Raw genomic sequence first — 576,716 nt, 5'->3', positions numbered from 1 at the left:
GCAGTCGCATGTGAGAGGAGCTCTGATACTTAGAAAAGACTTTCTGAAGGCGTCATTTGGTATCGTATTCCCCTTTGGGCTTGGTTGGGTCTCAGCAAAGCAGATACCAGGGACTGTAAAGGGGTTAAAGCTTATAACGGCTCCGGTTCCGTTATTTTAAGGGTTAAAGCTTCCAAATTTGGTGTGCAATATTTTTAAGGCTTTAAGACACTGTGGTGAAAATTTGGTGATTTTTGAACAATTCCTTCATGTTTTTTCGCAATTGCAGTAACAAAGTGTGTTCAGTTTAAAATTTAAAGTGACAGTAACGGTTTTATTTTAAAACGTTTTTTGTACTTTCTTATCAAGTTTATGCCTGTTTATCATGTCTGAACTACCAGATAGACTGTGTTCTGAATGTGGGGAAGCCAGAATTCCTATTCATTTAAATAAATGTGATTTATGTGATAATGACAATGATGCCCAAGATGATTCCTCAAGTGAGGGGAGTAAGCATGGTACTGCATCATTCCCTCCTTCGTCTACACGAGTCTTGCCCACTCAGGAGGCCCCTAGTACATCTAGCGCGCCAATACTCCTTACTATGCAACAATTAACGGCTGTAATGGATAATTCTGTCAAAAACATTTTAGCCAAAATGAACCCTTGTCAGCGTAAGCGTGGCCGCTCTGTTTTAGTTACTGAAGAGCATGACGACGCTGATATTAATATCTCTGAAGGGCCCCTAATCCAATTTGAGGGGGCCAGGGAGGTTTTGTCTGAGGGAGAAATTACTGATTCAGGGAACATTTCTCATCAGGCTGAATCTGATGTGATTACATTTAAATTTAAGTTGGAACATCTCCGCATTTTGCTTAAGGAGGTATTATCCACTCTGGATGATTGTGAAAAGTTGGTCATTCCAGAGAAACTATGTAAAATGGACAAGTTCCTAGAGGTGCCGGGGCTCCCAGAAGCTTTTCCTATACCCAAGCGGGTGGCGGACATTGTTAATAAAGAATGGGAAAGGCCCGGTATTCCTTTCGTCCCTCCCCCCATATTTAAAAAATTGTTTCCTATGGTCGACCCCAGAAAGGACTTATGGCAGTCAGTCCCCAAGGTCGAGGGAGCGGTTTCTACTTTAAACAAACGCACCACTATACCCATAGAGGATAGTTGTGCTTTCAAAGACCCTATGGATAAAAAATTAGAAGGTTTGCTTAAAAAGATGTTTGTTCAGCAGGGTTACCTTCTACAACCCATTTCATGCATTGTCCCTGTCACTACAGCTGCATATTTCTGGTTTGATGAACTGATTAAGGTGCTCGATAGTGATTCTCCTCCTTATGAGGAGATTATGGACAGAATCAATGCTCTCAAATTGGCTAATTCTTTCACTCTAGACGCCACTTTGCAAGTGGCTAGGTTAGCGGCTAAGAATTCTGGGTTTGCTATTGTGGCGCGCAGAGCGCTTTGGTTGAAATCTTGGTCGGCTGATGCGTCTTCCAAGAACAAGTTACTAAACATTCCTTTCAAGGGGAAAACGCTGTTTGGCCCTGACTTGAAAGAGATTATCTCTGATATCACTGGGGGTAAGGGCCACGCCCTTCCTCAGGATAGGCCTTTCAAGGCAAAAAATAGACCTAATTTTCGTCCCTTTCGTAAAAACGGACCAGCCCAAAGTGCTACGTCCTCTAAGCAAGAGGGTAATACTTCTCAAGCCAAGCCAGCTTGGAGACCAATGCAAGGCTGGAACAAGGGAAAGCAGGCCAAGAAACCTGTCACTGCTACCAAGACAGCATGAAATATTGGCCCCCGATCCGGGACCGGATCTGGTGGGGGGCAGACTCTCTCTCTTCGCTCAGGCTTGGGCAAGAGATGTTCTGGATCCTTGGGCGCTAGAAATAGTCTCCCAGGGTTATCTTCTGGAATTCAAGGGACTTCCCCCAAGGGGGAGGTTCCACAGGTCTCAGTTGTCTTCAGACCACATAAAAAGACAGGCGTTCTTACATTGTGTAGAAGACCTGTTAAAAATGGGAGTGATTCATCCTGTTCCATTAAGAGAACAAGGGATGGGGTTCTACTCCAATCTGTTCATAGTTCCCAAAAAAGAGGGAACGTTCAGACCAATCTTAGATCTCAAGATCTTAAACAAATTTCTCAAGGTCCCATCGTTCAAGATGGAAACCATTCGAACTATCCTTCCTTCCATCCAGGAAGGTCAATTCATGACCACGGTGGATTTAAAGGATGCGTATCTACATATTCCTATCCACAAGGAACATCATCGGTTCCTAAGGTTTGCATTCCTGGACAAACATTACCAGTTTGTGGCGCTTCCTTTCGGATTAGCCACTGCTCCAAGGATTTTCACAAAGGTACTAGGGTCCCTTCTAGCGGTACTAAGACCAAGGGGCATTGCAGTAGTACCTTACCTGGACGACATTCTGATTCAAGAGTCGTCCCTCCCTCGAGCAAAGGCTCACACGGACATCGTCCTGGCCTTTCTCAGATCTCACGGCTGGAAAGTGAACGTGGAAAAGAGTTCTCTATCCCCGTCAACAAGGGTTCCCTTCTTGGGAACAATTATAGACTCCTCAGAAATGAGGATTTTTCTAACAGAGGCCAGAAAGACAAAGCTTCTGGACTCTTGTCGGATACTTCATTCCGTTCCTCTTCCTTCCGTAGCTCAGTGCATGGAAGTGATCGGGTTGATGGTAGCGGCAATGGACATAGTTCCTTTTGCGCGCATTCATCTAAGACCATTACAACTGTGCATGCTCAGTCAGTGGAATGGGGACTATACAGACTTGTCTCCAAAGATACAAGTAAATCAGAGGACCAGAGACTCACTCCGTTGGTGGCTGTCCCTGGACAACCTGTCACGAGGGATGACATTCCGCAGACCAGAGTGGGTCATTGTCACGACTGACGCCAGTCTGATGGGCTGGGGCGCGGTCTGGGGATCCCTGAAAGCTCAGGGTCTTTGGTCTCGGGAAGAATCTCTTCTACCGATAAATATTCTGGAACTGAGAGCGATATTCAATGCTCTCAAGGCTTGGCCTCAGCTAGCGAGGACCAAGTTCATACGGTTTCAATCAGACAACATGACGACTGTTGCGTACATCAACCATCAGGGGGGAACAAGGAGTTCCCTAGCGATGGAAGAAGTGACCAAGATTATTCTATGGGCGGAGTCTCACTCCTGCCACCTGTCTGCTATCCACATCCCGGGAGTGGAAAATTGGGAAGCGGATTTTCTGAGTCGTCAGACATTGCATCCGGGGGAGTGGGAACTCCATCCGGAAATCTTTGCCCAAGTCACTCAACTATGGGGCATTCCAGACATGGATCTGATGGCCTCTCGTCAGAACTTCAAAGTTCCTTGCTACGGGTCCAGATCCAGGGATCCCAAGGCGGCTCTAGTGGATGCACTAGTAGCACCTTGGACCTTCAAACTAGCTTATGTGTTCCCGCCGTTTCCTCTCATCCCCAGGCTGGTAGCCAGGATCAATCAGGAGAGGGCGTCGGTGATCTTGATAGCTCCTGCGTGGCCACGCAGGACTTGGTATGCAGATCTGGTGAATATGTCATCGGCTCCACCTTGGAAGCTACCTTTGAGACGAGACCTTCTTGTTCAGGGTCCGTTCGAACATCCGAATCTGGTTTCACTCCAGCTGACTGCTTGGAGATTGAACGCTTGATTTTATCGAAGCGAGGTTTCTCAGATTCTGTTATCGATACTCTTGTTCAGGCCAGAAAGCCTGTAACTAGAAAGATTTACCACAAAATTTGGAAAAAATATATCTGTTGGTGTGAATCTAAAGGATTCCCTTGGGACAAGGTTAAGATTCCTAGGATTCTATCCTTCCTTCAAGAAGGATTGGAAAAAGGATTATCGGCAAGTTCCCTGAAGGGACAGATTTCTGCCTTGTCGGTGTTACTTCACAAAAAACTGGCAGCTGTGCCAGATGTTCAAGCCTTTGTTCAGGCTCTGGTTAGAATCAAGCCTGTTTACAAACCTTTGACTCCTCCTTGGAGTCTCAATTTAGTTCTTTCAGTTCTTCAGGGGGTTCCGTTTGAACCCTTACATTCCGTTGATATTAAGTTATTATCTTGGAAAGTTTTGTTTTTAGTTGCAATTTCTTCTGCTAGAAGAGTTTCAGAATTATCTGCTCTGCAGTGTTCTCCTCCTTATCTGGTGTTCCATGCAGATAAGGTGGTTTTACGTACTAAACCTGGTTTTCTTCCAAAAGTTGTTTCTAACAAAAACATTAACCAGGAGATTATCGTACCTTCTCTGTGTCCGAAACCAGTTTCAAAGAAGGAACGCTTGTTGCACAATTTGGATGTTGTTCGCGCTCTAAAATTCTATTTAGATGCTACAAAGGATTTTAGACAAACATCTTCCTTGTTTGTTGTTTATTCAGGTAAAAGGAGAGGTCAAAAAGCAACTTCTACCTCTCTCTCTTTTTGGATTAAAAGCATCATCAGATTGGCTTACGAGACTGCCGGACGGCAGCCTCCCGAAAGAATCACAGCTCATTCCACTAGGGCTGTGGCTTCCACATGGGCCTTCAAGAACGAGGCTTCTGTTGATCAGATATGTAGGGCAGCGACTTGGTCTTCACTGCACACTTTTACCAAATTTTACAAGTTTGATACTTTTGCTTCTTCTGAGGCTATTTTTGGGAGAAAGGTTTTGCAAGCCGTGGTGCCTTCCATTTAGGTGACCTGATTTGCTCCCTCCCTTCATCCGTGTCCTAAAGCTTTGGTATTGGTTCCCACAAGTAAGGATGACGCCGTGGACCGGACACACCAATGTTGGAGAAAACAGAATTTATGTTTACCTGATAAATTTCTTTCTCCAACGGTGTGTCCGGTCCACGGCCCGCCCTGGTTTTTTAATCAGGTCTGATAATTTATTTTCTTTAACTACAGTCACCACGGTACCATATGGTTTCTCCTATGCTATTATTCCTCCTTAACGTCGGTCGAATGACTGGGGTAGGCGGAGCCTAGGAGGGATCATGTGACCAGCTTTGCTGGGCTCTTTGCCATTTCCTGTTGGGGAAGAGAATATCCCACAAGTAAGGATGACGCCGTGGACCGGACACACCGTTGGAGAAAGAAATTTATCAGGTAAACATAAATTCTGTTTTTGTGAACAGTTCTTGTAGTGTATATTTATACATAATGTGTATATAAAAATATATATGAAAATGTAATACCTTATAGTGGACAAGAAATTTTATAGACTTTTCATATCAAAAGGTGCTCCAATTTTATGCTAAGAAATATATATTTACAATCAACAATTAAAAACAATTATATGAAGAAATTACAACTTTATGTATCACTCAATACTAAAATGGATACTTAGAAAAGAATACATAATTACATGATACAAAATTATCTGATACAAAATTACTATTTCATAATTGATTGTGAATGAAATATAAATATAAATATAGATCAAACTCTTGTTAATTTCATTATTTACTAAAAAGTAAATTCATTATATTCCCACTAAATCACCAAAAAGCAGACCAATTACATTCCCTGTTAAGACCTTTTGGCCACAGTGTATTCAATTCATTAATCCAAAAGGTTTCTCTTTTAGTTAACAGGGAATCCCTGTCACCACCTCTTCTAGGCATATGTACTTGCTCAATTAGTTGAAAACGGAGTTGACTTATACTGTGCCCTACCTTTAAAAAATGGGAAGACGCAGGAGCCTCTTTATCTCCACATCTAATATTTGACTTATGTTGCGTGATCCTTTCACGTGCCTCCCTGGTCGATTGTCCTATGTGAATCAAAGAACATGGGCACTTGATGGCATAAATAATGTATCTTGATCTACAAGTCAAAAAATCTTTGATGTTATATTTCCTGCCTGTATAAGGGTGACAAAATGTTTCACCTTTAATCATAGAATTGCAATGAATACACGAAACAAGACATGGGAAGCACCCTTTGCGTACCTAACCAGAAATAGTTCTCTGGACATTGATGTTCTGAGCATCTCTATTATTCCCTATGTCAGCTCTAACTAATCTGTCCTTTATATTGGGACACCTCTTGTAAGCAGGCATTGGAAATTCACAAAAAGTTTTTATATTGGAATGACATTTTTGTAAAATATGCCAGTATTTACGGATAATTTTGTTTATCTGACTACTTCTAGTACTATACTGGGATTCAAAAACAAGTCTGTCAGCCTTAGAGGATTTTCTGACAACAGTAGATTTAATAGGGTATATTATATATATTTAATAGGTATATTTTGCTTTTCTTTCTGTATAATATCAGTAGGATAACCTCTTACTAAGATTTTTTGGGACATCTCTTCAAAACGATGTCCCAAAAATTCTTAGTAAGAGGTTATCCTACTGATATTATACAGAAAGAAAAGCAAAATATAATTTCTGACCCTATTAAATCTACTGTTGTCAGAAAATCCTCTAAGGCTGACAGACTTGGAAATATAACATCAAAGATTTTTTGACTTGTAGATCAAGATACATTATTTATGCCATCAAGTGCCCATGTTCTTTGATTCACATAGGACAATCGACCAGGGAGGCACGTTAATGGATCACGCAACATAAGTCAAATATTAGATGTGGAGATAAAGAGGCTCCTGTGTCTTCCCATTTTATAAAGGTAGGGCACAGTATAAGTCAACTCCGTTTTCAACTAATTGAGCAAGTACATATGCCTAGAAGAGGTGGTGACAGGGATTCCCTGTTAACTAAAAGAGAAACCTTTTGGATTAATGAATTGGTCTGCTTTTTGGGGATTTAGTGGGAATATAATGATTTTACTTTTTAGTAAATAATGAAATTAACTAGAGTTTGATCTATATTTATATTTCATTCACAATCAATTATGAAATAGTAATTTCTCTTGTAAGGTGTATCCAGTCCACAGGTTCATCCATTACTTGTGGGATATTCTCCTTCCCAACAGGAAGTTGCAAGAGGACACCCACAGCAGAGCTGTCTATTTAGCTCCTCCCCTAACCCCCACCTCGAGTCATTCTCTTGCAACTCTCGACAAGATAGGAAGTCTCAAGAGATATGTGGTGACTTAGTGTAGTTTTACCTTCAATCAAGAGTTTGTTATTTTTAAATGGTACCGGCGTTGTACTTTTTTACTCTCAGGCAGAAATTAGAAGAAGAATTCTGCCTGGAGGTTGATGATCTTAGCGGTTTGTAACTAAGGTCCATTGCTGTTCTCACACATAACTGAAGAGTATGGGAAAACTTCAGTTGGGGGAACGGTCTGCAGATTACCTGCTTTGAGGTATGTTCGTTATTTTTATTTCTAGAGAGATGAATAAGTTCTAGAAAATGCTGAAAGAGCCTTGTGTATTTGAGGTAAGCTAGATGCAGTGATTTAACGACTGGGATCATGCTTACAAAACAGGGTAATACTCATGTTAATACTCATATTACTTAGTGACAAAACGTTTACAGGTTTTCATAAATAAAAGTTTTTTCTCTGAGGGAGATAGGTCTTTATTTGGGGCCTAGTTTCCACATGGCTAGTCAGATACTCCTAGGAGTACTTTCTTAAGGCCCCTCTGACATCCAGTACATGGTGGGAGGGGCCTATTTTCACGCTCTAGATGCGCAGTTTCCTGCAGATTGAGACATCCAGCTTCCCTAGAGGAGTCCTCTGGCATCTGAGGACCATCATAAAGGGTTTATTTCTTCACTAAATCGTATTTGAAGGCAGGTAGGAGCCTCAGCAGAGCTGTGGAAAGGGGCTCAACTGTCTTTTACCGGTGGTTGACGTCTTTTAAATCCGGTTTGGGGGCTAAGGGGTTAATCATCCATTTGCAAGTGGGTGCAATGTTGCTTTAGTCCCTTACACATGCTGTAAAAATTTTGAAGACTTTACAGTATTTTTACACTGTTTTGCAGTTTAAGTGCTAGTTTTTTTCTCTTAAAGGCACAGTAACGTTTTTGTTTAATTGCTGTTTCACCTTTATTAAAGTATTTTCCAAGCTTGCTTGTCTCATTACTAGTCTGTAAAACATGTCTGACATAGAGGAAACTCCTTGTTCAATATGTTTGGAAGCCATTGTGGAACCCCCTCTTAGAATGTGTACCAAATGTACTGAAATTTCTATAAACTATAAAGACCATATTATGGCGCTTAAAGATTTATCTCCAGAGGATTCTCTGACTGAAAAAGGGAGATTATGCCATCTAGCTCTCCCCATGTGTCAGAACCTATAACTCCTGCTCAAGTGACGCCAAGTACATCTAGCGCGTCTAATTCTTTTACCTTACAGGACATGGCGGCAGTTATGAATGCTACCCACTCAGAGGTATTGTCCAAACTGCCAGGGTTACAAGGAAAGCAAGACAGCTCTGGGGCTAGAACAAATACAGAGCTTTCTGACGTTTTAATACCTGTGTCCGATATACCCTCACAATACTCAGAAGCCGAGGCAGGAGAGCTTCTATCTGTGGGTGACATTTCAGATTCAGGGAAGGCTTTCCTTCAGTCTGATTCTGAAATGACAGCGTTTAAATTTAAGCTTGAACACCTCCGCTTATTGCTTAGGGAGGTTTTAGCGACTCTGGATGACTGTGAACCCATTGCAGTTCCAGAGAAATTGTGTAAGATGGACAAATACTTTGCAGTGCCTGTTTACACTGATGTTTTTCCAGTCCCTAAGAGATTTTCGGAAATTATTACTAAGGAATGGGATAGACCAGGTGTGCCGTTCTCTCCCCCTCCTGCTTTTAAAAAGATGTTTCCCATAGATGCCGCCATACGGGACTCGTGGCAGACGGTCCCTAAGGTGGAGGGAGCAGTCTCTACCCTAGCTAAGTGTACAACTATCCCCGTCGAGGACAGTTGTGCTTTCCTAGATCCTATGGATAAAAAATTAGAGGGTCTCCTTAAGAAAATTTTTATACATCAAGGTTTTATTCTCCAGCATCTTGCATGCATTGCCCCAGTTACTGCTGCAGCGGCTTTCTGGTTCGAGTCTCTTGAGGAGGCTCTACAGGTGGAGACCCCGTTAGATGATATTTTAGACCGGATTAAATGTTTTAAATTAGCTAATTCCTTTATCTCTGATGCCGTTTTTCATTTAGCCAAGCTAATGGCTAAGAATTCAGATTTTGCCATTCTGGTGCGTAGGGCGCTATGGCTTAAGTCAGCAGACATTACTTCAAAGTCTAAGCTTCTTAACATCCCCTTCAAGGGACAGACCCTTTTCGGGCCTGGTCTGAAGGAGATCATTTCTGATATTACCGGAGGAAAAGGTCACGCCCTTCCTCAGGATAGGTCCAATAAGTTAAGGACCAAACAGAATAATTTTCGTTCCTTTCGAAACTTCAAGAGTGGCGCAGCTTCAACTTCCTCTAATGCAAAACAAGAGGGAAATTTCGCCCAGTCCAAACCAGTCTGGAGACCTAACCAGGCTTGGAACAAGGGAAAGCAGGCCAAAAATCCTGCTGCTGCCTCTAAGACAGCATGAAGGAGTAGCCCCCGATCCGGGACCGGATCTAGTAGGGGGCAGACTTTCTCTCTTCGCTCAGGCTTGGGCAAGAGACGTCCAGGATCCCTGGGCACTAGAGATTGTTTCCCAGGGATATCTTCTGGAATTCAAAGGTTCATCTCCAAAGGAGAGATTTCACCTCTCACAACTATCTGCAAACCAGATAAAGAGAGAGGCATTCTTACGTTGCGTTCAAGACCTTCTGGTTATGGGAGTGATCCACCCAGTTCCAAGGGAGGAACAGGGGCAGGGTTTCTATTCAAACCTGTTTATAGTTCCCAAAAAAAGAGGGAACGTTCAGACCAATCTTGGATCTCAAGATCCTAAACAAATTTCTCAGGGTCCCATCTTTCAAAATGGAGACAATCTGAACCATCCTCCCTATGATCCAGGAGGGTCAATCTGACTACCGTGGACTTAAAGGATGCTTCTCTCCACATTCCGATTCACAGAGATCATCATCAGTTCCTCAGGTTTGCCTTCCTAGACAGGCATTACCAGTTTGTGGCTCTTCCCTTCGGGTTAGCCACGGTGCCAAGAATCTTTACGAAGGTTCTAGGGTCTCTACTGGCGGTTCTAAGGCCGTGGGGCATAGCGGTGGCCCCTTACCTAGACGACATCCTGATCCAGGCGTCGACTTTTCAAATCGCCAAGTCCCATACGGACATTGTTCTGGCCTTTCTGAGGTCTCACGGGTGGAAGGTGAACAGAGAAATGAGTTCACTCTCCCCTCTCACAAGAGTTTCCTTCCTAGGAACTCTGATAGATTCAGTAGAAATGAAATTTTTTCTGACAGAGGTCAGGATATCAAAGCTTCTAACTTCTTGCCGTGCTCTTCATTCCACTTCTCGGCCGTCAGTGGCTCAGTGTATGGAAATGATCGGCCTGATGGTAGCGGCAATGGACATAGTTCCGTTTGCCCGCCTACATCTCAGACCACTGCAACTTTGCATGCTCAATCAGTGGGATGGGGACTACACAGATTTGTCTCCTCTGTTAAATCTGGATCAAGAGACCAGGGATTCTCTTCTCTGGTGGTTATCTCGGGTCCATCTGTCCAGGGGAATGAGTTTCCGCAGGCCAGAGTGGACTATAGTGACGACAGATGCCAGCCTTCTGGGCTGGGGTGCAGTCTGGAATTCCCTGAAGGCTCAGGGTTCGTGGACTCAGGAGGAGGCCATCCTTCCGATAAACGTTCTGGAGCTAAGAGCGATATTCAATGCTCTTCAGGCTTGGCCTCAACTGGCTGCGGTCAGATTTATCTGATTTCAGTCGGACAATATCACGACAGTAGCCTATATAAACCATCAGGGGGGAACAAGAAGTCCCCTGGCAATGATGGAGGTTTCCAAGATAATTCTTTGGACAGAGGTTCACTTTTGCCATCTCTCAGCTATCCATATCCCAGGAGTAGAGAACTGGGAGGCAGACTTTCTAAGTCGGCAGACTTTTTTCATCCGGGGGAGTGGGAGCTCCATCCGGAGGTATTTGCCCAGCTGATTCAACTATGGGGCAAACCAGAACTGGATCTGATGGCGTCTCGTCAGAACGCCAAGCTTCCTCGTTACGGGTCCAGGTCAAGGGATCCCCAGGCAACGCTGATAGATGCTCTAGCAGTGCCCTTGTCCTTCAGCCAGGCTTATGTGTTGCCACCATTTCCTCTCCTCTCTCGTCTGATTGCCAAGATCAAGCAGGAGAGAGCTTCGGTGATTTTGATAGCACATGCGTGGCCACGCAGGACTTGGTATGCAGATCTGGTGGACATGTCATCCTTTCCACCATGCACTCGGCCGCTGAGGCAGGACCTTCTACTCCAAGGTCCATTCAAACATCCAAATCTAATTTCTCTGCGTCTGACTGCTTGGAGATTGAACGCTTGATTTTATCAAAACTTGTTTTCTTCGAGTCGGTCATTGATACCTTGATTCAGGCTCGAAAGCCTGTCACCAGGAAAATCTATCATAAGATATGGTGTAAATATCTTCATTGGTGTGAATCCAAGGGTTACTCGTGGAGTAAGGTCAGGATTGCTAGGATATTATCCTTTCTCCAAGAAGGATTGGAAAAGGGATTATCGGCTAGTTCCTTAAAGGGACAGATTTCTGCTGTCTATTCTTTTGCATAAGCGTCTGGCTGATGTTCCAGACGTTCAGGCGTTTTGTCAGGCTTTAGTTAGAATCAAGCCTGTGTTTAAACCTGTTGCTCCGCCATGGAGTTTAAATTAGTTCTTAAAGTTCTTCAAGGGGTTCCGTTTGAACCTTTGCATTCCATAGATATCAAGCTTTTATCTTGGAAAGTTCTGTTCCTTGTAGCTATCTCTTCGGCTTGAAGAGTTTCAGCGTTATCTGCCTTACAGTGTGATTCCTATGAAAAGTGTATATAGGAGCGCCTACAGGCTAAGGTATATCACAGGGCTAGAAATAGGTCAAAGAATGATAGAAAAATAGAAAAAACAACTAGAATAGTAAACAAATTCTGGCCAAATATTCTGTTTGAAATCGTTTTAATCAATAGGGTAATACACAATTATCTAATGTATACCGATGATACTTAAAAATGTAGACAAATTAAAAATTAAAATAAAATAAATTACAAAATAAAATACAATAAAATTACAATATAGTGAAATACTCGATACAGTATAAATATGGAATCTATAAATATCTGAGCTTGTGGGCTACAGATTAGGATACAATATTTCCACAATAGAATATTAAACAATTATTAAATCCTATTGACAATTATTAAATCCGCAGATAATTTAGTTAAGATTGGTACAATGTTAAAAGTAATATCTATTAATAAACCATAAAAAGAAAGAAATAATGTCTATTTAGTGAACCAGTGAGTAAAACACTCAAAATTGTGTCCAATGTATCAAAAAACAAATGAAGCAAAAATCATACAAAAAATCACAATATGCAAAAAAACGGTGCTTAATCAAATCTTGTGAATCCTAACAAAAAATAAATCCTAACAAAATATACTCTTGCGTGTCCTACCCTAAATTCGAACAATACCGGTATGTTCTAGTGTGACTTATCCGCTTATCTGAAGAACCTTTTTCAAGACATCAACCTTGAAAAAGGTTCTTCAGAGGACCGAAACGCTTAGACGAATATCGACACACGATTTGTGAGGCTTACCATATTTCCAGGATATTACCTAATGGGGTAAGTTTATTTACCGATAATCTGAAACCCCATAGGCTTTTTTGTTTAGTGCACTTTGTTTTCTTTTTCAGGATTATTTTATACAGCATTTGTTTGGATTGCTACATTCCCAGGATATTGGCCAATTCGGACCCTATCGAGGGACATCAAAGAGACTTTGGACATAAACTTGACTATTTCAGTTTACCCAATACGTATATTTGTCTGCTTTGCTTTGTTTATTAAGCTTTTTGTTTTTTTCCCCCCCTTTATACTTCACTCTTTTGGAATGTTACCCCCACAATAACATTTAGGATATTTTAGAGGCTATTTCATCGCACTAGGCGCATAAATCAGTGATTTGTTTTACTTTGGTTATTTGTATTACCGCTAGGGAAGCGGATAAGTCACACTAGAACATACCGGTATTGTTCGAATTTAGGGTAGGACACCCAAGAGTATATTTTGTTAGGATTTATTTTTTGTTAGGATTCACAAGATTTGATTAAGCACCGTTTTTTTGCATATTGTGATTTTTTGTATGATTTTTTCTTCATTTGTTTTTTGATACATTGGACACAATTTTGAGTGTTTTACTCACTGGTTCACTAAATAGACATTATTTCTTTCTTTTTATGGTTTATTAATAGATATTACTTTTAACATTGTACCAATCTTAACTAAATTATCTGCGGATTTAATAATTGTCAATAGGATTTAATAATTGTTTAATATTCTATTGTGGAAATATTGTATCCTAATCTGTAGCCCACAAGCTCAGATATTTATAGATTCCATATTTATACTGTATCGAGTATTTCACTATATTGTAATTTTATTGTATTTTATTTTGTAATTTATTTTATTTTAATTTTTAATTTGTCTACATTTTTAAGTATCATCGGTATACATTAGATAATTGTGTATTACCCTATTGATTAAAACGATTTCAAACAGAATATTTGGTCAGAATTTGTTTACTATTCTAGTTGTTTTTTCTATTTTTCTATCATTCTTTGACCTATTTCTAGCCCTGTGATATACCTTAGCCTGTAGGCGCTCCTATATACACTTTTCATAGTAACTACCCACCAGATCTGATAGGGGATCTTCCTTATAGTGAAGCAGGTATTAGTTTTTTAGGCGCTGGAAACTTAATTTTTGTTGTTTATAATTTACAGTGCGATTCCCCTTATCTGATCTTCCATGCAGAGAAGGTAGTTTTGCGTCCCAAACCTGGGTTTCTTCCTAAGGTGGTATCTAATAAGAATATCAATCAGGAAATTGTTGTTCCGTCTCTGTGTCCTAATCCTTCTTCAAAGAAGGAACGTCTGTTACACAATCTTGACGTGATTCGTGCTTTAAAGTTTTATTTGCAAGCTACTAAGGATTTTCGTCAAACATCTGCATTGTTTGTTGTCTATTCTGGAAAGAGGAGAGGCCAAAAGGCTTCGGCAACTTCTCTTTCTTTTTGGCTGAGAAGCATAATCCGTTTCGCTTATGAGACTGCTGGCTAGCAGCCTCCTGAAAGAATTACAGCTCATTCTACTAGAGCGGTAGCTTCCACATGGGCTTTTAAACATGAGGCCTCTGTTGAACAGATTTGTAAGGCGGCGACTTGGTCTTCGCTTCATACTTTTTCAAAATTCTATAAATTTGATACTTTTGCTTCCTCGGAGGCTATTTTTGGGAGAAAGGTCTTACAGGCAGTGGTGCCTTCCGTTTAAGTTCCTGCCTTGTCCCTCCCTTCATCCGTGTCCTAAAGCTTTGGTATTGGTATCCCACAAGTAATGGATGAACCCGTGGACTGGATACACCTTACAAGAGAAAACAAAATTTATGTTTACCTGATAAATTTCTTTCTATTGTTGTGTATCCAGTCCACGGCCCGCCCTGTCACTTTAAGGCAGGTGTTTTTATTTTTAAAACTACAGTCACCACTGCACCCTATAGTTTCTCCTTTTTCTTACTTGTCTTCGGTCGAATGACTGGAGGTGGGGGTTAGGGGAGGAGCTATATAGACAGCTCTGCTGTGGGTGTCCTCTTGCAACTTCCTGTTGGGAAGGAGAATATCCCACAAGTAATGGATGAACCCGTGGACTGGATACACCACAAGAGAAAGAAATTTATCAGGTAAGCATAAATTTTGTTTTTGTATCAGATAAGTTTGTATAATGTAATTATGTATTCTTTTCTAAGTATCCATTTTAGTATTGAGTGATATATGAAGTTGTAATTTATATAATTGTTTTTAATTGTTGATTGTAAATATATATTTCTTAGCATAAAATTGGAGCACCTTTTGATATGAAATGTCTGTAAAATTTCTTGTCCACTATAAGGTATTACATTTTCATATATATTGTTATATACACTACAAGAACTGTTCACAAAATAAAAGCCTTTTTTTAACACTAGGTGGCGCATTAGAAATGTCAATGTACATTGTTTGGTGCTTGTATGGCTATTTAAACACTTAGGTAAATATACACTACAATTATTGTTCACAAAATAAAAAAAAAATTGACCACTAGGTGGCGCACTAGAGATGTTAATATGCATTGTTTGGCGCCAGTATGGCTATTTAAACACCTATATAATCACTTGATATTTAGCTTGACAAAGGGCATATTGTTTGCCTGAAACGTTGCTGTTATTGTTGGAACCCTGTATGCACAAATAAAGGTAAATTTTCACTACTAGCTGGAGAACTTCTTGCATTGTGATTTGGTTGGGTCTGGTTAACCCTCTCCGTGCTCAGTATTACCTGGTGGGTGCTGTAATTCATTTACTTGTTGAAATCTGCATCAACATTCTGGAATTTAGAGCCATCTTCAATGCTCTGATGGCGTGGTCTCAACTTTGTTCAGTCCGGTGTATCAGATTTCAGTCAGACAATATAACTTTGGTGGTTTATATCGATCATCATGGAGGAACAAGGAGTTCCCTAGCCATTAAAGAGGTCTCTTGCATCCTTCAGTGGGCAGAATTTAACAATTGCCACATTTCGGTCATTCATATTCCAGGAGTGGAAAATTGGGAAGTGGATTATCTGAGCAGACAGACATTCCACCCAGGGGAGTGGGCCCTCCATCTGGAGATGTTCTCCGACATAATCCTCAGGTAAGGGTTCCGGAGATGGTGTTGGTGGACTTGTTAGTGGTTCCTTGGAAGTTCAAACTTATTTATCTGTTTCCTCAGTTTGCTCTCCTCCCCCAAGTAATTGCCAGCATCAAACAGGAATGGGCATCAGTGATTCAAATTGCTCCTGCGTGGCCTTGCAAGACATGGTTCGCAGACCTAGTGGAGATTTTATCCTCTCCTCCGTGGAGGTTACCTCAGAGTGGACCTTCTACATGAAGTTGCATTTCTCAACCAAAATCTAGATTCTCTGAGGCTGACTGCATGGAGATTGAACGCCTAGTTCTGTCGAAGAGAGGTTTTTCTGACAGTCATTGATACTCTGATTCAGGCTCGTAAGCCAGTGACTCGCCGGATGTACTACAAGGTGCGGCGTACCTACCTCACCTGCTGTGTGGATCGAGGTTTCCCTTGGCATAAGGTGAGAGTGCCTCAGATTCTTTTGTTTCTCCAAGAAGGTTTGGAGAAGGGTTTGTCTTCTAGTTCTCTCAAGGTACAGATTTCTACCCTTTCTGAGTTGTTACTCAAGTAGTTAGCTAATCTTCCAGACGTTCAGTCCATTGTTCAAGCCCTGGTAAGAATCAGGCCTGTATTTAAACCTGTTGCTATTCCTTGGAGGCTTAATCTTGATGTTCATGTTCAACAGGCTCCGTTTGAGTTTATGCTTTTAGTTTATATTAAACTTTTATCTTGGAAAGTTTTGTTTTTGTTGGCGATTTCTTCTGCTTGTAGAGTTTCAGAATTATCTGTCCTACAGTGTTATTCCCCCTTATCTTATTTTTCATGCAGATAAGGCTGTTCTAAGTACCAGGTAGTTCCTTCCTTTTGTCCTAATCCTTCTTCTCAGAAGGAACGCTTATTGCACAATCTGGATGTGGTACGTGCTTTGAAATTCTATCTTCATGCTAGCAAGGAATTTTAGCTATCCTCTTCCTTGTTTGTGGTAAACGCAAGTGTCAAAAAGCTACTGCAACTACTTTCCCTTTGGCTAAGGAGTGTTATTAGTCAACAGCCTACTGAGAGGATAACGGCTCACTCTACTCATGCTGTTTCCTCTTCTTGTGCTTTTAAAAATAAAGCCTCTATGGAACAAATCTGTAAGGTGGCTACCTGGTCCTCCTTGCATACCTTTTCTAAATTTTACAAGTTTGATGGTTTTTGCCTCAGCTGAGGCCTTTTTTGGGAGAAAAGTGTTTAAAGTGGTGGTGCTTTCTGATTAGGTTCAGCTGCCTTATTTTCCCTCCCATTTCATTCTGTGTCCTCTCTAGCTTGGGTATTGGATTCCTAACAGTAATGAATGAATTTGGTGGACTCTCCATGCCATTGGAAAGAAAACAAAATTTATGCTTAACTGATGATAAATTATTTTCTTTCTTGTTAGAGTCCACAAACTCACCCTGTTCTCTTCTTTTTTTCGTGGGTATTTTTTCCTAAATTTTCAGGCATCTCTTTATCCCCTGTGTTTCTCCTATTTTTCCGTTTCCTTGGCTGAATTACTCGGGGAGTATGGAAAGTAGGAGGGATCTTAAGGCTTTGACTGGGGTGTTTATGCCTCCTCCTGGTGACCAGAAGTGAATTCCCAACAGTAATGAATTAATTTGTGGACTTTCCATGCCAGGAAAGAAAATAATTTATCAGGGAAGCATACATTGTGTTATCTAGGTAGGCTCAGGAGCTGCTGATTGGTTGATGCACATATATGCTTCATGTTATAGGCTCATCCAGTGCCTTAAACTCCCAGTAGGGTATTTCTCCTTCAGCAAAGTATACTAACAGAATTAAATTGGAAAGTTGTTTAAGACTGTATTCTCTGTCTGAATCATGAAATCAACTTTTTGGGTTTCATGTCCCTTTGAGAAACTTCCAAAAGCATGTCTGCTCCTTCTCCATAACCAAGAAAATACAAACAGAAAAGAAGGCGCCCAGTAGTGTAGTAGAAATCTATACATAGATAATTGGAAATCAAAGGAGTTTCACTCACAATTACAAAGCACCTGATGTGTGTGTGTACTAGATGTTCTGGGTAAATTGACTATTTTGCAGTTAGCTGATTTTCCTGGCAGATGCTCCTCAGTGCTCCAATATGAATCCTCAGCTGTTAGTGCAAACATCTAAACCTTAGAAGCACTATAAATTTGTACATAGTCTTCTTCACTTGTAATAAATGATTGAAACATACATTGTTGTAGTAAAGATATATATATAAAAAGCAATGCAACATGTTTCTCATGCATGTTTTCTTATTTAAATAACACTAGTAAAACTTGTACTTGTGTGTTCAAAACCTTTTGGAAATAAGAGCAGTCACCTTGGCACTTAGACATATCTGGTGCAGCAGAGAAGTATAATCTGTAAAAGTACTTTATCTTAAATGCACAGCAAAGTAACAAAAGTGTAAAGAGGCTGCTTGTTTCCTCTGGACAGGAGTTGTATCATTGAAGTCCTGTGCTTGATTAATTAATTATGAATAAATGTGTTGCACCATTTTGTCTCTTAAACCCAAAATATCAAGATTATGGCTTTCTGTCCTTCTATCTTGATAGCAGTGATCTCATTTGGTAAGTACAGGCATGGATTTTGACTACGAAAATGGATGCCACAAGGATTTCAGTTCACGAACAGCCTTTCCAGTTTCTACACCCTCTTCAGCCTCCCCAATGTCTCACATTTCTGTGTTGTTGGGTTTTTTTTTGTTTTTTTTTGTAGAGCCTGCACCTCTCTTTTTCTTTTACAAGATACGATGAGTCCACGGATTTCATCCTTACTTGTGGGATATCGCCTCCTGGTCAGCAGGAGGAGGCAAAGAGCACCACAGCAGAGCTGTGTATATATATATATATATATATATATATATATATATATATATATATATATATATATATATATATATATATATATATATATATATATATAGCTCCTCCCCTCCCACTCCAGTCATTCTCTTTGCCTGTGTTAGTGATAGGAAGAGGTAACGGGAGGTGTTAGTTTAGATTCTTCAATCAAGAGTTTATTATTTTTAAAATGGTACCAAATTGTGCTATTTTACTATAGGGTGTAGCCGTATTCCTTGTCAGCCTCTAGAGTAGAGCTACAGGTGGCTTTAAAGCAATGGGAACTGGTGGGGTTTTAGCCTCACTGCGCCTCCCATACTTGTGCTGCCCTTATGTTGATGGTCTTCGAGAATATTAACTAAGGCCCTTCTGTGTTCACAGAGCTGAAGAAGGGAGCAAAGGACCTCTTGACACTGTGAGACTCGTCATGCTGTCACTCAGCATTGAGGTAAGTGCAGTCTTTCATTTCTGGGGCTTTTAGGCATATCTCAGAATTGGCTGTACACCTTTCATCTCTTGAAAACTAAGGGCTCCTAGTAAGGGCTTCCCTATTTACAGAGTGTGTGGGTTTTCATGGGGTCTATGTTAACCAACATGGCTATATATGTGTTCAGAGGGTGCTAGCCGTTATCAATGCAATTGAGACACTGTTAGCATTTAACTATACTCTTTATTGGCATTAGACAGAGACTCCTTTGGAGCGGTTGTTAGATGCAGTGTTTTGGGCTGACGCTGGGAATATGTTGCCAGACTCTGATTAATGGACTCCGGTTTTGCGACTTGTTTCACTTTTTCTTCTGTTATGTGTGATCAGTCCACGGGTCATCATTACTTCTGGGATATAACTCCTCCCCAACAGGAAATGCAAGAGGATTCACCCAGCAGAGCTGCATATAGCTCCTCCCCTCTACGTCACTCCCAGTCATTCTCTTGCACCCAACGACTAGATAGGATGTGTGAGAGGACTATGGTGATTATACTTAGTTTTTATAACTTCAATCAAAAGTTTGTTATTTTACAATAGCACCGGAGCGTGTTATTGCCTCTCTGGCAGAGTTTGAAGAAGAATCTACCAGAGTTTTTACTATGATTTTAACCGGAGTAGTTAAGATCATATTGCTGTTTCTCGGCCATCTGAGGGAGGTAAAAGCTTCAGATCAGGGGACAGCGGGAAGATGAATCTGCATTGAGGTATGTAGCAGTTTTTATTTTCTGAATGGAATTGATGAGAAAATCCTGCCATACCGTTATAATGACATGTATGTATACTCTACACTTCAGTATTCTGGGGATGGTACTTCACTGGAATTACTCTGTAAAAAGTACATTAAACCTTTTAATAGGTATTTATTATGTTAAACGTTTTTGCTGGAATGTAGAATCGTTTGCATTTTCTGAGGTACTGAGTGAATAAATGTTTGGGCATTATTTTTCCACTTGGCAGTTGCTTGTTTTAATTGTGACAGTTTCGTTTCTCTCTCACTGCTGTGTGTGAGGGGGAGGGGCCGTTTTTGGCGCTCTTTGCTACGCATCAAAAATTTCCAGTCAGTTACTCTTGTATTTCCTGCATGATCCGGTTCATCTCTAACAGAACTCAGGGGTCTTCAAACTTCTTTGAAGGGAGGTAGATTCTCTCAGCAGAGCTGTGAGACTTATATATTGACTGTGATTAAAAACGTTGCTCTGTAATTTTTACGTTTCAAATTTAATTATTGTTACTTTACTAATGGGAACAAACCTTTGCTAAAGTTGTGTTGTTTTCAAGGATTGATGCTATAACAGTTTTTCAGTTCATTATTTCAACTGTCATTTGTAACCAAGTTGCAAGTTTATTTGCTAGTGTGTTAAACATGTCTGATTCAGAGGAAGATACCTGTGTCATTTGTTCCAATGCCAAGGTGGAGCCCAATAGAAATTTATGTACTAACTGTATTGATGCTACTTTAAATAAAAGCCAATCTGTACAAATTGAACAAATTTCACCAAACAGCGAGGGGAGAGTTATGCCGACTAACTCGCCTCACGTGTCAGTACCTGCATCTCCCGCCCGGGAGGTGCGTGATATTGTGACGCCTAGTACATCTGGGCGGCCATTACAGATAACATTACAAGATATGGCTACTGTTATGACTGAAGTTTTGGCTAAATTACCAGAACTAAGGGGCAAGCGTGATCACTCTGGGGTGAGAACAGAGTGCGCTGATAATACTAGAGCCATGTCTGATACTGCGTCACAGCTTGCAGAGCATGAGGACGGAGAGCTTCATTCTGTGGGTGACGGTTCTGATCCAAACAGATTGGATTCAGATATTTCAAATTTTAAATTTAAATTGGAGAACCTCCGTGTATTACTAGGGGAGGTTTTAGCGGCTCTTAATGATTGTAACACTGTTGCAATACCAGAGAAATTGTGTAGGTTGGATAAATACTTTGCGGTACCGGCGAGTACTGACGTTTTTCCTATACCTAAGAGACTAACTGAAATTGTTACTAAGGAGTGGGATAGACCCGGTGTGCCGTTCTCACCCCCTCCAATATTTAGAAAGATGTTTCCAATAGACGCCACCACACGGGACTTATGGCAAACGGTCCCTAAGGTGGAGGGAGCAGTTTCTACTTTAGCTAAGCGTACCACTATCCCGGTGGAGGATAGCTGTGCTTTTTCAGATCCAATGGATAAAAAATTAGAGGGTTACCTTAAGAAAATGTTTGTTCAACAAGGTTTTATATTGCAACCCCTTGCATGCATCGCGCCGATTACGGCTGCGGCAGCATTTTGGATGGAGTCTCTGGAAGAGAACCTTAGTTCAGCTACGCTGGACGACATTACGGACAGGCTTAGAGTCCTTAAACTAGCTAATTCATTCATTTCGGAGGCCGTAGTACATTTAACCAAACTTACGGCTAAGAACTCAGGATTCGCCATTCAGGCACGTAGGGCGCTGTGGCTAAAATCCTGGTCAGCTGATGTAACTTCTAAGTCCAAATTACTTAATATACCTTTCAAAGGGCAAACTTTATTTGGGCCCGGTTTGAAAGAAATTATCGCTGACATTACAGGAGGTAAGGGCCACGCCCTGCCTCAAGACAAAGCCAAAGCTAAGGCTAGACAGTCTAATTTTCGTCCCTTTCGGAATTTCAAAGCAGGAGCAGCACCAACTTCCACTGCACCAAAACAGGAAGGAGCCGTTGCTCGTTACAGACAAGGTTGGAAACCTAACCAGTCCTGGAACAAGGGCAAGCAGGCCAGGAAACCTGCTGCTGCCCCTAAGACAGCATGAATCGAGGGCCCCCGATCCGGGACCGGATCTAGTGGGGGGCAGACTCTCTCTCTTCGCCCAGGCTTGGGCAAGAGATGTTCAGGATCCCTGGGCGCTAGAGATCATATCTCAGGGATACCTTCTAGACTTCAAATTCTCTCCCCCAAGAGGGAGATTTCATCTGTCAAGGTTGTCAACAAACCAGATAAAGAAAGAAGCGTTTCTACGCTGTGTACAAGATCTGTTATTAATGGGAGTGATCCATCCGGTTCCGCGGTCGGAACAAGGACAAGGGTTTTACTCAAACCTGTTTGTGGTTCCCAAAAAAGAGGGAACTTTCAGGCCAATCTTGGATTTAAAGATCCTAAACAAATTCCTAAGAGTTCCATCGTTCAAAATGGAAACTATTCGGACAATCTTACCCATGATCCAAAAGGGTCAGTACATGACCACAGTGGATTTAAAGGATGCTTACCTTCACATACCGATTCACAAAGATCATTACCGGTATCTAAGGTTTGCCTTCTTAGACAGGCATTACCAGTTTGTAGCTCTTCCATTCGGATTGGCTACGGCTCCAAGAATCTTCACAAAGGTTCTGGGTGCCCTTCTGGCGGTACTAAGACCGCGAGGAATTTCGGTAGCTCCGTACCTAGACGACATTCTGATACAAGCTTCAAGCTTTCAAACTGCCAAGTCTCATACAGAGTTAGTTCTGGCATTTCTAAGGTCACATGGATGGAAAGTGAACGAAAAGAAGAGTTCTCTCTTTCCTCTCACAAGAGTTCCATTCTTGGGGACTCTTATAGATTCTGTAGAAATGAAGATTTATCTGACAGAAGACAGATTAACAAAGCTTCTAAATGCATGCCGTGTCCTTCATTCCATTCAACTCCCGTCAGTAGCTCAATGCATGGAGGTGATCGGCTTAATGGTAGCAGCAATGGACATAGTACCCTTTGCGCGTCTACATCTCAGACCGCTGCAATTGTGCATGCTGAGTCAGTGGAATGGGGATTACTCAGACTTGTCCCCTACTCTGAATCTGGATCAAGAGACCAGAAACTCTCTTCTATGGTGGCTTTCTCGGCCACATCTGTCCAGGGGGATGCCATTCAGCAGGCCGGACTGGACAATTGTAACAACAGACGCCAGCCTACTAGGTTGGGGCGCTGTCTGGAATTCCCTGAAGGCTCAGGGACAATGGAATCAGGAGGAAAGTCTCCTACCAATAAACATTCTGGAATTGAGAGCAGTTCTCAATGCCCTTCTGGCTTGGCCCCAGTTAAAAACTCGGGGGTTCATCAGGTTTCAGTCGGACAACATCACGACTGTAGCTTACATCAACCATCAAGGAGGGACAAGAAGCTCCCTAGCAATGATGGAAGTATCAAAGATAATTCGCTGGGCAGAGTCTCACTCTTGCCACCTGTCAGCAATCCACATCCCGGGAGTGGAGAACTGGGAGGCGGATTTCTTGAGTCGCCAGACTTTTCATCCGGGGGAGTGGGAACTTCATCCGGAAGTCTTTGCCCAAATACTTCGACGTTGGGGCAAACCAGAGATAGATCTCATGGCGTCTCGCCAGAACGCCAAACTTCCTCGCTACGGGTCCAGATCCAGGGATCCGGGAGCGGTTCTGATAGATGCTTTGACAGCACCTTGGAACTTCGGGATGGCTTATGTGTTTCCACCCTTCCCGCTGCTTCCTCGATTGATTGCCAAAATCAAACAGGAGAGAGCATCAGTGGTTCTAATAGCGCCTGCATGGCCACGCAGGACTTGGTATGCAGATCTAGTGGACATGTCATCCTGTCCGCCTTGGTCTCTACCTCTAAGACAGGACCTTCTGATACAGGGTCCATTCAAACATCAAAATCTAACTTCTCTGAAGCTGACTGCTTGGAAATTGAACGCTTGATTTTATCAAAACGTGGTTTTTCTGAGTCGGTTATTGATACCCTGATACAGGCTAGGAAGCCTGTTACCAGAAGGATTTACCATAAGATATGGCGTAAATACCTATACTGGTGCGAATCCAAAGGTTACTCCTGGAGTAAGGTTAGGATTCCTAGGATATTGTCCTTTCTACAAGAAGGTTTAGAAAAGGGTTTATCGGCTAGTTCATTAAAGGGACAGATCTCAGCTCTGTCCATCTTGTTGCACAGGCGTCTGTCAGAAAATCCAGACGTCCAGGCCTTTTGTCAGGCTTTAGCTAGAATCAAGCCTGTGTTTAAAACTGTTGCTCCGCCATGGAGTTTAAACCTTGTTCTTAACGTTCTACAAGGAGTTCCGTTTGAACCCCTTCATTCCATTGATATAAAGTTGTTATCTTGGAAAGTGTTATTTTTTATGGCTATTTCTTCGGCTCGGAGAGTCTCTGAGTTATCAGCTTTACATTGTGATTCTCCTTATTTGATTTTTCATTCAGATAAGGTAGTTCTGCGTACTAAACCTGGGTTCTTACCTAAGGTAGTCACTAACAGGAACATCAATCAAGAGATCGTGGTTCCTTCCCTGTGCCTGAATCCCTCTTCAAAGAAGGAACGTCTTCTACACAATCTGGATGTAGTTCGTGCCCTCAAGTTCTACTTGCAGGCAACTAAGGATTTTCGACAAACGTCTTCCCTGTTTGTCGTGTACTCTGGTCAGAGGAGAGGTCATAAGGCTTCGGCTACCTCTCTCTCCTTCTGGCTTCGTAGCATAATTCGTTTAGCCTATGAGACTGCTGGACAGCAGCCTCCTGAAAGAATTACAGCTCATTCTACTAGAGCTGTGGCTTCCACTTGGGCCTTTAAGAATGAGGCCTCTGTTGAACAGATTTGCAAGGCTGCAACTTGGTCTTCGCTTCATACTTTTTCCAAATTTTACAAATTTTACACTTTTGCTTCTTCGGAGGCTATTTTTGGGAGAAAGGTTCTTCAGGCAGTGGTTCCTTCTGTATAGTGAGCCTGCCTATCCCTCCCGTCATCCGTGTACTTTTGCTTTGGTATTGGTATCCCAGAAGTAATGATGACCCGTGGACTGATCACACATAACAGAAGAAAACATAATTTATGCTTACCTGATAAATTCCTTTCTTCTGTTGTGTGATCAGTCCACGGCCCGCCCTGTTTTTTAAGGCAGGTAAATATTTTTTAAATTATACTCCAGTCACCACTTCACCCTTGGTTTCTCCTTTCTCGTTGATTCTTGGTCGAATGACTGGGAGTGACGTAGAGGGGAGGAGCTATATGCAGCTCTGCTGGGTGAATCCTCTTGCATTTCCTGTTGGGGAGGAGTTATATCCCAGAAGTAATGATGACCCGTGGACTGATCACACAACAGAAGAAAGGAATTTATCAGGTAAGCATAAATTATGTTTTTTTTGCGATGGCTCGTGCTGGAGTGTGACGATGCCCACGATGAGCAGAGTTGTGCTTGGCGCGCTTTACTAGTAATTGCAGCGCAGTACTCTCTTCTTCCGGAAGTCACCGGCTGTTAGTGAAGCATCGCAAGTGACGCCTCGACCGCATGGTTTGTAGTTAAAGCAAACGGTTTTAGGCTCAGCTCCGGATTGTTCCTAGGAGTGGTCGGAGGACCGTGGGGGCAGGTTCCCTCTTCCGCTAAACAGGAAGGGGATTATTCACAAACCAAGTCCACTTGGAGACCCAACCAGTCTTGGAACAAGGGTAAGCAATCCAAGAAGCCGGCTGCCACTACCAAGTCGGCATGAAGGGTCGGCCCCCGATCCGGGACCGGATCTAGTAGGGGCAGACTTTCTCTCTTTGTCCAGGCTTGGATAAGAGACGTTCAGGATCCCTGGACACTAGAAATTGTGTCTCAGGGGTATCAGTTGGAGTTCAAAAATTCCTTCCCCAGAGGAAGGTTTCTTCTTTCATGATTATCTGTAGACCAGATAAAGAGAGGCGTTCTTACGCTGTGTAAGAGATCTCTCCTCCATGGGAGTAATATGTCCCGTTCCAATACAGGGACAGGGGTTTTATTCAAATCTCTTTGTAGTTCCCAAAAAAAGAGGGAACGTTCCAACCTATTTTAGACCTCAAAAGTCTAAACAAGTTTCTCAGAGTTCCATCCTTCTAGATGGAAACTATTCGTACCATTCTTCCATTGATCCAGGAGGGTCAATTTATGACTGCCGTGGATCTAAAGAATGCATATCTTCATGTTCCTATCCACAGAGATCATCACAAGTTCCTGAGGTTTGCCTTTCTGGACAAACATTTTCAGTTTGTGGCTCTTCCTTTCGGTCTGGCCACGGCACCCAGGATTTTCACAAAGGTTCTGGGGTCTCTGCTGGCGGTTCTAAGACCGCGGGGCATTGCAGTGGCGCCTTATCTGGATGATATTCTGATCCAAGCATCTTATCAGCTAGCAAAGTCTCATACCGACATTGTTCTATTCTTCCTGAGGACTCATGGGTGGAAGGTAAATCTGGAAAAGAGTTCACTAGTTCCACAGACAAGGGTTCCTTTCTTGGGAACTCTAATCGACTCTATCCATGAAAATCTTTTTGACGGAGGTCAGAAAATTAAAGATTCAGCGCACATGCCGAGCCCTTCGGACCAATCCTCAGCCGTCAGTGGCTCAGTGCATGGAGGTAATTGGATTGATGGTAGCGGCAATGGACATCATTCAGTTTGCTCGTTTTCATCTCAGACCTCTGCAACTGAGCATGCTCAGTCAGTGGAATGGAGATTATACAAATTTGTCTCCTCAAATAACTCTAGATCAGGAGACGAGGGACTCTCTTCTATGGTGGTTGTCGCTGGATAATCTATTCCAGGGGACATGCTTCCGTAGGCCCTCATGGGTGATAGTGACAACGGATGCCAGCCTGTTAGGATGGGGAGCAGTCTGGAACTCCCTAAGGGCTCAGGGTGTATGGACTCAGGCGGAGTCTCTCCTTCCCATCAATATCCTAGAGTTGAGAGCAATATTCAATGCGCTTCGGGCTTGGCCTCAGTTGGCTTCGTCCCAATTCATCAGATTCTAATCGGACAACATAACAACGGTGGTTACATCAATCATCAAGGAGGAACAAGAAGTTCTTTAGCGATGACAGAAGTAGCCAGGATAATACAGTGGGCGGAGTCTCACTCTTGCCATCTGTCTGCGATCCACATCCCAGGGGTGGAAAACTGGGAGGCGGATTTTCTGAGCAGACAGACATTTCATCCGGGAGAGTGGGAACTCCATCCAGAGGTATTTTCCAGCTTGATTCTCAGATGGGGCAGGCCGGAGTTAGATCTCATGGCATCTCGTCAGAATGCCAAGCTTCCGAAGTACGGGTCCAGGTCCAGGGATCCCCAGGCCAAGCTGATAGATGCCTTGGCAGTGCCTTGGTCTTTCAGCCTAGCTTATGTGTTCCCCCCATTTGCTCTCCTTCCCTGGGTGATTGCTCGAGTCAAACAGGAGAGGACATCGGTGATCCTCATCGCTCCTGCGTGGCCTCGCAGGACTTGGTATGCCGATCTGGTGGACATGTCATGTCTGCCACCGTGGAAGCTTCCATTGAGGAAAGACCTTCTCATTCAGGGACCCTTCCATCATCCGAATCTAGTTTCTCTGCAGCTGCTTGGAGATTGAACGCCTAATTTTATCTAAGCGAGGGTTTTCTGATTCGGTCATAGATACCTTGATTCAGGCACGTAAGCCTGTTAATAGAAAAATTTACCATAAGATATGGAGTAAATATCTTTTATTGGTACAAATCCAAGGGCTACTCATGGAGTAGGGTTAGGATTCCTAGGATTTTGTCTTTTCTCCAAGACGGATTAGAGAGAGGGTTGTCGGCAAGTTCCTTAAAGGGACAGATTTCTGCCTTATCTATTTTATTACACAAGCGTCTGGCAGATGTTCAATCTTTTTGTCAGGCCCTGACTAGAATCAGGCCTGTGTTTCGGCCTATTGCTCCTCCTTGGAGTCTGAATTTAGTTCTTAAAGTTCTTCAAGGGGTTCCGTTTGAACCTATGCATTCCATAGATATTAAGTTGTTATCTTGGAAAGTTTTATTTTTGGTTGCTATTTCTTCTGCTCGCAGAGTTTCTGAGCTTTCAGCATTACAATGTGATTCTCCTTATCTTATTTTTCATTCTGATAAGGTTGGTGTTACGTACCAAACCTGGTTTTCTTCCTAAGGTTGTTTCAAATAAAAATATTAATCAGGAAATTGTTGTTCCTTCCTTGTGTCCTAATCCTTCTTCTAAGAAGGAGCGTCTGTTACATAATTTGGACGTGGTCCGTGCCTTGAAGTTCTACTTACAGGCGACTAAGGATTTTCGTCAATCGTCTTCCTTGTTTGTCGTTTTTTCAGGGGAACTTAGGGGTCAGAAAGCTACGGCTACCTCTCTTTCTTTTTGGCTGAACAGTATCATCCGTTTTGCATATGAGACTGCTGGACAGCAGCCTCCTGAACGAATTACGGTTCATTCCACTAGGGCTGTGGCTTCCTCATGGGCATTCAAAAATTATGCTTCTGTTGAACAGATTTGCAAAGCTGCAACTTGGTCGTCTCTTCACACTTTTTGCAAATTCTACAAATTTGATACTTTTGTCTCGTCTGAGGCTGTTTTTGGGAGGAAAGTTCTTCAAGCAGTGGTGCCTTCTGTTTAGGTTCCCTGTCTTGTCCCTCCCGTTTCATCCGTGTACTATAGCTTTGGTATTGTATCCCACAAGTAAGGATGAAATCCGTGGACTCATCGTATCTTGTAAAAGAAAAGGAAATTTATTCTTACCTGATTTGTTTCTTTTACGATACGATGAGTCCACGGCCAACCCTAATTTTTCTGAGACAGTCTATCATTTTGTTAAACTTCAGTCACCTCTGCACCTTGGCTTTTCCTTTCTCTTCCTAACTTCGGTCGAATGACTGAAGTGGGAGGGAAGGGAGGAGCTATATATACAGCTCTGCTGTGGTGCTCTTTGCCTCCTCTTGCTGACCAGGAGGCGATATCCCACAAGTAAGGATGAAATCCGTGGACTCATCGTATCGTAAAAGAAACAAATTTATCAGGAAATATTACATTTCCTTTTTCTTTAGCATATGGGTTCTGTAGATTAACACAGAAATGTCTCAGGCTGGAGTTGTTTCTATGGGGTACATTTATCAAAGGCCGATCAGACAAGGGCAGACTTCTCCACCCCTGTCCGCCTGGACAGACAAGTCCTGAGGGATTGGGAAATGCCAGTTAAGTGTTTGTGTACAGGTTAACAAGCAGGGGTCTGATGAAGGAACTAACAAACAGTAATGCAGTATAATAAGCAGGTGTGGAAACATTTCACTATAGTTGACTAGTAAAGGGTTAAAAGTTCACTCTATAATAAAGATATAGGGAAAAGTCACATTTGTTTACTCCTCTGCTGCAATTTCTTACTCGTCCTGTACTTATGAACTTGTGAAAGTTTTAACCCTGATAATCAGATATATTATGTAATCCCCTTAGGGCAAGAATTCTGTCATACTGGTTTATTGACTTGTTTTTGTTTTTTTCTCATATTTCCTATAGATTCAGATCTTCTTAAAGAGAAATGCAGCAGCTGCAGGAGGTTTTGCTGGTGGTTTTCTGATTGGAATGGCATCATAAACCTTTTAATTCAAATACTTTTTTTGTGTATTTGCCTCTTAAATATATCTTGCACTATTTACATTTTTCTGGTATATAACAATTTATTGCAGGAAAACTACTGCTCAGTACACACAGTACAGGGATATACCTTGGAAAATACACAATTCTGTGCACTTATTACAGGGATGTATACTTGTATATACACTGACTGCAGAAATATACCCTCTGAAGAGATCCTTGAATCCTGTAGTCACTCTTCTTTATCTACAGTACATTAGTAGATTATATGATATCAATGAAGGAATTGATCTAGGAACAAACACATTGACTGAAAGAATATACTGTATGTTGTATATATGCACAGTGGCTGCAGTAATATATGCTGCTGTGTGCACATAGTACTTGAATACATCCTGGTATATAAATACAGTAGCCACTAGAATATATTAGTAACTTTCTCTAATATAGAAATAAGTTGATTGTATGGCAGTTGTAGGCCTTACAACTATTAGGAACATCAAAAACCTAGTAATGTCTATTATCTGATTTCAAAAGTAGATATTTTTGCTGCCACTTGTGTTTCAACTGATCTATAATTATGACTAGAGGAATATAGCCCGGTTACGGTAGGTTTGTTTAGTACAGAATTGACCCTGGCTCAAATACAATGACTTCAAGACTGCCCTAAGAATATACTCTTGTAAACACAATGACTGTGATCCTATCCCATTTTTAAACTTTTCTACCTGGTGGTTAAAAGTTGGCTTTAAGGCTAGATTAAAATTGGGGCATCTAAAGGACTGATAAATATACAAAAATAAATGTTTTGATAGAGGTTTTCCAGTGTTATTAAATTTTATTTTGTGTTTATTTTTTTAACTAGCTTTTGCTATTTTTGCAGTGATTCAAAGGGACAGTTTGCAACCAAAATTTTTATTGTTTAAAAAGATAGATAATTTATTACACATTCCTCAGTTTTGCATTACCAACACAGTTATAATACACTTTTTATTTCTGTAATTACCTTGTATCTAAGCATCTACAGACTGCCCCCTTATTTCAGTTCTTTTGACAGTCCTGCATTTTAGCCAATCAGTGCTGACCACTAGGTAACTCCATGGGTGTGAGCACAATGCTATCTATATGGCACACATTAACTAATGCCCTCTAGTTTTGAAAAAAATGTCAAAATGCATTCAGATAACTGGTGGTCTTCAAGGGCTAAGAAATTAGCATATGAGCCTACCTAGGTTTAGCTTTCAACTACAAACAGGGGTGAAACTACAGGGGATGCAGTGGTCGCAATTGCGAGGGTGGGGGCCCAGCTTAAAAAAAAATAAAAAAAATGTAACAATAAAAAACGTTGACCTGCCAATGCCTGCACTGATATCGAGTGTGACATGATGCTTCACTAGTGTCTCTGACTACAGGGGTTAGTGTTTCTGTTTTACCCATTGATGTTTATGTGTGTGTGTATGTTTGTGGAACCAGCAATTTACAGACCTTGTTACTACAGCATGGGGGGGGGGTAAACAGTGTCAGTCTATACAGTACCGCTATATACATTATGGGGGGGTTGGACCATGTCACAGACTACTGTGGTCACTTTATAAAGTACTGGGGCGGGTAGGGTCAGGCCAGCCATCTCACCGGCAGATTACAGACTGTGTCTTTGACTCACTATATACAGTACTGGTGGGTTAAACAGTGTCACTATATACAGTAATGGGGGTCAGACCATCTCACAGACTGTGGGCACCGGGTACCTCCTTTTGTAGACATGTAATCGGGGGCGCGATCCGATATAGATCGTAGTTTGCGGCGCAAGTGAGGGAACCCTCGCCGCCCGTAGTTTCAGCTCGCAACTCGAGCTATCCAATATACCCCGCCGGCAATTGCTAAAGTGCCGTAAGTCGGATAAACCAGCGATGTCCAGAAATCTGCGTAAGTATAAATTACTGGAGTCGCCAGGCACTTACGGCACTTTAGAAACTGCCGGCTCCTACAAAACCTGACTAAGTTATTAAATCTCCCGTACTGTCTAACACGCCTCCCAAGCATAGCCAGACACGTATACCCCTCTAACTGCAACCCCCCCTCACTCTCCTAATAATAAAAATGTATTAACCCCTAAACCGCCGCTCCCGGACCCCGCTATTTGTAGGGTTAGACCTAAGTCTAACCCTACAAATAGCCCTGAAAAGGGCTTTTTGCGTGGCATTACCCCAAAGTAAACAGCTCTATTGCCAGCCCTTAAAAGGGCTATTTGCGGGGTTTTGCCCCAAAGTAATCAGCTCTTTTACCAGCCCTTAAAAGGGCTTTTTGCGGGGCATTGTCACAAAGTAATCAGCTCTTTTGCCTATAATCTAAATCCCCTTTTCTCCAACATAGGTGTGTCCGGTCCACGGCGTCATCCTTACTTGTGGGATATTCTCTTCCCCAACAGGAAATGGCAAAGAGCCCAGCAAAGCTGGTCACATGATCCCTCCTAGGCTCCGCCTACCCCAGTCATTCTCTTTGCCGTTGTACAGGCAACATCTCCACGGAGATGGCTTAGAGTTTTTTAGTGTTTAACTGTAGTTTTTATTATTCAATCAAGAGTTTGTTATTTTAAAATAGTGCTGGTATGTACTATTTACTCAGAAACAGAAAAGAGATGAAGATTTCTGTTTGTATGAGGAAAATGATTTTAGCACCGTAACTAAAATCCATGGCTGTTCCACACAGGACTGTTGAGAGCAATTAACTTCAGTTGGGGGAACAGGGTGCAGTCTCTTACTGCTTGAGGTATGACACATTCTAACAAGACGATGTAATGCTGGAAGCTGTCATTTTCCCTATGGGATCCGGTAAGCCATGTTTATTAAGATAGTAAATAAGGGCTTCACAAGGGCTTATTAAGACTGTAGACTTTTTCTGGGCTAAATCGATTCATTATTAACACATATTTAGCCTTGAGGAATCATTTAATCTGGGTATTTTGATAAGATTATATCGGCAGGCACTGTTTTAGACACCTTATTCTTTAGGGACTTTCCCTAATCATTGTCAGAGCCTCATTTTCGCGCCGGTATGGCGCACTTGTTTTTGAGAACAATGGCATGCAGCTGCATGTGTGTGGAGCTCTGATACATAGAAAAGTCTTTCTGAAGGCATCATTTGGTATCGTATTCCCCTTTGGGCTTGGTTGGGTCTCAGCAAAGCAGATTCCAGGGACTGTAAAGGGGTTAAATATAAAAACGGCTCCGGTTCCGTTATTTTAAGGGTTAAAGCTTCCAAATTTGGTGTGCAATACTTTTCAGGCTTTAAGACACTGTGGTGAAATTTTGGTGAATTTTGAACAATTCCTTCATACTTTTTCGCAATTGCAGTAATAAAGTGTGTTTAGTTTAAAATTTAAAGTGACAGTAACGGTTTTATTTTAAAACGTTTTTTTGTGCTTTGTTATCAAGTTTATGCCTGTTTAACATGTCTGAACTACCAGATAGATTGTGTTCTGACTGTGGGGAAACCAAGGTTCCTTCTCATTTAACTATATGTATTTTATGTCATAAAAAAATTTAGTAAAAATGATGCCCAAGATGATTCCTCAAGTGAGGGGAGTAAGCATGGTACTGCATCATCCCCTCCTTCGTCTACACCAGTCTTGCCCATACAGGAGGCCCCTAGTACATCTAGTGCGCCAATACTCCTTACTATGCAACATTTAACGGCTGTAATGGATAATTCTATCAAAAACATTTTAGCCAATATGCCCACTTATCAGCGAAAGCGCGACTGCTCTGTTTTAGAAAATTCTGTAGAGCATGAGAACGCTGATGATATGGTTTCTGAAGGGCCCCTACACCAGTCTGAGGGGGCCAGGGAGGTTTTGTCTGAGGGAGAAATTTCAGATTCAGGAAACATTTCTCAACAAGCTGAACCTGATGTGATTACTTTTAAATTTAAGTTGGAACATCTCCGCGCTCTGCTTAAGGAGGTGTTATCCAATTTGGATGATTGTGATTATCTGGTCATTCCAGAACCACTATGTAAAATGGAAAAGTTCTTAGAGGCCCCGGGGCCCCCCGAAGCTTTTCCTATATCCAAGCGGGTGGCGTACATTGTTAGTAAAGAATGGGACAGGCCCGGTATACCTTTAGTACCTCCCCCCATATTTATAAAATTGTTTTCCTATAGTCGACCCCAGAAAGGACTGATGGCAGACAGTCCCCAAGGTCGAGGGGGCGGTTTCTACTCTACACAAGCGCGCCACTATACCCATAGAAGATAGTTGTGCTTTCCAAGATCCTATGGATAAAAAATTAGAAGGTCTGCTAAAGATGTTTGTTCAGCAAGGTTCCCTTCTACAACCAATTGCATGCATTGTCCCTGTCACTGCAGCCGCGTGTTTCTAGTTTGATGAGCTAGGAAAGGCGATTATTAGTAATTCTTCTTCTTATGAGGAGATTATGGACAGAATTCGTGCTCTTAAATTGGCTAATTCTTTCACCCTAGACGCCACCTTGCAATTGGCTAGGTTAGCGGCGAAAAAATTCTGGGTTTGCTATTGTGGCGCAGAGCGCTTTGGTTAAAATCTTGGGCAGCGGATGCGTCTTCCAAGAACAAATTGCTTGACATTCCTTTCAAGGGGAAAACACTCTTTGGCCCTGACTTGAAAGAGATTATCTCTGATATCACTGGGGGCAAGGGCCACGCCCTTCCTCAGGATAGGTCTTTTCAAGACCAAAAATAAACCTAAGTTTCGTCCCTTTCGCAGAAACGGATCAGCCCCAAGGGCTACGTCCTCTAAGCAGGAAGGTAATACTTCTCAAGCCAATCCAGCCTGGAGACCTATGCAAGGCTGGAACAAAGGAAAGCAGGCCAGGAAACCTGCCACTGCTACCAAGACAGCATGAAATGCGGGCCCCCGATCCGGGACCGGATCTGGTGGGGGGCAGACTCTCTCTCTTCGCTCAGGCTGGGGCAAGAGATGTTCTGGATCCTTGGGCGCTAGAAATAGTCTCCCAAGGTTATTCTCTGGAGTTCAAGGGGCTTCCTCCAAGGGGGAGGTTCCACAGGTCTCAGTTGTCTTCAGACCACATAAGAAGACAGGCATTCTTACATTGGGTAGAAGACCTGCTAAAAATGGGAGTGATTCATCCTGTTCCATTAGGAGAACAAGGGATGGGGTTCTACTCCAATCTGTTCATAGTTCCCAAAAAAGAGGGAACGTTCAGACCAATCTTAGATCTCAAGATCTTGAACAAGTTTCTCAAGGTTCCATCGTTCAAGATGGAAACCATTCGAACACTTCTTCCTTCCATCCAGGAAGGTCAATTCATGACCAAGGTGGATTTCAAGGATGCGTATCTACATATTCCTATCCACAAGGAACATCATCGGTTCCTAAGGTTTGCATTCCTGGACAAGCATTTCCAGTTCGTGGCGTTTTCTTTCGGATTAGCCACTGCTCCTAGGATTTTCTCATAGGTACTAGGGTCCCTTCTGGCGGTGCTAAGACCAAGGGGCATTGCTGTAGTACCTTACTTGGACGACATTCTGATTCGAGCGTCGTCCCTTCCTCAAGTAAAGGCTCACACGGACATTGTCCTGGCCTTTCTCAGATCTCACGGATGGAAAGTGAACGTGGAAAAGAGTTCTCTATCTCCGTCAACGAGGGTTCCCTTCTTGGGAACTATAATAGACTCCTTAGAAATGAGGATTTTTCTGACAGAAGCCAGAAAAACAAAACTTCTAGACTCTTGTCGGATACTTCATTCCGTTCCTCTTCCTTCCATAGCGCAGTGCATGGAAGTGATAGGTTTGATGGTAGCGGCAATGGACATAGTTCCTTTTGTGCGCATTCATCTAAGACCATTACAACTGTTCATGCTCAGTCAGTGGAATGGGGACTATTCAGACTTGTCTCCGAAGATACAAGTAAATCAGAGGACCAGAGACTCATTCCGTTGGTGGCTGTCCCTGGACAACCTGTCACAAGGGATGACCTTCCGCAGACCAGAGTGGGTCATTGTCACGACCGACGCCAGTCTGATGGGCTGGGGCGCGGTCTGGGGATCCCTGAAAGCTCAGGGTCTTTGGTCTCGGGTAGAATCTCTTCTACCGATAAATATTCTGGAACTGAGAGCGATATTCAATGCTCTCAAAGCTTGGCCTCAGCTAGCGAGGGCCAAGTTCATACATCAACCATCAGGGGGGAACAAGGAGTTCCCTAGCGATGGAAGAAGTGACCAAAATCATTCTATGGGCGGAGTCTCACTCCTGCCACCTGTCTGCTATCCACATCCCAGGAGTGGAAAATTGGGAAGCGGATTTTCTGAGTCGTCAGACATTGCATCCGGGGGAGTGGGAACTCCATCCGGAAATCTTTGCCCAAGTCACTCAACCGTGGGGCATTCCAGACATGGATCTGATGGCCTCTCGTCAGAACTTCAGAGTTCCTTACTACGGGTACAGATCCAGGGATCCCAAGGCGGCTCTAGTGGATGCACTAGTAGCACCTTGGACCTTCAAACTAGCTTATGTGTTCCCGCCGTTTCCTCTCATCCCCAGGCTGGTAGCCAGGATCAATCAGGAGAGGGCGTCTGTGATTTTGATAGCTCCTGCGTGGCCACGCAGGACTTGGTATGCAGATCTGGTGAATATGTCATCGGCTCCACCATGGAAGCTACCTTTGAGACGAGACCTTCTTGTTCTAGGTCCGTTCGACCCACTCCAGCTGACTGCTTGGAGATTGAACGCTTGATCTTATCAAAGCGAGGGTTCTCAGATTCTGTTATTAATACTCTTGTTCAGGCCTGAAAGCCTGTAACCAGAAAAATTACCACATAATTTGGTATATCTGTTGGTGTGAATCTGCAGGATTCCCTTGGGACAAGGTTAAGATTCCTAAGAGTCTATCCTTCCTTCGAGAAGGATTGGAAAAAGGATTATCTGCAAGTTCCTTGATGGGACAGATTTCTGCCTTGTCTGTGTTACTTCACAAAAAGCTGGCAGCTGTGCCAGATGTTCTAGCCTTTGTTCAGGCTCTGGTTAGAATCAAGCCTGTTTACAAAATTTTGACTCCTCCTTGGAGTCTCAACCTAGTTCTTTCAGTTCTTCAGGGGGTTCCGTTTGAACCCTTACATTCCGTTGATATTAAGTTATTATCTTGGAAAGTTTTGTTTTTGGTTGCAATTTCTTCTGCTAGAAGAGTTTCAGAATTATCTGCTCTGCAGTGTTCTTCTCCTTATCTGGTGTTCCATGCAGATAAGGTGGTTTTGCGTACTAAACCTGGTTTTCTTCCAAAAGTTGTTTCTAACAAAAACATTAACCAGGAGATAGTTGTGCCTTCTTTGTGTCCTAATCCAGTTTCAAAGAAGGAACGTTTGTTGCACAACTTGGATGTAGTTCGTGCTCTCAAATTTTACTTAGCAGCTACTAAGGATTTCAGACAAACTTTGTCTTTGTTTGTTGTTTATTCTGGTAAACGGAGAGGTCAAAAAGCAACTTCTACCTCTCTCTCCTTCTGGATTAAAAGCATTATCCGATTGGCTTATGAGACTGCCGGACGGCAGCCTCCTGAAAGAATCACAGCTCACTCCACTAGGGCTGTGGCTTCCACATGGGCCTTCAAGAACGAGGCTTCTGTTGATCAGATATGTAAGGCAGCGACTTGGTCTTCACTGCACACTTTTTCTAAATTTTACAAATTTGATACTTTTGCTTCTTCTGAGGCTATTTTTGGGAGAAAGGTTTTGCAAGCCGTGGTGCCTTCCATTTAGGTGACCTGATTTGCTCCCTCCCTTCATCCGTGTCCTAAAGCTTTGGTATTGGTTCCCACAAGTAAGGATGACGCCGTGGACCGGACACACCTATGTTGGAGAAAACAGAATTTATGTTTAACAGATAAATTACTTTCTCCAACGGTGTGTCCGGTCCACGGCCCGCCCTGGTTTTTTTAATCAGGTCTGATAATTTATTTTCTTTAACTACAGTCACCACGGTAACATATGGTTTCTCCTATGCAAATATTCCTCCTTAACGTCGGTCGAATGACTGGGGTAGGCGGAGCCTAGGAGGGATCATGTGACCAGCTTTGCTGGGCTCTTTGCCATTTCCTGTTGGGGAAGAGAATATCCCACAAGTAAGGATGACGCCGTGGACCGGACACACCGTTGGAGAAAGTAATTTATCAGGTAAACATAAATTCTGTTTTTTCAGACACAGCAGACATATATCTAAACTATTGAAAGGGTAGACTGAGGTCACAGGTGTGTGAGCACAGTCCAAAAAAGGTATGCTTCTATGCACTGTTAGGACATTTTGAATAATCTTATTGGATCATCACAGTAGACAAAAAGAAAAATAAGAGAAAGCTATTAAAATTTAACTTTTATTGTGTCAATCTAAAAATGACAGCTAGATTTCACTGACATCTGCTGCCTACACATAAGGTTAAAAACACATCTCCTTAATGTTGATTGTCCCTTATGTTTACAGGGTGGTATGGGGAGAAAACAATTTTGTAAAATTAAGGTTTATCACAATGGCGTTAAAAAATTCTCATAGCCTTCATAATGGCTTGCTTAGAATAACAACTTTTTTGCTGGGGGCACGTTTTTAATAACTTCACATCTTTCACATTATTTTATTCAGAAGTACATATATTCCCTTATAACACTTTAATTTATTCTTTAAATTACCCTAACAATCAGGGTAACTAATAATATCTTTTATATAGGCTATCACATCCCCCTAATTTCCACAACCTTTAACACAATTCATCACTCTCAAATAGCACATTCAATCCCAGCACGTAGGTTCCTTGGGTAGAGTGTTATTATTGTTTCTTTTTCTTTTTGCTCAATTTTTATGGAACACCAACATCATGATATGCGATACATAGAGTCAATTCAGTTAAACGTACTCAACTTCTCTAAGCAATACAATATCATTTTTTTATTATGGATATGCAATGCATGCATTAATGACACATTTGACACAATATAGTCAATATCTGTGGTTCTCTTATTCGTTTCTTTCCCCTCCCCTGTGTTTTTGTATACAAACAAAAAAGGTTTTTTTTTTCTAATTCTGCTATAGCATAGCAGTGAAAACAAAAGCGCTTCAGATGGCAGACAGTACTTGCTAAACTATAAGATAATATCAACACAATGCAGTATATAAAAATTTCAAAATTTACTTTATTCTGCTACTGAACACTATGCGCAAGACAAAAGGTTATTTATTAACAAAACCAAGATGTAATCTGGGGATAACGTCATTTACAAGTCCATATAATCAATCAGATACATATTATACTCTTTTGTATCTTGTAACATACCTAAGGGCTAATGCATACTATCGAGAGCACTGCATTACAAATCATGATTGACATGTAGCTGATCCAATAATCCCGCAAACACTCTTACCCAATAAAAAAGGTGGGTGTGTTCAGACAGGCAATTTAAACTTATTCGTTGGCCGCCTCGCGTAACCCCCTCTGAGGAAGCGTATGGGAAACGCGGCGTCAGGGGTTCCTTATTTTTAAACTGCTCTCCTATAATGTTAAAATAGAAAACTTAGGATGTTATAGCTTAAGGTGGTTAATAGTTCATTAATTGGAAACGGATGATAATCCAAGCTACCGAAGGTGCAAATTCAGACCTATACAAGTATCTATAGTCACCGTTAAGACAAATATCAGTAAGACAGTAGTGGTAATTTTAAGGCAACTAGTACTACGTTTGTAATAGTTTGCCAAGATAAGTAGCATACTTACAGCTATCATAGCAGTAGTAATATGGGCATGTCTGCAAAACAGCAGTAATTTAAAGTTAACGAGTACTTCGTAACTAACATCTTACCAAGACAAGTAGCTCATTTAAATACAGCAGTATCGATAGAGTTCATCTCTGCCAATATTAAGAAATCCGTACCCAGAAAAGCACAAACTAAAGATCTAACTTAGTATGATAACTTATTTTCAAAACCCTACGGTATTAATAGGTAATCTACCCTCTGTGTATATAACAGATGATACCTCAATACACTTATACCTAACAGGTATCAATTGGTACTATTTGTAACAGTAACACTGTAAGTAATGTTGACACAACAGTAGCTATAGCGGATATTTCTGCAAAATTTTAAGACACCTGTATCCAGCCTAGCTCAAACAATAGATTTGACTCAGGGTGGTATCATTTTTTAAAACCCTACGGTATTAAAAGGTAATCCACTCTCGGTGGACAAAATAGAGGTTACCACTATATAGTTATACACAACGGGTAATAATTGGTATTATTTACACAGTAATACTGTAAGTAATTTCTTGTAGATTAGTGGAAACAAGGGACAACAAGGACACCGCTATATATTCAGTCACCTGGTTCTCATATAAGTACTGACAAACAACTTAACTCAGTGTGGTAACGCCTTATACAATCTTAAGGTATTAACAGGAAATGTACCCTCTGGTTATTAACAGAGGACACGAGAGTATACTTAGATTCATACGGATACCAAGGGGTACTTCCTGTAAATGAACTATACAGTTATTTTATAGTAGATTTTCGTAGTAACCAGAGGTAAAAGGGATACTACTACATAAATAAATATAATTAGCCAATAAAATCTTAAGAAGTACTGATAATACCAGATAACTAAATAGCCCATTTATACTGCTAATCCATAAATATATTGCCAATAATAGGTAACATCACGAGGCAAAAATTCTGAAGTAGTACTGTTAAGAATAAACACATACATACTGTCTAAACGGACAATTGATAGATACTGACGAAAAAAGATACTAAAAAGGCAGCTTTGATAATAAAAGGTAAACACCATCTAACCATTACAATTGGGTAACACTTATGGAATTACCAGTGTTTACTCAATACAAAGGTACATAATACACATATCCAAGCACCTATACTCTGAGTTGAAGGTATAATCCCCTTCAGGTTGCACGGAATAGTCCTTAGCAGGATGTCATCCTGAGTATACAGATATACCTAAATCTGGGTAAAGCAAACCTAATGGTTAAAATAAATACATAAAGGTCAAACAAAGTTGTTATTCTAAGCAAGCCATTATGAAGGCTATGATAATTTTTTAACGACATTGTGATAAACCTTAATTTTACAAAATTGTTTGCTCCCCATACCACCCTGTAAACATAAGGGACAATCAACATTAAGGAGCTGTGTTTTTAACCTTATGTGTAGGCAGCAGATGTCAGTGAAATCTAGCTGTCATTTTTAGATTGACACAATAAAAGTTAAATTTTAATAGCTTTCTCTTATTTTTCTTTTTGTCTACTGTGATGATTCAATAAGATTATTCAAAATTTCCTAACCGTGCATAGAAGCTTACTTTTTTGGACTGTGCTCACACACTTGTGACCTCAGTCTATCCTTTGAATTGTTACATTTGATGCTTACGCACTGCTCCTAAATGAAGACCCATTGATCTGAGAAATATTAAAAATCAAGGTCTGTTAGGAGAATCCTTTGTTATACACTAAACCACAGTAAAAAATTAACGTGATTTTGGATATATAGTTTCTATACCTTTTCTAATATATCTAAACTAAAATACAATTAAATACACTAAACTAAATTACAAAAACAAACACTAAATTAGAAAAAATAAAAAAAAGATTACAAGAATTTTAAGCTAATTACACCTATTCTAAGCCCCCTAATAAAATAATAAAGCCCCCCAAAATAAAAAAATGTCCTACCCAATTCTAAATTAAAAATTAACCAGCTCTTTTACCAGCCCTTAAAAGGGCTTTTTGCGGGGCATGCCCCAAAGTAATCAGCTCTTTTGCCTGTAAAACCCCCCCAATACCACCCCCAACATTAAAACCCACATACCCCTACTCTAAACCCACCCAAACCCCCCTTAAAAAAACCTAACACTAAGCCCCAGAAAATCTCCCTACCTTGAGTCGTCTTCACCCAGCCTGGCCGAACTCTTCATCCAATCCGGGCGATGTCTTCATCCAAGCGGCAAAGAAGTCTTCCATCCGGCGATGTCTTCATCCAAGCGGCAAAGAAGAAGTCTTCCATCCCGGCGATGTCTTCATCCAAGCGTCAAAGAAGAGGTCCTCCATCAGGGCGAAGTTTTCCTCCAAGCGGCATCTTCAATCTTCTTTCTTTGGACCTCCGACGCGGAACATCCAGCTGGCCCAACGACTGAAAGACGAATGAAGTTTCCTTTAAATGACGTCATCCAAGATGGCGTCCGTCGAATTCCGATTGGCTGATAAGGTAAGAAAATCTGATTGGCTGATTCAATCAGCCAATCAGATTCAAGTTCAATCAGATTGGCTGATCCAATCAGATTGAGCTTGCATTCTATTGGCTGATCGGAACAGGTAAGTATTTAGCTTTAAATAGGATTAATTTATTTAATAAGATTTATTTTATTTCGTTAGATTTAAATTATATTTAAAGGGACAGTCAACCATAGAATTGTTATTGTTTTAAAAGATAGATAATCCCTTTATTACTCATTCCCCAGTTTTGCATAACCAACACAGTTATATTAATATATGTTTTACCTATGTGATTACCTTGTATCTAGGAACCTTCTTCCAGCCCCCTGATCACAGGACTGTGACTGTTTATTATCTATTGTCTTAAATTTAGCATTGTATTGTGCTAGATCTTAAATAACTTTCTGTGCCTGAACACAGGGCTATCTATATGGCCCACGTGTACTTTCTGTCTCTTTGTGTTGAGAAGAGATTTAAAAAGCATGTGATAAGAGGCAGCCCTCAAAGGCTTAGAAATTAGCATATGAGCCTACCTATGTTTAGTTTAAACTAAGAATACCAAGAGAAAAAAGCAAATTTGATGATAAAAGTAAATTGGAAAGTCAATTAAAATTAAAAGTCCTATCTGAATAATGAAAGTTTAATTTATACTTGACTGTCCCTTTAACTTAGGGGGGTGTTAGGGTTAGACTTAGCTTTAGGGGTTAATACATTTATTATAGTAGCAGTGAGGTCTGGTCGGCAGATTAGGGGTTAATACTTGAAGTTAGGTGTCGGCGATGTTAGGGAGGGCAGATTAGGGGTTAATACTATTTATTATAGGGTTTTTGAGGCGGGAGTGAGGCAGTTTAGGGGTTAATACATTTATTATAGTGGCGGCGAGGTCCGGACGGCAGATTAGGGGTTAATAAGTGTAGGTAAGGTAGCAGCGACGTGGGGGGGGGGGCAGATTAGGGGTTAATAAATATTATGTAGGTGTCGGCGATGTTAGGGGCAGCAGATTAGGGGTACATAGGGATAATGTAGGTTGCGGCGGTGTGCGGTCGGCAGATTAGGGGTTAAAATTTTTTAATTATAGTGGCGGCGATGTGGGGGGACCTCGGTTTAGGGGTACATAGGTAGTTTATGGGTGTTAGTGTACTTTAGAGCACAGTAGTTAAGAGATTTATGAACTGGCGTTAGCCCATAAAGCTCTTAACTCCTGGCTTTTTTCTGCGGCTGGAGTCTTGTCGTTAGAGTTCTAACGCTCACTTCAGCCAAGACTCTAAATACCGGCGTTAGAAAGATCCCATTGAAAAGATAGGATACGCAATTGACGTAAGGGGATCTGCAGTATGGAAAAGTCGCGGCTGGAAAGAGCGTTAGACCCTTTCCTGACTGACTCTAAATACAAGCGGGCGGCCAAAACCAGCGTTAGGACCCCCTAACGCTGGTTTGGACGGCTAACGCAAAACTCTAAATCTAGGCGATAATCTCCTCATGGAAATCTAAAAAAAAAAAAGTTTTTACACAATTGTTAAATACTATCAAAGCAAAAACATAATTTATGCTTACCTGATAAATTCCTTTCTCCTGTAGTGTAGTCAGTCCACGGGTCATCATTACTTATGGGATATTAACTCCTCCCCAACAGGAAGTGCAAGAGGATCACCCAAGCAGAGCTGCTATATAGCTCCTCCCCTCTACGTCACACCCAGTCATTCGACCAAGAACCGAACGAGAAAGGAGAAACTATAGGGTGCAGTGGTGACTGGAGCATAATTTAAAAATTTAGACCTGCCTTAAAAAACAGGGCGGGCCGTGGACTGACTACACTACAGGAGAAAGGAATTTATCAGGTAAGCATAAATTATGTTTTCTCCTGTTAAGTGTAGTCAGTCCACGTGTCATCATTACTTATGGGATACCAATACCAAAGCTAAGTACACGGATGACGGGAGGGACAGGCAGGATCTCTATACGGAAGGAACCACTGCCTGAAGAACCTTTCTCCCAAAAACAGCCTCCGAAGAAGCAAAAGTGTCAAATTTGGAAAATTTGGAAAAAGTATGAAGAGAAGACCAAGTTGCAGCCTTGCAAATCTGTTCAACAGAGGCCTCGTTCTTAAATGCCCAAGTGGAAGCCACAGCTCTAATAGAATGAGCTGTAGTCCTTTCAGGAGGTTGCTGTCCAGCAGTCTCATAAGCTAAACGTATTATGCTACGAAGCCAAAAGGATAGAGAGGTAGCAGATGCTTTTTGACCTCTCCTCTGTCCAGAATAAACGACAAACAGGGAAGAAGTTTGTCGAAAATCTTTAGTTGCCTGTAAATAAAATTTCAGGGCACGGACTACATCTAGATTGTGCAGAAGTCGTTCCTTCTTTGAAGAAGGGTTAGGACACAATGATGGAACAACAATCTCTTGATTGATATTCTTGTTAGTGACTACCTTAGGTAAGAACCCAGGTTTAGTATGCAGAACTACCTTATCTGAATGAAAAATCAGATACGGAGAATCACAATGTAAGGCTGATAATTCAGAGACTCTACGAGCCGAGGAAATAGCCATTAAAAACAGAACTTTCCAAGATAACAGCTTGATATCAATGGAATGAAGGGGTTCAAACGGAACACCCTGTAAAACGTTAAGAACTAAGTTTAAGCTCCACGGCGGAGCAACAGATTTAAACACAGGCTTAATCCTGGCCAAAGCCTGACAAAAAGCCTGAACATCTGGAACTTCTGACAGACGCTTGTGTAAAAGGATGGACAGAGCTGAGATCTGTCCCTTTAACGAACTAGCAGATAAACCCTTTTCTAAACCTTCTTGTAGAAAAGACAATATCCTAGGAATCCTAACCTTACTCCATGAGTAACCCTTGGATTCGCACCAGTGTAAGTATTTACGCCATATCTTATGGTAAATTTTCCTGGTAACAGGTTTCCTAGCCTGTATTAAGGTATCAATTACTGGCTCTGAAAATCCACACTTTGATAAAATTAAGCGTTCAATTTCCATGCAGTCAGCTTCAGAGAAATTAGATTTTGATGTTTGAAAGGACCCTGAATTAGAAGGTCCTGTCTCAGAGGCAGAGACCAAGGTGGACAGGATGACATGTCCACTAGATCTGCATACCAGGTCCTGCGTGGCCACGCAGGCGCTATTAGAATCACTGATGCTTTCTCCTGTTTGATCCTTGCAATCAAACGAGGAAGCATCGGGAAGGGTGGAAACACATAAGCCATCCTGAAGGTCCAAGGTGCTGTCAAGGCATCTATCAGGACCGCTCCCGGGTCCCTGGACCTGGACCCGTAACGAGGAAGCTTGGCGTTCCGGCGAGACGCCATGAGATCTATCTCTGGTTTGCCCCAACGTCGAAGTATTTGGGCAAAGACCTCCGGATGAAGTTCCCACTCCCCCGGATGAAAAGTCTGGCGACTTAGGAAATCCGCCTCCCAGTTGTCCACTCCTGGGATGTGGATCGCTGACAGGTGGCAAGAGTGAGACTCTGCCCAGCGAATTATCTTTGATACTTCCATCATCGCTAGGGAACTTCTTGTCCCTCCCTGATGGTTGATGTAAGCCACAGTCGTGATGTTGTCCGACTGAAACCTGATAAACCTCAGAGTTGCTAACTGAGGCCAAGCCAGTAGGGCATTGAGAACTGCTCTCAATTCCAGAATGTTTATTGGAAGGAGACTCTCCTCTTGAGTCCATGATCCCTGAGCCTTCAGGGAATTCCAGACAGCGCCCCAACCTAGAAGGCTGGCGTCTGTAGTTACAATTGTCCAGTCTGGCCTGCTGAAGGGCATCCCCCTGGACAGATGTGGCCGAGAAAGCCACCATAGAAGAGAATCTCTGGTCTCCTGATCCAGATTCAGCGTAGGGGACAAATCTGAGTAATCCCCATTCCACTGACTTAGCATGCACAATTGCAGCGGTCTGAGGTGCAGGCGTGCAAAAGGAACTATGTCCATTGCCGTTACCATTAAGCCGATTACCTCCATGCATTGAGCCACTGACGGGTGTTGAATGGAATGGAGGGCACGGCAAGCATTTAGAAGCTTTGTTAACCTGTCCTCTGTCAGGTAAATTTTCATTTCTACAGAATCTATAAAAAGGGAACTCTTGTGAGTGGTAAGAGAGAACTCTTCTCCTCGTTTACTTTCCACCCATGTGATCTCAGAAATGCCAGTACTAACTCTGTATGAGACTTGGCAGTTTGAAAGCTTGACGCTTGTATCAGAATGTCGTCTAGGTACGGAGCTACCGAAATTCCTCGCGGTCTTAGTACCGCCAGAAGAGAGCCCAGAACCTTTGTAAAGATTCTTGGAGCTGTAGCCAACCCGAAGGGAAGAGCTACAAACTGGTAATGTTTGTCTAGGAAGGCAAACCTTAGATACCGGTAATGTTCTCTGAGAATCGGTATGTGAAGGTAAGCATCCTTTAAATCCACTGTGGTCATGTACTGACCTCTTTGGATCATGGGTAAGATTGTCCGAATAGTTTCCATCTTGAATGATGGAACTCTTAGGAATTTGTTTAGGATCTTTAAATCCAATATTGGTCTGAAGGTTCCCTCTTTTTTGGGAACCACAAACAGGTTTGAGTAAAACCCTTGTCCGTGTTCCGACCGCGGAACTGGATGGATCACTCCCATTAGTAAAAGGTACACAGCGTAGAAACGCCTCTTTCTTTATCTGGTTTGTTGACAACCTTGAAAGGTGAAATCTCCCTTGTGGAGGAGAAGCTTTGAAGTCCAGAAGATATCCCTGAGATATGATCTCCAACGCCCAGGGATCCTGGACATCTCTTGCCCAAGCCTGGGCGAAGAGAGAGAGTCTGCCCCCCACTAGATCAGTTACCGGATCGGGGGCCCTCACTTCATGCTGTCTTAGGGGCAGCAGCAGGCTTTCTGGCCTGCTTGCCCTTGTTCCAGGCCTGGTTAGGTTTCCAGCCTTGTCTGTAGCGAGCAACAGCTCCTTCCTGTTTTGGAGCAGAGGAAGTTGAAGCTGCTCCTGCCTTGAAATTACGAAAATTAGACTGTCTAGCCCTGGGTGTGGCTCTGTCTTGAGGCAGGGCATGGCCTTTACCTCCCGTAATATCAGCGATAATTTCTTTCAAACCGGGCCCGAATAAAGTCTGCCCCTTGAAAGGTATGTTAAGTAGTTTCGATTTAGAAGTTACATCAGCTGACCAGGATTTTAGCCACAGCGCTCTGCGTGCCTGAATGGCGAATCCAGAATTCTTAGCCGTAAGTTTAGTTAAATGTACTACGGCATCAGAAATAAATGAATTAGCTAGCTTAAGGGTTTTAAGCTTAAGTGAAATCTCATCTAATGTCGCTGAGTCAAGGGTGTCTTCCAGAGACTCAAACCAAAATGCTGCCACAGCCGTGACAGGCGCAATGCATGCAAGGGGTTGTAATATAAAACCTTGTTGAACAAACATTTTCTTAAGGTAACCCTCTAACTTTTTATCCATTGGATCTGAAAAAGCACAGCTATCCTCCACCGGGATAGTGGTACGCTTAGCTAAAGTAGAAACTGCTCCCTCCACCTTAGGGACCGTTTGCCATAAGTCCCGTGTGGTGGCGTCTATTGGAAACATTTTTCTAAATATAGGAGGGGGTGAGAAAGGCACACCGGGTCTGTCCCACTCCTTAGTAATAATTTCAGTAAGTCTCTTAGGTATAGGAAAAACGTCAGTACTCGTCGGTACCGCAAAATATTTATCCAACCTACACATTTTCTCTGGGATTGTTACAATCATTCAGAGCCGCTAACACCTCCCCTAGCAATACACGGAGGTTTTCCAGCTTAAACTTAAAATTTGAAATATCTGAATCCAATTTATTTGGATCAGATCCGTCACCCGCAGAATGAAGCTCTCCGTCCTCATGCTCTGCATATTGTGACGCAGTATCAGACATGGCCCTAGCATTATCAGTATACTCTGTTCTCATCCCAGAGTGATCCTGTTTACCTCTAAGTTCTGGCAATTTAGACAAAACCTCAGTCATAACATTAGCCATGTCTTGTAAAGTGATTTGTAATGGCCGCCCTGATGTACTTGGCGTTACAATATCACGCACCTCCTGAGCGGGAGATGCAGGTACTGACACATGAGGCAAGTTAGTCGGCATAACTTCCCCCTCGTTGTCTGGTGAATGTTGCTTAACATGTACGGATTGACTTTTATTTAAAGTAGCATCAATGCAATTAGTACATAAATTTCTATTGGGCTCCACCTTGGCTTTTGAACATATTGCACAAAGAGTTTCCTCTGTGTCAGACATGTTTAAACAAACTAGCAATTAGACTAGCAAGCTTGGAAATACTTTTCAACTAAATTTACAAGCAATATGTAAAAACGTTACTGTGCCTTTAAGAAGCACACAAAAACTGTCACAGTTGAATAACAATGAACCGGATTAGTTATATAAACCAAATTTAGCAAAGGATTGCACACATTAGCAATGGATGATTAACCCTTAATGTCAGAAAAAAAAAAAAAAAAAAACGTATAACAATTGACAATATAAGCGTTTTTATCACAGTCAAGCACAGTCTCACAGGTCTGCTGTGAGTGATTACCTCCCTCAAAACTATTTTTGAAGACCCCTGAGCTCTGTGGAGACGTCCTGGATCATGCAGGGAGAAAAAGACAGACTGTGACTGAATTTCTGATGCGTAGTAAAAGTGCCAAAATAGGCCCCTCCCACTCACACTACAACAGTGAGGGAAGCTCAGTAAACTGTTTTAATTTAAAACAACGACAGCCATGTGGAAAATAAAGCCCAAAACAATTTTCACCAAGTACCTCAGATAATTAAACGATTTAACATGCCAGTAAACGTTTAAAGTCTAATATATGAAATGTCATTAAAAAGCCTGCTGCTAGTCGCTCACACTGCAAGTTAGGCTAAAAGTTATATGCATACAGTATTTTCCCAGTGAAGTGCCATTCCCCAGAAATACTTAAGTGTTAACATATATACATGTCAGCCTGATACCAGTTGCTACTACTGCATTTAAGGCTGTACTTACATTATATCGGTATTAGCAGTATTTTCAAAGTCAATTCCATTCCTTAGAAAATAATATACTGCAACATACCTCTTTGCAGGTGAACCTGCCCGCTGTCCCCTGATCTGAAGTTACCTTACTCCTCAGAATGGCCGAGAACAGCAAACGGATCTTAGCTACGTCCGCTAAGATCATATACAAAAAACTCAGGTAGATTCTTCTTCAAATTCTGCCTGAGAAGGAAACAACACACTCCGGTGTCGTTTAAAATAAACTTTTGATTGAAGATATAAAAAACTAAGTTTAATCACCACAGTCCTCTCACACATCCTATCTATTAGTTGGGTGCAAGAGAATGACTGGGTGTGAAGTAGAGGGGAGGAGCTATATAGCAGCTCTGCTTGGGTGATCCTCTTGCACTTCCTGTTGGGGAGGAGTTAATATCCCATAAGTAATCATGACCCGTGGACTGACTACACTTAACAGGAGAAATGTATTTAGAACATTTGGATTATATGTTAAATGCAGAACTAGATATTAAGAATTTTTTTTAGAAGTGGGGTTGCTATATAAATACTATGCCTGTAAATGTACAAAAACAATATATATATCCATTTGTTAATACTTTATATGTACAAAATGCTATGTTAAGGGGGGATTTTATACAGATGTAAGTAGTTTTTTTCTTTCCAATATACCCCCTTCACCCCCTTTTATATAGTTCAATAGTTGGGAGGAGCATGGATAATAGATCTGATCTAATATGCACAACTTTTTAAGGTATACAGCTTTTCAGGGATGCAAAGTATCCTCTTTCTGTTTATCAGTTACCAAATGGTATCTTTTATAGGATATTTGATATTCTTAGGAGAGCTTGTGGGAATAATATCTTTAAAGTAAGATTAAGGTAACTTTCAACAATGTAAATTAAATTTTCACTGTAGGATATACCTCTGCTGGTTTATAAGGAGGAAAAATTAAAAAAGGGAAGGAAGGGACAAATAGTTAAAGAAAAACAAAGAAGAAGAATAAAATCTCTTTTCATATTAATTGGAGCCTAAGGAGAAGTGTTGTTTTGTTCCTAGCTGAGAGCAATTAGTTAGGGGGTAAGTTATATCTGAGCTGTGTCTCGGAAATTAAAATGGGCTGCGTTCCCAAAACTTGTGTTTTTTCTTTGTTTCTGTTTGTTTCTTTAATGTTTGTGATTGTGTTTTTGTCCGCTTCTTTCTAACAATAAAAAGATTTGTTAAAAAAAAAACTAACATATTGCAAGCTACTGCTAGCTTTATGTAACATAATATTGCTGAACGGGTCTGGTTTTCCCTCTGAGCGCATCTGAGCAACTGTCTAGTCACAGCCCGGTCGATCACACCATTATACTCAATGCAGCGCTCCTTCTCTGTCTGATAGCGGGAGCGAGCTGCATTGAGTGTAATGGCGCGATCGGGCCAGGCTGTGACTAGACAGCTGCTCAGATGCGCTCAGAGGGAAAACCAGACCCGGTCAGTAGAGCACAGAGGGTGGGTCTGAAAAACCCTATTTTTTAATAAAAATTTCCCCCTCAATATTATGTTGCATAAAGCTAGCACTAATATAATGTTATATAATTCTGCACTATGTGCAGAATTATATAACATTATTTTCTAGGTTTACTGGCCCTTTGAGGCAAATATACACACTAACAAATGTAACCACTTGGTGTCACTGTTGTCAAAAACCTACTACAAAAGGATACACTACACAGTAGCAATATTTAATGTTTTACTCAACAAAAAAAAAAGAATAATAAATACAATAAAGGAAATGCATACATATGGATGTGATATAGACTAGGGGGTAAATTATTAAGATGCATTTGCAGCTTTATAGGCAACACCGACTAGGCTCTCCTAAGCGAGCAAGCAGCCACAAATTTAAAGGGACATAAAACTCAAAATGTATCTTTCACGATTCAGATTGAGCATAAAAATTTTAACAACTTTCCAATTTACGTCTATTATAAAATGTTCTTTTTGTGTCTGCAGCACTATATGGCAGCAGTTTGTAACAATATTATACATTAGCAAAAGCTAGATGGCAGCACTATTTCCTGTCATGTAGTGCTCTAGACATGTGCACACTGCCTATCTAGATATCTCTTCAACAAAGAATAACAAGAGAACGAAGCAAATTTGCCCATAGAAGTTAAATGAACACTAATTTTAAATTGTATTCTCTATCTAAATCATTAAAGAAAAATGTTGTGTTTCATGTCCCTTTAAGAAGCAGAAACTGTTTCTTTTGCCTGTCTACCACCTCAGGTGTGTGAAATCAATCACCCAGACACCCTCAATCATTCAGGATGATTGACACGACCTGCTCTCCTGGAATTGGTTGTGGGTGGACAGTAAATTTAAGTTTAAAGCGATAGTTTAGTCAAAATTTATCTTTCATGATTCAGATAGAGCATGCAATTTTAAACAACTTTCTAATTTACTCCTATTATCAATTTATTTGTTCTCTTTGTATCCTTATATGAAAAAGCAAGAATGTAAGCTTAGGAGCCAGCCCATTTTTGGTTCAGCACCTGGGTAGAATTTGCTGATTGGTGGCTACATTTAGACACCAATCAGCAAGCACTACCCAGGTGCTGTACCAAAAATCGGCTGGCTCCAAAGCTTATTTTTTTTCCAATGGCATGGAGAGTCCACAAAACCATTCAAATTACTAGTGGGAATTCAACTCCTGGCCAGCAGGAGGAGGCAAAGAGCACCCCAGCAGAGCTGTTAAAGGGACACTGTACCCAAAAAAATTCTTTCGTGATTCAGATTGAGCATGAAATTTTAAGCAACTTTCTAATTTACTCCTATTATCAAATTTTCTTCATTCTCTTGGTATATTTATTTGAAATGCAAGAATGTAAGCTTAGATGCCGGCCCATTTTTGGTGAACAACCTGGGTTGTCCTTGCTGATTGGTGGATAAATTCATCCACCAATAAAAAAGTGCTGTCCAGAGTACTGAAACCAAAAAAAAGCTTAGATGCCTTCTTTTTCAAATAATGATAGCAAGAGAACGAAGAAAAATTGATAATAGGAGTAAATTAGAAAGTTGCTTAAAATTGCATGCTCTATCTGAATTACAAAAGAAAAAATTTGGGTACAGTGTCCCTTTAAGTATCACTCCCCTTCCAATAAGCCCCCAGTCATTCTTTGCTTTTATCATCGGGGCTAAATCTCACACAGACACTCTGTTATCTATTCTTCGTACTCACGGGTGGAAAGTAAATCTGGAAAAGAGTTCCCTGGTGTCAGACACCAGGGTATGCTTTTTGGGAACGATCATAGACTGTCTATGAAGATTTTTCTGACAGAGGTCAGAAAAAAAATCCAATATTCTTGATTCCTGTCTTTCACTTCAGTCCTCTATCCGTCCATCAGTGACTCAGTGTATGGAAGTAATTAGTCTAATGGTTGCTTCCATGGACATTATTCCTTTTGCTCGTTTCCCTCTGAGACCTCTACAGTTATGCATGCTCAGACAATGGAATGTAGACCACTCGGATCTCTCTCAGAAGATAGTCTTAGACTCAATAATGAGAGACTCTCTATCTTGGTGGATTTCTCAGGATCATCTGTCTCAGGGAACATGCTTTCTGAGATCATCTAGAGATATTGTGACCACAGATGCCACCCTGTCGGGCTGGGGAGCAATTGGGGGTTCTTTAAAGACTCAGGGTCTTTGGACCTGAGAGGTGTCTTCTCTCCCAATAAACATTTTAGAACTGAGAGCAATCTTCAATGCTCCAACAGCTTGGCCTCAACTAGGTTCGGTCTGATTTATCAGATTCCAGTCGGACAACATCACCTCAGTGGTGTATATCAACCACCAGGGAGGAACTCGTAGTTTCTTAGCTATGAAGAAGGTGACTCACATTCTCCAGTGGGCAGAGTCTCACGATTGTCTCCTCTCTTTCATCCACATCCCAGCGGTGGACAACTGGGAAGTGGATTTTCTGAGCAGGCAGACCTTTCATCCAGGGGAGTGGGCTCTCCATCTGGAAGTATTCACAAGGATAACCCTCGGGGGGGGTTCCGGAGTTGGATCTGATGGCTTCTCCAAGGTACGAGTTAAGATCAAGAGATCATCAAGCAACTAAAGATTTTAAGCAATCTACTGCCTTGTTTGTTGTTTTCGCTGGTAAGCCTAAGGGTCAGAAGGCCACTTCTACTCTCTCTATGGTTGAGAAGTGCTATCCGATTGGCTTACGAGACAGCTGGACAACAACCTCATGAGAGAATTTTGGCTCATTCCACTACGGCTGTCTCTTCTTCCTGGGCTTTCAAAAATAAAGCTTCTGTGCAGCAAATCTGCAAGGCGGCTACTTAGTCTTCATTGCATACCTTTTCCAAATTCTACAAATTTGATACTTTTGCCTCGGCTGAGGCTTCCTTTGGGAGGAAAGTTCTTCAAGCAGTGTTTCCTTCTGTTTAGGTCTGCCTGTCTTGCTCTCCCGCCCTCCATTCTGTGTCCCCTAGCTTGGGTATTGGTTCCCACTAGTAATAGGAATGTATTTGTGGACTCTCCATGCCATTGGAAAGAAAACAAAATTTATGCTTACCTGATAAATTTCTTTCCTGGCATAGAGAGTCCAGACTCGCCCTTAATTTGATTTAATACAGCTTTTTTTTTTAAAAACCTCAGGCACCTTTATACCCTTGTGTCATCTTCTCTTTCCATATTCATTTGGCTGAATGACTGGGGGCTTATGGGAACGGGAGTGATACTTCACAGCTCTGCTGGGGTGCTCTTTGCATCCTCCTGCTGGTCAGGAGTTTAATTCCCACTAGTAATTGGAATAGATTCGTGGACTCTCCATGCCAGGAAAGGAATACATTTATCAGGTAAGCATACATTTTGTTATTCTTGCTATTTCAAATAAAGATTCCAAGAGAACAAGGAAAAATTTGTTGAGGAGTAAATTAGAAAGTTGCTTAAAATTGCATGCTCTATCTGAATCATGAAAAATTAATTTTGACTACTATCCCTTTAAATGTATCTGATAGATCATGAAGTTTTAAACAACTTTTCACTTTACTTCTATTATCAATTTTGCTTAGTTCTGGTAATCCTAGGGGAGCTTAGGAGCATGCACATTTCTTTATTCATTTGCCAGCAGTATTTGCAATAATGTTTATAGCAATGTTATACATAGTTGCAAGCACTGATGACACAGACTGCTAAAGACGCATGCATGCTCCTGAGCTCCTATCAGCCTACCTAGATGTACTCTTTAACAATGGATACCAAGAGAATAAAGCAAATTTGATAATAGAAGTAAATTGGAAAGTTGTTTGAAATTGAATTTTGGAAGTATAATGTTGACTTTACTATCCCTTTAAATGTAATCTCGTGATGCAGCATTGCATCATATATAAAGTAGAATTTTATTCTATCCAGCTGGTTACATCTTGTTTTCAAAATTTGCTGGATTATTGATTCTTTGTCTTGTTTTCATTGTTTTTCAATGAAGCAAAGACCTGTCTGTTGTTAATATTTCTAACCAGCAGCATCAACATAGTCATTAAAGGAACACTAAAGTCTAAATTGAACTTTCATTATTGCAGAGCATGCAATATTAAGAGACTTCCTAATTTATGTCTATTATCAAATTTTGCACATTATTTTTATATACACACTTTTTGAGGCATCGGCTCCTACTGAGCATGTGCACAAGTTCGTAAGGTATACGTATACTAGTCTATGGCCTATGATTGGCTGATGGCTGTCATACGGTACAGAAGGCCAACAAATAGGGACAATAATACATTTGTCAGAAACAAATTCTAAGTGCTATTGTATTGTTTTTATTATTATGCACTTGTTAATGATCAAATTCCACTGTATTTATTGGTCCTTTAAAGCTTATGTAGAAATGTTGTTATTGCTGGGAAGAAAACTGTACAGCTGCAGCAGAATATAAACCATCCATACTGATAGAAAAAAAGACTTAATAGTAAAGTCTACCTCTTATTATATTTCAATAAAAGATGAACAATCATTATTCCCCAAGCTATGTAACATTTTGATGCTTTATTTGCCCATATCTCTTCCATTAGAAGATATCCTATAAATCTGCCACCTATCTTATTTTTTAAGTGTCCATGAATCTTCCTGTTCGCATGTGTGAAGTAGTCTTACAGTCTCTTTGTTGAATTCTCATTTGTTTCAGTGATGAATTTGGCAGTTGTAAATCTTCATTGGATTTATATTTTCAAGATGACACTGGTTCATTTATTTCTTTATTAAAATATTTGAATTCTTATTTTACTTAAATATTTCTATAATTTCTAAATTGTATTTCCTTCTTACCTGATGGGAGTCCATAGCTTCATAACATGTTGGATATATTCCAGCCTATAAAGAGGAGTTCAAGAACCCTCACAGAGCTTTAGTCCCTCCCACTTCCTCTCCCTCTCAAAATTTGTTCTTGGCCTCTAAGGAGAAAGGTTGAAGATTTCAGAGGGAGATCAAGAGTTTATTTTATTTTTTTCATATAATTTGTGAGCTCAGACCTGGCTTAGGACCCAGTACCCCTAGGCAACGTCACTCCAAAAAGATTTAAGAAGACTCTGAGTCAAACAGGAATAAGTATTACCTGTGTTATGGGCTTTCTATTACCCTAGTGGTTAATCTTACAGCCATAACTGCCCTAAGGCGTCACGGTTACTCCGTCCCCTAGCCTCCACCTGAGGGTGTACTGGTATATCTGCAGTATCCTCTATAGTATAGTTACTTGTACTGATTGGGCTCTCTGCCTGTGAGGGAGAAAGGTCTCGGCATGCTGGTAAGACAGAGAGGAGAGGTGCTTCAGTCCATGTAAGTCATTCAGGCACTACACAACTCAGGAGCTATCCAATAGTACTCTTCTTACAGTTACTACATAGCTGGAGGTCACAGCCTTACAACTTAGGAGCTTTACCTATGTGTTTATTATAGGAATTTGGAGGAATGAAGCACAGGATAATTATTATCTAGCATCCTTATGACTTCTTAACAGCTCAATTTACATTTTATAACTCAAAAACCTTATTTTGGCATTTTTCTAAGAATTGGGTACTTTCTCTTTAAGAGAGTCAGTAACTTGTGCGAGTCTCAAAAATCCCAGTGCAGTTGGGCAGGAGTACACAGAGGCCTTAGGAGAGGTGTTTTTTTTTCCATAATTTTAAATTTTGACTTTCAGAGCTACTGTAGTTCTCAGTTAAACCTGTATAGGTTGTATAAAAAAAAAATATTCTACTGGGCAGTCAATCAGTGATCACTGTGAAGACCTCACTGCGCAGTCCATAAGGTGAAGGATGCCATGACATCCAACTGAGACCTGGCAGCTGTGTGAAGCCTGGGTGCTAGCTCCCATCAGATAGCCCATAGGCAATAGTATGAGCGTACTGGACTTCAGAAGACGCTGTGTATACTGTGCGCCGATCCGCATCCATCCAGGCACACAAAATCAAACACGCGGTCTATTGCGGCACTCGGACAGGACTTGGGCCTCATAGCAACAGACATACATCAATGCCACTGAAGAGGTGTCTTAGAGCTACCTGCTAAGGCGGGCCCACAAACACGCCATACAACTCCACACAAAATGGTGCGGCATGAGTAACAATACCCATAATAGAATTCTACAAGATGCAGACTCTTTATAAAGCAATAGCACAAACATGGTGATGCACTAGAGACATCATTGTTGGGGCTTATTACAGTACACTGGGGTACCTTTTGAGCTCTCTGTGACACCCAAACAAGAATATAAAATATATGTCAACAGCAGCACTACTCTATAGGGGATCATAATATTTATCAGCCAGCTCTGAAATTCTGTGATTCATAGTTGAAAAAAGTAATTGTAAAATTCATGGAGAGTGAAACATATGTATACAATATATTCTGGCTTCAATGGAAACATAAATTAATACTGTGACATAGTTAATAGGAGTAGCTGCAGGATTCATGAGCGGAAAAATATAGCAATGTAAGATGTTCAGGCTTCAGCGTAAACTGGTAGAAGATTGACTCATAGATGCAAACTAAGGCTTGTTTCAGGTTCACAGTACATAATATTATATAGAGCTGTATGTCAGAAATAAGCAGAGCAGCACAGGTGATAGACAAGTTGCAAGTTTAAGGCATTTAACACTGTTTGTGCATATATTGGAGAATCACAGGAAAGCTGTTTAACTGAACACATAGATGCAGAGTTCTGAATATATTAAAGGGACAGTCAAGTAAAAAAAAATAACTTTCTCCTGTTAAGTGTGGTCAGTCCACGGGTCATCATTACTTCTGGGATATTATCTCCTCCCCTACAGGAAGTGCAAGAGGATTCACCCAGCAGAGCTGCTATATAGCTCCTCCCCTCTACGTCACCTCCAGTCATTCTCTTGCACCCAACGAATAGATAGGATGTGTGAGAGGACTGTGGTGATTTTAATTAGTTTATTACCTTCAATCAAAAGTTTGTTATTTTATAATAGCACCGGAGTGTGTTATTCATTCTCTGGTAGAATTTGAAGAAGAATCTACCTGAGTTTTTTCTATGATTTTAGCCGGAGTAGTTAAGATCATATTGCTGTTTCTCGGCCATCTGAGGAGAGGTAAACTTCAGATCAGGGGACAGCGGGCAGATTAATCTGCAAAGAGGTATGTAGCAGTTTATTATTTTCTGACATGGAATTGATGAGAAAATCCTGCCATACCGTTATAATGTAAACTCAGCCTTAAATGCAGTAGATGTAGCTGGTATCAGGCTGTCATGTATGTATATTTTACACTTCAGTATTCTGGGGAATGGTACTTCACTGGATTTATACTGTATGCATAAACTTAACCTAATTTGCAGGGACTTGCAATAGGTTTTAAATAACAATTAATTTATTGAGGTTAAACGTTTTTTTGCTGGCATGTAAAATCGTTTATTTCTCTGAGGTACTGGGTGAAAAAAAATGTTTTGGGCACTGTTTTTTCCACTTGGCAATAGTTTTGTTTAAATTAAAGCAGTTTACTGATCTCTCTCACTGTTATGTGTGAGGGGGAGGGGCCATTTTTGGCGCTTTTACTACGCATCAAAAAACTCAGAAGTTCATTTTCTTCCTGCATGATCCGGTTCATCTCTACAGAACTCAGGGATCTCCAAAGCTTGTTTTGAGGGAGGTAATCATTCACAGCAGAGCTGTGAAGATTGTAGTTGACTGTGATAAAAAACGTTTATTTGTGTATTTTTTCTGCTGTCAGGGTTAGTTATCCTTTGCTAATGGGAACAATCCTTGATGCTATAACTTATTTATTTTCAACTGTCATAATTTTTTCTGTGCTTCTTATAGGCACAGTTCGTTTTCATATTATTGTAAATTACTTGAAAAGCATTTCCAAGTTGCTAGTTTATTGCTAGTGTGTTAAACATGTCTGATTCAGAGGAAGATACATGTGCTATATGTGCTAATGCCAAAGTGGAGCCCAATAGAAATTTATGTACTAATTGTATTGATGTTACTTTAAATAAAAGTCAATCTGTACAAAATGAACATATTTCACCTAACAACGAGGGGAGAGTTATGCCGACTAACTCGCCTCACGTGTCAGTACCTGCATCTCCCGCTCGGGAGGTGCGTGATATTGTAGCGCCGAGTACATCTGGGCGGCCATTTCAAATCACATTACAGGATATGGCTACTGTTATGACTGAAGTTTTGGCTAAATTACCAGAACTTAGAGGCAAGCGTGATCACTCTGGGGTGAGAACAGAGTGCGCTGATAATATTAGGGCCATGTCAGACACTGCGTCACAGGTGGCAGAACATGAGGACGGAGAACTTCATTCTGTGGGTGACGGTTCCGATCCAAACAGACTGGATTCAGATATTTCAAATTTTAAATTTAAGCTGGAAAACCTCCGTGTATTACTAGGGGAGGTGTTAGCGGCTCTGAATGATTGTAACACAGTTGCAATACCAGAGAAAATGTGTAACTTGGATAAATATTTTGCGGTACCGGCGAGTACTGATGTTTTTCCTATACCTAAGAGACTTACTGAAATTGTTACTAAGGAGTGGGATAGGCCCGGTGTGCCGTTCTCACCTCCTCCGATATTTAGAAAAATGTTTCCAATAGACGCCACCACACAGGACTTATGGCAAACGGTCCCTAAGGTGGAGGGAGCAGTTTCTACTTTAGCTAAGCGTACCACTATCCCGGTGGAGGATAGCTGTGCTTTTTCAGATCCAATGGATAAAAAATTAGAGGGTTACCTTAAGAAAATGTTTGTTCAACAAGGTTTTATATTGCAACCTCTTGCATGTATTGCGCCTGTCACGGCTGCAGCTGCATTTTGGTTTGAGTCTCTGGAAGAGACACTTCAATCATCTACACTAGATGAGATTACACACAAACTTAAAGCCCTTAAGTTATTTATTTCAGATGCCGTAGTACATTTAACTAAACTTACGGCTAAGAATTCCGGATTTGCCATTCAGACACGCAGAGCACTGTGGCTAAAATCCTGGTCAGCTGATGTTACTTCTAAATCTAAATTGCTTAATATACCTTTCAAAGGGCAGACCTTATTTGGGCCCGGGTTGAAAGAGATTATCGCTGACATTACAGGAGGTAAAGGCCATGCCCTGCCTCAGGACAAAGCCAAACCTAGGGCTAGACAGTCTAATTTTCGTTCCTTTCGTAATTTCAAAGCAGGAACAGCATCAACTTCCTCTGCACCAAAACAGGAAGGAGCTGTTGCTCGCTACAGACAAGGCTGGAAACCTAACCAGTCCTGGAACAAGGGCAAGCAGGCCAGGAAACCTGCTGCTGCCCCTAAGACAGCATGAATTGAGGGCCCCCGATCCGGGACCGGATCTAGTAGGGGGCAGACTTTCTCTCTTCGTCCAGGCTTGGGCAAGAGATGTTCAGGATCCCTGGGCGTTAGAGATCATATCTCAGGGATACCTTCTGGACTTCAAATCCTCTCCCCCAAGAGGGAGATTTCATCTGTCAAGGTTGTCAACAAACCAAATAAAGAAAGAAGCGTTCCTACGCTGCGTACAAGATCTTTTATTAATGGGAGTGATCCATCCAGTTCCGCGGTCGGAACAAGGACAAGGGTTTTACTCAAATCTGTTTGTAGTTCCCAAAAAAGAGGGAACTTTCAGGCCAATCTTGGATTTAAAGATCCTAAACAAATTCCTAAGAGTTCCATCGTTCAAAATGGAAACTATTCGAACAATTTTGCCCATGATCCAAGAGGGTCAGTACATGACCACAGTGGATTTAAAGGATGCTTACCTTCACATACCGATTCACAGAAATCATTACCGGTATCTAAGGTTTGCCTTTCTAGACAGGCATTACCAGTTTGTAGCTCTTCCATTCGGATTGGCTACGGCTCCAAGAATCTTCACAAAGGTTCTGGGTACTCTTCTGGCGGTACTAAGACCGCGAGGAATTTCGGTAGCTCCGTACCTAGACGACATTCTGATACAAGCTTCAAGCTTTCAAACTGCCAAGTCTCATACAGAGTTAGTACTGGCATTTCTAAGGTCGCATGGATGGAAGGTGAACGAAAAGAAGAGTTCTCTCTTTCCACTCACAAGAGTTCCCTTCTTGGGGACTCTGATAGATTCTGTAGAAATGAAGATTTACCTGACAGAAGACAGGTTAACAAAGCTTCAAAATGCATGCCGTGTCCTTCATTCCATTCAACACCCGTCAGTAGCTCAATGCATGGAGGTGATCGGCTTAATGGTAGCGGCAATGGACATAGTACCTTTTGCACGCCTACATCTCAGACCGCTGCAATTGTGCATGCTAAGTCAGTGGAATGGGGATTACTCAGATTTGTCCCCCACTCTGAATCTGAATCAAGAGACCAGAAATTCTCTTCTATGGTGGCTTTATCGGCCACACCTGTCCAGGGGGATGCCATTCAGCAGACCAGACTGGACAATTGTAACAGACGCCAGCCTACTAGGTTGGGACGCTGTCTGGAATTCTCTGAAGGCTCAGGGACTATGGAATCAGGAGGAGAGTCTCCTTCCAATAAACATTCTGGAATTGAGAGCAGTTCTCAATGCCCTTCTGACTTGGCCCCAGTTAACAACTCGGGGGTTCATCAGGTTTCAGTCGGACAACATCACGACTGTAGCTTACATCAACCATCAGGGAGGGACAAGAAGCTCCCTAGCAATGATGGAAGTATCAAAGATAATTCGCTGGGCAGAGTCTCACTCTTGCCACCTGTCTGCAATCCACATCCCGGGAGTGGAGAACTGGGAGGCGGATTTCTTAAGTCGTCAGACTTTTCATCCGGGGGAGTGGGAACTTCATCCGGAGGTCTTTGCCCAGATACTTCGACGTTGGGGCAAACCAGAGATAGATCTCATGGCGTCTCGTCAGAACGCCAAGCTTCCTCGCTACGGGTCCAGATCCAGGGATCCGGGAGCGGTTCTGATAGATGCTTTGACAGCACCTTGGACCTTCGGGATGGCTTATGTGTTTCCACCCTTCCCGATGCTTCCTCGACTGATTGCCAGAATCAAACAGGAGAGAGCATCAGTGATTCTAATAGCACCTGCATGGCCACGCAGGACTTGGTATGCAGATCTAGTGGACATGTCATCCTGTCCGCCTTGGTCTCTACCTCTGAAACAGGACCTTCTGATCCAGGGTCCATTCAAACATCAAAATCTAACTTCTCTGAAGCTGACTGCTTGGAAATTGAACGCTTGATTTTATCAAAACGTGGGTTTTCTGAGCCAGTTATTGATACCTTAATACAGGCTAGGAAGCCTGTTACCAGAAGGATTTACCATAAAATATGGCGTAAATACTTATATTGGTGCGAATCCAAGAGTTACTCATGGAGTAAGGTTAGGATTCCAAGGATATTGTCTTTTCTACAAGAAGGTTTAGAAAAGGGGTTATCCGCTAGTTCTTTAAAGGGACAGATTTCAGCTCTGTCCATTCTTTTACACAAACGTCTGTCAGAAGTTCCGGACGTTCAAGCTTTTTGTCAGGCTTTAGCTAGGATCAAGCCTGTGTTTAAAACTGTTGCTCCGCCATGGAGTTTGAACTTAGTTCTTAATGTTTTACAGGGTGTTCCGTTTGAACCCCTTCATTCCATTGATATCAAGTTGTTATCTTGGAAAGTTCTGTTTTTAATGGCTATTTCCTCGGCTCGAAGAGTCTCTGAGTTATCTGCCTTACATTGTGATTCTCCTTATCTGATTTTTCATTCAGACAAGGTAGTTCTGCGTACTAAACCTGGGTTCCTACCTAAGGTGGTCACTAACAGGAATATCAATCAAGAGATTGTTGTTCCATCTTTGTGTCCTAATCCTTCCTCGAAGAAGGAACGTCTGCTACACAATCTAGATGTAGTCCGTGCCCTGAAATTTTATCTACAGGCAACTAAGGATTTTCGTCAAACGTCTTCCCTGTTTGTCGTTTATTCTGGTCAGAGGAGAGGTCAAAAAGCCTCGGCTACCTCTCTCTCTTTTTGGCTTCGTAGCATAATATGATTAGCCTATGAGACTGCTGGACAGCAGCCTCCTGAAAGAATTACAGCTCATTCTACTAGAGCTGTGGCTTCCACTTGGGCCTTTAAGAATGAGGCTTCTGTTGAACAGATTTGCAAGGCTGCAACTTGGTCTTCTCTTCATACTCTTTCCAAATTTTACAAATTTGACACTTTTGCTTCTTCGGAGGCTGTTTTTGGGAGAAAGGTTCTTCAGGCAGTGGTTCCTTCCGTATAAAGAGCCTGCCTGTCCCTCCCGTCATCCGTGTACTTTTGCTTTGGTATTGGTATCCCAGAAGTAATGATGACCCGTGGACTGACCACACTTAACAGGAGAAAACAAAATTTATGCTTACCTGATAAATTCATTTCTCCTGTAGTGTGGTCAGTCCACGGCCCGCCCTGTTTTTTATGGCAGGCTAAAAAAATTTTTGGATTATACTCCAGTCACCACTACACCCTTGGGCTTCTCCTTTCTCGTTGGTCCTTTGGTCGAATGACTGGAGGTGACGTAGAGGGGAGGAGCTATATAGCAGCTCTGCTGGGTGAATCCTCTTGCACTTCCTGTAGGGGAGGAGATAATATCCCAGAAGTAATGATGACCCGTGGACTGACCACACTACAGGAGAAATGAATTTATCAGGTAAGCATAAATTTTGTTTTTATTATTTAAATAGGGCATGTAATTTTAAACAACTTTCCAATTTACTTTTATTACCAATTTTGCTTTGTTCTCTTGGTATTCTTAGTTGAAGGCTAAACCTAGGAGGTTCATATGCTTATTTCTTAGACCTTGAAGGCCGCCTCTAATCCGAAAGCATTTTGACAGTTTTTCACCACTAGAGGGCGTTAGTTCATGTGTTTCATAAAGATAACATTTAGTTCAGGCATGTGACGCTCCTAGGAGTCAGCACTGATTGGCTAAAAATGTGATTCTGTCAAAAGAACTGAAATAAGGGGGCAGTTTGCAGAGGCATAGATACAAGGCAATAACAGAGGTAAAAAGTATATTATTATAACTGTGTTGGCTATGCAAAACTTGGGAATAGGAAATAAAGGGATTATCTACCTTTTTAAACAACAACAATTCTGGTTTTACTGTCCCTTTAACATAGTTGAAGGAGGATATTTCAGCTATGACAACTTGTAGCAGAGAATAGTTATAAAGTTCTGAGTAAGATGCTGTTGTAGTAATTAGAGAGTGATTATAACCAAATGGCTACTTGTAATTTAGAATAAGTTCAGAGTTTGTTAAGTAGCAGTGTCCAGGAAACAAAATGGAATTATATGGAATACTTGCGATTAGATGATTTTAAGCATAGCTAAAAGGAAAGGCTGTAGTTTGAATATGCTGGTAAAATCCATGCAGGAACAGTCACAGACCTCTGTTGTTCTGCAACAAAACTTTAAAGCTAATGCAATGCACATTAGGGCTGAGATGGTTTAAAAAGAGGCTGAGGGAATCGGGTGCATGAATGATTAATTCATTAGACAGGTAAATTGAATGCAGATATTCCCTAAACAGTATGATTGTCAGTAGCAGGGAAGGCAGTCTTAAAGGGACAGTGATATCAGGCAGGCATATGTTACACAAGTCCTCCATGAATATATTTTTCAAACCCTCTAAACATAACAAACAAATGGAGCAGACCGAAATGGAGAATGAAGATGATCTAGATTCAGATTCAGGAACTACCAGCTTAGAAACAGATCAGACACCTGTTACTAAAGATGATAATCCCTGAATCCATCACCAACGAAGAATTATCTTCCTACCTGCAACAACTGTTGAAAACTATAACTGGAGACCATGGACACTCTGACTTCAACATGGAAAGAGCTCATAGGGCTCTGAAGGTGAAACCTAAAGGAGAGGCTCCACCAAGGGATGTGATAGTGAGAATGTCCCTATACCAGAGAAAATAACTAATACTCGCAGTAGCTAGGACCAATCCCACTTTTAAATTTCAAGGCACAATGATACAGTTCTTCCAAGACCTGAGCCTAAGGACCCTCCAAAGACGGAGTTCGCTTAAGCCCATAATACAACTCCTAAGAAAGCATCAAATCTAATATAAATGAGGATTCCCCTTCGCACTCCACATCCTTAAAAACAACAAATCTGTCACCATCAGAGGAGTGGAAGACTTTAAGGACGCGTGCCATTTCCTAGATATAGAAACCCCACAGATGCCTATATCCACAACTACCTCCTCAACTCAAGAATGACAAACAATACCAAAATCAGCAACACTCCTTAGATGGAAACTAGTGAATAGGAAGAGACAAAAAAACAAATGAGATCTGGGGACTTAAACAAAGGAGAATCCGGCTATCCCCATAGTGACTGATAGGAGTTTGATGTGACGATGGACATTCCATACTCTTTTCCTATATAAGATCATATCACTGTTAGATCACTGTTTGGGTTTTATCTGAATGATACAGATCAAGACCTAAATTATGTCGGGGAAATACCCCATGCTTTTATCACCTTTGTTGTTCATGGGGTTTTTTTCATTACAGACCTTACCCTCTCAAGGGGTCACTATCTTTATAGTAATGATATTGTTAGAAATCATAGTAATAGCATCACACACCATACAGTGATTCAGAGGTATATTCCGACCATGCTCCCTTTCATGGGGGAATGTTTCTCTGAGTTTTTGTTTATTATTTAAAAAATGATTATCTGGTTTTTGATTTATTGTTTAACTTACACTGTCGAGTCATACACATTTCCTTTAATATTAGATGGGAATATCTAATTTAAGTACAAACATGATCCACACCAAGATCTACGTGATACCATCCTTTTTAAAACTACAATTTATACTCCTTTACTTCATACCATACTCCCATGATGTTTTCAAAAGTTAATCTAATCTCTCAAAACATGAGGGGACTAAAGTCAGACGTTAAACGCTATGTGGCCATATCCAAATATAGAAACTTACACGTGAATATTCTCTTTCTACAAGAGACTCATTTTCTCAAAAACCAAATCCCCAAATATTGGTTAAAACACTTCTCGCAACACTATCATGCTAGAGCCCCATCTAAAAATAGAGGAGTGTCTATACTTATCCATTCCTCATTACGATTCACTCATGACACCACTATCACAGATGATGAAGGTAGATATCTGATAGTTAGAGGACGGATTAATAATACAGAAGTTACTCTCTGTATACCTCTATGCCCCAAATGAGAAACAAGATACATTTTTTAGAAACATATCTTACCTCCTAACACAATGGTTCTAGAGTAAAATTATATTTGCAGGAGATTTTAATATAACCATGTCTCCAACCACACCATTCCAACAAGGATCTTTATCTAACAAAGGTAAACGCTACAACCGCATTGTTAAACTAATATGGGAATACCTAACACCTCACTCACTTATCGACATCTGGCAAACTATCGTCCAGATAACGAGTTTTGCATTAGAGGCTATGCGGTGCTAACGAGCAGTTTTCTCTCACCGCTCACTTACCTGCAGCGCTGGTGTTACGGGTTTTTACAAACCCAGCATTAAAAGGCAAGAAGTGTGGTTGAGCAAAATTGTGCTCCTTACCGCACTCCAATACCAGCGCTGCTTAAGTCAGCGGTGAGCTAGTCGTACGTGCTTGTGAACAATTTCCCCATAGGAATCAACGGGGAGAGCCGACTGAGAAAAAGTCTAACACCTGCAAAAAAGCAACGTAAAACTCAGTAACGCAGCCCCATTGATTCCTATGGGGAAATAAAATTTAAATTTACACCTAACACCCTAACATGAACCCCGAGTCTAAACACCCCTAATCTTACACTTATTAACCCTTAATCTGCCGCCCCCGACATCGCCGACACCTACATCATTCTTATTAACCCCTAATCTGCCGCTCCGGACACCACCGCCACCTACATTATACTTATTAACCCCTAATCTGCCGCCCCCGACATCGCCGAGACCTACATTATACTTCTTAACCCCTAATCTGCTGCTCTGGACACCCCCTGCCACCTACATTATACTTTTGAACCTCTAATCTGCTGCCGCCACCTACATTATATTTATTAACCCCTAATCTGCTGCCCCCAATGTCACCGCAACCTACCTATTCTTATTAACCCCTAATCAGCCGCCCCCAATGTCGCCACCACTATAATAAACATATTAACCCCTAAACCGCCGCACTCCCGCCTCACAAACATTAGTTAAATATTATTAACCCCTAATCTGCCGTCCCTAACATCGCCGCCACCTACCTACATTTATTAACCCCTAATCTGCCACCCCAACGTCGCAGCCACTATACTAAATGTATTAACCCCTAAACCTAAGTCTAAACCTAACCCTAACACCCCCTAACTTAAATATAATTACAATAAATCTAAATAAAAATTAATATTATTACCTAAATAATTCCTATTTTAAACTAAATACTTACCTATAAAATAAACCCTAAGCTGGAGGCGGAGCTTGGCCGCACTGGGTAATGGCCGCAAACTAGATAAGCTCCCGGGCCCTCTTTCCCTAGAAAGGCAATAAAAAATAAAATTGTGGGGGACCAAAATATTCTAAAAGCGGCTGATGGAAAGCAGACTACTTTCAAGTAATCAACCGGCAACAACCTGATAAGATAGCGGCGGTAAGCACTGACAAAGAGCAAGGGAACCCTGTGGCCTGCTACAGCGGCGTGGCGGCGGTCCCCGGACACACAGTAAAACATCCAGAGTGCCTGTGAGACCGGACCGCAAGTGAAGAAAGAGGTACGCATCGACTAATAAGAGCGGCGGGTCCCGCTTGTGTACCGCTGAAGGAACAGCCCTGCTGGGATGTAAGGTGAACAAGGGAAAATTACCAGGTCACCACGCGGGCCACGTAGCTCCATCTTAGAAACACAGTGCACGAACGGGGCCCATAGCACACAAGAGGAAAGTAAGATTGGACACCAACCTGAGAAGGGGGAACTCATTTGGAGCCTCACAGAAGGTAACGGATAGAGGGGAAAAAGAGATCCTGCCAAAAAGGGGACTTTAGCAAACTAATATCTGATTACACGCAAGCAGGGACTGAAGGGAAAACTTTTAATGTACAGCCCACGTGGAGAAGCATAACTCAAAATAAACATTTATTCCACACTCAAACATAAATCCTATAACTCAGAGAAAAGTGGGTTTAATTGGATATACCCCCAACACTGAAAGACACTAATCACTACAAAAGAGTTGATAAATCAGCCAAGTCAGTAAAGCCCATTACACTGGGTGAAACACAGGCAGCACTCTTTTTGCATTAGACACTCTGCTGTCTCAAGGGACACACGTAATAGATACAATCCCCAAACACCACAACTGACTAATAATCACTGGTTATGCCAGCAAAAAAACAACCTAAGCTTGACACACCTGCCAAAGCTAAAAAGATAAATCAATATCTAAAACCTATTGAAAATACCACAATCCAGACACCAGACACACCTGAGATGACCCATAAAATGGCACAAGAAATGGACATACAAACAGAAAGTGCCGCATCTGAAATCACTAAAGCTGACTTACAACATCTAGCAACAAAGGATGATATTAAGTCTGCTATGTCAGATATGAAGGAAATGTTCCATGAAATGAAAAAAGACATAAAGAAAGTGGAGCGTAAACTTTCGACGTTAGAAGAGGGTCACAATATAGCGACACAGGACATTCAACACTTGTCCCAGCTTTCATATGATCAAAATGAAATTATACACAACCTCATGGAGAAAGTAGAGGACCTGGATAACAGGGGTCGTCGTAATAATCTAAGGATAAGAGGGGTCCCAGAAAGTATCCACCCCCCAGCTGTACCGGGCTACTTGCAGGACCTCTTTAGGACAGTAAAAGGCACAAACACAGCACCAGATATCACTCTAGAACAAGCTCACAGGGCGTTGAGAGCCAAACCCCCAGCTAAAGCCCCACCGAGGGATATAATTGTAAAATTTCTTAATTATGCTGAAAAAGAGGAGATACTCAGACACTCACGACAGAAGAACCAAATAACGCATGCTGGCATTTCCATACAAATTTTCACAGACCTAAGCCCGGTCACACTACAGAAGCGCAGGGAATTGCAGTATGTGACAACGGTGCTGAGAGCTCAGAAGATCCCCTACAGATGGGGTTTCCCAGTGAGTATCACGGCTACAAGAGGAGATAAATCGGCTACACTCCGAACAATGGAAGATGTCCCATCTTTTTGTGAAGAACTGCAAATAAAGATCCCGACACCTACAGATCCTCCTCAATCACAAAGGGGCAGGAGACCTATCACACAAAACTTTAGAGACACTTTGAAACCAATCGCCCCCATCTCTATGGAACCCCAGAACAAGGAAACATAGACATTGTATGTTTGGCCTTCTGTTTTATCTACCTCTTTCCTTATCTCTCTTTGCAGAGCGAACATTATTGTTACTATCCCTGAAACGGACGGTAAATGCCACTACAACTACAGGACAGATGAGTATATAGCTCTTAAATATGTTTATGCTATGGTTCATGTTGATACTGTTTATTGTTATTAGTGTTTATTAAGAGTTTATAAGTTTATTGGTTATGTTAAACACTAGACATGAAGGCAATTATACCACTCTAGTCAGAAAGGGCAAAATAATACACCCAGCGTATACACGACCCACAGCAAAGGACAGTTTCCAGGGTTAGCATGAGCTCCTTTTGCAAAAGGTAAAAACACACCCTTAATATCACGAGTGAGCACGAAGGAGTGAGCTGAAACATGAACACTAGACATCTCAACTTAGGAATACAGACCAGATTCCCTTAACACTCAAAACCTACTATATGTATACCCCCCCCCCCCACATGACAAGAACATACGCTAACTTAATGGAATCAAAAACTATGAAAGATGTAGGGGAAGAGGGCCCCTACCCTCAACGACCGAATCAGGGTACTAGAGTATTGACAAATTGAACGGATTGGAGCATAGTGGCCCTGGTGTTGTTAGGCTATCCTCTATTGAAATTTACATCTCTAGCAGACATACTTGAACTTTCCTCCCCTTTGACCCTTACTCCTCCCTTACCCACAGAACAACTCCACAGATTCACAAGACTAGTAGCAACAACTACCCAGCAGTCACTGAGGTTAGCGGAGTTGGTCTGATTGCTGAACCTGGTAGCTGTGACACAAACAAGAAGTAGCACATAAACTAAAGATGAACACACCCTCCAAAAAACACGACATAAATATTATCTCGGTTAATGTCAAGGGATTTAACATCCCTCAGAAAAGATCCATAATATCACATGACTTAAACAGACTGAAAGGGGATATTGTCTTGATACAAGAGACGCACTTCAAGAAAGGAACAGAACCGAAGTGGCACAATCACACATACCCCACTGCATATTTCTCCTCAGGGCCGACGAAGAAAAATGGTGTGGGAATACTAGTTAGACAAAATATCCCCCTAAAAGTCATAAACGTAGAAAAAGACACAGAGGGTAGAGTGCTTATCCTGACTGGCCTACTATATGGGCGCCCAATTACAATAATTAATGTATATTTCCCAAATAGGGCACAAGCAACATTCATGCGCACACTTTCAGGGAAAATTTTAGACAACTCAAAGGGGGTAGTGTTTATGGGTGGTGATCTCAATGTCCCACTCAACCCAGAGCTGGATACATCGGGTGGTAAAACATGCATATCAAAAAAAGACATTAAGCATATAAATAATCAAATAGATACGCTAGCTCTGCACGACGTGTGGCGCACATTCCACCCTTCAGTCAGGGATTATACTTTTTTTTCCAGCCCACATAGGAGCTACTCGAGACTTGATTATATCCTTACTGACACCATAGGTCTCACACTTGTCAGACATTCCTCAATTCACCCCATCACTTGGTCAGATCACGCACCGGTGAGGTGTCAGATAGAGTGGCCAGAGTCCCCGGTCACACCATATATATGGAGGCAGGATGACAACCTGTTAGACCACCCCTTAATGTGTCCAGAGGTAGAAAAATCCCTGTTAGAATACTTCCAGCTCAACGATACCCCCGACATGACATGGTCCACAATATGGGAGGCACACAAGTGTGTCCTGAGGGGTGTGTTTCTGAAACTAAAGGCAAACCTAATCAAACAACAAAGAAATAAACATGACACAACACTACACAACCTCAGACAACTAGAGCAAGATCACAAAAAAGACCCTAAAAATGTAGAACTCAAAGATCGTTTAGGAAAGACTAGAGCAGAGTTCAATATATACTTACAACAAGAGCAACAAAAAAAAAAACTCAGACTGCGTCAAAGATATTATGACCAAGGTGATAAGGCAGGGAAATTATTGGCTAGGACTCTAAAACGTAGACAGTTAAAAATGCATATACATCATATGAAAAATAAAGCCAACCAGACTAAATATGATAGCGCATCGATCGCTGAGGCCTTCCGCTCCTATTTCTCAACACTCTATAACTTAAACGCAACAGCAAATACAACAGCCCCCACACCCACCAAAAAATTAATTATAGATGAATACATAAAGGAAGTTAATTTACCCAAACTAGACAAAAATCAAGCAGAAAAGCTAGACCTTCCATTTAACATTAAAGAAATACAGGATGCAATTAAGGCCCTCCCAAACGGGAAAAGCCCGGGCCCAGACGGATTCGGCATAAAGTATTACAAAAAATTTACCCATATACTCGCCCCTAAACTATTGCAACTTTTCAACTCCATTAGACACTCAGGTGGTTTCCCGGCATCAATGCTAGAAGCCCACATCATTATGATACCAAAGCCAGGCAAAACTCCTGATACTCCTGAAAATTTTAGACCAATATCCCTTCTAAACTCGGATATAAAGATTTACGCTAAGGTTTTGGCAAATAGATTGAGCCCCCTCCTTGTACACTTAATATCAACCGATCAAGTGGGTTTCATACCGGAAAGGGAAGCGAGAGACAACACTATTAAAGTGTTACAATTGATGGATCTGGCACGAGACACTGGGCAAGATCTGGTTCTGATATCCACGGATGCCGAAAAAGCCTTCGACAGGGTGGACTGGGATTTTCTCGAGGCCACTCTGCGAGGTATGAATGTAGGTAATGACTTTGTGGACAATATACTCTCCCTCTACACTAAACCAATAGCAAGAGTTAGGACCAACTCGGTCCTTTCAGAACCCTTTAGCATTAGTAATGGGACCAGACAGGGGTGCCCTCTGTCGCCACTGCTGTTCGCCGTGTCCGTTGAGGTTTTGGCGTGCAAGATTAGAGCACAAAAGGAGATAAGTGGTATCCAAATTAAAAACAAGGAATATAAGTTGGCAATGTATGCCGACGATATCTTACTGACGTTGACAAAAATAGACAGCTCCCTACCCCCCCTTCTTAAAACTTTTGAGGAGTATGGCAAGGTGTCAAATTTCCATTTAAATTTATCTAAATCCGAGCTGATTAACATTAACACCCCTAAATCAGTTATAGAAAACATCAGGCTCCGTTGCCCTATTAAAATACAGCACACTCAAATTAAATATCTGGGCATACATATTACACAGCAGTTTAATGATCTGTTTACAAAAAATTACATTCCCCTACTAAAGGAAATCACAAATGACCTCTCTAGATGGAAAAGCAAACCATTATCATGGCTGGGTAGGATCCACACGGTAAAAATGAATGTACTCCCCCGCATCCTATATGTCCCACAGGCCCTGCCCATCCCCCTGCCAAAAGATTACCTAAATCAATTACAGGGCAACATTGAAAAATTTATCTGGGGAGGTATCAAACCTAGAGTACCTAAGAAAACTTTATACCTGCCTAGAGAGAAGGGAGGATTGGGCTTGCCAAATCTTAGTGCCTACAGGAAGGCAGTGCTATTGCAGAGGGTGGTGAAGTGGAGCCATAACTCAGAGTCTAAACAATGGATCGAACTAGATAGGAGTATATTACAGGTTGAGAATGTGGGAGGGCTGGCATGGTTACAAATTAAACAGAGACTCACTACTATAAAGAAATACCCTCTGCTGGAAGAAGTGTTCCAGAGTTGGGATGCACTGATAAATACCAGCACACACATTACAACAAGACCGGGGCCGTTGACCCCGATAGTGGGGAACCCAGAACTCACTTTCACAATCAAACTCAAATCAACCCCGGGTAGCCCAACACGTTTGAGAGACCATATACTCCATACAGTCGTGAAAGAGGGAAGAGTGCTGTCACTGACAGAATATGTGAGGGCATTGGGGGAACACTCACTTGCCTGGTATACACATGCACAAATATCTCACTATGTAAATTCTCATAAATTACAAATACATCTGAGAAGGCAACTTACACATTTCGAAACCATATGCACATCAGCGCTCCCTCCCCGCCACCTCATATCTGCACTATACAAGATGCTCATGAACCCTGTGGGAGAGCAACTACCTTCATATTGTCACAAATGGGCCAGAGAACTAAATTTAGACATTCCATTTGGGGAGTGGATGCAAATCTTTCGCAACCATAAGAAAGCTTCGGTCTCGGCCAAAATACAAGAAACCAACTTTAAATTCATGTCTAGGTGGTACCTTACACCGGTAAGACTACAAAAAATATACAAACAGACTAACGGTAGATGTTGGAGAGGATGTGGGGAGGTAGCAGACATGCTCCATGTATGGTGGGGTTGTGAGAAACTAGAAACTTATTGGGGTGAGGTCATAGACCATATAAATAAAACATTGAACTCACACATAAACAGAAACCCAGGGGTCCTGTTGTTTCATGGTTTGCCGAACCTCAAAGATGACATAAAACAAAGTCTCCTATATATCATGCTTAATAGCGCCAAGTCACTGATACCACAAAGGTGGAAATCCACAGACATCCCAACCCTCACTTGGAAACTTCAAGTAGATAACCTGCTTCTCATGGAAAGATATCACTATCTGGGAATAGGCAAGCTGGACCAACATGAATACATGGTGATGCGATGGAACGCACACAAAGATGACTAACCGTTAGAAAGACACAATAGGGCTAGACAAGACTCTTACAACAACACCTGTGTATCGGGTGAACTCTGGATTAACTGACTGTACAAATAACACCTTGAGAATACAGCACACATATTTACACTGTGGAGTTGACACAGCTATCCCCCACCCTTTCTCTCCCCCTCCCTCCCCCTTGTCTACTCTTCATTTATCTTATACACTAACGACAATATTTAATGTGAAATTATAACTGTTACAACCAAGGAGGGCATGGAAAAAATGGGTTAGACCCTTGCCGATCAAATCTTTATATGTAAAGCTGAGTTACCAGCCCAAAAGTGGCTGATTGACTTAACTTCGAGGTTGACAGGGGTCATGCATCGAAGATATATTAGAGCTTTTAGAAATCACAAAACTTGATACCTTGCAATTGCAAAAGCCGTAGAAGATGTTGTATGATATTTATAATGTTTGTTATACCGGCTCACATTGTAACTAGAGCCAAGTTTGTAACTTTGATTAAGTGTTCAATAAAGCTCTTTGGAAAAAAAAATAATAATAAAAAAAAAAAAATGGTCCAACTCAGATAGAGACACAATAAGGAAAAAAAAAAAAATAATAAATAAACCCTAAGCTAGCTACAATATAACTAATAGTTACATTGTAGCTATCTTAGGGTTTATTTTTATTTTACAGGCAAGTTTGTATTTATTTTAACTAGGTACAATAGTTATTAAATAGTTATTAACTATTTAATAACTACCTAGCTAAAATAAATACAAAAGTACCTGTAAAATAAAACCTAACCTAAGTTACAATAACACCTAATACTACACTATAATTAAATAAATTTACTAAATTATAAACAATGAAATAAATTAAATTAGCTAAAGTACAAAAAAACAACAACACTAAATTACAGAAAATAATAAACAAACAAGATATTTAAACTAATTACACCTAATCTAATAGCCCTATCAAAATAAAAAAGCCCCCCCAAAATAAAAAAACCCTAGCCTAAACTAAACTATCAAAAAGGGCCTTTTGCGGGGCATGATCCCAAAGTAATCAGCTCTTTTACCTGTAAAATAAAATTACAAACACCCCCAACAGTAAAACCCACCACCTACACAACAAACCCCCCAAATAAAATACTATCTAAAAAACCTAAGCTCCCCATTGCCCTGAAAAGGGCATTGCCCTTGAAAGGGCAGTTAGCTCTTTTGCGGCCCAAACCCCTAATCTAAAAAGAAAATCCCACCCAATACACCCTTAAAAAAACCTAACACTAACCCCCTGAAGATCAACTTACAGTTCTGAAGACTGGACATCCAGCCTCAAGGAAGCGGCAGAAGTCTTCATCCAACCGGGCCGAAGTCCTCAACGAAGCCGAGAGAAGTGGTCCTCCAGACGGGCAGAAGTCTTCATCCAGAAGGCATCTTCTATCTTCATCCATCCGACACGGAGCGGCTCCATATTCAAGACATCTGACGCGGAGCATCCTCTTCTTCCGACGACTACCCGATGAATGAAGGTTTCTTTAAGTGACGTCATCCAAGATTGCATTCCTTAGATTCCGATTGGCTGATAGAATTCTATCAGCCAATTGGAATTAAGGTAGAAAAAATCCTATTGGCTGCTGCAATCAGCCAATAGGATTGAAGCTCAATCCTATTGGCTGCTGCAATCAGCCAATAGGATTGAGCTCACATTCTATTGGCTGTTCCAATCAGCCAATAGAATGCAAGCTCAATCCTATTGGCTGTTTGTATCAGCCAATATGATTTTTTCTACTTTAATTCCGATTGGCTGATAGAATTCTATCAGCCAATCGGAATCTAAGGGATGCCATCTTGGATTGTTTTTTTTAAGGGTGTATTGGGTGGGTTTTATTTTTAGATTAGGGGTTTGGGCCGCAAAAGAGCTAACTGCCCTTTCAGGGCAATGGGGAGCTTAGGTTATTTTAGTTATCTTTTTATTTGGGGGGGGGGTTGTTGTGTGGGTGGTGGGTTTTACTGTTGGGGGGTGTTTGGAATTTTATTTTACAGGTAAAAGAGCTGATTACTTTGGGGAAATGCCCCGCAAAAGGGCTATTGATAGTTTAGTTTAGGCTAGGGTTTTTTTATTTTTTGGGGGGGGCTTTTTTTTATTTTGATAGGGCTATTAGATTAGGTGTAATTAGTTTAAATATCTTGTAATTTGTTTATTATTTTCTGTAATTTAGTGTTTGTTTGTTTTTGTAAATTAGCTAATTTAATTTAATTTATTTTATTGTTTTTAATTTAGTTAATTTATTTAATTGTAGTGTAGTGTTAGGTGTTAGTGTAACTTAGGTTAGGTTTTATTTTACAGGTATTTTTGTATTTATTTTAGCTAGGTAGTTATTAAATAGTTAATAACTATTTAGTAACTATTCTACCTAGTTAAAATAAATACAAACTTGCCTCTAAAATAAAAATAAACCCTAAGCTTGCTACAATGTAACTATTAGCGTAGGGTTTATTTTACAGGTAAATATTTAGTTTCAAATAGGAATTAGTTAGGTAATGATAGTAATTTTATTTAGATTTATTTAAATTCTATTTAAGTTAGGGGGTGTTAGGGTTAGGGTTAGACTTAGGTTTAGGGGTTAATAAATTTAGAATAGTTTAATAAGTGTAGGTAGGTTGCGGCGACATTGGGGCCGGCAGATTAGGGGTTAATAAAAAATAATGTAGATGTTGGGGGCAGCAGATTAGGGGTTTATAAGTATAATGTAGGTGGCAGCGATGTCCGGAGCGGCAGATTAGGGGTTAATAAGTATAATGTAGTTGACGGCGATGTTAGGGATGGCAGATTAGGGGTTAATAATATTTAACTAGTGTTTGCGAGGCGGGAGTGCGGCGGTTTAGGGGTTAATATGTTTATTATAGTGGCGGCGATGTCCGGAGCGGCAGATTAGGGGTGAAAAATTTAATTTTAGTGTTTGCGATGCGGGAGGGCCTCGGTTTAGGGGTTAAACTAGTGACTTTAATATGCGTTAGGGATCTTGGAGGGTGTACCGCTCACGTTTTGGCCTCCCAGGACAGACTCGTAATATTAGCGCTATGGAAGTCCCATAGAAAAAAGACTTTACGAAGTTTACGTAAGTCATTTTGTGGTAAGGCCAAAGAAGTGTGCGGTGCCCCTAAACCTGCAAGACTCATAATAGCAGAGGTAGGAAAAAAGCAGCGTTAGGACGTGTTAACTCTGCTTTTTCAGCCTAACGCGCAACTCGTAATCTAGCCGTTTATATGGGAAAGTTCAGTTCCATGGGATATCAGCAACACTGTAGATATCAGTGCATGAGTGACAAGGGTTAACTGCGAATACCCCAAGTGTCAATAGAGAAATGACTAAGGGGTTAAGCCCTGAAACGTCGCTTTTTATGTATCTCCAATAAATGTTTTATAAGCTACTCATCAGTGCTTGTGACTATTTGTTTTCTCTATTGAAACTTTACAAAGGATAACCACTGACTTCCCTTTTTACTCTGCGCAGACAAGACATATACTATGTTAGACTACATATATATTAGGTTTTACAACCTTTACTGGTATCCTCAACAATACATACATGTGTCTGGTCGGACCATTCCATTATCTCTATCCTACTAGATGGGATCCAAGATAACAGGAGAGGCAGAACGTGGACTTATGACTCTAGTTATATCAAACATCCTTTAGCCAATAATCAAATACTGCATCATTTAATAGAATATTGGAACATAAACTTAGATACAACCTCCAACACAATAACCCCGTGGACAGCCTATAAAGCATAGTTGAGAGGTATGCTAATACAGGAGAAAAATACCCATATCAAAAAGAAAAAAATACAATTAGCTCAACTCCACCAAGAAATAGCTGACTTAGAGAAACAAAACAAACTGACACAAAAACACTCGATTTCAAAGGCTTTACAACACAAACGAACTATGCTAGCGAACCTAGTAAACGACACAGTGACCAAATCCATACAAAAACTGAAAGTTCAATACTAGATCCTGGCCAATAAACCAGATAAATACCTAACCCATAAAATACGGGAAAACAAAAAGCACTAGCTATCCCTGACATTCAACAATCAGATGGAAATATAACCTCTCCCACAGGTAATAGTGGACAAATTTGCTAAATACTATGGGACATTATATGATGGAAGAAAGGTACTTCCCTCCCCTGAGATAGAATCTATAACCTCTAAACTTCTTTCAGAAGCCCAACTACCCACAAAATCTAAAACTCTTAATACTCCTATTTCAACCTCAGAAGTTGTACAGGTCATTAAAGAACTAAAACTGGGCAAAGCAGCTGGTCTAGATGGTTTCCCTGGAAATATTTTAAAGTATTCAAGACAACCCTTATAACACATCTCACTAAATTCTGTAATTATATTCTGGAAGGTCATGAACTACCATCTGAATTTATGCTCCAACTACCGCCTGATATCACTTATTAATCAGGACCTTCTACTATCATTGGGATCATTATCAGGGAAGCCTCTGACCCTTTACAGCCCTCTGGTAACTATGGGGGTGTTTCTGGGGGCACTTTTATTATTTAGGTGTATGGCCCTTTAAGAAGACCGTCATTTGCTTATTGCAGTATGCGGTGTATATATATATATATATATATATATATATATATATATATATATATACATACAATATAGAGATCTGTGTAAGCGTTATAAAACCCCAATTCTAAAATACAAATAATCAACAAAACATAAAAACAATAAGCAAGAAGTAGGCGAAACAAATCCCCGAATGCTGCTATCAGTAAAATAGACTGAACCTTTAAGTTCACTGGGATAAAGGAAGTCTATGTGAAAGTCAATGTAAAGTGTAAATGTCAGACAGCACTCACAAGTATGTACGCTGGTAGCCAGAGGGTTAAAGAAAAGAGAGAGGAACAACAAAAAAGAAAAATAAACATCATAGTGTAATCTGATAATCAATCAGTATCAGAGTAATGTGAGTGGTTATGCTCACCTGGTCAACCCTCAAAAGTATGAGGTATATTATTTTCCATGCATGGGAAATATATCCCCACTTTGTTAAAGATGACAGCGGTCAATACATCAGGTGAATCCTAATTAACAGGAGGTCTGTTGTAGTATATTATATATACTGTGTCCCAGTGTGTAACCACAATGTTCAGCAGTTGGATGCTGGCAGTGTGTTTTCAAGAAGAACCAAACACCTGTTAGGTGAGGTACTGAGAGCGAAGGTTAAAAAGCTGATTTTAATATTTTAAATATTTTAAAAAACACACAAGCACAAACAGTGTTAACTGCCACATAAAACAAAAATCAAGATCACAGCAATGAGTCTTGTACTGATCAATCCCAAATCCACAATGCTCCTATATTCATTAGTAAAAGTTAGTATGCATTCAAATAATCCGAAAACGTAAAGTTCCATTCCAAAGTATACTATGCAATCTTGTATATTTATCAGTTTCTGAAGGGTATGGCGGTCTGGTATAGGCACACTCTTGAGAAAGGAGTTTAAGGCGATTCCGTTAAGATAACAAAAACAGCACCGGTATGGGTCTCTGTACTCCTGGACCGATAAACTGTATGTGATATCACTCGCTACGTAGCTTTGCCCTTACGGGTTTCGTGAAACTCACTTCACTTCATCAGAGGGCAATCTGGAACAATATTTTGACATTTTCAAGGGGTGATTATGCTTGGTGTATGTTTATTTATTAAAAATGAACCAAAAGTGTTTTTACTATGATATGTGAACACTTGCTTTTCTACTGGTGGTAGCCCCACTCCCTCAGTGTTCCCAGATGTTTTCAATCTGGGGCCTCAGCAACTGAATGTTTACTACTACAGTTTGGGACAGATTTTAAACTTAGAGGTGAGTACCCATACAGGAGCTGCCAGGGGGTACTTAAGGGCTATATAATATATATATATACAGGGAGTGCAGAATTATTAGGCAAGTTGTATTTTTGAGGATTAATCTTATTATTGAACAACAACCATGTTCTCAATGAACCCAAAAAACTAATTAATATCTAAGCTGAATAGTTTTGGAAGTAGTTTTTAGTTTGTTTTAGTTATAACTATTTTAGGGGGATATCTGTGTGTGCAGGTGACTATTACTGTGCATAATTATAAGGCAACTTAACAAAAAACAAATATATACCCATTTCAATTATTTATTTTTACCAGTGAAACCAATATAACATCTCAACATTCACAAATATACATTTCTGACATTCAAAAACAAAACAAAAACAAATCAGTGACCAATATAGCCACCTTTCTTTGCAAGGACACTCAAAAGCCTGCCATCCATGGATTCTGTCAGTGTTTTGATCTGTTCACCATCAACATTGCGTGCAGCAGCAACCACAGCCTCCCAGACACTGTTCAGAGAGGTGTACTGTTTACCCTCCTTGTAAATCTCACATTTGATGATGGACCACAGGTTCTCAATGGGGTTCAGATCAGGTGAACAAGGAGGCCATGTCATTAGATTTTCTTCTTTTATACCCTTTCTTGCCAGCCACGTTGTGGAGTACTTGAACGCGTGTGATGGAGCATTGTCCTGCATGAAAATCATGTTTTTCTTGAAGGATGCAGACTTCTTCCTGTACCACTGCTTGAAGAAGGTGTCTTCCAGAAACTGGCAGTAGGACTGGGAGTTGAGCTTGACTCCATCCTCAACCCGAAAAGGCCCCACAAGCTCATCTTTGATGATACCAGCCCAAACCAGTGCTCCACCTCCACCTTGCTGGCATCTGAGTCGGACTGGAGCTCTCTGCCCTTTACCAATCCAGCCACGGGCCCATCCATCTGGCCCATCAAGACTCACTCTCATTTCATCAGTCCATAAAACCTTAGAAAAATCAGTCTTGAGATATTTCTTGGCCCAGTCTTGACGTTTCAGCTTGTGTGTCTTGTTCAGTGGTGGTCGTCTTTCAGCCTTTCTTACCTTGGCCATGTCTCTGAGTATTGCACACCTTGTGCTTTTTGGCACTCCAGTGATGTTGCAGCTCTGAAATATGGCCAAACTGGTGGCAAGTGGCATCTTGGCAGCTGCACACTTGACTTTTCTCAGTTCATGGGCAGTTATTTTGCGCCTTGGTTTTTCCACACGCTTCTTGCGACCCTGTTGACTATTTTGAATGAAACGCTTGATTGTTCGATGATCACGCTTCAGAAGCTTTGCAATTTTAAGAGTGCTGCATCCCTCTGCAAGATATCTCACTATTTTTTACTTTTCTGAGCCTGTCAAGTCCTTCTTTTGACCCATTTTGCCAAAGGAAAGGAAGTTGCCTAATAATTATTCACACCTGATATAGGGTGTTGATGTCATTAGACCACACCCCTTCTCATTACAGAGATGCACATCACCTAATATGCTTAATTGGTAGTAGGCTTTCGAGCCTATACAGCTTGGAGTAAGACAACATGCATAAAGAGGATGATGTGGTCAAAATACTAATTTGCCTAATAATTCTGCACTCCCTGTATATGGGATGTAGTGGTTTCTATACTAAGAGATAATTGAAGTGTCTGAGGGAGTGTAAACAGTGTAGAGGATTAACTGTCCAAAGGGATTTACAGTCCTGGATTTAACATCTCTAACATGTTGGTCAGGGTTCCCACTTGTAATGGGAAAATTCCTCACTGTTTTTACTCTTCATCCAAAGTGTCAGTTTATGGTCAGTATAGACCTCTAGGATTCTTATCTGCACATCCCTATACACAGGGATTACTTTCAGTTCCTGAGCATTGTATATCTGCAAAACTCTGCCAGTTTGCCACTCTGTGTAGGACACAAAATTTATCAGAATCAGGATATTTCAGTTGCTCCTTATATGGCTGATATCTAGTGCAAGTTTATTTACTGTCAATAGCTATTGCTAATTCTCTCAAGCTCCTGTCTTCTTTCAAGACAAAAGTTGGAGTATCAATGTACCTAAAGCTCCTTATATCCTGCTATAAGGGTAGCAGTTACAAGAGTCATAATAGACTCAATCCTTATGCACCTAGTTCCTGACAGAACTTCGCAAACTGAAGATCAGAGGGTGTGTCTCTCCCTAGTAAGAGCTACATTCCATTAGTAGCTCAGTGCATGGAGGCAGTGGGTCTTATGTTAGCTGCTTCAGTCACAGTTTCTTTTGCCCCCTCTTCACTCAAGATGGCTTTGCTACCTCAGTGGTCAAAGATTTATCTACATTTGGCAAACTGATTTGGATTTTTATGTCATTCAATGCTTTCTTGAGGACACAAAGTCTGTTTTTGTCCCTTGGAACATCCTTCTTTCATCAGTCTTGTTCTATTGTGAAGATGAATGCCAGTCTCTCAGGCTGGGGGGTGATATGGGTTTCTCAAAGAGTGTAAGGAGTTTGGTATCCTCTAAAGGCAAGATTACCATTCAACATTCTGGAACTTTAAGCGATCTCAATTAGGACATTTTAGATCGCTCAGTGATCTAAATGTGCTTACAGGGCATAGATGTGATGGCCTCTCACTTAAAGGGTCAAAATACTAATATGCTAAATCACTTGAAACTGATGCAGTATAACTGTAAAAAGCTGCCAGAAAAATATCACCTGAGCATCTCTATGTACAAAAGGGAAGATATTTTACCTCACAATTTCCACAGCTCTCCAGATTAAGTCCTGTGTAAAAAGTTATACTTAAGCTGCAGCCAATCAGCATTAACAGTGCGGAAGTCATGAACTCTTTCACTGTGATCTCATGAGATTTGACTTAACTCTCATGAGATTTCATAGTAGACTTCCTTAAACTGAATAGGGAAATAACATGAGTGTGCATAAGGCTCACTCCCTTGCCTGTCCCGGGACTGACATACTGATTTGCTGCTTAAAGTCCTTTGCAATGGAGTTTGAATACTTAGGACATTTTGAGGTAAAATATCTTTCTTTTTTACATAAAGATGTTAAGGTGATATTTTCTACTCAGCTTTTTACAGCTATGCTGCATCACTTTCAAGTGTTTCAACATTTGGGTATCATGGTCCTTTAAATCTCACGCTTCTAAGCTATTGTGCAAGATCAAAAGAACTAAAGGCTCACATAATATTCACCTTGGTATGTTCATGGGACTTTCATCTAGCATACCTGTTTCCTTTGTTTGTTTTTATTCCAAGAGTCATTTCTTGGTGTAAACAGGAGTCAACGTCAGTAATATTAATTGCTCTAGCCTGGCGTCGCAGGACTTGGTATGCGGACATAGTGAAGATGTCCTCTTGTTTTCCATGGTTTCTTCCTCAGACAAGACCAGTTGTCTCAAGGTTCTCTTTCTATCAAGATCTTAAATCTCTAATTTAATGGGTAGACTTTGAACACCTAGTTTGGGAATATAGCAATTCATTTGATTCAGTCATTGAATCTTTAATGCAGGCCAGAAAGCCTGTAACACAGGAGATTTATCACAAGATTGGAAGACATATTTTAAGTGGTGTTCTTCCAGTGATTTTCTTGGTATTCAAGATGGCCTTTACAAGGGTTTGTCTGCTAATTTCTAAATGGTTGAATTTCTGCTTTATCTCTTTTCATAGGAAATTGGCTAAACTTCCTGAGGTTCAGACTTTTGTTCAGGCGTTAGTTAGATTTAGGTTATTAATAGAACCTATTTCTCAACCCTGGAATCTTAACTTTTCTCTGTATTACAACAAGGTTCTTCTCTTGAATCATTGCATTCCTTTGATATTGACTATTATTTTGGAAATACTCTTACTATTAGCAATCTCTTCAGCAAAAAGAGTTTCTGAATTGTCAACCTTGTCTTGTGATTCTACATTTCTCACTATTCACAAGGTGAAGACTATACTTTGTACTAAATATGATTTTCTTTCTAAGGAAAATACCACCACGAGATCTTTGTTCCTTCATTGTGTTCATCATGCTACTCTAGGTAGCAGATATTGCATATTTTAAATGTAGTAAACACTTTGCTGATTTCAGATAAACTTCTAGTTTGTTTTTTTACTACTGAGTCTAGTAAGGGGCAGAAAGTTACTAAGATAGTGTTGGCCTCTGACTCATAAAAAGGGATTCAAAATGGGAAGGCCACCCTCTAAGAGTACTACAGCTCTTTCTACAAGAGCAATTGCAACATTGTGGGTTTAAAACATGTTTTTTTAACTATGCATCTTTGGAACAGATTTACAAAGTTGCAACATGGTCTTCTCTGCATACTTTTTTTTCCAGATTTTATCGCTTTGAGGTTTTGCTTTTTTTGCAAGCAGCTTTTGGCAGGAAAGTCCTTCAGGCTGCAGTGTCGGCTAAATAGGAACTGACAGAAAGATTGTCCTAACCTTTCTGTAACATAGACCATCTGCTTGGGTATTAATCCTATATGTTATGGAGGACTATGGACCATCATCATTTTACGAAAGAAAACCAAATTTATGCTTGCCTGTTAAATTATTTTCTTTCAGAATGATGATGGTCCATAGACCCCATCCGTTAAATTTTTAGGCAACATTTCTAATGACACCTCTACAGACCCTGTTTTGTCTTTCCTACCTATATGTTTTCTAATCTCTACTCCTACTAGCTATACGTTAAACTAAGAGAGAGGTTGGAGGTGGGAGGGATTTGCTGTTATATGGGTTCTTGACCTCCTCCTAGTGGCAGGAAATATATCCCATATGTTATGGAGGACTGTAGACCATCATCATTTTAAAAGAAAATAATTTATCAGGTAAGCATAAATTTTGTTTTAGACCACAGACAGGTGTGGGCTAAATGATCAGTAGCATTTGGTGCAGTAGTCCATTTTTGCTGATATCTTTACTATCTGTTAATTGTAACTAGCCAGGGCCGGGCTGAAAGTTGCTGCACGGTAGTTTAGCCCCACCCACCTCGAGTCCGCGACCACATTATTTTTATTAATTTTTTGGTCCAAAAATGTTTTTGGTAAATAATTAATTATAATGATTATGTTACATAATCATAATCATTACTAAATAATTCCCCTCAAAAAGGTATTTATGTTTATTAACATTATTATTATAGGGGCGCCGGGGTTATGACCCATATAGTACCGTCCGTGACTGCAGATGAACAGGAATGTCCTGAGATATAATGAATTAGTTGTGAACATAGAGATAGTTCATAAGGGTTAAACTGCCATTACTTACATTCCCACCTTAGCTAAAATGAACACACAGACAACTATTTGGAAGAATAAGACTGTGAAACAAGATCAAATTTATTGAAATCAGGCAATACAATTTTGCTAAACTTTTAAGTGTAAACACTAGGTGGCGGCATCAGAGATCCTAAATATAATTAATTAAATAAATTGCAACAAACATCTAGAGATCAACTGCCCAGTTTGGATGGCTGCAAAGACCCTGCCGAGCTCTGCCTTTCAAATTGGCTGGCATCATCCGCTAGGGGTTTTCCCCCTCCTATTAGTTTGACCACCCCCATTTGGAATCCACAAAAATTATTTGGCTGTGACCCAGTGACTTTAGTAAGTAAACTACAACTAACCCCTTCAGCTGCAAACTTTAAGGGCCCTATCGGTGAAAGACGCTACAACAAGTACCGCCAAGGGAGAGCCAAAAATGACCACTTTGGGCTTACAAAAGCAAACCTTACTAGAAATGCTCAGGCAAAGCAACTAAACCCACATTAAAGGTTGCAGTTAACTCAGTGCTACCCCTTTCAGAACCTGTAAAACAAAAGACATTAACAACAAGGGAATGAAATGGAAAATGTTCTCTTCAGATGCTAGGAACAAAGGAAGTGGGGCTATCAGCACAAGCCTTTTATAAGGTAAGAAATCCCCACCCAACATTGGCAACAATGTTGCACACACACTCACATTCACATTGCAGTAAGGCAGGATAACCCTTAAGTCGTCCCATGCATAATCATCCTTTAAACTAGCATTCATGCATGGCCTTAGGACAAGTCGAGTGAGGCGGCAATCTAGCGCCCCGTGCTGACTAGGGCCCCGAGCTTGTGCCAATTTCATTTATTTTTAAAGCTTTTAAAAAAAAAATAATTTTGCTGCCATATTTTTTTAATTTTATTTTTGGTGCCATTTTTTTGCCCTGGAACTCAGGAGAGGGTGGTGAGGAGTGAGTCACATGACATGATGGTCCTTCTCCAGTCAGGGGGCCCCTGTTTGCCATGTGTAAAGCCAGCTGCTTACTGCCGCTTGCTGACCGCCACATCAGAAATTTAGTGCGGTGTGTGCCTGGGGCCTTTTTGGCTGCATCATGGCTGGGTGGGAACTACATGTTCCAGAATGCCATGCAGCAAGGGCCTGCCTGCAAATTGGAGGAGGAAGGAGGGGCTCCCGTCAAGAGTGGAGGGGGAAGGAAAAGCTACTGCTGTGCTGCACTGAATATACAGGAAAGGGTTCAGTGAAACATTGATTGGAAAGTAGCAATGGTACTAGCATTTTTACAGATATTATTTACTGTCCTTTGATTACTTTATGTATTTAGTAGAGTGCTGAAGGCTAATTTACAGATGTTGATTTTAAAATCACCTAAAGCTTCTCAACTTGTAAAAATGCAGCATTGAAGCTTTTGACCTACATTAGAGAGAGCTTACTATGTTCCTGGAGTAATCTTGTACCTTTCAGTTGTTAGTTATGCCTCTAACTCAGGGGTATCAAGCTCATTGTATCTGGGGGCCACTGGCCAGGCGTTCTTCTACTATGGGGGCGTGACATTTACTCAAATAGTAGTGCATGGTAGAAGCTCTAGTCCACAATAGATATATACGGTTGTGTATATTTATCTTGCGAGTGGAAAGTGAAGTGATCATTCTGGAACTGGACAAAAGGTGACATTTATCCAAGCAGTGCATAATGGGAGTCTATATTGGACAATGCATGCTGGTCTTTTATATTTATCTTGTGTGTGCCCATATAGAACATCAACTTGTTACACCTTTTAGAACTGTAAAAAACTGATGGGGCCAAATTAATAATTAACATAATAAACAAGGGAGGGCCAGATTAAAATATCTTGAGGGCCGCATATGGCCCCAGGGCCGGTACTTTGAGGCCACTTCTCTAAATCTATCCTGTATCCAAGATTTCCCATTTTAAAAACTACATATGCATCAATATAATATTGTATCCTGTGGAAAAAAAACACTATAAAACAGTATGAGTGTTTGCTTGTAAGGAAGGAATTACTGCAGTTCCCCTAAGTCCCATTACTCCTTTGTCTGAGGGAGACTTTTTTCCACCGGAGGTTTCAGCGTGTTTTTAACATGGCCATCTCTATGGCTTTAGTGAGTTTGCCTCTTCCTGCTACGTGCAAGCAAAGGGTTAATCCGTGCTCTCCTATACATGGGCCGCTGTGTAAAATGTCTATTGTGCCCGATCGGTCATCTGGGGGTGCAGTTCCCTCTGAGGCTTCAGAGGTAGAACCTCCGGGATCGGAGTCACCTGATTTGATTCCTCCGACTGAGGAGGATTTGGCATTTAGACTTAGAGCGGCACGACTGCGTTTACTTCTGAGAGAGATTTTGGCGATGTTAGAGGTTCCCAGTCCTGATCCGTCAGGTGGATCTCAGTCCTCTATATCAGATTACGATCTGAATTAGATGAGTGGAGAGGGTTGACTCTTCTTCTTTATCGTTTATATGTATATAGTTATAGAATCCCAGTCCTGTTATAAACAGTCAGGACCTGTTTGTTTTGCACACCCTTTTGAAGTCCCTTTTGTGCGTTTAACTATTTTCATTTCTAATCCGTTTCGGATAGTTTTTGTTTTAAGAGCTAGGGGTTCTTGTGGAAACTCTCTTTTGGAGTTTCGTCATTTGGGTTGTTCCTGGTTATATCGACTTTGATGGTCGTGAGGGATGGTGTCTTCCGATTGAAGCTTCTAGGTTTCTGTTCGGGGTGATGATTCCCTCAATTTTATAGAGATGAGAATTTAAGCCTCAGAGCTTATTTTCTTTATTTGTTAATTCTCAGTTCCTAGCACTGCTGGAACTTAAGATTTTGTTTATGTTTTTTATGACAGACGTGTCGTACCCTTGATGAGGGGCAGGACCTGTTTTGGGTAATAGTTAAGTCTGTTCTTCCCTTCTACTCTAGAGAAGGAGCTCTTTCTAGTTATTATGGTCCAGGCAGATCAGGTCCATTTATCTGGTGGTCAGACAGGACCTGTCATCTTAGGTTCTTCTGGATGGGCTCTTGATGATGGATCATATGGGTTTGGGGCTCCTAGAGGCCGAAGTTGAGTTTTTCATTCCGTCTTGCTGGACTAGGTGACTTTTAGAAGTCTTGTCCTGGTACTCTTTGCAATGTCATTACACTGTTGGTGACTGATCCAATAAGGGGAGGGGTTTCCCGTGCTTTTTAGGTCTGATGCCTTTAATCAGATCTTTGTTCAGAGAGAATACATGGTTCTCTCTACCTGGATTTAGGAAGAAGGATATCTTTCCTGTCTAAAACAGTCCAATGTACCCTGGTGGTTATCTCTGGGGCTTTGCAACTTGAGGGTTGATGGTTCGAATCCAGCTGCTGTCGCTGGATGTCCATTTACAACATCCTTGCAGGTCCGGTTCTTAGGGACCGTTTTCTTCTGGATCCACGCTTTGATTTTAAGTTTTGGGATCTAGGGTTTAATGTGGCAGTAACCTATTTCTAGGTGTTGCGATAGCTCCCAAGTTGTGGCAGTTCTGTTTTTTCCAGCATCTACTAGTAGACCATTTTGTAATTTGCTTCCTGCCGGTTCCATCATCAGAGCTGGACCTAGACCGAGTTCTGGTGTTGACATCAGGTTGGATCCTTTGGATACAGCTTGGTTTTTCAGACAGGAAGACTCTTTGCTTTACAGCTTACAAAGTTAGAATTACTTCATCGGGTTCTACCCTCCAATTCACCTTCAGGCCTTCGTGGGGATGTGGTGGGGTGATGGATTCAGCCCAGGCAGAGTCTTTGACATTGCTTTGGTTTTTTTACTCTTTCTTAGCAATCTTTTGGATTACCGGTTGGGGAATCGTTCTCCAGTGTTCGGTCCAGATCTCCCGGTGTTGGGGATTTTTCTTCTAGTTCCCCCAGGGAAGTTTTGGCTGGGTCTCTTCCCTGTCAGAGGGGAGAGAGCATTTTTCTGGGGTATGTGGATCAGGATTCCTCCCAATCTCCCTTGGGGTTCAATCAAGCATTTTTCTCTGAGGTCTGGTCTTCTGGGTCCATGCCAGTCGGGACCTCTTGCTGAGTGGATTATTTCTGAGTTAGTGATTTCCTCCTGCGTAGACGTGAGGGTCTTGAATTTGGTGGTGGGTGGAGGCCCACTACGGTTCTTGGCAGCAATCCATTCTCTGAGCGGGCTCTTCTGAAACGGATGGTCATTACGATCATCCGTTGATCTGACTATCCAGAGTTTTTTCGAATGTGTATCTGAAGGAAGCAGATCGAGTTTCTCAGCTGAAGTCCACAGGACTAATTGGCCGGGATTAGTTTCCCGGCCTAGCAAGCTGTAGGCTTGGAGTTTGAATCCTGTTGTGGCAATTTTCTTAAAATTCTGAGGAGTTCTGTTTTGACCTTCTTTTTTTTGGCCATGTCTCTCTCTTTTTCGAGGATAGCTCGACCCTATCTGGAGTGGGTGTCAGTGAGACTGTTGCTTCATTTTTGCCCACGAGTTCGTAGTCACAGTTTAGAGGCTTCACTACCGTGAGAGTTCCCTTGTTGCAGGGATCTACCGGGTCAGGGTCTCTTTGCATCTTGGGATCTTTTCTTCTGGGGCGATTTGCGAGGGGTCGCTTGGTCCTAGCCGAGAGGTTTTTTTCTGAAGGATTTCGTTACTTCCTTCAGCTCATACCTGGATTCCCTTCACCTACTTAGGTGTGGAGGGTTCCCTCTCTTTTTGTCGATAGCTTGTCCTGATTCTCTTCTGGATCCTGGAGTATTCTTCTTCCCCTCTAGAATGTGCTGGAGAAGGGCTTGTCTAGCTAGTTCTTGTTCGAAGGGGCAGCCAGCATAGATAGCCTGTTGGTTAGCTTAGCTGCCTAGCAAGCAGAAGGTTGCAGATGGATACCAGCTGTAGTTCCCTTCTCTGGTATGTGATTTTGCAAGCAGTTTTTGCTTTCTGTTTGTGTTTTGGTTCCAGAGGCTTATTGATCTTCCAGGTGTTTAGTTGTGTTTGCTAGGGCACTGCCTGGGGCAGGGCCGGCAAATCAATTCCTTGCTCCTTTTTGGGGTTAGATTTATCCTTCAGGAGTTGCATCTGGTTTCCTTTGTACCTGTACAGGAGGTGGTCTTTGAATTCTTATTCAAGGACCTATTTCATCTGTAGATTGTTTTTTCTACATGTCATAATTTCTGGGTTGCAGTTTGCAATACGTTCTTCCTTATTGTGGTCTTCCTTCTAATAAGGTTATTTCTGAGTTTTTTCTCCTTGTCCTTATGGGAAGAGGTTCTTCCTTTTTTGGGGGTATCTTTCCCTGAGGTTTCTGTCAGATTTCAACAGAATAGACAATTTTTTCCTCATGTTATTCATATCGGGGGAGTGCAAGGTTTTTGAAGCTGAGGACTTCCTCCTTGTTGGTGGAGGAGTGTTTTCGCTGGTTCTAGGAGTCTGCAGGACTTGAGCGTCCTCAGAGGTTTATGACTCAGTTTGAGTGCAGTGACATCTTTTTGGGTCTATGACATGAGATCCTATGGTTCTGATTGTTGGGTGGCTGCTTGGTCCTCCTAACGTTCTTGTTCTTTTTATTTTTTGCTTCTATCAGGGAGCCTTCGGGAGTTTGGTGCCCTCAGGTTGGGCCGTCTCTTCTTTGTACCCTCCCATTAGTATTCAGTGTCCTCTGTAGCTTGGGTATTAATTACTACAACAGTAAAGCAATCCAAGAGCACACCACTAAAATAGTCAGGCAGGCAGGGTTTGGCAACAGTAAAGCAATCCAAGGGCACACCACTAGAATGGTCATGCAGGCAGGGTTTGGCAACAGTAGAACAGTCCAGCAGAGTAAGGGTTAAGGCAGGTAGAGTAGTCAGTCAAGCAGGTTCAGCAACAGCAATTAATCCAGCAGTTTAAGGGTTAAGGCAGGTAGAGTAGTCAGGCAGAAAGAACGATCTGTCACACCCAGGAGCACACAAAGTAACACCTATACTTGGGCAGTGACAGATTGTTCTTCAAAGATTTAAATAGGCGCAGATTTGCACCACTGAAGTCCACCCCGCACACATTCGGAGCCAACACTGCCCCTGACATCGAGCAGGGAAGAAGACGCTGCTCCCCTAGGAACGGCTAGAGCGGCGCGGCATGACAATTTGATTTTAGGCAGTTTGACCTTACTGCTAAATAGAAAGATAATCAGAACTCCATATATATATATATTTTATAATTCTCCCTTTTTTGACAAAAAATGTAGTCTTACTCATTACTTGTCAGGTCAACGTAAACGAGAGCTGAAAGTCTGTGAGTGTGTGTGTTTTCTCTGGATGTCTGTTTGTGTATGTGTGTGTGTGTGGGCTGGCTGTGTGTGTATGGGTGTGTGTGTGTAGGCTGTGTGTGTGTGGGCTTTGTGTGTGGGCTGTGTGTGTGTGTGGGCTGTGTGTGTGGGGGCTGTGGATGTGTGTGGACTGTGTGTGTGTGGGGGGGGGCTGAGGGTGTGTCTGGGCAGTGTGTGTGTGCTGTGTGTTTGTGTGTGGACTGTGTGTTTGTGTGTGGGCTGTGTGTGTTCGTGTGGGCTGTCTTGGTGTGTGTATGTGTGTGTGTGTGGGCTGTCTGTGTGTGTGTGGGGGCTGTCTGTGTGTGTGTGTGTGTGGGCTGTCTCTGTGTGTGTGGGCTGTCTGTGTGTACACCTGTGTATGCATATATCTGTGTACCTGTGTATGTGTCTGAGTGTGGATGTATGTGTATATATGTATCTCTGTGTGTGTATTATATCTCTGTGGTACAGTGCATTGCCCCATTTCTTTAAGTATTTTTTGTTCTGTGTAGAGGCCACCGCGCTGTCATTCTGCCTAAGGACCTGCACTTGCTAGGGCCGGCCCTGGCATCTCAGTAATGTTCTTGTTATCATAAGAAAACACATAAAAATAAGGCCCAGTTCAACTCAACTGTCTCTAATTGTCTGCATAATTCTTCATTATATACATAAACAGTTGTTCCAATAGTACAAATGGTATATTGCAATATATACAATGTTATAGTGATCCACATTAGTGGATTTGTATGTTTGTTTGTTTTTTAATATATATATATATATATATATATATATATATATATATATATATATATATATATATATATATATATATATATATATACACAGTATATATATAAAATGTTCTGCATTACCTTAAATTATTTTTCTCCCATTGTTTCATTTTAAAAACTGTGGGGGCGGGGTTGGAGGCGGAGATGGGGCAGGATTGGAGTCATCCTGCCTTGGGCCCCGCAATGACTAGGGCCGGCCCTGTTAGCATTACCAGTATCACAGTTTAGTAGAGTTTGCAGATGTGGACCAAAGTTACTCAAGTCCTTCTATGCCTGAATCATGTATAGTGTTTTGGAACTGTCCATCTGCTATAGCTGTGTAAATGTCTTAGGAATCCTGAAACGGAGGGTATAAACAAATGAGAGAGCAGTAGTCTAGAACTGATGCAGATACCAGCTTTAAAAGTCAGCGAAAGGTTCCATTGTATTGAGGTCTCATTAAAGAATAGAAGTGATTTGCATTGCATTGCCTCATTATAAAATAGTAAGCAATAAGGCGAGTAAATATACTACCATGGGTAAACCAATCGTTCCTATTATCAATATATTATGATCTGATAAGAAAACAAATGGGCAGTACAAGAACCAACTGAATTTTTGATAGCAGAAACATCTATATAGTATTTTCATACTGATCAGTAGTAGTACAAGGAGTGAGTCAAGCTGTCTGGTGGTGAGAAATTAAAAATAAAGCATTGGGTTCTGCTGACCGCTCCAGTATGGCACAATGCCTTAAATGCATTACACATTCAGGGATAGGCAAGGTGTCCGTACATTGACACTGGTGTCCGTGACTAGCCCTTGCAGTGTCCGCCACAACCTTAGTATATGTTTGATTGAATAATAGGAATAAAAAAAATATGTAGTGTGAATAAAGTTAGTTGTTTGTCAAGAGACTGCTAGCGATATTGGGTTATAAGTTATGGAATAACTAAAGCCGGAGTGAAATACTGGATGTGTATCTGCATCTGTAAAATAACACCCAGCTCTATACAAAGACACAGTAGTGACACTGGCACATGCGTATAGCCAGACAAGGGTTGGTTATAGGGTCAGTGGTATCTGCATCAGTATAATAACACCCAGCGCTATATAATGACACAGTAGTGAAACTGGCACATGGGTATAGCCAGAGGAGGGCTGGTTATAGGATCAGTGGTATCTGCATCAGTATAATAACACCCAGCGCTATATAATGACACAGTAGTGACACTGGCACATGCGTATAGCCAGACAAGGGCTGGTTATAGGGTCAGTGGTATCTGCATCAGTATAATAACACCCAGCGCTATATAATGACACAGTAGTGACACTGGCACATGGGTATAGCCAGAGGAGGGCTGGTTATAGGATCAGTGGTATCTGCATCAGTATAATAACACCCAGCGCTATATAATGACACAGTAGTGACACTGGCACATGCGTATAGCCAGACAAGGGCTGGTTATAGGGTCAGTGGTATCTGCATCAGTATAATAACACCCAGCGCTATATAATGACACAGTAGTGACACTGGCACATGGGTACAGCCAGAGGAGGGCTGGTTATAGAATCAGTTGTATCTGCATCAGTATAATAACACCAAGCACTATAAAATAATGTTTTTAATTTCAAATGTACCTTGGTGTCCTTCATTAAGGTCTGTACTTTGGAAAATGTCCGCCACAGCCTTTGTCTGTGGCTATCCCTGTAGAACACATCTTGTATACGTTTTTTTTTTTTAATAAAGTTTTTTATTGAGGGTATAACAAAATTACAACAAAATACAGTTTGCCCAATTAAACACAAGAGGCATATTAGATGGTAACACAGATACCGTACATATACAGATACATAAAATCCTATTGACGAGTATATTTCTCATTATATCATTTTCATAGCGTTAATAAGTGAAACAAAAGTCATATAAAAGGCGATTGAGGAGAAAATCAAATAACACCCTCTTTTTCCTCATCAATAGCTGAGGCCACTTTAGAACCCCAACAAATATAAATTACTAATCAGAGGATTTTTGGGTAGTACAGGCCCCTTTAGGCCTACACTCAGCTTTCTCCTTCCATACCTTCCAAGGCTATGGGTAGGCCCGAAAAACTAAAAGTAAGAGTGCAAGGGTTACTTCCCAGATAAATCTGAGTGCCAATATATTTATAGGAATATAACTGTTCACCTTTTTAAGAGTAACACAAGGTCAGAGAAACTAAAAATAAAGATCACAGGACCACAGGATTAGTAGACTAGCTTGATATAGAAGGCAACCAGGATTATATGACTCTGAGATCGCCTGAGGGCAATTAAGTAAATATATCGTCCTAGATGGTAGTCACTATAAGAGTTGCTACAGCTAGCAGTTATTAATTTAATCTGAGATTATAAACCCTGGTAAGCCTGGTAAAAGCTTGTAGTTAAAGGGACAGTCTAGGCCAAAATAAACTTTCATGATTCAGATAGAGCATGTAATTTTAAACAATTTTCCAATTTACTTTTATCACCAATTTTGCTTTGTTCTCTTGGTATTCTTAGTTGAAAGCTTAACCTAGGAGGTTCATATGCTAATTTCTTAGACCTTGAAGCCCACCTCTTTCAGATTGCATTTTAACAGTTTTTCACCACTAGAGGGTGTTAGTTCACGTATTTCATATAGATAACACTGTGCTCGTGCACGAGAAGTTATCTGGGAGCAGGCACTGATTGGCTAGACTGCAAGTCTGTCAAAAGAACTGAAAAAAGGGGCAGTTTGCAGAGGCTTAGATACAAGATAATCACAGAGGTTAAAAGTATATTATTATAAATGTGTTAGTTATGCAAAACTGGGAAATGGGTAATTAAGGGATTATCTATCTTTTAAAACAATAAAAATTCTGGTGTAGACTGTCCCTTTAAGGAGCGAGTATGTCACCCAGGGCATTCATTTCTAATAAGATACCACATTGTCACCTATACCAACCAGGCCCATCAACAGGATTCAACTCCCAGAAGTACATATGAAACAAATATATTGACCACACCTATAACCCTTGAACCCCAAACATCATACCACAAAGTCAAACACATACCTCAGATATATATTGAGCTGACAGTTATATCTAGCCTATAGGGATGAACAAGCTGCAGACAGTGGGACACACAAGAATAGTCATGCTGAACCTTTCAGTATTAAGATCCGGAGAGCCTATTTCACTCTAAGACAGATACAAACGAAAACAAAGGTTCCACGAATAGGGCAGAGACTGCATAACTCTGCCAAAAAGAGAGTATGGGGGATAAGCTAACTATCCCTTACCTCACGGGGGGGGGGGGCGGATCAAAAAGCCAAAAGTACTCAAAATTCACTCAATAAAAACTCCAAGGATGCTGGGCTTAGTATCTATCTATTAATATGATATAATTAACTGAATTAACTCACTAATAGTATACAGATAGATCGCCTTACATTTATAAATTGTCAGAGCCAAGCATGAAAAGGGTCAGACACTCAAGTTAAGACTACTCAACACAGATTCACACATTAGCCAGTAAAAACAAATGTGAGAGAGATATTCCACACATGCAAAAACAGATAGTTTCCTATAATAGAAGGGATAATAAAGGGCAGAAACAAGTAATGATGCAATATAAAATACTAGGGCATATAATACACACAGAAACTCCTTTAGTTCTACACAAAAGGGAAACACAGAGGGGACCCAGTCATCAAAATCCACACATTATTAGATATTAATCTTCATTAATATAGATTTCTCAGCTTCAACTATTATACGGATACTCAATGGGTCCAGAAGCTATAGTAAATTTGGAGCATATACGACATTGCTTGGGTCCTAAAAAAAATATTACATTTTCACTGCAAGTAATCCTGGACCTCAAAATATAATGGTAAAGCGAAATAGACCTTGTAACATGTTAGGGAAATTGCATGAATGGTCCTACTCACCCCTCCAGAAGATCACTCAAAGACTCTCATTTCTGCGTGAGTGCTTAAACAACCTATACACACACTGTAAGTAAGAATAAACTAAAACAAACATTCTATCTTAAATATGCTTATAATTAAGTACTATATAAGACTGTGTTAGGGACTTCAAAGCCACGTATATATGGGGCAGTACAGATTAATCCCCTTGAGTCTCAGTAGTAAAGGTAGTCCCTCATACATTTGTCCCACATTAAGCCTCCTATGCCCAGTGCCGCTTAGATCAAGAAGTCCCACCGTGACCACACTTGCAGGCACTCTGGGACCAAGGGCTATGTGCACCAGTAGGAAAATTAAAAGGTCTCCCTAATAAAGTCTCAGGCCGCATTGCCGTCATGAAGCAGGAGAGATGGACAGTCAGCACAAGGGTTCCACAGTTCACTAGGGTGGCAATCTATAGCCATGTGGTGGGCAAGAGATATCCACCTACTCCAACTTTATTGCGATGGGTGATCTAATTGTGGATGCAAAGTCTACACAGCTTCAGGCATTAGTTTTCATGCGTGCAGAATCCTCAGATATAACAGTGGAGGTTCTCAGGTAAGTATCACTGTTCTGGACTCATTAAGGAGCGCATGCTAGGGTCAAAAGGAGATACTGGGCCTGAGCATTTGGCATCCCCTGTCGCGCCTGAAACATCACCCAACTCCAATTTTAACATGGGTGCCAGAAAGCCACGTGCCCTCGCCTTGCAAGATCATTGTGGCTATGTCCAGGAGTAGTAGCCCTGTGCAGCGCGACTCCGGGCCCCCAACCATGAAGAACTCCAAATCATACATAAGTAAAGCCCTTCAGGGGCAGGCATTGTCAGTTCCCACCATCACACATCTTTCAGTGGGAGCCTCACTGCTCACGTGAACGGTTCTTTCGGGTTCCTGTGAGTTGTAATCCAGCACAGCAGGGGAGTCGGATCTATCTCTCCCGGGCTTGGTCCGCCCGCACTCTCTCTTAGATAGGACAGGCATGAAGGGAGCATCTCCCGCCGCCAACTGCATGGCATCAAGCTCCACACGGCAAGCTGCCTCTCCCGTCTCACCAAGTTCATTGAGCTTATTTTTTGAGCTTACCGCTTCTATAACTGCAATTAGGCAGTCAAATCTGTTGAGTATTAGTTGCTCATATTCCAGAAGCAGAGCCTGTATCTCGATGTAGGTGCAGTCCTCCATAACAGAAGCGGTTTAATCCAAGCGGAAAGTTGTTCCAAACTTTTTTAATTACGCTCCCAATTGAAGTTCACAGTAGTATCTCACTTCAGACTACCATTATTTTTAGTGCTCAAGCATTATTCCTCAGAAAACCTAAATAAATGCAATGTAAAATCAGGAGCCTCTCCAAAACACGTCTTTAAAAACAAGTTTTTAATGCTAACAACCCTGGGTGTCCAGAAATGGACATACATTTTTGAAAAGCTTATAAGTATGATCTACTTGTGCACATGCTGAAAGGAAATTAGAACATGCATACATGGTGAACCCAATACTTTTTTACTTCAAGCCATAGATTTGATGCAGAAAATACTGGGGCAAATACTTATACATTTCTGTTAATTTTAGGTCTTATTATCACTGTTGGCAAATAGTTTTAGGATCTACTGGTTAGCACTCATTCTAATTGAAATAGATTTTTGTAGTGTAAGGATTAGTCACCATTGGTTACTGGTCAAGTAGAGTATGGTGATTGTAAGATCTCAGTCATATTATAGCTAAGTTATATTTTCCATTTACACACTTTTTTTGGTGTTCTTTATACCATGTAATATGTCCTCACCAAAGCCCAGGGGGAGCATGGAATTTAATCACAATACATATGAATTTCCTGGCTTTTGTGTTTCTACAAGAGCACATCAACTGCTGCATATCCTGGCTTTGTGTGTTTGAGTGAGAGCATAAATATTGTCTTTAAGAAGTTTTTTGTCATCAATTTCCCATTTTTTCAGATATAGCATGTATTAAAGGAACAGTAAAGTAAAAATGTAACTTTCATGATTGAGCATGCAATTTTAAACAGCTGTCCAATTTACTTATAGGGGGGTAGTTATCAAGCCGTCAACCTCAAATACGCTGCGTATTCCGCAGCGTATTTGTGGCGAGGCTGATACGCCTTAGTTATCAAAGGCTCGAGACCGGCAAAAGTAGAATTTTGTGACGTAAGCTTCGATCCGCCGGACTCAGTCCGACACAGATCGATTCTTACGTCACTCCAGATGTTCCGCACACAAGTGCGGCACATTCTCACTACTTTTGCTAGCTATCAAAAAACTAGCAGGTACGCTCGGCACTTTTACGGCCCAGCGTACCTGGTTTTCAAAGCGCCAGCCTGGAGGCGGCGGATCCCATAGGAATCAATGGGAGTCTGACCATAGCGAAAGTACAAGTTCGCTGCTGACAGACATCCCATTGATTTGTATGGGAGCTGTCTGCACCTAACACCCTAACATGTACCCCGAGTCTAAACACCACTAATCTGACCCCCCCTACACCGCCGCAAATAAATAAAGTTATTACCCCCTAAACCGCCGCTCCCGGAGCCCACCGCAAGCTACTCTATGCATATTAACCCCTAAACCGCCGCTCCCGGAGCCCACCGCAACTATAATAAATGTATTAACCCCTAAACCGCCGCTCCCGGAGCCCACCGCAACTATAATAAATGTATTAACCCCTAAACCGCCGCTCCCTCAACCCGCCGCAACCTATATTAAATGTATTAACCCCTATCCTGCCCCCCTACACCGTCGCCACCTATAATAAATTTATTAACCCCTATCCTGCCCCCCACTACGCCGCCGCCACTGTAATAAAATTATTAACCCCTAAACCTAACCCTAACCCTAACGCCCCCTAACTTAAATATTAATTAAATAAATCTAAATAAATTACCTCTTATTAACTAAATGAATCCTATTTAAAACTAAATACTTACCTTTAAAATAAACCCTAATATAGCTACAATATAAATAATAATTATATTCTAGCTATCTTAGGATTTATTTTTATTTTACAGGTACCTTTCAATTTATTTTAACCATGTACAATAACTATTAAATAGTTATTAACTATTTAATAGCTTACCTAGCTAAAATAAAGAGAAATGTACCTGTGAAATAAATCCTAACCTAAGTTACAATTACACCTAACACTACACTATACTTTAATAAATTATTACTATTTAAAAATAAATACTTACCTGTAAAATAAACCCTAAGATAGCTACAATGTAATTAATAATTACATTGTAGCTATTTTAGGATTTATATTTATTTTACAGGTAACTTTGTATTTATTTTAGCTAGTTAGAATAGTTATTAAATAGTTATTAACTATTTAATAACTACCTAGCTAAAAGAAATACAAAATTACCTGTAAAATAAATCCTAACTTAAGTTACAATTAAACCTAATACTACACTATCATTAAATTAACTAAATAAACTACCTACAAATAACTACAATGAAATACAATTACATAAACTAACTAAAGTACAAAAAATAAAAAAAGCTAAGTTACAAAAAATAAAAAATTAAGTTACAAACATGTTAAAAATATTACAACAATTTTAAGCTACTTACACCTAATCTAAGCCCCCTAATAAAATAACAAACCCCCCCAAAATAAAAAAAAACCCTACCCTATTCTAAATTACATAAATTTCAAAGCTCTTTTACCTTACCAGCCCTTAAAAGGGCCATTTGTGGGGGCATGCCCCAAAAAGTTCAGCTCTTTTGCCTGTAAAAGAAAAATACAACCCCCCCCCCAACATTAAAACCCACCACCCACATACCCCTAATCTAACCCAAACCCCCCTTACAAAAACCTAACACTAATCCCCTGAAGATCATCCTACCTAGAGTCGTCTTCACTCAGCCGAGCCACTGATGGAACTGAAGAGGACATCCGGAGCGGAAGAAGTTAATCCTCCAAGCGGCGCTGAAGAAATCTTCCATCCGATGAAGTCATCATCCAGGCGGCGCTGAAGAAGTCTTCGATCCGGCCGATGTCATCTTCAAAGAGGCGCTGAAGAGGTCTTCTATCTAGTCATCTTCCAAGCCGGGTCTTGAATCTTCCTTCCGCCGACGCGGAACCACCTTCTTCACCGACGGACTACGACGAATGACGGCTCCTTTAAGGGACGTCATCCAAGATGGCGTCCCCTCAATTCCGATTGGCTGATAGGATTCTATCAGCCAATCGGAATTAAGGTAGGAAAAATCTGATTGGCTGATGGAATCAGCCAATCAGATTGAGCTCGCATTCTATTGGCTGTTCCGATCAGCCAATAGAATGCGAGCTCAATCTGATTGGCTGATTGGATCAGCCAATCGGATTGAACTTGAATCTGATTGGCTGATTCCATCAGCCAATCAGATTTTCCTACCTTAATTCCGATTGGCTGATAGAATCCTATCAGCCAATCGGAATTGAGGGGACGCCATCTTGGATGACATCCCTTAAAGGAGCCGTCATTCGTCGTAGTCCGTCGGTGAAGAAGGTGGTTCCTCGTCGGCGGAAGGAAGATTCAAGACCCGGCTTGGAAGATGACTTCGCCCGGATAGAAGACCTCTTCAGCGCCTCTTTGAAGATGACATCGGCCGGATCGAAGACTTCTTCAGCGCCGCCTGGATGATGACTTCATCGGATGGAAGATTTCTTCAGCGCCGCTTGGAGGATTAACTTCTTCCGCTCCGGATGTCCTCTTCAGTTCCATCGGTGGCTCGGCTGAGTGAAGACAACTAAAGGTAGGATGATCTTCAGGGGATTAGTGTTAGGTTTTTGTAAGGGGGGTTTGGGTTAGATTAGGGGTATGTGGGTGGTGGGTTTTAATGTTGGGGGGGGGGTTGTATTTTTCTTTTACAGGCAAAAGAGCTGAACTTTTTGGGGCATGCCCCCACAAATGGCCCTTTTAAGGGCTGGTAAGGTAAAAGAGCTTTGAAATTTATGTAATTTAGAATAGGGTAGGGTTTTTTTTTATTTTGGGGGGGTTTGTTATTTTATTAGGGGGCTTAGATTAGGTGTAAGTAGCTTAAAATTGTTGTAATATTTTTAACATGTTTGTAACTTAATTTTTTATTTTTTGTAACTTAGCTTTTTTTATTTTTTGTACTTTAGTTAGTTTATGTAATTGTATTTCATTGTAGTTATTTGTAGGTAGTTTATTTAGTTAATTTAATGATAGTGTAGTATTAGGTTTAATTGTAACTTAAGTTAGGATTTATTTTACAGGTAATTTTGTATTTCTTTTAGCTAGGTAGTTATTAAATAGTTAATAACTATTTAATAACTATTCTAACTAGCTAAAATAAATACAAAGTTACCTGTAAAATAAATATAAATCCTAAAATAGCTACAATGTAATTATTAATTACATTGTAGCTATCTTAGGGTTTATTTTACAGGTAAGTATTTATTTTTAAATAGGAATAATTTATTAAAGTATAGTGTAGTGTTAGGTGTAATTGTAACTTAGGTTAGGATTTATTTCACAGGTAAATTTCTCTTTATTTTAGCTATGTAAGCTATTAAATAGTTAATAACTATTTAATAGTTATTGTACATGGTTAAAATAAATTGAAAGGTACCTGTAAAATAAATATAAATCCTAAGATAGCTAGAATATAATTATTATTTATACTGTAGCTATATTAGGGTTTATTTTATAGGTAAGTATTTAGTTTTAAATAGGATTCATTTAGTTAATAAGAGTTAATTTATTTAGATGTATTTAATTATTATTTAAGTTAGGGGGGCGTTATGGTTAGGGTTAGACTTAGGTTTAGGGGTTAATCATTTTATTACAGTGGCGGCGGCGTAGTGGGGGGCAGGATAGGGGTTAATAAATTTATTATAGGTTGCGGCGGGTTCATGGAGCGGCGATTTAGGGGTTAAACTATTTATTTAGTTGCGGAGAGGTGCGGGATCAGCAGGATAGGGGTTAATAATTTTACAATAGAGGGCGACGGTATAGGGGGGGCAGGATAGGGGTTACTAGGTATAATGTAGGTGGCAGCGGTGTCCGGGAGCGGCGGTTTAGGGGTTAATACATTTATAAGAGTTGCGGCGGGGTCTAGGAGCGGCGGTTTAGGGGTTAGTAACTTTATTTAGTTGCGGGGGCCTCCGGGGGCGCCGGTATAGGGGGTAGAACAGTGTAGTTTAGTGTGAGTGCTTAGTGACAGGCTAGCAATAAAGCTGGGAAAAAGCCGAAGGGCAGCGAGATCGGATGAGTGATAACTGTCACAGTCCGCTGCTCATCGCCCCGCGGCTTTTTGACAGCTTTATTTGATAACTTAGGCGAACGTATTCAAGGTCCGCGGCGGCGAAGGTAGGCGAGCTTAGGCGGACGTATTGGGCCGGCGAAGCCAGAAAAGTAGACGGCTTGATAACTAGCCCCCATAGTATCTACTTTGTTTTGTTCTCTTGGTATCCTTTGTTGTAACGCATACCTAGATAGGCTCAGGAGCAACAATGCACTACTGGGAACTAGCTGCTGAATGGTGGCTGCACATATACGCCTCTTGTATTGGCTCACCCAATGTGTTCACTTATTTATTTATTTATAAAATATTTTACCAGCAAGGATACATTGAGATTTCTCTCGTTTTCAAGTATGTCCTTAGCTCCGAGTAGTGCATTCCTGCTCCTTCAACAAAGGATACCAAGAGAATGAACCAATTTTAATAATAGAATTAAGTTTTTAAATGATATGTGTCTGAATAGAATCATGACAGAAAAACATTTGGTTTCATGTCCCTGTAAGTTAAAATCTAAATGTCCTATTCAAAAATAGATCAAATCAAGCATAGTGATCTACTTTAGTCATGTCAAAATTGTCTTACCCAGAATTTACATATTAGTCTGAAACTAGTTCTTAAAGGGACATGAAACCCAAATTTTTTCTTTCATGATATAGAAAGAGCATACAATTATAAACAGCTTTCTAATTTACTTCTATTATCTAATTTGCTTCATTCTCTTGATATTCTTTGCTGAAAAGCATATCTAGATATGCTTAGTAGCTGCTGATTGGTAGCTGCACATAGATGCTTCCTGTGATTGGTTCACTGTGTGCATTGCTATTTCTTCATTAAAGTATATCTAAAGAATGAAGCAAATTAGGTAATAGAAGTAAATTGGAATGTTGTTTAAAATTGTATTCTCTACCTTAATCATGAAAGAAAATGTTTGGGTATAGTGTCCCTTTAACAAGCATATATATATAAAACACACACGCACATATATATATACTGTGTAGCCACTTTATTAGGTACATGTAGCATGCCACCTTTAGCCTTCAAAACAGCCTGAATTATTCTAGGCATGGATTCAACAAGATGGTGAAAATGTGGAGATATTGTGTACCACGCAGACATGAGTGTGTCATGCAACTCCTGGAGATTCGACGGAGGTGTAGGCCTGCAGCAAGTAGCCCTTTCCAGTTCATCCCAAAGTTGTTTAACAGGATTGAGATCCGGGGACTGAGCGGGCAACTGCACAATGAAAAGTCATTGTCATGTTCCAGGAACCATCCCATAGTGATGCGGGCTTTGTGCACCGGTGCATTATCCTGCTGAAAGTAACCATCTGTCTGAGGATAAACTGTCAACATGAACGGATGCACTTGGTCAGCAACAATATTTACATAAGTTGTGGCATTCAGACATGAATCTAGAGGTATCAATGGGCCCAACGTGTGCCAGGAAAACATTCCCCACACCATAACACCGCCCGCACCACCTTGCACAGTTTTCATCAGACATGACGGGTCCATGGATTCATGGTGTTTTCACCATATTTGGAACCTGTCATCAACATCACGCACTAGGAACTTCGACTCTTCAGACCAAGCAACCTTTCTCTAGTCTTCGATGGTCCAGTGCTGTTGTTGTTGTGCCCACAGAAGGCGTACTCGCTTGCTTTTCTCTAATACAAACAGCAAGCGACGTGGCTGCCTGCTGTTGTAGCCCATCTGTGACAAGGTATGCTTAGTGGTGCGTTGTGATATTTTTTTTCTCCACACCAAGGTTAAATTCTGATGTGATTTGAAAAATTGCGGTCTGTCTGTTTGCTTGCACAAGTCTAGCCATCCTCCTCTTACCTCTCTCATCAACTGCCGCTGACTGGATGTTTTTTGTTCATTAGGCTATTCTCGATACACCCTTGAAACAGTGATACATGAAAAGTTCAGGAGTACTGCAGTTTCAGATACGCTTTGTCCAGCATGTCTTGCACCTACTATCATGTCACATATAAAATCCATTACATCACTGCTCTTCCCCACTCTCGCTGCAGTTTGTACACTTAACTGATAGTAGTAAGATTGTTCTGCTGTATTTATACCAAAACTGTGGCCACATGAAGTGCAACATAGTGGAACGAACCATTTGTGTGCACAGTGTGTATGTATATGTTTATATATATATATATGTATATATATATATATATATATATATATATATATATATATATATATACTTCGCAATAATAGCAAACAAACAAGTGAGTCAAATTTATTGAGTAAACCTCCCCTTCCTCAGAACATAAAGTGTACAATAACACACAAACTAAAGTAAGAAAACTAATACTCAGTAACCTCCTACTTCCTGTTCAAAATAGGCACCAAAATTACATTGTAATGTGCGATTCGATTCGGTCCGAATCAAAATTCGGATGAATTTGTCGAATTTGGAGATTCGGATTGATTCAAATTTCCGAATTGCGGTAGTACCGAATCTACCGAATAAATCCGAATCGATTCAACTTTATTCGGTAGATTCGGATGGATTCGGATGGCCGTGTATTACACTAGTATTGTACAGTATACTAGTGTAATACACAGCACATCCACTTAACACTCTAACCGAATCGAACCGAATTTTCCCCGAATCCGAATTAATCTGAAACGAATTCATTTGAATCGATCCGAATCGATCCGAACTGAACCAAATTTTTCGAAGCTGCACATGTGTATCTATAATCTACATGGTTATGTGTCAATATCCTTATTACATCTACATCACAGTATGAAAGATCAACTCGTGTAATCGTTACCACCTCCGTGACCGCTCCATGTTAGCATCATCGAACCGGAAATGGAAGTTGCATCAATTAAAACCCTTCCGGTGTAAAGATTAACCAATGTACATACAAACGGCTAGATTACAAGTTGTGCGTTAGAGGCTATGCGGTGCTAACAAGCAGTTTTCTCACACCGCTCACTTACCTGCAGCTCTGGTATTACGGGTTTTTTCAAACCCGGCGTTGAAAGACAAGAAGTGAGCGTTGAGCAAAATTTTGCTCCTTACCACACTCCAATACCAGCGCTGCTTAAGTCAGCAGTGAGCTGGTCGTACGTGCTCATGCACAATTTCCTCATACAAATCAACGGGGAGAGCCGGCTGAGAAAAAGTCTAATACCTGCCAAAAAGCAGCGTAAAACTCAGTAACGCAGCCCCATTGATTCCTATGGGGAAATAAAATTTATGTCTACACCTAACACCCTAACATGAACCCCGAGTCTAAACACCCATAATCTTACACTTATTAACCCCTAATCTGCCGCCCCCGACATCACCGCCACCTACATTATTCTTATTAACCCCTAATCTGCCGCTCCGGACACCGCCTCCACCTACATTATACTTATGAACCCCTAATCTGCTGCCCCCAACATCGCCGACACCTACATTATATTTATTAACCCCTAATCTGCCGTCACCAATGTCGCCGCAACCTACCTACACTTATTAACCCCTAATCTGCTGCCCCCAATGTCGCCGCCACTATAATATACATATTAACCCCTAAACCGCCGCACTCCCACCTTGCAAACATTAGTTAAATATTATTAACCCCTAATCTGCTGTCCCTAACATCGCCGCCACCTACCTACATTTATTAACCCCTAATCTGCCCCCCCCAACGTCGCCTCCACTATACTAAATGTATTAACCCCTAAACCTAAGTCTAACCCTAACACCCCCTAACTTAAATATAATTAAAATAAATCTAACTAAAAATTCATATCATTAACTAAATAATTCCTATTTAAAACTAAATACCTATAAAATAAACCCTAAGATAGCTACAATATAACTAATAGTTACATTGTAGCTAGCTTAGGGTTTATTTTTATTTTACAGGCAAGTTTGTATTTATTTTAACTAGGTAGAATAGTTATTAAATAGTTATTAACTATTTAATAACTACCTAGCTAATAAAAAATACAAAAGTACCTGTAAAATAAAATCTAACCTAAGTTACAATAACACCTACACTACACTATAATTAAATAAATTAACTAAATTAACAATTAAATAATTTAAATTAAATTAAATTAGCTAAAGTACAAAAAAACCCTCTAAATTACAGAAAATAATAAAAAAATTACAAGATATTTAAACTAATTACACCTAATCTAATAGCCCCCCAAAATAAAAAAAAAACCTAGCCTAAACTAAACTAAACTATCAATAGCCCTTAAAAGGGCCTTTTGCTGGGCATTGCCCCAAAGTAATCAGCTCTTTTACCTGTAAAAAAAATTCAAACAACCCCCCCAACAGTAAAACCCACCACCCACACAACCAACCCCCCAAATAAAAAGCTAACTATAAAAACCTAAGCTCCCCATTGCCCTGAACAGTTTGCTCTTTTGCGGCCCAAACCCCTAATCTAAAAATAAAACCCACCCAATACACCCTTAAAAAAACCTAACACTAACCCCCTGAAGATCGACTTACAGTTCTGAAGACCGGACATCAATCCTCAAGGAAGTGGCAGAAGTCTTCATCCAACTGGGCCGAAGTCCTCAACGAAGCCGTTAGAAGTCTTCATCCAAGCCGGGTGAACTGGTCCTCCAGACGGGCAGAAGTCTTCATCCAGATGGCATCTTCTATCTTCATCCATCCGACACGGAGCGGCTCCATCTTCAAGACATCCGACGCGGAGCATCCTCTTCAAACAAAGTCTTCTTACTGAATGACTGTTTCTTTAAAGGGACATGAAACCCAACTTTTTTCTTTCATGATTCAGATAGAACAAGCAATTATAAACAACTTTCTAATTTACTTCTATTATCTAATTTGTGTCGTTCTCTTGATATCCTTCGCTGAAAAGCATATCTAGATAGGCTTAGTAGCTGCTGATTCGTCGCTGCACATAGATCTGTCGTGTGATTGGCTCACCTTTGTGCATTGCTATTTCTTCAACAAAGGATATCTAAAGAATAAAGCAAATTTTATAATAGAAGTAAATTGGAATGTTGTTTCAATTTGCATTCCCTATCTGAATCATGAACGAAAAATTTGGGGTTTAATGTCCCTTTAAGTGACGTCATCCAAGATGGCGTCCCTTAGATTCCGACTGGCTGAATGATAGAATCAGCCAATCGGAATTAAGGTAGAAAAAATCCTATTGGCTGAAGCAATCAGCCAATAGGATTGAGCTTGCATTCTATTGGCTGTTCCGATCAGCCAATAGAATGCGAGCTCAATCTGATTGGCTGATTCAATCAGCCAATCAGATTTTTCCTACCTTAATTCCGATTGGCTGATAGAATCCTATCAGCCAATCGGAATTCGAGGGACGCCATCTTGGATGACGTCATTTAAAGGAACCTTCATTCGGACTTAGGATGTCGTTAGAAGAGGATGGATCCGCGTTGGCTGCTTCAAGATGGTCCCGCTCCGCACCGGATGGAAGAAGATAGAAGATGCCGCCTGGATGAAGATGTCTACCGGTTCGGATGCCCTCTTCTTGCCGAATAGGATGAAGACTTCGGACCCTCTTCTGGACCTCTTCTTGCCGGATAGGATGAAGACTTCGGACCCTCTTCTGGACGGATCGGTGATACCCGGAGTGGTGAAGATAAGGTAGGAAGATCTTCAGGGGCTTAGTGTTAGGTTTTTTAAGGGGGGTTTGGGTTAGATTAGGGGTATGTGGGTGGTGGGTTGTAATGTTGGTGGGGGGTATTGTATTTTTTTTTATAGGCAAAAGAGCTGTTTCCTTTAAGGGCTGGTAAGGTAAAAGAGCTGTACAATTTTTATTTTAGAATAGGGTAGGGCATTTTTTTATTTTGTGGGGCTTTGTTATTTTTTTAGAGTAGGTGTAATTAGTTTAAAATTCTTATAATCTTTTTTTATTTTTTGTAATTTAGTGTTTGTTTTTTTGTAATTTAGTATTTTTTTTTGTAATTTAGTTTAGTTGATTTAATTGTAGATAATTGTAGATAGTTTATTTAATTAATTTATTGATAGTGTAGTGTTAGGTTTAATTGTAACTTAGGTTAGGATTTATTTTACAGGTAATTTTGTAATTATTTTAACTAGGTAACTATTAAATATTAATTGTAGATAGTTTATTTAATTAATTTATTGATAGTGTAGTGTTAGGTTTAATTGTAACTTAGGTTAGGATTTATTTTACAGGTAATTTTGTAATTATTTTAACTAGGTAACTATTAAATAGTTATTAACTATTTAATAGCTATTGTATCTAGTTAAAATAAATACAAAGTTACCTGTAAAATAAATATTAATCCTAAAATAGCTACAATATAATTATTATTTATATTGTGGCTATATTAGGGTTTATTTTACAGGTAAGTATTTAGCTTTAAATAGGATTAATTTATTTAATAAGAGTTAATTTATTTCATTAGAATAAAATTATATTTAATTTAGGGGGGTGTTAGTGTTAGGGTTAGACTTAGCTTTAGGGGTTAATATATTTATTATAGTAGCGGCGAGGTCCGGTTAGCAGATTAGGGGTTAATACTTGAAGTTAGGTGTCGGCGATGTTAGGGAGGGCAGATTAGGGGTTAATACTTTTTATTATAGGGTTTTTGAGGCGGGAGTGAGGCGGATTAAGGGTTAATACATTTATTATAGTAGCGGTGAGGTCCGGTTGGCAGATTAGGGGTTAATAAATATAATATAGGGGTTGGCGGTGTTAGGGGCAGCAGATTAGGGGTACATAGGGATAACGTAGGTTGCGGCGGTGTACGAAGTGGCAGATTAGGGGTTAAAAATAATATGCAGGGGTCAGCAATAGCGGGGGTGGCAGATTAAGGGTTAATAAGTGTAAGGTTAGGGGTGTTTAGACTCGGGGTACATGTTAGGGTGTTAGGTGCAGACATAGGAAGTGTTTCCCCATAGGAAACAATGGGGCTGCGCTAGGAGCTGAACGCTGCTTTTTTGTAAGTGTTAGGTTTTTTTCCAGCTCAAACTGCCCCATTGTTTCCTATGGGGGAATCGTGCACGAGCACGTTTTTGAAGCTATGATGATGCTAACATGGAGTGGTCATGGAGGTGGTAACGATTACACAAGTTGATCTTTCATACTGTGATGTGGATGTAATAAGGATATTGACACATAACCATGTAGATTATAGAGATGAAAACATGTTATTGAAAGTAAATGAAGTAGAACACTGAGTATTTACATTGATTATTCTGTACACCGGAAGGGTTTGATGTGTGTACTTCCGGGTGACACTTTCGGAACTGGAAGTGATGTAATTTTGGCGCCTTTTTTGAACAGGAAGTAGGAGGTTACTGTGTATTAGTTTTCTTACTTAAGTTTGTGTGTTATTGTACACTTTATGTTCTGAGGAAGGGGAGGTTTACTCCCCGAAACGTCAATAAATTTGACTCACTTGAAGAAATCCTGTTTGCTTGCTGTTATTGCGAAGTCTTTATATTTACACAGAACATTCAGGTGGTTGACCTTTGGAGGGCGGATTCACATCAAGCATAACTATATATATGTATATATATATATATATATATATATATATATATATATATATATATATACATATGTATGTGTATATATATATTAATATATATAAACACTGAAATGGACCGCACTCTCAGACTGGACACGGTACCGATTCACCCCACAGCCCTGAATACTTACAGCTGTACAGTTCCTAGCATCTCAGGCATTTAATCCCTAAGCAGCCTGGGTTACATGCCCAAAGGACAATTTACAAAAATGATCAACACAACAAACAGAAAACCTGGCACTCACTAGCAGGCACACAGTAATATTTAAAGACACATGATATCCGAATGTTGGAGCACTAGCTGTAAAAAGCTGACTAGAAAATATCACCTAACATCTTTATGTATGAAAGGAAGATATTTTACCTCAACATTTCCTCAGTAGCCACATCCCATTGTAAAATTACTTTAAGCAGTCAATCAGGATGCTAGTCCCAGGACTTGCTAAAGAGTGTGCATCTGGCATGCACAGGCACAGTCATGTTATTTCTAGGGATGGGTGAATGTTTCTAAAAATTTGAAATTTAAAACAAATATGTATAACATTCTAACATTCTATTTTGTAATTTTCGTCTTTTTCTAGAAAATTCAAAAATATTCATTCGAATAATAGAATGTTTAGCTATGTATTCATTCAATTTCTAAATGTAATATTCAAATTTGAATGTGACATTCGAATTCAAATGTAAGATTCAAATTCAAAATAGTTTTTCTAGTCTACAACTGTGTTTAATAAATGTAATATTCGAATTCGAATGCTATATTCGAATGTCATATTTGAATTTAAAATAGTATTTCTAGTTTACAACTGGGTTTAATAAATGTCATATTCGAATTTGAATGCTATATTCGAATTTGAATGTCACATTTAAATTCGAAATAGTATTTCTAGTCTAATACTGTATTTTATAAATGTAATATTCGAATGCGACATTCAAATTCAAAATTGTATTTCTAGTCTAATACTGTGTTTTATAAATATGACATTCGAATTCGAATGTGACATTCAAATTCGAAATAGTATTTCTAGTCTACAATTGTGTTTTATAAATGTAATATTCAAATTTGAATGTGACATTTGAATTCGAATGTGACATTCGAATGTGACATTTGAAAACTGTAAATGACATTCGATAATAGAATTTTTAAGAATATCCGTTCTTATCAACATTCTATTATGTAAATTGAATTTCTACAATAACACTCCAGAGTCCATAACCAAGCAGCCACACAATGCATGCTTTCAAACAAACAAACTGGGAACAACCCACATATACATAATTTTTAAGGTGTTTACAAGATTCATAGCTACACAAGTGATTAATAGTATTTAACATGAACTTGCTTTGTTTTAATTTAAACTCCAGGAGTATTTACATCGTTAATGGTGGTTGATCTTTGTTACGATTATCAATTAAACTGGAGTGAAAATGTGGATAAAGTAACAGTGGGGTAACAAATGGGTTTACTTGGGAGTTAGAGGAGTGAGTTTATAAATTCTATGCAGTTACTGTTTGTTTTAATATATTACTGTAGTGTTTAAAGGGACTGCCTAGGCAAATCAAACATTCATGATTCAGATAGGGCATGCAATTTTAAAAAAACTTTCCAATTTACTTTTATAATCAAATTTGCTTTGTTCCCTTGGTGGTATTTTGAAAAGACAAACCTAGTTAGGCTCAAACTGATTTCTAAACCGTTGAAAGTTTTGCATAACCAACACTGGTATAGAAATTTACTTTTTTTTTTTTTAGCTTTATTGTGAATTCAAACATACATTTCAAAAATAGAGCCACTTTTAGAACTTACAATTTCAAGGAAATGAGTACCCATGTGGGGTAAAAATAAAGTCTTTCTTTTGATTAAGTGATAGGCTTGACATGAGGGGGTTCCCCTCTAGTGGTCCGTGGGGCTTTAAGCTGCCCTTATGAACATGAAGGGTGAGTCGCTTGGGTGCTAATGCAGTAGTCTCTATTAAGCGAAGCTTGACTTTTCAACATATTTTTTTAACAAACAAGCATATAAAACAAAATGTTCAAGTTTAAACATCATACACCGGAAGAAGGAGAGAAAAATAGTGTGATTATGGGCAAAGAAGGAAGTAGTCTGTGGAGAGTGGAAGGTGAGGGAGAAAAGGGAAAGGGGGAGGGATAGTTGGGAAGAAGAGAGGGGGGGGGGGAGAATTTTTTTTTTTAATAATAATTGACCGCTATTATATGGGTATTAGATCTATTTTGTAAGAATCACTGGCTATGTGACTTGCGTAGGAGTGGGATTCCAAACAGTCAGCATCATGTCGTGCTGATCTAATTGGTTGCTTTTGTAGTAATGTAGCCTTTCCAGAGCAAGAAGTTCGTCCACTGCTGAGCGCCATTCAGCAAGAGTGGGCACCTCCCCCGATTTCCAGTGTCTTGGTATGAGCCTTTTTGCTCCTGTGAGCATGATCAGGAGAAGGGCCCGCTCATGCCTGTTCAGATTGTCGGGGAAGCATAGAAATAGTATTATCTCTGGTATGACTGGAATGTGTGTGTTGATCCTATTAGCCATTTCCCTAATGACAGTCGCCCAGTAATTTGTCAGTTTGGGGCATGCCCACCATATGTGGATGAGCGTACCCATCTCTCCGCATCCCCTCCAGCAAAAGGCGGAGGCCGCCGGGAAGAACCGGTGGAGTCTGGCGGGTGTATAGTACCATCTGGTTAATAACTTAAGTTGTATTTCCTGGACAGTGGCCGATACCGAAGATCGCCTAATCAGTCTAAATGACTTAAGCCAGTCTTCTTCCTGAATTGTGTTGTTGAGGTCTCTGTTCCAAATTCTAGTGTATGTCGGTAATTGTGTGTCTGGGGGGATAAGTAACAATTTGTATATCTTTGAGATCAATCTTTTTGATGGAGTGATCCCGGTACACAGAGTTTCAAAAGGGGTGAGGTCTCTAAGGAATTCAATTTTGTTTTTATGGTGCATTAAAAAATTTGATAATTGATGATACCTTAGCCAAGACGAAAATATGTTTCCGTGTATTTCTAACATCTCTTGTTGTGTGCGTAGTCTGCCCTCCACTAGTGCAAAGTGTAGTGTGCCCTGTCTCAAGCTATGAGGAGAACACATGCGCTTACTTAAATCACAGTAGGGTAGCTCAGGATTCTCGAGGATTGGCGTCAGTGGTGAGGGGGTAGTGGAAATATGTGTGCTGGTGGATATTAGTCTGCCCCATTCAAGGAGTGTTGCTGTCATTAAATAATATTTATGAAGCAATTTGGGACGCTTTGTTGCTGGGATCCAGGCTAGTGTGGCGACATTGTTTAGATGGAGAATTTGGACATCTATTTTGACCCATTGTTTCTGAGCGGTGTTATGCGCCCACTCTGTAAGCTTCTGCAACAATATGGCCCTTCTGTATAATGTCAAGTCGGGAAACCCCAATCCTCCCCTATCTCTAGGGAGGTATAGTGTCTTTTTAGGTATTCTTGGTTTGACACCTGTCCAGATGAACCGTTCTAGTGATTTTTGTAAGTGGGGGAGATAGTTTGCTGGTAGGAGGATTGGCACGGTTTCCATTATATATAGGATTCGAGGCAAGATATTCATTTTGATTAAGCCAATCTTTCCCAGCCAAGATAACTGTTTATTCCTCCAGGAGGATAGGTAATTAATTATTTCTCTCCGAAGGGTAAGATAATTGTTTCTAAACAGGTGGGAAGATTTTGCAGATAGATAGATACCTAAATATTTCAGTTTGTTAACTGCTATGGGGACCTCATAATTTGTTGCTAAGAGTTGGATGTGTTCAGTCGGAGAATTAATATTGAGGAGTTCGGATTTTGAAAGATTTAAATGGAAGTTGGAGAGTTTTCCATATGTAGCGAGTTCCGTGAGGAGCTCTGGTATCGACGAGTCGATATTGGAGAGAGTGTAAAGAACATCGTCCGCGTATAACGCTTGTTTATGTTCCACATCTCCAATCCGGACTCCTTTGATTTTAGGGTTAAGTCGTACCTTCTGGGCTAATGTCTCAATCGAGAGAGCAAAAAGCAAAGGTGATAACGGACACCCCTGCCTGGTCCCATTTGATATGGTGAAAGTATTTGATAATGTACCATTCTAATCCGAGCATTAGGAGCCGAATAAAGGGCAAAGGTCATATTGAGGAATGAGTCACCAAAGTTCATGGCCTTCATGACCCGACGCAGAAAAAGCCAGTCAACCCGGTCGAAGGCCTTCTCCGCGTCCGTCGAAAAAAGTGCCATAGGCACTCCTTCGACTTGGGCATAATTCAGGATCTGGATTATCTTATTGGTATTATCCCGTGCCTCCCTCCCTGGAATAAAACCCACTTGATCAGTGGAGACAAGTCCTGCCAGGTATTTGTTGAGACGATTCGCTAGTATCCCCTTAATGACCGGACCATTTTTCAGTTTTCTTACCCTTAATGACAATGGCTATTTTTACATTTCTGCAGTGTTAGTATTTAGCTGTAATTTCCTCTTACTCATTTACTGTACCCACACATATTATATACCATTTTTCTCGCCATTAAATGGACTTTCTAAAGATACCATTTTTTTCATCATATCTTATAATTTAATATAAAAAAATATATAAAATATGAGGAAAAAATGGAAAAAAACACACTTTTTCTAACTTTGACCTCCAAAATCTGTTACACATCTACAATCACCAAAAAACACCCATGCTAAATAGTTTCTAAATTTTGTCCTGGGTTTAGAAATACCCAATGGTTACATGTTGTTTGCTTTTTTTGCAAGTTATAGGGCAATAAGTACAAGTAGAACTTTGCTATTTCCAAACCACTTTTTTTCAAAATTAGCGCTAGTTACATTGGAACACTGATATCTGTCCGGAATCTCTGAATATCCCTTGACATGTATATATTTTTTTTTAGAAGACAACCCAAAGTATTGATTTATGCCCATTTTGGTATATTTCATGCCACCATTTCACTGCCAAATGCGAGCAAATAAAAAAAATCGTTCACTTTTTCACAAATTTTGTCACAAACTTTAGGTTTCTCACTGAAATTATTTACAAACAGTTTGTGCAATTATGGCACAAATGGTTGTAAATGCTTCTCTGGGATCCCCTTTGTTCAGAAATAGCAGACATATATGGCTTTGGCATTGTTTTTTGGTAATTAGAAGGCCACTAAATGCCGCTGTGCACCACACATGTATTATGCCCAGCAGTGAAGGGGTTAATTAGGGATCTTGTAGGGACCTTGAAGGGTTAATTTTAGCTTTAGTGTAGTGTAGTAGACAACCCAAAGTATTGATCTAGGCCCATTTTGGTATATTTCATGCCACCATTTCACCGCCAAATGCGAGCAAATAAAACAAAAAGTGACATTTTTCACAATTTTAGGTTTCTCACTTAAATTATTTACAAACAGCTTGTGCAATTATGGCACAAATGGTTGTAAATGCTTCTCTGGGATCTCCTTTGTTCAGAAATAGCAGACATATATGGCTTTGGCGTTGCTTTTTGGCAATTAGGAGGCCGCTAAATGCTGCTGCGCACCACACTTGTATTATGCCCAGCAGTGAAGGGGTTAATTAGGTAGCTTGTAGAGAGCTTGCAGGGTTAATTTTAGCTTTAGTGTAGAGATTAGCCTCCCACCTGACACATCCCACCCCCTGATCCCTCCCAGACAGCTCTCTTCCCTCCCCCACCCCACAATTGTCCCCACCATCTTAAGTACTGGCAGAAAGTCTGCCAGTGCTAAAATAAAAGGTGTTTTTTTTTTTTTTTTTTTTAATTATTCAGCTGTGATGGACCCCTGCCTTAACCCCCAACCTCCCTGATCCCCCCCAAACACCTCTCTAACCCTCTCCACCTACCTATTTGCCACCATCTTGGGTACTGGCAGCTGTCTGCCAGTACCCAGTTTTCCCAAAAAAATAAAGTGTTTTTTTTTTATTTTAGTAGTTTTTTCGTTTTTTCTGTAGTGTAGCTGCCCCCCCCAGTACCCCCACCCCCCTAACCCTACCAGATCCTATTATTTTTTTTTTTTTTAAAAAGTTTGCTGCCCCCCCTCCCTCTTAACAGAACTCATTGGTGGCAGTGTTTGCTGCGCGTGCGCACACACACGCACGCGCGCGCACACGCAGGCCCCACCCTCCGCACGCTCCCAGCATCCGGCGTGCACAATGCACTTGTAGGAACCGGATGCCGGGTAGCGATGGGCCGCCCACCCTCCTCCCTTGTAAGCTCCCACCCACCAACGAACGGCCCCATCGCTACCGGTGCAGAGAGGGCCACAGAGTGGCTCTCTCTGCATCGGATGCTTTTTAAAGGGTATTGCAGGATGCCTCAATATCGAGGCATCACTGCAATACCCTGAGAGCTGCTGGAAGCGATTGCAATCGCTTCCAGCACTCTCTTAGACAACTGACATACCAGGTACGTCCATTGTCACTAACTGAAAGTTTTTGCAGGACGTACCTGGTACGTCAGTTGTCATTAAGGGGGTATTTTAGCTAAAATTTTGATATCTAAATTTAGCAAGGAGATGGGTCTAAAATTTGCTGGGGTGTTGGGTGGTTTGTCTGGTTTGGGTATGACAGCTATATGTGCTTCAAGCATTGTGTTAGGGAGTGATGGTGCTTCTGTAAGATTATTAAACAGTTGAGTCATCGTAGGCCCTAATGTGTCGCCAAAAAGTTTGTAGTATTTTAAGGATAGACCGCCTGGTCCTGGACTTTTTCCGCTGGGGAAATCTTTGATGGCTTGCTTAAGCTCAACTATAGTAATGTTGGAGTCCAAGGTGTCTCTTTGTTTTGTTTCCAGTTGAGGAAGTTTTAGAGTGGCTATATATTGGTCTATCATTAGTTCCCTGCTAGGCAGGTCTCCTAAGGAATCTGATGCAGTCGGGGACTGGTTTAAGTTATAGAGTGCTTGGTAGTAGGAATGAAAGGAGCTATCTATCTGTTTACTGCCTTTTATCACTGTTCCGTTTGGGGTTAATATATGATGTACGTGGGTTTTTAAGTGTTTCCTACGAATCGCCCTAGCCAACAGTTTTCCAGGTTTATTACCTCCTTCGTAGTATTGTTGTTTCATATATAGGTACCTGCGTTGGTAAGCTTCCATGAGGTGTGTGTTAAGTTCTTTTTTAGTAGTGTCTAATTTGATCTTAGTGAGTGTGTCTAGTGGGTTTTTTTTGTGAGACTCTTCTAATTGTGTTATAGTTTGTAATAATTGTGAGTGTTTTAGTCTATATTGTTTGGTGAGGCGTGCCTTATGTTTAAGGAATTCGGCCCTTATGACACATTTGTGCGCTTCCCAAACGTTTGTAATTGATGTGTGCTGAGGATCATTATGAGTAAAATATTCCTCTAGCGCTTTTTGAATGTCCAATTTAATGATAGGGTCATTCTCCAGATGTAGGACGTAGGTGGAAGATCAGGCCATTGTACTGTGCATGTGACTGGTGCATGATCTGACCAAGTTATAGGGCCAATAGAACATCCGGTGACCATGTCAAGGCCGTTTGAATCAGTGTAAAAGTAGTCTATGCGAGAGTACTTAGTGTGTGGTGGCGAGAAATATGTGAAGTATTTTTCCAATGGGTGTAGTGTGCGCCAGATGTCGTGAAGTTGGACATTCAAAATCGAGTTTTTTACAGATTTAAGTACCTTGGGAGGAGTGCTAGTAGTACCGTTTGATGTGTCTAGCTGGGCATCCATGGTGAGATTAAAATCCCCAGAGAGGAAGACTGTACCCTTTGCTAAGTCTAGGAGAAGTTTTGAGACCCTAGTCACCAAGATGTGTTGTTCGGTGTTTGGACAGTACATGGTAGCTAAAGTGATTGGGTGTTCGTATAGTGTTCCTACCACTATCAAGTATCTGTCTTCTGGGTCTTTCTCAATATTTGTGATTTTTAAGGGCAGGGAGTAATGAATCAAAATACCAACACCTCCTCTTTTTGTTTGCCCCGAGGCAAAATAAGCTGTGGGGTATTGTGAGTTGAACCATTTCGGCTCCTTCCCTTTCCGGAAATGTGTTTCTTGGAAAAACAGCACATGGCTATATAAATTTTTTAGTGCACTAAAGACAATGGACCACTTACCAGGGTTGTTCAGTCCTTTGACGTTGACAGTAGTCAAAGTTAGATTGTGCGATCCGAATCTACTGGATCGTTGATTCATCCTGAAAAAGAAAAAAAAAAAAAGAAGGAGGGAAGGGGAGGAAAGGGTTAAGGGAGGGAGATAATATGGGTAAAACTTAGAGAAGAGGCAGCTAGATATGCCTAAGAAGAGAAAGCAAGAAAGTTGGAGGTGAACAGATATGGAATAAGGTCCGGTGTATGTATTTGGACCGAGAAGTACACAATGTATGGCAAACTAACTCCTCGATTCCAAAAAGATGTATCAACAAATTTATAACAACAAAGTAGAAAAAAAAACAGTTTAAACGGGGTAGTAACCCCCAAGCTAGTACAAATACATAATAGAATAATTATATAATAATTCTCGAACCCCCAAAGGTATTGGTATCCTTTTTTTTTTTTTTTCTCTTTTTTTTTTTTTTTTCTTTCCCCTTTCCCTTCTCTTAATTTTTTCCTGGGAGTGTTGAGGATTGGTTATTAGTATTTAACCGGTGGGAAGGGTAAGATTGGGGGGTTGGAAGGGGAGGTTAGTGTAGAGGGGTTTGAGAAGGGGTAGGGGGGAAAGGACTAAGCAAGGGGTGTGTGCTGGGCGGGGCTGATATTTAATGCAGAGACCTGTCAAATGTGGGATTAGGGGAGACTCTAGTTAGGTAATAAGGTTAATTATGTATAGAATTTATGTTCCGCAAATAGGTGGTCTGCATTGGGAACACTGTTGTGACAACCATAAAACCATACAAGGCTAGGGGAGGCGTATGGGAGGGAGAATACAACTACATCAGTAATGGAGACGTCACCGCAAACTGGGCTAATTTGGTTACCTCTACGGATCACTGAGTCAATGTGGGAGCTCCACTGCTCATTAAGTAATATGTGTAGTGTTGGGAGTGGTTGTGAATCTCAATGGGTACCTCATTTCGGATTGTAGGCGATGTGTAATATATCGAGCCTGAGGTAGGTCTTTGAGTGGTCAGTTTCCCATCTCTCAGTGAGCCCTGCTATAGGACTGTGGATCGTGGGCTCCCACAATGTTATAAGCAACTTTACCTCCCCTGTGACCCAACAACACAAAGTTAACTAAATCTGTGAGTCCATATCTGACTCCTTGAAGAACATTATAATGGTCAAAACTGCAAAGGATACTGTAGCATTTGTTTGAGGCTAATGCCTCAGAGTCTTTAGATCTGCAGCAGTCTGAGTCTATGACTGAATTTTCAGGTGCTTGACCGAGCTGTCTCGAGGGAAGAGTCCTGATGCGACTGAGTAGAACCAATGGAGAGTCCCGCAAGGAACATCTTTTCATCTGATCCTGGAAGGAACACTGTTGTCTTGTTCTGGTGGGTGGCTATTATGGATACCGGGAAACCCCATCGATACTGGACTTTGTGAGCCCTCAGTTTGGCTGTGATGTGACCTAGATCCCTTCTTTTCTGAAGAGTGGTGGGGGACAGATCAGAAAAAATTTGTAATTCCTCTCCCGCGTGATGGACTGGGTGCTTGAGTCGGGCACATCTAAGAATCTCCTCTTTATCTTTGTAGTTTAGGAAGCGGACGATAATGTCTCTGGGGGGGGCCTTTGGTGGAGGTTTGGCCCTAAGTGCACTGTGAGCTCGCTCTAATAATATGTCCGGTGAGGAAGGAGAGTCTTTTAGGGTTTGGAACAGGCTCTGGAGGTACCCGTCAATGGCAGGGGGGTGTATGGTTTCTGATATTCCTCTGAAACGTAAATTGTTCCGTCGACCCCTGTTATCCAGATCTTCAATTTTGTCTGACAATTGTTGTATTATTTCCGAATTGCCCCTGATATCAGAGCTCATTAATTCAACAGAAGTGGAGTGTTCTTGCTGCTTGGTTTCTACCTGAGAAACCCTAGTGTCCAAAACAGAAATGTCCCTTCTCAAGTCATTAAATAGATTACGCATCTCCTGAACAGCATTTCTGATATCTTCTTTAGAAGAAAGATGCTGAAGATCCTCTTTTGTAATTATAAGTTGCCCTTGCGCTTCAAGGGTCATGGTCTGTGTGTTGTGATCTCGCCGGGGTGTTTCCATGTTGTCCGTAGGGGGTAGGGGTAGCTGTTCGACTTGCTTTAGGTATTTATTGAGCGTGCGTACTGGGGTATTCTTGTCGGCCTTGTTTGGTTTTTTGCAAGGCATCACTCAGCCCTCTTACTGACGTGTCAATGAGTCCACAGTAATTTCAGACCAACAGGGGAATCATTACTTTCTTAGTGTCACAACGTGCAAAGAGTTGCTGGAGAGGGGGATGCGAAGTGTCAAAGCGTGGAGTGCCAGAGGACCAGCAGCTGTCTCCCTTTATTATTATTTTTTTTATTATTATTATTATTTTTTTTTTATTTTTATATATATTTTGTTTTTTATTTATTTATTTTTTTTTTTTTTTTTTGTCTGTAGAATAGAGTGTAGGGGACTGACAGCCCAGTCAGCTCCTTCCAAAGTGTGACAGTCTCTGTTACTTGACAGTGATTCTGCTGGAGCTGAGAGAGAGATTTTTAAATCCTGTAGTCTTTCAGGTTCAAGATCAATAAGGTCTGTTCACATTCAATCTGCTGTAGTTGTAAATGTTGATGTAAAATGTAAGATTACTCGAGAGGGCCTGATTATGCCAGGGCTCTCAATGTTCTCTTTTCCTGTCTCTTCCTCCCCCTCTTGTCTCCTTCTTCCTCTCCCTCCTGTTTTTTCCTATCTCTCCCCTCTTTCCTTTTTCCTTTCTCTTTTTTATTTTTTGTTTTCCTTTTTATTTTGTGTATTCCCTGTTAAAATTTTTAAGTGTTTTTAAATTTGCAGCAGCTCTTTGGGCCAGTTGTCTGCGGCTGTTAACTCCCCCCTTGTGTGTTCCACTACCAAGATGGCCGGGGGGTTTTCATTACCCTCATAAGGCCATTCAGTTAAGGTGCGTGCAGGCTGCTGTTATGTGAGTCACGTTAGGCGGCAATAAGCGTTGCTGCCTTGGCCTTTTTTGTGCGGGAGCCGAGTTATGACCGGTGAGTTGTCCGGCTGGTATCCGGTGCTTCTGTGCGGGCAAAAATAGACTAGTGCGCACTAAGGCCCTGCAGTTGCGGCCATCGTGCGGCAAGGTAAAGAGTTTGCTGGTTTGCCCTGAGCGGCTTGATGTGTGCCTGAGCTTACCGCCGTTAGTGTTAGTAGTCGGGTGGCGATCTCTCCCTCTTGGTCCGTTTAGTGTATACAGTGGGGGAATATTAGGTTTCTGTACCGCCACACTGAGTCCTCTGCCGTAATGTGGAAGAGAGCCAGGTCTCCTGCACTGCTGATGTCTGTTCTTGCGGGCGACTGTTAGCTTCTGAAATTCAGCCCTAGGCTATGTCAGGGATTAGAGGTGGGTTTAGCATTCCCAGGTATAGAGAAATATTGGTTTGGGAGTTCAAATTAAGTTAGTTATACATATTGTACTGCTTGAGGGTTGAGGAGCTTTCCTAAAACACAGCCATCAGCCTGCGTGGCTTGGCTCCACCCCCAGAAATTTACTTTTTACCTCTGTAATCACATATGCCTAGATTTAGAGTTTTGCGTTAGAAGGGGTGAGTTAGCTACGCATGGTTTTTGACCCCCGCACCTTTTAAACAACGCTGGTATTGAGAGTTCTCAGAAGGGCTGCGTTAGGCTCCAAAAAGGGAGCATACAGGCATATTTACCGCCACTGCAACTCTCAATACCAGCGTTGCTTACGGACGCGGCCAGCTTAAAAAATGTGCTCATACACGATTCCCCCATAGGAAACAATGGGGCCGTTTGAATTTGAAAAAAACCTAACACCTGCAAAAAAGCAGCGTTCAGCTCCTAACGCAGCCCCATTGTTTCCTATGGGGAAACACTTCCTAAGTCTGCACCTAACACCCTAACATGAACCCCGAGTCTAAACACCCCTAACCTTACACTTATTAACCCCTAATCTTCCGCCCCCGCTATCGCTGACCCCTGCATATTATTTTTAACCCCTAATCTGCCGCTTCGTACACGGCCGCAACCTACGTTATCCCTATGTACCCCTAATCTGCTGCCCCTAACACCGCCAACCCCTATATTATATTTATTAACCCCTAATCTGCCCCCCCCCAACGTCGCCGCTACCTACCTACACTTATTAACCCCTAATCTGCCGACCGGACCTCGCCGCCACTATAATAAATGTATTAACCCCTAATCCGCCTCACTCCCGTCTCAAAAACCCTATAATAAATAGTATTAACCCCTAATCTGCCCTCCCTGACATCGCCGACACCTAACTTCAAGTATTAACCCCTAATCTGCCGACTGGACCTCACCGCTACTCTAATAAATTTATTAACCCCTAAAGCTAAGTCTAACCCTAACACTAACACCCCCCTAAGTTAAATATAATTTTATTCTAACGAAATAAAATAATTCTTATTAAATAAATTAATCCTATTTAAAGCTAAATACTTACCTGTAAAATAAACCCTAATATAGCTACAATATAAATACTAATTATATTGTAGCTATTTTAGGATGGCTTTAGTTAGCCCTATAGTAACTACTAATTTAAAATTTTGGGATAAGATTCATAACCTACCCACAATTGCGCCTCATCCGTCCCCGTCTCATAAGATAAAGAGCCTCCTTCTTGCCTTACCAGACACCCATCCACTCCTTTGGGAGGATCTGGGTATCACAAATGTCTCTGACCTATATGAAGGGACCCAACTACTCTCTTACCAGGCTTTTCTCTGAAAATATAATCCACCGCCCCCCTCCATTTTGAGTTTTGGAGACTAAGGAGTTTCCTCAAATCTTGGGGCTTTGATAAAGACCCGCTACGTCCTAAAACTAAATGGGAGACGAAATGGGACCTCAAACTCTCGTTTAAGAAACTGCTCTCGTCGTCTTACCAGGACATACTGCGCCCTCCAATTTTTCTAAAATCCTTACCGATAAAGTGTTGGGAATCTTCCCTAAACATAACCCATGATCCACAGGTATGGCACTTAGCGACTCAACTAACCAGAAAAACGGTGCACTGTGTCACTCTATATGAATTGTTTCTCAAAGTACTCTTGCAATGGCATCTGACGCCGGTCCGCTTATTTAAAATCTCGCACACCAACTCCCCAAAATGTTGGAGAGGCTGTGATGCCTTAGGCACACCAGCTCACATCTGGTGGTCATGTCCAGTTATTGCTTCATTATGGCAAAAGGCAATTCAATATTGCAACACGAAAGGTATTCTAATACCATCTACACCAAGTGTGGCCTTGTTCCACATTATGCCTTCTAAACTACCGGTCACACAGAAAATGTTCTGTGTTTACTTATTCCTTGCACTCAAACTATCTATCGCTAGGATGTGGCTACAATTGGCCTCCCCAGGTTGGGACCAAATTGTGGAAACCTTAAAATATCTCAAATCAATGGAATCCTATGTGTCTCATGTTCATAGTACCGAAGATCAACACACCTTGATTTGGGAGTACAGCCCTGCTTAGCGCTTCTTAGGCTTACTAGCCTCCACAACCTCTGTTCAAGCCAATAAGCCTTGGGGCCTCAAGACCCCGTGGCTCAACCCTCCTGGTCCCTAGGATTATGAGTCATTTCCCACCACTTACCTGCCATTTTAATGGTAACCCCTTGCCCCTTTTTTCCCCTTTCCCCTGCCCACCACCCATTTCCCCCCCCCCCCTTTTTTTTTTTTTTGTTTGTTTCGTCTCTTCTATTTCCCTCTCTCTTCGTCTCTCTTTCTACTGCACTCCTCTTCTTTCTTTCCTCTCTTCTTCTTAGTTCCATTTGGAGATATTGCCTATGGTTGAGACCTAAATATAGATTAACTCACAGAGCGGTCTATCTTGTTGAAATATATATACTACCTGTGAGTTAACTCTGAAATGTCTGTTACTTATTTGTTGTTCTATGAATATCACACTGTCATAATTATACGTTAATGTTGAATACTGATGTTATTTCCCTATTATGTTGAAGGACACTATATTTCGCTGGGAACTTTGAGAGCACAGTTCTCTTACTGTATACTGTGGTATATGTTTGGTGTGTCTTACCATCATACACAACTTATTGATTATGATTATTGCTCACGTAACTTTAACAACTGATGTTCTTCATTATGACTGTATCGTAAATGTTTCAATAAAGAATTTAAAAAAAAAAATAAACTAAACTAAATTACAAAAAAACAAAACACTAAATTACAACCCCCCCCCCCCACTAAATTACAAAAAAAAAAGATTTTCAAGAATTTTAAACTAATTACACCTACTCTAAGCCCCCTAAAAAAATAACAAAGCCCCCCAAAATAAAAAAATGCCCTACCCTATTCTAAAATAAAAATTTTACAGCTCTTTTACCTTACCAGCCCTTAAAAGGGCCTTTTGCGGGGCATGCCCCAAAGAAAACAGCTCTTTGCCTATAAAAAAACATACAATAACCCCCCCAACATTACAACCCACCACCCACATACCCATAATCTAACCCAAACCCCCCTTAAAAAACCTAACACTAAGCCCCTGAAGATCTTCCTACCTTATCTTCACCACGCCGGGTATCACCGATCCGTCCAGAAGAGGGTCCGAAGTCTTCATCCTATCCGGCAAGAAGAGGTCCAGAAGAGGGTCCGAAGTCTTCATCCTATCTGGCAAGAAGAGGGCATCCAGACCGGTAGACATCTTCATCCAGGCGGCATCTTCTATCTTATTCCATCCGGCGCGGGACCATCTTGAAGCAGCCGAGATCCATCCTCTTCTAACGACGTCCTAAGTCCGAATGAAGGTTCCTTTAAATGACGTCATCCAAGATGGCGTCCCTCGAATTCCGATTGGCTGATAGGATTCTATCAGCCAATCGGAATTAAGGTAGGAAAAATCTGATTGGCTGATTGAATCAGCCAATCAGATTCAAGTTCAATCGGATTGGCTGATCAGCATTCTATTGGCTGATCGGAAAAGTCGCGGCTGGAAAGTGAGCATTAGACCCTTACCTACAAGACTCTAAATACCAGCGGTAGGACCCCCTAACGCTGGTTTTGACAGCTAACGCAGAACTCTAAATCTAGGCGTGTGTATCTAATCCTCTGCAGACTTCTTCCTTAGCTCAGATCTTTTGACAGACTTGCATTACAGGCAATTAGTGCTAACTAACGCCCTCTAGCTGCAAAAAACTGTCAAATGCTTTCAGATAAGAGGCGGCCTTCAAGGGTTTGGAAATTAGCAAATTAGCCTACTTAGGTTTAGCTTTCAACTAAGAATACTAAGAGATCAAAGCAAATTTGTTGATAATGTAAATTAGAAAGTTGTTTAAATTTACATGCCCTATCTGAATCATGAACGTTTCATTTGGACTTTACTATCTCTTTAACTATATATAACTATATATAAAAAATATATAAAGATTAATTTCATATTTGTCTGTTTTTAAAAGGGTTTTGAACCTTCCTGCCATACTATTTAATACAAATATACAGTAATTTTATATTTCTCTCTTAATTATTCATATGTTTCAAATGTATATATAGAAATGACAATAAATACAAAACACCGGATTGGGAGAGAAAAGGCTGCAGCTTATTTATTAAAACAAACCAAATAATAAATCAACATTGTTTAACTTAACTTTTTACAACATAATTTTAACACACCTCAGTGCTTGCTCTTACTTTACTATAAGCCCCCACCCTTTTCAGGGTGGGATCGTACCCTCACTTTTCTTTGCTTACACCTCCATAAATACCAGCCATACTCCATTAGGCGTAAGCCTGAATAGAACAAGCAAGCACCTCCGCCATTGCTGCGACAACCACCAACTTAAATTATTATTAAGTTAAATATAGGGAGGGAGGGAGGGCGGGACACACCTCCTACCGTGCTGCTCCTGTAGAGTCACCTGTGACCTCACTTCCTATCAGGGCCCTATCAACCCCTTGTCAACCACTCCCCTTTTGGAGCCATCCACTCCTGGGGGAAGTGGGGTCACATGTGCTCTACTTCCACTTCGCTCATTCGTGCCTTTTCTTGACCCCACATTTCCAATTACTCGTTCCTTTACCCCAATAAATACAAAACACCGGATTGGGAGAGAAAAGGTTGCAGCTTATTTATTAAAACAAACCAAATAATAAATTAACATTGTTTAACTTAAACTTTTTACAACATCATTTTAACACACCTCAGTGCTTGCTCTTACTTTACTATAAGCCCCCAACCTTTTCAGGGTGGGGCGTACCCTCACTTTCCTTTGCTTACACCTCCATAAATACCAGCCATACTCCATTAGGTGTAAGCCTCAATAGAACAAGCAAGCACCTCCGCCACAACTCGCTCCCTAGCGAGTACCGCTACCTGAAGCTAAGGCCTTTTCAATCCCCTCCCAAAGCATAAAATTAAACAAGTGCAACCCCACTTCATTGAGGTGCACACCATCTTTCAGGTAAAAACATTTTCCTGACTCTCCTTCGAATTCTACATGGCATAAGCCAATCCCCCCTAACCTCCTCACATACCCAGTTATTGTTCTATTGACCTTCCATCTAGAAGCCTCCAACTTCTTAATATCCCACGCAGATCTCTATATTACCCTGCTCTCAATCTCAGACCAAACCAACACCTCCCCGGAAACAACTAGACTAGCCTATCCAAACCTCTCTTAATTTCATCAATTAGCTCCTTCTGCGGCATACGCCCTAAGTCATTTCCCCCTGCGTGCAAAACTAACACATTCGGAGGGGAGAAAAGCCTTGCGTATTTAACCACCGTACTCACTACCTGTCCCCATTTCATTCCCCGGATCCCAAACCATTTCAGGATTAAATGGTCCCTCCCAAAACCCAGCTGAATCCCATCTTGTTTCACCGCCGCCGCATTCCTCGCCCAGAACATGTAGGAGTGTCCAACAATCCAACACCTCCCTGGATCTGCCAAATAAATTAAAACATGTCAGCTATCTCACCTCACAACACCAAACCCGGCCTCACGTACCCCCTGAATCTCTCAGATCTCCACCTTCCGAGCCTCCTAATCACCGCCGCACCTAACCCCAAGTTTGCTGCTTCGGTCGCCGCCCCGATCCTAAATGAATGTGACCTGAACTCAGGGCCTCCCATCCCCATGATCCCCAATACCTTCCGCATGATTGCTACAAACTGAAACCTCGACAACGACGACCCATCCTCATGAACCAGGAACGGGCCTGCCCCATGTCGGGCTACCCCAAGGTACTCCCTCACCGTCCCCACTGGGCAACATTCACCCCCAATCTCCCTCAATACAACAGCAGTTCCCTTACCCTCCTGGTCCATCTTCAAACTCCTCACCCACAACTCTACCACTCCATCACCCAACACCACGTCCTGTCTCCCCATTCCACTCACATCCCACCAATTCAGACACTCTAAATGCCCCAAAGAAGGCCAATACAGAAGCCATTTTAAACAACAGTCCCTCATACCTTGAGGAACACACCCTGTCTATCCTTTTAACCAGACCTTGCAGAATTGTGAATGTAACCGGTCTACGCCCGTCCATCCGTAGTCTACCCTGCACAAACCCCAGACAGCCATCTGGACCACAAAAACTTTTGTCAGATCCTTTTTACCCATCAGCTGAAAAAGAAATGCCATTGCTGCCATCCTCTTTCGAACCTCAGAGGGCGATAGCCCCTCCCTCTCCCATGAGCCTACCCATTCAACCAAAACCTTCAAGCAACGATTCCTCTTCTCATGCAGCTGCTCATCCTCCAACCTCTGCCACCACATCTTCCACACTCGGGCGTAAGCCCTCCATGTGCTGGGTACCAGCGTCCCTCTTACCAAACTCAACACTCCTGGCAACCCAGTTGCCACAACTCCTCGGGACATGCGATTCCTTACTGCTCCACCTCTGGGGCCACCACTCGGAACCGGTCCCACTGAAATTGTGACAAAGCATCAGCGATAACATTCAAATGCCCAGGGACATGCACTGCCCTGAAAGAGATGTTGCACCTCAAACACTCCAATACAAACACTCTCAGGAGCCTTATCACTGCCAGTGAATTTGCCGTCACGTGGTTGATTGCCCATACCACGCCCTGGTTATCTGAATGAAAGCACACCCTTTTATTGCTCAACCGTTCGGGCCAAATTCGTAAGGCCACCACCAAAGGAAACATGTCACGAATATCTCAGGATTCAGCTGCTAAGGAGTTAACTTTGTGTAGCTTGGACTCAAAACAGTTATTTGTTTTTCAAGAAGAATTGTGTTTGTGTCTTCTTTGAAGTGCCAGGAGCATCATAAATGCTTGGCAGTGTAAACAGGACAGACTTTTATGGCCTAAGCTGTCAGCAGCAGGGCATGATGTAGAACAGGGCCCCCCCAGCACATCTCCTGAGGAGGTCAATAAAGGGACATGGGTTATGTATATATGTGTGTTAAAACTGCTATACCCTTAAAGGAAGGTAAATATGACAACCTATGGCATATTTGATATCAAACCGATTCTCCCAATAAAACTAAAAGGTTCTAGATATGTAAATATTGAAATTTCTTACCTAGCAGAAATTATACTGGATTGTATAATTTCAGGCAAGAAATTAGTCTATTGGAGGTCATAAAAACAGGGGGGTTTCTTAGCCCGCCCAGGAGGGTGTGGTTAAGCAACCTGATCTCTGAAAAGTAGGGTTTAAGAATCTTATTTTTTAACAATAAGATTGTCATTCTTACAAGGGGAGATGCTGTACAGAAGTAAGGAGCCATCATTTTCATGACTGATGGGGGAGAAAGGCAGATAGACTGTGTGGGTCTGTCTGTGCCTCAACCAAGTTTAGCTGTACGGGAAGAACTTGTCTGTGAGAGAAGGCAGATGAGGGGTGCGTGTCTGTCTGTGATTGAATCAGTGGATTCTATAGAAGGAGGTGAGATTGACGGGGGAGAGAATGACTGGGTGACTGGGCCGCTGGATGATGTGTGCCAGTCTCTGCCAGGGACAATTCCGTACCCTGTGAAAAGACACAATAGTTGGGGTGAATGGCAGAAGGAAGATGTGTGCTTGTCTGCACCAGTGTCAAAAGGATCCCAGATTCTGGGTGATTATGCAAAGTGGCAGACTGACTGTGAGAGAGAGCAGGGGGGAAAACTTGCCCACTCTATGACAGAAGCAGCAAAGCCACAGATGTCAGAGTGAGTGGGGGAGAAGGGTACAGAATACTCTTTGAGGGACCCCCAGAGTGAGTGTGAAAGATTGTGGGTGACAGAGACCCCAGTAAACTCAGCTCTGACCTATAAACAGACTGCACAGGCTAGGGGACAGAGACTGACACAGACTGCAGGCACAGGGGGGAGGGAGTACAGAGAAGTGTATTTACACAGCCCCACAGTGCCATTCAGCAAATACACTGATAGATGTGCAGCATCAGTGTCCCCAGCAGGCTCAGCAGTTAGAACGTACAGTGAGGAGGAGGGGGGCAGTTAGTCAACCCTCTACCAACCATAAAAGAGTGCAAGAGTACAGGAATTCTACTCCAGTTGGAGGGCAAGAGCCTATGGTAGTTAAGCAGCAACTGACAGCACACAATATGTTTAGAGAGCACACCATAGGTAGCAAGACACTAGGTTTCACAGGCACCTCTGTAACAGGGGATGATGTGTTATTCATGGATAAGATGCAAACCTTATTGGGGGAGGTACCTGCAAAACCCAGAGATGCCATATTCGCACAAAAACAGTTGCAAGAGTTTACTGCCAGAGAGGGAGTGTGTGAGATGGTCCATAATGTTCTTGTACTCACGCCCATGAGACAGAACAAACTAGAGACTGCATGGGAGGGGCCCTGCAATATATTAAATCGGTTGGGTAGAGCAACTAGTGTGTCACTTTTAAAAGGAGGGCATCCTGCTGCCAAAACTGCTAGGTGCAATCTGTCTGGCAATGGTGTTCTCACCGCAAGGGGAAGCTCCTTTTGATATGCATCGGGAGTGGCTCGTAGCCACCCCCTTTTGCGTCTCTTATTGGGGGAGGTGTCACGAATATCTCAGGATTCAGCTGCTAAGGAGTTAACTTTGTGTAGCTTGGACTCAAAACAGTTATTTGTTTTTCAAGAAGAATTGTGTTTGTGTCTTCTTTGAAGTGCCAGGAGCATCATAAATACTTGGCAGTGTAAACAGGACAGACTTTTATGGCCTAAGCTGTCAGCAGCAGGGCATGATGTAGAAAAGGGCCCCCCAGCACATCTCCTGAGGAAGTCAATAAAGGGACATGGGTTATGTATATATGTGTGTTAAAACTGCTATACCCTTAAAGGAAGGTAAATATGACAACCTATGGCATATTTTATATCAAACCGATTCTCCCAATAAAACTAAAAGGTTCTAGATATGTAAATATAGAAATTTCTTACCTAGCAGAAATTATACTGGATTGTATAATTTCAGGCAAGAAATTAGTCTATTGGAGGTCATAAAAACAGGGGGGTTTCTTAGCCCGCCCAGGAGGGTGTGGTTAAGCAACCTGATCTCTGAAAAGTAGGGTTTAAGAATCTTATTTTTTAACAATAAGATTGTCATTCTTACAAGGGGAGCTGCTGTACAGAAGTAAGGAGCCATCATTTTCATGCCAGCCCCTGGCGCAGATCTTGAAGCTAGTAAAGTATTCAATTCTGTTTTTCTCCTTTTTATTTAAAAACACTGTTTGCGTGTGTAATTTTATTTGTAACAACTTTTTATTAATAATGCATTGTGCATAATATTTTTGGCATAATAAATAATTCCTTTATTATGTTTGGCCTTTGTCTAATAATTGAACCACATTACTGAAAGAGACTGGAATATTAGAACTGTATAATTTAGGTTATTTTCTGCTAAATTGTATTTCTAGAGTTAATGTGTAAAGTCTGGGTTTTCCTTAGGATTTTCCCTTTAATAAATTTTAAGTGGTGGCAGTATTTGAGCTATAGGATTTATAGTTTATTGTGGGGGGCATTAAAAGGGAGTGTTGGGCATTTCTCTTACGTCTAGTACAGATTAAGGGAGTGCGGTTAACTCTTGCACCCACTAAACTGAATCACAAGCTTGCCTGGTATGGCTAGATTGTGACCTTTTGGTGACAGAAAAGGGGGCTGATAACCCTTTCTGTGCCAAATAAGTGACTGGCGCAGGGTTGGAAAACCTTGGTTCGTCACAAATTGGTGGGCAGCGGTGTAGATAATTTTTTTTATTTTTAGATTTTAGTGCTTGTGGATTTGCTAGTGTGAAAATCCCGGTACTAAAAGAAATTGTTTCTTACAATTTCCAAAGGCTAAAACTCAGTGCATTATATAGTCACACATTGCAAACAGTCCCCTTCCCTATTCTCTGTTTTTCTTTTCTATTTTATTTTTGCTATACTCCTATGCCAGGAGCGGGATATTCCAATACGTTCAAAGAACAAAGATTTACTAATACAAGCTCTTGTTGAATATGATAACAGCCATATCACACCAGTTGAAGTCTCAGGAGAGATGTCTGCGGCTGTGGGCGGTGATTCATCAGGATCTGGGGATCCATTGGACTGTTATTTGCAAACTGTTCTTAAACATATGGGCTCAGTGGATGCAAGTTTGCGCATGGAACTGGTTACAAAGTTTTATGAAAGACAGGCTGCTGTGGCAGCTGAGAGAGAGGCTCTGGCAGCTGAAAGACAGGCTGCTGAACAACAGGCGGAGAGAGAGTATCAACTACAGTTTACACAGTTGGAGAGAGGGATCGTCTCACCTGTTGTTAGTGAACCTAGAGACCCCCCTGCTCCCAGAGTGTGTGCAGATAATTTTCCCACCCTGGAGAAAGATTGAGATGTGGATGTATTCCTGCGTAGCTTTGAGAAAGTTTGCAGACAGTTCCAGTTGCCAAGGGAGCAGTGGGCCAAGTACCTTACCCCTGGCCTGAAAGGTCCTGCACTGGAGGTGTTTGCTGAACTACCCCCAGAGTTTGATCAGGACTATGATTCCATTAAAGCTGCACTGCAGAGGAGATACAATCTTACTCATGAAGTTTACCGAAAGAAATTCCGTTCTCTGCAGAAAGGTTTGTCAGAGAGCTATATTACAGCTGTTGGGAACTTAATGACAGCCTTTAAACAGTGGGTCAGAGGATTAAAAGTTGCCAATATGGAGGAGCTGGAAGATTTGATGGTGACGGAGCAATTTATGCAGCTGTGCCCAGCCGGAGTTCAAGAATGGGTTTTAGGTCGGAAGCCCATAACAGCATTGGAAGCTGGCGAGCTGGCTGATTTTTACACAGCTATCAGGTCTCCAGAGAATGGGAGGAAATCCTTTTCTAAGGGGGGATCCACCTGTAAAGGAGCTGCTGCACGACCCCCCTTCACAAAACCTGCTGTGCCTTTATCCAGTGTGTCTGCTCCCTCTGGGAAAGGAGGGGCGAGTGCTGCATCTGGGCAGGGGGATACCCGCAGATGTTTTGTTTGCATCAAAGTGGGCCACATCAGCTCTACTTGCCCAGAGAGGATAAACTTGGGGCAATCAGCTGGAGGGAGTAATCCCTCAGAAGTACCAGCATCTGTTTTGTTTGTTACCTGTCCAGAGGAAAACAACCATGAGAACTTGCAACCTGTGACTGTTGGAGATAAGGTAACCTTAGGGCTAAGGGATACGGGTGCAGAAGTGACTATGGTGCGTCCAAAGCTAGTGAACTCTGAGAACATTATCCCTGGAAAGACTCTAGCAGTTAAAGGGATTGGGGGAATGAAACTTGCAGTGCCTATGGCACGTGTATATCTTGATTGGGGAGTGGGGAGAGGTTTAAGAAATGTGGGGGTATCTGAAAATATTCCTAATGATGTTTTACTGGGTACTGATTTGGGTAGATTGTTATCTCTTTATGTGCCTGACAATGCTACATGTGACCTAGTGACATTAGTTGCAGACCCTTATGTGGAAAGGGCTGTGTGTAAAAATGCTCAGAGACATTATGACCAGGAGGGACGACAGAGTGCATGTGCGCAGGGCTGTGCCTGAACTGGGGGTGTCTGTGCTGAGAGGTGAATCTGTAAGACGAGAGACTGACTGGGGAGAACAACAGACAGATGGTGTGTGTCTTCCTGTACTTAAACCAGCAGTATCGGCGGAATTACCGTTAGCTGTACAGGGTGAGACTGATGGGAGAGAAAGGCAGATAGACTGTGTGGGTCTGTCTGTGCCTCAACCAAGTTTAGCTGTACGGGAAGAACTTGTCTGTGAGAGAAGGCAGATGAGGGGTGCGTGTCTGTCTGTGATTGAATCAGTGGATTCTATAGAAGGAGGTGAGATTGACGGGGGAGAGAATGACTGGGTGACTGGGCCGCTGGATGATGTGTGCCAGTCTCTGCCAGGGACAATTCCGTACCCTGTGAAAAGACACAATAGTTGGGATGAATGGCAGAAGGAAGATGTGTGCTTGTCTGCACCAGTGTCAAAAGGATCCCAGATTCTGGGTGATTATGCAAAGTGGCAGACTGACTGTGAGAGAGAGCAGGGGGGCAAACTTGCCCACTCTATGACAGAAGCAGCAAAGCCACAGATGTCAGAGTGTGTGGGGGAGAAGGGTACAGAATACTCTTTGAGGGACCCCCAGAGTGAGTGTGAAAGATTGTGGGTGACAGAGACCCCAGTAAACTCAGCTCTGACCTATAAACAGACTGCACAGGCTAGGGGACAGAGACTGACACAGACTGCAGGCACAGGGGGGGGGACTACAGAGAAGTGTATTTACACAGCCCCACAGTGCCATTCAGCAAATACACTGATAGATGTGCAGCATCAGTGTCCCCAGCAGGCTCAGCAGTTAGAACATACAGTGAGGAGGAGGGGGGCAGTTAGTCAACCCTCTACCAACCATAACAGAGTGCAGGAGTACAGGAATTCTACTCCAGTTGGAGGGCAAGAGCCTATGGTAGTTAAGCAGCAACTGACAGCACACAATATGTTTAGAGAGCACACCATAGGTAGCAAGACACTAGGTTTCACAGGCACCTCTGTAACAGGGGATGATGTGTTATTCATGGATAAGATGCAAACCTTATTGGGGGAGGTACCTGCAAAACCCAGAGATGCCATATTCGCACAAAAACAGTTGCAAGAGTTTACTGCCAGAGAGGGAGTGTGTGAGATGGTCCATAATGTTCTTGTACTCACGCCCATGAGACAGAACAAACTAGAGGCTGCATGGGAGGGGCCCTGCAATATATTAAATCGTTTGGGTAGAGCAACTAGTGTGTCACTTTTAAAAGGAGGGCATCCTGCTGCCAAAACTGCTAGGTGCAATCTGTCTGGCAATGGTGTTCTCACCGCAAGGGGAAGCTCCTTTTGATATGCATCGGGAGTGGCTCGTAGCCACCCCCTTTTGCGTCTCTTATTGGGGGAGGTGTCACGAATATCTCAGGATTCAGCTGCTAAGGAGTTAACTTTGTGTAGCTTGGACTCAAAACAGTTATTTGTTTTTCAAGAAGAATTGTGTTTGTGTCTTCTTTGAAGTGCCAGGAGCATCATAAATACTTGGCAGTGTAAACAGGACAGACTTTTATGGCCTAAGCTGTCAGCAGCAGGGCATGATGTAGAAAAGGGCTGGCATGAAAAAGAGCCATCATTTTCATGCCAGCCCCTGGCGCAGATCTTGAAGCTAGTAAAGTATTCAATTCTGTTTTTCTCCTTTTTATTTAAAAACACTGTTTGCGTGTGTAATTTTATTTGTAACAACTTTTTATTAATAATGCATTGTGCATAATATTTTTGGCATAATAAATAATTCCTTTATTAAGTTTGGCCTTTGTATAATAATTGAACCACGTTACTGAAAGAGACTGGAATATTAGAACTGTATAATTTAGGTTATTTTCTGCTAAATTGTATTTCTAGAGTTAATGTGTAAAGTCTGGGTTTTTCCTTAGGATTTTCCCTTTAATAAATTTTAAGTGGTGGCAGTATTTGAGCTATAGGATTTATAGTTTATTGTGGGTGGTATTAAAAGGGAGTGTTGGGAATTTCTCTTATGTCTAGTACAGATTAAGGGAGTGCGGTTAACTCTTGCACCCACTAAACTGAATCACAAGCTTGCCTGGTGTGGCTAGATTGTGACCTTTTGGTGACAGAAAAGGGGGCTGATAACCCTTTCTGTGCCAAATAAGTGACTGGCGCAGGGTTGGATAACCTTGGTTCGTCACAAAACAATTCCTGATCAAAGCCCACTCAGCCCATACTTCCGGCCACCTCCCCATGCACCACTGACCGTTCAAATATGCTCTGAACCCATGAGCCCCTGCAGCGTCCGTGTACAAACACAGTTGGTCATCTGACCAACTTTTTTCCTACATTATCACCTTCCCATTGAAGTCCTCCAGAAATATTTGCCACACCTTCAAATCTTCCTTAACCTCCTTCGACAACCTAATATGGTGTCTCGGGTTCAAGGTCCCTACTGTCAATAGTGACAACTGCCTGCAAAAAATCCGGCCAATGGGAATAATCCTGCAGGCAAAGTTCAACTTGCCCAGCAGTGATTGGATATCCCTGAGGGTAGCCTTCTTGCTCCCTACCATCTTGCCAATAACCATCCTGAGATCCAGAACCTTCTCTTCTGGCAACCTACATTCCATCCTGATTGAATCCATCTGGATTCCCAGGAAACTTAACAATGTCCCCGGGCCCTCCGATTTTTCTGCCGCCATCGGGATTTCAAAATCGTCCGCCACCTGACCAAATACCCTGACCAGCTGCTCACACACCATCGAGCCGGCTGGACCGACGAACAAAAAATCATCCAAGTAGTGCACTACCAATGAAATGCCCGCTGTATGTTTTACCTCCCACTCCACGAAGGAACTGAACCTCTCGAAGTATGCACATGAGATGGAACATCCCATTAGTCATGTCGCGAACCTAAAATTTTCGGTTTGCGAACCGCGGACTCGAACTTCCGGTATTGTTCGCGAACCGCCATTGAATTCAATAGGCAGGCGAACTTTAAAACCTACAAGGACTCTTTCTGGCCACAATAGTGATGGAAAAGTTGTTTCAAGGGTACTAACACCTGGACTGTCGCATGCTGGAGGGGGATCCCTGGCAAAACTCCCATGGAAAATTACATAGTTTATGCAGAGTCTGCTTTTAAGCAATAATGGGCCTAAATCAACTAACATTCCCAAATTGTTTGCAATAACGTGCTTTAAAACATCAGTTATGATGTTGTATCTATCAGGTAGTGTAAGGGTTACGGCCGCATCACAGTGACAGAGCAAACTCCAAGTGTTACGCACCGCAATCAACCGCAAACAGTCCACTTGCACAACCACGAGATAGATAGATTTGATAGATAGATACATAGATAACATAGCTCAATCGATGCAATATACATATGATCGATACACTGTACATAGCTCAATAGATGCAATATACATTCGATCGATACGAATTACATCGATCAATAGATGCAATATATATTTGATAGATAAGAATGTTATTGAATCAAAGATGCAATATACATTTTATAGATACGAATGACATCAACCAAAATATGTAAATTCATCAACCAAAATTTTAATTTTTAATTATTAAGAATACTGTGACAACAAATATGATTGGTGTAAATATTTTTCAAGTAGGCCTGGCACACAGGCTTGGAAGGCAGTAGAAAAGTGCAATTCTACGGCACGAGCAAACTGAGGATTAAGATCAACAATCAAGAATTTTTTAATTTTAATTAGTAACTATACTGTGACAAAAAATTATGATTGGTGTAAATAGTTGGCAAGACGGCCTGGCACAAAAGGCTGGCAGGCAGGAGGTAAATGCAATTCAAGGACACTAGGAGACTGAATACTGACAGTCAAAACAGTGATGATTGACAATTTTTGCAATACTGTTAAAAGAAATATGATTGCTGGCAATAATTGGCTAGGTGGGCCTGGCACACAGCAGGCTGCAAGGCAGGAGGAAAGTGCAATTCACTGGCACCAGCAAACTGAGGATTCACAACAACTATTACCAAAAATTTTAATTTTTAATTACTAAGAATACTGTGACAACAAATATGATTGGTGTAAATATTTTTCAAGTAGGCCTGGCACACAGGCTTGGAAGGCAGTAGAAAAGTGCAATTCTAGGGCACGAGCAAACTGAGGATTAAGATCAACAATCAATAATTTTTTTAATTTTAATTAGTAACTATACTGTGACAACAATTATGATTGGTGTAAATAGTTGGCTAGACGGCCTGGCACAAAAGGCTGGCAGGCAAGAGGTAGATGCAATTCAAGGACACTAGGAGACTGATTACTGACAGTCAAAACAGTGATGATTGACAATTTTTGCAATACTGTTAAAAGAAATATGATTGCTGGCAATAATTGGCTAGGTGGGCCTGGCACACAGCAGGCTGCAAGGCAGGAGGAAAGTGCAATTCAATGGCACCAGCAAACTGAGGATTCACAACAACTATTACCAAAAAAATTAATTTTTAATTATTAAGAATACTGTGACAACAAATATGATTGGTGTAAATATTTTTCAAGTAGGCCTGGCACACAGGCTTGGAAGGCAGTAGAAAAGTGCAATTCTAGGGCACGAGCAAATTGAGGATTAAGATCAACAATCAAGAATTTTTTAATTTTAATTAGTAACTATACTGTGACAACAATTATGATTGGTGTAAATAGTTGGCAAGACGGCCTGGCACAAAAGGCTGGCAGGCAGGAGGTAAATGCAATTCAAGGACACTAGGAGACTGAATACTGACAGTCAAAACAGTGATGCTTGACAATTTTTGCAATACTGTTAAAAGAAATATGATTGCTGGCAATAATTGGCTAGGTGGGCCTGGCACACAGCAGGCTGCAAGGCAGGAGGAAAGTGCAATTCAATGGCACCAGCAAACTGAGGATTCACAAGAACTATTACCAAAAATTAAAATTTTTAATTATTAAGAATACTGTGACAACAAATATGATTCGTGTAAATATTTTTCAAGTAGGCCTGGCACACAGGCTTGGAAGGCTGTAGAAAAGTGCAATTCTAGGGCACGAGCAAACTGAGGATTAAGATCATCAACAATCAAGAATTTTTTAATTTTAATTAGTAACTATACTGTGACAAAAAATTATGATTGGTGTAAATAGTTGGCAAGAGGGCCTGGCACAAAAGGCTGGCAGGCAGGAGGTAGATGCAATTCAAGGACACTAGGAGACTGATTACTGACAGTCAAAACAGTGATGATTGACAATTTTTGCAATACTGTTAAAAGAAATATGATTGCTGGCAATAATTGGCTAGGTGGGCCTAGCACACAGCAGGCTGCAAGGCAGGAGGAAAGTGAAATTCAATGGCACCAGCAAACTGAGGATTCACAACAACTATGACCAAAAATTTAAATTTTTAATTATTAAGAATACTGTGACAACAAATATGATTGGTGTAAATATTTTTCAAGTAGGCCTGGCACACAGGCTTGGAAGGCAGTAGAAAAGTGCAATTCTAGGGCACGAGCAAACTGAGGATTAAGATCAACAATCAAGAATTTTTTAATTTTAATTAGTAACTATACTGTGACAACAATTATGATTGGTGTAAATAGTTGGCAAGACGGCCTGGCACAAAAGGCTGGCAGGCAGGAGGTAAATGCAATTCAAGGACACTAGGAGACTGAATACTGACAGTCAAAACAGTGATGCTTGACAATTTTTGCAATACTGTTTAAAGAAATATGATTGCTGGCAATAATTGGCTAGGTGGGCCTGGCACACAGCAGGCTGCAAGGCAGGAGGAAAGTGCAATTCAATGGCACCAGCAAACTGAGGATTCACTACAACTATTACCAAAAATTAAAATTTTTAATTATTAAGAATACTGTGACAACAAATATGATTGGTGTAAATATTTTTCAAGTAGGCCTGGCACACAGGCTTGGAAGGCAGTAGAAAAGTGCAATTCTAGGGCACGAGCAAACTGAGGATTAAGATCAACAATCACATTTTTTTTTAATTTTAATTAGTAACTATACTGTCTGTGACAACAATTATGATTGGTGTAAATAGTTGGCTAGACGGCCTGGCACAAAAGGCTGGCAGTGGCAGGCAGGAGGTAAATGCAATTCAATGGCACTAGGAAACTGAATATTTGCAGTCCAAAAAATTATGATTTTTATTTTTTTATATACTGTTACAAGAATTATGATTGGTGCCACTAATTGGCTAGTTGGGCCTGGCACACAGGCTGGCAGATATGAGTCGTGTATGGCTGCTACGTAGGGCAGCAATTAACAACAGTATGCTGTGTAAGTCAGATAGACAGTTAGACACAGGCCTGATAGAAAATAAAATTAGATTACACTAGCATAATGATTTAAAAACTTTTTTGGGGGAATTTAAAGAAAAAGGTTAAGCACATACATATGAGTCGTGGCTGATAGCCTTGGAAGGGCAGTTATTAAAAACAGTAGGCTCTGTAAGTCAGATAAACACACGCCTGATAGAAAATACTATTAGATTACACTAGAAAAATGATTTAAATTATTTTTTTGGGGGGGAAATTAAAAAAAGGTTAAACACATATGAGTCGTGGCTCATAGACTAGGGAGGGCAGCAAGTAAACACAGTAGGCTCTGTATGTCAGCAAAACACACAGGCCTGATAGAAAATTATATTAGATTACACTATCAAACAAATTTAAAAAAAAAAAAAAATTATATTTAAATTTAGGTGAAGAAGATATGAGTGCTGGGTGGCTGCCTGGCACAGACCAATTAACCAAAAGACTGAAAAAAAATGAGGTATATTAATGCTGAGTGAGCCTGACAGACACAGGCCTGATAGTAAATGTAATTAGATTAAACTAGCAAAATATATTTATTTTTTTAAAATTTAAAATAATGTTATAAACGAATATTAACACTGGTGGCTGGCACAGAGCAATGAACCAGAGTATATGCTGTGTGACACAGGCCTAATAGAAAATGAAAAAAAATTACACTAGCAAAATAACTAAATTTCTTGGTTAGTTAAATTTAAACTAATGTTGTTAGGGAGATATCAGTGGTGGCAGTAATCACAGCATATGCTGTGAGCCTTAAACACACAGCCTGAAAGCCAGGCAAATGCTAATAAAAAAAAAAACGAAAAAAAAAAAACGGCACGAAATATAGCCCTAAAAAGGGCTTTTTGGGGTGCTGTGCTTGCAGCAGAGATGAGTGGAGTCCTTCTGGACTGTAGTGGACACTAAATACACTAGCCTAGCTATGTTTTTCCTATTAATGTCAGGAGCAAAAACACAACACAGCCTCTCATTAAGAAAGCAAGGTCGTTATGAGTCTAAAATGGCAGATTCCGAGTAGCTGGGAGGGTCTGTGAGGGAGTGTCTGATGTTGATTGGCTCTAATGTGTCAGACGGCTGTGACATAAAGGGTCAAAGTTTCCTCAATGATGACACATAGGGGCGGATCGAACATCGCCATGTGTTCGCCCACAAACGCGAACGCGAACAGTTCGGGACATCACTACATCCCATCGGGAGACATAGGTCCACGAAAAAGGATCCCTCCATCATGCATCCTAACAGGTGATGACACTGGTGAACTGGGAGAAGGCGAAAGGCCGATTCAACGTCAGCTTTCACCATCAATGCTCCCCGCCCTGCTGCCCTTACCAACTCCACTGCCATGTCAAAAGACGCATACTTCACTGAAACTAATTCCGGATCAATGCCATCGTTGACTGACAGACCTTTCAGGAATGACAGATGGTGGATCATCTAGAATTGCCCGGGACCTTTTTTGGCACCACCCCAATGGTGATACCCTCAAATTGGGTAAGGGAGGGTCCTTGAATGGACCCACCATTCTACCCAACATCACTTATTTCCAAATTTTGTCCCTTAACACCTCCGGGTGCTCCATGGCCGACTTCAAATTACCCACGACACCCCCCACACACTGTTCTCTATACGGGATCATGAAGCCCGAACTGAAACCCGTCAGGATCAGCTCAGCAGTTTATGAGCGTAAACCTCTAGCCACGGCACCATCCTTTCGACCCTCACCGGCGTCTGTGCTCGCTGCACCCATGTCCCCTGGCGGATCCCTTGCTTACCCTTTTTGAAGCATTTTGCAAAGGAGTGGATTCCCCCGCAACCTGAACACTCGTGCTTGTATTTGCACGATGCCCCAAACCTGCACTGCCCTTCATTAAACTGAAAACACAAGCCTTTTCGGATTGCTGTTCCAGATCCCCCTGAGCTTCCGCTCCCAGCCACTTGCCCGTAGCCCCGAAAGGAATAATTCCCCCGCAAGGGGGTCGACATCTCAAGCCATATACCCATGTCCCTGTGATCCCACCTCATTTCTGGGCGCACTGCCAACCGCTGTCGGAAACCCTTATCGTATCTCCACCACGCCATTCCCCCATATGTTCTGTAAGCACTTGCTATTTCATCATAGTAACAAAACAACGAGGATCCCTGATCCGGTGTCTTCTCGCATATGACACTGGCCAAAATGCAAAAAGCCCGTGACCAGTTACCAAAAGTCTTTGGCATCTTGCGCCACCGCTTTTTACGCTCCTCCTCCTTCTTACCCTTCTCTTTCTCGTCCTCTTTGACCTCCAAGACATGCTCGAGAGGCAACAAGGAGAAAATCTCCACAAATTCCCATTTTCCTATCTTCTCCCTCAATTCACTGGTCAAGTGAATTCCTAAGGGACCTACCGAACAAAGACATGGTCGCTCCCACTCACTACTGGGGCCCCTGCTCCACTCCCTGCGCTCACCTGCAGCCCGCCCACAGCCGGACTTGGCCCGGGGGGCACCCATGCCACTGCTACCGTGGTTCCCCCCCCCCGGCCTCTCTAAGGCTGCCAATAAACCCTTCAGACCCGCAACCATCGCCTCCCTCTCTACAGTCACTGCCTCATTCATGCCGGGTCTCACCTGCTGGCTGTTGCACCATCTCCGGTCCATCCACCCACACTGGCCTCGCCTCCTCCCTGCGGCTTCTGTCCCTATCTCCGTCCTCTCGTCCTCTGCTGGTCTCCAGCCTCCTCCGGACAGCATCCCTCCTGGCAGGAGATCTTTCCCTGCCGTACCTGCTCCGGTCATGGCTCCTCTCTAACCACACCCAGGTGGGGGATGCAGGTGGGCCTCCTCCCCATGTCCTAATCAGCGGTGACCTAGACCTCCGGCATCCTCCCGAGATCACAGGCCTGTCCCCCAGATGTGTATCCCTCCTCCCTGTCCTGCTTCCTGCACCTGTGGACTGCAATGGGGACATAGCCATAACATCTCTCCCCTCAGAGTTCCCCCTAACCACTGACCCCCCCTTTGGGTCCCTGCTGCCTGCCCCCTCCACTCCGTTGAGGAGACAATAACTGTAGGATCTGCACCAAGGCGGACAGATCCCCTACCTGGCCAGCCGTCCCTGGTCCTGCTGATGTTCCTTCGAGTGGATCCTCCTCTTCCTCTCCAAAGTCGCCGCTGGCGTTCAGCTCAAGCGGCGGCTCCGTATGCCTCTCCTGTTGCGCTGGGATCTCCCTTCCACTGGCGCTTTGAGCCTCCTTGCCCCTCCGTTCTTCCCTAGCCAACCCTGCCTCTGCAACGTTCCTCCCGGTTCTCCCCGCTCTCCCGCGTCCTCTCACTGTGCCCGGCTCCATCCGCTGATGTACCTCCATGACGTCAGACGCCGGCGCTGTCCTAGGCCGCGCTTCAGCCACCGCTCCCGTCCGCCGACCTCTGCTGCCTTCCGATCTCACCATCTGCTCCTGCGGACCTCCTGGATGGCTCCTCTCCCTTCCGGACCTTCTTGTGCCGACCTCTGGGCTCAACCTCTCCGGTGGCCTCGACCTCCTGGCTGGCCATCCTCTGCTCCTGACTGCTGCTCCATCCGTCACCGGAACCACCGTGGCTTCCTCACCAGCTGTATGCAACTGCTGCCGGACCCACCCCTCACCATTCCGTCTCGCCGCCGACAGCAACTCCTCCAGCAACGCGTCCATCTTCAGGTAAGCCGATGCACCTACACACCTCCTACCATGCTGCTCCTGTAGAGACACCTGTGACCTCACTTCCTATCAGGGCCTTATCAACCCCTTGTCAACCACTCCCCTTTTGGAACCATCCACTCCTGGGGGAAGTGGGGTCACAGGTGCCCTACTTCCACTTCGCTCATTTGGGCCTTTTCTTCAATGAAGCAAAACTGTATATTTAACAAGCAACTACAAGCAGGAATTTCCTTTCATCACAAAACCTGTGTCTCAGACTCTAATGTGAGTGAAACATGTGCATCTAGTTTTTCCATCAGCCATGGTGGATGAAGTGATATTAAACTCATTTAAGCATTGATAAACACAATAGAGCAAGTTCTGCAGCAGTATATACCTCATCAGAAACAACTTTTTTTTTTAGACTGGAAAAATGTGGTTAAAAAGTTCCAAGATGCCTATTAAACAATAAGAAGGTGCAGGATTATGCAATCCAAAAATAAGACAATATATAAAGGAAAGTTTGAAAACATACTCACAAAGTTTAAAGCTTACTCCACTTTGCCCAGGCACTGCGGCAGCTCCCTCTGGCCCCACATGCAGCACACACTGCCCCATCTGGGGTACGCCTAATCCCCGCCCACAACACGGTCAACCCTGTCCATGATGTGTTCGGTCTGCCTGCAACATGCCCAGTCTTGTGATCCCGCCAAAGCCCTGTCAACAAATCACCGGTGGGCCTCCTGGAATTGCGTCCCCCAACCCTCCGAGAAGAAATTTCTAGGGACACCACTGCCATGGATTCTACATCAAAGCTACTCAGGGTAACAGATTAGAGCACTAATTTGCATGTGCATGTACCAAAACAGAAGCTATAATTTTGAACGTGCTTGCACTTCATGCTTTAGATCTATTGTACTGTGATTTAGAAAAGGCTACATTTATTTCTATCTTAACTGACATATCCAGTAATAAACAGATCAAGACTTTTTCCTTGTTAGGAATTTTGATTACAAAACTGAAGTGAAAGTTAAAATATTAGAAAAAAATAGTTGCCTGGTGAAACATCTGCTTTTGTGTGTGATTATTTGATTTACTGGCTAACCAAAAATAGTAGAACAATGTTGCTGTATTTTGTGTGCAGATAATACAAATTCTAATTTTGAAGTGCAGTAAGACCAAAACACTGTTTTCACCAAACTTCACATTAACCTTTGTCATGGTCTGAGAGAAGTTGGATATGTAGGCCACATCATCCACAATACTGTTCAAGCAGCTAATGATATTTTTCCTGTTGATGTGGAGATGATCATCTCCAAAATATTCCATACTTCAAGTCTAACAAAGATTTGTAATTATGTAGATGCTGGGCTATGCTCAAACATGATGGCTAGCACTGCTGCCTGCCATGTCATTCCTTTAGCTGTTAGAACAATCCATGGAAAACTGGAAAGAGAGGAAGGACTACCACAAGAAGACATAAAAAAAAAGTTTTGTTCCACTGCGCTCTTATTTTATGAAACTGGGCTGAGGAAACAGAAAAAATTGATTTTGAATCCTACAGCTGGGTAACCTTAAACAAAACACCTTTATGAGAAGACATTGAGATACCTTCATGTCTTGTCAAAACTGTACCATCTGCTCAGTTGGCTACGTGATGCAGTTTGTAACTGGGGAAAAACTCTGGATGGGCTGCTAACAAAACATTTGCCAGCTCAAAGATGGGTTGAAATTGTCTCTCACTTCAATAACAACCAACCATTTTCCTTGCTCAAATATTCTTAAATGAGTAGATTTCCTTTTCTGCGTTCCTGTAACCAATGCTGCCACTGAACAAGTATTTTCCCAAAAGAATAGCATATGGACCAGTGAGAAAACTCAGCTTGGTGAGGACACTCTGAAGGCAATGTTAGTGATAACTTATGTTGAGTTGTTTAAGATGCTTCAGATGAAGAAAACCCTCCTTAGGAATATACACAGCTCTGAAAAATAAAGCAACTCCTCTTCTTCGTAAATAATAGGTCAGTGGAGCAGCAGAGGTGTCTGAGGATAATACAGAAGGGGAACCATATTTCATAAGCCAAAGTTCATAAATCAGGGAATCAGTCATATAAACAACCAGTCCAAAATCAAGCCAAGCAAAACAGAGGGAAAGAAGTTAGTAGGATAAGCAAATGTTTTTACTATTGATTTTCTCTGTAGTTAAACTATTTTCTTATCCAAAATACCCTTGTTTTTTAACTCTAGTCTGTGGCAATATTTATTAGGTGTCCCAAATTTGAATCAGATATTTCCTGAATTGGGGTCTGGGAAATCTGGTCACCTTATTTTAACCCCTGCAAAATAATATCTAAAGGATAAACTTTATTATTTGTACTACTCCTGAAGGGTGGATTATTTTTTTGTGACCTTTTAAAGGCGTAACTTTTATTTTTTTGCCAGTTTTATGTAAGTTTGGAGACTTGGGTTTTGTTACTAGTTTACTGTTGACTTAAAAGTAGCTTCTATTATTATTGCTATTATTATTATTGTAATTTTAATAAAGTTTTAATTAATGTTTGTAGCACTATACTTAGGAGCATTACAAATAGTGATCAAGGGGGATATTTATCAAGCCATCAACTTTGTTGCATTCAATGGCACCAATACGCTCGCCTAACATCGCCTAACATTGCGGCCACAGACCTGAACACAATCTCCATATTTTAAAAAAAAAACGTCAAAAAGCCTACAATAAACTACCAATGGCTCTTGAAAGGAATAATAAACTACAATAAACTACCAATGGCCCCAAAGAAATCAGCTCTTTTACCTGTAAAAAAAAATACAAACACCCCCCAACAGTAAAACCCACCACCCAACCAACCAACCCCCCAAATAAAAACCCTATATAAAAAACCTAAGTTCCCTATTGCCCTGAAAAGGGCATTTGTATGGGCATTGCCCTTAAAAGGGCATTTAGCTCTTTTACCTGCCCAGACCCTACTCTAAAAATAAAACCCACCCAAAAAAACCTTAAATAAACTTAACACTAACCCCCAACGATCCACTTACAGATTTTGAAGTTCCGCTTGAAGGATCCATCCAGTAGGCAAGAAGTCTTCATCCGGGCGGCAAGAAGTCTTCATCCGGACGGCCTCTTCTATCTTCATCCAGCTGGCGAATTCTTCATCCATGCAGCCTCTTCTATCTTCATCCATTCGGCGTGGAGCGGATCCATCCTGAAGACATCCGGCGAGAAGCTCCTCTTCAATACAGTCTCCGCCATAAACTGGATCTTGAATGCAAGTGACGTCATCCATGATGCATTCCTATTGGCTGAAAGGTTCTAATCAGCCAATAGGATTAGAGCCGCTAAATCCTATTAGATCATCCAATAGGATTTGAGCAGCTCTCATCCTATTGGCTGTTTCAATCAGATTGGAACCTTTCAGCCAATAGGAATGCAAGGGAGCCCATCTTGGATGAGGTCACTTGCATTCAAGATCCATCTTACAGCGGAGACCATATTGAAGAGGAGTTCCTCGCCGGATGTCTTCAGGATGGACCCGCTCCGCGCCGGATGGATGAAGATAGAAGAGGCTGCATGGATGAAGACTTCGCTGGCTGGATGAAGATAGAAAAGGCGGCCCAGATGAAGACTTCTTGCCATCCGGATGAAGACTTCTTGCCGGCTGGATGGATCCTTCAAGCGGAACTTCAAAAACTGCAAGTGGATCGTCGGGGGTTAGTCTTAGGTTTATTTAAGGTTTTTTTGGGTGGGTTTTATTTTTAGAGTAGGGTCTGGGCAGGTAAAATAGCTAAATGCCCTTTTAAGGGCAATGCCCATACAAATGCCCTTTTCAGGGCAATGGGGAGCTTAGGTTTTTTAGATAGGGTTTTTTATTTGGGGGGTTGGTTGGTTGGTTGGGTGGTGGGTTTTACTGTTGGGGGGTGTTTGTATTTTTTTTACAGGTAAAAGAGCTGATTTCTTTGGGACCATTGGTAGTTTATTGTAGGCTAGGGTTTTTTTTTATTTTGGGGGGGGGGGGGCTTTTTTATTTTGATAGGGCTATTAGATTAGGTGTAATTCTTTTTTATTTTTTATACTGTGGGGTTTTTTTTGTAACTTAGTGTTTGTTTTTTTTGTAACTTACCGCTAGATTTGGAGTTTTGTCGGTAACGACCCGAAAAACTAACGCCGGCTTTTTTCTGGCCGCACCATAAAAATAACTCTGGTATTGAGAGTCCACATAAAGGCTGCGTTAGGCTCCAAAAAAGGAGCATAGAGCATTTTTAACGCAGCTTCAACTCTCAATACCAGAGTTGCTTACGCAAACGGCCAGCATCAAAAACGTGCTCGTGCACGATTCCCCCATAGGAAACAATGGGGCTGTTTAAGCTGAAAAAAAACCTAACACCTGCAAAAAAGCCGCGTTCAGCTCCTAACGCAGCCCCATTGTTTGCTATGGGGAAACACTTCCTATGTCTTGTCTGCACCTAACACCCTAACATGTACCCCGAGTCTAAACACCCCTAACCTTACACTTATTAACCCCTAATCTGCCGCCCCCGCTATCGCTGACACCTGCATTTTATTTTTAACCCCTAATCTGCCGCTCCGTAAGCCGCCGCTACTTACATTATCCCTATGTACCCCTAATCTGCTGCCCCTAACACCGCCGACCCCTATATTATATTTATTAACCCCTAATCTGCCCCCCTCAACGTCGCCTCCACCTGCCTACACTTATTAACCCCTAATCTGCCGAGCGGACCTGAGCGCTACTATAATAAAGTTATTAACCCCTAATCCGCCTCACTAACCCTATAATAAATAGTATTAACCCCTAATCTGCCCTCCCTAACATCGCCAACACCTAACTTCAATTATTAACCCCTAATCTGCCGACTGGAGCTCACCGCTACTCTAATAAATGTATTAACCCCTAAAGCTAAGTCTAACCCTAACACTAACACCCCCCTAAGTTAAATATAATTTAAATCTAACTAAATTAATTAACTCTTATTAAATAAATTATTCCTATTTAAAGCTAAATACTTACCTGTAAAATAAATCCTAATATAGCTACAATATTAATTATAATTATATTATAGCTATTTTAGGATTAATATTTATTTTTCAGGTAACTTTGTATTTATTTTAACCAGGTACAATAGCTATTAAATAGTTAAGAACTATTTAATAGCTAAAATAGTTAAAATAATTACAAATTTACCTGTAAAAGAAATCTTAACATAAGTTACAATTAAACCTAACACTAGACTATCAATAAATTAATTAAATAAACTACCTACAATTACCTACAATTAACCTAACACTACACTATCAATAAATTAATTAAATACAATTGCTACAAATAAATACAATTAAATAAACTAACTAAAGTACAAAAAATAAAAAAGAACTAAGTTACAAAAAATAAAAAAATATTTACAAACATAAGAAAAATATTACAACAATTTTAAACTAATTACACCTACTCTAAGCCCCCTAATAAAATAACAAAGCCCCCCAAAATAAAAAAATGCCCTACCCTATTCTAAATTACTAAAGTTCAAAGCTCTTTTACCTTACCAGCCCTGAACAGGGCCCTTTGCGAGGCATGCCCCAAGAAATACAGCTCTTTTGCCTGTAAAAAAAAACATACAATACCCAAGCCCCCCAACATTACAACCCACCACCCACATACCCCTAATCTAACCCAAACCCCCCTTAAATAAACCTAACACTAAGCCCCTGAAGATCATCCTACCTTGTCTTCACCTCACCGGGTATCACACCGATCCGTCCAGAAGAGCTCCTCCGATGTCCTGATCCAAGCCCAAGCGGGGGGCTGAAGAGGTCCATGATCCGGCTGAAGTCTTCATCCAAGCGGGGCAGAAGAGGTCTTCCATCCGATTGAAGTCTTCATCCAAGCGGCATCCATCCGGAGCAAAGCGGCAGCATCCTGGAGACCTCCACCGCGGAACATCCATCCTGGCCGACGACTGAACGACGAATGACGGTTCCTTTAAATGACGTCATCCAAGATGGCGTCCCTTGAATTCCGATTGGCTGATAGGATTCTATCAGCCAATCGGAATTAAGGTAGGAATATTCTGATTGGCTGATGGAATCAGCCAATCAGAATCAAGTTCAATCCGATTCGCTGATCCAATCAGCCAATCAGATTGAGCTCGCATTCTATTGGCTGTTCCGATCAGCCAATAGAATGCGAGCTCAATCTGATTGGCTGATAGGATCAGCCAATCGGATTGAACTTGATTCTGATTGGCTGATTCCAGAATCCTATCAGCCAATCGGAATTCGAGGGACGCCATCTTGGATGACGTCATTTAAAGGAACCGTCATTCGTCGTTCAGTCGTCGGCCAGGATGGATGTTCCGCGGTGGAGGTCTTCAGGATGCTGCCCCTTCGCTCCGGATGGATGCCGCTTGGATGAAGACTTCAATCGGATGGAAGACCTCTTCTGCCCCGCTTGGATGAAGACTTCAGCCGGATCATGGACCTCTTCAGCCCCCCGCTTGGGCTTGGAACAGGACATCGGAGGAGCTCTTCTGGATGGATCGGTGTGATACCCGGTGAGGTGAAGACAAGGTAGGATGATCTTCAGGGGCTTAGTGTTAGGTTTATTTAAGGGGGGTTTGGGTTAGATTAGGGGTATGTGGGTGGTGGGTTGTAATGTTGGGGGGCTTGGGTATTGTATGTTTTTTTTTACAGGCAAAAGAGCTGTATTTCTTGGGGCATGCCCCGCAAAGGGCCCTGTTCAGGGCTGGTAAGGTAAAAGAGCTTTGAACTTTAGTAATTTAGAATAGGGTAGGGCATTTTTTTATTTTGGGGGGCTTTGTTATTTTATTAGGGGGCTTAGAGTAGGTGTAATTAGTTTAAAATTGTTGTAATATTTTTCTTATGTTTGTAAATATTTTTTTTATTTTTTGTAACTTAGTTCTTTTTTATTTTTTGTACTTTAGCTAGTTTATTTAATTGTATTTATTTGTAGCAATTGTATTTAATTAATTTATTGATAGTGTAGTGTTAGGTTAATTGTAGGTAATTGTAGGTGGTTTATTTAATTAATTTATTGATAGTGTAGTGTTAGGTTTAATTGTAACTTAGGTTAGGATTTCTTTTACAGGTAAATTTGTAATTATTTTAACTATTTTAGCTAACTCTTATTAAATAAATTATTCCTATTTAAAGCTAAATACTTACCTGTAAAATAAATCCTAATATAGCTACAATATAAATTATAATTACATTGTAGCTATTTTAGGATTAATATTTATTTTACAGGCAACTTTGTAATTATTTTAACCAGGTACAATAGCTATTAAATAGTTAAGAACTATTTAATAGTTACCTAGTTAAAATAATTACAAAATTACCTGTAAAATAAATCCTAACCTAAGTTACAATTAAACCTAACACTACACTATCAATACATTAATTAAATACAATATCTACAAATAACTACAATGAAATAAACTAACTAAAGTACAAAAAATAAAAAAGAGCTAAGTTACAAAAAATAAAAAAATATCTACAAACATAAGAAAAATATTACAACAATTTTAAAATAATTACACCTACTCTAAGCCCCCTAATAAAACAACAAAGCCCCCCAAAATAAAAAATGCCCTACCCTATTCTAAATTACTAAAGTTAAAAGCTCTTTTACCTTACCAACCCTGAACAGGGCCCTTTGCGGGGCATGCCCCAAGAAGTTCAGCTCTTTTGTCTGTAAAAAAAACCATACAATACCCCCCCCAACATTACAACCCACCACCCACATACCCCTAATCTAACCCAAACCCCCCTTAAATAAACCTAACACTAAGCCCCTGAAGATCTTCCTACCTTATCTTCACCATACCAGGTTCACCGATCCGTCCTGAAGAGCTCCTCCGATGTCCTGATCCAAGCCCAAGCGGGGGGCTGAAGATGTCCATGATCCGGTAGAAGTCTTCATCCAAGCGGGGCAGAAGAGGTCTTCCATCCGATTGAAGTCTTCATCCAAGCGGGGCAGAAGAGGTCTTCCATCTGATTGAAGTCTTCATCCAGGCGGCATCTTCTATCGACATCCATCTGGAGCGGAGCGGCAGCATCCTGAAGACCTCCGACGCGGAACATCCATCCTGGCCGACGACTGAACGACGAATGACGGTTCCTTTAAATGACGTCATCCAAGATGGCGTCCCTCGAATTCCGATTGGCTGATAGGATTCTATCAGCCAATCGGAATTAAGGTAGGAATATTCTGATTAATTAATTTCGTTAGATTAAAATTATATTTAATTTAGGGGGGTGTTAGTGTTAGGGTTAGACTTAGCTTTAGGGGTTAATACATTTATTAGAATAGTGGTGAGCTCTGGTCGGCAGATTAGGGGTTAATAATTGAAGTTAGGTGTCGGCGATGTTAGGGAGGGCAGATTAGGGGTTAATACTATTTATTATAGGGTTAGTGAGGCGGATTAGGGGTTAATAACTTTATTATAGTAGCGCTCAGGTCCGCTCGGCAGATTAGGGTTTAATAAGTGTAGGCAGGTGGAGGCGACGTTGTGGGGGGCAGATTAGGGGTTAATAAATATAATATAGGGGTCGGCGATGTTAGGGCAGCAGATTAGGGGTACATAAGGATAATGTAAGTAGCGACGGTTTACGGAGCGGCAGATTAGGGGTTAATAATAATATGCAGGGGTCAGCGATAGCGGGGGCGGCAGAATAGGGGTTAATAAGTGTAAGGTTAGGGGTGTTTAGACTCGGGGTACATGTTAGAGTGTTAGGTGCAGACGTAGGAAGTGTTTACGCATAGCAAACAATGGGGCTGCGTTAGGAGCTGAACGCGGCTTTTTTGCAGGTGTTAAGTTTTTTTTCAGCTCAAACAGCCCCATTGTTTCTTATGGGGGAATCGTGCACAAGCACGTTTTTGAGACTGGCCGCTTGCGTAAGCAACTCTGGTATCGAGAGTTGAAGCTGCGTTAAAAATGCTCTACGCTCCTTTTTTGGAGCCTAACGCAGTTTATGTGGACTCTCAATACCAGAGTTATTTTTATGGTGCGGCCAGAAAAAAGCCGGCGTTAGCTACGCGGGTCCTAACCGACAAAACTCTAAATCTAGGCCTAAGCAATTATACATTTTTTTTTACAGTTTTTATCGCAGCTATCTCATATGCCATAAATTAAATGTTATAATGGTATACTGTGAATCTGCTAAGCCTACTGAAAACAAACAATACATAATTTGTGTGGGTCATTCACTGAAGTTTGACTTACAATAGGGTTTAAATGTAGGTAGCAAAAAAAGCTACAAACTGTCTCAGCACTTGGGTGAAAAAAAGGCTCAGCAGCAAAAGGGTTAATACACATTTAAATAAAACATTAACAAAGAAAAGGATGATCTTGCCTTTGAGAAACAAGAAATAGAGGAGGGAGAGATGCAGAAATCCATTACAGCTTTTTTTTTTCTTTTCTTTAAAAGGGAGTTTTATTCTTTTTTTTGGGGGGTGGGGGCTCCTGAATTATGTATTATACTGCCAGTTGTGTGCAGCCTCTTAAAGGTTAAACGTATTGTTATTGTTTTGAGTTCTTTTGCAATGAGCTAGCACTCAGAGGATCAGACATAAGTATTTATAAGCATAATACACCTATTCAGGTAGAAGCTAGCCACTTGCAAGCTAATTATCAGGATAGAGTGACAGGATGTCTTCTTTAACATTTTACATCTAAATGCCACTTTATCTATTTGTAGGTCTTTGTATTGATCAGTTCATGTTGTCATAAGGTATTGACTTTACAAATTCTAATCACCTTGTTTCAGACACGCATGTCCTGACATGAATATGATCTCATCTTTGGAACGTGTGCTGTCTACATGTGGGCCTCTCCCCCTGGGCATTTTCCAGATACAGAAAGTTTAAACCTCTACAGTTAACTTTGATATTTAGGTCACAAAACACCTGGAATACCTGTCCTCAAGCCATATTGTTAATAAAGGGGAAGTACAAACATTAACCACACCTAGGATAATAATCTATTTCCAAAAATGTTATTATTCGTGCAACCACAATTAAAGTTCAAGTGATCATTCTACTTATACACCAATTTCAATATGCTAATACATTTTAAATGGATGCACAAATTTGGATGCACTGTAGTTGAGGCTGGCAGTTTCTACAAGCCCTAAAAAGTGAAGTAAATCAGTTCAGTAGTGTTTCAGTTTTTAAGATATGAAACATAAATGTTTTTCAATACAGCTATATGAGGATTTTTAGACAAAGCTTTAGTGAAAACCACCCAGCCCATATTTAGCAGGGAGATAGATTGTATAAGCTAGTGAAATGCAGAGGTGTAAAGCTACATAGTGGCATTTTTAATGACTATTCAGAGCAAACCTGACAAATTGAATTGTGTGAGCATGCACAGAAGCCATGCTCAAGTCATTTTATAACAATTTTGCACGTTATGTTTTATCTTGATTTACACAGATCATTTGCTTGTAAATACACATAAACTGTGCCTGCGTTCTACAAAGTGTACTTGAAAGTGAGCTTGTTATGAAATGTAAAACTACCAAAGGACTTGAAACCATATTCCTCATCTTCACCCCCCAACAAAAAAACAAACAACTATCTTGGTAGATGCCCTACAGTATTCCTCTTCAGCGTCTTTCAGCCAGTAATCTTGACTGACATTGTCTGATAGCTTGGGAAAATATACTGATTTTTAAACAATGCTGGATTTGGTAATTAAACATTTAGGAGTGAGGTGAGGGCTGAATATCAGAAATGAGCCTACCTCATATTTGTATTAATTGAGAGAATATTCCCTTGTGATGGGTGAGAGTGAATAGGGTAACATGCCATGTGTGCATGGTTTGAGCTCTTTATGAGTATTTATGACTAAGCTCATAAACCTCTTTGGTGCAAAACATGTTAGAACAGCTTCTCTGTCTCCTAAGTTTAGTTTTGTGTAGATTGTAGTATCAATTCCATTGTCAAATCTTATTTAGTTATACTGTACGTCCCAATGACCATGTGTTAAGTTCTGCAAAAAAGACTAGTGCTTTATAAATAAATCATAATAATTGTAAATAAATTAATAAACTTAGGGCCAGATTACAAGTGGAGTGATAATTTATTATTGCTCATGAGCGTTATCTCTCTCTGGTTAGCGCTGGTTTTACAAGTTGAAAGTAAAAAGTTAGCGCTCAAGCGAAAGACTCAGGTGAGCTAACCTCAGGACTTTAGATATTGCGACTTCTCTAACTCCCTCTCCCCATAGACCTCTATGGGGCGCACTAAAGAAAGGCTATTCATTTAACCGCTTGTGCACTAACCCGAAACTGAGCTAGATCAACTGCACTAAAGCCGAAAGTGCATCACAAATACTTAACATTCCTATGTTCTTCACTTAAAAGAAATTATTATTTTTATTTTTAAATATATATTTATATATATATATATATATATATATAGATATATATATATATCATTTTTTTTGTAAAATATATATTTATACCTACATATCTATATGAATTTATACAGATTTAGATATATACAGATATATTGTATATACAGATATATATATATATATATATATATATATATATATATATATATATATATATATATATATATATATATATATATATATATATATATATATATATATATATACAGGGAGTGCAGAATTATTAGGCAAGTTGTATTTTTGAGGATTAATTTTATTATTGAACAACAACCATGTTCTCAATGAACCCAAAAAACTCATTAATATCAAAGCTGAATAGTTTTGGAAGTAGTTTTTAGTTTGTTTTTAGTTATAGCTATTTTAGGGGGATATCTGTGTGTGCAGGTGACTATTACTGTGCATAATTATTAGGCAACTTAACAAAAAACAAATATATACCCATTTCAATTATTTATTTTTACCAGTGAAACCAATATAACATCTCAACATTCACAAATATACATTTCTGACATTCAAAAACAAAACAAAAACAAATCAGTGACCAATATAGCCACCTTTCTTTGCAAGGACACTCAAAAGCCTGCCATCCATGGATTCTGTCAGTGTTTTGATCTGTTCACCATCAACATTGCGTGCAGCAGCAACCACAGCCTCCCAGACACTGTTCAGAGAGGTGTACTGTTTTCCCTCCTTGTAAATCTCACATTTGATGATGGACCACAGGTTCTCAATGGGGTTCAGATCAGGTGAACAAGGAGGCCATGTCATTAGATTTTCTTCTTTTATACCCTTTCTTGCCAGCCACGCTGTGGAGTACTTGGACGCGTGTGATGGAGCATTGTCCTGCATGAAAATCATGTTTTTCTTGAAGGATGCAGACTTCTTCCTGTACCACTGCTTGAAGAAGGTGTCTTCCAGAAACTGGCAGTAGGACTGGGAGTTGAGCTTGACTCCATCCTCAACCCGAAAAGGCCCCACAAGCTCATCTTTGATGATACCAGCCCAAACCAGTACTCCACCTCCACCTTGCTGGCGTCTGAGTCGGACTGGAGCTCTCTGCCCTTTACCAATCCAGCCATGGGCCCATCCATCTGGCCCATCAAGACTCACTCTCATTTCATCAGTCCATAAAACCTTAGAAAAATCAGTCTTGAGATATTTCTTGGCCCAGTCTTGACGTTTCAGCTTGTGTGTCTTGCTCAGTGGTGGTCATCTTTCAGCCTTTCTTACCTTGGCCATGTCTCTGAGTATTGCACACCTTGTGCTTTTGGGCACTCCAGTGATGTTGCAGCTCTGAAATATGGCCAAACTGGTGGCAAGTGGCATCTTGGCAGCTGCACGCTTGACTTTTCTCAGTTCATGGGCAGTTATTTTGCGCCTTGGTTTTTCCACACGCTTCTTGCGACCCTGTTGACTATTTTGAATGAAACGCTTGATTGTTCGATGATCACGCTTCAGAAGCTTTGCAATTTTAAGAGTGCTGCATCCCTCTGCAAGATATCTCACTATTTTTGACTTTTCTGAGCCTGTCAAGTCCTTCTTTTGACCCATTTTGCCAAAGGAAAGGAAGTTGCCTAATAATTATGCACACCTGATATAGGGTGTTGATGTCATTAGACCACACCCCTTCTCATTACAGAGATGCACATCACCTAATATGCTTAATTGGTAGTAGGCTTTCGAGCCTATACAGCTTGGAGTAAGACAACATGCATAAAGAGGATGATGTGGTCAAAATACTCATTTGCCTAATAATTCTGCACTCCCTGTATATATATAATTTATATATTTAAAAACACGGGGACACGCAGGATCAACACGGGTCCTGTAGTGGAAGCTGGAAATTCACTTTGGGCGATGTCAGGGAAAGGAGGAATCAGGGAGCCATTTCAAAATGGATGGAGGAGAGCTAGTAATTGTTTTTACTTGCAAAGTATATTTAGATGAAAATTGGGCTACAGTTGGCTGTAAAAATCGTTATTTATATAATCTAAATAAGTATTAATTATTTTTCGGTTGACTTGCCCTTTAATGAAAAAGGTCCAATCTAAGGGCCTGATGATCAAAAACTCAACGGCATGGTAAAAAATCACAAACATTTTTGAAGCATTATATTGTAATTTATGTCTCTCCTTCACACCCAAAACCATGCATAGTGAGATAAGCAGCTCTCAAACGAAAAGGTGCCTTTATAAAATCATTTGAGGGACCTTGAGTACTGAAACTACTTAGATAAGATCACCAGTGCCGAAAGCTTTAGATCATCGGAAGCTGAGGGATTTCCCTAACTACACATTTTTTTTCTTATTTTTTTTAATGTTTATTTGTTTTTATTAAAAAAAGTTTACATAACAGATATATTTTGACTCCTAACTACACATTTTAATGTATTTGTAGAAAATATGTGATGTAATTAAACTTGAAAACGAGAGAAATCTCAATGTATCCTTCCTGGTAAAATATTTTATAAATAAATAAAAAGCTTAATCACCTTATTACTAATTTAGACATGCTCAATAGATATTACAATTACACAAGGGAATCATGATGTTGTGTTTGTAACTGGTTTAATAATAAGAATAACCTGTGTACAAGGCATTGTTCAAAGCGAGAAGAGCAATCCAAAACAAGGTATCAAAGGTGAGCGATAAATCTGGTACAGCGGTCCGGGCACAGTTCAATTACCACTAAATCAGTCTTCAAATAGCAGATCTTAATAGAAGGGTCAGACAGATGGTGGAATCAAGAAAGTTTGCAAGGGTCAAGATTAGTGTAATTGACCAGGAACAAGAATGCTTTAGTCTCCATATGAATAACCAAGCACTGAATGGCAGTCTGACATGACCTTTTAACACCTCCCATTCAGGCTTGTCACCTGGGAAAAGGCCAAAGTCACTTCCAGGTAGCAAGAATATACAAAATATACAAAAGGCAAATGAAGACAGCAATTTTGTGTAAAGCAGGACATAATGAGATCTGCTGCTGTCAGAGCAAGAGGTTGCGCTAATTAATATCTGCATAGAGCGACCCCTGGCTCTGACAGCAGCGGATCCTCCAGTGACAGCTTGCCTCTCTGGCTTCCCCAGCAGTGCTGTACCAGCCCACAGGAAGTGAAGCACAGCTTTGGTCGTGCCTGGGGTCCTGTCAATGTTCTGCTACAACAAACCAAAGATACCTGAAATAAAAGTTACACTTTATCCATTGCATGCTAGATGGTATATCTATGTGATCTTTAAAAAAAAAGCAACTAGGAGGTGTCATGATCTTTGCCTTTCTAAAATGTTTGAGGGACCTCACAGTACTTCTTAGATAATCTCGTCAGACCAGAGAGCTTTATAGACAATAAAGTCCAGTAAAGGTAAAGCACAATAACAGATAGCAGTGGTGCAAATCTAATAAGGGCTCCACACAAGTCCCTTAAAGGGACATAATACTCATATGCTAATTCACTTGAAAGTAATGCAGTATAACTGTAAAAAGCTGACAGGAAAATATCACCTGGGCATCTCTATGTAAAAAAGGAAGATATTTTACCTCACAGCCTCCTCAGCTCAGCAGAGTAAGTGCTGTGTAAAAAGTTATACTCAGCTGCTGCCCAGCTGCAGGTAAAAAAATAAATAAATGAAGAAATGAACTGCAGCCAATCAGCATCAACAGTGCTGAGGTCATGAACTCTTTTTTTTTTTTTTATCAATTTTATTTTATTGAGGTAATAATCATGGCATACAAGAGACACGTCAGAAAAACATACAAGTATTTGTCTCAAAACATACCACATTTTCAACTGACAATTTAGAATAGAATAAGTATACAAATCATTTGCCAAATACCCTATTTACCCTCTAGATGGTATCTGAGGTCGCTCTTGGACCCTCATTTAATATGGAAACACAACGCTACAGAGGGTAGTCTCGTACAGAAGGAGACCGCTCATGGGTCTCAGATGATAGACCTCATTTTAATTATATTATGGCGTAGACTTTAAGGGCCACCTATGGACCCATGTTCTAGAATGAACATATATAATGTAGAAGGAACCATCTATAGCAGAGTATCAAAGTATCCAAAGGTAGTTGAGGTTGGGTTATAGCACCTCTAAAGGGGGTGAAAGAGAAATAAACCCTATGGGTATAGATAAGCATCTAGGTCTAGAAAACGAATACACTATTAATGCTGATATAGCAGTACAAGGTTCAATCAGGGCTGCATTAACTTGTCAGGGGTTTGTACCTAAATGGGGATAAACATTAACTAGACTGTGCCTATTATGGGTTGACAGCATAACATCAGAGTGATTCTGCACTTATTCATACAAAAGAGATATTTCAGCTAAGGGAGATATTAAATAGCTTGTATTGCTATTTTAGACTAGCACAGATACCTACGAGACTTTTAGATATAGTTTTCCAGGCCGCTATTAAAATTGCTGTAAACATAGCAGAGAGGGTATTAGTAGCGTAGGATGTACGTCACTTATAACAATTTTAAATTGAACTAAGAGGAGTTAAAGCATTACCTATGCTATGAATAATATCCCTGGCTACACAAGAACTTATTCCTACAAAAGAGGCAATTGAACTGTGACTATTATGGATTGATAGTACAGCCTCTGACTATGTCTCTGCCTATTTATATAAAGGAGGTATTTCGGTTAAGGGAAATAGTAAGCGGCCCGCTTTATGATTTTAAAGAGGCACAGAAACCAACAAAACCCTTAGATATATATTCTGAGCTATTCAAGCAGCCAGTAGTGTTGCTGAAAAGCTAGCAAAAAGGAGAGTTAGTAGCGTATAATGCCTGCCACCTATAGCAAGTGCAGCTTGACTACCGTGTATACATGATATATCACCTGGCCAAGTCAGAACCCACTCTCACATAGGAGATATGCCAATTAGAGGGATACAGTAAGCAGCATAGATTGTGGGAGTAGGGTAACACATTGAACTATCAGCTATGGGTTTTAAGTCAATCAGGCAGTCCTTCAAAATTAGTGTACACGAATATATCATAGTAGGTTATCATAGCATAAGGTGTCTACTACACTTATCAAATGTAGCTAAGGCTAAGTAACTAAAAAAAATTAAGGCATTAACTAAGCTATGCTTATTGTGGATTAGCAGTACTACATCCGCCTGTGCATTAGCTTACTCCAACCAAATATCAGTTAGAGGGGTGAAGTAAACAGCTTGCAACGTAGTGATATGGTAGCATATTTAACTACTGAACTACTGACAGTATAAGGAGATATTCTAGTTGTTCCCACCAGTCATTAGGGTTACTATATACATACATACACAACACAGTAAAACATTATGGCATAAAATATCTATCATCTATAACAAGTTTTAACTGAAATTAAACAGAAAATAGGGCTATTATGTGATTCAGATAACAATGTACCTCTCCCACCACCAGTGTATAGGAGTCCCCCCTGGGACATAACGTAATAGCATGTAGGCAGGCAATAGTACACAATAGCAAAGTCTCAGACAAGAAGTCCTCATAAATGCTACCGCTGGTAGATCCAGTACAAGCGATATCGCTGTGAAGTAATAACAATTCACTGTAAATCCTCCACCAGTCTAATATCAAGCGCAAGAGTTTGAATCTTCACCTATTAATTAACCTATGCCGCTTGGCTCCATATGAGGGTCTCTCAGTAGATCTTAGGGGCTTGGGAGAAGTGAGTGACATCCCCGACACCCAGATCCTAGTAGGCCTCTTACTGTCATACATCTCCGTTGTTCAGATGCAGAGCAAATTTTCCTTCCCTCCGTGTCACCGTTAGTCGTTATAGCCAGGGCTAGATGAACAAGATTGAGTCCTCTTTTACCCCGCAGCTTCAGCATTGTGCCTCTAGTATGGCTCAGTTTCTCTGTGATAATACGGGAGGCCATAGATCTCCTCTCTAGTGACTCCACACCAGGCTGAGACTCCACTGGTGCGGGAGGTTGGGAACCCGTCTCGATAGGAGAATAAATGGTCTCTCTGCCATCTAAACCCGGCAAGCAAGGTGAAGATCTGTAACTTTGCTCACTTGTCGGTTGATCCCTGGATCCCGGTTGTATTACTTTCGTGTTCTGCCAGGCTGTAACGAGATTACGCAGCTCCTCTTCCAAGCTCTGGAAAGAATCACGTATGATTTGGGTCATTTGGTCTTCCCATCTGGCGAACCCCTCCATTTTTAATGGCAGATGTAGATGTGCCCCTGTCTGATCAAGCTTACAGTTACTTTAGGAGAGTAGATGGTTCCCTTTTTCTTTTCTTCATATAATTGCAGACAGCTTTATTAGCCGTTTACCCTGGATCACCAGGGGGGGTTAGGTGAAGGTCAGGCCAATTCTCAGGCCGCTGCTGCGCACCACACCTTTCCGGTACTTTAGGAGTGAAGTTGGTCTTGCAAACAAGATCAAAGTAACAGGCAAATCATGTATATGCAGAATATCACACATAAAAGCTGAAATGACACCACAGTCGAGCTATAAACAGCAGATTTAAACACCCGACTCTTCAGCAGCTAAAATATGCAGCCAATATGGCCGCCGCCCGGAAGCATCCCCCCGTCATGAACTCTTTTACTGTGATCTCATGAGATTTTACTTAACTCTCATGAGATTTCATAGTAAACTTCCTTAAACTGAATAGGGAAATTACAGGAGTGTGCACGAGGCTCACTCCCTTGCCTGTCTCAGGACAGACATACTGATTTGCTGATGAAAGTCCTTTGCAATGGGGTTTGAATACTTAGGACATTTTGAGGTAAAATATATTTCTTTTTTACCTAGAGATATGGTGATATTTTCTAGTCAGCTTTTTACAGCTATGCTGCAGCACTCTCAAGTGTTTCAACATTTGGGTATTATGGCCCTTTAAGAATGTAATGCAATCCAAAAGAGCAACACTCACCAGTATTCAAAAAGTAGCAAATTAATTGTTGTAACACCAAGGTAAGGAAAGGCAACGTTTTGGACCTCTAGTCCTTAGACATGACTAAGGACTAGAGCTCCGAAACGTTGTCTTTCCTTACCTTGGTGTCCCAATAAATGTTCTACTTTTTGACTACTGGTGAGTGCTGCTATTTTGGATTGTATACAGAGAGCTTTATAGAATCAGGCCCTTATTCTACATGTTACAGCAGGAGGTACGGCAAAAGAACTACAGCCAGCCAACCGCTGATGTCATCTCTTTATATTCTAGCATACCTCATATGAAAGGAGAGTAGGAATTAGGAACAGTAAGCACCTTTAATACCGTTAATTTAATTATTTTTTTTTCCAAAAAGTTTTTTATTGAGGTTATAATAAAAGTTTTACAACATATTCATCCAATAACAATGATAGCATAATTCTGAAAGATACATCCTTATAGCATAAACAAAATTATAAACCAAAGAAAAATGGAGAAGAGACGAATGATATCGCTAGGGTTAACCATGTAAAACAGGGATGTCAGCAACGGAATCTAAGGCCTAGATTTGGAGTTCGGCGGTAAAAGGGCTGTTAACGCTCCGCAGGCTTTTTTCTGGCCGCACCATAAAATTAACTCTGGTATCGAGAGTTCAAACAAATGCTGCGTTAGGCTCCAAAAAAGGAGCGTAGAGAATTTTTACCGCAAATGCAACTCTCGATACCAGAGTTGCTTACGGACGCGGCCGGCCTCAAAAACGTGCTCGTGCACGATTCTCCCATAGGAAACAATGGGACTGTTTGAGCTGAAAAAAAACCAAACACCTGCAAAAAAGCAGCGTTCAGCTCCTAACGCAGCCCCATTGTTTCCTATGGGGAAACACTTCCTACGTCTGCACCTAACACCCTAACATGTACCCCGAGTCTAAACACCCCTACCCTTACACTTATTAACCCCTAATCTGCCGCCCCCGCTATCGCTGACCCCTGCATATTTTTTTAACCCCTAATCTGCCGCTCCGTAAACCGCCGCAACCTACGTTCTCCCTATGTACCCCTAATCTGCTACCCCTAACACCGCCGACCCCTATATTATATTTATTAACCCCTAACCTGCCCCCCTCAACGTCGCCGACACCTGCCTACACTTATTAACCCCTAATCTGCCGAGCGGACCTGAGCGCTACTATAATAAAGTTATTAACCCCTAATCCGCCTCACTAACCCTATCATAAATAGTATTAACCCCTAATCTGCCCTCCCTAACATCGCCGACACCTAACTTCAATTATTAACCCCTAATCTGCCGACCGGAGCTCACCGCTATTCTAATAAATGTATTAACCCCTAAAGCTAAGTCTAACCCTAACACTAACACCCCCCTAACTTAAATATAATTTTTATCTAACGAAATAAATTAACTCTTATTAAATAACTTATTCCTATTTAAAGCTAAATACTTACCTGTAAAATAAATCCTAATATAGCTACAATATAAATTATAATTATATTATAGCTATTTTAGGATTAATATTTATTTTACAGGCAACTTTGTAATTATTTTAACCAGGTACAATAGCTATTAAATAGTTAAGAACTATTTAATAGTTACCTAGTTAAAATAATAACAAATTTACCTGTAAAATAAATCCTAACCTAAGTTATAATTAAACCTAACACTACCCTATCAATAAAATAATTAAAAAAACTACCTACAATTACCTACAATTAACCTAACACTACACTATCAATAAATTAATTAAACACAATTCCTACAATTAAATAAACTAGCTAAAGTACAAAAAATAAAAAAGAACTAAGTTACAGAAAATAAAAAAATATTTACAAACATAAGAAAAATATTACAACAATTTTAAACTAATTACACCTACTCTAAGCCCCCTAATAAAATAACAAAGCCCCCCAAAATAAAAAATTCCCTACCCTATTCTAAATTAAAAAAGTTACAAGCTCTTTTACCTTACCAGCCCTGAACAGGGCCCTTTGCGGGGCATGCCCCAAGAATTTCAGCTCTTTTGCCTGTAAAAAAAAACATACAATACCCCCCCCCAACATTACAACCCACCACCCACATACCCCTAATCTAACCCAAACCCCCCTTAAATAAACCTAACACTAATCCCCTGAAGATCTTCCTACCTTGTCTTCACCATCCAGGTATCACCGATCCGTCCTGGCTCCAAGATCTTCATCCAACCCAAGCGGGGGTTGGCGATCCATAATCCGGTGCTGAAGAGGTCCAGAAGAGGCTCCAAAGTCTTCCTCCTATCCGGCAAGAAGAGGACATCCGGACCGGCAAACATCTTCTCCAAGCGGCATCTTCGATCTTCTTCCATCCGGAGCGAAGTGGCAGGATCCTGAAGACCTCCAGCGCGGAACATCCATCCGGACCGACGACTGAACGACGAATGACTGTTCCTTTAAGGGACGTCATCCAAGATGGCGTCCCTCGAATTCCGATTGGCTGATAGGATTCTATCAGCCAATCGGAATTAAGGTAGGAATTTTCTGATTGGCTGATGGAATCAGCCAATCAGAATCAAGTTCAATCCGATTGGCTGATCCAATCAGCCAATCAGATTGAGCTCGCATTCTATTGGCTGTTCCGATCAGCCAATAGAATGCGAGCTCAATCTGATTGGCTGATTGGATCGGCCAATCGGATTGAACTAGATTCTGATTGGCTGATTCCATCAGCCAATCAGAAAATTCCTACCTTAATTCCGATTGGCTGATAGAATCCTATCAGCCAATCGGAATTCGAGGGACGCCATCTTGGATGACGTCCCTTAAAGGAACAGTCATTCGTCGTTCAGTCGTCGGTCCGGATGGATGTTCCGCGCTGGAGGTCTTCAGGATCCTGCCACTTCGCTCCGGATGGAAGAAGATCGAAGATGCCGCTTGGAGAAGATGTTTGCCGGTCCGGATGTCCTCTTCTTGCCGGATAGGAGGAAGACTTTGGAGCCTCTTCTGGACCTCTTCAGCACCGGATTATGGATCGCCAACCCCCGCTTGGGTTGGATGAAGATCTTGGAGCCAGGACGGATCGGTGATACCTGGATGGTGAAGACAAGGTAGGAAGATCTTCAGGGGATTAGTGTTAGGTTTATTTAAGGGGGGTTTGGGTTAGATTAGGGGTATGTGGGTGGTGGGTTGTAATGTTGGGGGGGGGGTATTGTATGTTTTTTTTTACAGGCAAAAGAGCTGAAATTCTTGGGGCATGCCCCGCAAAGGGCCCTGTTCAGGGCTGGTAAGGTAAAAGAGCTTGTAACTTTTTTAATTTAGAATAGGGTAGGGAATTTTTTATTTTGGGGGGCTTTGTTATTTTATTAGGGGGCTTAGAGTAGGTGTAATTAGTTTAAAATTGTTGTAACATTTTTCTTATGTTTGTAAATATTTTTTTATTTTCTGTAACTTAGTTCTTTTTTATTTTTTGTACTTTAGCTAGTTTATTTAATTGTAGGAATTGTGTTTAATTAATTTATTGATAGTGTAGTGTTAGGTTAATTGTAGGTAATTGTAGATAGTTTATTTAATTATTTTATTGATAGGGTAGTGTTAGGTTTAATTATAACTTAGGTTAGGATTTATTTTACAGGTAAATTTGTTATTATTTTAACTAGGTAACTATTAAATAGTTCTTAACTATTTAATAGCTATTTTACCTGGTTAAAATAATTACAAAGTTGCCTGTAAAATAAATATTAATCCTAAAATAGCTATAATATAATTATAATTTATATTGTAGCTATATTAGGATTTATTTTACAGGTAAGTATTTAGCTTTAAATAGGAATAAGTTATTTAATAAGAGTTAATTTATTTCGTTAGATAAAAATTATATTTAAGTTAGGGGGGTGTTAGTGTTAGGGTTAGACTTAGCTTTAGGGGTTAATACATTTATTAGAATAGCGGTGAGCTCCGGTCGGCAGATTAGGGGTTAATAATTGAAGTTAGGTGTCGGCGATGTTAGGGAGGGCAGATTAGGGGTTAATAAATATAATATAGGGGTCGGCGATGTTAGGGGCAGCAGATTAGGGGTACATAAGTATAACGTAGGTGGCGGTCGGCAGATTAGGGGTTAAAAATTTAAATAGAGTGGCGGCGATGTGGGGGGAGCTCGGTTTAGGGGTACATAGGTAGTTTATGGGTGTTAGTGTACTTTAGGGTACAGTAGTTAAGAGCTTTATAAACTGGCGTTAGCCAGAAAGCTCTTAACTCCTGCTATTTTCAGGCGGCTGGAATCTTGTCGTTAGAGCTCTAACGCTCACTTCAGAAACGACTCTAAATACCAGCGTTAGAAAGATCCCTTTGAAAAGATAGGCTACGCAAATGGCGTAGGGGGATCTGCGGTATGGAAAAGTCGCGGCTGAAAAGTGAGCGTTAGACCCTTTAATCACTGACTCCAAATACCAGCGGGCGGCCAAAACCAGCGTTAGGAGCCTCTAACGCTGGTTTTGACGGCTACCGCCGAACTCCAAATCTAGGCCTATGTTTGTACATAAAATAATGGAACCTCAGTTTTATATTTTATATATAATAGGTGCAGGGCCGTCTTTAATATTGATTGGACCCTGGGCAAAAATGTTCTTGCCCCCCCCCACCCCATGCAATTTTGCTCTCCACCCCAACATCCCAAAAAACAACTAAATCAATTTTTTTTTTATTATTAGCCCAGCGGTGGATCATCCACTGCTGGGCTAATCATTTAAAAAAAAAAAAAAAATGCAATATGTGAAACTGGACCTAAGCAGTACTAATAAGTAAATAAATATATAAATTCCTCCACTGTGGATTCATTTAATATTCTTTTGAATGTGATTCTGGTGTGAGGTTAGCTGGTTAAAGAGATTTAGGGCAGCCAACAGGAGCAAAGCAAGGTAAAGGAGGAAGCATGGAGGTGCAGACAAATATAAGTTTACTGACTGGAACAGCAGAACTACTATGGGAAGCTGTAAAATCTGAGACAGAGAGAAAATAAAAACTATAAAAATAAACCTTACATTAATGTGTGAAGTATCAGCATGACACTATACATCAGCCACAGCAGCACATGTCGCTTCTTTGCTAGGAACAAGTTCCCTCTCACCCTGAACTAGACAATGCTGCATGGGGAGGGGCGTGTGTGCACTCACTTATTCTTCCCACTGACACCTTTCTACAAAGCACTATTCCCCTAACAAAACTCAGTTAGTTGATCTTAGGGCCACCGCAGAAAGAGCAGGGCTAAGGGGACCAGTAGACTGGATGCTGTCTGTCCAAGGCTGCATGGATACAGTGTGAGATGAGTCACACAGCCTCAAGACTGAAGAGAGCAGTGTATGCAGCTGCACAGATGCTCAAATCCTCATGTGCCTGCCGCTCCAGCTTTCTGCTGCATGCGCCCACAGTCAGCCCTACCCAGAAACAATCCCCACCACCAGAGCAGTTACCTGGTAACAGTGGTAACCCCAGTAGGACCTTTTCTGATGCAGTGGGAAATGGCTGGATGCCGAGTTAGGGCTTTGCATTCAGTGCTGCACAGTGCACATCTAAAACAGCACATGGCACTAGCTTGGCATGTCACATGACACTGGCACGGTCTGGCACAGTTATATATAAGCAGAGTACTTTTGACTGTGACAGTATTAGGACTGAATGTGTGTGTTCCCCATGTCACATCAGCAGTCTGGTATGAACAATAAAAAAATAAAAAAATAAAAAAAATTTTTTTAGGACTCTTGGGCCCCTCAACAGAGACTGGGCCCAGGGCAGCTGCCCCTTTTGCCCTGTGTTAAAGACGGTCCTGAATAGGTGTGGCCCATGCCTACCGTGAGGAGAATTTTTAGGTTTGTTTATTCTAATTGGGTTGAGGCAGGTGTGGGGCAGTATTTGTTTGGATGCTCTAAGACCAGGGTGGCCTAAAGAAGGGAAAAGAGAATTCAGCGGACAAGAGCCGCTCGTATTAGAAAAGGAGGGGGGGAAAAGGGAATGAGGAGCGGAGCCATCTAGGATGCTTAGTCAATAATGTGAGTGGGGCTCTTAGAAGGCCTATTATACAGTTACAAATTTACAGGTGACATATATAGAAGAGACTATTAGTATATACAGAGTATAGGGGACTACTGCATGAGCTCCTCTCCTGGGGAAGTGCCAGCTCTAGGCGGTGTAGGCAAATGGGAAATGGGTATGACCCGCAGGCAACCAGTACCGGCGGGAAAGGGAGAAGAGGAGCTCAGCACAGACCAGTATTTCGACCAAATATAAACTTCCACGTGGGGAGTGTGATTAATTAGAGGTCTAATTATCGCTAGAGGGCACTTTATTAGATTTATCATCATACCTAAGCTGTGCCTACAAAACATGTGGTAAAGAGAGATAATTACATGAGTCCCTGCCACTGCGGAAAAATACTAATTAACTTAGATATGATGTAGAGGCATGCAACACAAGAGAGATAGTCTCTGAGGGAGATATACTTGACAGTATCAAGGCGGTACTTACACTAGACCTACAGACTTCTCATATTATATATGTGACTAGCAAAAGCTGGATTTTTCCCCCTAGAAGGGCACATTTGTTTAAACCCATTGTGAAGTCTGGACACATAAAAGGCTGTTAGAGATATCTATGTTATGAGTAAAGGTAGGCCTATAAATGACCCGGTCTACAAACATTATAAAAAAAATTTTAAAAAAAGGACCATGAGTCCCTATAAAATAGTAGTGTAGCATCAAGAAAATCTTTACTTTAGTCTGAAATAGAATATGGAATTATAGCGCAGAGCAAACCACCCTCTACCCAAACACCCTGCCTAGATCCCTAAGGAGCTATATAAAGTAAGATAGAAGGCTAACTGGATTCAAAGGGCTATTAATCTCGGCCAAAGAGTATATAGTATTCCAGAGTGATTAGTTAGATAGTTAAGGCGGTACACAACAGTAGCTCTGACTCTAACTCTGGGTTCTTTGAACTGCAGTGTTACTATTTATCAGACTATGTAGGGGATAACTTAAAGGATTATGAAAATATAAAGATATATCGTAGTAATGTAAGCGCTATTAAATACTAATAGTACAGCAGTATGATATCAGTCAATAAATTAGTATATATTAGGACTCAAGGGAAATAAATAGTTACTTAAAGAATCGGGAAGATAGGATTATAAGCTTCATAAGCTGCTCTAGTACTCAGCTTAGTTGTTTAGTAGAAAGATAATTGGCTTTCTCATTAGGGTACCCCTTATACATTAAACGGAATCAATGGTAGTATAGCATAAGAGAGCTTAATACACACAAACAATAAAAAACAAAAACAAGAAACAGCGTTAAACTAGTTCAGCCATAAGGCAGTATAGTATAATGGGGGGTAATAAACACCTCTCCAAGGATAACGGGTATTAACGATAAAACCAATACAAGTTTATATCTAAAATAATATAGGGCTTATACTCTGTCCCTGTTGCCATTGTTCTCTATATTAGCAGGTTTAACCTTGCAACGTCCTTGAATCTGGGCTCTTAGGAACTCCAACTTATAGAGAGTAGCCACAGGTTTGTAACTGCATAAGATGAGATCATAGGACATTAAGGGCCAACTTAATAACTAAACGCAGCCCACTGTTAAAATCTCATGAAAATGTCCAGAAGGTACACTTGTAAGGAAGCCTTATGTGAGAGCGGGAGGCCATGGTTTCTATAACGTAGCGGTTACATTACCCTACTCCAGTTCTTGTGCTTTGACTTAGGGGCAGAATATAGGCAGGCTGTAGTGCTGGACCGCATTGAGTCCCTTACTCCACAGACCAGGACTGGAACATAAGGTACTCTATGTTTCTATTAAAAACTTGCAAGGTGTAGCCAGCAATGAGACTTTAGTATTATCAGAGCCAGCTGGTCAGACGGTCCGCAGCAGTGAAACAAGAAGCTTCCCTGGATCCCATGTCGGTCTCACTGGCATATACAGACAGGGAGAAGTCCAGACCATTATCTTTATGATAAGGTAAACATAGACAATGGAGGAGTGACCGCTGTGTAGCCAAAAGAGTTCAGAGTGTCGAGTGGCATCTGTAGTGAGCTTGGGGTATGGGTCGCGGTGACTCTTAGAATGCAGAATAGCTGTTTGCGCTGCAGCCCCCTTGTCAGGGTTGTCTTTCACTGCCTTCTGTAAGGTGGCGGTTGCTCTTGGGGAATATATGCTATTGGGTCCGGTCTGTGGGGGCACTAACTGAACTACGGCATGTTGCGCTGGCTCAGTGCGGCTGGAGGAGGGCTGTGGGAGGTTGTTTTGGCTATCCATGGCTGTCTGTGCTTCGAGCTCTAGAGTGGGATCATCTTTTGCTGCGGTTCTTGTCTCCTCTATATCTCGAGGCAGATCTGCTCTCCAGTGCGGCGAGTCATGTGTACAGCCACCCGCAACTTCAGTAACGAACACTGTCTGTGTCTTTGCTTGTAGAGGGTTCATGACGGCTTTAAGGTCTGCGATAATATCCTGCTGATGGAGATCCATGGAGAGCATGAGTTCATGTAGCGCAGAGATAATTTGTCTCTCCATAGGTAAGCCTTAGAGGTGAGATTAATAGAAGAGAATTTGCGGCTGTAGCAGAAAGTAGAATAGGAGTTTCCAAATATGGCGGAATACTTGGCCTCGCCGTCTCAGCTAGCTAGTAGGCCCTAGTTCAACTGCAGCAAAGATTGCTTGTGATTATTGTCCCAGGCCGGCACATCCTCCAATATAAGTTATGCTCCAAGTATTGGTATAGAATAAGAGATTGAGACAGAGACTTATTATGTCAGAAATGAAGCTTTTTTAGAGCAAATGCCAGGAGCTCTGAAATGGCATGTCTTGCTAGCTCTGCTGTTGGCTCCGCCCCCCGCCGTTAATTTAATTTTGACTAGATTATCCCTTTAATTACAAGCTTTTCTGCAGTCTTGCAATAAACTAACATACTGGGTAAGTTTGGAAATCTTAGGAATGCAATATTACATTGTTTGCTAGTAATCATGTTCCCAGAATTGTTCTCTTGGTATATATCCTTAGTTAAATAGTAAATTTATGTAGTCTCATAGGAGCTCAGGAGCGTACACATGTCTTTAGTTCTCTATGGCAGCCAATGATTGGATTGGAACAGCCAATAGAATGCAAGCTCAATCCTATTGGCTGATTAGATCAGCCAATAGGATTTTTTTGACCTTAATTCCGATTGGCTGATAGAATTCTATCAGCCAATCGAATTAAAGGGATGCCATCTTGGATGATGTCATTTAAAGGACCTGTCATTGTTCCAGTCGCCGTCGAAAGAAGAGGATGCTCCGCGTCGGATGTTTTCAAGATGGACCAGCTCCGCTCCGGATGGATGAAGATAGAAGATGCTGCCTGGATGAAGACTTCTGCCCGCCTGGAGAACCTCTTCTGCCCGAATAGGATGAAGACTTTCGGACCGTCTGGAGGACCACTTCTGCCCGGTTGGGTGAAGACGTCTCAAGGTAGGGTGATCTTCAAAGGGGTAGTGTTAGGTTTTATTAAGGGGGGATTGGGTGGGTTTTAGAGTAGGGTTGGGTGTGTGGGTGGTGGGTTGTAATGTTGGGGGGGTATTGTCTTTTTTTTTTACAGGTAAAAGGGCTGATTACTTTGGGGCAATGCCCCGCAAAAAGCCCTTTTAAGGGCTATTTGTAATTTAGTATAGGGTAGGAATTTTTATTATTTTGGGGGGCTTTTTTATTTTATTAGGGGGATTAGATTAGGTGTAATTAATTTAAAAAACTTGTAATTATTTTATTATTTTCTGTAATTTAGTGTTTGTTTTTTCGTAATTTAGTTTATTTAATTTAATTGTAATTAATTGTAGTTAATTTAGTTAATTTATTTAAATATAGTGTAGTGTTAGGTGTAATTGTAACCTAGGTTAGGTTTTATTTTACAGGTATATTTGTCTTTATTTTAACTAGGTAGCTATTAAATAGTTAATAACTATTTAATAACTATTCTACCTAGTTAAAATAAATACAAACTTGTCTGTAAAATAAAAAATAAACCCTAAGCTAGATACAAATGTAACTATTAGTTATATTGTAGCTATTTTAGGGTTTATTTTATAGGTAAGTATTTAGTTTTAAATAGGAATAATTTATTTAATTGTAGTAATTTTATTTCTATTTATTTAAATAATATTTAAGTTAGGGGGGTGTTAGGGTTAGACTTAGATTTTGGGGTTAATAAATTTAATATAGTGCAGGCGACGTTGGGGTCGGCAGATTAGGGGTTAATAAATGTAGGTAAGTGTCGGTGATGTTAGGGATGGCAGATTAGGGGTTAATAATATTTTAACTAGTGTTTGCGAGGCGGGAGTGTGGCGGTTTAGGGGTTAAAACATTTATTGAAGTGGCGGCAATGTCCGGTTAGGCAGATTAGGGGTTAAAAATTTTAATATAGTGTTTGCGATGTGGGGGGGCCTCGGTTTAGGGGTTAATAGGTAGTTTATAGATGTTAGTGTACTTTTTAGCACTTTAGTTAAGAGTATTATGTTACGGCGTTAGCCCATAAAACTCTTAACTACTGACTTTTAAATGCGGTATCAGTCTTGACAGGAGAGGCTGTACCGCTCACTTTTTCCAAGACTCGTAATACCGGCGTTAGGAAAATCCCATTGAAAAGATAGGATACGCAATTTACGTAAGTGGATTTGCAGTATGCTCGAGTCATGGAAAAAAAAGTGAGCGGTACACCTGTACCTGCCAGACTCGTAATACCAGCGGGCGTTAAAAAGCAGCGTTGGGACCTCTCAACGCTGCTTTTTAAGGCTAACGCAAGACTCGTAATCTAGGCGAAACATTTCTAAAAAGGAGGTTTATAAAGGTACAAAAAACACCTTAGAGATTGTAATATGAAATGTTTATGCATACTTGTATTAACTACTTCCTGTCCCTTTTGCTCTATTTTAACTCTTTAAAATGGTGGGTTTTCAGATTTTGAAGCGCACACTGCATACTTTGCCAGCCTAGCTCCTTTAGTGGGGGGATTAGATAAGATAGTGGAAAAGAAAGCAAGTTTTGTTACCACAGAGACAAACCTTGTCTACACCATTAACAAGGCCAGATCAACTCCTTCAAATAATTGGTGGGTGAATTAAGGCTATTGAAAAAAAAATGCAGCAAACAAGTTGTTAGCCTATATGAAAAGCTTTCAAACTGGGCCTGTATGTTAATTTATTGCAATACTGTACAGAAGGTGCTTTATGACCCTTTTAATTATGTAATTATTTATGGAAGAAAGATGTTTAATTATTTTGTTGGGAACTCATAAATAAAAAAGAATGCTAATTAAGACATCACTTATTTTCTAATTACATTGTATATTAAGTAACGTACATGCTGCTTGAAGCAGTGTGTAGGAAGAACTACTCGCCCTCCTGAAAGGGAACATATTTTATCACATGTGAAAGACTTGCCTTACGCATTTAAAACACGTAAGATACCAACATCAAATAAAAGGTGTTTTATTTATGTAAGTAGATCATGTACCCAAAATATAGAAGGGAAAATGAGTTAAAATGATCAAAAAGAGGCTTTTTACATGATTATGATAAATAACTAGAAAACCCTACTGGTATAAGTATTTAGTATGTGAGGTCAGGCAATTGACTTATATTATATATAAAAATACAATTAGAAAACAACAATGTGAGAGAATTTACACATGTACAAAGCAAATACACTTAAAAGTTACACATACATTTAATTCACTAATACAATAAGATTAGAAGCTTCTATTTTTGCGCTCATATTACAAGCCCATAGTCATTTTTTAGAGCTTAATAACATCTGCATGTTGGGAGTGCTGAATCCCACATGCATAGACCTCTGTGGGGTTGGGCAGTAAAATTAATGTTGGCTATCTTTTGAGGGTACACTAAGCTGATGTTGTGAAAGTAGTGCAGTTCTTTGTGTAGTTCTGTGCTACATTTATAATAATAATAATAATGGATTACTTCAGGGCTTAAAAAGTGCAAAATTTTACTGTGATTTTCATGATTTTGAGAGAACATATAATTTTAAACAACTTTCCAATTAACTTCTATTATCAAATTTGTTTCATTCTCTTGTTATCCTTTGCTGAAGAAAAAGCATTGTGCTACTGGCTGCTAGGTGAACACATCTAGTTAGCCAATCACAAGAGACAAATGTGTGCAGGCACCAATCAGCAGCTAGCGGCCAATACTGTAGGATATGTGCATATTCTTTTTCAATAAAGGATACCAAGAGAATGTAGCACATTTGAAAATAGAAATTAATTTAAAAGTGTCTTAAAATGACCTGCTCTATCTGAATCATGCAAGTTTAATTTTGATTTCCTATCCCTTTAACTATTAATTGTATACTGAGTAAATCCTACCATAATGTATTATTATATCATTGTCCTGTATTACTTACCATGTATAATCTAGAAGTTCAGGATGAGGTTTTTTTTTTTATGTTTCCCCTTGATAAGAGTTTCTCTTAAAGGGACATTACAGGCATAATAAAGTCAAAATTTAGCTTGCATGATTCAGAAAGAGTATGTAATTTTAAGACACTTTTAAATTCACTTTTATTTTCAAATGTGCTCCGTTCTCTTGTTGAAAAAGAAAATGCATATATCCTACACTAGTGGGAGCTGCTGCTGATTGGTGCCTGCACACATTTGTCTCTTGTGTTTGGCTAACTAGATGTGTTCAGCTTCCTGTCAGTAGTGCAATGTTGTTCCTTCAGCAAAGGATAGCAAGAGAATGAAGCAAATTTGATAATCAAAGCAAAACGTAAAGTTGTTTAAAATTGTATGTTCTATCCAAATCATGAATGAAAATGTTGGGGCTTCCTGTCCCTTTAAACACAAAGGGCTAGATTACAAGTGGAACGCTAAATTATTGTGAATAATAGGAGCCTATAAAAGCACGCTCTTGTGAGTGCAATGCTTCCCAGCAATGCGAATGCAAAGTTGCATTCGCATTCAGCGCACATTAGCGTGCACTGATATTACACAGTGGAGCACTAATATCGCTTTCATGAAATAGATATTTAGCGCTCTACTTGTAATCTGGCCCCTCATAAATAATTGATAGAATCATTTATGTAGAGCAAATATTAGCAGAGAATAACATATACATGTATTTTTTAAAATGGCATTAGTTTTTTAAATATTGAAAAAATAACAGTAATATTCTAATGTCTATATTGCAGTAGGTGCCGCCATATTGTAACTTAGGTTTCTTTTTCTGCTAAGCTAACTTTTTGCTATATTATCCAATACATTTACCCATATACGTAACCCTTTTGTGACATTATGAGGATTATTTTGATACCAAACATGACATGTCTATCATAAGAAATGTATGAAATGCATGATATGTAGAAAAAAATCTTATTCTAAATTGAGCCAACTCTAACCCTTAATTGACCTAAGAGATGTGCCTTGATAGTGACACTGTTCTACGTCACTGTCTGTGTTGACACCTTTACTAAGTTAAGGCACCAGGCCTCTGGTGATGGGCAATAAAATTTGGCCAAGTGAAACTGAGAAGTTATTTATGACAGAACGTCTGTTTTTTAAGGAAAATACAGATAGACATACATCCTCTGAAAAACAAAATAATTGGCACACAGAGAAAAGTTAACCCCTTAAACCTAAAATCATCAGGTCTTCATGAAAACTTCTATTATCAAATTTACTTTGTTCAAAAAAGCATACCTAGGTAGATTTAGGCTGAACAACGCAATTCTGGGAGCTAGCTTGTGATTGGTGTCTACACAAATATACCTCTTACTCACCAGATGTGTTCAGCTGTGTATTAGTGGTTGTGGAAGCATATTTACTGTGGTTTGAGTGACTGACAGAAACAGGTTATTCATTGTTCTGTGTGTCAGAATACAGATTAACCTCTTAAAGGGACAATAAACCCAACATTTTTCTTTCATTATTTAGATAGAGGATACAATTTTTTAAAAGTTTCCAATTTACTTCTATTATCATATTTGTTTAATTCTCATGTTATTCTTTGTTGAAGGGATACCTAGGTAGGCAGCGTGCACATGCCTGAAGCACTACATGACAGGAAATACTGCTGCCATCTAGTGCTCCTGCTAATGTATAACATTGATGCAAAACTGCTGCCATATAGGGCTAGATTTATTAAAGCTGAGGCATACAGCGGCACGTATACGCGCCCCTGTACGCCTCAGCTCGCCTGTGGCGGGGCGAAAATACCTGCAGGTATTCGGCATTGCCCCCTGCCCGCCCACAGCCAATCACGCGCGGGCAGGAGCTGTCAATCTCCTCGGTCTGACTAGACTGAGGAGATTGAATTTCGGCACATTAGAGATGGCGAAGAGGCTAGGGAAGCAGCGGTCTGGTGACCGCTGCTTGATAAATGACGGCGAGCAGGTTCTTGTGAGAACTTGCAGCCGTAGGGCGTTAATAAATCTAGCCTATAGTTTTGTGGACACGTGCACACTCATGAGCTTACATTCCAGCTTTTCAACAAAGGATAACAAGAAAACGAAGAAAATTTGAGAACAGAAGTAAATTGGAAAGTTGTTTAAAATTATATGCTCTATCTGAATCATGAAAGAAAAAAATTAGGTTTTATGTCCCTTTAACCACTTCCATAATTTCACACCCTTATGCTGAGCTGTTTTGGAACTTTTAGGTGCTGCTCATATTTAAGCACTACTCGGAGTAATGTTTCAGTGAGTAACCAACACAAATTATATATTGTTGTTTTCAGCAGTCCCAGCAGATTCAAACAAAACCATTATTTTATGTATATATCAAGACATGGGAGAAGTAGGCAACAAAAGTATGAAAAAATACATACTTTTATTAAAATTCTAATAAATAGTGTTTTTGTTTCTAAACTCTATAGTCATAAGAAGAAGGGTTTGTCCTCATATAAATAAGGGTCACTGGGTAAACTTATATAACTTTGATCTGCACATAGGGGCTCCCACAAGCCTCTGCACAAATCAATGCACATTCATTTCCACCTGGCGATCAATGTTACAGTGATTTATATAAAGGTTTTATTTTAAAGGGAGATTCTGGGCTTTAAAACAAGGAGCCTTGGGGTTTGTTTCTAAAACAGTTATTTTCCTGCCAAGATACACTGTTTGAAAGAGCCGGCAATTACCTTTCACATAGGGATTTGTATGAGTAAGGGAACTGAGATTGAGGGATTGAGGATTTTTTATATGAAACCCCCATCCAGCATCACTTCCCCGTTTACAGAAGCACTTCCCTGTTTCCGGGTATAAATGACACCACCATGCCGAAAACGTGCCAACATCACCAACATACCTGGATTATCCCAAGTGAATCTAACACAACGCAACTTCATAAGCAGCTAAAAAGGCAGGGGGCCCTCAACCACCCCAAAAGCACCCACTACAGGATGACGATACCTGGTCATCATCTGCATTGTGCTAAACAGGGGTTAAAGGTTAAACAAGCAAATTTAAAATGAACAACAATTAAAGGGACACTGAACCCAAATTTTTCTTTCGTGATTCAGATAGAGAATGCAATTTTAAGCAACTTTCTCATTTACTCCTATTATCAATTTTTCTTTGTTCTCTTGCTATCTTTATTTGAAAAAGAAGGCATCTAAGCTTTTTTGGGAGTTCAGAACTCTGGGCAGCACTTTTTTAATGGTGGATGAATTTATCCACCAATCAGCAAGGACAACCCAGGTTGTTCACTAAAAATGGGCCGGCATCTAAACTTACATTTGTGCATTTCAAATAAAGATACCAAGAGAATGAATAAAATTTGATAATAGGAGTAAATTAGAAAGTTGCTTAAAATTTCATGCTCTATCTGAATCACGAATCAAAAAATTTGGGTTCAGTGTCCCTTTAATTTAAAACTTACATCAAACTATTTTTGCAATTTACTTTTGCTTCTAGTAAGATATTTTGTCATTACTTTTACACTATTCTCAAGCCTCCCAGCATTCAATCTTAGGGGTTGAATTATCAAGCTCCGAATGGAGCTCGATGCCCCTGTTTCCGCGCTAGCCTTCAGGCTCGCCGGAAACAGCAGTTATGAAGCAGCGGTCTAAAGACCGCTGCTCCATAACTTGTCCACCTGTTTTGAGGCCACGGACATCAATCCGCCCGATCCTATACGATCAGGCTGATTGACACCCTCTGCTAGCGGCCGATTGTCTGCGAATCTGCAGGGGGCAGCATTGCACAAGCACTTCACAAGAACTGCTTGTGTAATGATAAATGCCGACAGAGTATGCTGTCGGCATTTATCGATGTGCGGCGGACATGATACGCTACATCGTATCATGTCTGCTCGCACATTAATTGATAGGCCCCTTAGTTTGCACATTAGCTCATGTCTTGTGCATTTAACATGCTTTTTTAAATTGTGTTGTAGATATGAGACATGGGAAGAGGCACACTTGCCACCCAATACTGGTCTGGATTACAACTGCACTTTCATATTCCCTATAAAAGTCAATCGAGAAAAAAAATTGTTTAAAAAAACAAACAAATACACTTCACGCAAACAACATAGCATATTCGCATTAGCAAATGTAAAATATTTACAGTAAATGCATCGTTAAAATCTTTATTAAATTTTGAATATTGCATACATATGTTTTATCATGTTTTTATCTGTTTAATGTCAAAGGGATATAATGCACTTATATATATGTTTATATATGTGTACATATATATTAATGTTTTTATATGTGAATATATGAGTGTAAATACATATATACACATATAAATACATAAATATATATGTACACATAGAAATACATCTTTAGCACTGTATATGTATGTGTCTCAATGTTAAAGTCCTTTGGCTGCCTTTTTTTTTCTAACACCTGAGATCTCCAATCTTTGAGCTCTTATAACTTTTGTGTGCAATATTTTGCACACATTAATAGTTAACACAATAACTGCATTAATTATTATTTTTGCAAATCAGTATTTATTGACATTTAAATATATATTTAATTATATATATATATATATATATATATATATATATATATATATATATATATATATATATATATATATATACAGGTGGCCCTCGGTTTACTCAGGCTCAATTTGCGCCGTTTCGGAATAACAACCCTTTTTTTCAGTCATGTGACTGCTATTGAAAAGCTTTGGAAAGCAGTTTACTATTTAAAATAGCCAGTAGGTGGAGCTGTCCGCTTGTTTTGCAGCAAAGTTATGCAACTTACCAGCCTGAAATTGATCTGTGTACACAGAGCAGACATTAGCTATTGAGCAACAAGATTTAGCAGCCCCTTCCCTATTATCTTCCTGTCCAGCTACTTGAGATGAGGGTGCCTAACTGCTTATTAATCATTACAGATTGAAATGCATAGAATAGGTGCAGACCCAATATTATCTAACATGCTAAAAATGCAGAGAACTGATTGTAGAAAAATGCAATTAAAAAAAACGTTTTTGTTCATTAAACTTAGTTTGATGATGATGCAGTCTGTTGTGTGATTATTTAATTAGGTGCTGTTAGCAAATGTTTTTGTACATTAAACTTAGTTTGATGATGATACAATCTATATTATTAGGTTTATAATGCTGTTTAGCATTTAAAGTCTTCATTTCAAAGCTTTAAAAATAATGTATTAGGTGTTACTTATGACAATTTTGAGAGGGGCCTGGAACCTAACTCCCTCACTTCCCCTTGACTTACATTATAAATTGGGTTTCAATTTACAACGGTTTTGATTTCCAACCATTCCTCCTGGAACCTAACCCCGGCGTAAACTGAGGGCTACCTGTATATATATATATATATATATATATATATATATATATATATATATATATATATTCATTAATTCATTAATATATATTGTGAGTGCCCAGGATATTGTCCCACATTGTAAAAATCTGCTCTGCGATGTGTAGGCTTATGGATGTCCACAGACTGTGTAAATCAACACAAAGTCTTATGTATATATTTTTTGCATATTATGGCATCCTGAACTTAAAACTAAATACAGTAGAATTGCATAATAAACAAGTGCCTAATGAAAAAACAATGCAATAACACTCTGAATTTAAAATAAGCAGTAGATTTTTTTTCTGACAAATGTATTTTTTACCTATTTGTCGGCCCCCTGTATCATGTGACAGCCATCAGCCAATCACAGACTAGTGCACATATACCCTGTGAACTTGTGCACATGCTCAGTAGGGGCTGGTGCCTCAGAAATTGTGTATATAAAAAGTATGTGCAAAATTTGATAATAGAAGTAAATTTTAAAGTCTATTTAAACTGTATGCTCTATATGACTCATGAAAGTTTAATTTTGACTTTAGTGTCCAATTAAAGCAATATGAAACCCAAATTAAATTTTTTATAATTCAGATAAAGGGGTAAATTTACCAAGCAGCGGATGCTGCTATCTACCCCCATACTTTCTGGCTCGCCAGAAATGTAAGTTAAGAAGCAGCGGATCATCATGCCCACCCGCTCATTGATAAATCTACCCCAGAGTGTTTAATTTTAAATAACTTTCCAATTCTATTATCAAATTTTTTTTGTTCTCTTGGTATCCTTTGTTGGAAAAGGATACCTAGGTAGGCTCAGGAGCTGCTAATTGGTGGCACATATATTCCTCATGTTATTGGCTCACCCAGTTTGTTCAGCTCCCAGTAGTGCATTGTTGCTTTTTCAACAAAGTATACCAAGAGACTGAAGCAAATTAGATAATAGAAATAAACAGAAAAGTTGTTTAAAATTGTATTCTCTATCTGAATCATGAAAGAAAAATCTGGGTTTTGTATTCCTTTTACATTAAAATAGCAAAATATTAAATGAATACATCTAATTTTGTGAACTTTCACCTGTGAATCTTTGGCAGTTTGCAACTTTTATTGAATAACATTAAATTTAATATTCCCCCTGACATTTTATGAAAATCATTTTTTTTTTTTTTTTTGTGGGAGGTCAATACTGCCTTAATCTGCTTGCATGATTGCTATACTGCAAATACTCCCTAGATTTGTTTTCCCTTTAAATTAGAAATGAGTGTATAGCTATGTTTGTGAGTGTGCTTATTTGTGTGTTTGTGTCTGTGTGTGTGTTAATAATATGGCTTTTATATATGTTACTTTTTCAGAAAACTGTATCATAAAAGTGGTAATGAGCAATGACAAAGGAAATCAGATAAGGGAAGGTATAGTGGGCCCCATCTTGACACTTTGCCTAGAGTCCTCTAAAGTCTCAATCCTGCTCTGACTTCATATGAAAAATTAATTTAGCAGAGTTGGTGAGTGGGCTGAACAAAGTGATCCCTATGCATATTAAAGTGATGGTGACCTTGCCTTTTCGATATATATCTAAGGGTATTAAAAAATTGTTTTTCGAAAAGATGGGTTGATGGACTTTCGGCTGGGGGCGGAGCCAACAGGTAGCAGGCAGGTAGCGTGCAGGTGGCTACCAATATCTCTGTTTTCCTAAGTAAAAAAGGATCAAGTCTATCTACCAGCCTACCGCAGACAGCCTTGTCCTAGAAAATGTGCTAGGACCGGCTGAGGATCTTCGGATCACGGAGTGGAAGTCCTGAATGGCATATTAAGCTCTGTTGCTAAGAGCACCCTTTTGGACGGTGTCAACTAAGTTTGCCCCAAGACCGAGCCGTAAAACTGCAGAGGGAGGTGTGTCAGCCTAGCGGAGCTTCTCACAGGCTGAAGCAACTTGAAACCACCTGTGAGGCTGCTGAGGTACCAATAGACCGGCTCAAGTAACTTCGCTGTGCACACAAGCAGTGACGATTTAACATACTGGTGAGAGTCGAGACCGCCTGGGGGAGCGGCAACGCTTCTGGTCCGGTGAATATCTCCCGCAAAAAAGCTCAAACCTATACCGCTCCAAGGACGTGCTCTGAGGCGCAGCAGGGGCAAGGGGGCTTTCTAAGCCAGGTGTGTTCTCCGCTATTGTCGCTAGCGGACTCACTGAGCACCAGGAGAGTGGACTTGGCAAATCACCCCGGATCTTCGAGCTGAGGGACAGAACAGCGATAACTCAAAGCTATATCTTAAGAGGGCGGAGAGCCTGGCAAGTAGTGTGACCGGAGCTGGGCCGACAAGTAAAGCACATAAACCAGTGAGTGCACCGACAGTTTCCCTGAGTTAATAAAGCTACCACAGTCAATAGAGCAACCGCACCTGGAGGCGGATTGCTCTTTATCTACTTGAAAATAAGGTACCAGCCCTTTACAAAAATCTGTTTGGATGGGTTGTAGTTGGAGCCGGGTTTGTACACAAAGTGGTGAAGGTCCCGCAGGATAGCGGGGGAGCATTCCTTTCAGCACAGTATTAGGAGAGAAGGACGTGCATATCATTGCAGAGGCACGGGTAAGCTAGACCGACCAGCTTGTGCAGGATATCAAACAAAAAACAGTTGGTGCTGCTTGGCGCTGTGGATGTAATACCAGGTACTGTCTTTTTTTTTGTCTGGTTGATATATGGTTACCCTGGATACGTAGGCTACACGTAAAATTACATAGACTTATGGGACCTTATATTATACTGTAAGAAGTGGTTTGCGAACTGTACCTGAGCACTGGGACTGTGAGATTGTTACAGTGATATCTGACATGAGAAGCTGACAAGACAGGTTTTAATGTATTTTTTGCTTGAATCTTATGCTGCTTTCTCTTTTTTCCTTTTTGCTGGGTCCTTCTGTTTGTGTTGCCCATTTTGGCACTGCATGAAGATGTACATAAAAGTTAAGGCTAATTGGGCTGCATAGAGATATGTACAACAGATAAATTAATGGGGTAGGAGTAATATAAAGAAGGAGGTAACCCAATTTCTGAAGTTATAACTGGTTGTTGAAATTATTGTCTAGGAAGATAATTTTTGGAGCCAAATACGTATGTACCTCAAACTTAAGATTAGTTCACTAGGTATATGCTAGATCTAAAAATATATATGTAGAAAAAAGCGTTTTCATCTAATTTAGGCAGAGTACTCCCGTGGTGGTGGGCTCTACCCACCACAGACACGGAATAGTATAACTGCAAACAATAATCTGAGTCCTAAAAAAAAAAAAAAAAACTAGATAGATTTAAAGGCAAAGCTTTAGAAGGTACCGGGTCAAGCTCTAATAAACAAGTCCCTGGGTTAAAGGGACAGACTGTATTGGGGAAAAAGGCTTACTAGAGAGAAGTCTAAACCAGTTTTTGGGTAAGCACATTATTTTTTATTTTTTTTTTTATTTTTTTTATTGTATTCACTAATCACAGATGATCTAACAACTGATCTGATTGTGTAAAGCTTTTTTCACTTTTTTTTTTTTTCACACTTGCACTCTTAATTGAGTGAATACACAGACCAACAGGTTTATAGTTGGATTTTTTTTTGTTGTTGTTGTTTTTCTCACCTTGTGAGTTGGTATTTGAAACTCTCGTATTTCACAATTTGTGGCACAGCTGCCACCTAAATACACGGACAATTTTTTTGTAATTTTTTTTTATTCTTTTTTTTCCACACATAGTATACACACTTCACCACGGTGAATGGATAGGTTTATCACGCAGCCTAAAAACTCTTCACCTAAAATGCCACCCAAACAAAAAGATAAGCGTAGCACTAATAAAAACACAGAACAGTCACTTGACACCTCACAAGAGCGAGGAGCTTTTAATCTGGGTGCTTACGATATGTCAGAATTCGCGAATGAAGTAGCAAAATTGATGACCCCACAGTTTGAACTAATTAAATCTGAAATTAAGACTGAGATTCACAGCTTAAAAGAGGAAATTAGACAGTTAACGGTGAGGCTGACGGAGGTTGAGACTAGGGTCTCAGAGGTGGAGGATAGAGTAAATGTACAGGACTCAGATATCACGGATCAAAGAAAAATGATTTTACAATTACAAGCACGCTTAGAAGATCTTGAAGACAGGTCAAGGCGTAATAATCTACGGATTATTGGCCTTCCCGAATCAGTGGAATATCAAGACTTGTTACATTTTGTCTCTGTCACCCTCCCTCAGGCCCTCCTGATCCCCCCGCCGCCCTCACCTTTTTTGATTGAGAGAGCACACAGATTGGGGGCACTGAAAGATAGTAATAACTCATCTAAAGTTAGACCTATTATTTTCAAATTTGTGAACTATCAGGACAAGCTTCTATTCTTAAAGTATTATAGAAAAAAGAGTTCTGTACATATTGATAACAATAAAATCTTGATTTTTCAAGACTTTTCGGCGGAGACTAGTGCTAAAAGAAAAGTAATGTCTCCTTTTTTTGCAAAATTTCTAGAAGCGGACTGTAGTGTTAGACTGGTCTAACCGGCCAAACTCCTAATTACTAAGGCAGGAATTCACTATACAGCAAATAACAGTAAGGAAGCAAATGCCCTATGTATAGAATTAGGGATTCAGTGAACAGGAGATCGAGGGATATGTGCAAATTAAGGGCTAAAACGTTTGAATTTTTCTTTTTTATACATTTGGTGTTTTATTTGTGCCTTTTTTCCATGAGGTTTTGGGACAATGTATGTGGGATATGTCATGAATTGCTGTTTAAAATTCTATTTGTGCAGTTTCTTAGAGAGATGCAACACTGCTTTAAAGGATATTATTTTTATGTTGCAGGATATGTATTTTCAGTTTTAAATTTTGAGAGGCCCCTGTCCCCCCCCCCCCCCTTTTTTTTTTTTTTTTTTTTTTCCTCCCCGTCACTCCCGCCCCAGGATTCGCCTTTATATATATGGTTCACTTAGCCGCATGGGATCTCTGGGTACCCCAGATAGATCTTCATCTATGCATAAGGCTTTACCAGTAGTACGGGATATACAGTTGTTGGGTTTTTTGTTTTTTTTTCCTTTTTTTGATCTACAATGTCAGTTCCCTTTAAATTGACCTCCTGGAATGTAGGAGGTGTCACCTCTCCAATTAAAAGGAAAGCAATAATCAAACATTTGGCCAAAACCAATTCTGATATTGCATTCCTACAGGAGATACATTTAAAGACATCTGAAATTGTGAAACTGCAAACTAATTGGGTAGGAGAAGTCATCGCGGCCCCCTATAACGCTCGAAAGAGAGGGGTGGCAATTTTATTTAGGAAAAACCTTGACTATAAGATAGACTCCTCGGTTACAGATTCGGAGGGTCGCTTTGTTATTTTAGAAATAACATCTAATAAGGTGCGATATGTGTTATGCAATATTTATGGACCCAATAATATAGACAGGAAATTTTGGGACGGTATGGTTGTACAGTTGCAAAAATTTACGGGTCAGAATCTTATTTTGGCAGGGGACTTCAATTTAATAGCAGATCCCTTATTAGATAGAGCTAGAAAAATAGGCAGCCCTACGCGAGATCGGAAGACCCGAATTCTCCAGAAGCTATGCTCACAATTGGGATTGATTGACATCTGGCAGCTACAGAATCCTGATTCAAGAGCCTATACGTGTATGTCAAAAGGCCAGCAGGCATTATCTAGGATAGATTTTTTCCTGGTAGCGGAGTCTTGGGCTGGTTTAGATTGGAAAGCTGAGATAAATGATATAGTGATCTCCGATCATGCGGTAATAGAGCTAACATGTAATGCACCACGAGCAGATAGGGCGGGGAATCAATCCATTTTTTTTCCAAAATATTTGATGAACAATGTCCAATTTAATAATTGGCTGACGAATCAATGGCGAGAATATGTGGGTTATAATCGAGGGTATGAAAATAGACCCGAAGTGTATTGGGAAGCAGCGAAAGCTGTACTGCGTGGTAAGGTTAAAGCATATTTGTGTAATATGAAAAGGAAATCTCGGCAACGGGAAATCCAACTATCGCATCAAGTAAAGAACGCATATAAAGCATACTTAGATCTGCGTTCAAGTGAACGCTGGAGGAAATATATAGTCGCCAAATCTATGCGAGATATCTTTATTAAACAGAAGACCAGAGTAGAAATACAAAGACAAAAAGCCCTTTATAGTGGCTATGCTGGTAGATCTGCTAAATTTGTGGCAAGATTGATTAAGGTCAATGGCAGAAATAAGATAACTTCTATAAGAAAGGGCTCTGAGAGATTTAAATGTAATACAGAGATTTCTAGAGTATTTTATGAATTTCTTACAGAATTATATAGATCTGAAGATCAAGACATATCAATATAGGGTTTTTGGGATAAAATCAAGACTCCTAAAATATCTAATGAGAATTTAGCAGAGATTAACGCTCCAATCACAGTAGAGGAAATCATAGAGTCTATAACAGCAGCTAAGACCAACAAGGCTGCAGGTCCGGACTGCCTGCCTTTGGAATTTTATAAGATTCTACAACTACAAATAGCTCCAACATTGTTAAAACTATTTAACTATTATTTCATTGATCATAATAAATGTTCTCCTTATTTTGCAGCGGCTGTAATATCTTTAATCCCGAAAAAAAATAAAGATCCTGAGTTACCCGGTTCGTATAGGCCGATATCAGTCCTTAATACGGACTACAAATTGCTTACAGCGATTTTGGCGAAAAGATTAAAATCCCATCTTGGGTCATTAATTCATGAGAACCAAGCCGGGTTTATGGAAGGGAGGAATCCCGCCAAAAACACTCGTAAGATTTTGACCTTAATTGATTATTTTTGGGATAAGTTTAGAACATCTAGGCATGGAATGAAGGCAGACCTAGCCCTTCTATCTATTGACGCGGAGAAAGCGTTTGATCGCGTCTCCTGGAAACATTTATTTTATTCTTTGGAACAGTTTGGTCTGAAGGGACATGTGCAAGAAGTAATCCGTATTATATATTCGGCCCCGAAGTCAACTTTGCTTATCAACGGTGAACTCTCTCAGTCAGTGGTATTACAGAGGGGTACCCGTCAAGGTTGCCCACTATCCCCATTATTGTTCAATATTTCATTAGAACCACTGGCAATCTTATTGCGTCAACAGTTAGACGGGATTCGGATCGGGGCACAAAAACTAGTTCTGCTGATGTACGCAGATGATATTTTGTTATGTTTGTATAATATTAATAAGAATCTTCCATTTTTTTTGGATACGATAAATAGCTTTGGGAAGATCTCTGGTTTTAAAATCAATTTGTCCAAATCTGAACTTTTATGGTTAAATAAAAAAGATCACACTATTAAGCACCCTTTCAAAGAAGCAACACAGATAACTTATTTGGGGATTATTCTGAATCCAAACCCACAAGAATGGTATAATTTAAATTATAACAGATGTTTTTCAGATTGTAAGAAAAAAATGGAGGAGTGGATAAAACTCCCTATCTCGTTATCAGCAAGGGTCACCCTTTTAAAAACTATTCTATTCCCAAAAATTTTCTATCTTATACAGAATATTCCATTAGCCATTCATAAAAAAGATATATTGAACTATAATAAGGCTTGCTCTAAATTTCTATGGCAAGGTTCCAAAGCACGGATTTCGGTAGCACGCTTAATGAATAATGTAGAAGCTGCTGGTTTAGCATTGCCCAACATATTGCTGTATAGCCAGGCGGCTCGGGTGAAAGTGGCAGTAGACTGGTTGACGGGTCTAGAACAAGTATCTCCAGTAGGTTGGGAAGCAGCATTAATAACTCTGTATCGTTTAGATGCTATTTTGCACTGTCCAATTACCGATCTGCCGACACATATCTTTAGTATGGAAACTTTTAAAAATATAATTACAGCTTGGCAAAAGTTCTGTGCGGATCTAGGTTTTTCACCTCATGTGTCCAAATATTTACCTATTTCAGGGAATCCTATCTTCATCCCAGGTATCTCAGACCAGGTTTTTAGATCGTGGGCAGAGAAAGGGTTAATCTATGTGGTACAATTCTTAAATATGGACCTAGAGCTATTAACTTATAGGGACATTAGTAACCAATTTAGATTATCAAATAAAGAGTTCTACGCCTATTTACAGGTTAGACATCTTATATATGAGCTGAAAAAAAAGTATCGTGGGACAGAGTGGTCATTCGGTGATCTTCAAACTTACATTAATAATTTTCAAAGGGGGGCGTTTGCCATTGCACCGTTCTATTCTCTTCTTCTGCAAAAGTCCTCAGTAGATCAAATAGAACATATAGTTTCCTTATGGGGCAGATTTTTCCCACAAATAGATAGTGAGGTAATAAAAAACGCGTTTAAGGTTATCCAGATGAGCTGGGTTCTGACCACTTGGAGGGAAACACAGATTAAAGTGGCTTTTATGGTATATTTAACCCCCAATAAACTGTCCAAATGGTATAATATACCGATCGGTTGTTCTAGATGTAGCTCAACCGGGGCGGATATGCTGCATTGTTTTTGGGCTTGTCCCAAAATAGCCCAATTTTGGGCCAAGGTCACATATTGGATGAAGGGTACGCTCAAAATCCAATATGACATAGTACCGTTAGAAATATTTTTTCTAGTTAAGTCTCAATTTCCGCCTAGAAACTATAAAATGATTAATTTGATTATAATGATTGGGCGTAATTTAATTTTAAAAACATGGAAAGCCAGATCAGCTCCGAATATAAAAGCATTGAAAAGCGAGCTGATAACACATTATATATTTGAACAATATAACTTGCAGAATACTTCAGATGCTCAATTAGCTACTTTTTTTCAACAATGGCACGGGTTAATCATCTCGCTCCCTTTGGAGACTCAAAGGATGCTGGTTAGGCCCCTGAAAAACTCTATTTATGTACAATCACAAGTCTTAGCAGGACATTTTCCAAGTAGTTGGTTAGTGGAAAATGCCGATAGTGGATAAGGTAAAAACTGATGTGGAATTAGGGCAGGCAAGTTATTGCTGCACTGAGGTGGTTGGGACGGGCGGAGGAGAAAAATACCTTTTTAATTCTGTTAGTTGGGGGATTTCCCCTTTTTGGTTTTTTTTTTTTTTATTTTGTTTTCCCCTCTCTCTTGTGTGATTTGGTGTTTATTAAAAGCAAAAATCCAGCATTTTGGGTGAATTAATCCAATTTAGGGCTAGTTTGGTTATATTTAAGTTTATTGAATGTCATGGGGCCCTGCGAGGCGCAAAAGGTATTATATCTGTATAAATGTACATTTTGCTGGAAATAAAGAAAATTAGACTATCGTAAAAAAAAAAAGGAAAAAAAAGAGAAGGAAAAGAAAGAAAAAAAAAAGATGGGTTGATAATGAAAGGAGAATGAAAAAAATAAAGTTATTGGAAAAAAAAAAAAAAAATTGTTTTTCACATACCATATAGTTGTCACTTCCGTACTCCCCTGTCGCCCCCCTTCCTAATCTCTTTTTTTCTCACAGTTGTCTGCTGCAACCAATGAAATTAGATGCCGCATGGCTCACTATTTCCAGTGCAGTCTGCTATATTGACAAAACACGCAGGCACGCTAGCTACACTAATTTCTTAACTGCACTTTGGGTATTACGTGTAGAGTGGGTGGGACTGCTCTACACGTCATTGCATTGAAGTAAGCTGCGGATCAGGGGGTGGACGGACAGATAATGATTGACAGTTCAGAAAAAATACATTTTAAAAAATCTAGGTCTTTTTGATGGAAAATAATATTGTGGTTTTGTGTGTTATATTCCAATGAATCGAGTCATATTTATCAAGCCGTCAACCTCAAATACGCTGGAATTCCGCAGTGAAATTGTGGCGAGCCTGATTCGACCTAGTTATCAAAGCCTACAGACCGGCAAAAGTTGAAATTTGTGATGTAACATACAATCCGCCGCTCTTAATCCGACACAGATCGATGCTTACGTTATTACAGATGTTCCGAATACAAATTAGGCACTATCTAACACCTTTTGCAAGTTATCAAATTTCTAACAGGTACGCTCGCCACTATTCCGGCCCAGCGTACCTGGTTTTCAATCCACCACCCTGGAGGCCCCGGATGCCATAGGAATCAATGGGAGTCTGAAAGCAGCGAAAGCTTATGTTCGATGCTGCCAGATATCCCATTGATTTCTATGGTAGAAAACATATTACGTTTACCATTAACACCCTAACATAAGCCCAGAGTCTAAACACCCCTAATCTGCCACCCCTGACATCGCTGCCACCTACATAATGTTATTAACCCCTATTCAGCCGCTCCCAGACCCCGCCACTAAATAAATATATTAACCCCTATCCTGCCACTCCTGGAGCCCACCGCAACTAAATAAATATATTAACCCCTATCCTGCCACTCCCGGAGCCCACCGCAACTAACTTAAAGTATTACCCCCTATCCCGCCGCTCCCGAACCCCGCCGCAACTAAATAAATATATTAACCCCTATCCCGCCCCTCCTGGACCCCGCCGCAACTGTAATAAAATTATTAACCCCTAAACCCCTGGCTTCCCACATCACTACCACTAACTAAACCTATTAAACCCTAAACCGCCAGCCCCCCACATCGCCATAAACTAAATTAACCTATTAACCCCTAAACCTAACAACCCGCTAACTTTACATTAAATATTAACTCATCCCTATCTTATAATAAATTAAAACTTACCTTTAGAATTAAAATAAACTATATTAAACTAATTATTAACCTACCCTAACTATTATCCTACAATTACATTAAACTATATTAAACTATTAATTAACCTACTCTAACTATTATACTACAGTTAAATTAAACTACATTAAACTATTAATTAACCTACCCTATTATACTAAAATTACATTAAACTAACAATTAATTTAACTATATTACATATTTAAAAACCTAAACCTACTCAAGTTATTTAACCCCTTAATGACCACAGCACTTTTCCATTTTCTGTCCATTTGGGACCAAGGCTTTTTTTACATTTTTGCGGTGTTTGTGTTTAGCTGTAATTTTCCTCTTACTCATTTACTGTACCCACACATATTATATAACGTTTTTCTCGCCATTAAATGGACTTTCTAAAGATACCATTATTTTCATCATATCTTATAATTTACTATAAAAAAATTATAAAATATGAGGAAAAAATGGAAAAAAACACACTTTTTCTAACTTTGACCCCCAAAATCTGTTACACATCTACAACCACCAAAAAACACCCATGCTAAATAGTTTCTAAATTTTGTCCTGAGTTTAGAAATACCCAATGTTTACATCTTCTTTGCTTTTTTTGTAAGTTATAGGGCCATAAATACAAGTAGCACTTTGCTATTTCCAAGCCATTATTTTTCAAAATTAGCGCTAGTTACATTAGAACACTAATATCTTTCAGGAATCTCTGAATATCCATTGACATGTATATATTTTTTTTTAGTAGACATCCCAAAGTATTCATCTAGGCCCATTTTGGTATATTTCATGCCACCATTTCACCGCCAAATGTGATTAAATACAAAAAATCGTTCACTTTTTCACAAATTTTTTCACAAACTTTAGGTTTCTCACTGAAATTATTTACAAACAGCTTGTGCAATTATGGCTTAAATGGTTGTAAATTCTTCTCTGGGATTCCCTTTGTTTAGAAATAGCAGACATATATGGCTTTGGCGTTGCTTTTTAGTAATTAGAAGGCTGCTAAATGCCACTGCGCACTACACGTGTATTATGCCCAGCAGTGAAGGGGTTAATTAAGGGGTAATTTTAGCTTTAGTGTAGTGTAGTAGACAACCCAAAGTATTGATCTAGGCCCATTTTGGTATATTTCATGCCACCATTTCACCGCCAAATGCGATCAAATAAAAAAAAAAACGTTCCCTATTTCACAAACATTTTCACAAACTTTAGGTTTCTCACTGAAATTATTTACAAACAGCTTGTGCAATTATGGCACAAATGGTTGTAAATGCTTCTCTGGGATCCCCTTTGTTCAGAAATAGCAGAAATATATGGCTTTGGCGTTGCTTTTTGATAATTAGAAGGCCGCCAATGCCGCTGTGCATCACACGTGTATTATGGCTAGCAGTGAAGGGGTTAATTATGTAGCTTGTAGGGAGCTTGCAGGGTTAATTTTAGCAATAGTATAGAGCTCAGCCTCCCACCTGAAACATCAGACCCCCTGATCAGCTCTCTTCCCTCCCCCACCCCACAATTGTCCCCAACATCTTAAGTACTGGCAGAAACTCTTCCAGTACTAAAATAAAAGCTATAATTGGGCTTTTTTTTATAGCATATTTACATATGCTGCTGTGTAGGATCTCCCCTTAGCCCCCAACCTCACTGATCCCCCACCAAACAGCTCTCTAACCCTCCCCCTCTGCCTTAATGGGCGCCATCTTGGGTACTGGCAGCTGTTTGCCAGTACCCAGTTTAGTAAAAAAAAGTATGTTGTTTTTTTTTTTAATTGCCCTTTTCTGTAGTGTAGCTTCCCCCCCCCCAAGACCAACCCCCCTCCCCTTCCAGATCCCTTAGATGCTTAGATGCAATTTATAAATACATTTTTTTTTTACTTTTATCAACTTTGTTTTTCTGCAGTGTAGCGGTTCCCTCCCGCTCCCGCCCCGTGCACGCGCCCGCCCGCCGCCCCCGTGCACGCCCTGTCTGTCCCGCCCCCGATCCCGCCCCCCTCCACTCCACTCGGCCCATCGATGGCCACCCACCCGCCTCCCAGACTGGCTCCCACCCACCAACGATACCGGCCACCGATGTCCGGTGCAGAGAGGGCCACAGAGTGGCTCTCTCTGCATCGGATGGCCAAGGGGGGGGGGTTATTGCAGGATGCCTTGATATCGAGGCATCACTGCAATAACCGGAAAGCAGCTGGAAGCGATCAGGATCACTTCCAGCTGCTTTCCAGACCAAGGACGTACGCCACACGTCCTCGGTCATTAACTGTATTTTTTTTGAGGATGTATGGCGTACGTCCTTGGTCGTTAAGAGGTTAAATCTACTATAAAAAATTACTATATTACAAAAAAATAACAACTAAGTAAAAAAAAAAAAAAACACTAAGTTACAAAAAACACTAAGTTACAAAAAACAAAAAACACTAAGGCCTAGATTTGGAGTTTGGCGTTAGCCGTGAAAACCAGCGTTAGAGGCTCCTAACGCTGGTTTTAGGCTAACTCCGGTATTTGGAGTCACTCAAAATAGGGTCTAACGCTCACTTTTCAGCCGCGACTTTTCCATACCACAGATCCCCTTACGTCAATTGCGTATCCTATCTTTTCAATGGGATCTTTCTAACTCCGGTATTTAGAGTCGTGGCTGAAGTGAGCGTTAGAATTCTAACGACAAAACTCCAGCCGCAGGAAAAAAGTCAGTAGTTAAGAGCTTTCTGGGCTAGCGCCGGTTCATAAAGCTCTTAACTACTGTACTCTAAAGTACACTAACACCCATAAACTACCTATGTACCCCTAAACTGAGGCCCCCCCCACATCGCAGCCACTCGATTAAATTTTTTTAACCCCTAATCTGCCCACCGCCACCTACGTTATACTTATGAACCCCTAATCTGCTGCCCCTAACACCGCCGACCCCTGTATTATATTTATTAACCCTTAACCTGCCCCCCACAATGTTGCCGCCAGCTACCTACAATAATTAACCCCTAATCTGCCGACCGCAAAGCGCCGCCACCTACATTATAGCTATGTACCCCTAATCTGCTGCCCCTAACACCGCCGACCCCTATATTATATTTATTAACCCCTAATCTGCCCCCCACAACGTCGCCGCCACCTGCCTACACTTATTAACCCCTAATCTGCCTAGCGGACCGCACCGCTACTATAATAAAGTTATTAACCCCTAATCCGCCTCACTAACCCTATAATAAATAGTATTAACCCCTAATCTGCCCTCCCTAACATCGCCAACACCTAACTTCAATTATTAACCCCTAATCTGCCGACCGGAGCTCACCGCTATTCTAATAAATGTATTAACCCCTAAAGCTAAGTCTAACACTAACACCCCCCTAAGTTAAATACAATTTTAATCTAACGAAATTAATTAACTCTTATTAAATAAATTATTCCTATTTAAAGCTAAATACTTACCTGTAAAATAAATCCTAATATAGCTACAATATAAATTATAATTACATTGTAGCTATTTTAGGATTAATATTTATTTTACAGGCAACTTTGTAATTATTTTAACCAGGTACAATAGTTATTAAATAGTTAAAAACTATTTAATAGCTAAAATAGTTAAAATAATTACAAATTTACCTGTAAAATAAATCCTAACCTAAGTTACAATTAAACCTAACACTACACTATCAATAAATAAATTAATTAAATAAAATACCTATAATTATCTACAATTAAACCTACCACTACACTATCAATAAATAAATTAAATACAATACCTACAAATAACTACAATGAAATAAACTAACTAAAGTACAAAAAATAAAAAAGAACTAAGTTACAAAAAATAAAAAAATATTTACAAACATAAGAAAAATATTACAACAATTTTAAACTAATTACACCTACTCTAAGCCCCCTAATAAAATAACAAAGACCCCCAAAATAACAAAATGCCCCACCCTATTCTAAATTACTACATTTCAAAGCTCTTTTACCTTACCAGCCCTGAACAGGGCCCTTTGCGGGGCATGCCCCAAGAAGTTCAGCTCTTTGGCCTGTAAAAAAAAACATACAATACCCCCCCCAACATTACAACCCACCACCCACATACCCCTAATCTAACCGAAACCCCCCTTAAATAAACCTAACACTAAGCCCCTGAAGATCATCCTACCTTGTCTTCACCCTACCAGGTTCACCGATCCGTCCTGAAGAGCTCCTCCGATGTCCTGATCCAAGCCCAAGCGGGGGGCTGAAGAGGTTCATGATCCGGCTGAAGTCTTCATCCAAGCGGGAGCTGAAGAGGTCCATGATCCGGATGAAGTCTTCATCCAAGCGGGAGCTGAAGAGGTCCATGATCCGGATGAAGTCTTCTATCAACGGCATCTTCAATCTTCTTTCTTCCGGATCCATCTTGCAGACCTCCGACGCGGAACATCCTCTTCTCCCGACGCCTACTAGCCGAATGACGGTTCCTTTAAGGGACGTCATCCAAGATGGCGTCCCTCGAATTCCGATTGGCTGATAGGATTCTATCAGCCAATCGGAATTAAGGTAGGAATATTCTGATTGGCTGATGGAATCAGCCAATCAGAATCAAGATCAATCCGATTGGCTGATCCAATCAGCCAATCAGATTGAGCTCGCATTCTATTGGCTGATCGGAACAGCCAATAGAATGCAAGCTCAATCTGATTGGCTGACCGAATCAGCCAATCGAATTGAACTTGATTCTGATTGGCTGATTCCATCAGCCAATCAGAATATTCCTACCTTAATTCCGATTGGCTGATAGAATCCTATCAGCCAATCGGAATTCGAGGGACGCCATCTTGGATGACGTCCCTTAAAGGAACCGTCATTCAGCTAGTAGGCGTCGGGAGAAGAGGATGTTCCGCGTCGGAGGTCTGCAAGATGGATCCGGAAGAAAGAAGATTGAAGATGCCGTTGATAGAAGACTTCATCCGGATCATGGACCTCTTCAGCTCCCGCTTGGATGAAGACTTCATCCGGATCATGGACCTCTTCAGCTCCCACTTGGATGAAGACTTCAGCCGGATCATGGACCTCTTCAGCCCCCCGCTTGGGCTTGGATCAGGACATCGGAGGAGCTCTTCAGGACGGATCGGTGAACCTGGTAGGGTGAAGACAAGGTAGGAAGATCTTCATGGGCTTAGTGTTAGGTTTTTTTAAGGGGGGTTTGGGTTAGATTAGGGGTATGTGGGTGGTGGGTTGTAATGTTGGGGGGGGGTATTGTATGTTTTTTTTACAGGCAAAAGAGCTGAACTTCTTGGGGCATGCCCCGCAAAGGGCCCTGTTCAGGGCTGGTAAGGTAAAAGAGCTTTGAAATGTAGTAATTTAGAATAGGGTAGGGCATTTTGTTATTTTGGGGGTCTTTGTTATTTGATTAGGGGGCTTAGAGTAGGTGTAATTAGTTTAAAATTGTTGTAATATTTTTCTTATGTTTGTAAATATTTTTTTATTTTTTGTAACTTAGTTCTTTTTTATTTTTTGTACTTTAGATAGTTTATTTCATTGTAGTTATTTGTAGGTATTGTATTTAATTAATGTATTGATAGTGTAGTGTTAGGTTTAATTGTAGGTAATTGTAGGTAGTTTATTTAATTAATTTAATGATAGTATAGTGTTAGGTTTAATTGTAACTTAGGTTAGGATTTATTTTACAGGTAATTTTGTTATTATTTTAACTAGGTAACTATTAAATAGTTCTTAACTATTTAATAGCTATTGTACCTGGTTAAAATAATTACAAAGTTGCCTGTAAAATAAATATTAATTCTAAAATAGCTACAATGTAATTATAATTTATATTGTAGCTATATTAGGGTTTATTTTATAGGTATTTATCTTTAAATAGGAATAATTTATTTAATAAGAGTTAATTAATTTCGTTAGATTAAAATTATATTTAACTTAGGGGGGTGTTAGTGTTAGGGTTAGACTTAGCTTTAGGGGTTAATACATTTATTAGAATAGCGGTGAGCTCCGGTTGGCAGATTAGTGGTTAATAATTGAAGTTAGGTGTTGGCGATGTTAGGGAGGGCAGATTAGGGGTTAATACTATTTATTATAGGGTTAGTGAGGTGGATTAGGGGTTAATAACTTTATTATAATAGCGGTGCGGTCCGCTCGGCAGATTAGGGGTTAATAAGTGTAGGTAGGTGGAGGCGACGTTGTGGGGAGCAGATTAGGGGTTAATATATATAAAGTAGGGGTCGGCGGTGTTAGGGGCAGCAGATTAGGGGTACATAGGGATAATGTAGGTAGCGGCGGTTTACGGAGCGGCAGATTAGGGGTTAAAAATAATATGCAGGGGTCAGCGATAGCGGGGGCAGCAGATTAGGGGTTAATAAGTGTAAGGTTAGGGGTGTTTAGACTCGGGGTTCATGTTAGGGTGTTAGGTGCAGACGTAGGAAGTGTTTCCCCATAGCAAACAATGGGGCTGCGTTAGGAGCTGAACGCGGCTTTTTTGCAGGTGTTAGGTTTTTTTTCAGCTCAAACAGCCCCATTGTTTCCTATGGGGGAATCGTGCACGAGCACGTTTTTGAGGCTGGCCGCTTGCGTAAGCAACTCTGGTATCGAGAGTTGAAGCTGCGTTAAATATGCTCTACGCTCCTTTTTTGGAGCCTAACGCAGCCTTTCTGTGGACTCTCAATACCAGAGTTATTTTTATGGTGCGGACAGAAAAAAGCCGGCGTTAGCTACGCGGGTCGACAAAACTCTAAATCTAGGCCTTAGTTACAAAAAATAAAAAACCACAGTATCAAAAATAAAAACGAATTACACCTAATCTAGAGCCCTAGGATTGAGCTTGCATTCTATTGGCTATTCCAATCAGCCAATAGAATGCGAGCTCAATCCTATTGGCTGATTGGATCAGCCAATAGGATGAAAGCTCAATCCTATTGGCTGATTGCAACAGCCAATAAGATTTTTTCTCCTTTAATTCCTGTTGGCTGATAGAATTCTATCAGCCAATCGGAATGTAAAGGACGCCATCTTGGAAGACGTACCATAAAGGGTGTAATAACTGTGTAACTGGAAAATATATGTAATAACTGTATAACTGGAAAATCACATTTTGCTATAGTAAGGAAAGCTTAACCCTATTGAATAAACTAGTTTCCAAGAGATAATATCAAGCAACTCTACCCCAAGGCATGTACAGAAGGATCAAAGGCTACCATCAAATGTAAATAAGACAGGTGAGACCTGCTCTCCTTCCTGAGGACAGAAAATCAAATGTCATAAAGCTTCAAAAAGGACACAGGACAGGACAATGGCATCATAAATCTTCAAAGGGACTCAGATAAGGTCAGTCCTGAGATGGGTCACAAAGGTCAGATGGCATTAGGAAAACTCATTTCTTGGACCACAGCGACATCTACAGGCAGTTAACTCAACAGATGAATTATTATAAAACAGAAGATGAATGGATTTGATTGGCTGGGACTGTCTTCATGGTGTGGCTGTTTGGCTATAAATATGTTTTGAGAAGCAGCTTGAATGAGAGGAAAAAGGAAGGACAAATACACCCAGGTAACAGAGAGACTTCATCTTCTTTTGCATGCACACATTATAGTGTAGATAGGTTAGAAGAATAAAGCCTTGTATGTTAGACGCTTCTCTCACCACTCATGTATAGATCTGTAATGTAATAAATTCATCCTTTTATAAGACTGGTGTAAGTATCAATCTTTAAATAAGGTAAATGGATTATAAGGAAAAGCCTGACACTGATTTTAGTCACTAACCCAATTTTAGAAAAGGGGCTTTTTCACAAAGGGAAACTTCAATCGTCGTTGACCATGGAAAGAAGAGGATGCTCCGCGCAGGATGTCTTGAAAATGGAGCCACTCCGCGCCGGATAGATGAAGATAGAAGATGCTGTCTGGATGAAGACTTCTGCCCGCTTGGATGAAGACTTCGGCCCACTTGGTCTTTGAAAAACTGTAAGTGGATCGTCAGTGGTTAGTGTTTTTTAAGGGTTTATTGGGTGGGTTTTAATTTTAGGTTAGGGACTTTGGGCAGTAAAAGAGCTAAATGCCCTTTTAAGGACAATGACCATACAGGGTAATGGGGAGCTTAGGTTTTTTAGATAGGGTTTTATTTGGGAGGGTTGGTTGTGTGGGTGGTGGGTTTTACTGTTGGGGGGTTGTTTGTATTTTATTTTTATAGGTAAAAGAGCTGATTTATTTGGGCAATGCCCTGCAAAAGGTCATTTTAAGGGCCATTGGTAGTTTAATGTAGGCTAGGGTTTTATTTTATTTTGGGGGGTCTTTTTTATTTTGATAGGGATCTTAGATTAGGTGTAATTCTTTTTTATTTTTGATACTGTGTTTTTTTATTTTTTGTAACTTAGGCCTAGATTTGGAGTTTGGCGGTAAATGGGCTGTTAACGCCAATCAGAATCAAGTTCAATCCTATTGGCTGATCCAATCAGCCAATCAGATTGAGCTCGCATTCTATTGGCTGATCGGAACAGCCAATAGAATGCGAGCTCAATCTGATTGGCTGATTGGATCAGCCAATCGGATTGAACTTGATTCTGATTGGCTGATTCCATCAGCCAATCAGAATATTCCTACCTTAATTCCGATTGGCTGATAGAATACTATCAGCCAATCGGAATTCGAGGGACGCCATCTTGGATGACGTCCCTTAAAGGAACCGTCATTCGTCGGGAGACGCCGGAAGAAGAGGATGGATCCGCGTTGGCTGCTTCAAGATGGACCCGCTCCGCACCGGATGGAAGAAGATCGAAGATGCCGCTTGGAGAAGATGTTTGCCGGTCCGGATGTCCTCTTCTTGCCGGATAGGAGGAAGACTTTGGAGCCTCTTCTGGACCTCTTCAGCACCGGATGCCAGGACGGATCGGTGATACCTGGATGGTGAAGACAAGGTAGGAAGATCTTCAGGGGCTTAGTGTTAGGTTTATTTAAGGGGGGTTTGGGTTAGATTAGGGGTATGTGGGTGGTGGGTTGTAATGTTGGGGGGGGGTATTGTATGGTTTTTTTTACAGGCAAAAGAGCTGATTTTCTTGGGGCATGCCCCGCAAAGGGCCCTGTTCAGGGCTGGTAAGGTAAAAGTGCTTTTAACTCTATTAATTTAGAATAGGGTAGGGAATTTTTTTATTTTGGGGGTCTTTGTTATTTTATTAGGGGGCTTAGAGTAGGTGTAATTAGTTTAAAATTGTTGTAATATTTTTCTTATGTTTGTAAATATTTTTTTATTTTTTGTAACTTAGTTCTTTTTTATTTTTGGTACTTTAGTTAGTTTATGTAATTGTAGTTATTTGTAGCAATTGTATTTAATTTATTTATTGATAGTGTAGTGTTAGGTTAATTGTAGGTAATTGTAGATAGTTTATTTAATTAATTTATTGATAGGGTAGTGTTAGGTTTAATTATAACTTAGGTTAGGACTTATTTTACAGGTAATTTTGTTATTATTTTAACTAGGTAACTATTAAATAGTTCTTAACTATTTAATAGCTATTGTACCTGGTTAAAATAATTACAAAGTTACCTGTAATATAAATATTAATCCTAAAATAGCTACAATGTAATTATAATTTATATTGTAGCTATATTAGGGTTTATTTTACAGGTAAGTATTTAGCTTTAAATAGGAATAATTTATTTAATAAGAGTTAATTAATTTCGTTAGATTAAAATTATATTTAACTTAGGGGGGTGTTAGTGTTAGGGTTAGACTTAGCTTTAGGGGTTAATCCATTTATTATAGTAGCGGTGAGCTCCGGTCGTCAGATTAGGGGTTAATAATTGAAGTTAGGTGTCGGCGATGTTAGGGAGGGCAGATTAGGGGTTAATACTATTTATGATAGGGTTAGTGAGGCGGATTAGGGGTTAATAACTTTATTATAGTAGCGCTCAGGTCCGCTCGGCAGATTAGGGGTTAATAAGTGTAGGCAGGTGTCGGCGACGTTGAGGGGGGCAGATTAGGGGTTAATAAATATAATATAGGGGTCGGCGGTGTTAGGGGCAGCAGATTAGGGGTACATAAGGATAACGTAGGTGGCGGCGCTTTGCGGTCGGCAGATTAGGGGTTAATTATTGTAAGTAGCTGGCGGCGACGTTGTGGGGGGCAGGTTAGGGGTTAATAAATATAATACAGGGGTCGGCGGTGTTAGGGGCAGCAGATTAGGGGTACATAAGTATAAGGTAGGTGGCGGTCGGCAGATTAGGGGTTAAAAAAATGTAATCGAGTTGCGGCGATGTGGGGGGACCTCGGTTTAGGGGTGCATAGGTAGTTTATGGGTGTTAGTGTACTTTAGGGTACAGTAGTTAAGAGCTTTATGAACCGGCGTTAGCCCAGAAAGCTCTTAACTCCTGCTATTTTCCTGCGGCTGGAGTTTTGTCGTTAGAGCTCTAACGCTCACTTCAGAAACGACTCTAAATACTGGCGTTAGGAAGATCCCATTGAAAAGATAGGATACGCAATTGACGTAAGGGGATCTGCGGTATGGAAAAGTCGCGGCTGAAAAGTGAGCGTTAGACCCTTTAATCACTGACTCCAAATACCGGCGGTAGCCTAAAACCAGCGTTAGGAGCCTCTAACGCTGGTTTTCACGGCTACCGCCGAACTCTAAATCTAGGCCTTAGTGTTTTTTATTTTTTGTAACTTAGTGTTTTTTATATTTTTGTAACTTAGTTGTTATTTTTTTGTAATTTAGTAATTTTTTTATAGTGGATTTAAATAACTTGAGTAGGGTTAGGTTTTCAAATATGTAATATAGTTAATTTAATTGTTAGTTTAATTTAATTTTAGTATAATAGTTAGTGTAGGTTAATTAATAGTTCAATATAGTTTATTTTAATTCTAAAGGTAAGTTTAAATTTATTATAAGATAGGGATGAGGTAATTATAATGTAAAGTTAGCGGCTTGTTAGGTTTAGGGGTTAATATCTTAATTTAGTTTTTGGCGATGTGGGGGGATGGCGGTTTAGGGGTTAATAGGTTTAGGGAGTGGTATTGATGTGGGAGGCCAGGGGTTTAGCGGTTAATACATTTAATTAGTGGTGGTGGGGTCCGGGAGCGGCGGGATAGGGGTTAATAAATTTATTTAGGTGGCGGTGTGGTCCGGGAGCAGCGGAATAGGGGTTAATAACTTTATTAAAGTTGCGGCAGGATCCGGGAGTTGCAGAATAGGGGTTAATACTTTTATTTAGTTGCGGCGGGGTCAGGGAGCAGCGGGATAGGGGTTAATACATTTATTTAGTTGCGGTGGAGTCAGGGAGTGGCGGGATAGGGGTTAAACATTTTAGTATAGTGGCGGTGTTTAGTGACAGGGTATAAATAAAGTTGGGAAAAAGTCGAATAGCAGCGAGATCGATGACTGTTAGTTAACAACAGTCTGCTGCTCATCGCCCCGTACTTGGTGCGTGGCTTTTTGCTGGCTTTTTTTTATAAATATGGAGATCGTATTGAGGTCTGCAGCCGTGATGTTAGGCAAGAGTATTGGTGCAGGCGAATGCAGCACAGTTGACGGCTTGATAATTTCGGCCTCATATAGTTTATGATTAGTATAATTTACCATCACTTTTCTTGAAGAATTCAAGACTTGTAAACTGCCGTCTTATTGAACATGCAGACTTTATTGCATTTGACTTTATGTAGTTTGTACATAGATATGCTATATGAATGCATTTTAAACCTGAAAACCTGAAATTTTTAACATTGAATTATGTATCTGAGAGAAATGCTCATGTTAGGAAATAAATCACAGGGCGCCTATAGAGTTAGCGCGCAGTGAATATTTTTATAAACAGTTTTTATTTATTGTCATGAGATGCAGGACACAGTATTGAAGGTACAACTCAATTTTATTACAGAGCAAAAAAGTAACAGACTGCATAACACATCCAGCTTGATAACTGTGACACAGATTATAACAGCCCCTAGGCCACGCCCCCACTGTCATCACAACTCCCCATTTTGAAAGAACAAAGCATGCACTTTTTTTTTTAATACAACAGGTAATAAGGTATAAAAGAACACGTAAATAAATAACAAAATATACAATCCTGTCTTGGATATCGGGTAGACTACCCTAGTCCACTGTGACCATGGGATTGTTCTGCCAATTCTTCTGGTCACTGCTCTAACTACAGTGCTACTCTCGGTAGTGAGCTGGAAGTTTTACAACTCTTCCACTTGACGTCATTTTACAAGAACTATCTTCTGATGCAGTAGTAGGTAATTGAGAGTCCGATGAAAGCACTGAAGCATCCACGCTGTGGTCTTGCTGCGGGAAAGTTACCCATCTTATAATAGAGGATCCCACCGGCTGTGGCTCCCGAAGCATCCGCTCCCAAACTCTCAGGTACTGGCTGAAAATGTCTTCTATCTCGACGTGTGACAGTACCTCCCTCAGTAAGACCACATATGACCTTGGTGTGGTCTCCAAATACCTGGAATAATAGTCGATCACGACCAAATATTTCTTCCCATAGAGTTTGCACAAATCTGCTGCAATCTTCTGCCACAGGCCTGCAGGCAGTGGGGTGGAAATTAAGGGCTCTCTTCTCTAAATGGGCCAGCATTCCCGGCAAAAGGCACATTTTGACAGAAATCCTGCAATGTCAGTACTGATCCCAGGCCACCACACTGCAGTAGCTGCCCTTTCCCTGCACTTTGTAATGCTCAAGTGGGCATTGCGAATTCTGCTTAGCATTTCCTGCCACATGCTGACAGGTATAACAATGCGGTCTTGGAACAGCACCAAACCATCCAGCTCTGTGAGCTGTGCCCTTTCTGACTGGTAAGAGCTAAACGACATCCAGGCTGCCTGGCTCTCAGGCCAACCTCCCCTTATATACTTGATAACTTTTTGAAGATCTGTGTCAAGGCCTGTCTCCCTTCTTATCTGCTCTAACTTCCTCGAAGATATGGATTTAGATACCAGAACTGAATCCACATACACTTTTACATCTGACTCAGTCGAAGATCCTTCAGCAACAGCCAGCGGGAGCCTGGAAAGTGTATCTGCCACTACCAATTTTTTCCCCGGCACATGCACTGCCTAAACGTTGTACCTAAGAAACCTCATCAGAAGTCTCTGACATCTTAGGGGTGTCTTGTCAATATCATAGGAATTAATTAGATGAACTAATGGTTTATGTTCAGTTTCCAGACTGAACTTCTCCAAACCCACTAGGTAACATTGGAAGCACTCAAAGGCTCAAACTGCAGCCACGCATTCTTTCTCAATTTGGGCGTATTTTGATTCTGCGGCCGTCAGTGTACGGGAGCAGTAAGCAATGAGCCGTAGTTTATTCTCATTTAACTGCAGGAGAGCGGCCCCTAACCCATAACTGCTTGCATCAGCACTAACCACAGTCCTTTTGGAAGGATCATAGAACCCCAGCACCGGGGCAGACCCCAGCAGGGACTTAACCCGTGTAAATTCTTCTTCTTGTGGTGGTCCCCAGAACCAGGCAACATCTTTTTTTCAACAATTCGGTGATAGGGTGTAACACTGTAGACAAGTCTGGTAGAAACTTGCCCACATAATTTACAACGCCCAATACTTGTCTCAGCTCATGTACATCTGAAGGACTTTTCATCTGTTCAATAACAGATTTTCTAAAATAGCATTTTTCTTTATTCAATTTCAGCCCGGACTCTCTGATGGTCTGCAGCACACAGCTCGTGTTCTTCCAGGGTGGACCCATACACTACCGTGCCCTCATGATCCCTCAGGAGGGAACTAATTTCTCTTTGAAAAATGTCAGTGGCAGAGAATATCCCAAAAGGGAGTCTGCAGAAGCAAAACCTAATGAGGACACCTCTTGAGCTTCTTGGTCCCTGTCCACCTGCATCTCTTTACTAGACTCCGTTTTACACACCACTTAAAAATGGCCCATCAGGTTGCACTTCCAACATCTTTTGTCTTTAGCGGGGCATATAACATTTGCTTCATGGGTACGGTTACACCGTGTGCATTGAGTCTGCTGCACCCACCCACTTCTGAGCCTATATGCTGCCCTCGGTCTACAGCTCACATTCTGCCTGTCGCCTGCAGCTCTCCTGAACTGTTGCACTTCATCTACAATAGTCTCAGACCTCATGTCAGCACTTTGCTTCTTCAGCAGTTCACTCTGGCGGACCATCCTAATAGCCCCATCTAACGTCAATTCAGCCTCCAACTGTAGCTTCAGTGAGAACTCAGCATCTGCAATTCCTATAACTATTCTGTCTCTGATTTGCTCTTCCTTAGCAACACCAAACTCACAGAATTCAGCTAGTTCATACAGGCTGCGCACAAATGACTCCACAGATTCCCCCACACACTGGGCGCGTTTGCGAAAACAAGCTCTCTCATGAATCACATTTCTTTTGGGCACAAAATGTGCACTGAGTTTATCCATAACTATCTCAAAGTCAAATTCTTCTCCTTGGAACGTAAAGGCATTAAACACTGGCTCCACATCTTTCCCCATAGAGTATAGAAGAGAATTAACTTGTACTTCACCACTCTTCTTGTCCAGCTTGAAAGCAATCCAGAAGCGTTGAAACCGCTGACACCATGTGGGCCAAGCTGCAGGCTGAGAGAAATCAAAAGGCTCAGGTGGAGTAAATTTCAACATTGTCATTAATCAGGAAACAGAAGCTCAGGTACGTACTTCTGACACCATGTCATGAGATGCAGGACACATTACTAAAGGTACACCTCGATTTTATTGCACAGCATAGAAGTAACAGACTGCATAACACATCCAGCTTGATAACTGCGACACAGATTATAACGGCCCCTAGACCACGCCCCCCACTGTCATCACACTTATCTTCTATTTATAATTATATTGTACAATTATTTGCAGTTATCATTTATTTTAACACTTAGTATTAGTCCAGGGTTCATGTTTAAGTGATATGCTTTAAAGGGACATTAAACACAATGAGGCCTATTTAACAAATGTCTCGCAGACCTGATCCGACAGTGCGTATCAGGTCCGCAAGACATCGCTGAATGCAGGGAGCAATACGCTCTCTGTATTCAGCTCTCTTGTGAGCTGCTGGTGCAATGCCACCCCCTGCAGACTCGTGGCCAATGGGCCGCCAGCAGGGGGTGTCAATCAACCCGATCGTACTCGATCGGGTTGAATTCCAGCGATTCCTGTCCGCCTGCTCAGAGTAGGCGGACAGGGTTATGGAGCATCGGTCTTTGTGATGGCTGCTCCATAACTTGTGTTTCTGGCGAGTCTTCAGAAACATGGGCCGTCAAGCTCCGTTCGGAGCTTGATAGATAGGCCCCATAGGGTCAGGTTACAAGTTGAGCACTATTTAATGCTCCTGTTCGATCGTTAACTGCACTAGAAGTAAACTTTTTGAGCACATTGGGTAGCGCTCATATTATAAGTTGAAAGTAAAAATGTATTGCTTGCACGCTAACCCGATGCACCTAAAAATCTGAACGTACAATATCGCATGCGATAATCTATTCCCCCATAGTCAACGGAGAAAAAAGTGGGATGAAAACAACAATCTTCTAATTTTCGTTCCTTCCGTTCTAAAAAATCCCAACGACAGCAATCCTCTTTCAAACCCGAGCAACCCAAGAGTACTTGGAAGCCGACTCAGTCCTGGAATAATTCTAAACAGACTAAGAAGCCCGTGGAGAACAAATCTTCATGAAGGGGCGACCCCCGATCCACATCAGAGTTTCTCATGAGACAGGTAGTAAAAGACTGGGGTTGCTCAGAAGTTGCCAGGAAACCAGTGACTGTGCAGAGCTTGCCAGCTTTAATAGTTGTTCTAGGTGAGGTATGCACATCTGGCTATGAAGTTTCAGGTTCCAAGTCCAGTCAGGGTTCTGGAATTCAACTGCAGCTGGTTAATTTTGCTCAATTTTTGATTCACAGTGATGGCTCTAATCTGTCCAGATATCAGTTTGCTGCTGTTTTGCACAAGGTGGCAGGTAGAGTAGGGTTGTCAGCACTCAAAATTACTCCTCATTCTTTCAGAATAGGGGCGGCAACTAGCACAGCTGCACTGGGTTGACTAATTAAGTTATTTGGTTCTGCGTTGGTTTTCCAGTTATTATCAATCTAGAAGAAATAACAGAAGCTTATTGTTATCCATTTGTTTTTATGTATTACCAGAAGTCCCTCTAGAATATGGATAGCTGGACATTATTATATTCATTGGAAGGGCAGCAGCTGGGATTTCCTGCATCTCAGGTGTCATTGAGGTGGCTTGGTCATATAGGCTTATGCTGGAGCCCCTTCTCAAGGAAGGGCAGCATAGAAGTGAACTAGATTATTTACCTGCGATGGACCTCATAAACATCATGAGGTCCGATATCAGGTGGATCTGTACTACCTTCCCAGGGGTTATATTGGGTCATTCCAAGATTGTAGCCAGGCTGCAATTTTCCCTCTCCCAGGGTTGCATACAGAGTGAGATGTAAGACAAAAGAAAACACAGAGCGCACCCCACTCTAAGTGTAACACCATTTTATTAGGACAAGCTCGGTCCTCACGTAACGTTTGCGAAACACTGCTTAGTTTAGACAATTATCTGTTTACTTTTAATTCCACCCACCCACCCCCCCCCCGAAATAATTTCTACGGACACCAATGCCTAACACCTTGCACTACATATCTTAACACGCTGCCGGCTTGTGAAACCCATTCAGCTATTTTACCGCACCTGATGTAAAAGACTGAACTGATGTACACATGAATGCTAGCCTTGTTTTCATGTCATTGATGAATTTACAACCAATGACAACCTTATCTTTGGAGGCGCGCCTGACCCGGGCGTTTTAAAAGGGACCGCATCGATTTAGTTTCTATCTCCTCTTGAAAAAGTCAGGTCCTAATCTGAAGAAATGCGTTGAGGCTGCACAAGCACCGATTCCGGATCACTGAAAAGAGAGTATCCCTCGTTACGGCGAAGTCCCCTTGCGGCTTTCCAGAAGCTCACTAGAGGATGCGGCTGATGAGGTGACGGGAAACATGTCCTCAGTATCCGACAGGAGGGACTCGGATTTGGTGATTGTGCTTTTAACTTTTTATCACATTGTACGTTTGATTTACACGTTTTGTGTGCTTGTCCTAATAAAACGGTGTTACAATTAGAGTGGGGTGCGCTCTGTGTTTTCTTTTGTCTTACAGTCACTTTCCAGATCAGGAACACAGCCCTGTGTCTCACACTGGAGCAGCACCCACTCGACCCACCACAGCTGGGAAGTATTGTTACCCCTATATTCAATGTTTTCTTACTTTGCATGGTCTTTTTAACATTCATATAGGCATTTTGAACTGTCACTGAATAAGTGCATTGAATGTAATAGCAATATAGAGTTATTACATAGTCCCATGTACAATTGAACTTTTATCTGTTATTTGGCAATATACATACTATAAGTATATTCTGTCAAGGTTACTCAGCACACTGGCTAATTGATGGTTTGAAGGGATGACACATATATAAACAACACAGTGTGTCTAAACAAGCGAGTCGCTGTCAGTCACAAACATTTAATATACTTGTACAAAAACATCGTTATACTCTAGAGGTATATAATTGCAGAACTGTAGTATGTCACACTGACCAGAAATTGATAAAGGTATCCCTTGCTCACCTATTCGAATGTGCGGCGGATATAATACTTTTTGACTATCACTAGCGTCACTATACTAAGCACTATACTAGGTCCTTATATGTCAGATCAAGTGTAATATTTTGTCCCTCCTGTTGTACTGCATTAGATGGACCAATAGAAACTATAGTCAGATTGAGTGCTATCTATTGTCCCTCTAGTTATACTGCATGGGATGGCATAATGGGAACTGTGGGGGAGGGAGGGGGGGACCAATAAGATATATGTGAAAGAATCACTTAAATACAGATCATTATATGTGTGATATGTGTATTTAAATATCTACACTGTAAGGCTTATGAAATATTTCAACTAGTCCATATCTAAGAAAATATGTACAAATGGACCAATACCATCCCTGTTGGTGTCTCTAATTCATTCCCAGTAATTTATTAGGTCAAACCTGGAATTAAGTCCCTTTGGGACTCTGGTGTCTAATTTGAAAATCCTAAATATTTCTCTCTTTGCTAAGAGCTGTTCAAGGTCACCGCCACGTTTGGGTTATACCACTTTCTCTATGGCACACCACTTGAAGGTGTTTAATGTGCTTTTGTGTTTTTCGGCAAAATGTTGCACAAGTGGAGTGGTAGCCTTACCTTGGCTTATCGTGGAAAGGTGTAACCTAATTCGGGTATTTACGTCTCTTGACGTGTGACCTACGTATTGTTTCTTGCACGCTATACATGATATCAAATATATCACATAAGTGGTTCTACAATTTAGACATGAGCGTATGTCATATTTTGTACCCAGTGCCAAAGACTCAAATTCCTTGGTAATTTGTACAAATTCGCATGGACGACAATGGTGGCTCCCACTTCTGTACATACCAACATGTGTGAGCCATGAACTATTGGTATTGGATACTTTTTTCAATTGGGTTGGTGCTAATATAGAGCCTAGGGTTTTGTTCTTTTTGTTGGAACATCTGATTCCTGTCTCGATTACCCTCTGTAACTGGTCATCTGCCGCAAGCAGTGAGAAATTCTTTCTCACTATCTTACAGATCTCTTGGTACTGAGAGCTGTATTCTGTTACAAAGTTAACTCTATCTCTTCCAGAGATCTCCCTCTCTGATCTTTTTTTGTATTTGAGTAATTCTGATCTAGGAATGCTCTCAACTATTGCCTCTGCTCTATCTAAATCTCTCTGTGGATATTTTCTCTTTCTCAGATTTTGTTTGAGATCAATAGCCTTATCTTTAAATTCAGAGGGATCTGAGCAGTTACGCTTGAGCCTGATTAGTTGGCCCTTGGCTATTGCAAACCTTATCTGCTTCGGGTGGCAGCTCTGGCCATGTAGTATGGTATTTCCCGTTATGGATTTGTGATACACACAAGTGGCAACTTTCTTGCCTGTGATGCCTCTCAAAGATAAATCCAAGAAATGTATTTCCACTGGATTTGTTTCATGAGTGAATCTCAAACCCATCATATCAAGGTATGTCAAGAACTGTTCAATACTTTCATCTACTCCCTTCCAGACCACTAACAAGTCGCCTATGTACCTGTAATACAATTTTATATTACTTCTGTGAGGATTGCCCTCTCCATAGATGCGGCACAGCTCCCACCAGCCTAGATATAAATTGGCATAGGATGGGGCAAATTTAGCTCCCATGGCTGTGCCGCATCTCGGGAGATAGCAATCCCCCTCAAATTGAAAAAATTGTGGGTTAAAAGGAACCTCACTACTCTCAAAATAAAGGTCTGAAAGTCAACACTGTAATTGGAATAATTGTGCAGAAAAAATTGTATAGCATCTAATCCCTTGTTGTGAGGGATGGAAGAATACAATGCGGCAACATCCACAGTGAGCCATATATAGCCACATTCCCACTTGAACTGCTCCACGATATTGATGACATGCTTGGTGTCCTTTAAATGGGATGCCAGTTGTGTTACTAGGGGCTGTAATATGGAATCAGTCCACTGTGACAAAAAAAGTGAACCCGATGCCGCACGATTGGCCTTCCTTGTACATTGGTGACAGATTTATGTACTTTGGGAAGATGGTGGAAACAGGGGGTCTGAGGATGAGCTACATATAAATATGCCACTGTCTGGTCATCAAGGAACCCCTGTTCCCTACCATCATCCAAAATGTTTTTAAGTTCCAACTGATAGCCTGTGTGGGATCTCTGTCTAGTTTGAGGTAATCATGCGGATTATGCAGTTGGCGGTTGGCCTCAGCCACATAATCCATCCTATTCATAACAACCGCACCGCCTTTGTCCGCGGTGCGTATGACCAAATTGCTGTTTTTCTCAAGTTCCCTCAAAGCTTTCCTTTGTTTATAGGATAAATTATGTGTAGTCTTCGTGCAAGAACCAGCCAAATTAATCAAATCAGTTTCCACTCTTTGTTGGAAAGTTTTCAAAATAATCCCTCTGTTGTGAATGGGATAAAAGGTTGAATTATTTTTGAAATTAGATGCCCTATTAGTAATGTTGGAGAGATTTCTGGACTCACTTTCCAAGGATTGTAAGGACACAACATCACAGAGTTCATGAAAATCATGCAAACTATGATCCCCCTGATTCTGCGATGCTGCTCCCCCCCCCCCCACTGCCTAGAGTCATGTCTCCTGCACCAAAATGTTTTTTTAAAGTTAAATTTCTAATAAGGCGATTCACATCCAACAAAGTTTGGAACAGATTGAAATTACGAGAAACCTAGTCCCAGGGACAGCACCTGTATTTGTTCTTTGGAAAGTGTGTATGAGGAAAGATTCAAAGCATTCTGTATCATTTGTACTTGGTTTGTGGGTGGTTGCTCCTCAATTGGTACCTCCCTGTCCCCTCCCCTTGTGTCTGCTGAACTCCCCCTGTTTGATCTCGGGTCTCTAGAAAAACCTGAGGGAAAACCTGTTCAAGATCAGAGTTCATAGTCCCTTGTGCACTTGTAATATGTGTGGAACTATGTGCATGCATAGGTTCATAGTGGGTTACTTGTTGGAATTGATTACTATTTTTATGTCTAACTACTGGACCACCTGATGACCCTATTCTAGAGCCTGCATGTGCAGCAGGGGCAACTGACATATCAATAGAGGTGGGAGGGACAATGGTACCAGGGGTTACCGCAGCTACAGGGCACTCAGTTGACCCTTCATCAGAGGAATATTCTGAATCACTCCCAGAGAATGTAACATTCTTCTGTTGTTTATTGCCTCTGCGTCTGCGGTTACCTTTTTTCATGTTCGGAAACTGTGTGCGTCTGAATTCCCCCATTTTCTTTCTATTCCATATATACACAGTGCCTGTTTGGTAGTCTGATCTGTCCCGCAAAAATTTTGAATGTTTGTTCTCCATTACAACACTCTTACCCCTGGCCAGTATAGTGTCAAATTTGCCAAAATGTAGATCGCCAATGCGTTTATCCATTTCAGTTTGTAAATCTGAAATTTCATTTTTTATCCCAATTAGTTGTCTAGATTTAAATTCTTTTAACATTTTCATCAATTTCATAGAACAATCAGTTAAAATTAAATTCCAATCCTTAATAAAATCTTTTTCATTCAGATCTACATCAAATGTCGGGAATTTAAAGAGTCTCAGTCCCCTGGGGATCATCCCCAGCTAAAGGTATTTGTCAAATGTCCAGATATCCCACTGAACTTTGCACTCTTTCAAAAGTAGTGATTCCCTGATTTCAAATAGGGAACTGAGAGATAATACTCCTTTATCTTCAGAAAAAATGTGTTCATAATCTTGTGTCTTGTGTTCTCTTTCTACTGCTGGCATCAAAACTGGGGAATGGGTAATAAAGGGAGTATCTATCTTTTTAAATAATAACAATTCTGGAGTAGACTTTCCCTTTAAGTCCAGTGTGCCTCTCCCCCCTTCCCCCCCCCACCCTACAGTTTACGGTTTATTTGAAGACAAGTGGCTGTTTGGCGGACTTTTTTTATTTTAATTTGAATTCAACTTTAGTTTATTTGATGTTACATTGTTGTTTCAATTGGGTGCCTCCTATTTACTATAGTTTTGGTTTGTATTGGATGAAATTAAAATACTATTATTTATCTATCTATCTATCTATCTATCTATCTATCTATCTATCTATTGTATATATATATATAAAGTCTGTAGTCCACAAATGATAGAAACCATGATCATCTCTTCACATGAAAAATGAAAGGTAACTGCAAAACACCATAAGTAAATGGCATTCCAGTATCACAATATCCCACATTTCTCATACAAATCAAATAATGTTTCACAACTGGAAATATACTCACAAATATTGTGCACTATAACAATCTGGATTTCACTATATAGATTGCACAATATGCAATCGGGGATAATCTGCAGCTTCCAAGCTGGAAATATCTCCAGTATTGCCAGAAGTGTCCCCTTTTTAAATGGAACTCAGGGTAACCTCTTAAAAGTGTTCATAATAAAAGCAAGGGTTATTATCTGATCAAATAACACATATAAAATAATCTGTACGGGTTTGTTAAAATCCCCCAACATATACTGGTATAAATTTATTAAAACAAACAATTCAAAAACAATTCCTTGTGAGGCATTTCTCAGCTCTTCAATGCTGTATCATCATGCAGTATTAAATAAAATGACCTACCCTGTATAAATAGTCTGGGAGCTTTCAAATTTCACATCAAATAATTACATTGTTTTGTATGAAAACAAAGATCATTTCTACAGTGACAACCCCACAGGCAATGGATCATAGTGAAGCTGGAAACTAGATGATATTTTAAATGAAAAATGGGTAATGTTTGATGTGAAATGACTTTGGCTATTTCTAATATTTGAACTTTATAGAAATGAGTGGCTTTTTTGGGAATTGTACAACAATATATGCACTTTTGTTTTTTTTTACATGTAAAAGTGTTGTTTAACTTAGGGCAATGCCCTACAAAAGACCCTTTTAAGGGCTATTGGTTGTTTATTGTAGGCTAGGGGGTGTTTTATTTTGGGGGAGCTTTTTATTTTTATAGGGCTATTAGATTAGGTGTAATTGTTTTTATTTTTGTAAGCTTAGTGTTTTTTATTTTTCGTAATTTAGTGTTTATTATTTTTTGTAATTTTAGATTTTTGAATTTTTTTTGTAGTGTTAGGTTTTTTAAATTTGTAATTTAGATTTTTTAATTGGTAGTATTTTTTATTTTATTAGAATAGTAATGTTAGATTAATTTATAGTTTAAACTTAGTTTTTTTTATTTCACAGGTAAGTTTTTATTTATTTTAAGATAGTTATATGGTAATTTTAATTTAAAGTTAGGGGGGTGTTAGGTTTAGGGATTAATAGTTTAATTTAGTGTTTTGTGATGTGGGGGGCTGGCAGTTTAGGGGTTAATAGATGTATTTAGTAGCGGCGATGTGGGGGGGCTGTAGATTTAGTGGTTAATAGGTTTTATTTAGTGGCGGCGATGTGGGAGGCCGGGGGTCTAGGGTTAATAGGTTTATTTAGTGGCAGCGATGTGGGAGGCCGGAGGTGTAGGGGTTAATAACTTTATTATAGTGTTGATGATGTCAGGGAGTGGCGGATTGGGGGTTAATAGCTTTATTATAGTGTCGGTGATGTCGGGGAGCGGCGGAATAGGGGTTAATACTTTCATTAGTGTCGGCGATATCGGGGGTGGCAGATTAGTGGTGTTTAGACTTGGGGTTTATGTTAGGGTGTTAAGTTTAAAGTAACTTTTTTCCCATATAGACATCAATAGGGTTGCATTACGAAGATTCTTTATTCCGCACTTCAGGTGTTAGGTTTTTTTCCAACACTCTCAGTCTCCCCCCATTGATGTCTATGGGGGACAGTGTGCACGAGCACGTCAAAGCAGCCCTTGGATTTTGTGCGGTATGGAGCTTAACACTACCATATCGCATGCATTTACCATATCGCATGCACAAGGAGGCTTTTCAGTAACTCGTATTGGCAGCGCTATGGAGATTGAAATAACGTAACTTTTTTGGCGCTAGTTTTGCACCCTGTGTAGCTTAAAACTCGTAATCTAGGTGTTTGTGATTTGATTGTGAAGAAAGTGGTTTATCTTACGTAGATCTTTAGCTTTGATAGATTTTAGTTACTTTAGCTAGCATTAAATTAATTAAATTAAATGAAATGCCTCCTACCCTGTAAATAAATTAACAAAATCCTGCTGCTTGAAAATCTAACTAATCCTCTAGCCACTGCCCAATTACAGCTTCTAGGTTATTTTTGTAAGTCACCAATCTTCCTCCAACTAATATTAACAGATAAATATCCTGCATACTGGAGACAGCACCTATATTAAGGGGGGGGGGAGGAGAGGAGGAAGGGGGAGGAAACCTCCTTTTTCTTTTTTTTTTTCTTCTTTTTTTTCTCTTTTCTTTTTTGTTTGTCTACAAAGATTACTCAAGGGCCAGGCTAGAGGCTCTTACAGAATTATGAAAACGTATTTAGGTTGATTTAATTAGCATATCAAAATAACTTGGTCCTCTAGCATTAACACTCCTCTTTTTAGAACTACTAATTCTACTAACAGATATGAAAAGACTTAGCTGTGTTGACAATCAAAACGTATTTCTAAATACTATAAACAGACCCTCTCTACCTGAGAATAGATGACATGAAAAGAAAGTTCTTCTTTCAAATGTGGGTCGGTAATAACATATATGATTGATGGGTAGAGGCTTTAGAAAAAGTTGGAAAATGAACTGCCTATGTCTGACTTGATAAGTAAAATACTTGATTTGTTTTGGTTTTTTTGTGATGAACATCTGAAATAAGTTTTCTTCTTTGCTGATATTTGCTTTTGTTAAAGTTAGTTATCACATTGTTTATATAAATGTGAGAAGAACAACTGTATAGGTATTGTGAAGGCACACCTACAAGTCATAAATAGGTAATAGCTGATATTATTATTATTATCAGGTATTTGTAGAGCGCCAACAGATTCCGCAGCGCTGTGAACATAGTCGTATACAGTATAGCTTTTGCAGGGATCAAGTGGGTAGAGGGCCCTGCCGAGAGTTTCACTGTTGAAGTTGGCTCTTATGAAGGCAATCTGCAAACAGCTGGGCTCATAGGCTTACATTCTAAGGGTTTCAAGGGGAAAGCAATGGAATTAGGAAAGGTTAGTGCTGGTTGTAAGCATCCTTGAATAGTAGAGTTTTTAGGGAGCGCTTGAAGCTGTTAAAACTAGGGGAGAGTCTTGTGGAGCGAGGCAGGGAGTTCCACAAGATGGTGGCCAGTCTGGAGAAGTCCTGTAAAAGGGAATGTGAGGAAGTAACAAGAGAGGAGGAGAGGAGGAGAGGAGGAGATCCTGAGCTGATCGAAGGGGACGGGAGGGAGAGTATCTGGAGACAAGTTCTGAAATGTAGGGGGGAGCAGTGCAGTTGAGAGCTTTGTATGTCAGAGTGAGGATTTTGTGTTTAATCAAGAGGCAAGAGGAAGCCAGTGGAGGTATTGACAGAGAGGCGCAGCAGATGAAGATCGACGAGTAAGGAAGATGAGCCTGGCAGAGGCATTCATAATGGATTGTAAATGAGCTATGCGGCAACTAGGTAGACCAGAGAAGACGGAGTTGCAGTAGTCGAGGCGGGAAAGGATGAGAGAGTGGATTAAAATCTTAGTTGTATCTTGTGTAAGGAAATGTCTAATTTTAGAGATGTTTTTAAGGTGGAAGCGGCAGGCTTTAGCCAAGGACTGAATGTGAGGAGTGAAGGAAAGATCTGAGTCAAGTGGGACCCCAAGACATTGGGCATGCGGGGTAGGAGTAATGATGGAATTATCAACAGTTATAGAAAATTTGGGGGTGGAGACATTGGAAGAAGGGGGAAAAATAAGGAGTTCAGTTTTGGAGAGATTTAGCTTAAGGTAGTGAGAAGACATCCAAGATGAGATATGAGAAAAACAGTTAGTGACACGGGTTAGTAAGGAAGGAGGTAGGTCTAGTGCATAGAGGTAGATTTGGGTGTCATCGGCATACAAATGATATTGAAACCCATGGGACTTTATTAAGGAACCTAATGATGACGTGTAGCTTGAAAAGAGAAGGGGACCGAGGACAGAGTGAAGGAAAGATCTGAGTCAAGTGGGACCCCAAGACATTGGGCATGCGGGGTAGGAGTAATGATGGAATTATCAACAGTTATAGAAAATTTGGGGGTGGAGACATTGGAAGAAGGGGGAAAAATAAGGAGTTCAGTTTTGGAGAGATTTAGAGAGATTTAGCTTAAGGTAGTGAGAAGACATCCAAGATGAGATATGAGAAAGACAGTTAGTGACACGGGTTAGTAAGGAAGGAGGTAGGTCTAGTGCAGAGAGGTAGATTTGGGTGTCATCGGCATACAAATGATATTGAAACCCATGGGACTTTATTAAGGAACCTAATGATGACGTGTAGCTTGAAAAGAGAAGGGGACCGAGGACAGAGCCTTGAGGTACCCCAACAGAAAGTGGTAAGTAGGTGATAGCACATATGTGTAATGTATTATTTGAAATGTCTTTTCTTTTTATTATTTATATGAAAATTTATAATAAAAAATTATAAACTTAAATAAAAAAATCTAGCCCCCTACCAATAAGAAACTGCATATCTAATTACATAAACTGTACCAGCATTAAAATCCTGTTGCAGTTTCTTGCTAATTTTAATATACCCTTTTCCTTTATACCTGCCTTAAAGTGATTACACCAGCTTCAAGGCAGTGGTAAGCTCTAAGTGGTAAGATCACACATAAATGAATCACTACATTGAGTTGATGCTGGTATCTGTAAAATTCTTTGATCTCCACCAGTAATACATCTTAGTCATGAGCCTCTCCCCACTACAGCAAACCTTATGGATCCTCACTAGAACTAGCCTACTAGCTTTCTAACTCCTATTGTTAACCAGAAACACCTCAATTAACCCGTACCTGATAGAACACAACCCCAACAGCAACCTTCTTTCACCAAAACTCTCTACATTCTGGTTCCACACTTTGATATAAACCAGAAACAGTTTTAAGGTAGTATCTTAAGTTACTAGGGAGGCCCCTTTAGTGATAGACTGTGGCTGAACTTTGAGGTTTTGTAGAGGTTACTTTGTATGACAGAGTTTTATGTTCATGATGTTGTGCATGGAGGTCCTGGGCATTAACAGGTTAAGGTTAATAATGGTATGGAAGCTAATAGTGGGGTTAATAGTGGCAATGAGAGGCAGCCAAACATTCTTCTCCGTCTAAAAGATCCGTCCTTTGTAAATAGGATAATCGCCAACGCTCACCTGGTCTACATATCCTCACTAATCTGGCCCACACACCGGCCTAGATTTAGAGTTCGGCGGTAGCCGTCAAAACCAGCGTTAGAGGCTCCTAACGCTGGTTTTGGCCGCCCGCTGGTATTTGGAGTCAGTGATTAAAGGGTCTAACGCTCACTTTGCAGCCGCGACTTTTCCATACCGCAGATCCCCCTACGCCATTTGCGTAGCCTATCTTTTCAATGGGATCTTTCTAACGCCGGTATTTAGAGTCGTTTCTGCAGTGAGCGTTAGAGCTCTAACGACAAGATTCCAGCCGCCTGAAAATAGCAGGAGTTAAGAGCTTTCTGGCTAACGCCGGTTTATAAAGCTCTTAACTACTGTACCCTAAAGTACACTAACACCCATAAACTACCTATGTACCCCTAAACCGAGCTCCCCCCACATCGCCGCCACTCGATTAAAAATTTTAACCCCTAATCTGCCGACCGCCACCTACGTTATACTTATGTACCCCTAATCTGCTGCCCCTAACACCGCCGACCCCTGTATTACATTTATTAACCCCTAATCTGCCGCCCCCGCTATCGCTGACCCCTGCATTACACTTTTAACCCCTAATCTTCCGCTCCGTAAACCGCCGCAACCTACGTTATCCCTATGTACCCCTAATCTGCTGCCCTAACATCGCCGACCCCTATGTTATATTTATTAACCCCTAATCTGCCCCCCACAACGTCGCCGACACCTACCTACACTTATTAACCCCTAATCTGCCGAGCGGACCTGAGCGCTACTATAATAAAGTTATTAACCCCTAATCCGCCTCACTAACCCTATCATAAATGGTATTAACCCCTAATCTGCCCTCCCTAACATCGCCGACACCTACCTTCAATTATTAACCCCTAATCTTCCGATCGGAGCTCACCGCTATTCTAATAAATGTATTAACCCCTAAAGCTAAGTCTAACCCTAACACTAACACCCCCCTAACTTAAATATAATTTACATATAACGAAATAAATTAACTCTTATTAAATAAATTAATCCTATTTAAAGCTAAATACTTACCTGTAAAATAAATCCTAATATAGCTACAATATAAATTATAATTATATTATAGCTATTTTAGGATTAATATTTATTTTACAGGCAACTTGGTATTTATTTTAACTAGGTACAATAGCTATTAAATAGTTAAGAACTATTTAATAGTTACCTAGTTAAAATAATTACAAATTTACCTGTAAAATAAATCCTAACCTAAGATATAATTAAACCTAACACTACCCTATCAATAAAATAATTAAATAAACTACCTACAATTACCTACAATTAACCTAACACTACACTATCAATAAATTCAATAAACACAATTGCTACAAATAAATACAATTAAATAAACTAGCTAAAGTACAAAAAATAAAAAAGAACTAAGTTACAGAAAATAAAAAAATATTTACAAACATAAGAAAAATATTACAACAATTTTAAACTAATTACACCTACTCTAAGCCCCCTAATAAAATAACAAAGCCCCCCAAAATAAAAAATTCCCTACCCTATTCTAAATTAAAAAAGTTACAAGCTCTTTTACCTTACCAGCCCTGAACAGGGCCCTTTGCGGGGCATGCCCCAAGAAGTTCAGCTCTTTTGCCTGTAAAAAAAAACATACAATACCCCCCCCCCCAACATTACAACCCACCACCCACATACCCCTAATCTAACCCAAACCCCCCTTAAATAAACCTAACACTAATCCCCTGAAGATCTTCCTACCTTGTCTTCACCATCCAGGTATCACCGATCGGTCCTGGCTCCGATATCTTCATCCAACCCAAGCGGGGGCTAGACATCCACTGAAGAAGTCCAGAAGAGGGTCCAAAGTCTTCCTCCTATCCGGCAAGAAGAGGACATCCGGACCGGCAAACATCTTCTCCAAGCGGCATCTTCGATCTTCTTCCATCCGGTGCGGAGCGGGTCCATCTTGAAGCAGGCGACGCGGATCCATCCTCTTCTTCCGATGTCTCCCGACGAATGACGGTTCCTTTAAGGGACGTCATCCAAGATGGCGTCCCTCGAATTCCGATTGGCTGATAGGATTCTATCAGCCAATCGGAATTAAGGTAGGAATTTTCTGATTGGCTGATGGAATCAGCCAATCAGAATCTAGTTCAATCCGATTGGCCGATCCAATCAGCCAATCAGATTGAGCTCGCATTCTATTGGCTGATCGGAACAGCCAATAGAATGCGAGCTCAATCTGATTGGCTGATTGGATCAGCCAATCGGATTGAACTTGATTCTGATTGGCTGATTCCATCAGCCAATCAGAAAATTCCTACCTTAATTCCGATTGGCTGATAGAATCCTATCAGCCAATCGGAATTCGAGGGACGCCATCTTGGATGACGTCCCTTAAAGGAACCGTCATTCGTCGGGAGACATCGGAAGAAGAGGATGGATCCGCGTCGCCTGCTTCAAGATGGACCCGCTCCGCACCGGATGGAAGAAGATCGAAGATGCCGCTTGGAGAAGATGTTTGCCGGTCCGGATGTCCTCTTCTTGCCGGATAGGAGGAAGACTTTGGACCCTCTTCTGGACTTCTTCAGTGGATGTCTAGCCCCCGCTTGGGTTGGATGAAGATATCGGAGCCAGGACCGATCGGTGATACCTGGATGGTGAAGACAAGGTAGGAAGATCTTCAGGGGATTAGTGTTAGGTTTATTTAAGGGGGGTTTGGGTTAGATTAGGGGTATGTGGGTGGTGGGTTGTAATGTTGGGGGGGGGGTATTGTATGTTTTTTTTTACAGGCAAAAGAGCTGAACTTCTTGGGGCATGCCCCGCAAAGGGCCCTGTTCAGGGCTGGTAAGGTAAAAGAGCTTGTAACTTTTTTAATTTAGAATAGGGTAGGGAATTTTTTATTTTGGGGGGCTTTGTTATTTTATTAGGGGGCTTAGAGTAGGTGTAATTAGTTTAAAATTGTTGTAATATTTTTCTTATGTTTGTAAATATTTTTTTATTTTCTGTAACTTAGTTCTTTTTTATTTTTTGTACTTTAGCAAGTTTATTTAATTGTATTTATTTGTAGCAATTGTGTTTATTGAATTTATTGATAGTGTAGTGTTAGGTTAATTGTAGGTAATTGTAGGTAGTTTATTTAATTATTTTATTGATAGGGTAGTGTTAGGTTTAATTATATCTTAGGTTAGGATTTATTTTACAGGTAAATTTGTAATTATTTTAACTAGGTAACTATTAAATAGTTCTTAACTATTTAATAGCTATTGTACCTAGTTAAAATAAATACCAAGTTGCCTGTAAAATAAATATTAATCCTAAAATAGCTATAATATAATTATAATTTATATTGTAGCTATATTAGGATTTATTTTACAGGTAAGTATTTAGCTTTAAATAGGATTAATTTATTTAATAAGAGTTAATTTATTTCGTTATATGTAAATTATATTTAAGTTAGGGGGGTGTTAGTGTTAGGGTTAGACTTAGCTTTAGGGGTTAATACATTTATTAGAATAGCGGTGAGCTCCGATCGGAAGATTAGGGGTTAATAATTGAAGGTAGGTGTCGGCGATGTTAGGGAGGGCAGATTAGGGGTTAATACCATTTATGATAGGGTTAGTGAGGCGGATTAGGGGTTAATAACTTTATTATAGTAGCGCTCAGGTCCGCTCGGCAGATTAGGGGTTAATAAGTGTAGGTAGGTGTCGGCGACGTTGTGGGGGGCAGATTAGGGGTTAATAAATATAACATAGGGGTCGGCGATGTTAGGGCAGCAGATTAGGGGTACATAGGGATAACGTAGGTTGCGGCGGTTTACGGAGCGGCAGATTAGGGGTTAAAAGTGTAATGCAGGGATCAGCGATAGCGGGGGCGGCAGATTAGGGGTTAATAAGTGTAAGGTTAGGGGTGTTTAGACTCGGGGTACATGTTAGAGTGTTAGGTGCAGACGTAGGAAGTGTTTTCCCATAGGAAACAATGGGGCTGCGTTAGGAGCTGAACGCTGCTTTTTTGCAGGTGTTAGGTTTTTTTTCAGCTCAAACAGTCCCATTGTTTCCTATGGGGGAATCGTGCACGAGCACGTTTTTGATGCCGGCCGCGTCCGTAAGCAACTCTGGTATCGAGAGTTGCATTTGCGGTAAAAATGCCCTACGCTCCTTTTTTGGAGCCTAACGCAGCATTTGTTTTAACTCTCGATACCAGAGTTAAATTTATGGTGCGGCCAGAAAAAAGCCCGCGGAGCGTTAACAGCCCTTTTACCGCCGAACTCTAAATCTAGGCCACCATTTGCAAAAAGACTCTCAATTGTGCTCTGGCAAAAACCCGGAATAGAGGCCCTATCTACACCTCACTTAGGTTTGAATAGCTTGTCATGTTCTAAATTAGAACTTTAACTGTTTTTTCACTATGTTTTGCATACGATCTCTCACTTTTATAAGCATGCGTTTATTGTGTTTTGTTTTATGTTAACACCAGTCATATGTCTATAAATGTAGGGAGAGACAGTACTGTCGCTAACAGCTAGGTAGTGATTAAACAAATAAAAATGAGTAATTCTCAAAGTGATTATACCCAAATATGAAAGGTAACAGTAATCTATTAAATAGCAAAAGAGACAAAAGGTCAAATATTAAAAAACTTCAATGTTTATTGCAAAAAATAAATAAGCCTAAATAGGATTGCACAAGAAGTGTCTAGTGTATAGTGGATGAATTAAAATAACCTAGCTCTAAAGATGAGCTCGAACAAGCAAATTACAATAGGTAAGTATATCAAAATTATCCTACACACTAGTGCCTGGTTAATCCTAAATAAGAACAATAATGGCAAAGATATCAATGGTAGTAACAGAGCTACACTTAAGCTAAGAATAATAATAGCAAGGATAGCAATAGTAGTAACAGAGCTACACTTAAGCTAAGATTAATAATAGCAAGGATAGCAATAGTAGTAACAGAGCTACACTTAAGCTATGAAAGATAAAAATACATATAAAAATAAAAATATATGCAGACTGGACGTCCAGTTATAGTGATAAAATAGGCACAATAAGCACAATAGTAAAATAAGCAGAGATTAAAACTAATTAAACAAGTACTAGCTGCCCAATGATAACAGAGTCTCTCTTTACAGACAGTGAGTAAAGTACAATTGACCGGTCATAGGTACAGGTTGTATTGGACGATCAAGTATGGGTTACTGCAAAATGTGAACAGTTCACTCTCATATGCTGTTGATCTTGCTCAGGCGAGTATTGGATCACACTAGCATATGAGAGGGGTACCTGAGGTGGCCGGCGTTATATCCGTTGGTGGGGGTGGCTGCCAGGAGCCGTGCACTCTTAGCAATACTCGAGTGCTGTGGGAAATCCCCTTTGTTGGATCTTTAGTTTTCTGGATCTTTTTCTCCTATCGCAAGCCGCTTGCTTTACCGCTGTCCTCTATGAAGGCGAGTGCGGTGCAGGCTGCTGGGGCTGTTCCGGTTCCCTTGGCCGCAACAAAGTGACGTCTCCGCTTACGTGTTTGGGGTTTGCGTGCGGTCGTCAACAGCTGGGCTCAGGTTTGGACTATATCCAAAAAAGTTCCAATTCAGGTGCAGGGCTAACCAAACGTATTTATATTTACGCTTGGGGTAATAAAGATCTTTTCCTTTGGTAGTAAAACAGTGGGCCAACTTCAACGCGTTTCCCCCCTTCCTTGGGGCTTTTTCAAGAAGTATTGAATGTTTGTCTTGGGTGCTATTAAATACCCCTCCTCTTATTTGTGATTGGAGGATCTTAGTACAGGGGTGTGGGTTTCTCTAGAGTGCCTTCTTAAGGTGGTGCAGGTAAAATTACCATTTTTCAAAATGCACAATAATAGTCCTTTATTTCAGAATAAAACACAGATGAGTAATCTGCACATATAACAGTGTAAATAAGCCTCAAACTAACTATGATCACACCTATAGGTAATACGTGAACAGCGGACTAATTTACAATATAGACAGGGGATTCCTATTGCCAAAAAATGATTTTTTCCTTTTTATTTATATATATAGCTTGCAGAATGTGAACCTCTAAAGACATATGGCGATATATGAATTATATAAAAAATATATAATTAAGAATTAAAATACTTGTTAGAAAGTGTGAAGGGAAAAATTTCCAAACTTATAGCATATGTTGGTATGCTCAAGCATTCACCCTATCAATCGAACATGAATGGTGTTAAATCTAATTCTGAGTTTAGCCCTAAGGGTTCTGCCTCTTTTTTAAGTAGCTTTGTCTCATAATTACCTCCTCTCCAATCAGGTTTCACTTTCATTATACCCCAAAAAGAGAGGTCTTTAATTCTGTTATTGTGTACATCTCTAAAATGCTTATATAAATGTGTATCCATTTTTCCTTTTTCTATTATGCAAAGATGTTCTCTTATTCGTTCCCTTAGTGATCTTGAGGTCTCCCCCAAGTATTGTTTTTTACAGCTACATTGTAATAAATAGATTATACCCTTATCGGTACAGCGTATGGTGTCTCTAATAGGGAATCTCTCACCAGTTTGTGTTGACTCATATTCTTTAATTTTGCTGCTATAATTGCAAGATCTACAGCAATGGCATGGGAAAAAAACATATAGTGGGTTACCTGATAGGTCCTGTTCTTTTAAATTGTGTTTTGTTTTGAATTCACTTGGTGCTAGCATAGTTTTTAAATTTCTAGCTCTTTTGTAGATGAATTTAGGATTTTTTGAAATTTTATCTCCTATAATGGGATCCTCTCTGACATGATGCCAATGTTTTCTAATAATTTTCTCTATTCTTTTGTGTTCTCCATTATATTGTGTTATAAAGGGGACTATTATCTCATCAGTATCTCTAGTTTCTGTTATAGTCTTGTTTTTATATTTTAATAGCTGCTGTCTATCCGTAAGCCTAATTTCCTCAAGATTGTCTTCTATTAATTTATCTTCATATCCTTTTTCACCAAATTTTAGACTCAAGATTTTTGCTTGTTCCTCGTAGTCTATTACACTGGAACAGTTCTTTCTTATTCGTAGGAACTGCGCTCTGGGGATATTATTTTTCCATTTTGGCAAATGGCAACTATCTGCGTGTGTAAAGTTGTTTGAGTCAACTTTCTTAAAAAAGGTTTTTGTAATAAATTTATCTGTTTCCAGTATAATGTCAAGATCAAGAAAGGAGATTTTTTCTTTGCTTAGTTCATAAGTGAAAGACAGTCCTTTATCATTAGTATTCATAGCGGTGAAAAATTCAATTAGTGAGGTATTATTTCCCTTCCAAATTATTAAAATATCATCTATGTACCTTTTGTAAGACACCAGGTTTTGCGCCAAGCCACTAGAACTCAGAAATTCGGTTTCCCAATCTCTCCGTTTGGTTAGCCCTGCACCTGAATTGGAACTTTTTTGGATATAGTCCAAACCTGAGCCCAGCTGTTGACGACCGCACGCAAACCCCAAACACGTAAGCGGAGACGTCACTTTGTTGCGGCCAAGGGAACCGGAACAGCCCCAGCAGCCTGCACCGCACTCGCCTTCATAGAGGACAGCGGTAAAGCAAGCGGCTTGCGATAGGAGAAAAAGATCCAGAAAACTAAAGATCCAACAAGGGGATTTCCCACAGCACTCGAGTATTGCTAAGAGTGCACGGCTCCTGGCAGCCACCCCCACCAACGGATATAACGCCGGCCACCTCAGGTACCCCTCTCATATGCTAGTGTGATCCAATACTCGCCTGAGCAAGATCAACAGCATATGAGAGTGAACTGTTCACATTTTGCAGTAACCCATACTTGATCGTCCAATACAACCTGTACCTATGACCGGTCAATTGTACTTTACTCACTGTCTGTAAAGAGAGACTCTGTTATCATTGGGCAGCTAGTACTTGTTTAATTAGTTTTAATCTCTGCTTATTTTACTATTGTGCTTATTGTGCCTATTTTATCACTATAACTGGACGTCCAGTCTGCATATATTTTTATTTTTATATGTATTTTTATCTTTCATAGCTTAAGTGTAGCTCTGTTACTACTATTGCTATCCTTGCTATTATTAATCTTAGCTTAAGTGTAGCTCTGTTACTACCATTGATATCTTTGCCATTATTGTTCTTATTTAGGATTAACCAGGCACTAGTGTGTAGGATAATTTTGATATACTTACCTATTGTAATTTGCTTGTTCGAGCTCATCTTTAGAGCTAGGTTATTTTAATTCATCCACTATACACTAGACACTTCTTGTGCAATCCTATTTAGGCTTATTTATTTTTTGCAATAAACATTGAAGTTTTTTAATATTTGACCTTGGCATCATGTCAGAGAGGATCCCATTATAGGAGATAAAATTTCAAAAAATCCTAAATTCATCTACAAAAGAGCTAGAAATTTAAAAACTATGCTAGCACCAAGTGAATTCAAAACAAAACACAATTTAAAAGAACAGGACCTATCAGGTAACCCACTATATGTTTTTTTCCCATGCCATTGCTGTAGATCTTGCAATTATAGCAGCAAAATTAAAGAATATGAGTCAACACAAACTGGTGAGAGATTCCCTATTAGAGACACCATACGCTGTACCGATAAGGGTATAATCTATTTATTACAATGTAGCTGTAAAAAACAATACTTGGGGGAGACCTCAAGATCACTAAGGGAACGAATAAGAGAACATCTTTGCATAATAGAAAAAGGAAAAATGGATACACATTTATATAAGCATTTTAGAGATGTACACAATAACAGAATTAAAGACCTCTCTTTTTGGGGTATAATGAAAGTGAAACCTGATTGGAGAGGAGGTAATTATGAGACAAAGCTACTTAAAAAAGAGGCAGAACCCTTAGGGCTAAACTCAGAATTAGATTTAACACCATTCATGTTCGATTGATAGGGTGAATGCTTGAGCATACCAACATATGCTATAAGTTTGGAAATTTTTCCCTTCACACTTTCTAACAAGTATTTTAATTCTTAATTATATATTTTTTATATAATTCATATATCGCCATATGTCTTTAGAGGTTCACATTCTGCAAGCTATATATATAAATAAAAAGGAAAAAAGCATTTTTTGGCAATAGGAATCCCCTGTCTATATTGTAAATTAGTCCGCTGTTCACGTATTACCTATAGGTGTGATCATAGTTAGTTTGAGGCTTATTTTCACTGTTATATGTGCAGATTACTCATCTGTGTTTTATTCTGAAATAAAGGACTATTATTGTGCATTTTGAAAAATGGTAATTTTACCTGCACCACCTTAAGAAGGCACTCTAGAGAAACCCACACCCCTGTACTAAGATCCTCCAATCACAAATAAGAGGAGGGGTATTTAATAGCACCCAAGACAAACATTCAATACTTCTTGAAAAAGCCCCAAGGAAGGGGGGAAACGCGTTGAAGTTGGCCCACTGTTTTACTACCAAAGGAAAAGATCTTTATTACCCCAAGCGTGAATATAAATACGTTTGGTTAGCCCTGCACCTGAATTGGAACTTTTTTGGATATAGTCCAAACCTGAGCCCAGCTGTTGACGACCGCACGCAAACCCCAAACACGTAAGCGGAGACGTCACTTTGTTGCGGCCAAGGGAACCGGAACAGCCCCAGCAGCCTGCACCGCACTCGCCTTCATAGAGGACAGCGGTAAAGCAAGCGGCTTGCGATAGGAGAAAAAGATCCAGAAAACTAAAGATCCAACAAAGGGGATTTCCCACAGCACTCGAGTATTGCTAAGAGTGCACGGCTCCTGGCAGCCACCCCCACCAACGGATATAACGCCGGCCACCTCAGGTACCCCTCTCATATGCTAGTGTGATCCAATACTCGCCTGAGCAAGATCAACAGCATATGAGAGTGAACTGTTCACATTTTGCAGTAACCCATACTTGATCGTCCAATACAACCTGTACCTATGACCGGTCAATTGTACTTTACTCACTGTCTGTAAAGAGAGACTCTGTTATCATTGGGCAGCTAGTACTTGTTTAATTAGTTTTAATCTCTGCTTATTTTACTATTGTGCTTATTGTGCCTATTTTATCACTATAACTGGACGTCCAGTCTGCATATATTTTTATTTTTATATGTATTTTTATCTTTCATAGCTTAAGTGTAGCTCTGTTACTACTATTGCTATCCTTGCTATTATTAATCTTAGCTTAAGTGTAGCTCTGTTACTACCATTGATATCTTTGCCATTATTGTTCTTATTTAGGATTAACCAGGCACTAGTGTGTAGGATAATTTTGATATACTTACCTATTGTAATTTGCTTGTTCGAGCTCATCTTTAGAGCTAGGTTATTTTAATTCATCCACTATACACTAGACACTTCTTGTGCAATCCTATTTAGGCTTATTTATTTTTTGCAATAAACATTGAAGTTTTTTAATATTTGACCTTGGCATCATGTCAGAGAGGATCCCATTATAGGAGATAAAATTTCAAAAAATCCTAAATTCATCTACAAAAGAGCTAGAAATTTAAAAACTATGCTAGCACCAAGTGAATTCAAAACAAAACACAATTTAAAAGAACAGGACCTATCAGGTAACCCACTATATGTTTTTTTCCCATGCCATTGCTGTAGATCTTGCAATTATAGCAGCAAAATTAAAGAATATGAGTCAACACAAACTGGTGAGAGATTCCCTATTAGAGACACCATACGCTGTACCGATAAGGGTATAATCTATTTATTACAATGTAGCTGTAAAAAACAATACTTGGGGGAGACCTCAAGATCACTAAGGGAACGAATAAGAGAACATCTTTGCATAATAGAAAAAGGAAAAATGGATACACATTTATATAAGCATTTTAGAGATGTACACAATAACAGAATTAAAGACCTCTCTTTTTGGGGTATAATGAAAGTGAAACCTGATTGGAGAGGAGGTAATTATGAGACAAAGCTACTTAAAAAAGAGGCAGAACCCTTAGGGCTAAACTCAGAATTAGATTTAACACCATTCATGTTCGATTGATAGGGTGAATGCTTGAGCATACCAACATATGCTATAAGTTTGGAAATTTTTCCCTTCACACTTTCTAACAAGTATTTTAATTCTTAATTATATATTTTTTATATAATTCATATATCGCCATATGTCTTTAGAGGTTCACATTCTGCAAGCTATATATATAAATAAAAAGGAAAAAAGCATTTTTTGGCAATAGGAATCCCCTGTCTATATTGTAAATTAGTCCGCTGTTCACGTATTACCTATAGGTGTGATCATAGTTAGTTTGAGGCTTATTTTCACTGTTATATGTGCAGATTACTCATCTGTGTTTTATTCTGAAATAAAGGACTATTATTGTGCATTTTGAAAAATGGTAATTTTACCTGCACCACCTTAAGAAGGCACTCTAGAGAAACCCACACCCCTGTACTAAGATCCTCCAATCACAAATAAGAGGAGGGGTATTTAATAGCACCCAAGACAAACATTCAATACTTCTTGAAAAAGCCCCAAGGAAGGGGGGAAACGCGTTGAAGTTGGCCCACTGTTTTACTACCAAAGGAAAAGATCTTTATTACCCCAAGCGTGAATATAAATACGTTTGGTTAGCCCTGCACCTGAATTGGAACTTTTTTGGATATAGTCCAAACCTGAGCCCAGCTGTTGACGACCGCACGCAAACCCCAAACACGTAAGCGGAGACGTCACTTTGTTGCGGCCAAGGGAACCGGAACAGCCCCAGCAGCCTGCACCGCACTCGCCTTCATAGAGGACAGCGGTAAAGCAAGCGGCTTGCGATAGGAGAAAAAGATCCAGAAAACTAAAGATCCAACAAAGGGGATTTCCCACAGCACTCGAGTATTGCTAAGAGTGCACGGCTCCTGGCAGCCACCCCCACCAACGGATATAACGCCGGCCACCTCAGGTACCCCTCTCATATGCTAGTGTGATCCAATACTCGCCTGAGCAAGATCAACAGCATATGAGAGTGAACTGTTCACATTTTGCAGTAACCCATACTTGATCGTCCAATACAACCTGTACCTATGACCGGTCAATTGTACTTTACTCACTGTCTGTAAAGAGAGACTCTGTTATCATTGGGCAGCTAGTACTTGTTTAATTAGTTTTAATCTCTGCTTATTTTACTATTGTGCTTATTGTGCCTATTTTATCACTATAACTGGACGTCCAGTCTGCATATATTTTTATTTTTTATATGTATTTTTATCTTTCATAGCTTAAGTGTAGCTCTGTTACTACTATTGCTATCCTTGCTATTATTAATCTTAGCTTAAGTGTAGCTCTGTTACTACCATTGATATCTTTGCCATTATTGTTCTTATTTAGGATTAACCAGGCACTAGTGTGTAGGATAATTTTGATATACTTACCTATTGTAATTTGCTTGTTCGAGCTCATCTTTAGAGCTAGGTTATTTTAATTCATCCACTATACACTAGACACTTCTTGTGCAATCCTATTTAGGCTTATTTATTTTTTGCAATAAACATTGAAGTTTTTTAATATTTGACCTTGGCATCATGTCAGAGAGGATCCCATTATAGGAGATAAAATTTCAAAAAATCCTAAATTCATCTACAAAAGAGCTAGAAATTTAAAAACTATGCTAGCACCAAGTGAATTCAAAACAAAACACAATTTAAAAGAACAGGACCTATCAGGTAACCCACTATATGGTTTTTTCCCATGCCATTGCTGTAGATCTTGCAATTATAGCAGCAAAATTAAAGAATATGAGTCAACACAAACTGGTGAGAGATTCCCTATTAGAGACACCATACGCTGTACCGATAAGGGTATAATCTATTTATTACAATGTAGCTGTAAAAAACAATACTTGGGGGAGACCTCAAGATCACTAAGGGAACGAATAAGAGAACATCTTTGCATAATAGAAAAAGGAAAAATGGATACACATTTATATAAGCATTTTAGAGATGTACACAATAACAGAATTAAAGACCTCTCTTTTTGGGGTATAATGAAAGTGAAACCTGATTGGAGAGGAGGTAATTATGAGACAAAGCTACTTAAAAAAGAGGCAGAACCCTTAGGGCTAAACTCAGAATTAGATTTAACACCATTCATGTTCGATTGATAGGGTGAATGCTTGAGCATACCAACATATGCTATAAGTTTGGAAATTTTTCCCTTCACACTTTCTAACAAGTATTTTAATTCTTAATTATATATTTTTTATATAATTCATATATCGCCATATGTCTTTAGAGGTTCACATTCTGCAAGCTATATATATAAATAAAAAGGAAAAAAGCATTTTTTGGCAATAGGAATCCCCTGTCTATATTGTAAATTAGTCCGCTGTTCACGTATTACCTATAGGTGTGATCATAGTTAGTTTGAGGCTTATTTTCACTGTTATATGTGCAGATTACTCATCTGTGTTTTATTCTGAAATAAAGGACTATTATTGTGCATTTTGAAAAATGGTAATTTTACCTGCACCACCTTAAGAAGGCACTCTAGAGAAACCCACACCCCTGTACTAAGATCCTCCAATCACAAATAAGAGGAGGGGTATTTAATAGCACCCAAGACAAACATTCAATACTTCTTGAAAAAGCCCCAAGGAAGGGGGGAAACGCGTTGAAGTTGGCCCACTGTTTTACTACCAAAGGAAAAGATCTTTATTACCCCAAGCGTGAATATAAATACGTTTGGTTAGCCCTGCACCTGAATTGGAACTTTTTTGGATATAGTCCAAACCTGAGCCCAGCTGTTGACGACCGCACGCAAACCCCAAACACGTAAGCGGAGACGTCACTTTGTTGCGGCCAAGGGAACCGGAACAGCCCCAGCAGCCTGCACCGCACTCGCCTTCATAGAGGACAGCGGTAAAGCAAGCGGCTTGCGATAGGAGAAAAAGATCCAGAAAACTAAAGATCCAACAAAGGGGATTTCCCACAGCACTCGAGTATTGCTAAGAGTGCACGGCTCCTGGCAGCCACCCCCACCAACGGATATAACGCCGGCCACCTCAGGTACCCCTCTCATATGCTAGTGTGATCCAATACTCGCCTGAGCAAGATCAACAGCATATGAGAGTGAACTGTTCACATTTTGCAGTAACCCATACTTGATCGTCCAATACAACCTGTACCTATGACCGGTCAATTGTACTTTACTCACTGTCTGTAAAGAGAGACTCTGTTATCATTGGGCAGCTAGTACTTGTTTAATTAGTTTTAATCTCTGCTTATTTTACTATTGTGCTTATTGTGCCTATTTTATCACTATAACTGGACGTCCAGTCTGCATATATTTTTATTTCTATATGTATTTTTATCTTTCATAGCTTAAGTGTAGCTCTGTTACTACTATTGCTATCCTTGCTATTATTAATCTTAGCTTAAGTGTAGCTCTGTTACTACTATTGCTATCCTTGCTATTATTAATCTTAGCTTAAGTGTAGCTCTGTTACTACTATTGCTATCCTTGCTATTATTATTCTTAGCTTAAGTGTAGCTCTGTTACTACCATTGATATCTTTGCCATTATTGTTCTTATTTAGGATTAACCAGGCACTAGTGTGTAGGATAATTTTGATATACTTACCTATTGTAATTTGCTTGTTCGAGCTCATCTTTAGAGCTAGGTTATTTTAATTCATCCACTATACACTAGACACTTCTTGTGCAATCCTATTTAGGCTTATTTATTTTTTGCAATAAACATTGAAGTTTTTTAATATTTGACCTTTTGTCTCTTTTGCTATTTAATAGATTACTGTTACCTTTCATATTTGGGTATAATCACTTTGAGAATTACTCATTTTTATTTGTTTAATCACTACCTAGCTGTTAGCGCCAGTACTGTCTCTCCCTATATTCTAATTTCCCTTGGTCTCTGTGAGAGGGACCATTTTTGTACGTGGCTGGTAGAAATAAGCGCTGATTCATACCTCTATCCTAAATATGTCTATAAATGAACAGGCAAAAACAACTATCTCAGGATTATATGGTTTGCCAGGTTACCAATAAGAAATCTAACTGTTTCTCACTAGGTTTAGCTTTGATTATTGTTTCACACTGTTATGTCAGCAACCGTTATGTGATACTAATCAAGTGCCCTTAGACCCAGTGGTTATAACGCAGAAAGGATCTGTATATAGCAAAGATAGCTCCCACAATAGCATTGTGTTATATATTTTTCTGATAATTTACCCTACTAGATATTTGACATATATATAAAGTCAGAGACTATGTGCTTTTCTTTGATGCCTCAACTATTGCTCTGTGGCTTACGGCCGGAGCAACGGAGAGGGCAAGAGGTATTCTGTACTCAAATGAGAAATCGTATAATGCTTAAAAGATGTAAAATACATTGTTCTCATACATAGGGGTCTATTTATGCAGGTGCAGACAGACATGATCCGCTATAGCGAATCATGTCCGCCGCACATCGATAAATGCTCACAGTATACGCTGTCGGCATTTATCATTGCACCAGCAGTTCTGGTGAACTGCTGGTGCAATACCACCCCCTGCAGATTCACGGCCAATCGGCCGCTAGCAGGGGGTGTCAATCAACCCGATTGTATTCGATCAGGCTGATTGCTATCAGCCACCTCAGAGGTGGTAGACGAGTTAAGGAGCTGCGGTCTTAGGACCGCTGCTTCTTAACTTCCGCTTCAGTCATAACTGAAGCGGAGAGGGTCGGAAGCAGCATCCGCTGCTTCATAAATAGACCCCATAGGCTTAATATGTACACACATAAATGTTTTAGCAACCGTAACACTATATCAGATTTCCCAAACATAACCTTGTATTTACAACATTATGCGACAGTTGAGTTAACAACTCTAGCACACATTAACATTTACTCTCTGCTAGATACACGTATGTTACTTTTTACTCTCCTGACTAACGCTACGATTAGCCTGACTCCAGACCACTGGACAACCTTTCATGCTAATTTAGGATAACTGACTTGCTGTTATATTTCAGAATTAGAATGTACATAACCAGTCAGGTTTATAGAAGGTATATCCCCACAGAGTTCCATAAATAATAGACAGTTATCAGACCTCTTCTGACTATTGTGAGATATCATACCAATTGTTTTCCTCTCCATATGCCATTGTTATATTGATCTTACCTTCTTTATGTTTTGCTATGTGTGTGTTCTCAGTTTTGGCCTTTGCATACTCCCTTTACAAACGGTAATACTAGAGCAGTATTAATCTCTTTACATATATTAATCTTTAAGGAGGTGCATTATTTTATTTGTTTTTCTTCTTTTTGGTTAATGCTAACCCCTGATCACAGATTTGCCATACAGGTCCAAAAGTGGCCTTTATTATGCTAAAATGGGGGGAGGGGGGGGGAAATGTATTAAGGTTAGGTACACTTCTATCTACCAGATATGATGTGAATAATTGAAGTATTGTCTGTACCTTAAACTATGGACATGTATATTTTTTGTCTTTGTTATCTTCAATAAAAAATTTAAAAAATACTGCGCCATGATCCTGGGCGGAAGTTGGGTTGGTGCCATTATTTAACGGACCCTGCACAGAAATTGCAAACACAGCGGTCACAACTTCACCCACAATACCGGATAATCTGACACCGGGGGCCCTAGTATCTCGCAGGCGGTGAGCAGCAACCCTGAGAGATATTGACGAATCGGTAAAGCTTGACACGCTATCTAAACTACCGACTGCAACTCAGTTACAAAACCTACACCTCAGCACACCGGCGACAGCTATCCTGGGCAGCTTAAAAATTTAGAGAGCCATAAATCCCTCAAACAGCTACCGAGCTGCACATCTCTTAAAGCTAGCCCACAGTACCTCCATTAGCAGCAAAAAGCTTAATCTTAAAAGGCACCCCATTTAGCTTGCATAGAGACAGGTACCTCCTAATATTTATTCATAGTAAATGTACAGGACATACTGGTCATCCAGACTATATAGAATTGAATACAATCCACTGTCCTCTACGACTACACTGATAATTGCGGTATTACCACCTGGTGACAGGCCCATTTACACTCTCCAGAAACCAAAATAAACCATAACAAATAATAGCAGGAGACCATGCCAATAGATCAACAGACAAGTCTACTCATTGTTATTAACCTAGACTGTGCATATAACATCTATAATGGCTAAGAGGTGCACAGTGAAGAATAACAAACTATCCAAACCCTCCACAGGGAAAATGCTCACTATGTTATCATTCTTACATACCCCAGACACTCTGGAAAATTCAAGCCACAGGGACAAAACCATAACTTCTGACCCCCAACCATGCACTGATTCTAATACAAGAATAGAAGATATGCAACTTTCTACATCAATCCTATATAACTTACCTTCCAAGCAGGACATAGCGGACATAGTCTGAACTTGTATTAGAGAGGAGCTTGCAGACATGAAACAAGACATTCACACACTGGGGTTTCAAGTCGAATCCTTAGAAACTAATCAAGAAGAAATCAAAGAAGTAGTCCAAAACCTTACTGAGCAAGTTGCCTCACAGCAAGAAGTTATTTCAACTCTGCAGGAAAAATCATATCAGAAGCAAACATTTGCAAATCAGAGGGGTCCCTGAAGAGATCCTGCCCTGAGACTTCACAGTTTATCTCCAAACTCTATTTCAACAACTGAAGGAATCATCACACACGACAGATATTCAATGGGTCTGTGCCCACAGGTCACTGAGACCTAAGTCTCCCGACACTGCTCCACCCAGAGACATTATCATTCGCTTTAACAACTTTTTGGAGAAAGAGATGCTATTAAACCAATCACGAAAAATGCAGCCGATCCATTTCAGAGGCTATGTCTTGCAATTGTATTAAGACCTAGCAATCCAAACATTGCAAAGACGGAAAAAATTCTCACCACTTACAATATTACTGCAAAACAAAATAATTCCTTACCGCAGGGGCTTTCCAACTCAAAGCTGGGTTCTTAGAAACAATACTCGCCTTATTTGTAGAACCCCTGTGGACATCTCAACCTTCTGCTCGGCCTTGGGCATTGACCCTCCATCTGAAAATATATCACAAGATAATCCCTTACCCACTACTCCTAAGAAAACTGGAGAGGCATCAACCTCCTGGCGAACAGCTACCACCAAGAAAGACAAGATACCTGCTTCTTCATCTCCTAGACGCAGTCTACCCAGCCCTCATCCCCCTACTCACCCCCCTTGAGACATTGAGGTTGGTAAACCACCTGCAACTCAATTACCTTAAATGGACTGCCTCATACACTTGCCAACCATGAAAGAACTCTCTAAAGATGACTTTTCATGTCCAGTTGTAGTTTACGTCATAAGTTCTAGAAAATAAAGGTAACAATTGGCTAGATTACGAGTTTTGCAGTGTGAGTGAAAAAGCAGCATTATGGCTCTTTTTCACTACTGCTGGTATTACAATTCTTGCAGGTACAGCTGTACCGCACACTTTTTTGGCCGTAACGCAACGTAACTACCGCAGCTTTCCAAAAGTCCTTTTTCAATGGGACTTCCTTTGCACCAGTATTACGAGTCTGCCTGGGAGGCCAAAAAGTGAGCGGTAGAGCCTATAACTACAAGATTCGTCAGTAGTTATGAGTTTTGCGCTACAAATCTGTAGCATAAAACTCATAACTAAAGTGCTAAAAAGTACACTAACACCCATAAAATAAATTTATTAACCCCTAATCTGCTGCTCCCAACATCGCCGCCACTATAATAAACATATTAACCCCTAAACCACAGTACTCCCACATCGCAAACACTAGTTAAATATTATTAACCCCTAATCTGCTGTCCCTAACATCGCCACAACCTACATTACTGTTATTAACCCCTAATCTGCTGCCCCCAAAATTACTGCCACTATACTAAAGTTATTAACCCCTAAACCTAACCCTAAGTCTACCCCTAACACCCCTAACTTCAATGTAACTAAAATAAATCTAAATAAAACCTACTATTAATAACTAAATAATTCCTATTTAAAACTAAATACTTAACTATAAAATAAACCCTAAGCTAGCTACAATATAGCTAATAGTTACATTGTAGCTATCTTAGGTTTTATTTTTATTTCCCAGCTAAGTTTGTATTTATTTTAACTAGGTAGACTAGTTAGTAAATAGTTATTAACTATTTACTAACTACCTAGTTAAAATAAATACAAATGTACCTGTAAAATAAAACCTAACCTGATTTACACTAACACCTAACATTACACTACAATTAAATCAATTACATTAATTAAATACAATTAACTAAATTACACAAAATAAAAAACACTAAGTTACAAAAAATAATAAACACTAAATTACACAAAATAAAAAATAAATTATCAAATATTTAAACTAATTACATCTAATCTAATAGCCCAATCAAAATAAAAAATTCCCCCCAAAATAAAAAAAACCCCTAACCTACAATAAACTGCCAATGATCCTTAAAATGGCCTTTTGCGGGGCATTGCCACAAAGAAATCAGCTCTTTTACCTGTAAATAAAAATACAAATACCCCCAACAGTAAAATCCACAACCAACACTCCCAAATAAAAAACAATCTAAAAAACCTTAGCTCCCCATTGCCCTGAAAAGGGCATTTGGATGTGCATTGCCCTTAAAAGGGCATTTAGCTCTTTTTCGGTGCCCAAACCCTAATCTAAAAATAAAACCCACCCAATAAACCCTAAAAAAAAAAACTAACGCTAACCCCCGAAGATGCATTTACAGTTTTTGAAGACCCGACATGCATCCTCAACGAAGCGGCAGAAGTCCTCAAAGAAGCCGGCTGAAGTCTTCATCCAAGCGGAGTGGCTCCATCTTCGAGACATCTGGCGTGGAGCATTCTCTTCTTCCGACGGCTCTTCTCTAATGAAGGTTCCTTTAATTGACGTCATCCAAGATGGCATCCCTTGAATTTCGATTGATTGATAGAATTCTATCAGCCAATATGATTGAGGGGTTCAGATTAGGGGTTAATAAGTGTACTGTAGGTGGTGGCGATGTCGGGGGTGGCAGATTAGGGGTGTTTAGACTCAGGGTTTATGTTAGGGTGTTAGGTGTAAACATAAATTTTTCTTTCCCCATAGGAATCAATGGGGCTGCGTTACGGAGCTTTACGCTCCTTTATTGCAGCGCTGGTATTGGAGTGCGGTATGGAGCTCAATTTTTCTCAACGCTCACTTATTGCCTGCTAATGCCAGGATTTTGTAAACCTGTAATAGCAGCGCTATAGGGCGGTGAGCGGTGGAAATAACTTGCAAGTTAGCACCGAGCGGCTCATAACGCAAAACTCTTAATCTAGCCAAATGTTCTTAAATGTGTTTAACTTGAAATTTTACAAGTTTATTGTAACACACTGAATTATATCGATCAGTACAGATACATCATCATTACTTGATAACCAGAATATGTAACACTCATGCTTATGTGACATAGTTTATAGAACCCGTTGAAACCATTTCCCCACAATTACTCTCAATATGACCTATATTAGGTAGAGAGACTTTCCACTAAAGTTCTTGTTTTTGCACTTGTTCTTTGTTGTTTTTCACCACTTGTATTGTAATGATTATGAATGTATTTACTGACATATTATTATTATTATTATTATCAGGTATTTGTAGAGTGCCAACAGGTTCCGCAGCGCTATGAACATAGGTGGTATATAAAAACCATTACAGGGATCAAATGGGGAGAGAGGGTCCTGCCGAGAGTTGCACTGTTGTAGTCGGCTCTTATGAAGGTGAACTACAAACAGCTGGGCTCATAGGCTTACATGCTATGGGGTTTTAGGTGATAGCAGTGGAGATAGGAAGGTTAATGTAGTTTGTAAGCGTCCCTGAATAGTAGAGTCTTGAGGGAGGACTTGAAGCTTTTAAAACTAGGGGAAATTCTTGCGGAGCGAGGCAGAGAGTTAAATAAGATGGGAGCCAATCTGGAGAAATCTTGAAGACGGGAATGTGAGGAGGTAACAAAAGAGGAGGAGAGTAGGAGATCATGAGCGGAGCGAAGGGGACGGGAGGGAGAGTATCTGTAGACAAGGTCTGAGATGTAGGGGGGAGCAATGCAATTGAGGGCTTTGTGTGTCAGAGTGAGAATTTTGTGTTTAATCCTGGAGCCAAGAGGAAGCCAGTGAAGGGATTGGCAGAGAGGTGTGGCAGATGAAGAGCAACATGCAAGGAAGATGAGCCTGGCAGAGGCATTCATTATGGATTGTAAAGGAGCTAGGTGGCAGCTAGGGAGACCAGAGAGGATAGAGTTGCAGTAGTCGAGGCAGGAAAGGATGAGACAGTGGATTAAAATCTTTGTTGTGTCTTGTGTAACGAAATATCTAATTTTAGCAATGTTTTTAAGGTGGAAGCGGCAGGCTTTAGTCAAGGACTGAATGTGAGGAGTGAAAGAAAGATCTGAGTCCGATGTGACCCCAAGACTTTGGGCATGTGAGGTTGGGGTAATGATGGAGTTATCAACAGTTATAGAGACATTGGGGGTGGAGATTTTGGAGGAAGGGGGAAAATAAGGAGCTCAGTTTTAGAGAGATTTAGCTTGAGCTAGTGAGAAGACATCCAAGATGAGATATGAGAGAGACAGTTAGTGACACGGGTTAGCAAGAGAGGAGGTAGTTCCGGGGGAAAAAAGGTTGATTTGTGTATCGTCGGCATACAAATGATAATGAAACCTGTGGGACTTTATTGAGGAACCTAGTGAGGATGTGTAGATTGAGAAGAGAAGGGGACCAAGGACAGAACCTTGCAGTACCCCAACAGAAAGAGGTAACGGGGCAGAGGATGCCCCAGAGAAGGCTACACTGAAGGTACGGTTTGACAGATAGGAAGAGAACCAAGAGAGAGCTGTGTCACAGATGCCGAAGGATTGGAGGGTAAGGAGAAAAAGAGTGTGGTCGACAGTATCAAAGGCTGCAGACAGATCAAGGAGTATAAGTAGAGTGAAGTGGCCTTTTGATTTTGCTGTAAGTAGGTCGTTGGTAACCTTAACAATTGCTGTCTCTGTTGAGTGAAGGGGGTGAAATCCAGATTGCAGTGGGTCAAGGAGGGAGTTTAGTGTAAGGAAATGGGATAGACGTGTAAATACTAGCTTTTCAAGAAGCTTTGAGGCAAGAGGTAGTAGGGAAATAGGGCGGTAGTTGGATGGGGAGGTTGGATCGAGAGAAGGTTTTTTGAGGATAGGTGCGACTAATGCATGCTTAAGAGATGTGGGAACTATACCAGTGCTAAGGGAGAGGTTGAAGATGTGTGTGAGTATAGGGGTAAGGGTAGAAGAGAGGGAGGGGAGTAGTTGTGAGGGGATGGGGTCGAGGGGACAGGTAGTGAGGTGAGAGGATAGTATAAGGGCAGAAACTTCATCCTCTGTAACAGGGGCAAAAGAGCTAAATGTATGGCTATGTGGGTTTTGGATGGATACTTTTGATGTTCAGATACCACCTCAGACTAGTACCAAGATGTTCCTAACATATCTGGCACTCACTTTGCAACCCCTTAATATAAATAACCCATTCTAAGCGCACGACTCCATGACAGTTAACCCTCATATCTCAAAATGTAAAAGGCCTAAATTCACCCCAAAAACGATCTAAAGCCTTATCAGACTTTGACTAAAAGACACGCTGATATAGTCTTCTTGCAGGAAACTGTCAGGATTTCCCACAACTTATCTGATAACCACTCAGTTTCACACCAAACTGCGGGTTCAGTACATTAGTAATGTGAACCCTGTTATGCTCATAGAACTGAGGGTTAACACAGATGGATACTAGTCCACACAGAGCTAGAACCACAGGTTAAGTACTTGCATATATATATATATATATATATATATATATATATATATATATATATATATTATTTTCAAAATAGGACTGCACTCACTGGATTTAAGCATAAAAACGTATTTTATTGTGGTAACGTTTCGGAATCCACAGACTCCTTCCTCAGACCAGTACAAACATGCAAGTGAACATAGTGCCTTATAAATACAATAAGCCCCACCCATCTAACAATATGTGTGTGAATTGCGCCAAAACCGTGGTTGTCATGGTGATGACCCCCTCTACCAAACAATATTGCCATACTACTAAGATAATAAAATATATTGAGCACTATCAATATGTGATATGGTGACTGTGCAATAACCACAACTATGGACGTAAACAGACTCATATAAGAAACCAGCTAGCTGTAAATTAGGGATAGATTATTGTGACTTATTTTTCCCATGCTAAATGTGACCTTGTAACATGAATCTCGTGCTGGATTACTGTTAACACACTGTAACCTGATGTTGCAAACGTTGTTCTACAGGGATATACATTGCTATAATGATATGTTTGTATTTCTGCTCAATATATTTTATTATCTTAGTAGTATGGCAATATTGTTTGGTAGAGAGGGTCATCACCATGACAACCACGGTTTTGGCGCAATTCACACACATATTGTTAGATGGGTGGGGCTTATTGTATATATAAGGCACTATGTTCACTTGCATGTTTGTACTGGTCTGAGGAAGGAGTCTGTGGATTCCGAAACGTTACCACAATAAAATAGGTTTTTATGCTTAAATCCAGTGAGTGCAGTCCTATTTTGAAAATACTGTGAATATTACTGACCTGGCACCCTGGTTGATGACTTGAGGAGATTGTGAGTGCAGATACACATGGAGGATATATATATATATATATATATATATATATATATATATATATATATATTTATATATATTTAACAGGCAGAATACAATAGTATTTGAGCATAGCTGCAAAAATATAGTTGATGGCAGTCAGGATTCACAACTATAATATTTACAGGATACTTTAGAATAGTTCATAAGCTGTAGAAGATAACTCACTTGGTAAGTGACATATAAGAGGAGGAGCCTCTTATATCATGGAGAAAAAAATGAAAATATGCCTATTTAAAGTGACAGACACATTGATACAAATCACTCTATGACATAACTCCCCCTTCAAAGAGCCGCACAGCGATTCACGCTCTGGGGCAATCAGAATGTCTATGATGGAACAAGGAGATGAGGCGAGGAGCAGAGAGATTGGTAGAGGGTTCTCAATAATCTTCCTTGGGGCCATAGCCCTTCCAGTGAACCAAGTATTGAAGAGTTAAGTATAGTCTCTACCTCATATTCCACATCATCCAGCAAAGGAGTAAGAATACAATAATATTTGCGAATAGATGGCAGTCAGGATTCACAACTATAATATTTACAGGATACTTTAGAATAGTTCATAAGCTGTAGAAGATGATAACTCACTTGGTAAGTGACTACAACAGAGAAATATCACTGTCTTCAAGTAATGTGATACAGGCAGCATTTAGAAATAAGTTCAATCTTAACTAGTAACTCAGATATATTAATGTATTGGTACCTGAGTCTCCAAGGATCGATGTGAAAGTCACTTGCACAAATCCAGCCTCAGTATTCACTCAGGAATGGTTTTCCGATTGAGGTTGGTAAATTGGTAAATATTACCTTGTGAGGAGCTGTAAGACTTGTCCTGTTTCATCTACTGGTGAGCCAAGTCCAGGAGCGAACGGCATGTGATGTCACAATTCAAAGACAGGGAGTCCCAAGGGATATGATGCGGCAGGGAGATACACACAGCGTGTGAGAGCTACACTGGAGCAGAGCGATGTTCCAAACAGATAGCAGGAGAGTTTCTCTGCAGTGAATACCGGAGCTGCAAGCAAACTTCAGCAGAGGAAGGCAAAAATCTGTAAGGTACTATAATACGCAACTTGAGAATTGGCTAGTAACCTGAGCATGAAAAGAGCGCACTTTCTGAGACATTTATAACAAATTACCAAGCAAAGACATATAAGAGGAGGAGCCTTTTATATTAAGGAGAACAAAATGAAAACTTGTCTATTTAAAGTGACAGACACATTGATGCCAATCACTCCATGAGATAACTCCCCCCTCAAAGAGCCGCACAGCGGATCAGGCTCTGGGGTGAACAGGATGTCTATGATGGAACAAGGAGATGAGGTGAGGAGCAGAGAGATTGGTAGAGGGTTCCAAAGAATCTTCCTTGGGGCCGTAGCCCTTCCAGCGAACCAAGTATTGGGAAGCCCTTCGGTGAAACCTTGAGTCAAGTATAGTCTCCACCTCATATTCCACATCATCCAGCAAAGGAGTAGGGGTTACATCAGGCTGAGAGACAGTTCTCAAGGAGTGACTGGGCTTAAGGAGCGAGACGTGGAAAGTCGGGTGGATCTTATATGTATCAGGCAGCTTGAGTGTGACTGCATTAGGATTCAGTAGCTTGACGATCTCAAATGGGCCTATGTAAAGACCAGCAAGTTTTTGCTAGGAACTTGGAGTCTCAAATTTTTTTGTCGATAGCCAAACTTTGTCACCTAGTTTGTAGTCAGGATATTTGGTTCTGTGAAGACCATAATAGGATTTTGTCTGGCCTGACCCTGTTTTAAGTTCTTCTGTAGTAGGGAGAATCCTTGTGCTATTGTGTTAATAGTGTCATTAACAAGATGCAAAGAAGTTTCATTCTGTGGGTAGAGGTGGAATGAGGGATGAAATCCATAATTGGCATAGAATGTTGTTACCTTGGTTGAAGCATTCACAGAGTTATTATAAGTGAATTTGGCAGTCGGAAGGAGAGAGGTCCAGTTATCCTGTTGTTGTGTACAATGACATTGTAGATATTATTCCAATGACTGATTGGTCCTTTCGGTGTGGCCATTCGTCTGCGGTTGATATGCTGTAAATAGTCTCTTAATAATTTGTAACATCTAACAAAGAGGGACATTGCATTAAAGAAGTAATCCAAAGAATTTAGTATTGGGTCGTTGTTCTCATAATAAGCATTTGCCCAAGCTCAGGCTTCACCTCTGAGGTATGACATAACTGTCAAAAATTTTACTTTTTCTGTGGAATAGTATTTAGGTTTTAGTGAGAAATATAGAGTGCAGGAATTTTTTAAATCCCTGAAAAGGGTTCTATCATCCGAGAATTTTTCTGGTCGGGCATACTTGGGGTTCATGTGCAGTTTTACTATGCTGAGTTTTTACAGGAAGATTTTCTCTAATGAATTTTCTTAACTGCTCAATTTCGAGTTGAATCTCTCTAAGACCTTGTATTAACATATCCATACTCTGAGCGAGAGTACCCACATGGTTTGTAAGCTCTGTGATATCCATAGTTGGGGTATTGGGGCTTGGCAATATGTCAGGATTTCCCACAAAGATTGGTAAATTGGTAAATATTACCTTGTAAGGGGCAACTTACTTTTTTATGAACTCTCCTACATTTTAGTATAGCAAAAGAGCCTACCCATACCCTGTTTAGCCTGCATATCATATCCCACATTATTGGAGTTCCTAACTGTGACGTGATCAACGGTCGCAAGCAGAGCAAGCTGTGATGCTAATCGTTTGCAGAGTATCGAGGGAGAACAAGGTTCCAGGAGTGCAGGAGAACACCAAGACACGGTAAGATACACTCCTCATAGAGTTGTAGTGTGGTGTCGCCTCCTCACAAAGAGATCCGGACTTGGGTTTCACCACTTACCTGTGAAAGCGATTGATGCTCCAGACCGGGTAAGAAGATGCCGCATATTAATCTGGGATATGTTTTAATCACCTTGTTGTTGTTCTAATCTACTTGTCCTGACACGCAAATGTAATGGGACCAATATATTTATCACAGAGGGGTACTATCTACACCACCCAACAATTAAAACAATTTTAACTAATATCCTGTTGTATAAGATAAGTTTAAAGAAAAAAGATATCAATATTAAGTAGAACAATTTTCAAGATTATATATAAATATATATATATATATATATATATATATATATATATATATATATATATATATATATATATATATATATATACTGTGTGTGTGTATGTATGTGTATGCATGTATATATATATATGTATAACTATATATATATATATATATATATATATATATATATATATATATATATATATACACATACACACACTCATTGACATTAGTCCAGTGTACAGCGGAGATCTTCTATATGCAGTAGTATTACATTAAAATACAATAATATTATATTGGAAATGTAAAATTATTAAACTAAAACATTATTAAATTTAAAAAAAAAACATTTAGACCAGTGGTGTTTGATGGCCACTAGCTTAGTTGTAATCAGGATAACGTTAATGCAAGTACTAGTACGCTGGCATATAAGTTAAAGCTGGTTTATTTTAACATCTATGAGGTTACACACAGCGTGTGAGAGCTACACTGGAGCGGAGCGATGTTCCAAAGAGGTAGCAGGAGAGTCTCTCTGCAGTGAATACCGGAGCTGCAAGCAAACTTCAGCAGAGGAAGGCAGAAATCTGTAAGGTACTATAATACACAACTTGAGAATTGGCTAGTAACCTGAGCATGAAGAAAGCGCACTCTCTGAGACATGTATAACAAATTACCAAGCAAAGACATATAAGAGGAGGAGCCTTTTATATCAAGGAGAACAAAATGAAAACATGCCTATTTAAAGTGACAGACACATTGATACCAATCACTCCATGACAGAAACACACACTGTAAAGAGCCAAAATATTTTAGGACAGCCTTTACTATCCACTTTCATTGCTCTGGGCCAAGGAAAAAAGGTGGGGTAAGCATTTTTTATTTTTTTTTTAAATATTTTTTTTATTGAGGTTTTTAAAAAATGACATCATACAAAACATGTCCATTCACAACAGCAGTTTGCGTACATAGTATTCTCTGGTCAAAGGAATACAGTTAAAAAAAAAACAAGGCTTAATAACAAAATGCGAGCTACAGTAAGGAAACAATTACATATATGAAGTATTCAGTTTTAACCTTCTTCCAGATTGATAGAAAATGTTTACTAGTTTTGAGGAGCGCAAAAGTTAAATATTTATGTACACTCTAACTATTTGACCTATGACATCCTAGACAGTATTATAACTCCGAAATACCAGTGACCAGTTTGGACAAATAAAAATAAAACCTCATTTTTCATATAGATTCTAAAGTTAAGGCAACTACTGAGTCGGTCGCTCTTGGACCTAAGGAAGCTTTAAAGGAGTGTTGAATGATAGTCACCACAGGGCCGCTCATGGGCCCTTGAAACATTTTAAAGTTTTCTATGCTAACACACTGTAAAACATATCAAATATCTGATCCAACATAAATATATAAGAAACTCAACTGAACTAAACATCGGACGCAGGCAATCACTAAACAGACTACTCATCAGTTGACTTAAACTTAGAAACCCATTAAGCATCTCCGATATCCAAAGAATAGCAACTTCACCTTTTTCTTTTTTATAGTATGAGAACATTTAACATAATATGCATATATTAAGCTGGGCATAAATCTAACAGCTCTCCCTTATGGGAATGTAGCTATTGGTATTGCTTCCCCAGGAATTTGTCTACCTTTATGCTTCAGTTTACTAGCAGATAATTAGTAGAAGCACATAATGATCCCCAATGTCAAGTATGCCAAGAGTAATTATAAGATTAATTTATGGAGAGGGTCAACATGAAAATTAAGCAACACAGAACAGTGCCCGACCCGCTGTCTTGGCCATTGACAGCCGGCCCAGAGTAACGCTGTGCAAAATAGCGCCCAGTAAATCATGTTGGGTGGCCCCTCAATGAGTAGGGTATAGTAAAGAGTTTATTTTGTGTAGATATCAGTAGTCTTTAGACGTGATCAAGGAGGATCAAGAAAAATGCCCATGGATATTTAGTAATACTACAGGGAGTGCAGAATTATTAGGCAAATGAGTATTTTGACCACATCATCCTCTTTATGCATGTTGTCTTACTCCAAGCTGTATAGGCTCGAAAGCCTACTACCAATTAAGCATATTAGGTGATGTGCATCTCTGTAATGAGAAGGGGTGTGGTCTAATGACATCAACACCCTATATCAGGTGTGCATAATTATTAGGCAACTTCCTTTCCTTTGGCAAAATGGGTCAAAAGAAGGACTTGACAGGCTCAGAAAAGTAATAGTGAGATATCTGGCAGAGGGATGCAGCACTCTTAAAATTGCAAAGCTTCTGAAGCGTGAACATCGAACAATCAAGCGTTTCATTCAAAATAGTCAACAGGGTCACAAGAAGCGTGTGGAAAAACCAAGGTGCAAAATAACTGCCCATGAACTGAGAAAAGTCAAGCGTGCAGCTGCCAAGATTCCACTTGCCACCAGTTTGGCCATATTTCAGAGCTGCAACATCACTGGAGTGCCCAAAAGCACAAGGTGTGCAATACTCAGAGACATGGCCAAGGTAAGAAAGGCTGAAAGACGACCACCACTGAACAAGACACACAAGCTGAAACATCAAGACTGGGCCAAGAAATATCTCAAGACTGATTTTTCTAAGGTTTTATGGACTGATGAAATGAGAGTGAGTCTTGATGGGCCAGATGGATGGGCCGTGGCTGGATTGGTAAAGGGCAGAGAGCTCCAGTCCGACTCAGACGCCAGCAAGGTGGAGGTGGAGTACTGGTTTGGGCTGGTATCATCAAAGATGAGCTTGTGGGGCCTTTTCGGGTTGAGGATGGAGTCAAGCTCAACTCCCAGTCCTACTGCCAGTTTCTGGAAGACACCTTCTTCAAGCAGTGGTACAGGAAGAAGTCTGCATCCTTCAAGAAAAACATGATTTTCATGCAGGACAATGCTCCATCACACGCGTCCAAGTACTGGCGTGGCTGGCAAGAAAGGGTATAAAAGAAGAAAATCTAATAACATGGCCTCCTTGTTCACCTGATCTGAACCCCATTGAGAACCTGTGGTCCATCATCAAATGTGAGATTTACAAGGAGGGAAAACAGTACACCTCTCTGAACAGTGTCTGGGAGGCTGTGGTTGCTGCTGCACGCAATGTTGATGGTGAACAGATCAAAACACTGACAGAATCCATGGATGGCAGGCTTTTGAGTGTCCTTGCAAAGAAAGGTGGCTATATTGGTCACTGATTTGTTTTTGTTTTGTTTTTGAATGTCAGAAATGTATATTTGTGAATGTTGAGATGTTATATTGGTTTCACTGGTAAAAATAAATAATTGAAATGGGTATATATTTGTTTTTTGTTAAGTTGCCTAATAATTATGCACAGTAATAGTCACCTGCACACACAGATATCCCCCTAAAATAGCTATAACTAAAAACAAACTAAAAACTACTTCCAAAACTATTCAGCTTTGATATTAATGAGTTTTTTGGGTTCATTGAGAACATGGTTGTTGTTTAATAATAAAATTAATCCTCAAAAATACAACTTGCCTAATAATTCTGCACTCCCTGTATAGCAGTTACATAAATTTCCTCAAAGTTATGTATATTAACACTTGCGGCAGAGTAACTCATGGCTTAATACTCAAGAAAAATGTACATGGTCCCCATTTAATACTATTATAGCTATATACATTTTCCTAAGGTTATACATAATAAAACATGGAATGAAAAATATTGAAGATCTAAGGAAAATGATGAAACATAAAAAGGAGAAGTATTATGTAAGCTTGCAGTTCGATTATATGAATATGTCCAGATCCTAGCCATGTCTTCATCCAGGGCTGAGCATGAGTGCTGCAGTTTAACCAACTCCTGCTCTCTGGGAGTCCAATGCATTTAGGTTGTAGATTATCCATATGGGTAGTGCTGGCACAAGCTAGATGTGGTATAAGCATCCCTCTCAAGACTGTGAAGGAAGAAGTCCCACTAATCCAATAAAGCTGAAGGGGCAATTCTATACCTCCCATTACATCATGAGGAAATAATGCTTATCTCTGAGATAATTTGTAGGGGCCACCGGTAGGTAGAGTGGCATGTGAGTCACAATGCCAATCCATGCTGTCGTTGTAGATTGCAAAGTCAGTTTGTAAATCTTGCTGGGCCTCCTCTTTCTGAAATGCTGCCAATACATCGTCCTCCGCAGTAGTAGAGCATTTAGCGTGATTATTTATAGTGCCCGTATGCTCCACTGCATCGAGACCTGCAACGCTGTTGATGCTAACCAAAAGCTTCACTGCGTCTGTTGTACCTCTCTCATATATGGCTTGCTGCTTCTCAGATGGAGCTCTAGGCAATTTCTTAGCAGATAAAGTTTCCACGGTTGCCACAAGCATTCGTTTCAGCTCGAGGAAATGTGCATCATAGAACTCTAGAATTTTTTCTTCCCATGCAGTAGTCGCCATATTGGTTGCCTGCCTCCGGTCGCAAAATAACAATTATCCTGAGTTCCTGTTTGTTTACAGGTGTTTATGGCCAAAATTGTGAGTTCACAGCTACAGGTAGCATGTCTGGGTTGACCAAGAGATCAGGAGGGGGGGTATCCGCAGACCAGCTTTCAATGTTAGAGGTAACTACCACCCTGGCTCTGTATCTGGCCTGCTTCATTCAGGAGACGTAGCTGCAATATTCTCCCTGAGGGTTTCTCAATAAGTTCCAAACAGGATTCTCTGTTGGAGAAATCTCAAGGATCAAGTTTTTGTATTTTAACTTATAGGCTGAGTTTGGGATAAATCTATTATTTTCTAGTTAGCCTCGGGTGCTCTTCAGAAACATGTCTTTTTGCTCTAGCAGATAGCTCCGCCCCATGGGGTAAGCATTTTAATACATACTTACACATAGTATCACTGACAAGGAGGGATGATTTTTAGGCCTAGTAGGTCTGTTGTATGGCAGACCCATAACATTGATATATATATATGCTCCAAACACCAACCAAGCATCTTTCTTTAAAAATATATTTACTAAGACCCTAAATCTTGCAACAGGCCCAGTATTCTTGGCTGGAGACTTTAATACTCCACTGCAACCTAGGCAAGAAAGCTCGAACCCTTATATTAAAGTCCCCAAAAAGGGTACCACTACTCTATGGAACAGATTAAAAGACCTTGATCCATATGATACCTGGAGATTCATACACCAAAACACTAGAGATTTTACATTCTTTTCGCACCCTAATAAGACCTATAGTAGACAGGGCCGGCATTTATGTAAGGCAGTATAGGCAGCCGTTTTAGTTGCTTACTTATTTGCTGCTACTACATAAATAATGCTTATTGGTTATTTGGCTGCCGCTACGCTTAGATGATGATCATCTAGTCTAGATGGGCCGGCCCAGGCGGCTATTGCTATGGGATTGGAACGAATGTGTGGGCATGTCTGTGGTGTGGAGCTTACTTGCGCATCTGCGCTGCCTAAACCGGGTAAACCACCGACAACACCCGCAAATTTTCGACCAATCTTCCTATTAAATACTAATGTTAAGTTATACGCAAAAATCCTAGCTTCACGTAAAAATTCAGTCCTCACTTTGATTATACATATCAACCAAGCAGGCTTCACCCCTACCAGAGAAGCTAGAGAAAATACGACCAAAATACTAACCCTCATGGAATATGCAGACAGACAATTCCATTCCAATTCCATCAGTATTTCTCTCAATGGACGCAGAAAAGCCTTTGATCGGCTAGATTGGCTCTTTCTTAAACAGGCAATGATTAAATTAGGATTTGCCTAAGACTTTGTCAGAAAGATTTTCACCCTATACAATGCTCCCTCTGCAAAAATCAGACTGAATGACTCTTTATCTAACCCATTCCAGATTCCAAACGAAACGTGACAGGGTTGCCCCCTTTCTCCTCTGCTATTTATAATTGCTATGGAAATCCTAGCCTCAACCATAAGACATCACCCTGAAATATCAGGACTCACTATAGGCCCTACAGAATAAAAACTCACTCTTTACGCCAACGATATATTTCTGACCATGACCAAGTCCGAAAAATCCATACCTTCCCTCATCCAAACATTACGCCTATACAGAATTTACTCAAATTTTAGCATCAATATAACGAAATCAGAGCTACTAAGCATTGACTTATCACACTTGGCCTTGGACACTACCCAACAACAATTTAATTTTCGTACCCAACATAAAGCCATCAAATATCTAGGTGTCCATATCTCATCGCATAAAGAGGTCATGATATCTTTAAACTATACCACACTGAAACACACAATACAAAATACATTATGGTCGTGGGGAACCATACCCTCTTGTGGCTATGGAGGATTGACGCAATTAAAATGATATTATTACCCAAATTCCTATACCTCTTCCAAACTCTCCCAATACCCCTCCCGGACAGGTTGATATTTGAACTACAAAAACCCCAAAATTCTTACATATGGATGCACAAAAGGCCCTGCATAGCCACAAGCACCTTGTACCGCCCCAAAGATATGGGAGGTATAGGAGCCCCTAATCTAACATATTACAGATATGCAGCCTATCTCACCATAGTTGTAGACTGGTGCAAGCATGCAGCTAACAAAGAATGGGTTCTATTAGAACTTTCCCTTGCCAGTAATGACCATTTATTAGGAAACAGCTGGCTCCCTACGAATCAAAGACAACTACATGCTACAACATCCACAATCACCAGAGAGACATGTAATCAAAAAACAAACGCAAATCTAACATATACCCCCATAAACTCATTTATCAAACAACTCTTCCTTCCCACTGCAAGCTCTCCTTCCTAAAAACATTACTGCCAAATATTCATGACTCAGTACCACACCACATCTTTTTCCAAGATAACAAATTTAAACCACTCACTGAAATTTTTGTATTACTAGGACCTCATATCCAAAGCTGGTTTACACATCTGCAACTAGCACACTATTTATTGTCCTGTCCTCACAAATCCCAAATCAGATGTTCCCTAACAAGTTTCGAGAGCATATGCTTCTACCCCCAGCCCGACAAGGGAATATTGTCCTTAATACACAAACAAATCTTATTATCTCACTCCACATATGTGAGTAAATGGAAACATGAAAGTGGACACTCTCTACCCCCAAATAATTTGGGGGAAAGTTTTTAGAAACATGACAAAATCAACCTCATCAGTTTCAATATTAGAGATGAATGTAAAACTCCTATGTAGATGGTACTATACACCAGCTCGCTTACATCTACTATTCCTTAACACATCAGCTACATGCTGGAGAGGTTGTCAAGATACAGGGAGTGCAGAATTATTAGGCAAGTTGTATTTTTGAGGATTAATTTTATTATTGAACAACAACCATGTTCTCAATGAACCCAAAAAAACTCATTAATATCAAAGCTGAATATTTTTGGAAGTAGTTTTTAGTTTGTTTTTCGTTTTAGCTATTTTAGGGGGATATCTTTGTGTGCAGGTGACTATTACTGTGCATAATTATTAGGCAACTTAACAAAAAACAAATATATACCCATTTCAATTATTTATTTTTACCAGTGAAACCAATATAACATCTCAACATTCACAAATATACATTTCTGACATTCAAAAACAAAACAAAAACAAATCAGTGACCAATATAGCCACCTTTCTTTGCAAGGACACTCAAAAGCCTGCCATCCATGGATTCTGTCAGTGTTTTGATCTGTTCACCATCAACATTGCGTGCAGCAGCAACCACAGCCTCCCAGACACTGTTCAGAGAGGTGTACTGTTTTCCCTCCTTGTAAATCTCACATTTGATGATGGACCACAGGTTCTCAATGGGGTTCAGATCAGGTGAACAAGGAGGCCATGTCATTAGATTTTCTTCTATTATACCCTTTCTTGCCAGCCACGCTGTGGAGTACTTGGACGCGTGTGATGAAGCATTGTCCTGCATGAAAATCATGTTTTTCTTGAAGGATGCAGACTTCTTCCTGTACCACTGCTTGAAGAAGGTGTCTTCCAGAAACTGGCAGTAGGACTGGGAGTTGAGCTTGACTCCATCCTCAACCCAAAAAGGCCCCACAAGCTCATCTTTGATGATACCAGCCCAAACCAGTACTTCACCTCCACCTTGCTGGCGCCTGAGTCGGACTGGAGCTCTCTGCCCTTTACCAATCCAGCCACGGGCCCATCCATCTGGCCCATCAAGACTCACTCTCATTTCATCAGTCCATAAAACCTTAGAAAAATCAGTCTTGAGATATTTCTTGGCCTAGTCTTGACGTTTCAGCTTGTGTGTCTTGTTCAGTGGTGGTCGTCTTTCAGCCTTTCTTACCTTGGCCATGTCTCTGAGTATTGCACACCTTGTGCTTTTGGGCACTCCAGTGATGTTGCAGCTCTGAAATATGGCCAAACTGGTGGCAAGTGGCATCTTGGCAGCTGCACGCTTGACTTTTCTCAGTTCATGGGCAGTTATTTTGCACCTTGGTTTTTCCACACGCTTCTTGCGACCCTGTTGACTATTTTGAATGAAACGCTTGATTGTTCGATGATCACGCTTCAGAAGCTTTGCAATTTTAAGAGTGCTGCATCCCTCTGCAAGATATCTCACTATTTTTGACTTTTCTGAGCCTGTCAAGTCCTTCTTTTGACCCATTTTGCCAAAGGAAAGGAAGTTGCCTAATAATTATGCACACCTGATATAGGGTGTTGATGTCATTAGACCACACCCCTTCTCATTACAGAGATGCACATCACCTAATATGCTTAATTGGTAGTAGGCTTTCGAGCCTATACAGCTTGGAGTAAGATAACATGCATAAAGAGGATGATGTGGTCCAAATACTCATTTGCCTAATAATTCTGCACTCCCTGTATAGGTACTTTTACACATATTTGGTGGACTTGCCCACTCGCTAAGGAATTCTGGCTCTCCATTAAGATAAAGATCGAGAAATTTCTGGCTATAGCTCTTCCCTTAGATATGTGGCTATACCTATTTAATAACTTCCCAAAAATTACGTGTAAGTTAAGATTAACATTACTCACCATTATGATAAACTCAGCAAAGAAACTGATTCCCCTGAATTGGAAAAAAGTAAACCTACCATCCATTAATACTTGGAGGACTACCATGACTCATTCACTCCAACTAGAGAAATAGCATTACACCCAAACAAAAGCGAATAGATGACTACCATTATATCAATTTCCTCTGGGAGGAATATCTAAATAAATAAAACACAGACCACCCTATCTGCCACACTTCTAGTAACATGGTTAATGATATCTCATAACTGTCATACACCTGTATCTCACTGACAAACTTATATCAATCAAAATTTTACTAATGCTTTTTTTATTAAAGAACGCCATGCTCTATATAATTTAATACACTTTACGCACATACGTGCTAAAAAAGACAACACTTATCTATAAATGTTTTTTTTTTATTGGAATGATGCCATTTACAGTCTATGCAAAATCTATTTTGATTTGTACAATGATTGTTATTGTTGTATTACAAGTATTTCTGCTATGTATATATGTTACAGATCAATAAAAAAATTAAAATTTAAAAAAAGAAAGAAATTAATAAACTCTTAATCAAAGTGGAAGTGAGTATCAAGAAAAAAGGAAAAACAATGCTCCTTGTTGTTTACAATTCCCACTTTTAGATGCAGCAACTAAAGAATATGATCTTAATGTACAGTTAACCATCATATCATACAAACAAGTGTTTGTTTCTTTTACAATTGCAGTTGCAGAGATTATGTGCTTTGAAGATCTTACGATAGTAACTTAAAGGGATAGAAAGTTCAAAATTGAAATGTGCTTTAGCCAAAATGCTTCAAGTAAAAGTTATTACAATATGGTGTGATAGCCCACACACCAGTGTTCAAGCTCAGAAAGATGGCGGCAGTGTGTATTGTGTTAGTGAAGACTTAAAGGGACATGAAACCCCAAATTTTTATTTCATGATTCAGATAGAGCATACATTTTAGTTTTTTTAAAAAAACTTTCTAATTTACTTCTGTTATCAATTTTGCTTAATTCTATTGGTATCATTTTATTGAAGGAGCAGCAATGCACTACTGGGAGCTAGCTGAACATATTGTTAAGTCAATTGAAAGAGGTGTACATGTGCAGTCACCAATCAGCAGCTAGCTCCTACTACCTCAGCCTACCTAGGTATTCTTTTAAATAAAGGAAACCAAAATAACTAAGCAAATTACATTATGTAAATCTACTGTATTTACTGGTCCTTTAATGAAACATTATAACAATGGAAAACATATGAAGGGGTTGTGATTGGCGGGAATATTGTGTTCATGGTGCCTCTGCATGGTTATAGCACCTTATTGGTGGCCAATAGAAGGCTCAGTGTGGCGGCTGGCATTGTGTGCAAGGAGGTCAGTATGTCACCTTCTGAAATGGACTTTGACAATGATTGTATTTCTCCATTATGTCTTATATACACTTCTCCTGAAGGTCATGTGTCCTTCCCCATACAATTAATTGTTAACTTGTACTTATTATGACTGTTTGGACTAGCTTTACTTTTTGAATCAGCCTTTTGTTCTACCTTTGTGGTATTTTTCATTAGCTGTAACTAATCACTGTAGTCTGTAATGTTGTGAATATATGATATTTAGTTAAGTAGGTCAAAGGTAGTCTTGGTGATTTTGTCATTGATAATTTGACCAATGTTTGATAACAAAACCACAACTGCTCATGGGTGATTTACCTTTAGCAGACATTATCTTCATATATCTTTTGGCAGTGGTTGATTTTTACAATCATGCTCTCAAAAGCAAGTTTGCATATATAATGCTTTAAACCCCATGATCAGTACGGTCATCCATCTAAGGGCCAGATTACGAGTGGCGCACTTACAGTTGTGCACGTAATATCAGGTTTATCGCGTCTGTGCGTGTCAAAAGTAGCGTGCATATTATAAGTTGAAAGTAAATGCGAATGCTTGAGCGCAGTTGAAGTTACCGCACATCGGGATAGTGCAACCATAGAGAGCTCTGGTCAACTGTTACGCTCAAATCAAAAGTGTCACAAAACCATAGTTGCCAAAAAGCCTTGAATTCCAGGAACAGTCCCTAGATTGTGTTGTATGTCCCTTGTTCTTTTTCTATCCCTGAAAATGTCCCCTCCAGGAGAATTGTAGGGCTGCAGCTGAGCTGGGGCCTGTTTGATATAAGTTAATGGGGATGAGCTGCCGGTGAGGCTGAGCGTGCAGCAAGTACTCTGCTTGATCACACAGAGCAGGTCTAGGCAGGGACTCCTTGCTGCACCTTCTATGAGTAATCAGTGTTTAAACTGCCACAAATCAGAAGAGAACACATTTACAAACAGATTCTCCAGATAGATAGATAGATAGATAGATAGATAGATAGATAGATAGATAGATAGATAGATAGATAGATAGATAGATAGATAGATAAATAGATAAATAGATAGATATATATATAGGCTGATAGATAGGTAGATAGATAGATAGATAGATAGATAGATAGATAGATAGATAGATAGATTGCTAGAAGCTCAGGAATGTGCACATCTTTAGGAGTCTATCACCTAGATTATGAGTTTTGCGTTCGTGTTTTAACACTGAAAAAAATGACCATTTAGCGTTAACAGCACCGCAGCCATTACAAGTCTTGTCGGTATAGCTGTACCGCAAGCCTGTTAGCCTGTAACGCAACGTCAGTCCCACACTCATAAAAATGGCGTTTTTTCATGGGCCTTCCATAGCGCTGCTATTACGAGTTTTGCAGTCAGGCTAAAAAGCTTGCGTTGCATCCTATACCGACACGATCTGTTTTGCAATCTAAAAGCAGTAGTTATGAGTTTTACGCTACAAAACTGTAACATAAAACTCATAACTAAACTGCTACAAAGTACACTAAACACCCATAAACTACCTATTAACCCCTAAACCGCCGCCCTCCTGCATCGCAAATACTATATTAAACTTATTAACCCCTAATCTGCTGCTCCCGACAATGCCGCCACTAAAAATAATTATTAACCCCTATTCCGCCACTCCCCAACATCGTCACCACTATAATAAAGTTATTAACCCCTAAACCGCAACCCTTCTGCATCACAAACACTATTTAAATATTATTAACCCCTAATCTGCCGTCCACCCACATCGCCCCCACTGTACAAAAGTTATTAAGCCCTACACCACTATAATAAACCTATTAACCCCTAAACCGCAAGCCCTCCACAACAAAATATACTAAAGTAAACTATTAACCCCTAAACCAAAAGCCCACCACATCACAATAAACTAAATTAAACTAGTAACCCCTAAACCTAACCCTAATGTAACCCTAACCCTAACACCAACACTAAACCTAACCCTAACACCCCCTAACTTTAACATAATTAAAATAGAGCTAAACAACTAAAGTTACAAACTTACCTGTCAAATAAAACCTAAGCTGCCTTACACTAAAACCTAACATTACAAAAAATAAAAAAACACTAACGCCTAGATTACGAGTTTGGCGTTAGCCTTAAAAAGCAGCATTGAGAGGTTCCAACGCTGCTTTTTAACGGCCGCTGGTATTACGAGTCTGGCAGGTACAGGTGTACCGCTCACTTTTCTTCCGCGACTCGAGGCTACCGCAAATCCCCTTACGTCAATTGCGTATCCTATCTTTTTAATGGGAATTGCCTAACGCCGGTATTACGAGTCTTGGAAGAAGTGAGCGGTAGACCCTCTCCTGTCAAGACTCCTACCGCATTTTAAAGTCAGTAGTTAAGAGTTTTATGGGCTAACGCCGTAACATAAAACTCTTAACTAAAGTGCTACAAAGTACACTAACACCCATAAACTACCTATTAACCCCTAAACCGATCCCCCCCCCCACATCGGAAACACTTTAATAAATATATTAACCCCTAATCTGCCGATCGAACATCGCCGCCACTTTAATAAATATATTAACCCCTAAACCGCCGCACTCCCGCCTCGCAAACATTAGTTAAATTTTATTAACCCCTAATCTGCCGTCCCTAACATCGCCGACACCTACTTACATTTATTAACCCCTAATCTGCAACCCCCAACGTCGCCGCTACTATATTAAAGGTATTAACCCCTAAACCTAGGTCTAACCCTAACCCCCCCTAACTTAAATATAATTTAAATTAAACGAAATAAATTTAACATAATTAAATAAATTAATCCTATTTAAAACTAAATACTTACCTATAAAATAAACCCTAAGCTAGCTACAATATAACTAATAGTTACATTGTAGCTATCTTAGGATTTCTATTTATTTTACAGGCAACTTTGTATTTATTTTAACTAGGTACAATAGTTATTAAATAGTTATTAACTATTTAATAACTACCTAGCTAAAATAAGTACAAAATTACCTGTAAAATAAATCCTAACCTAAGTTACAATTACACCTAACACTACACTATCATTAAATAAATTACCTAAACTACCTACAATTAATTACAATTACCCTACCCAATACTAAATTACAAATAGCCCTTAAAAGGGCCTTTTGCGGGGCATTGCCCCAAAGTAATCAGCTCTTTCACCTGTAAAAAAAAAATACAATACCCCCCCAACATTAAAACCCACCACCCACACCCAACCCTACTCTAAAACCCACCCAATCCCCCCTTAAAAAAACCTAACACTACCCCCCTGAAGATCTCCCTACCTTGAGCCGTTGGGTGGGTTTTAGAGTAGGGTTGGGTGTGTGGGTGGTGGGTTTTAATGTTGGGGGGGTATTGTATTTTTTTTACAGGTGAAAGAGTTGATTACTTTGGGGCAATGCCCCGCAAAAGGCCCTTTTAAGGGCTATTTGTAATTTAGTATAGGGTAGGGAATTTTATTATTTTGGGGGGCTTTTTTATTTTATTAGTGGGATTAGATTAGGTGTAATTAGTTTAAAATTCTTGTAATTCTTTTTTTTTCTTTCTGTAATTTAGTGGGGGGGGGGGGGGTTTCCGTAATTTAGTTTATTTAATTTAATTGTAATTAATTGTAGGTAGTTTAGGTAATTTATTTAATGATAGTGTAGTGTTAGGTGTAATTGTAATTTAGGTTAGGATTTATTTTACAGGTAATTTTGCACTTATTTTAGCTAGGTAGTTATTAAATAGTTAATAACTATTTAATAACTATTGTACCTAGTTAAAATAAATACAAAGTTGCCTGTAAAATAAATATAAATCCTAAGCTAGCTACAATGTAACTATTAGTTATATTGTAGCTAGCTTAGGGTTTATTTTATCGGTAAGTATTTAGTTTTAAATAGGATTAATTTATTTAATGATGTTAAATTTATTTCGTTTAATTTAAATTATATTTAAGTTAGGGGGGGTTAGACTTAGGGTTAGACTTAGGTTTAGGGGTTAATAAATTTAATATAGTAGCGGCAACGTTGGGGTCGGAAGATTAGGGGTTAATACATTTAATATAGTTGTGGCGATGTTTGGGGGGGCAGATTAGGGGTTAATAAATATAATGTAGGTGTCGGCGATGTTGGAGGCAGTAGATTAGGGGTTTATAGGGATAATGTAGGTGGGGGCGGTGTCCGGAGCAGCAGATTAGGGGTTAATAATATAATGTAGGTGTGAGCGATAGCGGGGTGGCAGCAGATTAGGGGTTAATAAGTGTAAGATTAGGGGTGTTTAGACTCGGGGTTCATGTTAGGGTGTTAGGTGTAGACATAAAATGAATTTCCCCATAGGAAACAATGGGGCTGCGTTAGGAGCTGGATGCTGCTTTTTTGCAGGTGTTAGTTTTTTTTTTCAGCCAGCTCAGCCCCATTGTTTCCTATGGGGAAATCGTGCACGAGCACGTTCAGCCCGCTCACCACTGACTTAAGCAACGCTGGTATTGAGGTGAGATGTGGAGCTAAATTCTGCACTAGGCTCACCTTTTTGCGGCTAACGCCAGGTTTAAAAAAACCTTTCATACCAGCGTTGTCTTAAGAGAGCGGTGGGAAAAAAAGGCTTGTTAGCCCCGCAAGCCTTTTTTTTAAAAATCTACCATTACAAAATGGTACAAACGAAATTATAGAATATAATAAAAAATATTCCTATTCTAATACCCTTTAAAAAAAAAAAAACACCCGAAAATAAAAAAAACCCTTATCTATAATAAACTGCCATGAGCCCCTAAAACAGCCTTTTGGGGGCCCTTAAATGGGCCTTTTGTAGGGCATTTCCCTAAAGTTAACAGCTCTTTTGCTACAAAACAAAACAAACACTCCCTAACAGTATACAAACCCCCACCCCCCAAACCCACAAAATAAAACTAAAGTAAAACCTAATCTACCCATTGCCTTGAAAAGGGCATTTGTATGGGCATTGCCCTTAAAAGGGCATTTAGCTCTTTTGCTGACCAAACCCTAATCTAAAAATAAAAATCCACCCCAAAACAAAAAAATACATTACACAAAATAACAAACAATATATCAAAAATAATAAAAATTATTCCTATTCTAATACACATTTAAAAAAAACCACCCCAAAATAAAAGAAACTAATCTAGAAAAAACTACCAATAGCCATTGAAAGGGCCTTTTGAAGGGCATTGCCCTAAGTTAAACAGCTTTTTTACCTGAATTTTTTTTACAAAGTCCCACTAACATTAGAAAACCCCCACCCCCCCAAACCCACAAAATAAAAAAAACTATCTAAAAAACCTAATCTACCCATTGCCATGAAAAGGGCATTTGTATGGGCATTGCCCTTAAAATTTTAGCTCTTTTGCTGCCCAAACAGTAATCTAAAATAAAAACCCACCCAAAAAAACCTTAAAAGAAAACTAACACTAACCCCCCGACGATCCACTTAAAGTTTTTTAAGTCACGCTTGAACGATCTTCATCCAGGCGGCGAGAAGTCTTCATGCAGGCGGCGAGAAGTCTTCATCCAGGCGGACTCTTCTATCTTCATCCCGGCAGCGAGAAGTCTTCATCCAGACTGCCTCTTCTATCTTCATCCAGGTGGCGAAGTCCTCATCCAGACGGCGAGAAGTCTTTATCCAGGAGGCCTCTTCTATCTTCATCCAGACGTCATCTTCTATCTTCATCCCGGCGGCGCAGAGCGGGTCCATCCTAAAGACATCTGGCGAGAACCATCCTCTTCATATGGTCGCCGCCGTACACTGAATCTTTAATGCAAGGGAGCTGTTTCAAAATGGCGTCCCTTGCATTCCTATTGACTGAAAAAATTGAATCAGCCAAAAGGAATTAGAGCTGCTAAAATCCTATTGGCTGTTTAAATCAGCCAATAGGATTTAAGCAGCTCTCATTCTATTGGATGATGCATTCAATAGAGGGATAAACTGTCCCTTTAACTGTCCATTTAATATAACAGTGTTGGTTATGCAAAACTGGGGAATGGGTAATAAAGGAAATATTTATATCTTTTTAAACAGAAACAAATTCAAGTAGACTGTCCCTTTAAGTATAAAAACTTAAGCATAGGTAGGGATACCACAGGCTATATCAGCCATTTCAAATGCTGAAATAAGGGTAAAGGAGCTACGTGTAAACAATTTAATACACTCCAGTAGGTAAAATTGATAATTGGAAACAAATTAAAGGGGAAAACATTTTGGGTAAATTGTCCCTTTAAGTATATAAACCCTCTGTGGGGACCAGATGGCTCACAGCCTAACTCAATGTGAAGGCTAATATGTAATATCAGTGATAGGATTTCTGCATATCCTAGCTACTATGGCTCTATATAAGTTACCAATTTACAGATTATATTTAAAGGGACAGTCAACACCAACATTTTTATTGTTTAAAAAGTTAGATAATGCCTTTACTACCCATTCCCCAGCTTTGCACAACTAACATTGTTATATTAATATACTTTATATCCTTTAAACCTCTAAATTTCTGCCTTTTTCTAAGCTACTACTGACAGCGTCTTATCACATGCTTTTTTATTTGCTTTTCACAAAAGGAGACTGCTAGTTCATGTAGGCCATATAGATAACATTGTGCTCACGCCTGTGAAGTTGTGCACAACACAGCACTAATTGGCTAAGATGCAAGTCAATAGATAATAAATAAAAAAAGTAATGTGATCAGGGGGCTGTCCGAAGATGCTTAGATACAAGGTAATCACAGAGGTAAAAAGTATATTAATATAACTATGTTGTTTATGCAAAACTGGGGAATTGGTAATAAAGGGATTATCTATCTTTTTATCTATCTTTTAAAGCAATACCATTTTTGGAGTTGACTGTCCCTTTAAGGCATTTAACACTGCCATCTAAGGAGGCCACTGTTCAAGGTACTCACAGTGCCTGACTCTATGGTTAGACCTTTAAATAAGTATAGTAACAGGCTATGTAGCACTAACTTGTTGATACAGGAGGTAGCTACACATACATAAGTTAAGTACATACTCTTTGGTTGTAGAAGATTAAATGATGGGTAAAATGTAATGCTCCTGCTGACGTAACAACACAGACCATTGCATTATCATTGTAGGTTACTTTTCTATTACCCTACACACATACTACAAAATATTCTAGTAATAGGACTTTCAACTGTGAGAAACCTCAGTTATTCTATAGTTTAAGTTCACTAAGCCATTGTTTCTCAACCGTGATCCTCAAGTACCCCCAACAGGCCAGGTTTTCATTATAGCTGTGCACAGGTGAAATAATCAGCTGATGGGTGAGATCTGGTTAGTAACCATGGCTACTGATCAGCTGATTACTTCACTTGTGCACTGGTTGAGTTATAATAAAACCCTGGCCTGTTGGGGGTACTTGAGGATTGCGGTTAAGAAATACTGCACTAAGCCTAGCTACATTTACTAGGTTCTAGCAACAGCTTATCAATTGGAAATGTTCCTTTTGATTCAGGATGTTGATGATCTTTTAGGCATTCGTAAGGGTAATTTTGTTGAGAGCCTGGTACAGTAATTAGTTCTGGGCTTGGAGATTGTGATGTGTGTATATGTATATGTGTATTTTTCTGTGTATGTATCTGTGTATGTATCTCTGTGTGTGTATGTATCTGTCTGTGTGTGTATAGGTGAAACTCGAAAAATTAGAATATCGTGCAAAAGTTAATTTATTTCACTAATGCAACTTAAAAGGTGAAACTAATATATGAGATAGACTCATTACATGCAAAGCAAGATAGTTCAAGCCGTGATTTGTCATAATTGTGATGATTATGGCTTACAGCTCATGAAAACCCCAAATCCACAATCTCAGAAAATTAGAATATTGTGAAAAGGTGCAATATTCTAGGCTCAAAGTGTCCTACTCTAATCAGCTAATTAAGCCATAACACCTGCAAAGGGTTCCTGAGCCTTTAAATGGTCTCTCAGTCTGGTTCAGTAGGAATCACAATCATGGGAAAGACTGCTGACCTGACAGTTGTGCAGAAAACCATCATTGACACCCTCCATAAGGAGAGAAAGCCTCAAAAGGTAATTGCAAAAGAAGTTGGATGTTCCCAAAGTGTTGTATCAAAGCACATTAATAGAAAGTTATGTGGAAGGGAAAAGTGTGGAAGAAAAAGGTGCACAAGCAGCAGGGATGACCGCAGCCTGTAGAGGATTGTCAGGAAAAGGCCATTCAAAAGTGTTGGGGACTTTCACAAGGAGTGGACTGAGGCTGGAGTCAGTGCATCAAGAGCCACCACACACAGACGGATCCTGGACATGGGCTTCAAATGTCGTATTCCTCTTGTCAAGCCACTCCTGAACAACAAACAACGTCAGTAGCGTCTTACCTGGGCTAAAGAAAAACAGACCAGTGGTCCACAGTGGTCCAAAGTCCTCTTTTCTGATGAGAAACCAAGGACCCAGAGTATGGAGGAAGAATGGAGAGGCACACACTGCAAGATGCTTGAAGTCCAGTGTGAAGTTTCCACAGTGTGGATTTAGGGAGCCATGTCATCTGCTGGTGTTGGTCCACTGTGCTTCATTAAGTCCAGGGTCAACGCAGCCGTCTACCAGGAGATTTTGGAGCACTTCATGCTTCCTTACGCAGACGAGCTCTATGGGGATGCTGACTTCATTTTCCAGCAGGACTTGGCACCTGCCCACACTGCCAAAAGCACCAAAACCTGGTTCAAGGACCGTGGGATTACGTGGGATTGATTGGCCATCAAACTCGCCTGACCTGAACCCCATAGAGAATCTATGGGGCATTGCCAAGAGAAAGATGAGAGACATGAGACCGAACAATGCAGAAGAGCTGAAGGCTGTGTGTGTGTGTATGTATGTATCTGTGTATGTGTGTATGTATCTGTTTATGTATCTGTGTGTGTGTCTGTGTGTGTATCTGTGTATGTATCTGTGTATATATCTGTGTGTGTGTGTGTATGTATCTGTGTATGCATCTCTGTGTGTGTGTGTATGTATCTGTGTGTGTGTATATGTATCTGTATATGTATCTGTGTGTGTTTGTATCTGTGTATGTGTCTGTGTGTGTATGTATCTCTGTGTGTGTGTGTGTGTCTGTGTGTGTGTATCTGTGTATGTATCTGTGTGTGTGTGTATATATCTGTGTGTGTGTGTTTGTATCTGTGTATGTATCTCTGTGTGTGTATGTGTGGCATAGTTCATTCTCCTTTTTCTTTGACAATTTGTTTCTGGAAGGGGGCCCCACACTGCTATGGCCGGCCCTGAATACACACAATAAAAAGGGAGCAATTTCATAGAAGCCCTTCAAAATGTGCTTGATAAATTTGAAAAAAAAAAAAAAAATTGGTGTTTTGTCGTCCTTAAAGGGCCATTATACACCAAATTTTTCTTTGCATACATGTTTTATAGATGATCCATTTATATAGCCCACCTGGGAGTGTTTTTGTAACAATGTTTAGTTTTGCTTATTTTTTAATAACATTGTGCAGATTTTCAGACTCCTAACCAAGCCCCTCAGTGTCAGAAGTAGACACGCTTTTCAGTGTGTGTACGTATCTGTGTATTTTTCTGTATGTATCTGTTTGTGTGTGTGTGTGTGTGTGTGTATGTGTGGTATAGTTCATTCCTCTTTTTCTTTGACAATTTGTTTCTGGAAGGGGGACCCCACACTGCTATGGCCGGCCCTGAATACACACAATAAAAAAAAGGGAGCAATTTCATAGAAGTCCTTCAAAATGTGCTTGATAAATTTGAAAAAAATAATAATAATTGGTGTTTTGTTAAAAAAATTTATTGTCTAAACAGATAGATAATCCCTTTATAACCCATCCTCCAGTTTTGCACAACCAACACAGTAATATTAATATACTTCTTACCTCTGTGATTATCTTATATCTAAGCCTCTACATACTGCCTCCTTACCTGAGTGCTATTTACAAACTTGCATTTTAGCTTATTAGTGCTGACTCATAAATAACTCCACGGGAGTGAACACATTGTTATCTATATGGCACACATGAACAAGCAGTGTCTTGCTGTTAAAAGCTATAAGAATGCTCTGAGATAAAGGTAGCCTGCAGGGGCTTAGAAACAGTCAGAAATTTTGAGGTTTAAAGGTTATAAAGTATATTAATATAACCATGTTACAAACTTATAACATTGGTTGTGTAAGGGCTGTGGAATGGGTAGTGAAGGCATTATCTTTTTAAACAATAACATGTTTGAAGTTGACTGTCCCTTTAATTTAGTACATTTCATTTTATACTTACGAGAACACAGATAACTATTTCCTGTTGTTTTCATGAAGTCAAAATTTTGAGTTTCAGTGGTATTTGGGGATTGTGATTACTAGAAAAGCACATTGAGAATTCCATTCAAAGTTCAAAAAGTGTTATCTGCCAAAAACAAGTTCAAAATATGCTTTAATAATCTTATTTTTAAAGTGGACAGTTAAAGGGACATGAAACCCACATTTTTTTTTTTTCTTTCATGATTCCGATGGAGCACACAATTTTTAACAACTTTCCAATTCACTTATATTATCTAATTTGCTTAATTCTCCTGGTATCCTTTGTTGAAAACCATACCTAGGTAGACTCCAGAGCTAGTTTCTGATTGGTGGCTGCACATGTATGCCACATGTCATTGGCTTACTGATGTGTTAAGCTAGCTCATAGTAATGCATTGCTGCAACTTCAACAAACGATACCAAGAGAAGCATCAATTATAATATAAGTAAATTGGAAAGTTGTTAAAAATGTATGCTCTATCTAAACCATAAAAGAAAAAAATTGTGTTTCATGTCCCTTTAAGGCAACAAAATGATAATGGATAATTTAGATGGATCTTTTCAAAATTCTTTTAAAGATTCTTAACTAGATTACGAGTTTTGTGTTAGTGTTTTAATGCTGAAAAAATGGCCATTTCAGCGTTAAAACAGCAATGCAGCCATTACGAGTCTTGTAGGTATAGCTGCACCGCAAGCCTTTTAGCCTGTGACCCAACGTCAGTCCCGCACTAAAAAAAATTATGTTTTTTCATGGGATTCCCATAGCGCTGCCATTACGAGTTTTGCGGTGAGGCTAAAAAGCTTGCGTTACAGCCTATTCTGACACAATCCGTTTTGCATTCTGAGAGCAGTAGTTATGAGTTTTACGCAACAAAATTGTTACATAAAACTCCAAACTAAACTGTTACAAAGTACACTAACACCCATAAACTACCTATTAACCCCTAAACCGAGGCCCTCCTGCATCGCAAAAACTATAATAAAGTTAATAATCCCTAATCAGCCGCTACAGATATCGCCGCCAGTATACTAAAGTTATTAACCACTATTCCCCCGCACCCCAACATTGCCCACAGTATAATAAATATATTAACCCCCTATTCCGCTGCTCACCGACATTGCCGCCACTAAATAAGTTATTAACCCCTAAACCTCTGGCCTCCCACATCACTACCACTAAATAAACTGATTAACCCCTAAACCACCAGCTCCCCACATCGCCAAAAACTAAATTAAACTATTAACCCCTAAACCTAACAACCCCCTAGCTTTAAATTAAAATTACAAGATCCCTATCTTCAAATAAATAAAAACTTACCTGGGAAATAAATAAAAACTAAGTTTAACTATAAATTAAACTAACATTACTATTATACTAAAATTAAAATAACTATCAATTAAATAAATTAAATTACTCATTAAAAAAACTAACAATACTGGGGCGGAGCCAACAGCCGAGGAGAGCAGTCGCATCTGCCTGGTGCTCTAACAATGGATGGCATATAAACAACCAAAATAAAGCCAATATACCACTTTTAATGCATGCTCTTTTTGGTCAATGACAGAGAAGAGGGTGATACAGCATTTGATCTATTTTTTTAGTGGTCAAGCCTCCCATATGATCTCCATAACAAGACGCCGATATTTGGGGCCTAGGCGACCTCCACGAGGGAAGTGGCTGGTGGTTACCTGAGTCCCTCCGGGGGCTGTGTTTTGCAGACATGTTGTGGATCTGCGGAACTTCTCCTGCTTAAGACGACTCAGCAGCCTAACCCCAATACTTTACAGGACACTTCTGTGCCTCTACCAGACTACATCAGCCGGACGCAATAACATGGAGATCTCCCACGATGCAGTATGCCCGACAGGCACCCTGAGGCTAATCATGTCTCTCTTGAAAAATATGTCCGCTCGTCTAGACCAGCATCATGTGGGTTGTGTAGCCGCTCTACAGACTGCAGCCAGTCCACCATCTCTCCCACCAGCTGAACCTTACCTTACTAACGGCCCATCGGATACCCCGCTGAATAAGCAAATACAGAAGGAAGAACAGGAGCCACTTGAGGTCTCAGGGGAATATTTGTGGTTAGAGGATTCAGCTCAACCTACCGCACACGCTGTACACATCCTGGCAGCTAGCAAAGCTTCAGAGACCTGCAGCGACACGAGCCTCAACGAAAACGCCTAAAATACGTTGGAAGTCATTACTGAAAAGCGACTCACATTCTATCCTGGATATGAGGCTGAGCGGACGCGGTGTACGTTCCCTTGGGACTGAGTGGCGAAGTACCGGAAAGCTAATCTTTGTGGTCCCTACTGATTGGAGGGGGGATCCTTTTGACCCGGGTGGTTGGTTGCCCTTCGGGCCTTCCTGTGTGCACAAATGGCGCACCTGAGAGGCGCTAGTACTGTGACTCGTTAAAATATATGCTGAATGGAGCCTTTTGGACTACACTGCTCTTCCTCTCTGCTTAGGAACCTAAGGATGGTTAAAACATTCACACTTCGCTAGTTTTATATGAGCTAGCTGTCCGGAGGTAATGTAGCCTTAGAGCTTGATAGCCCTTCAGTCCCTATAACTGCCCTCCTGATAGCAACACAAGGTGAAACCTACCCATGAGGGACCTAGGGCACGACCCATCACACCGCTTGTCATACGGGAGATTCCTGATAATCTACATGTGATCAGTTCGAGATCACTGAAATCAGGCATCGGTTAACAACTGCGAGGCCCACATATATTAAAGGACAAAGCTCCCTTGTTCGTACTCTCATTGTGACAATATAGTTTACTATGATTGTTTTTGTGACTAAATGTTTAACACTTGGTATTTTGCATGAAACATGTTTCTGGGTAGGGGGGTTGAGCCCTATCGTTTTCTTGTTTATTCCGATAGGACAGCTGTGAGGATTAACATAACCTCTAAGTGAAGACGTATTACCTGAGTAACATCTGCTCCTACACTGTCATCGAAAACCTTATGGGATCAGCCTATACCGGGTCTACGGTTTGTTTAGTATCTTTGTTGAAGTCTATTAGTTTATATTTGTCCCCTCTTACGCACACCTGATCTAGAATGTAAGATATATATTACTTATACTCATTTACTTATACTGGAGGTTAAGAATTAAACATTTGTTAATCTCAGTTAATACTGTTATTTCTGATGTATACCCTTATTTGCTGTTACCGTTGTATATTAGTCTTTTTTTGTCTCTGCTTTATCTACATCCCCCTAAGACTATGGGATATATTACTATTATGACTCTTTTATTCACTTGTGCAGATTAGGGGACTAGAACGCAGTAAATTTACTTTAAAGTCCCTAGGACCTGGTAAGCACTCAAATAGGGGATTTCAGCTTTCGGCTGGATTATTGGGCTCCCTCTTATAATGCAAAAGCAGGTTTTATGAAGCATTCTCTTGACAGATAGATCCCACTCAATGGGCTTGGCTACATTTACTTATCCATTCCAATCCCCTCGCCCTCCAACCACAACAACCCAAATTTATAAACGTTTTATATAATAGATTTTTCACCGTGCTTGGAAGTGGCACATTATAGTAATATGGGGCTCCTAACTTTATTGACACTATTGTATAACTAAGCTACTGTAGGACATATCAGACAAGTTGATACCATGGAAATGATGATTTGTCCCACTTTAAATTAAATTATGTTCATATGTTTTATATGAAGACATTTAGCTTATAGCTTTATGTCATAAGAATGGATAGGTAATGGGTTTATCCACAGAACAAGTGTAGCAATTAACCTTGGAAACACTATAGTGTATGTCACACAATACCCCATATACTCAACACAAGACCCTGTTATTGTGGGGAATTCAGATAGTTTTAGCCCGGTGGAGGAAGGGTTTCCCATGCTTACAATATATATTATACCATTGTGTCCTACTTCAGTTATTCCCTAAGTGTAATGATCAGCAATTCGATTGCTGTTTCTTTAGTCTGATTACGAGTATTCTCTGGTAAATAGTTTGTATGTATCATGTGATTAAGTCTGTCTGCTAGTGAGGAGACAGAGTCTTAATCACCTGGTATAATGTAGCCCGGAATATTCACCTCAAAAGTATAAGTAGTAAGATCAGGTGAATAATGTCTGGGTCTAGAGATAAGTTTCTACTATGCAAACTCTTAGATAATAACTAGTAGTTTATATAGGTACATGCAAGACAAGTGAGGTCCCCTTTAAGGTAATACTGTGCCTTTAAATAATACACCTTGCGGTAAAGATAAGTTCACAGTGTGAAGTATACTCTATCAGCATGCTGGCCCTTTAAATAATACACCTTGCGGTAAAGATAAGTTCACAGTGTTAAGTATACTGTATCAGCTTGCTGGCCCTTTAAATAATACACCTTGCGGTAAAGATAAGTTCACAGTGTTAAGTATACTGTATCAGCTTGCTGGCCGTTTGAATAATACACCTTGCGGTAAAGATAGGTACACAGTGTTAAGTATACTGTATCAGCTTGCTGGCCCTTTAAATAATACACCTTGCGGTAAAGATAAGTTCACAGTGTTAAGTATACTGTATCAGCTTGCTGGCCGTTTGAATAATACACCTTGCGGTAAAGATAGGTACGCAGTGTTAAGTATACTGTATCAGCTTGCTGGCCCTTTAAATAATACACCTTGCGGTAAAGATAGGTACACAGTGTTAAGTATACTGTATCAGCTTGCTGGCCGTTTGAATAATACACCTTGCGGTAAAGATAGGTACGCAGTGTTAAGTATACTGTATCAGCTTGCTGGCCCTTTAAATAATACACCTTGCGGTAAAGATAGGTACACAGTGTTAAGTATACTGTATCAGCTTGCTGGCCGTTTGAATAATACACCTTGCGGTAAAGATAGGTACACAGTGTTAAGAATACTGTATCAGCTTGCTGGCCGTTTAAACAATACACCATAGGGTAAAGATAAGTTCACAGTCTTAACGGCAATGTTAATACTTGTATACTGAACCTGGCTCTAGCAGCTGTGAGCGTGCAGCCTCTCTGATCCTCTCCGCAGATTGCGGGCTGTGTCCGATAGACTGGAAGTAGTTAGAGCTGCGTGTGTGCTGCAGCTATTCCGGATCAGGCAGACAGGTGCAGCGTAACACGCTGTTAGTGAAAGACTTCCGAAATCCTTAAGGGGAATTTGAGTTCCGCTTGCTTGACAACAGGTGACTTCTGCCTTAGATGTGAAGTAGCTTCAGTAGAGGGAGACAGAGCTAATCACAGAACAAGTGATACTCTGTTTTAGACAAGTAACGAGAAGGGCTGGAGAGTGAGTGGGTATCAACCTTCAATAAACCAGCAAAGGTGTATGGGAAATGGAAAGCTTTTAAAGGAAAAGAGAGCCAAATAATTGATTCTTAAGGTGGTAGGTGAGATGTAACAACATAAGTTAAGGTGGAACTGAGGAGTTCATGACACTAAGTGATGCCCAGATATATATCATATAGTCCACTACTCACCACTTCACACACTGTGTCCAGCCTAGCCAACGTCTATAGCTATTCTTAAACTTAAATCCTGTAGCGGTGGGTTGGGCTTAATTTAGCTCAGGGTAAAATTACTCCTACTCCTATATCTACATCTCAAGCCCCCCCTTCACTATCATTATCTCTATGCTTGGGTTATTTTGGACAGCTCCGTCTCCATCCTCCCCCCATCTGTCTCCCTCTTTCTAAAAAAGAGCGGCTCTTGTCCACTGTATTTTCTTTCTCCTCTACACTTTGAAGCCCAAAAGTGGCCAGGTCATAAGCTTTCTCCCCACGTAATGTTCCTCTTAGATTATAGGGGCAAATAGTGGCCCCCTTGCATGGTGGGGAGTACTTAGTATTTAGTATGTTATATAATATAACAAGAAAAAAGAAGTCTCATTCTACATAGTCCAGACTGGTTTGACATTAGGTAATTAAACTCTATAGTAATCCTTTCACTTCTTATACCCACCTCATACTGTAGACCTTAAAGATTCTTTCACTGCTCTACACTAAATGCAATATAGCCCTACATGATATAAAATCAGCTAAATCATTTGGATTAATTTTTAGGAATACAGCTTATACATATGTTTGTAATGTTCATGGGATACTGACGTATATCCTGAGTATGCATCGGTTTATGGACGAACTTTCTTTGTAACATTGTTTTATGACTTCAATAAATAAATTATTTAAAAAAAAAAAACTAACAATACTAAAAAAAAAATCTACAGTTACAAAACATTAAAAATACTAAATTACAAAAAATAAAAAAATACTAAATTACAAAAAATAACAAACAAAATTATCAAAAATAAAACAATTACACCTAATCTAATAGCACTATCAAAATAAAAAAGCCCCCCCCCAAAAAAAAAAAAAAAACCTAGCCTGCCATAAACTACCAATAGACCTTAAAAGGGCCTTTTGTAGGACATTGCCCTAAAGAAATCAGCTCTTTTCCCTGTAAAAAAATACAAAGACCTCCCAACAGTAAAACCCACCAATCCCCCAAAATAAAAAAACCCAACTCTAAAAAAAACGAATCTACCCATTGCCCTGAAAAAGGGCATTTGTATGGGCATTGCCCTTAAAAGGGCATTAAGCTCTTTTAAGATAAGCCCAAACCCTAATCTAAAAATAAAACCCACCCCAAAAAACCTTAAATAAACCTAATACTAACCCCTCTTTAGGTACTCACAGTTGCTGAAGTCCGGCTTGAACGATCTTCATCCCAGCTGCTCCATCTTCATCCACGCGGCTCCATCTTCATCCAGGCTGCTCCATCTTCATCCATCGAGGGACCGGCATCTTCTTCATCCCTGCGGAGATGGAGCGGTTGATGCGCTGAGGCAGAGGTCCAGGCGAAGGTCCAAGGTGAAGGTCCAGGCGGAGGTCCAAGGCGGAGGTCCAGGCGGAGGTTCATCAATACCACATGGAGGTCCTCTTCATGCGATCGTCCGCCACACACTGAGGATTCAAATGCAAGGTACCCCTTTTATACTGGGGGTACCATTGCATTCCTATTGGCTGAAAATTTTAAATCAGCCAATAGGAATTAAAGCTGCTAAAATCCTATTGGCTGTTCAAATGAGCCAATAGGATTTAAGCAGCTCTCATTCCTATTGGCTGATTTGAATCCCTGCTTTTAAAATAAAGATACAGAGAGAACGAAGAAAAATTGATAATAGGAGTAAATGAGAAAGTTGTTTAAATTTACATGTTCTATCCGAATTATGAAAGAAAAAAAATTGGGTTTAGTATCCCCTTAACGCACGCCAGGTTAGCGCGACTTCAGAGCTCTATTTACAAAACACGTCAAAAATACATGTAAAAGTACAGTTACACTCATAATAACACAACAATCTAATAAAAAATAATATTGCACACAAAATTTATAAGGACTTAAAGATATGAGGTGTTAGAAGAAAAAAAAAGTCCGCAAAGGGCTTTAATATTGAGATACATACTGTCACTGTGTATCTGTAAGGGTAGTGGAGGAAAGGTATTTAGGACCCAGAATCCTTCATAGGGGCCGATTTACTAATGCGCGGGCGGACATGATCCGCTGTAGCAGATCATGTCCACCGCACATTGATAAATGCTGTCGGCATTTATCATTGCACAAGCATTCCTAGGGAAATGCTTGTGCAATGCCGCCCCCTGCACATTCATGGCCAATCGGCCACTAGCAGGGGTGTCAATTAACCCGATCGTATCCAATCGGGCTGATTGCTGTCTGCCGCCTCAGAGGTTGCGGACGAGTTAAGGAGCAGCGGTCTTACGACCACTGCTTCTTAACTTCCGCTTCAGGCGGACCTGAAGCGGAGTGTGTCGGAAGCTGCTTCATAAATCGACCCCTAACTCTCTATCCACTCATCTCTCCCTAATTAATTCATTATCTAAAGTCTGAGACTGTTGATTCCTAGAAAGAGAATGTTTGTTTTACCTGAAAGGTTGGTCAAAACTATTATATCGATGGTTACATTGTTCTAACTGGGTAAGTTAGGATTGGTATATGTTTAGTTAGCGCTCTAAAAGAGTTTGGCTTTAGTTTGTGTTGTACCTTCCACGCGGTTTTCTCCTTTCAAGTTATTATATGGTAGATATCCCAGAGGTATATTGGATATTGCTAAATAAACATGGGAGCAGACACACACTCCTCCCCACAGTGTTATAGAACACATTGCACAAATGCAAGAGCAAATGGAAGTAAGGAATATTATGGGAAAGTGCAGAAGGCTCAGGAAGTCAGTTACAATAGGAATGCAAGGCTAAGGGTCTTCCAGCCTGGGGATAGAGTTCTTGTACTGATTCCTACAGTTGAATGTAAGTTCCTTACAAGCTGGCAAGGACTGTATGAAATTACTGAACAGGTCAATGAGGTAAATTATTAAGAAAGACAGCCAGGCAGGAGGAAGCCAGAACAAATTTACCAATAAATGTACTAAAACCCTGGGTAGAGAGAGAGAGGGAGGTTTTAATGATCAGGCAGTAGTAGATTCTATCCGGGCTGCAAACCCTGCTAAGTGTTATTTAGGATTGCAGAGACTGAATATTTGTGTTACACTATTGGAAGGGGACTAATTAAACTACAAAATGGCAAAGTAGAGGCAATGAGGCCTATTTATCAAGCCGTCAACTGTGCTGCATTCGACGGCACCAATATGCTCGCCTAACATCGCCTAAAATCGTGGCCGCGGACCTGAATATGCTCTCCTTATTTATCAAAAAAGCTGTCAAAAAGACACGCACCAAGTACGGGGCGATGAGCAGCGTACTGTTGTTAACTAACAGTCATCTATCTTGCTGCTATTCGGCTTTATATTCTGTCACTAAACGCCGCCACTATACTAAAATGTTTACCCCTATGCCGCCGCTCCCGGAGCCCTCCGCAACTTAATAAAGTTATTAACCCCCATCCCGCTGCTCCTGGAGCCCACCGCAACTAAATAAAGTTATTAAGCCCTATCCCGCCGCTCCTGGAGCCCTCCGCAACTAAATAAAGTTATTAACCCCCATCCCGCTGCTCCCGGAGCCCACCGCAACTAAATAAAGTTATTAACCCATATCCCGCTGCTCCCGGAGCCCACCGCAACTAAATAAAGTTATTAACCCCTATCCCGCTGCTCCCGGAGCCCACCGCAACTAAATAAAGTTATTAACCCCTATCCCGCCGCTCCCGGAGCCCTCCGCAACTAAATAAATGTATTAACCCCTAAACCCCTGGCCTCCCACATCACTACCACTTACTAAACCTATTAACCCCTAAACTGCCAACCCCCCACATCGCCATAAACTAAATTAACCTATAAACCCCTAAACCTAACAACCCGCTAACTTTACATTAATTAAAATAAACTATATTAAACTATTAATTAACCTACCCTAACTATTATACTAAAATTATATTAAATTACATTAAACTATATTAAACTATTCATTAACCTACCCTATTATACTAAACTTACATTAAACTAACAATTAAATTAACTATATTACATATTTAAAAACCTAACCCTACTCAAATTATTTAAATCTACTATTAAAAATTACTAAGCTACAAAAAAATAACAACTAAGTTACACGAAATAAAAAACACTAAGTTACACAAAATAAAATATAAATTATCACATATTTAAACTAATTACACCTGATCTAATAGCCCTATGAAAATAAAAAAGCCCCCCCAAAATAAAAAAAAACCTAGCCTTCAATAAACTACCAATGGCCCTTAAAAGGGCCTTTTGCTGGGCATTGCCCCAAAAGAAAGCTCTTTTACCTGTAAAAAAAAATACCCCCCAACAGTAAAACCCACCACCCACACAACCAACCCCCCCAAATAAAAACCTAATCTAAAAAACCTAAGCTCCCCATTGTCCTGAAAAGGGCATTTGGATGGGCATTGCCCTTAAAAGGGCATTTAGCTCTTTTTCAGCCCAAACCCCTAATCTAAAATTAAAACCCACCCAATAAACCCTTAAAAAAAACCCAACACTAACCCCCGAAAATCCACTTACAGTTTTCGAAGACCCGACATCCATCCTCAACGAAGCGGCATTATATTTGAAAAAAGGTTTATAATAATGAAACCTTAAGGTTTTCTTTCAGACTCATCTGAACACTGGCATTTCCTGGCCACATTTAGCAACTTTTAGGGACATAACCAGTCACACCACAGAAAAGGCACAGACATAAGTGTATTTGTCAGCATTTTTCAACTTCAGAAACATGATCTCCTGAAAGATACATAAATGATTAGTGTATAATAGGATGGTTCATCATTGGGTGGCATGTTCAGTCAAACTGCTAGCCAATAATAACATTTATTGCAAAGTGAAATATATTCTTTAAGTAAATCTGTAATATATTTCAAAATGTATTACTCCTCAGTTTTACACGAAAGACCCTTTCTGAATATTATCATTCATACTTTTCATATAAAATGATATTAACTCTTTGGCATTGTGTGCCTTGTCTTAAAAGGACAGTCTAGTCAAATTTAAACTTTCATTAGGACATGCAATTTTAATGAACTTTTCAATTTACTTTTATCATCAAATTAGCTTTTTTCTCTTGGTATTCTTAGTTGAAACTAAACCTAGGTAGGCTCATATGCTAATTTCTAAGCCCCTGAGGGCTGCCTCTTATCACATACTTTTTAAATTGCTTTTAACAACAAGAGACTTGATAGTTCGTGTGGGCCATATAGATAACACTGTGGCACATATACACCGAGATTACGAGTTTTGCGGTAACAGGGGTGCGTTGCTAACGGGCATTTTTTTTTCAACGCTCCCTTAAGACAACTCTGGTATTACAGGTTTTTTTTTAAACCTGGCGTTAGCCGCAAAAAGGTGAGCGTAGAGCAAAATTTAGCTCCACATCTCACCTCAATACCAGCGTTGCTTACGGTAGCGGTGAGCTGGCAAAACGTGCTCATGCACGATTTCCCCATAGGAATCAATGGGGCAGATTCAGCTGAAAAAAAAACTAACACCTGCAAAAAAGCAGCGTTCAGCTTCTAACGCAGCCCCATTGATTCCTATGGGGAAATAAAATTAATGTCTACACCTAACACCCTAACATGAACCCCGAGTCTAAACACCCCTAATCTTACACTTATTAACCCCTAATCTGCCGCCCCCGACATCGCTGCAACCTACATTTTATTATTAACCCCTAATCTGCTCTCCGGACACCGCCGCCACCTACATTATTCCTATGAACCCCTAATCTGCTGCCCTTAACATCGCAACACCTACTTTATAGTTATTAACCCCTAATCTGCCGCCCCCATCGTCGCCGCTACTATATTAAATGTATTAACCCCTAAACCTAAGTCTAAACCTAAGTCTAACACCCCCTAACTTAAATATAATTTAAATACAACGAAATTAAATTACTACAATTAAATAAACTAATCCTATTTAAAACTAAATACTTACCTATAAAATAAACCATAAGATAGCTACAATATAACTAATAGTTACATTTTTATCTATTTTAGGGTTTATTTTTATTTTACAGGCAACTTTGTATTTATTTTAACTAGGTACAATAGTTATTAAATAGTTATTAACTATTTAATAACTACCTAGTTAAAATAAGTACAAATTTACCTGTAAAATAAATCCTAACCTAAGTTACAATTACACCTAACACTACACTATTATTAAATTAATTACCTTAACTAACTACAATTAAATACAATTAAATAAACTAAAGTACAAAAAAACAAACACTAAATTACAGAAAACTAATTACACCTACTCTAATCCCCCTAACAAAATAAAATAAAAAAGCCCCCCAAAATAATAAAATTCCCTACCCTATACTAAATTACAAATAGCCCTTAAAAGGGCTTTTTGCCGGGCATGGCCCCAAAGTAATCAGCTATTTTACCTGTTAAAAAGAAATACAATACCCCCCAACATTAAAACCCACCACCCACACACCCAACCCTACTCTAAAACCCACCCAATCCCCCCTTAATAAAACCTAACACTACCCCCTTGAAGATCACCCTACCTTGAGCCGTCTTCACCCAGCCATGCACAAGTGGTCCTCCAGAGGGGCAGAAGTCTTCATTAGATCCGGGCAGAAGAGGACCTCCAGACGGGCAGAAGGCTTCATCCAGGCGGCATCTTCTATCTTCATCCATCCAGAGCGGAGAGGGTCCATCTTGAAGCCAGCCAACATGGAGCATCCTCTTCTTCCGGCGACTCCCGGCGAATTAAGGTTTCTTTAAATGACATCATCCAAGATGGCGTCCCTTGAATTCTGATTGGCTGATAGGATTCTATCAGCCAATTGGAATTAAGGTAGGAAAAATCCTATTGGTTGATGCAATCAGCCAATAGAATTGAGATCACATTCTATTGGCTGATTGGAATAGCCAATAGAATGCGAGCTCAATCCTATTGGCTGATTGGATCAGCCAATAGGATTGAACTGCAATCCTATTGGCTGATCCAATCAGCCAATAGGATTTTTCCTAGACAAGGACACTCTCATTTTGTTATGAACATTGGTATTTTTTTTGCAATATGTTATCTTGCTGGGCCAATTGGAGACAGTGGTTAGGTTTGTGAAATCTGCAGTGTGCCCTTCTACTTCTCTGAATTGGAAAGCCAGCAATTTTTTTGGATTTACTTACAGGATAGGGGGGTGGAGCAAAATGAAAAAATTAGTATACTGCAATATGTTTTTTACTACACATAAAATATTTTATATAACAAAAGTCTTCTGCATCCCTTTAATGTCAATTTTAAGGCACAGTAAAGTCATAATTAGACATTCATGATTCAGTCAGAGCATACGATTTTAAACAACTTTCCAATTTACTTCTACTATCTAATTTGCTTCATTCTCTTGTTATCCTTTGAAGGGTTTATCTAGATAAGCTCAGGAGCAGAGCACCTGGGTGCTAGCTGCTGATTGGTGGCTGCATATATATGCTTGTTGTCACCGGCTCAGCCCATGTGTTCAGTTAGCAACCAATATTGTGTTGCTGCTCCTTCAACAAATTATACCAAGAGAATAAAGCAAATTTGATAATTGAAGTAAAAATTGTGGGTTTCATGTCCCTTTAAGACGGTTTAAAACATTGTTTATATAACATGGGCTACCCATATTTGCCTTACTTTTTAATCATACTTGTAAGACCGTATGCAGGATCTCTGCAACCTTTATGTAATACGTTAGGTATTGAAAGATTAATTGCTCATACACCAGAATTATCTTAACGAAAATCTTCAGGACCACCATGAGTCTCTTATCATATTGTGGAATTACTTTCGGCTAGATTGCGAGTCTTTTGTTATGAGTAAAAAAGCAGCGTTAAGCCTCATAATGCTGCTTTTTTACTACCACTGGTATTACGAGTCTTGCAGATTTAGGGGCACCGCACACTTTTTTGGCCTTACCGCAAATCAACTTACGCAAATTGCGTATAGTCTTTTTTCTATGGGACTTCCATAGCGCCGGTATTACGAGCTTGTCCTGGGAGGTCAAAAAGTGAGCAGTACAGCCTACCCCGTCAAGATTCGTAACGCATTTTAAAGTCAGTAGTTATGAGTTTTACACTACAACGCTGTAGCATAAAACTCATAACTAAAGTGCTAAAAAGTACACTAACACCCATAAACTACCTGTTAACCCCTAAACCAAGGCCCTCCCACATCACAAACACTAAAATTAAATTATTAACCCCTAACTGCCGCCCCCGACATCTCCGCCACTATAATAAACATATTAACCCCTAAACCGCTGCACTCCCGCCTCACAAACATTAGTTAAATATTATTAACCCCTAATCTGCTGTCCCTAACATCGCCGCCACTATATTAAATTTATTAACCCCTAAATCTAAGTCTAACCCTAACACCCCCTAACTTAAATATAATTAAAATAAATCTAAATAAAACTTACTATTAATAACTAAATAATTCCTATTTAAAACTAAATACTTACCTGTAAAATAAACCCTAAGCTAGCTACAATATAACTAATAGTTACATTGTATCTAGCGTAGGGTTTATTTTTATTTTACAGGTAAGTTTGTATTTATTTTAACTAGGTAGAATAGTTACTAAATAGTTATTAACTATTTAATAACTACCTAGCTAAAATAAATGCAAATTGACCTGTAAAATAAAACCTAACCTGTCTTACACTAACACCTAACCTAACCCTACAATTAAATAAATTCCCTAAATTAAATACAATTAACTAAATTCAAAACAATTAGCTAAATTCCCCCCCCCAAAAAAATACTAAATTACAGAAAATAAAAAACAAATTACAAGATCTTTAAACTAATTACACCTAATCTAATAGCCCTATCAAAATAAAAAAGCCCCCCAAAATTAAAAAAAAAAACCCTAGCCTAAACTAAACTACCAATAACCCTTAAAAGGGCCTTTTGCAGGGCATTGCCCCAAAGAAATCAGCTCTTTTACCTGTAAAAAAAAAAATACAAACAACCCCCCCAACAGCAAAACCGCACCACCCACACAACCAATCCCCCAAATAAAACCCTAACTAAAAAAACCTAAGCTTCCCATTGCCCTGAAAAGGGCATTTGGATGGACATTGCCCTTAAAATGGCATTTAGATCTATTGCGGCCCAAAGCCCTAACCTAATAATAAAACCCACTCAATACACACTTAAAAATTCCTAACACTAACCCCCGAAGATCCACTTACCGGGAGAAGTCTTCATCCAAGCGGCAAGATGTCCTCAACGAAGCCAGCAGACGTGGTCCTCCAGACGGGCAGAAGTGTTCCTCCAGATGGGCAGAAGTCTTTATCCAGACGGCATCTTCTATCTTCATCCATCCGGCACGGAGCGGGTCCATCTTCAAGACATCTGGCGCGGAGCATCCTCTTCCAACGACGACTACCCGACGAATGAAGGTATATTTAAGTGATGTCATCCAAGATTGTGTCCCTTAGATTCCGATTGGCTGATAGAATTCTATCAGCCAATCGGAATTAAGGTTGAAAAAATCCTATTGGCTGATGCAATCAGCCAATAGGATTGAACTTCAATCCTATTGGCTGATCCAATCAGCCAATAGGATTGAGCTCGCATTCTATTGGCTAATTGGAACCGCCAATAGAATGCAAGCTCAATTCTGTTGGCTGATTGCATCAGCCAATAGGATTTTTTCAACTTTAATTTCGATTGGCTGATAGAATTCTATCAGCCAATCGGAATCTAAGGGACGCCATCTTGGATTACGTCACTTAAAGGTACCTTCATTCGTCGTGTTTTCGTTGTTGGAAGAAGCTAATTGTTTTGAATTTAGTTAATTGTATTTAATTTAGGGAATTTATCTAATTGTAGGGTTAGGTTTGGTGTTAGTGTAAGACAGGTTAGGTTTTATTTTACAGGTCAATTTGTATTTATTTTAGCTAGGTAGTTATTAAATAGTTAATAACTATTTAGTAACTATTCTACCTAGTTAAAATAAATACAAACTTGCCTGTAAAATAAAAATAAACCCTAAGTTAGCTACAATGTAACTATTAGTTATATTGTAGTTAGCTTAGGGTTTATTTTACAGGTAAGTATTTAGTTTTAAATAGGAATAATTTAGGTAATAATTGTAGGTTTTATTTATATTTTTTTTAAATTATATTTAAGTTAGGGGGTGTTAGGGTTAGACTTAGGTTTAGGGGTTAATAAATATAGTGACAGCGACGTTGGGGGCGGCAGATTAGGGGTTAATAAGTGTAGGTAGGTGGCGGCAATGTTAGGGGCGGCAGATTAGGGGTTAATAATATTTAACTACTGTTTGCGATGTGGGAGTACGGCAGTTTAGGGTTAATATGTTTATTATAGTGGTGGTGACGTTGGGGGCGGCAGATTAGGGGTTAATAACATTATGTAGGTGTCGGCGATGTTGTGGGCAGCAGATTAGGGGTTAATAAGTATAATGTAGGTGGCGGCTATGTCCGGAGTGGCAGATTAGGGGTTAATGAATATAATGTAGGTGTCGGCGATGTCTGGGCAGCAGATTAGGGGTTAATAAGTATAATGTAGGTGTTGGCGATGTCAGGGGTGGCAGATTAGGTGTTAATAAGTGTAAGATTAGGGGTGTTTAGACTTGGGGTTCATGTTAGGGTGTTAGGTGTAAACATAAATGTAGTTTCCCCATAGGAATCAATGGGGCTGCGTTACTGAGCTTTACGCTGCTTTTTTGCAGGTTTTAGGCTTTTTTTCAGCCGGCTCTCCCCATTGATGTCTATGGGGAAATCGTGCACGTACAACCAGCTCACTGCTGATTTAAGCAGCGCTGGTATTAGAGTGCGGTATGGAGCACAATTTTGCTCTACGCTCACTACTTGCCTTTTAATGCCGGGTTTCTGAAAACTTGTAATACCAGCGCTGTAGGTAAGTGAGCGGTGACAATAACGTGCAAGTTAGTACCGCACCCCTCATAATGCAAAACTTGTAATCTGGCCGTAAATTTCCCTGCTGAAACATCTTATCCTATTATATATTGCTCAGAATGTTTTCCTACTATGTTTTCCTCATATTATTATTGTGCTATTTCTAAATGCTAATTAATAAATAAAAAAATCACCCTCAAATTTGATTGCATGACATAAAGAACATTTATCACCATGCCTTTAAAAATGTTATATTATCGAGGCAGCGGGTTAGATATTCCTAATGAGCTCACTGAACACCTGCTATGCAGCCACTGAGGGGTCAGTATAGCCTCTATATATCTAGCTGGAACAAATATACATTAAAGGAAGAACAGTATCTACCTTTCTCTTTTAATAAACCCATCTGGTACAAGTTATCTTAATCACCTAGTACCCTCATTAGCCTTAACATACATTTTAAGATGGATTTAGGTATAAAGTCACAGCAATGATATATGTAAACTTCTTTTTGGGGAGGCTCTTTTCATTGACACTGATTTTGTGAAACTCAATAAATGTTTTACATTTGCAAGCTGTATAAAAAAACTTCTAATAATACTTTAGTGGGTGATATATTTTCAGAGAGACACCTGGCACATACCATTCCAGACATATGACTTAATGCATTATTCATATAGAAGTCCATACTAAATTATAACTGAACAGATTACTATTTAGCCATCTACCCATTAACATTCCACATACGGCATATATTACAAAAATCTTTTTTATTTTCTATGTATATTTATAGAACTCTTTATCCTAAATATCTATTTTTAATAATAATTTAATTATAGAAAAGCAATGGTGAGTATAATGCTGCAAATAGTTACAAATAAAGAAATGTTTGTAAAATCAGTCAAAAGTTCTGGAATTTGCAACACAATAAAAATGCCTGTGAGATGGATGGTCAGAGGTACACTCCCTCCTTCTGTGTCACAAAGGGGACTGAACTTTGATATCTGAGATGGAGGAAAAGTGTATAAACAGACTGACATACATGTTTATATGAAACCTATTTTGATTATAATAAACTTTGCTTTACTTGTAATGCTGAAGTTTTATGAAGAGAAAATGTTTTGTGATATATATATATATATATATATATATATATATATATATATATATATATATATATATATATATATATATATATATATATATATATTTATATATATATATATATATATATATATATATATATATATATATATATATATATATATATAAATTGTTTGTGTTATCTAGGTGCTTCAGGCATTTTTTTGTTCCATATAAATCTCTTTTACATGAGACTTATTTCATAAGTGTATGAGTAATAACGTTAGTGATTAACTATCCCTAGTTACCAGACATGCTTTAGAACACTCGTGGTTTACAGACATTCATTACATTCCCCAGGGCCTGTCAGTAGATTTAGGGTGCTAAATGATAGCTATTGAGGAGGTGCTATGTGACCCATACAATTAGTAACATTTGGGAATGAGTTAACATTTTTTATTTAACTTTTTCACCAATAAATTTATCTTTAATTCACTTTTATTTGTCCCACACTATAACTGATAAACACATTTAATATGAATAAAAAAAAAACATATTTTTTATGTCAATTACATGTTTCATTTTAATGACAAGTAGTTTGGAACAAAACATTTTTAAAGTAAGAAAAACTTTTAAGAGCAACAGTTATACAGATGTTTTAATATTCAGTAATAGGGAAGATCGGCTTTAGGACCCAGCAGCCTCCTCCAATGCCCACACCCTCCACTTTTATCACAAAGCAGCCGGTGCGAGTGTGTGTTAGTTTGTGCCAGAGGGTGCAGGGTGTGCAGTGCTCACACTGTGTGTGTCACTGTCAATGAGTGTGCAGCAATAAGTGTGCTAAGTTGTGTGAGTGTGTGTGCAGGAGCTCAGCTCTCCCCCTCCAGACATGATACTCAGGTAAGAGTGTGCAACAACTTTACAGAACAAGAAGTGAATTTAACCCAGATTAGTGTTTGCAGTTTAATTGTCAAAATATGTATTTCTGAGTTCGGTACTGTTGATTATTTTTTTTGCTCGTGTTGTTGGCACCATTCCACTGGTCAGTCTCACAATGTGTAACTTTATTGAGCTAATGATATATCTGTATGTTTAGATTATACATTTTTGTTTTTTTGTATGAACCCTGGTTACTTTATGTTCTTGTTCTAAGTTTTCTCTTTTGTACGGTCGCAGGTGTAGTGAGATCCTGCTGCTTTATGCTTCATATCTGACCATTCTGGTCTCCTCCCAAGACAAAGGTAAGAGTATCAAATGACGTTTGCCTGGGCTCATTCTTCTCGTGGGATGGGGTGTCTGGGTTAACTTTTGCTGTGGGATAGGGTTGGGGGCTTTCTTATTCAAAGGGACATACTGACTCATTCATCTTATGGCTAATATGTCGTCTTTTATTATAATCCTATATGAAATAGGTTTGTGATAATGATAAAGGGGTGTTGTCTCAGTTATAACATGGGGTAAATTACTGTGTCTTTCACTTTACTGAATGGAGTTTGAACTTACTCACTTGTTGGGATGAGAGTGTCTGGGTTCCCTAATTGCATAGAATGAGAGTCTGAGCTCACCCATTCCATAGGATTGATTCTCTTGTTGCACTGTGCCACTGAGTGAGCTATTTAGGGATTACAGGAGGTGATTGGGGGTGGGGTGAGTCTCATGTGACACCCCATGCTGAGCAGATCTGCTATTCTTCCATCTCCCCCTGTTCTCTTCACAAGATTTGTGCATACTTACAAAGTACAAATTGATGAATACATATAGAGTGACCTGATAAGGCGTATATAAGGATTACTTGTTATACATCTATTGCAGACAAACATTAGTAAGGGGAACCAAAAACTCTAATATAATATTAGTTCCAGTTTCTGGGTGGAATATTCTTGTAAAACATTACTATGCCTACAAATGTCCAACTTGCTGAAGTCTCTAGACTCTGTAGTTGGGGTCAGTGTGCTAAATTACATATTATTCCCTGGTGTGGAGGAAGTTAATTGCATATTGTTCTCTTCAGCGTGACATATTTTATGAAGTCAATGTCTATATCATTTTTCTAATATAACCAATGCAATATCACAAAGGTTCATGCCTTTCTTACTTTTGTTCATTATGTTGATTGCAGTTCAGGCTGTACTTTGTTCTCATATATATCCTCACTATTTATTCAGCACCTTGTTTATGCTTAAACCATATTTGAATGCTTATATTTTTTGTATGTTTTTATTTTGTGTCTTGGATTGCCTTTCTAAATAGTTTTCATAATCTGGTGTCCATTTGTCTCACTGACATAGTGTTTTTGCATAGGGAAAATCCTGACACTCTATATACTCAAGAACAAGTTAGTTACAGTATTCCTATCATTGATGTAAGACTTGAATGTTTATGATTAGCTGGTTGATATTTAGATCTATTTGATTGTATGCGTATTTTTCTCCATTATCTCTCCATATCATCACTTACTTACGCATCCTCCAAGATGCAATTGGTTCATAAAAACATTTGATACAATCACAACTTGTTTTTTTATAACTCCCCTTCACCTGTAGTGCTGTCACTGAATGCTTGTTTAGCATACATATAGCTTTTTCTTGATTTTTTTTTTATATTGAAAAGCCCTTTTTTGTATAAAAGGTTGCACAATGAGCCAATGCAATGTATGGAAATACACATGCAGAGACAAAGGCAAATTATTGGAGATATATGATTTCAAAATAAAACAAATGACCAAAACAATAAGTGATTTTTTTTCCATTCATTATATTGGATCTGTGGAAAATATCAATGATGACTCAGAGTGCATTATGAGTCAACTAAATAGCTGTGCTTGTGTGTGTGGGCTGTAGCACTAAAGGTGGGACTTGAGCTTATATTTTTTTATTTTATTTATTTCTTGTTACACAGATGTGATTTAAAGACCAAATACAGTTTGATAAGTAGCCAGTAAACTCATATATTTTCTAGGCTTTGGCTTCCAAGAAATTATCATGATTATAGATTTATTTATTGCTGCTGCAAACATCACATGTGCTGAAACAATAAGAGCTCAAATATTGGAACTCTGAGTAGTATTTGCAGAACATACAATTGAAAGAGACTTTGTGATGCATTATAGTAATAAAATGCTTAAAGAATGAAGAGATTTTTGAGGATTAATATTTTAGTATATTTTTGTAACTTTTCAAAAGTAGGACGTGTCAATAAAAAACTTCAATTAATGGAAAACCTATCTTGCAGCACCTCACCAGCAAGTGGTAATAAGAAAGTTTCAGAGAAGTTGAAATGAGAGAGGTAAGACGTGAGCTGGAAGAGGGGGTTGCCATGGACACCAGTGGAGTGCAGAAACAATGGGGTGGGCTGTCATGTCCAAGTCAGCAGAGTTCCAGAAGAATTAGTAGGGGACTTGCCATTTCACTTGACTATAAAGGAGCCCTTATAGGGAGTACTGTATAAGTAGACTGTTAAGATCAAAAGCCAGAATACAAATGGCCAAGTTAACTCCAATGCACAAACTGCTGGTGCTCTACAAATAAAAGATTACAACAACAAAAAAAAGAGGGAGGAAATGTGTTGTAAATCAGGTGTTCAATGAATTGAGAAAAGAGACATATGGATATAGGTGTTGATTGTTTTAGGGGTTCTTTTGGATGAGTATTTAGTGTTTGCTTGAAGGAAGAAGGGATTATGTCAGATAGTTTAAAAGTGTGTTAGTTGTTTTTTTTATTGGTGCTGCAAAGAGAAATGGGGTCACAGGGGCGAGTTGAAAGGTCTGAGGATGAGAGTGGTGCAGAAACTTTGTCCTCTTTTACAGGATTAAAAGAACAGAGCGGGAGTTTAGGAGTTTGAGACAAAGGGAAGGAACAGGCAAACAGAGAAGTGTAGAAATCCGTCTGTGGAGGAGGGCTGGGATTAGAATGAGTAAATACTGCAACAGTGCCTGAGGTTTAAATTCACACGGCCCATGTAATGTTATAGATATGGTAGCTAGAATGTATACCCTGCAGCAGTGCATATTTGTCTAGCAGCAATCAGGGGAGATTTAGGCAGCATTTACATTTTTCATGTAATTAGAACAAATGCAAACCTGGCTGGCACTTGAAGACATAATTATGGCATGCTGAGCAAATTGTTTGGAACATGGTGGAAGAATGAATTCAGTAAAGTCTGAGAGTTTGTAGAGAATTTGTAAGGTTGAGGAATGTAAGGAATTACCGCAGGAAGGTCATATCATGCCAATGACAGATAATGGTAGCGCTGCAGATGGCGTACATCTAGATATTAGTCAGGGCTTTCACACTTGCACTCTGATTAAGAGGTTACAACAGTTTAGATTTATATTAATATGCCAAGCCCACAGCTGAGCAGCTCAGGCATCTTGCACTGCTGGATCACCTCAGGGGTGTGTGCTTGGTCTAGTTTGAGACCAGCAAGAGCTAGGGCCAGTAAAGTACTTTGTTTATGTCTAAAAGGGCAATTCATGTGCAGCTGGGATATGTGCTATAATGTGAGTGAATGATTGTGAGCTGTTTAAGCTATTATGTGTCATATTGTGCAATATACATTAGGAATGGGGCCATTATATTATAGAATACTTTGTATTTCTATACTGGGAAGGTTAAGGAAGTACCACAATTTTCTATAATATAGTTAAAGGGACATGGAACCCCAAAAAATCTTAAATAATTTAGATAGAGCATACAATTTTAAACAACTTTTCAATTTACTTCTAGTATTTAATTTGCTTCATTCTCTGGGTTTTCTTTGTTGAAAAGCATACATAGGTAAACTCAGGAGCTGGAAACAAGCTGCTGATTGGTGGCTGCACAAATATACCTATTAACATTGGCTTGCCAATGTATTCAGCTTGCTCCCAGTAGTGCATTGCTGCTCCTTCAATAAAGGATACCAAGAGAATGAAGCATGATTCATAAAAGAAGTAAACTGGAAAGTTGTTTAAAATTGTATTCTCTAGTAGAATGAAGAAATAAAAAATACAATTTTAGGTTTCACACCCCTTTAATTCAGTTACCAGTAGTGGGGATAGTTGTGTGCCTCAGGGATATTTGCTAGAATCAAGTACTTTTGATATTTGCTCCAGGACAGCTGTGCATGTGAGAAATATGTGCTGCCATGTACCTCAGTTACTTTTACTGGAGAGAGCATAACTTGGTAGTACCTATGCACTAGTACCAGTGGAGAGCTTTCTTGCAGTGTCAAGTCAGACAATGAGGGAGTATGAAACACTATTTTGAGGTTTGTTCTACAGATCAAGATTTGGAGTAAAATCCCACTATAAAATGAAAAAAAAAAAACCTAATAGGTTTCCTTCCCTTGACTATGATCATAAAACTATACCCCCCTCCTATATTCGCCTAAACATACCTGTGTAATCACAAATGAAGGAGATTACCCTACAGAGCTAAGTACATTTCATACCACAATTAGCTAGTTCAGTTTTGGCATTTTAAACAAATGTTATATGACATCTAGTCTAAGAAAATATACCATTTTATTGTTGTAGTTTATACCATGAACTAACAACCTTTGCTGTATAGAAGTGGTTCTGCAAATTACTCCTCCGACATGAGATTGTGACCCCTTGTTCTAATGTTGCTATTTTTGTAAAAATATCTTAAAGGGACACTGAACCCAAATTTTTTCTTTTGTAATTCAGATAGAGCATGGAATTTTAAGCAACTTTCTAATTTACTCCTATTATCACATTTTCTTCATTCTCTTGGTATCTTTATTTGAAATGCAAGAATGTAAGTTTAGATGCCGGCCCATTTTTGGTGAACAACCTGGGTTGTTCTTGCTGATTGGTAGATAAATTCATCCACCAATAAAAAAGTGCTGTCCAGAGTTTTGAACCTAAAAAAAGCTTAGAGGCCTTCTTTTTCAGATAAAGATACCAAGAGAACGAAGAACAATTGATAATAGGAGTAAATTAGAAAGTTGCTTAGAATTGCATGCTCTATCTGAATCACACAAGAAAAAAAATTTGGGTTCAGTGTCCCTTTAAGCTTCATCTTTAAGTCTCTTAATATGCTTGGAGGTTCATAGTGCTGCTTGTTATATATGGAGCCCAACTTTTTTTTTAAAATGACAGCCCTGTCAAAGGGGTAGAGGTTTTAACAGAACAAAAAAATCTGAAATTTCAATTCTGAAACAAAGAAGCCAGGCGGGTGCAGTGTAATAATTTCTAATATATCATTTTATGCTATTTAAAGAACAAATTAATTACATAATTTTATTTAATTTTTTTAAATTAGCTTATTTTAGCCGGGTGGTCAATAAAATCAGTCGGCTGGTGCACCCGCTAAAAAGTTCCTGGGGAGAACACTGATATATATCAAGTGGTATCAATCAATCTCTGACTGTATGATCAGGAATTAAGTAGGGCTGATTTTTACATCGTCATTAGATGGCATCTCATGCTGTCTTTCAAACAGATAAGCACTATCTTTATTACCTTTTGCTATTTAACTTGCCTCAACTGATTTGTTTATTTGAGGATATAAGTAAAGGCTTTCGGAAATCAATGGATCTGCATAGATCTGCTCACTTGAGAATCCTTCCTCTTTTGATGTGCTTTTTCTTTGTTAAACTGCAATTATGAGCCAGATTCCTGAGTAAGCATTCCTCGAGGTACAGGCTGTGACACAGCCACTGCAGAAGGAGGTATGTGAAGAATTACAAATCTGCCTCCTTGCTCCTAAAGGGGGATTTGGAAAGTAGATAGTTAATGGGGAACCAAAGAAACAAGCAGTGATAGACATAAGAAATGCAAATGACTAATAGTTATGACAAGAAAATATGTAACCCCTCTGTGATTTGGAATGTATTGGAAAGACTGGACAATTGATAAACACATAGTAAAGTTCATCAAGTTTATTTGTGCTTGCTTGGTTTGCCTAAAAATGGTTAGTGATCTTTTTTCCCTCTAGTCTAGTGGGCAGGTTTGACCTGAGATTTGACTTGTCCGAGCTAAGAGTCTAGTCATGCAGTATATTTTTGTAGGCCTAGTTTAGGTATAAATATAGTTCTGTTTTGCATGTTCCCATGAATGATGAACAATGTTTTGGGATGTGTATTTATAGCTGGGAATTCCAGTTATGGAGGAAATTATATAAATAAATACAATCCATGAAGCAAATAGAAGGCATTAGATTTGAAAGTGTTTATTTGTTTTTCTCTGTGGTTTCTTAGTTTTATCCAGGTCTCTTGACAGACTTTTACAAGGATTAAACTGCATTTTGAGTCAACGTTAAGTGCAAAATACAGATGTTTGCATCATTTTTTTTAACTCAGCAAAAGCAAGGATAATCGTCAGTCATTTCTGTAATGTTTGTCAAAATAGATTTCCTGGTTGTTTTAATATTTGGTTATGAACCTGATCTAATGGAAGTCCAAACATTTTTTTACATTTATATGAAGAATTGGGGACATTATATTATAAACAGTTTTATCCATACGCCTCACAATAAAAATAGATTTTAATCACATTTTAGTTAAAGGGACAGTATACACTCATTTTCATATAACTGCATGTAATAGACACTACTATAAAGAATACAATGCACAGATACTGATATAAAAATCCAGTATAAAACTATTTAAAAACTTGCTTAGAAGCTCTCAGTTTACCTCTGTTGAAAAGGTAGTTGGAAAGCCCACTGCAAGTGGGAAATAAGACACTCCCCCCTCCCCCTTCTTTTGCATATGAAAAGACCCTTTACACAAACAGGAGCAAGCTGGAGAAGGTAGCTGACGGTATTCTCAGAAAACTTTGGGGCTTGGTTAGGAGTCTGAAAATCAGAGCAATGTTCTTTAAAAATAAGCAAAATTATACATTTTTAAAAAAAAAAAAAACTTTATGGGCTTTATAAATAGATCATCTACAAAACATTTATGCAAAGAAAACATGAGTGTATAATGGCCCTTTAAACTACAATTAAAGGGACAGTGCACAGCAATTTTCTTATAACTGCATGTAATAGACACTACTATAAAGAAGAATATGCACAGATAATGATCTAAAAATCCAATATAAAGCCTTTTAACAAGTTACTTAGAAGCTCCCAGTTTAGCTCTCTTATTGAGGTTAGACTGGGGCACACTGTGAAAGGGGCAGGGAAAACAAGAAGTGTAGACCCTCACCCCCAATTCCTGCATATGAAAAGACAGATAGCATAAACAGAAGCCAGCAGGAGTCTGTAAACGCATGTACACATCTGACACTGGGAATTGGTTAGAAGTCTGAAAATCATCACAATGTAATAAAAAAATAAGCAAAACTATACATTGTTACAACAACACTCCCAGATGGGCTATATAAATGGATCATCTACAAAACATTTATGCCAAGAGAAATCTAGTGTACAATGTCCCTTTAATTCATTTAATTAAACTGTATGTAGTACAACATTGCTTATAAATACATGTGCTTAATTACCTAATGAGAAGTGTGGAACTTCCACACAGAAACATTTTGAGGTCTGATGGTCCACCCTATCACCTATCCACCCAAGTTGGTAAAGCTAGAATTGTCCTGGTCTTGCTATGGATATCATCAGCGCTGGAAAACACTGTAGATAACCGGTCAGGAATATTAAAAAATCATTAGTTTGGAGTAAATTAGTTACTAATCTGTATTACATTTTAAAATCAAAATTTCTTACTATATATATATACATTTCTCTATTAAATATTGAACAATATTATAAGCAGAGGAGATAAAGAGACATAAAACATTTTTTTTAGTTTATCCAATAACCAAAAGAATAATGAGGTATTTACTACACAAAGAAGAAAAAGAGAGATAAGAGAAAGATCATTCCACCAAAAATAAATTTCATACTATTCTAGGAATGGTAAATTAGTGGAAATTTACAGCACTGGGATGTAAAAAAGATAAAACAATATAATAATTGTGGAATAATTTATCAGGTTGATGAATTGAGATTTAAAGATACATTAAAGGGCAGTAAGAGCAGTACATAAAAATATAGGTGCAATATCCCAATCCAGAATTCCAAAATTCACTTATTCTGCAATCCAAACGTGATCGCTATTAGTTTCACTTTAATTGTCCGCTCTCTTGTTAGGTGCACCCATATATATTAAACACTGTGTTTTAACAGGCAAACAGGCCTTTCTAGTGATACTCTATATGGGTATAGAAAATAGCAATAAATAGGAATTTAATGCGGAAATATAAAAGAAAAAAGAAAAAAAGATTTTTTTGCAGTTTTCTTTATAACCATTTCTAAACTAGTGTAGAAAAATACAGACAAATTCCTACAAATTATGTTGGTCTGAATTTAGGAGTACCCCATACGTCTGTGTTTCCAAATTTGCTATGTTTGGACTGTAAGCTAAATAGCGGTCGCCCAATTCAAAACTGCTGCACAAAAGTTTCAGGTCCACCTGACACGGAAGTTAAGAAGTAGCGGTACTTAACTTCGACGGACTGAAATCATCCCGATCCAATCGGGATGATTGACGACCCCTGTTAGCAGCCGCCAGTTAGCAGGGGGTGGCTCTTCACCAGAAATGCTTGCGCAATGTTAAATGCTGACAGCATAGGCTGTCAGCATTTAGCGAAGGTTGAGCAGACATGATTTGCACCTTTGTTAAATCTATCCCATAATGTGCAACTCTTTTATCCCCAAGGACAGAAAATAAAATTTCTGGGTAAAAAGGAAAATACTTTATTAAAATAGAATTATAAAAACCTTATTAAAATAAATGTTTTACTTTATCACTGTACGTGTTCACTGGGGACAGAAGTTATGTCATTTTTGCTGCCGGCTAGACTCATGCTGATTGCGGCATGTATCTCATGAATGGTGCACCCCACTGACAGACATGAGATCACAGGGACACCCTGCCCCTGTGATCGCCAGCCTGGGGTGTCCTCCATTACGCTATTTCTGCACTGCCTCACTCCTAAGGCATGCAGAAATAGCATGGTCGTGCATACAGAAGAGAGACAGGCGTGCTAAAAGCCCAGGACACATCCGCTGTACAGGGTATGGCGCAGATCCTTAAGGGATAAACTACCAGCGCTATACCCTGTAGAGTGCTTGTCATTAAGGGGTTAAAAATGTTCACTGCTAGAGTGAAAGCTTAAAGGGATACTAACCCCAAATTTGTTCTTTAATGATTCAGATAGCGCATGCAATTTTAAGCAACTCTCTAATTTACTTCTATTATGAATTTTTCTTCGTTCTCTTGCTATCTTTATTTGAAAAAGAAGGCATCTAAGCTAAGGAGCCAGTAAATGTTTGGTTCAGGACCATGGACAGCACTTGTTTATTGGTGCTGTCCAATCAGAAAGTACAACCCAGGTTGTTCACCAAAAGTGGGCCGGCATCTAAACTTACATTCTTGCTTTTAAAAAACACATACCAAGAGAATGAAGAACATTTGATAATAGGAATAAATTAGAAAGTTGCTTAAAATTGCATGCTGTATCTGAATCACAAAATAAAAAATTTCAGTTTAAAGAGACGTCACCGGCAACACTCCGCGGATGTTCCTTGGATATATGTGCCTGCATACAACCTAAAGCTGTATGGACAGTGCATCTCATGATTCTTAAAATGTATCTCTCTAGCAACATAAACATGTTTACAAACATAAGCATATTTTAAAGAAAAAAATACTTCTTAATAATGCACCACTTGATTTCAAATGATGTCCCTTTTACTGCCATAGTTTAAAACTGCAAGGACTATGCCTTAAAGGGACATGTCACCCTTATGCTGAATCGTTTCAAAGCAATGCAGCATATTTGTAAAAAGCTGAATAGAGAATATGACATGAATATCTCTATGCAAAAAAAGGAAGATATTACAATTGCAGGATGTATATAGCTGATTGCTTTTATCCCTTTCTGTTACAAGGGTGGGCAACTGGTGCCCCAGGGTCTTCATGTAAATTTTGGATGCTTCTCAGGGCCCTGTCTTTCTTTCAGATTAGACCACTTTACATTTGTAAAAGGCCTTCTTCCCACATGAATCACTGGGAGCTTTACTAATGTAAAATTCTAGTTCATTGACTGAAGCAATAATATTCTAATTTTTATGTGACTTTAATGAGACATTTCAATCCTTATAAAATTAAGCAGGGTTTAAAGGAATGCTAATGTTTAGCCTTTAAAAATGACTTCACTCAGCTACATCGGCTTCCTCTAATGTAGCAGGGTTAAATAATTAGTTCTATTTAATAGGAGTAAATTAGAAAGTTGTTTAAAATCACATGCTCTATCTGAATCATGAAATAAAAAATGTAGGTTCCATGTCCCTTTAATAACAAATGATACCAAGAGAACTAAGCAAAATTGATAATAGTAATACGTGGTTTCAAATGTCATGCTCTATCCAATCCATTTAAAGGGGCAGTTTAGTCAAAATTAAACTTTTATGATTCAGATAGGACATGTCATTTTAAACAACTTTCCAATTTACTATTGTCATCAAATTTGCTTTGTTCTCTTGGTATTCTTTGTTGAAAGCTAAACCTAGGTAGGCTCATATGCTAATTTCTAAGCGCTTGAAGTCCACCTATTATCTCAGTCCATTTTGACTGTTTTTCACAGTTAGACAGTGCTAGTTCATATGGGCCATATATATAACATTGTGCTCATTCCCGTAGAGTTATTTATGAGTCAGCACTGATTGACTAAAATTCAAATCTGCCAAAAGCATTGAAATAAGGAGGCAGTCTGCAGAGGCATAGATGCAAGGTAATCACAGAGGTAATATGTTTATTAATATAACTGTGTTGATTATGTAAAACTAGGGAATGGGTAATAAAGGGATTATCTATCTTTTTAAACAAACATGTTTGTGTAGACTTTCACTTTAAGTTTAATTTTGTCTTTATTGTCTCTTTAATTGTACAGGAATTCTGCCTTGGATACAGGCAAATAGGTAATGTTTTATATTGTATCTGCCACATGTATTTCTCACGCCTCAACAGTTAGCTATTAACACTTTAGTATGAGGCAACCAAACAGCAGCAAATAACCTCTTTTGTCAGCCACATACAGTAGAATTTGTGGAGCTTATACAACAGAATTAACCAATTGTCAGCTAACTATAGAGCACTGTTAACCCCCTGTAAACTGCAGAGCACTAGTAATGTCTTTCTCAGCTTAAAGGGACAGTCTAGTATAAATTAAACTTTCATTATTCCGATAGGACTTTTAATTTTAATCATCTTTCCAATTTACTTTTATCATCAAATTTGCTTTTTTCTCTTGGTATTCTTAGTTTAAACTAAACATAGGTAGGCTCATATGCTAATTTCTAACCCTTGAGGGCTGCCTCTTATCAAAGGCTTTTTAAATCTCTTTTCAACACAAAGAGACAGAAAGTACACGTGGGCCATATAGATAACACAGTGTTCAGGCATAGGGGGTTATTTAAGATCTAGCACAATACAATGCTAACTTTAAGACAATAGATAATAAACAGTCACAGTCATGTGATCAGGGGGCTGGAAGAAGGTTTCTAGATACAAGGTAATCACAGAGGTAAAAAGTATATTAATATAACTGTGTTGGTTATACAAAACTGGGGAATGGGTAATAAAGGGATTATCTATCTTTTAAAACAATAACAATTCTATGGTAGACTGTCCCTTTAATAAAGAGTAGCATTAATAACTTGTCAACCACATATAGATCGGCATTAGTCAATAATAACCCCTTGTCGGGCAAAAAAGAGAAATGCTTGATAGCTGTTTACAAATACAGTATAATCTCTTTAACTCCAACACCTCTTGTAGGCCACACAACAGTGTTAACCCCATGTTAGCTGTGTCCAGATCACTATTAGTCCTTTGTACAGAGCCCTGTTAATCTTAACCATTCACATATAAAGTACTATTAGCCATTAGGCACACACTGAACACTGTCAGCCTCTTGTAAGTCACACACAGAGCACCATAAAACCCTTGTTGACTGCACTCACAACACTATCAACCCCTTCATAGCCACACAGAGTGCACACTGAGCTGTATTAACCCCTTGTCATAAGCTTAACAGTGGCACAATATAATTCTATATACCTTTTTATCATGGAGTCTAGCACCTTGAGATTTTTATATAAAATGTTTAGTTATGCGTTATTAAACAAGTTTGCAGTATACTTTCATTATTTATTTGGCTCCTGTTTCATGTAATTTAGCTCTAAAATTGAGGATTTTGTAATACTCAGAACTTGAAATGCACCATAAAGACTTCTCAAGGCTAACACTAAACATGTGCGATTCGTTTCGGATCGATTCGGAAATTCGGCCGAATTCGTAAAATTCGGGATTCGGATCGATCCGAATTAAAATAGTGCTGAAACTACCGAATAAATCCGAATTAGTTCGGATTTATTCGGTAGATTTGGATGGCCATGGATTACACTAGTATTGTACAGTATGTTAGGTTATATCACTCTGCTATGGGTTACACCTAATATACAGTACATAATACTAGTCTAATCCCACCTAACACTTACCGAATTTCCGAACCGAATCCAGCCGAATTTATTCGAATCCGAGCGAATCCGAAACCGAACTGATTCAAATTTTTTTCAGAATTCAAATCGATCCGAACCGAAATTCGAAAAAATCTGAATCGATCCAAACCGAATTTTTTCACCATGCACATATCTAGCTAACACTGCTACATATATTTCCCTAATTGGTTTTAACTGATAGCACCTGCAAAACAATACATTTTATACTAACTTTATGATTCTGGCTAACCTTGTTGTCTGCAGACTCAAGCCAAGATTGGCTCCTGCAAAATGTTGAGTGGAGTTTGGCTTTTGAAAAATAAGTTCAATGAAAATGATGTTCATTTGTGGTTTCACAGCCACAGCATACTAATTAATGTTATGTTATTTTAATGGGTCATTCTAGAATAAAATACTATTTTCTTATAGCATTTTATTTTGCAATATAGTCCCCTCTTTTACTGTTTGTTTAACCCCTGAACCTTCAGTGCCTCTCTAGATGTAGATATAGCCCGAGAAAACTCTCCCATGGGCTTCTAAAGAAGGAAAGAGAAGGTGAGCTAATCAGAGCATGCATAAGTACCTATACATTAACCACACATTCTCATCTGGAGTGGCATGAAGGCATTCCATGAGCATGACTTTATCTATATGACCTTTTTTCAGGGGTTAAACACATAGTAAAAGAAGGGCATAGTATGTTCTAGCAAAATAGAACATTGTACTTTTACACAGGAATGCCCTTTTAACCAGGGTACTCTGAATGAATGTTATTATTCTGCTCACCTTCACTAGGGCATTTTGAATAAAGGTTAAAGTTTGTCTTCTGTTACAATGTAGACTTTGAAATGTATTTTCACGAGTATTTAAAGATTGATGTGAGGTCTGTAAAAAATAGGGTTTGTTGTTTATAACTGATGATATCAGCACAAAAAGTTTAGTTATAGAACAAAAAAAAAAAATCTTATGTATAAAAGAATGGAATTTTCTAGCAGTGGTTTTTCCTGTCTTTGGACATTTATGAATAACTCCCTATATGATGAGAATTATGGGAGATGACATCCACACAATAGATTCTATTTTACAGTTTGTGAGATTAATTTCTATGCCTGCAGGCTTTACAAAACACTAAAGACCTCACACAATTCTGTGCCTTTGTGTTACTTCACAGCTGCTCTGAGATGATGATGATAAATTCTTTTTTTTTTTTCATTTAGTAATCAAAGGTAATAACATTGATAAATCTTTACAGTAATTGAGTAGATTTTTTTATGAATAGCAATTAAACAGCTTTTTACGAGATGGTAAAACGTTAAACATATGAATGCAGGACCTTAAAGTGAAGTTCAATTTTAACTCACTGCTCAACACCCATGTAAACATTAACCTCCAAATATAAAAGTCGCTAACTTTTTTTTAAAAAAAAGTATATGAATTTAGCGTAATTTATATATATATTATAGCAATGTTTCTTACTGTTACTCCTCCCCCAGTCTACTTCCTTATTTTCCTCTAATGACGTAGCGATCGTAAGAAGAAGCTGACTTCGTCACTTCAATGCTCGTGCACAAGACCGGCTTCAATATGCGCATGCGTATTGTATCTTCATTCGCGCATGCGTACAAATTTTCAGTCCGTTCCTTAGTTCATTCTGGAGCATATCATGCACGAGCATGACGACTAGGAGGACAATAGCTTTTACACGCATGCGTGAGACTGAATGATGACGCGGGTAAAAAGGGGCAGGACGCCCCGGGGGAAGTGAAGGAATTGGATGGAAAATTTAGAAAACATGTCAATCAAAAGACGAACAATATCGGGCGGACAATTGCGGCAATAGGGACGGTAAATGTAAATTAAAAAATGAAACGACAGGCATAATTTTAACAGTTTTGATGAATGAACATTATACTTTTTTCAATTGATAATTATAATACTGTAATCGAGAGCCGCGGACTTGAACTTCACTTTAAAGTGATGGTAAATCCAAGTGTATAACAAACGCTAGGTTTTACCATCACTAAAAATAAACATTATTTTCTCTCATTGTTTCAGAAGGAAAGAAGATTGCAAACACAGCGCCTCCGGCCACCCACGGCACAACACTTTCTCCAATGAGGTGACGTTTTCACCTCTAGATCAATAGCCATGCGGATGATAGTTGACATGCACGGCTATCGGTCTAGAGGTGGAAACGTCACCTCATTAAAGAAAGCAGTGTGCCGTGGGCAGCCAGAGGCGCTTTGTTACCGATTTTCTTTCCTTACAGATAGGGTGAGTTTAACATCGTTTTTTACGAAACAATGAGAGAGAAAAACGTTTATTTTTAGTGATGGTAAATCCTAGCGTTTGTTATACGCTTGGGTTTACTGTCACTTTAAGCTACATGCTTTTTAAATGGAGATTGCAATGCAAAGATTTATTATCCTAGCTAACTGTGATTAACTGCCACAAAGGGGTTAAATATAGGTAAAGTCAAAGTAGGACGTGGCTGGTGAGCAAATCGGGAACACCGGTTGCATGCAGCTGTGGTTCCTCAGTGTTAATTTAATTTACATGTGTCTTTAACCCCCTATGTGGAGGTTAAACGCACAGGTGTTGATAAAAATCCTTTAGAAAAACTTAATAATTTTCAACAGAAAATCACCATTAGAGTTTTTGTAGATTTTGTAGATTGATTTTTGTGGCTTACATGACAATGAGTGCTACAATAGAATGCTAAGGCTGTACAGACCTAGCATACTGTTATATCCTTTTAATCTAGGCCTAATAAATATATATTTGTTATTCTTTGCCACACCTACACTTAGATATAACATATATGGCCATAACAACCAGGAGTGCAGTGTGTGTGGCCTCTACTGGCACCATGGCTTCAAGGAGAACTGTTTTACACCTATAAATGACTTTCATATAAAGCAATTGATAAGTTGATCGATAATTTGTTAAGTTCAGTAATTCAAAAACTAGATGCTTTAACAAATAAGAGCGTCATTTTTGCATTAGAATGTCCCTTTTAAAAAATGACTCTCAGTCACTCAGACTGGAACTGTTCTGTAATTAAATTATGTGCTGCATTGTGAGAATTAGTTTGGATAACAATGGTACAGTGCAGTGTTCTTCAATTCTAGTGCCAAGTACCCAGTAACGGACCAGAGGAGACCACAGGTGAAATAATTAGGGTATCACATGATTAAGTTACCTGTGCTCTAATATAGTTATCTTGAAATCTGGCCTGTTAGTAGGTTTGAGGTTCTGGAACTCAAAAACTCTGGTTTATATACTGTTTGTTTTCCCCTTAAAAAATAGTACTTTTGTAATGAGAGTGCTGAAGTTGCATTCTGCAATCTAAGATCAGAAGAAGACAGTCATTAATGTACGACAGTAACATATATAATTTTTTATTTCTCTGAATTCACTCTGTGGTGCTTGTTAGAGTTAAACGAAACGTTAGGGTTCATCAATCCCAAGAAGTTGCAAAGTGGCTCATAATCTCATTCTGTTCCCTTCATGTTCCAAAGAGCTGACATTGTCCTTGTAATGAATAGTGTCTTTGTTTATTTGGTTGCTGGGTAAATCCCAAGTCTGTCTGGTCTCACATGATTTTATTAAGCAGGTGGAATTGGAAGATTTTCTTACCACAACTGTAGGTTCCACAGATGCAAAATTGTAACGTTCTATTCTCTCGTATTGACAAAGGCTTTTCAAATCTCTTTTCGTCTGTGTATGAATACAAAATCTTATATTCAAACTCAATAATGATTTTTGTTTTTCGTAATATCGATATTATCTAATAGATGTGGCTTTTTGTACAGGTTAGTAACTAACAATGAACATTTTAAAAACACCTTCAAGATAGCAAGATACAATTTAGTAAAAAAAAATATAAAAAAATAAACTGAGCCCTAAATATCAAAGAGCACAGCATAACATGAACAAAGAACATGGCAAATATTTACTTAGCAAGGACAGTGCCTATTTGTCTTTAAATAAGGTAGACTTGTGCTAGAAACACTTTAATGTGTGCAGTAAAATCTCATCATAAATGTCAAAACACTTGTTTGAAAAAGGCCAGAAAGGCATTAAGTGACGTATGTGATGTAGTTGTATAATATGGTAATTTTGGTTATGAATAAAAATGTTAAATATTTTACTCAACAACCCAGCAGTGCAAAAGACACCCCCTTTTTGACTAGGCTAAACCCCATAATTCACCTGGACATAGGAAAATACTAAGTATGTTACCATTCATATCCCATACCACTCCAAGAAACCCCATTCCCAATGAGCTACATCAGATGCTCTCCCACCCCATTGGGAGCCTAACCCAACTGGCCTCGATCACGTTGCTGAAGGAAAGAAAACTAACACCCCTGCCAGCTGTGACACAAAAAAACCAAGACCCTACAACAAAATACAGAGGGCAGGATTGAAAACCAAGCTGCTCCTGAAACAACTGAGATTCAGCTCCTTCTGTGCCCTTACTTAAATAGCCCTTCCTCTAGTCCAACCTTTCACAACCCACAAAGGGGCATTCAGACTTAAAAGGACAGGAAACCACAACATTTTCTTTCATGATTTGGATACAACATACAATTTTAAACAACTATCCAAATTACTTCTATTATCAAATTTGCTTCATCCTCTTGTTATCATTTGCTGAAGGAACAGCATTACACTACTGGCAGCTAGCTGAACACATCTGTTTTTTTAATTCTTTTATTTATAAAGCGACAGGGTACAGAAGGCAAAAAGGAAAGGGAAACAAAATATTATGAACAAACATGTAGAATTGTTAGTATAAATAATTCATGATATCATAATATCTGTCTTAAATTGAAACTGAAAATTGTACTTTCTGTCTGAGTTTTTTCTCTTATAATACCAAACCTTGAGGGAAAAAAAAAATATGTATATATAATTTTCCCCTCTCTCTCCCTCTGGAGCCCAATCTATAGATCCTGCCATATTCCAAGTAGGACTAAGTCTGTATTTCTGAATGGAAATATAATAATGTCCTTTTCTTCCTTAGAGAGTGATTTAATAAAAATTGACAATTTTACAAAAAAAGACCACACTTGTTGCTTTTTGATAAAACTCATTATTTCTGTAAATGTAGGTATTGGGGGATATTTATCACGCCATCAACCTCAAATATGCTGGAATTCCGTAGTGTAATTGTGGCGAGCTTGATCCAACCTAGTTATCAAAGCCTATAGACCGGCAAAAGTTGAAATCTGTGACGTAACATACGATTCACCGGTCTCAATCCGACACAGATCGATGCTTACGTCATTACAGATGTTCCGAATACACATTCTGCACTATTTGACACTTTTTAAAAGTTATCAAATAGTTAAAAGGTACGCTCGCGGCTATTCCGGCGCAGCGTACCTGGTTTTCAATCCGCCACCCTGGAGGCCGCGGATGCCATAGGAATCAATGGGAGTCTGAAAGCAGCGAAAGCTTATGTTCGATTCTGCCAGATATCCCATTGATTCATATGGTAGAAAACCAGTTACGTTTACACCTAACCCTCTAACATAAACCACCTCTAATCTGCCAGCCTGACATCGCCGCCACCTACATAATGTTATTAACCCCTATTCCGCCGCTCCCCGACAAGGCCGCAACTAAATAAATGTATTAATCCCTAGCCCGCCCCTCCCGGACCCCGCTGCCACTAAATAAATGTATTAACCCCTAAACCTCTGGCCTCCCACATCACTACCATTAACTAAACATATTAACCTCTAAACCGCCAGCCCCCCACATCGCCATAAACTAAATTAAGCTATTAACCCCTAAACCTAACAAGCCGCTAACTTTAAATTAAAATTACAACATCCCTATCTTAAAATAAATTTAAACTTACCTGTAGAAATAAAAGAAACTACTTCTAAACTATTAATTACCCTACCCTATTATACTAAAATTACATTAAACTACCAATTACATTAACTGTATTACATATTAAAGGGACACTGAACCCAAATTTTTTCTTTTGTGATTCAGATAGAGCAGGCAATTTTAAGCAACTTTCTAATTTACTCCTATTATCAATTTTTCTTCGTTCACTTGCTATCTTTATTTGAAAAAGAAGGCATCTAAGCTTCTTTTCTCCAACATAGGTGTGTCCGGTCCACGGCGTCATCCTTACTTGTGGGATATTCTCTTCCCCAACAGGAAATGGCAAAGAGCCCAGCAAAGCTGGTCACATGATCCCTCCTAGGCTCCGCCTACCCCAGTCATTCTCTTTGCCGTTGTACAGGCAACATCTCCACGGAGATGGCTTAGAGTTTTTTAGTGTTTAACTGTAGTTTTTATTATTCAATCAAGAGTTTGTTATTTTAAAATAGTGCTGGTATGTACTATTTACTCAGAAACAGAAAAGAGATGAAGATTTCTGTTTGTATGAGGAAAATGATTTTAGCACCGTAACTAAAATCCATGGCTGTTCCACACAGGACTGTTGAGAGCAATTAACTTCAGTTGGGGGAACAGTGTGCAGTCTCTTACTGCTTGAGGTATGACACATTCTAACAAGACGATGTAATGCTGGAAGCTGTCATTTTCCCTATGGGATCCGGTAAGCCATGTTTATTAAGATAGTAAATAAGGGCTTCACAAGGGCTTATTAAGACTGTAGACTTTTTCTGGGCTAAATCGATTCATTATTAACACATATTTAGCCTTGAGGAATCATTTATTCTGGGTATTTTGATATGATTATATCGGCAGGCACTGTTTTAGACACCTTATTCTTTAGGGGCTTTCCCTAATCATAGTCAGAGCCTCATTTTCGCGCCGGTATGGCGCACTTGTTTTTGAGGACAGCATGGCATGCAGCTGCATGTGTGTGGAGCTCTGATACATAGAAAAGTCTTTCTGAAGGCATCATTTGGTATCGTATTCCCCTTTGGGCTTGGTTGGGTCTCAGCAAAGCAGATTCCAGGGACTGTAAAGGGGTTAAATATAAAAACGGCTCCGGTTCCGTTATTTTAAGGGTTAAAGCTTCCAAATTTGGTGTGCAATACTTTTAAGGCTTTAAGACACTGTGGTGAAATTTTGGTGAATTTTGAACAATTCCTTCATACTTTTTCGCAATTGCAGTAATAAAGTGTGTTTAGTTTAAAATTTAAAGTGACAGTAACGGTTTTATTTTAAAACGTTTTTTGTGCTTTGTTATCAAGTTTATGCCTGTTTAACATGTCTGAACTACCAGATAGACTGTGTTCTGACTGTGGGGAAACCAAGGTTCCTTCTCATTTAACTATATGTATTTTATGTCATAAAAAAATTTAGTAAAAATGATGCCCAAGATGATTCCTCAAGTGAGGGGAGTAAGCATGGTACTGCATCATCCCCTCCTTCGTCTACACCAGTCTTGCCCATACAGGAGGCCCCTAGTACATCTAGTGCGCCAATACTCCTTACTATGCAACATTTAACGGCTGTAATGGATAATTCTATCAAAAACATTTTAGCCAATATGCCCACTTATCAGCGAAAGCGCGACTGCTCTGTTTTAGAAAATTCTGTAGAGCATGAGAACGCTGATGATATGGTTTCTGAAGGGCCCCTACACCAGTCTGAGGGGGCCAGGGAGGTTTTGTCTGAGGGAGAAATTTCAGATTCAGGAAACATTTCTCAACAAGCTGAACCTGATGTGATTACTTTTAAATTTAAGTTGGAACATCTCCGCGCTCTGCTTAAGGAGGTGTTATCCAATTTGGATGATTGTGATTATCTGGTCATTCCAGAACCACTATGTAAAATGGAAAAGTTCTTAGAGGCCCCGGGGCCCCCCGAAGCTTTTCCTATATCCAAGCGGGTGGCGTACATTGTTAGTAAAGAATGGGACAGGCCCGGTATACCTTTAGTACCTCCCCCCATATTTAAAAAATTGTTTTCCTATAGCGACCCCAGAAAGGACTGATGGCAGACAGTCCCCAAGGTCGAGGGGGCGGTTTCTACTCTACACAAGCGCGCCACTATACCCATAGAAGATAGTTGTGCTTTCCAAGATCCTATGGATAAAAAATTAGAAGGTCTGCTAAAAAAGATGTTTGTTCAGCAAGGTTCCCTTCTACAACCATTTGCATGCATTGTCCCTGTCACTGCAGCCGCGTGTTTCTAGTTTGATGAGCTAGGAAAGGCGATTATTAGTAATTCTTCTTCTTATGAGGAGATTATGGACAGAATTCGTGCTCTTAAATTGGCTAATTCTTTCACCCTAGACGCCACCTTGCAATTGGCTAGGTTAGCGGCGAAAAAATTCTGGGTTTGCTATTGTGGCGCAGAGCGCTTTGGTTAAAATCTTGGGCAGCGGATGCGTCTTCCAAGAACAAATTGCTTGACATTCCTTTCAAGGGGAAAACACTCTTTGGCCCTGACTTGAAAGAGATTATCTCTGATATCACTGGGGGCAAGGGCCACGCCCTTCCTCAGGATAGGTCTTTTCAAGACCAAAAATAAACCTAAGTTTCGTCCCTTTCGCAGAAACGGATCAGCCCCAAGGGCTACGTCCTCTAAGCAGGAAGGTAATACTTCTCAAGCCAATCCAGCCTGGAGACCTATGCAAGGCTGGAACAAAGGAAAGCAGGCCAGGAAACCTGCCACTGCTACCAAGACAGCATGAAATGCGGGCCCCCGATCCGGGACCGGATCTGGTGGGGGGCAGACTCTCTCTCTTCGCTCAGGCTTGGGCAAGAGATGTTCTGGATCCTTGGGCGCTAGAAATAGTCTCCCAAGGTTATTCTCTGGAGTTCAAGGGGCTTCCTCCAAGGGGGAGGTTCCACAGGTCTCAGTTGTCTTCAGACCACATAAGAAGACAGGCATTCTTACATTGGGTAGAAGACCTGCTAAAAATGGGAGTGATTCATCCTGTTCCATTAGGAGAACAAGGGATGGGGTTCTACTCCAATCTGTTCATAGTTCCCAAAAAAGAGGGAACGTTCAGACCAATCTTAGATCTCAAGATCTTGAACAAGTTTCTCAAGGTTCCATCGTTCAAGATGGAAACCATTCGAACACTTCTTCCTTCCATCCAGGAAGGTCAATTCATGACCAAGGTGGATTTCAAGGATGCGTATCTACATATTCCTATCCACAAGGAACATCATCGGTTCCTAAGGTTTGCATTCCTGGACCAGCATTTCCAGATTCGTGGCGTTTTCTTTCGGATTAGCCACTGCTCCTAGGATTTTCTCATAGGTACTAGGGTCCCTTCTGGCGGTGCTAAGACCAAGGGGCATTGCTGTAGTACCTTACTTGGACGACATTCTGATTCGAGCGTCGTCCCTTCCTCAAGTAAAGGCTCACACGGACATTGTCCTGGCCTTTCTCAGATCTCACGGATGGAAAGTGAACGTGGAAAAGAGTTCTCTATCTCCGTCAACGAGGGTTCCCTTCTTGGGAACTATAATAGACTCCTTAGAAATGAGGATTTTTCTGACACAAGCCAGAAAAACAAAACTTCTAGACTCTTGTCGGATACTTCATTCCGTTCCTCTTCCTTCCATAGCGCAGTGCATGGAAGTGATAGGTTTGATGGTAGCGGCAATGGACATAGTTCCTTTTGTGCGCATTCATCTAAGACCATTACAACTGTTCATGCTCAGTCAGTGGCATGGGGACTATTCAGACTTGTCTCCGAAGATACAAGTAAATCAGAGGACCAGAGACTCATTCCGTTGGTGGCTGTCCCTGGACAACCTGTCACAAGGGATGACCTTCCGCAGACCAGAGTGGGTCATTGTCACGACCGACGCCAGTCCGATGGGCTGGGGCGCGGTCTGGGGATCCCTGAAAGCTCAGGGTCTTTGGTCTCGGGTAGAATCTCTTCTACCGATAAATATTCTGGAACTGAGAGCGATATTCAATGCTCTCAAAGCTTGGCCTCAGCTAGCGAGGGCCAAGTTCATACATCAACCATCAGGGGGGAACAAGGAGTTCCCTAGCGATGGAAGAAGTGACCAAAATCATTCTATGGGTGGAGTCTCACTCCTGCCACCTGTCTGCTATCCACATCCCAGGAGTGGAAAATTGGGAAGCGGATTTTCTGAGTCGTCAGACATTGCATCCGGGGGAGTGGGAACTCCATCCGGAAATCTTTGCCCAAGTCACTCAACCGTGGGGCATTCCAGACATGGATCTGATGGCCTCTCGTCAGAACTTCAGAGTTCCTTACTACGGGTACAGATCCAGGGATCCCAAGGCGGCTCTAGTGGATGCACTAGTAGCACCTTGGACCTTCAAACTAGCTTATGTGTTCCTGCCGTTTCCTCTCATCCCCAGGCTGGTAGCCAGGATCAATCAGGAGAGGGCGTCGGTGATTTTGATAGCTCCTGCGTGGCCACGCAGGACTTGGTATGCAGATCTGGTGAATATGTCATCGGCTCCACCATGGAAGCTACCTTTGAGACGAGACCTTCTTGTTCTAGGTCCGTTCGACCCACTCCAGCTGACTGCTTGGAGATTGAACGCTTGATCTTATCAAAGCGAGGGTTCTCAGATTCTGTTATTAATACTCTTGTTCAGGCCTGAAAGCCTGTAACCAGAAAAATTACCACATAATTTGGTATATCTGTTGGTGTGAATCTGCAGGATTCCCTTGGGACAAGGTTAAGATTCCTAAGAGTCTATCCTTCCTTCGAGAAGGATTGGAAAAAGGATTATCTGCAAGTTCCTTGATGGGACAGATTTCTGCCTTGTCTGTGTTACTTCACAAAAAGCTGGCAGCTGTGCCAGATGTTCTAGCCTTTGTTCAGGCTCTGGTTAGAATCAAGCCTGTTTACAAAATTTTGACTCCTCCTTGGAGTCTCAACCTAGTTCTTTCAGGGGGTTCCGTTTGAACCCTTACATTCCGTTGATATTAAGTTATTATCTTGGAAAGTTTTGTTTTTGGTTGCAATTTCTTCTGCTAGAAGAGTTTCAGAATTATCTGCTCTGCAGTGTTCTTCTCCTTATCTGGTGTTCCATGCAGATAAGGTGGTTTTGCGTACTAAACCTGGTTTTCTTCCAAAAGTTGTTTCTAACAAAAACATTAACCAGGAGATAGTTGTGCCTTCTTTGTGTCCTAATCCAGTTTCAAAGAAGGAACGTTTGTTGCACAACTTGGATGTAGTTCGTGCTCTCAAATTTTACTTAGCAGCTACTAAGGATTTCAGACAAACTTCGTCTTTGTTTGTTGTTTATTCTGGTAAACGGAGAGGTCAAAAAGCAACTTCTACCTCTCTCTCCTTCTGGATTAAAAGCATTATCCGATTGGCTTATGAGACTGCCGGACGGCAGCCTCCTGAAAGAATCACAGCTCACTCCACTAGGGCTGTGGCTTCCACATGGGCCTTCAAGAACGAGGCTTCTGTTGATCAGATATGTAAGGCAGCGACTTGGTCTTCACTGCACACTTTTTCTAAATTTTACAAATTTGATACTTTTGCTTCTTCTGAGGTTATTTTTGGGAGAAAGGTTTTGCAAGCCGTGGTGCCTTCCATTTAGGTGACCTGATTTGCTCCCTCCCTTCATCCGTGTCCTAAAGCTTTGGTATTGGTTCCCACAAGTAAGGATGACGCCGTGGACCGGACACACCTATGTTGGAGAAAACAGAATTTATGTTTACCTGATAAATTACTTTCTCCAACGGTGTGTCCGGTCCACGGCCCGCCCTGGTTTTTTTAATCAGGTCTGATAATTTATTTTCTTTAACTACAGTCACCACGGTAACATATGGTTTCTCCTATGCAAATATTCCTCCTTAACGTCGGTCGAATGACTGGGGTAGGCGGAGCCTAGGAGGGATCATGTGACCAGCTTTGCTGGGCTCTTTGCCATTTCCTGTTGGGGAAGAGAATATCCCACAAGTAAGGATGACGCCGTGGACCGGACACACCGTTGGAGAAAGTAATTTATCAGGTAAACATAAATTCTGTTTTTTGTTTCAGTACTCTGGACAGCACTTTTTTATTGGTGGATGAATTTATCCACCAATCAGCAAGAATAACCCAGGTTATTCACCAAAAATGGGCCGGCATCTAAACTTACATTCTTGAATTTCAAATAAAGATACCAAGAGAAGGAAGAAAATTTGATAATAGGAGTAAATTAGAAAGTTGCTTAAAATTGCATGTTCTATCTAAATAATGAAAGCAAAAAATTGGGTTCCGTGTCCCTTTAATAAACCCTAACCCTACTCAAATTATTTAAATCTACTATTAAAAATTACTAAATTTAAAAAAAAAATAAACGCTAAGTTACAAAAAATATAACACTAAATTACAAAAAACAAACAAACCACAGTATCAAAAATAAAAACGCCTAATCTAATAGCCCTATCAAAATAAAAAAGCCACCCCAAAATAAAAAAAACCCTAGCCTACAATAAACTACCAATGGCCCTTAAAAGGGCCTTTTGCGGGGCATTGCCCCAAATAAATCAGCTCTTTTCACTTGTAAAAAAAAATGCAAACACCCCCCAACAGTAAAACCCACCACCCAACCAACCAACCCCCCCAAATAAAAATCCTAAGCTCCCTGTTGCCCTGAAAAGGGCATTTGTATGGGCATTTAGCTCTTTTACCTGCCCAGACCCTACTCTAAAAATAAAACCCACCCAAAAAAAACTTAAATAAACCTAACACTAACCCCCCGACGATCCACTTACAGTTTTTTAAGTTCCGCTTGAAGGATCCATCCAGCCGGAAAGAAGTCTTTATCCAGGCGGCAAGAAGTCTTCATCCGGGCGGCCTCTTCCATCTTCATCCATCCGGTGAAGTCTTTATCCTTGTGGCCTCTTCTATCTTCATCCATCCAGCGCGGAGCGGGTCCATCCTGAAGACATCCGGCGTGGAGCTCCTCTTCAATACGGTCGTCGCCGTAAACTGGAACTTGAATGCAAGTGACGTCATCCAATATGGCGTCCCTTGCATTCCTATAGGCTGAAAGGTTCCAATCAGCCAATAGGATGAGAGCTCAATCCTATTGGCTGTTCCAATCAGCCAATGTAGTTAGGTTTAGGGATTAATAGCTTAATTTAGATTATGGCGATGTGGGGGGCTGGCAGTTTAGGGGTTAATAGGTTTAATTAATGGTAGTGATGTGGTAGACCATAGTTTTAGGGGTTAATACGTTTATTTAGTGGGGGCTGGGTCCGAGAGCGGCGGGATAGGGGGTTAATAAATTTTATTTAGGTTGTGGCGGTGTCGGGGAGCTGCGGAATAGAGGTTAATAACTTTATTAAAGTTGCGGCGGGTCCAGGAGCGGCAGGATAGGGGTTAAACATTTTAGTATAGTGGCGGCGTTTAGTGACAGGGTATAAATAAAGTTGGTAAAAAGCCGAAGAGCAGCGAGATCAATGACTGTTAGTTAACAACAGTCCGATGCTCATCGCCCCGTACTTGGTGCATGGCTTTTTTTATAAATATGGAAATCGTATTCAGGTCTGCGGCCGCGATGTTAGGTGAGCGTATTGGTGCCGGTGAATGCAGCATAGTTGGGGCTTTGATAAATATCCCCCATTGCCTTATTTTTCCACTTGTGGAAGATGAGGCTTCTTATGCACAATATAAAAGAGTTAATACGTTTATTATTGGGCAAGCCTATATTATAGGAGGAGAGGAGGACTATGTTGTGCTTGGAAAAAGTCAAATATAGATATAGAGATATCTTTAGGACCCTATTGATCCAGTATTCTAACTTTAGCCACAGCTGTTTTATCTTAGGGCATTCCCAGAGCATATGGATTAAATAAGCTCCTAGTAATTGACATTTAGGGCATTTATTAAAATCTAAATTGTACCACTTCTATCTCTTATGCGGAGTGTAATAGGTCATGTACAAACGTTTAAGATTTGATTCTCTCCAGGAAGCCGATAATGTGGTTTCACATACCCTATTTATAGAATGCTTTATGTGGTGAGTATGGAGATTTACAAGTAAAGGTTGTCACTTATTTAAAGTATAAGTTAAATTTTCATTTCCTCTAAGTCCCAATAACAATCTATACCAGGGAGAGATAGAGGAAAGACCATGCTGAACTACTTTAATCCAGGAATCTAATTTTGCCCAGTTCCAGCTCCACCCATGTAGGGTAGTGATATTAAGTATATAGTGTCTTATCTGATGATAGGCAAATAAATCTGTATTATTTAAGAGATACTGTTCTTTCAGATCAGAAAAAGATTTGACTATATTTAAACTAAAGTCTACAAATTGTACTAACTTGAAAAGCCCCAAACAGGCCCATTTTTGGAATACCTTTGTGTAAATTCCTGGGGTAAATTCAGGGTTCCCCGTGGTAATCTGATAATTAGAAATTGCATAATTAAGACCCATTTTTGCACATATCTTATGCCAGGCTAGCAGTAAATTGTATATTGAGGTTAGATTTTTAACTGATCAAGGAATAGTTTTAAGATTACAGTGAAGAATGGCTATAGGTGAATATGGGTATAATACATTTTCTTCAAGTTCTAACAGAGAAAAATAGTTTGAATTCCCAATCTATCCTATATCAATTGTCGCCAAAGAAATTAAGCTATATAGTTCCAGATCGGGAAAAATTTCAATCTCTTGTAAAAGTTGCGGAATGTTCCTCGAAAGATTAGAAATATAAATTAAAAGATCGTCCACATAGAGGACAACCTTAATTTCTTTTTTACAAATCTTAATACCTTCAATTCTCTGGCGGATAGCTATGGCTAAAGATTCTATGGCTATAATAAATAGGAGCAATGAAAGCGGACAGCCCTGTCTAGTCCCTTGTTTTAGAGTTATGTTCTCTGTCAGTTGACCATTAATTAACAAAGCTGTTTTAGAGGTGTGATAAATATTCTTATGCACAATATAAAAGAGTTAATACGTTTATTATTGGGCAAGCCTATATTATAGGAGGAGAGGAGGACTATGTTGTGCTTGGAAAAAGTCAAATATAGATATAGAGATATCTTTAGGACCCTATTGATCCAGTATTCTAACTTTAGCCACAGCTGTTTTATCTTAGGGCATTCCCAGAGCATATGGATTAAATAAGCTCCTAGTAATTGACATTTAGGGCATTTATTAAAATCTAAATTGTACCACTTCTATCTCTTATGCGGAGTGTAATAGGTCATGTACAAACGTTTAAGATTTGATTCTCTCCAGGAAGCCGATAATGTGGTTTCACATACCCTATTTATAGAATGCTTTATGTGGTGAGTATGGAGATTTACAAGTAAAGGTTGTCACTTATTTAAAGTATAAGTTAAATTTTCATTTCCTCTAAGTCCCAATAACAATCTATACCAGGGAGAGATAGAGGAAAGACCATGCTGAACTACTTTAATCCAGGAATCTAATTTTGCCCAGTTCCAGCTCCACCCATGTAGGGTAGTGATATTAAGTATATAGTGTCTTATCTGATGATAGGCAAATAAATCTGTATTATTTAAGAGATACTGTTCTTTCAGATCAGAAAAAGATTTGACTATATTTAAACTAAAGTCTACAAATTGTACTAACTTGAAAAGCCCCAAACAGGCCCATTTTTGGAATACCTTTGTGTAAATTCCTGGGGTAAATTCAGGGTTCCCCGTGGTAATCTGATAATTAGAAATTGCATAATTAAGACCCATTTTTGCACATATCTTATGCCAGGCTAGCAGTAAATTGTATATTGAGGTTAGATTTTTAACTGATCAAGGAATAGTTTTAAGATTACAGTGAAGAATGGCTATAGGTGAATATGGGTATAATACATTTTCTTCAAGTTCTAACAGAGAAAAATAGTTTGAATTCCCAATCTATCCTATATCAATTGTCGCCAAAGAAATTAAGCTATATAGTTCCAGATCGGGAAAAATTTCAATCTCTTGTAAAAGTTGCGGAATGTTCCTCGAAAGATTAGAAATATAAATTAAAAGATCGTCCACATAGAGGACAACCTTAATTTCTTTTTTACAAATCTTAATACCTTCAATTCTCTGGCGGATAGCTATGGCTAAAGATTCTATGGCTATAATAAATAGGAGCAATGAAAGCGGACAGCCCTGTCTAGTCCCTTGTTTTAGAGTTATGTTCTCTGTCAGTTGACCATTAATTAACAAAGCTGTTTTAGAGGTGTGATAAATATTCTTCACAAAGTGCAAAAAAAGCCAATGCAAACCAAATCTTTTCAAAGAAAAGAATATGTGACCATGCTGCACCAAGTCGAACGCCTTCTCTGCATCCAGTGAACCAACAGCCATGTCCTCATACCTTTTAAATGATGCAGTAGACATAGCTTCCTTTGACAGACAGTAATCTATTGTGAGGAATAATTCTCTAATCTTACCAGAAGCATTTCTGCCTTTAAGAAAACCAACCTGATCAGAATGAATTATTTGGTTTAAAGGGCTCTGGAGTCTGTTGGCAAAATTAGTAGTTAAGATTTTGTAATCAGAACTTAATAGGGCTATTGGCCTGTAGGAGCCCATTTCATGAAGATTTTTACCTTTCTTTAAGACCAAAGTGGTCCAGTATGCAGAGAAGGCATCCAAACATGGCGATTTATTTATAAAGTAATGATTAAAAAGGTTTTTAAGATATGGGATAATATTAAGTTTCAACATTTTATAGAATTCATTGGGAAGTAAATCTGGTCCCGGGGTTTTATGTAAAGATAATATTTCTTTATCGGTAATAGGAACATTAATCAAGGGTAGTAAATGTTCTGGGCAACTCGGGACCAAGATACAATACCAGAATTTTGCTTCATAATCTAAGTTAGGCTCTTTATATGAGTATAAATCAGAATAATAGGAAGAGAAAGATGATAAGATCTCTTTGGAGTCTTTATGAATATTGCAATTTGATTGAATTGCTTCAATGCTTTGAGAACTAGAGGAATTTTTAATTATCCTGGCCAAAAGTTTACCCGTCTTGTTCCCATATCTATAATATTTAGCCTGCATTTTTAACTCCTTCAACTTTGTAGAATGGAGGAGTAAAGTATCTCGTTCTTTCTTGACGTTGAGATATTTAACCCAATTATCTTTGGAGGAATTTAAGAGATAAGCATTATGTATTAACTAAATGATTTGTTGTTTCTTTTTCTCTCTTCCTAAGTTTTTTCTTCATATTGATCATAAAAGAAGTAATATCACTGGTCAAGACTGCCTTAGCAGGATTATTTCTGAATTTAAGATCATTAAAGGGACACTGAACCCAAATGTTTTCTTTCGTGATTCAGATAGAGCTTAGATGCCTTCTTTTTCAAATAAAGATAGCAAAAGAATGAAGAAAAATTGATAATAGGAGTAAATTAGAAAGTTGCTTAAAATTGCATGCTCTATCTGAATCACGAAAGAAAAAAATGTGGGTTCAGTGTCGCCTTTAAACAAATAAGTTGGAAAATGAAGACAGCGAAAGAAAGAATTAAAAGATAAAAGAGTACCTACCCATATGCCATCCCTTCTCAAGTTCTTTGTTTGCATTTATTTTTGCGGTTCAAATGTACCATAAGAGACCTTGTACTCTTGACTTTTGTTGTAACATTGATATGATTCAATAAAGCTTTCTTGGAAAACTTAAAAAAAAAAAAAAAGAGAAAAGAGAATTTCCAGTATAATAGGTGCATGATCCGAAAGACAAAAGAGAGACATCAGTGTATTAACTCCCGTGTTTATTAAGCTATTACTAATAGGAAACATATCTATCCTGGAGAGAGAACCATATTTTTTTGACATACATATATAATTTTTGATATCAGGATTCTGTTAGACATCTCTAATCCCCAGGTTACAAAAAAAGTTTTCTAAATTGTTTATTCTCTTGTTTATCTCTATTGATCTTAGAACAATTTTTACCCTGTCTAACCCTGTCTAAGGGATATTGTGGGATCATATTGAAATCTCCTCCTAAAATAAGATGACCTTCTACCATTTTTAATATCCTGGTTTGGAGGAGATTTCAAAATAATGGGTTAAAATCATTGGGTGCATATATATTACATAGAGTGAATAAACCATGTATAGTTTTTATTTTTATTATAATTATCCCATCAGGGTCAATATAAGAATCAATAATCTAGTATTTAAAAAAAAAAATTCAAGCAAAATAGCCACTCCGCTTTTCCTGGCAAGTGAAGGAGAGACTATCGCCTCTCCAACCCAGTGGGTCTTAAGTTTCAATCCTTCTAATGATAGATGAGTTTCCTGAAGGAAAGCTTTATCAGTATGTAATTTCTTTAAATGTCGAAGAATGGCCTTTCTTTTAATGGGGGGGGGGGGGAGTAATACCCCCTATAATCCAAGATGATACTAAGTTTGTGGAATATGCAAAGAAGAGAGAGGGAGGAGAAAAAAAGCTCTTTTCTTTTATTAAGGGTTTCATAAGAAAAATCTTGAAATATTTTAATCTGAGCATTTTCTATATGAGCAATTAGTTTTTTATGAAAATGTTGAAGAAGAAGTATTTTCTCCTGAAAATTTAGAATTTTAGCAACAACTGGTCTAGGTGTGTTATTCCAATCACTATTAGAAAATATTCTGCCCACTCTGTGCGTTCTTTCCACAATAATCGGAATAGAAGAAGAAGGAATTTCCAATAGGGAGAGGAGTGTTACAGAAACAAATTTTTTTTTTTTTTTTTTTTTTTTTTTTTTTTTTTAAACAAGCTTTATTTATAAAATTAAATCAGTATACATGTTACACATCATGATCATCAATAACACAGTCACCAATACAGTACAGTCATCAAAGTATATACAGCTCATGGATCTTCTTTGAAAAGAGAAAAATAACGTCAACAATCTAGGTTAGCGTCATATTAAGATCCGCATATCATATGACTCCTCTAGTTCCAGCTTATTGCAAGATAACATTGTGGTCTTATAAATGTCGGTGTATGACCTATTTTCCATTACTCTAACATTTTTTACAAGGCGATAATTTGAATAATACAGTATATCATATATCTACCTATGAGGTGTTGTTGAAGTTTGCTAAGTATCTCTACATGGTATCTGGGTTGTGAAGAGAGGGTATAGGTTGAATAGTGTCGGCTGTCAGAGAGTGTAAATATTCCTCCCAAATAAAGGAGATGTCATGAAATTCCCCTAGTTTGCCCATTTTGATGTAATGATATTGTTCTAGCTTTAAGGCCACTGTCACTCTGCCTCTCCAAAACTGTAGTGTTGGTAGTGTGTTTTTCTTCCAATTGTAAGGGATATATCTCTTGGCCGTATTTATCATTATCGTCAAAAGTTGAAGTCTGTACATACAACGTATCTTGGGGCGAACATTGAACAGGAGTGTCCATGGTGTATGGGGGATGGGGGAGCCCAGGGCTTTTCCTATTTCTCTTCCTATATCTAGCCAATATTGCCTTACAATGGGGCATGTCCACCATATATGTGTAAATGTACCTCTGTCCCTACACCCCCTCCAGCATTTTGCATCATAAGTGGGAATTATTTTCTCTAGTTTGTCTGGGGTGTAATGCCATCTACAAAGTAGTTTGGTATTCATTTCAGCGACCTGTAGGGATGAGGTTGAGGAGCTCATTTGCCTGTAAATCATGTCCCATGTTTTAGGTGAAGGGCGTTCGTTTAGTTCGGCTTCCCATCTTGTAACATATGTTGGTGGCTGTGTAGTCTGATGCGCTATAAGTAGTTTGTAAGAGATGGATAAGTTACCGCTACTCGGTAATATGGCATGGCATATAGACTCAAAGGGTGTCAGGGGCCTAGATATGTTGACCTTGTGCGGGTGCGTCTGATGGCTGTGTGAAATTTGATGGTATGCCATCCATTGTTTATGATCAAGTCCTAGTATATCTAAGACCTCTTGCTTAGTTTTAAGCTTACCGTTTTGTAAAACCTTATACCAATGTGTAGTCTGATTTAGCGTTAGCGTGTTTTGATCGCGGGTGTGGGGTAGGCTAAGGGGCTGGGTATCGTAGGCTAGTGGAGTCAGTGGAGACTGTAGGGACGAAATTGACTTATGTGACCTCAAAATCTTATTCCATACCTTGAAAGTTTCCTGAACTGTAATTGGGCATTCTGGCTGGGTAGTACCAGTATTCCTTTGATTGCCCGATGTCCAGCATTGTCCTCCTAAGTGGGGAGTCCCACAAAGTTCAGTTTCTAAAGTTACCCATTCTTTGTGGGCAGCATGTTTGCACCAGTCCACAATCCTGGACATGTGGACTGCGCACTTATACAATTGTAGATTAGGTACCCCCAATCCTCCTTGTAATTTATTACGATACAAAGTCTGTGTGGCGACTCTTGGTCGTTTATTGCTCCATATGAAGGAGTTAATAATTTTCTGTAACTGAAATAGTGATTTGTCTGGGATGGAAACAGGAAGTACTTGAAGGAGGTAAAGGATTTTTGGGAGAATAATCATTTTTATAGAGTTAATTCTGCCTATCCAAGATAAGGGCTTTTGTTTCCAGGAAGCCAAAATAGATATAATGTGTGTTACAAGAGGGTCAAAATTCAGTGGGATTATTTTATTCAGGTAGGGGGTAATGTATACACCTAAGTATTTGAGTGCTACAGGTTGGTGTCTAAATTGGTGTACCATCAAATGATTTAACTCGTGTTGTGGAGTCCCTACATTAATAAACTCCGATTTGGAGCAATTAATCCTAAAGTACGACATCTCTCCGAATTCGTGTAAAGTCGCCATGAGTGCGGGTACTGAAGTTTCTAAGTGCGTTAAAGTTAGAATGATATCGTTCGCATATAAGGAGGTTTTGTATTCTGTGTGATTTACAGTTATGCCTTTGATATCTAGGTTACCTCTGATGTATGTGGCTAACACTTCCATTGCCAATATGAACAGTGTGGGGGACAAGGGGCATCCCTGTCGGGTTCCGTTTTTGATTGCAAATGGTTCAGATATAAAATCATTTAATTTAATCTTGGCCGTAGGGTTATTGTATAGTACAAAAATTTTAGTGAGGAACTCAGTGTTAAAACCGAATTTTAGGAGTGTATTTTTAAGAAAGGACCAATTTAGGCGGTCAAATGCTTTTTCGGCATCCATAGATAGGACTACAGCAGGGATATTTTGTTTACTTGCATGTTCTATAAGATTAATGATTTCTCCAACATAGGTGTGTCCGGTCCACGGCGTCATCCTTACTTGTGGGATATTCTCTTCCCCAACAGGAAATGGCAAAGAGCCCAGCAAAGCTGGTCACATGATCCCTCCTAGGCTCCGCCTACCCCAGTCATTCTCTTTGCCGTTGTACAGGCAACATCTCCACAGAGATGGCTTAGAGTTTTTTAGTGTTTAACTGTAGTTTTTTATTATTCAATCAAGAGTTTGTTATTTTGAAATAGTGCTGGTATGTACTATTTACTCAGAAACAGAAAAGAGATGAAGATTTCTGTTTGTATGAGGAAAATGATTTTAGCAACCGTAACTAAAATCCATGGCTGTTCCACACAGGACTGTTGAGAGCAATTAACTTCAGTTGGGGGAACAGTGTGCAGTCTCTTGCTGCTTGAGGTATGACACATTCTAACAAGACGATGTAATGCTGGAAGCTGTCATTTTCCCTATGGGATCCGGTAAGCCATATTTATTACGATCGTAAATAAGGGCTTTACAAGGGCTTATTTAGACTGTAGACTTTTCTGGGCTAAATCGATTCATTATTAGCACATATTTAGCCTTGAGGAATCATTTTATCTGGGTATTTTGATATAATAATATCGGCAGGCACTGTATTAGACACCTTATTTCTTAGGGGCTTTCCCAAAGCATAAGCAGAGTCTCATTTTCGCGCCGGTGTGGCGCACTTGTTTTTGAGAGGCATGGCATGCAGTCGCATGTGAGAGGAGCTCTGATACTTAGAAAAGACTTTCTGAAAGCGTCATTTGGTATCGTATTCCCCTTTGGGCTTGGTTGGGTCTCAGCAAAGCAGATACCAGGGACTGTAAAGGGGTTAAAGCTTATAACGGCTCCGGTTCCGTTATTTTAAGGGTTAAAGCTTCCAAATTTGGTGTGCAATATTTTTAAGGCTTTAAGACACTGTGGTGAAAATTTTGTGATTTTTGAACAATTCCTTCATGTTTTTTCGCAATTGCAGTAACAAAGTGTGTTCAGTTTAAAATTTAAAGTGACAGTAACGGTTTTATTTTAAAACGTTTTTTGTACTTTCTTATCAAGTTTATGCCTGTTTAACATGTCTGAACTACCAGATAGACGGTGTTCTCAATGTGGGGAAGCCAGAATTCCTATTCATTTAAATAAATGTGATTTATGTGATAATGACAATGATGCCCAAGATGATTCCTCAAGTGAGGGGAGTAAGCATGGTACTGCATCATTCCCTCCTTCGTCTACACGAGTCTTGCCCACTCAGGAGGCCCCTAGTACATCTAGCGCGCCAATACTCCTTACTATGCAACAATTAACGGCTGTAATGGATAATTCTGTCAAAAACATTTTAGCCAAAATGAACCCTTGTCAGCGTAAGCGTGGCTGCTCTGTTTTAGTTACTGAAGAGCATGACGACGCTGATATTAATATCTCTGAAGGGCCCCTAATCCAGTTTGAGGGGGCCAGGGAGGTTTTGTCTGAGGGAGAAATTACTGATTCAGGGAACATTTCTCATCAGGCTGAATCTGATGTGATTACATTTAAATTTAAGTTGGAACATCTCCGCATTTTGCTTAAGGAGGTATTATCCACTCTGGATGATTGTGAAAAGTTGGTCATTCCAGAGAAACTATGTAAAATGGACAAGTTCCTAGAGGTGCCGGGGCTCCCAGAAGCTTTTCCTATACCCAAGCGGGTGGCGGACATTGTTAATAAAGAATGGGAAAGGCCCGGTATTCCTTTCGTCCCTCCCCCCATATTTAAAAAATTGTTTCCTATGGTCGACCCAAGAAAGGACTTATGGCAGTCAGTCCCCAAGGTCGAGGGAGCGGTTTCTACTTTAAACAAACGCACCACTATACCCATAGAGGATAGTTGTGCTTTCAAAGATCCTATGGATAAAAAATTAGAAGGTTTGCTTAAAAAGATGTTTGTTCAGCAGGGTTACCTTCTACAACCCATTTCATGCATTGTCCCTGTCACTACAGCTGCATATTTCTGGTTTGATGAACTGATTAAGGTGCTCGATAGTGATTCTCCTCCTTATGAGGAGATTATGGACAGAATCAATGCTCTCAAATTGGCTAATTCTTTCACTCTAGACGCCACTTTGCAAGTGGCTAGGTTAGCGGCTAAGAATTCTGGGTTTGCTATTGTGGCGCGCAGAGCGCTTTGGTTGAAATCTTGGTCGGCTGATGCGTCTTCCAAGAACAAGTTACTAAACATTCCTTTCAAGGGGAAAACGCTGTTTGGCCCTGACTTGAAAGAGATTATCTCTGATATCACTGGGGGTAAGGGCCACGCCCTTCCTCAGGATAGGCCTTTCAAGGCAAAAAATAGACCTAATTTTCGTCCCTTTCGTAAAAACGGACCAGCCCAAAGTGCTACGTCCTCTAAGCAAGAGGGTAATACTTCTCAAGCCAAGCCAGCTTGGAGACCAATGCAAGGCTGGAACAAGGGAAAGCAGGCCAAGAAACCTGTCACTGCTACCAAGACAGCATGAAATATTGGCCCCCGATCCGGGACCGGATCTGGTGGGGGGCAGACTCTCTCTCTTCGCTCAGGCTTGGGCAAGAGATGTTCTGGATCCTTGGGCGCTAGAAATAGTCTCCCAGGGTTATCTTCTGGAATTCAAGGGACTTCCCCCAAGGGGGAGGTTCCACAGGTCTCAGTTGTCTTCAGACCACATAAAAAGACAGGCGTTCTTACATTGTGTAGAAGACCTGTTAAAAATGGGAGTGATTCATCCTGTTCCATTAAGAGAACAAGGGATGGGGTTCTACTCCAATCTGTTCATAGTTCCCAAAAAAGAGGGAACGTTCAGACCAATCTTAGATCTCAAGATCTTAAACAAATTTCTCAAGGTCCCATCGTTCAAGATGGAAACCATTCGAACCATCCTTCCTTCCATCCAGGAAGGTCAATTCATGACCACGGTGGATTTAAAGGATGCGTATCTACATATTCCTATCCACAAGGAACATCATCGGTTCCTAAGGTTTGCATTCCTGGAAAAACATTACCAGTTTGTGGCGCTTCCTTTCGGATTAGCCACTGCTCCAAGGATTTTCACAAAGGTACTAGGGTCCCTTCTAGCGGTACTAAGACCAAGGGGCATTGCAGTAGTACCTTACCTGGACGACATTCTGATTCAAGCGTCGTCCCTCCCTCGAGCAAAGGCTCACACGGACATCGTCCTGGCCTTTCTCAGATCTCACGGCTGGAAAGTGAACGTGGAAAAGAGTTCTCTATCCCCGTCAACAAGGGTTCCCTTCTTGGGAACAATTATAGACTCCTCAGAAATGAGGATTTTTCTAACAGAGGCCAGAAAGACAAAGCTTCTGGACTCTTGTCGGATACTTCATTCCGTTCCTCTTCCTTCCGTAGCTCAGTGCATGGAAGTGATCGGGTTGATGGTAGCGGCAATGGACATAGTTCCTTTTGCGCGCATTCATCTAAGACCATTACAACTGTGCATGCTCAGTCAGTGGAATGGGGACTATACAGACTTGTCTCCAAAGATACAAGTAAATCAGAGGACCAGAGACTCACTCCGTTGGTGGCTGTCCCTGGACAACCTGTCACGAGGGATGACATTCCGCAGACCAGAGTGGGTCATTGTCACGACCGACGCCAGTCTGATGGGCTGGGGCGCGGTCTGGGGATCCCTGAAAGCTCAGGGTCTTTGGTCTCGGGAAGAATCTCTTCTACCGATAAATATTCTGGAACTGAGAGCGATATTCAATGCTCTCAAGGCTTGGCCTCAGCTAGCGAGGACCAAGTTCATTCGGTTTCAATCAGACAACATGACGACTGTTGCGTACATCAACCATCAGGGGGGAACAAGGAGTTCCCTAGCGATGGAAGAAGTGACCAAGATTATTCTATGGGCGGAGTCTCACTCCTGCCACCTGTCTGCTATCCACATCCCGGGAGTGGAAAATTGGGAAGCGGATTTTCTGAGTCGTCAGACATTGCATCCGGGGGAGTGGGAACTCCATCCGGAAATCTTTGCCCAAGTCACTCAACTATGGGGCATTCCAGACATGGATCTGATGGCCTCTCGTCAGAACTTCAAAGTTCCTTGCTACGGGTCCAGATCCAGGGATCCCAAGGCGGCTCTAGTGGATGCACTAGTAGCACCTTGGACCTTCAAACTAGCTTATGTGTTCCCGCCGTTTCCTCTCATCCCCAGGCTGGTAGCCAGGATCAATCAGGAGAGGGCGTCGGTGATCTTGATAGCTCCTGCGTGGCCACGCAGGACTTGGTATGCAGATCTGGTGAATATGTCATCGGCTCCACCTTGGAAGCTACCTTTGAGACGAGACCTTCTTGTTCAGGGTCCGTTCGAACATCCGAATCTGGTTTCACTCCAGCTGACTGCTTGGAGATTGAACGCTTGATTTTATCGAAGCGAGGTTTCTCAGATTCTGTTATCGATACTCTTGTTCAGGCCAGAAAGCCTGTAACTAGAAAGATTTACCACAAAATTTGGAAAAAATATATCTGTTGGTGTGAATCTAAAGGATTCCCTTGGGACAAGGTTAAGATTCCTAGGATTCTATCCTTCCTTCAAGAAGGATTGGAAAAAGGATTATCGGCAAGTTCCCTGAAGGGACAGATTTCTGCCTTGTCGGTGTTACTTCACAAAAAACTGGCAGCTGTGCCAGATGTTCAAGCCTTTGTTCAGGCTCTGGTTAGAATCAAGCCTGTTTACAAACCTTTGACTCCTCCTTGGAGTCTCAATTTAGTTCTTTCAGTTCTTCAGGGGGTTCCGTTTGAACCCTTACATTCCGTTGATATTAAGTTGTTATCTTGGAAAGTTTTGTTTTTAGTTGCAATTTCTTCTGCTAGAAGAGTTTCAGAATTATCTGCTCTGCAGTGTTCTCCTCCTTATCTGGTGTTCCATGCAGATAAGGTGGTTTTACGTACTAAACCTGGTTTTCTTCCAAAAGTTGTTTCTAACAAAAACATTAACCAGGAGATTATCGTACCTTCTCTGTGTCCGAAACCAGTTTCAAAGAAGGAACGCTTGTTGCACAATTTGGATGTTGTTCGCGCTCTAAAATTCTATTTAGATGCTACAAAGGATTTTAGACAAACATCTTCCTTGTTTGTTGTTTATTCAGGTAAAAGGAGAGGTCAAAAAGCAACTTCTACCTCTCTCTCTTTTTGGATTAAAAGCATCATCAGATTGGCTTACGAGACTGCCGGACGGCAGCCTCCCGAAAGAATCACAGCTCATTCCACTAGGGCTGTGGCTTCCACATGGGCCTTCAAGAACGAGGCTTCTGTTGATCAGATATGTAGGGCAGCGACTTGGTCTTCACTGCACACTTTTACCAAATTTTACAAGTTTGATACTTTTGCTTCTTCTGAGGCTATTTTTGGGAGAAAGGTTTTGCAAGCCGTGGTGCCTTCCATTTAGGTGACCTGATTTGCTCCCTCCCTTCATCCGTGTCCTAAAGCTTTGGTATTGGTTCCCACAAGTAAGGATGACGCCGTGGACCGGACACACCAATGTTGGAGAAAACAGAATTTATGTTTACCTGATAAATTTCTTTCTCCAACGGTGTGTCCGGTCCACGGCCCGCCCTGGTTTTTTAATCAGGTCTGATAATTTATTTTCTTTAACTACAGTCACCACGGTACCATATGGTTTCTCCTATGCTATTATTCCTCCTTAACGTCGGTCGAATGACTGGGGTAGGCGGAGCCTAGGAGGGATCATGTGACCAGCTTTGCTGGGCTCTTTGCCATTTCCTGTTGGGGAAGAGAATATCCCACAAGTAAGGATGACGCCGTGGACCGGACACACCGTTGGAGAAAGAAATTTATCAGGTAAACATAAATTCTGTTTTTAGTGGAGTTGTCCCTAGCTTCTCTATTTGGGGTAAATCCTACTTGATTAAGATGTATTAAGTTTGGGAGTACTTTGTTTAGACGGGTGGCGAGGATTTTGGCATAGAGCTTAACGTCCACATTTAGTAAAGAAATGGGGCGAAAATTTGAGGGGGTCGTGGCTGGTTTGCCCGGTTTGGGCAAAACCACAACATGTGCTTCTAACATCGAGGGCGGGAATTTAGCTCCTTGACTTATTTCATTAAAGATTGAAACCAAGTGTGGAGCCAAATCTTCCTGAAAAATTTTATAATATTTAGTGGAGAACCCATCTGGGCCCGGGCTCTTTCCATTTTTTAGTGTTTGTATGGCCTTCTTGATCTCTGGTATAGAGAAGGGCAAATTAAGTTGTTCTAGTTGGGCCTCTGTTAGTTTGGGTAAAGGACAGTTTTTAAGGTATCTATCTAATGTATTATTGAAATGGGGTAGATCATTAGCAGGAGATAAGTTATACAAGTCCGAATAGTAAGAGTGGAACGCCTGAAGAATTTCGGGGGTGGTTGTTAATGTTGATTTGTTTGGGGGTTTTAGTTCATATATGTGTGTTTTAAGTTTCTTTCTTTTTAGGGCCCTTGCTAGATATTTACCGGCTCTATTATTCTCATAATGAAAAAAACTATTTGTTTTATGCACAAGATTGTGGTGTTCTAATTGCAAAAAGTCATCTAGAGCTTGCCTGACTTTCGTTATTTCAGTTAGAATACTAGTGTCCAACGGAGAGTGCTTATGTAAGTGTTCCAGATCTGAGAGTTTAACGGTAAGGTTATCGTATTCCACCCGTTGGGCATGTCTTAATTGGGCTCTTAATTTAATAAATTCCCCCCTGAGCGAGCATTTATGTGCCTCCCAAACCGCAAATTGGTTAGAAGTTGAAGGAACGTTTATCTGGAAATATTCCTCTATGACTTTGTGTAATTTATCAATATGGTCTACCTTGTTAAGTAATGTATCATCCAATTTCCATAGAAATGGTACATCTGTGTGTTCAGGCCATGTGATATGTAGTGAGACAGCCGAATGGTCTGACCAGGCCGTGGGGGAGATTACACATTTTTTAACCTGTGTGAGACCTTTTTGATTAGTGAGAAAATAATCAATCCTACTGTGTGATTTGTTGGGATGGGAGTAGAACGTATAGTCCCTAGTGTTGGGGTGCTGGAGTCTCCAGATGTCATATAGCTTATGGAGTTTAAGTTGCTTCCAAAAATATGTATGAAATTTCGTCTTACGTGCTAGGCAGGGATTGTTGCTATCTAAATGTGGTTGAAAGTGTAGATTAAAGTCTCCGCCTATATAAAGTGATCCTGTTGAGATGTCTAGAATACGATTAAACAGTTGTACAAAAAAGGGTTTTGGCTTGCTATTGGGTGCATAAAGATTGACAAATGTAACCGGGCGTCCGTATAGGAGGCCCTTCAGTCCCAGAAATCGACCTTCGTTATCTGATTCTTGTTTGATTAATGTAAAGTGTACACTTCTTTTCATTAAAATGCTCACGCCACATTTTTTGGCAGGTCCTGTGCTGTGAAAATGTTGTGTATAGGTTGTTACAGAAACAAATTTTATTAGATCTTCATATTCCTTTGATTCAGGAATCCCAATTAGTCTGATATTATTCCTTCTACTCCGATTTTCAAGATCTTCTAATTTTGTTTGAAGTTTTAAGGTCATAGTTTGATTCTCTGCCAAGTGAGTTTTCTGTAAAACATTAGTGTCTTCGAGATCAGACACTCGTTCTAATTCTGATTTCAGTAGAGTAGAGTATTCTCTAACCTCCTGTCTCAGAAAAGATATCTCCGATTTAAATTCTATTTTTAAAGATTCAAAATAAGGTGCTAGAGATTCAATAATATCTTTTACTAAAAGTTGTCTAACTAGAGGGTCATTCGGTGCGGATTAAGTAGTATCAGAATGTAATTCAACTAAGGACTCTGAAGGTTGTTTATTTTTCTTATCTCTTTTAGAGGTGATGATTGGAGATTTTGCTCTAGACTGCAAAGTAGAGGGAAAAAAAATCTCCATAAAAATAGTTTAAATAATAAAGACCCTTTATAGACACAGTCAGAAAGTGTAAGAAAAGACAATATTTAGTTTGATATATAAGCAGAACTAGGGTATGCGTCTTAAGTTTAATAAGTACTAGTTCTAACAAAGGTGCATAGTTTAGGTGAACCCCAAATGTCACATTGTTGTAGATATCTCAAGAAATTACTCAAAACTCTACCTATATAGACTTGTACAGTGTGAGAAAAGTAGTAATGTCACTGTAGATGAACTGATATCTTCAGTGGGTGAAAAGTCAAACAGATAGGAGAACTAGAGTAGAAACTTTTATGATGTTGCAAAGATTTTCTAATCTTATGTATACTAAGCAGCAACAATCAATGTGACTTTCTTACTTAGAGTAGCATACAAAACATGTACAGAGAGCAATATTTTCAAAATGAAGAGCTCAGATTTACCAATATACAAAATCTTATAGGAAATAAAGCAGGTAGCAAATAACCAGCATATAGTTAGTATCTTCACAGGAATTAAGGCCACAAGTGAAAAGTATGAAATGTATGTGTAGCTCTACAGGAAAATAATTTATACAGTCCTGTAATAACCTTTTCTGTAAGTGGAAAATAGCAGCAACCAATGTAGCTCTTGGACCCACTCTTAGTCACCAAACATATAAGGGGATCACGGTCGGATAGAGTGAGATTTTTTTTAAAAAGTTCACAAGTTCCCCTATGTGTATTCTTGTAGGAGTGTAAGTTAGTATCTACACCAAAATTAAGCCAGATAGGTGTAAAGTTGTTGTAAATCACTTGGTGTCTTTACTGGGGTGATAAGCCAGAAATGGAGTGACAGATATAAGCACTTAAACAGTCCTGTAAAGACTTTCTATGCTTGTGTACAATAAGCAGCAGGAACCATTACAGGTCCTCTTGTGCCATGGGGGTATCAACAAACGCTGTTACCCAGCGTAGTCCGCACGAGTGGATGGCCTTTTGCGAGGAGAACCAGGTCAATAAGTGGTCTGGTCGGGCTTTTCCCCTGCCTCAGCAGGCACCAGGCGTTAGGCCCCAAGCCAAGGATACAGCCGCGTATAGGGAGCAGATCGGATTGCAGTGCACACAGAGAGACATGTGGTAACGTCCGTGTGTGTCATAGTTGCCAACATTTCAGAAAAAATTCCAGGGACACTTAGCAGCAGAGCAAGCAAGCGGGTTACTGGAGTATTGACGACCTACTGTTCAACTGCTCCGCCCACTCAGTTCTGCAAACAAAACACACCCATTTGAAAGTAATAGTATAACTTAGACTTATCCATTGTTTATTATACAGATTACAGCACCAAGCTCTTACACCTACTCAGTCTCTGGAACACATTCTGGGCTTATGGTTATTTTTACAACACAGCATCAAAATTAGAAAGACAAATAATATGTGAACCCATTCAATAATAATAACAATATTCCATTAGGAATGAATTATATTTAAATAATACACTATATGTATTTATCATCTATCTATCTGTCTATGTGTATGTTTGTGTATATATATTATATATTAGGCAAATGAGTATTTTGACCACATCATCCTCTTTATGCATGTTATCTTACTCCAAGCTGTATAGGCTCGAAAGCCTACTACCAATTAAGCATATTAGGTGATGTGCATCTCTGTAATGAGAAGGGGTGTGGTCTAATGACATCAACACCCTATATCAGGTGTGCATAATTATTAGGCAACTTCCTTTCCTTTGGCAAAATGGGTCAAAAGAAGGACTTGACAGGCTCAGAAAAGTAAAAAATAGTGAGATATCTTGCAGAGGGATGCAGCACTCTTAAAATTGCAAAGCTTCTGAAGCGTGATCATCGAACAATCAAGCGTTTCATTCAAAATAGTCAACAGGGTCGCAAGAAGCGTGTGGAAAAACCAAGGCGCAAAATAACTGCCCATGAACTGAGAAAAGTCAAACGTGCAGCTGCCAAGATGCCACTTGCCACCAGTTTGGCCATATTTCAGAGCTGCAACATCACTGGAGTGCCCAAAAGCACGAGGTGTGCAATACTCAGAGACATGGCCAAGGTAAGAAAGGCTGAAAGACGACCACCACTGAACAAGACACACAAGCTGAAACGTCAAGACTGGGCCAAGAAATATCTCAATACTGATTTTTCTAAGGTTTTATGGACTGATGAAATGAGAGTGAGTCTTGATGGGCCAGATGGATGGGCCCGTGGCTGGATTGGTAAAGGGCAGAGAGCTCCAGTCCGACTCAGACGCCAGCAAGGTGGAGGTGGAGTACTGGTTTGGGCTGGTATCATCAAAGATGAGCTTGTGGGGCCTTTTCGGGTTGAGGATGGAGTCAAGCTCAATGTGAGGATTTATTATATAATTAATATGAACCCAGTTGTATCTACTCCACTCAGTCTCACACCAAACCTAGGTACCTTGATAAACTAGGAACCTTATTATGCTCATTGACTGAGGGTGACCTGTTTAGGTCAAAAGTAAATAACAACTATCTTTAGTTGTTGGAGATATGCACAACAATGTGAGTGCGCTAATACTCTCCTAAGTACTATAATAGCATTTGCTAAACAATAGATAATCTCTTTGGATATAGAATAAAATATAACTTTATGTAATTGAAGCTCTGTTAGTATCTCTTTAAATAGATTGTAGCTTATCAATCAGGTACAATGCTTTAATGTTCAGGTTAGTAAAGTTCATATGCAACCTTATTTATGAATGCAGCAGAATTGTTATGGCAGTGTATTGTATGCAGAAATAACCAGGATATATGCAGAGGATGTTAAACATGCACACTTTCCATTAGTAACGTATATGTATAAGCTTGATTAGTTAGTATATACAGTCTTAGGAACATATGATATTAGCGTAACTTCAGCAATAACTTTATGTTTAGTACGATACCCAACACTTCATGACCAGCGTATACTTGTGAAGACTATGCTTGATAGCAATTCAGTTGTCCTGAGAAGCAGTGTTGAATCCGGCAACAGAGAGGAGCTGCGACACTGACTCCCGGAGTGCTGATGACGTCAGACGCCGAACTACTGCAGACACGCTGAATGTCAGTTAGCGTTTCAGAATGAAGTATGCTGTCCTGTGATTGAAGAGAACTTTGCAGATATAAAGTTAGAAAACAACTTGACGAAAATGGAGAGAGCTTCTTGAAAGTTGTGATCACTCCTCATGTGAATCAAATTACCAAGCATCGATGAATTAGAGAGGAGGGCTTATAAAGGCATAACGGTCATGTGATATTATGTTTAAAGGGACAGTGAAACGTGGAAAAGATGAAGTATAGAGATTGGGAATTACTGTGATATGACACTCAACTCCCAGTCCTACTGCCAGTTTCTGGAAGACACCTTCTTCAAGCAGTGGTACAGGAAGAAGTCTGCATCCTTCAAGAAAAACATGATTTTCATGCAGGACAATGCTCCATCACACGCGTCCATGTACTCCACAGTGTGGCTGGCAAGAAAGGGTATAAAAGAAGAAAATCTAATGACATGGCCTCCTTGTTCACCTGATCTGAACCCCATTGAGAACCTGTGGTCCATCATCAAATGTGAGATTTACAAGGAGGGAAAACAGTACACCTCTCTGAACAGTGTCTGGGAGGCTGTGGTTGCTGCTGCACGCAATGTTGATGGTGAACAGATCAAAACACTGACAGAATCCATGGATGGCAGGCTTTTGAGTGTCCTTGCAAAGAAAGGTGGCTATATTGGTCACTGATTTGTTTTTGTTTTGTTTTTGAATGTCAGAAATATATATTTGTGAATGTTGAGATGTTATATTGGTTTCACTGGTAAAAATAAATAATTGAAATGGGTATATATTTGTTTTTTGTTAAGTTGCCTAATAATTATGCACAGTAATAGTCACCTGCACACACAGATATCCCCCTAAAATAGCTATAACTAAAAACAAACTAAAAACTACTTTCAAAACTATTCAGCTTTGATATTAATGAGTTTTTTGGGTTCATTGAGAACATGGTTGTTGTTCAATAATAAAATTAATCCTCAAAAATACAACTTGCCTAATAATTCTGCACTCCCTGTGTATATATATATATATATATATATATATATATATATATATATATATATACAAACAACAAATGTTGTGCAAGGAGATTTTCAGGGACATTTCCAGGGACAAAAAAAATCCAGGGACATACAACAAAATCCAGGGACTGTCCCTGGAAATCAGGGACTCTTGGCAACTATGGTGTGTGTGTGCGTGTGTCCATGCTCGGTGATTATGCCGAGCTAGCTGAACACATCTAGTTAGCCAATCACAAGAGACAAATGTGTACAGGCACCAATCAGCAGCTAGCTCCCACTAGTGTAGGATATGTGCATATTCATTTTCTATAAGAGATACTAAGAGAACAAAGCACATTTGAAAACAGAAGTGAATTTAAGTGTCTTAAAATTACATACTCTATCTGAATAACGCAAGTTTAATTTTGACTTTCCTATCCCTTTAAGCATAGATCCTAACCTTTTTTTTATCCACATAAAAATATACCAAGCTGTCTACTGAATTATGCATGTAGAACCTGAATATTTTAATGGGATTCTAGACAGCTATAACTTTGTCAATACTTGTTCTTAAAGGTAAAGTCAAGTCCAAAAAAATCTTTTGTGCTTCAAATAGGGCATGTCATTTTAAACAACTTTCCAATTTACTTTTATCACCAGTTTTGCTTTGTTCACTTGGTATTCTTAGTTGAAAGCTAAACCTAGGAGGTTCATATGCTAATTTATTAGACATTGAAGGCCGCCTCTAATCTAAATGCATGTTGATAGTTTTTCACCACTAGAGGGTGTTAGTTCATGTGTTTCATATAGATAACATTGAGCTCATGCATGTGAATTTACCATGGAGTGAGCACTGATTGGTTAAAATTCAAGTCTGTCAAAAGAACTGAAATAAGTGGGCAGTCTGCAGAGGCTTAGATACAAGGTAATTACAGAGGTAAAATGTGTATTATTATAACTGTGTTGGTTATGCAAAACTGGGGAATGGGTAATTAAGGGATTATCTATCTTTTAAAACAACACAAATTCTGGTGTTGACTGTCCCTTTAAGCTTAAAAATGACTTCAATTCTAAAATTAGGTTTTGAAAATTATATAAGTCAAACTTGTTTGTGATAAAAAAAAGAAAACTAACACCCTTAATAAGTGTAATTGCCATGTTGCTACATATTACATAAACATGAGTTACTGAGCCAAAACATAGAGCAGCAATAAAAGTGATAGTGTTTTGTAGGCAGTGGCATACCAATAGACAATCTGATTATGCTAATTAAATTAAGCCACAGCTGTGCAATATTTAGATATGACGTCTATATTCACTAATGGCCAGATTACAAGTGGAATGCTAATTTATTGCGCGCCATAAATTGGTAAATTTGTCGTTTACAGGCACGCAATAAATAACCAGCCATTACAAGTGGTTAATTTTCCAAAAGTGCCCCAATTGATTGCAAAATAAAGTTGTTGTTTTTTTTTAATAAAAACCCCCCTGCAAGAAGCAGTTTTTAGGGGTTAAAGTTGATGGGTGTGAGGTAAAGGGCCTTTATATTGCGGTCTATGGGGAACTGTGTGTTCCCTGTAAATATATATGTATAGGCTTATATACATATGTATTTATGCGCGACTTACCCCCTTTGCTGCGCTAGGTTCTCATGCCGTGTCTGGCAGTATCAGAATGAGGCTCACATTGGAGCCTTTGGAAGTGCACTCTGATGAGCACAATGCTTCTGTGCAACTTGTAATACCAGTGCACATTTGCGTGCGCTGGTATTACTAAGTGAAGTGCAAATATTGCCCTTGCGAAAGTGATATTTTGCACTCCACTTGTAATCTGGCCCTAAATATGTTTAGAAAATAGAAACAAATCACGAAAATACACAAAAAGTTATAAAAACATAGCAGAGCTTTACAATTTCTGGGAGCAGGAAGCCCAAGCTCCTAAATACTGGAAATCTAATTCATCTCTGTGTGAATTGTCCACCTCCGTGGTGCTTAATAAAGATTTATGTGAGGATCGGAATGCGGGAGAAGGTGGCCGCTCATGCTGTTCGGATCTTTTTGTAGCCGGATTGATTCTAATGAAAGATTTTAGTGCAAATTCAGATTTTAGATTTTACTTCCGCATTTGGATCCTCACGAAGGATCTGAATGTACATTACCATCGCTTAATAACGTGTATTTGTAGATGCTCTTGAGGTTGCCTAGGGGCCTTGTTTTGATTAATTAGTGGGCTGACCTGCCATTAGTATAATAAGTCCCCAGCACTATGCAGTAAAATTCTTTATTGTAGACACTTAACATTCAGCAATGTTTTTGGGGATTAACCCCTTAATCATGCTAGGGGTTAATCCCTGAATCGTTGCTGAATTTTAAGTGTCTACAATAAAGAATTTTACTACATAGTGCTGGGGACTTATTGTACTTTTTGATGTCATCAGGGATTTGCAGTATATCCCTGTCTCCCATGCACTGATCTGCTGGGCTGACCGTACCTTTTGGATACTGCCATTAGTATACATAGTGCCCAATACATTAAATATCACACACACACAAAATGGCAACTTCGGAAATATGTTTGAAACACAGATAATTTAAATGTTTTTGAGTAAAATATCTGCATGTCCGTTTTGTTATGGAAAAGTAGTCTCACTGGATAGAATGGAAGGTGTCTCTGGGACTGGTAGACACAAACAAGGGGCTGGCTGTGGGCGATCCGAGGGTGTGGTTTGCCTGTCATGCAGAATTTATAAAGAACCTATTGCCCTTGTTAAAGGGACATAAAACAAGTTGGGATAGAGTTAAAATATAATATTATGTACTTTAATTACTTTACCTGCAAATGTATACTGTAGTGCCTTGCCATTAACCCTTTCTTTTTAGTTTCCGAATTGTAAAGCTCTAACTCCCCCCACACATTACCTTCTATGGCTGTATCTATATCGTTGTTTTGGTAGAATTAAAAAATGAACAGGGATTATCTGCTGGAGCATGCATAGAAGCTGTGAACTCAGTTGAAATACAATTCCTATATTAAGTATCTTGACTTGTAGTCGTGTCCCCCGATTGCAAAGCTAATAAAGTTTTTTAATCAGATTTTTTTTTTCTTATATTAGTGTGGACTGATATCTATGGAATTTTAGATTTCCCATTCTGAATTGTTTGTTCTGTAAAGTTTTAAAATAAGTTTTTGTGAGGTTTCCTTTACCGTGAAGTTAGGTCTATACACTGAGAGACAAATATTTACTCGATAGATGCTGCTGCATTGATTGTAATGGAGAGTCACCCGCAACAAATCTATTTGATGTGCACAGTTTTCGAGTTGCAATTTTGTGGTGAGATTATTTTTAATAGTTGTACAAACGGATTTCAATGAATTTGAGACCATGGAGCTGATTTATCAAGGGCCGAATGGCCCCTGATGCCCCTGTTTCCGCACCAGCAGTTATTAAAATTATAAAAGGGCTCAAAGATACAATGTCTCAGATGTTAGAAAAAAAGGACTGCAAAGGGCTTTAACATAGAAATGCATATATATATATATATGTGTGTATATATGTGTGTGTGTTTATATGTGTGTAGTGTACATATGTATTTATATATTTATATGTGTATTTATATGTGTATGTATGTATTTACATACATATATACACAAATAAATACATATGTAAACGTAATATATATATATATATATATATATATATATATATTAAAGTGCATTGGAGGCTTTTGCAGTATTCATATGTAATAAAATGTTTAACAGTATTTACGGTAAATATTATACATCCCAATGTTCTGCACATAGCATAATATGTTCTAAGTATTTTTAAATAGATATCTATATATATATATATATATATATATATATATATATATACTAGTCCTAAAGCCCGTTCACACGGGCCATTTTTTGCAGTACAGCGGTCCCACCCCTTGCGCTCTCTCCCTCCCCCTCTCTTTTGAGCTCTCTCTCTCTCTCTCCCCCCCCCTCTCTTTTGAGCTCTCTCTCTCCCCCTCTCTTTTGAGCTCTCTCTCCCCCTCTCTTTTGCTCTCTCTCTCTCCCCCCTCTCTTTTGCTCTCTCTCTCTCTCCCCCCTCTCTTTTGCTCTCTCTCTCTCTCCCCCCTCTCTTTTGCTCTCTCTCTCTCCCCCCTCTCTTTTGCTCTCTCTCTCTCCCCCCTCTCTTTTGCTCTCTCTCTCTCCCCCTCTCTTTTGCGCTCTCTCCCCCTCTCTTTTGCGCTCTCTCTCCCCCTCTCTTTTGTGCTCTCACTCCCCCTCTCTTTTGCTCTCTCTCTCTCGCCCATTTCTTTTGTGCTCTCTCTCCCCCATCTCTTTTGCGCTCTCTCTCCCCCATCTCTTTTGCGCTCTCTCCCCCCCCTCTCTTTTGCTCTCTCTCTCTCCCCCCTCTTTTGCTCTCTCTCTCCCCCCTCTTTTGTGCTCTCTCTCTCTCCCCCCACTTTTGTGCTCTCTCTCTCTCCCCCTACTTTTGCTCTCTCACCCCTCTCTTTTGCTCTCTCTCTCTGCCCCCTCTTTTTTGCTCTCTCTCTCCCACCCTCTCTTTTGCGTGCTCTCTCCCCCTCTCTTTTCCGTGCTCTCTCTCTCCCTTGCGCTCTCTCTCCTCTCTTTTGCGCTCTCTCTCCCCCCTCTCTTTTGCGCTCTCTCTCCCCCTCTCTTTTGTGCTCTCTCTCCCCCCTCTTTTGCTCTCCCCCCTCTTTTGCTCTCTCACTCTCTCCCCCTCTCTTTTGCGCTCTCTCTCCCCCTCTCTTTTGCGCTCTCTCTCTTTCTCTCCCTCTCTTTTGCACTCTCTCGCCCCCCCTCTCTTCGCGCTCTCTCCCCCTCTTTTGCTCTCTCTCTCCCCCATCTCTTTTGCGCTCTCTCTCTCTCCCTCTTTTGAGCACTCTCTCTCCCCGATCTATTTTGCGCTCTCTCTCTCTCTCCCCCTCTCTTTTGAGCTCTCTCTCTCTTCTCTCTCTCTCTCTCTCTCTCTCTCTCTCTCTCTCTCTCTCTCTCTCTCTCTCTCTCTCTCTCTCTCTCTCTCTCTCTCTCTCTCTCTCTCTCTCTCTCTCCCCCCCCTCCTCTCTCTCTCCCCCCTCCTCTCTCTCTCTCTCCCCCTCCCTCCTCTCTCTCTCCCCCTCCCTCCTCTCTCTCTCTCCCTCCCTCCTCTCTCTCTCTTCCCCCTCCTCTCTCTCTCCCCCCCTCTCTCTCTCTCCCCCCTCCTCTCTCTCTCTCTCTCTCTCTCTCTCTCTCTCCCTTCTCTCTCTCTCTCTCTCTCCCCCTCCCTCCCTCCTCTCTCTCTCTCTCTCTCTCTCTCTCTCTCTCTCTCTCTCTCTCTCCCCTCTCTCTCTCTCTCCCTCTCCCTCCCTCCTCTCTCTCTCTCCTTCCCTCCTCTCTCTCTCTCTCTCTCTCTCTCTCTCTCTCCCTCCTCTCTCTCTCTCTTCTCTCTCTCCCCTCCTCTCTCTCTCTCTCTCTCTCTCCATCTCTCCCCCCTCTCTATCTTACGGCCACGCCCCCTTTGCGGCCATTCATGCCCTTCCCCTTCACGTAGGCCATGCCCCCCACTCGTGACGGCCACGCCCACTTCTGCTGTAGATCAGCTAGGGAGTAGGACTCAAAGACCAGGTGTGTTTGTCCTCGTGCTGTCTCTACTGCGCATGACAGCTTCGGACAAACACACTTGGCCTTTTATATAATAGGATATATAAATATCTGTATATATCTATACCTATAAATAATCATGCATATATGTAGGTATAAATGTATATTTGTGCAGAAATCCATCAGATATATATTTAAAGATCTCTTTAAGAATAAATAGAACATATTCTGCTGTGTGCAGAACATTGTATTATGAAATATGCAATATTATCTTCTTATGTTGCACTTTTAAATATATTGTGTTAGTTTTTTTTTTGTTTTGTTTTTTTTTTTACTTTTTCGGCTCCATTAAAGTCTATGGGGCCTATCTATCAAGTTCTGTACGGAGCTTGAGGGCGCGGTTTTAAGACCGCTGCTCCATAACCCTGTCCGTCTGCTCTGATGAGGCGGACAGGGATCGCCGGAATTCAACCCGATCGGGTTGATTTATACCCCCCTGCTGGCGGCAGGGGGCAGCGTTGCACCAGCAGCTCTTGTGAGTTGCTGGTGTAATGCTGAATACGGAGAGCATATTGCTCTCCGCATTCAGCAATGTCTGTTGGACCTGATCCACACTGTCGGATCAGGTCCGACAGACATTTCATAAATAGGCCTCTATGTCTATGAAGTAGGGCTGCGGAATCTGTTGGCACTCTACAAATACCTGATAATAATAAAAATAATAAACGGCAATGCGATTTTACATTTGTGAATTCTCAAAGTCTATTTGTTACTGCAATTTTGCGATCGTACAATTTTTTTACTTTCAACTCGTAATACGAGTGTGAATCTCCAAGCGCAAAAAAAAAAAGTAATGCCCGAATGCGAGCGCAAGCTGCCGCTTCACTCGTTATAAATTGGCCATCAGGCAGATAACCTATTTTGAACTACACTGTCTAAGTGTGAGGGTGGCTTTTACTTGATGTACAGTGACGCTGGATAGGATACTCAAACTGGACACACTATACGCTACATGAAAATCATTACTGTAAGGAGCAGTGGCTCCAACATTAACCTCAGGGAACATTACATTCCAAGTCTGTATTGTGGCCCCCTCCATAGGACAATGTATTAAAAAAGTGTCTCAGTCATGTTGATTGTGTAACCTTTGCAAAGAAAAGAAGGTAGGGATGGCCACAAATCTTAACATGTTAAGTGTTTTTACACCACAGTTTGTGAGACGCAGTCTGTGTAAATGAGCCCGGACCCTAAGGCTGTGTTTTCACCTGTTTTATTTTGTAAATGATGTAAAGAATAGCAATTGTTAACTCGATTTTTATGATTAACTTATTAAGAGCAGAGAGCCAAATAGGCTAGTGGTGACTTAAGGGTTAAGGCCTGTGGGAGAGGGAGATTTAAAACCTTTTGCATTCTGACGGTGTTACTTATGAAGAAGGTTGCATACATTTTGTGTAAGTGTGGGGTTAATTAAAGGGATTTTGTAGAGCATTTAATTATTGTACAATTCACACTGAAACTATATGTGTTTAAACGCTGCAGATGGGTTAAAAACATAGATAAAATCCTGCTTGGGAGCCGCTGAGAACTTCTAGTCTTGAGCAAGGGTTAAACATATAGAATTCCAGTGTGAACAGTACAACAATTACGTTCTAGTGGACAAAAAGTTATTAATAGTTTCAAAACGCATATTTGGAAAGCACGCTTATCCATTATTCATGCAAAACAAAAGCAAACAAATAATTATTGCACAAGGTTACTCAAAACTGTGCCTTTACTATGCATTTCACCTGGGTTATCTGAGTTGTGAAAGAGAATGCCTGTGCGCTGAGGGAAGGTAACTGTGCCATGTTTCTAAAGCAGTGGTTTGTCTACAAGATAATAAATGGCATTTTCCCCTGATTAGTTTGACGTGGGAGAGGAGAAGGAATGCTCGTTAACGTTGTGCTTCAGTAAAACTGCTGAGCTCAGCTAGCTTTACATTGTGTATCAAGTGCTCACTTGCTAAAAACGCCCAGTGTGCTGCACAGAGAAGTGCATAATAGACAGTGCTTCTCTTATCTGGGATTTTTTTCTACTTGATTACCTGCACATAAACTGTTTATAGGAAGGTCCTACGCATTGCCTTATATTTATATTAAATCAGAGAGCACTAGATAATTGCATTGTTTCCCCAGTTCAGATTAAAGGTATATTATAGTCAAAACTGAAATGCACAATAGTCCGTTTCAGTTTTCATTAGAAACCTTTTTGAGGCATTTCTGCGTGTATGTACTTGCCAGCTGCAGCATTTTTTAATAAGCAGCCAGTCCCCTATAATGCATGCTATTATTCATATACCCCTAAATGTGAGACATTCAATGCCTGTCCTGGGGCTGCATAATGGCTTAAACTGGGACAGTTAGAATAAAACAAAATACTCTTGTAATGTTGAGGCTTAAAACTAAGGGGGAAAAAAAGAAAGAGGATAAGATATCTATGGACTTGAGAGAGTCTCCCTCCAAAAGAAAAAAAACATTTAAAGGGACATTAAACACTAAATACATGCTAGATAGAATGATACATTCAAAGAAAAGATTAGTCCATGAGTAACATGTAGATGTATTTTTTAAAGTTTCATTAGTTGTTTAAAAAGTGACAAAATAAGTGTAAAGTTTTAGTGTCTATAAAACACTGGGAGCTGCCATGTTGTAACTTGTGTTACCTTCTCTGCTGTGGCCAATTAGAGACAGTTATAAATAGGTCACTAGAGTGTGCAGCCAATGGTTGTGCTGGATTTAACAGTGTTCTGCACTTCCATTTCTAACAGGAACTGAAAAGCTCACAATTTCAGAATGGAATTACAAGTAAAGAGGACAAAATAAATAATGAAAGTATATTGCAGAGCTGTTTTATATATACAATTTATCATTTTATATTACCATCTCAAAGCGTTTAATGTCCCTTTAAGAATACGGTAGTTTAAAGGAGCAATAAACACCTTGTAATTGCATTTCTGTTGTCTTGCTATAGAACATCCTATAAACCAAGTTTAAACATTTTTAGAACAAATTAAGATTTTTTTTGCTGCAATTATTTTTCAATAGCCAAACTCCATCTACCACTTTTCTTATTTGGAGGAGCCAATCTGGGCTTGAGTCTGTCTGGTCATGGTCATTATATTAATATTAGCTGAAGCCAATCAGGGAATAGTAGGGTTTGTCTTGAGAAGTCAACAGGGTATATTTCCAACTCTGAGAATTAGAAAATCCACAATTTGTTGCTACGAACAGCCTCACATTTTATATTAAAATCTCAAGGTGTTTACTGTCCCTTTAAACAGAGGTTTGCATTTCTATAGCTTCAAAACCATTGATGATGGTGTAATGTGCGCTGGTTAATGGCTACTATAGTGTCTTCATGCATGGATATTAAACTGTTTCATTATTGTAATAAAAAAGCACTAAGCAGGCTCATATACTCAAAGGGACATGATACTAATATGCTAAATCAGCATAACTGTAAAAAGCTGACAAGAAAATATCATCTGAACATCTCTATGTATGTGTTTGGAGGTGCATAGCACCCTGTAGCACCCACATAGTACCACCACTGGCCATAAGTGACTTGTAGCTGCACAGATGTAATGACTAGGGATGGGCGAATGTTTCTAAAAATTCAAAATTTAAAACCAATTTTGATACATTTGTTCGTTCGAATCAAATTTCAAATGTTTATATAACATTTTTATATTCTATTTTCAAATTTTCGTTTTTCAAATTTTTCAATAACATTGGAAAATATTAGTTTGAATAATAGAATGTTTAGCTATCACCTAGATTACGAGTTTTGTGTTAGAAGCTGTGCGGGGCTAACGAGTAGTTTATGCTCACTGCTCACTTACAGACAGTGCTGGTATTACGGGTTTTTACAAACCTGGCGTTAACAGCAAAAAAGTGAGCGAAGAGCAAAATTTAGCTCCACATCTCACCTCAATACCAGCGCTGCTTAAGTTAGCGGTGAGCTGCTAAAACGTGCTCTTGCACGATTTCCCCATAGGAATCAATGGGGGAGAGCCGGCTTAAAAAAAACCTAACACCTGCAAAAAAGCAGCGTAAAGCTCCTAACACAGCCCCATTGATTCCTATGGGGAAATAAAAGTTATGTCTACACCTAACACCCTAACATGAACCCCAAGTCTAAACACCCCTAATCTTACACTTATTAACCCCTAATCTGCCGCCCCCGACATCGCTGACACCTGCATTATATTATTAACCTCTAATCTGCCGCTCCGGACACCGCCGCCACCTACATTATACTTATGAACCCCTAATCTGCTGCCCCCAACATCGCTGAACCCTACATTATATTTATTAACCCTTAATCTGTCGCCCCCAATGTCGCCGCAACCTAACTACATTTATTAACCCCTAATCTGCCGCCCCCAACGTCGCCAGCACTATAATAAAGTTATTAACCCCTAAACTTAAGTCTAACCCTAACCCTAACCCCCTCTAACTTAATTAAATATAATTACAATAAATCTAAATAAAATTACTACAATTAACTAAATAATTCCTATTTAAAACTAAATACTTACCTATAAAATAAACCCTAAGCTAGCTACAATACAACTAATAGTTACATTGTAGCTAGCTTAGGGTTTATTTTTATTTTACAGGCAACTTTGTATTTATTTTAACTAGGTACAATAGTTATTAAATATTTATTAACTATTTAATAACTACCTAGTTAAAATAAAGACAAATTTACCTGTAAAATAAAACCTAACCTAAGTTACACTAACACCTAACACTACACTATAATTAAATAAATTAACTAAATTAAAATCAATTAATTACAATTAAATAAAATTATCTAAAGTACGAAAACCCCCCCACTAAATTACAGAAAATAATAAAATAAATACAAGATTTTTAAACTAATTACACCTACTCTAATCCCCCTAACAAAATAAAAAAGCCCCCCAACATAAAAAAGCCCTACCCTACACACTAAATTACAAATTGCCCTTAAAAGGGCCTTTTGCGGGGCATTGCCCCAAAGTAATCAGCTCTTTTACCTGTAAAAAAAAGTACAAATACTCCCCCCAACATTAAAACCCACCACCCACACAACTAACCCTTCTCTAAAACCCACCCAATCCCCCCTTAAAAAAACTTAACACTAACCCCTTGAAGATCACCCTACCTTGAGACGTCTTCACCCAACTGGGCAGAAGTGGTCCTCCAGACGGGCAGAAGTCTTCATCCAACCGGGCAGAAGTGGTCCTCCAGACGGGCAGAAGTCTTCATCCAGACGGCATCTTCTATCTTCATCCATCCGGCGCAGAGCGGGTCCATCTTCAAGACATCCGGCAGCGGAGCATCCTCTTCATCCAGAGTCTTCTTCAACAATGACGGATCCTTTAAGTGACGTCATCCAAGATGGCGTCCCTTCAATTCCGATTGGCTGATAGAATTCTATCAGTCAATCGTAATTAAGGTAGGAAAAATCCTATTGGCTAATGCAATCAGCCAATAGGATTGAAGCTCAATTCTATTGGCTGTTCCAATCAAAAAAAGAGGATACGCAATTGACGTAAGTGGATTTGCGGTATTTCTGAGTCTGGCCAAAAAAGTGAGCGGTACACCTGTACCTGCAAGACTCGTAATACCAGCGGGCGTTAAAAAGCAACGTTGGGACCGGCCTACGCTGCTTTTTAATCCTAACGCACAACTTGTAATCTAGCCGTATGTATTTTATATCACATTCAGTTTGGAAATGTAATATTCGAATGTGACATAGTATTTCTAGTCTACAACTGTGTTTTACAAATTTAATATTTAAATTTGAATGTGACATTTCAATTCAAATGTCATATTCAAATTTGAATGTGACATTCAAATTCAAAAGTGCCATTCGAATTCGAAAGTGACATTCGAAAACTGTTTGATAATAGAATTTTTAAGAATATTCGTTCTTATTAACATTCGATTATGTAAATCAAATTTCTACAATAACATTCATTCTAACATTCAAATTAGAATATAAACACATTCGATCATCCCTAGTAATGACGTTAACTAAGCAGAGCTGCAAATTGTCGCTATAGGTCAATTGGAAAAGAAAATAGTAAGCATAGTGTTTATCAGCCTGATGCAATAAGCCCTATTTTGATAGTACACTCACATTATTAAAAATGAACTTTTATGTTGTATATTAAAAAAACAACAATCAGAAAGAGTACCAAAAAAGGCTGCATACACCTCAAAGGCACAAAACAATCAAAAGTACAAAAATCGTTCTGTGACAGCTAATTGTTGTAGCCGTCCATTCCTGGCTGATAGGTGGATATGTCTGCATCAGATAAAGACACCCTCTGATCTGCTTACTAATACCCCAAGATAAAATAGTTGAAACTGTGAAGAGATAACTGCAAACTGCCTTTATCCATTCTAGAATTTCATAAAGACCCATGAATAAACAAAATGAAAAGCCAAAAGCTTATTTATTTACTAAATGAGACAGGTATTAAGCACTTTGTAGGGATTTTCTCAAATGTCCTGCCAAAGTACAAACTCTTATTTCCTTTCCAAAACCCACTTAGCGCTAAAACCACAATATATTATATTAATAACTGTGACTTGCATGATATATTCTGTGGCAACAGTGACTCCAGAATATAATGGCTTTTATGTCTTCTATGTGAGCTTTGTGGGTTTGCAATAATAAGTATTTTAAATCAGAGCGCTCATTTGTCACAGGTTCTTGTTTAGGTAAGTAAAAATCAAAAACTTTCCAACTAGAAAAAATAGTTTTCTTACTAATGGTATTAAGATGCCAAAAACGCTTTTAAAAAACAAAACAAAACAGGGGAGTACAAGAAATTAGATCAGAAGGTCAATCCTCCTAGATCTATCATCAAACATGCAAACGAAAACAAAATCTGGAATTATACCAAGAACAGAATGCAATATTTAAAGTTTTTTTTTAAATGAAATCGTATAAACTTATAAACCAGATATAAAAAATTTGTTTTCTTAATACATTATAGATTGCAAAAGATACAGTTGCTTTCTAATACTAATGTTCAATAGCATGTGTTATTTGTATCCAACATTGGTATTTAATACCAGATATAAATTAAATAAAATATTTAAACATTTTGTGTGTGTGTGTGAAAGCGAAATGCATATATTAGGCTTGTATAAGAAAGTGCTCAAAATAATTCTTTTTTTAATTTGATTATTACGCTAAAATAACGAGTACGGCATAAAGTAGTGATATCATTTATTGGATGAATGGAACATGTAAAATAAATAAATAAACAAAAGCTTTCGAGATTTCCTTCCTTCTGCAATCAATGTGAAAAGGTTATGGAAATACAGAATGTGTCATCCGATAATGTCCTCTTGACTCACATCAACTCTGCTCATTGTTATCTTATAAGAGTGTCAAACCTTATTTGGTCCTTGTCCTATGTTTAGATTCATCTTCTTGCCTAATACAAGCATGTTAAATTCCTTTAAAGTGGCAGTAAACACATTACAGGACATCTCTGTTGTGATGCTATGGAATAACATATCAGCCAAGTCTTAACATTTTGAGAACAATATTAACACCCTGTTTTTGCAATTATTGTTCAATAACCAAACCCCACCCACCATTTGCATTATTTGGAGAAGCCAATCTGGGCATTAGTCGGTAGACTAGAAGGCTAGCCACGGTCTTAAAGGGATAGGAAAGTCAATATTAAACTTGCATGTTATTTTAAGACACTTATAAATTCATTTCTATTTTAAAATGTGCTTTGTTCACTTAATATCTCTTGTTGAAAATGAATATGCACATATCATACACCAGTGGGAGCTGCTGCTAATTGGTGCCTGCACACATTTGTGTCTTGTGATTGGCTAACTGGATGTTTTCAGCTAGCTGCCAGTAGTGCAATGCTGCTCCTTCAGCAATGGATAACAAGAGAATGAAGCAAATTTAGTAAATTGTAAAGTTGTTTAAAATTGTATGTTCTATCTGAATCATAAAATATTTTTTTGGGGTTTACTATCCCTTTAAAGTTAGTATAACGTACTCTGTTTATGGTTGTTATCAGTTAAAGCCAGTTAGTATAAGATATGTAGCAGAGTTATACTTGATAAGTCAGCAGGGGGCTTTTCATGTCCTGAGAATTAGAAACTGCTCTATTTTCAGTACTAAATTTCATAAAAAGGAGGCAAAATAAAGTTTACTGTCCCTTTAAATGTATATGAAATTTTGCTCCTTTAGAGAAAAAAAGAGTTAAATCAAAGTAAACATAAAAATAAACAGATAGTTAAAAAAACAGCTAACAAATTACTTGTTTTGTTGCTAAATGAGCACTTAGAAATTTTTAGTGTAACCCCTGCTTGCAGCTAGATACGGGAGCTACCATTACAAAACTTAAGTTCTACCGTATGAGAAGTATGAGCATCGGAAATAAACTGTCTGCTACTAGAGCAAAGGTCTCTTAGCAACACTTTAAAATAAAAGCAATACCTTTTACTTCCTTTAGAGACCACAGCCCCCTTGTGTGACAGTAACAGGAAGTAATGGACCTTTTACAAATTAAGTTCAAAATAAAAAAAAGGTAAAATCCTGTGTGCCCCATCTGGCGTTCAGCTTGTGGGACATGCAACAATTGGAGGAAGCCGGATTCGTCATCGATCTATCTGCTAAATAAAGTATTAATATGAGGCGGAGGAACGGCCCGATGTTTAGCATCACTCAATGGTAATATTTTAAAAATTTTAATTAATTAAAGTGCCCCTGTTTTTAAGATTAATTTTATATACTGGGCAATAATTGATTAAAGTTTACAATCACTTTAAGTTTAATTTTGACTTTACTGCTCCTTTAATGGAACATCTTATTAACACATTAATCCATTTATAATATTTCACTATATACTAGTATTAGTGACCTACAAACAAGTCAAACTATCTAAAAGTGTAGCAGCTTTTGTGACAAGTAGTTCTCTCTTTGGGTCTTGATTTTAATGAAATGGACAATCATGTGCTGTCTAGTATAGATAAATAAAGCAGGACTGATCTTACTTAAACATTGCCCAGTTTAATAAAAAACAATTACTGAAATAGTGCTGGAGGGAATCACGTGATAAAACGACAACTCATATGGGCATTTCCTCAGGCAGCTTTCCTGGTACTCAGTACTGGTCCAGCTATGGGTCCCATCCACTTGAACCTCTATTTTGAGGGCTGATATTAAACTTTTTGTTTATCTATTCAGGTTTTTACCCTGGATCAAGTCTGTGTCTGAGAGGCTTCTTCAAGTGTTCATTTAAGTGTTCATTTTCTTTGCACTTTGCCTCTGGGCATTTATTGCTTTGTCTTTCCCTTTATTTCAATTAATTGTAAACAGATCAGGTGGCAAAATTAGGACTTCAATACTGTTGAGGTCCATTGATAAAATGGGCCTCAACAGTATTGAAGTCCCTATTTTGCCACCTGAACTGTGTGAAAGTAATTGAAATAAAGGGAAAGATGAAGCAATCAATGTTCCAGTAATACTAGCAATACTAACATTGCGTCATTCTGCACTTTAGTAGTTTAGGTTCAATCAAAACCTGTTCAGTTGTATTGCAGAGTCTTAAGGTTTTAAGACACGGGCGTAATAGGCGATCCAAAACTTAGCTTGACCCGGTATAATATTAGAGATTTTAGTTATTAAGATATAGACAGCTAGATAAAAAGATTATTGCATTATCAATATATAGACAATTGCACTAATTGATCATTAACAGACATTTAACAAATTCTTAGCTTTGTTGATGAAACTAGCAGTTTACACATCAGCAGATCGTTTTAAATGACAGCCATGAGATCCTGAACATACTAGTCATGACACTCCATAAATATGCACTAGGTGTAACACAGAGCCTAGCAGGATGTCTATCAGACCTCAAGTTGTATAACATGACATAATTGTGCACAAATACGCAATAGTAACAATATATGCTATTCCTAAACATGAGAATAAAACATGGTTTATAGATGATGCTACCTCTTTATAAGTAAATTGACCGCAGATCAGTATTATTTAAAAACAAGTATATTCTGCAAATTCAGAATTATTAATCCAATTCTGCTACACAAAGTGAACATACTGGCAATATTTTTCTTGTGGTCAAAGAAAGATCTACTACAAAAATGGAAAACGACACCTAGGTTGATTTAAAATTAAACCTTTTTTTTTAAAGTATTTATTTAAAGCCAACAGTGGGTACAGCATGTCAGACACATAATTGACGTCACACAGGGCGAAAAGAATATATATATATATATATATATATATATATATATATATTTTTTTTTTTTTTTCCAAGACATAAAAGACTATATCAAGTGTAAAACAAATATGTTAAATTTCTTGTAGTCATACTGTTGGTATTTTAAGTTTATATTAACTATTCCTAATTTCAATTATGTTGTAGTTAAGTCCAATATACAAAAATAAATTTAAAAAGTCATACATCATCAAACCACAATACTATATATATATATATATATATATATATATATATATATATATATATATATATATATACATCAAAACAAGCAGCACTCCAAAGGTCTTATATTCATATGTCACCTTTATTTACGTGAACGTTTTCGGGTTACAAAGAACCCGTCCTCAGACTTACAAGGCTATGTAAACTTACCACCACGCTGTGTTATATCCACCACCAAACAAACAATGAACTACGCTCTCCACGTTAGATGCGCCTCCCCTGCGAGTGACGTCATCCGCCGTGGCAACGTAACAGGGACTGAAATAAAATGAATACATTTAGACAACAATTGCACCAATAAGCGAGCATAGGCAATACACATCCTATTCTAATATCGGGCAATAGAAAATGGGCAATAGAACAAATAGAAAAACAACCTGTAATAATGTTGTGTAGTTCCTAGTGCTGTACCACACATGTCCCGGCGGTTACCATAGCAACCTATATCAACAATGTAGCACATTCAATGCGGCATATGTGGAGGGCAACATAAGAACTACAAACATCAGGTATAACATACTGCAACCAAAACCTAACTGCAATCGACATCTATATGTAAGAATAGTAATAAATACCTCAGCATACTAACAAAGGCCAATTCTAATAAACTGCCCTGAAATTACTATATAGGACTAAAGCATAAGGGTAAGACAATTTTGTCAAAACTAACATAGGTTGCTAAATAAACTCTATTAATTAACTATATGCCATACCTAAAGGAAAATAAGAATAAAAATAAAATTAAACTAAAATAAAATAATAATTAGAATGATTCTGGACTCTCAACAGAGCCATCCATTTTAAGCTGAGACTTATAAGAACACATGCCAGTCCAACTGAGTATTCAGTCCATACGGGACCAGAGTATTCAACTCAAATGTCCATTTGGCTTCCCTTTGTAGCAGCATACGGTTCCTATCTCCTCCTCTTGATAATTGCGGTACATGGTCAATGATCGTGTATTTAAGATCCATAACAGTGTGCTTCATTTCCAAAAAATGTCTGGCTACTGGTTGTTCCGATGCTCCTTTCTTAATCGCTGTCTTAATAGCAGATCGGTGATTTGCCATGCGTGTACGTAGGTCATCCGTAGTCTTCCCTACATAATATAGTCCACAGATACAGTGTAAGAGGTACACTATATGTGTAGTGGTACACGTCAGGCGGAATCTGTGTTTGTACATTTTGCGTTTATGTGGATGAGTGAAGTATGATCCAGTTATCAATCCTCCACAAGTAGTGCAGCCAAGACATCGAAATACACCTGTTTTTTTTATGTCCAGCCATGTAGCTGTTTTGTAGCTTTGTACAGGGTCAGTGTTAATCAATAAGTCCCGTAAGGACTTCGACCTTCTGTAACCCACCCTGGGTGGTTGTGAGTTGTACAGAGGTAGGGATTTATCAGTATTAATGATCTTCCAATGCTTGTTTAAGATATCCATTAAGGCACCCTTATCCCCTGTAAAAGTAGTCACAAATGTCATTCTTCCATCCTCAATCTTAGGATCTCTATCTGGAAGTTGGCAAATATTGTCACATTGCTCTTTCAACAATTTATAAGGATAACCCCTTGTTCTAAACCGCTGTACCATCTCTTCCAATTGTAAATCTCTGTTACTTATTTCTGAGTTGTTCCTACCCACTCTCAGCAATTGTGATTTCGGCAATGCTCTCTTCAATGCCGGGGGATGGCAACTGGTGTAATGTAATAGGGAATTTCTGTCAGTTTCCTTTCTGTACAGTGTCGACTGGATTTTCCCATTCCCTTTATATAATCTAACATCCAGGAAATCGATTTGTGTTCTGCTATGCACCATTTTGAACTTCAGAGCTACATTAGCCTCATTCAATTGTTGATACCAAGTCTCCAGGTCCTCCAAAGTACCAGACCAAATGAGAAACAGGTCATCTATATACCTCTTAAAAAATCGGATGTTCTTGACCTGAAACAATGTCGTCCCAAACTCTTCAAAATGGGCCATAAACAAGTTGGCATACGATGGGGCCATATTCGACCCCATCGCCGTCCCTTTCCTCTGTAGGTAAAAAGATTGTTCAAATCTGAAGAAATTGGTAGTCAGACAAAACTCTAGAAATTGAAGTAGGATCTCAGGAGGGGGTCCAATATAGGGATGTCTGCAGAGATGGAAAAAGACAGCTTGTAGTCCTTCTTCATGTGGGATTACAGTATATAGACTAGTCACATCTAGTGTGACTAGCCATATATCCTCGTCCAAATCCTCCAAATTTTGTAGCATCTCAAGAAGTGCCATAGAATCTCTCAAATAAGATGGTGTATGGTATACAATAGGCTGTAGAAATTTATCTACAAACGTAGCAAGAGGTTGCTGTAATGAGCCTATAGAGGACACGATTGGTCTTCCCGGTGGAGGAGAGATTCCCTTATGTATTTTAGGAAGGGTATATAGGACCGGAGTTCTGAGATATGTCACTAGTAGATAGAGATAAGTATCCCTATTAATGAACCCCTGGTCATATACCAATTTAGCATATTCATCCAGCTTTTTCTTGAATATTTGTGTAGGGTCACCAGTTAGTGGTCTATACGTGTTCTCATCCGCAAGCTGTGACAAGATCTCTGTCCTGTAGTCCTTATAGTTAAGGATGACCACTGCCCCACCCTTGTCGGCCTCACGTATAATTAGCTCTTTGTTGCCTGATAGATTTTTTAATACCTTCCAGTCTTCCTTTGAGAAGTTATTAAAAGTCTCTCTTTGATGTGTACTAATAGAATGATTCATATCATCCTGTATTAATCTCGAAAAAGTATTAATGCTGGAATTGTTGAAAGGAGGGGTATATGTCGACTTCTTTTTCAGTTGGTCATATTCCATTTCAGATTCCCCAAATTTCTCCTTTAAAGAGAGTAATCTTTGAAATTTTTTGGTGTCAATATAGAACTCAAATGGATCAGTTCTGCTGGTGGGAACAAAAGTGAGTCCTTTATTCAAAATTTTTATTTCAGAGTCACTCAAAAAATTTCAAAGATTACTCTCTTTAAAGGAGAAATTTGGGGAATCTGAAATGGAATATGACCAACTGAAAAAGAAGTCGACATATACCCCTCCTTTCAACAATTCCAGCATTAATACTTTTTCGAGATTAATACAGGATGATATGAATCATTCTATTAGTACACATCAAAGAGAGACTTTTAATAACTTCTCAAAGGAAGACTGGAAGGTATTAAAAAATCTATCAGGCAACAAAGAGCTAATTATACGTGAGGCCGACAAGGGTGGGGCAGTGGTCATCCTTAACTATAAGGACTACAGGACAGAGATCTTGTCACAGCTTGCGGATGAGAACACGTATAGACCACTAACTGGTGACCCTACACAAATATTCAAGAAAAAGCTGGATGAATATGCTAAATTGGTATATGACCAGGGGTTCATTAATAGGGATACTTATCTCTATCTACTAGTGACATATCCCAGAACTCCGGTCCTATATACCCTTCCTAAAATACATAAGGGAATCTCTCCTCCACCGGGAAGACCAATCGTGTCCTCTATAGGCTCATTACAGCAACCTCTTGCTACGTTTGTAGATAAATTTCTACAGCCTATTGTATACCATACACCATCTTATTTGAGAGATTCTATGGCACTTCTTGAGATGCTACAAAATTTGGAGGATTTGGACGAGGATATATGGCTAGTCACACTAGATGTGACTAGTCTATATACTGTAATCCCACATGAAGAAGGACTACAAGCTGTCTTTTTCCATCTCTGCAGACATCCCTATATTGGACCCCCTCCTGAGATCCTACTTCAATTTCTAGAGTTTTGTCTGACTACCAATTTCTTCAGATTTGAACAATCTTTTTACCTACAGAGGAAAGGGACGGCGATGGGGTCGAATATGGCCCCATCGTATGCCAACTTGTTTATGGCCCATTTTGAAGAGTTTGGGACGACATTGTTTCAGGTCAAGAACATCCGATTTTTTAAGAGGTATATAGATGACCTGTTTCTCATTTGGTCTGGTACTTTGGAGGACCTGGAGACTTGGTATCAACAATTGAATGAGGCTAATGTAGCTCTGAAGTTCAAAATGGTGCATAGCAGAACACAAATCGATTTCCTGGATGTTAGATTATATAAAGGGAATGGGAAAATCCAGTCGACACTGTACAGAAAGGAAACTGACAGAAATTCCCTATTACATTACACCAGTTGCCATCCCCCGGCATTGAAGAGAGTATTGCCGAAATCACAATTGCTGAGAGTGGGTAGGAACAACTCAGAAATAAGTAACAGAGATTTACAATTGGAAGAGATGGTACAGCGGTTTAGAACAAGGGGTTATCCTTATAAATTGTTGAAAGAGCAATGTGACAATATTTGCCAACTTCCAGATAGAGATCCTAAGATTGAGGATGGAAGAATGACATTTGTGACTACTTTTACAGGGGATAAGGGTCCCTTAATGGATATCTTAAACAAGCATTGGAAGATCATTAATACTGATAAATCCCTACCTCTGTACAACTCACAACCACCCAGGGTGGGTTACAGAAGGTCGAAGTCCTTACGGGACTTATTGATTAACACTGACCCTGTACAAAGCTACAAAACAGCTACATGGCTGGACATAAAAAAATCAGGTGTATTTCGATGTCTTGGCTGCACTACTTGTGGAGGATTGATAACTGGATCATACTTCACTCATCCACATAAACGCAAAATGTACAAACACAGATTCCGCCTGACGTGTACCACTACACATATAGTGTACCTCTTACACTGTATCTGTGGACTATATTATGTAGGGAAGACTACGGATGACCTACGTACACGCATGGCAAATCACCGATCTGCTATTAAGACAGCGATTAAGAAAGGAGCATCGGAACAACCAGTAGCCAGACATTTTTTGGAAATGAAGCACACTGTTATGGATCTTAAATACACGATCATTGACCATGTACCGCAATTATCAAGAGGAGGAGATAGGAACCGTTTGCTGCTACAAAGGGAAGCCAAATGGACATTTGAGTTGAATACTCTGGTCCCGTATGGACTGAATACTCAGTTGGACTGGCATGTGTTCTTATAAGTCTCAGCTTAAAATGGATGGCTCTGTTGAGAGTCCAGAATCATTCTAATTATTATTTTATTTTAGTTTAATTTTATTTTTATTCTTATTTTCCTTTAGGTATGGCATATAGTTAATTAATAGAGTTTATTTAGCAACCTATGTTAGTTTTGACAAAATTGTCTTACCCTTATGCTTTAGTCCTATATAGTAATTTCAGGGCAGTTTATTATAATTGGCCTTTGTTAGTATGCTGAGGTATTTATTACTATTCTTACATATAGATGTCGATTACAGTTAGGTTTTGGTTGCAGTATGTTATACCTGATGTTTGTAGTTCTTATGTTGCCCTCCACATATGCCGCATTGAATGTGCTACATTGTTGATATAGGTTGCTATGGTAACCGCCGGGACATGTGTGGTACGGCACTAGGAACTACACAACATTATTACAGGTTGTTTTTCTATTTGTTCTATTGCCCATTTTCTATTGCCCGATATTAGAATAGGATGTGTATTGCCTATGCTCGCTTATTGGTGCAATTGTTGTCTAAATGTATTCATTTTATTTCAGTCCCTGTTACGTTGCCACGGCGGATGACGTCACTCGCAGGGGAGGCGCATCTAACGTGGAGAGCGTAGTTCATTGTTTGTTTGGTGGTGGATATAACACAGCGTGGTGGTAAGTTTACATAGCCTTGTAAGTCTGAGGACGGGTTCTTTGTAACCCGAAAACGTTCACGTAAATAAAGGTGACATATGAATATAAGACCTTTGGAGTGCTGCTTGTTTTGATGTATTAATATTTTGGCTCTAGCACCCAAGGCGCATACATGCAGGATCTGGAGTGCACTTTGCTGGACATTTCTATATATATATATATGTATGTATAATAGGTCATTAATTCATTACCTAGAAACTAGATTAGGAATGCTGATGTAACAAAAAGGACTAACTATTCAGGGGGAACAACTTACAAGGAAAATTTAAAAAAAACGAACAAATGACAAGAAAGAGATAACCGAAAGAGAAGAAGAAAAAAAAAAAAGGGAAAGAGGAAAACCAAAAAGGAGACAGGGAAGGAAAGGCAATTGGAAATATCGTTTGGCCTATTAACCTAACCAAACATTAATAATGTCCAGCGTATATATTCAACTGAACATAAACAGAATTAATCAGTGGTTTCATTAATTGGATTTGTGCTATCTCCGGAAGGGTGCAAATTAAGCCAGTCCATTTTTTAAAATACACGGCCAGTTGAGCGTCACTAGGATTTTGAAGTCTATACTGATCTGATGTGCATTGTGTTATAAAAGCTTTTTTGAAACCTGAAAACTTGGGCGCCAACTGTCCTTTTCAAGTTTTTAGAATAAGGTTACTTTCTACAAATATTATTGTATTGATTAGGGTGAAATTCTTACGTAAGCCCTGAAATTTAACTAAAAGAAAAACATCCTGGGGTCGGATAGAGAATTCTAACAATAAAACTGTGTTCATCCAATAGTTTATTTTTGCCTAGAATTGAGTAATTTTAGGGCAGTCCCAAAAACAATGAAAAATATCTGCACGACTGGCATTACATCTTGAGCAATAAAAATTAGATTTATACCATCTAGTTAAGTCACCTGGTGTTACGTAGGCCATATAAATCAATTTTAAGTGTTACTCCCGCCATGTTGTCAAGACCCAATATTTATCTGCTGTTTTGAGACTATCTAAAATATCCTGGGTACTAATGTTTGGGAAATACCTTGTACATTTAATTTTTACATATTCTAGTTGATCAGTTTGGGAGGGACAATTCAGAATAGAATATAGGGAAGTGATAGAGTAAACCCCATTTCGATATAAATTGATTCTACTAGATAGAGCGCACAGAGACCAGTCTGAACCATATCTCTGTTTCAGTTCGAAGAGATAATGCCTAAGCTGTAAATTTGTTACAAAGATCCTGGAAAGTTTCAAGAGTTATATCTGACCTTACTATTTGTTTAACCCAAATTAGACCCTTACTTTGCCAGTGTCGAAAGATTACATTAGAAGGGCCTGGAGTAAAGTTAGGTTTTCCTATGATCGGAAAAAATTCTGAAGCAAATGGAGTACAATTAGATTCTAGACAGAATTTCTGCCATTCTGTACTATGTTTTTAATTGTAATTAAATTACAGATATTAGATGGTAAGGAACTTAAAGGACAATAAAGAATGGCATTCCAGTGAAATGGTGATATTAAATTAGATTCACAGTGCAAGAAAGTAACTTGTTGATTTTCGGTAATCCAGTCTATCGCAAATTTGATCATAGCAGCTAAGTTATAATGTTTAATATTTGGTAAGGTGAGACCTTCTGAGAGTTTAGGGTTCATGAGGCGTGCAAGACCTATCTGAGGTTTAGCTCCTTTCCAGATAAACCGAGAGCAAAATTTGTTAAGCCTTTGGATATCTACTTTAGGTATGAATACCGGAATATTTTGTATTAAATATAACGATTTCGGAAATATTAAAGTTTTAATTAGCATGGTGCGTGCAGACAGAGAGATCGGTAGATTAAACCATTCATCAAGTCTATTTATACAATTGTTGAAACATTTGGGGAAATTTAAATAGTACCACTCATGAGGGTTTGTACTTAATCGAATGCCCATATAATTAATTGATGAAGTCTCTATAAAGGGGTGATTAATATTACTGTCTCTAGATTTGTGAAGCCATAGTAGTTCTGATTTCCTCAAATTAATCCTATATCCTGAAATATTGCCGAAAAGATGAATGTCAGATAGTATATTTGGTAAGTTGACCTTAAGATTGCTTTGAAAAAGTAAAAGGTCATCTGCGTATAATGAAAGAACTAGCTTCTGTCCTCCTAATTGTATTCCATCAAGATTTTGGCGGAGGAGGATCGCCAGGGTTTCCAGGGAGACAATGGACAACCTTGTCTAGTACCCCTATGTAAGCAGAATCGCTTAGAGAGTGAATTACTAATAATGAGAGGATATTGGAGTACTATATATCAAATGAATAAAATTGTTTATATGACCTGAAAAAACAAACTGTTCTAAGGTAAAATAAAAGATGGTCCCAACTAATATGATCAAAAGCTTTCTCAGCGTCAACTGTCAACAATGCAAAATCAATTGTGCTTCTGAAATTGGAGTGTTTAAATTTATTCCAAAAAAAATCTAGAGCCAGCATTACTTTGTGCTTTTTTTTCTCTGGATTCCTATCAGCCATGAAGCCTGTTTGATTATTGTGAATTATATTACCTAAATAAGGTTTAAGTCTTTTGGCTATAATAGCCAAATAATCAAAATTCAGGAGAGAAATCGGTCTATATGAAGTGGGTAGTTCTGGGTCTTAATGTTTTTTGAAAATTAAAGTAATATTTGACCCAGCAAAGTATGGTGAGCATTGGGTGTTATTAGAAAAATAAAAATTAAATAAGTTATGAAGTGTAGGGGTGATTTGTTCCTGGAGAACTCTGTAAAATTATAGGGGGAGCATATCTGGACCAGCTGCTTTATTTAACTTCGCTGTCTTGATGCCATCAGAAATTTCCTGGATGGAAATGGGCAAATTTAGATCTATCGTTATTTCTTGCGAGAATATGGCAGATAAAGATTTTCCCAAAATATTTCTTTCTTTACCAGGTCTACCTTGTCTGCTTTACATAGCTTACTTGGGTTAGCTATGTAAGTGTCGTGGGTATTTTTGACCTGATTAGAGAGTTGTAATGCTCTTTGCTTAGCTTTTTTTTTTATGAGAGCATAGATAAGCTTTAATTTTACCCTGTAACACTGCTTTAGCTGATTCCCAAAAGATTTCTGTTTTCTCTAGGTACGAAGAATTAAAATTATAATATCTCCATTTTCCCTTAACCAATTTTGAAAGTTAGTATTATTAATTAGATATCTAGGGAAATATATGTTGCTATTGTTATCTGATTGGAATGATCGAAACGTCAAGCCCCAATGAAATAATGGCATGATCGGAGATCACAATATCTTTGACGTCAGACTTTGGGTTTAGGCCGATAAGAGAGTCTGAAATTAAAAACATATCTATCCTCGTTAATAACTGATGGCCTTTGACAATACATGTATAAGATCTAAGATCTGGATTTTGGGTACGCCATATATTCACAAATCTTATGTGAGAGGAAAATTTCTGTATAATACAAATCTTCCTATCTTTCTTAATTGACAGTTTTTTTATTTAATCTATCTAAATTGGGTATTGCAACTAAGTTCAAATCACCTACGACTATTAAGTTTTGTCCAATATATTTGTGAAGTTTGAGCGTCAGATCATTCCAAAAAACTCTGTCCACAGTATTTGGACCATACATATTACATAGGACCAGGCGCATATTGTTAATTATAATCTCAAGGATTTGATATCGTCCATTTACATCAATATCACTGGCCTCAATTTTATAGGACAAATGTTTGTTTAAAAGAATTGTTACCCCTCTTTTCCGTGTGTCATGTGCGACGGCAATAACTTCCCCGACCCATTTAATTTTTAGTTTAGCTATTTCTGCTGATTTTAAATGAGTTTCTTGTAGAAAAGCAATGTCAGGCTTATAACTACTTTATTGTTTGATTATTGCCTTTTCACCAGGGAAGTTACACCACCCACATTCCATGACAGAAAATTAATGGAATCTATTCCCATTATGGCAGGCGATTAAAGGGGAAAAGAAGGGAAGGGAGGAAGGAACAAAAAAAAAAAAGGAAAAAGGGGGGGGGGGGGGGAGAAAAGGTTTAAAGAAAATAAAAAAAGCCTAGAGACTTGACACAAGACTTGACACAAGAAGTGTAGCTTAACTAACTAGTCTAAACCTGCTAACTTGCAAAAAAGAGACGCCTCTGCAATATTATTTAAAGTATGAGAGTTCCCTTCCCTTGTCACAATCAGTTTTGCTGGATAAATCAATCTGACATTAAAGTCAGCGTCCATCAGCTTGACAAAGAAGGGGGACATCTCTCTTCTGTTTGTTAGAGTTTCAGAGGAGATGTCCTGAAACATCAAGATCTTATGTGTCCCTATCATGAAGGGATTCAACTTCCTATAGTATCTCAAGAAAAGAACCTTATCTTGGAAATTTACAAATTTGAAAATGACTGGTATAGGTTTCTTGCTAACATCTACATTCCCTCTGATTGTGCCTATTCTGTGGGCTCTTTCAATCTGGAATGTATGGGTTAGAGATTGTATTTGCAATAGCTGTGGGAGAGTAACAGAAACAAAGTGCATTACATCCTGAAATTCAGGCGTTTCAGGGAGACTAATAATTCTGAGATTGTTACGCCTGGAGTGATCCTCCAGGTCCTCAATTCTGGCCTGCAGTGTAGCTAACATATTGCTGTGAGCTGTAATAGGAGGCTCTTGAACATTAACCATATCTTCTAATTCAGAGACCCTTGTCTCAACGTCAGCTAACCTGGACGAGAATTGTCTGACTTCATTTGAAAGAGAGTTAATTTCTGTTATAATTTCCTGCTTAACCAGGTCAAGTTGGGGTCTAATCATTTTTGCAATTTCAGCAACTAATTCTGACATGTCATAATTAGCAAGACTAGAAGAACCACGTCATGGGATGTGTCAGAACAGGAGTCAGGATTTTTAATACCTTGTCCTTTTGTTTAGGTGGCATGATTGGAGAACAGCCCTTAGCTTGTGTGATATATCTTTCCATGGGCCCTACCCTTAAGAGGCAGATAGAGTGCTATAAATAATAAACCAACACAAACAGTGAAAAAATGGGAATACGTGGTAGCAATCAAATAATCAGTAAATAGTGAGAACCCTTTACAAAGGGTATGAGAGGAGTGAGGAGGAGAAAAATCCCCCAAAATGTTATTGTGACTTAATATTTATAGAACCTGAAGGGCAAAATCAAGGATTAGACCAACAGTAGCTCTGAAACAATTCCAAGCTGAATTATATGTGCTAGAGAGCACAACCTAATTAGGTTTGTGCACATGTGGGTAATTGTGAAACCTATATACAAATATACACCTGTGGGAAAAAAGCAAAAAAAAAGCAAATATAAATGTGTACACAATGAGACTTATTTTAGTGCCTTGTCGGGCAGAACCACTGTTAAATGATTAAATCTAATACAGGCAAAATAGGGCAGTAGTCCTGATGAAACTAGAGATTAGGGGAAAAAAGAGAAAAGAAAAAGCCTCTGTAATACAATTTCAGTTGAGATTTAGGCTATGGTATTGATATAAAAGAGGCAGACTATATATGAGGGCTAGAATGTACTTTCCACCGTTAGTTATATAGTCAGAAAACCTTGACTGGTCTACATAAACAAATAGCTCAGGCTGTATTAAAAAAAAAACAGCTGCCAGTCCCATGTTTGAAAGTAGAGTATGTAGATCTAAGGTAAATGTTGTTACCAAAGTTATTTGTGGATGTCAAAGTCTGTTAAATATCCAAGGAGCTGGTTCTCTCCTTAATGCCAGCAAGTAGGCAACATATATGTACGAAGGGCAAATAAAAAAAGTAGCAAAACCAGCTGAAAGTACCTTTTTCCCTTACAGGTGAATACACTCCATCCAGTGTCCCAAGGGAGCCGCGGGGTTTACCCGTCTCCCAGACAGAGCTAATAGCGGATTCTTGTAATCACAATAGGGCCAAAAAGTTTTCCTGCTTGCCTGTGGAGTCGGCTGTAGGTCTCCACAATCCGTGATCAGAAGCTTTTGACGCGCTCTTTATGCGTCACCACCAATGAAGGTGGTGCAGGCGTGTTCAGCCGCAGCGTAGGCAGCCCGGTCCCAGTTTTCTGGCCTCCCAATATCCTCAGCTCCGGTGTAAGTGGTTATTTTCCCGGCGTAATGTGCAGCTTTTAAGGTAAGGAACTCAGAGTCACTGATGTTTCAGCTGGTATAGATGCCAAGGGGCCGCGGGATTTTGCCCGTCCCTTGACTGGATCTTGTGACTTACAAGGAGGGTGAGGAGATGCCAGATGCCAGGCAGAGCAGTATTCCAAATCCCTCTGGAAAGTTGGTAAAAGGATAGGTGGCTAACATATATATATATATATATATATATATATATATATATATATATATATATATATATATATATATATATATATATATATATATATATATATATATGGAAAATGCACTGGAGCGTTAGGTAAGACTGCTGGCAAAGGAGCTGCTTCAGCCACGTAGCCCCGTGTTGCCAATCAGGACTTCCACATCGCGGATTCGTGCAGGCCGACTACAAGCACACGGCCAAGGAGCACTTTGATAACGGGAGTAAGTAGGAGTCTCAAACACATAGAGACACGGAGCTGCAGCACCTTGCTCGCTCCTCCCCCGGCCTGAAATTCCAAATTAAAACTTGACAACCCTTCAAGCAGAGGGACGTGAATGAAGCTAAGAGGAAATTGCCATTAACAGAAGAACGGCCTTTGCATAAAGGGGACGGGGGCAGATTGGAGGCATGCTGCTACAGATCGGAAGACAAGCTTCCCATAAATAGTTTGCAAGAATTTAATTCCTTCCCTGTGTTAGTGAAAGTGTTGGCAGTAATGTTTTCTGTTTTACAAGCATGAACTCATTGATTTTAGGTATCTCTTGATATTTTTCTCAAACCAAAAAATATTCATACTGTGGCATTCACTAGTAAATTGATTACTTAAGCAGTTGGTATTTACTAGCCAACATTTCATTTGTAACTGCAGTAAGTAAAATCACATATTTCCTCTAAGAAAATGTCTGTTTCAGATTGTCTGTCTGTCCTGGGCCTTCCATTTTAAAAATGTCTGTTTGTCCCTGGCAGTTTATTTGTCATATTATTATATATTTTTAAAAATCTAAATTCAACATCTGAAAAGTGTTAATAAAATTAGTTTTTTAGAAACTTTTATCCTTAGGTTATGTTACTTATGACTATAGTCCTTCATATTTGTGGCGCCCTAAGGCAGGTGACTGTGCCTTTCTCTGGCTGTCCTCAGCTTTGCTTCAAAGGAATGTGTATCTGTCTTAGCCTTTTCTCCCAAGGGATGTCGATATGTCCTGGGCCTTTATCCTCTATATTGTCTGTCAAGAGCTTTTCCATTATAGAATGTCTGCCTGTCACAATCCCTTCTATTCCATTGTGTCCTGTTGCCCATTGACAGTCAGATTAGCCCACTGGTAAAGTGTCAGATATCCTGTGCCGCCCAATGCTCTTTCTAACAATGTGTGAACATTCTTGCTAAAAAAGAATGGCCTGGGGAAATATTGTTTGAAACCGCACCCAGCAATCAGAAACACAGCCTTGTAAAGCAGGTCTGATCTGCAGCACCTCTGTTAATAAGTCACTTCTTTGTCACATGGATTTATTTCTTACACAATTCTTAGAGCTCTAGCAAACTTCAGATATAAGGGAAGAACTAAAGTATTTCCTTCCTCCACCACTCAAAGCTTTTACTCTGATGTTAATATCAGTCAGGAAACTTTTTGTTGTTGTTGAAGAAAACACATTTTCAGCATTTTAAATGTCAGTGCACTGTATATCTAAGCAGATTATGTAGAAATATTGCCAAGTGCACACATATTTTTACTTTCTCTAACTTAAGCTTACAGGTAAAGGGCAATATGCTCTAAAATATATGCAAAGTATATATCAGCAATTGAGCAATGCAAAGCAAAACGTTCTTTATAAAAATCCATGTTTTAAAGCATTTACAACTATTACGGCTAGGTTACGAGTTTTTGTCGGTAATGGTGTGCGGGTCTAACAAGCCTTTTTTTCTCACTGCTCACTTAAGACAACGCTGGTATTACAGGTTTTTTTCAAGCCGGCGTTAGCCTCAGAAAAGTGAGCTTTGAGCAAAATTTAGCTCCACATCTCACTGTAATACCAGCGCTGCTTACGGTAGCGGTGAGCTAGCTAAACGTGCTTGTGCATGATTTCCCCATAGGAAACAAGGGGGCTGAGCTGGCTGAAAAAAAACCTAACACCTGCAAAAAAGCATCGCTCAGCTCCCAATGCAGCCCCATTGCTTCCTATGGGGAAATAAAAGTTATGTCTGTACCTAACACCCTAACATGAACTCTGAGTCTAAACACCCCTAATGTTACACTTATTAACCCCTAATCTGCCGCCCCCGACATCGCCACCACCTTCATTATATTATTAACCCCTAATCTGCCGCTCCGGACACCACCGCCACCTACATTATACTTATGAACCCCTAATCTGATGCCCCCAACATCGCCGACCCCTACATCATATTTATTAACCCCTTATCTGCCCCCAACTACATTACATTTATTAACCCCTAATCTGCCGCCGCCAACGTCGCCGCCACTATAATAAATTTATTAACCCCTAAACCTAAGTCTAACCCTAACACCCCCCTAACTTAAATATAATATAAATACATCTAAATAAATTTACTACAATTAAATAAATTAATCCTATTCAAAACTAAATACTTACCGATAAAATAAACCCTAAGCTAGCTACAATATAACTAATAGTTACATTGTATCTAGCTTAGGGTTTATATTTATTTTACAGGCAAATTTGTATTTATTTTAACTAGGTAGACTAGTTATTAAATAGTTATTAACTATTTAATAACTTCCTAGTTAAAACAAGTACAAATTTACCTGTAAAATAAATCCTAACCTAAATTACAATTACACCTAACACTACACTATCATTAAATTAATTACTAAATTACCTACAATTAAATACAATTAAATTAAATAAACTAAAGTACTAAAACAAACACTAAATTACAGAAAATAAAAAAGGAATTACAATTTTTTTTAAACTAATTACACCTAATCTAATCCCCCTAATAAAATAAAAAATCCCCCCAAAATAATAAAATTCCCTACCCTATACTAAATTACAAATAGCCTTTAAAAGGGCCTTTTGTGGGGCATTGCCCCAAAGTAATCAGCTCTTTTACCTGGAAAAAAATACAATACCCCCCCAACATTAAAACCCACCACCCACACACCCAACCCTACTCTAAAACCCACCCAATCCCCCCTTAAAAAAACCTAACACTACCCCCTTGAAGATCACCCTACCTTGAGCCGTCTTCACCCAGCCAGGCACAAGTGGTATTGTATTTTTTTCCAGGTAAAAGAGCTGATTACTTTGGGGCAATGCACCGCAAAAGGCCCTTTTAAGGGCTATTTGTAATTTAGTATAGGGTAGGGAATTTTATTATTTTGGGGGGATTTTTTTATTTTATTAGGGGGATTCTTTTTTTATTTTTATTTTTGTAATTCTTTTTTTATTTTCTGTAATTTAGGGTTTTGGTTTTTTGTACTTTAGTTTATTTAATTTAATTGTAGTTAATTGTAGGTAGTTTATGTAATTAATTTAATGATAGTGTAGTGTTAGGTGTAATTGTAACTTAGGTTAAGTTTTATTTTACAGGTAAATTTGTACTTATTTTAACTAGGAAGTAATTAAATAGTTAATAACTATTTAATAACTATTCTACCTAGTTAATATAAATACAAAGTTGCCTGTAAAATAAATATAAATCCTAAGCTAGCTACAATGTAACTGTTAGTTATATTGTAGCTAGCTTAGGGTTTATTTTATAGGTAAGTATTTAGTTTTAAATAGGATTAATTTATTTAATAGTAGTAATTTTATTTCGTTTTATTTAAATTATATTTAAGTTAGGGGGGTTAGACTTAGGTTTAGGGGTTAATATATTTTATATAGTAGCGGCGACGTTGGGGGTGGCAGATTAGGGGTTAATAAAATGTAACTAGTGTTTGCGAGGCGGGAGTGCAGCGGTTTAGGGGTTAATATATTTATTACAGTGGCGGCGATGTCCGGTCGGCAGATTAGGGGTTAAACATTTTAGTTAAGTGTTTGCGATGTGGGGGGGGGCTCGGTTTAGGGGTTAATAGGTAGTTTATGGGTGTTAGTGTACTTTTTAGCACTTTAGTTAAGAGTTTTATGTTACAGCGTTAGCCCATAAAACTCTTAACTACTGACTTTTAAATGCGGTAGGAGTCTGGACAGGAGAAGGTCTACCGCTTACTTTTTCCAGCAATCGTAATACCGGTGTTAGGAAAAACAACATATTGCAGTTGATCTACTTTGAAAAAAGATTGCATTTGGAATTTGCCCAGACCACTTGATAGAGCAAACCTAATCAACATGTTAAAGGGATAGGAAAATAAAATTAAACTTGCAGGAGTCAGAGCAATTAATTTTAAGACACTTTTAAACACACTTCTAGTTTCAAAAGTGCTTTGCTCTCTTGCCGCTAGATTTAGAGTTCTGCGGCCAAAGGGGTGCGTTAGCTACGCGTGCTTTTTCCCCCCCGCACCTTTTAAATACCGCTGGTATTTAGAGTTCACAGAAGGGCTGCGTTAGGCTCCAAAAAGGGAGTGTATAGCATATTTACCGCCACTGCAACTCTCAATACCAGCGGTGCTTACGGACGCTGCCAGCTTAAAAAACGTGCTCGTGCACGATTCCCCCATAAGAAACAATGGGGCCGTTTGAGCTGAAAAAAAACCTAACACCTGCAAAAAGCAGCGTTCAGCTCCTAACGCAGCCCCATTGTTTCCTATGAGGAAACACTCTCTAAGTCTGCACCTAACACCCTAACATGTACCCCGAGTCTAAACACCCATAACCTTACACTTATTAACCCCTAATCTGCCACCCCCGCTATCGCTGACCCCTGCATATTTTTTTAACCCCTAATCTGCCGCTCCGTACACCGCCGCCACCTACGTTATCCCTATGTACCCCTAATCTGCTGCCCCTAACACCGCTGACCCCTATATTATATTTATTAACCCCTAATCTGCAGCCCCCAACGTCGCCGCCACCTACCTACAATTATTAACCCCTAATCTGCTGACCGGACCTCACCGCTACTATAATATAGTTATTAACCCCTAATCTGCCTCACTCCCGCCTCAATAACCCTATAATAAATAGTATTAACCCCTAATCTGCCCTCCCTAACATCGCTGACACCTAACTTCAAGTATTAACCCCTAATCTGCCGACCGGACCTCACCGCTTCTCTAATAAATTTATTAACCCCTAAAGCTAAGTCTAACCCTAACACTAACACCCCTCTAAGTTAAATATAATTTTTATCTAACGAAATAAATTAACTCTTATTAAATAAATTATTCCTATTTAAAGCTAAATACTTACCTGTAAAATAAACCCTAATATAGCTACAATATAAATAATAATTACATTGTAGCTATTTTAGGATTAATATTTATTTTACAGGTAACTTTGTATTTATTTTAACCAGGTACAATAGCTATTAAATAGTTAAGAACTATTTAATAGCTACCTAGTTAAAATAATTACAAACTTACCTGTAAAATAAATCCTAACCTAAGTTACAATTAAACCTAACACTACACTATCAATAAATTAATTAAATAAAATACCTACAATTATCTACAATTAAACCTAACACTACACTATCAATAAATTAATTACATAAAATTATCATTCGTTGGGAAGTCGTCGGCCAGGATGGATGTTCCGCGTCGGCGGGATGAAGATGGATCCGGAAGAAAGAAGATTGATAGAAGACTTCAGCCCGATGATGGACCTCTTCAGCGCCCGCTTGGATGAAGACTTCAGCCCGATGATGGACCTCTTCAGCGCCCGCTTGGATCAAGACTTCAGCCGATGATGGACCTCTTCAGCCCCCGCTTGGGCTTGGATGAAGACTTCGGAGGCTCCTCTGGACGGATTGGTGATACCCGGCGTGGTGAAGATAAGGTAGGGAGATCTTCAGGGGCTTAGTGTTAGGTTTATTTAAGGGGGTTTGGGTTAGATTAGGGGTATGCGGGTGGTGGGTTGTAATGTTGGGGGGGTATTGTATGTTTTTTTTTTACAGGCAAAAGAGCAGAATTCTTTGGGGCATGCCCCGCAAAAGGCCCTTTTAAGGGCTGGTAAGGTAAAAGAGCTTTTCTATGTTTATTTTAGAATAGGGTAGGGCATTTTTTTATTTTGGGGGCTTTGTTATATTATTAGGGGGCTTAGAGTAGGTGTAATTATCTTAAAATTGTTGTAATATTTTTCTAATGTTTGTAAATTATTTTTTTATTTTTTGTAACTTAGTTCTTTTTTATTTTTTGTACTTTAGTTAGTTTATTTAATTGTATTTATTTGTAGGTATTTTATGTAATTAATTTATTGATAGTGTAGTGTTAGGTTTAATTGTAACTTAGGTTAGGATTTATTTTACAGGTAATTTTGTAATTATTTTAACTAGGTAGCTATTAAATAGTTATTAACTATTTAATAGCTATTGTACCTGGTTAAAATAAATACAAAGTTGCCTGTAAAATAAATATTAATCCTAAAATAGCTACAATATAATTATAATTTATATTGTAGCTATATTAGGGTTTATTTTACAGGTAAGTATTTAGCTTTAAATCGGAATAATTTATTTAATAAGAGTTAATTTATTTCGTTAGATAAAAATTATATTTAACTTAGGGGGGTGTTAGTGTTAGGGTTAGACTTAGCTTTAGGGGTTAATAAATTTATTAGAGTAGCGGTGAGGTCCGGTCGGCAGATTAGGGGTTAATAATTGTAGGTAGGTGGTGGCGACGTTGGGGGCGGCAGATTAGGGGTTAATAAATATAATATAGGAGTCGGCGGTGTTAGGGGCAGCAGATTAGGGGTACATAGGGATAACGTAGGTTGCGGCGGTGTGCGGTCGGCAGAATAGGGGTTGAATTTTTTTTATAGAGTGGGGGCGATGTGGGGGGGGGGGGCTCGGTTTAGGGGTACATAGGTAGTTTATGGGTGTTAGTGTACTTTAGAGCACAGTAGTTAAGAGCTTTATGAACCGACGTTAGTCCAGAAAGCTCTTAACTCCTGGCTTTTTGCTGCGGCTGGAGTCTTGTCGTTAGATTTCTAACGCTCACTTCAGCCAAGACTCTAAATACCGGCGTTAGAAAGATCCCATTGAAAAGATAGGATACGCAATTGGCGTAAGGGGATCTACGGTATGGAAAAGTCGCGGCTGCAAAGTGAGCATTAGACCCTTTCCTGACTGACTCTAAATACCAGCGGGCGGCCAAAACCAGCGTTAGGAGCCCCTAACGCTGGTTTTGACGGCTAACGCAGAACTCTAAATCTAGCGGTTGGTATCCCTTGTTGAAAAAGAATATGCACACAATATATACTACACTAGTAGGAGCTATCTGCGGATTGGTGCCTGCACACATTTGTCTCTTGTGATTGGCTAACTAGATGTGTTCAGCCAGCTGCCAGTAGTGCAATGCTGTTATTTCAGCCAAGGTTAACAAGAGAATGAAGCAAATTTGATAATACAGTATAAGTAAATTGGAAAGTTGTTTGAAAGTGTATGTTCTATCCAAATTGTTTCCTATCCTTTTAAAGAGCCATTATGATGCAAAATCATGATATGTTTTTTTTTTTTGTTTTGTTTTTTTGCATAAATGTTCCTTGATTATTGGGTGTTTTAACCCCAACAAAGTATTTAAACACATAGCTAAAATTCTTCTTGGGAACTGCTACATATTACAACTCTTTAGCAGGATGTAACCAGTAAGCCAATTAGGAGTAACAATCATGATAACATTTTTCTATTTTTTTTTTTTTTTACATGAATGTTCCTTAATTATTGTGTGTTTAACCACAACAAAGTAATTAAACACATAGCTAAAATTCTGCCTGGGAGCCACTATGTATTACAGTTTTTTAACAGGATGTAACCAGAAAGCCAATTAGGAGTGTCATATGCATTTAGCTGGTGGTTACTGGCCATGTCCTGGACAGAACCATCAATGTGTTCCATACATAGGTGTTAAACGCCTTTTGCAGTGGATAAACACAGTAATTAAATAGAAGATATTAGTTTTGTATTACAGTGCCCCTTGATGACACTAAAAATCCTCTGAGAAATATTCTCTAACAGGGAATATTCTTCTCCTGACTTTTTTTTTTATTTTTTATTAATGTGTCACTTTTTGTATTTTCTTTGTTAATGTAATCTTAAAATCTTCCATTCTTCACGCAAACTAAAAACATGTTTGTAAAGTATTGCCTGAAGAATAATGGAAAATACATCCTCCCATGCCTGTGTGGTTAACACTGGAGTCATTGTAGCTTTTGCCTCCTACAATTTGATGTCTTTGGATTGAATTCCTTTCCCTTGATAGTGACTGCTTACAACGGTATGAACAAAAGAAATAACCAGCATTCTGATTGAGCAAACAGACTTCCTTCCCACTGTCTGGGATGCTCAAAGCCAGATCTAGTGTCAGAAAAATTATTCTTTTTCTGACTAAGCAATTCAATTGAAAATACTTAGATCAAGTGGTAGATATAAAGGTCCAATATGCACGTCTGACTTTTTTTGATGACTATTATTATTACTTTTTGTAAACTAATCTATCTATCAGAATATTTCAGAATACGACAGCTAAAACTGAAGATGATGCTATGACTTTCTGAGTTTGTTTAAATGAAATGGCAAACCTGTTAAAGTGATAAAGTAAACTACTAGGTTTTGTGAAAGTTTTTGGATATGTGGAACAACTTTCTTGCTTCATAATTGAAGGTTATGAAATGAAAAAAGGTAATTAATAGCTGTTTTACAATAAATAATCAAGGCTAGGGGAATTACACTAAGGACTGTTTTATGCTGTGTAAACCAATTGTAACATCTCCATAGAATTTAAAAGATACTTTTTTGTTCCAACTAGTTTACACAGATAACAAAAGCAATAAAAACTAGGCCTAATTGAGAAAAATGGCGTTTTAATTCCTTATATTTCTCAAGTACATAGAATTAATCCATAAAGTTGGAACTTGGTAACACTCTCAATAAAAAAAGCAAAATTGTTACAAAATAAAAATAAACGTATGAGCACAAGAAAGGGCGGGGGGGGTAGCAATCACTGTCTGTCATCATAAATTGACAAACAAATGGACTAGCTAGCTGGCAGTGCTAAATCAATATGGTAAATTACATCTAATAAGGACTAGTGACAGAAGCACAACCGATGCTGACAGAATAGACATCTGGTTTTCCTGTGTGAGCATTAGCACAGCAGATGTTAGAGAGTCAGTCTGACTAAATCATATATCATACTTAATAGGAAAAAAAAAAATTTCAGACCCTATAGAGATGGGGATATAGCCATATGAATGGTATGTGCAATTACAGATATCAAGATGTCAGACATGCATTTTTAGAAAAATATACCTTTGTTCACAGCTTTAATAAGTTCCTCTGTATGCTAAAATGGCATAGAATTATACTATTCAGTATTGTGTGAAAGATAATTTATTGTTTTCTTTACCTCCACAGTTTGTTATAGTGATATTTAAAGGGACACTGAACCCAATTTTTTTCTATCGGGATTCAGATAGAGCATGGAATTTTAAGCAACTTTCTAATTTATTCCTATTATCAAATTTTCTTCATTCTCTTGGTATCTTTATTTGAAATGCAAGAATGTAAGTTTAGATGCCAGCCCATTTTTAGTGAACAACCTGGGTTGTCCTTGCTGATTGGTGTATAAATTCATCCACCAATAAAAAAGAGCTGTCCAGAGCCTGAACCAAAAAAAAGCTTAGATTCCTTCTTTTTCAAATAATGATAGCAAGAGAATGAAGAAAAATTGATAATAGGAGTAAATAAGAAAGTTGCTTAAAATTGCGTGCTTTATCTGAATCACACAAGAAACAATTTGGATTCAGTGTCCCTTTAACAGTATGAGATTGTAATATAAAATGTTTAATTGTTACAGTTTATTTTGACCCCTTATTCTATAATTCAATTGGCTCTGCCATGTTTTAACTTAAATGAACCACTAAACACAGTAGAATAGCATAATCAATAAATGCATAATAAATAGACAATGCAAAATGCATATTCGTATGTTCTTTGGATCTTGCACATGCTCATTAGGAGCTGGTGCCTTAGAAAGTATACGTATAAAAATATTGCGTATATTTAGATAATGGATGTGCATTGGAAAGTTTTTTAAAAGTGTGTGCTCTGAGTCATGAAAGTTTATTTTTTATTTTAGTGGTTTTTATGATTCCCCTTATCTATCCATCTTACTGAGGACAGTTAGGGGCAGATACAAAACAGGCAATACAAGAGACATACAGAAGAAGGCTGTGTGGAGCATAAGACTATTCAAAAGTGTTTCCACACAACTTTGCTTGTACAAACAAGATAATTAGGAAACTAGTTCAGATATGGTGGCCCCCATTACTTTATAAAAACTAAATCTTTACATTTATATTTTCAATAATAAAAAAACTACAATATTTGTAAACAAATACATCTACATATTATTCTAAGGCTAAACTTTGCTTTGAGTATACATCACTATGTCTAGGATGTACAGGTAGCCCTCATTTTACTCCAGGGTTAGGTTCCAGAAGGAATGGTTGTAAATCGAAACCGTTGTAAATTGAAACCCAGTTTATAATGTAAGTCAATGGGAAGTGAGGGAAATGGGTTCCAGGCTCCTCTCAAAATTGGCATAAGTAACACCTAATACATTATTTTTAAAGCTTTGAAATGAAGACTTTAAATGCTAAACAGCATTATAAACCTAATAAAATAATCACACAACACAGAATATATAATTAAACTAAGTTAAATGAACAAAAACATTTGCTAAACAGCATTATAAACCTAATAAAATTATCACACAACACAGACTTCACTTGCATTTTTCTGCAAACCGTTATTTCTATGCATTCCAATCTGGACTGATTTATAGACCGGAAGATCTTGTTCCTTTGAAATCTGCTCGATAGCTTAGGTCTGGTTAAAACTGATTAATTTCAGCTTGCTTGGCTTTGCTGCAACACAAGCGGACAGCTCCACCTACTGGCTATTTTAATAAATGCACTGCTTCTCAATGCTTTTCAATAGCAGTCACATGACTGGAAAAAAAGGTTGTTATTCTGAAACGGTGTAAATTGAACCGTTGTAAAACGAGGGCCACCTGTATTTACTGTTTAATATCCCTTTAATGATACCTCACAATGACCTCTGAGTCATGTATTGCTGTGTCTGGTTTTCCAAAGTAGCCTTAGTATGGCATCTGAATTTCACCTTGCATTGACTGGCCTTCAGATATTATCTTCTAGTAGGCTTGCCACCCAGCCGGTACTTTACAGGTGTGGCCGGTAGAAGGTACAGGTCAATAGAGATAACACAGAATAAATAAAGGTCCTGTTATGGCCAAACAACATTTTAGTGTGTGGGAATCTAACTTAGAACTTCCGGGAGGGGCTTTTACCCACTCACTCATGTTTGTCTCCAATTTACTTTTCTTATCAAATTAATCTTTTTTTAACTTAAGGGACACTGAACCCAAATTTTTTATTTCCGGTTTCAGATAGAGCATGCAATTTTAAGCAACTTTCTAATTTACTCCTATTATCAAATTTTCTTTATTCTCTTGGTATCCTTATTTGAAATGCAAGAATGTAAGTTTAGATGCCGGCCCATTTTTGGTGAGCAAACTGGGTTGTCCTTGCTGATTGGTGGATACATTCATCTACCAATAAAAAAGTGCTGTTCAGAGTCTGAACCAATAGAAAAGCTTAGATGCCTTCTTTTTCAAATAAAGATAGCAAGAGAACGAAGAAAATTTGATAATAGGAGTAAATTAGAAAGTTGCTTAAAATTGCATGCTCTATCTGAATCACGAAATAATTTTTTTTGGTTCCGTGTCCCTTTAGAATCCTTTGTTGAAATGTGTTTTCTTTTTATTAAAAGACTGTGATCAACCCCAATTTTTGTAACAATGTTATACATTGTAGCATATAACTATCATGTGCATGCTTACATTTAGAAGTACCTATAGAACTAAATTACCTTTAGAAGTAATTTTTAATTTTTTTTTAATTTCATGACCTATCTAAATAATGAAACTTTTGTTTTAAATTCGTTGTTCAATAGGCAAAATGTGATATTTCTTTTGGGTTGTTGCTGAATTATTGTTATGAAATGAAAATCTATGTTAACATTTTCAGTTAGTTTATATTTATAATTCATATATCTTTAATACTGCTTTGAGACATCTCTTTAATACTGCTTTGAGACTGCTTTTAGACTGATAAAGGGTCGATATCGGTGTGTATACAATACTGAGAAGTAGTTAACAGCTTTACAAAGTGTTAATACTGCCCTATGTATCTAACAAAGGACAGTACTGCTAATTATATGCGGATGAAAAATAGTTTAACACTGATCTTTATGTAACTTGAAATCTATATTCACTGGTCTCTGTGTGTCTGGTAAAAAGTAGTTAAAGGGATACTAAACACAATTTTTCTTTTTCTTTAATGGTTCAGATAGAGCATGCAATTTTAAGCAACTTTCTAATTTACTCCTATTATCAATTTTTCTTTGTTCTCTTGCTATCTTTATTTTAAAAAAAGCAGGATTGTAAAGCATAGGAGCTGGCACATTTTTGGTTCAGAACCTGGGTTACGCTTGCTTATTGGTGGCTAAGTGCTGAACTTAAAATGGGTTGGCTCCTAAGCTTTACATCCCTGCTTTTAAAATAAAGATAGCAAGAGAACGAAGGAAATTGATAATAGTATTAAATTAGAAAGTTGCTTAAAATTGCCTGTTCTATCTGAATCATGAAAGAATAATAAAAACAAGGGTTTTAATATCCCTTTAATAAGAATTCAGTTGTGATAAATATATATGATATAAGATTTGTTTGGGTAGGGTGATTAGAAGTGGCAGATATATCTGCTGCACAAAAACCTAAATGTATCACTGGGCCCTGTATAATGTCTTCTGTGATATTGTTACCTTTGTTAGCATCATTGATTTAACACATTTTGTTGTAGTGCTGCTAGTACTAGATGAAAATGTATGATAAGGTTTAGTCCTGAAGAGGCTTAGTCCTATTATATTCCTGTTCGGATGCAATCATGCAGTGTTTGGCCTCATAAATAGAATTATTAGCAATACATTAAGAAATTATTTTGGTTCACTCAAAGGTGTTACCACCAACTAATCAGTTTGCAGAATTTGTGGTATCACATTTCGTGGGGTGCCTTAGTGGTATGCTGAAAGACCAGCAGCCAGCAGCACTTAGTGGATAAAAAGACCTTTATTCCATATAGTGGGTCACCATTACAAGCAATGTTTTGGATCACATATCCTTAATCATGCTGCCCTGCTGGGTTCACCATGTATTCATTTTTGTTAAAGTTAGTGGTACAACTGTGTGCTGCAAGGCATAGTGGGAAGTGTATGATCACTTGATGCCTCATCTTGCTTGGAATGGTGGTAAATAAAGCAACAATAAACATGTAATTATGACAATACTTACCTTTCCCTGGAGCGGGGGGGGGGGGGGAAGGGCAGTTTTGCTTCTAATATCTAAGCATAAACACCCACTTAATTCAAATTCACTCTTGATAGCAAAGAGACACCATTTTTAAAATGATGTATAGCCCATGTGTAAAACAGCTCTCTTCTGCTGCACATTGTTCCATTGATATTTAGTTCAGGATATTTTTTTGCCCCCCCACTAGACAAGCTTACATTTTAAAGGGATAGATAACTTGCACGATTCAGATAGAAGGGCCGATTTAACAAATGTCTGTCTGACATGATCCGCTCAGCGTATCATGTCCGACAGACATTGCTAAATGCCGACAGCATATGCTGACAGCATTTAACATTGCGCAAGCAGTTCTGGTGTTCTGCTTGTGCAATGCTGCCTCCTGCAGATTCGCGACCAATTGGCCACTAGAAGGGGGTGTCAATCAATCCAATCGTTTCTGATCCGGTTGATTGCTGTCCGTCACTCAGAAAAGGCGGACGAGTTAAGGAGCAGCGGTCTTAAGACCGCTGCTTCTTAACTCCTGTTTCCGGCAAGCCTGAAGGCTCGCGCGGAAACAAGGTGAACAGAGGCCATTCGGTCCTTGTTAAATCGGACCCAGAGTATGTAATTTTAAGACACCTTTAAATTCAGTTCTATTTTCAAATGTGTTTTGTTCTCTTGGTATCCCTTGTTGAAAAAGAATGCGCACATATCCAACTTTAGAGGCAGCTAGCTGCCAGTAGTTCAATGCTGCTCATTCAGCAAAGAATAACAAGATAATTCAGAAAATTTGATAATAGAAGTAAATTAGAAAGTCATTTGTTCTATCCAAATCATGAAAAAAAATGTTGGGGTTTCCTGTCCCTTTAAAGGGACAGTCAAGTGCAAAAAAAACTTTCATGTTTCAAATAGGGCATGTAATTTTAAACAACTTTCCAATTTAATTTTATCACCAATTTTGCTTTGTTCTCTTGGTATTCTTAGTTGAAAGCTAAACCTAGGAGCTTCATATGCTAATTTCTTAGACCTTGAAGGCCGCCTTTAATCTAAATGCATTTTGATAGTTTTTCACCACTAGAGGGCATTAGTTCACATGTTTCATATAATTAACATTGAGCTCATGCACGTGAATTTACCATGGATACAGCTCTGATTGGCTAAAATGCAAGTCTGTCAAAAGAACGGAAATAAGGGGGCAGTCTGCTGAGGCTTAGATACAAGGTTATTACAGAGGTAAAACGTGTATTATTATAACTGTGTTGGTTATGCAAAACTGGGAAATTGCTAATTAAGGGATTATCTTTCTTTTAAAACAACAAAAATTATGGTGTTGACTGTCCCTTTAAGTAGAGTTGACAGCTGTTTTCAACAAAATATACTGGAGAAACAGCAGGTGACAGAGGCTGTAGGACAGTGTGCTGTGATCTGGCATAGCAATAGAAGCACCTCTCAGACACATGATTACACAACGTCTCTCAGCATCATTCCCACATAAGATCAGACTCTATGACCCTGCAGCTCCTTTCAGCCATATGCCCTCACCAGACATCAAATAAGACCTTTGGTCAAGCAGCCCAGTTATGCTACAACACACATGAGGCCTCAGATCACACTCCTGACCCCTTGTCAGACCCCAAGTTCCTGCAGAACCATAACTTGACATTTAAGTGCTTGTGTTTCCAGCCTAGTGTAGGACACTACCTTTCAAACACTGAGGTCAAGACCTGTCTGTGTAGGCACGAGGAAGAGGATGCTGGGTCTTGCTTCTGTTCTTAATGTCAGCCTGGTGAATATTTGTCTCACTGAGGTCAGTAGCCAAGTGCAAGTACAAGTGAGCAGCCCAATGGGGTAAAATACTTGACATTTATATTTTATATGAATTTTAGCAGGCATTAATTAATAGCCTGGACTGTCCCTGACATCTCTAGATTTAAGTCATTTTCTAAATTACTTACATTAATAAATAAAAAAATAAAAAAATAGGCTACTCTTAATCCACAGCCTCTAAATTGTGAGCTGCATGAGTTGGCTCTAATTAAAGTCAATGTGCCGGATGATATAGCATGTGATTGGCTGCACTGCCCATCTTCTGCTACTTGCAAAAATGCTGTGGATAACATCAGATATAAAGAAGCACTGAAGTAGGGTCTAAAAGGATTTAAAATAAAAAATATAGCTTCAAAGGTCATTGTTAGGAAAACTTTATTTAAATTATCATATATATTTCTCCAACATAGGTGTGTCCGGTCCACGGCGTCATCCTTACTTGTGGGATATTCTCCTCCCCAACAGGAAATGGCAAAGAGCCCAGCAAAGCTGGTCACATGATCCCTCCTAGGCTCCGCCTACCCCAGTCATTCTCTTTGCCGTTGTACAGGCAACATCTCCACGGAGATGGCTTAGAGTTTTTTAGTGTTTAACTGTAGTTTTTATTATTCAATCAAGAGTTTGTTATTTTAAAATAGTGCTGGTATGTACTATTTACTCAGAAACAGAAAAGAGATGAAGATTTCTGTTTGTATGAGGAAAATGATTTTAGCACCGTAACTAAAATCCATGGCTGTTTCACACAGGACTGTTGAGAGCAATTAACTTCAGTTGGGGGAACAGTGTGCAGTCTCTTACTGCTTGAGGTATGACACATTCTAACAAGACGATGTAATGCTGGAAGCTGTCATTTTCCCTATGGGATCCGGTAAGCCATGTTTATTAAGATAGTAAATAAGGGCTTCACAAGGGCTTATTAAGACTGTAGACTTTTTCTGGGCTAAATCGATTCATTATTAACACATATTTAGCCTTGAGGAATCATTTATTCTGGGTATTTTGATATGATTATATCGGCAGGCACTGTTTTTGACACCTTATTCTTTAGGGGCTTTCCCTAATCATAGTCAGAGCCTCATTTTCGCGCCGGTATGGCGCACTTGTTTTTGAGGACAGCATGGCATGCAGCTGCATGTGTGTGGAGCTCTGATACATAGAAAAGTCTTTCTGAAGGCATCATTTGGTATCGTATTCCCCTTTGGGCTTGGTTGGGTCTCAGCAAAGCAGATTCCAGGGACTGTAAAGGGGTTAAATATAAAAACGGCTCCGGTTCCGTTATTTTAAGGGTTAAAGCTTCCAAATTTGGTGTGCAATACTTTTAAGGCTTTAAGACACTGTGGTGAAATTTTGGTGAATTTTGAACAATTCCTTCATACTTTTTCGCAATTGTAGTAATAAAGTGTGTTTAGTTTAAAATTTAAAGTGACAGTAACGGTTTTATTTTAAAACGTTTTTTGTGCTTTGTTATCAAGTTTATGCCTGTTTAACATGTCTGAACTACCAGATAGATTGTGTTCTGACTGTGGGGAAACCAAGGTTCCTTCTCATTTAACTATATGTATTTTATGTCATAAAATTTTTTAGTAAAAATGATGCCCAAGATGATTCCTCAAGTGAGGGGAGTAAGCATGGTACTGCATCATCCCCTCCTTCGTCTACACCAGTCTTGCCCATACAGGAGGCCCCTAGTACATCTAGTGCGCCAATACTCCTTACTATGCAACATTTAACGGCTGTAATGGATAATTCTATCAAAAACATTTTAGCCAATATGCCCACTTATCAGTGAAAGCGCGACTGCTCTGTTTTAGAAAATTCTGTAGAGCATGAGAACGCTGATGATATGGTTTCTGAAGGGCCCCTACACCAGTCTGAGGGGGCCAGGGAGGTTTTGTCTGAGGGAGAAATTTCAGATTCAGGAAACATTTCTCAACAAGCTGAACCTGATGTGATTACTTTTAAATTTAAGTTGGAACATCTCCGCGCTCTGCTTAAGGAGGTGTTATCCAATTTGGATGATTGTGATTATCTGGTCATTCCAGAACCACTATGTAAAATGGAAAAGTTCTTAGAGGCCCCGGGGCCCCCCGAAGCTTTTCCTATATCCTAGCGGGTGGCGTACATTGTTAGTAAAGAATGGGACAGGCCCGGTATACCTTTAGTACCTCCCCCCATATTTATAAAATTGTTTTCCTATAGTCGACCCCAGAAAGGACTGATGGCAGACAGTCCCCAAGGTCGAGGGGGCGGTTTCTACTCTACACAGCGCGCCACTATACCCATAGAAGATAGTTGTGCTTTCCAAGATCCTATGGATAAAAAATTAGAAGGTCTGCTAAAGATGTTTGTTCAGCAAGGTTCCCTTCTACAACCAATTGCATGCATTGTCCCTGTCACTGCAGCCGCGTGTTTCTAGTTTGATGAGCTAGGAAAGGCGATTATTAGTAATTCTTCTTCTTATGAGGAGATTATGGACAGAATTCGTGCTTTTAAATTGGCTAATTCTTTCACCCTAGACGCCACCTTGCAATTGGCTAGGTTAGCGGCGAAAAAATTCTGGGTTTGCTATTGTGGCGCAGAGCGCTTTGGTTAAAATCTTGGGCAGCGGATGCGTCTTCCAAGAACAAATTGCTTGACATTCCTTTCAAGGGGAAAACACTCTTTGGCCCTGACTTGAAAGAGATTATCTCTGATATCACTGGGGGCAAGGGCCACGCCCTTCCTCAGGATAGGTCTTTTCAAGACCAAAAATAAACCTAAGTTTCGTCCCTTTCGCAGAAACGGATCAGCCCCAAGGGCTACGTCCTCTAAGCAGGAAGGTAATACTTCTCAAGCCAATCCAGCCTGGAGACCTATGCAAGGCTGGAACAAAGGAAAGCAGGCCAGGAAACCTGCCACTGCTACCAAGACAGCATGAAATGCGGGCCCCCGATCCGGGACCGGATCTGGTGGGGGGCAGACTCTCTCTCTTCGCTCAGGCTGGGGCAAGAGATGTTCTGGATCCTTGGGCGCTAGAAATAGTCTCCCAAGGTTATTCTCTGGAGTTCAAGGGGCTTCCTCCAAGGGGGAGGTTCCACAGGTCTCAGTTGTCTTCAGACCACATAAGAAGACAGGCATTCTTGCATTGGGTAGAAGACCTGCTAAGAATGAGAGTGATTCATCCTGTTCCATTAGGAGAACAAGGGATGGGGTTCTACTCCAATCTGTTCATAGTTCCCAAAAAAGAGGGAACGTTCAGACCAATCTTAGATCTCAAGATCTTAAACAAGTTTCTCAAGGTTCCATCGTTCAAGATGGAAACCATTCGAACTATTCTTCCTTCCATCCAGGAAGGTCAATTCATGACCACAGTGGATTTAAAGGATGCGTATCTACATATTCCTATCCACAAGGAACATCATCGGTTCCTAAGGTTCGCATTCCTGGACAAGCATTACCAGTTCGTGGCGCTTCCTTTCGGATTAGCCACTGCTCCAAGGATTTTCACAAAGGTACTAGGGTCCCTTCTAGCTGTGCTAAGACCAAGGGGCATTGCTGTAGTACCTTACTTGGACGACATTCTGATTCAAGCGTCGTCCCTTCCTCAAGCAAAGGCTCACACGGACATTGTCCTGGCCTTTCTCAGATCTCACGGTTGGAAAGTGAACGTGGAAAAGAGTTCTCTATCTCCGTCGACAAGGGTTCCCTTCTTGGGAACAATAATAGACTCCTTAGAAATGAGGTTTTTTCTGACAGAGACCAGAAAAACAAAACTTCTAGACTCTTGTCGGATACTTCATTCCGTTCCTCTTCCTTCCATAGCGCAGTGCATGGAAGTGATAGGTTTGATGGTAGCGGCAATGGACATAGTTCCTTTTGTGCGCATTCATCTAAGACCATTACAACTGTTCATGCTCAGTCAGTGGAATGGGGACTATTCAGACTTGTCTCCGAAGATACAAGTAAATTAGAGGACCAGAGTCTCATTCCGTTGGTGGCTGTCCCTGGACAACCTGTCACAAGGGATGACCTTCCGCAGACCAGAGTGGGTCATTGTCACGACCGACGCCAGTCTGATGGGCTGGGGCGCGGTCTGGGAATCCCTGAAAGCTCAGGGTCTTTGGTCTCGGGTAGAATCTCTTCTACAGATAAATATTCTGGAACTGAGAGCGATATTCAATGCTCTCAAAGCTTGGCCTCAGCTAGCGAGGGCCAAGTTCATACATCAACCATCAGGGGGGAACAAGGAGTTCCCTAGCGATGGAAGAAGTGACCAAAATCATTCTATGGGCGGAGTCTCACTCCTGCCACCTGTCTGCTATCCACATCCCAGGAGTGGAAAATTGGGAAGCGGATTTTCTGAGTCGTCAGACATTGCATCCGGGGGAGTGGGAACTCCATCCGGAAATCTTTGCCCAAGTCACTCAACCGTGGGGCATTCCAGACATGGATCTGATGGCCTCTCGTCAGAACTTCAGAGTTCCTTACTACGGGTACAGATCCAGGGATCCCAAGGCGGCTCTAGTGGATGCACTAGTAGCACCTTGGACCTTCAAACTAGCTTATGTGTTCCCGCCGTTTCCTCTCATCCCCAGGCTGGTAGCCAGGATCAATCAGGAGAGGGCGTCGGTGATTTTGATAGTTCCTGCGTGGCCACGCAGGACTTGGTATGCAGATCTGGTGAATATGTCATCGGCTCCACCATGGAAGCTACCTTTGAGACGAGACCTTCTTGTTCTAGGTCCGTTCGACCCACTCCAGCTGACTGCTTGGAGATTGAACGCTTGATCTTATCAAAGCGAGGGTTCTCAGATTCTGTTATTAATACTCTTGTTCAGGCCTGAAAGCCTGTAACCAGAAAAATTACCACATAATTTGGTATATCTGTTGGTGTGAATCTGCAGGATTCCCTTGGGACAAGGTTAAGATTCCTAAGAGTCTATCCTTCCTTCGAGAAGGATTGGAAAAAGGATTATCTGCAAGTTCCTTGATGGGACAGATTTCTGCCTTGTCTGGGTTACTTCACAAAAAGCTGGCAGCTGTGCCAGATGTTCTAGCCTTTGTTCAGGCTCTGGTTAGAATCAAGCCTGTTTACAAAATTTTGACTCCTCCTTGGAGTCTCAACCTAGTTCTTTCAGTTCCTTAGGGGGTTCCGTTTGAACCCTTACATTCCGTTGATATTAAGTTATTATCTTGGAAAGTTTTGTTTTTGGTTGCAATTTCTTCTGCTAGAAGAGTTTCAGAATTATCTGCTCTGCAGTGTTCTTCTCCTTATCTGGTGTTCCATGCAGATAAGGTGGTTTTGCGTACTAAACCTGGTTTTCTTCCAAAAGTTGTTTCTAACAAAAACATTAACCAGGAGATAGTTGTGCCTTCTTTGTGTCCTAATCCAGTTTCAAAGAAGGAACGTTTGTTGCACAACTTGGATGTAGTTCGTGCTCTCAAATTTTACTTAGCAGCTACTAAGGATTTCAGACAAACTTTGTCTTTGTTTGTTGTTTATTCTGGTAAACGGAGAGGTCAAAAAGCAACTTCTACCTCTCTCTTCTTCTGGATTAAAAGCATTATCCGATTGGCTTAGGAGACTGCCGGACGGCAGCCTCCTGAAAGAATCACAGCTCACTCCACTAGGGCTGTGGCTTCCACATGGGCCTTCAAGAACGAGGCTTCTGTTGATCAGATATGTAAGGCAGCGACTTGGTCTTCACTGCACACTTTTTCTAAATTTTACAAATTTGATACTTTTGCTTCTTCTGAGGCTATTTTTGGGAGAAAGGTTTTGCAAGCCGTGGTGCCTTCCATTTAGGTGACCTGATTTGCTCCCTCCCTTCATCCGTGTCCTAAAGCTTTGGTATTGGTTCCCACAAGTAAGGATGACGCCGTGGACCGGACACACCTATGTTGGAGAAAACAGAATTTATGTTTACCTGATAAATTACTTTCTCCAACGGTGTGTCCGGTCCACGGCCCGCCCTGGTTTTTTTTAATCAGGTCTGATAATTTATTTTCTTTAACTACAGTCACCACGGTAACATATGGTTTCTCCTATGCAAATATTCCTCCTTAACGTCGGTCGAATGACTGGGGTAGGCGGAGCCTAGGAGGGATCATGTGACCAGCTTTGCTGGGCTCTTTGCCATTTCCTGTTGGGGAGGAGAATATCCCACAAGTAAGGATGACGCCGTGGACCGGACACACCGTTGGAGAAAGTAATTTATCAGGTAAACATAAATTCTGTTTTTTAACACCCAGTGTCCTTTTAAGTTTATGCATAAAATTTAAGCAGCAATCGTCACCTGCATAAAGCATTATTTCTAAGTTAAAAATAGGAGACAAATAACCTTTTTTTAAAATGCAATTAATTTTTAAAATATTTAAAATAGTGAACTGGGGCTTTACAGCCCTGGGATACTTTAAATATACTTTAAATATAGATGAAGACAAGGTTCTGCATAGCTGTGCTGCCTGTAATCCTGACTCCTAATAGGTTGTCCATCCTGACTTCTTCCTTATATGCATAAATGTTTCTGCAGCTCTGTCCGGCTTTATCAAGGCTTTCTATAGAAGCTACTTGAACGACTATATCACGTTACCATACGGATGTATTTAACTCCCACACAAGCTTTTACTCGCCTGTTTGGAAACTCAACAATCCAAATATCCTCTGGTTGACAATGTGTTTGGAGAGGTCTTGTATAACAGCCTTATTGTTCAGCTGCTAAGAGTGCTATAACTTCTGAACAAAACTCTAAAATAACTGTGTTAGGGATATTTTATAGCTTTATTTTCATCATGTTTTTTTTCTTCTGTAACTTGAAAACTTTAAAGTAGTGCTGAATATCCGGGGAAAACAACTATCTCCACAGTATTTAAATTAAAATCTTAAGGAACGTTATGCTCCAATCCTAAATATTAATACAAAAATCAATGTATTTAAAATAAGTGTATTTTCAAATGTATAATAGCCGTGCTTTTTTAATTAATATTCCTGTAAGACTAATAGGAACAACTCCTAAATATGTTGGTTGTACAGAGACATGTAGTTAGTTTCACTTAACATTTAAAGGGACATTAAACAGCTGGGTACAACTACAATAGAATAGTTACTACTCACTATAGTATTGTTTCCCTCCTGTACCTGCAACTCTCTTTAAAGCTGTTCTTTTATTTTGCCTCATTACAGAATCCAGTTGGTAACGCTCTGCGTTTTATACTGGGCGCTGCCATCTTGTAGTTTACTTATTGTTGCATCCTGTGATATGAGCAGTGCACTTTCACAGATCTGCTGTTTGACAGCTGTACCTTACACTTCAGTTTAGCTCATATATTAGAGATCTGACTCATAGGAAAACAGGAGCGTACACACACCCTCAAAAGTCTATGGAAGCACTATTCAGCACTCTATGGAAGTAATGCATTTTCCTGGGATCCAATGAGCATGCCTAGATTTACTCTTTAGCTAAGTATTCCAAAAGAATCAAGCCCATTTAATAACAGAAGTTTTGGAAATTGTGTTAAAATCAAATGCTCTGTCTGAATCATGAAAGTTACTGTATATTTTTATTTTAGTATCCGTTTAAACAGCTTTTAAATACCCTTTTTCATTCAAATATGTTTAACTTGTTATTTCATATGCATAATAAAAATATATATTTTTTAGCAATTTTAAACGCACAGTAAACACATAATTAAACAACATTGCAATATATCTTCATTATTTATTTTGCCCCCTTTTCATGTAATTTAGCTCTGAAATGTAACAATTTCTAATTCTTAGAACTTGCTGACTTCTCAATGCTAACTCTGCTACAAATCTGTCCCTAATTGGCTTTATCAGATGACTGCAAAACAATGCATTTTATTTAAACGTTATGACAGTGGCTAGCTTGTTGTTTCAACTAAAGCCCAGATTGGTTCCTACTAATAAGTCAAATGGTGAATGAAGTTTGGCTATTGAAAAATAATTGCAATGAAAAGGATGTTCATTTGTTTTAAAAATATTTAGATTTGACTGATATGTTATTCTATAGCAACACGACAGAAATGTTTTGTAATTACAAGGTGTTTACTGTCCCTTTAACAGTTGCAGTGTTTTTTTTTTTTTTCTTTCCCAGAAGGTAATTTTGGAGATTAATATATCTTTTCAGTTTCAATCCAAATTTCATGTGAGGGAAAGTGCCTTATCTTCCTTGGAGAGAATGCAGAATTCATATCAATGTAAATACCTGCATTACAGGGAGACTGAGTGATTCTAGCTACATGATAGCACAGATGTAAATCATTATTGACCACCATGGAAACAAGTTAGCAATTGAAGCCAAACAGATGCAAGATAAACATTTCATTAAATATTTAATATATGTAGAAATATATTTTTTGCTTTGTGTCAATATTTTCCCCACAGATATACAAGGTACGATGAATGCACGCTACAGAGCACCCACTCGTGTCATTTTTTGTCCCAAATTGTAGCTTAGTCCTGCTGTCCCTTCTTTTTCTCTCTAAGTGCCCGGTTCTTCAAAACTTGGTGGAATTGCAATATAAGTGTCTGTTCTCAACATGCAGAAAATTAGAGGACACTCCTTAATGAGATGTGCAGCCCTGAAAGTAATAATGACCTATAGGGGTCAATTTATCAAGCGCCGTACTGCTGCTCCATAACCTGCACCCAATCTGCAGGGGGCGGCATTGCACCAGCAGTTCACAAAAACTACTGCTGGTGCAATGATAAATGCTGACAGCGTATGCTGTCGGCATAAATCGGTGTGCGGTGGACATGATACGCTACATTGTATCATGTACGTCCGCACAATAATAAATAGACCCCATAGAGCATTCCCTGGAGGACCTTGTAGTAGTGACAAGGCTGGATATAGAATCTTGCCACACCACACAGATTTAAAGAATTAGACCATAAGAATCCTGGGAATGCCAGAACTACCCACAGGAATGAGCAAACCCCATCCCAGAGTACTGACGCTCTATTCCTTGTCATATAGTCTCACCCATCATGCCCTCTTCCAGGTTATCATTTTACAATGTTCTGTAGTCTGATGATGCAGTAAAAGAAGACATCGGCAAACGGGCAGGTACAAATGTGTGTAACGGCTAGTCTGAGGGCTTTCAATCAACATATAAGGTTTAGCTATTTTTTCCTATACATTACAATGAACCCTTACTTTAGATTCCTCAATTTTCCTTTAGGATAATTGTTTTACAAATGAATCACAATAATTATTATAGAGTTATTCCACAATGGATTATATTACCATTATTATAAATAATATATTTCTTCTGATTATTGATATCATTACATAAATACTAATACAGTACCTGAAAAAAAGAACAAATAAAGCAGTCATTGTCAGTTGGATCCATCTTAAAGGAACACTAAAATCAAATTTTTTCTTTCATGATTCAGATAGAGCATGCAATTTTAAGCAACTCTCTAATTTACTCCTATTATAATTTTTTTTTCTTCATTCTCTTGGTATCTTTATTTGAAAAAGCAGAAATGGAAGCTTAGCAGCCAGCCCATTTTTTGTTCAGTACCCTGGATAGCGCTTGATGATTGGTGTCTACATTTAGCCACCAATCAGCAAGCGCTACTCAGGTTCTAAACCAAAAATAGGTCGGCTCCTAAGCTTAGATTCCTGCTTTTTCAAATAAAAATACAAAGAGAATGAAGAAAATTTTGATAATAGGAGTAAATTAGAAAGTTGCTTAAAATTGCAGGTATTCTGTAAAATACATGGTTTAGTAAAGCTTAGTAAAACATTTTATAGGATTGTATTATACTAATGTAGTCTGGGCTGTATTAAAAAAAAAAAAAAAAAAAAAAAAAAAGGTTTTGAAACTACTGCTATGAAGAAAATCTTGTGGATATCCAGACATATCTAAAATGTAAATCATGTAAACTGGAACAATTTCACTAAGGGCCCTCTCCAGGATAACCAACCTCTCCAGTATTTTATACAAATGTGAGGATAGGGATAATATTACGGAATTCTGTTGCAAACCTAAATTAACCAATAGGCTACTAGAGAATTCTACAGCACAATTAAGTGCACATGTTTCAGCTGCCTTTGGCAGGTTAGAGATTAATAGAGACTGGGAAATGAACTAGAATGAGTATAATAATGTACTTGGCACCTTATTATTGACAGTCACCTAAGAGATCTGTGGAGGTACCTGCTCATTACAGTGTGCTTAGTAAATCAACAAGCCAGATGTGAGCAAGTGCCAAGCAGCATTGGAATCCCTGGGAAAGGTGCGAGCGAATGAATTCCTGAGGAATTTATGGCTGAGAACGGAAAGGTTACATTCCAGACCCATCTCCTGTCTCTTATCTTGTGGTCTGACAATTGCCAAGGAGCTAGTGTAGCCCTGGAGCCACCCGACCCCTTCCTTCTAATCTATGAATTTTCCCACACACTGAAGAGTTTACACAATATTCTCCTCGTTATTAAACCTACAAATATGCTTAAATTGTATTAGATTTATAAATGTCAAATTAATACCTCAGTAAAGAGTATCAAGGAAATGACACACCTGTTGTGTTTAAGTGTTTTATTTTTCATTTCATTTGATATCTGAATCCAGTAATGTTCACTCAACACTAAATCCTTTATGGAATTTATATCCTTAAAGGGAAATTACAGTATTTTTGTATACACATTATATATCAGCAAATAAAGTCTGATTTGCAAAAGGCCTGCATACAAAATACATGTTTAAGAAGCATTTGAAATTCTTTTTGTTGGTAAAATTTGCATTGTTTTACAGTCCAGAGACAAACAGTTTGAAAATGATTTAAAATATATTGTTTATCTTTTATCTTTTGTTCTATTCAATTAGGGACTGCAATAAATTAATTTCCACACTAACGAAGCAATCATTGTGCCATGCATTGGGAGATCAGGGTTCTGGATCCTGTAGTGAATTCCAGTCTCTATGGGAAAGTAAAAACACTGTAATTGTCTAAGTTAATTACAGTAAAAATAGGCAAATAAAATAATGAAATTAAATTGCACACAATTTAACATTTTTGGTTACAAAATGTTTAATATCCATTTTACTTAGTGGCCATCATCATACAGTAATCATACATCATGCATATAAATTACATATACAACCTGAACAAATATATACTGCAATCAAGTAGTTGGAATATCAAGATATAAAAAGTATTAACTAAGTATTATCTAATTAGAATGTGCTTCTTTCCAGTCAGAATAATTGTCTGCCTACATGTTATCTACATATCCACTTGCACATGTTTCCTTTTTCTCCCCCCCTAAATTCTTCACCATATATCTATAACATCTAATGTATGAGACAAGCACAATATATACACAGTTGCCACTGGTAGCTGCTAAAATACGGGTCAGGCACATGTACCACAAGCTCAAAGTACGTTCCAATAAACTTAAAAAAAGTGTGTGTATATATATATATATATATATATATATATATATATATATATATATATATATATATATATATATATATATATATATAGAACTCCTTACTGAATTGTCTTTATCTAATGCCATAGGGAATAGACTTATTTTTTTTCCACTAGAGAGTTTAAAGGGACAGTCAAGTCCAAAAAAAACTTTTATTTTTCAAATAGGGCATGCAATTTTAAACAACTTTCCAATTTACTTTTATCAACAATTTTGCTTTGTTCTCTTGGTATTCTTAGTTGAAACTAGACCTAGGAAGGCTCATATGATAATTTCTAAGCCCTTGAAGACCTCCTCTAATCACATGCTTTGTATTTGCTTTTCACAGCAGGGGAGAGCTAGTTCAGGTAAACCCTATAGATAACATTGTGAGCATGCCCGTGGATTGTGGCAGACACTGCACTAATTGGCTAAAATGTAAGTCAATAGATAATAACTAAAAGTCATGTGATTAGGGGTGGTCAGAAGATGCTTAGATACAAGATAGTCACAGCAGTAAAAAGTGTATTAATATAACTGTGTTGGTTATGCAAAACTGGGGAATGGGTAATAAAGGGATTATCTATCTTTTTAAACAACAAAAATTCTGGTGTTGACTGTCCCTTTAAATATTATAATTTATAGGTAATCACTCTGCAAAAAGTTCATTTTCTCCAAGCAATTCATTTTATTAGGGTGGTTTATTGCAGAAAGGTTGATGAGTGAGCTGCTCTAGAGCCAGTTTACACACAATCCCCTCAATTTTTCCTGAGATCCTTTGGATAACAAAAGAGTTGGTAAGATTACACAGAGAACTGTTAGTGAATATATATCCCACTTAATATAATGTACTTGGTATAGGAATACTAGCCTGAGATTCACAAATAATTTCCTTGAGGTACATTTTGTTTTTGACAAAATTATGGATGCATAATATGTATGACTTACACTGTCTGAGCCACTCTATAAGTTGAGCAGTCTGAGCAAAATTCACTAAAAAGACCTCAAACCTATCCAGCATTTACAGCTATTGGTAATCTAGCAGATGTTTCAACAAAGCCAATTATTCTTAAAAATGATGGCAACTGTTCTGCCTAGAATCATGTTCTAATATATGTGGTTGGCCCGATCATCTTGCACCTAAGACATGAGTCTCAAAAACAATAACAAAAATAAAAACAAAAATGTCTAAAAACATCAAGCTTTCCTGAAACCTATGAGAGATAGCTCCTTAAACCAGGGGATGTTTAACAATAGACAAAAACATATTTTTGATGGGCCAACCCCAATTGTAATATCCAGGGAATGATTTTTATGTAGCAATGTATGTAGAAAGATCCTCAATATTCTGGATATTTAATTTTTGTAGCCATTCATCATCCTGAAATGTATCAAGTCCTGACCCAAATAATACATATTTCCACCACACAGTTATATCTAAATGCCCTAAACCACTGATTTTCAAACCTGTCCTCATTCCTCCCTAACAGGCCACATTTTGAGGATATCTGAACTGGAGCACAGGTGAAATAATCAGCAGATTAGTAAACATGGTTATTTACCTGCTCTCATCCAAGGTAATCTTAAAATTCTGACTTGTTGGGGGAAGCCTGAGGACAGGTTTGACCATGAGGAAACTGTAGGAAATATCTTTGAGTGAGGACTTTCTTATCTAGAAAGCCGTTAGTTTCTAACAAACTGTGATGAAGAAATTATATGAAACATCTATTACACTATTCATCATCTCATATTTCGGAGGTGTGCGGAACAGCCTCACAGTGACAGAAAGATCAAAATTGTAATGTGCTTGGGTGCATTTCAGTTTTAAATAAATACATTTTTTGCAATATACCTCCTTAGCAAAAATGCTTCTAATAACTTATTACTGTTTCAGCACATATTCTACATATTATTATCATTTATTTGTAAAGCGACACAGCATCCCAGACTTCAGAGAGCTAGGTACAGTGATAGGGAGGGATACAATGACAAGGGTTTGTGATAAGATACAAAAACATAACAGACTAAGCAGATCTAGTACAGGAGGAAGAGTGCCCTGCTCGAAGAACCTACAGTCTACAGATTGAGGGTGTAGAGACATAAGGTTTGGGGTAGCTTGTCACGTGGATTGTAGTTGCAGCAGTGAGTCAAGGCAGTTCAAGATTTATTTTGGGTAGGATGAAGAACAGAGGAGATAGATGGTTAGCATCTCTGAATAGGTTGGTTTTCAAATAGCGCCTGAAGATATACAAGGTTAGAAACAGTCTGATGGAGCGAGGTAGAAAGTTCCAGAGAACAGAAGCAGCACTTGAGAAGGCTTGGAGGCGGGAGCTGGACATAGAGATAATAGGAGTGGAGAGACTTAGATCAGAGGTTTATCGAAGAGGACGTGTCGGGGAGTATTTGGAAATGAAAGTGGAAATATAGTTGGGAGTGAGGCTGTTAATTGCTTTATAGATTAGGGTTAATACTTTGAATTGTATTCCGGAGTAAAAAGTGGAAGCCAGTGTAGAGACTGGCAGAGCAGAGCAGCTGATGTAGATCGGCTACTTAAGGTGGATGAGTCTAGCTGAAGCAGTCATAATAGATTGGAGAAGGGAGAGGTGGTGTTTGGGAAGGCTATTTATAAGTAGATTGCAGTAATCAATGCATGACAAAATGAGGGAATTATTATTTTTGTAGTTTCTTGAGTAAGAAAAGTTTGAATCCTGGAGATGCCGCTATGTATGAATGGCAGGATTTGGTGAGCGCATGTGGAACATCAGGATTCAAACAGCATAACTGCTCAGAGAACTGTTAGTGGTGTGTATTGTGTATTGTGTCAGTGAAGACTAGGGGTAGATTTACAATCTATTCAATGAAAGGGGGCGCTGATATGTTCCTGAATACAAAAAATAATTTAGATTTCTCAACAACTTAAATTTACCTTATTGATGACATTAATTACCATACATATAGCATTATAAATATAACAAACTGTCCCAAAATATGTGCAACAATTTTGTATCAAGGTTCACTTCTACGATGTGGGGTAAGTCTTCTTTAGACCAAAAGTAGGTATGTGTTGGCTGCCTCCTCCTCACCAATAGGTCCAGGTAAAGTATGAAAAATAAAACAGAACAGAGGGGCGCCACATGTGTGGTATCGTCAAGCTTGTGCAAGGCCACATTGTATTAAGAGCCAAGTGAATTCTCACATATTCATGTAGCACACCAATGTGCTTGTAGGAACAGGTGTGTGGCAGCTCACCCACAGTGGGAATTACCCGTCTGCTGCAGTGGAAAGATGAAGCACAAACAAAACAAGCACCAATTGTGCAGATCACTCAGAGTAAAATTTATATTTGCTTTATAAAGGTGCCAAATGGGTACTCACATGCTAAATTAGCACACCAATGTGCTGGTGTCACACCCGTATGCAAATCTGAAGAAAAGGAAATAATTTTTAAGTATCAATGGTTAGACCTCAATTGCCGAGACAAAATAGATGTATATTAGTGTAGCAGAAAGTTACTGAAAAATACAATGATAGGATGTATCTTCAATTGTAACACCAAGCTGTGATTTCTATAATGGTGGTGTAAATAGTATTACCCTATAGCTGCCTCATGTGCAGAGGAATGCACTGAGGGAATGCAGCAGGGAAATCGGTTTTACACCCCAGAGGTCAGAATAAAGAAAAAATAGGAAAAAACAAAAATAGAATATGATGCACAACAACAATAAAGAATATTAAATAGTTAGTGCAACAATTAATTAAATGAGGTGTGATTGGAAAAAATAAAAATAGAGTATTATAGGAATATATCAATGTTGAATATTGTCCAATTAGCTTAGGAACTGAATAGGACTGAAATATTGTTGCAGCATACCACAGCAGAATTAATTATGAAGATTAGGCTTACCGGAGAAACTATTCGTTTGAGAGAGCTGAGTGATACAATGTATCGTTATAGAGCGCTGTGTAGTCCGACTGTGCTGAAGTTGGCGTGTGACGTCACAGCCTCGTGGCTTGCATGAGCGTAATTGTATCCCAGCTGACTGCCGAAGCAGTGTAATCCGGAGCAAAAGAAAATGACAAAGTGTTAAAAGGAGCTGTGGATAAATAACATAATATAGTTTTACCGAATGCTGAATCGTAGGAAATGTCTGTTAGGAAACTCAGTACAGAGCAGAAGTTGGCTTGTAGTGTATGAGAGGTATAACTTCAATACTAAGCACTTTGTGAAGTGGGAGGCAACCTTAAATAGGGTGGAGAGGATAAGGTGAGCAGAGAATTAAAGGGATAGTGATTACTGACAGGTAATATGAGAGGAAACCCTGACAGAATCCCCCATCTAATGAGCAACTCCAGGGGCTCATGGTCCTGGGCGATCAGGGTTTCTTTGATGAAAACTGGAAACCAGACGAGGTGCTGAAATGTTGCTAGCAGGTTCCCAAGAGTCTTCCTCCTTGGAGTAGCCCTTCCAGCTGATGAGGTATTGTAGAGTTCCTCTGTACAGGCGGGAGTCGAGAATAGATCTTATTTCATACTCGACATTTGGATCAATGGTAATGGTAGGAGTAGACCGTTGATTTGAGTTACGTCTAACCTCCCTATACGGTTTTAGTAGGGAGACGTGAAATGTTGGGTGAATCTTTATTGTATCAGGTAACTTGAGTCGAACAGCATTTGGATTGATCACTTTCTCAACTGGATATGGTCCAACGAAAAGAGGGGAGAGTTTTCTAGATGGAGTATTCAATCTCAAGTTTTTTGTAGAAAGCCATACTAAATCACCTATTTGGTAGACTGGAGGAGTTCTTCTGTGTTTGTCATAGTAATGTTTGTGTATGTCTTTGGCCCGTTTTATGGAGGATTCGATAGATTTGAAATTAGAGGAGATGGAGTCAGATAATTCTGAAATGCTGGGAGAGAGAGACTGTGAGGTAGGTAACAACTGAAAAGAAGGGTGAAAACCATAGTTTGCAAAGAACGGGGTTTGATTGGTAGAGGCATGTAACGTATTATTATAACAGAATTCGGCATAAGGTAAACGTTCAGACCAATGATCTTGTTGTGTAGAACAGAATGCTCTCAAGAATTGCTCAAGCCACTGATTACATCTTTCCGTCTGTCCATTTGTTTGTGGATGATACGCAGTAGTAAGTTTTCTGTCAATGTTGAATATTTTACAGAATTGCGACCATAACTTGCTGGAGAATTGTGTGCCTCGATCGGAAAGGATAGTAGAGGGTATACCATGGTATTTGATCACATTGGAAATAAGTAAACGGATAGTCTCCATAGCAGTAGGTAGTTTGTTATATGGAATAAAATGACACATTTTTGTGAACAAATCCACAACAACAAGAATGGTGGTATTTTTTGAGGAAAGAGGCAGGTCAACAATAAAATCAAGTGCAATGTCAGACCATGGCCTGTTTGGTGTAGGTAGAGAAAGTAGCAAACCATAGGGGGGCTGTTTTTCCTTTTTTGAAACTATACATGTACCACAAGTTTGAACATGGTTTTTTATGTCAGTGGTCATATGAGGCCACCAATAGTTTCTGTTAACTAATTCTAAAGTCTTAGTAATGCCAGGATGCCCAGCGAGTACAGAGTCATGTACAGAATGGAGGAGCGTAGATCTGAGAGTAGGTGGGATGTATAATTTAGAGTTAAAATAGTAACAGCCATCGGGTTTGATGATAAGATCAAGCTTCGCCTTTGTTTTATCCTTTCTTTGTTCAGTTTTTAGGATAGGCATGGAGTTTGTGGTGAAACAGAGAAAATTTTGAGGTGGGATAAGAGATTGTTGAAGGGATGGTAAAGGTTTGTCCACTGGCATACGAGAGAGGGCATCCGCCTTCTGATTTTTTCCAGATGGGCGAAAAGTAATTAGGTAATTAAACCTTGATAGGAATAGATTCCAGCGGACTTGTCTAGCAGATAAGGTCCTAGTAGATTTTAGGTACTGTAAATTCCTATGGTCGGTATAAATTAGAATAGGAATAGCAGTCCCTTCCAACAGGTGTCGCCAATGTTCCAAAGATAGCTTTATAGCAAGTAACTCTTTATCCCCGATGGGATAGTTTTGTTCAGCCAAATTCAGGGTTCGTGAGTAGTAAGCGACAGGGTGTAGGGGTTTTTTCAAATCTTCCCTCTGAGACAAGATTGCGCCTACTGCATAGTTGGATGCATCGACTTCCAGGACAAATTGATACTTTGGGTCAGGGAAGCGGAGGATGGGAGCAGTGGTAAATTTTTCCTTGAGGAAGTCAAATGCTTTTTGAGCATCAGAGGACCATTTGAAAGTACTATTAGATTTTGTTAATGAAGTAAGTGGAACTGTGAGCTTGGAGAAATTTTTTATAAACTTTCGATAAAAGTTGGCAAATCCCATAAAACTTTGTACTTGTTTTTTTGTTTTAGGGATGGGCCACTGTAGAATTGTATTGATTTTGTTGTCCTCCATACGAATGCCTGCTGGGGAAATTTCGTAACCTAGGAATGAGATAGACTGCGAATTGAATATACATTTTTCAGCCTTTGCGTATAGATGGTTACTTCTAAGTCTGGAGAGAACTTGTTTAACGTGAGTAATATGTTCAGATAAGGACTTGGAGTATACCAGTATATCATCCAGGTAGATGACGATGTAAACATCCAGGATATCTCTGAATACGTCGTTGATAAGATGCTGAAAAGTAGCAGGGGCATTACATAACCCAAATGGCATGACGACGTATTCGAACAATCCATAACGAGTTCGAAACGCCGTCAACCATTCATCCCCAGATCTTATTCGGATTAGGTTGTAAGCCCCCCTTAGGTCTAATTTAGTGAAGTATTTGGCCCCTTCAAGTCTCTCTATGAGCTCCGGAATCAACGGTAAAGGGTACCTATTTTTTATGGTAATCTGATTTAATTTTCTATAGTCGATTATGGGTCTTAGTGAACCGTCTTTATTTTTCACAAAAAATATCCCCGCACCTGCGGGAGAAGTAGAGGGGCGAATGAAGCCTTTTTTTAGATTTTCATGGATGTAAGTTTTTAAATGTAGAAGTTCAGGGTTCGACAGAGGGAATATATGCCCACAAGGTATTTCAGATCCTGGGATGATATCAATGGGACAATCGTATTTACGATGAGGGGGTAGGTTTTCACTTTCTGTCTTACTAAAAACATCAATGTACTCTTTGTACACATCAGGTACAAGGTTTTCAGGTGACACTTCGGTTGTCTGTAGTATAGTGACCGGAAAACAGTTGTTAATACAGTAAGGAGAAGAGAAAGTCAGTGAGTTGTTAAACCAGTTTATAGTTGGATTGTGAGTTTTAAGCCATTGAATACCCAGAACCACAGGGGAAACAGGTGAACAGATTACATCAAAAGTAATAAATTCTCTATGGTGGTCAGTGGTACTCACCAGGAGGGGTACAGTTTCATAAACCACAGGACCAGTGGTGATTTCTCTACCATCTATTCCCCTAAGAAAAACAGGAGACTTTTTCTGGGTTAGCGGTATTTTATTTACAGTGACATACTCCTTATCTATGTATGAAGCAGTGGCTCCAGAATCAACTATCGCGGATGCGCTGGCCCGCTGTTGTTCCCACTGTAAGAGAAGAGACAGTGTTAAATAAGAATGAGTTTGTACCTGGGTAGTACAACAAAATGGCTGGTATGAAATCTTACCCTTGTTCTGTCTGAGAAGGGATGGACAATCTTTTACTGTGTGATCGTCAGAAGCACAATATAGGCAGAGATTTAAGTTGCGTCGTCTGAGTTTCTCTTGGGGAGAAAGAGGACCTTTTACGAATCCTATATCCATAGGTTCAGCCAAGATTTTACTAGAGGAAGTAGTATGTGAGGTAGTGACTTGTTTTTTGTAAGAGAAATCATGTGAAGACCTCTCTTGCTGCCTTTCCCGGAGGCGTCTATCTATGGTGATGGACAGGGTCATCAAATCTTCTAGTGTAGAAGGTAGATCTATTCGTGAAAGTTCATCTTTAATAGGGTCAGACAAACCCAATCTAAACTGGTTCCGCAATGATAAGTTGTTCCACTGTGAATCTTTTGCCCATTTCTTGAATTCGGTGATGTAGTCTTCTACAACCCTCTTTTTCTGTCTTAATCCTCTCATGGCTGTTTCTGCAGTAAGCTGTTTGTATGGGTCCTCATACAGCTGACCCATAGCAGTGAAAAAATTCTCTAAGGAGTTTAAGATTTCTTCATTGTTCTCAAAGAATGTATTCGCCCAAGTACGGGGTTCACCCCTTAAGTATGATATCGTAGTAAGAACCCTCACCCTATCAGTAGGATAGGTATGAGGTTTTAATGCAAACATAAGCAAGCATGCGTTTTTGAATTCTCTATACTGGGATCTATCCCCATGGAATTTTTCTGGGGGACTAACTTGGGGCTCAGAGCCAGAAATTCTTTTGTCAACCACATCCCTAATATAAGCTTTTATAGTCTCATTCTCTGTTTTAAGGGAATTGAGACCATCAGTTAATAAATCAACCCTTTGTTGAAGGGCAATTATGTGTGGGTTGGTCTCAGCTGGGTCCATATTACTTTAGGGCTTAGTATTCTGTCACACCCGTATGCAAATCTGAAGAAAAGGAAATAATTTTTAAGTATCAATGGTTAGACCTCAATTGCCGAGACAAAATAGATGTATATTAGTGTAGCAGAAAGTTACTGAAAAATACAATGATAGGATGTATCTTCAATTGTAACACCAAGCTGTGATTTCTATAATGGTGGTGTAAATAGTATTACCCTATAGCTGCCTCATGTGCAGAGGAATGCACTGAGGGAATGCAGCAGGGAAATCGGTTTTACACCCCAGAGGTCAGAATAAAGAAAAAATAGGAAAAAACAAAAATAGAATATGATGCACAACAACAATAAAGAATATTAAATAGTTAGTGCAACAATTAATTAAATGAGGTGTGATTGGAAAAAATAAAAATAGAGTATTATAGGAATATATCAATGTTGAATATTGTCCAATTAGCTTAGGAACTGAATAGGACTGAAATATTGTTGCAGCATACCACAGCAGAATTAATTATGAAGATTAGGCTTACCGGAGAAACTATTCGTTTGAGAGAGCTGAGTGATACAATGTATCGTTATAGAGCGCTGTGTAGTCCGACTGTGCTGAAGTTGGCGTGTGACGTCACAGCCTCGTGGCTTGCATGAGCGTAATTGTATCCCAGCTGACTGCCGAAGCAGTGTAATCCGGAGCAAAAGAAAATGACAAAGTGTTAAAAGGAGCTGTGGATAAATAACATAATATAGTTTTACCGAATGCTGAATCGTAGGAAATGTCTGTTAGGAAACTCAGTACAGAGCAGAAGTTGGCTTGTAGTGTATGAGAGGTATAACTTCAATACTAAGCACTTTGTGAAGTGGGAGGCAACCTTAAATAGGGTGGAGAGGATAAGGTGAGCAGAGAATTAAAGGGATAGTGATTACTGACAGGTAATATGAGAGGAAACCCTGACAGCTGGTAGAAACAAGCTGGCAAATTTGAATGAGGTGTGTCAGCTCACCACAAGGATACTTTCCTCAATTTGTAGTATCCAAGTGAAACAATGTCTTGATGGTCAGGTTCCCAAAAAATAACCAATAAAGCAGGCAAAGAAAGGTGTATCCACTCATAAAAAATTTTCATAAAAAAAGATACTATTTATTGTAAAAACAAATTAAAACCAATGTATAAAAGAGTGGACTAGGGGTATTCTAATATTCCCCTAGAAATGCAACGCGTTTCTTGGCATAACAAGCCATTTCTTCAGGCATATTATTCACCTTACTGTTATCCCTGCTTTAAATATCTACTGCCTAACATCAACTGACATTAGCCTCCCTTCAGGGGGGCGTGTTTACTAATTAATATCAAACACCTGACTGTTCCAGTTTTAACTACATAGTTGCCAGGCATGTATATTTCTTATATTGACACAGAATATACTGTATATACATATATATATCTACATATTCCATTACATTATCTTGTAGATATATGTAACCAACAATTCTTATACATCAAGACACAATTATATAGTAGTGGGATATAATTCAAATTATATACAATACATTAGTAAAAGTTTCACATTTAAATACAATTCATTGTTGAAATCTCACTTCATTGTATTTTTGTATCATTTTGTATCATTTTGTTTCAACTTTGTATCACATAATGTCAACCCCATCAACAATGTTTTTTTATATAAAAAAAAAACTAATTAATGGATTTTATTATCTCACAAGAACTTGCAGCCTTATAAGTTTTTTTTATTTAATTATATATGTATGTATATACCAGTTAAGCCGGTCTTTCTTCCAACAAATATATTGGTCTCGCATTTAGCATCAAAAAGATTTGTGCACAAGAGGTTTTATTGCGGCCATTAAACGTTAGATTAGCTTTATCTTTCTTACTTGTTTTTATTTTTACTTTTCTTGTTGAACACATATATTATCTTTTGTACGGATTACCTATAGGCTTATATCGCCTGATCTTACCTCTAAATGAACGATCAATCAGTTTCTTTTTCGCAGACATATGTGTATATTTAATTATTTACGATTGTACCAAATTGTTTTTCTGTTGTGCTAACTACCATAAAACTATCTGGATTAAATGTATCCGTTATAGTGTGTTACCGTATTTTAAATGCACTATACACTGATTGGCCCATATATTCTCTCTCCGTTGTGGGAAGTGAGTCATAGCCTATCAAATTGGAGGTGTGTTTCCCTCTACTAATATCAGCCCAACTCAACTATCAATGTTGAAGGACTCTGAAATCCGCCCACTTTGTATACGGATCAATGGGCACTAACAACCAACAAAAACAAGTCTCTCCACAACTCTCAACGTCACTGTCCAGCCTACACCACATTTGGATTGGCCCATATGTTAGCTCCGCGTCATAGAAGGTATATCTATACGCCTAACAAAACAGAGGTGTGTTCCTTTCAAATAACACCCGCTCGACTCTACTCCCAATATTGAACATGTTTATGTATTCACCTATCCGACATCCCCACATAGTCAGTCAAAAGTAAGCCCACAGTCAACAACAATCTCACGCCCCTCCACAGTTCATAACGTTAGTTGTGACACTCTAGCACCCAATCCATCAATCAAACTCCAATTTACAGCCCAGATTCCTCACTTGCAAGTAACATCCACAACACACCTGTACTATATTTATACTATGAACATCCACCAACAAATAAGGTACAGTAATCAAGGGCTCAAGCATTCACAGACCAGACTCGATGTCCAGATATACGCAAATAGGAAACATGGCCGCATATATACATAGCGGCAAGAACCCTATATCAACCAAGCACTCATCATCACGGTCTCAACAATACAATAAGTAATAAACATAAGGGCAAAAAAGAAAAAAGGTTTGTGCATTGAAGTGTATTTGATACCATATTAACAAATGTCAACCCTGCATGATTATAATAATATATATATAAACTACACTATATGCGAGCACTATAATACTCTTTAGAGATATGTAGGGGTAGATTTAGCAAGTGCCGGGCATACATGATTCGCTGTAGCTGATCATGTCCGATCGACATCACTAAATGCTAACAACACACGCTGTTGGCATTAAACATTGCACAAGCATTTCTAGTGAAATTCTTGTGCAATGCCACCCCCTGCTCACCGGTGACCAATCGGTCACTAGCAGGGGGTGTCAATCATCCCAATCGTATCAGATTGGGATAATTTCAGTCGAGCAGCAATCTTACAACCGATGCTTCATAACTTCTGTTTCAGGCGAGCCTGAAACGATTGTCGGAAGATATAGCATCCGCTGCTTAGTAAACCTAGCCCTTAGTTTGTGTCAGGCCACTGCTTTCTCTCAGAGTGTTTTTGTTACAGTGTGGTGTTTGAATACTTGCGCAAAGGGCACTCATAGCATATGTGTGTATGCTACTGAAAACCAGTAATATCATTTTTGCTAATGTAAGTATATTGCTAAATGTTTCTATTACAAAATGGAATGGACCTGCGCACATTTCAAATTCAACAAAACAATGCACCACTTTTTATGTATATAAAGATGATCTTATCTAACTCTGGATGCAGACCTTTCCAGTGGCAGTTCTAGAATTTAAAGGGTCATAATACTCATATGCTAAATCATTTGAAAGGGATGCAGCATAACTGTAAAAAGCTGAAGAAAATAGCATCTGAACATCTCTATGTAATAAAGGAAGATATTTTACCTCACAATTTCTTCAGCATACAAGAGTAAGGCGTTCTGGTAACAGATTTACTTTAGCTACTGTCCAGCTACAAAAAACAATAGCCAATCAGCATCAGCAGTGCTGAGGTCATGTTATGCTTTGCTGTGATCTCATGATCTTGTGGGATTTCATAGTAAACTCCCTTAAACTGAATAGGAAAATAAACATGACTGTGCCTGCACATGCCAGATCCACGCTCCCTTGCAAGTCATGGGACTAGTATCCTGAATTGCTGATTAAAGTCCCTTTAAATACTTAGGGACATTTGAGGTAAATATCTTCCTTTTTTACATAGAGATGTTCAGGAATTAGGTAATATTTTCTAGTTAGCTTTTTACAGCTATGCTGCATCACTTTCAAGTATTTTAACCAAGATCACAGGCAAGCACTCTCCAAGGACAGAATCCATGACTACAAGCTGGAAATAGATGCACCACCATAGACAGAAACAGACTTCAGTTTATCCTATTGCTTCCCAAAAATAACAACAAATCACCAGAAATAAATGAGCTTGTTTTGAAGTTTTATGTCACACAATCACAAGAACACAAACCACATCAAGCAAATGTAATGCTCAGAGCCAATTGTCCAGGGATTATGTGTTTTATATCCCTGTGTTTCATATTGTTGCTTACAAATCTGTGTTCTTTTGTAAATTCTTAGGGACAGATTCTCAAAAAAATCCCGGAAATGGAAAGAAATGATTAGGTTATTTTACTGAACATCTCTACTATTACATTTGCTTTATTTTCTTTTAATCCTGCATTGAAGAGTAAATTTAAAGGGATTTAAAACACCCCAAAAATATTTTGTGATTCAGACAGCATACAATTTTTAAAAAGTTTACAATTTACTTATTTTATCAAATTTGCTTCATTCACATGATATTCTTTGTTCAAGAGATACCTAAATCGGTATCTGGAGCACTACATGGCAATAGTGTGGAATAGTGGAATAGTGCTGCCATCTAGTCCTTGTATATGGATAACATTCTTGCAAAACTGCTGCTATATAGTGCTCCAGATCATTGCAATATGTATTATTCATCCTTTTAAATTGATGTTACCTTTTATTTATTTTTTAAACTACATTTGTGCTTCCTGTAACAGCCGTACAAGGAGGAGGAAGCCTTTGCAGGAAGTTTTATTTTAGCCTGATATCATAAAAATTCTAGGCTAGTGAATAGACCAGATAACAGGGAGTTAGATTTGCTCATGCCCTGAACTGACAGAACTAAAACCTAGGTTTTGAAAAACTTTTGCTCTTATCACACTTGCAAGAAAACAAGTAAGTTATTTGTTTTTTTTACACAATCTTTTTCTTTTATATTTACTTTGATTTAACATATTTGGTTTTACAAAAGGAGCACTGTTTAATATACCTTTAGCATAAAGCACATTAGTCATCTCTTCTTCATGAGATACACAGTTCCCAATGTAAAAAATGCCTTTAAAACAATCCCGGAGGGGCCTCTTAATTCTGACAAGGTATCTTACAGAGTTTAAGAGAATCGGCCCTTTGTTACCCTGGTAACAGAATATTATCATTCTGTTATCAGTAAATGAGCTGTCTGTTCACTCTCAGTCCACTAGATGGCAGTGGGTTCATATATTTGCTGTAAGTAAAATGACCTCTATTATGAACGGGATATACGTGGGGTAAACTGGTTAATAAGTAATCTGTATGAATACATAGCCCTATTTTCAAGGATTTTCACGTTATGCTGTGCTAAATTATTGTTTTGTTTCCTTTTCAAGTTATTCAATGAAGCAGTTATGATGGACACGTGCTTCTGGCACATGCCCCTTGTTCATTTGAGAGCCAATTGCATGCAATATAAGTGCAGCTCAGAGGATACTATTACTTTTTTAACTGAATATATTTCTAAATTGTCTAAGCCTTATTTTGAAAAGGTACTGGCTATGTATAGTTTTACAAGACATGCACATATCTACTATCAATTTAAAAATACCTCAATTGCACTCAACAAATAGTAAACCCAATTCAAAAATGAATAATACATTTTAGATCAGTATTGTTGCCCATGTGTAGTTGTGTAGTTGATGATCTCCCAGACAGGTATTTCTGCAGCATAACATTCCCAATAAGATACAATGACAGAACTGTTTAATTTTATTTATAGTTCAGTGAGCATTGCTAAACATTTCAATGCTTTGCTATTAGACAAGAGAGATTACATTGTCAAAGCATGAAACAGAACCTTAAACATTTCTGTGTTATATGACTTACAAACAAACTTATTACAGAAAAGGCTCACATTTTGTCACAGGTGCAAACATAAGTACATGTTTTAAGGACTTTTTTTTAATTGTATGAGAGGAACCAATCAAATTGTGTTTTTTTTTTTTCAACATTCCATAAGGAGCATGTAAGTAGTTGACAGTTCTCAAAAGCCTTTATATTTTAGGACATAGTGCTTAGCGGTAGCTATCACTCTGTACCCCAGGGCATGACATGTTTATGTTTTGATAAAGTTATTCCATGGCTGTTTCATGAAACCCCCTATGGGCTTGCTTTATCAAGCCCTTCTCCCCCTTTGACTGCAGGTTTGCACAAGAGAACCTGTATCATGTCATGAGACCGCTGCTTCCCTGCCCTGTTCTCCACCTCCTAGATTGACAGCTCCTGCCCACATGGCTGTACAGGGGCAAGGGGTGGGGATTGTTGCCCGCCAGAGGAGAAGCTGGGCAGACAGGGGCGAATATGTACACCCCTGTCTGCCACGGATGATAATAGAGCCCTTTGTGGGACTTGGTGTTCCCTATGAAAACTGTCCCAAAATGTTTCCGTAACTGGGTCAGTTTGGAAATACTGTCTGGGGACATAAATTAATAATTAAAGGGACATATCTCTCAAACATTTTCTATCATGTGTATGAAAGAGAATATGTTAAAGGGACACTGAACCCAATTTCTTTCATGTTTCAGACAAAGCAGCACACAATTTTAAACAACTTTCCAATGTACTTCTCTTATCTGATTTGCTTCAATCCCAGTATCCTTTGTTGAAGAAGCAGTAATGTGTATGTGTGCAGCAACCAATCAGCAGACTCTGAGCCTACCTAGGTATACTTTTCAACAACTCATACAAAGAGAATGAAATAAATAAGATGATAGAAATACATTGGAAAGTTGCAGGGGTGGAACTACCGTTGGTGCAGCAGGTGCGGTGGCACCAGGGCCCAAGAGCTGGTGGGGCCCATAGCAGTCAGTCTATACATAAGCATGGCAGAATGTGTACAAACCTAATGCAGGGGAGCCTTTTATTAGGGCAGGTTGCAGGTCCATCTATCTACTCAAAATCATTATGCAGAGCTACATGTATATTACTATTATTTACTATTGTGTTATCTTGGGGGGGGGGGGGGGGGGCAAAAAAAGATTTTGCACCAGGGCCCTCTTTTGAGTAGGTCCGCTACTGGCGAGTTGTTTAAAATGGTAGCTGCTCTGTCTAAATCTTAATAAAAATGATGTCAAAGCTGTTTACATTTCAGGAGGGGCATTTAATGCTCACTGGCTTATAGAAGCAACTCCCACAGGAAAAGTGTTTATTCAGCACATTTTTTTAAAAAGAAAGCACTGTAATACATTTTAGAAATATATTCTCTTTTTAAAGGAAAAGATAAACATTCAGAATACATTGTCTCTTTCAACTTTGAATACATCAGCATGTACTAGCACAGGATAGATATAGCTACTCCAACAAAAGCTGCCAGTGAGATAATTGCAAGCTTTATCATTGTTGTCATAGCTGGGGTGAGAAATACCATTTTACCTCAGAAGATGCTGTGAAGTGTAGATAAACATTTACTAGATCTTTACACTGCACTGTATCTACTTATTTGCACCAATGACTATGTTGTGACCCCAAATGACCACTTAGAGCATTAATCTCAGTAGTAAAAAATGTACCCTAAGGTGAGTAGAGAACAGTCAGTGTAGGAGCTGCTGCAGACAGGGAATCTTCCCATTGCACATTCCCAGGTGGAGAGGCTGCCTGCCCAAACATGAAGGGGCTTGAAGGGATATCTGTGGCTACACTACCCTCACTTTATAACTGTCAGGTTATGGCTGGCAACTGATTGTTTATCCACAGCCAAATAAAGCTCCAGCTTTGTGTGAATATTTGTGTAGCTTTGTGTCTGTACTGCTTGGAGTTGAATGATGGAAACATTCAAATACATGTAAGAACAAGAGGCCATGCACTCATATTTGAGGGTGAAAGAATATAAAATGCTAGGGGGGAAGTGCCATTTTACTTAGCATGCTAGGGAACCTCATTAGCTGTTCATTACAGGCAAACACAGTGTTATGTAAAACATACATATATATAATATTGAAGTGTACTGTAAAGTACCTACAAAACCTTTTAGGTGGTTCAGGCTAATGGTTACATTTAAGTTAGTTTTTATGTTTACCTTCCTCAATTATTTATTTCTGTATGCAATATAATTTTAATTTTGTAAACTATATACAAATCGACATGTGAACAGACAAAAAATTTGTTTGGATGAATTGTTTGTTATGAAAATTTTTTAAGGGGGTCATTCAAAATTTGTTTGTTAATGAAAATCCATTTAGAACATTGGGGAACATTCTTAGTGCAACAGGTGAAGAGCAGCTGAAATAAAGTAGTAGCTAGTGCTACTTATACAAGTCAGCAGCAACACAAAAATATATTTATTTAGATAGGGTAAGGGCTGACTAAGAACAAAAGTGAAGCTTACATACTTATTGGCTGACATAGAAATCAATCAACTGACAAGGACCTTGCTAAATTATTGATTAGCATACATTTGAACGTTTAAATCCTGTCCCACCTAAGGGCTAGATTACGAGTGGAGCAATATATATACGTTATAAGGGTATGTCACGAAAGTTTTCCCGTGTTGTTCTTACTGCTTGTATTATGAGTTCAAAGAAAACGTGATCGCTTGAGCACAACTGTGATTTACGCTAGAATGATTACCGTGCTTCAGAGCTCTGGTTAACTGTTTTGCAAAACTAAAAAGTAGCACAAAACACGTCAAAAATACATTACAAAGTACAGTTATACTCATAATAACACTATGCAATTATTCACAAAAAAATATTGCATATAAAAGTTATAAAAGCTCTCAGGTGCCCAAAGGACTTTAACATATACATACATACATACATACATACATACATACATACATACATATACATGTCTAAAGATGTACAGTATCTCACAAAAATAAGTACACCCCTCACATTTTTGTAAATATTTTATTATATCTTTTTATGTGACAACACTGAAGAAATTTTTGCTACAATGTAAAGTAGTGAGTGTACAGCCTGTATAACAGTGTAAAATTGCTGTCCCTTCAAAATAACTCAACACACAGCTATTAATGTCTAAACCATTGGCAACAAAAGTGAATACACCCCTAAGTGGAAATGTCCAAATTGGGCCCAATTAGCCATTTTCCCTCCCCGGTGTCATGTGACTCGTTAGTGTTACAAGGTCTCAGGTGTGAAGTTCAACATGGCACCTTGTGGCAAAGAACTCTCTGAGGATCTGAAAAAAAGAATTGTTGCTCTACATAAAGATGGCCTAGGCTATAAGAAGATTGCCAAGACCCTAAAACTGAGCTGCAGCACAGTGGGCAAGACCATACAGTTGTTTCAAAGGACAGGTTCCACTCAGAACAGGCCTCGCCATGGTCGACCAAAGAAGTTGCTGTGCACGTGCTCTGCATCACATCCAGAGGTTGTCTTTGGGAAATATACGTATGAGTGCTGCCAGCATTGCTGCAGAGGTTGAAGGGATGGGGAATCAGCCTGTCAGTGCTCAGACCATACGCCGCACACTGCATCAAATTGGTCTGCATGGCTGTCGTCCCAGAAGGAAGCCTCTTCTAAAAATGATGCACAAGAAAGCCTGCAAACAGTTTGCTGAAGACAAGCAGACTAAGGACAGGGATTACTGGAACCATGTCCTGTGGTCCAATGAGACCAAGATAAACTTTTTTGGTTCAGATGGTGTCAAAAGTGTGTGGCCGCAACCAGGTGAGGAGTACAAAGACAAGTGTGTCTTGCCTATAGTCAAGCATGATGGGGGGAGTGTCATGGTCTGGGCCTGCATGAGTGCTGCCGCACTGGGGAGCTACAGTTCATTGAGGGAACCATGAATGCCAACATGTATCGTGACATACTGAAGCAGAGACTGGGCCGCAGGACAGTATTCCAACATGATAACGACCCCAAACACAACTCCAAGACGGTCGACCACTGCCTTGCTAAAGAAGCTGAGAGTAAAGGTGATGGACTGGCCAAGCATTTCTCCAGAACTAAACCTTATTGAGCATCTGCGGGGCATCCTCAAACGGAAGTTGGAGGAGCGCAAGGTCTCTAACATCCACCAGCTCCGTGATGTCGTCATGGATGAGTGTAAGAGGACTTTAGTGGCAACCTATGAAGCTCTGGTGAACTCCATGCCCAAGAGGGTTAAGGCAGTGCTGGAAAATAATGTTGGCCACACAAAATATTGAAACTTTGGGCCCAATTTGGACATTTCCACTTAAGGGTGTACTCACTTTTGTTGACAACTGTTTAGACATTAATATCTGTGTGTTGAGTAATTTTGAGGGGACAGCAAATTTACACTGTTATACAGGCTGTACACTCACTACTTTACATTGTAGCAAAGTGTCATTTCTTCAGTGTTGTCACATAAAAAGATATAATAAAATATTTACAAAAATGTTAGGGGTGTACTCACTTGTGATTTACTGTATATGTATGTGTGTGTGTGTATATATATATATATATATATATATATATATATATATATATATATATATATATATATATATATATATATATATATTTATATATATATTAATATATATGTATGTGTGTGTGTGTGTGTGAGTACATATGTACTTATGTATTTACAGACATATACAGGGAGTGCAGAATTATTAGGCAAATTAGTATTTTGACCACATCATCCTCTTTATGCATGTTGTCTTACTCCAAGCTGTATAGGCTCAAAAGCCTACTACCAATTAAGCATATTAGGTGATGTGCATCTCTGTAATGAGAAGGGGTGTGGTCTAATGACATCAACACCCTATATCAGGTGTGCATAATTATTAGGCAACTTCCTTTCCTTTGGCAAAATGGGTCAAAAGAAGGACTTGACAGGCTCAGAAAAGTAAAAAATAGTGAGATATCTTGCAGAGGGATGCAGCACTCTTAAAATTGCAAAGCTTCTGAAGCGTGAACATCGAACAATCAAGCGTTTCATTCAAAATAGTCAACAGGGTCGCAAGAAGCGTGTGGAAAAACCAAGGCACAAAATAACTGCCCATGAACTGAGAAAAGTCAAGCGTGCAGCTGCCAAGATGCCACTTGCCACTAGTTTGGCCATATTTCAGAGCTGCAACATCACTGGAGTGCCCAAAAGCACAAGGTGTGCAATACTCAGAGACATGGCCAAGGTAAGAAAGGCTGAAAGACGACCGCCACTGAACAAGACACACAAGCTGAAACGTCAAGACTGGGCCAAGAAATATCTCAAGACTGATTTTTCTAAGGTTTTATGGACTGATGAAATGAGAGTGAGTCTTGATGGGCCAGATGGATGGGCCCGTGGCTGGATTGGTAAAGGGCAGAGAGCTCCAGTCCGACTCAGACGCCAGGAAGGTGGAGGTGGAGTACTGGTTTGGGCTGGTATCATCAAAGATGAGCTTGTGGGGCCTTTTCGGGTTGAGGATCGAGTCAAGCTCAACTCCCAGTCCTACTGCCAGTTTCTGGAAGACACCTTCTTCAAGCAGTGGTACAGGAAGAAGTCTGCATCCTTCAAGAAAAACATGATTTTCATGCAGGACAATGCTCCATCACACGCGTCCAAGTACTCCACAGCGTGGGTGGCAAGAAAGGGTATAAAAGAAGAAAATCTAATGACATGGCCTCCTTGTTCACCTGATCTGAACCCCATTGAGAACCTGTGGTCCATCATCAAATGTGAGATTTACAAGGAGGGAAAACAGTACACCTCTCTGAACAGTGTCTGGGAGGCTGTGGTTGCTGCTGCACGCAATGTTGATGGTGAACAGATCAAAACACTGACAGAATCCATGGATGACAGGCTTTTGAGTGTCCTTGCAAAGAAAGGTGGCTATATTGGTCACTGATTTGTTTTTGTTTTGTTTTTGAATGTCAGAAATTTATATTTGTGAATGTTGAGATGTTATATTGGTTTCACTGGTAAAAATAAATAATTGAAATGGGTATGTATTTGTTTTTTGTTAAGTTGCCTAATAATTATGCACAGTAATAGTCACCTGCACACACATATATCCCCCTAAAATAGCTATAACTAAAAACAAACTAAAAACTACTTCCAAAACTATTCAGCTTTGATATTAATGAGTTTTTTGGGTTCATTGAGAACATGGTTGTTGTTCAATAATAAATTTAATCCTCAAAAATACAACTTGCCTAATAATTCTGCACTCCCTGTATACACATATACACATATAAACACAAAAATACATATGTACACGCATAAGACATATATATAAGTGCATTCGAGCCCTTTGCCGTTAAGTAGATGAAAACATGTAAAAGCATATTTATGCAATATTCATTTTTAATAATGGTTTTTGTCTATGTATTTACTGTAAATATTTCACATTCCAATGTTTTGCACATAGCGGAATATGTTCTATGCATTTCTAAATAGATATTCATATATATATATATATATATATATATATATATATATATATATATATATCATACAAAAAAAGACTTGCATTCACTGGATTTTTCAAAAACAAATTTACTTTGACCGTGTAACGTTTCGGGGATAATGTATCCCCTTCCTCAGACCCTGATCTGAGGAAGGGGATACATTATCCCCGAAACATTTCATGGTCACAGTAAATTTGTTTTTGAAAAATCCAGTGAGTGCAAGTCTTTTTTTGTATGCTTTTTATAACCATTTACTAGCACCCTAGTAGTTGACGTTTAAGTGAGAGTGCACTTCTCTGCTACATTATATATATATATATATATATATATATATATATATATATATATATATATATATATATATATATGTATATATATATATATATATATATATATATATATACAGGTGGCCCTCGGTTTACGCCGGTTCAATCTGCGCCGTTTCAGAATAACAACCTTTTTTCAGTCATGTGACTGCTATTGAAAAGCTTTGGAAAGCAGTGCACTAATTAAAATAGCCAGTAGTTGGAGCTGTCCGCTTGTTTTGCAGAAAATTTATGCAACTTAACAGACTGAAATTGATCTGTGTACACAGAGCAGACATTTGCTATTGAGCAACAAGATTTAGCAGCCACTTCCCTATTATCTTCCTGACCAGCTGCTTGAGGTGAGGGTGCCTAACTGCTTAATCACTGCAGATTTAAATGCATAGAATAGGTGCAGACCCAATATTATCTAACATGCTAGCAATGCAGAGAACTGATTGCAGAAAAATGCAATTAAAAAAACGTTTTTGTTCATTAAACTTAGTTTGATGATGATGCAGTCTGTTGTGTGAATTTTATTTAATTAGGTGCTGTTAGCAAATGTTTTTGCTCATTAAACTTAGTTTGATGATGATACAATCTATATTATTAGGTTTATAATGCTGTTTAGCATTTAAAGTCTTCATTTCAAAGCTTTAAAAATAATGTATTAGGTGTTACTTATGGCAATTTTGAGAGGGGCCTGGAACCTAACTCCCTCACTTCCCATTGGCTTACATTATAAACTGGGTTTCAATTTACAACGGTTTCGATTTACAACCATTCCTCCTGGAACCTATCCATGGCGTAAATTGAGGGCTACCTGTATGTATATATATATATATATATGTGTGTGTAGATATATGTTTTACAAATAAACCATCAGATATATGTAGAAATATTTATTTATGAAGAAATATAACATATTCTGCTATGTGCATAACATTAGAATGTTAAATATTCATATTTTCATGGCGGGTTAGCGCAAATGAGAATATGTGATTATGTTTACGCGAAAGTGTTTTTTTCCCACTTATTTTTTCCATTGACTTCTATAGGGGGATACGTTAACATACAAACGATATTCTAAGTTCGGATTCTTGTTGGGTTAACGGGAAAGCGAAAACAGTTTACTTTCAATTTATAATACGAGCACAACCCGACGAGCACAAAAATCTTACTTCTAGCGCAATTAACGCTCAAGCTCGTAATCTCACCCTAAATATTGTAACTTTGAACAGTTTTACCTGCAATAATGAAACACATACATTTCTTTTGTCACTTCCATTTTTTTCCCCTTGAAGTGCTCACTTATGTTTATCGTTTTCAGATGAATGCAATACATTTGGAACGCTTTGTCATTTTCTTTTTAGATATTCGCCTGAATCTGTATGCAAATGTCTAATTCAAATCCACTAGATTCACTAACACCCAATATGTCTCTTAGAACATCTCCGTCCAAAATACAGCCTGATGGTGACTTCCAGCCCTCCAAGTGGTTTTTTTTTTTGTTTGACTCTCAACATCACTGAGTTGAAAATAGACAATAAAGCATTTTTTTACCAGATTTTGTACATTTGGGAAGTATATATGGCTACATTAAATGTATTATTAGTAACTAATCTCCTAAAAATGTATTTATAATTCAATTTAATTTTGACCCATTATCTTCAGCATGAGTATAGTGTAATGTGGCCCTGGACGTTCCTGCCATTAGTCTCTTGCCCTTCATATAAAGAAGTTTGAGTGCCCCTGTCCTAGAGAGGTTACCCTCTCACAACATCACAGCAGCAAAACTGTCACACCCTTTAAAGGTGGAAGTTGTATTAACCCCTGGTATGCTTGAGAGGTTTGTAACACATTACTGCACAGTAAAGTTCTCTCAGGCATCCTATGGGGTGAAATTAAATGTTTGTGACTCAGACAGCGCATGTCATTTTAAGATACGTTTCAAATTTATTTATGTTACTTTGTACTCTTGGTATCCTTTGTTGAAAAGTATACCTAGGTAGGCTGATGAGTAGCAATGCACTACTGAAAGCTACATACCTCTGAATTTTTCCAGGAGGCTTTCAGGGATGGGAAAGTTTGGGAAATTGTGGGTGGTGGCCCACCAGTGTTTTATGGGTGGTGTCATGGTGGGTAGGACAGTGTTTTATGGGTGTTGCAGTTGGCATGGTGTGGGCAGGCAGGCCATTTCCAGTTGGAAGGTGGGGAAGTCCCTAAAAAACAGGACACCAAGAAGCTATGAGCAGGAAGCAGACCCAAACAGTGACAGTCCTTCAGGCTTGGGGATGGTTGGGAGGTCTGGAGCTAGCTGTTGATTGGTGGCTACACACCTTTCTTTCTGTCATGATTCAGATAGAGTATGCAATTTTAAGTAACTTTCTAATTACTCCTATTATAATGTTTTCTTTATTCTCTTGGTATCTTTATTTGTAAAGCAGGAAATGTAAGCTTAGGAGCCGGCCCATTTTTTTCTTCAGCACCTGGGTAGTGCTTGCTTATTGGTCGGTGAGAAAAAACACATCTAACCTGGCGAGGTTTGGATAATCCGCCCCATAGTCATAATCAAGCAACAGTGCAATATTAAAATACACGAGTGCACATAAGAGTATTTTCTTTTTTTGGCTTATATGTCCCTTTAGTCCTGTTCTTAAAGGGACACTGAACCCAAATGTTTTTCCAATATGATTCAGATAGAGCATGCAATTTTAAGCAACTTTCTAATTTATTCCTATTATCAAAATTTTCTTTTTTCTTTTGGGGCTGGATTTAACAAGCAGCGGATACTGCTGAATCCGCCTGACGTTTCCGGCTCGCGGGAACCACTGCTCCTTAACTTCTTGTGGACTGCAATCATCCCGCAGGGGGCGGCATTGCACAAGCATTTCACAAGAAATGCTTGTGCATTGTTAAATGTGGACAGCGTATGCTGTAGCGATTCCAGGCTACAGCGAATCATGTCTGCCGGGACTTGATAAATTGACCCCTTGGTATATTTATTTGCACCCTGGATAGTGCTTGCTGATTGCTTTTTCAAATAAAGATAGCAAGAGAATAAAAAAAATGATAATAGGAGTTAATTAGAAAGTTGCTTAAAACTGAATGTGCTCTCTGAATTGTGAAAGAAAAAAATTGGGTTCAGTATCCCTTTAACTGTAATCCCCATTTGTAACTCAAACCTCAATCTCTAACTATAGAGATCTCATAACCCATTGGATAACATCTTAGTGTTGCTGTGTCATCCAGTGGGTAATGAGATCTCTGTAGGTGCAAGCCTTTTAATATGCATAATATATTGAGTGATTTAAAGGGACATGAAAGTCAAAACGTATCTTTCATGGTTCAGACAAGCGTTTAAGAGACTTTTCAAGGAGCAGCAATGCACTACTGGGAGCTAGCTGGTAGTTATTGCTTACACACATATGTCTCTTGTCATTTGCTCAAGGTGGTTTTAAATGTTTCTAATTGTTTTTTAAATAATTTTTGCCACTGTATTTGTAATCTTTGGCATATAGTTAAAAGGACACTGAACTCAATTTTTTTCTTTCGTGATTCAGATAGAGCATGACATTTTAAGCAACTTTCTAATGTACTCCTATTATAAAATTCTCTTCATACTCTTGGTTTCTTTATTTGAAATGCAAGAATGTAAGTTTAGATGCCGGCCCATTTTTGGTGAACAACCTGGCTTGTTCTGCTGATTGGTGGATAAATGCATCCACCAATAAAAAGTGTTGTACAGAGTTCTGAACTAATAAAAAAGCTTAGATGCCTTCTTTTTCAAATAAAGATAGCAAGAAAACGAGGAAAAAATGATAAAAGGAGTAAATTAAAAAGTCGCTTAAAACTGCATGCTTTGTCTGAATCACAAAAGAAAAAATTTGGGTTCAGTGTCCCTTTAAATTCTTGGTTCAATTTGTTACAACACACAATGATATATGTAGAATGATACAATGTACATTTGACATTATTTAGCAGTTATGCATACCAGCGTAACCATTTGTATTCTAAGGGAGACGTCTCTAATTTTATATAATATTATGTGCAAAGATTTTGACATATTTTAATAAATATATAGGCCTAGATTACGAGTTGTGCGTTAGGGTTAAAAAGCAGCGTTAAGAGGTCCTAATGCTGCTTTTTAACGCCCGCTGGTATTACGAGTCTTGCAGGTACAGGTGTACCGCTCACTTTTTTGGCCATACTCGGATATACCGCAAATCCACTTACGTCAATTGCGTATCATATATTTTCAATGGGACTTGCATAGCGCCGGTATTACAAGTCTGACCAAAAGTGAGTGGTAGACCCTCTCCTGTCAAGCCTGGTACCGCATTTGAAAGTCAGTAGTTAAGAGTTTTACACTACAACGCCGTAGCATAAAACTCTTAACTAAAGTGCTAAAAAGTACACTAACACCCATAAACTACCTATTAACCCCTAAACCGAGGCCTTCCCACATCGCAAACACTAAAATAAATATTTTAACCCCTAATCTGCCGAACCGGACATCGCCACTACTATAATAAACATATTAACCCCTAAACCGCCGCACTCCCGCCTCGCAAACATTAGTTAAATGTTATTAACCCCGAATCTGCTGTCCCTAACATCGCCGCCACCTACCTACATTTATTAACCCCTAATCTGCCGCCCCCAACGTCGCCGCCACTATATTAAATGTATTAACCCCTAAACCTAAGTCTAACCCTAACACCCCCTAACTTAAATATAATTACAATAAATATAAATAAAATTAATACAATTACCTAAATTATTCCTATTTAAAACTAAATACTTACCTATAAAATAAACCCTAAACTAGCTACAATATAACTAATAGCTACATTGTATCTAGCTTAGGGTTTATTTTTATTTTACAGGCAAGTTTGTATTTTTTTTTAACTAGGTACAATAGTTATTAACTATTTAATAACTACCTAAAGACAAATTTACCTATAAAATAAAACCTAACCTAAGTTAAAATTACACCTAACACTACGCTATAATTAAATTAATTACCTAAATTAAATACAATTAATTACAATTAAATAAAATTATCTAAAGTAGGAAATAAAACAAACACTAAATTACAGAAAATAATAAAGAAATTACAAGATTTTTAAACTAATTACACCTAATCTAATCCCCCTAACAAAATAAAAAAGCCCTACCCTACACTAAATTACAAATAGCCCTTAAAAGGGCCTTTTGCAGGGCATTGCCCCAAAGTAATCAGCTCTTTTACCTGTAAAAAAAAAAATTACAATTCCCCCCCCAACATTAACACCCACCACCCACACAACCCACCCTACTCTAAAACCCACCCAATCCCCTCTTTAAAAAACCTAACACTAACCCCTTGAAGATCACCCTACCGGGAGGCATCTTCACCCAACCAGGCAGAAGTGGACCTCCAGGCAGGCAGAAGTCTTCATCCAACTGGGCAGAAGTGGTCCTCCAGGCGAGCAGAAGTCTTCATCCAGACGGCATCTTCTATCTTCAACCATCTGGCGCCGGGCAGGTCCATCTTCAAGACATCTGACATGGAGCATCCTCTTCATCCGACTGCCAACGACTGAATGAAGGTTCCTTTAAATGACGTCATCCAAGATGGCGTCCCTTCAATTCCGATTGGCTGATAGAATTCTATCAGCCAATAGGAATTAAGGTAGAAAAAATCCAATGGGATTGAGCTGGCATTCTATTGGCTGTTACGATCAGCCAATAGAATGCCAGTTCAATCCTATTGGCTGATCCAATCAGCCAATAGGATTTTTTCTACCTTAATTCCGATTGGCTGATAGAATTCTATCAGCCAATCGGAATTGAAGGGACACCATCTTGGATGACGTCATTTAAAGGAACCTTCATTCAGTCATCGGCCGTCGGATGAAGAGGATGCTCCGCGTCGGATGTCTTGAAGATGGACCCGCTCCGCGCCGGATGGATGAAGACTTCTGCTCGTCTGCAGGACCACTTCTGCCCGTCTGGAGGTCAACTTCTGCCCGGTTGGGTGAAGAGGTCTCCCGGTACGGTGATCTTCAAGGGGTTAGTGTTAGTTTTTTTTAAGGGAGGATTGGGTGGGTTTTAGAGTAGGATTGGTTGTGTGGGTGGTGGGTTTTAATGTTGGGGGGGAATTGTAATTTTTTTTACAGTATAAGAGCTGATTACTTTGGGGCAATGCCCCGCAAAAAGGCCCTTTTAAGGGCTATTTGTAATTTAGGGTAGGGCTTTTTTTTATTTTGGGGGGCTTTTTTAATTGTTAGGGGGATTAGAGTAGGTGTAATTAGTTTAAAAATCTTGTAATTTCTTTATTATTTTCTGTAATTTAGTGGGGTTTTTTCGTACTTTAGATAATTTTATTTAATTGTAATTAATTGTATTTAATTTAGGTAATTAATTTAATTGTAGTGTAGTGTTAGGTGTAATTGTAACTTAGGTTAGGTTTTATTTTACAGGTAAATTTGTCTTTATTTTAACTAGGTAGTTATTAAATAGCTAATAACTATTTAATAACTATTGTACCTAGTTAAAATAAATACAAACTTGCCTGTAAAATAAAAATAAACCATAAGCTAGCTACAATGTAACTATTAGTTATATTGTAGCTAGCTTAGGGTTTATTTTATAGGTAAGTATTTAGTTTTAAATAGGAATAATTTTGTTAATTGTAGTAATTTTATTTTAATTATATTTAAGTTAGGGGGTGTTAGGGTTAAACTTAGGTTTAGGGGTTAATAACTTTATTATAGTGGCGGCGACGTTGGGGGCGGCAGATTAGGGGTTAATAAATGTAGGTAGGTGGCGGCGACATTGAGGGCGGCAGAGTAGGGTTTAATAAATCGAATGTAGGTGTCGGCGATGTTAGGGGCGGCAGATTAGGGGTTCATAAGTATAATGTAGGTGGCGGCGGTGTCCGGAGCGGCAGATTAGGGGTTAATAATACAGGGAGTGCAGAATTATTAGGCAAATGAGTATTTTGACCACATCATCCTCTTTATGCATGTTGTCTTACTCCAAGCTGTATAGGCTAGAAAGCCTACTACCAATTAAGCATATTAGGTGATCTCTGTAATGAGAAGGGGTGTGGTCTAATAACATCAACACCCTATATCAGGTGTGCATAATTATTAGGCAACTTCCTTTCCTTTGGCAAAATGGGTCAAAAGAAGGACTTGACAGGCTCAGAAAAGTAAAAAATAGTGAGATATCTTGCAGAGGGATGCAGCACTCTTAAAATTGCAAAGCTTCTGAAGCGTGATCATCAAACAATCAAGCGTTTCATTCAAAATAGTCAACAGGGTCGCAAGAAGCGTGTGGAAAAACCAAGGCGCAAAATAACTGCCCATGAACTGAGAAAAGTCAAGCCTGCAGCTGCAAAGATGCCACTTGCCACCAGTTTGGCCGTATTTCAGAGCTGCAACATCACTGGAGTGCCCAAAAGCACAAGGTGTGCAATACTCAGAGACATGGCCAAGGTAAGAAAGGCTGAAAGACGACCACCACTGAACAAGGCACACAAGCTGAAACGCCAAGACTGGGCCAAGAAATATCTCAAGACTGATTTTTCTAAGTTTTTATGGACTGATGAAATGAGAGTGAGTCTTGATGGGCCAGATGGATGGGCCCGTGGCTGGATTGGTAAAGGGCAGAGAGCTCCAGTCCGACTCAGACGCCAGCAAGGTGGAGGTGGAGTACTGGTTTGGGCTGGTATCATCAAAGATGAGCTTGTGGGGCCTTTTCGGGTTGAGGATAGAGTCAAGCTCAACTCCCAGTCCTACTGACAGTTTCTGGAAGACACCTTCTTCAAGCAGTGGTACAGGAAGAAGTCTGCATCCTTCAAGAAAACATGATTTCTCCAACATAGGTGTGTCCGGTCCACGGCGTCATCCTTACTTGTGGGATATTCTCTTCCCCAACAGGAAATGGCAAAGAGCCCAGCAAAGCTGGTCACATGATCCCTCCTAGGCTCCGCCTACCCCAGTCATTCTCTTTGCCGTTGTACAGGCAACATCTCCACGGAGATGGCTTAGAGTTTTTTAGTGTTTAACTGTAGTTTTTTATTATTCAATCAAGAGTTTGTTATTTTAAAATAGTGCTGGTATGTACTATTTACTCAGAAACAGAAAAGAGATGAAGATTTCTGTTTGTATGAGGAAAATGATTTTAGCAACCGTAACTAAAATCCATGGCTGTTCCACACAGGACTGTTGAGAGCAATTAACTTCAGTTGGGGGAACAGTGTGCAGTCTCTTGCTGCTTGAGGTATGACACATTCTAACAAGACGATGTAATGCTGGAAGCTGTCATTTTCCCTATGGGATCCGGTAAGCCATATTTATTACGATCGTAAATAAGGGCTTTACAAGGGCTTATTTAGACTGTAGACTTTTCTGGGCTAAATCGATTCATTATTAGCACATATTTAGCCTTGAGGAATCATTTTTATCTGGGTATTTTGATATAATAATATCGGCAGGCACTGTATTAGACACCTTATTTCTTAGGGGCTTTCCCAAAGCATAAGCAGAGTCTCATTTTCGCGCCGGTGTGGCGCACTTGTTTTTGAGAGGCATGGCATGCAGTCGCATGTGAGAGGAGCTCTGATACTTAGAAAAGACTTTCTGAAGGCGTCATTTGGTATCGTATTCCCCTTTGGGCTTGGTTGGGTCTCAGCAAAGCAGATACCAGGGACTGTAAAGGGGTTAAAGCTTATAACGGCTCCGGTTCCGTTATTTTAAGGGTTAAAGCTTCCAAATTTGGTGTGCAATATTTTTAAGGCTTTAAGACACTGTGGTGAAAATTTTGTGATTTTTGAACAATTCCTTCATGTTTTTTCGCAATTGCAGTAACAAAGTGTGTTCAGTTTAAAATTTAAAGTGACAGTAACGGTTTTATTTTAAAACGTTTTTTGTACTTTCTTTTCAAGTTTATGCCTGTTTAACATGTCTGAACTACCAGATAGACTGTGTTCTGAATGTGGGGAAGCCAGAATTCCTATTCATTTAAATAAATGTGATTTATGTGATAATGACAATGATGCCCAAGATGATTCCTCAAGTGAGGGGAGTAAGCATGGTACTGCATCATTCCCTCCTTCGTCTACACGAGTCTTGCCCACTCAGGAGGCCCCTAGTACATCTAGCGCGCCAATACTCCTTACTATGCAACAATTAACGGCTGTAATGGATAATTCTGTCAAAAACATTTTAGCCAAAATGAACCCTTGTCAGCGTAAGCGTGGCTGCTCTGTTTTAGTTACTGAAGAGCATGACGACGCTGATATTAATATCTCTGAAGGGCCCCTAATCCAGTTTGAGGGGGCCAGGGAGGTTTTGTCTGAGGGAGAAATTACTGATTCAGGGAACATTTCTCATCAGGCTGAATCTGATGTGATTACATTTAAATTTAAGTTGGAACATCTCCGCATTTTGCTTAAGGAGGTATTATCCACTCTGGATGATTGTGAAAAGTTGGTCATTCCAGAGAAACTATGTAAAATGGACAAGTTCCTAGAGGTGCCGGGGCTCCCAGAAGCTTTTCCTATACCCAAGCGGGTGGCGGACATTGTTAATAAAGAATGGGAAAGGCCCGGTATTCCTTTCGTCCCTCCCCCCATATTTAAAAAATTGTTTCCTATGGTCGACCCCAGAAAGGACTTATGGCAGTCAGTCCCCAAGGTCGAGGGAGCGGTTTCTACTTTAAACAAACGCACCACTATACCCATAGAGGATAGTTGTGCTTTCAAAGATCCTATGGATAAAAAATTAGAAGGTTTGCTTAAAAAGATGTTTGTTCAGCAGGGTTACCTTCTACAACCCATTTCATGCATTGTCCCTGTCACTACAGCTGCATATTTCTGGTTTGATGAACTGATTAAGGTGCTCGATAGTGATTCTCCTCCTTATGAGGAGATTATGGACAGAATCAATGCTCTCAAATTGGCTAATTCTTTCACTCTAGACGCCACTTTGCAAGTGGCTAGGTTAGCGGCTAAGAATTCTGGGTTTGCTATTGTGGCGCGCAGAGCGCTTTGGTTGAAATCTTGGTCGGCTGATGCGTCTTCCAAGAACAAGTTACTAAACATTCCTTTCAAGGGGAAAACGCTGTTTGGCCCTGACTTGAAAGAGATTATCTCTGATATCACTGGGGGTAAGGGCCACGCCCTTCCTCAGGATAGGCCTTTCAAGGCAAAAAATAGACCTAATTTTCGTCCCTTTCGTAAAAACGGACCAGCCCAAAGTGCTACGTCCTCTAAGCAAGAGGGTAATACTTCTCAAGCCAAGCCAGCTTGGAGACCAATGCAAGGCTGGAACAAGGGAAAGCAGGCCAAGAAACCTGTCACTGCTACCAAGACAGCATGAAATATTGGCCCCCGATCCGGGACCGGATCTGGTGGGGGGCAGACTCTCTCTCTTCGCTCAGGCTTGGGCAAGAGATGTTCTGGATCCTTGGGCGCTAGAAATAGTCTCCCAGGGTTATCTTCTGGAATTCAAGGGACTTCCCCCAAGGGGGAGGTTCCACAGGTCTCAGTTGTCTTCAGACCACATAAAAAGACAGGCGTTCTTACATTGTGTAGAAGACCTGTTAAAAATGGGAGTGATTCATCCTGTTCCATTAAGAGAACAAGGGATGGGGTTCTACTCCAATCTGTTCATAGTTCCCAAAAAAGAGGGAACGTTCAGACCAATCTTAGATCTCAAGATCTTAAACAAATTTCTCAAGGTCCCATCGTTCAAGATGGAAACCATTCGAACTATCCTTCCTTCCATCCAGGAAGGTCAATTCATGACCACGGTGGATTTAAAGGATGCGTATCTACATATTCCTATCCACAAGGAACATCATCGGTTCCTAAGGTTTGCATTCCTGGACAAACATTACCAGTTTGTGGCGCTTCCTTTCGGATTAGCCACTGCTCCAAGGATTTTCACAAAGGTACTAGGGTCCCTTCTAGCGGTACTAAGACCAAGGGGCATTGCAGTAGTACCTTACCTGGACGACATTTTGATTCAAGCGTCGTCCCTCCCTCGAGCAAAGGCTCACACGGACACGTCCTGGCCTTTCTCAGATCTCACGGCTGGAAAGTGAACGTGGAAAAGAGTTCTCTATCCCCGTCAACAAGGGTTCCCTTCTTGGGAACAATTATAGACTCCTCAGAAATGAGGATTTTTCTAACAGAGGCCAGAAAGACAAAGCTTCTGGACTCTTGTCGGATACTTCATTCCGTTCCTCTTCCTTCCGTAGCTCAGTGCATGGAAGTGATCGGGTTGATGGTAGCGGCAATGGACATAGTTCCTTTTGCGCGCATTCATCTAAGGCCATTACAACTGTGCATGCTCAGTCAGTGGAATGGGGACTATACAGACTTGTCTCCAAAGATACAAGTAAATCAGAGGACCAGAGACTCACTCCGTTGGTGGCTGTCCCTGGACAACCTGTCACGAGGGATGACATTCCGCAGACCAGAGTGGGTCATTGTCACGACCGACGCCAGTCTGATGGGCTGGGGCGCGGTCTGGGGATCCCTGAAAGCTCAGGGTCTTTGGTCTCGGGAAGAATCTCTTCTACCGATAAATATTCTGGAACTGAGAGCGATATTCAATGCTCTCAAGGCTTGGCCTCAGCTAGCGAGGACCAAGTTCATTCGGTTTCAATCAGACAACATGACGACTGTTGCGTACATCAACCATCAGGGGGGAACAAGGAGTTCCCTAGCGATGGAAGAAGTGACCAAGATTATTCTATGGGCGGAGTCTCACTCCTGCCACCTGTCTGCTATCCACATCCCGGGAGTGGAAAATTGGGAAGCAGATTTTCTGAGTCGTCAGACATTGCATCCGGGGGAGTGGGAACTCCATCCGGAAATCTTTGCCCAAGTCACTCAACTATGGGGCATTCCAGACATGGATCTGATGGCCTCTCGTCAGAACTTCAAAGTTCTTTGCTACGGGTCCAGATCCAGGGATCCCAAGGCGGCTCTAGTGGATGCACTAGTAGCACCTTGGACCTTCAAACTAGCTTATGTGTTCCCGCCGTTTCCTCTCATCCCCAGGCTGGTAGCCAGGATCAATCAGGAGAGGGCGTCGGTGATCTTGATAGCTCCTGCGTGGCCACGCAGGACTTGGTATGCAGATCTGGTGAATATGTCATCGGCTCCACCTTGGAAGCTACCTTTGAGACGAGACCTTCTTGTTCAGGGTCCGTTCGAACATCCGAATCTGGTTTCACTCCAGCTGACTGCTTGGAGATTGAACGCTTGATTTTATCGAAGCGAGGTTTCTCAGATTCTGTTATCGATACTCTTGTTCAGGCCAGAAAGCCTGTAACTAGAAAGATTTACCACAAAATTTGGAAAAAATATATCTGTTGGTGTGAATCTAAAGGATTCCCTTGGGACAAGGTTAAGATTCCTAGGATTCTATCCTTCCTTCAAGAAGGATTGGAAAAAGGATTATCGGCAAGTTCCCTGAAGGGACAGATTTCTGCCTTGTCGGTGTTACTTCACAAAAAACTGGCAGCTGTGCCAGATGTTCAAGCCTTTGTTCAGGCTCTGGTTAGAATCAAGCCTGTTTACAAACCTTTGACTCCTCCTTGGAGTCTCAATTTAGTTCTTTCAGTTCTTCAGGGGGTTCCGTTTGAACCCTTACATTCCGTTGATATTAAGTTATTATCTTGGAAAGTTTTGTTTTTAGTTGCAATTTCTTCTGCTAGAAGAGTTTCAGAATTATCTGCTCTGCAGTGTTCTCCTCCTTATCTGGTGTTCCATGCAGATAAGGTGGTTTTACGTACTAAACCTGGTTTTCTTCCAAAAGTTGTTTCTAACAAAAACATTAACCAGGAGATTATCGTACCTTCTCTGTGTCCGAAACCAGTTTCAAAGAAGGAACGCTTGTTGCACAATTTGGATGTTGTTCGCGCTCTAAAATTCTATTTAGATGCTACAAAGGATTTTAGACAAACATCTTCCTTGTTTGTTGTTTATTCAGGTAAAAGGAGAGGTCAAAAAGCAACTTCTACCTCTCTCTCTTTTTGGATTAAAAGCATCATCAGATTGGCTTACGAGACTGCCGGACGGCAGCCTCCCGAAAGAATCACAGCTCATTCCACTAGGGCTGTGGCTTCCACATGGGCCTTCAAGAACGAGGCTTCTGTTGATCAGATATGTAGGGCAGCGACTTGGTCTTCACTGCACACTTTTACCAAATTTTACAAGTTTGATACTTTTGCTTCTTCTGAGGCTATTTTTGGGAGAAAGGTTTTGCAAGCCGTGGTGCCTTCCATTTAGGTGACCTGATTTGCTCCCTCCCTTCATCCGTGTCCTAAAGCTTTGGTATTGGTTCCCACAAGTAAGGATGACGCCGTGGACCGGACACACCTATGTTGGAGAAAACAGAATTTATGTTTACCTGATAAATTTCTTTCTCCAACGGTGTGTCCGGTCCACGGCCCGCCCTGGTTTTTTAATCAGGTCTGATAATTTATTTTCTTTAACTACAGTCACCACGGTACCATATGGTTTCTCCTATGCTATTATTCCTCCTTAACGTCGGTCGAATGACTGGGGTAGGCGGAGCCTAGGAGGGATCATGTGACCAGCTTTGCTGGGCTCTTTGCCATTTCCTGTTGGGGAAGAGAATATCCCACAAGTAAGGATGACGCCGTGGACCGGACACACCGTTGGAGAAAGAAATTTATCAGGTAAACATAAATTCTGTTTTTCATGCAGGACATTGCTCCATCACACGCGTCCAAGTACTCCACAGCGTGGCTGGCAAGAAAGGGTATAAAAGAAGAAAATCTAATGACATGGCCTCCTTGTTCACCTGATCTGAACCCCATTGAGAACCTGTGGTCCATCATCAAATGTGAGATTTACAAGGAGGGAAAACAGTACACCTCTCTGAACAGTGTCTGGAAGGCTGTGGTTGCTGCTGCACGCAATGTTGATGGTGAACAGATCAAAACACTGACAGAATCCATGGATGGCAGGCTTTTGAGTTTCCTTGCAAAGAAAGGTGGCTATATTGGTCACTGATTTGTTTTTGTTTTGTTTTTGAATGTCAGAAATGTATATTTGTGAATGTTGAGATGTTATATTGGTTTCACTGGTAAAAATAAATAATTGAAATGGGTATATATTTGTTTTTTGTTAAGTTGCCTAATAATTATGCACAGTAATAGTCACCTGCACACACAGATATCCCCCTAAAATAGCTATAACTAAAAACTACTTCCAAAACTATTCAGCTTTGATATTAATGAGTTTTTTGGGTTCATTGAGAACATGGTTGTTGTTCAATAATAAAATTAATCCTCAAAAATACAACTTGCCTAATAATTCTGCACTCCCTGTATAATGCAGGTGTCGGTGATGTTGGGGGCGGCAGATTAGGGGTTAATAAGTGTAAGATTAAGGGTGTTTAGACTCGGGGTTCATGTTAGGGTGTTAGGTGTAGACATAAAATGTATTTCCCCATAGGAATCAATGGGGCTGCGTTAGGAGCTTTATGCTGCTTTTTTGCAGGTGTTAGTTTTTTTTTCAGCCGGCTCTCCCCCATTGATTCCTATGGGGAAATCGTGCACGAGCACGTTTTAGCAGCTCACCGCTAACGTAAGCAGCGCTGGTATTGAGGTGAGATGTGGAGCTAAATTTTGCTCTACGCTCACTTTTTTGCGGCTAACGCTAGGTTTGTAAAAACCAGTAATACCAAAGTTGTCTGCAAGTGAGCAGTGAGCATAAACTGCTCGTTAGCACCGCACAGCCTCTAATGCAAAACTCGTAATCGAGGCCAGATTGTTTTTATTGAAATAATAAGATTTATTGCCTCCCTAGACCCCTTAACTTTTTTAGCGCTCCCTTACATAGGCCTAGATTTGGAGTTTGGCGTTAGCCGTGAAAACCAGCATTAGAGGCTCCTAACGCTGGTTTTAGGCTACCTCCGGTATTTGGAGTCACTCAAAAAAGGGTCTAACGCTCACTTTTTAGCCGCGACATTTCCATACCACAGATCCCCTTACGTCAATTGCGTATCCTATCTTTTCAATGGGATCTTTCTAACTCCGGTATTTAGACTTGTGTCTGAAGTGAGCGTTAGACATCTAACGACAAAACTCCAGCCGCAGGAAAAAAGTCAGTAGTTAAGAGCTTTCTGGGCTTACGCCGGTTTATAAAGCTCTTAACTACTGTACTCTAAAGTACACTAACACCCATAAACTACCTATGTACCCCTAAACCGAGGTCCCCCCACATCGCCGACACTCGATTAATTATTTTTAACCCCTAATCTGCCGACCTCCACCTACGTTATACTTATGTACCCCTAATCTGCTGCCCCTAACACCGCCGACCCCTATATTATATTTATTAACCCCTAACCTGCCCCCCACAACGTCGCCGCCAGCTACCTACAATAATTAACCCCTAATCTGCCGACCGCAAGGCCCGCCACCTACGTTATACTTATGTACCCTTAATCTGCTGCCCCTAACACCGCCGACCCCTATATTATATTTATTAACCCCTAATCTGCCCCCCTCAACGTCGCCTCCACCTGCCTACACTTATTAACCCATAATCTGCCGAGCGGACCGCACCGCTATTATAATAAAGTTATTAACCCCTAATCCGCCTCACTAACCCTATAATAAATAGAATTAACCCCTAATCTGCCCTCCCTAACATCGCCGACACCTAACTTCAATTATTAACCCCTAATCTGCCGACTGGAGCTCACCGCTATTGTAATAAATGTATTAACCCCTAAAGCTAAGTCTAACCCTAACACTAACACCCCCCTAAGTTAAATATAATTTAAATCTAACGAAATAAATTAACTCTTATTAAATAAATTATTCCTATTTAAAGCTAAATACTTACCTGTAAAATAAATCCTAATATAGCTACAATATAAATTATAATTATATTATAGCTATTTTAGGATTAATATTTATTTTACAGGTAACTTTGTATTTATTTTAACCAGGTACAATAGCTATTAAATAGTTAAGAACTATTTAATAGCTAAAATAGTTAAAATAATTACAGAATTACCTGTAAAATAAATCCTAACCTAAGTTACAATTAAACCTAACACTACACTATCAATAAATTAATCAAATAAACTACCTACAATTACCTACAATTAACCTAACACTACACTATCAATAAATTAATTAAATACAATTCCTACAAATAAATACAATTAAATAAACTAGCTAAAGTACAAAAAATAAAAAAAAACTAAGTTACAAAAAATAAAAAAATATTTACAAACATAAGAAAAATATTACAACAATTTTAAACTAATTACACCTACTCTAAGCCCCCTAATAAAATAACAAAGCCCCCCAAAATAAAAAAATGCCCTACCCTATTCTAAATTACTAAAGTTCAAAGCTCTTTTACCTTACCAGCCCTGAACAGGGCCCTTTGTGGGGCATGCCCCAATAAGTTCAGCTCTTTTGCCTGTAAAAAAACATACAATACCCCCCCCCCAACATTACAACCCACCACCCACATACCCCTAATCTAACCCAAACCCCCCTTAAATAAACCTAACACTAAGCCCCTGAAGATCATCCTACCTTGTCTTCACCTCACCAGGTATCACCGATCCGTCCTGGCTCCAAAATCTTCATCCAACCCAAGCGGGGGCTGGCGATCCATCATCCGGTGGCTGAAGAGGTCCAGAAGAGGCTCCAAAGTCTTCATCCTATCCGGGAAGAAGAGTAGATCCGGACCGGCAACCATCATCTTCCAAGCGGCATCTTCTATCTTCATCCGATGAGGACCGGCTCCATCCTGAAGACCTCCGACGCGGACCCATCTTCATCTGGCGACGTCCAACTGAAGAATGAAGGTTCCTTTAAGGGACGTCATCCAAGATGGCTTCCCTCGAATTCCGATTGGCTGATAGGATTCTATCAGCCAATCGGAATTAAGGTAGGAATATTCTGATTGGCTGATGGAATCAGCCAATCAGAATCAAGTTCAATCCGATTGGCTGATCCAATCAGCCAATCAGATTGAGCTTGCATTCCATTGGCTGATCGGAACAGCCAATAGAATGCGAGCTCAATCTGATTGGCTGATTGGATCAGCCAATCGGATTGAACTTGATTCTGATTGGCTGATTCCATCAGCCAATCAGAATATTCCTACCTTAATTCCGATTGGCTGATAGAATCCAATCAGCCAATCGGAATTCGAGGGACGCCATCTTGGATGACGTCCCTTAAAGGAACCTTCATTCTTCAGTTGGACGTCGCCAGATGAAGATGGGTCCGCGTCGGAGGTCTTCAGGATGGAGCCGGTCCTCATCGGATGAAGATAGAAGATGCCGCTTGGAAGATGATGGTTGCCGGTCCGGATCTACTCTTCTTCCCGGATAGGATGAAGACTTTGGAGCCTCTTCTGGACCTCTTCAGCCACCGGATGATGGATCGCCAGCCCCCGCTTGGGTTGGATGAAGATTTTGGAGCCAGGACGGATCGGTGATACCTGGTGAGGTGAAGACAAGGTAGGATGATCTTCAGGGGCTTAGTGTTAGGTTTATTTAAGGGGGGTTTGGGATAGATTAGGGGTATGTGGGTGGTGGGTTGTAATGTTGGGGGGGGGTATTGTATGTTTTTTTTACAGGCAAAAGAGCTGAACTTCTTGGGGCATGCCCCGCAAAGGGCCCTGTTCAGGGCTGGTAAGGTAAAAGAGCTTTGAACTTTAGTAATTTAGAATAGGGTAGGGCATTTTTTATTTTGGGGGGCTTTGTTATTTTATTAGGGGGCTTAGAGTAGGTGTAATTAGTTTAAAATTGTTGTAATATTTTTCTTATGTTTGTAAATATTTTTTTATTTTTTGTAACTTAGTTCTTTTTTATTTTTTGTACTTTAGTTAGTTTATTTCATTGTAGTTATTTGTAGGAATTGTATTTAATTTATTTATTGATAGTGTAGTGTTAGGTTTAATTGTAGGTAATTGTAGGTATTTTATTTAATTAATTTAATGATAGTATAGTGTTAGGTTTAATTGTAACTTAGGTTAGGATTTATTTTACAGGTAATTTTGTAATTATTTTAACTAGGTAACTATTAAATAGTTCTTAACTATTTAATAGCTATTGTACATGGTTAAAATAATTACAAAGTTGCCTGTAAAATAAATATTAATCCTAAAATAGCTATAATATAATTATAATTTATATTGTAGCTATATTAGGATTTATTTTACAGGTAAGTATTTAGCTTTAAATAGGAATAATTTATTTAATAAGAGATAATTAATTTCGTTAGATGTAAATTATATTTAACTTAGGGGGGTGTTAGTGTTAGGGTTAGACTTAGCTTTAGGGGTTAATACGTTTATTAGAATAGCGGTGAGCTCCAGTCGGCAGATTAGGGGTTAATAATTGAAGTTAGGTGTCGGCGATGTTAGGGAGGGCAGATTAGGGGTTAATTCTATTTATTATAGGGTTAGTGAGGCGGATTAGGGGTTAATAACTTTATTATAGTAGCGGTGCGGTCCGCTCGGCAGATTAGGGGTTAATAAGTATAGGCAGGTGGAGGCGACGTTGAGGGGGGCAGATTAGGGTTTAATAAATATAGGGGTCGGCGGTGTTAGGGGCAGCAGATTAGGGGTACATAAGGATAACGTAGGTGGCGGCGCTTTGCGGTCGGCAGATTAGGGGTTAATAAGTGTAGGTAGCTGGCGGCGACGCTGTGGGGGGCAGATTAGGGGTTAATAAATATAATATAGGGGTCGGCGGTGTTAGGGGCAGCAGATTAGGGGTACATAGGGATAATGTAAGTAGCGGCGGTTTACGGAGCGGCAGATTAGGGGTTAAAAATAAAATGCAGGTGACAGCGATAGCGGGGGCGGCAGATTAGGGGTTAATAAGTGTAAGGTTAGGGGTACATGTTAGGGTTTTAGGTGCAGACTTAGGAGGTGTTTCCGCATAGCAAACAATGGGGCTGCGTTAAGAGCTGAACGCGGCTTTTTTGCAGGTGTTAGGTTTTTTTTTCAGCTTAAACAGCCCCATTGTTTCCTATGGGGGAATCGTGCACAAGCACGTTTTTGAGGCTGGCCGCTTGTGTAAGCAACTCTGGTATCGAGAGTTGAAGCTGCGTTAAAAATGCTCTACACTCCTTTTTTGGAGCCTAACGCAGCCTTTATGTGGACTCTCAATACCAGAGTTATTTTTATGGTGCGGCCAGAAAAAAGTCGGCGTTAGATTTTCGGGTCGTTACCGACAAAACTCCAAATCTAGCCGAGTATCTTTTAAATAATTTTGTGATTTCAGTTTTTCAATCTTAGGGAAGGATTGGATAGTAAGTGAGCTAGGAGTCATTACTGGGCGCCATATCTAGTTTTTCATTAACGCATTGTTTCTTGTCATTTGCTCACCAGATGTGTCCAGCTAGGTTTTGGTAGTGCATTGCTGTTCAGGAGCTGAATTTAATCCATTTGAACATTTTTTTTGCACTTCTATGTCCCTTTAACCACTTGGTAATATGTACAAAACAATAATCAGGTCATCATCAGAAGCCTCTATTATTTAGTATTATGCATATAGTATCAAAGCTCCAGAAAGGCGTGAAACATGTCAGATGATGTCACTCTCTGATAGTACCTATGCTCCTAGGTCACTGCCATGTTTTCACAAGCTGTGATTGTTTTAAACAATGTTCATTAAAGGTATATTTTTACTTTGTCTCCATAGCAGTATTGTGCCTTCATTTTGCTATTGGGTAGAACTTGTTTTAAATATTTTGTCAGTTGTAAGGTGCTTTATGCCTGATGAAACAACCAATGCTTAGGCTGAGAAACACGTTGCATAGATGAGTACATTTAGTTCATGTTCTCTGCAATCATTGCTTGTCATTTGTTTTTAAAGTTTTTTTTAAATAAACAAATTGTTTTCATACAAGCAGTGGTACAACACCTTTATAAGTGGCACTGCCACTGTTCCTGACATTAGCACATTGGGATCTACCCGCACACCGAGTGGGTGGGTTTGCACCTGCATCTTCTACCTTATTTCTGGAGAGGGCTAGCTGGTACACCCCAAGCTACCAGCCTGCTTCTACCAGTACATAAGTGTACTTGGATAAAATGTGAGTAACCATTCGGCTTGAATTTCGTTCCACTCATCATTGAAATGCTGATACACACATGAGGTGCCCCTTTGTTTTTATCTTGTGCCTTCATTTTGCATTTAACCTCACTTATGGTCTACCACTAAAGGGGAACTTTGTTTAGTAAGCTTTACTGACTGCCAGCATCTAGCTAAGCAGTTACTTCAGCTCAGGGAGAGACGACGAAGCAGCCCCTGGTTATCGTAAGACGTTTTCCTCTTTTCCTCTGAACTAAGTCCTGCCCTGCATTTATATGCTTATATACATATATATTTGTGTTAACATGTGTATATACACATATAAACACATAATTATATATGTATATTTTCATATACATATATACTTATATTTGCTGTCCATCGCTGCACTACTTAATCCCTTTGCTGCGCTAGTTCTCATGCCGTGTCTCACGCATGAGAACGAGGCTCCCATTGGAGCTTAAGGAAGTGTGCTCTGGTGAGTGCAATGCTTCCATGCAATGCGAACGCGAGGTCGCATTCGCATTGCACCTCACTTGTAATACCAGCGTACATTTTTGTGTGCTGGTATTACTACGTTGAGCGCAAATATAGCTTTCACAGAAGCAAATTTTTGTGCTCAACTTGTAATCTAGACCTTAAGGGGCAAGTTTCTAACCATATCTGCCTGCATACAGTTTAGAATTTTAAAATGATTTTACAACACAGCCATTCCAAGACATATAAACTACTTTGTTTGTCCGGTTCATCAGGAAACATGTCCGCTTTACATTGTGCATTGTTTCTATACTTTGCAACCACCAAGCCCCATTGGGATATGTGAGTTTGTGAGATAGCAAGGAGGATGTGCGTATAGTAGCGTAACATATACATTTTCTGGCATTTCAATGCCTACAGTTTTTGTTGTCTTGAACATTTGGTGTAAAAACCTTTGTGTATGTTTGTTTCTTTTTTTTCAACCACAGATACAACTTTGTAAGCAACATTATTCCTGGATATTCAGTAATACATTCCCTGCATTCTTATCTAAATATGAATGTTTTTCTTCATGGGTCAGGAATTTGATAAGGCTGATTGCACGATGATCAGTGTAAATGCTATTCATATACTCTTTATGATCAGCTATAAGGTCCATGAATAGAGATGTTATTACACACCCATCTGATACTCTCATTCCTGAGCCAGGCATTGTGCTGCTCTGACACTCCCAGCAAGTTTCTTCTTGTGATGATGGCTGTGCAAAGACGGGCAGCTTGTGTGCTAATGTTAACTCATCAGATGCCAACAAGGCCTGCAGCTCTCTGTAGCAGCTAAGGGTTAAATCGTGTTCAGAGAAGAATGAACGGGATATGCTGTTAGAACATACTCAATGGTTCCCCTTGCACATTATAAATGTACCATTCTGCGTATCTATATCAAACAAGCAAGCCAATGTGATGTAATAGTTTATTTATAATTTGTGGGATGAATTTCACTTCATACTGCAGAAATGTGTACTTGGATGTTTAGTGATTAAAATACATTTTTAAAATATTTGTAGATGATTTGGGTGTTTTATAGCAGGATCTAGCTGACTTTTAGTCCATGCCTCTCATACCACTCACACAATATGTTATAGGCCTGACTGATATGATTATTCCCCAGTCTTATGTGGTAAGATGTAGGCACATTTTATAAGGTCAGTTACCCCTACACACGTGCACACACATATATATCCATCATTCTTAGTCCTACTTGTCTTTCTCTTATCTCCACCATCATCATTATTTGTTTCTCTCCTCATCAATTTCCATTCTGCACATTATTCTGAATCTGTCTTTAGACATAAATCCTCTCATATGTAGAATAGTTAAAAGATTTTGAGCTAATAGTTAATTCTAGGGGTGTGGCTCCCTGGCTCCCAACATTTCTCAAGCCCTGGCTCGGAATTCAGATGAAAGCTGCTGTGCCCAAACTCTATTGGTGTTATATACTATACTACATGCCAGCAATAATGCGCTCAGAACCCAAATGACTGGCACTGTGCACAAGCATAGTGTGTGTGGTACAGTGTTCAGCTTCCATACGAGTCTGTGCTCCGACCCCTAGGGTGTGGCAGTGTGCTCGCACAGTGACTTTTTAGCATATGACAGTGTGCTTGCACAGTGACTTTTTAGCATATGACAGTGTGCTCGCACAGTGACTTTTTAGCATATGACAGTGTGCTCGCACAGTGACTTTTTAGCATATGACAGTGTGCTCGCACGGTGACTTTTTAGCATATGACAGTGTGCTCGCACAGTGACTTTTTAGCATATGACAGTGTGCTCGCACAGTGACTTTTTAGCATATGACAGTGTGCTCGCACAGTGACTTTTTAGCATATGACAGTGTGCTTGCACAGTGACTTTTTAGTATATGACAGTGTGCTCGCACAGTGACTTTTTAGCATATGACAGTGTGCTCGTACAGTGACTTTTTAGCATATGACAGTGTGCTCGCACAGTGACTTTTTAGCATATGACAGTGTGCTCGCACAGTGGCTTTTTAGCATAAGACAGTGTTCTCACACAGTGGCTTTATAGCAAGTGTCAGTGTGCTCATACGTTGACTTTTCAAAATGCTTAAAGCCAGTGAGTTAAATTTTGCTTAAACTTTGAACTTCTGGCACTGTGCTCAAATCCTGCAAACGGTACTATCCTCACCCTCAAGCAGAATGCCATGGTATACAGACGCATGAGTGAATCTATGCTCATAACAAATATCATTCTCAGAATTAGTTATTGTACATATATTCATAACAAGTGCAACTGTGCTCAGACTATAAGGGAGTGTCCAGAAAGAACAACTCAGAGTCTGCAGAATGACACTATGCTCACAAACACACTCGCAAACACTCAGTTAGTGGCACTGACTCTCAATAGTGTCTTTCAATTTACTTTTTCATTAACTGTCAAAATCAGAAGTTTTAGTTCTATAAACCTGCTGAGGATGACTGCATTATTCTTTATGCCAATTCCTCATTTATGTATTTATCTCTTATTTTATTATAACATTTTCAGCCAGCATTTTTTTTTTAACTGCATTGTATTTTTGCCTCTATCTCTGCTGGGAGACTATTCCATGCATATAATACATTGTCTGTAACAAAAAGAAGGGGTTTCTAAAATGTCATAATGATTAATATTGTGTCAATAAGAGTTCATTCACCTATGCACATTTTACTTTATCTTTATTAATACATATTGATTAGCAGTCATGTTGGTATTAATGCAAGATGAGGATTAGTGTATTAAACAAGAGAGAAGAACTTAGACAATATTGTCCAGGTCAATTGTTCTAAAGTCTTTATACAAATAATTCTGTACTAAAATCTTACATAGATTAAAATAAATGTATGTGATGTAGTGTATATATGGACTGTGTTCCAGTAGATGTGGTGATGTCTGAGTGCATTACCGGTTCTGTGTAATACTTATCTAATTATGTTGTGCAGAAGTGTTCTCATTTACATGACCTTATTGTGCCTCTCAGACCCTATTATTCATGGCATTATTTATTTTCCTATCAAGTTTGCAGTGTTGTGAGGTCCCTGTGCAGATGTTTCAGCTTCTCCTTGCTCAGTGTGGGGCTGGCTTGTGATAGGAAGCTGGGCTTGGTATTCCTCTGGCCCCACCTCCACTAGTTTGGTTTTGTTTGAAGGGTGTTTGTAGTTTGTTAGCTGTAGAGGGCAAAGCAATGTGAACAGGCAGCAGCCCACATCTGTAGTTTCTCTGAGACTCTACCATGGCTCCAGCTGGGTGCTGCATGCTGACCACTGTCCTGGTGCTTTTAGTATCATCTTTGACACATGCTCAGTTTTTTAATTTATTTTCCTGGGCGAGCAAAAAAAACCCAACTACTGTGAGTCCTACAACTGAAGCTGTGGTTTTAGCTACTTCTGCAGACCATCACTCTTTTGCCACATTATTGCCTACAGAGAGTCAACCGACTGCCACTGGAACCAAAGAGGATCAAACACCTGCTGCTGCAGAGGATCACCTTCTTGCCAAAATATCCACAGAGGATCACCCTCCTGCAAAATTATTTGCAGAGGATCACCCTTCTGTCACATTATCTGCAGAACATCACCCTTTTGCCACATTATCTGTAGTGGATCACACACCAGCCAAATTATCTGCAGAGGATCACCATCCTGCCACATTAGCTGCAGAGCATCACCCTTCTGCCAAATTATCTGCAGAAGATCACATTCCTGCCACATTGTCTGCAAATGATAACTCAAATGTCACAACATCTGCAGAGGGAAACCTATCTTCCACTTTATATACTGATAATCATCCTTCTGAAACACTATCACCAGCAGAGAAACTGTCTCCTGCTACATCCTATCCTCAGCTGCCTAATATATCACAACCTCTTGACCAGTCACCTTCAGTTACAAAGTCAAGCCCAGAGATATTGAATACTGTGCAGACAACTACCAGGGCTGTGACAGAAGAACCAGAATTCATAAAAGGTGAGCATCAGACATCTAAAGCACCACCTACTGAAAAACAACATGAGAGACAAATATGGAACATATTCAATCTGCAGAGAGGGGAAGAAGATGGTAATTCTCAGGCCTTGGTCACAACACCTGGAGCTAAGATAGAAGATAAGCAAAATATTGCTGGTGTGGGAGCTGAAATATTAAATGTTGCTGAAGGTATCAGGAACTTTGTTAATGGCTGGGAAAACAAAGCTAGCAATCCCCCAAGCTCCACAGAACAAATAGACCCCTCAACTTCTGCTCACGTTCAAGAAAAGGAGACCACTGTAACTGTCCAAAGTATCATACCAAGTGCTAATGGCAGTGTCAGTTGGAATAGTGACAATGACACAGACAATCCTCATTCTAGACCACTAAATCTGACCTTGAACAAGGCTTTCTCAGTGGATCAAATAACTCCCAAACCAGGTATTTCTTCTTTTCCAGTGGATTTTGTGGCAACAACATCAGTCCACAAATCCTTTACAGAAAGCAACCTAGAATCAGTGTCTAAAGGCAGTGATTTGGAAATGAGTGGGACTTCCACAGATCCAACCTTATTGGACTCTGAGACCCACAGAGCCTCAAATCCCAACTTACTGGACTCTCAGTCCCTTAGGTCTTTAGATAGCACAGACCACATGCACAGTGTGATTCAGATGAAAGAGTCAGGCCTTCTTACTAGTGACCTATCCCTTTATGTGGTAAATTCAACCCATTCTGTAATTGATTCAAATAATATACACAATCATCATGCTAACTCCAATCACTTTGATCAGAGCACTAAGTTCCCTACACATTCTGGGATAGATGCCACTGATAGTGCCCTCACTTCTAATATTCATGTAACTAGTGTAGAGGAACATGATTCTGCCAATTCACCCCAATCTGATTTACTAACCAGCACTAAAGCTTCTACTTCAGCTTGTAGAAATAATCACTCAGAGACTGCTTTTCTTTTGCCCAAATTGACTTTATCCAATTCTCGCTGCTTGCCTGTCCCCAGCAACCTCACCTGCCGCAAATTGGGCATCAACACCTACATGCTACCAAATTATCTAAATCATAGCAGTGTGCTGGAAATTCAGGCTGCTTTGCATGATTGGGAGGGGCTTCTTAGGGCTCAGTGCCACAGCTACCTGGAGTGGTTTTTCTGTTTGCTGCTGTTTCCGAAGTGTAGCCCTACCTCTCCTGTGCCACCGCCAATCCCGTGTCGTGGCTTCTGTGAGGCCTTGCAAGATGCTTGCTGGAGTCATCTGAAGGGGGCACATTTCCCTGTGTCGTGTGACTCTCTTCCTGAGCAAAATTCTGAGGTTTCTTGTGTATATGTTCATTATTTCACAGGTTTGGAGACACACAGACCCTCTGTGTCATCTTTGTTGCCAGGTAAGTAAAGATGGTACAGACGGTTGATAGCCGAAAAGATTTGCAAAAGGTAAATTTTTGGTTTTTATTAGGTTAAATGAGTTGAGATACTAAAGGTATTTTTTCAATTATTTTACTGCATGTGTTCCTACCATATCAGCTGCAATCAAATTCTATTGATCAACTACCATTTTCTGTTAAAGGGACAGTAAAGTCAAAATTAAACTTTCATGATTCAGATAAACCATGCAATTTTAAACGACTTGACAATTGGTCTCCTTTGTTTAAAAGCATACCTAGGTAGGCTCAGAGCAGCAATGCACTACTGGGAGCAAGCTGCTGATTGGTGGCTGCACATATATGCATCTTGTCATTGGCTCACCTGATATGTTGAACTAGATCCCAGTGGTGCATAGCTGCTCCCTGAACAAAGAATACCAAGATAATGTGATAATAGAAATGATTTGGAAAGTTGTTTAAAATTGTATGTTTTATTTGAATCATGAAAGAAAAGAATTTGGGTTTCATGTCCCTTTAAGTAGTACTGTTGGATCCTATCATGAACACTTCACAGTTCTCCTTTTTAGGGCTTCTTATTGTGGTGCTCTTCTTCAGATTGGTTTGTTTGACCTCTCAGTGGAACTTGTTTCAATAGTTACAAGAGTGTCAGATCTAAATCTACAGAACTGTGCTTTATTAGTCTAACAGGATCCTTTTAGTACATAAGCACCTTTAACTCTGCTAACATATTTCATGCATCCTGCCAGCTTTCCTGCTTTGCTTCCTGATCTATAAATCATTTCAAATAATTTCCAAACCCCTTTCATCTTGTGTTGCTGTAATTTATTTACATCTAAATCTATATAGTCGGTAATGGATTATGATGCATTTTGTAACCTAAAACTATATAAATATACTTTTTAACTCATTTGCCTTTTCCCTTCCCCCACATTTAAAATATCAGCCATGTTACTCGTTTGTGTGACATTTGCTAAAATACATACATTCTTCTGATGCCCACCATGTCCCCCTATTAAATATATTAAAGAAAACAAGTGTTACCCTTGATTGCTGAGGAGGTATAGCTGTTTATCTTACACTCCTCTATTTGTTTTCCATTATCTGTAATATGCTGCTGCCTATAGTTTTCCTCTAATCAGTTGTCTCTAATGCTGTGCTGTGCACATGCTGCTGAAACATTCACTGGCACTTTTTATTCCCCTGCCATGTACTGTGTCAATCTTAAAGTGATGGCAAAGTTTACAAATATATTAAAATCCAATCCTGAATCTTTGTATTTTTATATATATACCTTCATTCATCAAATGTATTTGCTGATGCGCCAAAACAAGTATTTTATTCCTGAATCCTTTATATTTATTTTACTATACCCCCTCCGGCAGCCCACTTTAAAACTATTTTTTTTTCTTGAGTTGATATTTTATCCAATAGGCATTCTGATATGACACTCCAAAAAAAAAAAAAGATGTTGCAGAGCTGCACATGCGCTCTGATCAGCTGTAAATCTTTAGAGCTCACGGTCCCCATTCATCTATGTAAAGAGCGGATGGGACCGCTACACTACAGAAAAGGAAGAGATACTTGCCAGAGGATACCTTGCAAAACAGAACCAATAAACATTACATTTGTGAAAATGTATGTAAGAAAATAAATTAAAAAAACAAATTGGTTTTCATTAACATGCTATGTAGTTATAATTTCATTAAGTATAATTTACCATCACTTTAAAGGAACACTAAGAAACCATGGTGGAACTGTTCCTGCTAGGCCTAAGTGGAAGAAAATTTACAAAAGGAGTTATTTGTTTTCATTAATGCATCAGAAATCATTCACTGCATTGTGAAATTATATATTTTTTTTATAATTTTGTTAGTAAAAATGCTTTGTTTTGCAGACCAAAGACACATCCCTTAAAAATTATCTTAATTATCTTATTTTGCTGGTTCATTTAGGGACATATATAAACTAGCTCCTGCACTTATTAAAGGGACACTAAACCCAATTTTTTTTTTCTTTCATGATTCAGATAGAGCATGACATTTTAAGCAACTTTCTAATTTACTCCTATTAACAATTTTTCTTCCTTCTCTTGCTATCTTTATTTGAAAAGCAGGAATATGATGCATAGTAGCCGGCCCATTTTTGGTTGAGAACCTGAGTTATGCTTGCTCAATGGTGGGTAGATGTAAGCCTCCAATAAGAAAACACTATCCATGGTTCTGAATATACACTCATTTTTTCTTTGCATAAATATTTTGTAGATGACCTATTTATATAGCCCATTAAAATTAAAAATAAATAAATAAATATATATATATATATATATATATATATATATATATATATATATATATATATATAGTTTTGCTTATTTTTAAATAACATTGCTCTGATTTTCAGACTCCTAACCAAGCCCCAAAGTTTTATGAGAATACGTCATCTAGCTTGCTCCTGTTTGTGTATAGGGTCTTTTACATATGCAAAAGAAGGGGGAGGGGGGGTGTCTCTTATTCCCCACTTGCATTGGGCTTTCCAGCAACCTTTTCAACAGAGCTAAACTGAGAGCTTCTAAGTAAGTTTTATACAGTTTTTTACTGGATTTTTAGATCAGTATCTGTGCATCTTATTATTTATAGTAGTGTCTATTACATGCAGCTATATGAAAATGAGTGTATACTGTCCCTTTAACTTGCATTAAAATAGTATAGCACAGAACTACATGAAGAACTCAGCTACTTGTGCACCATTGGTTTAGCTTTTCACTGATATCCCACATTAATTTCAACTGTGTGCCCACATAGAATCTATCATGTGAGGGATTTAGCGCACCCAGGCTATCTGACATGCAGATGTTAGCAACCCCTACACTATTGCTCGAGCATTAAAAAATAACTCTGGACATAAATAGAAACACTATTGATTGCACTCTAGTGATGTTAAAGGGACATGAAACCCAAAATTGTTCTTTCATGATTCAGATAGAGCATGCAATTTTAAACAACTTTCTAATTTACTTGTATTTGCTCTCGTGCTATCTTTTGTTGAAAAGCAGGGACTTATGCTTAGGAGCCGGTCCATTTCTGGAGCACTATATGGCAGCAGTTTTGTAAGAATGTTATCCATTTCCAAGAGCACTAAATAGCAGCACTATTTCCTGCAATTTAGTGCTCCAGATGCCTACCTAGGTATCTCTTCAACACAGAATATCATGGGAACTAAGCACATTTGATAATAGAAGTAAATTGGAAACGTTTAAAATTGTGTGCTCTGCCTGATTCACAAAAGAAAATGTTTGAGCTTCATATCGCTTTAATGCACAAAGGCAACATATTTATGTTCCACTTGTAATCTGGTCCTTTATGTGAAGTGAAATGTTGTGTTAGTTGTCCCTTTAAGTTATGACATTACAGCCCATTACATTATATAAACTAAAACTTTACACCTATTTCTTCAATATTTAAAGGGATAGAGAATCCAATTTTTTTTCTTTTATGATTCAGATAGAGAATACAATTTTTAAAAAAGTTTCCAATTTCCTTCTGTTATAAAATGTACTTTGTTTTCTTGTTATTCTTTGTCGAAGAGATATCTAGATAGCTAGCGTGCACAAATAGTGCTGCCATCTAGTGGTCTTTCTAATGTATAAAATTATGCAAAACGGCTGCCATTTAGTGCCGCAGACACGTGCACACCCCTGAGCTTGCCTTCTTGCTTTTCAAGAAAGGATAACAAGAAAATGAAGAACATTTGATAATAGAAGTACATTGGAAAGTTATTTAAAATTGTATGTTCTATCTGAGTCATGAAAGAAAAAAATTGGGTTTTATGTCCCTTTAAGCAACTAACAGAATTTGAAAAAAAAATGTTTTTGCTTTAAATAGATGATAATGCCTAGCATCTGTTCTGTTTTGTGCCCCTTCCCCAACATCTGTCCTGGTTTGGGTCTTAAGGGGGGGTTGTGCAGATGTTTGGGAAACAGTAAAATGTTTTACCATCTTATTTCTCTCTCACATATATCTTGCCCTATGTCTTTATACGCTCTTCAGTTGCCTTAAACTTCTCTTTTTTTTCTCTATATCCATCTCTCTAATGACCTCTCTCTCTCAATAACTCCTCTCTGTCTCACTCCAACTGCTCTTTCTTTTCTGGGATCATATCCCTGTCGTCTTCACCAAATGTTTTTATGCCAATATTTTTTTTAAATATGTTTTAAGTGTTTTTCTTTTTTATTCCTCTTTGCCTTAAAGGGACATGGAAGGGATGCATTAAAAGGACGCAGTAGCCAAAATGGAAATGGGCATAAGTACAATTCAGTTTTTAAGAAAAGCATGTTAGTAATGCAGTTGTATTAGCAAAAATGCTTCTCATAAAAGCTATTACTGTTTGAGTGAGAGCTTTTACTGTTCATGGGTGCACACGAAGCATATGTGTATATGCTCTGTTTAGCTCTATTTAAATGTTACAGCTACTCAGCTGGAGGTAAAGAGTGTAGTAATTACTAAGTTTGTGTCATCATCTGTGCATTCCAAACAACCTCAATTATATGAGCAGAAGTGAAGTTTTAAACCCTTTCCCGCCTGGACTACATTGCCTACATCGTAACTAAGTTCTGATGTAAATAAATTGAAATCACGCGATCGCATGATTTCAATGATGGGATCAGGTCAGGAGGGAGTCAGGGGGAGGACCCATGACGCTAGTCACGACTCACGCCCTCCAGCCCACAATCACATTTACCAAACTGCTATGGCTTCTGGCCAGCCAACCGGCTAGGACGTTCCAAGTCGTAATAACGGCGCTAAAGCACAGGTAGTTAGGATGGCATGGAACGTCCTAATGGCGGGAAAGGGTTAATGTAGGCACACTACTACCTGCAGCATATGAGATAGTGATAGCTTTTCTAGTATTTTGCTAATTCATCATGTGTATTGCAAAAATGGTTCTATCCAAAATTATAATGCATTAAAGGGATATTAAACACAATTCTTTTAATTCATGATTCAGATAGAGCATGCAATTTTAAGCAACTTTCTAATTTACTCATATCAATTGTTCCTCATTCTCTTGCTATCTTTATTTGAAAAAGCAGGACACTAAGCTAAGGAGCCGGCCCATTTTTTGTTCAACACCCTGGGTAGAGCTTGCTGATTGGTGGCTACATTTAGCCTAGGTGCTGAACCAAAAATGGGCTGGCTCCTAAGCTTACATTCTTGCTTTTCAAATAAAGATAGCAAGAAAATGAAGAAACATTTCTAATAGGAGTAAATTAGAAAGTTGCTTAAAATAGCATGCTCTATCTGAATCATGAAAGAAAAAAAAATTGGGTTTTGTATCCCTTTAATACCCCTTGAGTGCCAACGACGGCTCTGAGCCGTCGCAAAGTATCCCTCTCAGGTGCTAACGACGGCTCAGAGCCATCATTAGCATCCCCCCACCTTCGTGGAGTTATGGGGACCTCCATCAACTTCCACCCCAGCAATCTGGCCTGTATAGTGACAGGCATCATCGGGGCTTTACGTATTGCGCAGTATCATCACGCGCAATGACGTGATTACGTCACTGCGCAACTTTATTTAAAACTGACAATTGTCAGTTATAGGGAGATGGGGGCATGCTGCTTAAATGCCTGTATCTCAGGCATCTAAGCAGCTACAGACCACAAAAAAAAAAGAAGTAAAAATATTAAAAGGGATACTAAACCCAAATTTTTCCTTTTATGATTTAGATAGAGCATGCAATTTTAAGGAACTTTCTAATTTATTCCTATTAGCAATTTTTCTTCGTTCTCTTGTTATCTATATTTGAAACAGAAGGCATGTAAGCTAAGGAGCCAGACAATTTTTGGTTTAGCACCCTGGACAGCACTATTTTATTGGTGCTGTCCAATCAGCAAGAACAACCCAGGTTGTGAACCAAAAATGGGCCGGCTTTTAAACTTACATTCTTGCTTTTCAAATAAAGATAGAAAGAGAATGAAGAAAAATTGATAACAGAAGTAAATTAGAAATTTGCTTAAAATTGCAAAATTTTGGGTTTAGTATTCCTTTAAAATAAAGAGAAAAAAAAAAAGGATTTGGGGGTCTCTAAAGGCACATAAAGATAAAAATTGCCTAGAGACCCCCTAAAATACATGTTCTAAAAATAAACTTGTTTATTTTTTAAAAATAAATATCGGTTTAAGTATTATAGTTAAATGATCACCGTGGTAACAGCGTTACCACAGTGATCAAATCTCTGAGAAATGTTGCATTCCCTTTTACAATGCGGACTGATATTATATTTGTAATCCCATGATAACCTGGATAATGTGGTTGCAAATTAATAAATAGTAGAGGAATGCTATTTAAAAATAATTTTTTATTTTTTTATAATCAATCTTTTAGCGTGCGTGGAAGTGGAGTAAAACACCCTCTTTACGCAGCTCTCTCCATCTTTCAAAACTTCTGTATTTTTCTTTTGCAAAGAAGCTTATTTAAAATAGTCTTTTAACTTTACGGGGTTATGTCTGCAATCAGACAGCTGTAGCCACCAGGGAAACTAAGATACATTAAATAAAGTACACATTTTTGGAAAGTACACCCTTTGGCGCATAAAATGGGGGGCTACATGTATTGCTAGCACAAAAATAGACAATGTAATAAGTGAAATATGTCTCTTTGCTAAAAATAAAATATTTTTTATGCAAAGCACCATATTCCATTAATTGTTGCGCACCTCAGTTATGTGCTAGAGATACTATAGCCCCTCATTTGATGCGCTAGAGGATGTACTTTCTACAAATGTATGCTTTGTGTACCATATATTCATTTTCCAAGTGGCTAGAACTGTTTAATTGCAGACATGGCAATCTTAAAATCGTCTTAATAAAATAGCCTTTTACCTTTTATGGGTTATGTCTGCAATCAGACAGCTCTAGAAACCTGGGAAACTAAGATACATTAAATAAAGTAAAATAAATTGAAAGTACACCCCTTGGCGCATCAAATGAAGGGGCTACATGTATTGCTATCACAAAAATAGACAATGTAATAATAAGTGAAATATGGCTCTTTGCTTAGAATGTTTTTTTTTTTATGCAATGCAACTTATTCCATTAATTGCTGCGCACCCCAAATTCATGCTAGAAACACTTGTAGCCCCTCATTTGATGCACCAAGAGGTGTACTTTGTGCAAATGTGTGCTTCGTGTGCCCCATTTTAATTTCTCAGGTGGCTAGAACTGTTTAATTGCTGAAAACAGTACAGTAAATTCTAAGATGCTGTTTTTGATAATTTATCAAATTGACATGCCTGCAATAAAACTTTTTTTTTCAGATTTTTGCTTTATCTTGTTTCTCCTGTTGCCGCTCTCTCGCCCCCTGGGAGGTTGATTTCTGTTGTTACATCTTGTTTACAATGCTTTTCTATAGAGAGTATTGCATTATTGACATTTTCAGTAAGAGCGGTTTAATCAGGAAAAGGCAGTTATGTCAAATGACAAAATAAAGGTAAAAGATCTACTTGGAAAATTGGGAACACATTAAAGGGGAGAAAAGTTTACATTATAATGGCTCTTTGTTCTATAGAATAATGTAAAGAGGAGACCAAATAGGGGTCAGAGTTCAGTATTGAACAAGTACTTGAAACCAGTTTAGTGAAACATTAAAGGGACATTAACCTTGAAATTCAGTTCCTAATACATTTACTATGAAGCTACTCAAGCCTTAGTCAATGATTATTTTATTAACGGAGTGGTTAAAGGGACATTAAAAGAGAAAAAGAAAATGATCTTGTGCTTGCATATAACTATGTGTTTAACCCTTGCAAATTGGGTTAAACACATAGATAAAGTCAGCTCCAGAGCAGCAATGCACTACCTATCTGAACATATTTGGTGAGCCAATGACACAAGTCATATGTGTAGCCTTCAATCCCCAGTTAGCTCCCAGTAATGCATTGCTGCTCCTGAGCCTTTCTAGGTATGCTTTTCAGCAAAGGCTACCAAGAGAGCAAATTAAGTTTGATAATAGAAGTAAATGAAAAATCTTCTTGAAATTGCATGTTCTGCCTGAATCATAAAAGGTTTATTTTGGCTTTCATGCCCCTTAAAACGTAAGCTTTTACTGTTTACTTGAAATAACTGTTAGACCAGTGGTTACCAAATGTTATCGATTCACGGCGCTCTTAATATTTCAATGATTTTTTCAAGGCACCCCAAGTCAAACCATAGTTCTATAATCTATTTTACATACCTGACAGTTGCAGTGTGCAGTTGGTGGCTTGGTGCATTTAGTATTAAATGCAAATTACCTTATATGAGGTTAGCAGAGAATTGTTTGGTATTGACAAATGCTGAGAAAAAGTACCTTGTTGTTTTCATTTTTACCTTTCTGGTAAAGAAGTCACGAGATTTACCAACCATGTTTGAATTATTGGTTTCTAAATGGCCTTTTAGCTTACTTGGAATCATTCTCATTAGACATGAGGGGATGAAGTAATCTGCTGATTGTCTGTTATTGAGATCCTTCCCAGTTTTGTTGGAAGATCAGGGTTCCGTTTGGCTGGTCCTGCGGGTAGCCTGTTTCTTCTTGGGCGTTAACCTACGGGTTGCCTTATATTTTCTTTAATCCGATTAGGATGTCTTTTATTTTTGTTTATATGTTTCCTTCGGGAACTTTCTGGGATCGATACTCACTGTTACTTCTGCGGAAGTTTGTTAAGGGACATGTTAGTCCTATGTTTGTCTTCCCCTCTGGGGGAGGATTTATGAAACTTGACAGTTAGGACCCTGGCGGCAGGCTGGTCCAGTTTGGGTTTTTCTGTCTTGTGGATGTTCATACAGGTGGTGCCGTTTTTGCTTGGCTGGTCCGGTCGAGCCGCCCAGTGCTCATATTATCATTTGTGTTTCTTGTTTTTGTTTCAACAAGTTCAGCTAAGCATTCTATATGACCTGTGGGTCCGTGAGGCAGGAAGGATTGTTTCAGTCCTTATCTGGTTGACTGGGTCAGTGGAGTTCCGCTGCTTCACTCTCTCTTGTGTCTGATATTATCGGGACCTAAAATTTTTAGGGGGATTCCTTCCATGTTCGTTTGCGTTGGAGGTTTGAGCTCTCCTTTAGCCTGTGACTTCTTGTCTTGTAAGCAGGTGCTCTGCCTTTCTGGCCCCATTCTTTTTCTTAGGGTGGGGGCTTATTCTCCTTCTTATGGAAGTGTGGTCCCTTTCTTAGGGCTTCTCCTGGATTCAGGAGGTTGAAACTGAGAGTTAACCTTTCAGAGAGGGGTATTCTCTCTGGGTTGTTACGTTCCATCTGGAGTCTTGCTGGCTCCGTGTCGAGACTATGTCGGACCCTTTGCTAGATTCCTTTGGGTCTACGGCCTTGTTGTCTGTTCCTAAGGAGTTGGGTTAGCACCCGTGCTCTGTTGGGATGGCTGTGGCCATTCTCCTGCTCGTTTTTGAGCTGGTGTTGGGGTTCTTCTTTTCCCCTGTTCAGACCTGCCGATGCTTGGGCTGACCCGGCTGGGAGTAGGTTCTGAGATGCGTTGTCATCTTCAGGATCTAGGTTGGAATAGTTGCTAGCTCCCTGGGCTTGCAAGCAGGAAGTCCAGGGTTCCAACCCACCTTCTAGTTCTGGTTGTAACCTCTCATGCAGTGGGCCTTGTTGAGGTTATGTGCTTCCCCCTTTTGGAGACCTATGTGTTGGTCTGGCGGCTTAGATTGCCGAGTGTGCTCTCTGTCTGGGAGGTTTTTTTTTTGCAATCTGTTCTCTTGCTGACCGCTTTTTACTTCTCAGTAAGTTTTTTTCTGTGTCATCCCGATGATGGCTGCGTGTTGTCTGGGTCGGTTACACGTTTTTTGTGTCGGAATACTTCAGTATTCTACAGTCTGACGATGTGAGGACTCCGTCTTCAGTTTGCACGATGTTGAGAGAAAAGTTTCTCTGCTCTGATGCCTGGTCCTAAACCTTTGGTTTCTGCTTGGTCTGGGCGTAGCCTCCCTTTGTTTGCCAGGACCCATTTGGGTCTTTGTGAGCTAGGCTCGCTATTGGGGGTTTTCTTTCTATGAATTTTGTGGTGACCTTTTGGTTTCAGTTTCCCTTCGGTTCTTCCTTGCCCTATCCCTTTGGGAGTTTAGGCTAGTGTTCCCTTTGTTAGTGAGGGGTGAGTGGTGAGGGACCGACTGTTGGGCGAGGACTGTTGGCTCAGTTGAGTCCGGTTTTGCTGTCTCTAGCTAGGCTTCTGGACTATCTGCGGGTCAGTGTCCTTGGGGTTTTTCTTTTTCAAAGGTTTTCTCGGTTTCAGACGAAGCAGGGTTTTTGTTGGGTAGTGGTTCAGGCTTGGTGCTCTCAGAATGGGCCGCCTATTGTTCCCTCCAATCTTGGCATTCAGTGTCCTCTGTGGCTTGGGTATTGTTTTCCCAAAAGTAATGAATGCAGCTGTGGACTCTTTCCATTTACGAAGAAAAACTTAAATTATGCTTACCTGATAATTCTTCTTCTGATGAAAAGAGTCCACAGCTCCCCACCCGTATTTTTTATGTGTGGTGTCGGTTTTTATTCTTCTGGCACCTTTCACCCTGATATTTCTTCTACTGTTCCTTGTTCCTCAGCAGAATGACTGGGGGATGAGAGAAGTGGGAAGAGTGTTTAAACCTTTGGCTGGGGTGTCTTTGCCTCCTCCTGGTGGCCAGGTTCTTAATTCCCAAAAGTAATGAATGTAGCTGTGGACTCTTAACATCAGAAGAAAAGAAAATTATCAGGTAAGCATAATTTAATGTTTTCTTGTCAGGCATTTGCAGCCTTGTTAATTGCTGCCAATATAGTTATAGGTGTTGTCTTTATCAACCAGTTAACATTCTCACTTGTGCACAGTTATGTTTTTTTCTGCTGATTTTAATTTGAAAATTTTCTTTTAAAGGGATACTAAACCCAATTTTTTTCTTTCATAATTCAGATAAATAATGCAATTTTAAGCAATTTTTCTAATTTACTCCTATTAGCAATTTGTCTTTGTTCTCTTGCTATCTTTATTTGAAAAGTAAGAATGTAAGCTAAGGAGCCCACCCATTTTTGGTTCAGCACCTGAGTTGCGGTTGCTGAATGGTGGCTAAATGTAGCCACCAATCAGCGAGTGCTATCCATGGTACTGAATCAAAACTGGGCCGGCTCCTTGGCTTAGATTCCTACTTTCCAAATAAAGATAGCAAGAGAATGAATGGTCACAAGAGGCACTTATAGTATACCTGGTTGGTAAATTCACATGCTCACATCAGAAGAATTGTGTGGGGGGGGGGGGGGGGGATACATGAATAATTTGTTTGGATTAATTTTTGCAACATACAAGATTTTTTGTCTCTAACTGAATTTCAACTGTATAATTGTATCCCATGTGATTCAGATAGAAAATACAATTTTAAGCAACTTTCTAATTTACTCCTATTATCGATTTTTCTTTGTTCTCTTGCTACCTTTATTTAAAAAGCACAAATGTAAAGCTTAGGGGCAGGGTCCTAAGCTTTACATTCCTGCCTTTTAAACAAAGATAGCAAGAGAACAAAGAAAAATTGATAACAGGAATAAATGAGAAAGTTGCTTAAAATTGTATGTTCTATCTAAATCATGAACGAAAAAAATGTGGGTTTAGTATCCCTTTAAGTATTGATTGCCAGAGAGTGCTGCGGTGTATGCCATCTATTGGAGACATTATTGGTTTACAGTGAGCTAAAATCGTTTTTTAAAAACTTCTGAGTGTATTAACACTTTTCATAAATGAGTAACATCACTTTCTTTCATTACACCCTGGAGTATCACTTGAGTTAAACAATTTATTGGGCTTGCTATAGGGAAAAGAAAGACTATGGACCACTCATTGGAATAGCAGCACAACATAACCCTCCATTACTGCGAGAGAAACCCAGAGCCTCTTACCGCCGCGCAACAGGAGCTCTCCTCTTACAAACAGCAGCGGTTGCAATGTGAATAGATAAGAATGGGCATGAGAAAACATGGGGAATATGCGGTTAATTTGTAGGAAATTCAAACCACAGCAGTAATTGTAGAACATCCGTAACACGTCCCAACAGATGCTTGGCTTTCAACACCGCTGCTTCTTTTTTTTTTTTAGAGGAGTGGAGCGCCATGGCTGGCACAGTAAACAACAGAAATGATTGTGCTGTAATCTTTTACAAAGAAAACTAGTGTCTTTATTTCTGATACAGTAGAGAAGGCGCACAGTTTGCTGTGTAAAAGTATCAGTGAAAACTCTGTAATCTCACATTATTGGTTACTGCATTGGTCACTAGATAAATGTATAATGATATAGTGGATGTTGTCAATATCTTAGAAATAACCCAGAGAGAAAAAAAATGACATGCGAATATAATGATGCTTTATGGAGGAATATATAATATCTGAATATTTTAAGAGAGGAAAGTGTATGATGATAAACTTTGCCATGTTTTTAGTTAATTGACTTTAGTACATAAGGTAAGTATAGGTCTGAACTATAAGGAAGTTCTAGAACAAGAGGTAATGTTTTTTCTAGTACAGCTATTCAGAGAACACAATGAACACATAACATTTCTGCCCAGCAGAGATGGTAGAAAGGTTAGAAGAAGCATAGTCATCTAGACATTAAAATAAGTCAAGAGTTACATATAGATATATATGCTGTAGGTATATACACCTAGCATCTGTTATTAAATTCTATATTTCCCTGACCATCAGTAATTGGTAGATGTTTTGTTTTATTCAGATCTGCTTCATTGTTATTGATCATTTGAGATAAAAATCAGTCAGAACGGATTAATCTGTCGTAAGTCTCTATCTGTTCCAGTATCTTGCACTTGTCTGCAAATTCCCTGAAATCTGTCTGTTTCTGATCTGGGAAGCCTGGTTGCATTATCACCTTCTTTAATTTGGTTTAGCTAATCTTTAACCCTCTCTCTTCTGGAATCTTGTTGATTTACAACCTTCTATGATTTACAAAGTTAACCAGTCTGTAACCTCCTTTATTCTGGTACCTATTAATGGGAGACCTCAGCCTTACCATAGGGCCCACCTATGCTTTTTAGTCTCACTCATATTGGTGGCTTACATTAGGCTCTGCTTTCAGATCTGTTAGGTGCACCTTAGAGGGTCTTCATCTGGACTTATTTATGGCTTACACTACGTTCCTTCTCTTGTGTGTTATCTACCTCTGCTTTCAGATCTGTTCTGGGTTAGCTGCATCTTATAGAGTTTTCATCTGGACTAAAGTTTGTCTGGTTTGGGATATCCCTTTGATTTTTGAGTCATCATTAACGCTGGATGTTTTTTTTCTGATTTGGAATCACCCTGTAGTTTTGGATCTCCCTCTGGTATAATCACCCGTGATGAAGGAACCTCTCTCTCTCTCTGGGGTGTAATTGCCTTGGTTGGGGAAGTACAGTTCTTTAGAGAACTATGTGATTCCAGCTGCAGCCAGGTGCTTCCATATGAAGATCTTTGTCTTCTCATCCGTTGCAGCTGTTAATAACTCTCAGTGGCAATTAGTTCAGTTACTTATATCACTGGTTAGGCGTGTGATGTCTCCCACTTGTTGGCATTTTCTAAACAGAGCTCTATTGTGGTATGGAATCTCATAATCTGCATGTTAGAATGTGTGCCTGGGAAAATGCTGCTCTGCTCTTTAAAAAAAGATAACATACCACACTACATTTATAGAATTAAGATACATTGTCATATGCGTTCAAAAGCATCTGACTTTAATTCAAGGCGTAATACTCTAGTATTTTAGTAATTCAAGATAGACGTGTGAATGTGTACTGAACCCAATTTTTTTATTTCATGATTCAGACAGAGCATGCAATTTTAAGCAACTTTCTAATTGACTCCCATTATCAATTTTTCTTTGTTTTCTTTAGTATCTTTATTTAAAAAGGCAGGAATGTAAGCTTAGGAGCCTGCCCATTTTTGGTTCAGCACCATGGGTAGTGCTTGCTGATTGGTGGCTACATGTTTTTTTCAAATAAAGATACAAAGAGAATGAAGAAAAACTGATAATAGGAGTAAATTAGAAAGGTGCTTAAAATTACAGGCTCTATCTGAATAATGACAGAAAAAAATGGGTTTAATATCCCTTTAAATCATGAGGTCTGCATTTATCATTTTGTGCTCCTGTCTGCTTATTTTACGCGTTAATGATTACGAAAATGGGGCCCATCTAATGTTAGTGCATTATTGTTAAAGGGATAATTTTTGTGTGTGATCCATACAGAGCATAAAGTTTACTTCTATTATCAAATGTGCTCCATTTCTACAGTATTCTTTGTTGAAGAGATACCTAGGTAGGTGTCTGGAGCACAACCTGGCCGGAAATATTGCTGCCATCTTGTGCTCTTGCAAATGGATGATAATCTTGCAAAACTGCTGCCATATAGTCATACTCCTGAGCTTACGTTTCTGCTTTCCAACAAACCATATCAATAGAACGTAGAAAATATGATAATAGAAGTAAATTAGAGAGTTGTTTAAAATGTCACGCTTTTCTGAATCATGAAAAAAAAATATTTGGGTTTCATATCCCTTTAATTAAACAAAAACAAAACTATCTGTTATAGATTGATACTGTTATGTACTAATTCCAGGTTAGTCTGACAACGGTGTTTGTAAATAAACATGCGTAGACTAATAAAGTATGGGCTAGAATATAAGCTCCGTATATGGTAGGAACAGCTATAACTGTGTATGGGGTGTTAAGGGGGTTGGCTAGCATGTCTGGTGCCCAGTTTTTTAAGACTGTAAACTCTCTAGGGCCCTTTAATCTTTGTTTGCCTTGACTGTCCTGTCATTATTTATTGTACCTCTGTATAGCGCTGCAGAATCTGTCGGTGCTTTCCCAATAAAGACAATAAAGATAAAGTTGATTATGCTGAGCAGAAGATTATGGTAAAATAGGGGAGATCTTGGATGCTTACGCTGTAAAATTGATCTGATTTAGAACAATGAAGCCATATTTGGGAGTGCTCCTCTATTCAAGCGGAATGCCCTGCATACATGGCAAAGTCCCATTTAATTTTCAGGATCATTAAAACTTCAGCTGTTTCTTTCACTTCACAACTTTCCCATGAAGGTTTAGTTTGTGGTAAGTCTCCAGGGGAAAGTGCGCAGAGATCCACCCAGGCCTCTGTGAGAAAAGTGGAAACATATTCACTTTGTAATTCCCTGGGGTTAGTTTATTTCTGCATTTACAGTGTCACTGAATATCCCCAATGTATACAAGTTTTTTACGCCCCCTAGCTTTCCCATAGAAAACCATGTGCTAATAGTCTGTGGCACATGACAACGTTTCTATTTCTTACTAATATTACCTGTGAACAAAGTTTAAAAGTACAAATATTTCTATATGCTGTTTGTCTGAAAAAGTACCACAAACTTAAAGGGACGTTCCAGCTAAAATTGAAATGCAAATGAATGATTTTCACTATTCAATAAAAAACTTTTTTCAATATACTTTCATTAGGAAAAATGCTTCTTGTAAAAGCTGTCATTGTTTTTAGTATGAGTTTTTACTGTGCACATGCACTTGAAGCATATGTAAATATCCTTCATACACCAGCATTTTAAATTGTGTCTGCTGAGAGAAGTTTCAGTGACTTGCATCAGGGAAACTGAATAATCGCCAGCACAATACAAGGCACCAGCAGCTCTCTGAGCAGACACACTGTTCAAAATGCTGGTGCATCAAGCATATTTACATATGCTTTACATGTACATTCACAGTAACAGCTCTCATTAAAAATAGTGATAGCTTTTAATAGAATCATTTTTGCTAATATAAGTATATTGCTAAAATGTTTCTATACAGTTAAATGCATTGACATACATGCACATTGTAGAGTTGTAAGCGTTTGTCCAACTAAGCATTTATCTTTGCACAGACTCAATCCTTATACAATTAGGTAGAGACCCAAGTGAAGACAATACTAGAAGGCTTTATTCTGGGTCTAGGCCTTAGGTGGGATGACCTAGCGGTAAAATGGAAGCTTTAATTTTTTATCAATTTAGTAATAAAGCAACATTTTAGAGAGAGAGAATTCAAATAAAATGTTGCAGATGAATCAGTTACTTTATAAAGGTATTACATTCTTCAACAAACTAATAACAGATGATGATGGTGTCCCTTTAACACAGCAAACATGATATTTTATATAGAGCATGGTAAAATGTAGCATTATTTTAAATGTGGCTTATACAGTACATCACCAGGAAACCAATGGACTAGAGGTTTCATAATAAATTAAATGAGCCTGACTAAAATAGTGGACAAAAATATCTTAATTTCATATAGTTCACATGGTTCTCTAACTGCCTGCTTAGATCTTCTTATAATGAATAAGTGCCCCAGAAGTGTTTTATATTTAACATTTATGTCATGTATTGCCACAGCCTAATAGTGTCTGTCACGCAGGAATGTAAATGAGACAAGCGAGGAGTCAGAAAGCAGACACCTCTTGTCAACACTTCAACTTATTAACACCAGTTTTCAAAATAGCTTTCCTAAAACAACAAATTAAAATAAACCTGAAAATCCAAACTCATCTCCTTTATGCATCATGATACCATATTGTAGCTGGCCGAAAAGGGGCATGAGTTGTTCATATGCTGAGTGACAGGGCAGACTAGTACTACACTAAATGTCTCCTTCTTATGTTTCTCTTTTGCAGATGGGTTTGGTTCAGAAGTCGGCCTCTTGCAGCTCATTGGAGACCCTCCACCAGAACAAATCACCAAGATCTTTGGGCCTGACAAGAATCCTGGTTATGTATTTGGGCCAGATGCAAATACTGGACAAGTGGCCCAATACCATCTTCCCAGTCCAATGTATAGAGACTTTTCTCTTATATTCCATGTACAGCCAACCACAAACAAGGCTGGTATACTATTCTCAATCACTGATGCCTCCCAGTCTATTGTGTACATCGGTGTGAAACTATCTGAAGCCAAGGATGGAAAGCAGCAGATTATATTCTACTACACCGAGCCTGGCTCCCAGACATCCTATGCTGCTGCCACCTTCAACGTCCCATCATTAGTGGACCGCTGGACCCGCTTTGCTATCAGCGTTGAGGATGAGGAGGTTGTTCTGTTTCTTGACTGTGATGAGCATGAGAGAGTTCGTTTTGAAAGATCCCCAGATGAGATGGAATTGGAGGATGGATCTGGTCTCTTTGTAGCTCAAGCAGGAGGAGCCGATCCTGACAGATATCAGGTAGTGCATTATTAAGGGTAATGACTTAGCACTTGCATACCTCAAACTCATATGTACATACTAGTGCCTGGGTAGGTGAACTATGATATACTTATAAAAATAAATATGATCAGACTATTGCATTCGAAACTAGATTAATATCTCCCTCTTATATAATAAGAAATGTTACGCAAAATAGCAAAGCTCACTATTAGTCAGCAAATTATGCACATGTAAAATGCACAGTAATGAAACATAATGAGGAATTTGTTATAATCCCTGGGTGTAGAGAGATGCAACATCTTAAAGGGACATTAAGGTTAGGTTCTTTAATGTGTTAGTTTATCGTGTAAAAATATATTTTTATAAAGCATTTAAAACTGTCATTGCAGATTTTTGCTATTTCAGTGCAGTTAGGGATATATCACTTGAATATCTTCAGATATTACATGTGTGTGTGTGTATGTGTATGTATATGTGTGTGAGTATGTGAGTGTGCGTGTGTATGTGTGTATATATGTGTGTATGTGCGAGTATGTGAGTATGTGAGTGTGCGTGTGTATGTGTGTATATATGTGTGTATGTGCGTGTGTGTGAGTATGTGAGTGTGCGTGTGTCTGAGTGTATGTGTGTTTATATGTGTGTATGTGCGTGTATGTGAGTGTGCGTGTGTATGTGTGTTTATATGTGTGTATGTGCGTGTGTGTGAGTATGTGAGTATGTGAGTGTGCGTGTGTATGTGTGTATATATGTGTGTATGTGCGTGTGTGTGAGTATGTGAGTGTGCGTGTGTCTGAGTGTATGTGTGTTTATATGTGTGTATGTGCGTGTATGTGAGTGTGCGTGTGTATGTGTGTTTATATGTGTGTATGTGCGTGTGTGTGAGTATGTGAGTATGTGAGTGTGCGTGTGTATGTGTGTATATATGTGTGTATGTGCGTGTGTGTGAGTATGTGAGTGTGCGTGTGTATGTGTGTTTATATGTGTGTATGTGCGTGTGTGTGAGTATTTGAGTGTGCGTGTGTATGTGTTTATATATGTGTGTATGTGCGTGTGTGTGAGTATGTGAGTGTGCGTGTGTCTGAGTGTATGTGTGTTTATATGTGTATGTGTGTGAGTATGTGAGTGTGCGTGTGTCTGAGTGTGTGTATGTGTGTTTATATGTGTGTATGTGCGTGCGTGTGAGTATGTGAGTGTGCGTGTGTCTGAGTTTGTGTTAGTGTGTGTATGTGTGTTTATATGTGTGTATGTGCGTGTGTGTGAGTATGTGAGTATGTGAGTGTGCGTGTGTATGTGTGTATATATGTGTGTATGTGCGTGTGTGTGAGTATGTGAGTGTGCGTGTGTCTGAGTGTATGTGTGTTTATATGTGTGTATGTGCGTGTATGTGAGTGTGCGTGTGTATGTGTGTTTATATGTGTGTATGTGCGTGTGTGTGAGTGTGTGAGTATGTGAGTGTGCGTGTGTATGTGTGTATATATGTGTGTATGTGCGTGTGTGTGAGTATGTGAGTGTGCGTGTGTATGTGTGTTTATATGTGTGTATGTGCGTGTGTGTGAGTATTTGAGTGTGCGTGTGTATGTGTTTATATATGTGTGTATGTGCGTGTGTGTGAGTATGTGAGTGTGCGTGTGTCTGAGTGTATGTGTGTTTATATGTGTATGTGCGTGTGTGTGAGTATGTGAGTGTGCGTGTGTCTGAGTGTGTGTATGTGTGTTTATATGTGTGTATGTGCGTGCGTGTGAGTATGTGAGTGTGCGTGTGTCTGAGTTTGTGTTAGTGTGTGTATGTGTGTTTATATGTGTGTATGTGCGTGTGTGTGAGTATGTGAGTGTGCGTGTGTCTTAGTGTGTGTATGTGTGTTTATATGTGTGTATGTGCGTGCGTGTGAGTATGTGAGTGTGCGTTTGTCTGAGTGTGTGTTAGTGTGTGTATGTGTGTTTATATGTGTGTATGTGCGTGCGTGTGAGTATGTGAGTGTGCGTGTGTCTGAGTGTGTGTTAGTGTGTGTATGTGTATGTGATTGTTAGAAAATACATACATTTAAAATAAAAAATAGCAGGTAATGCAGAACACATTTAAGTTAAGACATACTCAGTACCACACTGTGGTCCCAACATGTGTTTTGCCTGTAGCTTAATCAAAGGAAATAGGTTCACTTTAAATAATGGGTTTAAATTACACAGTGATGTCACTTTCTGTGTGCGCATACACCAGCCATATGGATGTCATTCTGATGAGGTTCCCTTCAGTATGGGGTGGGGGAAAATCCAGCACATAAAAAACACTCTGAAAAAGGTTTCGCAAATGAAATGCTCCTGTTTTATGCAGATTGTAATTTGTGTTTCATTTCCCTTTAAACAACCAAAGTGTTATATCCTGATTGTGCTGTAAAAAAAACATGACAGTTATTCACTAGAATCATCGTTGCCACCCAGCTGGTATTTCACAGACATGGTTGGCAGAGTACCACTGGGGGTAATGTAAATATATAGAAGAAAGGGGGCTGTTGTAGGTTTAATTTATGCTATGCTGGAGGGAATCTAAGCAGAAAGATGTGGCCAAGAATGATGTCATTTTGAGTTGCAGAATTAATTATGCTAATGACTATAATTTACCATTTCCAACAAAAAATAATCACACCTAAGACTTGTGTGAGATATGGCTCACCTAAATAAAAACCAAACTGTTTATTATGTACAAAGCATAGGCAGATACAATGCTGCTTATTACCTAGGCAGAACCCTTAAAGGGACAGTAAAGTCAGAATTAAACATTCATGATTCAAATGGAGTATGCGATTTTAATTTTTTCAATTTGCTTTTATTATCTCATTTGCTTTGTTCTCTTGGTATCCTTAATTGAAAAGCAGACCTGGGTAGGCTCAGAAGCAGCAATGCACTACTGGGAGCTAGTTGCCGAGCAGCTGACTAGTGGCTGCAGATATATACCTCTTGTAATTGGCTCACCAGATATGTTTAGCTAGCTCCCAGTAGTGCATTGCTGCTCTTTCAACAAAGTATAACAAGAAAATGAAGCAAATTTGATAACATACGTAAAGTGGGAAGGCCCTTCTTTAAGGGACATAAAAAAAAACGTTTTTTGCTATCCTGTAGGGAATTAACATACTGTGAGAGATAAAAAAAACTTGTTACTGGAGTAGCCAGAGAAAAGTTTGTGTTGTTTTCAAGTACCCTTTAAAGCCTCTGTGCAAGTCCTATGCTCAGGCCAATTAGCCCCAGATATAAACAAGCTTTAACTGTAATCAAACAATGACTGGCTTGTGAGGTCTGGTATATGATTTGCCAATTCTCCCAGGAATCGGAGAAACACACTTTCCAGATCTAAATTACAGGGGACAAGTAAATGATGAAAGTATTTAGAATTTTTTTTTATTTTATTTTAACTACACTTAGATGAACATTTCATATAACAATCTGAAAGAGCTTCATGTCACTTCACTACAACTGCTTGTCTGTTAACCAACAACAAACTGATATATCAGATGGTTAATAGGAAACCCAGGATTCAAATAGAGCATTATTTTAAACAACCTCCCAATTTACTTCTGTTATTAATTTTGCTTCATTCTATTGGTATCCTTTATTGAAGGAGCAGCAGTGCTTTACTGGGAGCTAGATAAACACATCAGTAAACCAATGATAAGAGGTATATTTGAGCAGCCACCAACCCGCAGCTTGCTGTTAGCTTCTGAGCCTGTCTAGGTATGTTTTTCATCAAAGGATACCAAGAGAATTTTACTAGAGAAGTTTACTGTAGCTGTAGCGAATCATGTATGTCCGCTCGACATTGCTAAATGCTGACAGCATTTATCATTGCACAAGCATTTCTAGTGAAATTCTTGTGCAATACCACCCCCTGCTCACTGGCGGCCAATCAGCTGCTAGCAGGGGCTGTCAATCATCCTGATCCTATGGTGGACAGGTTAAGAAGCAGCGGTCTTGAAACATTATGCCACGTAGCAGCATCCACTGCTTCATAAATGGAGCCCAGTATGTGCATATACACATATTAACACAAATATATATGAATATAATCATATACATATAGATTTACTGGGAACACACAGTTCCCATAGCTGTTTTTTTCTGCCAGTTTTACACCCAAAACGCTGCCTAGCAATAACCAGACATTTGTAATGGCTGATTATTTATTGCGTGCCTGCAAACGGACAAATTTGCCTGTTTGCGTGCACGCAATAAATTAGCGCTCCACTTGTAATCCATTCCTAAATGAGCTTTAACTATTTAAGCAGAAACTGACTGATAACTCATAAGAACCTTTTAGCCATTGTACATGCATCAACCCATTTCTGTCCAAGACAAAGAATCAAAGCCCTTTGTGGCAATCAGGGGGTTAATACTTTGAAATTATAGCTTGTTCGTGGAAAAGACATGAAAACCTAGTCCCTCGGGTATCAAAAATATTTGTTTCCTGCTGTTTTTTAAAAGCTTAACGTATGTTTATGAGTTCAAAGGTTGACATGTTTTATTCATTTGATAACTGAACTGGGAAAAGCAAGATTTCTATGTAGTCTCCCAAAACCCTCATGCATTCATTTATTGTTAAATGTTTAGAGCATTTCCAGCTTCTGCATGGGATTTAGCATCCTTTAAAACTGGACAGATGTTATAGAACGACTTCCTTTTGCATGTTTGGAATTGTTACTGTATTCACTGCTACCGTATCTGTGAGTAGAACGTTCCAAGCTTCCACTACCTTTTCAAATCAGTACTAATTCTCCCTGTGGTAAATATGTGGTAAAATGTGTAAAAAAAGGGGAGTTATTAAAAAATATAGACTTACATAGAAAGTAGGGTGCCTACTCTCACTCTCTTCCTGTTTTTTCCGCCACTGTCTATGCGCCTAACACTCTGCTCTCCCACTCTTCATCCTTTATAGTCTATCTGAGTTGCTCCCTTCATTACAGTGTATCTGCCTATTTTGTTGCCTTTCCCATTTCTATTTCCTAAGGGTGTAAGTAAACCATTCTGTGTCATGTCTTTGGAATCTCTTCTCTGCACAAATGTGAACAAAGCTGTGGTTCTTCTGCGAAAACCAAGGAGATTCAGACAATGGTAAATTGAGAGTTGAACATGCATGGATAATTAGTGGGACGTTAAACAGCTGAAGTAATGACAAGTCAGCTGGTCCGATGTGACCTGCGGGCCAGGCAAGTTCTTGCCAAGAGGATATGTAGGGTCAGAATTGTCTGCCCTGGATGCAGTCAGTGCAAGTAAATATAAATATGGAACCTGCTGCATATAGTTATCAAGAGATTTATATCCTTCTGTGGTTTGGGGAAATGTAACATAATCTTCTTTAATAAGTTTAGATTTACTTTATATAAATATTTTTCATTTTAAAAAGCTTTTAAAATGTTAGTTTTAAATGTTTCTGGGGCATTAATCTCTTCAGTCATAATAGGAACTGATTCTGTCTGTTTACAATAATTAGAGGCCAATCAATAAATACAATTCAGGATGTTTGTCTAATATTCTATATTCTATGAGAGACTGCAGTAGGGGAGAGACAGTCATGAAATAGCTCATAGCAATTCCACTTAGTAGCAAAACAAAATGATCTAATAATATCAGGCATCTTTAGTTACTGCAAGGCATTGCCATATTTCATCGGGTCAGAAAACTATAGTTAGCTACGAAATTAATATTTCAGAGAGTTACGCAAACACCCAATGGATTATTAACCTTCTTATCACTAGTGACTTCACGTCTTGTTTTACCTCTTAAAGGAACACGAAACCCAAAATATTTATTTCATGATTCAGATAGATAATACAGTTTTAAACAACATTCCAATTTATTTATATTATCTTATTTGCTTCATTCATTAGATATCCTTTGTTGAAGAAATAGCAATAAACATTGGTGAGCCAATCACACGAGGCATCTATGTGCAGCCTCCAAACAGCAGCTACTGAGCCTGTTTAGATATGCTTTTTAACAAAGGATATCAAGAGAATGTATCAAATTAGATAATAGAAGTAAAGGGAGAAAGTTGTTTAAAATTGTGTGCTCTTTCTAAATCATGAAAGAACAAATTTGGGCTTTATGTCCCTTTTAATATGGAAGTGAAAATTACACTTTTATTATTCAGAAAGAGTGTACAGTTAAAAAAAATCTTAACATTTTTACATCTGTTAGCACATTAACTTTTTCTCGTTATCTACTTGGTTGTCACATTCCATGAGGGCATATTAAAGGGACACTGAACCCAATTTTTTTGTGATTCAGATAGAGGATGCAATTTTAAGCAACTTTGTAATTTACTCCTATTATCAATTTTTCTTTGTTCTCTTGCTATCTTTATTTAAAAAGAAGGCATCTAAGCTTTTTTCTTTTTTTCAGAACTCTGGACAGCATTTTTTATTGGTGAATGAATTTATCCACCAATCAGTAAGAACAACCCAGGTTGTTCACAAAAAATGGGCCGACATCTAAACTTACATTCTTGTATTTCAAATAAAGATATCAAGAGAATGAAGAAAATTTTATAATAGGAGTAATTTAGAAAGTTGCTTAAAATTACATGCTCTATCTGAATCATTAAAGAAAAAATTTGGGTTCAGTGTCCCTTTAAGTGGGCTCAGGAGAAGCCTACTTTATGACAGGAGTGTGTGTAGCAATGTTATACCATCAGCCTGTAGAGGGAGCTTTAGCTGCAGCAGACAGTTCTGAGTAACAGTATGAAACACCTACAGCTTGGCTATAATTTACTGCTAATCTCACACTATTTGGATGTCCCTTATCCAAAGATAGATGCACCCTGTGCTCAAACAGTCTTATTTATTAAACAATGCTTCTGGCTATACAGCAATAGCTTAGTTTACTATAGAATTTTAACATAGAGTGGCTGAAGCTATTGATCTTTAAAGCTCCCTCTACAGCAGGGGTGTCCAAACTTTGCTCTCCAGAGGTTTTGGAACTACATTTCCCATGATGCTCAGCTAGATAAAATGCTGGCTGAGCATCATCGGAAATGTAGTTCCAAAACCTCTGGAGAGCAAAGTTTGGACACCCCTGCTCTACAGGTAGTTTTGTAACAGTGCACATTCACCCTCCTAAGCCAACTTCAGTGTGCCTTCATATATATTCCTTATATAAGACATGAAAGTTTTTTATTTTGACTTCCATGTCCCTCTAACCATCACTCGCCTCCCTTATCTTCTCCCTTCTCTCGCCCACTTGCATTCACACCCTCACAACCATCTTTTGCATCTTGGATTCCAACCTCGTTCTTCATCTTTACCTTATCTCAACTCACCCCTTCACCAAGCATTTATTTTTCCTTCATGTAAATATTATTTCTCCACATTCTCAAGATTGCACCGGGAATATTTATCTTTTCTACTAATGTGCTCTCTGTTTTGGGTTAGCATGTTATTAGTGTGTTTAAAACAGATCTGCAAAACAGAACAAATGGAGCGCAACAGAGTGCACAGACGATCTAAGTGTAACAATAAAAAGTACCAATTTATTTATAAAACAAACAAACAAACAAAGATGACCTCAAACATATGAGGTATGTGTCAGCATGTGTTTAAAGATGATCCCAGCCGTGGGTATAGAACACCCCTCCGTATCGCCCAGCGTCCACACTGTAGTTTGTGTTGGGTTTAAAAGTGAACTTTTTTTTTTAAAAAAAAGTCCCAGATCCCGCAGTATAAAAAGACCAATGTCCTTTAAAATGGAGAGAGTGTATCTTAAGATACACTGTCTCTGTTTTAAAGGACATTGGTCTTTTTATCCTGTGGGGCCGGTTTGACTATATCTGAGGTGCCACATGTATCTGGGACTTTTAAAAGAAATAGTTCACTTTTAAACACCACACGAACTACAGTGTGGACGCTAGGCGATACGGAGGGGTGTTCTATACCCACGGCTCTAAGGGGATCATCTTTTAACACATGCTGACACATACCTCACATGTTTGAGGTCATCTTTGTTTGTGTACACCTTTTATTTGTTTTATAAATAAATTGGTACTTTTAATTGCTACACTTAGATCGTCTGTGTACTCTGTTGCGCTCCATTTGTTCTGTTTTGCAGATCTGTTTTAAACACGTTTTTTCAAGCCACAGAGAACACAACAAAGGGCTAATAAGAAGCTGCACATCTCTTACACAGAGGATCATACATCTGCTAAGGGACTAAGTATATAACCCTAAGAGACTATAAACATACTTGCTTATATTTGAAAGAAGTGATTGTTTATAATACAAATATCATAATAATATTTAGCTCACAATTTTTATTTTACTACTTTTGGCCAATATTTTCTTTTTATTTCATGTGTGGCGCTCCTCATGTGCTGTTTTTTATGTTATTAGTGTACATTCAGCTGGTATTTTCATATTGAGTATGGTTGCGGTTGTCAAAACACCATGGAAGGATGGGGATAGGTTTAAGGTGTTTTGGGTATTTCAGCTTCAAACTACAGTGCCCTGGGATTTAATTTAGAGTATAACGTAGTCAACTATAAAGAAATAGACAGAGCACACAAACAATTTTACAATAGTTTCCAATGTACTTTTATTATTAATTTTGCTTTGTTCCCATTGTAGTTTTTATTGAAGATATACCTAGGTAGGTGTCTAGAGCACTACATGACAGGAAATAATTCTGCCATCTTGCGCTCTTGCAAATGGATATAGTTGGTATATAGCTTTCGAGACACTCCTGAGCTTACATCCCTGTTTTTCAACAAAAGATACCAAGAGAATAAAGAAAATGTGTGAGATATATATATATATATATATATATATATATATATTAGATTTAATATATAATGTGGACTCCATAATGAGTATGTTAAGCAGCATTTGAAAGAGATAGAATGCCAATATATATATATATGAGTATTAGATGTTTTTTCTTGAACCAGTGCTATGTATGTTATTTCTACTATATATGAACACAATGACTTTTCAGACATGAATAACTTTTAAAATAATTAACCAGTTTTTAAAATTTGCAATGATCTGGATGACAAACACAATGGCCACATTTGTTCATCCATTCCAAAATAAAAAGCATTTGAGAATCTGATTGGCTGTAAAGTGCAAGTGGCATACCATAAGAATGTTATGACTGTCCAGGGGTCAATTAAATCAATTAAAGGTTTGCGATCTAGTGCTGAGAACCATACATGTGGGACCCCCTGTGGGTGACATTAGGATAAAAAGGATGAATTCTATGATTGGGGTCAAGTTGGAGGTCACATGGAAACTGGAAGAAGCAATTAGGAGATTATATGACTAAGTGGTGTTAGAAGAAGTGAATAACAAAACGATTACTTCTACCTCAATGACGGCTGCCAAACTATAACTTTTCCCCCATGTTTATATGCTATTGGTAAATAAATTATCTCAGTTATCTCAGGAAGGGATCAGCCTTTCTAGAGGGGCCATGGCAGAATTTCTTTTTAATTTGGAGGCCTATCGATCACATTTTAGAGTTACTAACAAATATATATAAATATCTGTCATTTTAACTTGCACAAGTGCTAATATCTGCCTGGCAATGTAGTGTGATGGTGAATCTCTGTTACTGTTTTCTTCAGTTTTTCTTTTTTTTTTCTTTTATGTCTAAACACTATTTTAAGGTAAAAAATGGAACATTCCTCCTTGGCTCTGACATATTTGTTATAGAGTAGCAAAGAGTCGGATAAAATGCATAGGGAGGACAGTATTGTGACCCCTTAGCCTAGGATTAACAAGCTCTCCAAACTTGTAATTTAAACCCTCTCCCCATATTCCCAGTGGCACATTGTATCCTTGTGAATATTAGTATTGGTAATATAAGGTCATAAGGAACGTTGCTATTGATAGTGGTTTTACACCAATATCAACGTAACAAAAATAAACAAGATTACTTTTACATCACATCATGACTGAGGTCAGTTTGGTAGGAGTGTTAAACAAATAATGGGGAAGAGCCTAGCAATAATACTTTGTAAAAATTAGGATTTCTCTTACTTATTTGGAGAAGCTTCATCTACAGGTGACTTGGCTTTCTTTATAAGCTGACGTTTTAGGAATTGTTTGTTTACCCCATTATTGAAGAGCATATATTTAAACTAAACTAAACCATCCTTGCTAGAGTTGTAAAGTTTCTGGAAAATTTGAAGCCATTGAAAAATACATTTTTCCCACGTTTCCGGGGAAAAAATAGGTATTTTTGAAAAAAAAAAAAAAAAAAAAAAAAAAAATGAAGAGCAGAGTATTCTTACAAATTGAAAGTCATTTTGTTACATTGGGAACATAAAATGCAGCCTGTATAAAAGTATTTTGCTTGAAATAAAAGTACAGCTTATTCAGTACATAAACTAAATTTGCTTTTTAAAACTGTATTTTTGGTTATAAATGGATCTACAAGTTCTGAATATGTTATGAACATCTGAACCAGACACAAAAACAAAGAAACCATTAACCTTTTAATGCCGTTATGCCGTTTTATTCCGTCATAATTACACTGGGCTTTAAAGCCGTTATGACAGAATAGAACGTCATAGCCAGCGGCTGTCCTGAAGCCTTCTGTGCTTTCAGGATTTGATCGCGGTCTTTAGGGCGTTCTTAGGGTTGTAGGGACGCCCCCAGACGCAATTCTCGTGATCGTGTGCACGATCGCGTGGTTTCAGTTTGTCTACATAGGAACAGTTGTTCCGATGTAGACACTTTAACCCAGTCACAAAAGGGTTAACATAACAAAACTAAGAACATGATTTTGTCTCCTACTGATTCAAAGAACCAGAGAGAAAGCACTAATTTCCATTAAAGAGACACTCCAGACCCCTAAAGCACATCAGCTTGCTAAAGTGCTTTAGGCAGGTTGAGGAAGCCCCCTGTGTTGTCATCCTGGTAGCATTTGGAAAATCATATTTTATTTTGTCAGTATTTGCAAATAGCAAAATAGAACTTTTTCCAAATGCTTGATGTTGGTCTCACCATTATAATGAGAGGATGAAAACAAACAAACAAAAAAACTCCAAAAAACTATTTAGTGGCCAGATTACAGGTAAACACTATGCTGTGATTGAGGAGCAGAATATTAGATAAGCTAATTCAATTCAAATATAGTTTAATTTTCAGAGGAATTTAAACTCTTACATTTCAATTAAGACCTAACTGAGAGGACTGAACAGCTCTACCAACTATACCAACAAGATAGAGCCTAGAAGCAAAATAAACTGAAACCTTTTTCCCTGCAGTGCCCCCTAGAGACAGAAATGCATATTTCTCTTTTATTTGAGAATTGCTCCATAGTATTTTATTTCAGTATTTAAACTGTATTCAAGTATTTTCATGTCTTCAGGGTACCATAATTGAAATGATTTGAGAGTGGACTTTACATAAAGTCTCACAAGTCTTTCATAAAAATCTTCATGTAATATAGTTTTTATAAATAATATTGGAGGTCTAAATATATGAACACAATGTCAAAGAACATATTATATACTCCATATGTTTTTCAATTTTCCCAGAAAACCCCCCAGAAAAAATACCTTTTCCCAATTTGTCAATTGTTTCTCTCTAATCCTTGCTAGAGAAAAGCAGGCATCGTTCTGGCCCACACCTGCCATTTTATGTTGCTTGACCTCATTTTGAAGCCATGCAGTCTACATTTTTTAAACCTTGAGGCACCTCATGATAAAGTTGGCAACTCTATGGGCTTACAGATTAATAGTCCTGTAAACATTAATATACACAAGTTCTTATGTAAGTAGCTATTTGTTTTGATGGAAGTTTTGTTTTCAAATGAATAAAAGCTATATTTTTATAGTAACTTTTGCCTCAGTGTGCTTGGCTAATTGTCAGTTTTCTATCCAAATTGATAAGAAAAGAAGAAAAACTCTGGAAAGATTACTTGTTTATTTGTAAAATCATGTTAAAAAAAAATCTAACCATTGGTAAACTAGTCAGTGTGTTCTTCAGTGACCCTGCTCAGTAAATGTAATGAGTTAATCAGTACAAATGGAAGCCCTCTTGTGGCTGCACACTGCAAGTGCACAATGTGAGAAAAAAAAAAACTTGCTTCAAACTATACATATACATTGATTGGTGGGTATGTTTATCGATTGCTGGGTATGTTTATTGATTGGTGGGTATATTTATCGATTGGTGGGTATGTTTATTGATTAGTAGGTATGTTTATTGATTGGTGGGTATGTTTATTGATTGGCGAGCATGTTTATTGATTGGTGGGTTTGTTTGTCGATTGCTGGGTATGTTTATCGATTGGTGGGTATGTTTATTGATTAGTGGGTATGTTTATCGATTGCTGAGTATGTTTATTGATTGGTGGGTATGTTTTTTTGATTGGTGGGTATGTTTTTTTGATTGGTGGATATGTTTATCAATTGGTGGGTATGTATATTGATTGATTGGTGGGTATGTTTATTGATTGGTGATTGGTAGGTATGTTTATTGATTGGTGGGTATGTTTATCGATCGGTGGGCATGTTTATAGATTGGTGGGTATGTTTATAGATTGGTGGGCATGTTTATAGATTGGTGGGTATGTTTATAGATTGGTGGGCATGTTTATAGATTGGTGGGTATGTTTATAGATTGGTGGGTATGTTTATCGATTGGTGGGTATGTATATCGATTGATGGGTATGTTTATTGATTGGTGGGTACGTTTATCGATTAGCGGGTATGTTTATCAATTAGTGGGTATGTTTATCAATTAGTGGGTATGTATATTGATTGGTGGAAATGTATATTGATTGGTGGGTATGTTTATCAGTTAGTGGGAATGTTTATTGATTGGTGAGTATGTTTGTCGATTGGTGGGTATGTTTATTGATTGGTGGGTATGTTTATAACTATAATACTTTTTACAGCAAAAGCAATGTATTTAACAGAAAAAAACAAGCAAATAAATACATATATATTGCAATCCATTCTAGTTATTCATAGCACAAAACTTGGCAGTTAACCATAAAGGGACATCAAATCAATATTAATCGTTCAGATAGGGATAGGATTTATGCATTTTTAAGAGACTTTTAAATTTACTTTTTGCTATCAAAGTTATCCTTTGTTGATAAGCATAGCTATGTAGGCTCAGGCGCAGCAATGCATTATTGGGAGCCAGTTGATAATTGGTGGCTGCACTTATATGCCTCTTGTTATTGGCTCTCCAGATGTGTTTAGCTAGCTCCCAGTAGTGCATTGCTGCCCTGGAGCTAACATTTCTGATGTGTTTGACTCCTTTGCAGGGGTTAATCACATAGAGATATGCAAGCAATAGTGCAATAACACATTTTCCTTTAATGATTTATTCCTGTAATTTAAATGTGAAAAAAAAAGGATTTTAATGTAAAGTTGTAGTTTTGCCCCCAGAAAGATGCTCTAGTTCAGTACATTCCATGGAATTCTGAACCCTGAGCCTTCTACATGCTGCACAGAGGTGGCTTGATACTTGCAGTTCCAAGTTTTCCACACCAAAGAAAAGCTTTTTTCAAGTTTTACACATGTATTTGTAAGCATTTTTTATACGCAGGGCTTAATCACACACAGACATATTGCATATATGTAAAAATGACTTTAATGTTCCAGAACCATTCTGGGGTAGATCCAATTTCACGTCTTATCTTTACAACTGTAATGAAATCTAGCTCTGTGAATGGGTATATGGCTGTCAGATGTCATCTCTTCCATAGTAATGTAGAGGCCAGATCCCACCCTACTATACAATAGCCAGTGTAACTGCACCAACCTAATGTACCTCTGTTTTAGGGTGTAATAGCCGAACTGAAAATCAAGAGTGATCCCCGGGCAGCAGAGCACCAATGTGAGGAGGAAGGAGACGATTCTGATGGGGTAAGTTCAAACCGAGATAGCCAGTCGGTAATAAGAAACAGATTAATTTAACACTGGATCCTGTGTAGCTTAGATACTAAAGCTTCAAGGCAGCCTTCTCTATGAGTACCAGTTGCTGCATGGTTCTGTATTGCTTTCATAAATCAAGCTGCCCTCAACACTGATAGATACTGGGCACAGATACTGGGCACCGATAGAAGCCTCATTTAATGCGCTGTTTTCACAAAATAATATTTATAGAAATTCATGAAAATATAGTGTTTTGTAATAAATTGATTGCACAAAAAGTAAGATGTGTACTACTTGTCATTATAAGACGATATTAGCCCAATGCATGAAATGCTAAATACTTCTTAAAAATAAATTTGGACGAATTGAATGTAATCGCTATCCTGAAGCCATTTATAAGAGAACTCACAATGATTAATATGAGCCCTAGATACAGTGGTCAGGTGAAGAGGACCATGTTACACTGAGCAGGTGCTTCCAAACTCAATATACTTGATCTTCACTATTGATTTCACTCATGCAGATCTCTGGAGACTTTGGAAGCGGCATTCCAGAAAAGGAGGTGGTAAGTCACTGACGAGTGTGTAAAGGGATATGTGAATATGCTGGGTATGGATCTGTCTTATATCTGTATACTGACTCTTTCACTGAATGTTTGTATCACATGATTTCTCTGCTTCTTATATTGATTCTCTCAGTGTACCTATGTAATAGGTTACTTACCTGAGCCCCAGCTCCTGCACTGGTGCTGCCCCTGTATATGAATCAGTATTCTCCCTAGTACCCATTTAATGGGCTCACCACCAGGCTGATTTTACTGGCAAAACAGACAATATCAAGCTAAAATCAGCTAACATTACACTGTATCTATGTTTGTTACACAAATTCTCATTAAAGAGACATGAAACCCAAATTTTTCTCTTCCGTGATTTAGAAAGAGCTTGAATTTTTAAACAACTTTTCAATTTACTTCTATTATCTAATTTGCTTCATTCTCTTGATATCCTTTGTTTAAAAGCATATCTAAATAGGCTCAGCAGCTGCTGATTAGTGGCTGCACATAGATGCCCCGTGTGATTGGCTCACTCATGCGCATTGCTATTTCTTCAAAAAAAGATATCCGAAGAATGAAGCAAATTAAATAATAGAATTAAATCTGTATTTTGTTTAAAATTGTATTCGCTGTCTAAATCCTGAAAGAAATATTTTGTGTTTCATGTCTCTTTAAATCAATTTATATTAAATGTTGCCATTAATATTTCAGTAGCATTTAGTAATCCTGTCACTATAGGCATATTTAATGTGACCTCCTCTTCCTTACTCAGCAACCAAACTATCCCTGTGTCCCTCTGTATGTTGTATGAGTATCCTCCTATTGCACAGCTCCCATACTGACCCTTTCACTGATTTTGTGTGACATCATTTTTGTTATATCTTCTTCCCATAATGATAAGTATGATGCTGCAGATACATGCATGTCTTTTCTTGTGGCATAAATCCCATGCTTACTCTGTACCTGGATGCATATTCCAGGCAACTGCTCATCCTATAGCATAGTAGTTCCCATACCAACATTATCTCCCATACCAGCCATGTCATTATATATCACTGTTTCTGTGTCATATCTTCTATAATGAATTGTTTTCTATATTATTCATTTTAGTATCAGGTAACTCCACCTCCTGTCCAAGCACCAATCACTGTCCCTCCCATTCAGAAGCCGTCTGTTGAAATAAAGAGTGTCGCCAAAGAGCAGATCTCTCATAGGGTTCAGATAGAAACAGGATCAGTATCAACAGGTACACTTATATGATAAATAATATACAAATGTTTTTTCTGTTGCCTAAGGTATATATCATGTAATATAGATATATCTGCATGTTCCTAGTGCTGCTGTGACAACAATAGCAGTAAATCGGCAGTAATGTTTGGTATAGTCCTTGTTATAGCTGAAAAAGGAAGAGAAGAGATAGGTGGTTATTTTTTCAGTAAGATAATCTCATATATTTTGATCACAATTTGTTGCACGTTTTCCTTCTATAAAAACACATATGTGTTGTTCTTTGTTTACTCCTAGCTCTCTAGTAGCATCAACAAGGTTAAGAATCTCTTAAAATCTAGACATTTCTTAGCTGATTTGTCTTTCTCATTTTTTTTAATCCTGTAGCGTTGATATGTAAGTACATCCAGTCAGTAAAATGACAATAATTAAAGCTACTTAGTTATTTGATTTTTTTTGTGAACAAGAATTGATTGCAGGTGGGATATATGTTTTACTTCCATTTACCATAAAATACCTAAAAATGTTATAATTATTATAGTTTTTAAATTACTTTATTTTTATATCTCTAAATGTATCCCATAATGTTGTACACTGTGTTAAAAATAAGAATAAAATGATGAAAGGTTAAAAAGCAGTCATAGGTTATCTTACTGTATACCCTTATGTGGAAACTCTATTACTATACATTATTATCATGTTTAAGTTGAAAACGATATGTATCCGTGTACTTAATTTTCAGTATCCAATAAAGAAAAAAACTTAGCATTGATAGGAGAAAAAGGGCTGCATTTGTGGTTTATGGGTGCATAAAAAGACCACATGGTACTGTTATCATTAATATTGGACACAGCAATTATGTTTTAGTCCAGAGTGTGTGTGAGCGGTGAATTTAATTGGAGGAGGGGAAGCAGGGGAATTGCAGGTGAACATGATGAGCAAATAAGGTAACATTTTCTCCAACATAGGTGTGTCCGGTCCACGGCGTCATCCTTACTTGTGGGATATTCTCTTCCCCAACAGGAAATGGCAAAGAGCCCAGCAAAGCTGGTCACATGATCCCTCCTAGGCTCCGCCTACCCCAGTCATTCTCTTTGCCGTTGTACAGGCAACATCTCCACGGAGATGGCTTAGAGTTTTTTAGTGTTTAACTGTAGTTTTTATTATTCAATCAAGAGTTTGTTATTTTGAAATAGTGCTGGTATGTACTATTTACTCAGAAACAGAAAAGAGATGAAGATTTCTGTTTGTATGAGGAAAATGATTTTAGCAACCGTCACTAAAATCCATGGCTGTTCCACACAGGACTGTTGAGAGCAATTAACTTCAGTTGGGGGAACAGTGAGCAGTCTCTTGCTGCTTGAGGTATGACACATTCTAACAAGACGATGTAATGCTGGAAGCTGTCATTTTCCCTATGGGATCCGGTAAGCCATGTTTATTACGATCGTAAATAAGGGCTTCACAAGGGCTTATTAAGACTGTAGACTTTTTCTGGGCTAAATCGATTCATTATTAACACATATTTAGCCTTGAGGAATCATTTTATTTGGGTATTTTGATATAATAATATCGGCAGGCACTGTTTTAGACACCTTATTCTTTAGGGGCTTTCCCAAAGCATAGGCAGAGCCTCATTTTCGCGCCGGTGTTGCGCACTTGTTTTTGAGAGGCATGGCATGCAGTCGCATGTGAGAGGAGCTCTGATACTTAGAAAAGACTTTCTGAAGGCGTCATTTGGTATCGTATTCCCCTTTGGGCTTGGTTGGGTCTCAGCAAAGCAGATACCAGGGACTGTAAAGGGGTTAAAGTTCAAAACGGCTCCGGTTCCGTTATTTTAAGGGTTAAAGCTTCCAAATTTGGTGTGCAATACTTTTAAGGCTTTAAGACACTGTGGTGAAAATTTGGTGAATTTTGAACAATTCCTTCATGTTTTTTCGCAATTTCTTCTGCTAGAAGAGTTTCAGAATTATCTGCTCTGCAGTGTTCTCCTCCTTATCTGGTGTTCCATGCAGATAAGGTGGTTTTACGTACTAAACCTGGTTTTCTTCCAAAAGTTGTTTCTAACAAAAACATTAACCAGGAGATTATCGTACCTTCTCTGTGTCCGAAACCAGTTTCAAAGAAGGAACGTTTGTTGCACAATTTGGATGTTGTTCGCGCTCTAAAATTCTATTTAGAAGCTACAAAGGATTTTAGACAAACATCTTCCTTGTTTGTTGTTTATTCCGGTAAAAGGAGAGGTCAAAAAGCAACTTCTACCTCTCTCTCTTTTTGGATTAAAAGCATCATCAGATTGGCTTACGAGACTGCCGGACGGCAGCCTCCCGAAAGAATCACAGCTCATTCCACTAGGGCTGTGGCTTCCACATGGGCCTTCAAGAACGAGGCTTCTGTTGATCAGATATGTAGGGCAGCGACTTGGTCTTCACTGCACACTTTTACCAAATTTTACAAGTTTGATACTTTTGCTTCTTCTGAGGCTATTTTTGGGAGAAAGGTTTTGCAAACCGTGGTGCCTTCCATTTAGGTGACCTGATTTGCTCCCTCCCTTCATCCGTGTCCTAAAGCTTTGGTATTGGTTCCCACAAGTAAGGATGACGCCGTGGACCGGACACACCTATGTTGGAGAAAACAGAATTTATGTTTACCTGATAAATTACTTTCTCCAACGGTGTGTCCGGTCCACGGCCCGCCCTGGTTTTTTTAATCAGGTCTGATAATTTATTTTCTTTAACTACAGTCACCACGGTACCATATGGTTTCTCCTATGCAAATATTCCTCCTTAACGTCGGTCGAATGACTGGGGTAGGCGGAGCCTAGGAGGGATCATGTGACCAGCTTTGCTGGGCTCTTTGCCATTTCCTGTTGGGGAAGAGAATATCCCACAAGTAAGGATGACGCCGTGGACCGGACACACCGTTGGAGAAAGTAATTTATCAGGTAAACATAAATTCTGTTTTTGTAGCGTCTTATTTGCTAAAGGAGCACAATTTAATCAGTTTCTCTATGTGAGAGATACTTGTACAAATATGACCCAAGACTGTTGCTACTGCAATTGGAACTATGAGTTTACCAATTGTCATACAAACTGAGGCTACAAAACCTGCAAGGTTGATATGTGAGGATGGTTTCTAATAACTAGGCACAATGAGAAAGATTAGTGAACGGTATACAGTGACAATGATTTGTGATAAATACATTACAGAATTAAATACATTACAGAATTAAATACATTACAGATTAAACAAAACTAGTACAGAAGGAGGAGGACCCTGCTCCAAATAGCTTAGGAAATGTTTCAATTTGAGGTACTACTGAAGCACCTAAACATTTGAAAGTTCCTTTATTTAATGTTATTTATTGAATGTTGACATAATCTATTTTAGGAGCTAGAAGTGCCATCTGGAAATATGTGAGAAAAATATTTTTGAACAATATACAATTCAATTTAAGGTAAAAGCAGTGTTTTTGTGGGGCACGTGTGCATTGTCTAAGAAGCTTGGTCCTGATACATTTATATGGGCTATTAATGTTCCCTAATCCTAAATTAGTCACGCTACTACTCTTCAAAAGAAGTTCTATTGCTTGCCAATGAGAAGGGCTGATATCTCACATATCCTTTTAGAAATTATTCAAGTGTGTAGAGATACATACGTTTAACAGCCATTTTCGATTGCCTTGTAATTACAAGACATGTTTGTTGTGTTACAATAGAATCATATTTCAAGTCTTCATTTTTTTAAACACACATTAACAACTTTTTACTGCAGCCATTTTTTAATAGCCAAACTCCACCCACCATTTGTTTGGAGGAGCCAATCCGGGCTTTAGTCCACAGACAACAAGGCTAGGCAATGTCTTAGAGTTACTAAAAAGTGCATTGTTTTGCAGTTGTAATTAGATAAATCCAATTAGAGACATATATGTAGCACAGTTAGTCAGCAGGGTGAATTTCAAGTTCTTAGAATAAGAAATTACTCAAGAGCAATCCTGACTGATATTACAACAGAGGGTCAGAGAGACTTTTTCTAGATATTGTAGATATTAAAGGAACATTAAACACTTAGGGCCAGATTATGAGTGGAGCACTATTTAACTCTCCCGCTCGAGCATTAACTGCGTTAGAAATTTGTTTTTTGTGCTTGTCGGGTTGCATTCATTTTATGAGTTGAAAGTAAATTGTATTCCCTTGCATGCTGACCCAACGAGCCCCAAAAAACGAACTTAGAATATTGTGTACGTGTTCACATATTCCCCTATAGAAGTCAATGGAGAAATATGAATATTTCACATTCCAATGTTCTTCACATACAAGAATATGTTCTATTTATTCATAAATAAATATTTCTACATATATCTTTTTTTGGTAAAAAAATAAATATTTATATATATATATATATATATATATACATGATTATATATATATATATATATATATATATATATATATATATATATATATATATATATATATATATATATATATATCTAAAGATACATGGAACATATTTTGTTTTGTGTAGAACATTGGAATGTTGATATTGGGATATGAAACCCAATTTAAAAATTGGCTTTCATATCCCTTTAAGATGCAGCAAAAGTCGTAACAAAATTCTTCAGCAAAAATCGTATTTTATCAAAAATTTAAAATTTGTTTGTAAATTACATAAAAATAAATTGTATTAAATATGCACAGCATAAATCGTAATTTAAGTACACTGGATGTGCAAAAAAACCCATAAGCATTCGTACTTATAAGTACAAAATACAAAACATAATTGTTGTTTTCTTGTGCAAAATGAGCTGAACATGTGGGTTCCAGGAGGGGTGTATATAAAATGAAATTCGAAAATAGAAGTAATTGTATGATGCTTTACGCAGAGATCAGCGTAATGTCATTTATATTAGCTGCAGGATTTCATTTTTAAAGTCCCCCCCCCCCTTCCTGTTCCCTGCTAACTTCACTCTATGAAGCAAAGTGTCCTTTAACAACAAGCTCCATTACTTTATATAGGAGCCGTCACACCACTCTCAGGGACAGTCCCTTTTTTTTTTTACAATAATTCCACCATGGCAGCCCCTGGGAGAGTGAGCGTGAAAAACCACGTCTAATCTGAAGAGCTTTAGAGAATCGACCCTTAGCTAGAGACTGATTAAAAGGCTGTAAATCGGTAGACAAATCTGCTGCAAACCATGCAGAATGGTGAGGTGAGTTTACCTAATATAGCCATATAAATCTAGTTTGCCTAATATAACTATAAAATGACTAAGATGACAGGGACAACGTTTTCTTGCTTTGCTGGTCTGTTTACTGTCTACGTTTTGGGGAAAATTTGTTTTTTTGTTCCTTAGTATCATTGAACTATTTGTCTCACAAGGAAGAGAGAACACATAATTCAGTCCCTGGGAAGATGCAGTTTGGGAGTAATTGGGAACCTGATTTGATCCCATTTAATTACTAGCTCAGATTATGCTGTGTTAAACCATAGAAAGGAAGTTTGGTGATAAAACTGACATTTATTTCTTTAGCTACTGCCTAATATTTTTTTGTCCTTCTTTTGTTTCTCTCCTAAGAGCAAACAACTCACAGACAATACCCTAGACTGCTATATAAAAAGGAGTGGGACAAAAGATCTCTTTATTTTATTGTACAGTTGCTCTCTGACTAAATAACTCTCATAGTTATAGACTGAGTAAACCGTCTGTACTACCCCCTCACAAATCACACAACATCTTTTTTGTTATATTTAAAAAAAAAAAAAAGAAATTTAAAATCTCTTACTATATCTCTATTTATTGAAATGTGGCTGCTCTCAAGACTGCGCCAAGATTAGATTTAACACAAGACCATTGTCATTAATGCTCATCTTCCCCAGACTACACATGTGCTCAGGGAGTGCCCAAGTCTGTGAGATGTTTGGCACAAAATCTTTGCATTTACTGAAAATTATAATGCCAGTGGCATTTTTCAATAACAATTGTTTGGTTGAGAAAATGAAATACTAATACAGAAAAAAGACAAGGTTGTCTTCCTACTATATTATTTTATTTGAAAATAATAAAAATAAAATGTTCCCCCTTCTTACAGTGGAGTGGTACCTGGCCTTAAAGACATATAAAACAGCCAGTTTCATTGTTGTCATTAAAATAACTAAATAGGGGCTTATACTTAATATAACTTATTACAATATGTATTATTCATCAGTTTTAAAGGGTTTGCCGTTTTTGTTTTTTCTTTATTATATTATTATTATATACATGTCAGATATCGCCAGAGATATACATATACTGTACATCTTTAGTCCTTTCTTGTTCACTTTTCAGTGTAGACATTGCTCAAACGAAACACAACAAAAATAACTGGAGGTAAACATAGTGGCCTAGATGACGAGTGGAGCGTAAATTGAACTTTTGCTAGCACAATATTTGTGCTCCACTCAGTAATACCAGCGCAATGCAAATGTGTGCTGGTATTACAAGTTAAGCACAATGAGAATGCAACCTCACGTTCGCATTGCCTGGAAGCATTACGCTCACAAGAGTGCACTTCCATAGGCTCCAATGGGAGCCTCATACTCATGCTGTGAGACACGGCAAAGAACTAAACGCAGCACAGGGGGTAAGTAGCACAGCATTGGGCAGAAAATTTTAAATATATATGAATATATACATATATATTTATATGTTTATATGTGTATATACATATATATTAACAGTATAAACATAGTCCCCATAGACCGCAATGTAAAGGCACTTTTCAATACCGTTTTATTTATTTCTAACACCCCACATCCCCTCACTTTAACCCCTTGTAACTGCTTTGTGTGGTTTGTTTATTAAAAAATAAAGATGCTACTATTTTTTATTTTATTTTATGAAGGGAACTATACACTTTATTTTGGCGGCAGTTGGAGGACATTATTTAATTAACACGAGGTCTGACCTCTGGTTAGTTTTGCTTAGTTCAAAGTGCTACCTCAAGCAAATTTGCGACTTTTCAGGCGCAAGTTAAATTAGCACTTTACTTGTTATCTAGCCCAATACGTTTTAATTTTTAGCTTCATGGTGCGGGTCTATTACTTCCTGCCACAGTCCCAAAAGGCGACTGTGGTCTCCACAGGAAGGAGAAGGAGCAGCTAGGAGACACATGAACTAGCTCCAGTCAGTTTTTTGCACATGCTCACTGCTCAGTAGAGGAGTTTTGCTGCAAAAATCATGTGACAGCAGAATGTAAATTTTATAATTGTAGCTCCCTTATGTCACGAGAGACAGTGGCCAGGGATAGGCACTACCAAGACTGTGGTGGACATTTTCCAAAATACAGACCTTAGTGAAGGACATTAAGGTATATTTCAAATTAAAGACATCAAAAAACACTCTATTTACCGAGAGGGTAGTGGATGCATCGTGGAAAAGCCATCCAGCAGAAGTGGTAGAGACAGGGAAGGAGTTTAAAAATGCATGGGATGGGGGAACGGTCGCACAATACTATAGCTCCGGCTATATTTTACAATTACCTACTTATTTGACCGTCCAGCTCGGTTTAAATCGGATAAAATGAGGATCTACTAGTCCATAGTACTGGAGTGCACAGCTCAGGAAGTAAGCGACAATGCCGACAGAGGATAAGCACATTATTCTATGGAGCCCTGCACTGAGTCTGCCGAGGAACGCCCATTCTCCACTCCACGTGGAGACATAATGATGGAACTAACTAGCTGTGAGATCACACTGCTAGACGTCATACATAACCAGTTTCTAGAACTGAAACAGGGATTAATCTTAGTAGTTACTGTACATGCTGCTGACCCCATGATAGAAGCTGGACGACGCGAGACACAGATATGGGAGCCGGTTCCAGAATCTACTGTGCGGCTTAAGACTGCTGAGACTAATGGAACCCGGGCAGCAGTGGAGGAGACAGTAGCGGAGGTTAAATTAACCAAAGATCTAGAACCTATATTGCCTTCTGATGTCCCCGCTACCCTATTCGATGGTGGAATGACGCTGCTACACAGAACATACCATTGAGGCTTCCTGACAGCCTTGGACAAGGACCTAGCCCTGAAGCGGCAATGGGAAACTACACATATGTCAGCATCTGCCAGCCAAACCCCTTTAATGATGAGCTGTGCTCTGGAGCTTACGGCAACATGGGTAGGAGAGGGCGGAGAGCCAATAAAGGAGAAGGCCCATGTAGCTAGCCACACTGACAGTAGATCGGGAGGCAGCAAGACTCCCCGAGATGTTCAGCTAAGGGTAGACGCAACCCGTGAGAAACCGAGCGATAAGAGGGGTTCCCCGGCAAACAATGATGGGGGACTATTCCGGAAGCTCGGTGGACATATGGGCCTAGCCCCGAAGTTATGGGAGTATCTTCTACAAGCAAGCCCCTTTCCACAGCATTGCTCCCTGGTCAAATCTCACAAACCAGCCTTGTTCTATCCAGCTGACTGTACATACTCTGTAGTGACTTTACCCACACACGCTTCACAAAAGCCCTGTAAAGCAGGAGTGGGTTAATTTATACCATTGACGCTGGTCTACCTACATTGCATGGCAGGCTGCTTATAAACAACATGTATGTTGGTTCAATACGTTACTCTCTACATAATAATGTTATTTCTACCACTTAACTTTACTGGACTTTGAATCCCGCTAGGGATACGTGCAAATAGGCAGGCTCCATAATCAGCCCTGATGGGAGAATAGCATATTGTGAAATGGGCTACTCATGATAGGAACCTTTAGGTTCTAAAGCTGTTACATTGTTTATTTACTTGTTCATATAGATATTATGTACTGTGTGTGGCCAATTGTGTTTAATTATTGGTATATAGGACCTTAATTCAGAACATTGTCACCCTGGCTTTCTAAATAAAGTTAAGTGCTTCAAATTGTTTCTTTATTTTTGCATTCAGTGCTCCTACTTCTAAGCAACTGCAGTGTATTGTGTGATGGTTACTCCAATGTTTTCGTACTCTTTGTATATGATAACTGGTTGCACAATCTATTTTTGTGAACAATCTTTGTTTCCCTCTACTTCATACTAGAAACTATGTGGCCAGATTAATAAGTGAAGATAACAGGTTAACCAACAGCGCTCTTTTTTTTTTATATTTTTTAAAGCCATGTTGTAGCAGAGTTTTCAGACCATTTGTAGATTTAAAATGATAGTGGTGGTCACTACCCTATGGCCTCTGCCTCTAAATAGGACTTAGGTACTTATGTGTTCTTAAACTATATACTCCTCCCTGACCCCATATACAGTCTCATCTGAGTTACAGGTTTATTCCTAGGGTAAACTATGCTATTACCTGGATTGTGTCCATAGCAAATACTACTTCAGGTTGGCATTGAGTTGTACATAGTTTGGTAGTCTTGATTCATTTTACATATATAACAGGTTGTCTACGGCTGGGACAGCATAAAGTAATTGTATTGCACAATGCAACCAAACTTACTTTTCAGACCCTTTATTGCCTAATACTATCCAGGATTTAGATATGGACCTAGTGTTGGTTCATCTTGGGAATAACAAACATATTTTATGGAGGTCTTCTCAGGTCACTATGGCCTAGATTTGGAGTTTGGCGGTAGATGGGCTGTTAACGCTACGCAGGCTTTTTTCTGGCCGCACCATAAAATTAACTCTGGTATCGAGAGTCCAAAAAAATGCTGCGTTAGGCTCCAAAAAAGGAGCGTAGAGCATTTTTACCGCAAATGCAACTCTCGATACCAGAGTTGCTTACGGACGCGGCCAGCCTCAAAAACGTGCTCGTACACGATTCTCCCATAGGAAACAATGGGGCTGTTTGAGCTGAAAAAAAACCTAACACCTGCAAAAAAGCAGCGTTCAGCTCCTAACGCAGCCCCATTGTTTCCTATGGGGAAACACTTCCTACGTCTGCACCTAACACTCTAACATGTACCCCGAGTCTAAACACCCCTACCCTTACACTTATTAACCCCTAATCTGCCGCCCCCGCTATCGCTGACCCCTGCATTATATTATTAACCCCTAATCTTCCGCTCCGTAAACCGCCGCTACCTACATTATACCTATGTACCCCTAATCTGCTGCCCCTAACACTGCCGACCCCTATATTATATTTATTAACCCCTAACCTGCCCCCCACAACGTCGCCGCCAGCTACTTACAATAATTAACCCCTAATCTGCCGACCGCAAAGCGCCGCCACCTACGTTATCCTTATGTACCCCTAATCTGCTGCCCCTAACACCGCCGACCCCTATATTATATTTATTAACCCCTAATCTGCCCCCCTCAACGTCGCCGACACCTGCCTACACTTATTAACCCCTAATCTGCCGAGCGGACCTGAGCGCTACTATAATAAAGTTATTAACCCCTAATCCGCCTCACTAACCCTATCATAAATAGTATTAACCCCTAATCTGCCCTCCCTAACATCGCCGACACCTAACTTCAATTATTAACCCCTAATCTGACGACCGGAGCTCATCGCTACTATAATTAATGGATTAACCCCTAAAGCTACGTCTAACCCTAACACTAACACCCCCCTAACTTAAATATAATTTACATCTAACGAAATTAATTAACTCTTATTAAATAAATTATTCCTATTTAAAGCTAAATACTTACCTGTAAAAAAAATCCTAATATAGCTACAATATAAATTATAATTACATTGTAGCTATTTTAGGATTAATATTTATTTTACAGGCAACTTGGTAATTATTTTAACTAGGTACAATAGCTATTAAATAGTTAAGAACTATTTAATAGTTACCTAGTTAAAATAATAACAAAATTACCTGTAAAATAAGTCCTAACCTAAGTTATAACACTACACTATCAATAAATTAATTAAATAAAATACCTACAATTACCTACAATAAAACCTAACACTACAATATCAATAAATAAATTAAATACAATTTCTACAAATAACTACAATGTTCCGATTAGCCAATAGAATGCGAGCTCAATCTGATTGGCTGATTGGATCAGCCAATCGGATTGAACTTGATTCTGATTGGCTGATTCCATCAGCCAATCAGAATATTCCTACCTTAATTCCGATTGGCTGATAGAATCCTATCAGCCAATCGGAATTCGAGGGACGCCATCTTGGATGACGTCCCTTAAAGGAACCGTCATTCGTCGGGAGACGCCGGAAGAAGAGGATGGATCCGCGTCGGCTGCTTCAACATGGACCCGCTCCGCACCAGATGGAAGAAGATCGAAGATGCCGCTTGGATGAAGATGTTTGCCGGTCCGGATGTCCTCTTCTTGCCGGATAGGAGGAAGACTTTGGACCCTCTTCTGGACTTCTTCAGTGGATGTCTAGCCCCCGCTTGGGTTGGATGAAGATATCGGAGCCAGGACGGATCGGTGAACCTGGTATGGTGAAGATAAGGTAGGAAAATCTTCAGGGGCTTAGTGTTAGGTTTATTTAAGGGGGGTTTGGGTTAGATTAGGGGTATGTGGGTGGTGGGTTGTAATGTTGGGGGGGGGGTATTGTATGTTTTTTTTTACAGGCAAAAGAGCTGATTTTCTTGGGGCATGCCCCGCAAAGGGCCCTGTTCAGGGCTGGTAAGGTAAAAGAGCTTTTAAATTTATTAATTTAGAATAGGGTAGGGCATTTTTTTATTTTGGGGGTCTTTGTTATTTTATTAGGGGGCTTAGAGTAGGTGTAATTAGTTTAAAATTGTTGTAATATTTTTCTTATGTTTGTAAATATTTTTTTATTTTTTGTAACTTAGTTCTTTTTTATTTTTTGTACTTTAGTTAGTTTATGTAATTGTAGTTATTTGTAGAAATTGTATTTAATTTATTTATTGATAGTGTCGTGTTAGGTTTTATTGTAGGTAATTGTAGGTATTTTATTTAATTAATTTATTGATAGAGTAGTGTTAGGTTTAATTATAACTTAGGTTAGGACTTATTTTACAGGTAATTTTGTTATTATTTTAACTAGGTAACTATTAAATAGTTCTTAACTATTTAATAGCTATTGTACCTAGTTAAAATAATTACCAAGTTGCCTGTAAAATAAATATTAATCCTAAAATAGCTACAATGTAATTATAATTTATATTGTAGCTATATTAGGATTTTTTTTACAGGTAAGTATTTAGCTTTAAATAGGAATAATTTATTTAATAAGAGTTAATTAATTTCGTTAGATTAAAATTATATTTAATTTAGGGGGGTGTTAGTGTTAGGGTTAGACTTAGCTTTAGGGGTTAATACATTTATTAGAATAGCGGTGAGCTCCTGTCGTCAGATTAGGGGTTAATAATTGAAGTTAGGTGTCGGCGATGTTAGGGAGGGCAGATTAGGGGTTAATACTATTTATGATAGGGTTAGTGAGGCGGATTAGGGGTTAATAACTTTATTATAGTAGCGCTCAGGTCTGCTCGGCAGATTAGGGGTTAATAAGTGTAGGCAGGTGGAGGCGACGTTGTGGGGGGCAGGTTAGGGGTTAATAAATATAATATAGGGGTCGGCGGTGTTAGGGGCAGCAGATTAGGGGTACATAAGGATAACGTAGGTGGCGGTCGGCAGATTAGGGGTTAAAAAAATTTAATAGAGTGTCGGCGATGTGGGGGGACCTCAGTTTAGGGGTACATAGGTAGTTTATGGGTGTTAGTGTACTTTAGGGTACAGTAGTTAAGAGCTTTATGAACCGGCGTTAGCCCAGAAAGCTCTTAACTCCTGCTTTTTTTCGGCGGCTGGAGTTTTGTCGTTAGAGCTCTAACGCTCACTTCAGAAACGACTCTAAATACCGGCGTTAGAAAGATCCCATTGAAAAGATAGGATACGCAATTGACGTAAGGGGATCTGCGGTATGGAAAAGTCGCGGCTGAAAAGTGAGCGTTAGACCCTTTAATCACTGACTCCAAATACCGGCGGTAGCCTAAAACCAGCGTTAGGAGCCTCTAACGCTGGTTTTGACGGCTACCGCCAAACTCTAAATCTAGGCCTAAATTTCTTGGCGTAGGGTCTATTATTGAGTGTACATTTACATACATGCATTTTAAACTATCCCAGTTCTCTTATTCACTAATGGGCATAAGTAATCGATTATACTGACCACTTGTAGACTTGACTCATCAATGCAAATATTAAGATCTCTTAGAGACCATATTATTCTATTATATATAAACTATGGTAGCAATGTATGTAGGGAAGTTAAAACTGTAATTATCCTGTATTATACTGTTAGGATAAGATAAACTAAGGTCTATTACACGATGAAAGTATTATTGTATGCAGATGATCTGCTTTTAGTCTGCAAGAATACACCACAGACTATTCCATTAATCCAATATATGTTAGCTGAATTTAGTTCTATCTCAGGCTATAAAATAAATTTCGAAAAAAGTGAACTTATGTGGGTAAATAAATTAAGGGCAAGTTGTCAATCTCACCCTTTTAAAATAGTAGAATCCTTTAGATATTTAGGTATTATGCTGCACAAAAATCCACAAAAATGGTATAATTTAAATTTCCCTCCAATTCTAGAGAAGGCAAAGAAAGATCTTGAGCTTTGGGCCTCTTTTCCTCTATCTATCTCCGCTCTAATCAATTTAATTAAATCAATTGTTTTACCACATATTTTATATCCATTACAGAATCTACCTCTGTTGCTTACTAATAGAGATATACAGGGCTTTCAAAGATCTGTATCCAGGTTTATATGGGGAGGGAAAAAACCTTGTATCTCCTTAAACAAACTAATGCAGAAGTGCAACGCAGCAGGCTTAGCACTTCCCAATCTCCGATTTTATAATCTAGCTACTTTAGTTAAAATAGCGCTCGATTGGATTACGGACTCTAATAATTTTGCAACTATTGATCTAGAAAGTTTTCTTATACAACCTTTTGCTTTAAAAGCTATGTTACATTGTACCTTAAAGTTTCTTACATCTAAGGTTAGATCAATGATTACAATTAAAAATATTGTTATAGCTTGGCAAAGGTTCTGTAATATTTTGCAAATTGAACCACATTTTTCAAAATTCTTACCCATAATTGGGAATCCAGACTTCAGACCAGGGACTCAATATAAAATGTTTAGAGTATGGGAAGAGAAGGGGCTTATTAATGTAATTCAAGCGCTTAATGAAAATATGGAAATGCTTCCACGAGAGGCTCTCTTTAATCAATATGGCTTGGATAGGAATAATGACTTTGCTTATCTCCAGCTGTCCCATTTTTACTACAAACAGAGTTCCTCCGTGGACGCGATGGATAAATGGGTAGACCTTAACATCTGTATTAATAAATTCAGAATTGGTAATACATCTATCTCTCTATTATATGATCTCTTGTTAGCTAAACAAAGCTTGCCTGTGTTAGAGAATTTATGCAATAGTTGGATAAAGATATTTCCTGGGTGCGAGGCGGACACCATTAAGTATAGTTTTGATTCCTTGGATAAATGTGTTATCCCTACAAGCTGGAAAGAATCACATTTTAAACTTGTTAATAATTATTATCTGACACCTTTTAAGATGTCACGTTTTTTTCCTAACCAGTCTTTTGTTTGTAATCGCTGCCGGTATCCTAAGGCCGACATACTACATATCTTTTGGCTCTGTCCTAAAATATTTCAGTTATGGCAAAAAATACAGTACTGGATTACTCAGATATTTAAAGAACCATTGCAAATATCTCCAGAGCAGATATTTTTCTTAGAATTATCAAAGGATATGACAGTGCATTTTCAGTACGTGGTTAAAATTTCTATATTAATAGCAAGATTCCTTATTATTAAAAATTGGTTGGCCCATACAGCGCCCTTTATGGGGGCATTCCTCAAAGAGATTCAAACACATATAATATTTGAGTCTTTTTACAAAAGACTAGCTTCCGAGAAAAAAATAGCAAAATTTATTTATACGTGGTTACCAATAATTAAATCTTACCCGCTTGTTATACAAAAAAATATTCTTAACCCATTTCTTAGCTCCAAATGCTTTGCAGATTTGGTAGTCTTGAATGAATTCCCACCGATTTGGGTGTCAAATTTTAGAGAGGTGGGCTAGGGGATGGTAGGTGGTGGGGGGGGGATGCTGAGGGAGAGGAGGGAAGAAATATTTTTTATTTTTTTTGTCTGCTTGTTTTGTCTTGTTTTGCCCAGTTTTGTATTGTTTTGTTGTGTTTTGTATTGTTTTGTTGTGTATTGTTTTGTTGTGTTTTGTTTGTATGCTGGGTGTCTTGTCTTGTGCTGTTGTGTTGTATCTGTTTTATTAACTAGAAAATATCTCAACCTGTATTGTGGAAGGTCACGTAGCATTTATAATTATATAAAAGGGTTTAAATTTTGACATGTAGACAAATATGTTTCATGTTATTTTTGCAAGATATGTATTGAAACTATATTGGTGTTTTATTTTTTTATTTTTTTCCCCTGTCATTACATTGTTGACCTCCTTATTTAATGATAATTGTAAATGATCTTTGTGTGAGAATAAATAAAGTCTTTAAAAAAAAAAAAAGGTCTATTATTGAGTACATATTTACACATATACATCTGGTTTAAATTTTACTAGGTCCCTTATGCTCTTACGGGCAGTGATCCCATCTTTGTTAACCCTATTTATACCTATGCTTCCTCAAAGTGTTAGCTATCTGGCTATGCCTAAACCGTGGTATATTAATGGTAACAAAGTAATAATTCTTTATAGTCAGAGCCTAAATGGCTATTATTTATATGTGATATTTGATGTTCGCATTTGGTAGTGCCAACCCATTCCCCCCATACCCTGCCTATGGTTACGTCATTCATAGTCACATGGGCTCCTACAGCACATATTCGCCAGCTTCCCTCCCCCATACCTCGCTTATTTGTTAAGCACAGGAAAATATATCCTTGGAAATCCTATCTTCTTTGTTTCCATATCCCCACTAACATCCCCCTGTAAAACTGTATCAGTTGCCTAATTATAAGGGGATATATGACCATCTCTATAAGTAAAAAATAAATGAGGTGCCACATAATTGGCTTATCTTTCCATATGAACCTATATACTTTGAGATAATCCTTCTCCCTAGTATTGTACATTACTCTGTAATAGTGTTTATGGGACGCTATATTTTACAGTATGTATGTTATTTTGTAATATTTGCGCATTTTGTTACATGATAAGCTGTAGAAATGTCATACACTGATTGTACGTTGTTTCACCTCAATAAAAATTATTTTAATTTAAAAAAAAAAAAAAATGCATAGGATAAGCATAATGCTATGCTAGATCAGTCTCTCACACACATACACACACACACACTCGATTGCACGGTATCACATCCTCACAGTCTGACACCCACACCCCCTTACACACTATCACACATACCTTCATAGTCTCTCACACACACACATTCAATTACAAACTATCACACACACCCTCACAGTCTCATACACACACCCACACTCTTACACATACCTTTAGTCACACAAATACACTTTTGCAGTCTTACACTGTCACACACACTCTCACAGTCTCACACTCTGTTTCACTCTTTTGCACACTGTCACACACACTGTCTCACAGCCTCAGCGTTTCACAAACACTCTTAGGGGTCTATTTATGAAGCAGCGGATGCTGCTTCCGACCCTCTCCGCTTCAGTTCCGTCTGAAGCGGGAGTTAAGAAGCAGCGGTCCTAAGACCGCTGCTCCTTAACTTATCCGCCACCTGTGAGGTGGCGGACAGTAATCAGCCCGATCGAATACCATCGGGTTGATTGACACCCCCTGCTAGCAGCCGATTGGCTGCAAATATGCAGGGGGCGGCATTGCACCAACAGTTCACCAGAACTGCTGGTGCAATGATAAATGCCGACAACGTATGCTGTCGGCATTTATCGATGTGCGGCAGACATGATTTGCTATAGCGGATCATTTCTGTCCGCAGATTCATAAATAGATCCCTTGCTCACTGTCACACACACTCACAGTCTCACACTGGGTCCTCCCTCCACACCGCAAAACGGTTGGTGGACACTGCAAGGGCCAGTCATGGACACCAGTGTCCGTGTATGGACACCTTCCCTATCCCTGTTAGTGGCTACACTGTCAAAGTGCCCTTTGACAATAAAACAAGTAAATCATAATATATTTCTTAATGTTTACTTTGATTTAGAATGTGCTGCAGCTGCTCAGAGCACCAGTGGGGCTTGTATCATGTCAGCAATTAACAAATGGAGTCATTACCAGATGGTACAAGCACCGTGCACGGTGCATACTTAGATACACATTTGAAACAGCTATAGCTTTTATTATAAGCATTTTTTGCTAATACGTGTATATTACAAACATGCTTCTATACAAATCTGAACTGAATCCATGTATATTCCAATTTTGACTGGAATGTCCCTTTAACCAAAAAAGCCAAATATGTTACTATAGAAACCTCTGTCAAAACAAACACCATTGTGGCAATGTATTTTGATATCACATTAAAATGCAAAAAAAAAACTCACCAGAAAAAGATTAAATAACCATATTAAGAACCTCAAACAATTAATCTGTTACACACAATCCAAACTGCTAGTAGCAAATTGTCATTATGATAAAAAATATTGAGTCATTGATATAGAACAACACACGTTACTGTAAATACCATCAGGAATACTATGGAAAAATGCTTTGTGTACCACTCTCTACTATAAAGGTTTGTTACTCCCAATACTAATTAGAGTTTGCACTGCCCTTTAAAATCTGGAGGAAGGAACAGATTTCAAACAATCCTCTAACCCAGTTGTATGAATGGTGGGAACTGTTCAGAATGTTTACATTTAGGGCTAGATTACAAGTGACACTGTATTTGTTTTTTCCGCAATCGTGAAAACTCCGCTAGAGTTAATATTTTTGTGCTAGTCAGTTTGCATTTCGTTTTAAGTTAAAAAAAAACTATTTTGCGCAAAAAAAAACTATAGAAATCAATGGAGAAAAAAAAGTATAAGAAAATAAAACACCTGAGATCGCGCAAACACCATCCTTTTTTCGCATTCCCCATAGAAGTTGATAGATTAAAAAAAAATCCACTCAAACAGCATATTATAATTAGAAAATGTGAAATATTTACAGTAAATACAAAGTTAAAATCTTTATTTAATATGAATATGGCATAAATATGTTTTATTATGTTTCCATCTACTTAAAGGGACACTAAACCCACATTTTCTCTTTAATGATTCAGATAGAGCATGCAATTTTAAGCAACTTTCTAATTTACTCCTATTATCAATTTTCTTCATTCTCTTGCTATCTTTATTTAAAAAAGCAGGAATGTAAAGCTTAAGAGCTGGCCCATTTTAGGTTGAGAACCTGGGTTATGCTTGCTTATTGGTTTGCTAAATGTATCCACCAATAAGCAAGCGCTGTCCAGGGTCTGAACCTAAAACCATTTGGCTCCTAAGCTTTAAATTCCTGCTTTTTAAATAAAGATAGCAAGAGAACGAAGAAACATTGATAGTAGGAGTGAATTAGAAAGTTGCTTAAAATTGCATGCTTAATCTGAATCGTCAAAGAAAAAAATTGGGTTTACGATCCCTTAAATGGCAAAGGGCTCTAATGCACTTATATATATGTCTATATGTGTGTACATACAGTATCTCACAAAAGTGAGTACACCCCTCACATTTTTGTAAATATTTTATAATCTCTTTTTATTTGACAACACCGAAGAAAATACACTTTGCTACAATGTAAAGTAGTGAGTGTACAGCTTTAATAACAGTGTAAATTTGCTGCCCCCTCAAAATAACTGAACACACAGCCATTAATGTCTAAACCCTTGGCAACAAAAGTGAGTACACCTCTAAGTTGAAATGTCCAAATTGGGCCCAATTAGCCATTTTCCCTCCCCGGTGTCATGTGACTCATTAGTGTTATAAGGTCTCAGGTGTAAATGGGGAGCAGGTGTGTTAAATTTGGTGTTATCGCTCTCACACTCTCTCATACTGGTCACTGGAAGTTCAACATGGCACCTCATGGCAAAGAACACTCTGAGGATCTGAAAAAAAGAATTGTTGCTCTACATAAGATGGCCTAGGCTATAAGAAGATTGCCAAGACCTTGAAACTGAGCTGCCGCACAGTGGGCAAGACCATACAGCGGTTTCACAGGACAGGTTCCACTCAGAACAGGCCTCGCCATAGTCGACCAAAGAAGTTAAGTGCTCGTGCTCAGCGTCATATCTAGAGGATGTCTTTGGGAAATAGACGTATGAGTGCTGCCAGCATTGCTGCAGAGGTTGAAGGGGTGGGGGGACAGCCTGTCAGTGCTCAGACCATACGCCGCACACTGCATCAAATTGGTCTGCATGACTGTCGTCCCAGAAGGAAGCCTCTTCTAAAGATGATGCTGAAGACAAGCAGAATAAGGACATGAAATACTGAAACCATGTCCTGTGGTCAGATGAGACCAAGATAAACTTATTTGGTTCAGATGGTGTCAAGCAAAATATTGACACTTTGGGCCCAATTTGGACATGTCCACTTAGGGATGTACTCTTGTTGTCAACGGTTTAGACATTAATGGCTGTGTGTTGAGTTATTTTGAAGGGGCAGCAAATTTACACTGTTATACAGGCTGTACACTCACTGCTTTACATTGTAGCAAAGTGTAATTTCTTCAGTGTTGTCACATGAAAAGATATAATAAAATATTTACAAAATGTGAGGTTTGTACTCACTTTTGTGAGATACTGTATATATTAATGTTTTTATATGTGTATATATGTATTGTAAAAACATATATACACATATAAATACATTAATATATATGTACACATATATAAACATATATACGTATATATATATATATATATATATATATATATACACATATATAAACATATATACGTATATATATATATATATATATATATATATATATATATATATATATATATATATATATAGTGTATATATATATATATATATATATATATTTTCCAACAAACTATAAGAGGAGAACAAGGGCCAAATAAATTAATGGACCTAAACATTAGAAAATAAAATTGTTATAGGGTCTGCACCATTGAACTTTTCATTTAGTTATTTATTTAATATCAGGCATACACACATTTATATTAGCCATTTGTTCTGTGCCCCTGTTGGTTTATATATATATATATATATATATATATATATATATATACATACACACACATACAAATACATCTTTAGCAAGGCATATCTATGTGTCTCAATCAGGGGCGTATTTAGGTTTTGTGCTGCCCTAGGCACTCAAAATTCTGCTCCCCACCCCACCCCAGGTTTAAGGCCTTTTTAAGACATAATATTTTTGGGGCAGGGAGTAAAAATTTAAAAAAATAATGTCTTTTTAAGTAGATGTTCACCAGGGCTTGCATTCACTCTGGTCACACACACACATATATGTATATATATATATATATATATATATATATATATATATATATATATATATATATATATATATATATATATATATATATATATATATATATATAAAACACTTATAATCTAGCCCTAAATGTATACAGTGATAATTTTATATATATATATATATATATATATATATATATATATATATATATATATATATATATATATATATATATATACCGTATATATACAGTCATAATGTGAAACTGAGCGGTTCTGTCACTCTTTACAAAAAACAAAACATAAGCCATCATAATGCTCAGCATTGTGCCTCTGCCAACCTCTTCTTGTCTATTGATTGTCATAATTTCATAAGTGCCAGTTTGTTTGTGTTCAGGTAACACATGGGGTTTATATTATAATGGTTTCTACAATTCTGTTACATTTAACTAAGCCACTAGTTGAAGAAAAACTGTGAGAAACAAAGGCAGAGGACATCAGGCCAGTTGGTCTGATGAGTCCAAATTTGAGATTTTTAGTTCCAAAAATTGCATCTCTGAGAATCACAGAAAAAGTAGAAGATTATGGATGTGTGGTTCCTCACATGAAGCTTGTAGATGAGGGTGTATGAACCTTTTCTCTTAATATTTAGCTTCTTAAACATTAAAAAGAAGCTTTCTTCTATGATATTTTCTTTGTATTATGTTCCCAAGTATTATGAAGGAACTTAGCATTATTTAGTAAATGAGTAAATGCTGCTATGGGTCCTTTTTGAAAACCTACCAACAAGGCCATGAGCAGTGACGGTTCTATTGGGGTACAAAATCACTCAATGTTTCCCTTTTCACCTTGATTGGGCTTGTTTAGCTGAGAATGAGGGTGAAAATATCCCCTCAGCTACACCCCCGAATCTCCAACTCCACCCAATACCACTCTGCCCAAAATAAGAGTCTGGGCATTGTTGGTGGATAGCACAGGGCAGCTCAGAAGAATGACTTAGTGGCCCAGTGGTTACATAGGGGCAGTCTATGGACACGGGTAGACTGTTTACAGCAGAATCGGGGCATTTCTGTATGGGGTTTAGATGTCTCCAATTTCACAAATTAATAGGGAAACTAAAGTTATTAGGGACAGCAGGAAGGAGCACCCACATTATGACAGAGCTGCAAAATGCCGGACATGCTGTTGCGCAATGTATGGTCAAATTAGAACTAATCACTAAGATGATTTAGTTGTTTTTTTATAGAAATTAAATCTCAATGACAATTTCACGCAATTTCTAACAGTTAGCACAAAAGTGGGTTCAGATAACTGGCCTTCTGTGTGGTGTCATTGACATTGAGTGTGACTTGTAGACAAACTATCTGATGTTGTGTATGTCTGTCTTTCAGCCAGATTCCCGAGCTAAGAGTCATGTGCCTTCTAAAATAAGTTACAAGTGATAAGAATGATTCCATAGAGACTGTGCCAATTCTTCATATGACTCTAATTTTCTGTTACAGTTAAAGGAGAAAAAGGTGATCAAGGAGAGAAAGGGGATCAAGGGCCTGCTGGTCCCAAAGGAGACAGTGGTGCTGGTGCAAGCTCAGCTATTGGCAGCAAAGGAGAAAAGGTTAGTTATAATCATAATATATATTTATAAAAACATCACTTGAAAGAGCTAAGCCAGTGATATAGTAAGAACCACTACTGAGAAGTTTACTGTCTATGTATATGGTAAACCCAGTTGCTCAGAATATAACTTACCATGTATATTTAGTTTTTAGCAGGAACTTGCTTGCCTAGTTTCACAAAACCTTGCAAAGCCTTTACTTTTTTTTATTTATAAAAGTCTGAGATGTCATTGGTCATCATGAATTTAATGAGCTCAATGAATTCCCAGAGTGCGAGAAGATGAAAGTCACCAAGTGCATCTAATGTTTTCATCTGTACAATTTTTAATCTATGCCACTGAGTCTAGTGTAGACTTATTTATTTCCCTGAACCTAGTACTTACACAAGTGTATCAATACTGAAACAATGTTTAAAATGTGTGTTTATGATGTTTTTCCAGGGTGATAAGGGAGAATTTGGCTTGAAGGTGAGTGCCCACACATAGCTTATGTTGTTTTAGATGTGCTTTGTCTTTGGATTTATATTATAAAACCTTGGTTCTTTTCTTTTAGGGAAGTGCAGGATTTGGATATCCAGGGCCAAAGGGTCAAAAGGGAGACCCTGGTATTCAAGGTCCTCCCGGGCCATCAGGGCCAGCTGTACTGCAGAAAACTGATGGATCTAGTGTGCAACAGGTCTCTGGGCCACCAGGTCCCAGAGGGTCACCAGGGCCACCAGGAAAAGATGGAGAACCAGTAAGTCTTTTGTGTGACCTATGAGAACCATAGATCAGAAGAAGTCCAACCTTTTCACATAAGTGGAAACAATGTTTTTTTCTTTAAATTAAATAAATCTTCACAAACTGAAAATCAGAAGATATTAAATGTTAGATGTTTCATGTACATGAGTCAACATTTATAGAGACATCTCGGCCAAATATTAAATCTAAACATCTTACTGACAAATTGAACACATAAAATGTCTCTTCCTTCTGTTATTTTTAGGGTGATCCTGGAGAAGATGGAAAAACTGTAAGTCTCTCTCATATTAATTAACTGTGTTGTTTACCATATAGCTACTCTCTATCTTTTATCTATTCTTTGCTATAAATCACACTTATTCTCTTATTTACATTATTTAGACCCCTTACACTATGTAATATAGAGTTTTTTATTTACAATTTTACAGTATGAATTGTTTGCAAAACAAGGTATATATTAATCTGCTATGTTTCAGGCAATATTATAAAAGATGCTTGGCAAATACTAGAATTATAGCTGGACCTTATCATGCATGATAGATAAGCAGGAAAATCATGGACTACATAGGACATATGATTACAAGAAATGTATCCACGCGTTCTATGCTCTGCTTTGCAGAAGCTTCCTCTTGTTTTGACCTGTTAGCTTATCTTTCTAGATAAAATTATTAATTACTCTTTTTTTCTGTATGCTTTCCTTATGAAAAACTAACTTGCTTACAAAACAACCAAGTAGTGGAGATGATGGGAGTGAGAGATATTAAACACAAACTTAAAGGGAAATTTTACTCAAAAATGTCCTCCCCTTTAATTTGTTCCTGATCCACTTTAACTGCTGGAGTGTATTAAATATTTTACAAGTGTTTCCTTTACCCTTATATTGGCATTTGAAATAGTTTATTTAGCCTGTGGTATTCCCAACTACCTTTATTATGAAAGTTTCTGGCCTTAGATTCAAGCTATAGATAATCTGTGTAAACACAACCAGCAGAAGAGATAAGGGTATAGAAGAGATAAGGTAATAAAATGTTAATTTTCCATTGTTCTCTTCAAGTATTAGTATTTGGTTTACAGACAGATATAAGATAAAGAAGCAGGTATATGTACACAATGTGATAAAGTAATGAGATATGCTTATAACTACAAGTTAAACCCATTTTATTAGGTTGTGGTTTCAAAACACAAAACCAGATAATTCATATACACAAATAAACCTTAAAAAGCAAATTCTCATACATTTTATACTCAGCAGTTGGCAAAAAAGTATTTGGAAACACATTAAGGGAAAAACAATTTTACAGTATACTGTCCCTTTAAGTCCCCCAAAAGATGTTTAATTAAGCATAGTAAGAAATATTTCAATATGCATTCATTATTTATTTTGCCTGTTATTCCTGTAATTTCCTCATGAAAATGATGCTTTTCCACTTCTCCCCGCGGGGGTGAAGGCCTAGAGTGCATATTGCCCTTATCGTTAGATTGTGTATAGGGCAATACTGCAGTGAATCTTATAGTTCACTCTAGAACAGTCTGTGATTGGCCACAGTAAAAAGATACCAGGAATATAAATGCCACAAGGTTCTTAAAGTATGTCCCTGGACTGTTCAGAAAAAGCAAAGCTCAGCAAACGTTGCTAACAAAATAACAGTTTAAAATGATCTTAAAACATTTATGTTTTATACTTTAATTTTATACTTTTGTTTATAATTCACGACTGGCCTGAAGAAGGTTAACCCTACTAAATGATGGTCTGGGAGTGCCATTTTATTTATCAGACATTTCTCAGCCTCTCTTGGCGAATCTATTAAACAACATTTTTCATTATATTATTCCTAACATTTGTAATACGTCCTTTCTTTGGTAATTATATACTTTTTGTTTTCCTCTTTTTTTTCCATTATATACTTTTTGTTTTTCTCTTTTTTTCCCATGATTATCTTTGCTGCATGGGTTTGTATTTAAAAATATCTAATATGACTGTCTGATTTTTTTTTTTTATTTGCTCTATCTCCAAATGGTAGCTGGACTGATCAGAAACTATTATATTTGTAGATACACTGTGGCAAAGCCTAGGAAATAATATTCACAAGTAGCTTTATTTAAAACTTCAAAGATTATAGGATTAAACATATGTCATGCAGCCTTCCGCTTCGTATTTCTTAACCTTGCAACACGAGAGATCATAATACAGAAAGTAGGATTCAGAAGTTCTATGTTATTTTATGGAGTGCTGAGATACCTATTACCTATACTTTAAAGGGATAGGAAAGTCAAAATTTAACTTGCATGATTCAGATAGTGAATGTCATTTCAGGACACTTTTAAATTCAATTCTATTTTCAAATGTACTTAATTCTCTTGGTATCTTTTGTTGAAAACAAATATGCACATATCCTATACTAGTGGGAGCTAGCTGCTGAATGATGCATGTGCACATTTGTCTCTTGTGATTGGCTAACTAGATGTGTTATGCTAGCTGCCAGTAGTGCAATGATGTTCCTTTAGCAAAGGATAACAAGAGGGTAAAGTAAATTTGATAATAGAAGTAAATTGGAAAGTTGTTTAAAATTGTTCTATCCAAATCATTAAATCATTTTTGGGGTTTCCTGTCCCTTTAAAAAGCAATGCAGATCTGCTATATCATTATTATTCTTTTTTATTTGTACAATTTTGCCACAATGCTACACAATAAGGGGACACAATCTTTCAGCTAACAAGATCAAAGTTGAATGACCAACAATTAAATATTGTTTTGTTTTTTTTTAAATTGTCCTGGACTTTTCACAGACCCTTCCTCTAATATAATAAACTCTGTGCATGTTCTACACTGTTTCCGTTCTTTTTTTCACATTTGCCTCATTGTTTGAATTACTATGTCCTGTATACCATGCTTTTCCTACAGTTAACATTATATTCTTATGGTACTTTAGGGTGAAGTTGGACCTCAGGGATTCCCAGGGACACCAGGAGATGTTGGACAGAAAGGAGATAAGGTAAGTCTTATAGGGGTCTGATGAACAAGAGATGAGGGTTTTAAGTGGAGATCATTGGCTGGAATCTATGTGCAAGGGGCTAGTCAATCTCTTTGGAATGAGGAGGGATCGGGCAGACTTGCTGGTCCTATGGCTCTTATCTGCCGTCAATAACTATGTTTCTATCTCAGCGCTTTTAAGCGAAAACTATTCGTTTGAGAAAGAGAACACATATCTAGGTAGAGCTTAACATGAAAAAAGATATGGGTTGTGCGAGTCAGAAAAAAGACAATATTCAGGGTAAAAGTGAACCTGACTGTTGTGTGAGTCAGATAAGTATCCTTTATGAGGATTTTTTAGCAAGATGTTTGTGTTTGACAGGAGGGTTAGATGGGTAGTAGTTGTTAATGAATATGTCTTTTTATAGGTTTGATGAAATATGTTCTATTTCAGGGTGATCCTGGTGTCGGCATCAGAGGTTCCCCAGGACTACCTGGGCCACCTGGACCACCGGGCCCTGCTGGATCCGCTTCTAAATCTGATAAACTGGTAAGGGTCTGGGCCATGATGATATGGCAATGCCATATAATTTATAAATGTTAAATATTGTTTTACAATTGACTATAGCAGCTTACTCTTGGTTTCCAGACATTTATTGATATGGAAGGTTCTGGTTATAGTGGAGATTTGGAGAATCTAAGGGTGAGTACATGCACTCTGTTTTGGCATAATATGTTTAGAAATAAATGTAGCAATTCAACATATTTGAAAGATAGTTTTTATCATGCAAATTAACCTGTCAGGCCTAGACCAGATGTAAAAATGAATAATGTAGTTAGTTTATGGTGGACTGACGGCAGCACAAAGACTCTGCCCCAAGTTGCCAAACATAAAAATTATAAAACTTAAAAATATTAAACCTGCTTCATGCTTAGTAAATGAGACTTTATTATTCATAGAGTATGAAGAATATTCTTAAAAGTGAAATTCATTTTTTATAGTGATTGTAAACTTTAATAAATTAAAGCCCAGTATCAAAAAATAATCTTAAAAACAGGGACACTTTAATTCATTAAAGTTTACAAAGGCACTTATTTTTTATAATAATTACCTTTGCGTTATGAAAAACATAACGCCGATCCTCCGCCCACATCTCCTGCTTTCTTTAGCATATGGATGACTAATGTGGCTTCCTCCAATTGTTGCGTGCCCCACGAACTGGACTCCACTTTCATTTAAATCTTACTTTATCTATTAGCACATTTCAAAGTTACTAAAGAAAGGATTGTCCTGTACTGAAAATGTCCACCAAAATAACATTGTTGTTGAGATTGTGGAAGCTTGTTTCTCTACACCAGTATAGCTGTGGGGTTTAATGGGATATGACTTTTCAATTATATTTATACTGTATATACTACAATTGTTTTTCAACGGGCTAACGCTACATACACTTAAATATACTTATATATGTTCCACTTGCCTTGTTATGAGGAACCAATCCAAACTTTTTAATTAAATTAGATTGCATTTTTATATACTACACTTAATTTCAAATTTTATATTACTGTTTTATAGTGTTCCATGTCCTCTTAATACAGCTAAATAATTTCTGCAAAAGTATGCATTTCCTACAGGTTTATATTTTAATTTGAAACAATCTTTACTTAGCTTTCTTCATGCATAGTTGCTAATCTTAAAAATAAAACAGCAACTTTTTAAGTATAAGGTCCCTTTAAGAAAGTACTTTTCCGCAGTTATAGTTGAGAGATATAGAGGGACGCCCAGAGATGAGTAAGTGAAAAACATATGAACAAGGACTACCCCATTACAGCTAAGATGAGCAAACAAAATTTATTTACTAGGTTAGAACACTTAGCAGGTATTATGATTACCCTTATAATTAACAGTTTTCATATTGAAATAAAACGTTGTCTTTTATTGAAATAATACATAATTGATAATTGAACAATGGCAAATTGTATCTTATCAAACATCTATAACTAGGAAATAAGAAGTCTATTCTTTGTTATGCTGCTTCCATCTCCCATACTGACATATCACACTTCACAGGGACCCCCTGGTTTGCCTGGCCCCCAAGGTCCTCCTGGTGTACCCGGGTTACCAGGTGTGCCCGGAAAGTTTGGAATGAATGTTACAGGAATACCAGGCCCTCCTGGAATTCCCGGAAACCCAGGAAGGGATGGATTGCAAGGACCTCCTGGACCACAGGTATTGTCTATGTTTGTCAAGCAGTTAGATGATATTTTATTATTAGGATGTGACTAAGACCCTGTATATAAGTATTTCAAGAGAAGATAGAAAATTGAAATTGTATTCCTGAGTGGGAGTATATGGATAAGATATGAAGATGAGTGGTGATTTAGATGGAGAACAGAAAAGTGTAGCTAGTAGTTTGGATACATGTATTTGAGTGTAAATACATAAAAAGGTGCATTCTGTATATGAATTTAATGGTTGAGAATATTGTTATCTCTTGTTGAGTGAAGATGAAGATCTTTCAGTATTTCATAAGGCAACAGGGTAATTTCAGGGTCACCACCTAATAAGGTCATTTTTTTTAAGGGTCTTCCAGGAAAAGATGGTATTGATGGAGCTCCAGGAGTCGCTGGGCAGAGGGTAAGGACTTAACATTTCCCTAAAATATTAATTGTATTTCTTTTTGTCTTAATATAAATACATTTTCCTTTATCCAATATAGATTCATTAGCTTCTAGTGTAAAGAAAAACATTGATAATGTGATATCCCATAATAAAATAAGGGAGAGTACATAGTTTAACTAAAATGACTATTCGTTATCTACATATGGCCACATGAGACTTCAGATCTCACCTTTGACCTTGTTTTATAGTCAGTCACTTTAAAAGATAGTGCAACACCTGTCGGTTTTTATTTTGTTTTCATTCCATCGTTTTTTTAAATTTATAATAACACCCTGTTGGTGAAGAGCAGAAGTCAAATAAATCAGGATTGCTATTCTCTGTAGGTATTAGTAAAGCTTGACCTATTATTTCCTTTGCGCACATTGGGAGGTAGCGAGTAGCCTGTGATCCGTTACAGATGGTCTGTGGGAGTGCTAAGAACAGAGATGTTAGTCTAGCATTTCATTTTGAAGGAAGCTTTCATCTAACAATGTTTTAATTTAGCAGATGTTCCTTTTCTTGTTTTCTAAATACTGTTTCCAAGAAGTAAATCCTATCTTTGTTTTCTGCAGTGAAAAAAAAGAAATAAAATTGTATCTGTTAGAGGATTCTTGGACATATGTCAATTTAATTTCTTTGACTAAAATAAGTTTCTTTTTCTTCATTTATCTAGTATTAGTTATTACACTCTGTACATCAAGTGACAATAAACCTAAACATTTTTGACGTGTGTTTAAAAATCAAAATCCCAGACTGCTCAGTATGACTGACCGCTGTAAGTGACACACGATACCCAGACTTCCAGTATAAACTGACCAGTGTAAGTGACACAAGTTACCCAGAGTCCCCAGTAAAGACTGACCACCATAAGTGACAGATGGTGAACAGACTCCCCAGTATTAATTGATCAGTGTAAGTGACACAGGGTACCCAGACTCCCAGTATAAACTGACGAGTGTAAGTGACACAGGGTACCCAAACTCCCAGTATAAACTGACCAGTGTAAGTGACACAGGGTACCCAGAGTCCCCAGTAAAGATTGACCACCATAAGTGACAGATGGTGCCCAGAGTCCCCAGTATTAACTGATCATTGTAAGTGACACAAGTTACCCAGACTCCCAGTATAAACTGACCAGTGTAAGTGACACAGGGTACCCAGACTCCCCAGTAAAGACTGACCACTATAAGTAACACAAAATACCCAGACTCCACAGTTTAGACTGACCAAGTTTAAGTTTCACAGGGTACCCAGACTCCTCAGTAGAGACTGACCACCATAAGTGACAGATGGTACCCAGACTCCCCAGTATTAACTGATCATTGTAAGTGACACAGGGTACCCAGACTTCTCAGTATACACTGACCAGTATACGTGAAACAGGGTACCCAGACTGCTCAGTATAGACTGACCAAGTATAAGTGACACAGGGTACCCAGACTCCCCAGTATTAACTGATCAGTGTAAGTGACACAGGGTACCCAGACTCCCAGTATAAACTGACCAGGGTAAGTGACACAGGGTACCCAGACTCCCAGTATAAACTGACCAGTGTAAGTGACACAGGGTACCCCGACTCCTCATTAAAGACTGACCACCATAAGTAACACAGGGTACCCAGACTTCTCAGTATACACTGACCAGTATAAGTGAAACAGGGTACCCAGACTGCTCAGTATAGACTGACCAAGTATAAGTGACACAGGGTACCCAGACTCCCCAGTATTAACTGATCATTGTAAGTGACACAGGGTACCCAGACTCCCCAGTATTAACTGATCAGTGTAAGTGACGCAGGGTACCCAGACTCCCAGTATAAACTGACCAGTGTAAGTGACACAGGGTACCCAGACTCCCAGTATAAACTGATCAGTGTAAGTGACACAGGGTGCCCAGACTCCCCAGTATTAACTGATCATTGTAAGTGACACAGGGTGCCCAGACTTCCCAATATAGACTGACCAAGTATAAGAGACACAGGGTACCCAGACTCCACAGTATACACTGACCAGTATAAGTGACACAGGTTACCCAGACTCCACAGTATACACTGACCAGTATAAGTGACACAGGTTACGCAGACTCCACAGTATACACTGACCAGTATAAGTGACACAGGTTACCCAGACTCCACAGTATACACTGACCAGTATAAGTGACACAGGGTACCCAGACTTCTCAGTATACACTTACCAGTATAAGTGACACAAGTTACCCAGACTCCACAGTATAGACTGACCAAGTATAAGTGAATAATAACCAACATTCATACAAAAACTCCGTCTTACGCTTGGTAAGGCTTAATAGGCTTAGGTGTATCTAAGTATTTCTGTACAGTAAAAATCATCAAACACTGTGTTTCACTTTTTAAAGGATGTATGAATATAGTAGCAAAAGTGTAATCAATTCTTATAACGAACTTAATGAATGCATTCATCACCCTTATATCAGAAAGTCTTTTGCAAAATCACAGATGATAAATGAGCTGTTTGGTAAAACTCAGTGTGTCCATTCCAAAACAATGGTAACTTCAAATGGCTGTTTCATATATTACGGTTTTATGTATAACCCACACCGGTATAGTTATAAAGACAATTGTATGAAAACACCGGTCCTACTCACCGCAGGGAGGGTAGATGTCAGCTCAGACTTGTATCTTCTTTTTCCACCGTAAACAGGTAAGTTTAAACTTGTGTCCAAACTTTTCAAAGTTGCTATGCACACAAGTATAAGTGACACAGAGTACCCAGACTGCTCAGTATAGACTGACCAGTATAAGTGACACAGGGTCCCCAGACTGCTCAGTATAGACTGACCACTATAAGTGATACAGGGTACCCAGATTCCCCAGAATAAACTGACAAGTACAGTATAAGTAACACAGGGTACACAGATTGACCAATATAAACTGAACAGCATAAGTGGCATATGGTACCCAGATTCCCCAGTATAAACGGATCAGTTTAAATGGCACATAGTATCCAGACACCACAGTATAGACTGACTAATATAAGTGGCACAGGGTACCCAGACTCTTCAGTGTACTGAACAGTATAAGTAGCCGAGGGCCCCCAGACTGAAAATCCTTTTGTATACTATCTTTAAAGGGACACTCAAGTCAAAATAAACTTTTATGATTCAGATAGAGCATGCAGTTTTAAGACACTTTGCAATTTACTTCCATTATCAAATTTTGCACACTTTCTATATTCGCACGTTCTGGGAAACAAGATCCTACTGAGCATGTGCACAAGCTCCCAGGGTATACGTATACTAGTCTGTGATTGGCTGATGGCTGTCACACGATGCAAGGAGCCAGAAAATGGGAGAAAAATACATTTGTCAGATTTGAAATTCAGAGTAGGTGTTAAATGATTGTCTTTTTATTATTCTATTGCATTGAGTGGTCCTTTAACCCCTTGAGGACCAGGAATGTCAGAGAAGAACTTGCCCAAAGTACCAAAGAATTTTTAGCATTTTTGCTATTGCTCGATTTAAACAGAAATAGAGCCTTGTTTTATTGTTTTGGTTTAGTTGTCAAAACTATACAGGTATTTTTAGTAGACAACCCAAGGTATTGATCTAGGCCAATTTTGCTATATTTTGCCGCCAAATGCAATCATATGAAAATAATCATGAACTTTTTCACAAAACTTGGGTTTCTTACTGAAATTATTTACATACCACTTGTGCAGTCATAAGACAAATGGTTATGAAAGCTTCCCTAGGATCCCCTTTGTTCAGAAGTAGCAGATATGCATGGCTTTGCCATTGTTTTTGTAATTAGAATGCCACTAATTGCAGCTGCGCACCACTCTTCTAAAATTCCCGGCAGTGAAGGGGTAAAAAAAAAAAACCCTGCATCATGCCTGTTTCTTATAGGTTTTCATTTGTGATTGTTTTTTGTTTTGTGTATTTTTTAACTCAGAAGAAAAAATGGTTTGCAAACCCAGAAATGTGAGCAATTTTTTTTTTTTGGATTTGGCACTATTTAATTATATTGATTGGAATAAATTTAAAATTGATTAAAACACAAGCCGTTTTATGGTGTTTTCTTGTGCAAATGGAGACCCATATGTCATTCATTACCACCTTCACCCTTAGGGACAAATCTCTAAGGAGCAGTTACATAATGAGCAAAAGAAGAAAAAGATGCTCAGCATGCAGAGGCTTTGTTTTAATAGTGCTAATTTGGCAAAAATAATTTGTGTACTCTATCTTGCTAGATATATAAAGTATAACTATCCTTTACTTTTTAGGGTGAAGATGGTGAGATTGGTCTACCAGGAGTTCCTGGGCAAAAGGTGAGCATATCTTCTGAGATCTCATTAATTTGTATTCCTTTCTGAATTACTTTTCAACCATATCTTAATGTCTCTCAGAACTGGCTGTCTCCAATTCCCACTTACCTGCCAGGGGTTCTCTCTTATTTTTCTCATGGGGATGTGTCTCTACCCAAGGTAACAGGTGGAAGTCTGCAAGCATGCACCAGCAGTTCATTTTATGTGTGATTCTCCCAGAATGCAAAGCTGAAAGACATAGAGCAAGATTTATCATGAGGCGAATGCCCCGATCGGTTTGCAGGATCGCTCATTTGAGCCTGCATCTGATATTTATGAAGCAGCGGTTTAAACTGCTACTTCATAAACTCTCATCAATTTGGAGTTAGTGGATGAAAATAACCCCAGATTAATTTGATTAGGGTGATTGGCAAGCCCTACTCTAATGCAATTGGTTGCGTGAGGGTAGGGGGGCGGCATTGCTCAAGCATTCACCCATCTATAGTTAAATATGGGGAGAAAAAGCACCCCACAATCTGCCATCAAATGCAGAGAAATTCACATGTGAATCCTGTCTGCTTAAAAATTGATAAATCTTGCCCATAGTTTATGATTCTGCCATCATGCACAAAAATATTATTTGTAGTGTGATTCTCCCTGCATCTTGTGTGGCATGATGCAGAATTTTACTCTCCCTTTTTGCATTGCAGTAGATAATGTTGTTTTTCCCAGCCTTTAGTGCAAAATGTTATAATGTGTGATTCTCTAAGCATGCAATCCTGTGTGTAATACATTGTATGGAAAATGCAGCATGCATAGCGCAGTCCAGCATTAAAGAATACAACATACATCATCTAAAGAAACTAACGGAAACAGCTGAATTTAAGCACCTTGTAGCGTGTGGTTTATATGCATTTTATTATGTGCATATATATTGTATACATATAAACTACATACAATCAGGCAACTAATAAAGAGATAACAATATAATAATTAAATGCTTCTTCTCCTAACAAAGTAATATTTAGGATACTAAGAGAGGACTCTAGAGATTCTCTCAGGAATAGAGAGTTTCCCTCTAAATGAGGGGCAGCTGGGAGGCGTGGGACGATGCATTTCACAGCCTAGACTGAGGTGACATCTACTAGTTTGTAATTTTGTCACATACAAAACACCAGTTCTGTTGCAGAATACACATTTTACCTGAAGAGATATCACTACAGGATGTGGGGAAGACAAGAGTATTGTGATTCACTGTTTGGACTTCTGTACATTATGAGAGGGTGGGATTCCCCCACCTTGCATAACAGTAATAACATAGCATGTGATTATCCCTATATAATATATTATGGTGCTTGTCTAGCCTACAATTCCCGGTGTGCTATATTCTCCCTGAGTGTACAGCTTTAGATAAATACACACATTTGAATGTATCTTTATACTGCTGACTGTTAAGCATCTATTTAGCCTAATAATAATAATTACCAATGGGTGAAACATAATCAGCCCTGTTAAAGCTGCTATTATGTTTATGAAATTAATTTTGAAATATATGTGTTGATTTTATTTTTTTAACAATAATCTAGTTGCCAGGTGAAGTTCTGGTTCTGGAATTAAAGGGCCATTATAGTCAAAACATTTGTGGGTGCTTAAGACTAGCGACCCTACCCTTCTGTGTGTTTAACCCCATGCAAACACATAGTAGAAGTAGCGCTAGTTACATAGCTGATCCTAATATGATTACTTAAGGGACAGTTTAATTTTGATTCAGTTTTTACTCGGTATAACACATAAATCTACAAACTGACCCAGTCTCAGTCAGTGTAGCATATTAATGAAAGGCTTTTCCCAGTCTCACTCAACTTGGACTCAATAAATACCTCTCCATGATCCATTTTAGATCTGATCATGTTCTCTTTTAAGCTGAAAATGATTGCTTCTGTAATTAGAGATGGCATTCAACAGTGTTTTACCCCTCATTCCTTACTCTAAACTTTTCCCACTCTTTACATTTCATAGGGAAATCAAGGGGAGGCTGGACTCCCAGGAACACCTGGGCAAACTGGCTTAGCTGGGCTTCCTGGACCCATGGGCCCCAGAGGTTTACCAGGACCACCTGGACCACCAGGTCCTGTGAGGAATGGACTCTCCATTGGATTTGTAAGCAAACACAGAAGAGCAATTACTTTTTGGGAACAATACAGTACTGAACTGAAATAACTGATAGGAACTTAGGTGTGGACTATTGGGGAGTACTCAGTGGACTGAGATTTCACAAAACAGGGCAAGAGCGATCAGAAGGAATGAGAACCACAAGGACTCAACAACTCCAGGCCTAGGAGATCTAAAGATAAATTATATCCAAGCATTGTTGTCTAGCTCATAGCTATAAAGTCATACAACCCTTAGTCACTGATCATCTAAAGCTCTCTGCTCTGGTTTAGATTTTCTAAACAGTCATGTTAGTACTGTGAGGTCCCTCAAAAAAAGTTATAAAGGCAGATTTTATCATGTGAACCGTTTGTCTACCTATACCGAGTTCTGGATGTGAAGGAGGCACACATACATTTAAATAAAATGCTCACCCCCAAAAAAATATTTAATGTGATTTCTCTCCATGCCAGCAAGGTTTTGATCATCAGCCCTTTAGTCACTCAAGAGCCCAATGGCTGAGCCAATATATGATAAAGCCAGCCACAGGCCATAAGCCACATAGATCCACAGATCAGCCTCCACTCAAAACACAGTCACACATTGCAGCATTTTACTTAAAGATATCCTTTATATTTCTCAAGAAGCAGTAAGCAAAAACATTGTTAGGACAGCAGATAAGGAAACAAGGTGGGCACATGCTTTGTAAAAGATACAGAGATCTTACGGAACTTCATGTTTTACCCTCAGGACGATATGGAAGGTTCTGGGGTTGGATCTGGCTCTAGAGGAGCAGAAGGACCACAGGTAACATAAATGGGTCAAATACTTCTATTGTTTCTGCTTACATTTCTTAGGGGGGGTCTCATTTAACTATTTATAGTTGAAGAACTTTTATTTATGCCTTTAGATTGTTTGGTCAGCCTTTTCTGTTATAGAGTTTCATAGACTTAATTTGTTTTTTTAATTTAAAGGGATATGAAACCCAAACATTTTCTTTCGTGATTCAGATAAAGCATATTTAATTTTAAACAACTTTCCAATGTACTTCTATTATCTAATTTGCTTTGTTTTCTTTGTATCCTTTGTTTAAAATCATACCTAGGTAGGCTCAGAAGCTGTGAGCTAGCTGCTGATTGGTGGCTGCACATATATGCCTCTTGTTATTGTCTTAGCAATTGTGTTCATCTGGCTCCCAGTAGTGCATTGCTGCTCCTTCAAAAATAGATACCAATAGAATGAAATAACACTTTATAATAGAAATAAATGGGAAAGTTGTTTAAACATGTATATACTCTATCTGAGTCTTGAAAGAACAGTTTTGGGTTTCATGTTCTTTTAAGGCTGATTCTTTTCATACCACAAATTATAGAGAAAGCAGTGATTATAATTTTACTGTGATATAAATACCGGTAATAATTACATTTGGTCTTTGATCCTCTAGATTATTAAAATATGAAACTTCACTGACTACATTAGTTAGACAATCTCTTTGGCTCCCTTTTAGCATCAGTAATGATATTTATATTCATGTGTTTTAGGGGCTACCAGGACTTCCAGGACTTAAGGTTAGTAAATCATATGTGTGCATCATTTAGCAATTTGTGGGTTTCTCTATGTGTTGTATTTTTGTTCTTTCTTTTGTTAAAGCACAACAAGATAGTGGCTTTTTTGTGTTTTTTTTTTGTTTCAGACTCTTGGAAAAATACCAATTAGATTTATTTACACTGTTATTGTTTCTTCTTATTTACAATGGCTACACTACTGTGTAATGCTGGGGTTAGTGTAATGCTCACACATTGTGTATTAGATTGTGTAGCATTGCTGTAAATCTTTTTTTTTATATTCTTTTTTTTTTTGTCAAATCTAAAAAATGTCCTATCATATTCAGGGAGAAGCTGGAAATCCAGGTCTGGCAGGACTTCCAGGTCCTAAGGTATTATATTTGTTGTGTATACAATAGCACATGTCCCAAGATGTATATACATACATGCTTAATATATATACCCTGTTCTTAGCACCTGTGTATGTTTTCCATATAGGGAGATCGAGGAATTCCAGGACTTGATGGGCGTCCTGGCTTGGATGGATTTCCGGGTCCAGAGGTGAGTGATAGCATATTCAGAAGTGTACATTTATTGCACAGTGTGCTGGATCTAAAAAATGTGATATATTCCCTCACAGGAAAGACACAAATACAGTTTAATATTCATTAACTGGGGGATGAAAGATCAGCGTGACAGAAACTTTCAGTAACATACAATGAGGCAAGACTATTTCAGTGCTAAAAAAAGAGTTTGGTCTTAAATATTAGAGAAAGGTTTAGAGGTGATACAAAAAAAACAACACTATTATATCACTTGGTAGTTGTTATACTAAAAATATAGATATCAATACAGTAAAGTAATTACAATTTTCATGAGTTTGTTCTGAATATAGGACAAAGGTATGGACCAAACGTTATGATCAGAGATACAAATTATCAGATTAGGTAAACCATCAGTTTGCTTATATTTGTGTTGCCATGACAATCAAATGATCAGATTAGGTGAAATATCAGTTTGCTTATATTTGTGTTGCCATGACAATCAAATGATCAGATTAGGTGAAACATCAGTTTGCTTATATTTGTGTTGCCATGACAACACACCCTGTTATTTACCATACATCTTACTGCAGTTCTCTTACTGTTATTCTTCCTTTATCGCTAACTAAGAACTACTCCTCATGCTACTAATTTCCATACACCCCACTGCCTACATGTACCCCTTTTTTACATCCCTTATATCTTTTATTTTCCTTATTTTACAATCACATAATTCTGCAGCAGAGGTGGAAGCCTCATGTCTTAATAACAGTGTATCTTTCTCTACAGGGACCAAGTGGCGAAAAAGGAGAAACTGGTGCACCAGTAAGTTTATTTCACCTTCTTAGCTGTGAAAAAATATGTGCTCTGGTTCTCAATAACAATGTCACATAATAGCATAAGAAGGGGAGGAATTATGTCAGGCTGACAAAACAAGAGTGAGCTATAGGACATGAAGTCTATGAGGCCTATTTATCAAAGGTCTGTCGGACCTGATCCGACAGTGCGGATCAGGTCCGACAGACATCGCTGAATGCGGAGAGCAATACGCTCTCCGTATTCAGCATTGCACCAGCAGCTCTTGTGAGCTGCTGGTGCAACGCCGCCCCCTTCAGACTCGCGGCCAATCGGCCGCCAGCACGGGGGTGTCAATCAACCCGATTTTACTTGATCGGGTTGAATTGTGGCGATCTCTGTCCGCCTCATCAGAGCAAGCGGACAGGGTTATGGAGCAGCGGTCTGTAGACAGGGGAGAGGCTTTAGAAAATATCAGTAGCTTTTCAACAGTGACATATACAGGTAAAGAAATACACAATGGGACACTCATTCTATCTTTTCCATCACCTGGTGACACGTTGACACAGACAGAAAGGATCTATGGGATACCCTCACCTGCAGTTACACAAACAATAGGGAGCTATAAGACATGGGGTCAGTCTATCCCCTGCAGAGTGCATAGTTGCCAACATTCGAAAAAAATTCCAGGGACACTTTGCAGCTATCAAATACCTGCATGAAAATTTTTACCAAACCCCTTCCCCTAAAGCCCCGCCCACATAATTAGCATAATTTAGCTCCGCCTATTTATTATTATACAGATTATATATATATATATATATATATATATATGCTTGAAGTATTAAACACCATTAATTTACTACATTTTAATAATGTATTCAGACTAAAGAAAAGCTTGAGGATAATGGACTCACATGTTTGTTTGTTGTAATTATTTGATGTTTATCTGAAGAGATAGGTGTTAAGTTTTAGTTTAATGGGCACTGCCATGACTGTTTTAACCTAGGTTTAAATTCGTTCTCTCCAGTTAGAGACACAGTCAGTCATAAATGATGTCACTGATAAGCCTCCCATGCTTTAGTGTCCCTTTAAAGGTAAAGCTATTTATTTTGAAGCTATTTGGAAGTCATGTGCAGTGCACCTATGTACTTTATGGGATAGAAGCAAGAAGGATTTTGTTAATTAAATGCTTCACAGTTCTCACACTACAGCACACAAGTCAATAAAGTCACAGTTTGTTTTTATTTTTTAAAAGCAGCACATATTGCAGCAGAGCCGGTTCAGTTATATTAAAGAACCGATTGTCCTACCTTGTAACCTGACTGGACCTACCCACATCTGAGTCTGGCTCGTCCACTGAATGGCTCTGCAGAGTTAGTTTTAGGGTGTGTGTCCTCCCGACCTCCTGTCACCGCATGTGAGAAGACTGGTGTGCTCACTCACTGGCACTGCACTGCTCCAGACCAGTATGAGCGGCAACGCGGGGTCACGTGATGGTGACGTTGTGCTGACGTCACTGTCACTGCCTGACAGAGATCGCATGAAGATAAAAGTTGTCAACTTGTCCGATTCAAAGGAGGACTAGGAGTGACACATGATTGCTAGATAAGATCAGTGCAGCCTTGTAGACTACTGCTAGTAACTTGTCAGATTGGGAGCAGTGACAGATCGCGCTAGCTAAGCTCAGTGCAGCCTCTACTGCTGCTAGTAACTTGTCAGATGATTGGGAGGAGGAGTGACAGATTGTGCTAGCTAAGCTCAGTGCAGCCTCTACTGCTGCTAGTAACTTGTCAGATTGGGAGGAGTGACAGATCGCGCTAGCTAAGCTCAGTGCAGCCTCTACTGCTGCTAGTAACTTGTCAGATTGGGAGGAGGGACAGATCGCGCTAGCTAAGCTCAGTGCAGCCTCTACTGCTGCTAGTAACTTGTCAGATGATTGGGAGGAGGAGTGACAGATCGCACTAGCTAAGCTTAGTGCAGCCTCTACTGCTAGTACTTGCCGGGGCAGTCCGGGACATTTAAATGGCCGGGACTGGGTCTCAAATTCCTGGACTCTCCTGGCAAAAACGGAACAGTTGGCAAGTATGTGAGTGACAACCCAAGACAAACAGGATTACTTTAGAGACTATGCTGGAGTCATTTGATGACCATCAAACTACTTTAGAAGACATTTGCATATCATCAGGCTTGTAAAGTCATCAGCTAAAGTAACAAATTCTGGGTGATGAGTTCAGAATGATTAGCAGATTAACTTACTGATTAGGTCACAAGCATGAACAGCCAGTGAATGACTATAGAGTCATCTCATTTAAATATTTCGGCCTGTGGGCATACTTCAGGGTGGTTTCTGATGACTAGTCTGAAGTCCATTACTTCTGAATGACTCCAGGAAGATCATCCTTTTTGACTAGGGACAGCACATGCAGTTTGTCATCCTGCCCTGATCTTGTTTCCTCATATAGTGTGTATAATTATTTATTGGTTTTGTAGAGAGGAGTGGACAAGTTTATATACAACAGCTAACTGCAGCCAATTTTGCTAGAAATTAATTCTGGGGGAATGTGCTAAATTGTTTTAATCAATAAAAACTGCACATATATTGTAAATAACATCTATATCTATGATAATGACCTCTCTTTAGCGCTGATATATTTGTAAGTTGCACGACTCAAACTTTGCACCATGGAGCACTATTTGTTTGGTGCAGCTCCCTACAATGAATTTTAATTTGAATAAATACAAATTCATATATACATATGTTGTTAGGTTAGTTTTATAGACCAAATGAAAGAGAAATGAGAAGGTTCCAGCTAATATGGTTTGTTTAAATCTCTTTAGGGTCTGCCTGGCCGTGATGCTGTGGGTCTTCCTGGACCTCCCGGACCACCTGGCGAAATCCGTTACATTTCTTCAGATAACCAAGTAAGAAGATTTTCTACTCATTATCTGCACATCTATCTCAACCGCCTTTATATTACACTTCATCATCAGATTTACTGTATATTGTATTAATCAATGTATGTATTAAAGAAGCTGCAGTGTTCCTGGTTCCTGTTTGATATTCTGTATTTTTATTGTTCCAGGACTTGATTGGAGGTGGAGTACAGGTAAGTAAAATGTATATCATCTTTGGTGTGATGTTAATGAAGTATTAAAGGAATATGAAACCCAATTTTTTTCCTTTCATGATTCAGATAGAGCATGCAATTTTAAGCAACTTTCTAATTTAGCCACTATTCAGCAAGCGCTACCAAGGGTGCTGAACCAAAAATGGACCGGCTCCTAAGCTTACATTCTTGCTTTTTCAAATAAAGATACCAAGAGAACAACGAAAAAATGATAATAGGAGTAAATTAGAAAGTTGCTTAAAATTGCATGCGCTATCTGAATCATGAAAACATTTTTGGGTTTTATATCCCTTTGCTGTATCATTAAATAAAAATGGAAGTTACTTGTTACACTATATCGAGTCACACAGTTAGATTACCAAGGTAAATATTGTAAAACACCCATTCAGCTGGTTTCAACTTTGTTACAGGCAATAGGACCAATACTAGTATTGTAAGTATTTGATGAAGTAGCTCAAAGCAAACTATAACAAAAGGGATAAGAACAAATAAAACACAGTTATAGCCTTCACATTGTTACCTGGACAGTTAGGGCAACAGAAATACTAATCTTAAAAAGGGGATCTGTGGGAATTGTTGTAGTTGAAATGAAGTAGATCTCACACAATATAAGTTCTGCTGTATAACCCTGCACTGTGTGATATGGATAGTATTGCCACTGATAGTAATGTGACATACTGCAGCTGCTTTGAACATTTAATAGATATTCTTTATTTTGCTTAATGTTCACAGCACTATGGTGGGAAAGTACTACCTTTATAAGTATCATATATAGCATACTTTCACAAAATGCTAGAGTTATTGCCCAATGCAATGTAAAACACACGTACACATACATGTTTAGGTTTGTCTTCACATATGGTTTGTGTTTATCTTCATGTGTGTTCTTTATACTAGCTGCATATTCTTAATATTTTGTCATATCTTTCAAGAGCCCAAGAGGACCTAAAGGAGATCAGGGTGATCCAGGTTATCCAGGCATAACGGGGATGAAGGTGGGTGATAAAGTACATGGTCTACATGGTAGATGCTTTGTTATCAGTGTATGTAGGCCTGTAGCTACAGCTCTCTTAATTAAATGTGTTAATGTTTGTGTAGAATGTAAGACAAGCATTAATATAAGAGAGCGTCATAATCTGTCTACCTCTCAGTCCGTGGGTAATAGTGAGAAAGTAAAAAGAATGAATCCTCACTATTTAATAGACTCCTATGATACCTAATTTGCACTTGGCAACACTGGGATTGTAATTCTCAGTAAATAACCAGCCTCTATCCACTTGTTTTGTTAGCAGTATTTAATTCATATCATTAACAAACATTTGTTTTACATTTACATCTATGTATAACTTGAGCAAGTGTACAGTGGCACAATTTCTAGCTTATGGTTATGAAAAAGATTATCTGTTAGGGTTTTATAATATCTTACATACATTAGAAAGTGTTAGTATTTTATATGTATACTAGTCCTAAAGCCCGTTCACACGGGCCATGTTTTGCAGTACAGCGGGGGGTCTCTCTCTCTCTCTCTCTCTCTCTTTCTCTCTCTCTCTCCTGTACCTGATCCTCGCGCTGCTGTTTCTGTACCTGATCCTCACGCTGCTGTTTCTGTACCTGATCCTCGCGCTGCTGTTTCTGTATCTGATCCTCGCGCTGCTGTTTCTGTACCTAATCCTCGCGCTGCTGTTTCAATTGCGGAGGTGCGCGTGCGAGGTCGGGTTGTATCTGATCCTCGCGCTGCTGTTTCAATTGCGGAGGTGCGTGTGCGAGGTCGGGTGGGTGCGCGTGCGAAGGTCTATGCTCAGCTGTGCGCTGCTTAAACTTCGGAGGTGCGAGTGTAGGGATCTAAGGCCAAGTGTTTGTCTCTACTGCGCATGACGGCTTCAGACAAACACTTGGCCTTTTATAATATAGGATTTATCATATCTAAAATACATTAGAACGTGTTAGTGTTTTTTTATGTATATTTATAATATCTAACATACATTAGAAAGTGTTAGTGTTTTTTTATGTATATTTATAATATCTAACATACATTAGAAAGTGTAAACCCATTGTGTTAACCAAGACCTCTCTCAGTAGGGCAGCAATACAATGAATAGAAAAAAGTTTGCATGGATCCTGATTTGCTTGTTGTTTTGGTTACATAGAGATTTGGCATTTGTTCTCTGATTCTGATTATCTTCTGGTTTTGACTCCTTTGGCCTGATGATTTATTCCTGAAGTTTGCTACCTGCCTCAAGCATAGCTTGTTTTCTGACTACTTTTGTACTTGCCATTTTTGTTCTGTTGCCTTTTAGTAATGCTGTCTACCTGCCAGTTGTCTAAAGACCTGGTAAAGACCTCAAATGGTTCCACCTTGCTGGAGAGTTTCACACTTTTCTTTGTTCTGAAATCTTTTTGAGCCTAAAGTGCTTTACCTGAGAAATTTGATGGTGATCATACTCAATTACATAATTTTGTGTCACATGGAAACTACTGTTTGCTAAAAAGCTGAGAAGCTACTCCCCTGAGTTCATCAAAATCCAAGCATTTATAACTCTGCTTGAACGTGAATCTCCTTCCTGTGTCCAAAATGTGTAGAGATTTCTTCTGTAAGATCTGGATAATTGTCTTGGACTTCTTGTGTTTCTAGGTTCACCTTTTAATGGAGAAGACTTGTTATCAGTGCCTAAACTTAAATGAAGAAACGTTTTACATGGGCCCTTTATTCCTAAATAAATGGCACTCTCCAGTCTCTTGTTTTATCCTTCCATCATCCTTAAGTCACTACAAGGTTAATTTTTTTTTGTGAGCATATAGGTCACAAGAAAAAGAAGCAAGAGATGGCCAATTATTTGGTTAGAAGAGAATATACTGAAAAGAGAAACTATTAAAGTGGAAAGTTTTAGAACTCTCTAAACAAAATAAATACATAAGAAGCTAGAGTAGTTTTTATCTCCTGATTATCTTTTTACTGGATATGCATTATTGTTAGAAAGCATTGGCACATCATTAAATCTTGTCATCCTGAAATAGATATACTGTTTCCAGTGCTTACATATAAGAAATGTTACAGCTTAAGAGATAAGTTAATTACGGAAGATATTGGTGGATATTTGTAGCAAGGTTAAAGGGGTAGAAAAGTCAAAATTAAACTGATCCAGATAGAGCATATTGTTTTAAAACACTTTTAAATTCACTTCTATTTTCAAATGCACTTTGTTCTCTTGGTATCCGTTGTTGAAAAAGATTATGTAATATCCTACACTACTTGGAGCTAGTTGATGATTGGTGCCTGCACACAGTGTCTTGTGATTGGCTCACTAGATGTGTTCAGCTAGCTTCCAGTTGTGCATTGCTGCACTTCAGCAAAGGATGCCAAGAGAATGAAACAAATTTGATAATAAAAAGTAAATTGGAAAGTTGTTTAAAATTGTATGCTCTATCAGAATCATGAAAGAAACATTTGGGGTTTCATATCCCTTTAAGATCAGAGAGAGTTGTTATATGTGAATTGGTTGTTCCAGTTGCAGCTCTTTTGATTAAGTGGCAATATTTTAGTCACCCAAGAACTGGGAAGAAACTTAAGATAGCTTGTAGCCATTAATCACTGGCTTTATCTTGCTCAGAACCAGGATTTTACTTGTGTTTATCACCTATATAGGCTTATAAAATATAGTTAAAAAGGGATGACAAAGAAAAAATGACATGCTCTAAAGAATCAGAGCTTTTATTTTCTGTATTTAAATATGTCTTCAACAAAGATTTTGACTTAGTAATAATTTTGCCATTTACAGTTTTCTACTTGCATTATAAATATTCTGTAGTATCTATTTTAAGTTTGTAAATATATACTTACTAGTATGGTATTAAAGGGACAGTCAACCATAGAATTGTTATTGTTTTAAAAGATAGATAATCCCTTTATTACTCATTCACCAGTTTTGCATAACCAACACAGTTATATTAATACACTTTTTACCTCTGTGATTACCTTGTATCTAGGAACCTTCTTCCAGCCCCCTGATCACATGACTGTGACTGTTTATTATCTATTGTCTTAAATTTAGCATTGTTTTGTGCTAAATCTTAAATAACCCCCTGTGCCTGAACGCAGTGTTATCTATATGGCCCACGTGTACTTTCTGTCTCTTTGTGTTGAAAAGAGATTTAAAAAGCCTGTGATAAGAGGCAGCCCTCAAAGGCTTAGAAATTAGCATATAAGCCTACCTATGTTTAGTTTAAACTAAGAATACCAAGAGAAAAAAGCAAATTTGATGATAAAAGTAAATTGGAAAGTCAATTAAAATTAAAAGTCCTATCTGAATAATGAAAGTTTAATTTATACTAGACTGTCCCTTTAATGGGGTTTTAATTATTTTAAAGTAAACGCATAGAAAAAGGGCACCTCCTAGTGCTGATAAACAAGATAACAATGACCCAATTGTAGCCCAATGATAAGAGGGGTACTCACACTTTAATAAGCACCTAACAGTGCTAATATTATAGTGGCCCAGCTTACTAATCTTCCAGCACACTGATCGTCCAGCAAAGGATCCTTTTGTGTATGCAAACGGTAGATAATTCCAAATAAAAAGACTCCAAAGATGCTCAAGTAATGTGTAAAAAATTGTATTAAAAGCAAGTAATACAACATAAGAACATAAATTAAAACCAGTGGCACTTATTGCAACACGTTTCTCTGCGTCTACTGCGCCGTTTCCTCAGGCACCAGGAGTTTTATTTAAACAGATAATGACCAATCAGAAGAGAGTTCAATGCTAAATACACAGGTGTAATCTAATTAACAATTACCACAATGACAGTTTTTTAAAAAGAAACCTTAAAGGGACATAAAACGCAAATTTTTTCTTTCATGATTTAGAAAGAGCATACAATTTTAAACAACTTTCTAATTTACTTCTATTATATCATTTGCTCAATTCTCTTGATATACTTTGCTGAAAAGCATATCTAGATAGGCTCAGTAGCTGCTGATTGGTTGCTGCACGTAGATGCCTTGTGTGATTGGCTCACACATGTGCATTGAAATTTCTTCAACAAAGGATATCTAAGAAATGAAGCAAATTAGATAATACAAGTAAATTGGAATGTTGTTTAAAATTGTATTCTCTAATTGAATCATGTAAGATTTTTTTTGGGTATAGTGTCCCTTTAAATATCGCATTTCTAATGACACAGCATAGTCTGAGAACATGTGTTATATAATTAAAAAGTAACTAATTTGAATTAGATGTCCTAAATACAATATACATAGAATAAAACAAACTTATTACCTATGCAATTACCGCCCATTGTAGATATGCAATTCTCAATATCAATGTATTGCAATAAAACGGAATAATTTCATAATGTGGAAATAAAGTGTCTAAACTAAGAGGTGATAGACCTATCGTACAAAGTAACTGCTCAATCAGATGTTTACATCCGTTCTAAGATGGCATGTATAGGCCCCTCCCACAAGCATAACGTGAATAGCGTGTGATCAGAGATGTCACTAAATAAAACTCAAACTCTAAAAAGCTAATTGGAATTGATAAACCATATGAATGAGCTTGCATATCATAGATAGCCTAATTTACACAAATTACAATTAGGTAACATGCCTTTAACCTTGCCTCTTCAGAGTGTGAATTCAGATATTAAAACCCAAAGACAGAATTAGATTTTCTATATGTTTAATAACAAAATTACCAATACAGGTTACACAGTGCCAAATTATAAAAACATTCAAAATAACATATATGTACAAAGATACAATTCTTTAAAATAAAATGGGACATAGAATAACACAATATATACGCTTATTACCAAGTTCCTGTAGATATGTGGAGAACTCCTTTAGCTGTTAGCTGCTTTGTGTCCCAGGTTAGTTCTGACTAAGTTTTGGGTAACATTCAGTTCCAACTCAGTATTTCCTTGTCTTTTGTTCACTTATCACTGTAGCTGCTACACATCCTCTATCCAGGGCACACACAGCTATGGGAGAGTTGTAGGAGGAAGTTCCATCTTGTCCTACCCTCTGTAACAGGACAGTGGGTACCCTGGCCTCTACACCAGCCATGCCATTCACTCCTACTTGCATATGCAATGCTGTTTCAGAGACAGACTGACACATACCTGTCAGCTGTTTTCCTTGCCCGCTGCATAGCTGAGTCTGACATCCCTCACTAAGGGTGCATTTTACCTCAGGGGAAACCAGAAAAGAAGCCTCTTCTCCTGTCCTGCCCCCTCTTCACCACACTCAGCTGAAACACCACACTCAGAAACCACATGCTCACAGCACCCAGCAACCTCTAGGGAATCATCATCTTTGCCCTCCACTCTCCCTCCTAAGCAGGGATAAACCCAGCTCTCTCACCAGACCCTCTACTCTAGGACCTGTCACATGGCACACATTGTCATAATCAATGGCAGTATATCCCTTTTCACTGGCACAGTACATTACTGGTACAGGCTCAGGTAAATCAGCATTAACTCTAGACTCTCCCTCCGAGCAACCAGATTCAAGAAAATCCACATTGCTACAATCATTTTCCACAATCATTTGCACTCTTCACTAGAACAAGACATTATTGGTGTATACACAGGCATAGCTGCATTAACCCTCAGCCCCCCCTCCCAGGAGCCATGTTCAAGGGAAGTATTCTACATCATTTGGTACTATACTTCCAGCTCTGGTGCAGCTAGAGATTTGTCCATCCCCAGCCTCCCCTCCGGGTCCCCCAACGTTTTAAACAGTACCTCAGTTGGTGCAGGGCCCTCTGCTGGCCCTTCCAGGTTACAGGTGTTGTCTTCTGGGGCATACTGACAAAGCATCCGGCCCAAATCATCCCCCAGCAAAACATCAACAGGTATATCTGCAGAAATCCCTACCTCCCGCAAACCTTTTCCCACACCCCAATCAAGGTACACTTGTGCCACAGGCACTGTGGGGCAAACTCCCCCAATTCCTTGAATGGACACAGTCCTCCCTAGTATAATGTCCTCCGGCTTAACTATTTCAGGATGCACCAAGGTAACCGAAGCTCCACTATCCCTGAGTCCTGTTGCCACCTGGTCCCCCACAGATACCCTCTGTAGGTTATCGCTCCACTTTTGCCTTGGGAACTCACCTACAAACAAAATAGATGCTGGTCCCCCAGCCACATTCCCACCCTCAGGCTTCTTCTTCTCTGGGCAGGTGAAACTCAAATGCCCCATCTGGTTACAATTAAAACACTGTCTGGTATCTCCCTGGCCCGATGTGGTCCCTGGCCCTCTGGCTGTAGGGTGTGGAGGAGATAGTCTCTCTGCTGGCTTAATTGCCCTTTTCCACTAAGGAGATCCAGTTTGAACAGTTGCTCTGTGGTTGGCATAATCAATAGCCAAGTCTGCAGCCTCTGCCACTGTTTTGGCCTTTCTGTCCAGAATCCATTCTCAGGCCTCAGGACTCCGGGTATGCAGAAACTGCTCCAGGATCATCAAATCCTCCAAAGCCTCATGAGTGAGGACTTTTAGACCCCCAGTCCATTGCTTAAAAGCAGCCCTCAGATGTGCAACATATTCTGTGCAGCTGTCACCTGCACTTTGGTGGAGACTCAGATTTATTTTTTTCCTGCAGAATTCTGGAGTGAGGTTAAAACTTTTCAATAAGGCTGTTTTTATAGCCTCATAGTCCTTGTCATGCTCCACTGGCAGTGAAGCAAATACATCCAGGGTTTTACCCGTCAATCGATGAGCTACATTGCGAACCCATTGCTCTGGGGGCAGCTGATACTGCCTGCATACCTTCTCAAAGCCCTTCAGAAAACATCCAAGTCAGTGTCTTTTTCTAATATTGGAAAATACTCCAGACAGGGCTTCTCTGTTGCTGGTTCCCCGCGATCACTGGTTTGGGGAGACAGACTGGTTCTGTTAATCTGCAAAACCTCTAGCTCATATCTCTGTTGAGCCTCCTTTTCCTCTCTTTCTCCCTCTTGCTCTCGCTCTCTCTCTCTCTCTCTCTCTCTCTCTCTCTCTCTCTGCAGCCTCCCTCTGTCTCCTTTTCTCCTCTTGATACCTGAGGATAAATTCCATTTTTAGTTGGAATTGATCCTGTTTGTAGCTCAGAATCCATGGCACTCACAGGGTTAACAGTGTTAGGTATGGCAAAGGGATAAAGAGCGCTCCAAGAAAAAAAAAATCCTGCTGTATCTCAGTGACCCCTCTAGATCAACTCTATTATATATAGTACAGAAAACAAAGTGAAGAAACAAAGCTAATAAAAGCATTAATTTACTAAATACTAAAAATTAATTGCAAATACTAATTTATTAAACAAATATCATACTTTACACATAAAAATCAATAAGGGACGTCTACCGTCTGAACAGTTAAAAAGCCAAATACATGTGCTTAAAAAAAAAAAGATTTTGTTTAAGCTCTGCCAGTGTTGTTCATCTTGGAAATGTTGTTGCTATAAACTGTTATAACGTAAAGAACAGATTGAAACACCCCTCTTTACAATAAGATACTTAAAGTTTTGTTGTTTGTGTTTTCTCTTCAGGGAGAGAAGGGAGAGACTGGATTGATTGTTGGGCCAGATGGGACAGTACTTGTTGGTGCTTCTAAAGGAGAAACGGTGAGAAGGGCAGGTGTGGGATAAGGTGGTTGACTGCAGTAATCACTGGAAGTCTTGTGATGTTAATGAAACACTAGAAAAAAGCCAAGATGGGAACTATGTTACTGATTGAGGGTTGTTATTATGTCCCTGATGATCTAAAGCTCTCTGGTCTGGCCAGATTATCTAAGAAGTCTCATCAGTACTGTGAGGTCCCACAAAGAACTTTAGAGAGGTACTGTAGATTGTACCTTGAGCACTGTTTATCTCACTATGCTGGTTCTGGATGTAAAGAGAGACACTTACATTGCAAAATAATGCTCGAAACAGCCCCCAAAGATTCTGCAAGATTTCTGTCCATGCCAGGGAATGTTTGATCATGTTAGAGTGCAGGGTGCGAATGCATAGAGGGACCACTTACTAGTTATACTTATTAGTTTTAGGAAACTAAGGTAGTTCCCATCAAATGCCACTCTCACCCTATAAACATATGGTAGTATTAGGTTGTAGTGGCATAGGGTTGCCACCTCAGCCATGTTTTCCTGGACACTTATGAGTTACACGTGCTGCAGGGTGTGCAGGGAGGAACATGTATTGTGTTTCTGGACAACACTATTCATATTCCTCCCTGCACACCCTGCAGCATGTGTAACTTATAAGTGTTCTGTATTTTAAGGGATGGGTGGAAACCCTATAGTGGAGTCAAGATGGAAAGAGTCCATAGGGAAAAAGCTCAACTGTATCAAGACTGAACAAGACAAGGGTAACCTATTCAATCTACCTGCACATAATGTAAACAAAGATTTTACTTTTATAATTGTCCAGCAATTTCTTTTGTATACACTTTTTTGAGTAAGATGTGGGAATTTAAAACAAATTAATTGACTGTAGGGATCCTCAAGTCAAAATAAACTTTTATTATTCAGAGGGAGCACACAATTTTAGGACACTTTCCAATTTACTTCCATTATCAAATTTTGCATAATCTTGTTATATATACACTTTCTGGGGGACAAGATCCTACTGAGCATGTACACAAGCTCACAGGGTATATGCATACTAGTCTGTGATTGGCTGATTTCTGTCACATGATACAGGGGGCTGGACAATGGGAGAAAAAATTTATTTGACAAAAAAAAAAAATCTACTGCTTATTTGAAATTCAGAGTAGGGAGTATATTTAACAAGGGCTGGATGGCCCCTGTTCCCATTGTTTCCGCGCAAGCCTTCAGGCTCGCCGGATACAGGAGTTAAGAAGCAGCGGTCTTATGACCGCTGCTCCTAAACTCATAAGGCCGCCTCTGATGCGGCGTATAGCAATGCGCCCAATCATGTACGATCGGGCTGATTGACACCCCTGCTAGCGGCAGTATTGCACCAGCAGTTCACAAGAACTGCTTGTGCAATGATAAATGCCGACAGCGTATGCTGTCGGAATTTATCAATGTGCGGTGGACATGGTTCACTATAGCAGATCATGTCTGTCCGCACATATATATATATATAGACCCCTAGGTGTTAAATGATTGTCTTTCTATTGTGCACTTGTTAATTATACAATTCTAGTGCACTGAGTGGTCCTTTAAGGTTTCATAATGTAGTTTAGCTGCACATGTGTCATGTTCATTTTAACTTTTGTTTGTATTTTTTTGAATCCAGGGAGAAACTGGACCAAGGGGCCCTGTGGGACCAGCGGTGAGTGTAGTATATCAGATGTTATTAGATAATAAGCTCCTCATTATGCTTGTAATGTTGCACACGTTATGCCTATATGTCATTATGCCCATGTTTACAAAATGTCTCATTCTGGATTATTTGTTCTTTCTAATTAGGGCCCTACTGGACAAAAAGGAGAGATAGGATTTCCTGGCAGACCAGTGAGTGCAAAACTAAATGATTAAATCCATCATTCTTCATTTCTCTCCCTTTAAATCTGATTCTCTCTATTCCTCCCATTTTTTCTTTGCTTTGTGTTTTTGTTCTCCGGCACTGCCCTGCTCTTTTTGCATTATCTGTCAGCCTCACTCTATTCCTTCCTTTGTTCTGTCCCTTCTGCTTTTCTTACTGCTGCTCACTGTTCTCTTCCTTCTCTGTCACCTTCAACATTCTTTGCCTTTAGCCTTCCCACTTTATATCCCTCCTGTCTTTCTGCTTTGCCCGTCCCTTTCACCTTTGTGTTAACCTTCACATTATCTCCCCATGTCCATTGGATTTTATCACTCACGGTCACTTCTAACTTGCTTTAGGGCCGCCCTGGAATGAATGGGATAAAAGGAGAGAAAGGAGAGTCAGGTGATTCTAGAGGTGGCTTTGGAATCCAGGTGAGTTTTGTCATCAAAGTTTTTCTTATTTGAAGCCAAAAATTCTATTATAGATTTTGAAATCCATCATTTTTTAGGACTTATATTTTGATGTATTCACACGATCATAATGCATATAAGTCATTTGTCACTAACTAGCAGTCTACATTAAAGTCAGTCACATTATGTGGTTTCAGAAATATGTAAGAAGTGGTTATATAAGTGTGAGGGTCAGGTGTCTACATCATTTTGGCCAAATAAATGTATGTAAGATCAAAAGATATTACAATTCCTTAATTTTTCTCTGGTCACTCAAAACATATATGTAGCACATCTTCTTTATTAAAATATTTATTATTGTGCAATTAAAAAAAGAAAGAAAGAAAAGAGTCACTAATTCCAGTGTTTTCCTACTGATCCATACGTAGAAGATTTGCTGGTCTGAAGAGGTCACGTGATAAAAATGTATCACATGGTGGGCAGAACCTGCTGCTTATTGCAGAGCCATTTACCTTTTATCAAGACTAAAGAGCTGTTTGATCTATTGCTCCTTGTGGTGATTTTTCTGAGGTTGCCTTATACATGTTTGCTAGTTTTATTTATAGCATAATAGATTTTTTTATGAAGAATGTTTATTATGATACTCTTGCCTATGTAACATATTTGTTGTAGTCACCCAAGAACAAGTAAGGAAGTGGGACTTAATATAAAACAGATTTTTTGATAGCTTTTATATTATTCACATATACTACACAAAATCATGCCAGTAACTTGCATCTTGAGATAGGGTTAGGAATGTAATTACATTCTAAGGTTCCTGAGAATAACCCCCCCCCCAAAAAAAAACAAACCCTCAGGTGTATAACTATTTATGAAAAGAAAAAACAACTTCTTGCTTGTATCATGCAATTGTCTAAAGCAATATTACTGTGATCTCTGTTGCATAATGAGCATGGATGTCTGCAGACATTTTTCCGGGGTGGGGAGTTGTAATACAATAAACAGACGCATAGCTATCTGTCTATCTATCATCTATCTATCTATATATTTGTCTGTTTATTTACCTATCTATGTATGTATCTATCTATCTATGAACCAGGGGTTGAAAATTATCCCAACATGCTACTAGCCCTAGTTTACTAGTACACCATATGTTAAACTTTAATACACTCTCACACATTTATTTTGGGTGTAATGAAATGAATGTCTTTATTGAGAGTGAGACTCCTAACTTATAAATGGAAATAGGAGCATATAGTTTTATTTATTATTTAGTGCATAGTTTATTTGATCTGTTGCATTATACAGTTATAAAAAAGAAAAACATCACCAACATTAAACACAAAAGAACCAATATAAGTTAGCATGTACATATAAAGCCTAAAACGGTTAACAGTATATTACCTAATATATGCAAAATAAACATTCCTCTGTTTGTGCTATTGACAAAACATTTAACAAGCTAGGAGGAGGACTATGCACAAAAAGTGTTAACATTGCTATTAATGAGATACCATATTCTTTGCTGCTGTTAAAAATGTGGTGGGAGTGGAAATCATCATGGCCCATAGCACATACGCACACAGTATTGAGGAGGGGGTGTGACCTCATGCAAAACCTTCTGCCTTCCAGGAAGCTCACTCCCCACCACACTGCAATGCATGCTGGGAATTAAAGTCCAGAACTGCAGTGAACTCCAGAATTCTATGTAACTCTCAGAATATTGTGCTTCTTTTTCCCTCATGCAGTTTGCACTCCAGGTGGAAGGAAAATAAAGTGGGGGCAGATGCACCCCTCTGGTGGACACCCATGGAGGGGAGATAAATCCTGGTTTAAAGGGACATAGAGGAGCAATAATGATATTTTGTAATCTTTTACAGCATTTTATTATTACAGTATTGTTTGAATAGAACTGTGTTTAAGTCTGGCAAATGGGTTAAATGCATAGTGGATTGGCAATGCACAGCCATTCCTGAGCCAAACACAGCTGGTGGTTTGTGGCTTCTCAATTATGCTGCTCGTGATTGGCTCAGTGGCTGGACCTTTACAACATTGCATTACTGCTCCTTTCTGTACTTTTATCATTTAAGGACTGCAGAAATGTTATGTTAATTGTAAAAAAATACACTCAAATTAGTGGTGGCTGACAGTAAATTCAATTAATTGGCTGTGATGTGATAACCTTGCAAAACAATAAGAGATAAATAGTAGAAGTCAGTTGTGCTCACATGTATATATATTTTTAGGGACCCCCAGGACCACCAGGCCCTCCTGGTCCTCCAGGACAAACGGTAAGTTTCCATATATTATTGTACATTAAATTGTCTGGGCAAACATCTATCACGACTGATTATGTATTTGTATACGTTCTGCAGAGTTTAACTAAGCTGTACCTTCTTGTATTTAACTCCTAGACACACACTATGCTATTTAAATGTGTGCAGGAGCATACCTCGATCACTATATGGCAGTAGCTTTGCAAGAATGCTTTTAACAATGTTTTATATTTTTAGGAAGACTAGATGGCAGCATTGTTTGTACAAACTTCTGTCTTATAACACTCCAGACACATGCATACTACCAACCTATGTATGCTCTTCATTAAATATACTATAATATACCTAAAGTAGAATGTTTTTCAAAATGTTATCCTCTATCTGAATCATAGTCTATTATTTTTTGTCTTCACTTTGTAATGTCGTAAAAAAAAGTGTTTCTGGAAGCAAATAGAATTATTGTGAACTAGTTGTAAATATAGTGCAGTTCATAGCATTCATGGCAGTGATTTCTTCTAGTTTTGAAGTCTTTTCTGCCTCCTTGCAGAAGAATGTGATTAAATAGATTCTAAATTCTGGACCATCCATTGCTACTAGTCAATGGAAGAGGCTTGCAGAGATGGACAGCTTTGTTGCTAGCCTTTAGCAGATATAGATATTGAATTGTGACGCACAAGGGAAAGCTAACACATTTTGTGTTCGTTTTATTAATTGTACAATATTCAGAGGCTACATTATAAATAAGTAGAAAAACTTTTAATTTTGAAAAATGTGAGCTAAAATATTCAGCCTATTTGATGAGTTAAGCATTGCTGCCTTTTTTATAAGTGGATTCCCTGAGGCTGATTTGTGTAGTGCAAGGGTAGTTGATAAATTCTGACCAGGATATGACATATGAGGAGTGAAGTGGACAAATTATTTATACCTTTTCCTTAGATCCACTGCTTAATTAACCAAGGTCCAGCATTCATTATATGCAAGTTTATAAACAAAATAAGGCTGGAAAAAATAGATTAGTCTATGCACTGGTAATCTATCTACTGATTTAAGCCTTACTTTTTTGAGATGTCAGCTTTCCTTTAATGTAAGTTAACAAATGGGAATACAATTTTATGATATATTTATCAGGTGTACGGAGAAGCAAGTGGTCCAGGACCCCAAGGTTATCCAGGTAATGTAACAAAAATAAAAAATGTAGAACACTTCCTTAGTGTAATTCTCCATTCTCTTCCCTATCTTGTTCCCCACAGTCTGTCTCTTAAATGGATATTAAACATTTTATTAATTTCAAATATTGACAAAATAAGTGTAAAGTTTTAGAGGCAGAATTATCAAAGGTCTTGCGGACCTAATCCGACAGTGTGGATCAGGTCTGCAAGACCTCGCTGAATGCGGAGAGCAATACGCTCTCTGTATTCAGCATTGCACCAGCAGCTCACAAGAGCTGCTGGTGCAACGCCGCCCCCTGCAGATTCGCGGCCAATCGGCCACCAGCAGGGAGGTTTCAATCAACCCGATCGTACTCGTAATTGTGGCGATTCCTGTCCGCCTCCTCAGAGCAGGCGGACAGGGTTATGGAGCAGCGGTCTTTAGACCGCTGCTTCATAACTGCTGTTTCTGGCGAGTCTGAAGACTCGCCAGAAACACGGGCCCTCAAGATCCATTCAGAGCTTAATAAATGGGCCTCTTAGTGTCTATCAAACAATGGGAGCTGCCATGTTGTATCTTAGGTTTCCTTCTCTCCTGTGGCTAATTAGGGACAGTTATAAATAGGTCACTAGAGTGTGCAGTCAATGGCTGTGTGGAATATAACAGTATTCTGCACTTCCATTTCTATTAGGAACTGAAAAGCTTACAATTTCAGAATGCATTTACAGGAAAAGGCGGCAAAATAAATAATGAAACTATATTGCACAGGTTTTTTTTTATAAATACAGTTTATCATTTTACATTACCTTCTAAAAGTGTTTAAAGTCCATTTAAGACAAGCTATGAACGCTCTTACTTCTCATACTTATTTTATTTCGTCATTCTCTGCATTTTACTACTGTTACTAATTCTTCATAGTCTCCGATATCACTAATCACAAAATCTGCACATAGTTCTATTTCCAACTAATTCTGCACTCCTTTATGTCACATAATCCTCATAATTACTGTGCAACGTTTAGCTCCTCACCCTCAGCCCGTCTGCCTGTCTCATTTGCTCTTCTTTTGCCCCATAAGGCCAAAAAGGAGAACATGGATTTCCTGGACCAAAGGGTGATCGTGGTGATGTTGGTCCAGCTGGGCCACCAGGTAAAACATATACAGAATCTATTGTGTCTCTTTACTTTGGAACTCTGAGAGAGAATTTGGTTGAGAGTGCTAGCAGACTGAAGTGATGATGTTAGGTTTCTAACTAGTTATGAGTTGGGGCACTGTTTAATTTTTTTCTCTAATATTGCATTTTTAGGAACCTTCCCATATGACCTGAGTGTCCTTACTTCCAGCTTGCGGGTAAGTTTCTGACCTGAGAATTGGACAATTGAATATAGTTATGGACAAAATAAGTATAAATCTGTGAAAGTGGTAGAAAGTATTGCAGTCTTTGTAGCACTAATTCTTCAGTAATATTCTGTTTTAACAAAGGTCCCCCATTTGATGGTCAAAATAAGGGAGTCAGTTGTTATTGAAGACAGTTCCTTGCCTGGTGGGTGCATAATTTAAGGCATTACCTTCGGTATAGTGCCACTTTAGTAGGTGGTCATAACAGAAGGTTTGAATCAGAGATCTCCTCTATGGATTCTTATAGCAATCCTTTTGAATGGACAGGGCAGAAGCCTATCTTATAGATGCTAAAGTTCGTCATCTAGGCATATGATTTAGCGATGGGTGAATGTCTGTATTCTGTATAGATTAGAATAGCAGAACATATTTTCCTGTTGGCATTCCTTCTGCTACTTGAATATAAATATTTGAATGTAACGCTTGAATATCGATTCACATAGTTACATTTCAATCATAATATCAGAATCATAAATCAGTTGTAAGTATTCAGATATTGAAATGTGACTTTTGATAAAAGGAAAAATGCTGAATACATACTCTAGTTTTAGGATATATTTTGTGAGGTATGTTGTACAGTATTGTCTAATGTTGTTGTTGTGTTATTTTGTTTTGTTTTTAAGGGAGAGAAAGGAGAAGCTGGACAAAAGGGTGAATCTGGTGGCCATTATGGACAGGGAATACCTGGACCCCCTGGAAATCCTGGATATCCAGGTCTACCAGTAAGCATTCTGATCAGCCTGTTCTCTTGTACACACTCTTGCACACGTATGTGTTTAATTACATAAAATACACTCACAGGCATCACATGCCTACAATGGGCCCCAGTTATCTACTTCCTGTATTTATTATTATCCATCCCCTGCCTGTTTTATTATTTCCTATCTGCAGTGCCACACCCTGGACATAAAAGAGTAGGGCCTGTTAATTATCATGCTGGACAAACGAATTTGGAGTGATTTAACTCGCCACCTCAGAGATCTTAAGACTGCTGCTTCTTAACTAGTAGTTTGCAGGCTCACAAAAGGAGAATGTCTCTATATACTTACACACATATTATACAATGACCATATAAGTCACATGTTTTGTCATTAATCTGTTATATGTGCATTCTCAGGGACTTAAAGGTGAAAGCATTCAAGGTCCCCCTGGTCCTCCTGGCCCTCAGGGCCCCCCTGGTGCTGGATATGAAGGAAGGCAAGGGATACCTGGACCACCAGGCCCTCCAGGACCCCCAGGACAACCATCATTCCCTGGTCCTCATAGACACAGTGAGTACTGAGATATCATTTAATATGGATTGATAAGAATGCAATGGGTTGTACCAGGAATAGGGGGTGTCCTGTACACAGACTACATGCAGAGGAAATATCAACAAGACACATTGACACTCACTTGACCTTTTATATAGATTTGATTATCCTAGCATGAAACAATCTCATTTGACTCTGTCTTTGTGGAGCAAATATGCACATGGAGAGCAAGACCACCACTCTTAACAGCAGAAAATACACACTGCCAACAACATGTGTTAGGTTGGTCAAAATATGTTAGCACTAATTCTGTTTTTATTTTAAATGGAATTCAGAAATGTATGAAAAGCTACACATAATGGGCCAGATTGTATTTGCAAAAAGGAGTTTATTTTGGGGTATTTGCTCTTGTCAGACTTATCGCTCGTATTATGAGTTGAAAGTAAACTTGATCGCTTGAGCGAATTTCCGATCTATGCTAGATTGATTACCGCAACTTTAGATTAATTACCGCAACTGGTTAGTTTTTTCGTGAAACTACAAAGTTGCACAAAACACATAAAAAATACATTTGAGAATACAGTTACACTCATAATAACACTTTAAAGGGATAGTAAAGTCAAAATTAAACTTTCATGGTTCAGATAGGTCATGTAATTTTAACCAACTTTCTAATTTACTTTTATCATCAAATTTGCTTTGTTCTTTTGTTATTCTTAGTTAAAAGCTAAACATAGGTAGGCTCATATGCTAATTTCTAAGCCCTTGAAGACTGCCTCTCATCTGAATGCATTTGACAGTTTTCACAGCTAGAGGGCGTTAGTTAATGTGTTTCATATAGATAACACTGTGCTCATGCAGGTGAAGTTAGTTTAGAGTCAGCACTAATTGCCTGAAATGCAAGTCTGTCAAAAGATCTGAGATAAGGGTGCCCATTTATCAAGCTCCGAACGGAGCTTGTAGGCCCGTGTTTCTGGCGAGTCTTCAGACTCACCAGAAACACAAGTTATGGAGCAGCAGTCACAAAGACCGCTGCTCCATAACCCTGTCTGCCTGTTCTGATGAGGCGGTGGCGGAGAGAATAGCCGGAATTCCTCCCTGATCGAGTACGATCGGGTTGATTGACACCTCCCTGCTGGTGGCCCATTAGCCGTGAGTCTGCAGGGGGTGGCGTTGCACCAGCAGCTCTTGTGAGCTGCTGGTGCAGTGCTGAATACGGAGAGAGTATTGCTCTCCGCATTCAGCGATGTCTTGCGGACCTGATCCGCACTGTCGGATCAGGTCCGCAAGATATTTGATAAATAGGCCCCATGGAGGCAGTCAGCAGAAGCTTAAATACAAGGTAATTACAGAGGTAAAAAGTATAGTAATATAACTGTGTTGGTTATGCAAAACCGGGGAATAGTAAATAAAGGGATTATCTATCTTTTTAAACAATAACATTTTTGGTGTTTACTATCCCTTAAACAATAACAAAATTATTTTAAAAAAAATATTGCACACAAACGTTATAAGGGCGCAAAGATATGAGATCTCAGGTGTTAAAAAAAAAATCCAGGCAAAGGGCTTTAATATATAGATACATACATATACATGTCTAAAGATGTAGATGTATGTATATATATATATATATATATATATATATATATATATATATATATATATACACAGGGCTCAAAATTTCAGGTCCTGAGCTACTAACCAGGCCAAAAATGTTACTCGCCACTTCTGATCCCACCCATCACCTGCACATGCCACGCCCACTGCATACCCAAACCACGCCCACTACTCCACGATTCTTTGCATATGTTTAGCAATTGCAAAACACCTTGTGCAGTACCTATATTTTTGTTTTATTTTAGACCTTTTTAAAATAATCACATACACACATACATATTTACATACACACATACATACACATACACTTATTTACATACACATACATATACACACACATAAATACATACATACATATATACACACATGCATATACATATTTACACACCTACACACACACACACATCACTTATTTACATACACACATACATACACACATACATACACATACACTTATTTACATACACATATATATATACACATACACATAAATACATGCATACATATATACACACATGCATATACATATTTAAATACACACACACATCACTTATTTACATACACACATACATACACACATACATACACATACACTTATTTACATACACATACATATACACACACATAAATACATACATACATATATACACACATGCATATACATATTTACATACACACACACACACACATCACTTATTTACATACACACATACATACACACTTATTTACATACACACATACATATTTACACACATATTTAGATACACACATAGGACTACATTTAACCATAACTGCTGGGTATGTTAAAAAAAATGGCCATAGCAGTGCTGACAAATAGAGAACATGTAGTGAAGTCCATATTAAAACTGAGCCAGAGTACAGACATTGATAAAACAAACTTAGGCCTAGATTTGGAGTTCGGCGGTAGCCGTCAAAACCAGCGTTAGAGGCTCCTAACGCTGGTTTTGGCCGCCCGCTGGTATTTGGAGTCAGTGATTAAAGGGTCTAACGCTCACTTTTCAGCCGCGACTTTTCCATACCGCAGATCCCCCTACGCCATTTGCGTAGCCTATCTTTTCAATGGGATCTTTCTAACGCCGGTATTTAGAGTCGTTTCCGAAGTGAGCGTTAGAGCTCTAACGACAAGATTCCAGCCGCCTGAAAATAGCAGGAGTTAAGAGCTTTCTGGCTAACGCCGGTTCATAAAGCTCTTAACTACTGTACCCTAAAGTACACTAACACCCATAAACTACCTATGTACCCCTAAACCGAGGTCCCCCCACACCGCCGCAACTCGATTAAAATTTTTAACCCCTAATCTGCCGACCGCCACCTACGTTATATTTATGTACCCCTAATCTGCTGCCCCTAACCCCGCCGACCCCTGTATTACATTGATTAACCCCTAACTTGCCCCCCACAACGTCGCCGCCAGCTACTTAAAATAATTAACCCCTAATCTTCCGACCGCAAATCGCCGCCACCTACGTTATCCCTATGTACCCCTAATCTGCTGCCCCTAACACCGCCGACCCCTATATTATATTTATTAACCCCTAATCTGCCCCCCTCAACGTCGCCGACACCTGCCTACACTTATTAACCCCTAATCTGCCGAGCGGACCTGAGCGCTACTATAATAAATGTATTAACCCCTAATCCGCCTCACTAACCCTATCATAAATAGTATTAACCCCTAATCTGCCCTCCCTAACATCGCCGACACCTAACTTCAATTATTAACCCCTAATCTGCCGACCGGAGCTCACCGCTATTCTAATAAATGTATTAACCCCTAAAGCTAAGTCTAACCCTAACACTAACACCCCCCTAAGTTAAATATAATATTTATCTAACGAAATAAATTAACTCTTATTAAATAACTTATTTCTATTTAAAGCTAAATACTTACCTGTAAAATAAACCCTAATATAGCTACAATATAAATTATAATTATATTATAGCTATTTTAGGATTAATATTTATTTTACAGGCAACTTTGTAATTATTTTAACCAGGTACAATAGCTATTAAATAGTTAAGAACTATTTAATAGTTACCTAGTTAAAATAATAACAAATTTACCTGTAAAATAAATCCTAACCTAAGTTATAATTAAACCTAACACTACCCTATCAATAAAATAATTAAATAAACTACCTACAATTACCTACAATTAACCTAACACTACACTATCAATAAATTAATTAAACACAATTCCTACAAATAAATACAATTAAATAAACTAGCTAAAGTACAAAAAATAAAAAAGAACTAAGTTACAGAAAATAAAAAAATATTTACAAACATAAGAAAAATATTACAACAATTTTAAACTAATTACACCTACTCTAAGCCCCCTAATAAAATAACAAAGCCCCCCAAAATAAAAAATTCCCTACCCTATTCTAAATTAAAAAGGTTACAAGCTCTTTTACCTTACCAGCCCTGAACAGGGCCCTTTGCGGGGCATGCCCCAAGAATTTCAGCTCTTTTGCCTGTAAAAAAAAACATACAATACCCCCCCCCCAACATTACAACCCACCACCCACATACCCCTAATCTAACCCAAACCCCCTTAAAGAAACCTAACACTAAGCCCCTGAAGATCTTCCTACCTTGTCTTCACCATACCAGGTTCACCGATCCGTCCTGGCTCCAACATCTTCATCCAACCCAAGCGGGGGTTGGCGATCCATAATCCGGTCCAGAAGAGGCTCCAAAGTCTTCCTCCTATCCGGCAAGAAGAGGACATCCGGACCGGCAAACATCTTCTCCAAGCGGCATCTTCGATCTTCTTCCATCCGGAGCGAAGCGGCAGGATCCTGAAGACATCCAGCGCGGAACATCCATCCGGACCGACGACTGAACGACGAATGACTGTTCCTTTAAGGGATGTCATCCAAGATGGCGTCCCTCGAATTCCGATTGGCTGATAGGATTCTATCAGCCAATCGGAATTAAGGTAGGAATTTTCTGATTGGCTGATGGAATCAGCCAATCAGAATCAAGTTCAATCCGATTGGCTGATCCAATCAGCCAATCAGATTGAGCTCGCATTCTATTGGCTGTTCCGATCAGCCAATAGAATGCGAGCTCAATCTGATTGGCTGATTGGATCAGCCAATCGGATTGAACTTGATTCTGATTGGCTGATTCCATCAGCCGATCAGAAAATTCCTACCTTAATTCCGATTGGCTGATAGAATCCTATCAGCCAATCGGAATTCAAGGGACGCCATCTTGGATGACGTCCCTTAAAGGAATAGTCATTCGTCGTTCAGTCGTCGGTCCGGATGGATGTTCCGCGCTGGATTTCTTCAGGATCCTGCCGCTTTGCTCCGGATGGAAGAAGATCGAAGATGCCGCTTGGAGAAGATGTTTGCCGGTCCGGATGTCCTCTTCTTGCCGGATAGGAGGAAGACTTTGGAGCCTCTTCTGGACCGGATTATGGATCGCCAACCCCCGCTTGGGTTGGATGAAGATGTTGGAGCCAGGACGGATCGGTGAACCTGGTATGGTGAAGACAAGGTAGGAAGATCTTCAGGGGCTTAGTGTTAGGTTTCTTTAAGGGGGTTTGGGTTAGATTAGGGGTATGTGGGTGGTGGGTTGTAAATGTTGGGGGGGGGGTATTGTATGTTTTTTTTTACAGGCAAAAGAGCTGAAATTCTTGGGGCATGCCCCGCAAAGGGCCCTGTTCAGGGCTGGTAAGGTAAAAGAGCTTGTAACTTTTTTAATTTAGAATAGGGTAGGGAATTTTTTATTTTGGGGGGCTTGGTTATTTTATTAGGGGGCTTAGAGTAGGTGCAATTAGTTTAAAATTGTTGTAATATTTTTCTTATGTTTGTAAATATTTTTTTATTTTCTGTAACTTAGTTCTTTTTTATTTTTTGTACTTTAGCTAGTTTATTTAATTGTATTTATTTGTAGGAATTGTGTTTAATTAATTTATTGATAGTGTAGTGTTAGGTTAATTGTAGGTAATTGTAGGTAGTTTATTTAATTATTTTATTGATAGGGTAGTGTTAGGTTTAATTATAACTTAGGTTAGGATTTATTTTACAGGTACATTTGTTATTATTTTAACTAGGTAACTATTAAATAGTTCTTAACTATTTAATAGCTATTGTACCTGGTTAAAATAATTACAAAGTTGCCTGTAAAATAAATATTAATCCTAAAATAGCTATAATATAATTATAATTTATATTGTAGCTATATTAGGGTTTATTTTACAGGTAAGTATTTAGCTTTAAATAGAAATAAGTTATTTAATAAGAGTTAATTTATTTCGTTAGATAAATATTATATTTAACTTAGGGGGGTGTTAGTGTTAGGGTTAGACTTAGCTTTAGGGGTTAATCCATTTATTAGAATAGCGGTGAGCTCCGATCGGAAGATTAGGGGTTAATAATTGAAGTTAGGTGTCGGCGATGTTAGGGAGGGCAGATTAGGGGTTAATACTATTTATGATAGGGTTAGTGAGGCGGATTAGGGGTTAATAACTTTATTATAGTAGCGCTCAGGTCCGCTCGGCAGATTAGGGGTTAATAAGTGTAGGCAGGTGTCGGCGACGTTGTGGGGGGCAGGTTAGGGGTTAATAAATATAATATAGGGGTCGGCGGTGTTAGGGGTAGCAGATTAGGGGTACATAGGGATAACGTAGGTGGCGGCGGTTTACGGAGCGGCAGATTAGGGGTTTAAAAAAATATGCAGGGGTCAGCGATAGCGGGGGCGGCAGATTAGGGGTTAATAAGTGTAAGGTTAGGGGTGTTTAGACTCGGGGTACATGTTAGAGTGTTAGGTGCAGACGTAGGAAGTGTTTCCCCATAGGAAACAATGGGGCTGCGTTAGGAGCTGAACGCTGCTTTTTTGCAGGTGTTAGGTTTTTTTTCAGCTCAAACAGCCCCATTGTTTCCTATGGGGGAATCGTGCACGAGCACGTTTTTGAGGCCGGTCGCGTCCGTAAGCAACTCTGGTATCGAGAGTTGCATTTGCGGTAAAAATGCTCTACGCTCCTTTTTTGGAGCCTAACGCAGCATTTGTTTGAACTCTCGATACCAGAGTTAATTTTATGGTGCGGCCAGAAAAAAGCCCGCGGAGCGTTAACAGCCCTTTTACCGCCGAACTCCAAATCTAGGCCTTAAAGAGCTGCGGGAATTTGCCACTCACTTTTTATGCTCCAGATGTCAGCAGTACTGACATCGGTCTTCCCACAACATTCTCCTGTAACTTGTTCAAAGCCGGTGAGCAGAAGGTCTACCCCCGGCCGTTTCTATGACAAGTATCAGCTAGCTGGGTCTGTTAGGGGAGGGATATTCACACAGCCAGACACTACTTAACTTTAACGGAGATGTCTGCATTAGTGCTGAGGAGGGTCACCAGCGGTTACAGGACCTGGTTAAAATGGAAAAGCAGCAGGTCCTAGTATAGCAGCTGCGCACAGCAAACACTACCAATCAACTGTGTGCAGCAGTTTAAACATTGTCATTGTATACTGTGTGGTATGAGCCCTAATGCATACACACAGATATAGTAAACAAACTACATTACCCAATATGCCTTTTTTGCACAGTGATATGCAGCCACCACCTCTGAGTCCCTGCTTGCTGTCTTGTATAACAGTCACCCGGCCACTGCAGCCTCCATCTGAAAGTCACTGATTTACCAAAAAATTGAGACAGAGACGTATTTGGGAGAAGGGATTTTAGTTTATGTTGTGACTGCACCAGAACTTACTCGCCCCTGCATAAATTTCACTCGCCAATGGCGAGAAGGCGAGTGCAGTTTTTGAGCCTTGAGATATATATATATATATATATATATATATATATATATATATATATATATATATATATATGTTGATTGGAGTAGCCGTGTTAGTCCAGAGATTTAGATATAAAAATAACAAGAATATGGCATTGAGCAATGATACTTTTTTTATTGGACTAACTATACATTTATAAGTTGACAAGCTTTCGGAAGAGTTCCTTCCTTTATCAAGTCTGGAGCAATATTGATAAAGGAAGGAACTCTTCCGAAAGCTTGTCAACTTATAAATGTATAGTTAGTCTAATAAAAAAGTATCATTGCCCAATGCAATACTCTTTTTATTTATATATATATATATATATATATATATATATATATATATATATATATATATATATATATATATATATATATCTATTCTGCCGCCCCCCAACGTCGCAGCCACTATATCAATAGGATTGAGCTTGCATTCTATTGGCTGATTGGAACAGCCAATAGAATGCGAGCTCAATCCTATTGGCTGATTGCATCAGCCAATAGAATTTTTTCAACCTTAATTCCGATTGGCTGATAGAATTCTATCAATTCTCATCTTGGATGACGTCACTTAAAGGAACCTTCATTCGTCGGGAGTCGTCGTAAGAAGAGGATGCTCTGCGCCGGATGTCTTGAAGATGGACCCGCTCCACGCTGGATGGATGAAGATAGAAGATGCCATCTGGATGAAGACTTCTGCCTGTCTGGAGGACCACTTCTACCGGCTTGGATGAAGACTTCTCCCGGCTTCGTTGAGGACTTCTTGCCGCTTCGTTGAGGACTTCTCCCGGCTTCGTTGAGGATGGATGTCGGCTCTTCAAAACTGTAATTGGATCTTCAGGGGTTAGTGTAAGTTTTTTTTAAGGGTTTATTGGGTGGGTTTTATTTTTAGGTTAGGGTTTGGGCAGCAATAGAGCTAAATGCCCTTTTAAGGGCAATGCCCATCCAAATGCCCTTTTCAGGGCAATGGGGAGTTTAGTTTTTTTAGTTAGGGTTTTATTTGGGGGGGTTGGTTGTGTGGGTGGTGGGTTTTACTGTTGGGGGGTTATTTGTATTTTTTTTACAGGTAAAAGAGCTGATTTCTTTGGGGCAATGCCCCACAAAAGACCCTTTTAAGGGATATTGGTAGTTTAGTTTAGGCTAGGTTTTTTTTATATTTTGGGGGGACTTTTTTTATTTTGATAGGGCTATTAGATTAGGTGTAATTAGTTTAAATATTTTGTAATTTGGCTTTTATTTTGTGTAATTTAGTGTTTGTTTTTTTTGTAATTTAGGTATTTGTATTTAATTTAGTTAATTGTATTTAATTTAGGTAATTTATTTAATTGTAGTGTATTGTTAGGTGTTAGTGTAAGACAGGTTAGGTTTTATTTTACAGGTAAATTTGTATTTATTTTAGCTAGGTAGTTAGTAAATAGTTAATAACTATTTAGTAACTATTCTACCTAGTTAAAATAAATACAAACTTGCCTGTAAATTAAAAATAAACCCTAAGCTAGCTACAATGTAACTATTAATTATATTGCAGCTAGTTTACAGGTAAGTATTTAGTTTTAAATATGAATTATTTAGTTATTAATAGTAGGTTTTCTTTAGATTTATTTTAATTATATTTAAGTTAGGGGGTGTTAGGGTTAGACTTAGGTTTAGGGGTTAATAACTTTAGTATAGTGGCTGTGACGTTGGGGGCGGCAGATTAGGGGTTAATAAATGTAGGTAGGTGGCGGCGATGTTAGGGGCGGCAGATTAAGGGTTAATAATTAACTAGTGTTTGCGATGCGGGGGTTTAGGCGTTAATATGTTTATTATAGTGGCGGCGATGTCGGTAGCGGCAGATTAGGGGTTAATAATTTTAGTGTTTGTGATGCGGGAGGGCCTCGGTTTACGGCTTAATAGGTAGTTTATGGGTGTTAGTGTACTTTTTAACACTTTAGTTATGAGTTTTATGCTAAAGCATTGTAGTGTAAAACTCATAACTACTGACTTTAGAATGCGTTACGAATCTTGCGGGATAGGCTGTACCGCTCACTTTTTGGCCTCCAAAAACACTTGTAATATCGGCGCAATGGAAGTCCCATTGAAAAAAGACTTTACGAAAATTGCGTAAGTTAATTTGCGGTACGGCCAAAAAAGTGTGCGGGACAGCTGTACCTACAAGACTCGTAATAGCAGCGGTAGTGAAAAAGCAGCGTTATGAGCCTTAACCCTGCTTTTTTAATCATAACACAAAACTCGTAATCTAGCCGATAAATTCAAAAAATCTCACCTGAGAATAATTATCATCAAAGAATGAACAGCTAGTTATGGACAAAAACCTAACAGTATATTCTAAAAAGGATAAACTACTAAAGATTCTATTTAAGAAATGCAACTCCTGACAGTATAACCAAATAGAACCTCTGTTGCAGACAGGATAATTGGCTATACTATAGGTTATACTATAGGTCCTATAAAGCTTATATTAAAATAAACCACACGTACCTTGATACCTGAAATAATATGAAATAGTAAAAGAACCTATGTTATATAAGGCAAAAGATAATATAATAAAATGTATGATTAAAAATACTATGGCACACGAGATATATATAAATAGTATGGCAATAGGAATGTGAATATTTCCAATTCTGTTCCCAGTTAGACAATCAGATTGTAGAAATGGGGAGGTTAAGTCCTATAGCCGTATAACTCCCATTAACATAATGCTGATCCGGTATTTGTTTTGAAAGAGAAAAGTTCTTAGCGTTTAGAATAGCTGTGCTACTCAGCACACTAAAAAAGTCTAGGTACCTGTTAGTGTTTCACCAAGCTCCGGAGCTCCGGTTGTAGATAGATATCCGTACTGTGAAGTGGTTATTACCACCTGAAAGAAGTTGTACTTTATTATTGGAGATTCTTCAGACCAGCCTTTCTTGAGGCGCCCACAGTTCCCCTTTAGATATTGTATCGCTGATGATATTAAGACACTGTTACTTTTTTGTCTACAGCCATAAGTATCCCAGGCCCCCCTGGACCCCCAGGCCCTCCTGGACTCCCTGGAGCATCCTCAGGATCTTCTGTGGTGAGTTGACGTGGGAGGAATATAAAGAGCTGATATGTCCCAAATTGTTCATGCCAAACGAAGACAGTAGGGCAGTAGGGCACATGTAGCTGGTAGAAAAATAGTATAGAAAAAGTCTAACAAAAGCAATCAAAGATAATAACATACGTTTGTGAGTGCAAAGCCTTAAAGAAAACTAGAGAACTGCAACTAATAAATAAATGTTTTATACGGTGGAGAGGTCTGCTGAATTCACAGTAAACACTTTTTTTTTTTTTTTAAATAATGTATTGGAAAAACCTCCCAGGTTTTAAATGTTACATATTTAAAAAATAAATGGGTCAGAAAGGTTTCTACCTTGCTAGTCTACAAACATTGTCCCTCTCTTCTACTTTCTTACAAACATCTACCGTTTTGATATAACTCTCCAAACTGTGAGATTACATTCAGTCCTGCTCATTGGATTATCTTGTTTTTTTGTTGGCCTTTTATAAACCTGTTTCTTATCAGCTTCAGAGCAATTATGCTATTAAGTCCTTTTTAGAAATACTTTTCAAACAGCATCTGATCACAATGACTCCACCCAGTTCATACATTTATTATTGATTTTAGCCCCATTCTAATCCACTAAACTAGTGGTTTATGATCTCACCAAACCTTTATTTATAATCACCACAATGTTTAATAATTGATGTATAAACAGGAGATACAGTATGTGTCCCCATCTCAGAACAAGCAGACTTCTTTCTGCAATAATGGGGTTAAGTCCATTATTGTTGCCCCCTGAAATTTGGGCCATATGCCTGTAATATGTAGGTCAGACAGACACTACTGTTGATCCTTTCTAATACAATAAGGCCTCTTTTTTTAACAGATATTGTTAAATTATTATTTTTTACTACTGCTATTAATCATATTGGCCTATCCCCAGTATATAGGAATCCCACTGTCACCTATAGATTTTTTTCCATATGTTTTTCTATGACTGATTCAGGCATGTATTAGGTTGTGAGTTTAGTAAGCATGTACTTTCCAATATGTATAAATACAAGTTATACATATGTTCTTGTTTTTTTTTTTTTTTTCCCAGGTAACCGTACTTCAGACTTACCAGACAATGCTCAGTTTCGCACAGAGGTTGCAGGAAGGGACAATCGTGTTAGTATTGGAGAGGTCAGAATTGTATGTGCGCGTCAGGGATGGATTCAGATTAATTCTCGTGAGTTTTTAAACATTTGTAAATTTCTTATGTAAAACTTAGGGTGGTGTAGTGAAATATAGGAATACTTCAAGAACAATGAATTATATTGTGATATTGAGTGAACCATATATATATATCAATTGTGCAGAAATGAATAGCTTAAAATCTGAGTTTGGTGATATATTTACATGATCTTCTACATAACCGATTGAAATGGGAGATAAAAAGGATTAATTGTCATGGGAAAAAACTAAAATAACAAAATGATTCAGAAGTCATTAGAGATGGTTGCAGCAGTGATGTGTATGTCTAGAGATAAATTAGCTCTAATTAGCCACTTTTAATTATTATTATTTGCATTCAAGAGTATTAGAATTTGTAAAAGTTGAAATCTTTAATGTTTCAGTTGGGAGATTAAAATGTTTTGTTAATTTATTTATTTATTTGGTTAAAAGGTGTTGAGAGAATGATTGATTATTTCAATTATCAATGTTATCTTTTTACTAGCTTGGAGAACATACACCATTGACTGGGCCAGGCCTGGTAAGTATAATGTCTGTAGAGGAAAAACACTAGGGTATTCTTAGGAGCTTCTTCTTCTTTTTTTTATTTTTAATTAATAAGATCTTAGAAGCTATTTTTTTAAGTAATAAGATCTTTCCATTTTTAAAATTGTGAATTAGCATTAAATAGTTTTGCTACACTGGTGTGTGAAGCTCATTCTTTGTGAAGCTAGGTAAGCACATCCATTGTCAGTGACCTTGATCTATCCTCTCCAGGGTAATGAAGTTGCTGTTGAGGAACCCCCAATTATTATATACCCAAATGGTAATAGAGATTCTGGCGATATACAGGACAGTCGCCCCCGCCAAGAGGAGAATGTACCGCCAGAGCCTCCCAGAGTGGTCCCTCCGCCGCCTGAGCGTGTACCTCAAGGGGATCCTCGATTCCCAGTTCCAGAGAGAAATGCTCCCTCTTCAGTGCACACACATCAGGAGTTTCAGCCTGCGGTGAGAGCAGATTTAGTTCTGGGAGCTGAATAATTTATAGGATCTTTTGAGATTTTTTTTATTTATTAAAGTTTATTTTTTTGACAGCTGCATATGGTGGCTCTGAATGTTCCTTTGAGCGGTAGCATGCGTTCTATTCGTGGAGTTGACTTCCAGTGCTTTGAGCAGGCACGTCAGGCTGGGCTCCATGGCACATTCCGTGCTTTCCTATCCTCACGTCTTCAGGATCTTTACAGCATTGTACGCAGGGCTGACAGAGTTTCCGTTCCTATAGTTAATCTCAAGGTGAGTGTACACAAATTCTAATTTATTTGTACTTTTTAAATAACATGAAAAACTTGTTCATGTTGGAGGCTAATAATGCAGATGTCTGATAACGCTTATTGTGAACATCGCTCATCTTCTCTCTGTGTTCCCAGGATGAAGTACTGTTCGAAAGCTGGGAGTCACTTTTCTCTGGTTCTGAAGGTCAAATGAGGTCTGGTGCTCGTATTTTCTCATTTGATGGAAGAGATGTTTCTCTAGACTCTGCATGGTAAGTTGATTACCAAATTAATATAGATAAAAACCCAGACTTGTTACTGACATTAATTTTAAGAAATATCCTCTAGGCTCTAATGCAACAGACTACAGTTTAATTTGATAAAACCTCTGAGACTTTAGATTTAGACCTGAAATACCAGTCCAATAAATTATTGATATTTAATCATTTAGCCCAGGGATGGCCAACAGAAAACAGCAGAACTAAAATGTGTGCTTTGGAGAATTCTGGTGTATGGGCATACAAGGTGGTTATAAATCAAAAGGGCCCTCTGCAGGGAGAACATCAAGTAGAGGGTAACCTGCAACCTTACCTAAATCTGGCTTTGACATTGGACAATTTTAGGAAATAAAGTATTATTATTTGTGTGTTTAATAGCCATAAATTTATATGCAGCCCTGAAGGATTCTAAAATATTGTCTGCCGGCCCCATGTTTTAGGCGATTGGCACTGATTTATACCAAAGCATAGACTATAGTATTTTTGTATCAGTTTAAGCTGCCGTTTAGATACATTTTTTGCTGTCACAACAATATTAGGAAAATATCTGACTCTTACTTTTTCCCATCAGGCCACAAAAAATGGTTTGGCATGGCTCTGACTCCAAGGGTCGGCGTTTAACTGAGAGCTACTGTGAGACATGGCGCACAGATGAAAGTGCGGTAACTGGCCAGGCTTCATCCCTGATAAACGGGAAACTTCTAGAACAGCGACCACAGAGCTGCAATAAGAGCTTAATTGTCTTGTGTATTGAGAACAGCTTCATGACTTCAAACCAGAAATAAAAGTCGTATGTAAAGCTAGAGGGGATACTCATCCTGACAGAAGTTACAAATGGACCTTCTAAGATTTTTCATGTCCAGAGACCAAAGAGTGTGTGAAGCTGTTCATCCAGTACCTGCCAGGCTATACAGAATGAATTCCTAACTATCTCACACAGGACTTGTTCTGACAGCAGGATGTTAGATTTTTTTTAAGAGGTTACATTAAAAAATGTTGAAAGAGACAAATGCAAAGCTGTTAGATCTCTTGTACTGGAATACAGGACATCTGGAACCAAACTGCCCTCAGTGAGCGCAAATAACCACTTCTAAGGCAGCGTATATGGGTGCCCCACACTTTGTCTCTTTGCCATGTAAGAGAATTCTCTCTATTTTATTCTGTAATATTTAATCACTTAGTTATACAGTCACATGTATCTCCATTTTTCTCTTGTAAACTTTTGTTTCTTCTATTGATCAAAAAAAAAAAAATAGGAAACTGGGATGCATGATTGCAGACAGTGCTCTCAGTAGTGATGCGTGTCCTGGGGTCTCAAGAGCATGTGTGTGAGCTGTGCTCCCAGGGATAAGGGATCTGCGACTCTTGCCCCTGGGAGCAGGGTGTCGTGTGCTTGTGTTGAGCTCTCAGGAGCCTTATGTGTGTGTCCTGTGCTTATAAGTCAGTATGTGTTATGTGTGTTTTGTGTTATGAGCAGTTGTTCATGTGTATACTGCGCATTCAGCAGCAGGATACTGTTTGTTTGTCCTTTGATTTCAGGGGCTATGTATGTACAACATCTTTACCTTTTTTGGGCAATTTGTCTAGGAACATAGTAAACTGACAATTTAAACAATTCTCTGTGGCCCCTATGAGTATGTGTTTTCATTATGTTTTTATGTGTGTGTTTGGATTTTGTGGTGAGTGTGTGCACTTAATGTGCTCTTGCAGACTCAGTGTGTATCTGTGTGTATATGCAGTGCTGTGGCACAGTGAGGTGCTGTGCATGCATTACATACTTGCGGGGCTTTGAGAGTCCTGGAATGTGCACACCCATATTCTGTTGCTTGGTTCCTCACCTGTACAGATAGAACTTGCAGACCTTGCGAGTCAGAGTATGAACACAGGATTTGTGTAACCAGTGATTGTATAAATTCCTCTTTTTTCCTAAAGGTGCTAAAAAGCTTTATTTTTTTTAATGCTTTTAGATTTGGTTTTTAAAACCATAAACAGTTTTCTACCGTAATCTTTGTAAGAAACACTCATAGTTTATACTTGTTGTTATATGTCACTCTGAGTGAATGCCTATTGTCTGAGGTGCTGTTCATTTACCAATGTCTGAGTCTAACATCACTGCTGTCCCAGCAGTTTTACACCACATGCTGCATGATTATTGCCCGGGTTCAGGAATGTATTAATATTATCATACCCTGATTCCCGTTATGTTTGCTTCTCAGGGGTTGAAAAGTACCGATATGCACAGTTATATAGGACCTTATTGTATTGTGATTAAATGTTTTCTTTTTCTGAAATTCAGACAGTTTTTCAAATAAATACAAAATGTACATATGTGTTGTGTTGCTGTTCATCTACAATATTTTGTGTGATAAACCAAATGAAAAATGTCACATAAATCACACTAACCATTAAATTACTGTCTTCCCTTCTATCAAATTTGTATGTAAATAATAATAATAAACATAGGGCCAGATTATGGTGCGGAAACAGAACACCGCTCCTGGCTCTACTGAGCGAGTCTTGTTTTCTTCTCCTAAGCGCATGTCTAGTCACAGTGCGCCCGATCACACTATTAAACTCAATGTAGCTAGCTCCCGCTCTGGTCTGGTAGCGAGCTACATTGAGTTTAATAGCGCGATTGGGCCGCGATGCACTTAGGAGAAGAAAACAGACCCACTCAGTAGAGCCAGGAACGGCGTTCTGTTTTCGTTGTAAAATATCTATCAAACCCTAAATACATATGTACACACACATATATATATATATATATATATATATATATATATATATATATATATATATATATATATATATATACACATATATGCATTGTAGCCCTTTGCAGTTAAGTAGATGGAAACATGTACACAGTATACAGTATATATATGTATAGATATATATTGTACCAAAATACCATCATACATATAGAGAAATATGTATTTATGAATAAATATAACATATTCATGTATGTGAAGAACATTGGAATGTGAAATATTAATATTTTCATGTCAGATTATCGTACATGAGAATATGCGATTGGATTTGCACAAGAGTGGGGTTTTATTTATTTTTCACTTTAACATTCAGATACATACATATAAATGTCCAAATATGTATTTGTGTGTATATACAGATGTATTTATATGTATATATATATGTATATATATGTATTTACAGACATATATACACATATAAACACATAAATACATATGTACACATATATAGAAGTGCATTGGAGCCCTTTGCAGTCATTTAGATGAAAACATATAAAAGCATATTTGTGCAATATTCATATTTAAAGGGACAGTCTACACCAGAATTTTTATTGTTTAAAAAGATAGATAATCCCTTTATTACCCATTTCCCAATTTTGCATAACCAACACAGTTATATAAATATACTTTTTACCTCTGTGATTACCTTGTATCTAAGCCTCTGCAAACTGCCCCCTTATTTTAGTTCTTTTGACTGACATCCATTTTAGCCAATCAGTGCTGGCTCCCTGGAACTACACGTGCATGAGCACAGTGTTATCTATATGACACACATGAACTAACTCCCTCTAGTGGTTAAAAACTGTCAAAATACCCTGAGAGAAGAGGCAGCCTTCAAGGGATTAAAAATTAGCATATAAACCTCCTAGGTTTAGCTTTCAACTAAGAATACCAAGAGAACAAAGCAAAATTGGTGAAAAAAGTAAATTGGAGAATTTGTTTAAAATTACATTCTCTATCTGAGTCATGAAAGTTTATTTTGGACTAGACTGTCCGCTTAATAAAGTGTTAAACTCTGTATTTACTGTAAATATTTTACATCCTAATGTTCTACACATAGCAGAATATGTTCTATGTATTTGTGAATAGATATTCCTATATATCTGTATATATCTATACCTATATATATACTGTATATATATATATATATTGAATCAAAATCCTATCAGATATATGTAGAAATATGTATTTATTAAAAAATATAATATATTTTGCTATGTAAAGAACAATGGAATGTGAAATATTCATATTTTCATGTCCGGTTAGCGCATTTGAGAATATGCAATTGGGTTTGCGCGCAAGTAGGGTGTTGGGTTTTTCCCAATTTTTTTGCTCCACTGACTTCTATGGGGGAATATGTTAACACGAATGCAATATTCTAACTTTGCCCCTACCAAGACAAGAATGTACCCCCAGAGAGTTCCAGAGATAAATGTTCCCTCTTCAGATAGTCTAACGCAAATGAAAACTTTTTTACTTTCAACTTGTAATATGAGCGCTCGTAATCTGGCCCATAATAGGTTATTTTGCTGAACAAAATTAACTAGATACCGATGAAAAAAATCAGAATACAAAACAAGTCACAGAAAAAAGAGACAGTGATCCTTCCTTGAACAGAACAGCATACATACACCAGTAAACAAATACACTTTCTGCAGCTCCACCTACTGTCCAAGCTGCTAAATGACATATGATAGAAAAGGTATGTTTCTTGCTAAGTGCAGTGTATTCCTCGCAATTACAGAAAAATGGCTGGGACATACAAATGAGCACACACTGTGTTAAATCATAAATTCATCCACAGAAGGGTGGAATGCATATAAAAAACTGTCCAACCTCAGATAGTCTGCTTCATTCTTTAACAACTTCTCAAAATGATGGTGCTTGACTCGTGATTAATGTGACCGCAGCTCTAAATCATAGATATAAATAAAGCAATGCTTAAAATGGGATACATTTTTTTGTTTGATCTAAAAAGTGATGTTTAAAAAAAATATAATATATATATATATATATATATATATATATATATATATATATATATTACAGTTTCATAATTTTGTGCCTAAAAGAAAAAAAAATGTATGTGGAGTGTGTCACTTTCCACCGATAGAACTTTGAGAAGGTTTCTTGACAAATGAAAGCATACAAGCAAAATAAATATATACTGTAACAAGGATCTTTGGCAACCACTGTCTTCTAGTGCAATAGAGGACAATCCAGTTAAAGTTTTCAAAACTTTATTTTCTTCCAAAATAGCAAGGTGACTTTAACAGCAGCAAACAGCTTGTTCACAGGTAAGGCAAAAGGACAAGCTTCTGTGCACAAGCTTCCAAAACAGCAAATCTCTGTCTGCGTTGTCTGCAGCAACACAAATGTCCTTTACAGAATGTAACAGCAAACAGAAATCCAGCAAAACGTTTAGTACATAATATTTTTCACAACACATCATATCAGGTGCGCGATCCGATATAGATCGTAGTTTGCGGCGCAAGCGAGGGAACCCGCGTCGCCCGCAGTTTCAGCTCGCAACTCGAGCTATCCCATATATGGCGCCGTCAGATGCTAACGTGCCGTAAGTCTGACAAACCAGCGATGTCCAGAAATCTGCGCAAGTACAAATTTCTGGCGTCGCCAGTGACTTGCGGCACGTTAGAAACTGCCGGCGCCTACAAAACCTGACTAAAGTCTAAATCACCCGCACTGTCTAACACGCCTCCCTAACATAGCCCGACAAGTCTAACACGCCTCCCTAACATAGCCCGACACGTCTAACCCTCTATCCGCTATCCCCCCTCACTAGCCTAACAATAAAATATGTATTAACCCCTAAACCGCCGCTCCCGGAGCCCGCCGCTACCTAATAAAGTTATTAACCCCTAAACCGCCGCCAGCTATATTACATCTATAACCCCCTAAAGTGAGCCCCTAACACCGCCGCCATCTACCTTACCTACCCCCTAAAGTGAGCCCCTACCCCGCCGCTATCTATTTTAAAATTATTAACCCCTAATCTAACCCCCCTACCCCGCCGCCATCTATATTAAATTATTTAACCCCTAAAATACTAAAATATCCCTACCACTAAACCTAAGTCTAACCCTACAAATAGCCCTGAAAAGGGCTTTTTGCGTGGCATTGCCCCAAAGTAACAGCTCTTTTGCCAGCCCTTAAAAGGGCTTTTGGCGGGGCTTTGTCACAAAGTAAACTGCTCTTTTGCCTACAATCTACATCCCCCTACACCGCGGCCACCTATAATAAATGTATTAACCCCTAATCTAATCCCCCTACACCGCCGCCAGCTATATTAACTATATTAACCCTAATTATATTAGGGTTAATATAGTTAATATAGTTATTATATTATATATATTAACTATATTAACCCTAATTATATTAGGGTTCATATAGTTAATATAGTTATTATATTATATATATTAACTATATTAACCCTAATTATATTAGGGTTCATATAGTTAATATCGTTATTATAATTATATATATATATTAAGTATAATAACCCTATCTAACTCTAACATCCTAACTAAACTCTTATTAAAATAAATCTAATATTAATATTATTAATTAAAATATTCCTATTTAAATCTAAATACTTACCTATAAAATAAACCCTAAGATAGCTATAATATAATTAATAATTACATTATAGCTATGTTAGGGTTTATATTTATTTTACAGGTAACTAGTTAATTATTTTAACTAGGTATAATAGCTATTAAATAGTTATGAACTATTTAATAGCTACCTAGTTAAAATAATTACCCAATTACCTGTAAAATAAATCCTAACCTAAGTTACAAATACACCTACACTATCAATAAATTAAATAAACTACAAATATCTATCTAAAAATACAATTAAATAAACTAAACTAAATTACAAAAAAAACAAAACACTAAATTACAAAAAAAAGATTACATTTTTAAGCTAATTACATCTATTCTAAGCCCCCTATTAAAATAATAAATCCCCAAAATAAAAAAAATTCCCTACCCTATTCTAAATTAAAAAAAGTTCAAAGCTCTTTTACCTTACCAGCCCTTAAAAGGGCCTTTTGTGGGGGCATGCCCCAAAGAAAACTGCTCTTTTGCGTGCAAAAAACCCCACAATACCACCCCCCAACATTACAACCCACCACCCACATACCCCTAATCTAACCCAAACCCCCCTTAAATAAACCTAACTCTACCCCCCTGAAGATCTCCCTACCTTGTATTCACCCACCCGGGCCAAACCGATCCAGGCGATGTGTTCCAGCAAGCGGCAGAGAGTCTTCTTCCATCCGGGCGATGTCTTGAAGCAAGCGGCAGAGAGTCTTCTTCCATCGGCGACGTCTTCAAGCAAATCGGCATCTTCAATCTTCTTACTTCGCTCCTCCGCCGCGGAGCATCCTTCCGGCACGACGACTTCCCGACGAATGAGGTTCCTTTAAATGACGTCATCCAAGATGGCGTCCGCCGAATTCCGATTGGCTGATAGGATTCTATCAGCCAATCGGAATTAAGGTAGAAAAATCTGATTGGCTGATTGAATCAGCCAATCAGATTCAAGTTCAATCCGATTGGCTGATTTTTCTAGAATCCTATCAGCCAATCGGAATTCGTCGGACGCCATCTTGGATGACGTCATTTAAAGGAACCTAATTCGTCGGGAAGTCGTCGTGCCGGAAGGATGCTCCGCGGCGGAGGAGCGAAGTAAGAAGATTGAAGATGCCGATTTGCTTGAAGACGTCGCCGATGGAAGAAGACTCTCTGCCACTTGCTTCAAGACATCGCCCGGATGGAAGAAGACTCTCTGCCGCTTGCTGGAACACATCGTCTGGATCGGTTCGGCCCGGCTGGGTGAATACAAGGTAGGGAGATCTTCAGGGGGGTAGTGTTAGGTTTATTTAAGGGGGGTTTGGGTTAGATTAGGGGTATGTGGGTGGTGGGTTGTAATGTTGGGGGGTGGTATTGTGTTTTTTTTTACAGGCAAAAGAGCAGTTTTCTTTGGGGCATGCCCCCACAAAAGGCCCTTTTAAGGGCTGGTAAGGTAAAAGAGCTTTGAACTTTTTTTAATTTAGAATAGGATAGGGAATATTTTTATTTTGGGGGGCTTTATTATTTTATTAGGGGGCTTAGAATAGGTGTAATTAGCTTAAAAATGTTTTGTAATTTAATGTTTTTTTTTTTTTGTAATTTAGTTTAGTTTAGTTTATTTAATTGTATTTTTAGATAGATATTTGTAGTTTATTTAATTTATTGATAGTGTAGGTGTATTTGTAACTTAGGTTAGGATTTATTTTACAGGTAATTGGGTAATTATTTTAACTAGGTAGCTATTAAATAGTTCATAACTATTTAATAGCTATTATTCCTAGTTAAAATAATTAACTATTTACCTGTAAAATAAATATAAACCCTAACATAGCTATAATGTAATTATTAATTACATTGTAGCTATCTTAGGGTTTATTTTATAGGTAAGTATTTAGATTTAAATAGGAATATTTTAGTTTATAATATGAATTAGATTTATTTAATAAGAATTTAGTTAGGGGTGTTAGGGTTAGATAGAGTTAATATAGTTTATATAAATACTATAGTAACTATATTAACCCTAATGTAATTAAGGTTAATATAGTTAATATATATAATATAATAACTATATTAACTATAATATACTTAGGGTTAATATAGATAATATAGCTGGCGGCGGGGTAGGTAGATTAAATTAGGGGTTATTATTTTTAATATAGATGGCGGCGGTGTAAGGGGTTCACATTAGGGGATAGATCAGTTAGATGGTGGCGGTTTTAGGGGCTCACAGTAGGGGGTTAGTTTATGTAGATGGCGACGGTTTAGGGGTTAAATACTTTATTATGGATTGCGGCGGGGGATCGCGGTTGACAGGGAGATAGACATTGCGCATGCGTTAGGTGTTAGGTTTATTTTAGCAGCCAGTTTAGGGAGTTACGGGGCTCCAATAGTCAGCGTAAGGCTTCTTACGGCTGCTTTTTGTGGCGAGGTGAAAATGGAGTAAGATTTCTCCATTTTCGCCACGTAAGTCCTTACGCTGTATATTGGATACCAAACTGCATGGGTCTGGTATACCTGCCTATGGCCCAAAAAACTACGGGCGACGGCAGAAATATATGCGCGTAACTTCTAGGTTACGCCGTATATAGGATACCAAACCCGCGCAAATATTGGCGTCGATTTTTATCGGATCGACCCCCAGGCCTCCAGCCTGGCTGTAATCTATTTAGCTAAAGAAATGCTTCCCTTTTAAACCCTAGGAGCAGTAATCATGAGCCACACCTGAGTTTAATTGTCTTTAACAGCTGTAAGGTATTCACAACTAAAAAACACCAATCACTTCCCTGGGGTTTCTTAGCAAAATGGTAAAGTGAAATGTATTAAACTTGGTCTAATATATACTCCCTCTATCACCAAACCAGACTTTCTGTCACAATAAGTACATCAAGATTGTATGTAGAGCATGAATTATGTAACAATATTAACAGAAAAAAACTGTCCTCAATTGTTATCCCTTGAAATATCCAATTGGGCCACTTATGGGTCCCTGACAGGTATATGTGAAACAAGGTAGGGATTATTTTTATCTTTAGAAACATCATAGGAAATAAACTGTATAGAGTTGCAACTTGATGAAAACCCCTCTTGAGAAACAAAGCTGCCCCTCTTGTGCCATGGAAGCAAGTGTCATATGAGAGAAGGAGGGAGTTAAATATTTATAAGCGAAAGTAAAAGGGATTAAGGGCCTCCCTTCTTGTTATTGCTTCATAGTTATTGCAGCAGACTGTGTTATAATAACTTATAAAGTATGATATTTAGCATGGAGAGACTTGATCATTATGTTAGGCAAATCCAACGGTGAGAATAAAGGTTCTGTACATTTCACAGATAATGGGTATTATTATTATTAATTACTAAATTAATGTGGCCATCTAATGGGCAGAGGTTGATCTATAACTTATTTATACATAGATATATACTTAGAGATTCTATCAAATAGAGAAAAGGGATAAGGTGGGTGTCTGCTGCTTCATTCAGAAGGGGGGAATTCTGTCTCTTATGTCCGGAGAAGGTAAATAGATCCTCTCACATAAATGAGTTATGAATTGGAATATTAAACATATAATCTTATTCAGCTCCCAGTCACGGCTTCGGTCGCTAGCCGTTTCATAAGAGCGAAGCCGTAATCAATACACCGAAGCTATGAGAAATATAATCTCTTAAATGATTGTTAGGATCTCCTAAACAGAACAGATCTACTAACTGCAGTGGCAAAGGCACATGAACACTTCTAAAAAAAGAAGATATTTTACCTCACAATTTCCTCAGCTCAGCAGAGTAAGTTCTGTGTAAAAAAATATACTTTAGCTGTTGCTCAGCTGCAGATAAAAAAAAAACAAAAAAACTGAACAGCAGCCAATCAGCATCAACAGTGCTGAGGTCATGAACTCTTTTATTGTGATCTCATGAGATTTCATAGTAAACTTCTTTAAACTGAATAGGGAAATAATATGAGTGTGCACGTAAGCTCACTCCCTGTGATGCTCTGTTCTGTTTTAGTTAGGATCTGTTTTTACAGAGTTAACCCCTTAACGACCGAGGGCGTGCAGGGTACGTCCTCAAAAAAAGGCAGTTAACGCCTGAGGACGTACCCTGCACGTCCTCAGTGTGGAAAGCAGCTGGAAGCGATCCTGCTCACTTCCAGCTGCTTTCCGGTTATTGCAGTGATGCCTCGATATGGAGGCATCCTGCAATAACCTTGTATGGCCATCCGATGCAGAGAGAGCCACTCTGTGGCCCTCTCTGCACCGGACATCGATGGCCGGTATCGTTGGTGGGTGGGAGCCGACTTGGGAGGCGGGTGGCGGCCATCGATGGCCCTGGTGATGTGGAGGGGGGTGGGATCATGGGCGGGGATGGCCGGGGGCGTGTACGAATGCGCGCACTTGCATGGGAGGGCGGGTGCGTGCACGGGGAGGGAGCGGGTGGGAACCGCTACACTACAGAAAAAGTTGTGATAAAAAATGAAGAAATTGGGATAAAAAAATTATTAAAAAAAAGATCAGGCAGGTTGTGGGGGTTGGTCTGTGGGGGGGGGGGGGAGGAAGCTACACTACAGAAAAAAAAAAAGAAACCCCCCCCCCTTTTTTTTTTTTTGCAAACTGGGTACTGGCAGACAGCTGCCAGTACCCAAGATGGTCCCCAATAAGGCAGATGGGGAGGGTTAGAGAGCTGTTTTGGGGGGGATCAGGGAGGTTGGGGGCTAAGGGGGATGCTACACCGCAGCATATGTAAATATGATAAATAAATAAAAAATTTTTTTAAAAAAACCTTTTATTTTAGTACTGGCAGACTTTCTGCCAGTACTTAAGATGGCGGGGACAATTGTGGGGTGGGGGAGGGAAGGGAGCTGTTTGGGAGGGATCAGGGGGTCTGATGTGTCAGGTGGGAGGCTGATCTCTACACTAAAGCTAAAATTAACCCTGCAAGCTCCCTACAAACTACCTAATTAACCCCTTCATTGCTAGCCATATTACACGTGTGATGCGCAGCAGCATTTAGCGGCCTTCTAATTACCAAAAAGCAACACCAAAGTCATATATGTCTGCTATTTCTGAACAAAGGGGATCCCAGAGAAGCATTTACAACCATGTGTGTCATAATTGCACAAGCTGTTTGTAAATAATTTCAGTGAGACACCTAAAATTGTGAAAAATTTAACGTTTTTTTTTTTAAATTTGATCACATTTGGCGGTAAAATGGCGGCCTTCTAATTACCAAAAAACAATGCCAAAGCCATATATGGATCCCAGAGAAGCATTTACAACCATTTGTACCATAATTGCACAAGCTGTTTGTAAATGATTTCAGTGACAAACCTAAAATTGTGAAAAAATATAACGTTTTTTTTTATTTGATCGCATTTAGCGGTGAAATGGTGGCATGAAATATACCAAAATGGGCCTAGATCAATACTTGGGGTTGTCTACTACACTACACTAAAGCTAAAATTACCCCAAAAAGCTCCCTACATGCTCCCTAATTAACCCCTTCACTGCTGGGCATAATACACGTGTGGTGCACAGTGGCATTTAGCGGCCTTCTAATTACCAAAAAGCAACGCCAAAGCCATATATGTGTGCTGTTTCTGCACAAAGGGGATCCCAGAGAAGAATTTACAACCATTTATGCCATAATTGCACAAGCTGTTTGTAAATAATTTCAGTGAGAAACCGCAAGTTTGTGAAAAGATTTGTGAAAAAGTTAACGATTTTTTGTATTTGATCGCATTTGGCGGTGAAATGGTGGCATGAAATATACCAAAATTGGCCTGGATCAATACTTTGGGATGTCTACTAAAAAAAAATATATACATGTCAATGGATATTCAGGGATTCCTGAAAGATATTAGTGTTCTAATGTAACTAGCGCTAATTTTGAAAAAGAAAATGGTTTGGAAATAGCAAAGTGCTACTTGTATTTATGGCCCTATAACTTGCAAAAAAAGCAAAGAATTTCTATTTCTTAACTCAGGACAAAATTTAGAAACTATTTAGCATGGGTGTTTTTTTGTGGTTGTAGATATGTAACAGATTTTGGGGGTCAAAGTTAGAAAAAGTGTTTTTTTTCCATTTTTCCTCATATTTTATAATTTTTTTTATAGTAAATTATAAGATATGATGAAAATAATGGTATCTTTAGAAAGTCCATTTAATGGCAAGAAAAACGGTATATAATATGTGTGGGTACAGTAAATGAGTAAGAGGAAAATTACAGCTAAACACAAACACTGCAAAAATGTAAAAATAGCCTTGGTCCCAAACGGACAGAAAATGGAAAGGTGCTGTGGTCATTAAGTGGTTAAGGAATAACATGAAGTCTTAGTATGAGTAAATGTAGCCAGCTACTGACACCAATATAAACCTTGTATATGAGTATCAATAATAGGCAATTTAATATATAAACAACTGAAGAGATAATAAGGTTCAAGTGAATAGTTGTACACAACCTTGCACCACAGTGCTGTTAAATAATGATTAACAATTGTTAAATAACAGCATGGTATAAGGATGCTCAAGAGAATAGGAATTGGCACAGAATTAAAGCTTAAGCCACAAGAGGTTAACCTGTTAATAATATATTAGGCAGTTAGTATGTGAATGCTCACTGATAGATGCGAGGGGAATCAACAGTTGAAAGTAAGACTGAAACTGACTTATGTCTCCGGTGGTGTGAGAGCACAGAGGAAGCGTCAGTGACACAGACACCGGTGCTGGTTTCAAGGGTATCGTTCTGTGGATGCTCCGGGGATGCAGGAACGCTGAATAAGCAGAACTTGCTTGTAACGGAAAGCCGTGATCCGGAAGTGTTTCTACGGTGGCTGAGAGAGAGCAAACACTTGAGATATCACTATGTGCAGAGCAAGTGTTACCAAGGTAAATGCGCAGTGCTGAATATAGTAACCCAGTAGGACTTCAGTAAGGAAGCTAGAAAGGAGGCAAGCTTTAGTCTTCAGTATGTATCCATTCAGGACAAGGCTTAGGAGAAAGTCTTACACAAAGTATGAAAGACAAACAATAGCAAGCAATTAGTATAGCCACAAGTGTGATTAAATAACTAGAGGCCAACAAAAGAACCATGCCCCCATTTAAAGAAACAGTAGCCTGACAGTACCCCCCACACAAAGAACGCCAGAGGTGTTCACGGACAGGGTCTATCTGGAAACCTACGATGGAAAAGCGACACAAGACGACTTGCACGTAGGTTGGATGAGGGTTCCCAAGAGTCCTTATCATGGGGGTAACCCTTCCAATGTACCAAATATTCCAGAATGCGGCCACGTCTTCTAGAATCCAAGATCTGGGAGACTTCATATTCTGGTAGGTCAGATAGGTTAGTAGGAGGTATCTGTAAGGCATCACCTCTTATTTGGCGGTAAGGTTTCAGCAGTGAGACGTGAAAAGTAGGGTGAACGTGAATAGAAGGAGGCAGAACAAGGGTGACAGCATTTTGATTCACCACTTTGCTTATCGGAAATGGTCCTATATACAATGAGGTGAGCTTCCTGGAAGGAACGTGAAGTCTCAAATTCTTTGTTGACAGCCACACCTTATCTCCTATTTTATAAGAGGATGACTCTCTTCTTCTAAGGTCATAATAGTATTTTTGGGTATGCTGAGCTTCTTGAATATTGTTTTTCAAAACTTCATGTATGTGGGTGAGATTTCTGGTGAGCTGTTCAACGTTCAAGATCTTGTTGCAGGAATCGGCGAGTGGATGGAAAGTGGGGTTATATCCATAGTTTGCAAAAAACGGCGAAAATTTTGTAGAGGAGTTCACAGAATTGTAATATACACACTCAGCATAAGAGAGATAATCAGCCAATTTGTTTTGTTGTTGGTTGCAATGTGAGCGTAGATATTGCTCTAACCATTGGTTAGCTCTCTCAGTTTGACCGTTTGACTGTGGGTGGAATGCCGTACTAAGTCTTCGGTTTATTTTTAGTTGCAAACAAAGCTCCTTCCAGAATCTGGAGGTGAATTGGCTTCCTCTATCTGTTGTTATGGAATGTGGTAATCCATGAAGCTTTACGATATTTGTCAGGAAAAGGTGTGCTATGGTGTGGTTGGAGTACAGTACTCTGAATCAAAGGTTATAGTCAAAGTGTCCCAATGTATAGTGGGCTGATGTAGTTTTATACAAAGAGACAACAGCTCAGTGGCTTGTTCTATGGCGATTTACCACCCGGAAGCAGCCTCTTTTAGACCAGTGTGCTTTTCACAGAAGAAAACTTTCCTGAAGTATATCAGTCTGATCCCGCCAAGTAAGGTCAGTCCAGCCCCGAAATACCAGGCAATTCTCCTCTGAACAAGGAACATGACAACCCCAGACGATCGTTTCGGCCTCCTATGGGCCTCGTCAGTGAGGTGCAGCCACATTCCTCTAAGCACACTGGGCAAGGAGTCCACGTCTGGTTTCCCCCATCACCCATAGGGAGACTTCCCCAGGGTCATAATAATTTGCATACAAAGAGAGAAGCGCTCTACCAGGAATAAACAACAGCTCAGTGGCTTGTTCTATGGCGATTTACCACCCGGAAGCAGCCTCTTTTAGACCAGTGTGCTTTTCACAGAAGAAAACTTTCCTGAAGTATATCAGTCTGATCCCGCCAAGTAAGGTCAGTCCAGCCCCGAAATACCAGGCAATTCTCCTCTGAACAAGGAACATGACAACCCCAGACGATCGTTTCGGCCTCCTATGGGCCTCGTCAGTGAGGTGCAGCCACATTCCTCTAAGCACACTGGGCAAGGAGTCCACGTCTGGTTTCCCCCATCACCCATAGGGAGACTTCCCCAGGGTCATAATAATTTGCATACAAAGAGAGAAGCGCTCTACCAGGAACGAACAACAGCTCAGTGGCTTGTTCTATGGCGATTTACCACCCGGAAGCAGCCTCTTTTAGACCAGTGTGCTTTTCACAGAAGAAAACTTTCCTGAAGTATATCAGTCTGATCCCGCCAAGTAAGGTCAGTCCAGCCCCGAAATACCAGGCAATTCTCCTCTGAACAAGGAACATGACAACCCCAGACGATCGTTTCGGCCTCCTATGGGCCTCGTCAGTGAGGTGCAGCCACATTCCTCTAAGCACACTGGGCAAGGAGTCCACGTCTGGTTTCCCCCATCACCCATAGGGAGACTTCCCCAGGGTCATAATAATTTGCATACAAAGAGAGAAGCGCTCTACCAGGAACGAACAACAGCTCAGTGGCTTGTTCTATGGCGATTTACCACCCGGAAGCAGCCTCTTTTAGACCAGTGTGCTTTTCACAGAAGAAAACTTTCCTGAAGTATATCAGTCTGATCCCGCCAAGTAAGGTCAGTCCAGCCCCGAAATACCAGGCAATTCTCCTCTGAACAAGGAACATGACAACCCCAGACGATCGTTTCGGCCTCCTATGGGCCTCGTCAGTGAGGTGCAGCCACATTCCTCTAAGCACACTGGGCAAGGAGTCCACGTCTGGTTTCCCCCATCACCCATAGGGAGACTTCCCCAGGGTCATAATAATTTGCATACAAAGAGAGAAGCGCTCTACCAGGAACGAACAACAGCTCAGTGGCTTGTTCTATGGCGATTTACCACCCGGAAGCAGCCTCTTTTAGACCAGTGTGCTTTTCACAGAAGAAAACTTTCCTGAAGTATATCAGTCTGATCCCGCCAAGTAAGGTCAGTCCAGCCCTGAAATACCAGGTAATTCTCCTCTGAACAAGGAACATGACAACCCCAGACGATCGTTTCGGCCTCCTATGGGCCTCGTCAGTGAGGTGCAGCCACATTCCTCTAAGCACACTGGGCAAGGAGTCCACGTCTGGTTTCCCCCATCACCCATAGGGAGACTTCCCCAGGGTCATAATAATTTGCATACAAAGAGAGAAGCGCTCTACCAGGAACGAACAACAGCTCAGTGGCTTGTTCTATGGCGATTTACCACCCGGAAGCAGCCTCTTTTAGACCAGTGTGCTTTTCACAGAAGAAAACTTTCCTGAAGTATATCAGTCTGATCCCGCCAAGTAAGGTCAGTCCAGCCCCGAAATACCAGGCAATTCTCCTCTGAACAAGGAACATGACAACCCCAGATGATCGTTTCGGCCTCCTATGGGCCTCATCAGTGAGGTGCAGCCACATTCCTCTAAGCACACTGGGCAAGGAGTCCACGTCTGGTTTCCCCCATCACCCATAGGGAGACTTCCCAAGGGTCATAATAATTTGCATACAAAGAGAGAAGCGCTCTACCAGGAACGAACAACAGCTCAGTGGCTTGTTCTATGGCGATTTACCACCCGGAAGCAGCCTCTTTTAGACCAGTGTGCTTTTCACAGAAGAAAACTTTCCTGAAGTATATCAGTCTGATCCCGCCAAGTAAGGTCAGTCCAGCCCCGAAATACCAGGCAATTCTCCTCTGAACAAGGAACATGACAACCCCAGACGATCGTTTCGGCCTCCTATGGGCCTCGTCAGTGAGGTGCAGCCACATTCCTCTAAGCACACTGGGCAAGGAGTCCACGTCTGGTTTCCCCCATCACCCATAGGGAGACTTCCCCAGGGTCATAATAATTTGCATACAAAGAGAGAAGCGCTCTACCAGGAACGAACAACAGCTCAGTGGCTTGTTCTATGGTGATTTACCACCCGGAAGCAGCCTCTTTTAGACCAGTGTGCTTTTCACAGAAGAAAACTTTCCTGAAGTATATCAGTCTGATCCCGCCAAGTAAGGTCAGTCCAGCCCCGAAATACCAGGCAATTCTCCTCTGAACAAGGAACATGACAACCCCAGACGATCGTTTCGGCCTCCTATGGGCCTCGTCAGTGAGGTGCAGCCACATTCCTCTAAGCACACTGGGCAAGGAGTCCACGTCTGGTTTCCCCCATCACACATAGGGAGACTTCCCCAGGGTCATAATAATTTGCATACAAAGAGAGAAGCGCTCTACCAGGAACGAACAACAGCTCAGTGGCTTGTTCTATGGCGATTTACCACCCGGAAGCAGCCTCTTTTAGACCAGTGTGCTTTTCACAGAAGAAAACTTTCCTGAAGTATATCAGTCTGATCCCGCCAAGTAAGGTCAGTCCAGCCCCTGATGTAGTTTTAGCCAAGTCAATCCCAGTACAACTGGGATTAAGGGGGAACAAGTGACGTCAAATGTTATGTTTTCTTTGTGTCCATCCCTAGTGGTGAGTAATAAAGGAGTTGTCTGATGTGTGATAGGCCCTTTAGAGGAAGATGTACCATCAAAAACTCGCAAAACAACCGGAAATTGCTTTTTAACAGTGGGTATTTTATTTACAGTGATAAGTGAGGAATCAATAAACACTCCTGAGGCCCCGGAATCCAGAATGGCTGTGACTTCAATCTGATGATGTTCCCACTGCAACATAATAGAGAGATAACAGAATTGGGAAATAGAGGGGTTACAAATAGTATCTCTATGGTTAGGACTATGGTTACCTTTTTTATTTTTTGCCAAGGTGGGGCAGTCTTTAACCTTGTGTATTTTGGTACTACAGTAAAGACACAAATTCAGTAATCTTCTCCTGGCCTTTTCTTCTGGCTTGAGGGGACCTCTGACCAGACCCACTTCCATGGGTTCAACTGTCGATGGTGTTGGGTATATAGGGGTAGGAGTGTAATGTTTGTGTCTAAGTGGTTCTAGAAACCCTCTTTCCTGTAATCTCCTATCAATATTGATACTAAGAGACATTAAATTTTCGAAGGTATCAGGAGACTCTACTCTAGCAAGCTCATCTTTTATAGCATCTGAATTGGTTTTTAAGAGCTATATTATTCCATTCGCTGTCTTTTGACCATCATCTTTTAAAATCAGCTATATAGTCCTCCACTGGTCTTCTAAGCTGTTTAAGTGCTCTCATATTATTCTCAGCTGTTAACTGTTTTAGTGGGTCATCATACAATAGTGCCATGGCAGTGAAAAAAGAATCTATGGAATTAAGTATTGGATCGTTAGTTTCATAGAATGATTTAGTCCAAGCCCTGGGCTCTGCACGAAGATATGATATTACTGTGAGCACCTTCTGTTTTTCAGTGGAATAAGATCTTGGTTTTAAATCAAACATCAGATACCATGAATTGGTAAAATCCCTAAACTGGGATCTATCCCCATAGAATTTTTCTGGTGGGCTAATAATGGGTTCATGTACAGGTTCAGAGGTGTGAGTTTTATGTGCTGCTGTGTCTTTAATAACAGCCCTAAGAGTTTCATTCTGGATCTGTAATTCCCTCAACCCTTGTGCTAGGTGTTCTACCCTCTGATTGAGATTATGCACATGTGTGGTTAACTCTGTAGGATCCATATGGGGCTTGCTATTTTGTGATGCTCTGTTTTGTTTCAGTTAGGATCTGTTTTTACAGAGTTAAGGAATAACATGAAGTCTTAGTATGAGTAAATGTAGCCAGCTACTGACACCAATATAAACCTTGTATATGAGCATCAATAATAGGCAATTTAATATATAAACAACTGAAGAGATAATAAGGTTCAAGTGAATAGTTGTACACAACCTTGCGCCACAGTGTTGTTAAATAATGATTAACAATTGTTAAATAACAGCATGGTATAAGGATACTCAAGAGAATAGGAACTGGCACAGAATGAAAGCGTAAGCAACAAGAGGTTAACCTGTTAATAATATATTAGGCAGTTAGTATGCGAATGCTCACTGATAGATGCAAGGGGAATCAACAGTTGAAAGTAAGACTGAAACTGACTTACGTCTCCGGTGGTGTGAGAGCACAGAGCAAGCGTCAGTGACACAGACACCGGTGCTGGTTTCAAGGGTATTGTTCCATGGCTGCTCCGGGGATGCAGGAACGCTGAATAAGCAGAACTTGCTTGTAATGGAATGCCGTGATCCGGAAGTGTTTCTACGGAGGCTGAGAGAGAGCAAACACTTGCGATATCATTATGTGCAGAGCAAGTGTTACCAAGGTAAATGCGCAGTGCTGAATATAGTAACCCAGTAGGACTTCAGTAAGGAAGGTAGAAATGAGGCAAGCTTTAGTCTTCAGTATGTATCCATTCAGGACAAGGCTTAGGAGAAAGTCTTACACGAAGTATGAAAGACAAACAATAGCAAGCAATTAGTATAGCCACAAGTGTGATTAAATAACTAGAGGCCAACAAAAGAACCATGCCCCCATTTAAAGAAAATGAGCCCTGGAGGAGGAATCGATGGAGGGGTAGGTGACCCCTATCCATGCAATGAAGCAGTCTGGATGGGGGGGTGGAGCTGGGGGCTAGGTTATTTAAGGGGCTTGTAGGTTTGGGTCCTCCATCTTATATCCCTACAATCGCAAGGTGAAGTTTGGTGAGGTTGGCAGAGCTTGCGATTGCAGAGGTATTTGAAATGGAGGACCTTGTATCGGAAATGCAGTCGCAGCGGAGCGTGGTACGGCGTGGCTAAGGGACTACTTAGCCGCCGCCAAACTTACCGGAGGAGGATTAGAGACGGAGAGGAGCGGGAGCAGTAGCGGCAGACCGCAGCGGCGGTCCAGGCCACCTGAGAGGTTATCCCCTACGGGCGGCGGTGTCAGGAGCAGAGGTCACGGCGGTGGGCAAAGGCAGCCGGGTGTCTTGCCTGCGCGCCGGAGGGAGCTGTGTCAGAGAGGAGCGGTGGCCCAGGAGAGAGGAGCTGCGGACCAGGAGCAGGTGGTGTCGCATGCGGCCGTTTCAGAAGCTAGGAGTGGAACGCCCAGCAGGACCAGAATGGTGGCAGGTAAGAGATTGACTGGTGGGCCGGGCCTCGATCTTCTTGGCGGGAATGACAGCGCAGGCTGAGGGAGAGCGGCTGCTAGGCTGGAGGTGGGAGCGGCAAGGGTGGGCACACCCCAGGCCCTTGAGAAGACGCAGGACCAGAGTGGGGAGACAGGGGGCAACGGGGGAGTGTCAGGAGGGGAGATTCAGGACCAAGGGGTGGAAACAAGGGGCAGCAGGGGAGTGTCAGGGAGGGGTAATATGGTAAGTGGTAAAGGAGCAGAGATGGGGGGGTCCCAGTTGTGAGTTCAAGGGGGAGGCAGAGGGAGGGAATGGTGCAGACTGCAGGAGGAGTGATTGTGCAGAAAGGAAGCGGTAGGCAGAGCAGTTTGGGAAGGGGTGCTACGCAGGTCAAGAAAGGGGGAAAAGGTGTTGCGGGGGGGGAGGGGTAAAGGGGAAGGGAGCAAGGGGTAAAGGGAAAAAAGTGTGTGGAAAAGGCAAAGGGGCTGGTAAGGGGAGGGTTGTGCTAGGGGACACTGACATGGCATGTTTATCTTTTGCAGGGACAGGGGCTGTAACACAGGAACAAGTGGGTTGTGGGGCAGAAGTCTCTGCTGAAGCCGAGGTGAGGGAGCTAGATGGGGATGAGCTGTGGATTGACTATTCATATAGTGACCTGGAGGCAGATGATCCGGGGGAAGGAACTTCGGCAGGTCCGGCTGTACCACGGCAGGTAGGGGACCCGGCTGCTCTAGAACACCTCCTTCAGGCATGGGGGGCGGGGCAGGGAAGGCAGGAGGAGAGAGGCAGGAGTAGAGTAGGGAGTGTAAGGGCAGAGGTGAGAGATGAGGCTGTTAGGGAGGTGGGAGTGCAGGATAGGGTTCTCACTGTTTCCTCTTCACAGATACGGCCGCTGGGCAGGGACTCCCAGGTGCGCCACAGTCCTCGGAGGACGGGAGCTGGACGGCGGCGGGAGAGGTTCCACTCGCCTTGGAGGAGGGCTGGACATCAAGCGGGGAGGCGATCCCCAACATGGGGAAGGTTGGAGAGGACTGCAGAGAGGAGCAGCAGAAGGAGGAGGTCAAGGTCCATGTCGCCGCAGAGGAGTGTATGCAGGACAAGGGAGAGGGAACCCAGAGGGAGGCCGGAGGCCAGGGCGGTGGAAGCGCCAGCTGCAGAGGCGGGAACAGCAACGGCACCCACGGTAGCAGGTGAGGGGGCTGCTAGCACTGTGGGAATGGCTGGGAGTGCGCATGGTTTAGGTGTGGCTCAGAATGCATTGGTGAGTGGATTGAGGGAGTTGCTGGCGAGCCACAAGGAGAAGTGGCGGCAGCATGGGGAGTAGGGGGTGCAGGGGTCCCAGCGGCGGGACTGGGTCAAGCAGTAGGGGGGCCGGCAGTGGCTCAGCCTAGTGGGAGTAGCATGGCAGGCACAGTGAAGGTTGCGGAGAGTGCGCTGCGGAGACCTTGTTTGTGTTCCATTGGTCCGCTAGGGATACATTTGTCGCAGGAGGTGAAGGAGAAAATATGGAAAAGAGAGTTCTATTACCGCTGATTATAGAGATCAAGGGTGCGAAGGGTGACAAGGAGAAGAAGGAGGAGGACGAAAGGAAGAAGAGGTACAGGAAGCTACCGAAGATGTTGACTAATTGGTCAAGGGCCTTTTGTATACTGGCGGCAGTGATTGGGGAGAAGGCGCCGGAGCAGTGTTCTGCTTTATTCTGTTACTATGATGAAATTTCAGGGGCGTATAGGACGTATGGAGGCCTCGCATGGTGGCGTTATGACGAACACTTCCGGCAGAGGATGGCGGTGCACCCAGAGATGCGGTGGGATGACCGGGACATGGGAATCTGGTTGGAGCTGATGACACCATTGCGGGGTTCCTTTCGTGGTTCAGGGGGAATGGGAAGTCAAGCTAGTGGAACAGTTGGAGGGAGTACGAGCAACGGAGCGGCGGTGGCCATTAGAAAGGGCTTGTGCTTCCAATACAATGAAGGGTAGTGTAAGTTCGGAAGTGGATGCAAGTACAAACATGCATGTTCGGGATGGAAAGGAAGCCACCCATGGGCCAGATGTTTCAAAAAAGGTAACAGAGCCGGAAAAGGGGGTGAGACTACTCCTAAGGGCCAAGACTCCGGTGAAGGTAAGAAGGATGGTACCTTGGTTAGAGCAATTTGCTAGAGTCAGGGGTAAGGCTGGAGATGCAGAGTTGCTCCTTACAGGGTTTAGTTCAGGTTTTCGGATTCCATTTGTAGAGGGGGGTGTTATGTTCCTGTCCCTTTAAATCAGGATGTTCAGGTATTCACATCCCTATATAAGGCCCCTCCTCCAGTCTACCTATGCTTGGTAATTTGTATTCACTTAGCTATAAGCTGAGCAACAACGAAGACACCTTGCTGATATTCCTAACCAAGGAATTTACTCATATAACTACAACTGCTGTGTGCTTTTCAACTTTGGATCGTCATATACCAGGTTTCCTTGTTTTGTCCGGAATCCTTAAAGTATCTCTTACTTGTTAATACTGTTTCTCCCGGCTTCTACATTGAAGCTGTGTATCGGCGTCTGACGTCACCGTAAGTCTCTGGAGCTCTCTCTCACTCTGGCTGCAAACAACCAACTCCTGTGCTTAATAGCAACTCACCTTGAAGCTGCGGTAACCGTTACTATTCCTTACTGTCTGAAGTTGGTAACGTATTATACCTTAATTCACTTGCTACTTTGAAGGACTTTCCTGCATGTTTTACAGTGTAACGCTTATGCAAATTCAGCTACCGTTAACATTCTGATTACCTGTAATATCTTTCGATTCAGCTTGATGAACTGTGCTTAATTATTCTATGTGCTTAATCAAATAATCATACTATTGGTTGTGAAAGACTGCCTGCTGTTTATATGAATACTAACAACGTTATATACTAACTAAGGACTGCCTGTTAACTAAAAACAACATATCATGTTATAGAGCTCTCCTGCTTACTTTATATAGAAACACCTCCTGGTTGCAACCTGTGTTATTTGAGGCTGACATTCACCTACTAATACTCAATCTTACCTATATCTTTCATTTATCTACTATCTCTATAATTATCTGCATATTGCAACCTGGTTTTGCAATCGGGATAATATACCTTTAAATCTCATTTCTTTCTCTCTGCATAATTATCTGCATATTGCAAACTGCTATTGCAATCGGGATAATATACCTTTAAATCTCATTTCTTTCACTCTGCATCCATGCAGCAGTGACCCTCAGATCTATGAGCAAAAACTAGGTTCTTGATTACATCTAATGAACCTAAAGGTTTGGTGTGAGACTGAGTGGTCCTGCAGTTAAGGATATTTAATACTTGCACCTAACATAACATATTTAACATATTACCAAGCCTTAACATATATCCTGCAGCATGGATATCACTGAACTTACAAACCGTGTTGGTTCCCTTGCACAAAGCATGGACCATATGCTACAAGGCCTCAGAGAAATTAAAATTGAAAATGATCACATTAGGAAGTTTATTAATGAGCACTTATCTGATAAACCTGCTCCTATTGAATTAACACCTGAACCAACTGTTTCTCCACCTGAAAAATTCTTTGGTGAGAGGACTCAGTTTAGAGAATTTAAAAACTCCTGCACTCTGTACTTTTCTTTAAAACCCCGAACCTATACATCTGATCGGGTCAAAGTTCTAACGGTCATCTCATACCTTAGAGGAGAGGCTAAATCCTGGGCTAACGCCTTCTATGAGAACAATGACCCCATATTGGACTCCTTAGATGCTTTTTTCTCTGCCATGTCCCTATTATATGAAGACCATCATAAGCAGAATACTGCTGAGACTGCTCTTAGGAGCCTACGACAAGGTAAAAGAGCAGTAGAAGAATATATCACGGACTTTAAAAGATGGGCACCAGACACCCAATGGAATGAACCTGCTCTGAGAAATCAGTTCAGAACAGGTCTTTCTGAAACATTAAAAGATGAATTAGCCCGTGGTGCTGTTCCTGTGGAATTAGAGAATCTTATGACCTTATGTATCACTGTTGATAGAAGGATAAGAGAACGTAGATCTGAAAGGGCACTATCTGATCCTGTTGCCAAGAAAATCCCGGTATACCATCCTGTGGTCACTGCACCATCTAAATCAAATGATGAACCTATGGAAGTTGCTGTCATAAGGGGTCCTCTAAAACCAGAGGAAAAAGCCAGAAGGAAGCTACATAACTTGTGTTTATATTGCGCAGCAAAGGACCATGCTGTTAGAGACTGTCCTGTGCTTATCAGACAGAAGAGGGGTAAGAATCTTCAGCACCAAAATTGCCTTAATAAATTGTCTGCGCTTACCACTCATTTACCAATTTCTGTTCTTTTGCAGTGGCGTCTACAGAAGACAAAAACCCAGGCCGTTATTGACTCTGGTGCATCTGGGAATTTCATTGACCAAGCATTTGTAACAAAACATAAAATACCCACAATAAAAAAAGATAGTGCACAAGCCATAAGATTGGTTGATGGTTTTCTTATGAATACAGGGCCTATCACCCATCACACTACACCCTTACAAGTTATCACACAGAAGGGCCATACTGAGACATGTACATTTGACATTTTGCCCTCTAGTTTATACCCGTTAATTTTTGGTATCAATTGGTTGATAAAGCATGATCCTGATATATCTTGGAAGCAAGGTGTTGTGAATTTTAATTCCACTTACTGTAAGGAAGTCTGTTTTCCCAAAGCTTCTGTGTGTTGTATGACTGATCATGTTTTACCTGAATGTTATAAAGAATTTTCCGATGTGTTTGACAAAGTAGAAGCTCAGAACTTACCCCCCCATAGGTCTTATGACTGTCCGATAGACTTACTACCGGGCAGTTCTATTCCCTTTGGTCATATATACCCTATGTCAGAACCTGAATTGGTTCATTTGAAACAGTACTTAGAGGATAACCTTAAGAAAGGTTTTATAAGACCTTCCACCTCTCCAGCGGGTGCTGCAATGTTTTTTGTTAAAAACAAGGACGGGTCACTTCGTCCTATTATCGACTACAGACAACTTAACAAATGCACCAAGAAAAACAGGTACCCACTCCCACTTATCCCTGAACTTATAGAACGGTTGCAAGGAGCTAAAATTTACACAAAATTAGATCTTAGAGGAGCTTATAACTTGATAAGAATGAGGAAAGGCGATGAGTGGCTAACAGCTTTCCGCACACGTTATGGACTGTATGAATATACAGTAATGCCTTTTGGGCTGTGCAACGCTCCTGCAACGTTCCAGTGTTTTATAAATGACGTATTTCATGACTTACTTGATGTCTGTATGGTCATTTATTTAGATGACATTTTAATCTATTCTGACAATATAACAAACCATCACACCCATGTCAAGCTTGTTTTGTCCAGACTTCGTTCACACCATCTCTATGCCAAGTTAGAGAAATGCATTTTTAATACCACTACTATTTCCTTCTTAGGATACCATGTTTCCCCTTCTGGTATCGCCATGGAAGCAAACAAAGTGGAAGCTATTACTAACTGGAGCACCCCCCGTACAAAAAAGGATGTTCAGAGATTTCTTGGGTTTGCAAACTTCTATAGGAAGTTTATCAAGGGCTTTTCTGAGATTGCTAGACCCTTGACTAAATTAACTCAGAAAAAACCTGGTTTCTCTTGGAATATCCATGCTGAGAACGCATTTAATATATTAAAGGAGAGATTTGTAACAGCACCGATACTCAAATTCCCAGATCCCAGTTTACAGTACACGCTTGAGGTTGATGCTTCTGAGTACGCTCTTGGAGCTGTACTTTCACAAAGAGTTTCACCCAAGGAAGCACTGCATCCAATATCATATTACTCTAGGGTAATGAGCTCAGCCGAGCTAAATTATGCTATTGGTGAAAAAGAGCTTCTTGCTATAAAATCAGCACTAGAGTTCTGGAGACACCTCCTTGAGGGTACTAAACATACTATTCTTATACTTACGGATCATAGAAACCTTGAATATTTAAAAACCAGCAAAACGTTAACATCTAGACAAGTTAGATGGAGCCTCTTCTTTTCAAGATTTGATTTTACCATCACTTACCGCCCGGGTTCCAAAAATACAAAAGCAGATGCGCTTTCAAGGAAGGATCCAAAACCTCAACATTATATACCTCCAGATTCTATCATTCCACAAAATAAGTTCATTGGATTAACTTCAATCACTGAAACCTCTATAAAAGAGTATCAGAGAGCAGATCCAAAACTCCCATTAGCAGACCTACAAAAACACAGTAGTAATCTGTATTACCATGGAAACCAGATATACATACCAGAACCTCTACGTAATGAATTGATGCATTCTGCACATGATTCTCTTCTTTCAGGACATCCTGGACTTCATAAAACATTACGGATACTTCAAAGAGACTATTGGTGGCCCAATATGAAAACTTCTGTCTCTTCTTACATTCGATCCTGTTCAGTCTGCGCTACTTGCAAACATTCTAGAACTCGTCCTTATGGTCTTCTACTCTCATTACCAGTTCCTGAAAGACCCTGGAAGGACATAGCAATGGACTATATAGTGGAGCTACCCCCATCCTCTAACCATAACACAATTCTAGTCATTGTTGATCTGTTTTCTAAAATGGCACATTTTATTCCACATATGGGTTTACCAACCGCATCCGAAACAGCCATACTGTTCTTGAATCATGTTGTAAAGTTACATGGACTACCCGACTCCATCACGTCTGATAGAGGATCTCAATTCACCTCTAAGTTCTGGACTCAGTTATGTTCTATTCTCAAGATTACTAGGAGATTAAGTACTGCTTATCATCCCCAGACTAATGGTCAGTGCGAAAGGACTAACCAGTCTCTTGAACAGTATCTGAGATGCTATTGTACCAACCAACAGGATAATTGGTTCGCTCTGCTGCCTACTGCAGAATTTGCACATAATAACATGACCAACGCATCTACAAAAACTTCGCCATTCTATATTAATTATGGTTTTCACCCTTCATATCATCTTTTCCACAGAACCGATTCCTTGCTACCTACGGTTGATCAGACTGTCAATACTATTGCTGAGGGGTTTTCTGTTCTCAAAACAACCTTACAAGAAGCTCAAGCTTCACAGAAACATCATTATGATTTAAGACGCTCAAAACCCCCTCTTTATAAACCTGGGGATAAGGTTTGGCTAAGTACCAAACACCTGAAACTCTGTATCCCAAGTAAAAAGCTTGGAAGTCTTTTCATAGGTCCCTATGACATAGTTAAGGTTGTTAATCCAAATGCTGTGACTCTTCAGCTGCCTCCTTCTCTCAGGATACATCCTACATTCCATGTGTCCCTCCTGAAACCTTTCTCTCCGATAAGGGATCCCCCTCATCCTTCGTTGACTAACCCTCCAGTTGTGGATGATGTTGAGTATGAGGTGGATTCTATCTTGGACTCTCGTTTCTACCGCAATCAACTCCAGTACCTGGTACGATGGAAAGGTTTTGGGGCTGATGAGGACTCCTGGGAACCATACTCTAATTTGTCGGCACCCCGTCTTCTTTCAATTTTTCATCGGAGACATCCCGACCGGCCCAAGCCTTGATCCGCGGAGCGGCTCTTTTTAGGGGGGCGTCCTGTTATGTTCCTGTCCCTTTAAATCAGGATGTTCAGGTATTCACATCCCTATATAAGGCCACTCCTCCAGTCTACCTATGCTTGGTAATTTGTATTCACTTAGCTATAAGCTGAGCAACAACGAAGACACCTTGCTGATATTCCTAACCAAGGAATTTACTCATATAACTACAACTGCTGTGTGCTTTTCAACTTTGGATCGTCATATACCAGGTTTCCTTGTTTTGTCCGGAATCCTTAAAGTATCTCTTACTTGTTAATACTGTTTCTCCCGGCTTCTACATTGAAGCTGTGTATCGGCGTCTGACGTCACCGTAAGTCTCTGGAGCTCTCTCTCACTCTGGCTGCAAACAACCAACTCCTGTGCTTAATAGCAACTCACCTTGAAGCTGCGGTAACCGTTACTATTCCTTACTGTCTGAAGTTGGTAACGTATTATACCTTAATTCACTTGCTACTTTGAAGGACTTTCCTGCATGTTTTACAGTGTAACGCTTATGCAAATTCAGCTACCGTTAACATTCTGATTACCTGTAATATCTTTCGATTCAGCTTGATGAACTGTGCTTAATTATTCTATGTGCTTAATCAAATAATCATACTATTGGTTGTGAAAGACTGCCTGCTGTTTATATGAATACTAACAACGTTATATACTAACTAAGGACTGCCTGTTAACTAAAAACAACATATCATGTTATAGAGCTCTCCTGCTTACTTTATATAGAAACACCTCCTGGTTGCAACCTGTGTTATTTGAGGCTGACATTCACCTACTAATACTCAATCTTACCTATATCTTTCATTTATCTACTATCTCTATAATTATCTGCATATTGCAACCTGGTTTTGCAATCAGGATAATATACCTTTAAATCTCATTTCTTTCTCTCTGCATAATTATCTGCATATTGCAAACTGCTATTGCAATCGGGATAATATACCTTTAAATCTCATTTCTTTCACTCTGCATCCATGCAGCAGTGACCCTCAGATCTATGAGCAAAAACTAGGTTCTTGATTACATCTAATGAACCTAAAGGTTTGGTGTGAGACTGAGTGGTCCTGCAGTTAAGGATATTTAATACTTGCACCTAACATAACATATTTAACAGGGGGTGAGGTAAAAGTCAGGGGTAACTTGAGGTCGGCTAAGGAATTCCCGGAGGTAGTTCAAGGAAAACTAGACAAGGAAGTTGCGCTGAGTAGGATGGCAGGACCATTTGAGAGTCCGCCCATGGGGAATTTGAGGGTGTCACCATTGGGGGTGGTGCCTAAAAAAGCGGTGGGCCAGTTCCGTATGATTCACCATCTGTCATACCCGAGGGGCTCCTCAGTGAATGATGGGATCGACCTCGAAGGTTGCAGCGGAACGGTATGCCTCGTTTGATAAGGCGGTGGCTCGGGTGAGCTGTGCGGGAAAGGGGGCGCTGTTGGGAAAAGTGGATGTGGAGGCAGCCTTTCGGCTGTTGCCGGTGCACCCGGTATGCCATCATTTGCTAGGGTGTTTTTTCCGAGGTGCCTTTTACGTAGATCTGTGCCTGCCGATGAGATGTTCTATCTCATGCGCGTACTTCGAAAAGTTTAGTACTTTTGTTGAGTGGGTGGTGCGGCGAGCGTCGGTTTAGCTTCTGTCATTCACTATTTGGACGATTTTCTCTTTGTGGGGACGGCGGACAATGGGCATTGTCAGTTGCTGATGGATTGTTTCTTCCAGGTGGCGGAGGACTTTGGGATTCCGGTGGCCCATGAGAAAACGGAAGGTCCAAAAACATCTTTGAGTTTTTTGGGGATTGAGATCGATTCCATGGCTATGGAGTGCCGTTTGCCTCAGGACAAGGTAGTGAACCTAAAAGGATCAATTGCAAAGGCAATGGGAAAGCAGAAGATGCGGCTGAAGGAACTACAATCGTTGGTGGGTAAGTTGAATTTTGCCTGCCGGATTATACCAGCAGGGAGGGTTTTTTGCAGACGGCTGTCGCTTGCAACTGCGGGAGTGACGGAGCCGAGGCAGTGGATTAGATTGGAGTCGGAGTTGCAGGAGGATTTGAAGATTTGGTTAGCCTTTTTGGATAACTTTAATGGGAGGGTGTTGGTGCAAAAGAAGGCGGTGGTGAACAGTGATATGCATTTGTTCACGGATGCATCAGGGGCAATGGGTTTTGGGGCATACTGCAAAGGACGTTGGTGTGTGGGAGAGTGGCCGATGGAATGGAGAGAAAAGGGGCTGACTAGGAATCTGGTGTTTTTGGAGATTTTCCCTATTCTGGTGGAGGTGAGAGTGTGGCCTGAGAACTTGATAGACAAGAGAGTAGTTTTTCACACGGATAACCTAGGTGTGGTGTTCGCAATTAACAGGCTGACATCCAGTTCTTTGCCAGTGGTTTGGTTGTTGAGGCTGTTTGTCTTGGAGTGTATGCGGCTGAATGTGTATTTTCGTTCAGTTCATGTGCCCGGTTGTCAAAATGTGATTGCTGACGCTCTTTCTCGATTCCAGTGGGATCGTTTTCGGAAGGAGGCACCGGAGGTGGAGGCGGAAGGGGTCAGCTGCCCGACGGATCTGTTGGAAGTGAAATTTTGGGAATGATGGAAGTGGCAAGGGGAGCATTAGCTCGAGGTACATGGGAGGCATATGTGAAGGTGTAGATTCAATGGCTGCAGGTGCTGAAGAGTAAGGGGGTGATGGCTTCAGAGCAAGGGTGGTTTGAGGGTCTGTTGGAATGGATTGGTATGTGGAAGAGAGAGGGCCTGTCTAGGTCGGTGGTAAAGAAGAGGATAGCAGCTTTGGGTTTTCTGTTTAAATTATTGAATCAGGAGGATATGACAAAGAGGTTTGTGGTCCGTTTGGCGATGAGGGGGATCTGTAGAAGGTGTGCAGGCGGGGACAAAAGGAGGCCAGTGGTTTTTGCGATACTGCAGACGTTAGTGCACGTGTTGAAGGGTGTGTGCTCCTCAGAATTTGAGATGGTGTTGTTTCAGGCAGCTTTTACGTTGGCCTTTTTTGGGGCCTTTCGGGTATCGGAGTTGGTGGGGGCCAATAGATGGGATTTGGGGGGACATCGGCCAGGGATATTTCGGTGGAGGAAAGGGTCTTATGGGTTTGGTTGAGGAGTTCAAAAATGGATCAGGAGGGTGTGGGTCGTTGGGTGAAGATTGGGGAAACAGGAGGGCCATGCTGCCCGGTGAGGTTAGTGGCTAGGTACGTGGAAAGGAGGCCGGCTGGTTTCCTCCCACTGTTTGTACATAGTGATGGGTCGGCGTTATCCCGTTTTCAGTTTTTGGCGGTGATGCGGAAAGGGTTAGGGAAGTTAGGTTATTCAGCTGGGGAGTTTGGAACCCATTCCTTCCGGATTGGGGCTGCCACGGAGGCCGCCAGCTTGGGGCTTGGTGAGAGTGTTATAAAGAGAATTGGAGGATGGAAGTCTGGATGTTTCCGTTTGTATGTCAGGCCAGATTTGAAGATTTAGATTGTTTTTGTTTTAACAGGTCCGGTCATCTGCTGGATTGTGGGGCATTCCTACATTTATTGGGCCCGCAAGGCTGCGGCGGTGAAGGACCTGGGAGGGCAGTTGAATTTGCCTGAGGAGACAGTGAGGTTGAGATGGCTTGGGGTTCGGGGGTTGAGGTGGGTACAGCTTCTTAGAAAAGTTATAGATTACGCTAGGTTGTTTTGTCCTCCAGATATTCTATTGGTTCATGTGGGAGGCAACGATTTAGGCTTCCAGTCACAGAAGGAGTTAGTGGACAATATCAAGAGAGATTTGGGTAGGTTGAAGGTATTGTTCCCGAATATCACGCTGATTTGGTCAGATATAGAGCCTCGATCAGTATGGAGGGCAGCATGGGACCATAAGAAGCTGGAGGTTTCTAGGAAAAAAAAATAATAGAACCATCAGTAGTTTTGTTAGCAGGTTGGGGGGATTCTGTATCCACCACGTGGAATTTGAGGGAGAGACAGGGCGTTGTTTTTTCTTGAAAGATGGGGTTCACTTGAACGAGGTGGGGCTCCACCTCTTCAACTTCAACCTTAGAGAAGGGGTGTTGCAGGCCTTGGCCCGGGTGGGGCGTGCTTGTCAGTGACGCGCTGTGAGGGTGCGGGGGTGCTTGTTATGGAATGGGGGATAAAGTAAAGTGGTACCTCCCTAAAAGAGGCGGGAGAGTTGTGTGGGGGAATGTACCTGGCGGTAAGCTGGTGGAAGGTACGTCTCTGGGGGCAAGCACCTTAGGTTATTTGGTTTGTTATTAAAGTTTTAAGCTATTGAAGTTTATCAAAGTTAAATGTTAAATTATTAATATTTTAATAAATGCGGGCTGTGGCCTTTACACCCATTTTTTGTAGTATGTGTTTTATTGTTAGTGCGGAATTTATGCCATATGGGGTCAATGAGCCCTGGAGGAGGAATCGACGGAGGGGTAGGTGACCCCTATCCAGGCAATGGAGCAGTCTGGATGGGGGGTGGAGCTGGGGGCTAGGTTATTTAAGGGGCTTGTAGGTTTGGGTCCTCCATCTTATATCCCTACAATCGCAAGGTGAAGTTCCCTCCCTCCCTGTTGATTGGTTTCAGAGGAGGCGGGGGTGCGGGGGTGCTTGTTATGGAATGGGGGATAAAGTAAAGTGGTACCTCCCTAAAAGAGGCGGGAGAGTTGTGTGGGGGAACGTACCTGGCGGTAAGCCGGTGGAAGGTACGTCTCTGGGGGCAAGCACCTTAGGTTATTTGGTTTGTTATTAAAGTTTTAAGTTATTGAAGTTTATCAAAGTTAAATGTTAAATTATTAATATTTTAATAAATGCGGGCTGCGGCCTTTACACCCATTTTTTGTAGTATGTGTTTTATTGTTAGTGCGGAATTTATGCCGTATGGGGTCACAGTAGCCTGACACTCCCTTAGCTGTCCTGGAACAGACATACTGATTTGCTGCTTAGAAGTCCTTTACAATGGGATGTGGCAACTGAGGAATTTTTGAGGTAAAATAGCTTTCTTTTTTACATAGAGATATTCAGGTGATATTTTCTAGTCAGCTTTTTACAGCTATGCTGCATCACTTTCAAGTGTTCCAACATTTGGGTATCATGGCCCTTTAACTTTAGATAAACAGTAAAACACATTATACAGGCATAATATGGAACTAACAAAACAGTATTAACCATATATAAATGACAGTCCAGGTACAAAAAGATTAAGAAGGCAAAGTGGTGATTTATGCTGCCGTGTTATTAACCTATGCCCTCTCTATTGGCTGTCTGCTTATTAGAATGCATTGAGTAAAAAACAATGGGAGAAACTATGTGAAGGGTGCTGGGTGCTCTGGTATCTTCACTGTTAAGTCCCAAAAAGGAAGAGTTTAAACTTTAAGCCATTCTCCCAGTATTCATTGGGTGCGTTGGTTGAGCTCACCGTTAGGTCAGATGGTATTCCTGAGTGTTAAAGCTACCGAATCTGTATGAATGCTGCGATGTTTAGGGGATCAAACAGTTCTGAACATGTGTGGCTCTCAGCAGAGTGTTTGCGGGAGAGAAACGATGACCATCTGATCCTGACCACTTAAGTATGCCATGGTGATTATGAGAGGAAGGCTTAGCTGCTCCTGAAGGGTTTTCCTGTCTAATAGTGTGAGATTATGGGCACACAGAGTGAAATTATAGGATTCGTCTTTTAAGCGAGGCATCGCTATTTCTGATGGTATGTCGGGATCTTGTCTGTCAGTGTAGTAGATAGATGCTGGCTCAACCACATCCGTTTGTTCTCTGCATGATCATGGTTTCCTCTTTTGCAGATTGTGTCATGTGGCTCTTGATTCCCTTCATACTTGTGCTGTGTTGGTATTTCAGCAGCCTCTAGAGTAGAGCTGTGCAGGCATTTTTTCATGATTTTTAGCCATAGTGCCTCCACTCTGGCGAATCAGTCGTCTATGGTCAGTGGTCCTGTGTCGTCTGACTTGGTTGCCATAATGGTGTAATTGTCTCTGTTTAGCGAAAAAAGTAGTGGCAGTCTGTAGTATCCGATGTTGAAGAGGTAGAAGTGCATGTCTCATAAAATCATACAGCAGACTCCAGTCAGAAAGCAGTCCTATACTGCAAATATCCAGTCCGATCACCGTTATAGGAAAAAAAGGCAAACTACAACTGCTGCTGACAGAAACCACTCAACTTTCTTTTCTTGTCTACGTATTTCATTTGCCCCTACGCAAACTTTCTCAAAATTAACATAGTGGCATAAGTGCCTATACAAATTACCGGGTTATTTAAACCAACAAATGCACGCCTCTTCCATCTTATTTCAACCAAACCTAGGGTATTTCAAAAACCACTACTCCCATATTACGGCACGTAAAACCTATCATTCAGGAAGATTTTATTTCCCACTCCTCCGCCTGATTGTCCCGTATGCCTATATGCACTACAGTATACCTATATGGTACATCAATATGCCTATATGCACTACAGTATGCCTATATGCACTACAGTATGTCTATATGCACTACAGTATGACTATATGCACATCAATGTTTGCTGATGATACAAAAATTTGTAACAGGGTAGATGTTCCAGGAGGAGTTGATCAAATGAACTGTGATATTAATAAACTAGAGGACTGGTCAAATAAATGGGATCTGAAATTTAATATTACCAAGAGCAAAATTATGCATATAGTATCCAAAAACCCAAAGGCCAATTATAGTCTCAATGGTACATTACTGACTGTAATTAAAGAAGAAAGGGATTTGGGAATTATTATTTCAGATGATTTAAAATTTGGTACACAATGCCGCAGTGCAACCAGCAAGGCCAGTCAAATGCTTGGTTGCATTGGAAGAGGTTTTAGTAGCATAAATAGCAAGGTTCTTATGCCACTTTACAGATCATTAGTTAGACCAAATCTGGAATACTGTGTACAGTTCTGGAGACCATATCTTCAGAAAGATATAAATAAACTATAAGCTTTCCAAAGGAGGGCTACTAAAATGGTACATAGTCTAAAATATAAAACGTACAAAGAAAGACTCTATGATCTAAATATGTATAGTTTAGAGGATAGAAGGGAAAGAGGTGACATGATAGAAACCTTTAAATATATGAAGGGACTTAATAAAATAGAAGCTGAAAGCATTTTTCACAAAAAAATAAATGCCAAAACAAGGGGTCACAATCTAAAGTTAGAGGGTAGCAGATTCAGGAGAAATTTAAGGAAGCATTTTTTTACAGAAAGGGTGGTGGATTCATGGAATGAACTTCCATTTGAGGTGGTAAATACAAAGGCCTCTATGTATCAAGCCGTCTACTTACCTGCATTCGCCGGCCCAATACGCTCGCCTGAGCTCGCCTACCATTGCCGCCGCCGACCTGAATACGTTCGCCAAAGTTATCAAGAAAGCTGTCAAGAAGCTGCGCACCAAGTACGGAGTGATGAGCAGCGGACTGTTGTTAACTGACAGTCATCGATCTCGCTGCTCATCGGCTTCTTCACAGCTTTCTTGCTAGCCTGTCACTAAGCACCCACACTAAACTATACTGTTTTACCCCCTAAACCGCCGCTCCCGGAGCCCCCCGCACCTAAATAAAGTTATTACCCCCTAAACCGCCGCTCTTGGACCCCGCCGCAACTATAATAAATATATTAACCCCTAAACCGCCACTCCTGGACCCCACCGCAACTATAATAAATATATTAACCCCTAAACCGCAGCTCCCGGACCCCGCCGCCACCTACATTATACCTATTAACCCTTAATCTGCTGCCCCTATATTAAAGTTATTAACCCCTATCCTGCGGATCCCGGACCCCGCCGCAACTAAATAAATTGTTTAACCCCTAAACCACCGCTCCCGGACCCCGCCGCAACTAAATTAAATGTTTAACCCCTAAACCGCCGCTCCTGGACCCTGCCGCCACCTATATTAAACTTATTAACCCCTAAACCTAAGCCACCTAATAAAAAAAAAAAAAAAAAAACGAAAATAATAAAATGCCCTACCCTATACTAAATTACAAAGTAATCAGCTCTTTTACCAGCCCTTAAAAGGGCTTTTTGCGGGGCATTGCCCCAAAGTAATCAGCTCTTTTACCTGTAAAAAAAAAGCAATACAATACCCCCCCAACATTACAACCCACCACCCACACACCCCTACTTTAAAACCCACCCGATCAACCCTTAAATAAACCTAACACTACCCCATTGAAGATCACCCTACCTTGAGCCGTCTTCACCCAACCGGGCCGAACTCTTCATCCGATGCGGGCACAAGTGGTCCTCCAGCCGGGCAGAAGTCTTTATCCTATCCGGGCAGAAGAGGACATCCGGACCGGCAGACATCTTCATCCAAGCGGCATCTTCTATCTTCATCCTTCCGGCGATGAGCGGCTCCATCTTGAAGACCTCCGGCGCGTCTTTTACTGTTCAGTGACTGAGAGCGGTCCCACCCGCTCTCTGCGTCGGCTAAATGCGCGTTCACATTAAATTTACTTATGTGCATGCATTACTTTATATTAATTATTGGTAATACTATTTCAAATGTACTTAAAATTGTATAAAAAGATAGAATTCAATAAGTTTTTTACAGAAGTTAGAAACGATACTTACTTAGACAGTGATCGCTGAGATATGATCAATTCCAAGCCTATTTGTCTATCAATTGAAAGAGAGCATGCGCGTCTCATGAACGAGCACACTCATGAAATTGCATTCCTGACGTTGAACGCATGCGCATAGCGATCTTGTGACGTCCCAATGTTCAAGCTGAACACCATGTGGAGAAAACGATGATTGGATGCCGATATAGAGGGAGAATGTCAATCAAATGTCACAAGATATCGGGTGGAGGATACAATAGGAACGTCGGATAAGTAAATGATAAAATTTATTGCTATGTACTAAAATTAAAAAAAAATTATGAATTAAAGTTGATCTAAATTTTAATATATTTTAAGAAGTCGTAAAGTACTTAGTTTATCTTTACCCTACCTTTAAAGCTAACGTAGGCACTAAGTCACACAGTCACTCAAGCCTCTTAACTCCTCCACCAGTCCACCACCGCGCACATGCTGCCCCCCCGACCCCTCCCCCCCCACCCCGCATACCAAAAGAAAATCCAAAGACCAAAAAAATAAAAAAAAATTAATAGATTTAAAAAAAAAATGCTGCTTCAGTATGAAGCATAATGGGGCCCCTAAAAAGCCAGGCCCTCGGGCAAGGGCTGATTTGCCCGACTTGTCAGTCCGCCCCTGTCAGTGGTATAAGTCATACATTCTTTGTCTGCCTGCCTGGAACAGTTCCCACATATATGGTTAGCTGTTGCTAAAACATATCATTATCTGCCACTACATGCAAACTGGATTGATTATTAGATTACTGGTTATTCACACATTGTAAAGCATACTAAGGACTGTTTTACAATGTGTGAATATTAACCAGTAATCTCATATTCAAGCCAGTTTAGGAACAGTTTGTGGCTAGGATGAGATCATACAGTTATCCTGACTGCTTTAAGCCACACAGGAAGATCTGTTTTACAGTAATACAGGGTTGCAGACAGGTAACACAGGTGGAGCCTGCTGACCTAACACTGACCTCACTCAGTCTCACTAAGTGTAGCATTTTCACTCACAGCATCCAATATTTGACTGAGCCTGAGTTCAAATGCTATAATCAGTGAGACTGGGTGAGGGCAGTGAAAGGAAATCATTATTTTAATACTGGTCAGGTATTTATGTTTAAAATAAAGAATATTTCCAAATCACAGTCCAAGTAACAAGTATAATATTTACTTTTATTATCCTAATTTACACTTTCACTTCCCCCTTTAGATGATTACTTGAAGTATTCATCTAAAGTGGAGAAGTCAAAGTGTAAACGATAATTAAAATAAATATTTAATTTGGGAGATTAATTTAGATTAATTATAGATACTAACCAGCCATCCAAAAGCCAATATGGAAGTTGTCAAGTGAAGTAATCAAGCAAGCAAGTTTTTACTTACAGAGACTATGGGTCATATTTATCAAGAAGTTATGAAGCAGCATCAAGAAGTTATGGGTCATATTTATCAAGAAGTTATGAAGCAGCGGTCTAAAGACCACTGCTCCATAACTTGTCCGCCTGCTCTGAGACAGCGAACAGAAATCAACCCGATTGGTGCAATGATACTTGCTGACAGCGTATGCTGTCGGCATTTATCGATGGGCAGCGATATGCAGCGGACATGATGCGCTACTTCGTATCATGTCCGCCCACACATTGTTAAATATGCCCCTATAACTACTACAATATGATTTAAATGCAATACAGAGAGCAATCTTTTGCACATTGCTTGCCTCAAGTAAGTCTAGACTCCAAACTTCATCACTTGTGTTGCCTGACTCGGTCCTCCTCCACTACATGTGTCCACATGAAGCTATGCTGCTGCAGTGCCACCTCTAGCTGCGCAGTCAAAAGTGTGTGCGCAGTTGTGCATTTGTGCACAGTGGCTGGGTGGGTGGCTGTAGCAGGAGCCACAGGGCGATCATTAGTATGTGGACCGGAGTCATCCACACACTGTCCACATATTGCAGGGGGTGCAGGGGCTCAGGTCTGCCTCTATGCCAGGACTTGTCATTTACCAGCTCCTTCCTGCTCCAAGTAGTCTTCACACGATGGGGTTGATGAGTTGATTGATGGCCCCACTAAGTCACACGCCACCAACACCGGCCGTACATGTAAGAGCGCCCAACCCCCCTTGGCCCCCCCCACCCAATTCAGAATCCAAAGCCCAAATAAACAATTTATATATTATATTAATACATTTTAATATATATATAAAAAAATATTGCTGCAGTATGATGCATGTGGCCCCCTAAGATACCGGGCCCTCAGACAATGGCCAATCTTCCCGACTTGTCAGTCCGCCCCTGCTAATAGAGGTTTGTGTATATATTGGTAAAACGATACACAACATCATACTGATTTTAACCCCTTACTTGCAGCATGTTTATTATCTCACATATCTTGCACTTTACCTACTATGTATTATTATACCAGATGATAACCCGGTGTCTCTCATATTCACTGGAGTAGGTTGTTTTCCTATATTCTAAAAAATCTGGGTGGTGATTGATGTTGTGTCTATCTATACAGTTATACTACATGCTTTGGGTATTATAGCTGTATGGTATTTTTTTAACAAATTTTTGGAATTTCTTCTTACACATAACTTTTTCTTATTTGACGTTTTTTACTTGCAGTGCTGTGGCACTGCTATGGGGCAAAATACACCCCCTCATTTACAAATCTGTATGTTGGGTTTTGGGAACTTAAATATCTATTTGATCTGTATAATCCCTTTAAAGATGACTGTAAGGGTTCCTGTCTGCTGTGTTAACTGACCTTGTACCTTTAAGATGCTCCCTATAAAGAGTACCTCCTCCTAGCACACCTTGCTGGTTAATTAAGTTGTTTCCTAGCCTCAAGCTCAACTGAGTTACTTGCTCCCTATTGGAATTGTGACTACCTTGCTGTACCTAATATTGGGAACTTCAGTTATAGCAGAGCTCACAAAGCTGCACCTTGTAAGCCTACCTGATTCAACTCTGTTGTTGTTCTTCACCTGATTCCGTCTCCTCTGCTAACCAGAGTGCTGCTGCTTCTCCGCACACAGCCTGTGCAGCAGCACTGATGTCTTCATCTACGGCCTGGGCCGCTCTCACATGCAGAGTTAGTCTACAGCTCCTAACGTGAGTACCAGAGCGCTCCTGCATCTCCGCACACAGCCTGCATACAGCGCTGACGTCATCAGCTACGGCCTGGGCAGCCCTCGCATCCAGAGTCTATGCAGCTTCCAGCGTGTGTGTGAGTACCGCTCCTCCGTTCACAGGATTCAGGTCAGACTTTCACTTCAACTCCATTGTTTGCACATTGTTACAAGGAGGCTTAATTTACTACTATCCTGTTAGACTTCATATCGTTAAACTTGTATCATATGCCTTATAACTATTCAATAGTATTTGCCTAGTTTGTGTTTTGTAATCTAAGACATTGATTACGAATTTCTTCACAAAGTTCCAGGCATAGATAAAATACCATTTTCTGAAACATATTGCTATTCATCCTTACTGTTTCTTAAATGGAACACACACAACTTTAAGTTTAGTGATACATGCACTGTTGTTACTGACCAGTCTTTGACAGAATTAACCAGCCAAAAAGGAAGGATTTTGTGTTTGTGTACACTGTATAATCCTACATATATACATCATGGAACAAGACCAATTAAGTGACAGGGTTCAGGTACTTTCAGACAGACTGGAAGCCCTTTCTAGCTCCTTCAATGAACTACAGGTAGAAAATCAGGCATTGAAAGCCTTTCTTAGGGAGACTCTCACACCCAAAGCTACCTCTGTAGAAACAACACCAGAACCTATGGTCTCCCCCCCAGAGAAGTTCTCTGGAGACAGATCAAGATTCAGAGAGTTTAGGAATTCATGTCTGTTACTCTTTGAAATGAAGCCCCGCACTTATCCAACCGAAAGGTCTAGAGTGCTCACAGTCATATCCTATCTGAGGGGGGAGCCAAGGGCCTGGGCAGACACTTTTTATGAGAATGAAGATTCCATTTTAGGGTCTTTATCTGCTTTCTTAAATCAGATGTCTGTGCTTTATGATGATCCTTTCAAGCAGGTCTCAGCAGAGAATACTCTCAGGTCTCTCAAACAGAGAAAGAACCCTGTAGAGAACTACATAACACAATTTAAGATCTCAGCTCGTGATTCCGAATGGAATGAGGTCTCTCTTAAAACTCAGTACCGTTTAGGTTTATCAGAGGAAATTAAAGATGAACTCTCACGCACAGGTATACCGGATTCTTTAGAGCACTTGTTTACCCTCACTATTAATATTGACAGACGTCTTAGGGAACGCCGTTCTGAGAAAGCTAACAGTACAAGGAGTTCATCTTCTACTGTAGCCTACTCTAGTAAGGATACACCTCAACCTATGGACAATGGGTTTATGAAAGGACCCCTAACCTTGCAAGAAAAATCCAGAAGGAAACTGCACAGTCTGTGTATGTATTGTGCCAGTCCCTCACATGAGGTCAAGGACTGTCCTGTCCTCACAAAAAATAAGAAGGGTAGGTTGATTTATTCTACAGAATCTTTTTTAATGAAAGTTATTAAACCCTCATACCTGACCATACCTATTACTTTACAGTGGGATCAAGTACGGATAACCATTGAAGCCATCGTCGATACTGGGTCTAGCAGGAATTTTGTTGATCAAGCTTTTGTTAAACAAAATAAAATACCCCTTGTGTGTAAGCATCTACCGGTCTCTGTGAAGGTTATTGATGGCACCATGCTTAAATCAGGTCCTGTTACACACCAGACAACAACCTTACAGGTAACATCATGCACACACATCACAGAAATACTCACATTTGATGTGAAAACCTCCCCTATGTTTGATATAATACTTGGTATAGACTGGTTAAGAACACATAAACCATCTGTGGATTGGAGTAATCTTAGTTTAACTTTTCCTCAATTCACTGATGGAGAACAAAAATCCTCTGAGTTATGTTGCAGGTTCATGATAATATTCTACCCCAACAGTATGCCGATTTCTCTGATGTGTTCAACAAAAAAGATGCCGAAAAATTACTCCCCCATAGGGACTACGATTGTCCTATTGATTTGCTCCCAGGGGTCTCAATCCCTTATGGACACATTTACCCCCTCTCAAAACCAGAGCTAGAACACCTTAAAAATTACATTGACGAAAATCTTAAGAAAGGCTTTATAAGACATAGCACATCCCCAGCAGGTGCAGGCATATTTTTCGTTACCAACAAAGATGGTACATTGAGACCCATTATTGACTATAGGGAGTTAAATAGGCGTACTAGGAAAAATCCACTCCCATTAATACCTGAGTTAATAGAAAGATTAAAGGGACATTATACACTCATTTTTTCTTTGCATAAATGTTTTGTAGATGATCTATTTATATAGCCCATAAAGTTTTTTTTTAAATTAATGTATAGTTTTGCTTATTTTTAAATAACATTGCTCTGATTTTCAGACTCCTAACCAAGCCCCAAAGTTTTATGTGAATACGCTCAGCTACCTACTCCAGCTTGCTCCTGTTTGTGTAAAGGGTCTTTTCATATGCAAAAGAAGGGGGAGGGGGGAGTGTCTTATTTGCCACTTGCAGTGGGCTTTCCAGCAGCCTTTTCAACAGAGCCAAACTGACAGCTTCTAAGTAAGTTTTTAAACAGTTTTATACTGAATTTTTATATTAGTATCTGTGAATCTTATTCTTTATAGTAGTGTCTATTACATGCAGTTATATGAAAATGAGTGTATACTGTCCCTTTAAGGGGGGCCTCGATTTTCACAAAATTGGATCTTCGAGGAGCCTATAATCTAATACGAATGAGAGCTGGCGACGAATGGCTCACTGCTTTTCGGACTAGATATGGGCTATTCGAATATACAGTGATGCCATTCGGTCTATGCAATGCCCCAGCAACATTTCAGTGTTTGATTAATGATCTTTTCAGGGATATACTAGATGTTTTTGTAGTTGTCTATCTTGACGACATCCTGATCTATTCTCAAAATCTTGATCAACACAGAATCCATGTAAAGGAAGTACTAACTAGATTACGTAAGAACAATCTATATGCCAAATTAAACAAATGCATATTTGAGTCCAACAACATAACTTTCTTAGGTTATGATATAACCCCTGAGGGTATTAAGATGCAGGATGATAAAGTCCAAGCAATATTGGATTGGCTTGTACCCCATTCTAGGAAAGATGTACAACGGTTCTTGGGGTTCTCGAATTATTATAGAAAATTTATCCCAGGGTTTGCTTCCATCACTAAACCACTCACTGAACTCACCAAGTTAAACCTAGCTTTCAAGTGGTCAAAAGAAACTCAAACGGTATTTGATTTACTGAAACGTAAATTCACCACTGCACCTATCCTGCAGTACCCTGATCTAGAGAAACAGTTTATTTCAGAGGTTGACGCTTCAGAATTCGCCATAGGCGCAGTTCTCTCCCAAAGGAAATTGTTCAAGGATCCATTGCACCCTGTTGCCTTCTTTTCCAGACTCATGCAACTGGCAGAGTTAAACTATCCCGTGGGCGAAAACGAATTGTTAGCAATAAAATGCTCCTTCGACCATTGGAGACATCTGCTGGAGGGGGCTGCACAACCAACGGTTATCTATACCGACCATAAGAACTTGCAATACTTACAATCCAACCAAACTCTATCCTCCAGACAATTACGCTGGAGTTTGTACTTCTCCCGTTTTCATTACATTATTACTTATAGACTGGGGGCAAGGAATGGCAAGGCCGACGCACTTTCCAGGCGAGATTCTAAACCAGAAAATCTCAATACACCTGCCACTGTCATTCCTAAGGACTGCATCCTAGGGGTTCTATCTGATCTATCATCTGTTCTGAAGGACGCAATCGT

The 576,716-nt window shown here is 39.4% G+C and overlaps 2 protein-coding genes across 5 annotated transcripts in view; both read left to right on the top strand.

Moving 5' to 3' along the window:
* The window catches only part of FUNDC2 (FUN14 domain containing 2), a 77,101-nt gene extending 47,399 nt beyond the window's left edge, over nucleotides 1-29,702 (top strand). The window contains exon 5 of the mRNA XM_053698908.1: nucleotides 29,401-29,702. Coding sequence (XP_053554883.1) covers nucleotides 29,401-29,478 — 78 coding nt within the window. The 3' untranslated portion in view covers nucleotides 29,479-29,702. The remainder of the gene's footprint in view (nucleotides 1-29,400) is intronic.
* A 252,020-nt stretch (nucleotides 29,703-281,722) lies between these two features.
* On the top strand, nucleotides 281,723-535,857 carry COL18A1 (collagen type XVIII alpha 1 chain). Of its 4 annotated transcripts, XM_053698907.1 has the most exons (42): nucleotides 281,723-281,871; nucleotides 282,148-282,212; nucleotides 446,370-446,914; nucleotides 460,679-460,762; nucleotides 461,295-461,336; nucleotides 462,435-462,570; nucleotides 484,430-484,539; nucleotides 484,981-485,007; nucleotides 485,093-485,275; nucleotides 485,525-485,551; nucleotides 488,211-488,273; nucleotides 488,706-488,801; nucleotides 488,901-488,954; nucleotides 490,323-490,481; nucleotides 490,836-490,889; nucleotides 495,173-495,217; nucleotides 497,213-497,353; nucleotides 498,095-498,151; nucleotides 498,886-498,912; nucleotides 499,236-499,280; nucleotides 499,387-499,449; nucleotides 500,220-500,255; nucleotides 503,067-503,150; nucleotides 503,312-503,335; nucleotides 504,289-504,351; nucleotides 511,884-511,958; nucleotides 513,597-513,632; nucleotides 513,770-513,814; nucleotides 514,184-514,258; nucleotides 516,484-516,528; nucleotides 517,642-517,684; nucleotides 518,739-518,810; nucleotides 518,968-519,011; nucleotides 519,683-519,781; nucleotides 520,177-520,330; nucleotides 530,725-530,798; nucleotides 531,868-531,996; nucleotides 532,486-532,521; nucleotides 532,758-532,988; nucleotides 533,076-533,273; nucleotides 533,408-533,523; nucleotides 534,101-535,857. In XM_053698907.1, the coding sequence occupies exons 1-42, from the start codon at nucleotides 281,861-281,863 to the stop codon at nucleotides 534,312-534,314; spliced, it is 3,927 nt and encodes a 1,308-aa protein (XP_053554882.1). In that variant the 5' UTR covers nucleotides 281,723-281,860; the 3' UTR covers nucleotides 534,315-535,857. The 4 variants fall into 4 exon arrangements, with proteins under 4 accessions (XP_053554882.1, XP_053554878.1, XP_053554881.1 ...); XM_053698903.1 differs by lacking the exons at nucleotides 281,723-281,871; nucleotides 282,148-282,212 and adding an exon at nucleotides 427,500-428,732; XM_053698905.1 differs by lacking the exons at nucleotides 281,723-281,871; nucleotides 282,148-282,212 and adding an exon at nucleotides 428,739-429,689.
* Nucleotides 535,858-576,716: the final 40,859 nt, after the last annotated feature.

The sequence above is a fragment of the Bombina bombina genome, chromosome 1 (assembly GCF_027579735.1).
Source record: "Bombina bombina isolate aBomBom1 chromosome 1, aBomBom1.pri, whole genome shotgun sequence".
Taxonomy (NCBI): domain Eukaryota; kingdom Metazoa; phylum Chordata; class Amphibia; order Anura; family Bombinatoridae; genus Bombina; species Bombina bombina.
The sequence above is the reverse complement of the archived record's forward strand: the minus strand, read 5'-3'. Positions and strand labels throughout refer to the sequence as shown.

What these genes read in the sequence shown, in the direction of transcription:
- COL18A1 (XM_053698903.1), top strand. Translation starts at nt 427,559, where the DNA reads ATGGCTCCAGCTGGGTGCTGCATGCTGACCACTGTCCTGGTGCTTTTA. An exon ending in AAGGACCTCCTGGACCACAG is followed by an intron (nt 490,482 to 490,835) that starts GTATTGTCTATG and finishes ATTTTTTTTAAG; the next exon opens with GGTCTTCCAGGAAAAGATGG. An exon ending in CAGGACTTCCAGGTCCTAAG is followed by an intron (nt 499,281 to 499,386) that starts GTATTATATTTG and finishes TTTTCCATATAG; the next exon opens with GGAGATCGAGGAATTCCAGG.